The sequence below is a fragment of the Python bivittatus genome, unplaced genomic scaffold (assembly GCF_059951505.1).
Source record: "Python bivittatus isolate LINGU-HERP-01145 unplaced genomic scaffold, Pbiv_v1 ctg000340_np1212, whole genome shotgun sequence".
In the NCBI taxonomy this organism is placed as follows: domain Eukaryota; kingdom Metazoa; phylum Chordata; class Lepidosauria; order Squamata; family Pythonidae; genus Python; species Python bivittatus.
The window spans coordinates 23,467,687-23,955,719 of record NW_028277056.1 but is presented as its reverse complement, the minus strand read 5'-3'; the positions used below and the strand labels follow the sequence as shown (position 1 = coordinate 23,955,719).

At 37.2% G+C, this 488,033-nt stretch overlaps 6 protein-coding genes, 2 long non-coding RNA genes and 1 pseudogene across 18 annotated transcripts; 5 read left to right on the top strand and 4 right to left on the bottom strand.

Moving 5' to 3' along the window:
- Positions 1–46,209: 46,209 nt before the first annotated feature.
- Positions 46,210–155,299, bottom strand: PDS5B (PDS5 cohesin associated factor B). Its single transcript, XM_007423510.4, has 35 exons — positions 155,109–155,299; positions 129,685–129,807; positions 126,851–127,054; positions 119,703–119,789; positions 119,399–119,496; positions 118,674–118,800; positions 117,577–117,657; positions 115,431–115,571; positions 114,624–114,739; positions 112,810–112,904; positions 110,560–110,705; positions 109,648–109,799; positions 108,402–108,515; positions 105,814–105,895; positions 91,416–91,464; positions 90,355–90,494; positions 90,158–90,273; positions 85,990–86,095; positions 83,976–84,136; positions 83,096–83,219; positions 82,784–82,942; positions 81,159–81,227; positions 77,061–77,197; positions 75,698–75,821; positions 75,337–75,541; positions 73,821–73,935; positions 73,496–73,628; positions 72,897–73,016; positions 71,367–71,429; positions 66,477–66,622; positions 64,189–64,288; positions 63,365–63,849; positions 63,175–63,276; positions 62,808–62,946; positions 46,210–62,104 (listed from the first exon to the last, which is right to left on the bottom strand). The coding sequence occupies exons 2-35, from the start codon at positions 129,790–129,792 to the stop codon at positions 62,069–62,071; spliced, it is 4,380 nt and encodes a 1,459-aa protein (XP_007423572.2). The 5' UTR covers positions 129,793–129,807; positions 155,109–155,299; the 3' UTR covers positions 46,210–62,068.
- Positions 67,102–67,838, top strand: LOC103067677 (serine/threonine-protein phosphatase 4 catalytic subunit B pseudogene; annotated as a pseudogene).
- A 5,546-nt stretch (positions 155,300–160,845) lies between the features above and the next one.
- LOC148216060 (uncharacterized) lies at positions 160,846–166,690 on the bottom strand. Its single transcript, XR_015796112.1, has 3 exons — positions 166,089–166,690; positions 165,490–165,562; positions 160,846–163,984 (listed from the first exon to the last, which is right to left on the bottom strand). It is a non-coding gene; the product is annotated as an uncharacterized LOC148216060 (long non-coding RNA).
- Positions 166,657–188,174, top strand: LOC103048058 (uncharacterized). 6 transcript variants are annotated; one of them, XM_088140714.1, is made up of 10 exons: positions 166,657–166,814; positions 167,952–169,369; positions 170,970–171,097; positions 171,835–171,923; positions 172,272–172,348; positions 173,496–173,639; positions 182,923–184,610; positions 187,393–187,478; positions 187,725–187,767; positions 188,036–188,174. In XM_088140714.1, exons 1-10 carry the CDS (start codon positions 166,671–166,673, stop codon positions 188,134–188,136), a joined length of 3,918 nt encoding a protein of 1,305 aa, XP_087996840.1. In that variant the 5' UTR covers positions 166,657–166,670; the 3' UTR covers positions 188,137–188,174. The 6 variants fall into 6 exon arrangements, with proteins under 6 accessions (XP_087996840.1, XP_087996842.1, XP_015742762.1 ...); XM_088140715.1 differs by having other exon boundaries at positions 166,803–166,926; XM_088140716.1 differs by lacking the exon at positions 173,496–173,639.
- Positions 188,092–206,084, top strand: N4BP2L1 (NEDD4 binding protein 2 like 1). Of its 2 annotated transcripts, none has more exons than XM_088140720.1 (5): positions 188,092–188,224; positions 197,380–197,507; positions 199,353–199,441; positions 202,475–202,551; positions 203,067–206,084. In XM_088140720.1, exons 1-5 carry the CDS (start codon positions 188,187–188,189, stop codon positions 203,245–203,247), a joined length of 513 nt encoding a protein of 170 aa, XP_087996846.1. In that variant the 5' UTR covers positions 188,092–188,186; the 3' UTR covers positions 203,248–206,084. The 2 variants fall into 2 exon arrangements, with proteins under 2 accessions (XP_087996846.1, XP_007423571.1); XM_007423509.4 differs by lacking the exon at positions 188,092–188,224 and adding an exon at positions 192,571–192,779.
- On the bottom strand, positions 205,672–254,594 carry BRCA2 (BRCA2 DNA repair associated). Its single transcript, XM_088140713.1, has 27 exons — positions 254,420–254,594; positions 250,433–250,537; positions 246,709–246,954; positions 244,461–244,551; positions 240,072–240,109; positions 239,931–239,971; positions 239,736–239,847; positions 238,939–238,994; positions 238,736–238,850; positions 237,114–238,157; positions 231,417–236,063; positions 230,313–230,408; positions 226,949–227,018; positions 226,009–226,400; positions 224,620–224,813; positions 222,559–222,746; positions 219,303–219,473; positions 218,794–219,151; positions 216,217–216,372; positions 215,943–216,087; positions 214,269–214,387; positions 210,794–210,995; positions 210,284–210,450; positions 210,060–210,198; positions 208,222–208,478; positions 207,069–207,197; positions 205,672–206,710 (listed from the first exon to the last, which is right to left on the bottom strand). The coding sequence occupies exons 2-27, from the start codon at positions 250,509–250,511 to the stop codon at positions 206,123–206,125; spliced, it is 9,840 nt and encodes a 3,279-aa protein (XP_087996839.1). The 5' UTR covers positions 250,512–250,537; positions 254,420–254,594; the 3' UTR covers positions 205,672–206,122.
- A 2,169-nt stretch (positions 254,595–256,763) lies between these two features.
- Positions 256,764–263,778, top strand: ZAR1L (zygote arrest 1 like). The gene is made up of 4 exons (XM_088140712.1): positions 256,764–257,641; positions 259,599–259,691; positions 261,811–261,885; positions 262,768–263,778. Exons 1-4 carry the CDS (start codon positions 256,925–256,927, stop codon positions 262,909–262,911), a joined length of 1,029 nt encoding a protein of 342 aa, XP_087996838.1. The 5' UTR covers positions 256,764–256,924; the 3' UTR covers positions 262,912–263,778.
- Positions 263,779–265,624: 1,846 nt separating this feature from the next.
- On the bottom strand, positions 265,625–465,999 carry FRY (FRY microtubule binding protein). 5 transcript variants are annotated; one of them, XM_088140710.1, is made up of 64 exons: positions 465,924–465,999; positions 462,554–462,640; positions 449,717–449,769; positions 394,287–394,486; positions 381,020–381,073; positions 373,571–373,710; positions 372,556–372,646; positions 371,680–371,759; positions 370,755–370,835; positions 369,181–369,349; positions 368,052–368,144; positions 366,973–367,071; positions 364,291–364,392; positions 358,450–358,553; positions 355,468–355,576; positions 354,889–354,975; positions 353,643–353,814; positions 352,011–352,143; positions 349,430–349,537; positions 347,786–348,041; positions 345,811–345,993; positions 343,669–343,755; positions 342,816–343,075; positions 341,869–342,058; positions 338,751–338,875; positions 333,035–333,092; positions 331,154–331,245; positions 330,746–330,918; positions 328,086–328,246; positions 327,161–327,271; positions 325,160–325,314; positions 322,278–322,377; positions 320,726–320,897; positions 318,979–319,235; positions 318,481–318,627; positions 317,414–317,582; positions 315,562–315,652; positions 313,552–313,634; positions 310,748–310,898; positions 308,673–308,776; positions 305,738–305,923; positions 305,204–305,402; positions 303,635–303,756; positions 302,855–303,042; positions 302,441–302,535; positions 298,937–299,544; positions 298,063–298,160; positions 297,792–297,962; positions 297,101–297,241; positions 295,689–295,868; positions 294,169–294,330; positions 293,769–293,843; positions 291,852–292,022; positions 288,093–288,293; positions 287,347–287,508; positions 285,413–285,579; positions 284,397–284,586; positions 280,677–280,826; positions 279,716–279,814; positions 279,062–279,145; positions 274,297–274,314; positions 272,084–272,194; positions 269,656–269,858; positions 265,625–266,649 (listed from the first exon to the last, which is right to left on the bottom strand). In XM_088140710.1, the coding sequence occupies exons 4-64, from the start codon at positions 394,404–394,406 to the stop codon at positions 266,391–266,393; spliced, it is 8,907 nt and encodes a 2,968-aa protein (XP_087996836.1). In that variant the 5' UTR covers positions 394,407–394,486; positions 449,717–449,769; positions 462,554–462,640; positions 465,924–465,999; the 3' UTR covers positions 265,625–266,390. The 5 variants fall into 5 exon arrangements, with proteins under 5 accessions (XP_087996836.1, XP_087996833.1, XP_087996834.1 ...); XM_088140707.1 differs by lacking the exons at positions 449,717–449,769; positions 462,554–462,640; positions 465,924–465,999 and adding an exon at positions 436,646–436,859; XM_088140708.1 differs by lacking the exons at positions 449,717–449,769; positions 462,554–462,640; positions 465,924–465,999 and adding an exon at positions 421,389–421,473.
- On the top strand, positions 465,561–478,024 carry LOC112540118 (uncharacterized). The gene is made up of 4 exons (XR_003084192.2): positions 465,561–465,689; positions 469,792–469,959; positions 473,405–473,477; positions 476,398–478,024. It is a non-coding gene; the product is annotated as an uncharacterized LOC112540118 (long non-coding RNA).
- Positions 478,025–488,033: the final 10,009 nt, after the last annotated feature.

The window sequence follows — 488,033 nt, the reverse complement described above, 5'->3', positions numbered from 1 at the left end:
GATCTCTTTGTCCAATCCACAGTTTGTTTCAGAGTAGTAGATACCTGGACCGATCCCATTAGCATTCAGAGAGAGAGAGAGAGAGAGAGAGGCCACTCACCCCAATCCAGGTGGACTTTGGGAGGGGTACTTCAAGGTCAAGACAAAAGCAAGGCATACAGATAATCAAAGTGATCCATAAAATCTAACACATAATAGTTTAATTAAACTAACTTACGGGCTTTTAGTTAAACCACTGTTTCTCAATGGCTGGTGTGGGTCTTCCGGGCTGTGTGGCCATGTTCTGGAAGTTTTGTTTCCTAACGTTTCGCCAGCATCTGTGACCGGCATCTGCTCCTGTCTGTGCTCCTGCCCTCTGAAGATGCAGGTCACAGATGCTGGCAAAAGTTTAGGAAACAAAACTTCCAGAACACGGCCACACAGCCTGGAAGACCCACACCAGCCATTGTATGCCGGCTGTGAAAGCCTTTGACAATACACTGTTTCTCAACCTTGGCAACTTGAAGATGTCTGGACTTCAACTCCCCAGCCAGCATGGTTGAAGTTGAAGTTGAAACACTGAGTTAAATTAACCTAAAGGCCAAATGCCTTACAAGTGTACCTTGTATGTACAACACAGGCAAAACTGGGCATTTTATTTTATTTTGCTCCTGCATGGGGTTTCTTTATCTCTCTCAGAGCACATCTTAGTACTGAGTATTCTATTCCTGCATTGTGAAGCACTCTGTTGTGAAGATACTGTATTTGCATCTTTTGTGTGCTACCTAAAAGGCAAAGCCTAGGGGAAGGCTACAACCTAACCTAGGTGGCATTACATAGTTAAAGGAAGCCATAGAAAAATAATTTCATTTATTTCTTGCCTTTCCCTCCCAATTGGTGCTTTGAGGAGCTACACTTCTAAGATGTATCTTTGGACTGACAAAGAACAGCTCTGCCTCACTGAATTAACTACTGGATTGTTTTCTTGAATGCAGTCAGTAATTGATGTCAGTCACAATAGTTGAAGTAGAACAGCTTCCTTAGATTCTAGTCCTTGAGTGTTTTAGCCATAGGTGGATATATATTGTTCTGATCCAAGATTTACATTTTAAAAAAGAAGGGATAGGTCTGATGAATTTTCTTTTTTTATCTGTTTTTATAGAAAATGCTTTAACAAAAAAGTGAAATACAAAGAAAAACAACCATGTTAATGTGTCATAACAGTAAGCAATTACAATACTATATATACTTATCTAATGCAAATATTATTAAAGTACGTATTTATTTCTAATACATTTATATGACTATCATTTTTAACCTATTGTATTCTGTATAAATGAGTCCAATATTTATTATACTTGTCCATACAAAGTCTACGTCTATAGACAATCCGCTCATAATTAGCAAATATAATCAGGTCTTCAATCCATTGAATAAATGGGACCATACATTTATCTTTCCAATGCTGCAATATCAGTCTTTTGAATTAATTTCTTAAGGCTAGGCCAATCTGCCTTGATAGAATCGCTGTTAAGTTGCTTAGTCATCAATGCTACTAGATAGACCTGTTCTCTGATGCCATCAGGACTTTGCTTATTAAGTAAGCAATCAGGCGTAAAATATGCAGTTCCAGGGACAAAAATCCAGTTCCAAAACATTTGTGCAGTATAACATTCAAGTAATCCATAAACTGTATTGTTAGCTAAGGAAAAAAACAGCAAATTAACAATTAAGAAAGTAAAGTGAAGTCCAGATCCTGGCCAACTATATGCACATTCCCTCTGCAAAAGACACTTCTCAGATTCCATTGCTACTCTCTACAGCGAGGGGGGCAATCTGTGGGATATATGCAGGGCCCCTAGGTTCTGGGGAGTTTAAAGATGGAGATAGAAACACCTAACCTCCCAGAAGCCTTCTCCTATTATTCTCACCCTCAACCCTCCCTGCCCTCCAAAGGGTTGAAAAGATTTGCCCCTACCAATGATATCTTAATGGCACTGGGTGGCCAGAAAATTGGAAGGCAGAATGTTGGCCCCTGAACCCTGAAATGGTGCCCATGCTTGTCATACAGAATGCTCATTAATGTTTCCAAAGTCAAAGTAATCTTTATTGTCATTGTACTTCTCGTACAACGAAATTAAATGCCACCCCAGTGCAGCTTTAAAAATATAAAAACCATAGAACACATAAAACACATAAAACACAACCTTCCAGCATGAAGGGAAGAGCTGTAGTTCAGTAATAGGGCCCCATTTTGTATGCAAAAACTTGTAGGCTTCATTCATTGCCTTTCCAAGTAGAATCAGAAAGATTCTAGTCGGAAACCCTGGGGAGCTTCTGCCAGTCAATGTAGACAGTACTGAGCCAAACAGACCAGTGTCTGATTCAGTATTAATTAAACAGATGTATGCTTCCAAATCATAATCAACTCACAGTAGCTTACAATATGAAACACAATAAAAGCACTGCCATAAATAATCCACAATTCTAATAAATTAACTAGTAAAATCCAGTTTCTGATGACAAACATTCCTCACTATAACACAGTGCCTTTGATTCCAGCTGCTGAGATGGTCCAGGATGATACTATAGTGAATGGTATCAAAAGCTGCCAACAGGTCTAGTAGGAGCAATATGGATGTACTCCTTGAGGTCTGATAAAGATCACCCATTAGAATGACCAGTGTTTCCATCCCATGTCTGGCTCTGAACCTAGATAATCTGCTTCCTCTAGGGTTTGTTGCATGATGCACTCAACAGTCTTCCCCAAAACCTGTCAAGCACCCTGTATACAGGAGGGCCTCTTAAGGAAGCAGTGCACAGAACCTCTTTCAAGCTGCTGGCATCACCCATTCCCTTCAAGAAGTGTTGACAATCTTCATCACACCCTCCCTTCCTCCATGTAAGGGCTAGGAGAGGCATGGATCAAACCTGTAAATGGCAGGGGTTGTACTGGAGAGCACCCTATCTACTCAGAATCCACAGCCCAAAAGAATCACAGATAGCAAAGTTGGACAGATGTCCTGTCACCACTTCAGGCTGCCTAGTGTAGTCAAGACTTTGGCCAATCCGAGTGACTTGCTTGGCAAACCAATGAGCAGAATAGTCACAGCTGACAGATGAGAGCTTTTCGGATATCTGTTCCAAAGAGGGAATTTATTACCCTAAACAAGGCACCCCAATGGAATAAGGGAAAAATAACATTTCACCTCCTGTACTGCCAGCATTGAGCTCATACCTGTGGTTGGTCACATTCATTTTTAGATTTCCTCTGCTCCAGGATTGTTTCTGGCACTTCATTTCCAAAGATTAAAAAAAAAAAAACACCTCAGACAAGCCCTGTGATTAGTGAACAGAAAGAGTCCAGTCAGGGACAATTTCATCAAGACCCTGGGTCATCTCTGGCTGTGAGAAGTTAACCAGGCAGTTGGCAGAATTGCTTGTCAGATGGTTGGAAACTTCCTCAAGCTCCCTCCAGAAATTCCCCAGATCCACCAGACACCTAGAATGGACCCTCCTAGTTAGTCCCACCCAGCAGAGTGCCTGGATGGCAGTTAATCTTATTTGGACCAGGAAGTAATCTAATCATGTCAGTAGAGTCACTCAACCATTTTAAAGTGAATGTATTTATATATATTATTTATTTATATATATTATTTATATATATTGAATGTATGATCACCTCCATGTGTCAGGTCAGAAATTACTTGGGACAAGCTTATGATCATCCTTGTGCTCATGAGCTCCAAAGCTTTTCCTAACCCAGCTCCCAAAGCATGGAAATTGGAAGTCACCCAACACCAAAAGGTGAACAGATTCCAACACCAGCCCAGAGACGAGATCATGGAGCCTTGAAAATAAATCAACTGGTTAGCAGGATGGTCAGTATATCAGTCAGACATTCAGCTTGTGCCATCAGTCTAACTTAACATGCAGACACTCAGATATGACCATTTCAGTAACAGCAGCCTTGGTTACTAACAAGTTATCCCATAAGATAAATATCACCATCCCACCCCAGCCTTGAGGTCATAACTGGTACAGAACCAAAAATCTGGGCAGATCTCCAACAGAACAGTGTCACTGCTCTTACCTAGCCAGATCTTGGTGATACATGTCAAGTCCTCCTGCTCATCCACAACGACATCATAAAATAACATGGTCTAATTATAAATGGACCTAGTATTTACCAGCAACATCTTGAGACAAAGGTCACCAATAATCCAACCATGAGGAGCCAGGAGTGGGGCAGGCAACGCAGAAGTGAAGATTGTTCCCTTTCCATGGAATCAAAAGTCTTTCTAAAGCAATGAAGCTTTAAAAAATCATAAGATGATTTTAAACTGCAAGCATAAAGAAAAACACAAATATAAATGTAACACAAATATAAATAGAAATACAAACAGGTGAGGTATCTAAAATAATGTGCGTATGGCATTGAGTCTAATTCCCATACACAGATGTTCTCAGGAGATGAAGTTAATATTTTGCTAAAGGTAGAAGCCATTATGATAATTTTCATTTATTTTTAGACCACAAACATTTGCAGATGGAAAAATCAAGCAGTTGCTAATATTTAGAATCTTTTAGCAAGGAACTTAATTTTTTACTTCTTCCTAACATTTCATGAGTTGTTCTGATAGATGGGTCTATTTGCATTCTGCTCTATTCCCACTCATAATTTCTGTAAATAGCCACAGGTCTGCCTTGCTGTACTATACAGGGTCACGTCTGGATTTCTTTCCCCCATGTGGAGAATGGAGAAAGTTTTATGTGGAACATTTGCCAAGGGGGCTAATAAATGCTGTATGCAAATAGAATTTAATTTTTTTCTGTGTTGAATTGCTGTCAATGGTTTTATTATTCTGCTTTTGTCTGAAAGTGGCAATTACTTATGATTGGATCCCAAGATTTAATAACTGGTTAATGTGTCTTAATAGCTGAAGATTTTTCCCCAAAAGGGCAATTCATGTGCAAGGCTGGTATCTGAGATGTCTGGTTAGCAAACTGAGTAGGATAAACCTCAATCTGACAGTTCTGAATCTAGAGAGTTTTAAATGAAGTACTTTGAAACACAGAATATGTCTCTCATTTCTCCCTTCCTCCGTCCCTCCCTCCCTCTCTTTCTCTCTTGGGACACTATAACAAATCTGCCTCCCTTTAATGCACTGCTGGAAGCCTTTGTCATGCAAAGAAGGCTAAATACAACCTCTCATTCTTGGGGAAGTGGAATTTGCATAATACTATTGCTTTTAGAAATGGAACCAACTTTTATTGGAAAGAACCAAATAACAATGATGCAAATAACAGCAGTCCTGAAAAAAATTAGAGCACTCCAGCAAACTGGAAATTAAAGTAGAGGCAGGAATTAGAGTTGTAAGAAATGAGAACTTTGATTAGCCACTACAGAAGATCAGACCCTAGTTTAAGATCCAAGAAGTGGATGAATAACTGGCAGATTTAGACTAAAGTACTGAAGAGTATAAGGAAGTTTTGTTTATCCAAGAACTTGCTACTAATAAAGCAGGCAGGGAAGAGGGAGAGAGTTTAATTAGAAATACTGTAAAGACCATGTAGTCTATTTGGGTAATGAAATCCTTGCATACTTATAAGCAGGTCAGGATCAGAAATAGTCACTGTGCATAGCTCACACTTTTTTTTTTTTTAGTTATAATTGCTATTCTTTATATTTGCTAGTCTGCATTTTTGAGTCCTAGATAACATATTTTTCCTCCTGTTTGGGGCCTTTCAGTGGAACAGGCTCATTATGAAATAGCATTTCAAGCCATCTCAAGTATTTAGGGCTCTTCCAAGTGTATAAGACATGTTTGTCATCAAGTTGCAGGGTGTTTGAGACCTTTTTGATTGTTTGGGCACAAAATGAAATGCCTTCTTTAAGAAGTTACCTTTTTTGGCACTTTTTTCAAAACGATAATAGAGATTCTACAAAAAAATCATATTAATCCAAGGAAACAGCCTTTTGTCCTACATTTTGCCACTAAATGTGCTAAATATTTGGGAAAGCCAAAACTTTTCCCACAGTTTCATTGATTCTGCAGAAGCTTGAAAATGCAGCTGGGCTAGCCACTTAATAGAGTGGCATTGCCTGAACCAAAGGGACACAATTCTCTAGACTGAGTCCTGAAATCAGAGAGCCATATCCAATCACTCTTGTGACATTTTCAGCATCTTCATGGTTTACGGTGGGATAAAGCTATGCTGATCCAACATTTAAAGGGTGCTTTGGATGAGGTGTCAGTGCCAACTTAAAGAAGTTATACCTTTTCCTGGACTCACACAGTAGCTGTATGGTTCCAAGAAAATATATATTTGAGCTAAGGAGGTGGTGGCAGGGTATAATAAAGTCCTGGCAACCTGTTGCTGCCTCTTTAATGCCTCCTTAACTCAAATGCTTATCTTCTGGGTCAATGCGAGTACTGTGCAAGCCCAGAAAAAGGGGCAACATCCTTAAGATGGGGACACAGTGAGTACACTTATGCCTCCTCCAATGCATATCTTCTGCCTCTGATTAGAATAGCTGCACACCCCTACTGTGGGCATATCCAGAAAGTGCGTTGTAATTGATCCTTGTCCAAACATGATAAACTTAGGAAGGACTTGTGATCCTCATTGGAACAATCACCTGTAGTCAGTGGAAAACTGTTTTTTTTTTTTAATCACCAGAACTTTGCCCTGACTGCTTTTGAATGTTGCCTGTGCTCCTCTACAGTGGTTAGGATTACTAACTTTTATACACCTGCATGCCTATCTCCTCCCTGTTTTACTGTCTGGAAACTTTCCACCTCCCAGTTTACTGAAACTGTCATTTACTGCAAATTATGATGCAGTAAAGAGTCCTGGATTTCTGATTTTTTCCTGACTTGCTTGCTTCAGGGCTGGTAGCAGAGGAAGCAGTGGCATTCCCATTGAGGAAAATGACTCAGAGGCAGGGAAAACACTGCAATGTTTTGGTTGAGATAGCAGCAGTGGCAACACTTGCCAGCCCCTTTGTCACTGCAAGGTCACTGCACTACTACTGAGTTTAAGAAGTAACTGGGGATTTTACTGAGCTGACCCACACTGTAATGTGATTGTACCAACCCAATTGTGATAGTAGGCAAGGGTGTGCTTGGAGAATGTTTAACTGAACTCTATTGGTATACTGAATAATCATAAAACATAGATTTCTTTATCCCACGCAAAAGGAAGAACTGAAAGAGCCAATCTGGAATCAGTGTTCAGGAAGGAGATCAAATGCTAACTGGAGTCTCCAGGAGATGGTCTCCTTTCTAGCGAGGGCCAGGTATTCCACATAGATCACATGAAGATCTTGTCACGTTAGCAAGCAGCCTGTTGGTATTGATAATCATATCTGGAATGTTAGCAGCATGATGTGAATGCTCTTATTGTATGTTTGTGAACATGAAGGGATTGTTATTTCATGTACCTGGACTGAGATAATGGTGTAATGAAAGACTCTGCCTTTTGTCTTGCTTATTTTGGTAGTCTGACTAGAAAAACTTTTCATATAGCAAAAAATATCTTAGGTATTCCAAAGGTAGTTAGAAAATACCTTTGTAAATGTGTAAATAAATAGCTAACCATGAATTGCCCTGGACACTTTTAATTTTTAATCTTTCTTGTTAGAAGAGCAGCAAGCTGTTTGGATACGATCTCAAGAGCAATAAGAAGGGCTAATGTTGTGAGTTTGCTCTTGGTTCTTGATTATGGTGAAAGGGTCTGTTACTATGGTTTTGTCTGTGAAGGATGTCTGCTTAAAGCCCAAGATTTGATTTAAAAATGCTCTTTCTTAATGGCTGGGGTCCTAACTGGGCAATTAATCTGCAGGGCTGGGATCTGGCAAGTGAGTGAGAGACATGGTGGATTGACAATGTTTGAACATGGGGGCCAAGAGGCTTTACATTGGTCAGAAAGCAGAGCTGGCCTGGCCATGGAAAAAAAGGCTGTTTTGTTAATAGATAAGCTCCCTCATAGTATTGACAGAGATGAACAGAAGTTCTACAAAATATTTGCAAGCTGTTGAGTTTTGAGAATGCATCATAAACAAGATGGTCAGAAGTCAGGGAGAAAAGGAAGGGGTAATATGGCTGCTCTTCCAGGTATGTTTTTACCAATTGCATCCTTAGATGGACAGAAAAATCTCCAGTCATATAAATTGGCTTTCATCAAATTGTGCTGATCTGCTTCTAGTGAATCATCTCTGTTTCTCTCTAAATCTGGTTAGAAGAAAACATCTGCTGCATTACAGGAGTGCACATTTGTTCCATTTGTTTATTTGCAATATGACAAACAGGTAATATTGAGTTTCCAAGATTACTTATAGAGTATATACATTTTGTTTACACCTTGGTTTCATTTTCAGGGAATAGACAGCATATAAACTTTTACAATATCTTAATCTTGTGTTGTGATCTATGCTTTGGTCATGGAAAAAGCTTCCTCAATGCAATCATAGCTAACAAAAGGTAATTCTGGTATATATGGGAGAAATTTATTGAACACTGTGGCACTTCTGTCTAAAGAAACAGATTGAGGCTTACACTGTTAGAGATAGCTGTACAGATAAGTAGCCTCATATCTGGGGAAATACGTGTCATTTGCCAAGACTTGTCACTTTTTTGAGCTGCTTGCTGTCAATTTCATCTTTGTTTCCTCACTAGAAGAAGCTCCAGTTTAAAAAGCTTCAAATCAAGCTCCCTGGGCTTCAGAGTGCTATGGCTCCATCAGAGTATTTTATTCACTTCTGCCCTCTGGTTAGTGAGTGCCCATGGGATAATTAGGACTGGACCACCGGGTTCTTGCCTAGGGCCCCTGTCCTTGTCCTCCTCCTGCTTCTCCTGATTCCATTTTGGGCAAATAAAAGATGTCTTGATCTGCAGCATACTCAAACTTGTCAGACTGAAAGAAAAGCTGTTGGTAAGTCAGAATGAAAAATGGATATACTGGGATGGAAGAGAGAAAGTATAAGAGTCATTTTATACAAGTTGATGAATAATAATAAATAATAATAAAATATCAGCAGAGGCATCATGGTGTAAAACAAATAGTGGGAATGACGCTCCAATGAATCTGTGGGCTCAAGGGCCCCATAGTCCTGGCAGAGCCACTATTAAGAGCCACTCCACTTTGGGCAACACAAGGCTGTCAGCATTCAGTCACCATTTCTTGCATTCCCTTATTTCTTATTTCTGAGCCAGCCAGCAATCCAGCTCTAACCTTAGTGGTCATTTCATAGCTTTTTACTATGAAGGAGGTAAGGTTTACTGCAATGTTGAAGAGCAAATGGATGATCAGGCAACTCACCCCTACACTTTCCCAGACACAAAGGCTGTAATCCTCTATATCAGGGTCAGGGTCAGCCCTTAGAGGTAGGTCAGGTCAGGAAACAGACTGCAAGTTTGACTGGAACTCTGTTGCATTGAGATTATTGTATGTAGGGTATAGTAACCAAATCTTGAAAGCCTGACTGTGTTTTCCCTTCCCTCTCTCCACCCAGTCAATTTGGGTAGACCCAGCCTGAACTTCTTTCTCCTGCTTTCTCTGTTTCTTGGGCTTAAAGTATGCTTTTGTTTTTGTGACAGTTTCTGCATATTTCCTCCAAAGTCCCCTCTGTGGCTCTCTACCTCTAGGCAACCTCCAGCAATATTTTTGAACCTCTGGGGGCCTCCCAACATTGTGCTACCAAAACTTGATGACACATTGGAAGTTTGGGGCAGCACAACTTTTTACAATGTTTAACAAATTAATGTCTATCCCCTCTGGGGATGTTACCGTACTGTTGCAGTATACTACAGAAGCCTAAAAAAAGAAGAGGAGGAGAAGGAAGTGGCCACCTCCTGCTGTATGCCATGAAGCAGTACCACTGAACATAAACATTCGTGTCTTATATATAGTGTTATACCTCAGTCCTTAATCATCAGGGATTTTCATGTGCTGAAAGAGAAAAAATAGCATTAGATGGCATAATTTATTCCTATGGCCTCAAAAGTATGTGCTGAAAGGACACCAAATTAAGCATGACCCCCTGTATTACAGCTACAGTGGGGTATAATTGATCATGAGTACATTGGCTCTCCCAAGCTAATTCTTGCCCTATCAAGTGTTCTCCAGATGTATTGGGATGACCATTTCTAAAATTCCCAAGACAGTTGGCCATTCTGGGAACTGTCATCCCAACACATGGAGAGCAGGGATGAGACATCTAAGGTTCTTAAAATGCTGCTTTACAACTGCCATCATCTTGACTATGTTCATGCTGGCTTTGACACAAGAGTGTTGCTGTGCAAGAATTTTTAGAAAGCCAGAGTTTTTCCACCTCTGCTATAGAACATTCTGCCCTTGCAATATATTTTTGAAATAATTATTGATATATTTTTTAGTTCTGTGGATGCAGTTATAAGATATAGAATTCTCGGGGAAGGAGAATTAGAATATGTGATTTAAGAAACAACGTTACGTTCACCCAGATGCTGTTAACAAATGTATTGGTAAATTATATATTACACTGAGTAAGGACATTTTGTGGGAAAGAATTACACTTACTTTAATCCATGGGCAGCACTTGCCAATATAAATGAAAAACGACGACAACGATAATACAGTATAGAGATAGTGAATGTGTAAATAAAATTCTACCAAGATTTTTTTTTCAGAACTGCTGGCATCAGCTTATATACAAATCACTTTCTGTAGACAAATTGATGAGGTTACACTCCAGGAGAGACACTTGCAGGAAAAATCCATACTAAAGAATGAACAGCTATGAACAATAAAATTGTTCTTTTTTTCTTACTTGCTGCATGTAACTGACAATAATGATGCTTCCTGCAAGTGTAGGAAGATTCGCTCACAAAGAATCGCCGCTTCTATTACAGACAAATTCCTTATTTGCCTTATTTATTACCAGTTAAGAGGTCATCTTATTTTCAAAGTAAAAAAAAAAAAATTTCAAATATTATGCCATTTAACTTTGCAGGAAATGTAGAAAATGGCACCCTCTAATTTGGAAAATGTACAGTATCTTAACTTTTATCATGATAGGTGGCTGAACAGTTAGATTCCTGGGGGAATGTCATGATGATTAAGCCATTTATCTGTAATTGAATGGGAAAATGCCTGAATATTCTGCATATTCCACTCTGAGTTCCATGGAAGAAATATAAGATATAAAAGAAAAATGCATACTTGTTCAAATACAGTTATTTTAACACCAGTAATTTATGGTGACAAAATGTTCATAAATGCCCATATATTAATTTGCAGGCCCTGTGAACATCTGCCCAGGGACTCTGGGTTTTAACTTATAGATACCATGCATGTTGGCCCGTGCTTATATTTAATCCTCAAGCTGTTCAGTTTGTACCTTGAACATCTTATTGTTGAAATGTTCTGTGTGCAAATGAGGCATTCATTGGTGGTCTGTGGATTGAGACATGCAAAGGTGTTTACATTTATGGGTGCCATGCTAAATGTTGCAAGAAACTAGGCCAGCTATGGTTTCCTGATTGTCTTCCATGTTGGACTTTTTTTTATAGGGAAGAAGTGAAACAGTTCTGGAAAAATGTTTTAAAAGGTGGCCCAAATGGGATGGAACCATTGCACATAGGTTGGGGAAGTCTAAAGCTCCCTTTCCCCTGCAAGGAAATGAAAACAGGAGACTATTCTGCAGCTTAAGCAGTCCCATTCTGTGGACAGTCCTGACCCTCATCTCAGCATCCAGGGCCAGAAAGGGAGATTAAGTTCAGCTTAACCCCCATTTTCCCTCCAGGTTCAGATGACATGAAGACTATGGCTTAGCTAAGTAAAGACACTGCAAACTATGGGTAAAAATTATGGTTAAAGCTCTCCTTTTCATTGCATTTTAAAGAGTAATGCAGGTTTGTGTGTAACTGTGGTATATTCAGTCATTTATTTCCTGGGGAGTAATAAAAGGCATAAAAATACTGCTTTAAGTTTTAAAAAGAAAACTACATATTTCTGCCTAGAAATAACAGATTTTGAGAAACTATAAAAGATTATTGATAGCAGATCTAACCATTATGGAATGTATAAATCTGGATGCTTAACCATAGAATAGTTTATAGGAATCAAGTAATATATACCAAATGAAGATGCATGCTATGTTTGCCACTTATGGAACAGATCCTAAAAGGATCCAACATCTCAGAAAGCCACAATACAATTTGAAGACATATTCTGCAAAAATCACGCCTTCATCCATTTCTCCCTCTCTCTATACACACAGACACACACATTTTAGAAAAACATAGTCAGACCAATACTACTGAAGGTACTAAATGTCTCCAAATTAGATGCTTCCCCAAGTTAAAAAAAAGGGGGGGGGGAATTGTTGTAAAATGCCATAGATGAACCCAATGTTAGGTAGCCATAGTTCTCCAGTTAAGAAAATAAACTTAAGTTGTCACTTGGTTGTTTTCAGACATGCTTGTTAGTACAAAGTCTCATTATATGTGTTGTAATCAAACCCATACATTATCCCTATTACCCTAGATCATAAGAAGCTTCGAGGAAGATCATAAACATAGCATGAAGACAGCAACCCTTGTCTGATTTTTCTCCCCTGCAACTATTATATAGTGGCAACTGCCAACGAACATAATTCTACTCCATCCTTTTCTCCATCAGCATCCTTTCTGTGCTCTAAGCAAATAAAGCTTCGAGGATTATCACACAGAAATGGAAGTGGACTTACTCTTTATTACTGCAGGACAAAACCAGTGGGCTAAAGCTACAAGGAAGTTCAAGCTAGCCACCAGGAAGATCTTCCTAACTGTATGAGCTGTCAGCCAATGGAACAGGCTGCCATGTGAACTCACTAGTGAAGTTCACCATCAAACTGAGGCTGGAACGTCACGTGATAGAGATGCTGCAGTGGATCCTGACTGAGGAGAGGCCTGGGCTAGGTGACCTTCCAACTCTATCATCCTGTAAATGCATTCTTCCCTTTTCCCAACAGGCAATAGTATTATCATCTTTCATTTTCCTGTAACTTACATACTGTATAAAAGAGTTTGGGTACTCTGCAGGGCAAAGCTGCAATTGCACACAACCTCTTTGTTTCCCCAGATGACCACTGTGGGAGGGAACAGGAAGGAGGCAGGAGAAAAGCTCTCTTGAAGTTAACCAATAAGGCATGTACTAAACTGGAGAAGTTCGTAAGCTACAGATCCCTGGACCTGCACCTGGTCCAGTCCTTGCAGCACCACTACCCATTACAGCTGTGGAGGATAATGCAAAGTGCTTCTTGTTATCAAGTGGGAGCCTAGACACAGATCCTAAGGAAGGCAGGAAGGCAAAGTTGAGGGGGAAATACCAGGAACCAGAGCCTTGGAACCAACGAAGTATGCCAATCCAGTAAAAGAGGCATTGCTGCTCATTTGGAGCTTTCCCTATCTTGTTCAGAGCTCTTCTGAGACCTGGGAATGTCATTGCCCAGTAAGATGCTGCTTATGCATCATGATGGTTCCTGGTTCCTGAGGCTCATCTGGCTACCCTTCCCAATGGGAAGGAAGTTTGTTAACATGAAAAACAGCCTCTTTTTACAACTGCCAGGCTCAAGAGGAATGGAGCATACATTAGTGTAGTAGTAATGGTAATGTAGTACTAGTATGCTGCCTGCTTTCTTCCCTGAAGTCCAAAGCAGCTAACAGTAATACTAAAAAAAATAAATAGAGAAAATATGAAAGGGGGGGGACCAATCCAAAGGTCAAAAGCAAGGCATGAACAGAGCAAACAGTTTGAATAGGAACAGTACGGATAGTAGATCAACCTGATAGGCCAAACTATTGTCTAAATTAAAAAAAAATAGCTGTTTGGCAGTAATGAAGGAACAACAAAAAGGGAGCCAAATGCATTTCTGAAGGGAACGATCTCCAAAGCAGCCACAGCTGTTGAAATGTATCTCCCATCTTCCCACCAGATGTGCTTCAGAAATTGGCAGAAGAATGACCTTTCTGAAAGATCTCACTATTTGGACCTGCTTATTCAAGAAAGCTATCTTGCTTCCAGATGACTTTCCTTCCAGAGAATGGGACACTGACCTAGAAATCCCTATGATAAAATAACTCTTGTGATTCATTTAGCCTTCTCAGCTTTGGAGGGTGTGAGTCACAGGGCACTGCCAGTTTTCACACTCAGAAGCAGTTAGAAGATATTCTGTGAATGTCTTCACTGTCAACAGGTTGAATGCTGAGGAACAGCAGCAAAACTCACTGGAATGCCTTGAGTTCCTGCAGGTTTAGATGCAGCCAAAGCACATCCCCTCCCTCCAAGGAAGTTAAAGAGACAGAACAGTAGCCTGGTGGTTTGAGTACCTTCTTTGCTGCACAAAAGGAGGGGGAAACAGAATTTCTGCAAGGTTGTTTTCACAATAGCCCATGATTGGCTTTGTCCTTCCCTCGATGGCCCCCAACCAGCATTCTTCCAGCCAACTATTAAGGAACTCTTTCCCTACCTCTTTGTTTTACCATGTTAGTTTGCAGCAAAGGAAAGGAGAAAAAAATCCTGGTTGTAAATAGCCTGAGATCTCAGTGCAAGGACACCATGCCACTCCAGAAATATTACAGCCCAGGGGGAGGTGGGGCAGGAGGCAGGCATTGGCAGAAGCTCTGCCCATGGGATACTGCCTGCCTCCAAGGCTCTTAGAGTTCAAGTTCTCAAATGACAGAATAGGCATTTTTCAGTCTGAGATTTTAGGTCACTAGGCTGAAAGAAAATTGTCTTGACCGCCCAAAGTTAATGCCAGAATGGGAATCAAAAGGAGCATGCAAACAAGTTCCAGCCCCATCTGGAATTGCTCTAATTTAGCAATTTGTCTAACACTTGTCAATCTCACCTTCGATTACTTGTCTGGGCTACAATTCAAGGTTTGATTTTCTTCAGGAAATTTGGCAGAAGACTTTAACTCCACCCCACCCCAACACCACTGTCTTATGCCACAAACTCCCACTATCCACCTCCTCTATACCAAATGATCATTTTAAGTTAAAAGAGACATTTCAGAGCAAATTTAAACGGAAGAATGGCCTTCAAAATATTAATCCAGGAATACAGATTGATTAAGTAAATGTCCTGCATTGGCTGGATTGACTTTAATGGAACTACTACAGACTGAATGAGTTGTCACTTTATTCAGCAATTTTTTAAGCTGGCCTCAAGAACAAAATAATTCCATAAACCATTATATCAGAGAAGTCAATACATTGTTTATTAGGGTTAACTTGTTTCACTTGCTCTCTTTATTCAAAAGTAGAGGCAGTCTAAATAAGGGCCTTTGAGTGATAAACAGGTTCCAATTCTTGTCTGAATCAGGAGCCTCAGTCTTCTTAGTTGAATGACCAAAAAATGACTTTTAGTTGGTTTGATGGGATAAGCAGTCAAGATATTCTGTGCACTACATCTTTCAGTTCATATACCAAGGCAGCCATAAAGGTTACCTTAGGGACTGTCTTCTCCCAGTTGCTTCCATCCGTCCAATCTGGTCTGGCAGGTTGGGCACGCTTCGGGTCCCATCAGCCAAGGAATGTCGGCTGGTGGGGACCAGGAGACATGCCTTTTCTGCTGTGGCGCCTGGCTCTGGAACATCCTCCCTCCTGAGATTAGGATGGCCCCAACCCTTTTGGCTTTTTGGAAGGCCTTGAAGACCTGGCTTTGTGCCCGGGCCTGGGGCCCCGAGTGTGTGAAGGGCCCCATTTCATGGTTGCGTTGACATCGACTTTTTTTTTTAAGATCTCCTGGCTGCATCTATATTATATTTATTTTTTGTACTGTTTTTAATGTTGATTGTTTTTATTGTTGTTAGCCTCCCAGAGTCACTGGTGTGAGATGGGCGGCTATATAAATTGGATAAATAAATAAATAAATAAATAAATAAATAAATAAATAAATAAATAAAACACTGGGGAAAATTAATTATAATCCCTAGCCTTTTTGCCAATAAACTAACAAGATAAAAAAACACAGTGAAAAACATAATTAAAAATCAAACAGAACAAACATCCCCATATTTTTCCATCCCCAACTCAGCAGTTGAAACCCACTTTTACACCTTAGGCCTATTTGAACAAAACATTTTGTTGGCTGGCATAATGATATTTGGTGTAGTGGTTAGAGGGACTGGGCAAGAAACTAGTAGATCATGAGTTCTAGTCCTTCCTTAGGCACAAAGCCAGCTCAGTGACTTTGGGCCAGTCACTCTCTCTTAGCCTAAGAGGAAGACAATGGCAAATCACTCCAAAAATAATCATCATCATCATCATTATCATCTGGGTCTTGTCCATGTAGTCACCAGGAATCAGGACTGACTTGAAGGCACCAAAACACCACCACCACCAAAGGTAATAACGAAAAGGAGACCAGTGGGCTAACCTCCAATGCCAAAGGAGCAGCCACTAAGAAGATCCTGCCTCCTCCATTAGATAGAACTTGGATGGTGGCAGGTTAGCGAAAGAAGCTTTCCCAAAGATCTTAAAGTCTGGGCAGGCATATAAAGGAGAATGTGGTCTTTTGGCTTGATCCCAGACCACATCACTGAGTTTGCATAACACACTATTATTGCTAGTATTCATATAAGATGTTAAGCCCAATAAACCATATTAATATACGTTTAACATGTTAAAGCTTAACATAATAACTCACACAACCGAGTCGCAAGACTGCTGAACCTCAAGCTACTTAATCCCATTTTAGTCTGGCTTAATGAACCCAGTCTTCAAGTCACTTTCAAATCTATCCAGAATCAGACCAAAAGCCAATGAAATTCTTGTGACAAGTAGGCTGCATACCTCTCTAACTCTCCTGTCAGTCATCCAGCTGAAATCTGGGACAGCTGGAATAGCCAAGCATTTTTAAAGGCATCTCCACTATGTAAAATGCATGGCCGCAGTCCATCCACACGTGAATAAAGCATATGTCAGTGTTGTCAGAGCTGTTATTTATACTTCTAGAGCAGAGGGAAGGGAAATTCAGCAACAAATGAATCCATGCTTGCCTGAGTGATGAAGCTGTACCAATTACTGCTAATATGGTGCATGAATTCATATGTTGTATTAAGTATAGACTTGTTTTAACCATAGCTTGATAAATATAACAACAGGTTCTCAACTGTTAAGCTGTATCCAGTGATGGGCAATCTTTCAGGAAAGAGACCCCCCATTTAATATCTTTAGAAGGGGCAAAGGGCCCACAGTGGATCAAGAATGATGCAAGTTAGATGGGTCAGTGATGCAAAATGGGTGAGGCCGAGTTTTGTGTGATTTTCTGTTTTAAGGAGGAGTGTTTGGTGGGTCATCTTTGCCTTTGTAAATGTACTGTCTATTCTGGAACCTACAAATCCACTTCATTGTGTTTTTCTTTTTTAAAAAGCAGGAAATTACATCTGTAATTTTCAGCAATTGCATCTCTAAAATTTGCTGGCAAAATGCTCAGACAACTTACAGGGCTGCAAAAAAGAGACTACAAATGATTCAATGATTCAAATATCATGCTGAGCCAAAATCAAATAACCCATGTTATGTCTTTGTGCGATATGTGGAACCCAGCCTGCGCCTCAGAATGTGTCATGCTATGGAGTTACAAATTCAGATTCAGGCATTTATGATGTAAACAAGTGTATGTTTCCCATTTCAAAGAACTGAAGCATTAACATTTATGAAATGTAAATTCTTGCAAAGCTGACTAAAATGCTGCACGTACTTGGTTATTTGCACAGGATCAGTGTTTGAACAAGGTGAGAAATGGAGCAGGGATGTGCCTATTGAGTGAGCATACACAAAGGAAAATAAAATGAAAGTGCTTCTGTATTTTATGCCAGATGTTAATCCCATTAAGCAATAATTTATACATAGATACATAATAACTATTATTTATAACTGGCAAACAGCTTAAAAATAATACACAGGCTTCATTGTTTGTCCCGCCACCATTCTTCACTTGCACTTTGGCAACTGATACATTTGACAAAGCCAGTAGCAGGAGCCTTCACTATTAAGCAATTGTGCAATGCTGAGCCACAGATCTACAGCCATTCTAGGTAATACGTAAAATTAATATTACCACTCCTATTCTGGTCAATTGATTTATTTATTTGATGACAAATGTACAGTGGCTCTGTCTGAACTGTATCTAGCACAGATGGAGGAAGGCAGGCTTAATCCTCTTCTCCAGTCCTCTTGTTTGAAAAAAAGACACAGAAAAGGATTCTTCTGTTCTTCCAAAAACATTGAAAGTTATTTTTGAAAAAATACTCCCCTATGCTGATGGCGATGCTTCTGGCTGGGCTGTGCAAAGCATTTGAAGGAGGATTTTTGCAGCTCATGTCAACCCAAACAGAAGCATCTTTGGGACGGCTCATGTGGCTGCTTTGAAAGTTGCCCTGGTGCTTGTACATGCATGCACAGTCAATACTTTCACTGGGGCCACTGGTGAACAAGTCAGGTAGAGAAACTGGGGAGAGCTTTGGAAGTAGCATGCAAGCCTGGCAAAAAGATGGGTCTGCTTTAAGAAATCAAAGAGTGGTGCTTTGTTCACAGTAATATGTGTTGTAAAACCTCTTTCCAAATGCTTACCCAGCCTTTGTTTCTGACCCAATTCAAAAAGGTGGGTTCGGGTTTTACAATTCTGTAGAAAGTTTATACTGAAGATGTCAGGGAATACTCTTTTGCATGTAAAATCTACCCACCCAAATTAATTAGGAACATCTTAGGCAATGCTGTTCCAGGTTTCTTCTTGACAGTTAAGGGCTGTGAGAAGCAATCAGACCTGCAGGTTGATGTGTTAACATGACCAGGTTTCCAAAGATTTCATGGAGCCACTTCAAGTCCTTTGCCAGCTTCTTGAGCATGCATGCTGCTTCATTTCAGTAGCAATCCTGGTGGGAGTAATTTTCTGCATGTATGCATATGTTCAGAAAAACAGAGAGGTTGTTTAATTGACCATAGTGATTAAAACAGCAAATATTTTATTTTTATTTATTAATTCTCGCCTTGGATTCTCATCTCTGCCAAGAATTCACTCATCTATAAGCAACAATGATGAATGAGACAATAATACTCTTTTGTTTTCACATTAAAGAGCCACACACAATTGATTTTATTAGTAGTAATAGTAATGCTGTGGCAGTCTTATTGCCTTAGAACTCTCCCTTTTTTCTTGATGTGGCTATTTGCTGCGACTGATAAATGGACTGACAGGTTGGTTTTATTGACTCATTGGTAGGTGTGCTTCCTTGCTTTACTCTGTTAATCATAATGCCATTATATGAATAAGTAAACATCTGTGCCTGCTGAAATTCGCTCCCTATATACACTCATATATTTACAATTAAGTGAGTATCTGTAGCTGCTTAAATTTTCCTAATCATTTGTAATGCCTTAAAACAATGCACTGCTGTTGCAGCAGACCACCCATGTAGATATACCTGTGTATGTGCTTCTGGTCTTGCTCTGGTTATAACAGAGAACTCCATGATGAGCCCAAATGGGACCCAGTGAAATCCAATTTATTCTATTACCCTTAACAAAATGGATTTTCCATACACTGTTTGCTGTTCCAAGGCATCACTGCAGCAAATCTCCCTTGTGTGGTCATGATAGAAGGACACATTCTTGGATGGGATGCTGCTCCATAGTAAATCAAAAAATAAATATTTTTGAGCTGAATCAGAAGGATACAAAAACCACTGGGGTGGGGGGATTTCAATTCCAAACTGCTCCAACTGCAAGGTTGCTTATACAGAAAAAACTAAATTGATATGAAATTATGCATACTAGGAAGGATAGCCAAAAGTTATTTAACTAACTGATGGTGTATAATATCTTTCTTTAAAAATATCATTAAAAACTCTTTGAAAAATGTCAGTGAAATATGCCAGAGAAGGGCATAGGAGGTAATGCAGCAATTAGCAGCAAAGGGGACAGAAAGAAAGGATAACCCCAGCTCTGCATACATTAGTGGACATTGTCTAGGTTTACCAGACCTGGGCTACAGAACAATGGACAACCAGTAGATGGCAGGATAGAGCGAAGGTTTTCTGTATCTCACCATCTTGGGATGCTCATGCTGTTCAAGAGCAGCTGTCCTTCTGAGAAGTCCACTTTGGACCATATTGGGATAAGGTAGGTCAGTAATCCTAGCACCACAGGGAATGAGTTTGTATATCAGGCCATGATTTGTTAAATAAGCAAAATTGGGTGAGGTCATATGATTTGCTAATACTTAACGCCCCATTTATAAACCATAGTTGTTACAACTATGAACACAACATGCTAGGGTGCATATAAACCCAGCCCAAGAATGGACAATTTTCTCCAAAAATCTGGAGTAAGAAGTGTTATAAACTTCTGATGTAGCCCAAATTAATCGTATTATTATGACCTTACTTCACAATTTTCTAAGACATTTCTCTGACAGAAAAAAATATTTTGCATTGCTCAAACAATCATTGATAAATTATTTTTCACATCAATATTCTTCAATGCATCAAACAATTTATCTCACATTGAGCTATAACCAGCAATATGGCATCAAAGTGCATACAAAAGTAGATGACATTCACATCCCAAACCAACTCATTTCTACTATCTCCACAAGCATTCCTTATACATTTATCCATAAATACATTGAACAATCAAAGGAACACCACCCATCTTTGCCTTACTGCCTGCTCAATGTTGAACCATTTGCTAAGCATTCCATTTATGCTCATCCATCCTTTCTTTTCATCACATACAATTCTTATCACATTCAGCAACCAACCTTCAATTCTATACCTACACAAAATATTCCACAATTCAAGCTATTTTCTTTATCATATACTTTCTCTTTCTCACATCCATACATTTCTCAAACACTTGCTGAAAAGCAAAAATCTGATCTGCACACCCCTGCCTATCATAAAACCACATTGCACTTCCCAAAGCTTGCTCATTGTCACCTCTGGCACCTTTTCAATCAGAATTCTGTAAAACAACCTCCCTGGCATATTTAACAAACTAACTCCCTTATGTTTTTTGCATTCACTCTTGCTATCATTCCTTTGTAACAATAACAATATTCTTCTGATTCAGATTCAGTCTTTCCACAATTTTAGAGAAGTCTCACAGTTGCTGTTTAAGCAAACCACAACCATGTTTTAATTTAATTTAATTTAATTTAATTTAATATTCTTTTCTTTTTTTATATATAGGCCATCTCAAAGTAAATCCCAGGATAAAACATACTGTTCCCAAATAGTGAATAGTGAAAATAAACAACAGTATACAAAAGTGTGAAACCTAAATTATAGCTGCCCAGAATCTTTTAGAGTAGGGGCTATATTAAATCTAATTAACAAGAATACAGTAGTAATAAATGTGAATAACTAATTGAAATACAATAGAATAAAACTAAAAATAAGTAATCAGCTTGTCTAAAAGCTGCTGATTGATAAGTTACACTGAATTCTACAGACAGCAAAATAGTATCTGGCTACGTTCAGTGAAACAGAGTCAAATTGATTAGATAGTAACAGATAAAAATAAAATTAATCTGAACCAGTGATGACAGCTCCTGATATGAAATAGCATAATAGGGACAATACAGTACAACATGACTCAACATCTTAATTAGTCCGGTGCCACAGGGGGCTAGACTTTGCTCTGATGGAATGCCCCAGTATCTCCCCTGAGTAATGGCTGTCAGAAGGGTGTTAAATCTAGCCGAAGAAAAAGACCTCCTAAAATTAGGGATTGCTATTTAATTGAGATATCATGCTGGTTGGAATCAGTGAGAGAGACTGCCCAAAATGATGTTTTTAGGTAGGCCTGACCAATTCATATGAAACTCCAAATCCAAAATCCAGTGTTTGAGGGTGGTAAACATATCCTTGCAGCCCATCAAAAGAGTGGACATTTCTTAGTTATGTCATCTACACCTACAATCATTGATCAGCATTCTCACAGTCCTGTTTCCTTTTCATCATTTTCTTTCCTGATCATTAGCGTTTATAGCATTTGTTTCAATTCCACTCTTCAACATCATCACCACTGTTCCCATTCAAATCTTTAAAATATTCCTTCCAGCATTCCCTCATTTCCATTTCATCCCAGAAAATTACATCAGTTTTGTTTTTAATTCCATTCACTGTGTTGGAGCTCCTTGTTTAACCCTCTTCACCCATTCCAAAACTTTTCCATCGAAATATTTTTTCATTTAACTTGTCACTTTTCATCTTAATCATTCACTGCTCTTTTTGACACATTATTTGCAACTATCTTTTTTACTCCATACACTGTATACAATATCTTCCTCACATCCTCACTTTTCACAGAAAGCATTCTCTTACAGTATATGCCTTTTTATAATTCACAGCTTCTTTCACTTCATTATTCCACCAAGCATCCTTTTTTCATATTTCCCATCCTCCAAACTTAATTATTTTCACTACTTTCCAAGCAGCTGCTTTAAGTCCATTTTCATTCATTCTGTTGGGAATATTTATCTACCATTACATCATCATGCAGGACTCATATTTTCTCTTCCTTTAGGCATTTTACTTTCACTCATTTCTTTTTCCTCCATGTTAATTTTTTCCCAAGATGCAACACTATTAAAACTGCCCCTCAGACTCTCTCGTCACCCTCATCAATAATTCTCTTAATCTTTCATCATAAGTAGTCAAATTAATCATGCTTTTAGATCTATATTCATTCCTTTGGTGATCTGTAGTCCTGCTTAAGCTATGGATTCAAAACAAACACTTAGTTTTTTTGTACAGATAGTAATCAATCACCATGCTCTTAGATCTTCCAATGGCCCAATCCTTTTGCTGTACTTCCTTAATTTGTTCCCACCATCTGCTCATCTCACCTAACAAAATGACTTTTTCTCCCCGTCACATTCATTTCCATTGTTGCACAGTGTTTTCCCAAATTCATATTTGGTTCTTCAGTTATCACCATTCTCTTAAATGTTCCGTGCACTTATCACAACCCATAAATTTTTACTTTCATGTACACCCATACCAACACAGAGGATACAAATCATCCTTTACAACATACGTTTTGGCCGTTCATTCATAATTAAACCAATACTATGCAAAAAGTTGGAAAAGCAATGAAATGCCTACAGTGGAAGATTGGATTATAAAATCAACTGAACTTGCAGGAATGGCAAAACTAACCAGTTTGGTCAGAGAAAAAACATTTTTTTTGAAATATTGGAAACCTTATATGGACTTTTTATTGAAAGAAGAAAAAAACAAATTGATGATTTTGGAATTTGGGCATTAAAAATGAGATGAAGAGGTTGGAGAAAAGTTTAAGAAATATAGAAAAGGTATAAATAGGTTACCTATCTTAGCTGTATTCATAACAGATACAGCATTCTCTCATAATGGTAAGGACAATCCAGGTCAATATGGGCATATTTTGGCCAGTATGCCACAAGTACAATCAAAACCAAGTTTTACCCAAAGTGTGGTCACATTGTTTATGCAATCAGTCTCTTTAATCTACAGGCTCCCCTGCAATCCAATTTACCATTACTGCATCCCGCTTAGAGGTACATGCAATGGGCTAACTGATACTCCCGTTGCATATTATGTATATCAGACCCATAAAATAAAAGTTGTAAAGTAGTATCCAAGTTATTCATTCAACTAGATTTGTACTTTTGTTCTTCACACATTGTGAATAATCGAACTAATCATTAACATGTGAAAATGCAATGATATGCTTACTTTTTATCTGAAACAACTTTAATTCTTTCATGTCGCAGTACAGCCACTAAAATTTATTTTTATTGGATGTGGCTTTTTATAATATTACCAGCACTGCCTAATGACTGTCTTATTGACTGGGAATCAAAAATATTACTGTTAACTAAGAAATCAAAAAGACATCCCAGAAGACAACACTGGAAAACTGTTCCATTCGGTTGCTATATAGAAGTGCATGAATGTGTTATTTTCGTCACCAGGAGCTGAATTTACCTCTAGGGCAAATTTATCTCTTAAGAAACAAGAAGAATACACTTAGATATTTATGCTTCCTGTAACCCAAATCCTCTAGGCAGTTTCTAAAATGTGTATTGTTGTGAAGTCATATTAATAATAATAATAATTGATTAAATGCCACCCAATTCCCTGCAACTCTGGACATTAAAACTATTTTCTGTTACTCCAGACTATATGCACTAATGCATGAATTCAAATTGCACAATAAAAATAATTCAGACTCAAGGTTAAGAAGTTCTTAGTGGTTTGATCTGTCTGCAAGAGTGCATGTCAGGTAGAGGGTTCCTTCTCATGGCCACGTTAGCATGCATTCTTCCAGTCTCCAATTCTGTCAAAAGGTATGCCAGCCTAAATTGTGTTGCTCTAATTGCTGAAACCCATTCTGCCCCAGTATCAAAGCTGGCATTTTAATGATGGACAAATGAGGAAACAAGTGTTAGATTTCCCTGATTTCATTTTCCCTCCTGCTAAATGTCACCTATGTCACCTATCGGTAGGTAAAACAACCAACAGCCCTCCTTAACCTGTGATAGAGTAGGATTGGGTAGGCATTGGCAGGCATGTGGATCAGAGCTCTCAGTCACCTTTCAAGTTGCCTGAGTGACTGGCCACAGGCCCAGAAATCTCCATGCTTATGACCTATCAAGTAGGGTATTTTTGAACATAGGTCCAGGGCTTCCCTGGAAAAGGGCTATAACTGTGTCCAGAAGTACCTAACTTACATATCACAGTTGCATTGCATGCATACTTACATACATACATACATTGTAGGGGGGATGAGAAATATTAGGGGTTCTCCTTTCTGCTCCATCCAGCACACCTCCTATGGCCTGTACTGGGCTATTTCTGACTGGAATTTCTGATTAAAGTGCCAGCCCATTTTGTCTGTTTGTTTGTTTTCATCACAGATCTAGCACTCTTTAAAAACTGTGGTCTGTGTATATAAGGAGCCTTTGTAATGCCATTACAGAAGCTATGTCTGCTACCTCTTGTAAGCCAAGCCAAAATGGAGGGCAGTGCCCAGTGACTAGAAGGAGGGTCTATGCCAACAGCAGCCTGAAATGGCCAGTAGATGCTGGGCAAATCACAACCCAGACCATGTTATCAACCACAGTGTGTTATCAGAGATCATATCCATAGCAAAAACTGTATCAGGAGAAGAGGGAAACCATTATTTTAAAACTGGAAGAGTTGCCTCCACTAGGAGTGGTAGATAAGGTGAAAGCAAGGTCATAAAAACATGTAATTTAAAACTGACTTAGAACGTATGTTTGTGTTCTGGTTAGACGGATATGAGGAACATCACAGGCTAGGTGGCTACTTCTTGGAAATACGCTATCTGACATCAGCAAGGTCTTAGGCTAGCTGATATTTGGACTCAGGTTATCTCTATGATTTCAAGTCTTAGTGAGCTCAGTTTAATTAATGAGGCCCCTACAGTCATTTGTCTCTTTCCTTATGCATCCTTCATTGACGATCGACAGCAAAGGATTTGTGATTTGATATAGGTTTCCCAGCTATAATATGTTCTTAAGTGGAGGTTAAGGATTGCTCTCATACCTGTGTTGAGTGGGTGATGTCACCTGTTTTCTGCTTTTTGCAAACCATTTGGTTTTTCAACTTAGTACTCTTCATCAAAATGAGAAAAAAAAATATGTTAAGAGGTTTGCATTACAGCTCCTCTTCACTGGTAGATAGGACTCAGGCCAAGAGCTTCTTAAAGATCACCCTGGATCTAATCCCCTATTTCTCTTACCAGACAGAAAAAAAAATTAGAGCTATTGTTAAAAAAATTAAAACTATGTGTTGAAAGCCCTTTTACACAAATAATTTTGTATGCAATCTGTGTGTTCTTTAGCTTGCTCAGGATTGTTTAGATTATTTTAATCATTTTTTATGTTTCTTTTATTCTACATGTGTACATACTTTTTCATTATTATTGTAAACCAGTGAAATTATTCCCAATGCAATGAGTATTTGGGATTAATAAATTAATAAGCAATGAAACAAAACTTGGAAAAGAAATAGAGCATCGGTGTTATGAATTTTAATTCTGTTAGTTGCCTCATCCTAAATATGTTTGCCCTGGATTAATTCTCATTGGGTTCAGTGGGGTTTACACAGTGTCAAGAGGTGAAATTATGTCAGGAGACATAGTTGGAGGAAAAAAAAAAAAGTTAACGAAGCACTAGAGCTAAAACTTGTCTGTTCTAGATCTTCCATGCCATGTTTCAAAGTTTACAAATGTTATTAGTCTCACACTGATCTCTGCCCTTTTGATTTACCTTGCCAATCTGTGCAAATCAGCAAGTAACACAAAGCTGCTTGTTATGTTTTGGTGTCAGAAGTATTTAACAGTTGCTATAATTTTAGCAGTTCCACCCAGTTGCATGCTTCAATCTCTACACTACATTCGAACTCTCTGCAATCAAATAAAATCATCTTGCAACAATAGGAAACAGCAAACAGGAAGGAAGATTGCATCAGACAGACAATCTAAGCTATATTTTTCAGAAATCCATGATTTAGCAGCAAGTGTAATCATTCCATGAATGCTGCCATATTAAAAGAAGAAGAAAAAAACTATACAAAATTAGCCGCATCAAGCGCTTAATACTGTTACTAAGCAACAACTCTGCATCATTTCCAGGCTGGCCTGCTCATATTCATTCTGTATGACTTTGATTTTCTCCCTTGATTGCCTGTTAACATTAAAGCTTGTAATTTAGCATTGCTTGCCCTGTCCGCTTTTTCTAAAACAGCTTCATCTTGTCTAGACTTGCCTTGTTCCTGGAGGGACTGGATAACAGACAATTTAGACTCATGTTAACATGTTTCGTTATAACTTTTCCACTTTGATTCAATATAACAGTGGTAACTGGCTGCAAAGTGTTTTTTTTTTTTAATAGCCATAAAATTATGTGTCAGAACTGTACAAAATGGCGACCAGACTTTCTTTGTTCATCCACAGTAGCTAATACATCTGGATGTTCTGATAAAAGTAAGAAAACATGCTTGATCTATCTATGCTAGTTTCTTCTGTCCAAGAAGAGACTCCTCCTTAACTGAAACTACATAAAACATCAGAAAAATCCTAAAAATTAAGGTTTGTTGTGACTTTTGTTCATTTGTTGATTTGTTTCTGCCTTTCAGCTAATAAATGTATTAAATATACTGTATTAAAAGGTAACATTTTCTTAGGGACTCTTATTTTCAAGCAGCATTCAAAGAGTCAAAAACAGCGGGGTTTGCAGGTTTTCTGGACTTAAATTTCACCTTTCCTTCAAGAGCGCAAGGCAGGTTTTCCTACAATGACCCCTGACAGGCAGAGCAGAGAGGAAGTAACTGGCCTACACACAGTGAGTTTCTATGCCTAAGATCCGACAACCCAGCTTGAACAAAATTTGGAACAGAGATTTCTGAGAAAAAGCTGATCCCACAAAAAATGTTCTAATGGTGTGAAATCCTGGGAGAAAGCAATTTGGAAGAAAACGTTTTGTTTTGTTTTTCTTCCAGTGATGGGGGGGGGATGTTTTTCACATCCCTAAAGAGTTCCACACTTGGTATAGCTTCTAAGAATATTTGTGGTACTCTGGAGCAAAGTGGTCTTCTCTATTTCCTTCTCAATAGCTGATTAGCACTATTCATATTGTGAAGAGGGAAAGAAGGGCTATGCTATGAAGGGGAAGACCTATTGCTCAGTAATAAACCATACTTTGGAAGCATACAGTCCCAGTTTCAGATGAACATGTTATGAATATGCAGTTATATGTTATTTTTAATTTGTTTATATGATTATATTCAGATTCGCTGCCTATAGAGTTCTTTTGAAAATACCAAAACCCTTTTTCCAGCTAGACCCAGCATTACAATATTCAAGGCACTTATCCAACATAGGCAAATTAACACAAAAAAGCATTTTTAAAAATGTGTGTTCAATGGCTGTTTGAGATGACTTGAGCTGCCTTTTGGTCTGGCTTGCACAGCACGTTAAGCTCTAATTGTTTGCTTCATGTTGGCTTAGAATTTTGTATGAACCTTGTCACTGTGAGTTGTAAATTTACAGTGACCCACTTCTACAAGGACTCAAGGCAGTTTGCAATCAGAGACCAATAAAAACAATAGCTTGTTAGCCTACTCTAATTAAATTAAGGTAACTCTTGAATTGTCAGTACCAATATGCCTTTGGATCATTTTCAAGGCACTGTTAAAGGCCAGGAGACTGGGGGTGCTTCTTATCTCAAGAGGCAAGTGTTCCAAAAAGCAGGGCCACTACTAAGAAGTCATGCCAAGCCCCCCAGCTCTTGTGAGATAAGGAGCCTCGGGGTACCTTCCCTCAAAAATTGTGTGAGATATGTTAACTCTGGGCAGGAAAGACAGTCACAGAGGTACCCAGATACCAAGCCATGTAAGGCTTTAAAAGTTGTAGTCAGCATTTTGAATTGAACCCAGTGATCACTGCACAGGGAGTCTCTGCTGAAATTAGCCCCGCCCCCCAGTTACAGATGTGTGGCCACATTTTTAAACCCACAGAATCTTCCAAGTTATCATCAAAGGCAGCCCCATGTATAGCATGTTAAAGTAGTTCTCAAGCCAAGAAGATTGATTCACAATGTGTCCTATTAATTAGGTTTAGTGTCATGAAAGTTAGGGGTTAATATACAGAATCTTAGAAGTTGAATAAGCCAAAACTCTATGACTCACATATTAGTGCACTCATTAAGGCAGGGATTTTGAGAGCCATCTGAATCTCTTTTTCCCGAAATGCAGGGCCAAAGGGCTAACCATTTTCTTTCCAGGTAAGACTGACTCTGAAATGGACATCTACTTCTCATTCATTATGTTTTGAAATATTCCTGTTTCCATCCCAGTCCCAGAGTTCCCATAGTATGGTTTAGTATGTTGTGGAAATTGGATTAATTGTGGCTTTTTCAGTAAAGCATGGTTTAGCACAATGTATGAACACAACAGTTAAGGCAGTGGTGGGGAGCATTTGACCTCCATTTTGCTGAACAAGTCTGATCCTTCACCACTGGTGAGTCTGGCTAGTGCTCTGGCAATTATCCTTCAGCAATATCCAGAGGACTTCAGGTTTCCCATCCTGCATAAGGAGTCAAAGCCCATCTGCTTCTCAGCTTAGAGCAGAACCTTCATAATAAGCTGTGGCATTGTAATAATTCAGAAATCCAGTCATGAGGGCGTCAACATAGATTTAATACAAGATCGGTTTTATTACTCTTCTGCACTCCTGAGCCTGAAAAAGAATTATTTCCAAAGCTTGTGACATGTTAAATAACTGACTGGCTCAATACAAATATTTCAGCTGTCCTATGTTTCTACATTAGCTGTAGACATAATGCATTGTGCTGCAGAGTTAATGTTGCTTAGAAACAGTTGTCTTTTTTTCTGCAACAGCTAGTTAACACATTAAAATATACTGAAGCAGGATACATATTATAGAAATGTGAGGAAATATTTCTTGATTTTCAAATGTTCTTGCATCTTTTATTCAAAATAAAGTGAGAGGAGAATCAACCTTGTCCTGAAATATATAGAGGATTGGTTTTAAATATATTTCCTGAAACAGTGTAGATGTTTAGGTAGCATAAACAGGGATACTGATAAAAGATGGAGCGGGTGTACCATATTCTTGGGATAATGTCAATATTGCAGAAATACAGCAACATTTTTTTTTAAACAGCAATGGGATAAAAATGTTCAGTGAGAGCTGAGCAGGATGAATGATTATGGATAAATTTCAGCTGGAAAAGAAAACAGAAGATGAGGCACAGGAAATGAAATAAAGCATATCGCAAGAGAGTGTGCTGGCTGGCATTCTGAACAGGGGCACATCACATTCCTTCCTTGTCTTGCATATTCTTCTAGTGTACTTCTAATATTAGCTTTCAAAAATACAATTATAGAACTTTATGAGCATTTTATCTGAAGGTCTAGGTACCTGGGTTAAGTACACCTGGGTTACAGACAACCCATAGTTCAGAACAGAGCCTATTGTAGCAAAATTCAAGTTAAATAATGATTTGAGTTCATTACACAATACTACTTATACAGTATTATACAATAATACTTTTCTGGCTTACATACAAATTCGACTTAAGGACCGACCTTGGGAATGGAACTCGTTTTTTAACTGGGGACTACCTGTACAACCCTGAAGCTGAAATTAAAGGTTAATAGAGAAAAAGTGATCCAGAATTCCAGTAATAGTTGAAGCTAACCAAGCTAGCATATATCAACTATAACTTATTTTTCTTTGCCTGTTTTGATTCCCTGCCCTTCGGATATGTGGAGTTTTAAAAACATATGGTCTTTGGGACAATCTGTAGAGAATTTTCTCATTTATTTTCCTAGAAAATCCTTCAGGGTTTGTATTTTACTCTCCAGTTTCATCACATCCAAAAAATTCCCTTCAGACCGTTGAAGCCTGGTGTGAAATAAACATTACAGCAGTTAAAGAAGAAATGTCATCTTATTCTGCTTTCCATCCACTGTAAAATCTATTTAGTATTTTATATATATCATATTTTGTCTTGTACACTAGTTTTTAGTAGTTGGAAAATATATATTTACCCCTGCATCCAAAAGTTTAGGCATTCCTAGAATTGTATGTTTCAGTGAATCCTGAAATAAACAGAAGCTGACATAACCTTTACATGCTACAAATTTAAACATTACATCTTTCTACAAATGTGAATAAATACTATTTAGGTATAGTGGTTTATGACCCAAAATACGAAAACAATGAATATGGCAAGCACCAAATTTGAGTAACCTTCCAATTCAGTGCTACATTTTACTGCAGAGTTGCTAATACAGGTAAGTCCTCATTTAATGGTGATGAAAAAGTACCGTATTTTTCCGTCTATAAGACGATACTTTTTTCTAAAATCGTTACACTAAAAATTGAAGGTGGTCTTATACAAGGAAGTAAGCCGAGGAGAGAACTGTGCAGTTGCGAAACTGCCCATACTTTGTCTCTGCAAACAGGCTTCCTCCAATCACGAGCCTTATGTAAATGACGTCAGCTGATGCTGAACAAACCAATTGGAACACATCCCATTGGAGGTGGAAAGCGTGTAGGCAGTGTGCAGATGCGACAGGGACCGGTAATGTCAGAGCATTCTGAGCCCATAAAGATGTCGGAAAATAAAAAAATAAATTAGCGAATGTCTTACTCTGCAAAATTCAAACTGAATGTAATCAGTTTGCAAAAGAGCATGGAAACAGAGCTGCAGAGAGACAGTTTGGACCTCCTCCCACTGAGCGTATCATGTAAATGTTGCCTAATTACTAAATAAAAATGTGTTCTGCTTTATCTTTAAAAATTTGATTTCTTAATTTTGGGTTGGAAAAGTGGGGGTCGTCTTATACATGGGAGCATCTTATTAACAGAAAAATATGGTAACTTTGTAACCAATCCTCGCATTTATGTAAGTCATCATGAGTTTTTGGGACTCATTTAAATGCCTAAAATGATTGATCATGAGATTTCTCCACCAGGACCAAGTGCACCACTGAAATTGAGTCTCCTTTGTACTGACTTAAATGTTCTACATAAATAGAGCTCCAATGTTAAACAAAGAGTGCAGGAAAGGCAATGCAAATGTCAATAGCCTAACCTCTATCAGTACTCAGGCAGTTGAAATTTTCTCCAAGTCTTTAAATGTGGCCCTAGATAAAAGCACATTAGAGTAATGAAGAATGGATGTCATTTATATAGCTAATGGTAGCAAACTTGTTCTGCCAAGGTAGAATAGCAGTTGCTCCTAGGAACCCTAGTTGTGGCTTGAACTTCTGCAGTTAGTACTGAGTTTTTTGGGTAGTGGTAAAGCAAATCATGGCCTAACAATTAGCCTTTTTTAGACAGTGAGTGCCCCAGGAACACACACACCCTCTACACACTTCCTTCTCATTGCATCAGATATCAGCTCATTTACTTACTTGCTGCACTGTACGTCAATGTCAGTCTTTCCACTGTTTGGAAGTCAGAAGGCAGTAAACATGCATTGTTAAACTTAAAAAGCTGAAATAATACAAATAATTCTGGAGATAATATATTTATAAGCCTTGAATGAGAAACAGTCCTCTATCTGACCATTTCAAGTACCAAACTTTTATATGTGGGATCTGGAGCAATTGCCCCAGTCTAAAAAATTGTGAGTTTAACTCAAGGCATGACCTCAGCCTTACCAGAAAATACATAAAAAACAGTTTTCCTTCTCATGGCCAAGGCTGCCATTTTTTATTTTTTGACCACACCCTACAAACAACCCTGCTGGGAAAGGATCCCACTGAAGTCTCTCAGATAAACACCCTAAAGTAAATAGATGATTGTGTAGTAAACCAACATTTTTACTGAAAGAGGTTAGGATTTTAGTAGACCATGTCAGGGAAAATTAAGGGCTAAACTAAAGATTGTTTGGAAGGACAAACGTTAATAAGTTGCTTTAATTTAATACCAAAGAAAATGTACACTATGTACTTGGGCCTGGTTACGAAAGCTAGTAGAAATATAATGAAGGATTAAATTCCAAAAACAAATACTAGTGGGATTAATAAACCACACATTAATCCCTCCTCTGACTTCTTTATATGCATATTCCTTGCTTTCTTTCTGTTCCCAGCTATTTCTCCTAAGGTGCTTATTTGTTAACTTCGTGAAAAGCTTAGAGGAACTGTGCCAACAGTTGTCAAGGAGATACTGCAATTACACTTGATACTAGCACTTCAGGTTATTTCAGCAGTACATTTTCTCTAGACTGTAGTGAAGGTTAATTATTTCTTTTCTTTTTATTTTGTTCCAGCCCCTCACCCCCACTCTCAAAATATTGGAAAGAAATTATGTAAAGGGCTCAGGACACCATCTGACAGCAGAATAATTCTCTGAAAATTAAGCAGAATGGGGACAAATTTGGTGTGGCTGAAAGATCAAGACTGAAAATATGCTGGATCTGGCCTGGGGGCTCCAGAGGAAAAATCCAGAGGAAAAAACCCTCCAATGATCTTTATGGGAGAGGCAATTGGCCAACAGCTTGGAATGCTGGCTATTGTTCCATTTTAGGTCCACCTCCCTCCTGGTCATGTGACCCAGAAACTCAGCCTGCCCTGAGTTTCCCAGTGCGCATAACATAAACCGCAAGGCAAGAACAGAAACACACATGGATATACACAAAAGCACACAAATGCATGCCTGCTGATTAAACTCTGAAGAAAGTATGTGCACACACACACACACCCCTAACACATTACATCATTACACAGGAGAAAACACAGGCAGCTCCTATGTCATCACTGGTAAAGGGGTTGCAAAAAATTCCAGAACCCATGCTGTGTATGAATTCCTTACTTTGTTTTTTCAGGCCTTGAAAAGCAGCAAGAGGTACAGTGATGACATCAGTGGATGAAGTAGAATAGGTAGGTAGGTAAACCTTTGTTACAGTCTTTAACCAACATGAAGCAGAGTCACGTCAGCTTCTTTGTTAAATAACGTTCGTCCCTGGGTGACAATATGTTTCAAATTCAAAGTTCTAGGTCTGAGTTCAGATACTTTAAGGTTTTCTTTATCCTGAATGCACCTCCTCATATTCGGCTTACTCTGTCAGCTTTCTATTTTGTATCTTTCATTCATTAGACACAACTTTGGGATGTGATTTAAGTAAGAGAAATAACATCAGGATAAGGATTCAGTATGCCCACCTCCCAATACTTTCACTCCTTTCATTAAAGTAAATCTGATCATGGGTCTCAAATGCCATCCATTGGTTGATCCTTACATCTTGTGCAACAACCTCTATGAATGTAAAAAGTAGTCTTTTCAACAGTGTCAGTTCTTCATGAAATTCCTGGTACAGTTGGTCCTTCATCACCCCCTATATACTAGGTCTCAAGCAAGTCATTGAGAAGTCCACAATTCAGAAAGCATTTGAGCAGGATAGACACTTTTAAGTGAGAGGTATCACATTCCATGATATTATAACTATGGTTTTCCATTTATCATAGATTTAAGTTGATTATTTATATTGTTATATTGTCCTTTGATTCAACTTGTCTTGTATAGTTTTCCTTGTTTATTTATATCAGAAGATTGACTGTAAGTGTTTGAATAACTGGATCAATAAATAAAATTTTAAAAACTTGCTATAGCTTTTGCAGATAATCAGCAGAATTGGAAACATAGAAAAGTACTTGCAGAATCAAAAACATACGGAGAAGCCTCAGAAATATTACCCAGTACTTTGGGTTCTTACTGAAGAGTCAAGACAGAAATCTTGTCACCCCTTTCTTCATAAAACAAACTCCCAAACAAAACTCTAAAATAATCCATCAGTTTACTAGAATTTAAGATGGAACTATTCCAAGCTAAGAAGGCTACAAAATCTGCAGAGTGGCAACTTGTCGACCAACTGAGAAAAAATGCTGTGATTCAGGGAGCTGGCCAACTCAGGGCAAAGAAGCAATACATATTACAGATCAATACAACTACAGTGGTACCTCTACTTACGAATTTAATCCGTTCCATGACTCTGATCGCAAGTCGATTTGGTCGCAAGTTGAAGTAAATTTTCCCATAAGGATCAATGTAATTACCGTTAATCTGTTCCAGCGTCCGCGGACCACGCGTCAGGGGCGTAAAAACGGCCGCTGACCACGTGGAACAGGCAGAAAAATGGCTGCGGACCACGTGGAACGGGCCGAAAATGGCCGTGGACCACGTGGAACAGGCGGGAAATGGCCACGGACCACGTGGCACGGGCGGAAAAACAGCTCGTAAGTTGAGGCAAGTTTGTAAGTAGGGGTAAATTTTTGGGGCTGGAGCTGATCGTATCTTGAAATTTTCGTAAGTAGGGGCGTTCGTAAGTAGAGATACCACTGTACTGTTCCCCAAATGATGAAAGTGACTGAAGAGATTAACAAATTCACTTCATTGAAGGAAAGCCTGCCAGAGTCTGGCAGAAGCGATCAAGGAGGAGGAACTTTTTTGCCTCTTTCTTTTTCTCCATCTTCTTTCATTCCAGACTAGTCCTCACCCAGAGAGCTCACAACCAGAGCAAGCCAATAAGGAAGTCTAGGAGAATTGGCAGGGAAGGCTCCAACTAACAGGGTCAGCAAGGGAAGCATTGTGACCTGCAAAGTGTCTGCAGTGTTTGCTTTCCTGTCTGAAGAGCACCCAAACTACATCTGCTGCAAAAGCAAGTTTGTTTCCTTGTTGGAGGAAAAAGTAAAGGGACTTGAGGGAAGAACTGCCACACTAAATCCACTGGGGAAGACAAATGTTTCTTAGAGGACAACCAAAGCTCTCCAGAAGAGGACATCAAAGAATTGGCAGATGCAAAGAATTAGAAGAATGTGACCCAAAGAAGCAAGAAGATAGGAGGCACTCAGTGCCAGTGGAACTCAGGAACCAATACCAAGGTTTCGCTGAGAATCAACAGTCCTCTGATCAAATAATGTCACAGAACATTGCAGAAGACACTTGAGCCGTCTAGATCATAAAAATCCCAAAAATTACCCTGAGAGAAAGAGTCATGTTGTGGTGGGTGATTCCCTGTTAGGGGGAACTGAAAGACTATGTGCGGACTTGATGTATCAATAGAGGTGAATATGTGTAGCTCAGGGTTGAACTGTGGAGTCCTTGGGGTTCTCTGAGCTTGGTTCTTTTCTTGCAAACGTTTCATTACCCGGCTAGGTAACATCTTCAGTGATGCTACCTAGCCAGGTAATGAAACGTTTGCAAGAAAAGAACCAAGCTCAAAGAACCCCAAGGACTCCACAACTTGATGTATTTTGGAAGACTGTTGTCTTCTAGGTACCCACATAGAAGAAGTAATGGAGAGGATACCAAGCATATTCAAACCCACAACTATCTTTTTCTCTTGATTCATATGAGGGATGCCCAGCCAAGCCAGAAAAGACCTTGAAAGAACGTCTGGAAACGATAAGGCCTTAAGTATTGGAAGCACACATAATCTTTTTGTCATTCTCCCAGTTAAGGATCATGACCCAAGAAGAAAAACAGGATCCTGGAAGTCAACAACTGGTGATGCAAATGGGGTTTTAAATTGTACAATGGTCTATTATGCCTTCTTGAAGGACTCCTGGGAACAGTTGGAATGTATCTTATAAAAACTGGGAAGAAAGTATATGGTGGGCATCTTACTAATCTGTCAGGAGGGCAATACACTAACTCAAAAGGGGAAGGCATCAAAAGCCCAGAACAGAATATGTGGCCAAGGACTAAGGCCAAGAAAGTAGAAGGAGAGAGAGAAGCAGGAGGCCAGGATGACTCAGAATTTTTCAGGATAGTTGTGAGACCAGTAGGTGGTACTCATATCCCCAAATGTTTCTGTAACAATGCACAGAGCATGGAAAATAAACACGGAGAATGAGAGATCCTAACTCAGGAAGACAAATACCCTGAGACATGCAGGTAACCCATTGATCCCCATTTGTGGTGGGAATTGGGGATTGCAATTATTTCCCATGAATGAGAATATCCAGGACTGCATGGGCACTACACTGACATACAATGTGATAGACATCACTGAAACCTGGTGGGATGATACTCATGGTGGGCACACAGCTACAATTGATTCAAAAAGTAAAGACCCAACAGTGAGAATGGGAGTGTTGTACCAAAAAACAGGTTGTTTCCTCAAGTTTTTTTTTTTTTAAATGTCCTGGAACACACATGGTTTGATGAGCAAAAGTCACTCTGCCACACAGTACTAAAGTAGGTAAGGAATAGCACAGCAATCAAGTAGGTGCTAAGAGAAACTTACCTTTTCCTTCTCTCTTTCTGCTAAAGGCACCTGCCAAAACCCTCAGTCAGGTCCAATGTGGACATATACTGGGCTCCCCCTAGCTGGTCCAGCAGATAGTCAATCAAGGCACACAGAAGCATTCTGGCTGTTTGTTATTATTATTTGGCTCCATACAGTCTAGTTAGTCTAGTTAGGCTGTAGTAAGGTAGCAATAGGAAGGCAATACCAGGATTAAGAAAGTGATCTCCAATAGTGAAGCAGTAACTATTCTTAGATGTACAGGTGTGTCATATCAAGCATCATCTTAGAAAAAGTATTCCATCTGTTCAAAAGATAGTTGTTGTCCCATGTAAGGTTTAAAAGTACTTGTATTTAAAATAACATTTTTGAAAATAATATGCTGCCCAATGGATCAGCAACATTTTGTTATCATTTAAATGTTTTCAGTTAGTGGATTGAGCTAGATGCAATTCAAAGATAAAATTTGCTAATATTAAATATTATTGATCTCTGCATGCCTCTGCTATTTATGTAACTAAATGTTATATTAGGGCCTAAACATTACTTTTTGAGCACCAGCCAAACATGGAACAAAGATTTTGCTTTAATTATGAAATTATAGAGTTTCATCCAACGTATGTAATTTATTCATTTTTGTTTAATGTAACATCCAATCTGAAAAAAAATCTTACAAAGCTTCCTAACAGTCTTGTAATTTCTTTGTTGATGGACCTAATCAAAGTACTATCTTGAACACATATATTTTATTATGGTTGGTCAGCCAGGCATTTAGACTGGATTTGGCATTTTTATTCACCTATTGAGTCCTTCCCAAGGACCTGGGATAGGCCGATGTTGTTCAATGGTGTTAAGGTATCGTCGCAGGATGTAAGCTGTTCCAAGTAAAGCTGCCTTTTGCAATTGACTGATGGTGATTTTGTCAATGCCGATAGTGTTCAAGTGGTGCTCCAGTTGTTTTGGAATTGGACCCAAGGCACCTATAACTATTGGTATTACCTTTACTTTCTTTTGCCACAGTCGTCCTACTTCTATTTGCAGGTCTTTATATTTTGTGATTTTCTCCAGTTCTTTCCCTTCCGTTCTGTTCTCTCCAGGTATTGCAATGTCCGCTATCCAGACTTTTTTGTCTTTCTTATCAACAATAGTTAAGTCTGGGGTGTTGTGTGGCAGGTGCTTTTCTGTTGTTGTTGTTGTTGGTGGTTATTCCTAATGCAGGATAGGAAAGTTTAGGCCATCCAAATGTTGAACTACCTTTACTGTGCCAGTTTGGGCAGAATGGCCTACAGTGAGGGATCCCAGCATCATTTAAGGAGCCGGAGCATCTGTATTTTTGCTTTAATAAAGCAGTATGAATGCAAATAATTTAACAGTTTCAAATCTTTGCTTTTCTAGTGTTTCTTATTTCAAAACCTTGGTGTTACCTGGCTTTCTTTTGACAGCATTTCATTAGGGTCGTGCGGCAGCATTTCTTCATTACTGTTTACTTCAAATGTGGTGTCTGTACTGATACCCTAACCATCTTGTGTTAATTCACTACTTCTTTCGCCGGAACAAGCTACACTAAAGCCTTGTTTGTTATGAAAGACAGAAGGCTGATTAGTGTCCCTCAACATCCTTTAACTCTCTTAGTTTAACCTCCTTATATGAATGACTTCCTCATTTGTATTTATAACCCAATGCTGCTAAAGGGAGAGATCCAGTCAAGGCAGGATATGAGGATATTTTAACAATGTTTGTGCCTGGTGGATAATTATTGATTCAAATTCCCAGATCTCATGAAGTCAATGAGAAGAAATTACCCACACCATTAGAGAGCCATTGCTTGTTTTGCTACAATTAGGTTAGGGTTAGATTTCAATTATACAAATAGCAAATCTGACAATTAGTTGTTTGAAAATCAGCTGCTAGGGAGCAACAGCCTAAGAGGGCTAGACCCTTTCAGTCCATGTTCATGAACTCCCTGAATGCATCTGGCTGGCCACTGTGGGACCCAGAAGGCCGGACAAGATGGGCCCATCCAGCAGGGCTCTTATGTTCCCCTGAAGATGTCTGGAGTGGAAACTGAAATTCTAAGTGGCTGCTGCTACTGAATATTTCTTCAATAAGAAACAATCACTTTAAATGTTCAATAAGATCTTGAGAGTTCTTCTGAAAACAATATTCCTTTCACAAGGTTTTTCAGAACAAAACAGTCAGCCCTGCTATTTTTCTATGTAACACTCCAGATTCTTTATCCTTTTACTTTTTATCCTATGTTCTATCTTGACTACATTGAAGCTTGCTGGCTTTGATGACATCACTTGTTTGTTAAATGGCACAAACAGGGCTATTAGCTTTCACTACCAGAACTGCAAAATGCTGCAGTAATAACCACTTATTAGTTCTCTTAATTCAGTGTAAGATTCCAGACTCCAACAGAAAAGAATATATGTAGCTCAGGGTTGAATTATGGAGTCCGTGGTACTCTCTGAGCTTAGTTGTTTGCTTGCAGACGTTTCATTACCTTCATTTCATTTAATGAGGTTTCATGAAATGAGGTTTTATGAAATGATGTTACCTAGTCGGGTAATGAAACGTCCGCAAGCAAACAACCAGGTTCAGAGACCACCAAGGACTCCAATTCCAGACTCCACTAATGGGTAATGAACTGAAAATCAGAGAAGCATATGTATTTCAGTGTCAATATTTGATTAATAATTTACTATTCTCTTCTTCTGGGATTTTATTTTCAACCGGCTAGTCCCTGTGATTTCCTGGTAGTCTCCCATTCAAATATTAATAACGTGGAATTCCCCTTAGCTTTTTGGCCAAGTTTAAATAATTCAACTAGATGCTGCCATTCTAAGTTTTTAGAAAATGCAATTTAATTCTTTTAAAGTTTTACTCCAGGTCTAACAACATAGGCCCCCTTTGAGAAGATTATGTAAACAGCCCCCTACATAAATAGGCCTCCCCATTATCAAGCCTGCAGCCTTTCTAGGTTGCTTTTGATTTACAAAAACCAAAAACATGTCACATATCATTTCAATCTGCATTACCATACTTCAAGTGCATGACAGTTTGCTCTTTTTCCTGAGTTAAAATAGCAAATAGTGTTGCTGATTGATGTTATCACTCCAAAAACCAATAACAGCTTTATCCTGCGTCCTTCACTTCATCATCACAAAGCCAAACAACACGCAGATACAATTAATCATCACTAGTGGAGAACAATTCACATCCATTGTTGACTTATTCTCAATCACTCTTTTGAAGACGTGGGAAGCCAATATAATCAGCATGTTACTTGACAAGACATACAAGAACAATTGCACAAAGTTGTTATGACAAGGGAAGGACAGAGCTAAGACAGGGAACTTCAACCAGATGGCAATGGGCACTGGTGTGTTTGGAGATTTGGTGCCTGTTAAAATTCTTTGTTCCTGATTTATTAAACACAGAAAGGGGCATGCTCCATAAAGAAATGTTGAGATCCTTTCAATCTTTATTACCAAGAAAGCTTTTGGATTATGGGATGCTAGAGTTTCATCCTGAAGCATAGCTAGGGAAAAAAAGAAAAAGGTAAGTTGGGGCTATGTATGGCAGTAAAGTTATGGCAGTAAAGGCGGTGAGAGCACTTTATTTATTCCTGTGCGATGCTGAAATAAAGGATGATGGGACTTGCCATTGAAGAATATCTACAGAAGCATAGATCATACACTTCTGCTTTAAACCAAAGAGAAAGAACTTAGCACTTGAGTAAAGCATATCTCATACAAAGACAACCATCCTAGGCGCTCCAGATAGTGTTGGGAAAGATCCCTGGTAACTCCTGCCAGCTGTGTCGACCAGGAGAAAGGAAATCATCTGAGTGTGCACACAGCAACTCCCTTAGTGGCAGTGGCAAAGAAGTTGAATGTGGAGAGAAATAAGTTCAGAGCTCACTTTGGACCAGTAGTCTAACTGTTCTAAGATAAATCACAGGCTCTTGCGATGGAGATAAAATGAAAGATTGTCTCATCTGCTTCTTCACAAATATCTTGATCCTGATGAATACAACAATAATTAGCATAGGGCTTATAGCTGGGTATTGGGTATATTGGATTTGTGCCTGTATGATTTCTCCTCTACAATTTGTATCAGCTCCAGGGTTGGGGGGAAGAATTAAATAGAGAATCAATGTGGAAGCCTTTCTATGCACATACTTGCACAAGAGCTGCAGTCTAAAGTAAAAGAGCCTCACAGTTTTTGTAGGGGGGAAAAAAACCCCACTGGGAAGTCCGTCTATAGAAGTCTAACAAAGTAATTTCAATTGGACCACACTCTCATATTTGAGGAAGAACAAAGGAGATGCAGTAATAGTTAGGTCAGGGTTTCAAAAATGTTTTGATATAGTACTCATCTAGAAAATATTTGAAACCCAGCTTCAGAACCCAGCTTCAAAAATTCCCTATATTTTGAGCCCTACTTTCTGCTTATAGAACATCATCATCATCAACAAAAATGCATCACTACATCACCAATAATTCCAAGGTGGGTAACCATTCATCTTGTAACAATAACAATACAAAAGTTTTGTGCCAACTTAGAAGCTAAAAAATGTATTATCACATAAGCTTTTACTGTGCTCAACCCATTTCATTTAATGTCCATAAGCCACAAGAGATTGTCTGATAATACATTCATTAGCATTTAAACAGCCACAAGACTGTGTTTTTACATTTATAGCTAACACCAAGCATGTTTCTCCTGTATGGTTTTTTTTTTTTAATTTTTGCATTACACATAGCTAGGTATGTATTTGAATAGATTTTAAGGATGACTGTAGATGTCCTGGCCTCCAATGCCCATTTTGAGAGCTGAAATTTAACATCAGATTAGTAAGGCTGACATCTAACAGAGCTTCAGCTATCCGACAGTTTAATTTAAAATGAGGAGGAGGAGGGAAAGAAAGAAAAACAGAAAAAAAAGCTACTTTTAAAAGGTTTACAATCATAAAGCTATTATACACAATTAATGAAAGAGAAACCTGAAAACAAACAAAAAGACTCTTATTATTCAGTCCAACCAGAACTTTTAAGATCCACTTTTTTCAGGACACAATTTGAGAAGTGCTGAATGAGCTCCTAAATGTGTTTTTGCTCTAGATTGATTATGGTAGGATTGAAATAATTCAAAGTAGCCTGTATGTTCTCTGGCAGTGTAGGGTTGCATAAAAATTACTTTATTTTTAAAAGTGTCATTTCTTTTCTCTGAGACCCTGGACCTGGCATTAAGCGGGGGTGAGGTGGGGGGTTGCAAAAACAAATAGCAATCCTTCCACTGATGTCAGTGATAACATCAATGGTTTATATGAAGGTCAGAAAATACAAGAAAAAGCTGATGTAAAGGGAAATTAATTTAACTCAAGTTTGCAATTAAGATTATAATAGCTTTGATAAAGAACACCATGAAAGTATTTGGGACTTTTAACACAATGTTATGCAAGTGTAATAATAATGAATTTAAACAAAAATATAGTTCCATCTCTTGTTAAATGACAGTAATTACATTTACTTTCTATCTGTCTTCTATGGCAGAATTTGAAATGCATTGTTGCAGGGAAAATCAAGATTAGCATCTCTCTGCTTGGAAGTAATGAAAATGCAGGGTCTATGTTAAGATTCCACACATATAAAAAACATCTGAAGGCTACTACGCTAAATGAAAAAATCCACTAATATGCATAGTTTCAGTATTTATTTTCAGGGCATACAGAAACTTCCTGAACCGGCCAGTGAAAAACAGTAGTTATGGGACAAGTGGATTTTGCTTTCTAGAAGTCTGTATATTAAACCACAACAGAAGTATGATAGCTAGCTATAGGTCCTTCTCAACCTGGTGCCTTCCAGATGAGTTAGATATTTAACTACATTATTGTAATTCTTTAAAGTTCACAGAAAAATTACCAATAACACAGTCATAGCCAACTGAGCTTGCAATTTTTCATTTCACAAACAGCTTGGACCTAGAACTGAGGGCAACTCACATATACCCTTGCATGCAAGACATTTCTCTATGGCTGTAGGGAAGTTATATACTATTGTAATTTTTTACTAATAATAGTAATAGTAGAAATTATAAAAGAATGTTCAAATAAAACAGCACAAAAAATGTTTACAGGGTAAAACCAAATAACAGATTTGGCTCTTTAACCTGTGGGTCCTAAAGGCACATTGATAAAATGGAGAGAATAGGCATTCTGCAATAGGTATTTTAAAGGGATTGCCTTTGGAGTCCCACCGCCCTATAGGACCTGGACATATCTCCATCTACAGAGTAGCAACACTGCAGCCAAAGTATTTTGAGGTTGAAAATTCACTGGTCCCTGCATTAAATTTAACAGTGGACACAATATACATAAAATGCTTCCATAAAGAGTCAAGTTTAACTTGAAGAAACTTCACCTTTACCTCCGTGAACCAGTATAAGTAGTGCATTAATTTCAAAATATAGAACTTACAACAGTGCAATGCATTTGTAATACATCAATTATAGACATACACTAGACAACCCATGACCTGTTAGGTCATAATTTCAGAGATATTTTCTTCCTTACCTAAAAGGAGAAACAGAATGACCAAGGGCAAAAAAGCTATGGGACTGGGAGCAATTTCCTGCCAGCCTCCCCACTGACTTTCCTTGTGGGAAGCTGGCAGGGAGCATTGTAAATGTCGATCACGTAACTGCAGCAGACCACAGCAGCCTATTGGGTCATCATTTCAGAGATATTTCCTTACCTAAACAGTTATGAAAATTAGAGGCCTTAATGCTTTTAATTACTTATCATTATAAAGAGTATGCTTAAATTATTAGCATTTTTTTATACTTTCAATTTTTTGTAATAGAAAAATGGATCTGACCTTTGTAAACGAAATGACAATTCAATTTTAAACTTGATATGGCATTGCAGCTTTGATTATAACTATCCCCTCCTGCTTTCTTGGATTATATACAAAATATTTCCCATCCAGCTTTTGACTTGTCTTTTCTGTATATCTGATTTTCTCTTCTACTGTACATACACAAGTACAAAGTGCTGTGGGTGTATGGCATGAATTCATCAAGGCCTCACAATCCAGAATATTTGATCAGGCAAAACTTTAAATACAGTACGGAAGTGAGAGGAAGAGACTGAGATAGCAAGTGTGGACCCACACACAGACAGACGTTATATATGTTAAATTATTCTTAAAACGTTACTTGTTGTATTCATTTGCTTTAAAATTAAACATGTGCATTTAAAAAACCCCAGAAAGCTAAAGGTAGTAATTTGTCTAATGTTTCTAATTAAATTCTACTGTAGAATTGAAACTTTTTTTTAAAAAAAATCCTGCTTTATTCTCCCAAAACAGAGTTTTGACTGACTTATAAAATATTAGAAGCATATATAATAACCAGTTCAATGAAGAAAAAATATATTAAATTTGCAGATTGGAATGTAGGATTTTGGGCACAGTATTAGTGACATATTTGAAAACTATCTTCTTTATACTTCTTTATATAGAAGTTTAAATTCTGAATAGCAGAAATAAACTCTTAAAATTCATACAAACTGTTCCTACAAACTCTATCTGTATGATCTAATAAACCTGTAACCACTTTTCCATAAATTCCATCAAATTCAGTGAAATCCACCGCTGAATATTTATCTTGCTTATTGAAAACATTTTTATCATTCATGCTAATTTTTACAGAATTCCTGGAATGGCTTAATCCACACACTCCTTTTTAAAGAAAAATGGTTTGATTTCTGCCTTTTACAGCTCCTCTGGCTGAAAAAACAGTTGCTGCTTACAGTAGAGCAATTGAAAAACATGAAAGTGAAAACATCAATTTTCCAGTTTTAATATTTCTTAATCATTGTTATAACTATGTAGTATATGTCATTAAATGCCATTCCCCTTCTCTCTGATGCACACACTCTCTTGTGTTGTAAATCATATTTGTATTCTGTCCTTGAGTTTGGCTTGGTGTGATGTGCACATACCTCTGCTGTGGGGGTGCCACAGGGGAGAAGCGGAGGAAGTCCCAGCTAAGGAGTGCAGAGATGCCGCGGGGGATGGGGGAGATCCTAGCAGGCCGCGTATAAGTTGGTAGAGGAGGGTGCTGTGGTGCATGCAGGGGGAAAAGGGTACACGTGTGAGCACAGGAAGGTCAGCAAGGAGGGTACTGGTGGGTTTGTGCGTGTGCGCAAATGCAGGGAGGCCTAGGAAGGAGGGCACTGGTGTGTGTGTGAGCACAGGAAGGCCAGGGAAAGAGGGCACAGGGTACATTGGAGTGCAGAGGCCCAGAAAGGTAGGTGCTGGTGGGTTGGTGTGCATGCGTGTTTATGTGAGCACAGGGAGGCACAGGAAGGAGCTGCAACTTCCCTGCTGACTTCCCTATTGACTTTCCTTGCAGAAAGCTGGCAGGGAGCGTTGGAAATGAAGGTCTTGTGACCACAGCTGGGCGTGGGGGCACAGCAGTGCCATGGTGCTTAAGCAGCCACGAGTTTGCCAAATTTCAATCCCATGGGAGTAATGGGCCCCAGATTATGGATGCATTCTGTAAATTAGCCCATTTGAGATACCTTGGTTCAAAAACTGTTGCTGTATGATGCACCATTTTGCCCAACTGAAGGTTACAATCAATCAGACACGAGAGTTTTAGTAGTATATAAATAGCACCAGTACATAATGTATTTAATAGGATCACCATAAGCTGGGTACAAACCATGAACTGGGCATTCACTGAACTCAGCAGCAACTTGTGTCTTGCTTAAACTGATGTCAGTACTCCTGCCTTAAGAAAAACCCTGGAATTGGCTTCTCTTCATCACTCCCTCCACTACACCACTGATCTATACTTACAAAAGAAATGTTTTCAGAATTCTACCTAAAGCTTCGGTCCTTAAGAATATGGAAATTCAGTCTAATACAGAGCTTTTGTTCACTTCCAAGTTTCTCTTCAAAGTTTTACTGAAACCATTTTTGTTTCATACTCACCTCTACTGTGAATAAATTTTTTTAACTGGAGCAGAAATACCATTTTCAGAAAAGGCAGACAGAAAATGTAACTGGATAGCTTGTTCCTTTTAAACATTTGATTTAGAATATTTACAACATACTTCTCTACCCTCACCATTTTATTTCTCACTTTCCTCCACTAAATAAATCAGAAACTAGAAAGATGCAGATGACAGAGGGCTGAGCTGAAAGTTCTGCTCCCAAAATCATCTTGCTTAGGAGCCCTTTATCCTGTGTTTGCTTACTGTGTTCATTTTGTTTCTGATGACATGCTAGATAAGATCTCATTTCTCCTGGCTCAGCAAAATATCAAGGTCAAGGTCCTCTTTGAAGAATAAAGAAATGAAACAAGAGCTTGGTCAAATTATTTATTTTCTCTCCAAGGACATTTACACTCTTCCACCATTTCTGAAGGATTCTTCTTAGACAAGATTTGTGTGAATTGATCATATGGCTTCCTCCCATGGAACACAACAGACATTATGTAACAATTGTTCCAAATCTTTATGAAACCTCAGTTCAGACTTGTGGTTGCATGATAAAATCCAAAATATAGTTTTCATTAATAAATGATTATTTGTCAATACCTTGTAAAAACAATCTTTCCAGCAAAGGAGAAAAGGAATATCCAGTTACAGCTTTATTTATTAATTTACATTTCAAGTAAAACAAGAAATATTGTTCCTTTGTTAACTTATTATTTCCCTATGAAAAAGAAATCCTCTATTTTACCAGTGGTTTAATAAATATGTAGCAATTATTTCCAGTAAAAAAAAAAAAAAAAACTGATCAAACCACTGACCCATAACAGAAAATTTGAGAGTTCTGATTTTGCACCCTAAGTCACATATATTTTCTTATAAGCAGTACTGTAAATTCAGCTAATTTCTGGTACCTAGGATTCTCAGCCACACCTGAGGTAACAAGGAACTAACAGGATAGGAAAGTGTTAACCACAAGAATGCAAAGGTTAACAATAAGCACCTGGAAAATGTTAACGCTAAACCTCTGAGAACCAAGGTTTTTTAGATGGCAGTCTAGCTAAAATAACAAACAATTTAGCTACAGATTCTTAATTTGTTCAAATTAAAGATTCCATTGTGAAGAGAAATAGCTAATTGTATCTATTTAATTTTCTCTCTCTCTCTCTCTCTCTCTCTCTCTCTGAATTAACCCAGTCAGTAAGGTTTACCTTATTAACCACAATGACTGTAATGTCCTATGGCACTGTTGCTAATTAACTTAATACACTCAATTAATGAAAGAAATTATTTGCATAACTCCATAAAGAGGGACTCTAACCTCACCTCTCTCTAAGCTTTTGCTTCTTGGCCTTTGGTACTGAACCGGTCAAGAAATCAATGTGTGCTTCATTGTAATTGTTTCTTAGTCTCTAGTTTAAACATACTCCTAAAGAAAAACATTCTCCTTTAAAACAAACAAGGCTTTTTAGGTAATCCTCAGGATTTGATGGAAAAACAGCTCCATGCAGATACCCAGTACAAGCATGTACAGGTAGACCCTAGTTTAAGAACGAGTTCCATTCCCAAGGTCTGTCCTTAAGTAAAATTTGTATGTAAGCCAGAACAATATTATTGTAAAATACTGTATAAGTAGTATTGTGTAATTAACTCTAACCATTGTGTATTTAACTTGAATTTTGCTACAATAGGCTCCTTTATTAACTATGGGTCATCCATAAACCGGGCATTTTTAACCCGAGTATTACCTGTATAACACTGGCCTATCTTATCAGTTGCCATATTTCCCTAATGTAAATTAGGAAATATTAATGTAAGGAAGTAGTTTAATGTTCCTAATGTATAAAGCTGAAGTACTTATGCACTGATGTTTCAGCAGTTGTGATTTATGGAATGATTAAGATCTGGTCCCCAAAGTAGCAGACCCAGGCACCCCTGAGTCTGTGGACTTTTGAAAGTCTGTAACTTAGCTCATTTTATGTATTTTGGGGAAGATTACTTTAGCTGTAGTTTTTAAAATTAAATGGAAAGCTACCACAGACATGAAATATTTACCTTCTGCCTATTATGACCAGTATGTGTTTTAAGGCTCTGCTCCTAAATGAAACTCCTTGAAAACCCTAAAAATCCCAAACCTTCACTTAACAGTGTATTTATCCTCACCAACTCTCATTGTTTTCATGGTAGACAACATATTAATTAACAGTGCTATAGCTTGATCAGACATGGGAAAGCAGGGCTGATAATCTACCCACGAAGGTGTCGGCAGTCACTTTCTTTCAACCTCAATTGCCCAGTAATATTGTTGAGCATGTGGAATAGGCTAATCTTTAGACACATAAATTGTGCTGAGCTGCTTGCTGTGTGAAACTCATATGTACATTCACTCATTCACTTTTATTCCTTATGTATATGAATCAGGGTATGTTCTCTCTCTAGAAAAGTTTATAGGGGTGCTTAAAAGTTTGTGAACCCTTTTGAATTTTCAATATTTCTGCATAAATATGACCTAAAATGTGATCTGTTTTCCACACACGTAAAGAGAACCCAATTAAATAAATGAGTCCAACACATTATACTTGGTCATTTATTCATTGAGGAAAATGATCCAAAGCTACATATTTTATCAATTGTCAGTTTCTGAAGTTCCTATGTAAGAGTCCTGAGGGCTTGGCACCACATTTATTTTTTCTCAGATTTGGTATTTAAACTGTTATACAGCTATATTGAGAGTTATTCTGTTCAACATGAAAGATGAATGACCAGTCTTTTAAGGTTGCTGATAAAATCAAATATGGTGTATCCGTAAACACATTCCTTCAAAATGTAATTTAAGCAGTTTTATCCTGATACAAACAACATTGAAACAATGGATGTACAATGTAGATCATACAAACCCACAAGAGATTGTAAAACAGGATTATCATACTTCTCAAAATTAAAATAAGAAGTGTAAACCTGGCAAAAATATAATCATGATGTGTAATTAAAATACTCTATTTGCAACTACTCAGCTTTCTAATTTAACCATACTTCTTACTTTATCTGCCAATATAGTAATGTGAAAAGGTAAGTACACCCCATTGAATTTTTTTACTTTTTCAACATAGTTCAATATATAGATATTTGTTTGATTTCAACAACACTGTTGGGTAAAGGGGATATAATATAACAAATATCACATATCATTTACACTTTGCAATCTGTTGTGTAATTTAAATAAACATAAATGCAAATTTCACATATGGAAAAAGGAAGTAGAACCCTACACTTACCACTACGTCAATACCTAAAACTAGCATCAGGTACACGAGATCAGGTATAAATAATAAGAACATCATTAGAGAGGATCTAGGAAGAACCTGTCTTATTTAAACTTCAAACATTTAGTTTGATTTTTTCTTTGTTGTTGAAGTGTGTAGTATCACCATGCCTAGATCGAAAGAATTCTCTCAAGTCTTCAGAAAGAAGGTTATAGATGCCTATGAGTCTGGGAAGGGATTTAAAAAGATTGTCAAACAACTGGACATCAATCATTCCACTGTCACGAAGATCATCTACAGGTGGAGAAGATTTCAAACAACTGTCAACTTGCCCAGGCCAGTCCATCTCAGTACGTTCAGCCTGAGAGCAGAATGCAAGATGCTGAAAGCCGCCTCTAATTTTGATATGTCCGCATATGTTAAAAAAGAAAAAAACTTTATATGGGATGTACTTACAGGTAGTCCTCGTTTAACGATGCTGATTGGGACCAGAAACTCCATCATGAAGTGACACGGTCATAAGTCAAAAAAGCATGCCACTTAGTGATGGCAGTTCTGGCAGTCCTGGTTGCTGTCATTAAATGAGGACCACATGGGTCATTAAGCGAGGACCTCACATGACTGCAATTTCCAACTTCAGGCTTCCCCATTGACTTTGCTTGTGGGAAGCCGCCAGGGAAGGTCACAAATCATGATCACATGACCGTGGGGGACACTGCAATGGCAAGAAGTACAAGATCTGGTTGTAACTACCACTCATTCAGCACTGTTGTAAGTTTGAATGGTAGCTGAACAAATGGTCATTAAATGAGGATCACCTGTACTTTTTTCACATGACTGTACTGGTTAGGCATACCAAGTTCCTCAGACACACAGAACAGTAAGCTACTGCAGTGGAGATCAGAGGGTGGATTTTGTAACTACAAAGATCTCTTGAAGGACCGATTTCAGGTAAGTTATCTGCCATTATTATTCATGGAGTATATGTAAACTTAACTTATGGATCTAAATAGGACAATGGTAGGACCAATGAAAGAATGGCTCTACCAAAGGAGTACTTGATAAATAGCAACAGTGCTAGATGAATACAGATATCTATCACTTTACAGCAGTCCAATACATTTCTTGCAGGAATGCATTCCTGACTAACATGGTTGATACACAAGTTGCCTTGGCAAAACAGCCCTGAGTACTGACAGGGCAGGCGGGTGTGACAGTTGATAAGCCAAGCTGAAAAAACCCTCTATCTGAAGAGATATACACTAAGGAAAAATAGTAATTCCTGGTTGGGACTCTCAGCAATTAAGAGGCACTCAATCTTGTGAAGGGGTCTGGTAGTCCTGTAAAAAGTGAGACTGTGGTAAACATTTAAGCAATGAAGTGTTTCTTGTAAGTCATCCTCAGATTGCAGGAAAAAAAGGAAAGATTATATTCTTTGCAAGCTGTAAGATAAATACTATCTTCAGAAGGAAGACTGTAGTGCAACCTGTCTTTATACTAGTCAAGATAAGAATCCATGTAGAGTTCAAAGTTATCTAGTTCATTTACTAGCCCAGCATGCAGAAGTAATTGCAATGGAGGGGTAAAACTCAACACTTTGTATGGAAGTAGTTGCAAAAGGTTAAAAAAGCTTAGCAGCTGAGTAAAAATACAAAGACACCACAATAGAGCTGACTTTGGAACTGGAGACACAAGTGATGTCACCTAGACTAAAAATTTCATTCAGTGATTGAAAGAAAGTAGAATAATTCTGATTGGGAGTGTGAAAGGCAGAAATGGCTGTCAAAATAACTGACACATTCAAATTCAAAATGAAGCATAGTGTAACCTGAATAGAGTAGTCCCAGAAGTATTATTTAATTATTAGATTTATGTCCTATCTTTCATTCAAGAATTCAACGTGTCATTCAATATAACACTTCCTATTTACGAATCTGAAAATGTGGTGAAGCACTTGTGGCCTGAACATGAGAGTGTTCTTTCCTTGGCTAGCATATTTCCTTAGAGGTAGATCACAAACAAGAGCTGTAGCTATGGGACATTAGTAGCTATAGGATATTAAGTCTAAAATCTACAATGTAAAATGGAAGAGGATGGGAATCAAATTTCTTTCTGTTTGTTTATATAAAGTTGAATTGTCTGACATGACTGATACTTCCTTTTGATTCCAACAGTTTGAGACAGAAAGCAAATTATCATTTTAGGAAGGTAAAGTTGATCCTCTCCAAAATCAGGCAGTCTTATAAGGCTTGGATGAAGCATTGCTGGAAGGGTCATAGGTGAAGCAGACAAGAGCAACAGTTGCCCAAACTATGGGCTTGTGGAAGAATCAGCTGGCATAAGATGTAAAGAGCGCTACTTGAAGGGAAGCCATACTTTAAATAGAATCTAACACGTCTGTGCATCATTTGGTGGGATCCATGCAAGGAAGATTTTCTTCAGTTCATATAGAAACCAACCAGAGAAAGAATGCAGTAAATTTCTAATCAAAGCTGGGAAGAATCAGAGCTCAGTCAATAAAAGAGAATACTCATTCCCAGAATCCAACCACTTCTGTCATGCAACTGAAGATTCTTGGAGCCTTGGTTTGTCAAAAGAGAGTTCCTTCTTTTAAAAAGTGTTGGACCCGACAGCAGAGCAAAGAAATCAGCGTACAGAAATATATATCTCTGAGATCCAAGATCGCAATCCAATCACCCAGGCAAAGCAGGGGTGCAATGTTGGTGACAATGACCATTCAAAATTTCATTGGTTGCATGAAGCCGTTTATGTAGCCGGAATGGGAGTGGGAGGAAGGAGCCAAGATGGCAACCAATTAGCAGCTCCTGAAATAAGCTTCCTTCTTGTGACTGGCCTCGCCCCTTCTGGTTCAGTCCCTATGGCCTAAAAGTGCCATCCAGAGGCAAGAAAAGAACCTGGACCAGTCCCAATAATGATACTGGTGCCCATAAATCTAATAAAGCAGAGGAACAGATGAGGACTGACTCATATCTCTCCACCACAGAGACAACACAAAACATAACAGAGTTACGGCTTCAGGATCCCCCACACCTCCAAAGAATATGACATCACAGAAGCCAGTAACAAGACAGGCCTCCTCCCCGACCTTCTAAAGATCCAGCCCAAGTCATTCTCCGGAGCTGGGAGGTAGCAGAGATATCCCCCCGGAACAAGTCTCCTGCACCCCTCACAACTACATCACTCAGCCTTTCCAGGTTTTCATCAGAAACTCTGACCTTTATACTGCAACAGCTAAAGACATTGCAGTCAAGGTGGACAGCTTCCAAAAAGCCCTTGATCTGCAAATCTTCCATGGCAATCAGGGAGTTAAAACTGCAGCAGAAGCTGGCCACATTGGAATTCCTTCAGCCTGTCCTACATCAACAGGGCATCTGGAAGCAGTTGGTGCAGCCAACTACCACTGGATACTACAGAAAGCAACTCCTTCTGGAAATCCATCAGAATGCCCATATATGGAATAGCCACAAGTTGTGACCTGCCTTTCTCAGCTTCTAAACTGTCGAAGTAGAACAACTGATCTGAAAGATTTTCACTACTTACCCAATTCAAGAAAATGCATACTTCTGACTTTCAACCAGGCATCTCTCCCTGCCAGATTCACACAAATGAGCAGATTCCTATGGCAGACTCATCACACCCAAACTGTCAGAGTCTTTAAGGAAGAGTTAGTCTGTAACTTCTTCACTGGGAGAGTGACAAATGGTCATGACCTGCAGGTAGCAGCCATAAAAACTTAAATCTGCCAGCCATGCCAAGAGCCTAAGCATACACTGAGGGAGGAAGTTAAATTTATAAATACAGAACTCACAAGGGAAAAAACTAGCAGATATCAAAACAATAATTCTGACACACTCTCCCAGTGCTGGTAGTGATATGGAAGTCCAGCACCAATTTAATACATCTGCCTGACTAAGCTGCTCACCTTCTAAACCATCTCACACTGCTGCCTTTCCTTTGATTCGGACACGCAGAAAGCTGCCAGCACACTACTCTGACTTCCTCATCAATAACAGTGAAAGTGACACTGACAGCAACTCCTTTGAGAGCTCTACACCAGCAATATTCAAAGAATCCAGGCAAACCCAAGTAGCTGATACCCAAAAGAAACTGCCTTGTAAGCAAATTAAACCCCAGACAAGCACTATCCTTACAGAAACCCAATCTGGAGGTATACCGTCATCTGCTTCTCCATTTCAAGAGCCTCTCCTGGCCTTGAAGGAACCTGACTCACAGGAGAAACGGCTCCCCTCACCTCTTTTCACTGGACAAGCCAAAGGATGTTCCCCCTGGAGTTGGGAACTCTGCTTGCCAGTGAACCACATTTTGCTGCCCATGCTATACTGATTCTTCCCAGAACTGCAAGCCCCCTGCCCCTGCATGAGAAGAGAGGCTTGATGACCAAACAGATGGCAGAGAAAGGAGAGCAGGAACTTGATGGTACCTTACCTTCCTCCTCAGAGAGGGAGACACAATTACAACCATCCCAATCATCAGTCAACATGAAACTAAAGCCCCTACAAAAATTACCCACCCAGGCCCTGGTTTGTAGTGCAACTGCTTGACATCCAAGTAACCGACATAAGGTCATCCTTCTAACCTGGAATGTGGCTGGGTAGTTTGCATTCTCCAGAGATCCTTGTTTTACTGACTTCCTCTCCCACTGTGCTGGAATGGAATTATGAAGGCCAAGCTCAGGGAGACAAACATTTTCTTAGCTCGCCAGAACCGCGTGGGAGGAACAAGAGGATGAGACTGGCACCTCCCTGAGGAATTCACACTGTTGTGGCTGGAGGACTTTGGGAACTGGGATTTTAGTCTTGGAAGATTCTTGCTAGAGGTTGTAGCTAATAAACATAGCTGGACTGAATAGGCATTGTCTCTTGGAGTTCCTTGGGCTAGGCCTGACATCAATCAGAAAATGTTCGTCTCCCTGAGCTTGGCTTTCATAATTCCATTCCATCATACCCACCATGACATCATATTGATTCAGGAAACATGGATTTCTGACAAACTGCTACTTAATGGATTTCATTCATTTTCAATTGGGGCAGAACCTGGGGTAAAGCATGGAAGAGCGAAAGGGGGCTTTGGGGTCCTAGTCTCCACTACTCTACATGCCACATCAAAGGCCCTTCTCCCATTCAAGTTGTATGCCATAGCAGTGTTAATCCAATTTAACCACCATCCCCTGTTGGTAATAAATGCTTATATGCCCCCAATGAGGCAGAAATCCCAGATCAGAGCGTTTTGGGCTTAACTGGAAACTTACGCTGCTGACCTTATATTGTTAAATTCAAATGCATTTGTAATTCTGGGACGGGGCCTCAATGCTAGATTGGGCCCCAATGACCACACCCTCTATGTACAGCACAAGGGTCCCCCTCCCAATCCTGGGGCTGATGGATTCCTCCTCAGCCATTGCTTAAAAGATCAGAAATCAAACTTTGCAGTCCTCTGCCTGGCTCAAACAGCCTTCAGACTAAACCCCCACATTTTAAATAGTGCCATCCATTTGAATTCACCTACCTATCTGGCTTCAGAATGAGTACTATTGGCTATAAAACTGTATCTAGGGACCTACTCCCTTATGCCAAGACGCTAGAAGTTATGCCTAAATTTGACAGTGATCATTTCCCAGTCCTGCTCCAGTTAAAACTCTTCACTCAAGAGACATGTATTGAGGACTGCTATCAACCCTTCCTGCCAGCAGGAAGAACTTACTGTTGAGCCAAGTGGACCCTCCATCTAAATCCAGTTATGACTGAGCTACTGGCCTTAGATTGCCTACAGTGCTTTCAGTTTGCCCAGACATCAGCTAAGTCAACTGATGCACTCTTGGAGAACTAGAACCCTCTTACCTAAGAGCTCCACCAGAATCTAACCCATAATAACAGTGTACCGTTGAGGCAACAACAGCACTACTCCAAGCCACGGTGTGACAAGGACTGTGTTAATGCCAAAAAAGCTCTTGCTACCACTTAACAGGCTTATGTATCCAATACTAAACCAAAGCTGCACTGGACTTCCTCCAGCAGAAGAGATGCTATAAACAACTGCTGGCATGCAAGAAAAGGGAAGCCATGAAAAACAAGTGGATGCGACTTATTCAGGCAGTCAAATCCAATGACTCAGCCTCATTCTGGCATATCACATTGAGCTCCCAAAAGCAATAGTCCATCCATGGTGGACTGACACATTCCCCCAGGGAACTGGGAGGCATACTTTTGGGGACTCTACATTGACACCTCTGTTGAAAGTGGATGCCCTAGCCCAATTATAGAAAATCTGCCAGTGTGGGCACCAGTAACAGTGTCAGAGATCAAGAACCAGGAGAAGACCTAATCCCTTCAGAGGCCATTAAAAATGACCTGAACTTCTGGACCCCTACTCTGGCCTCACTCTTTACCTGCACTGACACCTTTGGCCGAGTCCCCAGGGATTGTAATCATTGTCCCTATATATAAAAAGGGGGTAAAGGATGATCCTGCTAATTATAGGCTGATTAGTTTCCTCAACACAATCAGCAAACTCTATGCAAGACATCTACAGTGGAAATTCCAGGACTGGCTGGAGCAAAACATATTTGCAGAGGAGCAAGCTGGCTTTAGGGAAGGCCAATCTATCACTGATCAGTGCCTAGTACTTCATCATCTCCTCCCGCAACACAACCTCCTGCTATGCCACTTTCATAGACTTCAAAGCAACATTTGATTCCATATCCCAAGCTAAATTGTAGGAAAAGCTGGACGCCTCCTCAGCTGACCAACTTTTACTTCATTTAATACGTATCGTACATAAAGGAACCTCACTCAAAGTAAGATGTACAGTAACCCCTAGGGCCATCTCATCAGTGCCACTGAAACTGAGAAAGGTGTCAAGCAAGGCCGCATATTGGCCCCACTCTTATTCAATTTATCAACTCCATAGTAGGCCATTTCCACAATATGGACTTTCACTCCCCCAAATTTGCTGGAAGACACATCTGTTCTACCCTATGCAGATAATGCAGCAATACTTTCAAGAACACCTATTGGTCTTAAAAGAGCACTGAGAGCACTAGCACAATACTGCAAGCAAGACCAGCTAGAACTCAATTATCAGAAAAGCAAAATCATGGCATTTATCAAAAGGTCCAAGAGCCATTCCTGGAGCACAGATGCCCACCAGACTGAGCAGGTCTCCTGTTTCAAATACTTGGGGGTAGTCCTTAATTTTGCCAGCAGTAGGAAAGCCCATAGGAACTATATTGTTGAAAATGCAGAGAGGAACTCATCTGCCATCCTTAAATTGCTTAAGACAAGAAGTGACCACTACATACCTGCAGCTCTCAAATTATTTGAAGCCAAGCCAATTCCACTTCTCTGTGATGCCCAGCTGGGCCCCTTCTCCAATTTTGCACCATTAGAACTTGTACAATCCAAATTTTTAAGATCAGTCTTTCAAGTCCCTAATGGTATCTCTAATGCCACCCTGAGACTAGATAAAGGCTTCATGAAAGTGGAGGCTAGAGTAAACATGACCATACTCAATTATTTTTCCCCCTTGGCCTTGCCCCATTAACTATGAGTGATAATTTTCAATCCACATGGAAACAGGCATTGGCAACTAAAATCTCATCCTTGGGCTTCTCTCCAGGTCTTCTGCTCAGCATGGGATATGGTCAGGCCAAAGCACTTATCAAACAGTGTGTAGCAGACACAGAGTGCCAACTGGATCTAGCCAGGACCCCAAACTTTATTGCCAGTGAGTCCAACAAGTACTATGCCTCTCCTATGGCATTCCTAACTAAACTTGAAATACTTAAATAGAGAAGGGCCTTTACTCTGGCACAACATGCCCTCCCCTCAGCTGTCCTTGAAGAACAATACAGAAAGATTCCTTACCTGGAGAGAGAACGCCCCTGTGATTCTGGACACACAGAAACAAGAGCATGTGCTTCTCCAATGCCTGTACTAGAGGCACATTCATACTAGCCTCATCTCACCATTACTGCATAATATCCAGGGGCACAGGACAATTCTACCCTACCTTCTTGCTTTCAGACACCAATCCTGCTACAACATACAATATTGCCAGGTTCTGTGCAGCAGTGCTCAAAGTTTATCAGATGATAACCTGTACTGTGCTTTGTAACTTGATATAGTCTTCCACATGCTAAACTTTTAGCTCCCCTATACTCATTTAATGCTCCTACCCCTTTAGATTTTTGGGGTTTTTTGGTGCCTTTGGTGGCAGGTTCTGACTCCTGGCAACTGCCTGGGCAAGTATCTGCAGTTTTTGTGGCAAGGTTTTTCCGAGGTGGTTTGCCATTGCCTGCTTCCTAGGGCTGAGAGGGTAACTGGCCCAAGGTCACCCAGCTGAGTTCATGCCAAAGGTGGGACTAGAATTCAGTCTCCTGGTTGATAGCCTGATGCCTTAACCACTACACCAAACTGGCTTAGATTCTTTTAGATCTTCCTTTTTATATATACTTTTAGTTTTTAATTCATATATCTCTTGTATCTGCTAGCTTTTCATTTTTTTAAGATTTATTTATTTTTTGGTGCCTTGGGTGGCAGGTTTTGACTCCTGGCGATTTTACTCTTGATGTATCCTTTATGCTTTTTTAATGACTGTACTCCACCTTTCTTATGCTGGTCTATGACTGTAATAAAGATTTGATTTGATTTGATGTAGCAAAAGCGGCCTGGGAATAAAAACGGCAAGCCTCGCCCCAAGACTGTTTACATTTTTGGATCTTTTGCACAAGAGATCTGCAACTTTTGAAAGCAAAGTTGGGGTGAGTGAAGTAAAATACCATAATGTAAAAGTAGAATAATAGTGGAATAGAAATGCCTACTGTAATTGTCTAACCTGCAGCGTTCCTTTTCTACCAAAATGCAAGAAAGGCTGGCAATTTGTTTTGTGAAGTCTCCAAGAAAATGTAAGGAAAAGGATGTTTAAATAAGAAAACACACTTGCCCTTCTGGACAATGTATAAATGTCCAATCCTTCTAGATGTAGGTACAAATGAAGATCTTTTCCAACAGAAAAGAATATATGTAGCTCAGAACTGAACTGTTGGGCTCTTCATACTCTCTGAGCTTGTTTTCTTGCAGACATTTCATTACCAGGCTAGATAACATCATCAGTGGAAGGGAGTGGAGTTTAATGGCTGTTTATATATAGTAGCTTGCCTTGTCAGTCTTGATGGGGGAGTGATTCCTCTTTGATGAGGGTGCAGGCAACACAAAAGGCACATCCAGATGCAGAAAACAAGTGGCTGCAAGATCATATATAAGAATATAAATCATGGAAGCCAACAAACTGCCAGGAGCTCCTCAGCAGAAATAAGCAGCAGGGAACATAGAGAAAGCTGAATTTGCACAAATGTAAATAACATCTTCAGATATAATTGATATTGTTGAAGACAGCTGAGTGAGAGGAGCCAGTGAGAGGTAGCAGAGCCATCAGAGCAACTGAATAAGTACTCATATCAAGCAGTTTCAAGACATAAACACAAAATATTTTTAAATGCTCTATATTTCAACAAGGAAGGTAGAGTTTCATTTCCAATTGTTACATCTCTGAATTTTCAAGACCTTAAACACACTTAATTTATTTCTTAATACCTTCTGTTGGAAGATTGCAGAAGAGTCTTAGTGTTTCCTCAATAAAGCCACTAAATAAAATAGAAGAACACAAAATTCTTTCTTTTAGCAGAAGTAAAAACTTACCATTCCACCTCAACTTAATATGGAAATAAAACAAAAGAAATCTCACCCAGACCTATGACAGGAAAAACTGAAGAATGAACTATCAAAACTACCAAGTAGGTAATAAACACATACCTGAATAAATCAGGATTGACTGTTCAATATCTGTTCAGAACCCCAAAGCTCTGTAATGCTCCTACAGTATGAACTGCGCAGTGAAAACCTGTACAGTAGGAAACAATAAAACCACACTAAGGAAATGAGAATTACTAATAGACCTCAAGGTTGAGTGTCATCAGATTACTGTGATCTATTCCACAGTAAGTTGATATATTCTTTTATCAATGTGGCTGTGCTTGTCTTGTAGAATTTAATGGGACCTTACCACCACAATCAAGTGGCCCATACTGAACACAAGGCTCAAACTGATGACAAAGAAGCTGTTCATCAGAGTGTAGGATGGAGGCCTAATTGTAGGAAGATCTAATAATAGGAAAATGTTTGCACTATAATGGCTTTCTTCTGAGCATCTTCCAGTCTTCTGACTGTACTTTTTTTTCCTTTCCTTACAAAAAGAGCATTAGAATCTAAATACTTGTCAAACATATTTGTATCTTTTGAAACTGTAACAAAGAAAAATATCAGAAAAGTCAACTCTGGAAATTAAGTCATTCAAAGAATACAGCCAATTTAAAAATAAAGTGATTTATACATACAGATATGAAGGCTGCAGTCTGCAACAAGATAACTTACGGTAATCTTATAAGAATTTCATGCTTGAACTTTCAACAGTGAGCTTAATTTGTTTAATGTAATATAGTACATACCATAAAACTGAACATAATGAAGAATATTAACTGAATCTTAGCGTCCAGTCTTTTATGCATTATTTTTTACTGCATTTACTGTATGCAAATCCCAAAGTGTTAGTAATAACATATGCATTATATTTGTATGAGGAGAAAAAAACCTAAACGGTTTAACACATCATCCCATCTGCACCTGTTTTCCCAAATACACATTATATCCCCACCAAAATAAAATAAAATAAACATTTAAATTGTCAAATTATAGATTTAATTTACATTAACATCTTATGATTAACTGATGTTCAGCAATATTACGGAAATATGATCAAACTATGTTCATGCAAATAAATCTTCAAAAGCCTGTGAACAGTTTCAATATCTGTTTCATACTTCATATAAAATGGTTTAGATATACTCTGTAAAATGTTGTCAGTGAAATGTTATCAGTGAAAATGTCATACATTTTATTTTCTAGATATAAAAATTCTAATTTGCACTGCTAAATTCTATGAACCACTGAGGTTACATTGTGTGGGGAATTTTCTAGTCTTCTGAGCCACCTTTAGCTAATGTTTTTTGATTGTTGTTACCCAAAATTATGGGCATAAAAATACAATATAGCTCAAGAACAATAATTACTAGCTAAAAGAGCTACTAGAAAAAGCACTTAAGTAGAACAGCTTGATAAACACAAACTGTTTGCCTTTGTCTATTGCTGCTGCTTAAAAAAAACAATACAAATTATAATAAAAAAGCTTAGAAAAAAGTTGGTTTTCCTCTGAAAAATATACTTGCAAACATGTTTTCAAATCACCACAATGTCTCATCTTTTCCCAGGATATATATATTCCCTTGGAATTATAACATAGATGTCTTTGTTAATTTATGACAATGCTCCATTATTCCATGAGATACAATATTAATAAGTTAAAACTTGAATTCCTCACATGTACTGCCACTGAACAGGAGGAAAACAGCATGGTAAACTATAAAATGTGCACAGCTAAGCATAAATAGTAACCTATACATTTTGGTTCAAACACAGTTTGCAAAACTGCATACATGACAATGCCGTAAAATAGTTTCTCCTCTATTTTCTGTAATTCTACCCAAGAAACAAAGTTCAATCACTTTAAGGTAAAACATAAACTGAAATGTCATACAAATTTTGAATACCCTGACTGAAATATTTTGCAACTGATCATTCTAATGAAAACACATTTCTTATTACTCCAACCTTCCAACTTCCCATGCTTATACCCAAGCAAACAAAAATAAAAATATTGATTAACCAAAAAAAGGTACAATAGACTCTTGGTAAAAGTTTTTTCTCATGAGGCAATGTAGCATCTTCTACAGCCAGATAAGACTTTAAAAATTACATTGCAATTCCATTACATTTCTTTCATAAACATGCAACTTACTGTGATATACAAAACACTTGGCTCTGAAGAAAAAACAGCTTTATAAAGACAGACTGCATCAATAAAATTTTCTGATTAACTTTACACGGTAATAAAACCTGTATTTTCACTAAAGCTCAGATATTAGGTTTCATATTATAACGTAATAATTTGTTTTGTGAACATAATGTTCAGGAGGGAATATACACATTGACATACTAGACTATTAAAAATTCAGTTACAGAATTTTATTGATACAGCAGATTAACAAAAACTAATAAGGAAAATATGAGGATCAGCTCTCATTACATTATTTAATAACACATTTTAAAAATTAAAATATTAAATTCTTTTTAAATGCTCAATGCCACAAGAAGTCCAGAGAAGTCTGTTATCAATACTGAGGTGCATAAAAAGACTTATCTTTCACACATCTGCAGCTGGATGTTTTATCCCACATCATTTAAAAGCAATTTGGCACCTCCAAAGACAGACAACTGCCAAAGGTAAACACTGAATTAGATACATAAAGAGAATGCATTTTCTTTTATTTTCTAACAGTGTCAGAGCAAGTGTCACTATTTTGTCAAAGTGATTTTTTTCACAGTTAAATGACAAGAAAAATTAAAATACAGACACTGACAAATATTGCTTGATACCCATTCTTACTTTTTTTTGTCTTTTTTTTTTCAAATCAATAGCTATACCAAACAGTCTGATACTGTTGTGTAAAGCTGTGATAAAAGCTATACAAGCACTTTAAAGTCAGAAATACTTTTTAAAAAAAGGATTATTTACAGACAGTTTTTTTAGTTCATGTGTCTATATAGCCAGCGTACGTTACATTTCACAAAAACCCATAGTTAATGATATAAACATATGTGTGGATTATGCTCATGACCTAGGATCTCCAAAAGCAGGGGCAGGAAATAAAGAGTGATTTAATTTCTTCGGCAATCCCACTGTGAGCATCAACAACTTTCTTCACCCTTAAAGTTTACAAATAATAAGAGCATTCTTCAATGACATCACTTAAAAATGGCAGTAACACGGTTCTTCATCGTCTTTCCCTTTTAGATGTTCTCCGACGCACCTGAGAAAAACATCAAATCAAGAATTAGATGCCTCAATTCAAGTATGGTTGTCTGCATATATAAATAGCCTTCCATATACCAATAATATGATCTGTCTAAACTATAAATTGGATGCAAGGTCAACAACACTTTAAAATCTGCAAACTGCTGGTGTTTAGCTGCACTGCTTTGCTTTCAGTAGAAAATGTATTTCTATCTGAATCTTGACTAATTCAAGGAAAACCATCCATTACGCGTGAGCATTATTTAGATGAATGCATTCTATTATATGACCAGACAAAAAAGTAGTAGGCAGAAAAGTTTGCCCCACTAATTGTTAAGAAGTTTAATTGCATTTAGATGCACAGTTGAATTCAATAAGATCGAGCACAGTCCAGAAGATGATGATCCTGTCAATTGTTTGCAAATAATTTTCCATTTAATCTGTGTAGGTATCCATCTGGCTAAAGGCTGAAATGCAATGCTGAGATTTAGAATAAGCACAAGTAATGCATGTTTCCCCCCCACATTTTGTTGCACTGCATGAAATGGAACTGCCCATTTCTTCCCAAAAGAAACTGTCTCACTTTTAAAACAGGGGACTGACAATTCTCATTCACCACATTTAGTAATTAGCACTTTACTGAAGAACAAACTTTAAGCTTCAACAGTATGAAATGCATAACCATATATATGAATCTATGTGCATAAACATATATTTACTCTGACTGAGGACACTTCTTCTTCCTCCATTGTTACTTCTTGGGGAATATCTTGAACGGGAGAACTACTTTGAAATACATCCATCTCTTCACTAGATTCATTTTCTTTGCTTGCTGTTTGCTTCGATCGTCCAGCTCCTCTAAAATGGAAAGCCACAAACCAAGTGATCACTAAACACTTTAAGTTTAAGCAATGAAGAAAGATTTGGGGAAAGGATTAGAGACTGTCTTAACATCTAAGTAATATTAAATTGTTATTTTCTGTGAACCTTATTGTTCTGACAGGACATTCTGAGCTATGAGACATGTTTTTTGTTTGTTTTTAATTCATTTAATGCACCCTTTGGTAGAATGACATCACATCATACCCTTTCTTCTGCTGAGAAGGTGGCATTTTTGGTGGTCTTCCTCGTCTTTTCTGTGGTGTAGATTGATTGGATTCAGCTGTACTTATTTCTGATGATTCAGATCTGTTTTGGAAGGATATCCAAGTCACCGTGTCAATTTAAAGTTAAAAATGTTTAAAGTTAAATAGCAGACCGCTGAACAAGGACTTACCTTTGTTGTGATTTTTTTGGTGCTTTGTACTGCCGACCTTTTGATTTCTGTTCTATGCTGTCTATTTGCCTTTCTTCTTCCTCCTCCTCCTCCTCCTCTTCTTCCTCCTCTTCCTCTTCCTCTTCTTCCTCCTCCTCCTCTATAGGTTTAACTGGTGCAGCTTTTTTTCTCCCTCTTTTAGAAGTTTTTACTGTTGATTCTTCTTTTTGTGTGCTTCCTGTAGCTGCCTTTGGAGGCCTGCCTCTTCTTCCCTTCTTTGGTGGGCTGTTTTGTTCATCTTCACTTTCTAAGATACTCTCTTTTAATCTCTTTTCCTCTGACCACTGGGGTTCCTCAGACTCTGAAATAACTGCTGCTCTTTTTCTTCCTCGCTGACCACTTCTAAGCTTTGGTTCTTGTCCTAATTTGCTCATTTCATCCATACCCAACTTCTCGTCAGGATCCGTAATCATTTTCTTTCTACTTCTGGGCTTTTCCAGCTCTGACTGAGAAAGAAAGAGAACATTATTTCATCCATCAAATTTGTCTAGATCTTACTTATAAGAAAATACTAACAAATCATTCCACAAATAAGCTGAAAAAAATCCTATATTTTAACACTCAAAAATTGTATTTTTCTTTATGGCATAATAATATAAAAACTGGCCAGAAGGGTAGAATAAAGAACTTTAAGGAAGTACATATTTTAAGGCACTTTTACCAAACCTTGTGCCTTCAGATGCATAGTAAGACTGCCACATCTCTGATTGCTTGCAAAAAAATCTTCGTATTTTTTTTTTAGTTAATGTTACAATTAATTGAAAAGCAATGCTATTAATTCTTACAATTTCAGAATCATCTCTTTTGTCATTCTTCTTTCCTGGCAGAGGTGACGTCATTGTATAATCTTCATTTTCACTGTGGTCTAGTTCAGTGCTATCAAGCCTATTATAATTGAAATATGCAAAATTATTAAAAATACATTAATATAACTTTGAACACTGAGAACAACTTCAGGGTAAAATATAAAGCAAAAAATTAAGTATTACAATTATTTTTATCAGGTAATTGTTTTTTCATCAATATAATTTCTGCCTCAAAAATAACCCTATCATTAGGAGAGGAAACTGGGCTACCCAAGGTCAGGGAAGCAGGGAGATTTCCTTACACTGTATTTTCATGGATAAACTGCACTGTCATTGTGGAGTTCTTGGTGCTCTCTGAGCTTGGTTGTTTGCTTGCAGATGTTACCTTACCTGAAAGAGTAATTACCTGAAAGGACAATGAAGGGAGCAAAATGAAGGGAGCAAACCTCACACTTGCTTGCACTGATGATGTTATCTAGTTGGGCAATAAAACATCTGCAAGCAAACAACCAAGCTCAGAGAGCACCAAGGACTCCACAGTTGAACCATGAGCTACATATGCTCTCTTCTATTGGAACTACATTGTCATTACTAAATTGGCAACCACTCATTTATAAAGGGTAAGGAAAAGGCACACGCGCACGCACACACACACGCACACACACACACACACATATTAGGACTCAGCTACTGCCAAATAATGCCTAATCATTTGATCTTACTGAAAATTAAGCTAAATTCCATTCCCCAAATTCTGTTTATAGGATACATTTTATCTCAATCTTTCTATCAGCAATTGCTTTCTCCTGCAATAAAGCATTATATTTCAGCATTGCCTGCATCATTAAAAGTAAACTACTGCTATAGAGCCAGTTTGGTGTAGTGGTGAAGGTACCAGGCTAGAAGATGGGAGACTGAGTTCTAGTCCCACCTTAGGCACAAAGCCAGCTGGGTCATTTTGGGCCAGTCACTCTCAGCCCTAGGAAGAAGGCAATGGCAAACCGCTTCCAAAATGTTGTCAAGAAAAATGCAAGGACTTGTCCAGAGAGTCACCAGGAGTCAACACTGATCCAAAGGTGTGCACACACTTACACACACACACACCCCTCTATTGCTAGTGTTCTTCTTTCCCTGAGAAGTGAATAACACTATTCATTTTATACAGAAAGCCAAGAAAATGCCAGATTCTATCTTTCTAATATTTCTACATAGAATAGAATAATTACACTATGTTCCTGAACTGTTCTCAGTCTCCTTTAAACATCACAGGAATACACTGGATTATCCAACAGTAAATGAATAACAAACTATTACCATACAATATTTAAATGTGTCAGAAACTAGATGCAAATCAAACATTTTTAATATTTATTGTTTTATTCTTCTACCGCAGATTTGGGGCTCATAGGTATTTTGTCCTTGTTTCATACAAATTCTGCCATCTCTTTCTGAATGCAAACAAAGTTATTATACTGTTGTAGTTTATATCCCGGTTAGCTACAAACCCAGTTTGCAATCATGATTATTAGCAGGTTTAGAGCTAAACATTTTTCCATTCAAAAGAAAGGAGGCAGAAGAGGAAGAAGAGTGCAAACCCATTTTGTAATTAACGAAATGTGTAATTAGTAAGATGCAATCCAGATCAATTTAAGTCAGCCAAAATACAGTTTTTATGAACTATTTTGTATCAATTAATACAGCATTTTCTCTTTTAAAAAACCATTTTTCATTTAGCAAGTTAATTTGGAAAAAAATACTTTTCAAGGCAACCCAGAACGGTTTATGGAGAAATAGCTATCTGAACCTATGTAAACCTATGTAAATCGGTGTAAAAATACAATGGTATAATACAATGATTAAAACAAATTAACCATTCATGCTGTATAATTCTTCAACATAGTTAATACAATGTACCTTATTATTACACTATCTTCTGAACTAAAGAATATCACTTATACTAATTCATTCATTTTATTTAACAAATGTAGACATTAAGATTATAGAAGAAACAAATACAAAATGATATAAAACCAACAATCTACTACAATAAAAGATATAACACCACAGTACAACTACAGGATGAAATGATGGGAGGAAGGCAACCAGTTATAACTATTTCAGATACCATTTTTTAATTTCTTGTTTTAGTAGTTTAGCTGTGAATTTTGCTGCATCAAATGCAAAGGAAAACGGTGTTCTGAAAGTAATATTAATATGAAGAAGCAAAGTCTTATCTAAAGGCTATTAGTGACCTTTGTATTACTTACCTTCCTTTGATTCTTCCAGGTGAGCTTGGGTTTGAATTGCTACTGGCATTGCTTACAGTTTCCATCCGAGAAGATTTGGATTGAGATTGCTTGCCTGCTGATGAAAGAGGCTTATTAACAGCCCCAAGAACATTGGCTGCTTTGGGCTGTAAAAGATAAAACAAAATAGTTATCCATTTAACCTATATATTCTTTATTATGAGTATATTTTCTAAAATAAAAGACAAAGCTTCAAATTCGAAGTTTATAAAATCTTCAGAGTATCTTCTTTAACAGACATTCATAGTTTGAGGGAAAAAATCAGCTTTAAATCAATGTTAGCCAAGTTAGTAGAGAGCCGGAAAGAGGGAGGGTTAAGGCTCGGGCCTGGGAGCCAGAGGGAGCTGTGGAGCATCTGCTACTGTTTCTGCCGTCACTGCCCAGACCCTCTGGGGGGGAGCGATAGCCAAAATCAGTGACCTTGACCGTCAGATTGAACCACTGCGGTGCTGTGAATCATCAAGGAAAGTGAGGTCAAAGCCTTCTGTGCAAAGGCCAGAGAGATCTTGGTGGAAGAAAGTAATGTCCAGAGAGTAGATTCCCCAGTAACAGTTTGTGGAGATATCCATGGTCAGTTCTGTGACCTTAAAGAGCTGTTCAGGGTGGGTGCTGATATACCTGAGACCAACTATCTTTTCATGGGAGACTTTGTTGACTGAAGCTTCTACAGCATTGAAACATTCTTGCTACTACTGGCTCTCAAGGTCCGTTACCCTGACAGGATCACCCTTATCCGTGGCAATCACGAAAGCAGAAAGTCACCCAGGTATAGGGGTTTTATGATGAGTGCTTGAGAAAACATGGTTCTATCACTGTGTGGCACTACTGCACTGAAATCTTTGACTACCTCAGCCTCTCTGCCATTATTGATGGCAAGATTTTCTCTGTCCGTGGTGGCTTATCCCCATCCATCCAGACACTGAACCAGATCCAAATGATAGATCACAAACAGGAAGTCCCTCATGATGGCCCCATGTGTGACCTTCTACAGTCTGACCCTGAAGACACTACAGGCTGGGGGTTGAGTCTTCGAGGTGCTGGCTACTTATTTGGCAGTGTTGTGGTGCCGCAGTTCAGCGCAGCAAATGATATCAACATGATTTGCCAGGCACATCAGTTAGTCATGGAAGGATACAAATAGCATTGCAATGAGACATTTCTTACTGTGTGGTCAGCCCCCAACTATTGCTATTGCTGTGGGAATGTTGCAGCCATCTTTGAACTGGATGAACACCTTCAAAACGAACTTATCATCTTTGAAGCAGCCCTCAAGAAACCCAAGGTATCCCATCTAAGAAGCCTGTTGCGGACTACTTCCTGTGAATGCTTCTCCTCCTCCCCCTTGCGTGCTTCTGTTTCCTATTCTGGATGGAGTGGTCAGCTTCTCTTTCAGCCTTTGGCAGGCGTTCAGCTCTCTTCTTTCCTTCTCTCCCTTACTCTGTCCCTTCTCAGTTCTGGACCCCTTAGACTGCATTAGCCATCTTTTCCCAACATTGCTGATTCCTGGGCAATCCCTAGGATTGCCATAATTGATACTTCCCCCCTAAAAACACTTCTTAGGATTTCTGCCTGTTGGAAAAACCTGGAACTTTGTTAGCTCTTTTCATGAAAAGAAGTATCAGCCCAGGAATGAAGAAAAGCTGTAGCTCTTTAAAGATCTCTAGTTTTGTAGAGAAGTCACTGACTAATTTCTTGAGCAACTCTTGTTCGGGCTTTTCTACTCACTGAAGCAGCATTGTCCAAGCTGGTGCCCTCCAAATGTGTTGGCCTAAGACTCCCATCATCCTAGCCAACATGGCTATTCTGAATTAGATGATGGAACTGTAGCATAATTAATTTGGAGGACACTAATTTGGAGAAGGTTGTTCTAGAAGAACTGGAGGTTATTGCTACAGAATATACATTCTATAAAGAACTGGATTCAGAAATAAGAAGAAGCCAAATTGATCAAAGAATATCTGATCTTTTTAGGGGAGCTACTTATCTGGACTAATTCCCCACCACCACCATGCCACTTAGATGCTTCCTGGTTTTTTCTTTTTCCCCTTGTCAGCTGACCTTGAAACTCCATGGTTTTGGTGCCACTCTAAGATTTAAGCAAAGAATAGGAAATGCTTCAAACTTTACTGTTTTGGGTTTTATTTATTTATCAAATTTGTCACTGCCCATCTCGTTGAAATGACTCTGGGAGGTTTACAGCAGAGATAAAATTAATTAAAATACAATATAAAAGTACTAATAATAAATAACTTTCAAAAAAGATGAAGAGTTGGTAACTAGTTCAAGGGAGTGTTGTCAGGGTGCTAACCACCCACAAGGATGGTTAGAGCCCATATTGTCTCATGCACACTGGCAGAGCCAGGTCTTTAATCCTTTTCGGAAAGCTGGGAGGGTAGGGGCCTGCCGCACCCCTGGGGGGAGAATATTCCAAAGGGTGGGGGCAACAGTAGAGAAGGCTCTCCTCCTGGGCCCCGCCAGCTGACGTTCTCTCATGGACAGGGCCTGCAACATACCCTCTCTGCCTGGCCAGGTGGGATGGGTTGATGTAATGGGGATGAGACGGTCCCACAGGTAACCTGGATCCATGCCATGCAGGGCTTTAAAGGTGATAACCAACACCATGAATTGGACCCAGAAGCAAACTGCCACCCAATGCAGCTCCCGCAGTAAAGGGTTGCTGGAACACCTACAGTGCTGACGGTTTTTGGCACTTCAATCTCTAATTTGCCTCAATTACATAGAATAGATTGAGCTAAAATAGTAAGTCTTTCTTTTGTGTGCCATCACTCCTGATTCCCACTCTGCTCCTTAAAAACTATATGACTAGTAAGACTGTCCCCACCATACTATACCAAAAAATCCTGAACTTGCGAAAAGATTTTTTGGAGTCACTGGAGATCCTAATGCTTTATGGAATCCATTCAGTTTTGGTGATGAATTTATTAAATCTTTTATTGGCAGATCTGGTTCTCCTACTTCTTCTCCTTCTCCCTAAGTATGGAGATTGGGACCACATCATGCTAATAAGTTTGGCCAACAGGACATGTTTTCTCTTTTCTCTCTGATCTTCTGCCACTGTGGGGATGAGGTAGCCAAATCTATAATTCCCAGGCTCACATTTTCCCTTTCCCTTCTTTACCTTTATTCCTGTGAAGGAATGTGCAGTCCAAGTATCTATTCAGAGTTACGAGTGGGAATTTCCTGTCATCTACCATGATCTGTCTCTTGCTCTAATTTTATTTTGTTTTCATTTTGTTTTTTCTATTTACAACGTTTAGATAAAAAATTATAAGAAAATTAAGAAAAATTGGAAAAAAAAATCGATGTTAGCCAATAGTCTCTAAATTAATGCTGGACTCAAAAGAAGATAGACGGACTAGGGTTTCTCAACTTCAGCAAAAGATTAATCAAATAAACGAAGCAATTCTGCTCCATTTACAATCTGGTTCAGATTTAGATTCATGAAAATTTATATTAGGAACTAACATATGAAAAATTTACAGGAAAGAGTAATTTTTGGCCTTAAAAATTAAGTTCTATATTTAAAATTGTACAACATATATATATTTCTAACTATAAAATTATGAATATTATAGGCTACCTTTTTTTGCAAGCTAAGAAATTCAGTATCAAGATAAAATCTTTATCTTTTACTTGAGTAAGTTATTCACTTAAAATGCAAAACAGAATACTTAGCATGGTTTATTTCACAGCTCAAATTACACATGAGTCATGGAGCCAAACAAGTAGTCAAGAACTCCAAATGTTTCCACATCATTTAAATATACTTATGTGCATCAACCTATACATGTACAGTGTTAAAACATCAGCAGTCCAGCAAGACACTGTTGAATTCAGGCAGTATGCATGTTCCTGCAATATCCATTATTGTTTAAGAGGCTTTCTTGAAGGTCTGGATGTTTTCCTAAAAATTTGCTTGATCCTTGGTGATGCTCTATAGTTTGAACTCCTGTCAATATCCCCCATGTTCCATGTATGATACCAGCTTCAGCTCCACTGGATTCTTACCATGTGGAATACTGCAAATTATCAATCCTGGACTGTACTAATCAGAATATTAAACTGTATCTGAAGTTATTGAGTCCTGCCCTCACTATGTCGTGAAACTCAGTCTGCTCTTGGGCTTTCATCTCTAACATCCTACTATCGTTCAAAGACTTTCCACCAGCTAAAGATTGATGGTCCTGCTTTGTTAAATCATGCCATGTAATCTCTAGAAATGCTTACTGCAATGTAGTATATGTGGAACTGCCTTTGAGAAACTTTAGTTAGTGGCTAAGTTACTAAATGTGACTAAAATATATTTGATAAGATATATTTCAGATATATTATAGCCACATTTAGTAACTTGATTTTAGAAACAGATTGTCAGCCAATGAAGTGTTTTACAAACTGAAGTGTGAATAGTTTTGAAAACACTTCATTGGCTATAAAACTGTTTTGAAAATTAAATCAAACTGCACCTATATACATAAACACTACCTTTCCTCATACATACTTGCATGAATTAGGTGTCTGTCAGGGACCTTTCTCTAGATGTTCCCCACCTTTCATAAGCTTTCCACAAATAAGCAAAAATGCCTAATTTTTGTCCTCTTAGAACAAGGCATTCATTTTTCATTATTGTTTTGGTTTTGTAATTTAATTGCTTTACGTTTTTTATAACTTGTGAACATCTCTAAATTTTTCTTGCAGCAAATAGTCAATTATGAATTAATAAACAAAAATTCAACAACCCTCATTCTAATATATAATTTCAAAGTAACTTTTACTGTAAGGATAGCATTTTATTTTGTGCACATCCTAAGTAAATGTATACAAAATGCCCACCTTTCCTGGAGTAAAAAATGATTTCATTTCTGGAGGCAGATAGTTTTTGGTATTACTGAAATTCTGCAAGGGAAAGGAAGAATGTAGATAAGATTCCAGCCTTAAAGATTAAACAGATATTGCATAATTGATATGCAGTTGCATAACTACCTATAAAACTAATATGAAATTATTTAATTTCATAACTGATACACAATTAAGTGCAGAATAGCACACATGAAAATTATAAATTGCCCTATGGCACTTTAAACAATTTTTAAAATTTTTTGTCATGAAAACTTTTGTAGACTACAGTTTATTGAGATCCAGTTTGATGTACTGGTTAAAGCAGTGGACTAGAAAACAAGAGGCCATTACAGGCAATCCTCGACTTATGACCATTCATTCAGCAACCATTTTAAGTTATGGCAGTGCTGAACAAAGGGATTTATGACTGGTCCCCAAAATTATGGCTGTTGCAACACCCCCATGGTCACGTGATCAAAATTTGGGCACTTCAACTCTCCCCACCCACCTATATCCCCCCATCTATGCCCTTTTGGCTCCCCGCCACCCTGCATTCTGCCGCCCAGCTGACCTTCACCATCTTCATGCTCCTGCTGCCGACAAGGCATGCCTGGCCTGGTCCTTTGCAAGGGAGCTGCTGGCCATGTGAGGCTTTCTTCCCCAGGTCGCCCATGGCAGTTTCCTTGTGAGGCAGCCCCTGAGCTGCAGTGTGAAACCCATCCCCAGCCCAGCAGCCAGTCCAGGCATGCCTGGTCAGCAGCAGGAGCAAGGACAGCAAAGGTCAGCTGGGGCGGCGGAGCGCAGGGTGGCAGGGGTCTCAGAGTGCAGGGTGGTGAGGGCTGGGACTGCACTGGGGATGCTGCGGATTTCCGGGGTATGGCAAGCAGCCCCAGGGGCTGCGCAGTTCTGGGGCTGCTTGCCACCCCACAAGGCAGGGTACAAGGCAGCCAAAAAGGCAGAGCTGGGGGGAAGATAGGCAGGTGGTGGGAATGCCTTACCTTACTGAGGCTTGGGGTTGGGAGGGACCAAGCCCAGAATGGCTTGGATTGGAGTGGGCCCTCAGCTAACGACTGGCAGAATTCGCTTAATGGCTGTATCGGGGAGGGCCGAGATTGCTGTCACTAGGCAATGTGGTCACATGACAACTTGTTTTATGACTGTCTCGCTTAGAAATTCTGGTCCTAATTGTGGTTGTAAATTGGGGACGACCTGTATTTCTAATCCTCCTTCAGGCATGAAAGCCAGCTAGGTGACTTTGGGCCAATTACTCTTTTTCAGCCCAACCCACCTCACAGGATCTTTCTTGTGGAGAAAATAGGAAGTGGAAGCACTGGATATGTATGCTGCTTTGAGTTGACCCCAAAGAAAAATGGAATAAAAATAACATAAATAAACCACACAATGCATTTCATGTCACATTAAATTCGTAGTCCTTTGGATTACACAGCTACACAATGTGTAATGTTTGCTTTAAAAACACTAATAATTCCAATGAAATTTCTAAGGAAAAAAAAATCACATTACTTTGTCAGGTTGAGTGAAATATCGAGCTGGTAGTACAGGGTCTTTGGGAGATTCCAAACTATATGTTGTGCTCTTTGACATAATGATGTTCATTGCTATATCACATACTGTATAAAGTTTCTGAAAGAGAGAGTGTGATTTTGTATACTGTCAGAAAACACTATTAACAAAAGACCTGAAAAGGCAAAAGGAATCATTTGGAACCCCACGTTTGAGTCAAAATTCTACAGCAATATCAAACGAAGTAAACTTACCTATTTCCTACTTCAGAAGGATGTTATACTATACCAAATAAAAAAGGTTTTACAGTTGTTTGGAGAATTAGAGTATATATAAGCAGTCTATAATATCACAGCAACTTAGCCAATTTCTGCTGGTTATCACAGAATATAACATCATCATAGAAAAATACATTATATTATATTTAATTCTGTTTTATATCTTGTATTCTTGGACAGGACAAACTATCCAGAAGCCCAAATTTCAGAATACAAGAGAACTTATTATTTGTATACAACCAATTTCTTTGACCTAATGCCCGGATAGATAAAGATTCACTATTGTCTATATAGATATTAGCAATATTCAATACAACTTACTTCATTCATTTTTGCATCTTCAGGTCCTTGAGCATCTTTTGTCTGTTTAATATTCTCTACCATTTTTCTGATAAATGCATGACTATTATTTTCATTTTTAGCCATCAATATTTCTAGTATGAACCACAGACATCTGAAGAAACATAAAATATAGCTGTCAAATACCAGCTGATTTTCCTAGAGAATAAATTAGGTATTGTATCTTGAAAAAAAAAATTATCTTAGTTGTGCTGAATATTTAGTAAAAATACAAATCAATTATAATTTATATATATAAATTATATATAAAACTGACATAATATTTTATTTTTAAAGAAAGTCTTACTCTTTAATGTCCTTCAGTTGTTCAATATCTTGGACTTTGATATAATCAGGATCATGTGCCAGAAGATGGATAGTGTATGGAACAACATACTCTGGTAGAAGTGACAAAAGTTTTTCTGAAAGTGAAATTTTAAGAAAATTTGTAACATTTGGATATACCATTGTAGTAATAATCAAAGAAAGGAAATTTTTACATTAAATATACTTTAGGATATAGATTATCTTCAACTGCATAAACTAGTTGAAAAGACAGGCATTATGTGCAGAAAATATTTAAACTTCAAGAAAAACTAGTCTGGTAGCTTGTGCATAGCTTCAATGCACAAGCAGCATGTACTGAAACTTACATGTTCTGGTTTAAGCAGTTCCTTGATTTGAAATCCTATCTTTGCCATGAATTTGCTAGAAGGATGGATGGATGGATGCATTTAAGCCACCCAACTGCAAGCAACTAAAGATGATGTTAAAAAGTTTGAAAACGAGTTACAGAAAATAAAATTGTAACATGCCACATCGTGGTATGAATTTGTCTAAGGCAAATCTACAATATTTTTTTTTAATGTGACTAGGCTTACAACATGTTTAGATAGTAAGAGAAACACGCCTCAGAGCAGGGTGGAAAGCATGCTCACATTATTGAATAGAGTTAACCTCAGAATTGCTTAATATCCAAGCTACATATTATAGGTGTTTTTATTGTCACTGAATATTAAGAACAAAATCACTTTAAATAAAACTAGAGATAGGAGACAGGGGAGTTCTGCATTGATTCTGGGAAGTTGCATTAAGAAATGAAATAGCTCAATAGACATGCATATATGCTGTTAAAAGGGATGGAATACAGAGCCATAGAGAGAACCAAATTTAAAATAATGCAATTCATGTTTTAAAAAATATTAACTAAGGTTATATTTTTTCCCAGATCGAGCCACCAGGGCAATACACGCTTTAATGTAAAAACAAAACACTAATTAAATAGGAAATCAATGTTATAGTTAACATTGCTTGTTATAGCTAACCAAAACAAACAAGGACAAAGATCAAATAGCAGCAAGATCACAAGAAAAAAGAAACTACTAGACAGAATATTCAGAGTTGTTTGGACCTGCTGTCTGATCTTACACAATAGCTTTGATCATCTTTCATAAATGCAGAATCATAATCTAGGAGCTTCTCATTGATAAGGTTCTGCTTTATGCTAAGATAGTGGGATGCAGAAAAGGACAGGATAATACTAGCACTGGGAGAGTTCATGCAAGAGAAGACTGCTATCAGAAACCCAAAGAAAGTATAGCTTTAAAAATGAATAATCAGCAGTTTGAATTGGGTTTAGAAGCAAATCAGGACCCAATCCAATCAATATAATTTTGCTATCTCACAACCACATTCTTCCACTTCAGGAAAGCTTTTAAGGCAAACTGTGTATAGATGGTAAAGAAAATTAATCTAAATGTGATGAGAAGATGGTGTTATTGCTGCACTTTAAATAACTCTGCTAGTGCTCCAAGATTTCTTACCACTAACTGCTGCATGTTGCTTCAGATATTCTCTTCTCACATTTATGTTTTTTACTAGGCATTGCCTGGCATGAGCTCTTCTCTCCTTTACTGGGTCTTTTGCACACAATGCACAAATAGCCATATATTCCAGTGGTAACCTAAGTCTTGATAGACCTTTGTGAAGTTTCTGAGCAAATGCTTGTCTAACTTGGTAACACTCATCCTAAAAAGAAGAAAAGGAATTTTAAATAACTATGACTCTTTAATATCTGCTTTAGAAACTATAAAGCCAAACTGCTTGTCACAGTAATTTGAAATTTATGTATAATAAGCATATAGATGTAGTACTAATTAACACCCATTCCTTCAATTTTCTTACATTGATGGCTAATGCACACAGTTGGTACTGTTCTAATGTAATGATTTCATGATAACAAGGCTCCTGTGCCAGCTTGACAACAGCACTAGCAGCAGCTAGCCTTAGACGAGACATATCAGGTTTGCTGAAAAATAAATAGAAGATACGGACTAGTTAGTGTTCGGCTAATTTATTAAAGGCATTTTTGCTTATTTCCTCATTGCCATCACTAGATATATTGAAGATAGTGAACATTTCTGTCTTGGAATACACATAATATTTAAGAAGATAATGAGTTCAGAAGATATCTCATCTTGTTTAACTGAAACATATACAATGATTTTGCCTATCCATCTTCTCTGCATTCACTAAGATGAATCAAGAAGTTTCCCATCAATCACAATATCTAGTTTCATCTCCTTTAAAATAAATTGCTCCTCATCCTACAGATAGTCCTCAGCTTATGATGGCGATTGGACCAGAATTTCCATCACTAAGTGATGCGGTTGTAAAGTGCAACGTCACGTGACCGCATCGCTTAGCGACAGCAGTCCCAGTTGCTGTCATAATCCTAGGACCGCGCAGGTACTCATGTGACAGTGACATGGGAAGAGGCAGGAGTCCCAGACAAGCAGGCTGGTGGGTGAGAGCTGCAGGTGGGCAGGTGGGTGCCACAGTCAGGTGCTACGGAGCATAGGTGGGCAGGTGCCATGCATGGGCAGGTGCTACGGAGCATGAGTGGGTCTGCACTATGAGAGCTGTGGGCAGGCGCTACGGAGCATGGGCGGGTGTTGCGGGCAGGCACTAGAGTGCGGGCAGGTGCCATGGGCAGACACTATGGAGTGTGGGTGGGCAGGTGAAAAAGCAGCAAGAGCAGGAATAACTTGCAACCTCCTGCCAGCTTCCCCATTGACTTTGTGGGAAGCTGGGAGGGAAGGTTGCAAATGGCAATCATGTGACCATGAGATGCTGCAATCGTCATAATTGTGAGCTGGTTGCCAAGCACCCGAATCACAATCATGTGGCCATGAGGACACTGCGATAGCCGCAACTTCGAGGACTGATCGTAAGTCCCTCTCATTCAGCGCTGTTGTAACTTTGAATGGTCACTGAATGAGTGGTCGTAACCCGAGGACTACTTGTACTTGCATAGTGAAGCTACCACATCATATGCAAAAATTCTCATTTTTGTCCTTTATTTACTACTATTTCTAAAGCAGCAAGCTTTCTGCTGAAACTGGAAACTATAGTTACCAGATTCATCAATATAAGCCAGAATATTCTTTTGTAATGCATAGAATGGATCAGAAATATAACATATTTTCATTTCCTGTATTATTTAAAAATTGTTTGAAATGTTTTTTTAAAAATATTATTTATATACCTAATTTTCCCCTGTTCAGTTAGATCCCCATCACTGTGCAAGATTGTTGTTAGCAATCTTAATGTAGATGTTCCTGATTTACTGTGGTTGTTCTTCATTCCTAGTAACCATCGAACCATCATCTTGATGGCCTGGATCTGAAATAAATGTTAACAAGTAATCAAGCCAAATGTTATCACACTTATTAGATCATTATAATATCTCTAGTAACTTCATTCTGAACTGGGATATTTTTTCCCAAAAGCATTGAAGGAAAAATATAACTTGGTAAGCATGAAAGTTTAAAATTTATATTTTCCTTAAACCAACCTGGAAGGTGATTCATGCTCTTTGTTCTCCTTTAAACTGCTAACATTCTGTGGAGTCCTTGGGGTTCTCTGAGCTTGGTTCTTTTCTTGGAAACGTTTCATGACCCAGCTAGGTAACATCTTCAGTGCTAAAACAGGATGTGGTTTGCTCTCTATTTATACACTGTGACATGCTTTGCCAGTGCTGGTGGGGGTGGGGGGTTTTGTTTTGCTCCTCTGGTAGTTCCTTGATTAGCATATGTTTATTGCTTGATTGTGTGCCTGGTGGTAACCTTTGCTTATCTGGGTAATGATTGCTGGTGAGGCGATCTTCTGGTCTTTTGTCTCTTTTGAATAGTATGTAGATGCTGTTTATGTGTCTGTTAATTGCTGCCTTGTCTGAATACCAAGCTTCCAAGAATTCTCTTGCATTTCTGGATTTAGCTTGGTCTAAAATGCTAACAGTTTCCCAGTTAAAACTATGGTTCAGTCTGTCATGTGTTGTGAGAGTAAGGAGTTTTCATCATGTCTTCTGACTACTAGCTGGTGCTCATGGATGCGCTCTGCTAGTCTTCTGCCTGTCTGTCCTACATAGTGGTTGTTACAGTCCTTACACTGTATGTTGTAGATGACTCCTGTTTTTTCTTCTTGTGCGACTGGGTCTTTTGGTTTACTTAAGATATTTTGGAGTGATTTTGTTGGCTTGTGTGCTACAGAGATGCCATGTGGTTGTAATAGTCTGTTGGTTTCTGAGACGTTTCTGATGTATGGCAGTGTGATCCTTTTCATAGCTTGTTGTGATGGAATGGAATTATGAAGGCCAGACTCAGAGAGGAAAACATGTTCTTTCATCTCCTGAGGAGCGAGGGAGAGATAAGAGGATGAGGCTGGCACCTCCCTGAGGAATTCACAGTGTTGTGACTGGCATTACTTGGGAGCTGGAGTTTCAGTCTGGGAAGATTGATGTCAGGCCTAGCCCAAGGAACTCCAGGAGACCGTGTAAATTCAGTCCACCAATGTTTATTAGCTACAACCTCTAGCAAGAATCTTCCCAGACTGAACCTCCAGCTCCCAAGTAATGCCAGTCACAACACTATGAATTCCTCAGGGAGATGCCAGCCTCATCCTCTTATCTCTCCCTCACTCCTCAGGAGATGAAAGAACATGTTTTCCTCTCTGAGTCTGGCCTTCATAATTCCATTCCATCACACTTGTGTAGGTTGTGTTGTACTGGGTTGAGTGGTCAGGCACTTTTTGATAAAGTTGCATGGATATCCATTTTGTTGGAAGATGTTGTATAGGTGGTCTTTTTCCTTTTTCTGCTGTTCTGGGTTACTGCAGTGCGTTTGTGCTCGCTTGAATAATGTTCTTACACAGCTCCTCTTGTGGGAGGTAGGGTTGTTACTTTGGTAATGGAGTACTTGATTGGTGTGGGTTATCTTCCGATAAACTTGGGTTTCTAATTTACTGTTGTTTCCTCTGCTGATGAGGATATCCAGGAAAGGTAGCGTGTTATTGTTTTCTTTCTTTCTGGTGAATTTTATTCCTTTGAAGATGTTGTTGATGGTTTCATGTGTCTTCTCTAGTTGTTCCTTTTTTATTATAATAAATGTATCATCTGCATACCGGATCCATACTTTAGGCTGTATGTGAGGAAGTGCTATAGCTTCTAGGCGTTGCATTACAATCTCTGCTATAAGTCCTGATAGTGGTGATCCCATGGGTGTGCCTCTGATTTGTTGGTATATTTGTCCATCAAACTGAAAATAGGTAGGGAGGCAGAGGGGTTTATGGACGTAAAGAGTGCCATCGAAGATCACAAAGGAAGAACAGTGGCAGATGAAAAGCAGTGGACTCATCCTCCCATGCTTCTATGGACGACCAAAAATACACAAGCCTGACATACTGCTCCGACCAATTGTATCTTTACCAGGAACTCCAACATACAACATAGCAAATGAACTGACAAAAAAGCTTGGACACCTCACAGAGAACAGTGAATATTCCATCAACTTCTCACTATGGTGCCTCCAGAAAATCAAAAGACGTACACATAGATGAAGATGAAATTATGGTCTCATTCGATGTCACAGCACTCTTTACTTCCATAAACCCAGAACCAGAGAAAGAATCCATATCAACAGTACTACACAACACACCTGACTTAACCAAATACATCCAGATTGAAATATCCAGAATCATGAACCTCATCAACCTCTGATCATCACCCAGGTAAGCAAAGGTTACCACCAGGCACACAATCAAGCAGTAAACATATGCTAATCAAAGAACTACCAGAGGAGCAAAACAAAAAACCCCACCCCCACCAGCACTGGCAAAGCATGCCACAGAGTATAAAAAGAGAGCAAACCCCATCCCATTTTAGCACTGAAGATGTTACCTAGCCGGGTAATGAAACGTTTGCAAAAAGAGAACCAAGCTCAGAGAACCCCAAGGATTCCACAGTTCAACCCTGAGCTACACATATTTGCCTCTATTGGCGCTAACATTCTACCTGGATGGTGCTGGAATCTTATCATTGGGGAAAGATCCACATCATTAGGGAAAGATCTCCCACCGCGATAGCATCCTAGAGGGCCTTAAAGGCCTGACTCTTATCCCAGGCTTTGGACTGCTGGGTGTATGATATCTGTTTTATGTGTTGACCATATCTGCCATCTTTTGTTATTTTATGTAGATTGTTATTTTTATATTGTTTTTTATTGTGAACCAACCAGTCAGCCTTGAGTAGGGTGACATCTACATTGAATACATGAAATACATGAATTTTAATAATTTGGTGTTATTTCTAATGCAGCAAGCATTGCTGTTTATCTTCAAAGCACACCACAGGTTAGAAAAAAGCAGAATACAGGGACTCTGTGGTAGTGTTTGTCTTTACTCTATAACCAGAAGGGCTATGTAGTTGTTTCTACTTAATTTGGAAGAGTGCTGTAGATTCAGTTTTGAAGAGTGCTTTGGAACTTATGAGATGGCAAATGGAAACTGTATAATAACTGTAATATTTGGCACTTTTGTGAATAAGGCAGAGCTCTAGTATTACTTCATAAATTACTGAACAAGATGTTATACAATATAGGGTAAAGGGAACCTCACACACTGTCGCACAACATACTGTATGTCTTTTCCTCAAGTTACAGTTTTGTACATCATTGGTGGTGATCGTTATGTTATTAAAGCAAAGAGTTTCATCAAAATCCTAAATTCAATTTGAACGAAAAAATTCAAAGAACAAGCTAGGCCAAAAATACAGAGCAGTGGTTTTCTAATAAATGTTTACTCTGAAGAAGACATACATCAAAAGAACATTTCTGGTTTTCTATACCTGCAAATTCCATTGTATTATAAGAATCCAAAGATTTAAGGCTAAGCTAGTCTACAACTACAGGACAAAAATTACATTACTCCATATTATAATTTTAGCCATATACTTTTAAGTGTGAGCCATTTAACTGTAAAATGGATAATGTCTAGAATTGGTCTCTGTAACGAAGACCATATGGAAATAAAATAGAAGACTGATTATTGCTGCAAAGACTATTTAAAATAAAAATGCATGCAAATGTCAAAATAATATTCTAATAGAGTATCAACAATATGTAATTTTTATCAATACCTTATTATACTCTATGTAATACTTTATGCACAATGTTATTTTGTTTTTAGTCCAAAAAGTAAACCAAAATCTGCTACTGTAGTTACATCATATATGGAAAATAAGACTAAAAATAGCACTTTAGATAGGTGAAATCAAGGTAATTATGAAAATATAGGCTTTTACATAATGTACCTTTACAAGAGTCTCAGGAGAAACTTCTTCATCTGGCACCCATAGCTTAGTTGTTTTTTTCCCTGGCATCTGAAACAAATTATATCAGTTACCACTTTAGCATGATAAATAACATGATTGTTTTTATTATTTATGCATTCTCTGCTGAAAAATGCATAGCAAATGTTGGTGGTTTAGGGATAATTCAAGCTTTTTCCAAAGCCTAAGAATTGTCCAAATATTTCCATAATATGTAAGTGGTTTCAAGCAAAGGTGTCTTTAGAAGGTGGATGTCTTAAGGTCAAATAATTCTATCTTCTTCAGCTGTTTTGACAGTTCTACTCTTATAGCTCCTAGTGCTAGAATAATTTTTATTAATGATTATTAGTAACCATTAATAATTTTTGTTGTAGTTATTATTCTAGTTCATCTTTTTACACAGCTTTAATATTGATACATTATACTCTCTAATACAGACAGAAATCAAGGTATCAAGGAGTTTGGTCTGAATACCTACCCATTAAACAGTTTAGCATAATTTCTTTTTGATTAGAGCAAACCAGCAAATACTCTGAAGACACTGAAACCCTGCTAGGCTTTTTACTTTGATCATGAAAATGGGATTCATTTTATGAAATTAAAGATATTTGTATTTGATTTTTGGAATACCTTCTGGAACAGATTAATTTTAAAAAGACTAATCCTCACTTCCTCCAAAAGAAGAAGTAAGTCACAGTAGCAGCAGAATATCTGTTTCATATTATGTTTTAGTAAGAAAACTGTGTGTGAGATAATGTTCAGAGAATCATTTATAACAGTCTTCCGCTATCTGATTTCCTGAAATTAGGAAATGATTTCATTCTTTTAATCATCATCATCCCTCAATACTAAAGACAATATAAATCCCAGTAACATGCTGGACAGCAAGGGATTATAGACATGGCCAAAAGTATTAGTACCCCTCCAATTTTAACCAAAGAATTCCAATTTGCCATGGAATAAGTTGAAACTGACACAAGTAAATGGCATCTACCATTCTTTATTCCATAGTCCATAGAGCAAACACTTTGCTTTTGATGTATGACTTAACATATTCTTGTAAATAATAAAACAAATGAAAATGGCATTTAAAATAAAGAATGGTGGATGATACAAATAATTGTGGCAGTTTGAACTTATTTCACAGCAAATTGGGAAAAAGTGGAGTGTCACCAATACTTTTGACCATGTCTGCATGTGAATCCAAAACAACTGAAGATAACCAGTTTGGGGCCGGCTGGATTACAACAGGTACTATTATTACTATTATGAGTACATATTAATTTTTAAAATAGACTGTATACACAAAATATGTGCACCTATTTTTCTAGAAAAAGGAAAGAAAGGGAGTAAACAGGAAGAAAAAATCAATTTAATATTTTCAAGGGACTTATTACATTCTTAGTTTGTCTTCATTGCCCTTCATTGCCTTGGAGAAGTTTACATCTTATGGTTATTTAGCTGAGTATGCTGGACATACTGAGAATTATATAGCTATTTTCTGTTGTTAAATGAACAAAATAGAATGTACAATATAGAGACATTTTAATTCTTTTTCTTCTCTCTGAATTTTTTATTGCAAAAAATAAGTAAAAAGAAATTCTTACCCTGTCACTCATTAACAAATCTTTAACAATAAATGTAGCCACCAAAGATTTCAGTGGAGCAGCAAATTGATCAGGTGCCAATAAGGCTATATGGCCAATGGAAACCAGTGGTGTAATCAGATGTTCCAGATTGCTTGGATCAAGACTCTTATGTAGTGGCTAAAATATAAATGATGATAAACGTTAACATCAACATGACCTTAAAGAGCAGTCAACTGCAAACTTTTAAAGGTATTTTAATCTGTTTAAAATAAAATTCTTCAATAATTTTCTATAAATGCACTATAAATATTAAAAAAATAAACAAATTACCTCAAATATCTGTGCAAATTGTGTTTCTTTACTGGAGAAGATTGCGTGAATGCAGTGAATAGCATATTTGGCCTGTCGAGGAGGACCTTTTTTAGCTTTATGGTGCAAAACTGGAAGCAAAGCTCTAAAAGTTGAGAGACAGAGAGGGAGGGAGGGAGGGAGGGAGGGAGATCACATCACATGTTAAGTTTGCCTGGATCTGTTAAATGATAGCCACATACAAAGATGTAATTTTCATTTTTACATTCATAATACAAGTGATGACCCACCAAACACAAACTTCAACAGTCAACCCATGTATTTAAGTATGTATGTATATAACATAGCTCCAGCTTGTATGCCTTTCCAATCATAATGACTCTAAGTGGTTATCTGTGTCCAATATCGCACTTGCACATGAGCAGCACCTCTCTGCTGATTCCGTGCAAGCCTTACAAAAAATGTGGCTACTTTAAAAAATAGCCGATAGGCGCTCTGCTCGCTCAGGTTCCAAACCTCTTCTTCTAAATCATTTTTGAAACATCCACAACCTTAGTCTATAAAATTTTAACAGGTTATATATACAACAATACACTAACCTTTTAAGTACATTAAGTAATCTATAACAGTATCTCTAGTTCCAAAAGATAACTTCATATACAACCAGGAAATTATTTCATTCTTTTAATCATCATCATCGCTTAGTACTAAAGACAATGTAAATTCCAGTAATGGAAGCCTCAAGGGAAGCAGCTAAAAATATAATGGTAAAGTGAAATCTTATCCACCTAGTCCACTGATTATGCTATCCAAACATATAGGAATGTTATTTAAATATACATAAGTATACTTTAAATATACATATTTGTTTAGCCTTCAACAGAGTATAGAATTAACTCACGATCTGATGTGTGGAAAATCCTCCTCAATTTTGCTTCCAGTGTTCTTAAAAATCTGTAATGCAGCTTCAGCTACTTTTTCATCATCCATTTTTAAACAGGCCAGAAGAGATTCAAACGTTTCAGCTGAATGGAATGAGATAGGGTGGGTAAACGAAAGAACCTGCAAGAGTAAGGATTAAAGGGGATTTTAAAATCATTCTTACGTCAACCTGTGCTGACTGGATGTATTTCATTGACTCAATCTTGACATATATTTATGGATCTATGGATAAACACCAAACACCCCAGTTCCCTATTATAAGGGTCTATCTAAAAGGCCTATATACAGATCTAATGACCTATACAGGTAGACTGACTTGTTTAGGAACCATTTGCAGTTACGACGGTGATGAAAAAGTAACTTTATGACCAATCCTCACATTTATGACCTTTGCAGGTCTGTAAAGCAAAGGAAAGCTGAAGTGAGATCATAACCACAGTTCTGGTTTCAATTAGCAACCGCTTCACTTAACAACCAAGTTGCTGGTCCCAATTGTGGTCACTAAACAAGGACTACCTGTATTTATGTATCCCTCAAGCTTGAAAGGCAAGAGGACTCAGCAGCAAGGTGGATGGACTTGGTTACAATGGTGATGAGTGCACTGTTCGGAAACTTGAAATAACAGGTTAGGGATAGACCATCTTGGAGAAAATCTGTGTGGTTGCTAAGAATTGAAAATGACTTCATGGCACATAATCAATCAATCAATCAAGCTTGAAAAGTTTCTAAACTGTAATTATGAATGTGAAGGGGAAATGATTAAATATATGGAGGGAGATAATTTAAACTTAATAAATGACATATCCTCCAAATTGGAATATTTAACAATGAATGTACTATTTAAAATACATAAATAAATAATACATATTTTAATTAAAATTAATTAAATTCAAAGTCCAAGTATATTCTGATTTTAAAAAGGCTGTGTATCTCTAATATTTAAGAACATGTTATAGACAGGAAGCAGTTGCAGCTTAAATGTGTTCGCTGGTATAGCTGATGCAGTAGTTTAAATCTGATCTCAAGTTGTTTAACTGCTTTACATTAAGCTAACCAAAGCAATACTGTTTTCACTTTTCAATCAAAGTATCATAAATCCAGTGGATCAAAACAAGTAGCTATCTTTGTATTGGCTACAGAATTATACTACTCATCTATTTTCTATCTAAGGAACATCGAGATACTAAATTATTCATTTAATATATAAAAAGCCTTAGTAATAACTAGACTGACTCTGATATAACCATAATGTCTAAGCTGGAGTGGAGGCAAATTGTTTCTATTTGCAAAGTGATCACTGCATGCACCAGAGGTTGGCAATATTTTCAGACATTTGGGCGGGGAGGGTGTATTTTGTCTGAACTTACTGATGTGCCAAAAGTAATTTTTAAACTCTAAACATGGCCCAAAAAGCTGCATGAAATTTTTGGCATTGTTGCCTGAAACAGGTTTGGTATGATATTTACCATGTTAATTTTTGTTGTTCCAGGAAATTATGTTGGGTATCTCTGCATTGTATTGCTGAACCTGATATGCACACAAAGCTTCATGGAAATGTTGTTCATGGCTAGTAGGTTTTTACTTATGTTTGATCACATTAAATTTTGTATAAATTTATATTCTATCACCTTGCTTAAATGATTACCTCCAATTCTTCAGAAAAAAATGAGACCAACCAGAATATGAGCCAGAAAAACCTTAAGGTGAGAAAATAATCTGGATTTCTAAGTATTATGGGGCAGGCCACTCTAATAAGTGCCTATGACTCCAGCAGGGGATAGAGGCGATTGCAAAGCTAGATGTCAGCCTATGAGAAGAGATCAACTTCAGAATTACTTCTCTTTGTCCACCATTTCATGAAAATCACTTGTTATTATACTTAACAGCATTATTAGTTTTTTTTCTAAAAAATAGTTCTCATGTTTATAACAGAAAAATTATTACAAAAGTGCTTTCTAAATAGAAAATTTTACCTTAAGCAATTCAAGACCTGCTCTGATTGCCTGATCAGTAGGGACACCTTCATCTTCATCATCTGCTGTTCCATCTATGGATTTGTTCACTTGCTTAATAAGGGCACTAATAAATGAATTAATAAAGAATCATCTTGAGCATTCTGTGTAATAAGTGATCATCTGTAAGCAGTATAATTGAGCAAGACATACTTTTTCCTTCTCTAATAGAGTAATAGCAGATATTTAAGATATACATTTTTCTTGTTAATACTATGTGTGCGTAATTAAGTAACTCTGACTCTGAATTGATAGTTTTATTATTCTGTGTGCTATTGGACTCAGAATCCAAAAGATCCAGGTTCAACTCCACATTCACCTACAGAAATTCATTGGATGATTTTGGGCCATTTACTATTTTCTAATCAATCTACCTCACAGAATTGTTGCTATGTGTAGATAAATTTGGTGAGAGAAATGTATACTGCTCTGAGTAACTGAAGGAAATCAGGATATAAATCAAATCAATCAAATCAGAAACCATCCAAACATAGAGCTAACATTTTTAATTGTGAAAGTCTTTGATCATCAAATCAATGTATTATTATCTATTTCATGTTATGAATATTTTGGATAATTTTGTATTATTATTTAATAGTAAGGAATAAAACTCACCCTAACCTCCAGGTGGTTTGAGGATTTAATTGTGAAGGTTATGCTAAACTTTTCTAAGAAACGTATAAAGAAGTTCTTAACATGAAGCTTTCACTGATCAACACAGTTCTCTTTGACATACAGCAAAGACAACTATTTGGATTAAGTGGTTTTCAAAACTTTCTATCTTTCAGGAATCTTGCCTCATTGATTTTCCTGCCAAGACTCTGTAGAGGGAAGGACTTGTAACCCATTTACAACCCTGGCAAGACTAGGTGGCTCTGGGTTTTAGGGCCTTCTGAATCCGGGACTTTACCACTTTTGGTACTGGATGGGGTGGCACTGCCCCAAACAGACCCAGTGCACAATCTGGGGGCCCTTCTGGACTCACAACTCCTGCTCGATGAGCAGGTCACAGTCATGTCCAGGAGGGCCTTTGCACAACTTTGTGTTCTGTGCCAGTTGCGTCTGATCCTGGATCATGAGGGTCTGCTCAGTTACTCATGCCCTAGTCACTTCCTGAATGGACTATTTCAATGTGCTCTACATGGAGCTGCCCTTGAAGACTAGAAGGGCACACATTACATCTCTGCTCCGTGAGTTGCACTGGCTGCCAGTTTGCTCCCCGGTCCAATTCAAGGTGCTGGTTTTGTCCTTTAAAGCCTTTTGTGGCATGGGGCCTGATTACTTGCGGGACTGCCTCTTCCTGATTACATCTACAGTGGGGCAAAAAAGTATTTAGTCAGCCACCAATTGTGCAAGTTCTCCCACTTAAAAAGATGAGAGAGGCCTGTAATTTTCATCATAGGTATACCTCAAATATGAAAGACAAAATGGGGGGAAAAATCCAGAAAATCACATTGTCTGATTTTTAAAGAATTTCTTTGCAAATCATGGTGGAAAATAAGTATTTGGTCAATATCAAAAGTTCATCTCAATACTTTGTTATATATCCTTTGTTGGCAATGACAGAGGTCAAACGTTTTCTGTAAGTCTTCACAAGGTTTTCACACACTGTTGCTGGTATTTTGGCCCATTCCTCCATGCAGATCTCCTCTAGAGCAGTGATGTTTTGGGGCTGTCGCTGGGCAACACGGACTTTCAACTCCCTCCAAAGGTTTTCCATGGGGTTGAGATCTGGAGACTGGCTAGGCCACTCCAGGACCTTGAAATGCTTCTTACGAAGCCACTCCTTCGTTGCCCGGGCGGTGTGTTTGGGATCATTGTCATGCTGAAAGACCCAGCCACGTTTCATCTTCAATGCCCTTGCTGATGGAAGGAGGTGTTCACTCCAAATCTCACGATACATGGCCCCATTCATTCTTTCCTTTACACGGATCAGTCGTCCTAGTCCCTTTGCAGAAAAACAGCCCCAAAGCATGATGTTTCCAACCCCATGCTTCACAGTAGTCATGGTGTTCTTTGGATGTAACTCAGCATTCTCTCTCCTCCAAACATGACAAGTTGAGTTTAGACCAAAACGTTCTACTTTGGTTTCATCTGACCATATGACATTCTCCCACTCCTCTTCTGGATCATCCAAATGCTCTCTAGCAAACTTCAGACAGGCCCAGACATGTACTGGCTTAAGCAGGGGGACACGTCTGGCACTCCAGGATTTGAGTCCCTGGTGGCATAGTGTGTTACTGATGGTAGCCTTTGTTACTTTGGTCCCAGCTCTCTGCAGGTCATTCACTAGGTCCCCCCATGTGGTTCTGGGATTTTTGCTCACCATTCTTGTGATCATTTTGACCCCACAGGGTGAGATCTTGCATGGAGCCCCAGATCAAGGGAGATTATCAGTGGTTTTGTATGTCTTCCATTTTCTAATTATTGCTCCCATAGTTGATTTCTTCACACCAAGCTGCTTGCCTATTGCAGATCCAGTCTTCCCAGCCTGGTACAGGTCTACAATTTTGTTTCTGGTGTCCTTCAACAGCTCTTTGGTCTTGGCCATAGTGGAATTTGGAGTGTGACTGTTTGAGGTTGTGGACAGGTGTCTTTTATACTGATAACAAGGTCAAACAGGTGCCATTACTACAGGTAACGAGTGGAGGACAGAGGAGCCTCTTAAAGAAGTAGTTACAGGTCTGTGAGAGCCAGACATCTTGCTTGTTTGTAGGTGACCAAATACTTATTTTCCACCATGATTTGCAAATAAATTCTTTAAAAATCAGACAATGTGATTTTCTGGATTTTTTTTCTCATTTTGTCTCTCATAGTTGAGGTATACCTATGATGAAAATTACAGGCCTCTCTCATCTTTTTAAGTGGGAGAACTTGCACAATTGGTGGCTGACTAAATACTTTTTTGCCCCACTGTACCTGTCCCATCAGGTCTGGCAGGAAGAGAATGTTGTAGGTCCCATCTGCAAGGGACTTTCATCTGATGGGGCCTAGGAGATGAGCCTTTTCTGCAGTGGTACCTGCCCTCTGGAACATCATCCCTCCTGAGGTGAGGTTGGCCCTAACCCTTGTAACCCAGAAAGCTCTTAAAATTTGTTTTTTCCAACAAGCCTGGGGATCCCCTAGTGAGAGAGAGCCTGTCCACTGCCTATATTATATGTAATATATCCCCTCTTGTGATCTTGCTTTATTTGTTTTGTTTTTATCTACGTTTATTGTTTAATTGATTTTACTGAATGTTTTAATTTTGGTTTTATTGTATACCGTCCAGATTCACTTTGAGTGAGATGGGCAGCCATATAAATTTGATAAATAAATAAAATTTATCCAGTTGCATGTGTGACGTAGGAATTCAAAGCTAAGATAACGAATGGTTGCTTATTTCTCTGAAAGATGTGTTCAATTCATGTTACACTGGCTAGTCCTACTGGATCATTTCATCACTACTTTATGATTTACTTCTTTAAAGATCACTAAGATTAAGATATAATCTTTGTCATGTTCAGATTTTTAGTTCATGTGTAAGACTTCAATTCTTTAAAATCAGTTATAACCAATTCCCCACTACCAATATATGAATTTGGAAATTTACCTATTTGAAATCTGCTGAACCAAACCTATTTTACAGCATTTGAGATGAATACTTAATGAGATGGTGAGTGATAGCATTTGTTTTCTTTCTTGTCTCGTATGATTTAGAGTGTCATTACCAGCAAGAGAAAAGTGGTTATCCTTATTATTCCTCCCCAGTCAAACCTAATATCTTTCCAGAGAAATTGAAAATACAGAGTATCACACAGCAGCCAAATGTTTTTCTTTCTTGACTAAACTTTCCCCTCCCTTGTCACTTTGACAAAAAATGAAATAATGTTAGAAAAAGGAAGCTAATGCCATCATAAGCCCTCAAATGATATCAAGAATATGTTTGGCTCTCACCACCAGAATTTCTCCAATTTGTTTCCTTCTCTAATTACTTGGATCATTTTTTGCCCCACCCTATAAGACACATTACAATATAATTTTCAATAAGGGAGACACTACACCTTGTTAACAATATTAAGCCATTTTTATAGAATCTATTTTCTTAGTTTCACTTAATTTTAACTCCAACTTAAATGAAAAGAAATACCTGATAGATTCGGTATCAATGTGCACAGGAGCTATTCTCTCTAAAAGGAACTTTATCATTTCCAGAAAAGGGTTTGTAGGTTGCTTGGGATTGCCTAACTTCTTCGTAATTTCACGCTGCAATAGTAATTAGGAGCACATTAAAAGACAGACAATTTAATAGCTCCAAATAAGTTATATTTTAAAGTCTATTCTTACCACACATCCTTCAGCTTGTTTGCATGAACAAGTTGGGCTGACAAGCATTTCCAACTGGTGTCTTATTTTGTCATCATCTTCCAGAACTTGAGTGAATTTTTTCATGAAATCCTGTGCTTTGCCAGGATCTGGCAAATTTCCTTTATGGAAATAAAACAAGGTTATATTCAGTAGAAGACTAGTAATTAAAAAAAGCTCTTCTACTACCAGTGATATTCTTTACTGATAGAATACAAGATAGCGTAACTCAAAATTAATCACTAGAGGTATACCAAGGCACAAATATGTATGCAATTCTCTCTTAATATATTCAAAAATAATTCCATAAAGTGAAGAGAAGTGTAAACTATTTCACATAGCTGTGAAACAAGACAAAGCTTCTGCCACATAGCAAGCAAAAAAAGATCCATGCTTAAAGTTGTATGTGACTGAAGCAGCATAAAGAACTAAATAAATAGATACAAGTTGAGACTGGATTATACAGAGAATATATTTTGTTAGATTATAAATAATCCGAGAGGCCTGTGGGCAGGTGCGACAAGCTAATATAACATTAAAAAGATGTTAAAATTGCTATCCAATTAGCAATTTTAAAATAGCAGGATTTACCTAATCAATTGCTATCCAATATAGATTATCTGCCTCTGTTAAAAATAAAACAACCTTCAACAGAGGAATATGCAATACAATAGATCTATAGCATAGATAATTTTGTTAGAAGTTCTAATCATAATATTCAACATGGAACACAATGTTGAATACCTTTAATAAGGTATTATTCCACACAAAATATCCAAAACATTAGGAGACAGATCCTGAAAAAAACTTTTTCTTATCTTTCAGTTTCATCCAAACCACCAAAAACTCTAATCATATTAGTGTTTTGATACATTAATCGTATTAGGTCCCAAGGTAACATTAGTTTTTATACAACTTGCTTTAATCAATTCCAAAAGTCACTTCCTCAAAGTTAGGAAAAACCTGAATGAGTGAAAGTATCAATGCAGAAGTAGTGTTTTCTCTACTTTAAGTATTAAACTTAAAACATAGAAAAAACTTACTTGTTATTACCATCACTTTGGAAAATATAGCTTTACTGCTGGCATCTGTCTGGAAATGAAAAGAAAACAATCTTCAATGGCAGTCTTTATAATACAATTTAACACTTCACACTCTTTCAATGGCAGGTAAGATAATTCCTTTACATTAATAAATAAATTATACAGAATTAGAAATCTGTAACAATTTAGTTTGATATATATTTTCAAGTGAACCAGACTGATTTGCATTTGTAACTCATACAAAAATCAGTGATCTTTACTGCAATTTTGAAAAAGAGTTCTTGGCTCAAAAATAGCAGAAAATATCTAGTGTATTCATTAATTCTTTTTTTGCACCCTTTCCACAGAAAGCACCAGGCTAGTCTACAACATTAAAAAAAAGACAACAAAAACTAACAATGAAAGTATCCTAAAACGTGTATTCATTTAAAGCAAGATGCCTAGATGATATATACAATACTGAAAAATAAACAAACAAACAAAAAACTCTCTCAAGTAAAGCTTGACTTTCAATAAGTATATCCATCTGTTTTTCTTGGCACCATTATGGAAGTGGTATGCTACTGCATTTTTCTGGGATGCTATAATCTAGCCTACAGCCTTGAAGTTCTCAGGTGGTCCCCCATTCAATCCTGCTTAGTTTCTGAGATTAGCGAAGGTCAGCAAGCTGCTACCACCTGCTGAATCAAAGTGTTTTAAAATGATGAAAAAATGATGAAAACTATGGTAAATTTTCATTTTTATTTTACTTCACTGATGGGAAACATGATAAGAATGAACATGTAAAAAACTGATATGGATGAGATAGAGATTGATCTAACCACAAACTGAATACAATATAAAGTTAGGGTTTGACAAAAAGCTAAACCTTGCTCCATAGAAGCAGTGTGGCATAGAAGCATGCTGGCTGGGGATTCTCAGAGTTGAAGTCCATACATCTTAAAGTTGCCAAGATAGAGAAACATTGCAATAGAGCATGCTGTTGCACTTCAAACCACTGAAGATCTACAGATACTGCAATTCTATCTGTCTGTCTGTCTGTCTATCTAATCTATCTAACTATAAGTGAACAGAAATTCAATAGCTAAAAGACAGAAAAAAATAATTTTTATAATGTGGCCATTGACAAAATCAAAGTACTTTAAGAAACTATCCTGGACAATATTTAAAGATAAAATACTAAAATGTTGTTAAATTCTATAACGAAGTGCATGATATTAAAAATATCATTTAAATCTAACAGTTTTCAAAATATGGGTAACGAGTCTTAATAGTTAGCTAATGAGATCAATAATCTATTTTTTATCTTTTGTTATACTTCATTTGTTTCACAATAGTAAAGTATCTTGAAATCTTATGCAGGCTACCCTTTCAAGTAAGTGTGTGTGTCCCCTGAGTATGTTAGTACAATGCTTTTAACTCCAACTCAGTGGGACGTGAACAACAATATACTGGTTTGCAAGGTAGTGTTTAGATTAGAGATTGGATCTTACATAGAAGAGGATGTAGAAGCTGCTTGGCACAGAGTGCCACAGATATCTGTGGAGATTACCCTAATGGGAAGTATGAAAAAGGATACTTGGTAGAATAGTGAAAGAAATGAGGCTGTGAAGCAAACAAGGAGAAACAGGTGTTCGTCAGGGAAGATAAAAAGGAGGGACTGTTCATCAGCAGAATACAGATGAAATCTCTCGTGACCTGCAGAGGATATTCCATGTTTGTTTTCCCTCCCAAAGAAACAAGAACTACAGATGCCAGAAATACAGACTGACTGTACTCCCAGAAGTAGGCAAAATTGTTGCGGAAGACGGGAAATTCTTGAAATTCTTGGTCACACTTGCAGAGGGATATTACCAGACACTCCCAGAATACAGAATAAAGATAAGTATAGAGGACATAAGGTGGCGGAATGTGACACAAATGTCCAAGCATTGAAGTTCTTACATTCTGGAACTTCAAAATAGATTCTGTGGTTACATTGTTCATAATATTTATGGACTCCTGGATGGAAAGCAGCTGCCATAAGAAGCCACAGAGACTGAGGAAGAAGACTCCGCCAGTTGTTTTCAAGTACATGAAGGGCTGCCATGCAGATGATAGGTCAGAGTTCTTCCAGAAGATAGACTCTGAAATAAAGTGCTTAAATTAAAAGAAAATAGAATTAGGGTGGATGACTCTCCTTTACCTTCATAAATGTTGTGAATATTTTGGAAAATGATAAGGCTGCAGGTGTAGATGGTGTAACTAGAGAAATGTTAAGAATGTGAGTTGAAAATGGAATGGCTGTGTGATTTGTTTAAGATATGTGTGAAGGCTGCACCTTTGCCTGATGATCTGAAGAATGGTGTTGTTTCCTTAAACAAAGGAAAAGGCAGCAAGAGTGAATAAACTATAGGGGGATTATTCTGTAAAGATGTCTGACAGACTTCTGTATAAAAAGGGCTTAATTCTCATACTCCATCTCTCCAGCTTATGTGCCATTGGCCTCTTCCTATGTCCGCCTTGCCCAGCATTATCATCTTTTCCATAGATACATCAATCCTGATCATGTGTCCACGGTATGATAGTTTTTATTTCACTTCCAGTGAGCATTCTGGCTTGATTTTCTCTAGTACTGAACAGTTGGTTCTCCTGGCTGTCCATGAGAATGTGAGGAGACGTCTCTCGTACCACAGCTTGCACTGTAGCCCAAAAGTATTAATCTTCTTTTTCTTCCCCTTGTACAAAGTCCATCCCAAGCATCCATACATCATAACAGGGATACTATTAAGTTAACTATTCTAACTTTTGTCTGGATTGAAATGTCTCAGTCTTTCATGAGTTTTTTGAGGCTCCCCAATGCTGTTTTGCCCATTTTTATTCTCCTCTGAATCTCTTTTAGACACCCACCATCTTCTGGAGCCTAGAAAACTATACCTAACAACTACTTCTATTTCTCATTGTTTATCTTAAATTCTTCTAGTTTCCCAATGATGTAATGTTAGTGGTTCTGACATTCAAAGAAAGCCCTGTCTTTCTGACCTCCTGATTTATTTTTAGAATGTTTTTAGGACTTCTTCATTTCTGCATCCAAGTGTCATCTGCATATCTCAGGTTACAGGAAGTCCCTGAGTTAAGAACAAGTTCCATTCCCAAGGTCTGTCCTTAAGCTGAATTTGTATGTAAGCTGTAACAGGTTATTTAGTCAAATGTTTGTCTTAGTACATAGTATTTATTTTATTTTTGTATGAATATAAAATACTTCAGAAACACTTCAGAAACTTAAGAAACACTTCCAAATACACTACAACATCTTAAATACAACACAGTACATAATAATAAAAATTTGGCCTAGCTTGGAAACGATTAAACCAACCCCTATTTGCAACAAATTCTTCATCAAAATCACCTTCAGTTGCTGCACATGCAGTTTTTAAGTCATTGAAAAGGCTTCAAGCCTTTTCTTGCACTAAAGCAAGGCTAACAGGCATATGATACTCTAACCAAATGATACTCTAACCAGATTATCAATAGCCTTTCCATTTCAATTATTAAACCACTGTGTTGCTTAATAATACTTGTGGCTATTATCAGGGCAGGACCTTTCACATGTTCCATTATTCTTACTTTATCCTTTAAAATTGTTCCAATTGTTGACCTACTGTAGCCTAACGCTTTTCCAATCTCCAGTGGCATTTCACCTCATTCTGAATGCTTTATTATTTCAACTTTATTTTCAATGGTGATCAGTGTTGCCAGATGCCCAACATTTTTATAGCTCAACACAACGTTAAAAGTAACCTGAAATAACCCCAAGAAAGCAATCTGCAAAGACCAAAAATTTCCTGCAACCGATCTCCAAAGCTAGCCCAATTGGGCAGGAAATCCACCCAACTGGCAACACCATTGGGGATTGTTTTTCTTTTCTTTGATGCATTACCAGCACTTGCATCACACTGTTGCTTTGGAGGCAGAGTAAATAAGTCAGGGAAAAATGGGAATGTGCCACAACTCAAAATGCCAGGTGGCATTCTTGTTACTCAAGGTGAGGAACCACTGAAGCTATGCAATGCTTTCCAGAAGTGCTGAAAACCACAGGAAACAGGCTGTACTTTAAAAAAAAAAAAAACCTTTAAAAAATGCACACATTACTTTGTGATGCTCATGGAGGCATTGTGCAGTTTGGCGGATTGCAGGGGGAGAATGCTGTCTACTATTTTAAATCAGATCTCATTGCCAGCAGCTAGCAGCCATTTTAACAGCCTGCTTGTAACTATGCGTTGTTTGTAAGCCAGGGATTCGTAACCTGGGGACTTCCTATATTGACATTCCTTCCACCAATTCTGACTCCAACATTTAGTTCTTCCAGACTTGTGGCCTATATGATATACTAGACAACCCATGACCTGTTGGGTCGTTTCAGAAATATTTCCTTATCTAAACAGAGAAACAGAGTGACTAAGGGCAAAAAAGCAGCGGGAGTGTGAATGACTTGCAACTTGCTGCTGGCTTCCCCATTGACTTTGCTTGTGGGAAGATGGAAGGGAGCGTTGTAAATGATTATCACGTAACTGCCTCATTTCCAAAGCAGCCAATTGCCACTCACCTGTCAGGCCTTGCCGCCAGCCGATTGGGTGCAGGGGACGGAGGAAGGTGGGAAAGAGGTCAGGGATACACCCATGACTATCACGTGACCTGGGCTGACCCCAGCAGCACAGCAGTGCTGAAGCAGCCACAAATTTCCCAAATTTCAATCCCACAGGAGTAATGGGCCCTGGATTATGGATGCATTATGTAAGTTAGCCCATTTGAGGTACCTTGGTTCAAAAACTGTTGCCCTATGACGCATTGTTTTGCCCAGTTAAAGGTTACAGACATGAGAGTATTAGTAGTATATAGATTCAATGTAGAGACTGAAGAGGTATAGCAATAGAATGTAGTCCTGTCCAATGGTACATCACTCTGTGTTTCCAATTTCCTTTATCACTGTGGCTTCCTGGTTATTGTAGAGATTTCTTATTCAGAAGAATCAGATGCTGGGGTATACCCCTTGCTTTGAGAGACTTCTAAGTCTTGAATGATCAATACAATTAAAAGCTTTGGAGCAGATTATAAAACAGAAGTAAAGCTCTTCTTTATGTTCTCTTGCTGTTTCCATCATCCATCCAGCATTAGTTATATGGTCTCATGTTCTCCTGTTCTTTCTGAAGCCTGCTTGTTCCACTGCCACTCCTCTCTCCATATAGGGCTCAAACGTCTTCTGCAGAACTTTCAACAGTATTTTGCAGGCATGTATTAGCGCTATTGTCCTAAGTCTCCCTTTTTGGGGATTGAGATATAGATAGATCTCTTCCAGTGTTTGGGCCATGCTGCTTTTTCCATATTTGTTGACAGAGGGCTGTCATGATCTTTACTGTATCCATGCCAGCCTCCTTTAAAAGCTCTAGGGATTGCCATCTACCCCTTTCCTATTTGCCAGTTGTTTTATACATCATCTGACTTCCTCCTTAAGCATTACCGTTCCCCCTCATATTCTTCTCTCTTGTATACAGTGCCATCTGAGCTGAACTTCTTGTTCAGGTTTTCCATCTATTCCTTCCATTTTTTCACATTATGTTCCATCATTAATTCATTTCCATGCTTGTTCCTTATGACAGTGACACCAGGTTGGAATGTTCCTGTGATTTCTCTGATTTTCTTAAACAGATCTCTTGTTCTTCCTATTCTGCTATTTTCTGCTGTTTACTTACACAGATACACCTTTTCTCCCAACATTTGACATTTGCATTAGATTCTCTAGTTTTCCCTAGATCTCCTGTGGCTTTTGCTAGTCTTCTTTCCTTTGCTATTTCTATGGCCTTGTTTGACAACCAGTGTGTTCTTCATTCTGGTTTTTGTTACTGTGTTTGGCTTCCTCTTTTAAAATCATTTCACTTCTTCCCACAGTTCCTTGCATGCTTTGTCCACTAGGTCCAGGTCTTTGAATTTGTTTCTAACCACAATCTTATAACCTTATATTCTTCTGGAATGGGCTCAAAGTTACATCTTAGTGGGATCAGATCTTTCTTAGTCTTCTTCTGTCTGATGTGTAATTCTTTGATTATAGATGATGGTCTCATCCATAGTCAGCGCTCAGCAGTATTTTGCAATTCAGCATGTGGTGTTGGAGAAGTACCATGGACAGCCAAGAAAACAAACAAATGGATCATCAAACAAACCCAGAGTTCTCACTTGAGGTACAAATGATCAGACTCAAATTATCATACTTCAGACACATCATGTGAAGCTTTCTGGAAAAGGCTCTAATGCAGGGAAGGGTGGGAGAAAAGAGAAGAGGATGATCAGCAGCAAAGTAGATGGACACAGTTGCGGTGGCAACGAGTGCACCATGGGAAGACCTGAAAGACCAGGTTAGGGACAGATTGTCATGGAAAAAATCTATCTATGTGGTCACTAGGTGTCGAAAATAACTTGATGGCACATAATCAATCAATCAATCAATCAATCAATGTGGACTATGTTAAGGAACTAACATTTGATATGAAGCAAAAACACTACATATATCACCTTGCTTCTGCTCATTTTTTTATATGGAAATGAGAACTGAATATGTCAGAACAGTTGAATACAGTAGAAACGGATGACTGAAGAAATTAGTATAGAAAAAAATTAAGCGATAATCACAAAACAAGTATATGATGTAAGATGGAGGGGCCAAGAAAGTTGTAATTGGATGGAGTTGATGAGTTTCAAAAAGAAACAAGTGAGAAGTTTAAAAAGCAATGTATGATTCAATGTATGGATGTGTTAGAAGCAAGAAAGGTATAGAGAGATACAGTGAATGGTGTAGGTATTAACTAGATTTAGTTAGAATTTCTTTTATCTCCTCTCTTTTGCTTACTTTTTTTTTTTTTTTTACTTTATCTCAAAAGACAGTAGCCTGATCATGAAATTTAGAAGTAGTGGAAAGAAATACCCAGCATTATTCAAAAAAATGTTAAAAACAAAGCTTGAATTGAAACCTCAGTTTGTCCTACTATGAATCTTTCCAGAACAAACAAATAAATAAACAACAATTTATTTATTTATTTATTTATTTATTTATTTATTCTTATATATTTATATAGTCACCCATCTCACAGACATGACTTTGGACAGGGTACAGTAAAACCACCAATTAAAAAAAAAATAAAACAACTAAAAACAATTTAAACACAAATATAAATAAGACCGTGGGAGAACGGACCAGCATCCTACACTCAGTGTAACCATCTCACAGGCTTCCTACTTCCCTGGGATCTCCAGGCCTGTTGGAAGAAGCATGTTTGAGGGATTTCCTAAGTGCCAATAGCATACAATATATGCTGAAGGCCATGAAGACAAATGCGGCCCCCAATAGAAAAGAGATACTGACATTATCAGATCTTGGAAATATGCAGCAATAGCAAAATTAATAGTATACATCCAGAACAGAAGTTTGACTAAATTTAAGCAAGAATGGTTTCCCTACATATTAGATGTCACACAACAAGGCAAACTTAGATATTTAGAGTATGGTTTTAAGCAGGAAATATCTAATGTAAAGGCAATAACTAAAAGCATTTTAGTGTTTATAAATAATTTGATATAATCACCAGTCGGGAATAATGGGAGGGAATTCAAAACTAAATATTGCTTCCACTGATTGTTTTTTGTATTTTTTTTTTCTTCTTTCCATAAGATCATGTACCTTGATTTTAGATAATGATAAATAGCGGTGATATCAATGTAACTAACACAGTTTAGAGTTTTGTAGTGATTTATATTTCTCAAGACGATACAATATTTTAATTTTATATATTCAATTAATTATTCAGTCAATGAAACAATGAATTCTACATTTTATGTCAACTGTAAATTCTGTTTATTTACTGATATTTTACACCACTATGTCTTTTGTCATTTTCTTTTGTTCTTTTGTTCTTTTATAGTCATTTATTTTATTGCCCGTAAGTTTGTGCGTGTGTGTGTGTGTGTGTATACACAGAGAGAGAGAGGGAATATAGGGTGATGGATACATCTATCTGTATTGTCATAAATGAACTGTAGCGATAAAGTAATGTAAATATGAAAAAGAGAAGAAATCAAATTCCAGTACCCTTTCAGTATTATAATGAGATACATCATCCAATTACAAGCAGATTGCCTATAGATGTAGACTTTGTATGGACAAGTACAGTGGTACCTCGGGATACGAACTTAATCCGTTCCGTGACTCTGGGCGTATCCCGAGTTGGTCGTAACCCGAAGGAAATTTCCCCATAGGGTTCAATGTAAATCCGGTTAATCCGTTCCGCCCTCTGAATTTGGTCGCACCCCGAGGCAAATTTCCCCATAGGGTTCAATGTAAATCCGGTTAATCCGTTCCGCCCTCCGCCCGAATTTGGTCGCAACCCGAGGCAATTTCCCATAAGGTTCAATGTAATTACCGTTAATCCGTTCTGGCGTCCACGGACCACACGGAAAGCGGCCGGGCGCGGCGTGGTGCGGCGCGAAAATGGCCGGGTGCAGCGTGGCGCGGCGTGAAAACGGCCCGGCGCGGCGCGAAAACGGCCCGGCGCGGCGCGGCCCGGCGCGAAAACGGCCCGGCCCGGCGCGGCGCGGCACGAAAACAGCCCGGCGCGGCGCGAAAACGGCCGCGGACCACGCGGCAGGGCCGGAAAAACAGCCGCGGACCACGTGGCACGGGCGGAAAAATGGCCGCGGACCACGTGGCACGGGCAGAAAATGGCCGCGGACCACGTGGCACGGGCGGAAAATGGCTCGTACCCCGAGGCGGAGTTCGCAAACCGAGGTAAAATTTTGGGGCCAGAGCTGGTCGTAACCCGAAAAATTCGCAAGCAGAGGCGTTCGTATCCCGAGGTATCACTGTATAATGAAATATGGGACTCATCTCAGTAAATGAATACACAAATAAAAGTTGCAGAATCAAAATACTTGGACTCTGCACTTAAATGCAACACAGTTCTTATAATTCATTAACTTTTGCCACTCTGTCTAACTGTATATTATTGTGAAGGAATGAAGTTGGGATTGTTGTCTGCACTTGGAAAAAGTAGCTCCAGCCAGGCAGAAATGCTTCCCACCCCCACTTCCCTCATGCATTCACTCACAACTTTACTCACAAGCATCTACACCAATGTTCCAGCTGCCTGGCTAACTGAGCCATACACTGGCATTTTCAAGGACACGTTGACGTCCAGGGGCAGCCGCACCCAACCCAGGTCCTTAACTTACAAAAAACAAACGTTAAGACAGAGCGAGGAGGGGTGTAGGAGAAAAGGGGATAAGCAAACGGCATGCAGACAGGGAAGTGGAAGCAACATCTGGAGATTGACAGCTATTATAAGCAGGCAAGAGGACTATTAATCAACTGCCAGGACCACAAGCTATGATGAATAGCATATCCTAGTGGGAGTCCTGCTTGGAGTTTTGCCAGGAGTTTCGTGGCAACTAAAAGAGGAACAATCACACTGAGGCAGTACCTCATCCCAACCAGTGTAAGACTTTTGGAAGAAGGTGAATGTTGTATGCCACTTTATAGACATTTGCTTGAAATAAATATTAAAGGACTGAGTATTAAAGACATATTTACATGGCAAGATCACCTTGCAAGTCCTAGAAGGGTGGAGAGTCTTTTGTTGGGGAAGGTGTGTGCTGCAATAAAGCACTGTGTACAGATTTGGTATGCTGTGATGTGTCCAGTCCTTGGAAATCAAAGAACCCTCACAATTATACTACAAAAGTTTAAATAAATTGCTTTCTAGAAAAATGGAAGGTCATGTAATCATGATTGAGAATGTCTCTTTGACCAAATGGGGAATGCTGGGAACATGCTGCTGATCAATATAGACTTTAGCTGATGTGATCAGTAGCAGAAAGCTGATGGGATTTCTTCTTACAATTTGTTTTTCTTACCTAACCTGACTGATATTCAATTTCTCAAAATGTTAAATTTTAAAAATACTTTTTAACCTACTGTATCTTGTATAAATGAGTCCCATATTTCATTATACTTGTCCATACAAAGTCTACATCTATAGGCAATCTGCTTGTAAGTAGCAAGTACAATCAGATCTTCAATCTACTGAATAAATGGATTTATCTTTCCAATATTGCATTTATCTTTCCAATGCTGCAATATCAGTTTTTTGGCCATAGTAAGGGCACAGAGAAGCCATTTACATTGTCTGGTTGTCAAGTTTCATGTACTAGATATATAGTTCAAAAGAATATTATCCTCTAAAAATTTTAGATTTTGTCACATAATCATATTTATATAGTCCACTACTTTCTCCCAAAACTTGGTTAAGTATAGGACATTGTAGAAACATGTTTTAAAGAAGCATTATCCTTATTACATCAACAACAAAATGCTGTTTTTGACAATCCTTTTCTATACAAATGTTATGGACCCCAATAAATTCTAAATATTATTTATAGTTTATTATTTATATTATACAAGTTGTAATTTGAGGTCCACTGACACTCTTGCTATAGAAGGTAAAACACTCTCCCATTGTCTAGACAATATAGGAAGCTATAATTCCTTATTCCACTCATTTCTTAACATCTGCATATCAAATTGATTTGCTGATACCAAATACCTATAAAAACTAATAGTTGTTTTTTTAGTTTTAAACGTTTTAACGAATTGCTCTAATATCTCAGACATCTCAGAAGTTGAAAATGCTGCTCGTCCAAACAATGTTATTAACAAATGTTGTAACTGTAAATATGGTCATTGGGTTACATCTGATAGATGATATTTATCTCTTAACACAGAATATGATAAAAAATTCATCTTCATCATCTATCGGATGTTAATATCCCCACTTCTATCCAATTTTTCCATATCACCAAAGAGGCAATATTTCTACCTGCAATTTTTAATGTTTGAGAGCATGAGCCAACCTGCAGAACTGTCTAACAATACAGACCATCATAAAAAGCTAATGAATGCTGATCTTGAAATAGGACAGGATCTTTCTATAAAGTCTTGCAGGGGATTAAACATAAATGAGGTAGTTTCTTGGAATTAAATTCTTCTATTCCTTATCAGAAAAAAACAGACAGAATAAAGCACTGATTACCTGTCAGAATTCTGCATGATCTGCTTTAAAGACCCTTTCAGAGATAACTTAGATACACTACTTCATGGATTCTGCTGCTTTAACAGGCTGAAGGACATCAAATATTTTTGACATTTCTATAACCCTTGATAGCTTCCAATACTGGATTTATTGAGGATAAACATGATAAATGTGAAAATATTCCACATATTACTTTTGATCTTTGAATCCATAAAGTATCCCCCTTAACCTGATCTAAGTAATGCATTTCAATACATCTATGATTCACCAACCAATGTGTAAACATACAAATGCATACATATGCTTTCACATGGTAAAAATTATGATTATTATGACTTGACACCACCTGACCATAGGTATATTTAATATAAGAATGATACTTATCAGATTCAATAAGAGGGAAAGAAAAATAAGAATGAGAACAGGTTTATATTATTCTTGCAATGAAGATGAAATATATTAATATTGCACTGACACTAATCCAAGAGCTGTTTCAATCAATAACTTAATCAGAAGGAAGGCATATTCTCAAAATTTTTCTTTCTTTCCTCACTGAAAATCCTTATTTAATGTGAAGTTCTTCATGGAAATTCTGAAGAGACTCTTTACTGAATTATGTTAAAGTTCTGTCTAATATATCATCCCCATTATTATCATACCTACAAAACCTAATGCAGGTACTCCTTGAGTTACAATGGTAATCAGGACTGGAATTTCCATCACTAAGCAATGTGGTTGTAAAACACGACGTCATGTGACCACATTGCTTAGCAACAGAAATCCTGGCAGTCCCTGTTGCCATTGTTAACTGAATCCCACCAGTCATTAGCTGAGGACCAACCCCATCCCATGTCATTCCCGGCTTGGTCCTTCCCAGCCCTGAGCCTCAGTATGGTAAGGGACTGTCTCCTCCAACTCCCCCCACCCGTCTATCTACCCTCCATCTCTGCCTTTTTGGCCCCCCTGCACAGCAGCACTCCTCAGCAGCGATGGCAGCACTGGGGCTGAAATAGAAGCCATGGGCCTTCAGCAGCCGACTGCCACTGCCCCTGAGCCTCTACTTCAGCCCCATTGCTGCCACTGCTAAGGAGTGTCACTATGCAGGATGGCCAAAAGGGCAGAGATGGGGAGAGTTAGGTAGGTGCTGCCTCAAGTCCCACACTGTGGCCAGCCAACCCAGGCTCAAAGCCCTAACCACGCTGCACTCCGCAGGCCCTGCCATTCCCAGATGACCTTTGCTGTCTTCCTCCCGCTGTTCATGAGGCATGCCCGGCCTGGCCCTATGCAAGGCAGCTGCTGGCCACGCCAGGCCTTTTTCCCCAAGGCTGTGCCCATCCTTCTCCAAATTGTGCATGCCACTCTCGTGATGCTTCAGAAACCGTTTGGAAAGCTTCTGAGGCTTTCTGAAACCTTGGAGAATGGCGAACGTGGCCTTCTCGCAAAGTTTCAGAAGGCTTCAGAAGCCTTCTGAAGCATTGCAAGAACAGTGCACATGATTTGCCAAGGAGTGCCGCTGGGCAGGGTAACCAAAGGGGCAGAGATGGGGGGGGGGGGAGAAAGGCAGGTTGGGGGAGTTGAAGTGGATCTGCAGTTGTAAGTATGGGTAGGCTGCCAAATGCCAACTGGGGGGCCCTGCAAGAGCTGTAACTTCAGGGCCAGGTGTAAGTACCATTTGTTCACCACCACCACAACTTCAAACAGTTGCTGAAAGAATGGTTGTTAAGCGAGGACTACCAGTATGCAAAGTATGAAGGCAACAGTCCCTCCCTGCTATGATGCTTCAACATACAATCTGGATGGGTATCACAATTATCCACCCATCTTCTTGCCTTAGATGGCTAGGTTAACTACAAAATTGGTGTTGGAAATTTCCAGCATCATTGTTCCAGGAAGTATTCAAATATTTACCAGCAGTCACTATATCTGAAGTGGCTCTAAACTTCACTGCTCATCATAGATTTTTACCACCAACTGCTCCAATGCCTTAAAATAATAGATCCTGCCCCAAATGCCTTAGCATGTCTTACATTGTTCTCTAAGAAAATCAGAGAGTGCAGTACTTCGTAGAAATTTCTTTGTGAATTTTAAAGGGATCCTTCCAGTTTTTTGGTGACAAAATCCTGGAAAAACAGATGAAAGTTGTAGTGACAACAGTCCAACTATATATGCTGAAGGAAAGTGGGCACTTCCAATAAAAACAGCATAAATCCTCAAAAGACTCACAAAATGGAAAGTAAATGGCATTTTCCTGGGATGGATAAGAGGGGAAATAACAGTCTAGCAGAATATCTACTTAAGCCTAGTTATCACTATGGCCAAAGCAGAGAGAAAACTTGAAAGCTGGTATGGATTTCTTAAACTGGCATCATTTCCAGCCATTTACACATGGGAGGCAAGCAGTGTACAAAAACCCAGCTGATTGAGGATTTGAACCTGGATCTTCTTGGTCCTTTAAAAAACCCTTACTCTAAAGGTATTTTAAATATAGATTTGCTGTTTGAAAACAATTCTTAGGACAGAGTGACCAGGCCACGCTAGGCAGAGGAAAAATGGAACGTTCCAATATTCATTGAAACATTATGTGCTGAGAAAAATGAGTTTGCCTATCCCTAATGGTAGATGTACTGTATATTGTGAAGTATCTCTTTATTTCTCTTGCTTCTGTTAATATACTAAAAGTGGCAAAGAAATGTTTTGGGCTGGGATACTTTTGACAGAATTTTGATAGCACAAGTTGGGCATCCTTACAAAATGGCTATGATAGGAACCTTGTTTATTCATAAAATGGCTTCCATGGTGATTATATCCTTTACCAGAAAGTAAACCATCCTCCTAGGATGTTCTTGCTACTGCAGTGGATCTTATATTGGGATGAAAGGCACTGCTGAAGATAGATATGTCATTGGAGGTAGATGTGGTGCTTAACCGCTTTCTATATAATTTTCAGAGCAAGGACATCAAAGAGATGTTTGGTGGCAAGTCACTGCCTGGGGTTTTACCTGTTCATCTATTCATCTGTACAGACTGCCTTGGGGATGGAAAAGCATGATATTAAACTAAGAAAATGAAATAAAATAGGCTTAAAACAGTTTCCCACAAAATTAAGTATACTAAAAATATTTCTAGTAATTAGGATAGAAAATATTGGCATATAGCAAAGTTTCACTTTAATATTATCGTTTTTTTAAAAAAAAATCTCAAGAGTTCCTTCCATAAGTGCAACAAAATTCAAGCAGAAGTCTTGAAAATATTTTGCTACATGTAGAGTTTCATAAGGAAAAGTTTACCTTTGGCTGCTTGATTAAGTCAACCAAATCTTTTACTTGATGCCGCAGTAGATTTTGACATTTCCACATTTCATTCAGTGCCCTAATCATAAAAAAACAAAGTAAACAATAATTGATATAACAATCATTTTTGCAACTCACTAGACTGTATAAATTCTGTAATACTGAGAAACTCCTAAGAAGCAACTTAGACAGTTACGGAATCAAAGCTCCTCTGTTGCAAAACTGATAGAAAACTCTGTAGTTAGATTAGTAAATTCACCTTCACAACAGAACAAAATTGCAAAATTATACTGTTACCAAAATAAATGTATACACCTACTATTGTTACCAATCAAAACCTTCCAAACTTTTAAATATTATCCTAATAAAATATACTGTTGTGAAAAATAATTAGAAAAATATTCTAATAAATACCCTAATAACTAAAATAGTAATTATTAATAATTAAAATATGACTATTAAAACAATCCTAATAATTAAATATTATCCTATAACTCAAATCAAATACAAAACAAAATGCGGAATACTTATTAATTCTGAATAACAGATCAACGCATTAGGAATTGGCACAAAATTCTACTCATATTAATGCTTGATTATAATACAGCATGAAGTGTTTGTTATACTTAAACTAAGGTCATAACAGATTGTGTCGTTTCTAAGTCATGAGAAATTCAGCACTAGTCAGACCTCATCTGGAATATTGTTTTGAATTCTAGGCACTGCATTTTAAAAAAAATATGAAGATAAACTGGATAGCTTCAAAACAGAACAAACTAAGTAATTATGGGTGTGGAAACAAGCCCTTCAAGGAATAGTTGAAGACTGCTGATAATATTGCGAAGGGTGTGATAACATTCTTCAAATCTTGAAATGTTATCACACAGAAGAGCATGAGGTTTATTCTGTATTATCCAGAGGACAGGACTCAATCCAACAGGCTTCAGTAACAAGTAAGAAACTTGAAGCAATTCTGATTATCATCTGTGTACATGCATTTCTAAAGCACAATTCAGAAAACTCAAAGAAAAGAAAAAAATGATTCACTATGGATAGAGAAGAATTAGGAGATAGACTTCATGTCTGCCTCCTGGTTTGCAAAAGTTTTAAGAAATGTATCAACTGCATTAGACATGGCTCTTTGTAAGAAATACAAATAGTCCTCCCTTAATGACCATTTGTTCAGAGATGGTTCAAAGTTACAGCAGCGCTGAATGAATGGTCCTTATGCCCAGCCCCCAAAGTTATGGCCAGTGCAACGCCCCCACGGTCACGTGATCAAAATTCAGGTGCTGTGGCATTTCTCAGTGGTGGTGGCAGCATTGGCGCTAAGGTAGAGGCCTGCGGGCAGTGCCGCTGTGCAGAGCGGCCAAAAAGGCAGAGAAGGGGGGGGAGATGGGGGGTGGTTTAAGGTGGGAGGGTTTAAGAGGAGGCAGAGGAGGCAATCCCTTATCTTACCAAGACTCAGGGCTGAGAGGGACCAAGCCAGGAATAGTTTGGGGGTGGGTCCTCGGCTAACCACCAGTGGGATTCAGTTAATGATGGCAACAGGGACTGCTGAGATTGCTGTTGCTGAGCAATGTGATCACAAGACATCGCGCTTTACAATTGCATCACTTAGTGATGGAAATTCATTACATGTCAAGGATGACATGTATTACAGATACTAGGTAAAAATATAATGACTCATCTCTAATTTCATTTACTACCAACAAACTGTCTTTAAAAAGTTTTTCTGGTAGTCTCACATATGCTGAATTGCTGCTCCCATAATAGTGTGGCCAATGATACAGACCATGTATGAGGGGTACATCAGGTCAGAGGATTCTACCTTCGAATAATAAATATTACCATCTTTTCAGGGTTACATATTTAATTAGTCAACAAAAATAATTCATAACTTTAGGTTGTTTTACTTGTAGGCAAATGTGATGCCTAGAACCAGCTGAATGTTTTGGAACAGTGCTGGTAAAACAACGTTTTTTGCCACTTCAGAAACAGTAGAACACACTCCTAAGGCACTTGTGTGGAGATATCAACCCATCTCATCTAACAGATACCTCCATCTTTAGAATTACAGTCCATTAAGTAAAGCATACCCAAGATGCAAGTTACAAATTAAATAATAATGAACAGTTCCTATTTTAACTATATAAGAGAACTAAATTGAAATGAAGAAGTGGGTTATATGCAACTATATATGTTCAGTGGTGCAACATATCCCACTGGCAAAAACAGATTTTCCATTTACCACAGCTTTCTACCACCTCCCTCTCTCCAAATCGGCACACAACAAACAAGGTTGAATAGAAAATGAAAGAGGTGGAAAGAAGTTTTTTTTAAACTGTGGAAAGACAAGTGTATGATGAAGATACACCATACTTTTACCAAGGCATTTTATTCACTAATGGGAACTAAAATTTAATACCAAATAGAAAATATTTGTTTTATAATAAGGAACAACTGAAAGATAAGATAAAGGCCTTTATAAAATTAATTGACTTTATATTCCTCTTAATCAAAATTATCAATTACATTAGTAATGAAAATGTTCCATAGCTCCATATTTGTTATGGAATACATACTTAACAGCATTAGAATCAAGTGTTGCGTAAAGGTAGTATAAGCATTTCATTCTTTCATTTGTTTCCAAATTGTGTGGAACCATATACTGAGCAAAGATGCGCTCTACCAGCAATCTAAAAAGAGATTACCAATAACAAGTTTCAGAAAATATCAAAATCAAACTCAAAACTCAGGCCATGATCAACTGACAAATCAATTTGAAATTGACAAATCAATTTATCCCACCCAAACTTAATTAAGTCATATTCATCCTTCTATAAATAAAATGATTAATCAGTTACTAAATTGAAGCAGTTATATCCCACTAAATTATTTTACATACAGAAAGCAAATGTGAATAAGTTTTAATTTCTGTAATTTTTATTACAAACACATATCATATCTACCGTAATCCAGTACAGTACAGTACCCTAGTTCAAGCATAAGGGAAACTGTATTAACCTGTAGAATTTGCTATCACAAGTTACAGTAATTATCAAATTGAATAGCATGAAAAAGGAATTAGATAAAAGTAAAGGATACCAGTGACCAATAGTTATTATGGTCCTACATTAGGATTCTAGTCCTAACGTCTCTCAGGCCCTCATTTTTCCTCTGCTTTCACTCAACAAATAAGTAAATCAAAAACTTACTTTTCTAAATTAGCCACAGTTCTCAAAGACTTTAGGATTGAATAAATTATTTTTTAAAACTATCATTAAAAACAAGCCAATGATTTCACTGAATTTCAAATTCTGGCTTGTTTCAACAACAGAGTAAATAAATAGAGTTCCTTCCAACGTAAGAGGAAAAATAGTTAGCTGGCATAAATGTAAACTTATAAACTCTGATATGGAAAAGGAGTTACAGCACACAAGCACAGGGGTTGGGAAGCCTAGTTCATGTAGTTGGAAACCTTAAGAATTCTATGGCCTATTTCAGGTGTATTTATTTATCGATTAAAAAATATTGTATATAGATTTAGAATAGCATTATAATATGTAGTCCTATGAATGTCAAGAATTCAGAGACTTACTTCAGAATTGTCTTGTTTCTAGAGTTCTAAATAGGTAATCATGCATTTCTCAGAACTGTTGTTCAAAAATAAATGAAATCCATATGAATTAAATGACCCCTGAACAATTTCAGTACTTATGCTTTTTCCCACATTATGTCCCAACTTTTCCATTTTTGTCATTATTATTCCAAAGTAAACTCTGGGGCAGAAGGAAGGGTCTTTTTAATTAAAAAAAAAAGATAACTTACCTATCATCAATACTGTTTTGATAATATATATGCAACAATTTGTCCTTTATCCAAGCAATTTGTTTGGCAGCTTCTTTTCCAGCTTCTGACTGTAAAGAATATTTCTTGTATATCTGTGCAAGTCCCATCATAGCTTCTTTTCTCACCCTCCACTAAAATAATAATACATATTGAGATCCGAAAAATAATTTTTTAAATAGTCTACTATAAACATTCAAAACATATAGCAATATTTTTACTAAACGGATAAAAAGAAGCATGCAAAATGGCCAGCTTCAAAGTTCATTCACTCAGAATTGTTCATATAAAGGTCAGAGCATCTGTTTTCACCATTAACTTTTTTGCATACCTCTAGTAAACAGTGTACTTTCAAATTTACCATGGCAGGGTTTCAGAAAAATTGAATCAGGGAATGCAACAGAATGCTAAGAGTAAAAAAAAAGTTGATAATCTTTTACTACTAATGCTTTAAGAGAATGTAAAAACCGTAACATAAAAAGTGATAAACAGTTAATATTAAAACTTATTCAGTGTCAATTAAAATAAGATCTATACATATAAAAATAATCTCTTGCTACTTTGAAACACTATATATGATGAAGGTTATAGTTGTAAAGTCTGCTTAATACATATAAAATTCATAAACAGAAGGCCCTTTTGTATTGAATTGCAAAATATTCCTGAACTGGTCAAAAGTCTATAACTGTAAGAAACACTTTACTGAGTTTTATTAGTCTGTAATTTCCTGTTAGTACAAAAGATGTCCAGATAGAGTAGATAATCAAAGTATATGAATATGCTATTAGACAATTCTTTTTAAGAGATCTTAACAATGAAGGATTTTTTTTAACAAACTGAATTAAACTGACTACCCTTGGACTAGCAGTCTGAGTAGTTAACCAACAAACTTACCCGTTTGTCAAGTGTTCGCTCTCTCACAAAATTAAGCAGATGATCATTCACGAGTAGGAGATCTTTCTTAGCAGCAGTAACTATTGATACAATAACATCATGCCTAATAGCTTCTTCAGGGTCATGAGATCTCACTTTAAGATATTCTGTACATAAAGTATACATTAATTAAAATGTTATATCATTAAGTTGAATACCTGCAATATACACTTATGAAGATTACTGCTCTTATATTAGTCCTAAAGAACAGGGCATCATGTATAATAAAATATGTTACCATAGCCATTTCCTTTTTCCTCTAAATAAAATCATGCTTGGTTACTGAATGATTATGAACAGCAACCTCATTAATGGGAAAAATAATTTAAGCCATTTGGAAGGAATTTTCATTCTCTCCCTAACAGTTATACGAACAAGGACCTATTAAAGGACTTCAGTGTTGCATGATAATTTCCAGCACAAAGAAAACTAATAAAGCAAAGCACAATATTAAACCTTCCTCTCCCCTCTCTCCTAACAAACATTTAGATTTATAGCTCCACAATTTACAGCTTGAGACATATGGTACTTGTTCTTACATAGGAAAAAAAACCCCAATATCATGGTGATATTATCATCTCTGTATTTAATACAAAGATCACACATACACACTCTTGTCCTATTATTACATTTTTCAAACAGGGAAAACTGCTTATTATTAGGATTTGTTTAATTCTCTCAGACCAGCAATTTGAAACATCTGTATCTGTATTTGCACAGCCTAAGATTTCAAAGTACAGGAGGATATTCATGCTTATATGTCTCAATGTAATACCAGCAGCTTATTTAGATGTGCCACTTAGAAAGATAGTTTATGCTAACAGATTATGTTCCTGTGCTTCAAAGGAATATAGTAATCCATACATTTTTCTCTGTTAAGCCTTTACTGAGATATGTAGAAACAGTTAATCAATCCACTGATTACTCTGTATCCTGAAATATCACTTGAATATTACATTATTTTTCTTTCTTGTACAAAATAGTGTGTCACAGCAATATTTATTTGCAGTTTTCAAGAGAATCAAAATCTAAACTAAAACTGCATCCAATGAAACATAGTTTGTTTTTGTCATTAATTGTATTTAAATTTAGTTCTGCATTTTAACTGTTCTACAGGTCGTCCTTGGTTAACAACCATTTGTTCAGCCACTGTTCAAAGTTGCAATGGCGGTAAGGAGGAGACTTATGGCCTGTCCTCGAAGTTGCAGCTGTTGCAGCATCCCCACAGTCACATGATCATGATTTGGGCACTTAGCAACTGGCTCACAATTACAACAAATGCAGTATCCTGAGGTCACATGATCACCATTTGCAACCTTCACTACCGGCTTCTAACAAGCAACGTCAACGGGGAAGCCGGTAGGAGGTCGCAAATGGTGATCACATGACATTGCACTTAATGATCATGCAGGATTTGCTTAATGACCACAACTGGAACTGTCAGAACTGCCATCATAAGTTGGTGCAGCCACGTGACATCACGCTTTATGACCATGTTGCTTAGCGACAGAGTTGCTGGTCCCAATTACTGTCATTACCTATATACACTTTCATTGTAAAGTGTATTGACCGGATCAATAAACTGAAGACAGAGAATGACCTGGTTTATTTTTTAATAAAGGAATTTACCACAAATTTTTATTGTTTGCAAAATGCACAGTACATTTATGAAATAACGACTTTGTACTCCTTAATATATATCACTTGGACTGATTACTAAATTTTGTACTTAAAGGGCTAAAATGTATTATGTCATAAACTGACATTTTTTAGTCTCATTAAAAAAACAACAACAAAGGATGTTCTGGTAGCTAACAGATAACAATGTGTATCTTTAAGGAAATTATTACATGTATTTTTCACTAATACATCTAACTATATCATAGTTATTTACTGGCATGTAGTTTATGTAATGTCTATGTAATAAAATTCTACATCCATAAGTCTGAAAAGCATGATAGATAGACAAACACTGTATTTACACACTCATATTCAAACCCTGTGTCAAACCTGAACATCTGATGGCCTTAGAGGCAAAGACTTGCAGGTGAAAGATCAATAATGAGTATCACTTGAAGCATACTCTTTGTGAAGATGCCACTATACTGAAGTATTTTGATATTTTAAAAACCACAGTGATTTTGCTATGCAATTAAAAATAGCAGAAACAGGAAAAATTCCTTTTACTCTGAAGACTATGTTTACTGATACCTGTTAGATCTTTTGCTAGATCTGGATGGTTCATAAGGCAGTGACTGGCAAATTTCACACATTCAAGACGGATAGGTACATGGATGTCATTAAATCTGTTTTTAAAAAAACAAAAAAATTTAATAACCATGTTGTCTCTTATTTCAATTTTCACCAAAATATTGTAGCCAAGGCTGGACCTAAGCATGAATATAGAGAGAATATATGAGCAGAGATTAGCTAGAACTTTGCAGAAAAGGACTCAGAAGAAACTAATCTCTTGGGTTCTGTGCAAGAGATAATGATAGTGCTTTTGCTTAATTGGATTTTATTTTTTTCTCATCCAAGGAAGTCATACTAAATCTATATCCAGTCAATTATTAATAATGTTATAATGAGAATCAAGGTCTTCTCTTTGTGTAGTTCATGTTGTATTGACCTTGTTTAATTTTTCTGATAGTCAAAGCTATTGTTGATGTTTGCTAGAAAGTTCATAGAATAGCAGCTAGCAAATTTTATACATTTAAGAGAGACAAATGTCATTTGACATCTCAAAATATAATATGTTAGATACAATTCACTACGATAAACAAGTGTCAAAATATACAAAAGTTTTTGGGTAAATGCAATTTCATTATTTTAATACACGGGAAGTACTCATATTACATTAGTATGATATCTAGCTTACATTACATAGATCAGCCTTCAACCCTCTGGATTGAAGCTCACCCCCAAGATCTGATGGTTCCTAGCCTACTGGTGTTTTAGAGGGCCTGGTTCTTTACCCAGGCCTTTGGCTAGGATGACTGAAATTGCTTTGGGTAGTGTGGGTATATTTTTTGTTGTTGCTCATATTTTGTTCCTGTCTTATTGTGGTACTGTTATTTTTCTATGCTTTTACTTTGTGAAACACCCAGAGTTGCTGGGAGTTGGACAATGTACAAATTTAATAAATAAATACAATAATATAAAATCTGTACTTCTTTAGCCTAGATTTGTTTTAAAATTGTGAACTATGAATCCAGTTATCATTTTAACCAAAAGAAAAACATAATGGAAAAGAATGTTTATGTGTATTTCGTTGCATTTTTTTTTTACTGTGAAATGTATTTGTAACCTATTTCCAATTCTACAAGTTAGTTTCTAATGTTATCTTTGGAAGGCATACTAATATTAATAAAATGCAATATATAAACTGAATTATACAATGTTTTGATATTTTATTCTGTCAATAAAGACCTCCATTATTCCAAATCATCCAGCAAAATGAAAAACAGTTGTTATGTTCATACATTTTGCTGAGCTGCACCTTGTACCAAACATGGTTGCTTGAACAGGCAGGAACAACAAGCTAAATAATCGTGGTTTGTTTTGCCCATTTCTTATTTTCTTTGCCTTTTTCGGATATTGTGCTTTGTAAGGAATGCTTAGTGCCCCAGGTAAAGCATAAAAAGAAAATCAGGAAACCACAAAGCTGCTAAGCAACAGATGCAAGAAGAAAACAAATGATTTCAGAATGTGGTTTATTGTGCTAGCACAAACCATGATTTATTCACTGACTTCATTAATATATTATATTAACCAAAACTAAGCAAACCACATGATGGTTTAGTAAAATGTACAAGCCCAAATGTTGCAATCTAAAAACTAGTATAATTAAGGTGGATCATCAACCTTTCCTATGACAATTTTAGAGTAAGCAGCATAATAGACATTACACACATGTATGGCTCATGCTGATATTAAAAAATATATTAAATGTTGAATAATTACAATACAGTAAGACTAAATAGTGAGTTGTAATTTAGTGGGAAACAAAGTAAAACAGATCATACCTCCCCAAATAGCATTGCCAAAGGGGTTTGTTCTGAGCTGCCAACTCTGAATCTTTTGCTCCAAACATTTTTGCGAGTAGTTTTACAACCTGCAGTCGTTCCTCATTGTCATTGCTCTAGAAAATAATATTTTTTAAAAAAGAATATAAACCTACACAAACAAGCTTTGGAAAACTATTTCATCACATAGTAAAACAAAGAAAGAAACCAAGAAGAACTGAACTAAAATCACAGATATGCATACCAAGTATAATATAAATTGTCCTGTAAAATAAAACTGATTAACAAGATATTTCATTAGGTGCTCACAGTATAACTCACTTACTCAAGTGTACAAATTAGATGCGATCAACTTATAAGCCAATGCAAATTTACAACAGTTTTCCTATATCATTTTGTCCTTCTACCCCTAAGCAATTTTGTGATAGAACATGCACCATTTTGTTGATTTAAGTTAGGGTTACCAGATCTAGATTGTAAATAAGAATTAATTCCTGATATCTATTTGCTGGTGGTTCTACTTCAGTAGAAGTATTAGCCACTGAAATGGGAAACTAGAGAATTAAACAAAAGTCTACACTGTTATTCACTGATAGTTGAAAAGAGAAGAGTACCAGCATTCACTGAAATATAAACAAATGTTTGAAATTAAGAGAATATAATAAGGGATGTTCATCAGGAAAAGGAATTGAAACAGTGGCATTCCCTAAAGCAGAACTAAAGTTCTTGTTGAAAAATGGTGCATCATCCATGCCCATACACAGATTTAAATCTTCAATTAATGACAATGAGATATGTATTACTTACCTTAAGTTTGAATTCAAGCTGTGGCAAAACTGAGAGTAAAAGATGGCTATCAATATTATATAGCTCCAAAATTAAATCAAAAACATGCTCTGAGAGATCACTGATGGATGTTTTTCCTAGCATAAGCACTTGATTAAAGAACTGTAAAAAAAAAATCAACAACAGGATAGAAACCATAATTTCTTAACTTATTTCAGAACAATTCTAATTTTCTAACAATACCAAGATTTCACATTTTCACTCTCACATTTAATTCTATAATTCTCCATTCATAAAACTGGAAACTAACTTTTCAAATATTGTTTAACTTTCAATAAAACACTGTTAGAATACAGGAAGGTGCAGTAATTCAGTATCCTTTCAAACCATCTACTTTGGCTGTACAATTAAATTAACTACAGAAAAATTAATATATTAATGGTAATAAATATATATATTTAGAAAGCTAGTTTCAATAGGATTCTAAATATGTACTTACTCACATTTACATCAAAGAAGCTGACATTTAAATATCTAGAATTAACTGTATATGTGTGTGTATAACATTTCCTAATGGAAGCTGGTAATAATCTTCAAAATTGAGCTACAATTCAAAGTAAAATGTACTGTGTTTTGCACAATGGGGAAAGTCTATATCACTAATAGAACAAGAATATAAATGTCAATTATTTCTGCTGAAGGTTTGTATACATAATACAATTTGAAAATCAGTCCTTAAAAATTATTACTGATGTTATTAAAATAAGTACTTTCTTAGTTCAGAAGACATATAAGCCATTGCAAATTGTAATCCCTGATAAGGTAAAAACTAGCTACTAGACAGTACTTTGCTTAACATAACACAGATCTATTCTATGAATTATTTTGAAATACTTCGGTTTTCCTAGACCAATTCCAAATCAAACTTCATGAAGAAAGAGTAGGAGAAAACTCTAACTACCATCAAAAAAAGCCTATGTCTTTCAAAAGATCATCCCCATATATATTTTTATTAATATAACTATAAATATAAATATATTTGACATGGACTAGTATAAAATGTGAAATAAATGAGCATGGAAAATCAAACAGCAATTTCTGTGACTGGAACTACTTGGAAAAGCCCAGCTGCAACTATAGAGATGGCTGCCAGATGCATCTTTTATCACCCAGTTCGTAAGTTCACATTTTCCAGCAGATGATGGAAGAAAACTAAACTGCTTTTGTGGAAAAACTATACTGCATGAATGACAATATTTAATTCATATATACTTGAAAATTCCCTTAGTTCAGTGGAATTTATTCTCAAATAAGCATGTACAATATTGCAGCCTATGCACTGGATGCAGATTCAAACAGAACACACTGAACTCAGTGGTTCTCCAGTCAATCATTACTAACTTCTCCTACTGAGTTCAATTATTACTATTATCCTGTGTCCTGTGTTATTTTTATCCTGTGTCTATCTATATCAAGGTGGCGAACACACCTATACTCCTGCCTCGTGTTTTTGTGAACAGCCCTGTGAGGTGGGTTGGGCTGAGAGAGCACGACTGGTCCATAATCACCCAGCTGGCTTTCACACTGAAGGGAGGCCTAGAACTCACCATCTCCTGGTTTGTAGGCCAGCACCTTAACCACTACACCAAACTGGTTGTCAATAATAATCTGATATTGATCTGGAGGTTGAGTCATGGCAACTGGACTTTTTGGTTTGATACGTTTCGCTGCTTGTCCAAGCAGCTTCTTCAGTCTAGTATCAAACGTATCAAGACAAACCAATAAGAAAAGAAGTCCAGTTGCCATGACTCAACCTCCAGATAATTCTGCCTGGATGACTGAGAATCTTCATCAACAATCTGATAATGACTATCAATAAGTGAACATCTAGTTTCATGTCTTCAAGCACAGCTTTAAAGGTATCTGTTATAGAAGGACAGTCAACAAAGAAACATAGCACAAGATACTCAATGCATCCAACAACTGATGTAATCAGCAACTGTTAACTTTGGTTTATGAATGGTGCTAGTACTAAATAAGAATGCAGGCAGCTATGATTTGATTGTAGGAAAGTCCTAAAGTATTCAAAATGCAATATAAAGCTATAGTAAAGCTAATGATATCTTATTCAGTTTTTTCTGCATGGTCATTTAAAATTCTCACTTACATTAGTAATATATGGTTCAATAGCTTGGGCTGTTCTCTTCAGTAAAGCCTTTGCCAAGTCATATGCTTGTTTGTTTAAATTCTGAAAAGAATATTTGACACAAAAAATGAGGTTTATTCTTAAAAATTCTTAAAAATTTATACTCAATACAAATAAGTGAATCAACATAATTGGCTTTTTTCAAAATTTTAAAGAACAGGATGGGTAATATTGGTTAAAGATAATAGAACTACAAGCATTCCAATTATTACACTTCCAGTACAGAAAAATAAATATGTACATTAGAATTAATGTTGTGTCCAACTTTTAAAGACAGCAGTATTCAAGCTCCATATTTCGCATAACATCTACTCCTTCAGGGTACCCCAGAGGACTCAGCAGGACGTACATCTGATTAAGGTGCATAGGATTCCACTGTCAATCATACAGTTTGATTTTTATCCCCCCTTCTCCTTGTCCTTTATTGGCCAAGGGCCAGATTTATTGGTCCTTTATTGGCCAAGGGCCCCCCTTCTCCTTGTCCTGGCCAAGGGCCAGATTTTTATTATCTTCCATTTCACAATCTAATCATTTGAATTCATTCATTTTAGACTCCATGTGTCATCTAATAATGACACATGGTGTACACACAATTCAGACTAAAGTCAAATTTTCTCATTTTAATTGTAGTAAGCATCTCTTGATTAAATTAGCTTAAAATAATGCAAATGAATTAAAATATGCCTAGATACACTGCTGTCCTGCCTTCTTACTCCTTTCCTACCTACTTCCATGGCAATGACAATATATTTCAGAGATTTTAGTCAGGCAACTATTTGAGGACAGCAGAGAATACAAATATGAATATAATTTGCCCAGTGATTCTCCACATTAAACTTAGACCAACATAAAGTTCTTCTATTTCATGCTTTAGAGACTCTCTGAGAAATAGGTTAAAATATTGGCTAATTTCACTGTTTCAAATATCACTCTACTCTTGTGTTACAAACTCATGGAAAAAAGGTAGCTGCAGTACCTTTTGCCAAATATACTATGTTTCAATAGAGTATTTTTATGTTCAATACAATGTTCTTATGTTTAATAATGTTAATTCTTACCTTATGTGCAGGGACCAAATTAACTAAAACTGTATCCAAAAGCTCTTGAGATACTGTATCACCTTCACAAATGATAGAACTCATCAAATCTACCATATGCATGTGAACCTTCTGGTTATGACCATTGCTAAAATGAGAACAGTATGTCAGTTCAGCAACACAGTATAATTTATTATGGCGCATCCTAAATTAGAATTTGGGTAATGAACTATTTGTTTGAGGGTGAGAAAACCATAATCCTCATCTGGCCCTCAGAGGTTTCCTGCAGCCAATTACTTGTTGTTCTCCTCTTTTTATTGCTGCTCCCCCACCTGTCCTAGTGAAAAGGGTACACGTGCCATCTTCTCCATTCTGAGGGGCCTTCAATAGTCTGTCCCAAACACAATGAACATCAAGCTCACTGAGAACACAACACAAGACTAACACCTCATCCTGGTCCATCAGTAATCCTAACAACATTATTGCTACCTTGCTGCTATTAAGAGACATCTCAGCTGTATTTAAATTACTGGCCAGAAGAGGCCTTAACTTCTACCCTAGAAAACTCAACTCAGTCAAGATAGCAGGGGAGAGAAATATTTTGTGGGGTTGAAAATGTTACCCATCCATGCAGCACACAAACTTTCTTTCACCTCCATGCTTAAGCATTTTAAGCCCACTCCTAACAGTTGAAATATCCTTTCAGTCCCATCACATATTAAAATTGCTGTTAAAGATATACTCACTTGATTACAGAAAACAATGTTCTATACAGTTGCGTAAAAATTTCATTGCTATCTTCTAATTCGAAGCATATGTTGTAAGATTTAACCCACGCAATATTCTATTTAGGAGAAAAAGATACAGTAACTATAATTTAAGAAAGAATCAATAAGGTCAGTACTGAATAATATTTCACCATAAACATAGATGCGTTTCTGATATACTTAAAATGCTATTGGTATTTTATGCAGAACAAATATTTGATTGACTAAGAAGTAAAACTTTTACTGATCAAACTAAGATGAATACTAATGAAAAATTGTTTACCTCTAATAAATAAAAATATCTGTTGAATTGTGGGCTTTTTGTATCTTCTAATCCTTTCAATTGTCTTGTGATGAACATAAATATATCCTGAGGAAAAACACAGTATATGTTTGTCACCCGAAGTAAATATTTCCTGCATAATCATTCAGTTCAACAACAACAAAAATCTCAATATACTAGTGACCATTTAATATGTTTTAACAAACCTTTTCTTTTTACAATCCAATGATAGGAATATCATTCAGGATACTGCAGTACCAATTTCCACTCTCATTTGTTGATTTTATTTTAGCAGAATATTAATTTTTGAGTTTCCCAAGTCTGTTACAGAGGATATTGATAAAAGTAACTCCTGGCCATTTAAAAAAATAAAACATTTTCCCCTATCTTAACTGTTCCAAATCACCACCATACAAACATTATGTTTTTAATATGACCTTGTGTTGGCTATATTAAAAATATAACATTGTACATGGATTTTGTAAATAACCAAAGTGGACAGATAAGCACTGGTTCTCAATATGTTCCAATATTGCAACAGTAAGCACTATTTGAGGGGATGGAAACTGCAACTCAGCCAAAAATACTAGCTAAAATTGGCTTGAAAAATAATTTCAGGTTACTGTGAAGGCGTTTGTTGGAAATCTTTAAGAGTGAAATTACGAGCAAGAAGTTCTTTGGAATCCTACAGCTTTCATTTCTTTCCTGAATTACAGGGGAGGGAGGAAAATACATGGTTAAAACCAAGTGAATCAATCTCAGGTCACTTAAATTACCTTATGTTTGAAGGTACCTGGCATTCTTCGAAGAATGAACATATTCCAAACAAAAATTACATTTCAGATAATCAACATTAAGCTAGAAATACAAACATTTGTATTTGTTTTAACATATCTTGATCTGATAAAGGATAATCAGTAACCAAGAAAATTCACAGCTAATTATCCTTAAGATTCACCTTGATTTCATTTTGTAAATTCAATTAAATTACCTGCAAGTTGCTAACAGCTATATTTAGTTCTTAATAAATATTAGAATCCATATCAGGTAATCTACAGATACATGTCTTTTATTCAATTTCTTTTACCTTTGATTTTTTAATTCATATTTATCCGAAAGTTAAAAGCTATTATCATTGCTACTAGTAATACTATTACTACAGTATATTGGTTACACCTAACCAGTCCTCTGACATATGCTCATTAACCATCTTCAGAATATACAAGAGTATGTGACCTCTTTCTTCATTTATCTAGATATAAACCATCTTTATCAAATATCATGTAATGAACAAAAATAGCTCTGTAACAATGTGTAATAATTTATAATATAATAATGTATATAAATGAGAGAACATAGATATAAATATGATAATGTACTTCTAAAATGTAAAAATTTAATCATGAAAAGCAGCAATGATCAGGTATTTTACTTGATGGTACAATAAAAAAGTTAATCTAAGAATAAATTCAGTGTTTTTCTTTTGCAGGGAATAATGTATATAAATACTAATACTAATTTTATTCCTACAATTTGGTAGGAACAAATACATATAAAATACTAATTTACAATGACAACAAAAAAGGAACTAAAAAGATCAAAGTTACTGATCTGTTTAATTAACTTTAATTAGACAAATTAGACACTGTATTGTAAACCAAGGAATAATTTGAATGAGTTACAAAAAAAAATGCATTCAATGCATAGCATTTATGAATCTGTAGGAAAAAAAATGGCAATAAATTACCACATTATCACACTTCTTTAAAATTCACAAGAAAGATTCCTTAAATCAACATTTTCCAGATACTGCCACCAGGCGGCTTTATTTCATAACCCTTGCTCATCCAAGCGTGCCAAACAAGTCAGTATTGTTAATTCAAGAGAAGAAAGCAGGTATAAGGGAATAAGAAACAGGAAAAAAAAAACTTTAAGCTAAGAAGGAAATCAAAAAATAAATTAATATATGGATGAAGGACATGAGAAATGAAAGGCTTAATCAGAACTATAGACATGGTATCTTTCTACACATTCTACACTACTTTAATGAACATCATATGAAGCATTCTTTTGAAACTACTTTGCAAATCAATTCTCTGTCCCTCTGTTTCTAAAAGAAAAGCTTCTGAGGTCTCCTCCAGCAATTCCAATAACCAGAATTCCAATTCTACAAATGTATGTGAATGTGCAGAAATCTTTTCCAATGGAGTCAAGGCTTGAAGGTGAAACAAAGTGTTTCAATCAAACAGAGTGGGGTTGCTTTGCACACTCTTGGTAAGAGCCCCAAATACTGAGGGAAAACGATAACTGCCTGAAAGTAATCAGATTAACATTCTTAAAAACTTACATTTATTAAATAAGGTGCTCCACTAAACAATCTATATGGACAATCAATACAAAGGGACTGCAACGACTAAAATGATTTTTATTGACATATATAAACCAACATTATATACAGATTATTTTTACTTGAAAAACAATATACATAGCTATTTACAAAGTAAAATAGTAACGAGATCTGTCTAAAAGAATTCACTGTCTAAATTTCAGTATAACGTAGGAACATCAAAAAAAAAACTGCATGAACAAGCACAGTTTTAAGAGCTTTGGCCTTGGATTATTATCTATTCACCAATTTAGATTAATAATAGTTCGTCACCAATCCCCAATATATTTACTAATCTATTACTGGAATGAAAAAGATTTACTAATTCTACTCATTATCCAAAACATCTTCCTTGACTAAGTGGGGTATACATTTTAGACAGGGAAGATTCTGTCTTACCAATAATGTCAACATCTACATTTAACTGAACTACAGTACAACTAACTAATCACTAAGATGAATTAAAAGTAGACACATCTGTTGCTTCTTAGAGGCTCAGTTTTAATGTAGTGGCAAATCATTGTTTCATCTGCTAAATTAAAGTTTATTTATATATCTGGGCTTACTCATCATATTGATCAGCCACAAAGATTTTAAACAACAGGATAAAAAATGTATGCACATTTAAATTTGTGCTAACTGCAGTTTGTTGTGTTTGTACTTTTTATAGTCATTAATTCTAATTTGTTGCACCAATCCATCCTTCCCCATCTGGTTAAGAGGCAAAAAAGAACAATGGCTTAAAAATGAAACTAATCATGCAGCTAAATAACTCTTACTGGTACACTCCCTTCTCTCTTCTTTTTCACTCTATCTCCCTAATGATAAATGTTTCCTCTCCAGCCCTGTTTCCTACTCTTTTGGTGAAATTCTATAAGGGAAAACAATTTAAAATGGACTATACAATAAGTCACTGCACTAGAACTAAAGCTTTAATTGACCACTTTTCCCTTTTTTGAAAATCAAAATGTCAGAGAGAGAGAGAGATTAAGAGCCTAATTTAAACCCAAATAAAGGGCTTAATCTCCTCAGGAATACAGTTGATAAATTATCCCTTATCCCTATCAATCTATCCTTTATTCCTATGAAACTTGCTTTTCTTATTAGTAGGACATGTAGACGTTCCTCTGAAATGGCTCATAAACTATATCTAGTTTTATATGTAAGATACTAATAAGCTTGGCTACGAAATTGTCTATTGCCTCCCTGCATTCACTAATTAGAATCAGCTGATTACCTCAGTTTGCTGTCTCCCAGTGTTCACTATCAATGCACACTATCAAGTGGGCCAGAGCCCACTTACTGCCTGAGCTCCCGCACTCTACAATGACCACCAGTCATGAAAAATAGTATAAAACAGAATTACATAATGTTTGGCCTTTCAGTAGTATGCCAAAAATAACCCTTCAAAAAATGGACAGGAAGGAGAGAATAGGCAGGGCAAGGACAAATATTAAGTTTAATTTATATGGAAGACAACTGAAATATTTATTTCATATACAGTTTATTATTTTCTTTTCTATCATATCATTTATCATATTAAATATTAGTTTGGCAGCACTGTCTTAGCATTTGGTGCCACTTGGTCCTGGTGCCTCACATTCTAAATTCTAAACTTCTGTTCAGCAGCAGATTCATATCAAGAGGGAATGGAACAAAAAAATCTTTTCAGTGTACCTATGCCATCCCCTTCCATTGAGAACTCATCAATTATTTTAAAAAGGGCCTTCTTAAATCCATCTGTCTTGTCTTCAAAATTCTGCAAAACAGATACATCTATATATTTTATTTTTTGTCCTTAAAACAAACTGTAGCTAACATTGCAAACAAATATAATTCATTAATAAGCAGTTGATTAAACAATAAAACTTTTCATATTAGCTGATAAAAACAGTATTTCAAGAAAAAGAACATTCTGTTTTTAAACAGATAGGAAGTGAATAAAATGGCCAAGCGTGAGGCGGGTCCAGTGGAGATGCCCGGGGAGCGGTCTTACCCAGTTATCTGGGAACGGTTTGATCCTGTTGGCCCTGAGGAAGTGGACAGGGTCCTCGGGGCTGTTAGCGCAGCTACCTGTATTTTAGATCCCTGTCCCTCCTGGCTGGTCAAAGCCACCAAGGAGGTGACTTTAGGGTGGGTACTGGCGGTGGTCAATTCATCATTGCAGGAGGGGGTGTTCCCAAAGCCTTTTAAGGAGACTTTGGTCCTCCCCCTCCTCAAGAAACCATCGCTAGATCCCACCCTTCTGGACAATTTTCGTCCAGCTTCCCACCTTCCCTTTTTAGGAAAGGTGGTGGAAAAGGTAGTTGCACAGCAGCTTCAGAGGATCCTGGAGGAAACGGATTATCTGGACCCCTATCAGTCAGATTTCAGGCCCGGTTATGGGACAGAAACGGCACTGGTCGCACTTTTAGATGATCTCCGGCGAGAGTGGGATGCGGGTAGTGCATCCATCCTTGCTCTTCTCGACATCTCGGCGGCTTTTGATACCATCGACCATGGTATCCTTTTGGGCCGGCTGCAGGAGTTGGGGCTGGGTGGCACAGTTCTGTGCTGGTTCAGCTCCTTTCTCCAAGGCCGAACCCAATCGGTGTTGATAGGGAGCAAGAGGTCCAACCCACGTCCCCTACTTTGTGGGGTGCCTCAGGGTTCGGTGCTCTCACCACTCCTATTTAACATCTACATGAAACTGTTGGGTGAGATCATCCGGCACCATGGGATAAGGTATCATCAGTATGCTGATGACACTCAATTATATATCTTCATCCCGGGTGACGCGAGTGATGCTGTGGCTACCCTTTTGCGGTGCCTGGAGGCTGTAGGGGCCTGGATGGGGGACAACAGGCTTCAACTGAACCCTGGCAAAACGGAGTGGCTGTGGGTAGGGGGAGCCTCAGGATCTAGGAGTTTATCATCTTTGGTTCTTGAGGGGGTCGCAGTACCCCAGACAGACCCGGTGTGTAATCTGGGGGTCCTCCTGGACTCACGACTCCTGTTCGAAGAGCAGGTGACAGCTGTGGCTAGGAGGGCCTTTGCGCAACTTCAAGTTGTGCGTCAGTTACGCCCCTTCCTCGATCGGGAGGCCCTCTGCACGGTCACTCATGCCCTGGTCACCTCCCAGTTGGATTACTGCAATGCGCTCTACGTGGGGCTACCTTGAAGAGTATCCGGAAGCTACAGCTGGTGCAGAATGCAGTGGCACGGACAATTATGAATGCCCCCAAGGGGGCCCATATAACGCCACTGTTATGCAAGCTGCATTGGTTGCCAGTTTGCTTCCGGGTCCAATTCAAGGTGTTGGTTATCACCTTTAAAGCCCTTCTTGGCCCAGGACCAGGTTATCTGAGGAGCCGTCTAGCCCCCGTTTTATCAGCCTGTCCCACTCGGTCCGGCAGAAGGGGCATGTTGCAGACTGCACCAGTCAAGGAATTTCGACTGGTGGGATCTAGGAAGAGGGCCTTTTCTGCCATGGCCCCCGCTCTGTGGAACAACTTACCACCTGAGGTGCGGTGTGCCCCCACTCATGGCCTTCAGGAAGAGTGTGAAATCTTGGTACGCCAGATGGCCTGGGGGCCGCATGGGGGCTCGTACCAGTAGAAGTGGCTTGTGGGGTAATTGATGTTACTCCCCCGTCATCTTGAATGTTTTTAGTTTTTATGTATAGTGCTTGTTTTTGTAGTTTGACTTTTTAAGTAATTAATTAATTTTAATTACTTAATGGGGATATTTATTTTTTAACTGTTTGTGGGTCTTACTTTCATTGTGAGCTGCCCAGAGTTACCTGCTGGGGGAGATGGGCAGCATACAAATTTAATAGATAAATAAATAAGTTATAAAAGAAATGAGATTATATATTTCAAGAGAATTATTGCATTCTGCAATTAGTGCTCACCTTATGTGTTTGACATGTCTAAATAGAAATCTGCCAATTTACTGAGAACACCTTTTAATGTTATTATAATCTTTAAAAATGTTTTATTATTTAACATTATGTAATTAAACATTACCTATTTGCTTAATAATTATTTAACTTTAAAGTACTTGAAGTCACTAGGAAAATACACCATAAAACAAGAACCAGGTATTTAAGGAGGCAATCAGAGCCAGATATCAAGGAAAGGAAATGATATGAAATGAAATGAATAGCGATCATGCTGCACAAAGGACAGAATTTTCTGCCTTCAGGTATTATTATTAATATAGTAGCATTCAGTTCCGCATCATCTTGGAATTATTGCCTTAGGATGCATGAAGAAAAAGAAATTCTGCTAACTGTAGACTAAACATAAATATATAGTGCTCCCATTTGTATTCTGTCATAAAAGACATGACTTAAATTTTCAAAATGCAGAAGAACTCTGATTATCATTTTTAATTTTATAATTTTGCAGGGGGTATTGAGAGACCTATTATTTAAAATAAATATTAGGAATTTGGCACTCTGTTTTTCAGTATGTGGCATACAAATAACATCAGATAATAAAGAAAGCAGTATGTGTAGGACTGAGTTACATTCCCCATACTGGTTATACAATATGTTAAATACTATGTAAAAATCTACTAAACTGAAAAGGGAGCACAATTTATTATTTAATTCATATTAGTTGCAATATACAACATAAAACATGTATTATAGAGCTTCATATGCAAGTGAAAAGATTGATCTAACAGGCAGTTTGTTTTTAATTGTTTAGAAATAAATATAAAATAGCATTATTATACACCCAGATTCCAAGAAGATAAGAAAGTCACAAAATCTTACCTTAAGTTTATCAGGTGAAGTATATGGTGCTTCAGGAGCATATATTCTAAAAATATCAGCAAGACAACATGCAACAAGCAAGCGTACATCTTTATCAGGATGCTTAAGAAAAAAATCAGAAGCAAGATGTAAAGCAAGATTTAGATACAACTCTTTTTCCTCTTCAGAGTCTTGGTCCATATCCATAAACGTTTTTACAACCATCTGCCAAAATAAAATTCTAAAGTTAGCAATATATTATAAATAAGATATCTGATATAAATACATACATAAGCTGAGAAAATCTGCTTTCTACTTTTTATCAATTTGTAACATCAAAAATAGTTATATCAATGTCTTCATTATATTTGCAGCTATATATCATTTTATATTTCTCTTTTAAGATGTAACTGATGCAGGCATCTGCAACAAAAATAGTTTATGCCCTAAAGATCAAAATAAATGTGAATTCTGAAGTAGATTGGTACCATAAAAACATATTTGTTATTTTTTAAGGTGCTAAAAGCTTGTACTGAAGGACTGACATCACTGTTTTTAACAAAGAAAATCAAAATACGACAAGTAATAATGAGGATTTGTTTTCAGAAAATGATTTGCTTCTCAATACTTATATTTATTATATTTTTACTTAGCACAGTATGAAAGGTGTTAGTGTATTCCATTTTAGTCTGACAGCAACCCTCATATGACAGAGTAAGACAGCAACTGGCTCAAAGTCAAATAGTGACTTAGAGACCCTGTAGAGAGGGATCTAAATTCAAGTATTTATAGTTACCTATTTCAAAATTATGATTTAAAAAAAAACTTAGCTCATAGCATTGTTGAGGAATTGTGTGCAGCCTGGTGTTTCTGTGTAATAAATATGTATTACATTAAAAACATGAGGCTGGCAACTTTGTTACTCGTATCCTGAAAAACAGCAATGAGATTCAGTTTCAACCTAAATAAAAAAAAAGCAGCCCAATTTGATGGAATTGAAACTTCCATGGCTGTCATACCAAATCAAGAAATGGTTTTAATGGTTTTGTTTGCTTGTTTGTCAAATTTGAGGGGTTTTTTTTAAACAAAGGAGGAAAAAGAATCCAAAAGGTTGTCACATTCCATAATTTCAGAAAAGTGGTACATTTTTTCTTTTAGATTTATATTCCTTCAAAAATGCAAAATGGCATAACTAGCACTCTCAAGTTCAGTTTTTCCCCATAATAGCTCTGTAATATGGGCTGGGCTGAGATATAGTGACTGGCCCAAAACACGACCAGTAACCTTGAATGGCTGAGTCTAGATGTGAACCTGAGTCCTTCCAGTCCTACTCTAACATCTAAACTACTAAAGTCATTTGTTAAATCTAATCCAATACTGTTCATAGTCAACTTTTCATCCAGTTCTGCCCTGATGACCATAAATTTATTGACATATCTATTTCACTAGAATATTAAGGTTATTATTACATATTTAAAAATACAATTACCGAATGTCTCTTAATATTCATGCAAATATTCATAGTTTGTTTTGAAAGAAACAAAATAGGAGATATAAATAAGATGAAAAGGCTGCTTTTTAAGCAAAAATACCTAATTTATTATATAAAAACTCATAACAGAACAAAAACACACACACACCTCCACCCCCTGCCCCATACAAAAATCCACTACCACAAATCCCTGATAGATGGCTATCCAGCCTCTGTTTAAACACCTCCTGAAATAGTCTGTTTTACTGCTGAGTGGCTCTAGGAGGGCTTTTTCCTGATGTTCGCCCAAAATCTACTTCCTTAAAATTTAAGCCCACTGTTTCTTATCCTGTGTTCTGCAATAACTCTGAACAATACTGCCCTGGCTTTTAATGACAGCCCTTCACATACTTGAAGACAACTACCACATTTGCTCACGGTCTTATCTTTTCCATGTTAAACATACCTAACACCTTAAAGTTTAAATTAAAGTGAATTTTTAGTTAATTAAAGTGAATTGCTAGTCTCTGTTCACAGCTAATATTACCTCTCAGGAGAGGAAAGTTTTGGTGGAGTCTGTTAGATCCGAGGATTATACTACTGGATGCTCCGTCTGAAAATGCTAGTTGTTCCAAGTCATTCTGCCTCTACTGCTGCACTATCCTATTGCACTTTGTTATTTTAGTGTCAATTGTACAGGAAATAAAATAACTTCTTTAAATCATAACTTTTCTACTTTCTGCAGCTATTGTTCTAACAATTTCCTGGTTCCTTACCTAGAATTATATTTTATAACTTATACCATTATCAAGATTGCACCCCCCCCCAAAAAAAACAGCAGAGAGATGGGAAATATACTATTCCTTCTCCCTTTTTCAACAGAAGACTTTTCTTCACAAGAACCACTGTACCTATTATGGCATTTTGTGTGCATTTTGTGTGCATTTAAGTAGGCCAACTTTTAGGGTCTATAAACTCATACTTTTGTTGCTACTGCAACAAAAATATGAGAAGAAAAGTAGATTTCTCTTTCCTTCCCCAATTAAAAAAATCAAGGAATCATACATATTTACTTAGAAATATTGAACAAAACATAGAGAGCATGAGGCAATTTAAAAGTTGTCAGAGATAAAAGTCATGCTCTGTTTATTTTAGGCAGCAGAATGACCATCACAATTCAGTTCAACAAGCAACCAAAAAAGAGATGTTTGTCAGGAAGTTCGTGTTCATTAAATTAGCTCTGCTAACTCATCAGCAAAACTTAAACAACTTACTATTATTTACATCATTAGCTTTTTTTGTTTGAAAATAAACAACTTCACACCCATTCAATTTTAAACTGCCCAAATAAACTTCCCAATATGTAGTAAAGATACCCACTCACTTTTAATCTTCGTACCATCTCTTCTTTTGAAATTTTGTCAGATATTTCTTTAACTCCTGGAGGATATGTAATTTTTCCATCATTGGCTCTTGTCTTTGAATGAGCCATAGTGCTATTTTAAACCTAGTAAAGAAAAAAAATAATTAGATACCAATCATAAAAATATCAACACTTTGAAAAAACAGACCAAACAACCAATAGGAAACTTTATAAGTAGCTGGACACATATAGCACAGACTCATAGTTTGGATTCAGGATATCTTGCTTCAGGTAGAATCTGCCTGGTCTGTACAAGTTTTCAGGGAGACAATGTTCAGGATCCCACATGAATGCAGTCTTTTTCTGTTCTGCCCACATGTTATGAAACACTTCAACCCAGAGATACACCTGGCACCTTCCCTATTAGCCTTTGGAAATATGGTCAAGACTGTTTTATTTATGCAGATATTCTGGGGTTAGATACTAGCAGCTGATTATGTGGGCATCTATCTGTTCCTATAGCTAGACATATATCATGCTGATTGTATTTTGGCTTTTCATTTTACATAAACCACCAAGAGTGAGTAATTTATTAATATACTTTTAATAAATAAATCCAACAGTTATTTGCAAATTATTGTGCAGGAATTATGTAATCAACTGCATGGCTGAAATTGTATCATACCTGTTAGACAGGTTTCCACTGGATAAGTTATATGCTTAAAAAGAAAGTTATCTTAGAAAAGATGTAACCAAAGGTTTACATCTCAGCAAGAGTATCTATTTGTCCCCCAAAGGAAATGCAAAAAACTAATATATTCACATAATTATTCCAATACTACACATTTACCCAAAGCCAGTTCTCTAGAAATTTACAAATTTGAATTTAGTAATAAAGCAATTCTGATGAGACTATAATTAAAATTTTGAAGTATTTATGTATAAATGTTAAAAGATATCTGAAGAAATAAAATAATCTTTCTTCAACAACCCTTTCTCAAATGTTAAAATTTTAGGCTTTCTCAAAAAACTAAATGTTAAAAAAAATAACACACATATAATAGAGCACCAATGGAAATTCAAGTATATGTGAACATTACTCCCAGGAATCTGTAAATTTATACATACAGAAACTAATGTGCTATAATGAATAAGTCTACACAAATCTCTTTTTTCCCTGCCAAGCCAAAACTTTTGCAAGTAGGATAGTTTGCAGGAAAGGATCTTGAAGAGAAGAATGGATAAACTGCCCATTTTAAGAATGGCTTTTTACACTAGGCAACTTGGGAGGGGGCAGTTTAGTTAAATAATTTTTTTAAAAAGCCTAATAATTAGAAACATTTAAAAATAATTTGCATGAAATACACATGCCAAGCAATTATTGTGGCATAACACAATTTGAAAGAAGAAGAAAAAATTCCCATTAGACGCATTTCTGTGCTCCACCCAAAAAGCACATGCAAAAAAAAAAAAAGAGTAAAAAACCTTGGTAGTAGTAACTCTAGAACAAAAGAGAAAGTTAAAAATGTACCACAATCTCATTAAATTAAACAATGTATTTATAACTATCATATTCCTTAAGAAACTTCTGACTACAATACATGGTATATGCTTTAATATAGCCTTTCTCAACTTTTTTACCCTGGAGGAACCCTCAAAGTAATTTTCTTGTCTCAGAGAACCTCTGCATAAAAATCACAAAAAATATGAAAACTTCACAATAACTTGCACATTCCACATGTTACAACAGCAAAGCAGCAGGTCAGCAGCTGAGTCACGGCCTGTAAAAATTTACACCACTGCGAGTACTAGCAATTTTTTTTAAAATCACAATCTCTTGTGGAACCCCTAGTGATTTCTCTCAGAACCCTATGGTTCCATGGAAGTCCAGTTGAGAAAGGCTGCTTTAATACTACTATGCATCCACAATGCCACCATTTATCTCCTTAAACAAGCACAGCCTTTCATGCTGCATTCACACACATCAGTATTTCACAGCTAACCACAAATTGGTGGAATAGAAGCACATAATAGAAAGTAATTAGCTTCCATAATTTCCAGATTGCCAAGACAAGACACTGCATAACAGTTAAGTTGCATTTACAGAACAAAAGGATCACAATTTCACTTGAAAATAACAATAAAGCTACAGTATTAAGAATGATCCCTTATGGTTGTGTATACCCAACTTTCCTTCTGCATTCCTCCTAATTTTCTTGTACAATGCAAATTTTAAAAAGTCTTTCCATATGACTGAGCTTTATAATATTAAATACAAAGTATTATAGCAGCAAAGTAATAATGATTCCAAAGTAAGGATTGCTACTAGACTATGCAGTGATCAGACTCAAGTCCAAAAAAGTGCTACAGAGCATGTGGGAATATGATGAAACACCTGCCTGCAGTTTGTTAAAACATCTGTGTTTTCTTGGAACTACAGGGCACCACTGGAGGGCAAGTGCTCATTCCTAGGAAATGGTACAGCGCCTTTAAAAAGTTGAGGATATATGCTTAAATTCATACTCCTATACTTCCTGAAGGATCTTTACTGAATTTGAACACTGCACAATACTTTTTATTACCCATTATTATATTTATAACACCATAATTTATAATAATAAAATATAATATAATATAATATAATATAATATAATATAATATAATATAATATAATATAATATAATATAATATAATATAATAAATAATACATTATTATACCTATTCTTTTGAATTTTGGGAACTATCATTAAAAAAAAAAGACTTAGTTCAGGATAAGCCGAGATCATATTTTGAAGAAGCTGAAATTTCTTGAGTTCAGATACAAAAAGGGAAGTTTCCAATCTCTTCCTTGCAACCTTTCAAAAGGAAGAAGGGGAAAGCCCACTAGTCCAAGGGGTGTACAGCTTGAAATTATGGTCTATAGTACAATGTACCCCATTTGGTGGAAAAGTTCAAAACCAATATTTATACTTCTCTTTCTAAAACTCAAGGCATCAATTCCAATGCAGAATGTAAATGAGTCCATAAAATCCAGCACATATAAAAACTAATATTGGGCTGCAAGAGTTTACCTTTCACACATTTGAAACAAAAGCAAATTCAGGGAAGGGTTTTTTGCAAAATGTGTCAAAGGATATCTCTACTTGCAGAATTGCGCACTTACTAAACAAAAACATAAAAGTCCACACACATTATATTAAGTTATAGTCTACATGTGAAAAGTCATTCCTAATATTGCATCTCCCCAAAAATTTCAACAGCCATTAAAGCCTTTCATAACATAACGGACAGTTTATTACCCCTTTGTAGGGTGCTGTGGGGCTCAACACTCTCCCTGCTCTATTTAACATCTACATGAATCTGCTGAGTAAGGTAATTGACAGCACAGGATGAGATATCATCAGCATGCAGATTATACTCAGTTGTACACTTTGGGCCGATCCAAGTGAAGCCATGGAGGTCCTGTCTTGATGTCTGAAGACTGTGGAGGTCTGGTTGGAGAGGAATAGGCTTCAGCTCAACTTTAGCAAGACTAAGTGGCTATCGGTTTGGGACCACCCAGGTCTGGTGAGGTTCCAACTTTAATTCTGGATATGGGTGCACTACTCCAAACCGAACCAGCGCACAATCTGGGGGTGCTCCTGGATTCACAGTTCCTATTTGAGGAATAGGTGAAAACTGTGGCCAGGGGGACCATTATACAGCTGCATGTTGTATGCCAGGTATGCCCTTTCCTAGAGCAAGAGGCACTGCACATGGTCACTCATGTTTGGTTATCTCTTCAACGGATTACTGCAATGTGTTCTACATGGGGCTGCCACTGAAGAGCATCCAAAATCTGCAATTGATCCAGACTGTAGCAGTGTGGATATGTATTTATTTATTTATTTATTTATTTATTAAATTTGTATGCCGCCCATCTCCCCCAGTGGGTAACTCTGGGCGGCTCACAATGAAAGTAAGACCCACAAACAGTTAAAAAATAAATACACCCATTAAGTAATTAAAATTAATTAATTACTTAAAAAGTCAAACTACAAAAACAAGCACTATACATAAAAACTAAAAACATTCAAGATGACGGGGGAGTAACATCAATTACCCCACAAGCCACTTCTACTGGTACGAGCCCCCATGCGGCCCCCAGGCCATCTGGCGTACCAAGATTTCACACTCTTCCTGAAGGCCATGAGTGAGGGCACACCGCACCTCAGGTGGTAAGTTGTTCCACAGAGCGGGGGCCATGGCAGAAAAGGCCCTCTTCCTAGATCCCACCAGTCGAAATTCCTTGACTGGTGCAGTCTGCAACATGCCCCTTCTGCCGGACCGAGTGGGACAGGCTGATAAAACGGGGGCTAGACGGCTCCTCAGATAACCTGGTCCTGGGCCAAGAAGGGCTTTAAAGGTGATAACCAACACCTTGAATTGGACCCGGAAGCAAACCGGCAACCAATGCAGCTTGCATAACAGTGGCGTTATATGGGCCCCCTTGGGGGCATTCATAATTGTCCGTACCACTGCATTCTGCACCAGCTGTAGCTTCCGGATACTCTTCAAGGTAGCCCCACGTAAAGCGCATTGCAGTAATCCAACTGGGAGGTGACCAGGGCATGAGTGACCGTGCAGAGGGCCTCCCGATCGAGGAAGGGGCGTAACTGATGCACAACTTGAAGTTGCGCAAAGGCCCTCCTAGCCACAGCTGTCACCTGCTCTTCGAACAGGAGTCGTGAGTCCAGGAGGACCCCCAGATTACACACCGGGTCTGTCTGGGGTACTGCGACCCCCTCAAGAACCAAAGATGATAAACTCCTAGATCCTGAGGCTCCCCCTACCCACAGCCACTCCGTTTTGCCAGGGTTCAGTTGAAGCCTGTTATCCCCCATCCAGGCCCCTACAGCCTCCAGGCACCGCAAAAGGGTAGCCACAGCGTCACCCGGGATGAAGATATATAATTGAGTGTCATCAGCATATTGATGATACCTTATCCCATGGTGCCGGATGATCTCACCCAACAGTTTCATGTAGATGTTAAATAGGAACGGCGAGAGCACCGAACCCTGAGGCACCCCACAAAGTAGGGGACGTGGGTTGGACCTCTTGCTCCCTATCAACACCGATTGGGTTCGGCCTTGGAGAAAGGAGCTGAACCAGCACAGAACTGTGCCACCCAGCCCCAACTCCTGCAGCCGGCCCAAAAGGATACCATGGTCGATGGTATCAAAAGCCGCCGAGATGTCGAGAAGAGCAAGGATGGATGCACTACCCGCATCCCACTCTCGCCGGAGATCATCTAAAAGTGCGACCAGTGCCGTTTCTGTCCCATAACCGGGCCTGAAATCTGACTGATAGGGGTCCAGATAATCCGTTTCCTCCAGGATCCTCTGAAGCTGCTGTGCGACTACCTTTTCCACCACCTTTCCTAAAAAGGGAAGGTGGGAAGCTGGACGAAAATTGTCCAGAAGGGTGGGATCTAGCGATGGTTTCTTGAGGAGGGGGAGGACCAAAGTCTCCTTAAAAGGCTTTGGGAACACCCCCTCCTGCAATGATGAATTGACCACCGCCAGTACCCACCCTAAAGTCACCTCCTTGGTGGCTTTGACCAGCCAGGAGGGACAGGGATCTAAAATACAGGTAGCTGCGCTAACAGCCCCGAGGACCCTGTCCACTTCCTCAGGGCCAACAGGATCAAACCGTTCCCAGATAACTGGGTAAGACCACTCCCCGGGCATCTCACTGGACATGCTTCATGCTTAGCCTCCAACTGAGAATGGATCTGAGCGATTTTATCCATCAGGTGTTCAGCAAATTCCTCTGCACGGCCCTGTAGATAGTACTCCGAGCCCTCCCTACCCAGGAGGGACTGAGTAACACTGAACAGGGCTGCCGGGCGACACTCTGAGGATGCCATGAGAGCGGAGAAATAATGACGTTTCGCCACCCTTACTGCCACGAGGTAGGCCTTAATAGCGGCTTTAACCCATGTTCGGTTGGACTCGTCTTTAATTTTCTGCCAGCAGCGCTCAAGATGTTTCTTCGCCCTTTTCAGCTCCCTTAACTCCTCTGTAAACTACAGGGAGTGCCGGGGTGATGGGCCAAGAGAGGCCACACAGGCGCGATCCTGTCCAAGGCCCCAGCCACCTCCTTATTCTAGGGTCTGGCCAGGGTTTCCACTGGACCATGCAGGAAGGCCTCAGGAACAACCCCCAGCTCCTTTTGGAACCCTTGTGGGTCCATCAGTTGCCGGGGGCAGACCGTTTGAACAGGTCCCATCTCCCTGCGGAGGAAGGCAACATAGGAGAATCTCAAGGCCACAAGGGAGTGGTCTGACCATGAGAAAGGGAATAATATCAAATCCCCCACCAGATCACGCTGCCACTGCTTCGACAAGAAAACCATGTCTAGAGTGTGACCACTGTCCAGAGTCAGGCCATAGATGGCCTGGGATAGGCCCACAGCCACCATGGCAGCTGTGAACTCCCGAGCCACCTCTGAGGCCAACCCCAGGGACGGCAGATTAAAGTCCCCCAAGACCAAAAGCCCGGAGAACTCCACTGCCAACCCCGAGATGGCCTCCAGCAGCTCAGGCAGGGAAGCTGCTACGCAGCAGGGAGGCTAGTACAGAAGCAACACTCACAACCGATCCCGTGTGCCCAACCTCAGGAACACAGTCTCACATCCAGCAACTTGTGGAGCAGAGCCCTGAAGGCCAGCAGAGATTCCCGGATGACCACTGCCATACCCCCTCCCCGCCTTGGGGTCTCAGCTGGTGCCAAACCCTAAACCTGGCTGGACACAATTCCAAAAGGGCAACACCCCCTTCTGGTGTCAGCCAAGTCTCTGTAATGCATGCCAGGTCGATCTGCTCCTCCCCAATAAGGTCATGAATAAGGGGAGCCTTATTATCAACCAACCTGGCGTTCATCAGCAGCAGCCAAAATCTTGGGCCTCTGAAGGCCTGCTGACCAGGATGTGGGCTTGAGCCCAGAGGGCCAGAACATACCACTGGTATTACACATTGGGGGCATCTTCTCCTGGAATGGTCTGGCTTCTGGCTCCCGTCATAATGTCCCATGCCCGTCACCACCTGAATACCCACCCTGAATTGCCCAAGATGATCCTCCACCCACCCTCCTGGCCTCTGACCTAAGGGGCCTGCCATACCACAAACCATACAGGATGAGAGGGGAATATGGGGCGGGGGGGGAATGGGCCCCTGTGGCACTTCAGGTATCTGCTCTCAGTGCCAACAGGGGCTTAGTCACTCCAAATCCCCCTTCCCTAACACACTCCCCCTTTCAACCGGCCTCTCTCACTAACTGGTGAGAAGAGGGCCACAACTACTCCCACCCTCTTCCTGCCTGACACCCAGGCAGAGGGTAGCACATTCATCCAACATCCACACACCCCTCACAAACGCATCCCACAACTACTTCAGTCCCCCAGCCTCTTCTCTGGGGGTAAGGGAAGCCCCCTTGCCATGTTAGGGGCTAGAGCCCAGAACCCCCAAGGTCGTAATATCTCTATGGGTTTCAGGTACTGTGGGCTCTCAGGCTCTGGCCTCTGCTCCACTGTCATAGTCAGGTCCACCTCAGCCTCGCCCCTGGTGCTCTCATCGCTGCCGTCCCGCCACCGTTGCCGGTGCTGTCACCACTGGTGCTGCTGCCAAAATTAACAGCATTGGGCTTGGGCCTTGGCCCTGCAGACATTCCCAGCCCAGCTGGACCAACTTTCAACTCCGTCGTCGCCACACTCAGGCCCGGGCATCGTTCCCAGCCCAGACAGCGCGGCCTCGGCAGCTGCCACCAGCACTCTCCTGCCACCGTGACCACCGCAGCCACCATTGTCCCCCTGGGTTCAAGCACCACCTGCTGCCATACTCGCCCCCATTGTCCATGTCCTCTCCTTGCCATCCTCAGCCCAGCCGCTGCTACTGCAACTCTCCTCCCCACCAGGAGGCCAGCATCGGATGGAGGTAACACCAGGGGTACTCTACATTCACTCTGCATTCACATTCAAATCCCATACCATAATCCCATAATTATGGGTATTTCCCAATTCACCCATATTACATTTTTGCTAAACAAGCTGCAGTGTCTCCCAGTAGGCTTCCAGATATAATTCAAAGTGCTGGTTATCTATAAAGTCCTTCATGGCATTGGGCCAGGTTACTTGAAGAACCATCTTTTTCTAGTAGTCTCTACACACCCTACTTGATCCAGCAAGTGGGGCATGTTTTGGGTCCCATCAATTAAAGAATGCCATCTTACCATCTAACCCTTTTGAGTCATGGTGCCTGCATTTTTGGAACACATCACCAACTGAGATCAGATTGGCCCTCACCTTGCTGGCCTTCCAGAAAGTGCTGTAAACCTGGCTATTTGCCCAGGCATGAAGATCAAAAAGTTAGTGAAGCCCAGGTGGTTTGATATAGCCAGGCCTCAAGTTATGACCACTCATTCAGTGACTGTTCAAAATTATGACAGTGCTGAATAAGGAGGACATACAACCAGTCCGTGAAGTTGTGGCTTTTGCAGAGTCCCCACAATCCTGTGATTGAAACCTGGGTGCCCAGGCTCCCAGATCGCAATTACAACATTGCAGTGAGCCACAGTCACATGATTGCAATTTGCCACTTCCTCAGCCAGCTTCCCACAAGCAAAGTCAATGGGGAAGCCAGGAGGGAAGGTTGTAAGTCGCTCCCATAAGTCGTTCCCACCGTTTTTTCTCCTGAGGAGCCCCACTACGGACTATGAGATCCCAGGGATATTGTACTCCACATCGCTCCCCACCCATACTCTATAGCACATGCGTGCACCCGCAGGACCCCCTACCTGTGCTCCCCAGCACCTGCCCAAAGCCCTCGGCCAGACTTCCTGTGTTAGAGTGTGTTTTGTTTTTAAACCTTGTTCCTCACACAGACTTGCTGTGGTGAGATGGTAGGCTGGATCAACATAAAAAAAAAAAAACTATCCTGCAGTTACAGAACCCTCTAGAAATCCGAGGCAACATATTCTTAAGAGAGGAATGCGGAATGTTTGTACTTTGGTTATTTTTTATACAGATTCCACACACATATGTAAACACAGTGGTCAACAGCAAATGAAAGAAATGCCTCAAAAAAGGTTGTATGCATGAAAGCAAACATAATACTATTATGAAACACTTTACTCTAAACTCTTTAAAAGTAGAAACATCAATATGGAGAAAAAGCAAATTATTAATGAGTTCAGGATTATTTATTTATATTAAACTTAAGGTGGAAAAGAGAAAAAACATTTTTTATCTTTTACTTATTCAAACACAATCACTCTACATACATAAGTTTCTGAACCCTTTTGAATTTTCAATATTTTCAATATTTCTACATAAATATTACCTAAAATGTGATCTGTTCTCCACACAAGTCCTAAAACTAGATAGAGAACCCAATTAAACAAATCAGTAAAAATCATTATACTTGTTCATTTATTGATTGAGGAAAATGATCCAAAGTTACATATTTCTATATGGTAAAAGTATGCGAACTTGTAGGATTATCAGTTTATTTGAGGTGGAAATTAGAATCAGGTGTTTCAATTAATGGGAGTGAGTGGGAGAGGTCCTGTCTTATTTAAAGAACAGAATTCTGGGTATTCACTATCAAAGTCTGATCTTCACAACACAGGCATGTGGAAGTGTGTCATAGCTCGAACAAAAGAGATTTCTGAGGACCTCTGAAAAACAGTTGTTGATACTTACTGGGCTAGAAAAAGTTACAAAACCATTTCCAAAGAGTCTGGACTCCACCAGTCCACTGTCAGGCAGATCATGTACAAATGGACGCAATTCAACACCATCGTACCCTCCCCAAGAATGGCCAACCAACCAAGATCACACCAAGAGCAAGGCATGTAATACTCCAGGAAGTCTCAAAGAACCTTAGGGTAACGTCAAAGGAACTAAAGACCTCTCTTGCATTGGCAAATGTCAGTGTTCATGAGACCACCATCAGGAGAACACTGAACAACAATCATACGCAAGGCAGGGTTGCAAGGAGAAAGCCACTACTCTCCAAAAAGAACATTGCTGCCCATCTACAGTTTGTGAAAGACTATGTAGATAAGCAAGAAGACCATTAGAAGAATGTTCTGTGTACGGATGAGACCAAAAGAGAACTTTTTGGCTTGAATGAAAAGTTTTGTGTTTGGCAAAAGGTAAATACTGCATTCCAGCATAACAACCTTATCCCTTCTGTGAAACACAGTGCTCAAAGGATCATGGTTTAGGCCTGCTTTTCTGCCTCTGGACCAGGACAGTTTTTCATCATTGATGGAATTACAAAACTATTAATTCTGAATTGTACCAGCAAATTCTACAGGAAAATGTCAGGGTATCTGTTGGTGAATTAAAACTCAAGAGAAAGTGGGTCATGCAGCAAGACAACTACCCCACATCCACAAGTTGTATAACCAAAGAATAGTTAAAGCACAAAAAAGTTAATATTTTGGAATGGCCAAGTCAAAGTCCTGACCTTAATCCTATAGAAATGTTGCGGAAGGACCTTAAGTGGGGAATTCATGTGAAGAAGCACACCAACATCCCTGAGTTGAACCTGTTCTGTAAGAAGGAATGGGCTAAAATTCTACCAAGCTGATGTGCAGGACTGATCAACAGTTATTTGAAATGTTTAGCTGCAGTTATGGTTGCCTAAGAGGGGGTAGTAACACCTGTTACTGAAAGCAAAGGTTCACATACTTTTGCCACACAGAAATATGTAGCTTTGGATTATTTTCCTCAATAAATAAAATGACAAGTATAATGTTTTTGACTCATTTTGGGTTCTCTTTATCTAATTTTAGGACTTGTGTGGAGAACAGATCATGTTTAGGCCATATTTATGCAGAAATACTGAAATTCAAAAGGGTTCACAAACTTTTAAGCACCACTATATAAAACTGAAAGTATATACATCCCAATCCATTGGAATGAAAAACTAATAAAGAACTTAGATCTATTAAATGTCTCCCTTCCCTGCTGTCAATTTAGGGTTTCAGAGGAAAAGATCAAGACTTCTAAGAGCAATACAACAAAACTGCACTATTCCACATGACTGTAAAATCCAAGAATTCCAGTTTTATCTGAAGCACTATCATTATGTAGACATTACTGATAACATAACACTGATGATACCCAAGTATACATCTCTGCCCCTGGTGAATTAAGCAATGCTGTTGATGTCTTATCCTGGTGCCTAGAGGCTGAAGGGATCTGGATGGGGAACAAGCAGCTTCAACTGAACTCTGGCAAGACTGAGTGGCTCTGGGTTTTGAAGCCTTCTGTTTCTGTGACTATGCCATCTTTGATTCTGGATGGGGTTGCACTGCCCAAACAGACCCAGTACACAACTTGGGGGTTCTCCTAGATTTGCGACTCCTGCTCAAAGAGCAGCTGGCAGTCATGGCTAGGAGGGTCTTTGCACAGCTTTGTTTTGTGCTCCAGATGTGCCTGTTCCTAGATCAGGAGGCTCTGCTCACAGTCACTAATGCCCTGATCACTTTCTGGATGACTGTTATAATGCTCTCTACATGGGGCTGCCTTTGAAGAGCATCTGGAAGCTTCAGCTGGTGCAGAATGCAGCAGCGTGGGTAGTTATGGCACACATTAGACCTCTGCTCCGTGATTGCCAGTTTGCTTCTGGATCCAATTTAAGGTGCTCAATTTGACCTTTAAAGCCCTTCATGGCATGAGACTAGGTTATTTGAGGGACTGCCTCTTCCCAATTACATCTGCCCGTCCCATCAGATCCGGCAGAAGACGTATGTTGTGGGCCCCATCTGCTAAAGGAGCTACATCTGGCGGGACCCTGGAGACAGGCCTTTTCTGCCATGGCACCTGACTTATGGAACATCATCCCTTCCCCACCCTCCAGGTCAGGCTGGTTTCATCCCTGTCAACTTTTCGCAAGTCCCTCAAGACTTGGCTATGTCATCAGGCTTGGGGGCCCCAAGAGAATGGTGAGTTGTTGAGGTTGTTAATATTTGTTGCTTTCTCCTTGCCTTTTTAAAATTGTAATAATTTTTTACTTGTTGTTTTTTATATTATTGTTTTTTTAAAAAAATTAACACATTTTTGTGAGATGGGCAGCTACGTAAATATGAATAAATAAATAAAATAAATGCTAGAGAAAACTTGATAAGAATTCATTAGTTTTCTAGAACTTATATAGAATCAAATATGTTTGATCCCAAGAATTTCATATATGAAGTCTAGAATGTATTATATCAGAAAATTAAAATACTTTTACTTACCTAATGATGCACATTATGCCATAACTACACTTAGTAGAAGGAAACCTGAATTTTAAATAAGCAGAAGCAACATCCTAATATATCTTAATATATAAAAATAAAAGCTAGCTAGTGAGTTTTCTGCAATATTTTCAATATCATTGAATAAATATTTAGGACAACTATGATTTATTTCCTCTTCCAAACTCTCAATAACTGAGAAACCTCTCTTTAAAGGGAGAGAAGCAAAATTACAAGATCCATAAAACAAATGCAAACATTTGCCATGTATGACTTGGTATTCACAACACTTATTAGCATATACAAACTAATCACAACTTTCTAATCAATAAGACTTCCAAGGCTTTAAAAGTCTGTCAATTCATCACTCTAAAATGAGATATTATTAGCCAGAAAAAATCCAGCTTAATGTCTTTAATTAAAAATAAAACAGTGTACAACCTTAATAAAGGAATGCCTTATCCTGGAAAGCTCTGTACCTTGTAACAGTAACAACTTCAAGTACCTAACTACAAAATGTATTTCTGAAAACATGTGCAAAGAAGCAAATATACACAATACAAGACAATGAGGACAAATTATTTGGTTTTACAATTAATTAATGGCTATATTTTTCCATTACATCTGGTTGTTACTGATCTACTTCAAGTAACCCTATTTTAAGAAATAAGTAGATGTTACTTTAGTTCCATGAGCTACAGTAGTTAAAATAATGCCTACAATCTGTATATGACTGCTTGCAACAAATGTATCAAGCAGCAAGCACCAGCACCTCTATACTTTTCAGATTTTGAGTTTAAAAGCAGGATGCAATCGCTATTGCAGCAATCTGCATATCCTTGACCAAAAGACTCTGTGGTATTAAGCCATTTTAAAGCCTAATCAAGCATGATGTGGCATTCCATATTTAGTAGAGAAAGAACAATTTGACTTATTTAGATGATCTTCCTTCATGGCATACTCGAGCAACGAACTAGACATTTTTCTAAGCATTTATTTATTTTAGCTTTTTATCATTTTACATAACAACTGTGTGCAGAAATGACCTTTAAAAGGATTATATGGCAGAACATAAAATTTTGAGTCTGTATTTCAAATATGACCCCCAGCTACTTTTCCAAGGATTTAACAGCAATACACTCTAACACAGAGAACACATACTATCACACATAGCTTCGCCTGAAGGCATCTGCTGCCTGAAAGAGACCATCAGAGCTTATAAAGCTAGAAACTTTATATACTGTATGTCTAATTATATTTTGACCATTTTATGCTTGGAAAGTTAACTCCCAATTTGAAACTCCTTTTACATTTAACATTACTATACAGTTCTGGTTGTGTTCAATAGAGAATTATGTGGAGGGGAAACAGATGCATGTCACCAAAAGAAAAAGTACAAGATCAACCCAGTAAAGTGAAAGGCAGGAAAAACATAAACTTTAACAAATAGCAAGAAAGAGTGAAGCACTAGGGAGAATTTTAGAGTTAAAGCAGGGAAATAAGAATTGTACCCCCAGGCTGCAGAGTGACGGCAGCATTCATGCTTCCCTCAAAATGTTTATTCTGTTCTAGATCGATATTTCAGTACTTTCACTACAAAATTTGTCACTTTACAGATATAGCATTTATATAAGTCTTCAATATAAATATTGCATTTCTTTATTGTTTAAAATTACATTTTGCATACAGTAAATGAAAAGCTTTTCTCCTCCAACTCTCCACACAACTGCCTGAGTTCTTCCTGGTAGCTATGAAGATTCATGGGCAAAACACAAATGAGAAAGAAAAAGAAAAGAAACCACATTCAGATAGAAACAGCTTCTACAACCATTGTCTACCCATTCTTGCTGATTACTCTCTTGCTACATTCTATCACCTCCTTGAGAGAAATATGATAAATTAGGAGAGGCTTCATAAGGAATACAGAGAGCTGCCATGGGGAACAGTGGCAGAAGTCCTAAATTGCATGCTGGTAATGTGAAAACTTACGTATGGTCAAGCCATCCAGTAAGACAAATCAGGATGAACAACTTCTGCAGATAATTAAATCCTTGTTTACTTGCTCTGAACTTTTTTCCTTATTGACAAATGCATTACAGTTATATTATTTACAACAAATGACCGCAACATTTTGTAATTTTAGTGATATACAGTCTTACTGAATTTTGATTACATTTTCAGCATCTATATTGGGAATGAAAGAGTGTGTGATATGAATTCTTAAATAAATATTATACTCCTCACATCACATCTACACGGCTAAGACTAAGGCTCTGAGTGGTTGTGAATGGTGGGGATATTTAATACCTCATATCGGCTTACTTCCGCACCAGGCAGAAAAGTATGCAGTGTGGAAGTCATTTTAGTACTGTTCCACACAGAGATGCTACAAAAATCTGTCAAGCCATATGGAAGGAGGCCATGTATTCCTTGCCAATGCCACAATACCCAACCACTTGCATACAGATAGAAATTGGAGCATTGCTAGTATGGGGAAAACCTGGATCTGAAACACTCCCAACCTGACAGAATGTTTTACATTACTGAAGTGATGAGCAAAGCAGCCACATTAGAGCACTTTTTATTCAAGCTTCAGGTAGGTTTCGATTAGTGCAGTTAAGGAATCCCATGAAATGGTCACATTATTCAAATTCATACTACTCAAAGTAATATTTCTATGGAAAATATGGGAATTGGTTCCAGCTTGACAGAAATAGCCAATGAAAAAATTTAAACATAAATTTTTATATGTATATTAATGTAATATTACAGTAAAGGATAAAAAGAATATACTTTTAATTTAAATTTATGATTAACAAAGTCACAGAGTAGTTACAGAAAGTAAAATAAAAACAAAAACAATTCTACCATAGATTCAGGCATTCCAACTTCTCATCTTATTTTAGCATTGCTATGACCATGTTCAATTACATCAAATTTTTGCTCTAATGTAATGACAAGCCTCTTTTTTTAAACTTGTACTGTTTTCCTCTGACAGAATCTTCCTTTTCTCCATTTGCGCACATGAAGATTAGCAGCATCTAAAGTCCCAATCATAATTGCACATGCACTAGCCTCAACTGCACACATTAGCCTCACATTAACTGAATTTTGGGTCATGTTAAATGCAACCTGGTATCAATTTACAATTCTCACTAAATTGAATATTGCATTATTCGAACTCGCACTAATTGCGACCTACCTACAGTGGGGCAAAAAAGTATTTAGTCAGCCACCAATTGTGCAAGTTCTCCCACTTAAAAAGATGAGAGAGGCCTGTAATTTTCATCATAGGTATACCTCAACTATGAGAGACAAAATGGGGGGGGGGAAATCCAGAAAATCACATTGTCTGATTTTTAAAGAATTTATTTGCAAATCATGGTGGAAAATAAGTATTTGGTCAATATCAAAAGTTCATCTCAATACTTTGTTATATATCCTTTGTTGGCAATGACAGAGGTCAAACGTTTTCTAAGTCTTCACAAGGTTTTCACACACTGTTGCTGGTATTTTAGCCCATTCCTCCATGCAGATCTCCTCTAGAGCAGTGATGTTTTGGGGCTGTCGCTGGGCAACACAGACTTTCGACTCCCTCCAAAGGTTTTCCATGGGGTTGAGATCTGGAGACTGGCTAGGCCACCCCAGGACCTTGAAATGGTTCTTACAAAGCCACTCCTTCGTTGCCCGGGCAGTGTGTTTGGGATCACTGTCATGCTGAAAGACTCAGCCACGTTTCATCTTCAATGCCCTTGCTGATGGAAGGAGGTGTTCACTCAAAATCTCACGATATATGGCCCCATTCATTCTTTCCTTTACACAGATCAGTCGTCCTGGTCCCTTTGCAGAAAAACAGCCCCAAAGCATGATGTTTCCACCCCCATGCTTCACAGTAGGTATGGTGTTCTTTGGATGCAACTCAGCATTCTCTCTCCTCCAAACATGACGAGTTGAGTTTAGACCAAAACGTTCTACTTTGGTTTCATCTGACCATATGACATTCTCCCAATCCTCTTCTGGATCACCCAAATGCTCTCTAGCAAACTTCAGACGGGCCCGGACATGTACTGGCTTAAGCAGGGGGACACATCTGGCACTGCAGGATTTGAGTCCCTGGCACATAGTGTGTTACTGATGGTAGCCTTTGTTACTTTGGTCCCAGCTCTCTGCAGGTCATTCACTAGTCCCCCCATGTGGTTCTGGGATTTTTGCTCACCGTTCTTGTGATCATTCTGACCCCACAGGGTGAGATCTTGCATGGAGCCCCAGATCGAGGGAGATTATCAGTGGTCTTGTGTGTCTTCCATTTTCTAATTATTGCTCCCACAGTTGATTTCTTCACACCAAGCTGCTTGCCTATTGTAGATTCAGTCTTCCCAGCCTGGTGCAGGTCTACAATTTTGTTCCTGGTGTCCTTCAACAGCTCTTTGGTCTTGGCCATAGTGAAGTTTGGAGTGTGACTGTTTGAGGTTGTGGACAGGTGTCTTTTATACTGATAACAAGGTCAAACAGGTGCCATTACTACAGGTAACGAGTGGGGGACAGAGGAGCCTCTTAAAGAAGTAGTTACAGGTGAGAGCCAGACATCTTGCTTGTTTGTAGGTGACCAAATACTTATTTTCCACCATGATTTGCAAATAAATTCTTTAAAAATCAGACAATGTGATTTTCTGGATTTTTTTTCTCATTTTGTCTCTCATAGTTGAGGTATACCTATGATGAAAATTACAGGCCTCTCTCATCTTTTTAAGTGGGAGAACTTGCACAATTGGTGGCTGACTAAATACTTTTTTGCCCCACTGTATATAACATACAATAGGCGCCAAATGTTTTAATAGAAAATAGAAACCATGTTAGAGTTTCTTACACCTGTACAACAGCACCATGACCTGCTTCATTTATCCTTCTTCAGAGAGTAGTTGTGTAATACCTCATTATAAGACATTTTAATATTATAAACATTTATATAGTTTTCCTTTTGTAGATTTACCTTTTGCAACCTAAGCATCCCAAAAGTTGATTACAATTCCCAGAAAGTCCAACCAGTGGGAGTTGTTTAATAACATGTTTGGCAATATGTCTCCCAGTTCTTGCAGAAGTAAATTTAAATTGTCCACAGGTGAGAAGACTCAGAGTCTCAGAAGTGCAAAAAGCAAGGGAAAAAAATCCACCATGGATTTTATCTTTCAAATATTTCTAAATCCCTTAGACATAATTCAACACTGATTAATTTCTCAAACTAGAACTTTAACATCAAGCTCCAAATTTTTTTTACAAAAAAGTCTGTTATACCTTTTCATGCTCACAGATCAAAACTAAGATAAACACTTGTGCTCTGAGAGTATGTTCTGAATTTTGAAGAAATTATTTTTACTTTATTGCTTAATGTTTCCTTGCCTTGAGGCAGTCACAGGGGAAATTGTGAAGTATTCTCTCATCAGCGTTTGCATTGGCTACAAAAGTTGTGGCTGCCTTAAGGGGAAAAAACCTGGAAAAGACTGGTGCAAAATATATTTCAGAATAATGTTGATGATTAATAGACACATTAAAATGCTTTATAAGGCATTCCCATTTCCCTTTTCTCCTAACAAGAGACACAGAGGAGATCCAAGAAATTATAGGTTAGCCCAGATTAACATCTGTTCCAAGCAGAAATGGTAATCAAAGAAAAAATAATGAGGTACAGAGAAGACCAGGCCTCGCTGAAGAAAATAAGCATGGATTCTTCAAGGGTAAATCTTTCTCACCAACCTTCTAAATTTTTTGTTTAAAGTGGCACATAACTGAAGGTGATCCCCTACTGACATTGTATATTTGGATTAAAAAAAATAAAACTGATTCAATTCCTAATCAACACCTCCTGAGTATATTTGAATATAAAAAATAATAATAATAATAATAAGAGATTCTTCCTTTTATGGATTGCTAAGTGTTTAAAAAATAGAAAGCAAATAGTAGGACTAAATGAGCAATTTTCTCAAAGGAAGGAAGGAATAAATTGACTTCCTCAAGGTTTTTCATTGAGACCAGTGGTTTTTATTTAACTTGTTCTTTCATGATCTTGATTTAGAGCAGGGGTCACCAATCTTCTTCAGCATCAGGGCTGTGTCATTTCTGCCACTTTCTTTTCCTTCTCTACTTTCCTGCTGGCTCTCGCCAACTCCAGGCAGGGAACTTGTTGCTCTACCCACACCAAGGCAACTAGAAAATCTGTCACAAAAATGGCCACCTGAGGATGTGGTGAGCACTCAGAGCAGCTAAACAATTGGCTGCTATTTCCCTCTCTCTCACAGGCCATGTGGATATATTTCTGTGGGCTGGATGACTTTGGGTGGGGGCCCAGATGTGGCCCACAGGCTGTAGGTTTCAACCTCCAACTCTGTAATAACCCGGACAAGTCTGCATATGATGTCAAACTATTCAAGGTGGTGAAAACCCCAGAAGAATTCCTTTAAACTGGAAAAATGGCCAAAGAAATGGAAAATGCAGTTAAATTTAATTTTAAAGTGATGGACATTGGAGGGAAATCCTAACTATATACACACTGATAGATTCTGAGATGCCTATAACTAATTAAGAAAAAGTTCTTGGGCTCACAGAAGATAGCTCAATGAAGATGTCAACTCAGTGTGCAAATTCTATACTAAAGTTCATTAAAAATGCTAACACTGCAAGGCTCTTATATAAATAAATACTGCATCCACATCTGGATACTGTATATAGTTCTTGTTCCCATTTGAAAAAGGATATAACAGAGTTGGAAAAAGTGCAGAAGAGGGCAGCCAAAATGATCAGGAACTTGAACACCTTCCATACAAAAAAATATTACAAAATGTTTTCATTCTAAGCTGAAAAGTCGTACAAGACAAGGCAGAACATAATGAAGGTGCATAAAATAATGCATATCATGGAGAAAGTGGGCAGGTACAAGTTTTTTCCCTGCCTCAAAACCCTAGGACCAGGGAAGATGAATGGAATGGAAGATTTAGAACAATCAAATGAAAGAATTTCTTCTGTGAAACTCATTATTACAAAATATGAGGATGGCCACTAACTTGGACTGGAGATCGAATAAATACATGGAGGACTGAAGGATAATTTTGTCAGTTGGGGGCAATATGCTGCCAAATACCAGTTACAGAGGAACTATGGCAGGTGGAGATATACATCTATCTCCTGCTTGTGAGCACACTAAAGGCATCTTAGTTGGCCACTGAAAGAAACAAAATGCTGGATTAATATAGGTCTTCTATGATCCAGGAGAGCTATTCTAATATTCTTACATCTCCAGGAAGCAACTGTTCCCTAACAGTGCTAGTCTGTACCGTCTGGGACACTGTGCTATGCTGCTATCAAAAAACAGGGCTTCAATTTAGCTACCATTGCTGAGGGATGAGCTACATGGGCATGGAACAAGAAACCAGAATTCTTTTGCACCTTGATTTGTTGGGAATGAGCTGCAGTTACTTATAATCTATTTTCTTCTCCCTGTTAGTGTGGCTGCTCATCACTGACATTAGTTTTACAAACCAGGATTTTTTAGGTTAGCAATTTGCTCTTCAAAATTTGGCTTTCCTATACAGTTAACCAGCATTTGTCTGGCTAGAGTTTCTGCTCATTTTATTTTTCTCATTTGGGTAGTACTTCATTTGAAGAGCCTTTAAGCAAGACATAGTATCTTTTACAGCCTACTTGACTCTATCATTTATCATTTTAGAAAAACATCTGTTCTAACTATAAATGAACTTTCTTGACAATTTTCCAGTCAATTAAATGTTCACTAGTGTTATGGTCACTGTTTCTAAGCAGTCTGATTTCATCTTACATCAAATCCTGGACATCATTTAGGATTAAATAATGACTTTTGTCAGATCTAATCTACGTATACTTATTGTATTTCTGCAGACATTCTATGACTATATTGCCTCATATTTACATTTCTCAGTCAATTTCATAGAATCAGTCTCTTATTTTTCTACTTCTGTATATACAGTGGAACCTCGGGTTACGAACGCTTCTGTTAATGAACTTTTCAGGTTACGACCAGCTCCAGCCGCAAAATTTTGCTTTGGTTTGCGAACTCCGCCTCGGGGTACGAACAGGATACGCGGCCATTTTCCCTCCCATGACACGTGGTCCGCGGCCATTTTCCGCCCCTGACACATGGTCCGCAGCCATTTTCCACCCGACACATGGTCCGTGGCCATTTTTCTGCCCCGACACGTGGTCCGCGGCCATTTTCCGCCCCTGACACGTGGTCCGCGGCCATTTTCCGCCCCTGACACGTGGTCCGCGGCCATTTTCCGCCCCTGACACGTGGTCCGCGGCCATTTTCCCACCCCTGACACGTGGTCCGCGGCCATTTTTCCGCCCTGACACATGGTCCGCGGCCATTTTTCCGCCCCTGACACGTGGTCCGCAGCCATTTTCCGCCCCTGACACATGGTCGTAGGGAGGGGGACTCTCCCTCCAAGCAATAGCCGCCTCCCTGTCCTCCACGCCAGAATGGATTAACAGTAATTACATTGAACCTTCTGGGGAAATTTGCTTCGGGTTGCAATCAATTCGGGTTGTGGCCAGTGTCACGGAATGAATTAAGTTCGTAAACCGAGGTTCCACTGTACATTCATCTCCTTTAGCACTTCTATTTTACTGAACTGTATTTATGTCATACAGAGCAGTAACAACATTAACACAACCATATTCAATTCTTAACAGTTTATCATTTCTATAATCCCATAATGTGTTATTTTGGTTTCAGGAATCCCTATTTTCCCATTCTGAATCTCTTTTACCATCAGGATTTAGAAATTATGACAAGTGTTCCTTCCTAAATGTAAGTATCCCTATAATTTTAATTTTAGACTGCAGCACCTATATTGTATAAACTTATGTGGGATTAAGTCCAAATGAACTCAGTGGGGCTAATTTCAGAGGAAATATGAACAGAATCCTAAATTCAGTGTACTCCTCAATCTTTTCAAACTTACTCTCAGTTTCTCAGAACTGCTAGTTCTATTTATCTAACATTACTCAGAGGAAATTTAATGTCCTTGAAGTATGTATTTTCTTTCTCAGATGAACATTCCTCAACTCTAATAACTTTTCCCAAAGTCAAGTTACAAGTTGCTTTATAACTTTTTTTATTTCAAGCCCAAGATATCATTATAATTCATAATGAATAGCTGATACTTTCCAAAACATTTTAATTGCTTAATCAATACCATTTCTTTCTCTCCTACCACTCTCCCACACACACATATGGAACCAATGCATTTTTGTGCATGTGTGTGCGTGCATGCACGCACACACACGCATGCTTTCTTTGAGGTTTTATCTTTAACATTCTAATGATGTTCTTCCAGACATAATCACAAAGCCAATGTCACCTGTAATTAGTATGGGGAATCTGCAATTCTTCAGATGTTGCTAAATTCCAATTCCCAGCGTTGCTGGAGGACAGAAACATCTATAAAACTACATATTCCCCAATCCATTACTACTAGCTTTTCTTTAGCCAAATTCAGTAGCCTATCTATACATCTCACAATGCAGCCTATACATCTTCATAGACAAAAGCCTATGCAATCTATAATTAATCTTAATATAATTAAATGGCTCACTAATTATCAGAAAAGTTGTAAAGTCACAGTCAAATATAACACTTGTCATAATTTTTTCTATCCTTTATAATTAGACAAACTTAAAACAAACAAGCACAAGGCTGTACTCTATGATTTTAAGTTTCAGCAACAGCTGTCAAAAGAAAATTCCATAAGCTAACAGCAATATAGAGGAAGTGCAATGAAAACATCTGAGAACAGCAGGAGTTTGGTACTGTATACTAAAAAGTGAAGTGTTTTCAAATATAGATTTTTTAAAAACATTCTGTTTGCAGAATGTTTAAGTCTGGAAACGCTCTTTTATCCGTAGGTGCCATAAAAGGCAATACAATATGGTGGCTGTGGCAAAGAGTACCTTGTACTATTACATCTATTGTGCTAGCTGTATCTCTGAGTTGCTTGGATCTGGCAACAGTTATCCAAATATAATTTAGAATCTGTCTCAATTACTGCAGCATGCTGCATTTGGAGCTACCCTCGAAAAGTGTTTGGAAGCTGCAGCTGGTACAAAACATGGCAGCTAGTCTACTAACCTGTAAAGATACTAACTACATAATATTTATGTACTGAAAAACATGGACTAGCTTCTAATTGTTTACTGGACACAATTTAAGTTACTGGAATTAACTGTTATCATTCTAAACTGTTTAGAGATTGACTGTCTAACAGAACACTTTTCTTCTTACAAGTCTGTCTGATTATAAAGATCTCCTGAAGAGGCTCTTTTGGTGATACCTCCATTGCCGGATGCCTGTTTTCAGACACACATTGCTCCTACTCTCATATTTGGTCTCCACTCTTTCAGGATTTAGAAGATCAAAACATACATCTGTTTTACCAATTTTAACATTATTTTAGCTTTTTTTAAAATTAATGTTAACCTATGTTTTTAATTTTTTAATTTTGTCTTTAAATTACTTTAGCTGCTTGGAATGCTTGCCAAAGCAGAAAGGCAGGCCATAAATAAAATGAACAAATAAATTTGACCAGAAAAACAAATATCTTATAGTTTATATCTGTTTAACAGAATACCATATAATCAATGCATCATAGGCAAATTCTCTACAACTTTATACCCTTGTAAATTTGAGTACTTGCATACATCACATTTTGTTTACACACATAAACAAAGTTTCAACCAATATCACTTGATATTTTTAGCAACAAAGTATGAAAATGCCAAAATATTCCATTCTTATTTGATACTAACAGAAAAAGAAACTGGAAAAAAACTTAACAAATTGATTTTGTAACTCAATTAGCTTTCTTTGGTGCAGTTTAAGCATATACCATTGATTTATGATAAAAAAGCATGCAAAAATTTATAAATAATAGTTAGAAATAATTACAAAATTATCTTAACAAGAAGACTATACCCTTATACTCAGAAAGGGGGATATTATATTGCTAGCTTCAAGGCTTTAGCAAAAAACATTTTTTTAAGGATTTTCCCTCCATTTTTCAATTAAAATAAAATACATAATAATACATCAACAACATTAAAGGGTAACAGCAAAAAGGTAGACAAAACAACTTAAAACTAATCCTATCAGCAATTAAGAATGCATTAAAATTTCTTGGAGAATAACATGGGATTTATATAGCCCTGGAAAGTAGTAGGTGAATGCCAAGCCACCACTACCAAAAAGCCTCTTTCTTATTGCAAGAATGAAAAAAAAGCTCCATTCACAATCTCCATAACTGCAGTTTCAATTCTGTTGTGTTTTCTCTACCAGGCAAGTACAACAATCCTTGCTATAATCATATGTGCTCACATATACACCAATTAACAAGTAGAGAGGGAAGAAAAACATAAAAAGCAACATTCCCCTTCATGGGTAACCAAGGAAATGCAGTATGTATGTATAGTCCACTCTGTAAAGACTTCCACACAATTTAAAGATTTCAAAATATTTTGGAAGCTTTCCAAGTTTAAAAAAAACACTAATTATCTTAACTTCTGATGTGTTTTGAAATCATGCATTAATTTCTAGTTTTCACTCATGGAATTTATAACTATATAATTAGCATAAGAAGGCTACACAGAATAGAGGGGAAGTAAACCCTCCACAAAGAACACATTTCTTGCTCAAAGCCTGTAGATACACAAAATATAGGTCCTCAATAACATGTACACAGCTTACACACATACTATGGACAGAGAGAGAACCCACACAACACCCTTACCCTCCATTCAATTTATCTTGTAGGTAACTACCCTGATGAGTTAATATAAAACTTCATAATGAAACAGTAAATATAATGAACATACGATTTCAGAAAATATGGGAAGGATCTAAACACATTAATGGAATAGCAAAGTATTTAGTAAAATGCATTAACTTTGAGTTAATGAGCTGTGACCCTGTGATACACCTCACTGAATATCCCCACTAGGTCCTCACAAGCTCCAAATTCTCCAAAATTGTGCATTCCATTAGTTTTAACAGCAGACCCACATCTATAGGAGTCGGTACCAATAATTTTACTGTTGGAAGCTTGGTAAGCCACCAATTTGCTTCTCTTCACTAAACAATGAAGAGGGATCCTGAAAGACTCAGATTTAAAAAAAAAAAAACCTCGTCTTTCAAAGAAAAGCCCTCTGGAAGGAACTTATTATCATAATGTCCAAAATGCTGGCCCAAAAGAAAAAGTGTGGGAGGCCTTGTTTTAATAATTAAAGCAACCCCCAAACTGCCCCATTAAATCCAGGAGAAAGATTGGGATGTGTTATGTTCCAGGAGGTCGGCAACCACTCTCCCCCCCACCCCCGCTTCCTCCGCGAGTGGAAAAAGACGCCTCCAATGCCTGGCAAGTTGGGAGAGTATAAAACGGGGATGGGGGAGCGGCTAAGTCTAGAGCCCCCTTTTCCTCCCTCGTCTCCAACAGGCCCCAGCCAATGGCAGCGGGCAAGGGGCTGAGCTGGGGCAGGGTGCCTGTGCGAGGGGGAACTAGGCCAACTGGGGCAGGCAAGGCTCCAGGGCTTTCCGAACCATTCAAGTCTTTGCAGAAAAAGCGGCTCCAGGGGCGGGCAGGGCAGGCGGGTGGAACGAAGGAAGGCCGACTGCAGTAGCGCCACATTTGAGGGAAGGAAGCGCTTGCCTCCTCCTGTCGCGCCACTGCTCCACCTCCTGTCTTGCTTTAGGAGGCTTCAAATGGGGACCCCGGCGACCAAGATAGAGCTCCCGCGGGCGGAGAAGGACCCCTGCATGTTCTGAAGGAAAAGAAGGCGCTTCAAACAAGGTCACCCCCGTTACTTCTCGTCCGCCGCCGCTCAGAGCAGTCCGCACACAAATACCCACAACCGCACCGCGGAGGAAAGGGCGGCAAGTTCAACATGCTCACTACGGTTGAGCGAGGCAGGGATGGCGGCGTAGGAAGAAACGGCATGAGGGAAAATCAGGAGGTGGGGAGGAAAAGCCCACGGGCCACAATCCCCCTCGCTTTCCGGATGCCTGAACAACCGAGAAGAAGCAACAAGGAGGCGGAGACGCGCAGGGGGCTCCTGGCCAGAGAGGCTCTTCGCTCCCCTTACCTTTCCGTGGCTGACTGCCACCGCCGCTTCTACTTCTTCCACGAGCGGAGACAAGGCAGAGCGAGCCCGTCCGCACCTCTCCGGCCCGCCGCGCTAGGCTGGGCTAGGCTGGGGCAGCAGCCGCTACCGCCGTCGCTCGCCAACGCAGCCAATCGCCTTCCGCAGCTCGCCGCGGTCCCCCCCTTTCCGTCAGCTTCAAAATGGCGGCAACGAGTCCTCCGTTCTGCGAGACCCCGCCACCGAGCGGCGGGGAGAGGCCATCCTCAAAGTGAGGTAGCAGCGACCCCTGCAGGATCCGAGGGAAAATTAAAAGAGGGCGAAAGAGCGGGGAAATGAAAGAAAGCGCACAGTCCCCTCGCTCAAAGCCGCCGCCGCCGCCGCCATAAAATAGCGAGAGGCAGTTTTTCTTCCCTCCTTCCGAGTGAGAGTAAGTGGTGCTGCAAAGGTAGTATTGCACAATATTAGTTTGTAGCACATGGAAAACGCTGGGACTGGGATTGTTGCCCCGCAGAACGAGGTCTGAGGGTTAAGAGGAAGTGAGTGGAGAAGGAAGGAGAAACCGGGGTATCAAAGTTTAGGACGCTTCGTAACATCATTCCGTTTTCAGTAGTCTGACTTGGAAACCAACCTTGCTCCTTCCAATGCGGATTACGCCCAGAGGCAAAAGATTGCAGCTCTATCCTATAGGTGTGTTTCCTTGGGGATGAATTTAAATATTTAATGTAATACCTGAACGGATATCACTCGCAGGAAGGGAAAGACCTGTACCCTCTACTCCCAAAACGCAGGGCACAAAATAATGGATGTAATTGATCAGTGGAACCGATTTCCTAGGGAGGTGGAACTTCAGGTCGAGGCTAAACACCTGTCAAGGACGTTTTAATTTGGATTCCTGCAGGAAGTAGGAGATTGGGCACTAAAGCCTTCATGGTGTCTTTCAATGTTATCATTCTAAGGAGGAGTATATTAAATGCTCACCAAATAATCACATTAACTATGTTTAATTAATTTCATTTAAATTTATTATAAATGAAGTATTCGTAAACCACCCAGAGTTGCTGGGAGTTGGGTGGCATATAAGTTTAATAAATGATAATAATACTGTAATAGCAATAATAAAAATAAAAATACAATTCTATTTTTGTCCTACTTTTTTCTTCTTAAAAACCACCAACAATTTTGGTATATAGATTCCAGCAAGGTGCTTAGAGACCATATGTGGCTTAGAAAAAGACTGCGTAGAGGGTTATTTATTTATTTAAAAGATTTGTATGGCTGCCCATCTAGAGAGACAACTCTGGGTGGCTCACAACAACAATAAAATCCAAAACTATAAAAATCATAAAACCAAAACAAAACCCCGGTCTCAGTCATCCCCCTGGGATGCCTCACAACCAACTCCAGACATCCTCACATATGACAGAAGCCCAACTGGTGTGTATAAAAGTCATAGGCCATTCTGAGTGGTCTGGAAATTGCCTGAGCCCATTCTGAGGTCAGAATGGCCTGTCTTGGGTTTCTGGAATGTTCTACAATAGAACCTGTTGCACATCCCTAGAGCTCACGGTTTCTTTGCCTGGTTACCTGTATACTGACAATACTTGAAAAGAGCACCTAAAGGAGACAAGTAAGTTGAGATGATCTTGGTATCTTGTCTTCCTGTAGATTGTAAAGGTGATGGGTACCTGCCTCTAACATTCTATTATTACCTCCACTACAGGTATGTAATGATAAATTTCTAGATATTTTATGTAGCTAACCATCAGGATGAAAAATAATTGACAGAAATATACAAAAAGAAGGATGCTGAGTTAGGCTAATTGTACATCATGGGATTTCCTGGATACCCCATGAACAAGCTCAAATACTTCAATTTACTTCTCGGAAATTAATGACAGAAGAATAACTTTCTGTTCTACTAAATCATATAAGTATGATTATAAGAGCTGTGCAGCACTTCCAATTTGATATGCAAAAACTGCTTTGGAGCATGCAGGAGTGGGAACATCACGTCTATTGGCAACATCTTAAAGTAGCAAGCTCTAAACAAGTGGTGGTTACAACTGGTCCTCGAAGTTATGGCCATCCCAGCACCACTGCAGTCATGTGATTACAATCTGGGTGTTTGGCAACCGGCTCACGCTTATGACAGTTGCAGTGTCCTGTGGTCACATGATAACAATTTGTGACCTTCCCTGCCAGCTTCTCTCAAGCAAAGTCAATGGGGAAAGCCAGCAGGAAAGGTTGCAAGTCACTCAGGTAAGTCTCCCCCGCCCATGCTCACACCATGCCAGCCACTCAAGTACCCTCCCCAAGCCTCACCACTCTTCCCCTACCACCTGGACACCCTCACGTACCCTCCCTGAGCCTCACTGGACTCATGCCATGCCATGCCTCCCCTCCCCCACCACTTGCACACCCTCCCCCAGGCAGCAGCAGCCACCCCAAGCCCTGCCACACTTGTGCCACACCTCCCCAGCCACCCATGCACCCCCTTGCTCCCTCTCCCACCTGACAGTAGCCACTTACCTGCCTGCTGGCCTGCTTGTGAGCTGCCTGAGACTAGCAACTTCCTGCCGGCTTCCCCAGTGACTTTGGTTGTTGGAAGCTGGCAGGAAGTTGCGAGGAGGTGCTCGCTTAACGACCCATGATCCTCACTTAATGACATCAACAGTGACTGCTGGGATTGCCGTCCCTAAGTGATGTGGTCACATGACATTGCGCTTTATGACTGCATTATTTAGTGATGGATTTTTGGTCCCAATTGCCGTCGTAACTTGAGGACTACCTGTAGTATTGATGTTGCATATCAGCTTGAAGATGGGGAACATCTGATAGATGATGATCCATCCATGAAGTTGGATGAAGTTTACAGATTTTTTAGTGAGTCCAAATGATGCTGTTCCTTTTCTATCATTTTCCTGTTTTTCTCTGCTTTCTTCACATTATTATCAGGAAAAAAATCCACTCTGTAATTGTACATGATTTTCTCATTGGTAGTGCTAGAAGCCTTCTGTCTAAGTGCCCTTATGTAGCTACTCCAGGCAAACATAGGCATGATGGAAATGAGAAGTCAATGGACATAGTCATGTCTAAATCTGCAGAGTGTCAGGCTGGGAAGAATGTAATGATGTTAAAAAAAAAAAATCCTGCACATTAAGCTTTAAAAGAATAGTGAAATGAGGAAAAGGCATAATAAAAAGAGGAAAATATGTACTCTAAAATTACAGACTATTAACATTTTTAACACAGCTCATATTTCAAAATGACTTGATATATATGGTGACAGTTTGCTATTTGATCTCTCTTAAAAACATTTGGGATTAAAATATGAATAATAAATCGCATACATCTATCAGAAATCACGTCTCACATTTTGTGATAAGCTTGCCCTTTTGTGATAAGCTATACTCTCCAACATTTTTATGTAACAATTTGAGAAAATGTATTCTGCCCCTTTCAGTTCTGAAATTTTGGGCACTGAATGTTTTCTGAGCTTCACATGGATCTTATATGTTACTTGTTTATTCAGACTCTGCATTGTATATATTAGTAGGACCCATGTGTAGGTTGGATAACATTCCGTGCCAAACATAGGTGGAACTCATAAAATCCAAATTAAGGTGAATACTTTTTCACAGACTTGTATTATAGTTTTATAGGCACATGAATCATTATATTTCAGGTAATTGCTATATTTAAGCAAATAAGAAAGCACCAAGGTCAGAATAAATGCGATTTGGGTATATCTTCTGTTAGATGAATTTATTATTGCATTTCTTTGGTATCAGGATACTTAATTTTGCTGTATGTGTTATATTACAGCTATATTTGTAATGTAATTCTTTATAATTTCAAGCATCTTAGCATTTCATTCTAATTTAGACCCTAAACGTAAGTATATTTTCTTGAGAGCAAAAGCCATTGATTTGGGGATGTTTGCTCCCAAGAAAGATGGCATACATAAAGTACCATAGCTTCATTTAGGATATTTTACAAGAGCACTTGGGGTTTTTTTTATGCCTGAAACTAATGTTAAGTCTGATTCCAACTGAGTTAAATGCAAATAAAATATACTGAGTTTAATGGAACAGTCCCCAATAGATGTGCATAAAATTATGTGGGGCAGATAGTCCATCCTGAAACCTGCCACCTTCTGGAGATGATAGTACTGTAATTCATGGGAATTCATGGAATTACATTCCCAGCACATCTGGAGGATACCAGGTTGGAGAAAGCTACTTTGATGAAATTTCTCAAGATTATTAAAGGAACTGGTATAAAAATGAGAAAGCTATAAACATCAGCGGAAAAATGTGCCCTTCAGTGAATGTTTCTGTACAGCAGTTGTGATACTATTTACAATGCATCTTACCTTCAGTACTTAGCAAGCAGGCATCCATCCTATTCTGTGGAAAATTAACCTCTAGAGAATGAAAATAAATCAACTTTCACTAATACAGGTCAGTCCTCCTTCCAGCTGCTCACTAATTAAAGCTTTTTAAAATGGATAGGAATGTTATTTTATAGAAGACCATCACTGCCTGACTATCAGCAACCATTCTGCTTTAGATTTTGATATTTTGAAAAGAAATCAACTCATTTCTGCTCTAAAAGAGATGTCTCTATATTCCTTCTCTTATCTTTATATAGCATCCATTCCTTTCTATTTTATTAAAAGAACTTTCTGAGAGTTCAGTCCCATACTTGCCTATTGGTTTAAATCCTACATTTTCCCAGTGAAGCAGAGTGACCATGTTTGCACACATGTGTGGAAATGGCCATGAACAGCTACTGAAGCAGCCACCAGTCTGGAAAAGGACATGCCTACTTTAATGATTCCAAAAGGAGTGCTTCATATTTGTTCCTGTAGGTTCTAAAGCTTTCGAAAAATATTTACAGCCCTATTGCACACCAGTGGCTAATAATTGAATAAAGGAGTGCCACTGAAATAACAACTTGATTTTTACTAATAAGAGAACAGCTAAATTGTCATACAACTACATGGGAGGGTTTCTCTAAAGACTGAAACATCTGCAAATAAATGACTAGCAAGAAGTTATTGACAAACTTGGTCTCCATCTCTTGCAGCATTAGAATTGTAGACAATCCTCTGAAACTAAATATAGATTTGGGTAGGGGAATGTGCAGGGTAGGGGATAGATTTGGGTAGGGGAATGTGCAGCAAACCACAATGATGCCAAAATAATATCAATATCATCATTATGCAAAAACCATCATTATGTATTTGCATCCCAACATCTGACATGGTATTTGTCATGACATCATCATACATATATTGTCATTTCCCCCTTCCTAGCCCCCTCATGCATACCCATGGAGACAGGAGATATACACACACACACACACACACACACTTGCATATACATATATATACACATACATATACATATACATACACACACTCTGTGCATAATTAAACTATGGAATCTGCTGCCATCAAAAATTATGATTCCCACCTAGCTCAATGGTTTCAAAAAGGAAATAGCAAATTCAACCTCTATGAATCACTAGTGAGCAACAGTGGAAGAATGTTCACCATCACACTGCTTATGAATTTTCTGAATACACGCTAGACTAGGGAGGCTTTTGGCCTGTTCATATACAGTCAGGACCAGAAATATTGGAACAAGGATAACTGTTTTTGGCATTTGGCCTCTGTACACCACCACATTGAAGTTGAAAGGAAACACACCCAGATGGGAGGGAAGTCAGGACTTTCAGCTGTAATTCAAGGGGGTTGACAAAAGTGGGGCACTAACCATTCAAGAAGTACAGCCAGTGGCATATGCACATCCCCATCGTTGGTGGCTCATAAGTAATGGAACAAACCAACATCATGACAAACGTAAGGATAGCCTTTAATACCTGGATGAAAATCCTTTGCATTCAATGACTGCCTGAAGTCTGGAACCCATGGACATGACCAAATGCTGAGTTTCCTCCCTCAAGATGCTTTGCCAGGCCTTTACTGCAGCTGCCTTCAGCTGCTGCTTGTTTGTGGTTTTTCTGCCTTCAGTCTTGTCTTCAGTAAGTGAAAAGCATGCTTTATTGGGCTGAGATCAAGTGACTGACTTGGCCATTGAAGAACATCCCACTTCTTTGCCTTGAGAAACTCTTGGGTAGCTTTTGCTATATGTTTTGAGTCATTATCCATCCACAATATAAAGCGGCGTCCTATCAGTTTGCCAGCATTTGGCTGAATCTGAGCAGAACATACAGCCCTATACACTTCAGAATTCATCCTGCTGCTTTTATCAGCAGTCAGGTCATCAATCAACACCAGTGACCCGGTTTCACTGGCAGCCATACTTGCCCATGCCATAACACTGCCTCCACCATGTCTGACAGATGATGTGGTATGCTTTGGATCATGAGCTGTTCCTTTCCTTCTCTGTACTTTTCTCATTATTCTGGTGCAAGTTAATCTTGGTTTCATCAGTCCAAAGAATCTTATTCCAGAACTGGGCAGGCTTTTTTAGGTGTTTGCTGCCAAAGTCTAATCTGGCCTTTCTGTTCTTGAGTATTACCAGTGGTTTGCACCTTGTTGTGAAGCCTCTGTATTTACATTCATAAAGCCATCTCTTGACTGTAAATGTTGACAATGACGTGCCTACCTCCTCAAGAGTGTTCTTGACTTGGCTAGATGTTGTGAAAGGGTTCCTCTTCACCATGAGCAGAATTCTGTGGTCATCCACTTTAGTTGTCTTCCATGGTCTTCCAGGCCTTTTGCTATTGCTCAGCTTGCCAGTTAATTCCTTCTTTTCCAGGATGTTCCAAACTGTTGTATTGGCCACTCCCAATGTTTTTGCTATCTCTCTGATGGGTTTATTTTATTTTCTCAGCCTAATGATGGCCTCCTTCACTCGCATGCACACCTGTTTGGACCTAATGTTGAGAGTTCCAGTGAACAGCTACCAAATGCAAATGTAATACTCAGAACCACCTCCAGGCCTTTTATCTGCTTGATTGGTCATGGGGTACCTAGGAAACAGGCCACACCTGGCCATGCAGCTGCTTGTCAGCCATTCATATGCAGCTGCTTGTCAGCCATTCATTCCATTACTTATGAGCCACCAACGATGGGTGTGTGTGTATGCCACTGGCTGTACTTCCGGAATGGTTAGTGACCCACTTTTGTCAAACCCCTTGAATTACAGCTGAAAGTCCTGACTTCCCTTCCATCTTGGTGTGTTTCCTTTCAACTTCAGTGTGGTGGTGTACAGAGGCCAAATGCCAAAACAGTTATCCTTGTTCCAATATTTCTGGTCCTGACTGTTCTTATGATCTTACATGAAACAGTTCAGTTTATTGTCCTTTCATCATGTGTTGCCGCATGTTTTCTATACTAATTTTAAAGTATTTTCATGTAATTTCAAGGATATACCAAGCTATGACATATTCAGTATATTACTAAGAATGTACCGTATTTTTCCGACAATAAGACGCCCCCATGTACAAGACGACCCCCACTTTTCCAGCCCAAAATTTAAAAATCAATATTTTAAAGATAGTGCAGAACACATTTTTATTTAGTAATTAGTTAACATTGACCTGATACACTCGGTGGGAGGAGGTCCAAACCGTTTCTCTGCAGCTCTATTTCCAGGCTCTTTTGCTTAACTGATTACATTCAAGCACAAGTGAAACTGCAGATAGCTTGTCTCTGCAATCAGCCTTCCTCTAATTGGTTTGTTCAGCATCAGCTGACGTCAGTTACATCAGGCTCGTGATTGGAGGAAGTCTGTTTGGGAGACAAGCTATTTCACTCGTGATTGGAGGCTAGCAATAGGAAATAGCCTCTCTGCAGAAACAAAGTATGGGCAGTTTGGAACCGCACAATTCTTGGCTGACTTCCTTGAATAAGACACCCTTCAGTTTTTAGGGTAAGGATTTTAGAAAAAAGTATCGTCTTATAGTCAGAAAAATACGGTACATATTTCTGAACATCTACTTCTTTTTAAACAATTGCTTTGTTGCTTCCTGAATTGGCTACAAAATATTTACATGACAAGTACATATACAGGAATATATACAGGAAATCCTTGGGTTACAATGGCAACTGGGGCCAGAATTGCCATCACTAAGTGATGCAGTTGGAAAGCAACTGCATCGCTTAGCAATGACAATCCCAGCAGTCCCAGTTGGTGTCATAATGCCAAGACACAAGGGTCATTAAGCAGGAAGTGGCAGGAGTCCCAGGTAAGGAGCGCAGGGCTGCAATGAGGGGGTGGGGGAGGCCTTGGGAGGCCTGATGCAGGCCGTCCACAAGCACAGGGAAGCCAGGGGAAGGAGGCTGCAGGTTGGTGCAAGCACAGGGAGGCTGGAGAAGGAGGCCATAGCGCCATGAAAGTTCAGGGAGGCTGAGGGGACTTACTGGAACAACTTGCAACCTTCCCTGCTGGCTTTCCCATTGACTTTGCTTGTGGGAAGCTGGCAGGGAAAGTCACAAATGGTGATCAGTGGGGTGCTGCAACCATTGTAAGTGTGAGCCAGCTGCCAAACACCTGAATCGCATGGAGGTGGTGCAAAGTATGGAACTTCAAGGACCAGACTCTACTTACAAATAGGTTATGTTCCAAGAAGCTGTTCATAAGTCTATTTTGTTTGTAAGTCCAACCATGGTGTGCCGCATACGTACGCCCAGAAGTTTATGGTGCGCTGCATACGTATGCGTGTGCACCATAAACTTCTGGACCTTCCTTCTAGGACCTTCATTGTTGGAGTTGTTGGAGGTTTCTTCATCTTGGCGGAAATTTGTAACTTGAAAGTTCATAAGTAGAGGACTGTCTGTACCACTCATTCAGCACCATCACAACTTCAAACAGTTGCTGAACAAGTGAAGCGAGGAGTACCTGTATGTACGTATGACATACAATTACATATAAAAACAATACAAATTATACATTACCAATAGGTTTATTTGGGACTTGTTTTAATTGAATTCTAAATTATTTATTATTTATATGGCCCCCATCTCATCATTGTGACACTGGGCAGCTAACAGTGATTTAAAAATGCAACCAAACAACAGCAGAACAATACAGGTAGTCCTCGTTTAACATCCACTCATCCAGTGACTGTTCGAAGTTACAGCACTGAATGAGGGGTACTTATGACAGATCCTCGTAGTTGCGGCCATTGTAGCATCCCCATGGTCGCATGATCGCAATTCAGGCACTTGGCCACCAGCTTGCAATTACGATGTCACAGCATCCCGCAGTCACGATTGCCATTTGTAACCTTCCTTGCTGGCCTCCAACAAGCAAAGTCAATGGGGAAGCTGGCAGGAGGTCACAAATGGCAATCACATGACTGCAGGACACTGCAATATAATTGCAAGCTGGTGGCCAAGTCCCCAAATCATGATCATGTGACCATCAGGTCGCAAATGGCGATCACATGACTGTGGGATGCTGCGACTGAGTGGGATTCATTTAACAATGCCATCTGGGACTGCCAGAATTGCCATAAATTGGTACAATCACATGACATCATACCTTACAACCGCATTGCTTAGCAATGGAGTTCCCAGTCCTAATTACCATTGGTGAGGACTACCTGTACATACATAGTCAGCAGCCAGAATAAAACTATAAACAAACATCCAACATCAACATAACGTTCTCATGGACTCTGCCCTACATTCTGATCCTCATACTCAGTGACATAGCCACATCTTCAAAGTCTTATGAAAGGCCAACAGGGTTGGGGGTAGTCTTATCTCTGGGGAGATGATGTTCCAAAGGGCAGAACCACATCAGAAAAGGCTCTCTTCCTGGGTCTTACCAGATGGCACTCTGTAATAGACAGGGCCCATAGCATGCCTCTCCTGCTAGATCTGATGGGATGGCTACATACAATCACGGAGGGTCTATCCCTCAGATAACCCAGGCCCATGCTATGAAGGGCTTTTTAAGTCTTTTTAACTTCTAGCTAACAAAGTTAAGCATAGCTCAGATTTGATCACCAATTTTGATTCCAGCTGTCGTCTTTTCAAATCCTCCTACTGTATTATATTTGCCATACGAATTAAATAGATCTGATGAAAATATGCATCTTTGTTGTAGTCCATTCCATATTCTGAAGTATTTGGTTGATTTAATTGCAGCAGATGGAGATGATCTTAAAAGGGAAGTAAATATACTTCTCTAACCAAAGCAAGATCACAACTGTTAGAATATGTTAAGCTTTCCTTTCTAATCTTTTCAGCAAACTACAGGTTAGAATTATCATACTGACCAGATAAATGCAGTTGCATGTCACTTCCAGCAGAGGAAGTTTTTAATACTCCAGAAGTTATTGCTTTAACATAACAGCAAGGTTTTTATAGAAATATTTTGAAAGGGAGCTTTCTTACCAAGGTAATTAGTCAATGGAGAAAATACTGGATAATGCAGATTTGAAGATCTGTACATACATTTTAGGTGGATCTATACATAGAAAAATTACATGAAATTAAATCTGAACATTATTAAAACTTTATTTAACTAATTTTATTTTAAAATCTACTCTCTTTTTTTTTTCTGAAGTCAAGGAGTTTACATGGGTAATTCCTTTCATTTTATCCCCTATTTCTTATGAGGTAGTTGATGAGGAGAATGTGACTTTCCTAAAGTCAATTTGAGCTTCCACAAATGAAGGTGGACATTATTCCAGACATTATCAGTTCTACTTCAATGCCTTATCCACTGTACCAACTGAATTTACATGAAATAAATTAGAAGACAACTTATTTTTCAAGTTCCAGGCAGCTTTCAATTATGCCTATTGTGGAAATGCAACAATGGAAAAAGAATTTCTGCTTGTTGCATATGGAGGAAGCTATAGACATAAAGGCTAGAATAGAAAACCTCAACAAAGGCATTTTTAGGAACACAGTAAAAAAAATAAAATGTTTAAAATAAACGAATTTATGTGAGGCACAGCAAAACCCCCATACCGTATAGTGCACCCTACCTGTTAGGATTAAGCTCCACTGAGTTCTATGGCATTTACTCTCATGTAACTGAATGTGGAACCCTCTAAAGCGGGTTCTGAAGCTGGCTGGGAATTAAGCCGGTTGTAATCGGGCTACGACATCTGGGCTGCAAAAGTCAGGACGAAAAGTAGAGGTTTTGTACCTCGTTGCTGCCAATTAGCGATCATCCGAATTTTTGCAAGTGATAAATGGTAGGTAGAACTAGGCGGTATGATGCCAATACATGGAAAGGACAATCGCGGGGACGGCTTCATATACTGGATTCTGGATAGCATTCAGACATTTATTATTTTAAAGATCTTTCGAACGGTCGAACTGTTCGACCGTTATACCTGCTACATCAAGGTCAAGTAAAAATCGAGAATTTCCCTTTTTTGTTTCACGTATTCTACGAAACTTGCCCCACGCAACGGCTTTTTCAGGAATTCAATACTCCGCTCTCCCACGGGTTACAGCCTTCGCTTTTCTTCTTCTGTGATGTCATATTAACTCTCTAGGAATGTTGGGAAATGTATTTCATCCTTGTAGGCCGTGAGAACTACAGAACGCGCTATTCGCGCATGCGCGACGTTGTGGAAGGCCACCATTTTGGAAAGAGGCGATCTGGGGATTTATGGGGGTCGGGTTTGCTTGAGTGGGGGAGCGTGGCGGTCTCCGCTTGGCTTCCGGGATGCTTGGAGAGCGTGTGGCCTATTTGTTCTGAGGTTAGTCTCCAGATGCGGATAGAAAGTTTGTTTTGGAAGAGCGATGCTAAGTAGTGATGAGGCAAGGACTGCGAGGAAGCCTCTGTACTGCACAGCCTGTGGGAGAACGGGGGTAGGCGGCCGCTGTTTTCTGTGTGACGTGTGTTTACGGAGGATATATCCGCCGGCCTTCGCCAATCTGGCCCTCTTGGACTACAGCTCTCATCGCCCTCAGCTGTAAGGGTAGTCGCTTAACTGAGGGTGGTGGGACTTGTAGTCAAGATCTTCTGAGGGGGCAGAAGGAAGGAAGCCTTTCCTTGGGGCTCTGCTTTTCTATCTGAGCTCCTGTCGCTCGTTGGATAAGGGTATTGCGAAGGTGTAGGATTAACATGCCCAGTGATGCTGGGATGCCTGATGTGTAAAAACAAGGGGAAGCATACCTTGGCCTTGGTGAAGAATAGATAGCGTACACCAGTGTTTCTCAGCCTTGGTAACTTTAAGATGTGTGGACTTCAACTCCCAGAATTCCCCAGCCAGCCATCTGGGAGTTGAAGTCCACACCTCTTAAAGTTGCCGAGGTTGAGAAACCCTGGTGTACACACAGACACCGTGTGGGGAGATTATTGGAGTGGCTGCCATCCCAAATCCAGATCATGAGTCTTAGGTAATATGTGGCATCTTTTTAGAAAAGGGCAAAGCTAAAACAGTACGACTTGGGATGTAAATTCTGAAGTGGCAAGGGCTTATTTTTCTTTGAGGATTGCTATTGTGTATTTTCTAAATAAGCTTGAGCCACTTTATTGTTGTTTGACCTCAGCTTTTTCATAACCTTTTTTGATATTTTTTTCTGAGGCAATTTAAAGTTAACATATATAGCAAATGTATTATATACTGTCATTGAAATATAAAAACACCTTGATGCTAAAGCATTTTGTAAACCAAAGAATATGTTTTGCCTTTCGGCTCCTTTTCACAATCTCTTATAACTTTACAATGCAATTATTTTATTTAGTATCTTTACTCAGAAGAAAAATCTGTTGGTTTCAGTGGGTATACTCTGTTCAGCATGCTTAGCTTCAATCATTGCATGAGTAATGTGTGGTCAAAACATGAAACATAATTGAAATAATGCTTTAAACATGTTTTATTATTTTTAAGATGCTTCATGCTGTGTATAAGCCAAGATACTTTGAAAATCAGGATGCCTCAGTAGCTGAGCCCTCTTCTAAAAAGATGAAATCTACTGAAGAGCCTTATGGTAAATCCTATGATGGATTACAAAGACTTCATGAGGAAATACATATTAAAAAAACCCATTCTGGTTTTATTCCATTGTCGCTATCTGATGATGATGATGAAGAAGAGAAGGAAGAGGAGGAAAAAGAGAGGGGGAAAAATGCACAAATGTTAAACCAATTTAACCAAGCACCCCCTGATAAAACACCAAGTTCAACAGAATCTTCAGGTTTAGTAAACAAAGCTGAGATTACAGAAAATGAATATTTTTCTGTTACTAACAACAGCAATGTAGCTCATAATGGAGATAAGAACAATTTCATTAGGGAACATAAGAATAAAGGGGAGACAGAACTATACAGCACAAGCAAAGCATTTATTGGACCCATTTATAAAAGTGAAGGTGATCGTGAACATAATCAAAAGAAAAAGTATATTGAAAGCAACTGCCCAAAAGGATCAAATACTATTATTGGCAGAAATTCTGAGAAAGAAATAGTGCAAGCTATCTCCTGTGATATGCCAAAAATAGAAGATGAATTGTCACAGTTCTACAGGGAAATTGATCAGCTTGAAAGTAAGGAAAGTTGTCTAGATATTCATTTACAGGGGACAGAAGCAAATTCACCTCATCAACCTCTGGACTGTAGTAAATCAAATCAAGTAATTTATATAAGCTCTCAAGAATGGCCTCATAAGACATTACTTAAGAGTAATGAGGGACAATGTTTTTATAATGAATCAAGTGGTTACAGAGCTGACAAAGAACAATACATGTGTAATGCCCCAAGTGGTCACAGAACTGGCATGAGACAAAGTTGTGACCATGGAAGAGATGTATGGGCAGCTGAACAACCATATAATAAACAAGAAGATTCTAGATTCTGGAATGATTCTGTGCCTCAGTTTAGGCATAGTTGGCAACAGACCCATCCATTTATAATACCTTACAACCCACCCCCTCAATTTACTGCTCACTTTAATTTTCAGGACTCTAATTCCTTATCACTTTGTTCAGATGGTTTCAATTCTTCGAATGTAGAACAACTAAAAAAAAAAATTAACATGACCAGTTCAGCATGTGATCAAAGTAATGCATACAGTAATCATTCTAATATTCATAGTATGCATACAATCAGAAATGAATGTAGTATACCTGATGGACATATAGTTAATGGTTTCTGTGAAATCCAAGCAAATTGGAAAGACAGGAAAGTTCACCATTTTGAGGAATCAAATAATGTTCCCCAACAGCATCCTAAGGACAAATTATATGAGTTTAAAAAACAGCTTTTAATATTAAGAGGGCTTCCAGGTTCTGGAAAGACAACTTTATCTCAGTAAGTAAATCATGAATTCATTTTAAGAATAAAATACAAATATTTTATATCATAGGCTGTCTTGTATGGAGTTAAATTTAGTAAGCTAGATCCAATGTAACATGCAGGTTTCCACTTCTGTAGTGCTATTTCCTCTTACTCTGTTCCCTCTCTACTTCTTACTCCTTTCTAACTCCAGACCTGCACTAGATCTAAGTCACCTATGACTTTTTCAGAGGTTGGCCACTGGTCTTAAATTACTCATCAAAATGTACTCTTTAACTTGCTTGTTTAAGCTCAAATATTAACCCAAGTGTTAACATTTTAGAAACAAAAATACATTGTTTATAATTATCAGAAGATTGTGAGCTCTGGACAATTTCAGATCAGCTACTTCTTGTTTGTATTTCCTTCTTGTTTAAAATAATGAAAAAAGCTTGTATGTGAGCATGAACAAATCAGCCAAGCAAACTACTTGTTTGTATAAATATATTTATATGTGCAAAAATGTGAAAGATAAAGACTGTGCAACAGTAGTCAATTTAAGGTGCCCTAAAGGCTGGCAAAATCTTCTTCAACAAAGCAAACTTTAAAGCTGTTGAAATTATTGAGTTTTCAGATGATTGGTGTTGTATCAGGTTTGCCATAACTTTTAACTTCCAGCCAACAAAATAAGTCTTTGGACATACAGTGACTGTTGATTCCACAAAAAGCCAGTATGAATCTTATCTGTAAATCATGTTCTCTTGCTATTAGACTACATTTTATTGATTATTTATTTCATTAATTAAAAATATTCTGTAAGATTTGGGGGATAATTTGAATTAATATAGCCATAAATATTTATGTTCTAATGTAATTAACATGCATTCTTTTAGTAGTATGCTTTAGGGGATTGAGAAATAGGTCCAAACATTTTTGTTGAAATATGAGTACAGTAATTGAGGTAGAACAAATAGACTGGTTTCTAAAGATGTTATAGAAACAAGAGAATTTTAAAGACTTGTTAGAAATGTTTATATTATGCTATCCGGGGTATAATTTTTAATGTCACAGCACTTTAATTGACATGTCTCATGCAGAACGTTCTAGTATTTACCAGAAATTAAACTATTAGTGTATATACATTGGCTGTTTATTGGTTGTTTATGGGGGATGAATTTTTAAAAATTACTGATGGATGGATAAAGGGGTCCTTCTGAGTAATGCTGATGGGTAGGTCTTGCAGTAGTTTTGCTCTAAAAATCAAATATGAAATATGCCTGTTGGTTCAGCAAGGGTAGAAAATAATGATTAGTATTCTTTGGAATAGCTTCTTCACATCACATGAAGACAGAAAGATAGGTAAGAAAGCAGAAATATTCAATCAAGTAATAACTTAGTAAGCTATCTGATATGGAAGTGAATAAATTCTTGTGAAATATCATTTATGAATGACTTATTCTTCAGAGAAAAATGTGAAAGATAATGAGAAATTAGGTTTAGGAACTGTCATGGTCTTAAGGTGTCTGCCAAAAATATACTGGAAATATATTGCTAAAATTTCAGTATAAGGTTTTCTCTTTTTCAAAAACAACATTTGGTTATGTGGTAATTGTCTTGCTTTTTATTCCTTTGACAGTATTCTCCTTGGTCAGAGTTGTAATGGCATTGTGTTCAGTACAGATGATTACTTCCATCAGATCAATGGATGTTGGGCCTACAATGTTTCTCAGCTTAGTGCTGCTCATGAGTGGAACCAAAACCGAGGTGTGAAAATATTAAGATATATTAATATAAAAACATTTACAATGAAATATGCACTTAAATTGCTAATATAATTCTATGAGAGTTTGTGACAGATTCATTGATACATGCAGTAGTATTCCTATAAACAGCAGGCAAATTTAAAATTGAATTTTGAGCATGGTTCCTTCCTATTTTTTTCTCTGTTTTGTTGTGAGGGAAGAAATTTTGGTAAATGGAAACTGACTTGTGTCTGTCTTCTCTATAAATACAAATCTGGAATGTTAAGGGTAAAGATAACTAATTTAGGCTTATTGTTTTGTCTTGTAGATTCTACTTTCTCAGCACTTGGTCTTGCAGTTTTCTGTATGAAAAATTACCTGACCATTTATATATTAATACAGATTTGGGGCATCTTTGGGTATTAATGGGAAGGGTGAGACAAGATAGATGATATTATACAGAAAATATAATGGCTATCAAAACATTTTGCTAGATCTTATGAAATTAGAAAATGCTTATTATATTAAAAATAGTCTTAAGAACTTAAGAAAAGCTAGATCAGGCCAGTGGCCAGACTAGTCTAGTCAAGCATTCTGTGCTGGTGCATAATCAACCAGAGACATTCAGGGAGCTCACAAACGTGAACAGGGAGATGATAAGCCTCTTCAACTTTTGTTCTCTAGCAGGAAGTTTTTAAAAGTTTAATTATTTTAGTTGCTATTTGTATAATTGAATTCTTACTATAATATGTATTGCAGCAAAAGAAGCAATGGATCTAGGAAGATCCCCCATTATTATAGACAACACAAATACACAGGCCTGGGAAATGAAGCCTTATGTGAAAGCGGTAAATAAAACAGCAACTTTTAATGGAGTTTTACTTTTCTGTCTTAATATATAAATCTAATTTCTGTAAATGTATCAATCATTTTTGTCATAAGTTAAATCTGGTGTTACCTTTGTCTTATTATGATCTATATAAATCTCAGTAAATCTTAAAACTTTTACTGGAATAAAAAAAGTATTGCGTTAAATGTGCTGAAATTGAAGTACAATCTTATACATATCTTCTTAAAATAAATCCCACTGAGTTTAATAGGACTTACTCCCAAGTAAGTGTATACAGGATTGCAAACAAGATCAGAAAAGCTAATATTTGATGTTCTTTTTATAACTGTAGTTTTTGTTTACTTAGGCTCTAGAAAAAGGCTACGATGTGGAATTCCATGAACCTGATACATGGTGGAAGTTTAATCCTGAAGAACTAGAAAAGTAAGATTTGCATTACACTTTACTCTTTTGAAAAAATCTATGCAACTTCCATCTAATACAGGTAGTCTTCAACTTATGACCATTTGTTCAGTGACTGTTCAAAGTCACAACAGCACTGAATGAATGGTGGTTACAAGTGGTCCTTGGAGTTCCAGCTGTCCCAGCACCCCTGCAGTCATGTGATCACAATCTGGGTGCTTGGCAACCCATTCACACTTATGACTGGTTGCCAAATGCCCCAAGATCACATGATCACCATTTGTAACCTTCCCTGCAGGCTTCCCTAGAAAATCAAAGGAGAAGCCGGCAGGCAAGACCGCACCCCCTCCCCCAGGCCTCCGTACTCATGCTGTGGCGGCTATTTGCGCACCCCCTCGCACCCTCCCTGGTTTGCACAGCACCTCTCGCACACCCTCCCCAACCCACACAACACCTATGTGGTCTCTTCAGAGTCAGCACCAACTTCATGGCACATAATCAGTCTTGTAATTAGGGTTCCCTTTCATGCTTATAGAGTTCCATTCACAAGCCTGTTCTACCTTTTTGATTCCTCTGAAAGTTCACCCACACTTAAAAATCCCCCTTTGTTATTCAGTTATCCTGATCCACAAACTCCCTAGGACTTGCAGGCTACATGCAAGTCCTATCAGTAACTTGCTCAGTGGTTCATTTCAAATAATACAAGTCCAATACTTCAGTGGTACCCTGTGCCAGGATACTTGGTAGCAGTTAGGCAAAGGAAATGAAGACCAGTAAATAAAGAAATATATGTCAGACTGTTCAAGAAATTATTAAGCAGCAATCTCCAACAAAAAATACTAATTGTGCCCCTCTTGACCTCTTCATTGTGTCTGTGTAAAAATCCTTGTTGGTACCTGCCTATTTGTTTCCTCAGGATAATTATAAATATGCAGGAAATTGTGAGGTTTTAATGTATTTATTTTAAATGAAAAACATCCACGAATAAGCTGTATATTTAAGGCAAAAGAAATGCTGCTTCTTTTTTGAACATCATTTATGTTCAATATAACAGCTCAATTGCTATTTTTCCACTGAAGTATATATTGGCCCTTGCAGTCTGAAGGCATTCTAGGAGGTACTTCAAGATTATCAGATTTGAATCTGTTTAAATTATTCTTTTTTATAGGAGGAATAAACATGGGGTCAGTCGTGAGAAGATTGTGCAAATGCTGGAAAGATATGAATATCAAATCTCAATACCTATTGTCATGAATTCAGTGCTTCCTTTTCATAAAACTTCACAAAGACCATATACACAAAGAAGACAGAGGTGGGGAGGCTGTTCGGTCTCTTGGAATACTTTTAGTGTATCACATAACTGAGGATACATTTAAGGTCAATTTTCTTTACAAATGATAGGTTGCAATTTACTATACAATTAGTAGAGTTAAATCTACTAAAAAGATTTAATTATTTGTTGAAGTGTTTTAAATATTCAATTTCTTTTGTGACTAAAATAGATTTAATGCAGATTAAATCTCTTGGAGATTGTTTATGCAAATACAAATGTTTAATATTAAAATGTTAAATACTTTCACATTTTATATTTGTACTAATCTTGATTTTACTGACACTTGTGATAATGCAGATACATTAGTCACTGGTTTTTAATATGACATTTCACTTATATTGCAAACTGCTGAGCAGTTTCTTTTTCTCAATAGAACATCATGGATTTTTAATAAGCAAATAACAAAAGAGTAACTTTTAATATAGGAGTTACATTTGGACTATTTCTTTTTACTGCTTTTAGTAGCATTTCAAGTTCTGCCAATCTATTGATAACAGTTATTTAATAATGAAACTTATAAATCAAACATCGACATTCAGCTGAAGTTCTTATGTTTCCATTTTCTGATATGTTCAGAAGTTTGTGCAAGTAGTAAGTTGCAAAAGTGGTAGCAAGATTCTACAACTAAAATCTGTGTCTTTGACATATCAGCATGCAGCATGTAGTTTTGTGTGAAATCAATTCTTACATAGAATCTTATATTTGTATGTTAAATGTTGTGCCTTTTGGTATGGGTACATAGCTTTCTTACAAAAGAATTAATACATTTAAATATGTTGAAAAAGCTGGAACTGACATTAGTTACACCGTATTACATTTGGTTAGGAATATGATATACACAATATCCAGTTCATGGCTGAATTCAAAAAAGGTGTTTGTGCTAATACCGTGTAGTAAACTCACTGGATGCTTCTTTTCTTCTTGCATGGATCTTGTACTATTGCTTCAGCAATCCAGTCTCAATTAAATCTTACAAATAACAAAGTGATTTTTTTTAGGGATCATCTGTTTTTGGTTAATAGATAGCTGTTGGGAATACATGTCAACAACTTGTTAACTTTAAAATACAGATAGTCCTCGACTTATGACCATTCATTTAATGACCATTTGAAATTATGACAACACTGAAAAAAGTAACATACAGCCAGACCTCCCACTTACAACCATCACAGCATCCCCATGGTTACATGATCAAAATTTGGATGCTTGGCAACCGGCGTGTATTTATGACGGTTGCAGCATACCGGGGTCACATGATGCCATTTGCAACCTTCCCAGGGAGCTTCCAACAAGCAAAGTCAATGGGGGAAGCCAGATTCGCTTAACGACCACATCAGAAAAGGTTGTAAAATTGGGTGTGATTCACTTGACCACATCGCTTAGTGACAGAAGTACCAGTCCCAATTGTGGTCATAAGTCAAGAACTACCTGTAACCTTACTTATCCACTATTTTAAATAGATAATAAAATATTTCATAAAATGCTACTTTTCAAACGAATATTAACGATATATGTTTGCATGCTAAAAAATTATTGGGAAGAACTTCTTCAAAGCACAACACCTGTTATTATTTCTTCTTTTTTCAGGTTCAAAGCTTATGTAAATTGAATCTGAGAAAGTACATTGGTAGTTCTACAGTAACTGTGCTTGTGCTTTCTCTTGGCCTGTTAGGATAGAGGTGGGTGAGGGTCAAGAATTCATCTATTTATCTGGGAGCTTGTACTGCTTATCTGAGGGATGCAGGCAGACTTCCATCTTCCTGACTGCCTATTTATGTTGCATAATGCGATGACTTGATTGGCAGGCACATTTCTGAAAACGTGTTTAATTACACTTCTGCAGGGTTTAAAATAAAAAGCAATGTTATCTAAACATTGGAGTATTTAATGAGTATTTTCTTGTATGGAACTTAAGAGTAACTTAATTTACATCTGATTTAATCAGAAGGCTTTTCTACTGTATTATAAGATCTTAATTTCTATAACTAGTATTGCTCTTGGCTCCATTTCTCCATGGAAGCCTTTTGGCTTTCTCATTAAAGAGTAGTATGCCCTGTAGAAAAAGTTTCTATAAGGTATTAAGAACTATTGGCAGAAATAATTTGGCCTCTCATGCATGGCTGGATTTTTAAAAAGGAAACTTATACGGTGGCTAATATCCATGCTCAGTGATGAAATCTGAAAAAGTAAAGACATTTTTTAAAGCAGCAGCCTGAAATGCTCATTTGGAAAATACTCTTCTGTAATACTGAATATTTCTCAGATGATCAAATTATTAATGGACACTTTCACTTCATCTCTCATGTCCAGGCTGACATGTTTATGAATGTACTGACTCAACCGTATAGATAACTTTACTTTTATTGTATGATTTTGCACTAAACCTTCAGCAACGACCTGGATGTCCACATGATGGAATGGTGGTTCCATTATTCTTTGCCCCTTAACAGTGAATTCAAGTGTAGGGCGGGTAGATCATTCTACTCATAAAGGACTCTTATGACAACTTCATTCTCGGGTATGTGGGCTCAAACTTCCAAATGTTCACCAAGGACCATGCTGGCTGGGAAGGGAATTGAAATCAACACATCTGCAGGGCATCCAGATTGAGGAAAGTTACCACATAATGTAGGTGGGATATTTACTGGTCAGAATAGCTAAGGGTGATTCTTTTCAACATAGTCATATTCTAAGACCCCCAAATCTCTTCAACATGGCTATATGGTTATATCTAGCAATATTATTTACAGAAGTGCAGTTTTGATTATTATTATTTTTTCCCCTACAACTCTACTTTTCTCTAACTTTGATTATTTAAGGTTTGTACAAGCATGGCTTTCTGTTTCATGTGTTTCTTTTTCATTTAAAAGATAAACATATAGCGGGTTGAAAGCATCATGCAAATGAGACTCAAAATCCAGATTGAATTCTGGATATTTGTTGTTAACTTTTGTGTGTCTTAATTTTTAATGTATTGTAAAATATGCATGTAAATACTACTAAATAGAAAGTTCATTAAATAGACATTTTGGATAATTTACTGCTTAATTTGTTTGCTCCATTGCAATTTCCTTTTTTTAAGTAGCAGAGGTTGCTGTGAAAATTAAGTTGAGTAACTTTAATATATTAAATGTTTATTTTATTTATTTTATTTATATTTCAAATTTGGTCACCGCTCATCACACTAGGAAATGGTTTGTTGCATTAACCATGTGTCCTAACTATTAATCAGTGCATCAGTATTTTGTAAATTAATAATACATATTTTGTCATTAGAGAGTAATATGAGAATATTACCTTTGCTCATCTTACTCAGTATAAGGATGTAGCTGTGTCATGATATATAGAGAGCTATGGAGATAACCTTGAGGCAAATATTCAGAAATGGTTACCTAAACAAATATTCAGAAATGGTTACATAAACAAAAAGGGCAAAAGCATTTCTTAAGCCCTGGGAAAGGAGGTAATATTAGGAAGAGACTCAGATTGGCTCCTCCCTGACTCAACTGGGTATAAGAGGGTGGGGAAGAGAAACACTATCAAACTTGCAAGATTCTGCTGCTGTAGTCTGTCTCAATAAAGTATAGTTCTAGTCTTACTATGGAGTTGGTTTCCTGATCTGGTCTATCTCAGAAGGCTGATATGTGGGTGGCTTTTCCTTTCAAAAGTAGACATTACTTGTCACAAACTAATTAGTACTTGTTCCTTATAAGAGAGAGGGAGCTCCATTTTTTTCTTCTTTTGAATACATTACATCTTTGTAGTAATTCATCTTGCTCCCAAAAAGGTGAAAAAAGAAATAACTTGCATATGAACAAACAAGGCAAGTGTGCACCTTGTTGGTGTAATGTCAGTTGGGATGGATTGGATTCCAGCTCTTATCTGGAAAAAAAAATCAGCAAGAATATATAAATGTGTATATCCCAGTACATGAAGAGGGAGCTGGACTGAGGAAACTCACAGGGTGCAATTTGGTTCTCAATACTGTTTAACAATACTACCTGAGGTTATTAGATGTTTGGGGACTGGATATCATCAATATGCTGATAACACTTGAATTCTCCTTCTCCATAACATCAGAACCAGGAGTAACTGAGTATGATTTGAAACCGGTGTTTGGGTGCATTTAGGGAATAGATGAGGGCCAATAAATTGAGGCTGAATCTTGACAAGACCTTGTGGGTGATTCCCAGATAAGGGAATTAGGAGCTTACCTATGGGGTTGCCCTCATTTAAGAAGAACACGCACATAGTTTGGAAGTCTTTCTAGGGCCATCATCATCAGTTGAGGCACAATAACCTATGCAATATAGGGAGCTTGTAACTTTAGTTGTATATCAACTGCTCCCTTTCCTGGATAGGTTAGTTTGGCCACAATTGTTCACATGCTGGTAGATTATTGTAATGTTCTATGTAAGGTGCTGTCATGGATATTGTTCCAGAAGCAAGTGTTAGCTAGTGTGTTTAGCAGAACACCTGGCCATGCATTGTTTCCAAAGACTCTACAGTGGCCTCCAGTTAGTTACTGAGCCAGGTTAAAGGTTTTGTTTCTGACATAAGCTAGTTGGAACCACATATCTGACAGACTTACGTTGTTTGTTAAGGTTGTCCAGGAAGATCTTGCATGTGCTGAGAACAAAGAAGTGTTCTCTTGCAGTTACTTTACAGGTGGACCTTCCCTGCAAATTTATGAGGCACCTACTATTATATATATTTTTATACCTGTTGAAAATTCACTTTTTATTCCAAGATTTCACTGAATTAATGCTGTATTAATGGTTCTTTTTTTGTTTTTCTTCTCTTTATAATTAATGTTACTTTTATATTGTTTCAGCTTAGTGGCTGCATTATTGTATTCAAATTGTTTTATTGTATACTGCTTTTAAGATTTACAGTAAGAAAAACAGGTGTGTGTGTGTGTGTGTGTGTGTGTGTGTGTAAAAATAATATGCACTTCATTTATTTCCAGTATTCCATATCCTAATCCTACAGGTAACAATAAGATATATTTTTGCAGATTGAGATACTTAACAATATAATACAATTAAAGTTTAATATATTTTAAAGTTAAACTTTATTTTAATTTAAATTTATTTCAATCCTGCCTATCTAAAATATGTTGTATAATAAAATCAACTAGTGTAGAAACTCTAAAAATGGAACATTAATAAGTAAAATAAAAGAGCAATAGATAAAATAATAAACTCTGCTGGAATCAATACATCTTTTTAAAAAGGTGGAATAGGGGCAGGCCGACCTCCTAAGGCAGGAAAAAGCCACTTTTAATTTTTATTTATTTTGCAGGGGGCACTTTAAGAAACAATGTTAGATAACTTCTGTCTGATCTCCAAGCTTTCCTTTTTAGGAAAGGTTATTGAGAGGGTGGTAGGCACAGCTTCAAAGGGCCCTGGATGAAGCAGATTATCTGGACCCTTTTCAGTCGGGGTTCAGGCTGGGTTACAACATTGAGAAGGCATTGGTGGCACTGGTGGATGACCTGTGGGGGGCTCGGGATGGGGTGATGCCTCCTTTCTGACTCTCCTGGACCTCTCACTGGCTTTTGATACAGGCAGTCCCCAGGATTGAGAATGCCCAGGTTACAGATGACCCATAGTTAAGAACAGATGCTATTGTAGCAAAATTAGAGTTAAATACACAGTGATTCAAGTTAAATACACAATGGTTCGAGTTCATTACACAATACTACTTATACAGTATTATACAATAATACTATTCCGGCTTACATACAAATCTGACTTAAGGACAGACCTTGGGAACAGAACTTGTTCTTAAACTGGGGACTACCTGTACTATTGACTGTGGTATCCTTCTGTATAGGTTCCAGGGGCTGAGAGTGGGAGGCACTGTTTTATTGTTCTCCTTCCTCTGTAGCCAGTTCCTGTCAGTGTTGGTGGGGTGGGATAGATTGAGCCCTAGGCCCCTGCAATGTGGGGTGCCTCAGGGTTTGAGTCTCTCACACCTCCTTAATATCTACATGAGACTGCTGGGGGAAGTCATCCAGTGGCACAGGGTGTGGTATCAATATGCTGATGATGTCCAGCTATACATCTCCACCCCTGACTAGCCAAGTGGCATTATCCAGTGTTGGCCAGAGGCTGTAGGCTGTAAGGGTTTGGATGGGGAGGAACTGGCTTTGCTTCAACCCTAGCAAGAGAGAGTAGTGCTATGTTTTTAGTCCTCTTTAATTCTTGCTAGGATAGCCCTCATCTGAACAGAGCTGGTGCACAACTTGGGGATCCTCCTGGACTTGTGGCTACTGTTCGAGGAGCAGGTGGCAGCCATGGCTGGGAGGGCCTTTGCACAGATCCATCTTATGTGCCATTTGTGCCCATTCATGGATCAGGAGGCCTTGCACTTGCTCATAGACACTCATGTCCCAGTGACTTCCTGATGGATTACTGTAATTCACTCTACATGGGGCTGCCCTTGAAGACCATCTGGAACTTACAACTAGTTCAGAATGTGGCACTCCATGGTTTATTCATATTACACCACTGCTGTGTTAGCTGCATTGGCTTCCAATTTCTTTCCAGGTACAATTCAAGATGCTGGTTATCACCTTTAAACCATAAATAGCATGGGACCAGGTTACTTATGAGACTGCCTCGCATATATCCTCTCCCTGAGGGTATATGCCCATTTCTTCAGGTCTCTTTCCTCAAACGTTGTCATGTAGTATGACCTAGGAAGCATGCCTACTCCATAGGTGCCCATGCCCTGTGGAATACCCCTCCCCAAGAGATCCAGCAGCCTCCCACCCTCCTTGCCTTCTGAAAGGCCTTGAAGAGCTGACTCTTCCCACAAGCATTGGGGTAGCATGAGGCTGGATCCCAGCAAGATCACCTGTTGATGTGTGGGAGAGGTGTTGCCCAGGGTTACCATGAGTTTTTATTGAGCTTTTGTTCAGTTTTTATTCTGATTGTTTAGGTTGAGGGGGGTTTGCTATTTTTACTGTTTTGTGAGCTGCCCAGGGTTGTGGTTGTGGATGTTTTAGTTTGGATTCCTACACCATTTAGTTGTATTCAATAAATCATGGTAAAAGCTAATGATCAAGTAGTCTAATAATCAAATGGTGCTGGGACACATTTCAATTAGCTATAATCAAGATTTGAATTTGGGGCGCTTTTCACTAGGTCATGCACTTGATTATTGACTCAATTTGTTAAGCTTGTTTAGCTGCCTGGGAGAATAGCCAGATCTTTCAGGCCCTCCAGAACACCATCATAAGGATAACTAACTAAATAGCTAAAGGATAAAGCTGTTGAAGACATTAGTCTCTTCAAGTAACACAAACATTTTTCATTGTAGCTTTCAGAAATCTCAGCTGTCTGTTCCTAATACTTGAACCAGATATTGCATCTCCTTTTGCCTATTAATGTTGCATAGGAGACAAAATAATTTTAAGAATTTTTGATTTGAAGAAGTATATTTTGACCTATATACTTATATATGACAGTAAAACAGAACAAACCTAAGTTGATTGTAGATACTAAATTAACTGATTAATAATGCAGTCCTATACAGAACTCAGAAATAAGTCCCATGGTACTCAACGAAAGGAGGTTAATCCCCTTATAAATTTACATCATAAATATTGGGCCTTAATATTGCCACTATCCACCATGTGTGATACAATGTTTTGGATTTTGAGTGGAGTGAGAGAAAATGCAACTAGGTTAACATATGTGGCAGAATAAGGTGCTAGAAAAAAACCTCTCTACCATAAGATTAAAAATAGAAAATGCTAGTTTTGAATGACTCCCTACACACAAAGAGAAAAATGACAGATAAGGAAGAAACGGCCTAGAACAGCTTTTAAACTTTTATTTCCAATGTTCTACCTTCTCTTCAATTGCATGTTTACATCTATCCTTGGTATATATTTTCATATGACTGCAAATAGACAAATAGTTCTGTTCATATGAGGGAGCTGAACAGCTGGTTAGAATCTTGATTTTTTTCCCCCAGAAAGACTATACACACACACACACTCTGTGTGTCTATGTATGTATGATAGTTTAGCATACATACAGTAGCTTGTTACAATGTACAAGAAATTCCTACTCTGACAAACTTGCAATCAAAAATCTATCACAGGAAATCATGTAGAGAAGTGAAAGTGGGCATAAATAGAGAATTTCCATGGAATGAGGAACGTAAGAAGAACCATGCTAGATGAGAAGTAAAGCCAATCTGTTTCAGCATTCTGTTTCCACAGTGTCCATGCATAAGTTCAGTTACAGAATTCTGTATAAATGGATGCATAAATTAGCAAGTGATGTCAGCTAACATATTTTATGTGCTTTGTTCTTCATTTAGGGATTATCCATAAACAATTTGAGAATAAGATGAGGTGAGGTTAAATAACATTTAGAAAGTACCATGATATGTTTGGATAGTCCTTATAACATGTACATTCATGTTAATGAGATAGAGGAAGAAAATGATTACAACTCTTACAGCTTTAAAACCAACTTGATTATATCCTCCCAGTAATAATTTATAATTTGTATTTTATGTCTCTTTTCAGGGCAAAATGTCATTTCAAGATCCTACTATAAAATAAACTATGTAACTGAAAGTAACAAATTTATTTTTCTCCAGACAGAAATCCACCATAACTGTAAATGATATTCTATGGATGTTACTACAGCCTAAAATACAGACAAGCATCATATTTCAGTTAAAACCAGACTCGAGCAGTTTGGCCTTCAATACCTATTTTAAAAAGGATCCAAACACACATCTTGTAGAAGTTCCATGATGAGACCATAAACAGAAAGGGCTCGTTTCTTATGCCTTCCATAACTAACCAGAAAAAAGTCACGAATTCTATATAATTAAGTCACAAATTTTATAAGCTGAATACATCTACTTGTACTAATTTTATTTTCTGGTTATAAATGCTTGTCATGTAACAAAAAAACTATGATACAAATGCTTCATGCTAGTGAACTGTATGCGTATCATGCCAGCACAACATCCTGTTCTGTGTGAAATTTGGTTATCAGTACATTCAGTTCTTGTTCTCTAGGATTTAAGTACAAGATATTTTCTGTGGAATTTTTGAATATTTTAAAAAATGCTGTAGAACTCAACATGACTAAAGTTGGATCATTCCATAGCTGTCTTAAGGGGATGCTCTATATAAATATGGGTTATATAATGGGTCATTAAATTCATGCCTATTTTAAGAGCATTCTTAATAATTTGTTCATATTTAGTTCTTTATTCTATTTAGGGAATTGGTTGTAAAGAAGAAACGCAGATTGCACAAGATGAAACAAAGAAAGAAACAAAAGAAGAACAGAAAAATGAAAAATGCTGATATTACATCGGTGGACATAAAATCAGATGGACACTTAATTCCAAATGACGGGGATTTATTACAAAATGGGCAGGAAAATTCAGAAGGCAATGGAGAATCGGAATTAATGACTAGCCATCTAAATGAAGCTGAAGCTGACATTGAGAATGGCTCAGTGAACTATAATTATTTACAGCTTTGTGAATTGCAACAAAATGGTTTCCTTGTTTCTGGTGTAGTAAATCCAGTGTCTTTAGAGAAGTCACTAAAAGCAGATGTTACCGAAGATACGTCACCATCAATTTCTCTAAATGAAAATATAGCTGACCAATTACCCAGTTGTCATTTATCAAATCGGATCAAAAGCATATCATTTGTAGAAAATGACAGTAACAATTTAGATTATAACAATCAAAATTCATCTCAACAATCAGATCAGAATGATGCAGGAAAAAATACTGTTTTGACTGATAAAGAAAACAAAAATACATCTGCTGAAGATACATATGACTTGGTCCAAGAAAGCCAAATGTTAAGCAGTGAAGAGGAAACAATTCTTGCACATCCACATGGGACTTCAAAAAGAAATGAAATTAATAACTGGGCTTTCTTTTCCTTTGATTTGGCTAATGAACAGTTTCAGACTAAGATAGATAAAAGTGAATCCTGTTTGACTTGGCGTGAGGATGGATCTAAGATCATGTTTGAGCAAAGACCAAAGAAGATAAAGAGGCCTAAGAAGATGTTTTCAGATGCAACAACAGAAATAACTGATTATAATTCTAATGAAGAATTAGTGAAAGAAAGCAGTGGGATACTGCTGCATGAAAATAATGATACAACAAATTGTCCTCTATCATTGCTGATGGAAGGTAACTCTAAGATATGTGATAATGTGGGTGAATTTGCCAGAGAAGGTGGAAAGAAAGCCAGTTTCACAAGTGATGAATGTATATTAGCTTTACCAAAGAAAAAAAAGAAATACAAAAGGATCTTCAAACTGGCCCCAAACTTTGATTTACCACGGCAGATTCCTCTTAAAAAGAATCAGAAAGTGCTAAACGATATAGATACAGAAACAGAGAAAGAAGACATTTCAAATGAAGAGATTGGAGAAAAGAACAAACAATACTGTGAATGTCTAACATCTAATTACAATGTAGTACCTGAATCTTCTCATTTTGATGTAGAACGTCTCTTACATAATGGTTCCAATCAACTTGCAGAGGAATCTGTGAATCTTTCAACAAAAGAATCTGATATTCCAATTCATGTATGTGCTTCTGCTTCTTGTAAAGCTTCCTTACCAAGTGAACAAGAATTTTTTGAGTTTGATGAAACTATAGAAATTAAAACAAAGAAAAAGATATCTCCAGTTGTTTCAACTACCCAGCCAGATATTTTGCATTCAGTTCACCTAATTACTGGATACCTCACAAACACCATGGCTGAAAATTTTGAAAATATAGAACAGATTAATGAAAGTGAACAAACAGTGTATTCTCAGATCAAAGATGTTCAAGATTCCTCATGTGCAAAATCCAGTAATTTGGACCTTCCATTATCACTAGGATTTGTACTTCAACTAGTAGAACTTTTTGGTTTTCCAGGAGTTCCATTAGGTAATTATTACCTAAAATAAAGAAGAGAAAAATGTAGAATTTCATATAGTTGAATTTTAAAAATTAATTGAGTAGTTTACATATGCATTTTTTAACTTTCCTTGCTTGGATTGTCTTTTTTATATAGAAGCTTGGTCTTATTGCTTGCTTTGAAGTAATAGCACCAAGTTAAAAAACTGAAAATGATGCATTTTTGATACAAATTATTAGAATATGCCTTTATGAACTAAGAGTCACCTCATAAAAATCATGTGGTAAATTTAATTTTTGGATTTCATGCCTGCCAATTTTCAATTTAAATTATTTTCTATGTATTTAATTATCTTGCATGTATGGTTTTTCACCATATACAGTCTACGAGGTGCCTCAGTTCCACATTTGCTTAAGCAATGCTATAGCTTTCAGACTATTAGTTCAGGTGAGAAGCACCTGAGAAGTATTCCAGCCTTCAACTTGATGCCTTTTCTCTTTGAGGAATGTTTTATAGGTAGGATTGTTCAGACCATTCTGGGTGTGTTTTGCTTATAGGAACAACATGAGCAAAGCACTACTACAAATAGTTTGCACAGTCTTGTTTACAGGTTTTAATTACTCTGTTCAAATGATGGCACAGTTCAAACTATTGAGTGGGCGCTCATCATGCAGACGACAGGTAAATTTTGCCAGTTAACGATGCTAGGACTTTAAAGGAGACTCTCTACATTTAGATTTTTTTTCAGCCTTACAAAGGACACTACACAACATCATCTATAGTTTATTAGTCTTTCTATAATAACATGGTAAATACTATGACCCACCTCATGTCATGTTACCACAAGATGTAGACTGTGAAAACCAACCCATTGTATTGAACCAACTTCTTTAAAATTCAGTTTACTACAACTGGAGCAACTGCTCCTTGGCTGGAGGGAGGGTGCAAACCCACCCTAACCTGGTGCTGCCACTGTGATGCTGCCTCACAGTTGCCTAACTCAGCTTTGTTGACCCAGCGAGCAGCAACATTCAAAACTGCAGCTGAGCTCCAGTCTAGCTGCAAGCCATTCTCTCTGACAACAATCCCCATTTTAAATCTACTTAAAACCAGTGCCCAGATGTGTTCATCATTTCATTCAAAGTGGAACAGCAATGGCAGCAACTGTGGAAGCCTGGCTTGGGCTTGTTTGCTCCTCCCAGTACATTGCCAGAGATGAAAGGGCTCACTGACCCTCAAAAACCAATTATCTCTGCCCATTGGAAACTGCCAGAGGAACCCCACCTATTTTGTTTGTTTATTTTAGAATGGAGTATGCTGCCCACTTCCAGATGGTTCTGGTGGCTTACAAAAGAAATGTAAACATTAAACACACACACACACATCATAAACAACTTGATAAGGCCTGGGAAAATTTTATATTTCCAACTTTCTCCTAAAAGCATAGTAAGGAAAGAGGCAAGCCAACCGCAATTTGTTCTATAATATAGGCCTTGCCATGGTAAAAGGAAAAGGTGCCCCAGGCAGACCAGAATGTGCAGGGTGAAGTGTACTGAATTAGGCAGTCCAACAGGGACCTGAATTTTATAAGGCTGTGCACACTAAACAGAAGGTCTTCCTTTAGGTTTAGGAAAAAGTAGTAACCAGTTGCAATATGGGGGTCATGCGGCCCCTTAGAGCGGGGCCACTCATCTTCACTTATGCATTCTGGATGAGCTACAATTTCCAGCCCATGTTTGGGGAGCCCCATGAAGAATGCATCTTTTTTTTTTACCCTCTCTTTGCCTAAATCTACCAAGAACTGCTTGTTAAATTTAGATCTAGCTTACTCATCCCGATTGTCTTTCCCCTATTATTTTGTAAGGTCCATTTAGATATTATGGTTCCTAATTGTTCATAATTTATTTTCCAATTTTTTCTTTAATTACATCTTCTCCTTACATCATGGCCATATCTGTTGCAGTGAATTTAATATGTGGTAATGATGTGGTAAAGAACAAACAGGCCATAGTTCAGAAGCTGGATTCAGTCTACTTTGAGTGAATCTTAGTCATTGGCTATATAGAAAGACCTCTTCTGTTTGGAGAGCTGCTGTTGATGGATACGTATCAGGATAAAGCCATCCCAGATGTTCATAAAGAATGGAGGATTTTCTCCTGTCCTATTGTATACATTATATCATTTCATTTTTGACTGCTGCAACTATATTGTAACAAAGTTTTTCTATCCTGTGTAGTGTATCTTCATTTATGCAGTTGCTCCAACAGGCCTGGCATATAAATTAATGACTTCAACTTCAATAAACAATAAATGAAGTTACTCTGCATATTTTATTTTCATCGCTCCCTATATAATCTCTCAAATCATTTTTAATTTTTAAAACTTGTTTTAGTTTTTAGTTCATTCAGTACCAGACACAATTATAAGTTAGCAAGTCTTAAGTAAGCTGGGTGACTCTGGGCCAGTCAGTCTCTCTCAGCCCAGCCCACATCACAGGGTTGTTATTGTGGGGAAAATAGGAGGAGGAAGGAGTATTAGGTATGTTTGCCGCCTTGAGTTATTTATAAAAATAATAAAGGTGGGATTAAAAAAAATCTAAAAATAATAAAGTGATATGTGCAAGTGTGAATCAAGCTTGAGTAGCTCTGTTATCTTGCACATTAAATTTGTGTCATTAATTCTAGCATCATAATTAAATAACACACTTTCAGACTTGTGCCACCTGCAATCAAATGACTGTCACAGCTATTTAATGTAAACTTTAAAACTTATGTGTAGATTGAAAACACTTTGTGTTATCTTGTTTTGTAGATACTTTATTGCCAGATGATTACGTAGTTCCTCTTGACTGGGCAACATCAAAGGAGATCTACCTACAGTGGAAGACATCTGTGGAGGTATGGACATTACTCCCCTGTACATTATACAAAATAATTGATGGATGTTAGTCCTCTGTAAATTATACCTAGTAATTTATGCAATGATAGATACACAGCAGTTATTAGACAAAATTGATGTGATGCTGGAACATGCATTGCTTGTTCCTTCTGTCAGGTCCTACTTTGTTGAAGATTGGTTATGTTTTCCTATGGACAGAAGAAATACAAGAGACACATAACATTTTCCTTTATATTTTATTTCAGAAGAAACAGGAGAATAACCCACTGAAAGAAAATTCCTTGCTCGGTGAGTACAATTTTGTGCCTCTACCTGATTTATGACCAGCAACAAAATATTTGCCAGAATACATCATTGTAATTGGTTATTACAACAGGGGAGATACTGCACCAATGTGCACATAGCCAGGTAAGCATGCAACCATAGGCTGATGCTGGAAGCTTGGGAACTAGGAACAAGTAATGCTCCTTCTGGTGAAAGATCCTGACCAGCACAGAAAGGAAAGGCTGTGTAAAATCCCTTGCTTATGCTGTTCATATTGTCTGTTTATCTGTAGCTGGTGCAGCTGCTCTACAGGGTTCAAATAAGGATGCTCAAGAAAGAAAACCTTCAGAAATAAACCCAGAAATGCCTTTGGAAGAACCATCATTGCTCTGACAAATTGTTTCAAGATACATAATCCAAGCAACAATGCTGGCCTTTCTGAAATGTTATTTAAAAAACAATCAACTTTTTTTGCAGAAAGGTAACATAAATATGGAATTTCTTCCTATGTTTTGATTTGGTTAGCTCTGAGCTTTGACCAGTTCTGAATATGAAATCCACAGACTGGACCCCATTGAGTCAACATGGTTGCTTCTGGTTTTGCTTCATCCTCAGTTGATGAGGTAAACTTTGCATTGTAGAAGAAATGACAGGGGATAAAGGAAAAAGAAAAGGAATGGAATGGAATGATTTGTTTTAGAATATTAGCAAGAATAAAAAGTGGCTTTAACCATGAGTAGATTATTTAATATGGAAGATTGTGGCAGTAGTAGACTGCCATATATTTTTAAAAAGCCATAACAACTGAAGATGTTTACTATTCAGTTGATAACCCATAGCTGAGGGTGAGAATTCTTCAACATCTTACCACTATAGGGGAATATAGTATTGCCCTAATCTTTGACTCCTCCATCCCATTTGTTCTCTGTAGGCTCTCTGCAACCAAATTGTGTCACAACTCCCTTTACAACAGCAGTGTGCAACCTTTTCCAGGCCAAGGGCACCTTTGTCTTATCAGTGGCACAACAGAGGCTGTACTCAAAAAGTAGGTAGTGTGAAAAAGAATAGATGAATCTGGGATGAGATCTAAATTGGATTAATTTAATTTACATGTTATTGTAATTTAAATTAATTACTATGTGATTAATGATTATTCCCCATGTATTTAATAATTTCTTCCATCCCATTTAAAAATGCAATTTTGCAGTAACTACTAGAGGTTTGGGCAGCTGTACCCCAAAGCCTTCAGGGACCATATGCAATCTAGGGCCTGAAATTGTGTACCTTTGCCTTTACAGCATAACAAAAATGCAGTCCTTCTTATCTCTCTCCTAAACAAAAGGTATTGTTTGTGTCATCTACTTCAAATTTCTTTCTTCTACTGTTTCCTTGTTTTGAGCTCTCATATTTATCCAAAGTTTTGCTGACAAAATTGGTTACCTTTCTTGGTTCTCTGATCCCAGTATGCCCTCCTTAGGCAACTACAATAGTTTCTAGTGTCCTTCAAGATCTCACACAGATGTCTTTCCTTACCTTCAAACTCTTCCATGGCCATCTCCCTCATCTCTTCACTTGTATCTGGATGCATCCCTGTCCACAAACTCTGTTCCTCTACTTCCACTATCCTCCATTGACAGGTGCTTGTTCTCTCAGACTATGTTTTTGTTATCCTATATGTTCAAAACTGCTTCTTGGAACTGCCACTATGATCCCTCTTTTATTTTCTATTTCAGAGCCAACCTTTTCTTTAAACCCTTGGGATAGGCCCTAAATTCTCATGCCATACTGTATATAAACCTCAGCTAGTGACACTGAAACAACCACATTTTTTGTTTCTCCCTGTCCCCTATTTTCTTTGTGTTGAATTTTAAATGGCAAGTTCTTGCATAACTTTAAAATGTCTCATTAACACTATATAAATACTTACAGTTATTTATGATCAGAGCATAATATTTGGCTATGGGTTAAGCTGTTCTGTGCAAAACAGGTACGAGAAAGGTAATTGCCTAGAGTGAAAGATCATTTAACAAAATTTAGCACATTTACCATTATAATAATGTGGAGAAATGCATTAATTGGTAGGTTAAAAATAGCTAACATTTTTCTTTCCAACTGAAACATAAAATTATACAAAAGTCCCAGTAAAACAGAAATATCAATTTTAGCTAATTTTCATTGTTAATATGTGGATTATACTTTGGGTAGATGAGATAGTTGTAAGACTAACACTTAGGTTTGATCTTTCACTAGATTTTTTTATTATATTACAGAATGTGCTTGCTTTTCGGCTTTCCTATGGGTGGACTCAAATTAACAACCATCTGTAGAAAAAAGTAAACCACAAGAATAAGCAAAAATACAAAACACCAAAGTTTTTGAATCCATATCATAGTCATCTGCTGCTTTTGAATTTCATTTTGAAATAAAACTTTGAAGAGTGATTGTCATTGTTAGTTTAAGGGACAAAGTGAAATAATTGTGGCTTCAGCTGTTTAAGTCCTGTATGTATGACACAAAAAATTAAGGGATACAATATAGATTTGGAAAGGGACACGTAGGCCCTCAACTCCATCCTCCAGATGAAAGATACCCAGACTAATGTCTATCCAGCCTCTTCCTGAACATATCTAGTGAAAGGGAGCCCACCTCCTCCTCAGGAATTGCCATGGAACTTCTCATACCACTAGAAAATTTCTGCTAACATTCAATTGGAATCTGCTTGCCTGTATATTAAGACCATTATTCTATGTCCTGCACCCTGCAACAAGAAAAGCAGTTATGATACTCTTCTGTGTGACACCCCTTAGATACTAGGAGAGTGCTATCCAATGCCCACTAATAAGCATTTCGCAAAGCTGTACAGTCATATCCTCATAAAACTTAGTTTCTAATCCTCTGATTATCCTTACTGCCCACCTTTCCATCTCTTTTGGTTTGTCTGAATCCTTAAAGTGTGGTATCCAGAACTGGACACCATGCTGAAGGTAGAACAGAGTGGAACTCTTTATTTCTGTCGTTTCAAAACTATATTTCCATTCATTTAGTATAGGTTGTGAGTATGAAAAGTGGTAAATTCCAACTCCTACAATAAAAAGTGAGACTTGTATACACATCCAAACAGAATTGCAACTTGACTCAATGTGTATTTAGTTGTAGTTTACTTTCAGGCTACATAGTTTATTCTGGTACAATGCAAGTCCGTAAAGAGATAACCAGCCACTTCATTATGAGAAAAGGAAATAGAACTCTAAAGGAACAGAGAGAGGGAGCCAGGGAGGAGGAGGAGAAGGGGAAGAGGTAGTAGTAATGGTAGTTGTTAACAACTGGACAAAAAGAAAGATAGAACGAACCAATATATAGTATAGAAAAATAAAAGACAGATTGGCAAACTAAACAATTATTCTATAAATAAATACAGAAGTTTGTTGATGTATCTGTTTAAAAATAATTTATATCCCACTATTCTTACATTGTAATTGTTTTTTTAATTGTCCACAATCAACTAGTTGTCTGAATATATGAGAAACAAATAAACCCCCATGTCTAAAATACTACACTATCAAGAAAAAAGCCAATGTGAGAGGATATAACTACTATATAAAAACTTTTAAGATTATCATTTTGAGGTGGGATAGCAATATTTTAAATAATTTTTCATCCCCAAAATAATTAGAAGAAATTACCAATTCTGGCTAAATGAGCATTGTTTTACTACAGCATTTTGTCTATTACAGCAAAAATAACAAAATGTCTTAAATGCTAGCAAGTTCACTAGTCGTTAGGGTCACATGAAGCCATTTCCGTTTGTTTCCTATTCACTCACTCGAAATTACCCAGTTCCAAACATTTGATAGAGACTGTGCTCATCAATTGCAAAATAACCAGTGGTGTGCCTTATTTAAAAACACCGTATGTGTAAAATTTTTGGAGATAAAGATTCTAATTGATTGGCATGGGAAAAAATAAACTTTAGGATTAAATGATACAAACTACAGATTAGTTGTTCAAGCTGAAATGTACAGTAAACGGAAACAAGCAGGGTGACTTTTCGTAATAATAATTGCCAATAACAGATTCAAATTAGCATTGCTAAGCTAAGTCAATTAATGACACCAGCATTTGTTGGATGGCGACATGTACACGATTCTTAGGGATATGGGACAGCACTTGTCAGTGTGGCTGCATTCTTCGGCGGCTGCTTAACAGTTCACCTTATTGCCACTGCCACGCTCCGGAGCGGGCCTTCGCTCCCCATGAAGAAGAGCTTTCGCCTCACTGGATCTACCACGTCTGGCTTAACGCAGCAAACGCACAGAAAACTCTTTTTGCCACGTAACTCTTGTCGGATTTCTACAGCCAGAGCTGGCCGCTCTAACGTCCGATTATCGGAGGCTGCAATCCTATCCTCCCGCCTCGCCCAACCTGCTGTAAGCCAACTGCTGCCTGGTCACTGCATAATTAGCTGGGGAAACTCCAAACCCACTCAACCGCGTGACCCCACGGATCGTGACCGAACTGACTTCCACATAAGTCTGTCGGTTTGGGCCGTTCCTGACCAACTGAGGTCAGCCTAGGCAGCTCTCTCCGTAGCGCGGGCTTCACACGTTAGTAGCGGGAGTGACTCTGGTTCTCCGGCAGAGATGCCCCGCTCCGCTCTTCCCCCGAAGAGCCGTGCTCGGAGGGGCCGTCCAACGCGCCGCTTTCGCCTTCAGCCCGGCTCCTCTTGCGCGGCCCTTGGATGGGCAGGACCGGAGGCCCTGCTGGCGGAGCGGGGGGGGGGGGCGGAGTGAGCTGGCGCTGCCCATTTCAGTCACGCGGAGGGCGGCAGTGTAAACACCAGGTGACTCACACAGGCTCCGCCACCGGGGATGAGCGGGCTGCTGCGCCGTTATGGAAGATAGTCTGGCCCGCGCCTTCGGGGGCCTGAGCCTCCAGCAGCCCCGCCGTGCCCAAGGCAGGCGCCCCGCTCGCCGCTTCAGCAAAAGCCTCTTCTTGCTCCGCGGCCTGCCCGGGTCCGGGAAAAGTACTCTAGCCAGGTAAACAACCCCCAGCTGCAGCCATTCCCGCATCCTCTGATAGGTCGTGCCGGTTCAGGTCCGCGGGGTAACCCCGCGCGGGTCAGCGAAGGGACGCCGGGCACGGAGGGCACTTTGGAGGTCTCCCGGAGCCGTCTGGCGTTCAAGACTTTGCAGGAAGTACCGTCTCAGCAGAAGCCTTCCTGGCCTGTGTTGACAACGGGGCGGGCGGTTGGTGAGTTGGGGGGTTGCGACAAGGAAGGAGCTGTTGCTACGGTTTCGTTTTCGTTTTGTTTTTTCCCCCAGCTTAATCTGGTGGAGTTTATTGTCTTAAAGGAACAGGAATGCTCCGGGTGGGGAGTGGCATCGCTGCTGGTCAAGAGAGAACTCCGAAGCCAATCAGGGAAACCAGAGAATAATTGGGAGAGTATACTACAAGGGTACTTTGCGCTCGGAGATCCTTCCCTTGTACAAACACACAAGAGTGTCCTTGTCCCTTTTATTCTCAGTCCTTCTTAAGTCCACGCTGATAAACCCATCAGAAAGCCTAAACCTGATGGGATCAGAAGCCAGTACATGTATAGAAGCAGCCGTAGCTCAGCTGGTCAATGGGAACACCATCTTTCTAGCCATAATTTGTATGCCACCCGCTCTTCAAATTCTGGTGCTTATTTGGCAGACTTCCGCTGCTGTGTATTGGCTGCCCCAGTGTGTGTAACTTTTACCCAGACTTCTGCCTTATCAGCAGTATTGGAAGGAACACTTCCCAGCTGTCTGTCTCTGTTAGAAATTATGCCTGTTTTTGCCTGCTGTGGTTTGGAGAAGAAGTAATTGGATTGTACAAGTACATAGTGAAAATGGAATATTTATTTCTTCCATTATATACAGGTAGTCCCCAGTTTAAGGAAGAATTCTGTTCCCAAGGTCTGTCCTTAAGTCGAATTTGTATGTAAGCCGGAACAGTATTATTGTGTACTACTGTATAAGTAGTATTGTGTATTTAATTCGAACCATTGTGTATTTAACTTGAAATTTGCTACAGTAGGCTCTGTTCTTAACTATGGATTGTCCTTAAACCAGGCATTCTTAACCCAGGGACTACCTCTACTGCTGCTTAACTAAGAAAGGAAATAAATAATACCCTGATGTGTTCTTGTCTTGTTGACCAAGACATGGTGGAGTTTTATCTAAAGTTAGCTGAATTTAGTGGGACAAATCAAGATTAAGCCTGGACTTTGTGAGAAGGCAGGGAGAAGTGAGGGCCTCAAACGAACCATGTTTGCTAGGGGAGAGCGCTGTGCACCATGGGGCAGCCTTGGGGGGGCGGCAGTAGGGAGGATGGGCAGAAGGCACACTCGCACCAGAGTGGAGAGGGACGGCAGGAGGGAGGAAAGACTGCAGGCAAGAGGCACGTTCGCACCAGAGTGGAAACGGCAGGGGGCGGCTGTCGGGTCAAGTGGGGATTGGAATGTGTATTGCGCTGATTGAGTGGAATGTCTGCAGTTTTGCGGTTAATTAGCGGCGCTCCGGGGCGGTAAAAAAGGTGAGATTGTGAGCCAAGCCCTCGTAGGAGGGGGAGGACAGATAGGGGGTATAAAAACCTGTCAGACCTTGTTTCGGGGTTCCTCCATTGCTGCGGGAGGGACCCACCTTTGCAAACGTGCCCAATAAAAACTTCTGTCTACTGGACAACCGAACCCGTGTCTGTCGTTTTCTGACAACTTGAATTCAACTGAAATAGTCAGAATTAAGTCAGCCCTAACCTTGAGTTAAACTTGCCAGTCAGGAGAGATTTGTCCCTAACTATTTCCATTTAAAGATGGAAAGTATAAAAAAAAAATCTCCTACAAATAAAGCTTGGCTGGAATGAGTACATGGACATACCCATGTAGTTTCTTGGCAATAATATGAGAATAGGTTCCCATGGTCTTTTGTTTTTTATTTTAATCTTTCCGGTTTGATCTACTGCCCTGGGATTTCCTAGTTTTCTCCTATTCATGGACTAACCTAGCTTTTTTGAGATGATCCAAGGTCAGCTACCAATAGAAGAGAATATGTGTAGCTCAGGGTTGAACTGTGGAGTCCTTGGGGTTCTCTGAGCTTGGTTGTTTTCTTGCAAAAGTTTCGCTCCCCAGCTAGGTAACATCTTCAGTGCTAGAATGGAATAGGGTTTGCTCTCTGTTTATATACTGTGGCATGCCCTGCCAGTGTTGGTGGGGGTGGGGGTTTTGTTTTATTTTTTCCCCCTGGTAGTTCCTTGATTAGGGTATTGTTTACTGTTGATTGTATGTCTGGTGATAATCTTGGTGTTAATCTTTGGTTATCTGGGTGATGATTGCTGGTGAGGAGATGTTCTGGTCTTTTGTTTTCCTTTTTATTGTCTCTTTTGAATAGTGTGTAGACGTTGTTTATCTCTGTGTGCCTGTTGATGGCTGACTTGTCAGCACATCCATGAACTCTTAACTAGCAATCAGAAGAAACAATGAAAACTCCTTAATCTCACAACACATGGACAGACTTAACCATAGTTTCAATTGGGAAACTGTCAGCATCTTAGACCAAGCTAAATCCAAAAATGTAAGGGAATTTCTGAAAGCTTGGTATTCAGACAAGGCAGACTTGTTTAAGAATGGTTTAACTAAACCACAGTTGTCTGGGCTCACAAATATATGACCAGAACAGACAGCACTTTGACTTGGCATAACATGTGAACTCAACCACTGGATGTTGGTATTCCTAGTACAGTGGAACCTCGGGTTACGAATTTAATTTGTTCCGTGACTCTGGTCGCACCCCGAATTGGTCGCAACCCGAAGGAAATTTCCCCATAAGGTTCAATGTAATTACCGTTAATCCGTTCTGGCGTGGAGGACAGGGAGGCGGCTATTGCTTGGAGGGAGAGTCCCCCTCCCTACGACCATGTGTCAGGGGTGGAAAAATGGCCGCGGACTGTGTCACGGGAGGGAAAATGGCCGCGTATCCTGCTGGTACCCCGAGGCAGAGTTTGCAAACCGAGGTAAATTTTTGCGGTCGGAGCTGGTCGTAACCCGAAAAGTTCGTTAACAGAGGCGTTCGTAGCCCGAGGTTCCACTGTATTGCCTATGTGGGCCCATTATTTTCATTTCCCCAAGTAGCTTATGCATGCTGATTGTCTTATTTGTTCTAGTATTATGACTTAGGAATTGTGAGGCTTCAACCTTCCAACTTGGCACTTTCCAAAAGTGTTTGATTTCAACTCTGCTTCTGAGTAGACATGTGAAAATTGCCTTGCACACCTTTTTTCACTTCCAAAAAGGAATTACATACTCAGTACAGTTGTTTTGAATGCGTGTCTGTCCTGAAATGGGGGAAACATCTACTTTTGTTCTATCAGTCAGTTTAGTTTGCAAATGTATTTTGCTTTTCACTGTTTCTGGATATGCCAGGAATCATGGCCATATTATACTGTACCCTTATGTGGCTGCTACCCAATATACTGAGTTTATGTACTTTATGTTGCTGTATATGTGAAAGAAGTTACTTCTTTTGTTTAATTTTGAGCTGTTGCTGCTCAGAGATAGTCTGCTGACATTTTTATGACCAGAAATCCGTGGTAAGGAATAAATGAAAAGCACTGTGTATTTTAGATCATACTCAATCATCCAAGTTAAGGAGAGAGTGCATTTTTACTCTCATTGTGCACAGAACAAGCACCCTGTGGCTCAGAAGTTTATTTATGTATCAAATATATATCCTGCTGCAATTACAAGGACTCTGAGTGCCTCAAAAAGATAAGCATACATGATAACAATATAGGAACATAAGACTTTTAAAACACCCAAACAGTTCATGGCATCAGGGCTGGAAAACTCTGTCTTCAACTTTTTCCAGAAGGCAGATAATGTTGTAAGCAAACAAACCTCCAATAGGAGGCCATTCCAGCGGCTGGCCCCATCAACGAAAAATAGTGTTTCTGGGCTTTGCCCCCCCCTCCCAGAAATGGGGGACCAGCAGCTGCTTCTCCTAACACTATCAAAGTGATTGGGCTAACTCTAGTGGGGAGATGTGGTCCTTCTAGCTAGTCTGTTGACAAGGACTAAAAGCAGGTCTTTCTGCTTTTAGGCTAGAACTTCAGCCTTTGTGAAGATGCCATGAGTTGAACCTTGGATCTTCTACATATAAAGCATGCACTTCACTACCGAGTGCAGATTGCCAGGAGTTACAGTCCCAAAAGTAGGTGAGGTCGGGGCCAAAACAACATCTGATTTAAGGGGAATTATATGAAATAAATATTGTTAACATGGTTATTTTCAACCACCAGAATGATTTCTCCCCTTAAATATTATCATCATGTAGCAAATTGGACAAACTCTGATGGCAACGCTGAAGACTTTGGGGAAAAGAGCCTCAGATTGTATACCTCTGCCCTATTGTAATATAGCTGAGGTTAATTATAAAAATGCATATGGTTGGCTCAAGCACTTGCAAAAATCAAAGTATTGCATTTGATAGTTGCACAAAATGGCATTTTCAAAGTGGTGGAAGTTTTTCTCTTGTGGCATCACATTGTTAGGTTCCCTCATTGTTAGGTTCATTGATGATAACTAATCTGCGCTTAGTTCTTTTTTTTTTTTTTGGTCAGGCAACTGAAACGTGAATTTCCTAATGCAGCCATTTTTAGCACTGACGAGTACTTCATCACAAAGGATGGCACCTATGAGTTTAATCCTGATTGTTTGGGAGAGGCACATAAGTGGAACCAGGAAAGAGGCATGTATGGCTCTTCTTAACATTCTTCTTTATCTACTCTATCAAAGTAATTTTCAAAAGTTGATTAGAACAAGGTTCATTTAATAGAATTAAGAACAGAATAATTCTAATCCTGAAGTGAAAATTGATATATTACTGTTTAAAGACTTTCTGATATATGGAAGCTAAAAACTACATTGCATTATGATGTTTTGTAACATCAATATCATGTCTGTTCTTTGCTGCTGTTATTAGGAATCTAGAAAATAAATATATGCCTTGAAGGGAAATGTTATTCTGGAAATAAGCTGCCCATTGCTATTAAACCAACAACAGTTTATTTGCATATTACTTTTCAAATGCTGAATCCTCCCATGGGTTTTCTTCTCTGTATCATTTCTTGGAAGAACTTAACATTTTCTGGCATGGCTCTGGGAGATTGATTTGGTCTGCCAATTCAAATAACAATCCATTCAATATTTCAGATATTGAAATATTTGAGGATATTGGGAAATGTTGGACAGAAATAGGTAAAAAATAATTTGGAAATCCTCTTTCCCTATCATTTCGATAAACTGTAGGACAGAAATGGCCATCTGGAAACCTGAGCCTAGAACTGATGTGAAAAATAATTGTTATATTTAGGGTTTGAAGGCTTACCTGAGTCTAATGACCTGTTTTGATTGTAATTTTTTTAGTTCAATCCATTTGTACTTTGCCTGTATATATTATCGTTTCATTCTTTTCTGATTACATTAGCCCGTCTCATTAGATCTGTCAGGGAAGGTATGTTATGGGTTCCATCGGCCAGGGACTTGCATTTGCAAGTGGCACCCTCCTTGTGGAACATTCTCCCCCCTGAAGTTAGGCTCGCTCCTTCCCTGCTACTATTTAGGAAGTCCTTCAAGATCTGGTTATGCCATCAGGCCTGGAGGTCTTTGGGAACTGGAGACATTCTTAGATGGCTCCACTGTGATCAATACTCTTGCTCTCTCCATGGGGTTTGTATATTTTAATTTTTTTTATAATCTTATTTTAATAATGACTTTTTATCCTTTTATAATGATTGTTTGTATCGGTTTGCTGTTTTATTCAATTGTTGTACGCTGCCCAGAGTCACTTTGTGTGAGATGGGCGGCCATATTAATACGATTAATAAATAATAAATAAATTTCCTTGAAGAGGCCTCAATAATTTAGAAACTTCATCACTGCTCAGTAGAAGCACTTCTTACAATATATCCAGTCTTGGTGACCCATTTTGCCATGTGTTGGAAGCCAGGCCTACTGCTAAGTGTCTGGGAGCTGTCTCATTAGGCTGGTCTTCCACTTTTGGCAAGTATCATAGGGTACCGCTAAGGGGTTGGGAATCTTCGAGTTGTAAATACACTTCCTGTCCTTGCAGCTCCTCAGTAGAGTAACTAGTGAGATGACAGTAGTTGGCTGTCCTTCCATTCGAGAAAGCTCAATTGTAATGGAACACTAATTATTATATCTAATCTTAATGTGTTCTTCCTTTTCTGTTCTAATTTTGCAGTATTTTTTCTCCATAAATGGCATTATATGGGAAATAACAATCTGAAAATATAATGCAGAAAAAAAATGAAATGAATAAAACCCTCCTCTTGAAAGTCCTTTGCTAATTATATCTGATACTTATTTGCAATGGTAAATCACCAATACTTCTGTTGCAGTAAATTCCCCAAACAGGTTCTCCTAGCCTGGTGATTTGCAATTGTGCTATGAGCCCTGGAAATCTCAAGTTCCTTAGTCTGCTTTGAAAGTTACCTGAGGGATTTAATATAATTGTCTAGATAGGCGATAATTAGTTTTACCTACTAAAAACATGTACATTATTATGTTACAGCACGTAAAGCAATGAAGAATGGGAAATCTCCAGTTATTATTGATAATACCAACATCCACGCTTGGGAAATGAAGCCATATGTGATAATGGTAGGGAATATTGTAACCTATTTGTAATTCTTAATAATTGTGGGCTCAAAAGTAAGCTGATAACCTTATAATTAGTGAGGGAAAAGTTAGGGAGAAAATTTGCAAGAATCTGTAATGTGCGTAATGTTTTCAAAAACCATTTTTCTTCTGCTTGAATTCTACTGTGTCCAAGTTCTTGTCCAAGTTCTCGAACTGCATTCTTCAACTTGGCAGTATTGCAGCTATAATACATTGGCTGGGATTTATGGGCATCTGGAGGACAATAGGTTTTTATGCCATCCAGTATAAATCAAGCATCTTTCTTTAGGTTACAATTAGTTCTTTTTTTTTTTTGAGAACATTCTCGGAAATCATGTACAGTCTTAAAAGAATGTAGCTGCATGGAGATTATGAAAGCATAGTTCCAGCCTTTGGAATATTTATACCTAGGCCAGTATCAGCCTTGCAATCAGCACAATCATTTTTTAAATTAAAATGTGAAATTGCCTTATATTGAGCCAGATCATTAGCTTATCAGATACTTTCTGATTGGCAGCTGTTCTTCTAAAATACAGGTCTTTCTGGCACTCTAAACGCTTTTAAGGGAGATGCCAAGGATCTTATGAAGGTAAAAGTATGTCTTTTCAATGGCCATCTTTCAATTTAAAGCAAGTTGTAAGGGGAAAATGTTACACTCTCCTTCTGGTTGCATTACCATTGCTGCTAATCTGGCACTCAGAAAACTTGAGTGAAGTGCTTATACCAGTTAATGGTTGAAGATGCTTAAGAACATAAGCATAGCCTAGGCCCCTCTTAGTCTCGCATTTCTCAGTGGCCAGCCAGATGCCTGCCAGTGTTTCTTTGCAGTTGTATTTGGAAGTGTGCCCTCAGACCTGTCCTCCATGGATTTATCAATTTCCCTTTTAAAGCCATCCAAATAAGTAGCCATCACTGCGTTTTGTGGTGATGAATTCTTAATTATTCTGGGTGAAGAAGTACTTTCTTTTGTCTGTTTTAAATCTCTTTCCAATCAATTATATTGGTGACCCTTGGTGACTGTTAAAAATTAGATGCTGCCTAGCACACTAATGAAATATTATCTCTGCCCTTATGAGTTATAAAAATCACTTATGAATGTGATTCTCAAAAAAAGTCAATCCATCTGCTAATTCCAGTTTCCACTCATTTTTCTTAATATAGTTTTGACAGCACCTACAGTATCAACAGGTAACTGTTTCAATATTCATAGCTCACAGTATTCTGTTTTGAGAGCAATTTAGCGATTACTGCATGTCTAACAAGCTTTGCTTCTTTTCTTGAGAAGCAACATTTTAAGTCCTTGATATAACTGAGTAGCAGTGTTGGATTTTTTTTGTCTGCTCTCTTAGATATAATGTATTGATGATGAAAAGTCCTATATAGTTAATGGTGAGTAATTAGCAAAATCATGAAAAATCATTCTGAAATTTACTGAAACATTAGGATAAGTATGAATACTATAGTCATGCTTATATAAATAACTCTGAGCGTGGTTATCTTAGGAGATGTGTGTGGACTATGAAATGTATTTTGCTTAAGCTTACAACAAAACAGTCCCACTTTGACTGGCAGAACATAATTTTGATGAAATGTTTCAAGTATTCTGGTCATTGAAAAAAGTGGGAATTTCCCTTGTTTTTCATCCCAGGGCTGTAAGATTAGATGGGGTGCTACTCTACAATAATCCACAAAAACAAAAATACCAACCTACAAAAGAATTGGGCAGATTATTTTATTTTTCAAAACATTAAAAGAAGCTTCATAGCGAGACATGGAAAGAATCATTCCTTGTAGTTTTTATAGATTACCACTCTACTGCTAAGCAAGTTAAAGCAAAAGGGGATTTTTTTTTTTTTTTTTTAAGATAGTCAGTCTGCCATTCAGGTTGCTTTTTGCTGGGTTTCTGTGCCTGTCTCTGTTATGTTGCTCCAAAAAATGCTGCTGCTTAACTCTTGCATGAACAGTAACATTGACATGGGAAAAATAAACAAAACCTTAATAAAATCTGCATTTAAATGTAACTTGAGGCTCAACTTCAACAAAGCACAGAATATCCGTATTCACTGAAGTACATTCACACATACACCCAATATAGCATTCATAGTGATCTCTGCATTTACAGCCTAAGCTCCCAACAACACTGGGAGTTGATTGGCTGTAGTATTCCTTGTCCTGGCTTTCTAGCAGCAGAGTTCGCCATGGCTCTGCAGTCCTGAACAATGTGCTTAGGTAACTGTATATTTGCTCCAGTACTCCTATCATCATTCCATCTGGTCAAAGCCAATAGCAGTAGGTATATGATTAGATCAGCTAGTAAACCTGACTTACTAGCCTGGAAATAAATCCTGATTTATAAGCCACCAAAATCTAGTTTCTATGCTTGAAACCGCTGTAATGCGTGAAGCAATGCCTCTTAAAACTATCAATTTTTGTGAGAATGCTCATTTTGTTTTGTACTGAGTGCTCTCAGAATGATTATTTCATGGATAGTTATGGGTGGGAGATCGTCAGGACAGGCATAGGGAGTACAGCTTGAACTAATCATTCCCAGAAAAGGAATTAGGGAATCTTTCTGTATGTTCTGGATTCATGCCAAATAGAAATGTTTCTTTTTAGGCTCTCATGAAATGTGGGGAACGTACCTTTACTCTTTTCTAATGGTTAAATTTTGGATAGTGAACAGTTACAGCATGAATATATAGGCCATAGGTTAACATGCTTGAGAAGTAAGCATAACCCACTTAACCAGGTCAGGTGCAGCTCTATGAGCTACATTCACATAACATGCTATTTTCAACTTGTGGTCTAGTGTGTTATATGCAGTTTATTATTCAGTGTATTGGGTTTATTCAGTACCCAAGTTAAATATGTTATGCAAATCCAACCTTTGGTATTTTTTCTCCCTGTGGTTTTGTGGTGGAGAAAAATATGGAAAACACTGCTTAACAGATTAAACATGATAGTATTGTTTTCAATTATAGCATGATAACAATTTGTTTTTGTTTTTTAAATCAGGCACTTGAAAACAGATATGAAGTTATATTTCGAGAGCCAGATACACGTTGGAAGTTCCATGTTCAGGAACTAGCCAGGTATACATGTTGCAACCATGGTTTAGAAAAAACAGACCATTGTAACCATTGATTTGAATCTTGATAGACAAGAGCTAGGAGGATTGTCCTGAGAAACAGCATGTAGGAAATCTGGCTTCTACTAGTCTAGTTGGAGGTATCTAAATTTTCACCCTGCTCACTTTTACTTACGTGTCATCTGATCATTAGTATTAAACTTTCTTGGATATGTTGTAAAAATTGTGGCCTTGAAACTGTGATGAAGACAGATTACTATGTCAGTACCTCATGGGTCAGGAATAAATGAATTGAGTATACATCCCTATTTAAACATAATGTATTTTTTTAGTGTTTAAAAATATCTTGTAAATATAGCAATATACAAATAGCTTCTGAATCTATGAGTATCGGGTTGTACGATTACTGTTTTTTTTCTAAAAACATGTACCTTGCACATAGAAACCTGTAATGTATGGATCAGTGACAGAGAACTAATATTCTCACTCTCCTTGACATACTTTACATTTGTTTTATAGACGTAATCATCATGGTGTCCCACGTGAGAAGATACAATGGATGAAAGACCAGTATGAGCATGATGTTACCTTCCATACAGTGCTTCATTCTGAAGAACCAGCCAGATACTGGAATTCTGGAGACTATTCCCATCTGAATTCAAGTTTTGCCAACAACAGAACTAATAGGTCACGAAATTGAAGAAATTTTAGTGGGAGGTTTTAGTGGGACTTTACAGAGTTTTTATCAATTTGTATATTTTGTTTTGTATTCTTAGCAATTTTCTATTTTTCTACTGAACTAAAGTAGGTCTTAAGCCATTTAAACTTGCTGATGTCCCATAATTCTTGCAGACTTTTAAGAAAATTATAGAAGTGGTTTAAGCATAAACCATAATCTCACTGTTGCTTTTTCACATTTTTAATTTATTCTTAACTGCAGCCATTTTCACAGTAGGCTTTATATTCACAAAAAAAATTACCGGGTGGCTCCTATTTAGGACTACGTATGTGAGCTAAGGACCATATTAACTGTTAGCCTTAAAATGGCAGCTACGGTATATGATATAGCATTTCCCAACTCCTCATACATTAAGAAGAGCAATTCTGTGATACTCTCCAGCAGCAGCCATAAATGTGTTGGATTTCTCACTAAGGCCAGAGATAGGACTCCAGTCTTGGAGCATGCAATCCAATGGCAAAACCCTTTTCCTCTTGTCCCTTTACCAGCGTCCAAGTCTGTGTTCAGTGTGTCAGAAGTCTGAGCCTTCAAAAGGACCAGAACCAGGCATTCTACGGATGGGTGGGGGCCAAGCTTTTGATCTTCAGGATCAGGCAATCTTCTGCTGCCCCCAAAACTAGATCTGTGGATATCCCCAGAACGAGTACAGATAAATTGTAATGATTGTTAAGTATTGTACAAATGATAAGATCTTGTTTCCTAAGTCCTATAGATTCTATGTTCCATATACATTTTAAAAATGTGCATCCATGGTATTTAGCTTCTTTTACTTTTCTCTTTGATTTTCACTTTTAAAAAATCCTATTCAGTACACTTCATTGTCCAAAGAGATCAGGTGCCTCATTAGGATCCCTATTTGCTCAGCCTATTTTTGAATTCCTGGCTGTGATGATTTTATAAATCTGCTAATAATTTGCCAACATTAAACTGTATAGAACAAAGGCACAGCCTCACTTTATTTTTACTCCACAAAAATTGTATGGTCTTTTCTCTATGAAACAAGCAAGATGTATCTCAAATTTCCTATTAAGTAATATGTACTTAGATGTGAGTCAGAAACCAGCATGAATGTTAAAAACTAGATACTGACTGAAAACAAATATTGAAATTGTTTCAGCAGCTTTGTTAATATTCAATGCCAAAACTGGGTTTACATATTATGCTAGACCGTGGTTTGTTCAACTACAGCTGGGTTAACGTTCCATAGTTCACTAACTATAATGATTGGGTTAGACCAGCAAGCAAAACTAAAACCAGCCACTTCATGACATAATGTAATATGTACTCAGATTACATGAGGTTTATGCCATCCTGTCTACTCATTTAGCCTATCCTCTTCTTTTGCTTATCCTTACGTGCCACAGTAGTAGCCTCTACATATTAGCCCACCAGATATTTTTGTACCCATACCCTAGATGACTGTGCTGCCTGAATTCAATGTTCAGGTGGTGGAAGTTTCAAGAAATGTAAACAGACCAATGTCTTGTGTTTTCTTTCGTTATAGTGATGTTCACTTCAGTTGTCTTAAACTGGATTTCTCTTTAGTTTGACAGATTGAACCACTGTATTTTCATTCCTTTTGATAGAATAAAAGTGTTTTACTTGTGAAAAGTTGGTTTTGTTTTTAGCATAAACTGAATTTTTTCCCTCTTGAACCAATTTCTATTCTTCAAAAATTATTTTTTAATTAAAATAATTTTATTTTTTTTTAAATATGTTCATTGTATTTTAAGGAGACTAACCTAGTAATAGGTTTTAGGCAGTCCTAAGCCCACTGAAATTTGTGACGCTTAAGGGCCACAGCATCAACCTATCCCACTATTAAGATGATATAATTAAGTATGCCCAGGAGTTCAATATATAGTCTGCAATGCATTTAATTCTTTTATCATGGAGATTATGTAGTTTTATTTTAGAATTTTGGCTACTCTAAAGAAACATAAATGTATACAGATAATGATCACTGTATTTATATTTGGATACTGCTTACTGTAATAGTTTTCTACTAGTTTAAAGATAGTTTAGTGTTCGGGGGCATATTCATTAGGATTCTAGTAGAGTTCACTGCAATCACTGCAATCAATCAATCAATCAATCAATCAATCAATCAATCAATGTATTTCTTTGCCAAATTCAATTCCTTACAACAAAGAATTTATTTACATGCATTTATTTCCCCAGTGTTCAGATAGCAGGACCCCTGAAAATAATACTTGTAAAGTAAGTTATAGATCAGGTCATATTGTCCTCATTTGCAATATTAAAGGATGAGAGATAATTTTCTTTTTGCTTCCTTCTTTGGGGAAGGAAAATCATTTGATACTATTTTAAAAGTCAAATTTGATAAAACAATCATAGGCCTGTTTGTATAATTTTGGGCACTTGTCCCTTCAGCCACCTCTGATACATATTACACTGTTTAGAACAGCCCTTCATAGAGCTTCTTTAAAGATGAATGGAAAGAAAAACAAGAAAAATCCTTTTCTGTAACCTTTTTACCTACTCTTGTGTTAAACCATTTGTTCAAAAGCTAATTTTGCTACAAGCTGCATTGAATATTTGGAAAACATTAAATAAATATGAAATTTGAGATAAAAATGTGAAACTCATAACTTCTGACCCAGAAATGTACCTCTGGCTTATATTTCAGGAATTTGCAACATTCAGTTATTCTTACTGAAATGTCTTGAAGTGCTTGTTTTGAACTTAAATGTGTAATAGATAAACAAACCTATACAAACATTCAGAGTTTTAAAAGATGGTAATTCAAATATTAAAATACAGTGTATTAACAGTGACATTTATTATTTTGTTTTCTTTGCCTCTGTAACTTTCCCTATGCAACTAATGAACTGTTTTTGTTTTTCTTTTGTAGGAAATTCATTCCCCCCTTAGTATTATCCTGATGCGTTTTTTTTCTGCTAGTGGACTGGACAGAGTGATCAGTCTGTAAAAAAACTGCAGTATGTTGTGCTGGGTACACACGTGCAATCTCACCCATAGATCCAATTCCTTTCTCTTCTGGAAAATTACTTAAGAGGGCTTGCGTATTTATCATTGCAAGTTCCTCATCAGCAACAAAATTGCTTTCAGGAGCAATCCCACTTAACTTTAGCAGGGGAGTTTTGTTAATCTTACTTTCTGTTTTTTTCACTGATGTTTTTTCACTCTGGGTACAGGAGCTTCGAGGAGGCTGAAATGCTTTTTTTAGAGATGGTGAAATAAATGTACAGATTGGTTTCACAGGTGGAGGGGAAGGTACTTGACTGAGCAGGTCCATTGCTTTTCTTTTCTTATAGTTCTTTGGAGTTTCTTGAAGGTCTGTTGTCACTGTTGCAGATCCAAGAGTAAATGATGGTTTTGTGTCTGATTTTCCAATGGTCAAAGGACTTTGATGCCTTAGTTCACTGTTGGGAATTGTGATCTTAAAAAGACAACAAAAAATCTAATTGGATTATTTCAGTTACTTTTACACAGTAAAAACATCTGAACTAAATAATGCCCTACTTTTTAGGTTTGTATGTTTTTAAAATAAGTTCCTTCTTATTTTAATCTTAGGAAATGTCACTACCAGGTATGTAAACAGTTTATAAGACAGCCTTCTCCAGTCTCTGTGCCTTGCAGATGTGTGTCTAAACTAGAATTTGCAGCAGTGACTATATATAGGTTAGGAAATATTGCCTTAAAACATTTTAATTGAAATTCTTGATAGGAAGTCCAATGAACATAGAATAATTTATTTTTGAACAGCATGTATAAAATTGTTCTTTTAATAAACTTACCGCTTGCTTATTTCCTGAAAAAGGATCCAAGCTACCACATTCTCTGGACAAATTAAGTAATTGTAAGCGATCTGATTTTAGCAAATGCATGACTTTGCATTGGGCATCTTTGCTAAAGCAGCTATCATTCTACAAAACAAAAACAATATTTTTGTATTATTATAATAACTACATCCTGGTAAAAGATGGACAATAACATAGTAAAATTGTTATTTAATTCTTTATGGCCATCCACCTGACATACAACTCCAGGGAGTGAACAAAAACTTAAAAACAAAACAACACATAATTCAAGTATAGTATATTTTATGAATAAATGTTTTGAGAAATTATCTGAAGTATGCAACTAATATTTTATTTCTGAATGTCAGAGAAGTTGCCAGGAGAACATAATAATTATGTTATTCACTGATTTTTTATAATGAAATAAGTACAGGTAATTCTCGCTTAAGGATGGCAATTGGGACTGGAATTTCTGTCACTAAGCAACACGGTGGTAAAGCACATCATGTGATTGCACTGCTTAGTGACAGACATTCTGGGACTTCCAGTTGCCATTGTTAAGCAAATCAGCATGGGTCTTTAAGAGAGGACCTCACGTGTTCGCCATTTGTGACCTCCTGCCAGCTTCCCCATTGACTTTGGTTGTGGGAAGCCAACAAAGATGGTCACAAATGGTGATCACATGACTGAGCGACACTGCGTCATCGTAATTGCAAGCTGGGCACAAAGCACCCAGATTGTGATCATGTGACCACAGGGACACTGCAACTGATGTAAGTACGAGGACCAGTCATAACTACCACTTGTTCAGCACTGTCATAAGAGTGAACAGTCGCCTGTGGTCATTAAATGGGGCCACCTGTAAGACTGCAACATTTGGATTCATTTCTGCAAAGATGTTTTGGGAATGTGTAAGGTTGTGAATATAGGACCTGGAGCAGTTTCTTAAAGCAACCATGCCTTTTCCTGGGATTTCTCATAAATACTGAACTAAACATCTCTCATAAATATTGAACAGTGTTGATGTGGACACTTGCTGAATCAAATGTGGAATGTCTTGTTTTAATCTGCATCACAAAAAAAGTAATGTGTGCATGTCATATATTCACTGACTGTACCTAATTGCTCTATTAGAAATAACTAACTTTACCTCAACAGTATTTTTAAGTTCTTTAAATATTTCTTGGAGATGGTTTTCCTTTGGGTTTGAGGAGAATGCAGAAAGTTCTCCAGCAAATAGGGTGGGAATGTCTGATTTGAATTCAGGTCGCCACTGAAGATTGGTTGCAGCGATCAATGCAGAAGGGATGATTATATCTTCAATAGCAAGCTGCTTGAGATCTGTACAGATCTGGACTGCTATTATATTATGATGTTTATCTGACAGGTATACCAATGTAGAAAAACCTATGTAAAAAATGAAACATACAACAACTTGTTGAATTTAATATTTAAACCTTCCATTTTGGCCATGTTTGAAATTCAAAATAAAAAAATTCCTCCACTCCCAACTACAGCTAATAGAAAATTATAATGTATTTGCAGCAGGAATGCAAGAAAAAAAGGGTAACCAATAAGGTCTGTGATGCCAACTCTTTCCTTTCCCCTACACTGCATCCTGTCATCACTACCCAGTTTCCCAGCCAACCTGCCCTTTTACTCATCTGTTCACCAAGGCTCACCTTATTTGTTCAGGAATGGACAAAAGAAGCAAATTGCTTCTGCGTGTTCCCCCAAAAATCCACCAAATTAGTATCTTTATTTCTAGATGTACCTACAGAACTGAAAAAAGCTCAATACCACAACTCCACTAATGAAAAGCTAATACAATTTAAGCAGAAACAATTATGAAAAGCAATAAAATAACAAACACCAGAAATTTAAAAAGTAACCCCACTCTTTTTTTATGCGTAACCCTACTGTGACTTGAGTTTTCAGAAATTATGCAACCCAATTTAAAGGAAGTAAACTCAGGTAAATGGAACATTACAAATTTGTCAGATGGAGTTGTACGTACTAAAAAAGGAGAAGGAAAAATATTAAAGATCAACCCTCTCCTGATACACCATTAAAATGGTTTGATTTGTAGATGGAAATGCTTGGTTTATATGGTGCACCTAAGATTCCTGTTTTTAACTAGATCTAGACAGTTTTAATATACAATAAATATATTTTGTAATTCATTTAAAACTTTAAATGAAACTTTAAAGTTATATTTCACTATATATTATGTAAACAAACCTAGAAAAAATGTATCTTATTTTACCCAGATATATAGGTGATGGGGTGGGGTGCAAATGACAAAACATGTATCAGAAGGCAAGTATGAAAGCATGGAGTTTGCACTGCAACATATGCTTCAATATTTTGCCATCACAGTTTGTACTGAATGCTTATGTTTAGATGGCAGTACTTCTATGAGTAGGTAAAATTACTGGAATAAAAATGAAAATAATATCAACAACTTAGTTCCCATATTAAAATATTTAATCATTAAATTTGTTAAGTTCTGCAACTCTCAATTCTCAAATATGCTTTTTCAGGAAACTACACACATGCACACACAATCAAATCTGTTTTTCCCCCTAAAAGTATAACTGAAATAGGCAAGTAAATAAAAAAGAGTATCTAAATGAGGTTACCAGTACAGTATATAGACTGGTGCATTTCATGATTCCTATAAAATTCCACAATAATAAATATAATCTAGGAGCTATTCAATCACACGTGAAACTTCAAAGGAGTGTCACAACTCTAAATTTCAGTTTGGGAAAAAAATATGACTTTAGCAGTTTATATTAAATTTAGATTTAATTGCAAACCAAAAGCAGATATTTAACTAAAGTACGGAGTTTATTTTAATAAAGTTTCATTTTTAATTTTAAAAGCATATTTAATTTTTATCCACCTGAATAAAAATACCGATTTGGAACTTATATATAACTATTTTTACATAAGTAATAAATGTGATTACAATATATAATGTACCTGTTCTTTTTGTGAAATAAACTATATATCCCACCAAATCCACTTCAGAACAAGCTGGTCGGAAGGAGGGCTCCAGTAGCTTACCATATACCAGACATTCCCTTGGTCTGTAAGCTTGTAATAGACTCTCTTGAGAAACCTAATGGTGTTATGGATAATAACATTAGGACAGTTACTTGAAACCATTTTAAGTCTAAAGATCACATTTATGTCACAACACCTACTGGCAGTTGTAGATACTGTGTTTTCTTGGTAGCTGTTAACTGTATACTGGCAGTCTCCAACTTGCCTTTGGAGTGAGATGCAGATAACTGTAAAATTCTATATCGTCCTCCTTCTTTTAAGAGGCTACAAACATGTGAGGATGGACGCCAGATGTTCAGTATAACTTCTAAGATTAGAATTAAAAATACAGATTACATTTTGACAATATGGAGCATCTTTAAAAAGAATATACTCTTGCTGGTCATTGACCATATTTTATTATTAATAATTATTAATAAAGAAAAATATATAATATGCATTCATATCTGTGCTATAGAAGAACTTAAGAGTTAAATTTGCTTTAGAAATATTACTATTTGCATAGTAATGCAGTTAAACAAGACATCAGGGGGTGACATACAGTGAATTCAAATAAACAGGTTATATGAGTAAAGTATTGCTTCGATGCATTATTATTACATATATTTACTGCCAATATGCCATTCAGAATGGATTAGGATTGTATTTACCTTTTGTGCTTTCTTCTGTTCCATAATCTACAATTCGTAATTTGATTATGGAGGATACATCCCTTCTGCAGGAGCTGTTTTTCTCTTGCTCAGCAGATTCCACCGCCTTCCTGAATTCTGCTTCTATCTGTGCTTGCTTTTTATCATTGACCATCTGCCTGTGACTATTCAAGGATTTTAATTGCTCTTCACTGAAAAAGCCCTGCAACAAACAATGGTAATACTGGAACAACTACATATGTCTTAATGAAAATGAAACTTACAAAATAAGCTTCAATTTCATTATTCCATGGAATATTAAATGAATTGGCTACCATATGTAATTTTTTTCAGCTAAATCCTATACATGTCTATACAGATATAGGTTGAATCAGAGTTGGAAATAGCTATTCAGCCAGCAGTTTCAACTTCCTACTCAGTGAAGGAATCCAAATTAAAACATCCTTGAGAGATTGCTGGTGAGCCTTTGGTTGTGTGCAAACAGGAGCCCACCACTTCTCTGGGTAGTTGATTCCACTGTCAAACCACTCTTGCTATCAGGAAATTTTGCTTAACATTCAACCAAAACTCACCTTTCTGCAACTAGACCATTATTATGTGTCCCACACTTTTGGATGATCATGGCTTTCTTGTGTGACATATTTTCAAGGATGTGAGAAACATCATATCCCCCACATGTCATCTTTTTGCAGGGCCAACATGCACAGCTCATCAAGTCTTCATGTAGAACTTAATTTCCAGTCCTCTGAGCATTGACATTACCCTTCACTGCCAGTTTCTCTAAATCCTTATCAAAAGACTCATGGCAAAACTGGACAAGGTACTTAAAGATGGGTCTGAAATTTACTGGAGACATATGGAGCAGGGAGGCAACAAAATTGGTTAACTTTTACCCCTAGTTGCTCTTTTACCTTTTCCAAGTCCTCCCCACTGCAAAAAGCTTATTTTCCTGCTGTTAAAAAAGAAACTGCCTAGAGAGCAAGTAAATTACTTGTGCCTAGGAGAACACAAGTGTTTTACTTTGGATTTATTAACTCTGTACCCTCTTCCATTAGGACCCATGGCACGATCATTATTACTTTCAATGTCATTATGCATGTAAGGCAACACCAAAGTGTGCAATAAATACTTCCTATTCTCATAATTAAAAGAATTAGTTTTTCCAATAGCCCTCTTAATGTGGAAAAAGGACTGTTCTTAGACTTCCTATGTTGCTTTTACAGTTAACTCGCCTTTCTATTTTTTTTTACTGTCCTATTGTTAACCAATTCAGGTTAACCTTCTGTGTTTAAAAGCCTAATCAAAGAATAAAGTGATCATGCTTTAAATTTTTGTTGTTAAGACAGGTTTATTTTATAATCCTTGTACAGGAATTTTGAACTTTTTTTGGTAGAAAATGTCATACATAATCTGATTTAAAAGCACAGCACATTTTTAACTCTACTTGGTCTGCCAGCCCTATGCTCTTGAAGTAAGACTGATTTACACAAATGGTATGACTTGCACAAACTATTGCTGCTACTGTAGCATTTATTTATTAAACTAGTTATATTACCAGCTATTGAAGTCTCTTGCTGGCTTACTGTGAAGCTGTACAAACAGAATGAAAGTCAAAGATATTAAAATCAAAATCATCAAAATGTAGCAGCCTGTTTAAAAAGCCATAGTTTGGGGGCATTTTAAACATCTGACAGATAAATCACCTCAACTCAGTGAGTAGTATATTCCAAAACCCGGAGTAGTTATAGGGAAAATCAAGCCCAAGTCACTGTGAGATGTGGCCCAAAACCTACAAGGTTCGATAATACCAATATTTGGTACTGAATTTAATCAAGACTGACATTATATCCAGTCATGGCTACAAGAACACAGGCTTGAATTTGTCAGGGGCATTAGATTAGTACAATCAAGCTCATACATCATTGTGGTAAGCAACACAATGATTCCTGCCTTTTCTTTTTTCTCTTTTGGTGTTAAAATGCAAAGCACTATTGATCCAAACGCTAGATCCACAAATTATATTTTATAGATAAAAATGTAATATCTGCATTTCAATTGCAAAGAATTTGTGAAGTGGACAACATTTTTTACATAGAAGGCTTTGTTGATGCATTCATGCAATATTCTTCTACCATTCTCATATATACATCATCCTATATGCCTGCAAAAGCCATCATTCACAAGGACATATACACTGGGTTCATATATCATGCTAAGCTTTATTTTAACTGCTACTGAACAATCTACAATACTTGGGTTCACATGTTGCAGTCAACCATAAATCATGGCTTATAAACTATAACGTTAGGGTGCATAGAACACAAATCATTAATAGCAAAAATGTAGAAGGAAAATGACTATGTAATAATGGAGTTCTTGATTTAAAGGAAAGTGATCTGTTTTGGACTTGGACTTTAAAAACATATTAATAAACTTAGAACAATGGTAAAGTAGGATCTCTTGGGAGGAGATCTAGATGGGTGGGAGTTCCTAAAGAAGGGGATATTGAAAGCACAATTGCAAACCATTCCAATGAGGCAAAAATGGACAGCAGCAAAAGAAACCAGTGATATCTTAAAATAAAGGACACATACAGGAAGTGAAAATAGGGGCATGTAAGTCACAAAGGAAGAGTAGAGTACAGACAAATAACTCCAATCTATATAATTAATATTAGGAAACTGAAACCTCAGAATGATCTAAGGTTAGCAAAGGATGGTAAGAACAACAAAAAGGGCTTCTTTAAATATATTGAAGAGAAAAGGAAATGAGAATAATTAGAGCATGAACTGCTCAATGAAGAAACACTAACAATTCCTATTTTGGTTCAATCTTTTCCAAAAATATGCTTATTCCTCCAGGAAATTGTGACATTGTGATGAAGAGACGAGAGAGAAACTTGAGATTGACAGAAACATGGCTGGGGAACACTTCTTTACTTTGCAGTAGTGAATCTTCAAAACCAGCTAATTGCATCCTAGGGTACTAAAGGAACTAGCTAATGGTCTTGCTAAATTACTATGGGTTACTTTTAAGAAATCCCAAAGTGCCAGATGTGGAGGAGAGAAATTGGAAAAAGGAGTATCTGGGATGCTTTAGTGTGGATTCCTGCACTGAGCAGGAGGTCGAACTTAAATGGCTACTTCAAACTACGAATCTAAGCCAAAAAAACACCCCACCATTATTTTGGTGTAGCAAATGAACTCAGTTATACACTTGTCCTCATTCAATTTCCCAATCTTTGTGAGAATGGTTGGGAGTGCAGTTCCTTTAAAATATTAAGTGAAATTTCTCTCATAGGATTTTCCTCATCTCTTTTTTTAGCCATTCTGTCTTCCTGCTTCCCTCTAACTCTGCCTCCTTTGCTTTACCCCTTTTACTTATTTTCGTTTTGGAGGAGAGTCCTCTGGATTCAGAAACCAGAAGTTTATAGAATGACTAAATATTTCTAGCACTGTCAAAAAAAAAAACTTACCTCCATATGAGATGGATCAGCAGAATTAATAATTGCTTCATAAAGCTCTGCACCATCTTGTAGACCACGTATCTGTTGCCTTGTTAATGTATGAGATCGCAATACTCTTTTGTCTTTATCTGTTTTTAAAAATTAACATATCTCAAATAACTACCACTGTGAATACCCAGTTAAGTGTAATCGAATTGAACAACTGAGCTTAAGCTGAATAGTAAGCTTTTGAAAGGAAATTGTAACAAATCATGATATGTTACAAAGGAGGTGCCAGCAATTAATTTAAAATTAAATTCAGAATAGCATTTTAGTTGTTTCTGAAAACAATAAAAAGGTAGCATACTTATGTTTATATCCTATCATTTTGAAAGACACCCAGAGAAGAACAAAATAGGATCACCTTATTTTTAAAAATACTATTTAAATATTAAGAATTGGGAGCAGGAGCTCCAATTCTGAATATAGTAGCAGTATTGGGAACATTCTCTCCACTGTCTTTTGGATCTAAATCATCCTAGCCTTCCATTAGGCATCAGTAACCATCCTCTGCAACTCTTGATATCAATTCAGTCAAAACAAGAAGCTATTTTCTTTGGCAGGATGGCCACTGCTCAGACAAGGAAGAAGTCAGACACCCCAGCCCAAACTCCAGTGTTCATTCCATTTCTGGCTCACCCTTGCTCCCTGAAAAAACAGAAACTCTGATCCCCTCATTTGTATCCTACAAGCCTGTGTTATGTAGTACTTCAATTCACACTAATCAGAATGCTGATGAACACATTTCTGCATCAAAATCAATTTAAACAGTGACACACAGTTTTCAATCTAATTTCAAATAACACCATTATGGTGGCAAATTACTGTGCTCTCAAACTATAGCACAGCATTAAACCCTATCTATGGAAGCTGGGTTAGAACGCAGTGCATATTGCAGGAACTAAGATGTTGTGCTTTAGTAGGCTTGTCTCCTTATTAAATAGAAAATAAATGAACCCTTCTGATACTGCCTCATATTTTATCATAGATAAGGCAATCAGCAGGTTGTTTATTGAGCGTAGGGGATGATTCTTATTTAAATAGTCATGTATATAGTGTGTGATCTGCCAGTGTTTCTAAACATTATTTAATGCAATGAATTGTAAGTCTGGTTTATAATTACGACAGAATACATTATTTTAGAGTAAGAAATACCCAGAGGGAACCATCTCTAAAGGAGAAATTGTAATAGTCATTCTGTTTATATAACTGCAAGAGTTACTTTCTTGAAACCTGATACTTCCTTAGCTGTTAGTGCCATTTAAACATTAATATATGAGTTGAGTAAACATTACTGTACTACTTTATAATATTCAGGCATATACTAAGGATGAATACAAAGTAATTGTTCTAGACAAGTACATTCCAAGGTATTTCTATACTTAAGCAAACATACAAATCTTTCAAAGCTTAAAAACTTCAGAGTAACTCAATTCTGTTTATAGGGCTGGAATCAAGTATAATTGGGAAGAAAAATAGCTATAAATTCAGTTATTTAAACAGCTGTGTTGCACACAAAGGTTAAATAGGGAACAGATAGGTTCTACAGTAGCTTTCATATTTCTCTACAAACAGGCATTTTTTCTTTTATTACATGCAAAATAATATTCTAAAAACAATTAAAAGTATAGAGTTATATTTTACCATCATTCTTTTCAAATTTAGCTTGTATTTTTGCCAGCAATGCTTCTAAGGTTTTCTGTCGATTTTCAGCAAATTTTGCAGCTTCTCTTTCTTCTGCTCGATTGTTACGAAACACACAGGACCCTGCTGATATTTTTTCCATCCACTGAAATAAATATTGGCTGAAAACTAGGTCACTGTTTCAGTTAAGATTTGCTTCTCAAATCTTAATAATTAATTATATATAGGGGGGGGGGAGGGAGAAAAGGCTATTTAATATACTAAATTACTCTACCTGTATAGGGTAAATCTTCTGAACAATGACATCAATGCAACCAACAGTCCCACCATCACTAAACAATGAGGATAAAGGCAAGGAGAATGGCCGAGGATCCCGATAATATCCTAATTTGGCATACCATCGAGCACGTCGAGTACTGTTAGCTGTAATCTAAAATAAAACAAATATATATTTCATATGCAGCTGGTGTAAAGTAGCCCAGTAACCATCTAGATTTTTACAAGTATAGTACAAGATCTACCACCTAAGTATAGAGCAAAAGTTAGACAAAGTGTACAAGTGAATAAATTAGATCTGTCAACTCTAAGTGCAATAAGGGTAATCTATAACACTCATTTTCAAATTGTGTATGTTTTACTGAAGATACTGGTTTTGGTCTCAGGGCGGTGGCTATGTGATCTGGAGAGGGGATGTTGCCATCTGTCCCTTGTCATGGACAGAGTCCTACTGGGTGACCCTGGAGTTGACTCCCTTCTTTTCAGGGAACTGAGCCTTATTGGTTTTGGACGAGCTTGGGATTTTCCCTGGGGTTCTGATACACAATTTAACCAAGGCCCCTGGTTGGTTAAGCCCTCCAGGGAGGGTGCATGTAGGTGGATCCAAGTGGTGGTAAAATGCTTCTTTGAGAGAAGAGGTGGTTCTGCAAGTTCTGAAAAATGGTAGTGCACCCCCTATTCAAAAGATCATCCTTGGGTCCAGCCAATCTGGACAACTTTCATCCAGTCTCCAACTTTCAGGGAAGGTTGATGAGGTAGTGGTCAGCCTCCAGCTTTAGAGGACCCTGGAGGAAGCAGATTATCTGAACTCTTTTCAGTTGAGAGTCTTTTAGACCAGGATAAAGTACAGAGGTGACTTTTGTTGCACTTGTTGGTGACCAATGACAAACTCAGGATGGGGTAGTGCATTCATCCTGGCTCTCCTTGATGTCTCAGGAGTCTTCAATACCATCACCCATGATATTCTTCTGGACCAGCTTAGGAGGCTGGAAGTGTGGGACCAGTTCTATTCTCCTAGGGGAAAGGAGAATAGTTGAGCCCTAGGCCTCTTTTGCAGAGTGCCTCAGGACTCTACCCATTCCCTCCTCCTTTTTAATATCTACATGAAGCTGCTGTGTGAGATCATCTGTCAGTATGGATGAATGTCAGCCTTACTAGGTAGACTAGACAGGACACATGACCAGATGAGCTAGTCCTACTTTATTATAAAGCTACATTAACAGGATCTTGCAAGTCTGAAAGTACAGTTCTCCCCCCCATCTCCTTTACAGCCCGAGAAACTTGGGAGGGTCTCTTCTGAGCCTCTTGCCCTGCCCACTATTCAGCTGCAGGCTATGCTGTCTCTTATTTGACTGTTCCCTAGGCAGCATCTCTTGGCCCAGTTTCCCAAGATTTTTCACACATACCATTACAGTGAAGTATCATCAATATGCTGATGACACCCAATTTACATCTCTGCCCCCAGCTGCCCAAACAAAGCTGTCAGGGTTCTGTCTCAGTGTCTGGAGGCTGTGAGGGTCTGGATAGGGAAGAACAGGTTGCAACTCAGCCTGCCAAGACCCAATGGCTATGGGTTCTTGGTCTCTTGGATCTGAGAACTGGAGTGTTTCCATGTTTGGTTCTGGTGCTGCCCATTCAGACTAGCCTCACAGCTCCTGCTCAAACAACGGTTCCTTGTGCACCAGCTTCACCCATTCCTGGGCCAGGAGGGTTTGCTTATGGTTATTGATGCCTTGGTCACTTCCCAACAGGATTATTGCAATGTGCTCTATGTGGAGCTGCCCTTGAAGACTGTCTGGAAGCTTTAGGTGGTCCAGAATGCAGCACCATGGGTTTTTATGGGGACAGCTTGTAATGTCCATGTGCCATAACTGGCACTGGCTCCTAATAAGTTTCCAGGTGCAATTCAAGGTATTGGTTATCACCTTTAAAGCCCTACATGGCATAGAACCTGGTTACTTTCTGGACCACCTTCTCCCAAGAATATCTGTCTGCTCCACATGCTCCCATAGGGAGGGCATGCACCAGTTTCCCTCTTTTAAATATGGCCATCTTATGGCACCTAGAAAGTGTGCCTTCTCAATGGCTGTCCCTGTTCTCTGGAATGATCTTGCCCTGATATACAACTGCCCGCAACTCTGCTTGCCTTTAGAAAAGCTGTTAACATCTGTTTTTTCCCTAGGCATTTGGATCTAGTTGAATGGAGTTCCCTTTTGGTTGTTCAGTTATCATATTTGGTTGACATTTTATATTTTGGGTTATTTTTTTTAACATTGTATGGTTCCCCCCCCCTTTTACTGTTTACTTTTATTCTACACAATTCACATGGTTTGAGTTGAGTGGCCCTATAAATCCATTAAATAAAATAAAAATAAATAAATAAAATGGTTATTTACAGATATTGCACTTTAAAAAGAGAGAAAGAGACCTGACCTGGAGATCTAAAACTCTGAAAGGCAAGTACAAAAAGGAGAGAAAACTATGCAGAATGATTATCATCACACATTCCTACAGCAATATATAAAAAACATCTTGAAATACAATCATATAGCTTGAGCACATTTTATAAATGTACCTTTAGCATCAAAGATTCTGGTGCTTCTAAAGGAGTGCTTGCATCCTGAGATCCCACAAGTTCTGCTCCATGCACAACAATCTTCTGGCCAACAGTCAGTTTCTGCCTATACAACAGCGACTGAAGAGGAGGATCCAAGACAGCCCTAATTCCATACCAACCATCTGTAACTTCAATGACTGCCACTTCTTTTTTGTTGTCCTCAGTGGTGCTTTTACTGTCAGCAATGTGAGGCATGTTTGTGCTAAATGATATAATTTTAGAGATGCACAGTATGATTGTTTTTCCAGCAACGTCATCTCTTTCTGTTATTCTTTTGATGGCTGATCGTTGACTTTTATCCACTTCTATATCATACCTTTTAAAAAATTGATTAAATACTTCAAACTGAATTTGGATGTTTCTGAGAAGCAATTTTTTGCTAAATAGTAGCACTTAACTTAAAGAACGGACTCATTTAAAAGTAGAGAGGTAATTGAGGCTAGATATAGATAAATCTTAATCTTTACCTGTATTTTAGCTGAAGTAGTACTCCTTCTGGTGTCAAACATTTACTGGCAAATACTTGTGGAAATGCTACCTCCATAGCTGCCAGTTTCCATACAATCCACTTATAATGGTTATACACCCAGGCTTTTGAAATTAGATTGGGATCTACACCAGGTGTGTCACACAAAGCCCTGCACAAAATTATCAGAAAATTTATCAAGCTATTAGAAGATAAAACTTGAGTTTCAACATAGAAAAGCCAATAATAAAGATCATAATTCAACTTTTTAAATGCTTGTTTTGAAGACAGTGATAAATTCAAACACAGCCTGGTTTCCTAATTGTATTAGACGCTAAGGAATATCCTGTGTATTCATGTGGAGTTTCTTTCTCTGTTACCTCCTGCATTAATACTTTCCATACTTAAGCTCCAAATCACTATAAGCAACTATGCATATTTATGTTTATAAAGGTCCATATTTAGTCAAAACACAATGAGGAATGACTTGAGAAAGAATTGGATATGATTAGATTAAGAGAGAAGAGGATGTGGAAAAAGCTGCTCCAAAAAGAAAGAGTTAGGATTAATGGATTTTATACTTGGGGGAGGGGGAGAGAGAGGGGGGGGTGGCTAGGGAAAAAGGATTCTGCATGTGAAAAAAGCATGCTCAAAGAAGTGTGCTTAATATTATATTCTCTTGTACACAAACCTGAAGCATATTTTGCATAAATTTCAATGAAAAAATAAGTTTTGTAAATTATTTTAGTAATAAAAGAGTGGCCTACAACAATAACTTGTAATTGGTTCTAGCAACATTAATGATCTATTCAAATTCATAAACAACAGGGAGCATTTATTTGGAGATTAAGGATATCTTTTTTCCAAGAAGAGATAATGAGTTCTAGTCCTCCCTTAGGCATGAAAGCCAACTGGGTGACTTTGGACCAGTCACTCCCTCTTAGCTCATTCCAACCCACCTCACAGAACTGTTGTGGGGAAAATAGGAGAAAGCATTATGCATCCAGGCTTAATTTCTACAAAATAAAGGCAGAATATAAATCTAATAATAAGTAAGCAAGCATAAGAACCTACTTTATACTGAGCCAAAGTATGGATGTTACAGTAGCTCAATAGCTTTATTGAATACACTATTCAACTGGTAGCTGCCAATTAGAGACCAAGCTGGATCAAGATTTTGCTTATGATATATAAGATCCTAAACAACTTGGGACCAGTGTTTTTAACTGATTATTTTCACCATTAGCAACCTGGTCAGTCACTGAGATAATGAGGAGAAGTGACTTCCGAGGAAGAAATGGCTGATTGAATACAGCTCCATTCTTTATGGAGCTGACGACCATGGCGGTTAAAGAAATTGGCCTAGGTCCAGCCTTTCAGAGTCATGTCCAGATAAAGAAGATCAACAGGATCACCCACAGGTACTCCTTACAGAGATTCCCTGAGAAAAGATTGCAATCTAGCAATCTCTAGTGGATGGAGTGCTCTGGGAGTCGAGGGAAACATCAAGCCCAAGTTGTGGTGTAGAGCCTTCAAATGGACACTAGATTTGCTCCTCTTTTAACTAACATCATAAACTGCCTATTTGTGATTTATTTGGCAATTAAGGGCCTCCTGAAAGACAAGTTGCTGTATACTGGGAGAATTTTCTACTATCCTGGGAGAAAGAAGACCAAAGTAAGTTTAAAGATCAAAAAGAAATATCTTAACATTTGGAAACAGTGAAAGGGAATTAAGAATGTTGATTGGGGAGAATTAAGAGGCTAGATGGATTTGAAACAGCTTTTTAAAGGATTGTTTTAAATGTTTAAGAAAATACAGTAAGTGAATTTGGATTTAATTGCAAGAAAATCTTCCCTGGGAAAGTTTGGCTTTTAGAAATAAAGATAAGACAGAGCCTTCAAGGTCAGACGGAACCGACACTAACAATATATCTCTTTTAACATAATGGAGGAGTATCCTTCTTCCAAAGAATAATTTTTAGCTGTTTGGAATCAGTGTGTCCAGAAATTATTTGTAAAACCGGGGCTAAAAGAGATGAAGATATGGAAAAAGATGCTGTGGATCTGAAGATGGAGTCAAAGTTGCTTGATTATGAGAATGATATGGAGAAAGAAGTTGTAATGGACTGGAAGAGTGACTTTGAGAACTATCCTATTTGGGACATAGTGAAGGGAAATACCAAATCTCTGAAACCTTTTCTGAAATTGGATAGGAAGAGAATGATAAGAGATTGTTATCTGGGGTTTTATTTGGAGAAGAGACTGAAGACTGAGCCTTTCAAAAAGGAGAGAAAGGAATTCAAAGTGGATTTATCAGATCAAGGTTAAATTGTCCATGTTTTGATCTTGGATTATTAATATTGAATTTTCTTTTTCTGACCAGGACTGTAAGATGATGATTTATACCTCTAACAGTGATTTATTTAGTTTAAAGCACATATTATTATTGGTCTTTTATATGTTTAAGGGGAGAGATCTTTTAGATTTCACTTCTCAGAAAAAACTTAGAAGCTAAAATGCAAAATTGACCTATCTGTTTAAGCTTAAAATATACTGGCACTCTTAATCCTTTTGCTAATTAGATTGATTGTTGAATATTTTTTATAATTCCATTATTATTTAGGGATGAGAAAGGGGATAAAGAGGGTTTTGGGTTTTTTAGTAATAATAGAGAAGGTGTTAAGTTACTGTTAATACATATACTTGTTTGGAGGGAGGGGGAAGTCATCTTTTACAATTCTTTCTTTCTCTTTTCTCTTTCTTTTTCTTTGTAGGTTTTTTTAGTTTTGTATTAGTTTTTATATATATAAACTTTAATAACAATATTTTAAAAAAAGATAATCAGGAGAGGTCCTGCTGTGTGTGATGAGAACCACAGAATGCCATCTTGCAGTCATTTCTGGACAGGCTTTTCTTGCAGGTGGTGATTACATTTTGAAATATTCTCTTTTTTAAGTTTGCGAGGTGCCTGCTGATACATCTTTCAGGTGCCTGATAAAGATCTTTCTCTTCAACCAGGATTTTCAATGTTAGATGAATGGCTGTTGTTCTGGATTTATTATTAAATGTAAACAGCGTCTTGATCTTATAGTTTTTCAGAGAGAACAGCAAAAAACATGGATTTTGAATTTTAAGCAAAACAGTTTCTGCACTGTTTTTGTATCTTGAAATACAGATCAGCATTAAAAACATTAGTAGTTCTAACATTTAATAATATATTGCATACTTCAAAGATAAGTATTTTGAACATCATACCTATAGAATTCTTCTTTTCCTGCCTTTCCCTCATCATTAGGAATGATATATCCCCCATCAGCCAATTGTATTCCATGGTTTTCTAGAAAATATTTTCTACTGAAAAAATCCTGGATGAGAAATTGAAAATCTTCTGCATTTGTACTACAAATTTTTATGCACTGCTTGGAAACTCCAAAAGCATACAGCTGCAAGGATAAAAGACAGGTAGAATATTTTAGTGTTATTAAATGCATATATGCTCAATATATATTACTAACAAAATCATACTTCTCAGCATATTTTTCAAAACCAGGAATTCTAAGGCAAATAAATTCTAAGTACTTAGGATCTGTAGTACCATAATATTGCCTCTTTAGAGACAGAATGTTATAACTGTTTGGCTGCTTTACAGTCATGTTAAAAAGGCAAAATACAAAATAATCAGAAAGCAAAAACACAAAATAATCAGAAAGCAAAAATACAACATAATCAGACCCTTGGAATTAGGTAGTTTTGACTTTTGTGTATGTTCTCTTGGAGAATTTAAATTTTTGCATCTCAGAAACCTAATGGTAGTCATTCTCATGTTATGAAGGAGTAGAAAATGACTAAAATTCCATCTCAGGTTCAGGCATTATGTTGATGGGTAAATAGTACTGAAGTATTCATTTACTTTATTGCTTAGAACATGGTCCTATTCATATATGATAAATTATGTATTATTCATATAGCAACAAACTGCAGCCAACCTTGGTTCATTCATTCTCCCTTCTGTTTCTCTGCCAAGACTGGGAAGAGGAGAAGGAATTTAGAAACTTTTATTCAAGTTCAGAATAATTGAAGTCAACAGTTAAATCTGAATCAGGACAAAATTGTAGTTAATATTAGTTGAAATTACCCATGTTCAGAACAAAATATATGATGATCTCTTATTTCCATTAACAATAATTAATCCAGATTAATCAAAATTAGAAGCAAAAACTAATCTCCTCAGGACTGGGGACAGAAAAGAAAGGAAAACAAATATACAAATCTGAAGCTTAGGCATGTGACATTAAATAGTAATTTAACACTATGTCAAAACCAGGCCAGTATGTACTGGATATGTTAGAACTGCCCAAAGATAGTGAAGAAGTAAGAGAGAGGGAGAACGAACGATGGGGATGGGGTAATTGGGTACATGCATATATACGTTTTTGTTTCAAAAACATATAAAAAGTAGGGAATAGAAAAATGCTAATCCGAGATTAAGGGGAAAAAATAATGGAAAGGTGTAACATTCTATGTATAAGAATGGTGCCAAAGATACCATAATGCACTAAAAAAATTGACAATAAACAATTATATTGTTGGAACTTGGTATATCATTCTAAAATACCTCTAGTCCTATAAAGGTTTTAAGTATGAGAAATAAGCTGCATGCAGTTTTGTTATACATTACTGCTTAATTACAATTGCAGTTGCAATTACAATTATAATTCAAGTACAAAGCACATAATCCACTAATTTAGCTTTCGTGAGGAGCATTTATAGATGAACTATAAAAATCCATAGAAATCTGTATGATGTGTTTTTGTATTATCACTAAATCTGACCTATTTTATCTTTGCTCTACCACCATCACTAAAATTAGTATCTTTGCTTACAAAGAATCAGAAATATACCCAGAGAGTCATCAGTAATTAATCTATACCTACCAAATATGGCAGTTAATTAAGAAATTAATTAATTAATCAATGGTTATAATTAGATACTGTATGAATAGTTATGTAAAAGTTTTGTTCTTCCCTTTTTGTGCAAACAAGCAATCAGACTAGAAAGCTTCCTATTAACCGGACTGGACAAAATGAGAAAGTTTGATCATCAGCTTCGGCACACAACAACCTACTACAGTATATCAGCTTTAAACCATGGAAGAGCTTGTTTGCGTTTCCTAAAACAGGATACCAGAGTTTCCAGTCAAGATGAAGTGGAAAACTTTGGTTAATAGATTTAATTTCTTAGATTCCAAAGAGATGGTATCTGCACAGGCAAGATCGTTTCTTATACTAAACCTCTTAAGTCATACTGTGTAGTTACCTGTTCACTGGAATAAAAGTCAGGCAATTTCTCTTTGACTGCAATTTTTAAAGGAGTTCTGCAAAGACCAGAAGACATTCTTACAAGGTACAGGCTGCCTGGTTGTGGATGAATTATTTGCTCTTGTTTCTTTGCAATTCTCATTTGTTGTAGATTTCTGGCATACTGGAGATAGGTTATCATTTTTGTTACGTCTATCAAAAATATTAATCAAATTGTAAAGTTATTTTAACTTAAAACAGAAATTCCAAACTTACATAAGATAGTAACACTGAATTTCGATTAGTGTAGATCACAGGTGGGGGTGTTCTACTGAACTTACATTCAGTGTATGTAGTGAATATAAGTTCAGTAGGCTTCTCCTAGGTGTGTGATTGGCTACAGAAGAAACAAAATACTGGCCCATGTAGTAGTATTTAGTCTGATCCAATATCATTCCTCTTACATTTGTATGGATAATATAGCATTTCTAGATATTACCAACTCTAAGTGTTAATACAAATTAGGTCAGAACTAAAAATATTACAAGAGCACCCAAACCAAAAACTAATACATTTTTATAAACAATTACCACTGATATATTGCCCTTATTTTAGCATTAGCGCACCAACAAAATCAATGTTGTGAGTACAGGGTTTTAAAATGTGTAGCCTAGCCTAATAGCACAGTCTTCAAACATTCTGAACATCAATGTACTATATCTGTAATTTTTATTTGATTTATTGGAGTTACTTTTGCAACTATGCATAGAATTTATGTGTTTAAAAATTCATGGTGAAAAGATCCTTAATAATTCATGGGAGAAATTTCCTTGATTAGTGTTATAAAATTTCAAAAAAGTACATAAAATTTTAGATAACTGAACTTCTCTAGGCTACTGATGGCATTGTATAAAAATTAGGAAAAGGAAAAGGAAAAGGAAAGGTTATCAAATTATAAAGTTTTGTGAATTCTCTATCTGTAACTTCTGTGCAGTTCCGTACCTGGAAGGCTAATTGTTATTATGTAAATGGAGGATGTCCAATCAGATTATAGGCAGTATTCTTTCTATATTAACTTCTTAAATGGCATTTTTTGCCATGGCAGAGTTTTGCACAATAACTCAAGTCCTGGCAATAACTATTTATAGATAGGAAAAAATGAAATTGTTCAGGATTAAAGCACTGGTCTTGTTTTGTTTGTTTTTTTCCCCTCCCTTAATTTAGGTGCTTGATGCTTAAAATATTGAGTGGGGAGAAAAAAGGACCCCATATCTAATTTTTAAAAGCCTGCAACATAGAATATGTGGAACTGTACTGCTGATAAAGGAGTTTTTACAGAAATTGTTATGATCATAATAAACATTACAAACATGCCAAAATAAAAACTGGAATGAGGTATTCAACGTACCTTGAACAGTTTTACTACATTCTGAATCCAAAGCTGAAATTCGTGCACAATTATCTTTTTCTGATACGATGCTTTTGTTAATTTCTGTTGTGTTATATTCTTCCATTCTGCTGATACTTTTGCGACTGAACGAGGGATGTTCTTTGACATTACTTATTTCGTCTTCTGAAGTTCTTGATTTTATTTTGAAAGGGGGCACAAAGATCTTGGTAGTTTTTTTCACTGAATTATGATTTTGTATTTTCTTGTTTTCCTCAGTTAAGATTTTTCCAAACTGAGCCAATGATCTAATTGAAGACTGCTCTGAAAAACCACCAGATTTAGATCCTTTCCTAACTTGGTCTGGAATACTAAGATTTGGATTCAGTATTTCCTGCCGTTCATTTGTGGAACTGAAGAAATAAAAACATTTTCATAAGAATCTGAATGAAAAGGCTAATAATTCTTTTTTATGTTGCTTTTCTTTGACTAGAAAATACACACATATTAAGCTAATTGAACTATTATTAATATTGCATGCATACTCAATTTTACTAGTAGTTTAATTATCTTAATAATTACTAATAATCTGGTAGTTTCCCATTTCCAGAATATTGTAACAAATATTATCTAATGCAATTTTTAACATAAAATGAAAACCAAAAATATTTGGCTACCTTATTTATATTTTTTTTCTGGCTTCATTATATGTTTTTGATGGCTTACAAATTACCAATTATATAATTTGAATAAAATCCAGTAAATCAAACCAAACTATACCTCCTTGAACACTTTTTCTTAATATTGGTTTTGCTACTGTTATCCAGAAAATTCAGTCTAGTCAGCTAAAGTTTCTCCAAAAACTCACAACCACCATGTATTCTACTTTGGACAAAGTGTAAAGAATTTATGTTAAGGAAAAATTAAAGTCAGCTAAATTGAAATTATAGTCTACTCTTACCTAAATGAGCCACAGATTGCTGGTTTTAAAGATATCTTGTTGAATAATTTTTTTCTGTCATTCATTGTACCTAAATAAAAACAAGTTCTATGAATCAAATGACATTTAAAAGAATAATGTATATTTCTATGTTTATGATAAAAAATATCAGTTTTACATCTGAGTTTAAAAAAAATTGTCTCATGAACATTTTCAGGAGAATTAGTTTTCTAAGTTTGATAAATGTTATTCAAATTAGTACAAACTGTAGTACAGACAGTCCTCTACTTATGAACAGGTTACATTCCAAGAGGCTGTTCATAAGTCCATTTTGTTCATAAGTCCAACCAAGTATAAAATGCTCAGCCTCCCAATGTGCAATGGTGCTGCCAAGCATATGTATGCAGTGCGCCGTAAACTAACCCATTCCCACCTTCCGGGACCTTTTAGGTTGGAGTAGTGGACAGGTTTGTTCGTATCAGTGAAAGTTCATAACTCAAAAGTTTGTAAGTAGAGGACTGTCTGTACAAATTAATCACCATTATGCCTGCAGCAAACAACAAGATATTAGGGTGTAGAATCGCTTTCCATCAGCTGCCACTTATTGAGAGAAGCTGTTAGCTGGGTGAAAACTGCTATTCTATCAGGATAGATGGAAAACAATTATGGACTGTTCTTCTGCAATCAAAAGCAAGATCCTTGGGGTCCCTAAGATATGTTACTCTATGACTGACTTAATGAAAAGAAAAAAAAAAAACTGCCCCGATTTCAGATGAGTGAAAGCAAGCAGAACTTGGGACCTGGTGGTTGTTTTGCCATCCTGCCCCTCCCTGGCAATTTTAAAATTAATCTGAAATACTGTTTGTATAACTACATTAAAGATTGTACCTACTGCTATGGGAATATGGCTTTTCTCAAAATTCTGGAATATAACTTGTTTTTAAATGCAAAGGACAGTCCAGCTACATTTGATCACCAGGGAGAAGAAAATGCCTCCTCCCTCATCTATACATGAAAAATTTTCATCTGCCAAAGCTCTGCTAAGCCTACAGGTAGTAAAGTTAAAACAATTACATTACATACAAGCCAAAAACCCGCACATTTGTATGATAGCTACACATTGATCAATCAGCAAAGACCGTCTGGAACAGCCAAGTTTTTACAAGCTTTTGCAAGGCCCTGAAAGTAGATCCCAGCCTTCCTCTGGGGAACAAATTATTTCCTAACTCCCAGAAAGAATGCTTGTTATCATGCTCATTTATTTATTTATTAATTTGTATGGCCACTCATCTTAGAGCACAACTCTGGGCAGCCCACAACAAAACTACAAAAACCATCAAATAGAAACTAACAAGTTTGAGGATCTCAGGGAAATCATAATTTGCTGAGATGGCTACATTGTCTTTAACACTGAAGATGCTCTCTTCTAGTCTTTTAAAACAGTAATTGATTTTTTAAAATTATGGAATGTTTTAATTTTTGTTTATGGTGTGCTTTTATTGTATTCCACCCAGAGCCATGTTCTGTGAGATGGGTGGCTATATAAATGTGAGGAAAAAAACCCCAGCACCTGAATCATACTCCCAGGATGCCCCAACAACCATCCATAGGTTCCCACCGCTCTACCCCAGTGTCTGGGTAAAAAGCCAGGCCTTCATAGTCTTCAAGAAGGCTAAAGGGTGGGGGCCTGCCAGATTGCTGGGGGGAGGGTGTTCCATAAGGTAGGGGCAGCCACAGAAAAGGTACACATCCTGAGTCTCACTAGATGGCAATACTTCAGGGAAGGGACCTGAGGTGTGCCTGTTCTATCCAATCTAGCATGACAGTAATAACCAGCACCTTGAATTGCACCTGGAATGAAACTGGGAGCCACTGCAGCTCATGTATCAGGGGTGTAATGTGAGTGAACCTAGGACGTGCAAATTATGCTGCACTTTCTCAAACGAGGAGACCTTCAGTGGGTGTTCTCTAGGAAAAGTGGCTTTAGATAACCACACTCCAAGGCTGTAAACATGCTAATCAGTACTTTGAATTACCATATATTTGTGTATAAACCCATCCACAGATAAGCTGAACGCAATTTTTTGGGTGCATTTTGGCATCTAAAATTCTTGGCTTATCTGCGAGTATATACAGTACATCTGGAAAAAAACTAGCAACCAATTCAATTTCTGTAGTAACAGTGTAATATGGCAATACTATTACTGCCTTACAGTATAACCACACTGATCACTCCATTTTGTACTAGCCGAAGTTTCTGAATGGTCTTCAAAGGTATTCCCATGTAAAGGGAATTGCAACAATCAAGCTGAGAAGTGACAAGAGCATAAATGCCCATATCAGCATATCCTGTGCCAGGTAAGAGAGTATGACCAGCCAGAGCTAGACAAAGACCTTTTTGCTTATGTCTTCCACCTGCTCTTCAATCAGAACGACCCCCAGATTGCATACCGTCTCTCTGGGAGACCACAATCCCACCAATATTAAAATTCCTAATGGAATAAGAAATAAGTGATTCAAAATAATATATTTTTAAATATTAGTGATCAGATGTCCTGATAACCACATTGCATTTATTACTGTAGATTAAAGAACATCCAATTATCAAGTATCAGCTCTAACCCCAAGCCTTGGGGGGTGGGGAGAGACTGTCCTACTTTTACGCAGGAGACTCTAACAGCTGTTAGAAGCAGTTCCCCACTGTTAATCAGATGTGAGATCTTGTGTGTGAAGTTGGGCTTTGGGGAATAGCTGCAATTGTACTGATTTCCCTATTGCATAGCAGTTTCCTTACCCAGCTGGTGATATTTTCCCAGACTTACGGAACTGGGAGACTTCAATCTGTTATTGCTCAGTGCAAATTTTGAGGTGGCTTGAGATTTCACAGCCACCATGACAACCATAAACCTGGGCCCAATTCACTCTAGAGGTCACACATTGGATCTGTTTTTTTTAAAATCTTAGGGCATTTGTGATGTGATCTGAAGGATATTAACTTCTGTCACCTGCTATAGTAAGATCACTCTCTGGTCAGCCTGGAGTTTTTTGGTACTGTTCCCCCCAGAATGGAGAGGGACTTCTGATTAGTCTGCCCCAGGTGCCTGATGGACTCATTTGGTTTTCAGAGAGCGTTTGGGATTTCTTAAGGTTCTGATGGATAGTTCAACTAAGGGTTTAGTCACCACTTGGAATGAGCAGGTGACAATAGCCATGATTCATCCCTTCACTTTTTACATTGTGGTCCCTGGCATGTCACCCAAAAAACAAGAAAAATAGGCAGGCACTATAAACCAAGAAGCAAGAAAAGGAAAGAAATGAAGTTCCAGTGAAGACAAGACGTGTGTACCTTTGAAATAACCCTTATAGACAGAAAAACAAAAATTACCATATGGAGAACTTCTTGAAGATTTGAAAGATGATCTACTGGATTTTTCTGATTGATCAAATTCAGGCAGCAGCTTTCTTTTAATAGGAGGTTCTCCTGAAAAAGGTATGTCATAGAACATTTTAAAAATGCATATTCAATAAACACAAATTTCTACCCAATATCTATATAACTGATTTATTAAATGATGGGTTTAAGTTCAGTAAGATGATGCTAGATTTCAAGCTCCAACTTTTCTAAAATAAGCATGGCATTTATGTAGGTAAGCAGTACTTTCTTTTGAAACCATCAGGATTATTTTACCAATTATTTTGGATTGATAACTGATGTATTCCTATACTAGACAGATACATTCAATACTACTTTTCAAAGTATTTGTAATTAAAATATTCACAGGTAAACCCAACCTCTAATTGAGCTCAGCTCCTGATGACTACACTGATACAACCATGCAAGTTTTTTCACAGCTGTACAGCAGGATTTGCTACTGTCTTTTTTAAGAATGTTTTTCAATTTCCCAGCCTGGCCTACAATCCTGGTGTTTGTCACCAGAAATTCCAGGCCTATAGGTCAGATTGGAAAATTAAAAAAACAAACAAACAGGAAGCAATAGTGATAAACAATTTCCATACTATTGCTAAAAATGGCATAGATGTAGTCACCAGAACCTGAATCATGGAGAACTTTCACAATTCTTCACAATGAACGTTTCTCATTATACTTTCAAGAAAAATGTAGAATGACTAAACAAAGAGGGTTTAGAGCTATTTGTAAGGGACAACTGGAGGAGAGAATAATACAATTGTCAACTCTTTTCTGTATATCCTTCCTCTCAAGGTGAGCCCTGTTAATGGGATAATAGCTGTAGAATATTTATAAGAATATTTACACGAGCAGCTTAAGTGCTCTATTCTTCACTAAAACCCATGCCAATGCTACACTGCCAACACTTGGCAACATAAACTTAAGACCATGTGTTTTTGAGATAAGATTTTTCCTCCCTGAAGTCAATAATTTTGTAGAACTTTAAACTGAGTTATTGACAGTGTACAGTGTTCAGCATCAAGTAAATGAGTTTTAAAATTGAAGAAAGCAAGTACCTACCAAATGTATTTTCTTTTTCCACATGTCTTTTCCCACTTCTTGTACGTAATAGATAATTATTAGCTTTCTCAGAACTCAAAATGGATTTTTGAATACTTTTTTGTACTTCTGAATCTGTGAAATCATCATCTTCCATGAAAGCTTTTGCACTTTCAGAAGCTTCTACTTCTGAGTAATTGTCTGGAGTTTGGGAATAATCAGGACAAAGAAAATCCAGATTTCTTTCTGTTGCATATTTAGTATTGATTCTGCTTTGGCATGGTTGGGTCATCTTCAAAGATTCAATTGCTTCTTTTGAACATGAAAAGCTTTTTTTGAATTCTGCTGGTTGCTTGTATTTCTCAGTATAAGTGATGCACATAGGTATTTCAATATTCAGTAAGGTTTTAGGAGTATCATTTTCATTCAGATTCTTTCTGGTTTTACATTTCTCCTTTGGTTTAGATGATGAATTAACTTCATGCTCTTGTTTAATTTTTGTAACAGGAGTTTTTATTGGAAAGTTATGAGCTTGCTTTAAACTTTCATCAAAGAAATCATTTGCACTGATATCATCAAATTCTTTAAAAAGTCCCATAGCATTTTGGAGAGCCTTCTGAGAAATCTGTATTTGCTTTCCACATGCTGTGTTAAAATCACAAGGAATGCTTGAATATACTTCTATTTTTGGATTTTTTTTCCTTTGAGATATGAGTAGTTTGTTTTCTCTGGGAGATACTTTTTTCCTGACAGAAGTTACTGTGTTATAATCATAACTGCAATCTGGAACAAAACTCTGATAACCTGACAAACCAGATTCAATTTCAGAAAAAAGTAGGCTTGCTTTCTTCAGTGATTCTTTAGATAACTGAACAGGCTTACCACTTGCTGTGCTAAAAAACCCACAGTTGTCGGTAGAAAAGTCTGATTTGCACGTCTCTTTGTTGGAAGTCCAAGTATCAGAACACATGGGCATTTCAATAAAGTCATCTGAAGTTTTACAATTTAATTCAGACACAGTTTCCATTGATTTGGGTACAGTACATGGTAATGTTTGACTTTCACAGAATTGTTTGGTTATAGGAAACAGGGATACAGCTGAATATTCTACTGGAATTTTCTCTACATTCAAGTAGCTAGAACTAATACAGTCACTACTTCCAAAAGCATCAGAGCTTCCAAAGATATTACCTTTATTTGTTTCAGACTGAGATTCTAAGTTACTGCAGTTTTTATGAAGAAACTGTTGGGAATTTTTTATTGCTTCCTGAGAAACTTTAACAGTTTTACCACTTGCTGTTTTGAAACTGAATGCAACTGGTCTAGCTTTCAGCTGTTTTGAAGTTGAGGTGTTTTCTTCACTAGTTGAGGATTTCTCTAAGATGCTAATGTCCAATAAACGCGAGCCACATTCTGGTGTCATCCAATTTTCATTCTTACAGATTTCCCCAGATATGTTGGAATGATTTTCTGCCTTAAAACCTGACTCAGATGCATTTATGTTCTTCACTGAATATACTTCATTACAGCTGTAACGATGATCTGAGTCAAAAGTCTGATGACCTGATGAATCAGTTTCAACTTCAGAAAAAAGTAGTCTTGCTTTCTCCAGTGAATCTTTAGATAACTGAACAGGCTTACCACTTGCTGTGCTAAAAAACATACATTTATTGGTAGAAAAATCTGAACTGCAGTTCCCTTTGGTGGGAACCCAGTTATTAGAACACTTGCCTGTTTCAAAATATTCATCTGAAGTTTCACAATTTGATCCAGACACAGTGTCCACTAACATAGGTACAGCACATGGTAATGTTTGGGCAGTTTTACATAATTCTTTGGTTATAGGAAACTGGGATACACCTGAATATCCCACTGGAATCTTCTCTACATTCAAGTAACCAGAAGTAATATATTCTCTAGTGCCAAAAGCATCAGAAGAACTTCCTAAAGTATTACATTTATTTGTTTCAGAGTGAGATTCCAAGTTACTGCAGTTTTTATGAAGAAATTGTTGGGCATTTTTTAATGCTTCCTGAGAAACTTCAACAGGTTTACCACTTGCTGTTTTGAAACTGAATGCAACTGGTCTAGCTTTCAGCTGTTTTGAAGTTGAGGCTTTCTCTTCATTAGCTGAATATTTCTCAAAGGTGCTAGTATCCAGTAAATGTAAGTCACATTTTGACGTCATCCAATTTTCATTTTTACATGTTTCTCCAAAAATACTGGTTTTTTTCTCTCCATTAAAACATGATTCAGATGCATTTAAATTCAAGGTCAGTCCTTTAATGGTTTCAAGATTTTCAGTCTTGAAACCATGTTTAATTGTGTTTGACACCACAGCCAAAGAATCTTCAAAATTATCATTAAAATGTCTGGCTTCTCTACATTTTTCAGCTCCTTCTCCAAATTTAAAATTCTTTTTAATTGAATTTTCAACACTAGGTTTTATAAGATTACTAATATTGTTCATATTTCCAAAACAGAGAGCTTCTTCTGAAAGAAGATGCTTTGCTTTAAGTAAAGATTTGTCAGTAAATGTAATTTGCTTACCACTAGCTGTAAGAAAACCACTAGTTTGCTTGTCCCTGTTTTCAGGGACATTTTCATGGTTGCATCCAAGATAGATTTCAGTCTGATTTAATTCTGTACTTTTTTTCGCAGAAATGATAGCTTCTTTATGTCCAGCATGTGTCTTTCCTCTACAGTATGACATGTTGTTTACCTCTTCCTGTATATCAGAGTCTATCAATAAATTAAGTCTCTTACTTTTTTCTGCAAATATGTTGCCATCAGCAACAGTGTGAATGCTCTGTAGAAAATAAATATTTTCTGGATTATTTACTTTTTCCTCTTGTTCTGAAATAAAGCCTTCTTTTCCACCTGCATCATTCAAAGTAGTGTTTTTTTCAGTTTTAGCAACTTCAACTAAACATGTTAGATCGGACAAAGTTTCTGGGCAATTATTGTTACACTGAGTTTTTCCACAATTTACAAAATGACGTATGGCTAAAACATTTTCATTTTTAGTGGATGACAATTCATTCTCTGATATGCGTACAGAATATTTTTGAATAATTTTCAAGTTAACTTCTGTGGTGCTAGTAATCTGGACAACACTATCTTTACGACAGTCTACATCTTTTGATTTATTTTCTGTATCTTCTTTCACAAAAGCAACTGTATCCTTTGTGCTACCTTGCATTATATATCCAGCATGTCCTTTTTTGGCTTTCTGAGGCCAATCAATATCTATTTCTTCCATAGGCATATACCAACTACTGCATTTGTTTGAACCATCACTTCTTATTTTGTAAGAGTTTAGTATTTCACCCATTCCATTTATATTGCTGCCTAATTCTGCACCTTTGTTTGTAATCTCATCTTTGTTCTTAGATGAACTATGATTTCCCAGATCAGACTGTGAAATCTGTGAGGGATCTGAAATAATGGGGACAAAACATTTATTTTCTGTTCTGTTTGACTTCAGCAATATAATCTGTTCATTGCTTTGTCTGTCAACCTTGCATTCCACAGTATCTATGTGCTTATAGGAAGACTGATTATCACCTGGATGCTTTTTCCCAAAGTCACCCACAAATCCTGTATCTTTCCAATCCTTAGAATTTAAATATTTTTTATCAAAGCATCTAGACTCACAAGTGTTATTGTACATCATAGTCTTGTGTTTTTTAAACTGAGTAAATTCAAATTGACTGTCTGTTTCTTCCAATATTTTAGAAAGTTCAGTAATTTCAGCTACTTGGCTTGCTGTTAAATTTTGTTTTTCTTCAGGTTGCCGACTTTTAAGTACATTTTGAAGAGACTTATTCCCATATTCAGGAAAAACAATTTTGGTATCATCTGAATGAAAAAAGTTTACCACAGAATCAGAAGCATGTAAAAAGTTACATGCATGTTTATTTCGTTCATTTTGTCTAACTGAAACAATCTCAATATTTTCCTGTTTTTTTTTATTTGAAATAGCACCCTTTCCTTCATTCTGAAAGTCTTCAGGAAGTTGATCTTCTATATCTTTGAACAGTAATTTGCCTTTTCTGATTTTGTCAGCAGATAGCACTACCTGTTTATCAGATGCAGTTCTAAAACCTTTGAAGTTCTGGGTTTTCCTATGACAAACACATCCTAACCATCTCCGCTTATTACCACGTGTATCTTCTTTTAAATTTAATAATGGAGGCTGTTTTGTATCCATTCCTTTCTCCATTACCATAATTTTAGATTTTGATGCTTTTGTTGAGTGAATACTACTGTCCAAACATTGTGCAGCTAATTCCAAGGTTACCTGTTTATTTTCTGTTTCTGATGCTTTCATTGGCACTGTACATTCTTCAAGAAATGCTTCTTGTGATGAACTATAATTTGTGAAATGGGCACATTTTCTACCATTCTCTCTATCCGAAGTATTGTTATGACAAATTTCATGGATTCCATTTTCAGTTAACCCTGTCTGATAATTAGCAGCAATATCACTAGGAAATTTTATATTATTTTCTAGAAGTAGTGCTGAATTATCAGTAATATTATGTTCAATGTTTGACTTTTCACTACATGGACTTTCATATAACATGTTAGCAGATGTACAGTATTTTTCAGAACCTATGTGCTTTTTTTCTTTTGTAGTACGATTATTAGCACTTTCAATTTGTTCTGTAAGAAATTGAATCACAACAGGGACATGAGTTAGAATGGCATCAATATAAACATATCCTAACCCTCTTTAGTAAACTCTCTATTGTACTAAACTTATTTGTTCAGGATGTCACCTGAGAAGCTACAACTTTTGCTTTATATCTGAATTATATGTTTTTATTTTATATCTGAAAACCATCAGATACTGAGGCATTTTTATACATTTGAATTCTTACAGTTAAAAAGAACAAGTTTGCCTTTGAAATTTTTAAAAAGCCCAGCGCTCATGTAATAATATTTCCTTACCAAAGAGTTTTCCTCAAGGTTTTTTCAAGCATGTCTATCTGAACAAGATGCAAATTTTTTTTACTTTAGTTTCCCTGCAAAACCATTTCAACAGAACATACTAGATTTGATTTTTAAAATAAAATACATATCTTTCCAGCATATGATAAAGAATTGGAATCACATGTTCTTAGCAAAAACAATTACTTCTTTCTAGAAACATTTGAAATTACAGTCTATTTTTGGAATGGTATATACAGCCCACCTTCTTTTTCATAAGCTCCTCCATTTGGGGTAGGGGAAGGGAGGGAAAGTCCTCTATTTTTACAATGTGTTATTTTTACTTATATTGACCACCAGGAGGCAGCACATAAGCAGTTTCATTCTATTTGAAACTTGTCAATTACTAAGACACTATAGTAAGCTGTATGGCCGTGTATACCTGACAAGTCCCAAATAGAACAAAACAGGCCTTCTTGTGGTCAATATCTGAAATTACAGTATTTTTTCTTTGTTCTTAGTATTAACCATACCTTCCAACTTTATCTACTTTACTCTATTTCCCCATTTGCTTATAATATTCAGTATTTTTATTACTTATCTGAAAATTTTATGTAGCTATCAAAGAAAATGACTTCAGCAACATGTAATTAGCATATATACAGTATATTTTCAGTAGACTTTTTCAATGCAGTGAAATCATAGCTATGACCTGACATACATATGGAACTTTTAAGTTTTAAGTTTTAGAAATCAATGCACAAAGGAATGTAAATATCATACCTTCATTCTTGATTGGGATTTCAGAAAGTTCAGAGATACCAGATTCTAAATTTGTATACACTGGCATAAAACAAGTAAGAGATCCATCTCTTTGGGTGGTTCTCTCTTCCTGCCAAACCAGAGAATTGTTTAGAGCATAAATGAATTTTTTGGGCCGCCTTTTCAAACTGGAAAGTGAGCTAATATTTTTCAGGCTTGAACTTGTGAGTTGTCTGCCATCACTAGAAGCTTGACTTGAAATATTACCAAGAAGATGTCCTGAAGGAGTTTTATCCTTCCTTGAGAAATCAGAGCAACTACTTTGGAATTCTGAGAATTCTGTTAAAGTTCTGTTCTTTGTTAAGAAATAATTACTCTCTGAAAAATTTACAAAAGAAGACTGTTCACCCTCAGCATGTTTCAACAATATTGAATCATTCTTGATCAACAATGGTGAATTTTCAGGAACTGATAACTTTTCTGGAGAACTCATCTTATTATCTTGTATTGGGTTTAACATACATGATTCTAATATTTTAGGAGCAGTGCATTCTTTTTCAACAGATGATGGACTATCCTGAGAAGTTTGCTTGACCGGTAAGGTAGAAGAGGAACTAATACCCTTCAAGGTTTCTTTTTCAAGCTGTGTTATTTCAAGACCAGACAAGTCCAACTGAGACCACGGACAAATCAAAGATGATGGCATATCCTCCTTTCTGCTCACTGTAATCTGTATTTCTGGGGCATTTGTATTCAGGTTACATTTAGAAGATTTTAACTTTCTTTCATATTTTGTTACACTACTATCATTAGAAGATTTAATCATCTCATATTCTCCATCAAATTCATCATGATTCTTTTCATAAAAAACAGGTTTTTTATTCTCTTCAACTGAGTTTACTTTTTTTAAAAAAATTTCACTGCTGGCAACACACTGAGAAAAATTATTATCTATTCCACCATGATTATCTTCATCCTTTGGTGCATTTGATGGCTTTTGGTATCCATTTAGCTCACCAGGAAATGCATTCTTACCAAAAGACTCATTTAAAAAACTCTCAAGATCTGTAAATAATTGCAAAGCAACAGCATCAGAAATAATATCCTACAAAGAAACTTGGTAACAAAAAGTTATATGACAATTCAATAATAAAATCTAAATAAAAGCTTAGTAAATATTAATGTAGCTGTTTGTGTATGAAAATCTAATGTCCATATGAAACTAACTACCTGTAATGGTACGTGGGGATGAGTCTGGGAGACAGGGCAACGAGACACAGCCCAGAGAATGATAGGATAAAAGGCAGCTTAGCCTGCAGCAGGAATGTGGGTGGGGCAAGAGGCTCAGAATAGACCCTTGCTAGTTTTTGGGCTGTAAAGGGGACCAGGGGAGAGAGAAATACTTGCAGACTTGCAAGATTCTGTTAATGTAACCTTACAATAAAGTTTCCTGTCTGATCTACCTAGGAAGGCCAGTACTATCCAGAATATTATAAATAAATTATGGTTTATTTACTAAACAAAAATAAATACTGTATCCTAAACAAATAAACATTCTAATATTTGTTTAATAAATTAAAAAACCTTAAAGAACAAGTAACAAACTAAGAGTAATAAACTGCTAATAAAGAATAAATGCTCACTGTGGATTTTGCTGTCCATTTCTGCATATGAAATTTCAATTCCTGATGAAGATTGCCTATTAATATTATTGCTCCTGAGACTTTTCCCATATTTGGAAAAAAGACTGTACATGATCTAAAAACCAAAGCAATGAAAATTATTTTATACAACTTACATATCAGCTGAAAATTCTAATACAAAAAAAGGTACATCCTTTACTTACAGTATCAACTCTTTCATTATGGTTCTTTGTTCCAGGAACTGAATCATTTCCTCTGTCTGCAATTCAAACACCAATATATATTATTTGTAGTTATCTTGTGATTCATTGGTGGAAATCAATGTTTTGTGTCAAACTTGTATTTAGTGAGTCTTTGTGAGGCTTTTATTCCAAAATACAGAATATATGTATTTAATAAAATAAACTCAACAATGAAATTTTCCATAAAAATCAGTGGCACTTATATTAAACTTGCACAATGCAAACCCCTTGATTGCAATCAATAACAATGGATCCAACCATATTTATCTCTTTTAGTTACCTCTCTAGTAGACCTGTAATTGTTCAACTTATAACCAAATTTTTAAAAATACATTTGATTTCACATTTATTTATACCCAGCCTTTAATTCAGGAACTCAAGGTGATGTATACAGTGGTTCCTCCTATTTCTTTCCCACAACAGCTCTGTGAGGCAGGCTGAACTGAGAGATGGCAACTTGCCCAAAGTTATCCAGTGAGCTTAAGTGGCTGATGATGGACTAAAACTTGGATTTTCCCACTCCTTGTCCATCACAGTAATTAGTATACTATCTATACTCCTTTAACCGTATAGAAAATTAAACAAGTATATGGCTAAAAATTATCAACTGATTTCAACAATGAAGAACAGTAATTTTAATAACAGTCTATAAATTATATTAGCTACAACTACAAAAGGCCTTTCCCTCATAGCTACTCACTGTACTTACTGTTCTTTATCCTCACATGTTTTAGTGATAACCACGTTACTTTCATTACCTATTATGACTGTTGGAGAAAGTGTAGGGGGTGTTGCTAATGAACTTGACCAAGACATATCAGGATCTGCTTCTGCTCCCAAGCTCTCAGAAATGCATGTTTGTGTCTGAACCTAAAATATAGTGAACAATTGTTTATATATATATAAACATATGATGGTATTCCTATCGTTAAAATATCTTAGAATAAAATTACCTCAAAAATCTTGGGTGTTTGCAGTAAACTTTCACTTAGTGCTGAAAATATGAAAGAAGATATCTATCAGTTTTTAGAATGAGCATAAATTTATAGAGTAATACATCTTTCAGTGCAATAAACAAAGGCATTAATATTTACCATATTTATTATTTTGGGTTTCTTGTAAAACAACTGGACTGAAATATAAAGAAAAAATAGTTATTTAAATCAAAAGCACTCTTAAAAATAATTTTAATCACTATAACTTCATAAAATATAATGAATGGTGTCCATACATCTAGATAATCTAAACAAGGTATACCTTCTTAAAGTCAAAATGGATAATCTGGGAGCTCCTGATTCTATAGCGCTAATGAAACTAAGCACACAGTCCTTTGATTGGCCACTTTAATTTCTCTAAAAGGCAACAATACAGTGGGGCAAAAAAGTATTTAGTCAGCCACCAATTGTGCAAGTTCTCCCACTTAAAAAGATGAGAGAGGCCTGTAATTTTCATCATAGGTATACCTCAACTATAAAAGACAAAATGAGAAAAAAAATCCAGAAAATCACATTGTCTGATTTTTAAAGAATTTATTTGCAAATCATGGTGGAAAATAAGTATTTGGTCATCTACAAACAAGCAAGATGTCTGGCTCTCACAGACCTGTAACTACTTCTTTAAGAGCCTCCTCTGTCCTCCACTCGTTACCTGTAGTATTGGCACCTGTTTGACCTTGTTATCAGTATAAAAGACACCTGTCCACAACCTCAAACAGTCACACTCCAAATTCCACTATGGCCAAGACAAAAGAGCTGTTGAAGGACACCAGAAACAAAATTGTAGACCTGCACCAGGCTGGGAAGACTGAATCTGCAATAGGCAAGCAGCTTGGTGTGAAGAAATCAACTGTGGGAGCAATAATTAGAAAATGGAAGACATACAAGACCACTGATAATCTCCCTTGATCTGGGACTCCATGCAAGATCTCACCCTGTGGGGTCAAAATGATCACAAGAATGGTGAGCAAAAATCCCAGAACCACATGGGGGGACTAGTGAATGACCTGCAGAGAGCTGGGACCAAAGTAACAAAGGCTACCATCAGTAACACACTATGCTGCCAGGGACTCAAATCCTGCAGTGCCAGATGTGTCCCCCTGCTTAAGCCAGTACATGTCTGGGCCCGTCTGAAGTTTGCTAGAGAGCATTGGATGATCCAGAAGAGGATTGGGAGAATGTCATATGGTCAGATTAAACCAAAGTAGAACGTTTTGGTCTAAACTCAGCTTGTTGTGTTTGGAGGAGAGAGAATGCTGAGTTGCATCCAAAGAACACCGTATCTACTGTGAAGCATGGGGGTGAAAACATCATGCTTTGGGGCTGTTTTTCTGCAAAGGGACCAGGACGACTGATCTGTGTAAAGGAAAGAATGAATGGGGCCATGTATCGTGAGATTTTGAGTGAACACCTCCTTCCATCAGCAAGGCCATTGAAGATGAAATGTGGCTGGGTCTTTCAGCATGACAATGATCCCAAACACACCGCCCGGGCAACGAAGGAGTGGCTTCATAAGAAGCATGTCAAGGTCCTGGAGTGGCCTAGCCAGTCTCCAGATCTCAACCCCATGGAAAACCTTTGGAGGGAGTTGAAAGTCCGTGTTGCCCAGTGACAGCCCCAAAACATCACTGCTCTAGAGGAGTTCTGCATGGAGGAATGGGCCAAAATACCAGCAACAGTGTGTGAAAACCTTGTTAAGACTTACAGAAAACGTTTGACCTCTGTCATTGCCAACAAAGGATATATAACAAAGTATTGAGATGAACTTTTGATATTGACCAAATACTTATTTTCCACCATGGTTTGCAAATAAATTCTTTAAAAATCAGACAATGTGATTTTCTGGATTTCCCCCCCATTTTGTCTCTCATAGTTGAGGTATACCTATGATGAAAATTACAGGTCTCTCTCATCTTTTTAAGTGGGAGAACTTGCATAATTGGTGGCTGACTAAATACTTTTTGCCCCACTGTAACTATTACGTAATAATGACATTTTATATCATAAATTTGAAGGTAATTATTTGCTCATCTCTCTTCAGAAATATATTCACCTATCAGAATTTATCTTTAGGAAAATTTACATATCCTGAGTATCCCAGGGATATGTCATTGCACCATATGTATTTCTTAGTTCATGGGATGTGGGCAACAGTATACTGGCTTGCACAGTAGTCTCTGGAGCATCTAGACTAGAAAAACAATCCTTGGGGTAAAACTAGGCTTTGATTGTGTTTGGGGTATTTTGGTCAAAATGTGTTCAAACTGATTGATACTGTCCTTAAAAAGGTCGGCATGGCTGTAATTAAGATTGGTTACCTAGTCTATTTCTTTCCCATTCTACCAAAAGTGTTAGGTGAAAGCCTCAGTTGTTCAAATCTATGATCCACAGTAGATGGGGCCCATCTGTTGACAGCTATAGCACATGCAAGAAAAAAACTATGGTGTATGTATAAGTTGTTGATATGTTGAAAATAAGAGAAAAGGGAAGAGTGAATGGGATGATATGAATGTAGGCTGATCTTGAAGTAAATTGAAGTTAAATACATATAGGGAAATGAAGATGTAAATTTAACTATGAATGAAAAAGCTAAAATGTTACAAGGTATGAATTCATGTCATCTAGATTGTTGTTGGTATATATGAAAGTAGAAATTCATAGACAGTGATAGCTGTTACTCTTCAACAAATTGTGATAAATGACCAGGGATGAGTTTTGGGAACAATTGTGGAACATTCTAAATGAATGTGATCCACAGGGAAAAAAACTGCTTGGTAACATGAATAAAATATATATGGGAACAAAATGGAAGGATAAAGAAAAAGTGACCAGACCTTTCAGAGATCCAAGAATTGATGAAAACAATAATAATTTGTGTATCTTTGAATATCTTCTTGGAAAATTTTCTGTTTCAAATGTATGGTTTAAGTGTGTGTGTGTGTGTATGTATACACACACATACAAATGGAAAAAGATTGAATCAAAAAGCTTAATAGATTTCTTTTTATATGATGAAAGATCAAGACAATTAATAAAGGATACAAGAAGGATGAGAGGTTCTGAATGTGGGATACACCACAGTTCGGGATTGTCAAGATGGATCTTATGGAGGCTAGAAGAAAAGGAAAGATGTAAACAAAATCAGAGAGAAAACCAAATGACTGCAAGAAAAGAAAGTATGAGCCTTTGTACTAGTATCAGAAGATAAATTAATCTCCCAACATAATGAATGGAAAGTGGACATGAGAAAAGAGGATATGGAAGCTGCTTGGAACAGAGTGAAAAGAATTATGCTACAAGTGTTACAGAAATGTATGGATTAATACTAAGGGAGATTATGAAAAAAGATGCTTGCAGAACAATTTTGGTGAAAACATTTTTTTTTGGAAATAGGTGAAAAGGGCTAAACAAGATCCTCCAGCAGAGTGAATACTATTAAAAACAGAAGTATTGAAATTATTTGGAATGAAACTAAATAGCAGAGTATAATATGTTTCTGCCCATTTTGTTGGGTAAAGAGGAAGAAGAAAATGCAGAAAACTGTGGTTGGATGAAGTTGATGACATTCTCAGAAAGGGAGAACAAAAAGTACTGCATGAAACAGTGCATGAAAGTGGTGGAGAAAGCAAGAATGTTTTGCAACAGCAAAAAGGTACAGAGAGGAATAATAATGGCATAGATGTTAACTAGATATAGCTATATCATTTTTTATACACTGTGCCTTAATTTGTTGGGCTAATTATATCTTATGCCTCTAGAAAATGTATCTATGCCAAAGTCACCACACTCATTTTAATGCACCAAATAATTAAACAACTAAACTGCCACGTAGAGCCAATCTGGTGTAGCGGTGAGCTAATTTGCTGTAGTAGTTAAAGGCTAGAAACCAGGAGACTGTGAGTTCTAGTCCTGCCTTAGATGCAAAACCAGCTAAGCGACTTTGGCCCAGTCATTCTCTCAACCCTAAGAAAGCAGCAACAGCAAATCACTTCCAAAATGATGCCAAGAAATCTTTATGGACATATCCAGGCATTTGCCAGGAATCAAGACTGATTCAAAAGGCAGGGAAAAAAAGCTGTGTAAAGACTTTCAGAAAAGATTTCAGTAAAGCAACAGACTGTAAATGAAAATATACTTTTCATACTAAAATACTGTATTTTCTAGTGCTAAGTAAGCCACAACTTTTAAAACCATATAAGCTTCTGTACAATCACAATTGTTGCAAATCTTGGCATTGATTTTGTAGCAATATCTACTAAGATGGTGACCCAGCTATGGCTTGTTCCTACTCATCTGAGTTTTATATCCTGATTGTGATGTTAGCTTGATTCAGAAGGCAAATTTAGCTGTACCAATGGAATTGTTTTTTGTGCTATTGTGGGCAAAGATCTGTATCTGTATCTGTATCTGTAGATAGATAGATAGATAGATAGATAGATAGATAGATAGATAGATAGATAGATAGATAGATAGATAGATGAGATGCACCTTGCAAAGACACAGGAACTAGAAGGATTCATTCCTTCATTTGATTGATCCACTTGTGTCCTCAGGCTAGGCATTTCACTGAAAGTTTTACCTGTAACAAAGAAATGTAAACAAAAAATCGTTTTCAGTACTAGATGCAATTCAATATTTTTTCTACAGTTGTCCTAATCAAATCTTGAGGGCTACAGGAATTGCGTTTGTTGCTTAGCAAACCATTTCCAGGCTCACAATTCCACTGCCTTTTCTGCTTATGTTCACTTCCCCCTTTTAATTTTTAATCAGCTTATTGTGGGTAGAGGGCATGTTCCGCTAACAATGAAGAGTTATCTCCTCCCCTTTTCCCTTAAGGGCTTTTGGGATTTTAGCATATAAATAATGGCACTCTGAGAATTAAAACTGCTTTTAGAAATGAGACCCTACCACTAATATATGTGTACATCATAGTGGTTTCATTCATTTCATTTTATGGTCGAAGACTAATACAAATATACCCAAAAATAGCAAAACCCATAACTAAAATTTATAGACAAAGGTTTATGAGGAAAGGTACTGAAGTTATGAAACTTGCTAAGCAGTTAAATATTTGATAGTGATTTAACAAATTTAGTGACAGAAATTTCCATCTAGATTCTGTTTTTCCTAAAATAACTCAAAATGGCATACATTAAGATCTCTACTCTTTGGAGAGTAAATAAACTCTTCAAAACCCACTCTTATGGGGTAGGTTCAGTTGAGGGATAGTAATTGAATGACTTAATGAATTCCATAGTGGGAATGGGATTTAAATATGTGTCTCCCCCATCAGTACCAGTCATTAGCTGCACATTGGCTTGGTTACCCTGAATTTGCTGTCAATTCTTTCTTATCATTGGGTACAGGTAGTCCTCACTTAATGACAATAGGGACCAGAAAACTGGTTGTTAAGAGAGTCACCACTGACCAGACCTGATTTTCGGACCACTTTTTCAACAGCCACAAAGCAAATCACTGCAGTCGCTAAGTGAATCACATGGTCGTTAAGTGAATCCAGCTTACCCAATGGATTTTTTGCTGGAATCTGCTAAATGTTGTGACTCACTTAATGACCACAGTGATTTGTTTTATGGCCATCATAAAAAGGTCGCAAATTGTGATCACATGACCGCAGAGAGGGTACAACGGTTTGCAAAGGGCATAAGTGCAAGTACAGGTTGTAAAGCACTTTTTCCAAGGCTGTTATAACTTTGAACCATCATTAAACAAACAGTCATTCAGTGGAACTACCTATATTACCATTTTGGCAACACAAAGGATGATATTCAGAGAACATAAGACATTAAAACTATAAAACACAATTTACATAGATTTTGCACATCTTTATTTTGAATAAAGTGAGTAAATAGTAATGATTAATAAAATATATCAAATACCAAGAACATTTTAAAGATACAGATGTTAAATATCATTTTAACAAAGCATTCCAATATGCTGAAAATGCTTCAGAAATATAATTATGAAATGTAAGTACTTATTAGGGATATGGAACATTTACTGATTCAGGAATGAATTTCAGAGAATTCCATTTCCTCCTGGCTATGCCATTCCAAGGACAGTTGCAATTTCCAGAAGTAAATCCTTTGAATCAATGTTCCAGATGTGGTGTTTTGGATGAAACATGTGTTTCATGGTCAGACCACCAGTGAAACATCTCAAACTTTTCCAGTTCAAAGGATTTTCTTCTGGAAACTGTTGAACCACTCTAGAAACAGAATGGTTTGGGAGGAAACAGAATGCTCAAGAGTACTCTAGAACATTCTGTTCCTGGATCAGTGAATTTTGACTTCAAGTTGCAGACAAAAAGTTGAAATACAGTAGGCTGCCTAATACATACCCAAGAAAATATATAGTCAAGATTAAATCTACTCTACACACTTTCAGCTTATACCCAGAACTGGCTGAAATTGTCTTCTATTCCATTCCATCATTCTTTTATGACAATGGGGAAAAAGCTATTATTTTACAGTCACCAACACAGCAGAGAGAATGGGCATCCCAGCAAATATATTTATAATTCTGAGTTCTATACGAACCACAATGTTTGAGCTGACACTTAATATCCCCTGTGGACGCTTATGTAGCCAGAAAAGTACAATCTCCTCAGAAGGTATCTACATTGTAACATTTTATTTTCATACTACATTCATTTTGTAAAAGCTATACATCCAAAAATGTTTATAATTTTGGTTAGCTTATGTATCACTTATCTTACCTGTTTCTTTACTGAACTGAGCCAATTCTTCTGTAGGAGAAGTAAACATCTTTAAATTTTTACTCCGGTCTTTAAAAATCATGGGAGTTGATACTGATGGGTTATTTGTAGACAACTTCCCCTTTGGGGTTTTAAAAGTATTTTGATCCATAGTTTTATGTAAAGGGTCTTCTGGTTTTTTCAGATCATAAGGTGGAGCTTCTGAACTGAGTTCTTCAAACCAATTGAGACTTATAGGTCCTAGGTCTAAAAAAGCAGTCAATACATTATTTAGGATGTCATATTCTATGTTATAATGATGTAATGATAAGTCATTATTACTAAAAATTAACAATAGCTTCAACTAAATCTACTATACATTATTTTCATTGGAAAATAATAGCTTTAGAAGAAAGATTTTCTTCTACACCCATAACTGATGTAGGGCTTTTAAAAATATTGTGTATTCTCAGATAAATATGAACTATCATCAAATACTACTTTCTATGTATACAATGTTTTTGTAATAGGTAGGGCAATGTATACAATGTTTTTGTAATAGGCAGGGCATCCTATAGTGAGTACCTTTTCCTACTTACTTTAGAGGCAGGGCTTAAACTGTTCTGAAATTCTTCCTGTAGTTCTTTTCCCATATTTGGCTCTATCTTGCTTTGCAGAACAGGCATGCCTATGTCAGGATTTTCTTTCTCATGGGAAAGGATTCATCCCGTTATCTTTACAACAATAACAAATAATATTTTGGCTATAGAGATCATGTGAAAAACACCTGTTATTGTGTGTTGTGTATTGTGCTATTTATTGCCACCTATTGGCGTGTGTGTGCTAGGTACCCAGTGGGGGTGGCATAGAGCTATAATACAAGGAGAGGAAAATGTTCAGCCTCTCAGAGTAGTTGTTAGTTGTTTTAGTGTTAGCCACTATGTAGGTTTTATGGGCTACGTAGTTGTAACAAATTACCAAGTAGTGTACCTCTTCTCTAAGAGTTTGTAGCTAGAGATTTTGTTAAGCTTGTGTTGCTAATAAGTCTTGGATGCTATAATATAATGAGAAGATGTGTTTTTCTTTATATTTTGTATGATACTTGCATTTTATGGAGTTTTTGCATTTTTATCAATAAACACCAGTTAGTATATATTTTTTGACTGGATTTCTTTGGGAAACAAGAAATGGATATTGCATTGTGAATAGCTGCACTGTTGATGTGTTTGCTTTCATGGCTAATATTTTCCTGGAGTTTTTGCTGCGCTCTGCACAAACAGGAGTGTTTGTGATTATCACTCTGCACGACAGCCTATTAGATACCCACATGAACAAGACTTTCTTAGTTGAGAAACCCCCTTTTTCCTTCACTAATACTTAGTTCTCAGCTAGATAAAGACTCAGGTGAATCTTATGTAAACAACTAACTGCAAGCTTCTCTGTTATTAGCAAAAAGATTCACCTCCATGCCAGATCAGTGGAAGGCTGTTAGAAAGAGAATCAAAGTATCCAGGCTCATGCACACAAGGATACATTGGTTCCCACTGGGAAACAGTTTAACTGCTGGGGGTTTTGTCATCCTACCCTTTTCTTCTCAATAAATCTTGCTAATGAGATCTCTGTGAGAGTCGTACTCGGAAAGAATAATTTTCAGTTTTAGGCAGCAACCCAGCAACCTGACAACGGCCGGCAAACTCACGAAGAGCAATTTGCTGTCCGTTACATTTGTAGAGCTTTCCTGATGGCTGGGACCAAGCAATGCAACCTCATCTCCCTACTGTGATTCCCACAAATGACCTGAGCAATCTATGTGGCTGAGCTGCCAGTCACACAGTACTTGCAGCTTCCAGCGGGCTCATTGCCAATCCTCCGAGGAATCTGAAGGCCCAGGCACCAGAGTGAATGAGAACTGATGGTGCCAGATGCCCAGTCCCACATACTACCCTTCACAGGGAGAACTGCAGCCTGTAGCTCTAGGCCTGCTCCAATGTCTTTAACAGATATAGTCTCTCCCGACTCCTGAAGGCCTCACTTCAGCGTACATGCCGGGATACACAACTGGGCTATATCCTCTCTGGAACAAGCCCACCCCTTTGACCACCAGCCATCTGGTGGAAAAAGAAGAAGGGAGGAAAAAGGCAGGAGTGCCATCTGTAAGGATTCTCTGGTTAGCACAGCCCACAGGAGAGGAGAGAGTATGTCAGGCTTCTGGTACCAGCCTGGATTGGAAGAGGTTAATTCTAAGAACAAACTGATTAATTAACAAAGTGATTAATACTATGTTATTGAGAAGATTAAAATAAGACAGAAATTCCAGTGAATACTTTCAAATTAAAATTTTATATATATACATACACAGAGAGTATGAAAAGTCTTGGCTCTTGTGCTCTTTCATTGTAAAGAGGAAGTTGTTTCTTTCATGAAGGAAGGATAAACCACATCTGTTGATTGTTTTGGAAATGACTGCTAGACAAATCATCAGTCTGAGAACCAATTCTCAGAGGAGCAGAAAGAGGGAAAGTATCACAGATCCCTGTCCATTCCATTTAGTTGCACCTCAATAGGTGAGTGCTAGCCCATCATTTCATGAGGAAAGACAGGCCTCCATATGGAAAGCAGACCTACAGCCCCCATTTCAGTTGCTATCCAATTCAGATTCTCAGGACCAAGCAAACAATAAGGGGAGTTTGCTCTAGGTGAATAATAATAGGATGACAGTCAATCAGTCCCCAAACCCATCAGGCTTTTTCAAAAGGCAGACTTCCAACAACTGCTTATCTGGCTGGGCACCCTCACTTTGTCCCTCAGTCAACCATTTGATGAAGATGAATTTGGTTTTCCACTTTGGATAGGAAGTGATCTTCCTTTCCTTCTGCCCCAAACCCAGTTCGAAAAAGAAAGGCACAAACTATTTCTGAGTTGCGCAGAAGAGTTCACATAGACACACCCACTCTACCAGATGTATAGCCACTTGGTCACTTTCAACTTTCAACACTAATATCTGCTTGGGGATGATCTGTAGGGCTACTGCATGATCCTCCATATCCTATTCAAGAAGAAGACATACTCTTCTTCAGCAGAAAGTTACTGCAGAAAATAGTGGCCCTTCTATAAGATCCTGCACTCAGAGACAGCTCTAGTCTGTCCTGCTATAGGATACCCTGGTTCCACTGTAGGAAAATGGTACTGTAGAAAGATGGAATTTACCACAGAGATCCATACACAGCACAAACAGGGCTCACAGCCAAGCTAGGCAATAATAAAAAAAGGTGATAAAACATGGAACCCTGACAATACCTGGAGTTAATTGTGCAGTTTCATCTTTACTGCATGCCAATCTTCCTACGTTGTCTTTAAGCTTTTTCTGACTTGTCATTCTGAAACTGGGGAAGCAGCTATCCCCTCTCAGAAGCAGCAATATCAGACTAATTTCAATCTTGCCTCCAGAGCAAGTAAGAAGGAATACCCACTCTGTGATACATTGTATCCGCTGTAGAAAATGGACCTGCAATGTACTGTTACAAAGGTAAGTCTCATTTTCCAAAGAAAAAGCTTCATACTAGTATTGTATCTTAACTGTTTCTTAAACTGCAGTTCCCACAAAATCTGATATCAAATGCATTTGTGTCATAGGAATAAAATAGGCTTAGGCCCAGATAACATTAGAAAAGGAAAGTTGAAAAATTGAAAATATTCACTCCAACATAGATTTCTTAGATATCTATGTTATAAATGGAAATAGTACCTGATTCACTGTGTTGCGCTTTGAATATTTCAAACAAAGATGGTTTCTTCGCAGATGTGTCAACATTTTTTTTCTCCATTGCACTGCTGGCACAATTAAGAAAGTCTGCAAAATAATGTTCAGTGTTCTCAAAATTACATTAATTTATCATACTTGACAGAAATTCTATTTCTTTTTCTTCCAGACTGTTCAGACATTATATACTCTCCCCACAAGAAATGCAAACATTTATGTCCACAGCACTAAAGTCCACACATCTTAAAGTTCCCAAGGTTGAGAAACACTGCTTTAATGTGATATATGCTATCATCTACTAGCAATGCCCCTCTGGATTCTGTGAGGTCAAATGGAACAAACTTTTTGTAAAAGAATTAAGGGACACAAGTTTGACATCAGGACTCAAAACAGAGTAATAACAGAGCAGTTCAACCTCCCACATCTCAAAAGAGGCCATTGTAGAGAAACAAAAACTTTAACAGCACAATAGAGCAAGAGATTGCTGAATATTAACATATTATAACTGTTAACTGATAAAGGTACTTCTAATCTATCCTACTTGTAATCTGTATCTGGATAATCAACTTATCTTCCATTCCATTCCCCCCCCCCACCTCATCCCAATCTAGAATCCTACTCCAGTTTAGGAGTTCTATGCAATTGAAAAGTGAGTTGCTGCTCAGAAAAGCTTTTAGTAAAATGTGTTTGTAAGAAAAGGCGCCACAAGATTGACAAATGTAATGAGTACGGATGGAATAGATATCTGAAAGGACTTCCTGATATTCATTAAACTAGTAACAAATTGCCAGGATTTAACATACAGTGGTGCATAAAAGTTTGTGAACCTTTTTGAATGTTCAATATTTCTGCATAAATATGACCTAAAATGTGATCTGTTCTCCATACAAGTCCTAAAATTAGATAAGGAAAACCCAAGTAAACAAATGAGTCAAAAACACTAAATTTGTTCATTTATTAAGGAAAATGATCCAAAGGTATATATTGGTGTGTGGCAAAAGTATGTGAACCTCAAAGATTATCAGTTCATTTGAAGGGGAAATTAGAGTCAGGTGTTTCAAACAATGGGATGATAATCAGGTGTGAGTTTGGGAGGTCCTGCCTTAAAGAACAGAGTTCTGGGTATTTGCTAGCAAAGTCTGATCTTCACAATACAGGTATGTGGAAGCGTGTCATGGCTTGAACAAAGGAGATTTCTGAGGACCTCTGAAAAACAGTTATTGATGCTCACCAGACTGGAAAAGTTACAAAACTATTTCCAAATAGTTTGGATTGTACCAGTCCACTGTCAGGCAGATCGTGTACAAATGGAGGCAATTTAACTCCATTGTCATCTTCTTTAGGAGTGGTCAACCAACCAAGATCACACGAAGAGCAAGGTGTATAATACTCTGGGAGGTCTCAAAGAACCTCAGAGTAATGTCTAAGGACCAAAGGCCTCTCCTGCTTTGGTGAACGCCAGGGTTCATGATACCACCATCAGAACACTAAACAACAATCATATGCATGGCAAGTTTGCAAGGAGAAACCAAGTACTCTCCAAAAAGAACATTGGTGCCCATCTTTAGCTTTGAAACACCGCGTGGATAATCCAGAAGGCTATTGTAGGAATGTTCTGTGGACAGTTGAGACCAAAAGTGAACTTTTTGGCTTGAATGAAAAGTTATGTTTGGTGAAAGGCAAACACTGCATAAGAATCTTAGCCCATCTGTGAAACATGATGGTGGCTGTATTATGGTTTGGGCCTGCTTTGTTGCCTCTTGGCCAGGACAGCTTGCCATCATTGATGGAACTATGAATTCTGAACTGTATCAGCAAATTCTACAGGGAAATGGCAGGGTATCTGTCAGTGAACTAAAGCTCAAGAGAAAGTAGGTCATGCAGCAAGACAACAACCCAAAACACACAAGTTGTATGACCAAAGAATGGTTAAAGCAGTAGAAAGTTAATGTTTTGGAATGGCCAAGTCAAAATCCTGACCTTAATCCTAGAGAAGTGTTGTGGAAGGATCTGAAGCAGGCAGTTCATGTGAGGAAGCCCACCAACATCCCTGAGTTAAAGCTGTTCTCTAGTGGGCTAAAATTCCTCCAAGCCGACATGCAGAAGGAATCAACGGTTACTGGAAACATTTGATTGCAGTTATTACTGCCCAAGGGGGGCACACCAATTACTGAAAGCAAAGGTTCACATACTTTTGCCCCATCAAATATGTAGCTTTGGATCATTTTCCTCACATTATAGGTCATATTTATGGAAAAATATTGAAAAATCAAAAGGATTCAAGAACTTTTAAGCACTACTGTAAATATAAATTCCAACAGATTGAGACAAAACTCTAAAAATAACAATTGATGAGAAATAACTTGGCTGTGACTTGGAACTTGAAATCTTGGCATTGAAAATGATATAACTAAAAGAAAAGTAAAGGTCATTAAAATTATCAAGTCTAATATCAAATTGAATTTCGATGAAAGGACCTGTGTTATCTTCATAGCCATTGAAATTTACAAAGGGAAAGACAAAGGCAATTGGTGAAAAAATTAGGGGTTGGAAAAATGTTTCAAGTAGGCTTTTTGATATATATGTATTTGCTGGCACTTGTATTCCAACCTAGATTACCAAAATCCCATATCTACGTAAGCTTTCATTTACTTTTCTGAAATCAGCACCAATGGCCCAATGCTGTATTTTGTCATTCCCAGTATAAAACTATTATGGAGAATGAAGCTGAAAGACAGATTTTCTCCCCTTCTCCCACCTCCAAACCTGCTAACTAGGTTCTAAGGACATGAGCCTGTACAAAACTGGGGCCTGAATTCAGCTGGACAAGTTTGCAAACTTACTTGACAGCCTTTGCTTCTTTCTTTATTGTTTTAATGTGAATTTCTCCACAAAGTAGAAAATTAGACTTGATTGCCTATTTGGGCCATTTTAATCCTATCATTCTGTTAGGCTGCCATCCTAATATATTTGCCTGGAAGTAAGCTTTTCTATTTACAGACTATCTACAAATAAGCATCCAGTTGGGCTCACCATGATTACACAAGTTTTCCAGAATTAACTCAGCCTTAGTTTGATGAAATACTGCAGTCATCTGGGTTAGCACAACACACTGAACCCTAACTTCACTACACTGACCAGCTGGCATAACATATAGCCACAAATGCATTTTAGCCTAAGTTGTGTGAGCCCAGCCCATAGAGGGCTTCATGTACTAATTTAATGTAACATGTGAGTAGCAGGCAGGAGTATTAGGTACTGTATGTTCACTGCCTTGAGTTATATATTAAAAAAAGAGATAAAAATATAATTATCATAATTATCCTAGACCCAGTTTGGTCTAGTGGTTAAGGTACCAGGCTAGAACCAGGTGACTATTGAGTCCTAGTCCCGCCTTAGGCATGAAAACCGGCTGGGTGACTTTGGGCCAGTCTCTCTCTCGCTCTCAGCCCAACTCACCTCACAGGGTGGTTGTTATGGGGAAAATAGGAGGAAGGAGTATTAGGTATGTTCACCACCTTGAATTATTTATAAAAATAAGACAGGTCGGATAAAAAAATAATCAAAAAAAGGGCATCAGATGGGAGACCATGAGTTCTAGTCCCCCCTTAGCACCAAGCCATCTGCGTGACCTTGGGCCAGTCACTCTCTCTCAGCCCTAGGAAGCAGGCAATGGCAGACCACTTCCGAAAAAAAGCCTCGTCAAGAAAACTGCAGGGACTAGTCCAGGCACTCGCCAGGAGTCAAAAACTGACTGGAAGGCACCAAAATCTTCATCATCATCCTACTCAAGATCTCGCTACGACCAAACAGAAATTACCCAACAGGATCCACCGTCAGCGTCCCATTCCTTCAGACCGCACCACCCCCGCGGACGGAGAAGGAGCCAAGGCATTACAGGGTCTCTCCATCCTCAGGCCTGGAAGAAAACCCGACCTGTCCTCCCTCGTCTTCCCCTCACACACGTTTCACCTCGGCGCCTCTCTTCATGGGACAGCGAGTTTCTGAACAAGAGGAACCTGCAGAAGAGCAGCCCCGCGGAAAAGCAGCGAGGGCAGAAATCAACGGACGAAGGAAGGCCCCTCGCAGCCAAGCGGAAAAGAAGCGAAACACTCCCCGCAAGCGCCGGGCTCCAAGTCACCTCAGAAACAACTTCCTCCGAAATACAAACGAAGGCGCCAAAACCCGCCAACGCATGCGCAGTTCCAGAAGGGGCAGTCACTTCCTCACAGCTGATCCACTCTCGTAACCCGGGGGCTTGCCTAGGGACCATTCGCCCCACGAGCCGAAATCAAACGGTCTCCTGCTGGGAATGGCGAAGTCTAGCTCTCGCCTCTACTTCCTACTGGAGACTGCGTGAACGCCCGAAACTAAAAGAACAGCCAGTGGGTAGACTGTAATGGTTTAGTCCTGCCGCGCTCAAAGGATCATGGAACTTGCGGTTTTTCTTTTCTTTTTTTTGAGGACCGGCCCATTCTAGCAGATGAGATTAAGCACGCCTATGACGCTGCGTTTTCTTAACAATGTTTACCTGGAATACCAGATCTGGGCTGCAAAAGTCTGGGAGACCCGCTAGATGGCAGTACGCAGATGCAAAAACCTCTAAGGTTCCTAAATTTCAATGTAAACGATATACTATGTCTTTAGGCAATTTAACACAATATAAATATGATAAATAAATATTTTTTTTGTTTGTTTTTCCATTCCAAGGCAGATGCAATAATGGAAATATGCCTCAAACCATAGAGTTCTGAAAGTTCAGGGACAGGCACACATGATCGTTTCATTTTTCTCTCGAGATGTTAAGGTCCTCTCCTCCTCCTTCAGAAAGCTGCAAATTCTCCCATTGAAATGTACTCACTTCTTTTAGTTACCGTACATTAACTACAATAGCAATGAGAATTAGATCCTGCAAATCTCTTATGAAAAAAAAGTTTATATTTTCTAGATTTAACTGATTTGCTAGATGTATATCCTGCCTTTCCTTCCAGGAGTTCAAGGAGACATACATAGCACTCCCTTCTCCAATTTCTCCCCACAGCAATCCTCTGAAGTCAGTTGGACTATGAGTGACTAGTCCAAAGTCACTGGTAAGTTTCTGTAGCTGAGGATGGACTTGAACCTGGATGAGTATACACATGAAGACACAAAGGAATGCACATTTTCCATTATGTTCATATGACAGAAATTGGATTCACACACATCATACTACACTATAATATGGTTTGATTTTACATATTGTGTAAACTCAGAAATTGTTACTCACATATTAAAACATTAGATTCTGCACCATAAACCTTAACAAATTGCAATAGTTAAGCTAAAACCAAACATATCACATTATGACTTAGTGTGTTGTGTGAACAATAAGTCATTACGTGGTTTATTTTGGTTTAGTATGCTGAATTAACATAGTTAATTGTGATTTCTTCAGTAAAACCATGATGTGGGACCTAAATCTTCAACGTGATGGCCTCTATGCCCCATCATTTTATGTTTTTAAAGCTTGTTCTAATTTAAATAGTTAAATGGAAAGTTAATGTACTGCTAAGCAAAGTACCACTCAAGCATAATTTTATTTCCATGAAGGCTTCAAGGACATGCATATATTCCAGATAAATTCTTAAAAAATACATATGAAAGAAAACAGTGCTATTTGAAATATGCCCACCTGCTTACAACAATAACAGGACTATCCAGAGAGGTTAGTAATGAACAATCTGGCCAGGATGCTTTCTGACAAATGGGGGATTGGTTATACTCAGGCAAACAGAGGACCCATGGTTTACTGGACTGACTCAGTTGCCTGGATTCACAGAGCATATTAAATGATAAATTAACTATTGGCTGCATTTGCAAAGCACACTAAATCACATTTTGACCAATAGAACTGATGTTCTACCTTTTGGTAACTAGGTTTGTAAAGAATAGGGCTTCATATGGCAACTGGAGGTAAAGAGTGAAATCAACCAGCTGTTTATTGGATTACATCTCCAAAATCCAGTTGACATCCATGCACTATCTTGGAGTAAATGCTTCCATTCCCCAATATTTAGGTAAGGATTAATTTTTCGATAAAGTGATACCCTTTAATTTCAAAGGATCTGCTGAATCATAGTTTCATCTTTCCGGGTATAACGAACTCAATCCAAAACCTGCTCGCTTCTTTTTGAACGCTTATGCTCCAGCATGAACGGCTCGCAGCTCACATTTAGGGGAAGCGCTTTGTGGCGCGACTGCGCGTTACTCTCGCGGAACCAAGACCGGTTAACTCCTCGCAACTCCGGCGCGTAAATTTCAAGCGCATTTTACGAGCGACGTAGCCAGTGCAACGGTTCCGCTAATTAACGCAGAGCATTAATTGCTCTTCGCCACTAGTAATGAGCACTAATTACAGCCGGCTCTCCTGGGGGGGATAAAAGCTAGGGCAGGCAGGCAGGCCGGCAGGCCCCTTAAAATCAGGCTCCCTCGCCGGGCATGGAGCGCTTCGTCTATCCGCCCTACAGCGTTTATCAAAGCTATGGGAGCACCTTTACCCCTAGCCACAACGTAGCCACGAGGCTACCGTCCAAGCAGAAGCAGCCGAGCTGGAAGCAGAGCAAGAGCAGCGGCATCTCCAATCCCTACAGAGGGGTGCTGCCTGCCCCTTCCTCGGCTCCTTCGGTCTCTTCGCCGGATTACTTGGACACTTACAAGCGAGCGCAGCTGAAGGCGCTGCTGTCACACGTCAGCCCGGGCCTCACCCCGCGGCTCCGCAAAGCCAACACCAAAGAAGTGGGCGTCCAGGTGAACCCGCGGGTGGACGCCGCCGTGCAGTGCTCGCTTGGATCCCGGCCGCTCCAGGCCGTCCGACCCCAAAGCCCCTCGGGTCGGCTCAGCCGGGAGCCGCCGCTCCCAGGCGTCTACTCTCCCGTGCTCGGTCGCTGCCTTTTCACCTTGCCCGAGGCGGCGGCGGCGGAGCCGAAGGGGCCAGCCGGAGGGCCGACTTCGCCGCAGCTCAACAAGGAGCCCGAGGAGAAGGGGGCGAGCCTAGAGAAGGGGGACGGCGCCGCCGAAGAGGCGCCGGCGGCGGCTGAGAACGGGCTGCCGGAGGGCGCTGCCGGAGACTCTGCCCAGCAGCCGGTTGGAAAAGGAGGCGAGGCTGGGGAAGGCGGGGGCTGCGCCGCCGAAGAGGGCAAGAGAACCACCTTCCAGGTGAGCCGCGCGGTGGTTTTCCGCCGACGCTACGCTTGCTTGGGAATTCCTCCAGCCTCTGGGAAGCAGAAGTGGGAACGGGGGCTTCTTCGAAACACCGCGGAAGAACCTGCGGTTAACAGGGCGCTTCGCGACCGAACCGAAGCTGGTTGCCCGTCTTCGCCTAGTGCGGTGTTTCTCAACCTCCGCGACTGAAAGATATGGTGAACTTCAACTCCCAGAATTCCCCAGCTGGCATGGAGTTGAATTCTGGGAGTTGAAGTCCACACATTTTAAATTCGCTGAGGTTGAGAAACACCGCGCTATGGGCGAGGCCTAGCGTTTAAATCAGTCAACGAGTATGGCGGCATGTGAACATACCCAGAATGTAGTGTGTTTGTCTCCGTCTCCCTCTCCCCGCAATCACAGAGGCGTGGAATTTAACAGTATTTGTATTTACAAAAGCTGTTGCGATTAAGATGCTGCAGTAGACCCTCTTTTATACCCACGTTCTTCTGACTTCACTTTTTTGAGTTTAGTACTGAGAATTCTGCTTACTAGCATTTTCTCTGGGGTGGCAATATGTGTGATAACTTGGCAGCTGGATGAGAAATAGGGGTAAAAGGTTTCTTGCAGGTGGCAACATAAAATGGATATATTTGGTCGTGGGAGTAGCATAAAACGGTATTTGGCCAGGAAAAAAAACATGAAGTGCACTTAAAACTTGGAGAACGTGCCTTTTCCTTGCACGTGTGGTTGTTGTAGAACAAGGCATATATACGGTGAATAGATTGTTATGAAGCTATCATTTCTAACAGAGCTTCCTGCCTCAACTAAACATTAGCAACCCTTTTTAGGATTCAGTTTATTAGCAACTTTCTCCCAGAGGTCTTACCTGTTTCTGGAATACTAGCTGTGATTTCCAAGCATGACTCATAACATAGGTGTAAAAAGGAGAAATCTTGTCTGGACTCAAGTTCAGGTCGTAAATGTTTCCTGTTTAAGATAGTTGCATATTCTACTTATTCTGAATCAGTTCTTTTAATATGAATATTATAATTGATTTCACCTTATTCTAAGGCTTGGTGCATTGTATGGTTTACTTGGATTTGGCTTAGCGTGTTATGTTAATGCTTGCTGGTTCAGCTGTGATTAAGTAAACCATGATTAGTAAGATGTGGGAACCCTGGCTCTAGTTTCAGAGGAGGATCCTGGAAATTACAAATTGAATTCTGGCTGCCAATAATGCAAGAATTGCTAAGGGTCTTCTTCATACCCTGCTTAAATCTAAACTTCTATAAACGTTAATCCAAGGTATGTAGTCTTAAATAATTCAGTAGTATACATGAAAAGGACCTTGCAGAGTGGCCAGCATAGGATGGTAGAAACAAGGACAAATTATCATAGTGGTGCAATATTGCATGCGAAACTTCATTGGATTCATTCATTAGATCTACTTTTAAAGCTTCCCCTCTATTTTGTTTTCTTAAACCAGTGTTGTCCAAAGTTGGCCACTTTAAGATGAGTGGACTTCAATTCCCAGAATTCCCCAGCCAGCAATGCTGGCTGGGGAATTCTGGGAGTTGAAGCCCACTCATCTTAAAGTGGCCAAGTTTGGACAACACTGTCTTAAACTGTCTATTCGGACTAAATTTAAGAGTAAAATCTTAAATTTTACATATCTGTTCAGAAATAAATCCAGGTAAATTTAATATGCTCAAAAAAGCTTATGCCTCTTAATCATTCTTTTTTAGAAAAGATGTTACCAGTTCCTGATTTTGGTGACCCTAGACTAGTACGGCTCTCCTACAAAGTGGACATAATGATGGGCAGGCTTAATCAAACTGCAGGAAAAAAACCAGTTGCCTTAAATATTATCTTAGTTCATGGATTAAAGTAAATTAGTATCGTTTAAGAATAAGTTTGCAAAGCAAATTTAGCATTTATTAGACTATTCACGAGCAACTTTCCGTTGCAGTTCTTAGAACAGAAATACGGCTATTTCCATTGCAATGACTGCAAGACCAGATGGGAAAGTGCCTATGTATGGTGCATTTCTGGAACTAATAAGGTAGGTTTAGGAGAACATTAGAAAAACTGCTTCTATGGAGTAAACTGTAAATTTCAGAAAAGGGTTGAATGTCTGGACTGCACATTAGAAAAAGTGAATGTAAATGCTTCTCAAACTTGTAAAATCTTCTAGGTTTGGTTTTGACTGAATGAGAGGTGCACACTGGAGGTGTTTTTGTCATGCACTTGTTGCCTGTTAACTATAGCGGTGACCACTGCAAAGTGGAAAGCAGTACGTTGTTGGTTCACAGTTCATGATTTTCTTGTTCACCATCTCTTAACAAATAACAATATTTTGATACACTGAATGAAACTTTTGTTTTAGGTTACAGTGGGGCAAAAAAGTATTTAGTCAGCCACCAATTGTGCAAGTTCTCCCACTTAAAAAGATGAGAGAGGCCTGTAATTTTCATCATAGGTATACCTCAACTATGAGAGACAAAATGGGGAAAAAAAATCCAGAAAATCACATTGTCTGATTTTTAAAGAATTTATTTGCAAATCATGGTGGAAAATAAGTATTTGGTCAATATCAAAAGTTCATCTCAATACTTTGTTATATATCCTTTGTTGGCAATGACAGAGGTCAAACGTTTTCTGTAAGTCCTCACAAGGTTTACACACACTGTTGCTGGTATTTTGGCCCATTCCTCCATGCAGATCTCCTCTAGAGCAGTGATGTTTTGGGGCTGTCGCTGGGCAACATGGACTTTCAATTCCCTCCAAAGGATTTCCATGGGGTTCAGATCTGGAGACTGGCTAGGCCACTCCAGGACCTTGAGATGCTTCTTATGAAGCCACTCCTTCATTGCCCAGGTGGTGTGTTTGGGATCATTGTCATGCTGAAAGACCCAGCCACGTTTCATCTTCAATGGCCTTGCTGATGGAAGGAGGTGTTCACTCAAAATCTCACAATACATGGCCCCATTCTTTCCTTTACACAGATCAGTCATCCTGGTCCCTTTGCAGAAAAACAGCCCCAAAGCATGATGTTTCCACCCCCATGCTTCACAGTAGGTATGGTGTCCTTTGGATGCAACTCAGCATTCTGTCTCCTCCAAACACAATGAGTTGAGTTTAGACCAAAACGTTCTACTTTGGTTTCATCTGACCATATGACATTCTCCCAATCCTCTTCTGGATCATCCAAATGCTCTCTAGGAAACTTCAGATGGGCCCGGACATGTACTGACTTAAGCAGGGGGACATGTCTGGCACTGCAGGATTTGAGTCCCTGATGGCGTAGTGTGTTACTGATGGTAGCCTTTGTTACTTTGGTCCCAGCTCTCTGCAGGTCATTCACTAGTCCCCCCGTGTGGTTCTGGGATTTTTGCTCACCATTCTTGTGATCATTTTGACCCCACAGGGTGAGATCTTGCGTGGAGCCCCAGATCAAGGGAGATTATCAGTGGTCATGTATGTCTTCCATTTTCTAATTATTGCTCCCACAGTTGATTTCTTCACACCAAGCTGCTTGCCTATTGCAGATTCAGTCTTCCCAGCCTGGTGCAGGTCTACAATTTTGTTTCTGGTGTCCTTCAACAGCTCTTTGGTCTTGGCCATAGTGGAATTTGGAGTGTGACTGTTTGAGGTTGTGGACAGGTGTCTTTTATACTGATAACAAGGTCAAACAGGTGCCATTACTACAGGTAACGAGTGGAGGACAGAGGAGCCTCTTAAAGTAGTAGTTACAGGTCTGTGAGAGCCAGACATCTTGCTTGTTTGTAGGTGACCAAATACTTATTTTCCACCATGATTTGCAAATAAATTCTTTAAAAATCAGACAATGTGATTTTCTGGATTTTTTTTCTCATTTTGTCTCTCATAGTTGAGGTATACCTATGATGAAAATTACAGGCCTCTCTCATCTTTTTAAGTGGGAGAACTTGCACAATTGGTGGCTGACTAAATACCTTTTTTGCTCCACTGTATATCATGCCATGTTACATGAATGGGAAATCATAAAATGAGCTGAATAAATTAGAATTTTTAATGTCTGGTTGGCACAGTTTTGGTTCAGTTGAGCTGCAGTGTATACTTTTATGATGAATCAGTGCTTAGATTTTAAAAACTTCCAATGTGCGACTTTTCCCCTCAAATGTAACCACGTTCATTTTTAGGTATACTTTAAGCAGCTTTGTCGCAAGTGCCAGAAGAGCTTTAATCCCTATAAAGTGGAAGCAATTCAGTGCCATGTAAGTAAGAGTTGATGTTCAGCAACTTGTATTAACCCATTGAAGGAATATTAAAAAATGGAAAACTTCTATTTCTGTTGGTTTGCTCTTGGCTCGCTTAAAATTCACCATAAATTAAGGATCTGTTTGAATCATAATATGCTGCTAATATACAACACAATTCCCCAAGACAAATTGACTTCAATAAGTTGTCTTTCTCTACCTCAACAAAGAGTTGCAATAAATGTGGATCTTTGTAGTTTCTCATGGGAAAACACACTAAACCCTCAATTTAAGGCTTTCATTTAGCAGACTTTGGATGCAACAAATAAAATTTCAGGTCAGACACCCATGGAAATCAGAAGTTTGCTGCATCTGGACCGTAAAGCATTTACATTTATGGTAAATTATATCATTTGTATTTATGTAATTACTTCTTGCAAATGATACTTTTGGACTTAATAGATATTTGGGAAGAATTCATGAATGCTCTTTCTCTAATGGACTGTTAAATCAAGCCTTACTTCTTACCAATAAGTATGGATGATTCAAATGCTTCATTTCCTTGTTCCTAATACAACCAACCCCAGTTAGAGAACATCAGAAGACAGTTGTTACTACACTATTACAATTGTAGGGTCTGGCCATTTTTAAAGCTTTTCTTAATCCTGGTGCAACATGGGTGTAGTGTGCTTATCCTTATGCAAGTATACCTTTGCTTGTTTAGTGTCATTTGGCATCTATGACACATCTGTAAAGTAGGATTAGCTTGTACCTTAGGTAATTGAAATATGAAAGATGAACAATATTCTAAAGTTTCTATAAGAATATTAACAAATATAATCACAAAAACTTTTAGATAGGTTTTAATTTCTTCTACTAATTGAAGTTTGTTATCCTAAGATCTGTTCGAAGACTCGTTGCTCCTGCCCCCAGAAAAAAAGGCACATTGACCTCAAGAGACCTCACCGGCAAGAGCTGTGTGGCCGCTGCAAAGGCAAAAGATTATCCTGTGACAACACCTACAGCTTCAAATACATTGTTTGATCTGTACAGTTTGTGTGCTGAGGTTGCATTTAGCACTATGCACTTTGTTTCATAATGTGGATTTGACTTTAGGATTCTGACCTGGCAATGGATAATGGACTAAAGATGTTTGCAATGCTAAGATATATTTGTAATTTATCACTGTACTGCTTAATTAATAAAACTTAAATTCTAATTAAATTGTAGTTCCCCTTGATCATCAAAAAGAGACAGAAAAGCTGACATTGTAACTAGAAAAAGGTAGAAAACTTAGAGGGATTTTTACATACCAGGTTAAATCTTATGAACAATGTAATCTTCCTGCCATCTTTTTATAGAAACAGTGGTACGTTTTCAGAATTCTGGCTATAACTGGACTTACTGTAGTTTGACAACTTAAAGATTGAGCAGTATACTTACATATCTACTATGGCGTTCTATAAAGACGTGTGAAAAGATGTCTTAAATCACTGAAGGAAAATAGAATACCCTTGTAATAGATTTGCACGATAGAGATAACAATCATTAAATGGAATAAAAAGCACAGTAGTCTACCTGTGTAATCAGATAGGCTGCCTCGTGCTGAAATTAAACAGGAGCAAATACTTGAGCATCATAATGGAGATGTTTACTTAGGTATTTTGTATTAATAATATGAAACAATTTCAGATTTCTAAATTAATATGCAAACTAAAATATACTACTTTTAGTACTATTCTATTTAGTACTACTATGAGTACTATTCTGTGGCATAGTACTCATCAGAAACAAGTATGTTTGGAAACTAGTTACATGAAATGCACTTTTGTCCTAGGAGGAAAATTACTTGCAAAACTGATTTGGGAAAATGACTAATTAGGCATCTATTAAAAGAAATGCAGATTGGAAAAATTTGATAAGATTTGGCCAGCTCTACATAAGCAATGGAGATTTTCATATTTATTTTGTATACTAATGCAAAAACGTAACCTGAGTAGTTGCATGTGAAATGAGATTTGTCCCCTTTTCTATTGCATTGTAGCAAGGAGATGTGGAAATGTGGAATGGTTACATGAAGTTTCCATCTTATATCCAGTGTTATTCAGATGGTAAAAATAAATAGTAGCAGATGCTTAAAAAAATAAAAATACAGAGAACAACACATGTACTGAAGTTGCAAACACAGTTCAATGCATGCGTGGTTATGATAGTTTAGATATATGTACATAGGCATAGGTTGACATTTCATTTCAGAAAAGCGATCATGGTATTGATTTAAACCTGTACTTTACAGGAGCTGGTAAGTAGAACAATGAAGAAACAACATGAACTTCACCTGTTCAATTATATTAGATTTACTAACACTCAGAAACATTTGTTAATGTCTTACAAAGCATTCCTCTAAAGAGAATAGTGAGTAGGGCAGCACTCAAGTCACACAGTGAAAGAGGCACTTCATGTTAGCTTTCATGAGGGTTAACTGACACGGACTTGCCACACAAGATTATAAGCAATAAAAATAATTTTATACCCCAATAATATTCCCCAAATTCATACAATTATGGTAGTAGGCCTTAATCACTAAGTATAAAGTTGTCTCTTTTCCTAGTCAATAAAAGAAAAGAAACCAAGCTATATACCTAGCAAATGACATGTTGATTTTATAGTCTGAATGAGTAGATGTGTTATTTTAATTCCTGTTTGAATCACTTTTAGGAAACTAAATTTTAAATTGGCTTCTATAATAAAGGTGGCACAATCCAGCAGGAAGAGCTTCACACCTATAGAGCCCATCTGCTCAGTCGTGGTGTTACAGAATAAGTACACTTACATTTTGCATAACATATGTATTTCTTACAAGTTGATTTTTCCATTACAATTCGAACTAATACCTTGCTTCTCATATATGTTCAAATTACTGTTTTGAGGAAGGGGGAATAGAGAAGCCTATCAATTTTCCATATATTTGCAAAAGCCCTTCCCAACCTAGTTCCTTCTCCACTTCTTCGGACAGTAAGTCCCAGAATTCCAGTATATTCTCTAGTTAGGAATTCTGGTATTTGTGGTCCCAACATATCTGGAGGATGCCAGATTGACAAAGCTTAGCTAGAGATAACTGTTTGAGAAAGAATACATTAAATTTAAGGGGTTTTGTTCAAATATTAATATCAATTTGTGCAGGTTAATGTCTGAATGCATAGTGAGCACATAAAAGTTGGACTAACTTACATGTTGATTCAAGTCCAGCTGAAAAAGAACCTGATTTCAAAATATCCTTAAATAATTGTTTCCATATATCTTATAGCATAAACTCATTACAATTTAGTACATTTACAAGCTAATGTTTGAAGTATATATACTTTATATGTTTGTGTGTGTGTATGTGTATATATAGATATAGATATAGATATTATGACTTTTATAGTTGAGATCTATAATGATCAAAATATTAACCAAAAGATACTTCACAAAAACCTTTAAATGTATTTACAGGGTGAATAAGCGATACACACTATGTTGGAATAAAAGTGTCTCAAAGGTGCAAATAACTTACATGCACTTATTTAAACTCTTGACAGCAGTAAGTGCAAAAGAAAAATTGTCAGAAAACAGGAACATATATTACTAAAAAGCAACCCCCCCACTTGAAAATAGAACGTAAATCTGAACTTAATAATTTCAGTGTTAAAATCCAAATGTATATTAAAATTAAAAGAAGCATGTGAATAGTTCAAAAGAATTTAAACCAGATGTGATGTTTTTTCTACAAAATGATAACTTATGCCAGACCAGCATTCTTAATATAAATATACATAAAAGCAACTCTCTAGTAAAAAGCAGCCAAAATCTTTTTTTTAAAAAAATCATCTTTGTCCATTCATAGGTACTTGGGTCTTAATAACAGACCTTTTGAAATAGGATTTAGTACCTTCCAAGACAGTAGCCTAGTAACATCAACAAATGTACTTCATAGCAGCTTTTTTCTTTTTTTCAGAAGATACAATAATCATATTTAAATTACAGTGCACATTTGTAGTCCTGTACAATAACTTTCATATGCAGAGGCTCTCAGCTTTCGCAGTGACAGTCTTTCAAGATCCTGTCGCTAGCTTCATTCTGCCTATTTTTAATAACTTGGTCAAAGGATTAAATGTACAAAATTAAAAAAAAAATCCTCAAGTGAAGGAGAGATTGCACTTTGATATCTAAAACTATTTTCTAGAAAGGAAGTCTTGCTCAGTGTAGTAGTCTTTGGTATGTAAGGAAGTCACTTCAGTAGTGAATTGCAGTTGCCCTGTGAAATTCGTTTTGGTGTGTAGTTCAGAACAAAGGATTTGCCCTCCTTATATTATTACTACACACTGAAAACACTGCCCAACTTTTCTTGGAAAATATTGTAAAAGTAACAGGATTGATTATGACTTGACCAGCTCTTTCTAAAGCTGAAAATGCACTGAACCATCTCATCCCAGCATGGAAGCAATCCCAACCTGAAAGAAATAGGGGGCACAAGACTTTTGTCAGAGACTCGTGCCAGAAACACTGGAATCTGGAAGAAAAGAATTGATAACTCGGTAGGTTTGAGCTCGCCGGATCATGTCCCGGATTTCTATGTTCAACTCCATCAGTTTAGTACAGATTTCGGTCAGGCTTTGGTTAGAGCCCACCAGTGCATAAGTGCCAGACTGCCCTAGTGTTTGGTGTCGGAAGTAAATATTCAGTAGAGTCTGGACCTCATCATCAGAACTGCTTCCAAAAATGTCATTCGGCCATAAATTCCTGCAATGAAACAAAAGTACAGGGTATGCTACTGAAATGCTATTTAATGCAAATGAAATCCCATTTCTTTCCTTCTGTGGCTATACATGTAAAAAGGTAAAAAATCGGTGTGGTTGTGACAAAAAGAAGGGAAAAACCTTCAGGTGCAAAGGCATTTATTACATTATACAGTTGCAATGCAATGCATCGCTTCTATTGGCAATGCATTTAAGAAAGATACTTCTTTAAAGTCTCTTTTTTTTGAAAGAAGAGGAGAAAGCCTTATCAGCCAATAAAGTAACTTTAAAACTTCTGGCTTTTTGTATAAAGTAGGATTTCTTTCTTACTTAGCTGAACCCATTGGGCTTTACAAGATAATACCTCTGACAAAGCATGTTTTTTTGCTTTCTGATGCTATCTCATTCCACTCAGACACACCTTTCCCTGTAGTTGTATAGCAACTTTTGTTTATATTTGCACTAAAAGTAAATAATCTCTTCACAATCTGTACCTACCTATACCTGGGAGTTATTATCCCTATAAAACCACAACTGATGGTTTGGATGTAGAGATAATCTATATCCATTTTCTACCAGAGCTTTTTTTACTGGGACTTGTGGACAATCAATTAGAAACATTTACAGAAAATTGATTTTATATATGGTAACTGCAGCAATATTACTACATGCACAATGATGGAGAAGCACTGAAATACCCACAATGGAGGAATGGATCGTAAATATGGCAGAATTAGCAGAAATGGCAAAACTGACCTGCCTGCTCAGGAATAAAACAATACAGGTAGTCCTTGGTTAATGACCACTCATTCAGCAACCGTTGAGTTACGATGGCACTGAATGAGTGGTACTTACAACCAGTCCTCAAAGTTCCAGCTGTCCCAGCACCCCACAGTCGTGTGATTACGATCCAGACCCTTGGAAACTGGCTTGTACTTATGACGGTTGCAGCATCCCATGTCATGTGATCACCATTTGTTACCTTCCCTGCCAGCTTCCCACAAGCAAAGTCAATGGGGAAGCTGGCAGGGAAGGTTGCAAGTCACTCTGGTAAGCCGCTCGCACTCCCATGGCTTTTTCCCTTGAGTCCGGCTACAGTGCCTGCAGCACCCCCCCCGCCACCTACAGCAGCCACCTGAGCACCCATCCCACCCAGCAGCAGTCACCCCCGGCCCGGCCCTGCCAGCCACCTGTGCACCCTTGCACACCCTCCTCCACCTGGCAGCAGCCACTTTCTTGCCTGCCAGCCTGCTTACGAGCTGCCTGGGACTTGCAACTTCCTGCCAGTTTCTCCATTGACTTTGCTTGTTGCAAGCAGGCAAGAAGTTGTGAGGAGGTCCTCATTAAGTGAGGAGCCGCAACTTTGCTTAATGATGGCAACTGTGAGTGCCAGGATTGCTGTCGCTAAGCAATGTGGTCATGTGACATTGCGCTTTACAACTGCATCGCTTAATGATGGAAATTCTGATCCCGATTGCTGTCGTAACCCGAGGACTACCTGTAAGTACTTTCATAAAAGACTGGAAACCTTTAATTTTTTTTGCTGAAAATGGAAAAAAGTAAAATGGTGATATCTGGTTTTGCAGATTGAAAAAAGGGTTGAATATGGGATACAAGGGATTTTGTAATGTAATCTTAAAGAGAGAGGAGGGATAATCATTCTTTGCTGCTGCAAAGAAGATCAGAAATCACTTTAATTAACTTTTTCTTTTTTTCCTAACTGTATTGTATTTTCTCTTTTCTTTTTTCCTAACTTTTCTTTATATACTTTTGTGTTTATTTTTTATCTATGCAAAAATCTTCAATAAAAATTACATACATCCATTTTCTCAGAATTAAGAGCAAACACAGATTCTTCTCTTTCAAACCACAGCCATGTTTCTATATGAATGCTGACTCTTGCATGTACATTGGCACAGATTGTGGAAGAGTAATCTACTCTTATCTCAAATATAAACACATGGAGCTACACAGCCAAGAAAACTGCAAGGCTGACATTATAACAGAGGCAGTTGGAGATAGAACAATGAAGAGTAGTAGAGTGACAAGATTATTTTTTTAAATTTTACAGTAAAAAATTCTTCAGCCAAGATTATAACTTTGCAACCTTTAACTGGGTCAGCAGACAAAAGAAATGAAAGATGAACACCAGGAATACTGTACATACTTTTAAAAGTGCTAAATAACATTTGAATCAATGTTCAATTGATTTGTTTGTTCACCCCCCCAGGGTTGCTTGCTGAGATGGGTGCTATAGAAATCAAATAAATAAACAAATAAACAAACAAATAAATGTTAAGCAATAGCAAGAATGAATTAAAATCTGACAAATGAGTAAGACTGTGTTCAATAATATATTAGAAATATGTGGAGGTGATGAGAAAGTATATTTGGACACAATAAGCTATAATCAGTAAACACTGTGATTAAGGAGTCACCTGTGGCTTGGTTTTATAAGCTTAGCATGAGTATAACCATGGGATTTTGGTTTGGTCACCCTGGTAGATAACAAAACCATCATTTGCTTTTATTTTGTTAAGAGCCTCATTCTCTTGTATCTTCCATGCAAGGTATTTCAGTGCTCACGCATCATGTTAAGCTTGAAAACCAAGCCATAGATGTTTTAGTGAACAAATCTAGTAGATATACACGGGTATGTTCACCACTAAGTTGGCATAATATATTAGAACTTTGTCCCTTTTGACATATAAAACTTAATCTGTGATCAAGACAATATTTTTTCATTTCAATAGAGAACCTTCATTTCTCTACACAATGGAAATTCATAATAGACTGTGTTCCAAAATTATTATAAACATTTTTTTAAACATATAGCGATATCTGATGAATAAAGGCAGCACGGAACCCTGTAATTATTTCTCAATTTAAATTATTAGATCGAGATGAGCCTCTTTAATCTGGAGCCATCTATGTAAATTCAGGGATAATATTCCTACATACAATGTTTGACAGGAAAATATGATGCATTAGTCATCTGTTCCAATGTTACCTGCATTCTCTTATTTGGTGTAGAGCTTTTCCAAGTTCATTGTTTTTCAGACACTCTAGCATAAATTGAATAGCTATTTCTGTAGAAGTGAACATGGGTTCAGAGGTACCGCTTTCTATAATCAATGGATCCACCGCAATGGCAGCACTAGCTTCCTTAAGGTTTTTCTTTAACTCACTCAGTTCGCGTGACATATTCAGCAGCTGTAGGGAAAAAAACATTTTTTTTCACCAATGTACAATTTTCCCTTCCATATCAAAGATGCAAAATTCAAGGACAGAGGAACTGTTTAAAATAAGGAGGAACAATATCCATATGAAAATTAATTTAAGAATATGCATTGAGGTATACATTTGGTATACTTTGTCCTGATTTTAAAACCTAGGGAGGAAAATAGGATGTTTATAATTCAAAGAACATCTATCCTAAACTCATCCTTACTTTTTAAAAATGTGATAGATATCAATTAAAAAAAAATTCACTTACTCTATTAAGCTCAATCAAGTATTTGGATATGAATCCAGCTTTATAGATTCATTAATTAAGAATAATTTTTTACTAAAATCAATGGCCCTAAGCATTTCATAGTGCATTTCAATCCCACTGTTCTAAAATAAGATCTATGTCTTCCACACTGCTTCATGCTATCTTATTGTTTCTTTTTAGCTTCTGTCCAGCTTGGCTACAGAGTGTACTTGTTTGCTCTTTATTTGCCCAGTTTACAAGTTATCAATGTATGATGTGACAAGGGATTCATTCTTCAGTTGGCTTGTTGTAGACCCTCACACTTTGTTATGTCACTATTTGTGAGAAAATGACTGGCCCAAGGTTATTCAATGCCTGAGAAAGAACTAGAACTTCTATCTCCTTGATTCTAGTCTAGCACCTTGACCACTATATCACACTGCGTCTCAATTGCATGTTTTCTGATATGACTATGCATTTGTAACTTGTGAGATTGGAATAAGTGGATTGTGAATGGCATTAAACATGGTATCCTGATCAACTGACTACTTAGAGTTAGAGTAAGAGGCACTCTTTTTCAGTGGTTCTGTTCCTACTTCCGGTATTGGCTCCAGGGAATGGATTCTGCTTAGGCCCGTGACTTCTGGGTCATGAATCCCACATGGCACAGTACTGTTACCTTTGTTTTTTTTAACATCCTTTAAACAGCCTAGTCTCTCCAGACTGAGGTAGGAAAACTGCATCAATAAAAAAATAAAAACATCTGAATGACCATTCAGAATGATGTTGTTAAAGGACCCCAAGCTTTATTTTTCCTTGCTGTCAGAATCAGATTGGGCACTGCCGGTGTTGGATCAGGCTACATAATGGCCAATAATGACAATATCTTATTTTAGGGTGGAGCCTGGGGCTGTAATGATATCAACTGGGTCCACTGATACCAGTACTATTAATTTTAAAAGGCTGTATTGAGATTATTTCTGCCCAATTCCTTGATGTTTAAAGTCAAGGCACCTCATCAACAATTTTTATCCACAGGTTGCACTTTACACTCCTAGGTGGTTATGCTCTGCTCCATTTTGGAAAAAAAAAAGTGTAAGAGTACTAATTCCAAGGAAAATAATACTGTTATCCTGTCACAAAAAGTAGATTCTACCGTTTCATAATTCCATGATCAGTGTTGGATTATAACATGAAGAATAAATAAATACCATTTAGGTAAGCTATGCTTTTATAAAACCATGCAGCAAGCCTCTCTAAGACCAGCATACTATATGCTACATGCAGCTTACTGAAATACTATAGTTTCAGTATTAAAATTAGGATAGGGAAGACCCAGGTCTAGTCTTTACTCAGCCATGAAGTTCACCATGGGGATATTACATTAGTCACTCTCTGCCAACATTTTATGCTTCCTGTGAAGAAAAAATGGGGTGTAGAGAATTATGTGCAAATCAACTTTAGTTCTATAAAGGAGAAGCAAAATGCATCTGTAAAAAAATAATGAAGTCTTTTCTTAAAATGAAACACATTTTCATAAAACCAAAGAAATGCTCTAAAATTTTCTACATTTATCATTTGAAAAGAGAGTGCTTAAAGTTTGGATGGACAATCTGCAGACTCTAATGCCCTCAAGGCCCAATCAAAAATATAGGAGTGTGATTGGCATCAGGGTTTCCCCATGATTCTGCAGGGGGAAATGCAGGGAAACTGTTACGTGACTTCTAGTATAGGCATTACAGAATTTAGAAAACTGGGGAGAGGGGGAAGAAAGAATGGTTAATTCCAGTCCTATCCATTTTTCATAATTATTCCTTCCATTATGACTCTTGTCCACCTAAAAGCTAAATGTGGCTCCTGATCACTTAAAAGTTGCCTGGTCTGGTTAAAGAAATAAACCGAAAAGAGCATAGCAATTATTCCAGCAAAAGATGCTTCTCTCTTTTCTTCTCTTGCTACATACCTCTGGCATTGTACTAACTTCATGCACTTGTCCGATGAGTTTACAGTATGACTGAAAAAGCAACAACAACTGGAAGTGCAGCTTATATAATCTCTGGCACAGTTCCAATTGCTAAAAAAAATAAGAGTAGAAGACAGAGTTATTATTAAAAGGTGACAGCTTGGACATTGTTTTTTTCCATAATGTGCTTTGCAACAGAAACTAAGAATCAGGGATTACAAAACAATACGAAGCCATTATGAATATCTTATGCCATTTCTACATCATTTGCTTGAACATTTCTTTAGAGCTCTGATGAGTTAGAGCCACAGAGCTGCTAAAATATACATCTCTATATCAGCTGTTCCTGATATTAATTTTTTCCACTGCCATGGGCACAGTTGCAAGCCATTTTTTCTCACTCCCATGCAATGTGGGGTTAATAAAGATGAACTACCTTGTAGGACTCAAGATACTGAGTCTTACTATACTCTATGATGTACATTCTCCTCTTGTATTGTTTCTTTTATTAACCTAACATTGTCAGAATGAATTTAACATTTCATCTATTTTATCTCAAAACAATGTGCATTACTTTTACAGGCTAATTGTGACATGAAATATAAGAATCAGGAAAGTTGTGCTTTTATTTCAAGTAGTACTGGAATCTAAATTCTGGTATCATAATAAACTGTAATTTATTGTGATGGGAAACAGCTTTAAGCCTGTATGTTCCCCATTTTCTTTTCCTATATGGCCGTGAGAAGCAATTTCAAAGCCTTTTCTTCCATTTTTAGTAATTTTATTTTACTGTTTTGTCTTGTGTTAAAAAAACCAGATGGTTAATCTTATCTATGTTTTGTTCAAAACAACAGAATTTCAAAGCATGGGTCATGAAACCAGGTTATTATAAAAATTATTATGAAAGAATAGAGTTTAGACATAATTGTTATGAAGTGAAAGCTTTCAGTTTCCTCAGTGGCAGGGCAAGTGAATCCTCATAGCTGATTCTATCACAAAAATCATGGTTTATTCTGAAGTGGTACTTAAACACATTGGATTCTGGGATCTTAATTCATTTCTATTTTCATGGAATGACTGACCCCTTTGAATAAATTATATTATTTTCTAAAACTAGTGAATTTTATAGACTCAGATAATGAGACTAGGTAAAGAATTTTTGTGGGAACTCTTGCTTAAATTTAACCAAATAAATAAAAATAAAAGCATTTTTACTCTAAACTGTATTTGTCACCTGGTATAGATATGTTCATGATAATTCCCTAACTTTAAAAATTATAGCAGCTGTTCCTTAAATTTTTCATGTATGTAGAACATTATATTTTAACTGAAAGTTTCAGGATCACCACATAAGCCAAAAACGTGAAACTGTGGAACCTTAACATTAAATTAAAATTCATTTTATGTTGTTGTCTCACTAGTGTTCCCTCTTGAAATTGTATGAATTTGGGGTAATAAAGCCAAAATCTTGTGAGAATTTGATGCTACTGTGTGATCTGGACACAAGTTTATTTTGGTGTCCACTCCAGGGAGCACCTATACAGTAGTACATCCATAGATTAGGAATGATCTGCGGCCTACAGGTAGAGAACTATTGCCTTACAGCTTTTGTAAATGACTGCAAATGACCAAGTTCTGAAACTCAATTACTTAATATCATAGCAACCCACATGGTTGTAGATTATCATTTGTTACAAGGCCAAACATCTTTATACAGTAGTCACTTAAAAGAAGTTGAATTCCTCTCTTGCATTATAAATATATGAAGTGAATTGGTAATTGATATCTAGACATCTGGTCCTGGGGAGAAATGACCAATTCAAGCTACAAATAACAGTCATGTTGATTGTCCTCTCATATCAAATAATTAGTTTGCTGCAATGCAAAAATATCCTGTGACAGCTGATGAGGTTAGGAAACAAGTTATTTCCTTTAATAAAATATTCTATCAGCTTGCTTTATTACTTTCAAATAAAATGTGTACAATAATTGGAGTTAAGTGTGACATGGTCAGAATTTATAAACAAAGAAAGCTCCATTCAAGGTCATTGGTAAACTGTACAGTAAAATAAAATAAAAACCAATTATTTAATAACAATGATTGTACACTGAATAAATAAGAAAGGGAAAAGGGAAAAACATGCCAAGAGTTAAAACAGTGTATTAGTCCACATTTTAATGGACAAAGAATATGAAAATAATGTTTAACTTACTGCAAGAGATTCCATTTGCTACACAGCAAGCATGGCACAGGAAAAAGGAAAGGAAAGAAAGTAAAGTGTCAGTGTAATGCATGCAATTGGAAAAGCACAGCCATCCCTACTAGTCTCTCACTACAATTAGCAGAGCTTATTTTGAGTTGCTAAAGTGATTCAGGGCATATCAATTACACAACATGCATGGCTCTGGAATCTTAATCATAGTTCTAAAAACAATAGCTGCAATTCTCTTATAGGCCAGAGTGATCAGTCAGAAAAAAATCAAATTCCATAATAGATAATATTTATTAGAACCAGCCAAATAATATACTAGCTTGTGATTTCCAGAAATATTCACCAGCAAGATGCAACAAAAACTGCAGGGAGAAGGTTACAAAAAGGACATAATGTTGGAATTATGAAGTCTGCATGTTCATAATCTTAAAATGGAATGGAGAAAAAGCTGTGGATGTAAATAGATTAGGTTCTATTGGTATCATGAGGTTTCAAACTATATTTAGGTGGGTAGGGATAAGCCAACATATAATGCAAGTTTCCCCCATTTTTGAGATAGGGGCTCAGGCCCAAGTTATTTGCAGGACAGCTTACTTATATATCACCCACCCTGCATTCTCAGATCTTCAACAGAACATGCTTTGCAAATCCTGCTGTGGATACATTTAGTAGTTAATTCTGCAATTTTCAGAGAGGGTCTTTTGAAAGCAACTGCCATTATAAGCCCCTTACGTATTACAGTTTAGGAGGAGATTTAAAACTCCCTGTTTTTAGTAAGGTGTTTTGTTTTGTTTTTTTAAGATGGTGATTATCTGATTTTTAGTAAGTGTTTCTGTATGTTTTAACCATTTGGAGCAATGTTGGAGTATGCAGCATTTATCTTTCTAAAAAGAAAATACAAACAAATAAAATAACATGATTCTTTTTCAAAAAGATTCTGCCCCCACCTCAACCTCATCTGCTTTGTGTTTAAAAGGATCTATGAATCTTTAAACTTTATGCACAATTTTGTACTTGCTTGTTCTGATTAAAAAAAACTCACATGTATATTATAATTATCTAAATTTTAATTGCAGTTAACCTATTTCTGAAAGCCATTTGTAAATTAAGTTACTACTTTTAGTGTATTGACATCTTTAAAATATAACTTAAGTGTATTTAAAATTAAGATAATTTATAGGAATATTTTCTTAGGATAGCTGAGAAATTAAAATTGCCCATAGCATTCAAACTGCTGACAAAAACATTTGTATTTGCGGTGGAACATATTTGTTTGTTTGTTTATTAAATTTGTATGCCGCCCATCTGTCCCAGCGGGTGACTCTGGGCGGTTGTTACATCCAACCTGAATATCAGAGATGGTTTTGTGAAACAGGAGAATTTCTTTTTTGTAATAAAAACATCACCATCGCCTATTTTAAGAAAGCCCTTTCTCAAACATCTATTCAGCTGTCAATAAGGAATATATGGGAACAATCTGCTCTGGGACCATCTTTCCTAGATCAGTGATTCTAATCTCCAACACCATCTTGACATACAGGACCAGTGTTCTGTCATTGTAAGATAGAGAGAAAGAGAGAGAGCGCCCTACCGAGCAAACATTTCTGAAGCTTTGTAAAAAGTCTAAGGAAATGAAAGGCGATTGCTCCTCCAATGCTCTCCTACTTCCACAGCAACAATCCAATGAGATTTTATCTTGCTATATATGGAGTTCATTTTTTAAAAATTGCATAATTGACTTGCCATAGAAACTAATTTTAAGAAATGCAGTGTTTACACCTATGCAATCTAGCTAAAATTGAAGTATTTGGATATATGATGTTGATGATGATGATGATGATGATGATGACAATGATGATTGGACACAAATCCCTAAGTGTATATCTTCTCATACTAAGAAGTAGAAAAACATTTTTTTGAATTAGAAAGACCATTATCATTTTTATTGTTAGATTTTTATCCCACCTTTTTCATATATAACTCAAGGTGGCAAACATACCTAATTATTATAATTATGATGATTATGTTTAGCATTATAATAATTATATTATATTATGATGATGAGGATAATACTTGAACCTCCAGAACTAAAAAAAAATCCAGTATGTTTCACTTAGGCAATAGTATGCCATTTTATTAAAATTTTGTATTACAAATACAATATATAAATTCTACCACTGTCTGCATCCTTCCTTGGATAAAAAAAAAAAAAAAGAATTCTTGACATTTAATTGCACTGGACAAGACTTGCCTTAGCAGTATCTCCATTTCCACCACATACAAATTTGTGCTAAAGCTGCACACATTCAAGATTTCGCTAGTTTTCCTTACTTCAGGATCTGTATTAGCCCTTTCTTCACCACCACCCTGCTTCCCTAGCAGGAAGGAAATCAAGACTGAATGCTGTACAGCATGAGAAAATGAATAAAACAATAACATTCATTTCTAATTACTCAGCAATATCCTGAAATACCGCTAATGCTGCATATTGAACTGAAATTTGTAATGCTGTACAGTACTGCTATACAAAGGCACAGCTAAGCATCAGACAAAGTTGTATTATTGGTGGATTAGTCCTAACAATTGCACTGAACACAGGAAACACTGCAGTTTTAAGCATTTTGAGTTACTTGATAGTTCTTGCAAGTTATTTGATTGCTTCAGCTGATACATATAGAATTTTATCCTGTCAAGTATTTTTTAGCTAGTTCAGTCAGGTACTGTGAACTAAATATGAAGTCAGATAGAAAGGGATGAGAAAACAACTTTACAATGCAGAATCAAACTGACAGTTCTTTGTCAGAGCTTGCCTTATAGCCAACATCTCAACTTCCTGCATAACTTGAGGTACTCTCTGAATATTTAAATTTAACTAATATAAAAACATAATAATTAGGCAATATATACTCTTTGAATTAGTCAATGCAAATAAATGAGCGCTTTCTAATACTGTAAGATTGAAAGTCAGAGGAGACACAAAATGCAGCACTGGAATGTTGCTTTGCTCTGTAAATTAAAATGTATTGTCTTTTGGATGGAAAAAGACAAGGGAAGTTCAGTTTTAGTTAGATTAGTTAGATTTAGTTAACTTCATAAAATCCTAATTTATTGCAAATGGCCTTGGTTACTGCAAGGGAGTATAAAGCTTATGGCATCCCAGGACAAACCAACAGGCCATTAACAAAATGATTTTACACAAAAATAATTATCACTGGCTAAATCCAACAAGGCTTGGAAACTACAAACCTCATTATCCCAGACAGGTAGACATGCCGATGGGGAGTTAAAGCTGAACGTCCTATAATTCCCCATACAAAAATAAGGAAAAAGGCTTACTTTCTCTCGTTATTATTTTATGCATATGGCCAAAACCACTGGGAGGAGAGCCAGTGCAAAAAGAGGAAAACAGATGATGTGAGAAAGTAAAAGCAAGTATTTTTAGAGGTGACTAGACCAACAGAACATTAAAATTGTGACAGAAGAGAAGTTGAAAGAGTAATCTATAAAATAAAGCAAATAAAGCAAAAGCTATCACAGCTCAAAACTTTACAGGGAAAAAAATACATGCAAACCACATGTTGACATTTGTAACATCATTTGCAATATACAGACCATGGAAAGAACCTATTATTTTTTTCCAGTTATGGCAGATATGTTGCTTTCATTCAGTTTTCTTCCTGATTCTATCGTTTCAAAGAAGCTACTGTGAAATTCATCTCCAAGTCTTTTGCAAAAAAACTATTCTGTGTTGACTAGGGATGCAATAGGCCATAAGGACTCAGCACTACTTCGCTTTCCGTGCATTGTAGAGAAATTTGTAAATGCTGAATATACTTCTTCAGCACTTGACTCTAAACATGCTGTGGCCAGCATACTATTCAGCACTGGATTCACACCTAGAGATTAGAATGAACAGTCCATTAACATTATCATATGTTTTCAGTGCTAGTTTACTCCTTGAGTATCTTAAACAGGAATATATTAATGTGCCTTGAGAGGAGAGGAAAGGATATTTTGTCTTATTCCAAGAGGAACAAGTCAAAGTGACTGATTTGCAGCATACACTATATATCAGGAATGATTACATCCTTAGTTTGTTATTCATATCCATTTATGTGAAAAGTCAGAAGGCATGATCAGAGTAGTACACCCTAGCTGATGTAATGGTATGGTAGACTTAAATGATTAGAACATTCGTTTTTATTTTTATGTAGTTGTTGTTTTCAAATGAATTGTATGGTTTTAATCCCAAATGGGGAGTTGTATACACTCAGAGTTGGCAGACTGGCCTATAAGTCCTGAAACATACATACACACATGCATATAAACACACAAATCTGGCCATTTATTCCACCTCTTTCCCAGAGAGAAATGGCAAGCCAAGGTTCTAGATTACTGTGGGCAATCCCTTTCATGCTTTTTCAAGGAGTTGAAGGCAGAAAGGTGCTTTTAAGGCTTTTAAGGTAGATGAACGATCCTGGGAAGAGAAGCTGGTAATCTTAGAAAAGGAAATGACGGTTTCTTTCTCCATTATTGGCATTTCTGAGAATTTTAGGTATTTACGTGTACTTTGGCTTACTGATGGGGATTTGAAGGAAGAAGGAATTGTTCAATGCTCAAACCTCTGTTCAGCATGCGTGAGAATAATTCAGAATCTGCTTATATTAAGTTTCATGCTATGGTATTAGACTGAAATTGAAACCAACACAATACACACAAAAATCTTACTCCAGAAACAACACAATACAACTAGAATTTTTATTACCTTTTCCTCTGAATCTCCTGGCTGACAGGTGATCACCCCATCTCTTGAACCCCCTGAAAAAGTTGCCTTGCAGTTTGCCAGCCACTGTTTGTAAAAAACAATACATATATAGTATATATGTATACACACACACACACATATGAAAGGGGCATTAGCACAGAAAACAGAAAATGTCAAAAATCATACTTTTGAGTTATTGTAGATTTTACTGAATTTCTAAATATTTATTTTCTGCAACAAATCTAAAAAAAGGGATGCATCAATATACTGAATATGAAATTCTTGAACGAAAGTGTATCAGATAATACATTATAACAATCAAATTTAATCACATTATGACTACAATCCCTAAAAAAGTCGATTGATCTTGTCTACTTCCTAAAATGTGTTTAGGTTTTTAAAATTAATATTTAAGATGTATGTATGTATGTGTATGTGTGTGTGTATGTATGTATGTATGTATGTGTATATATATATATATATATACACTCATATATATATATATATACTGAAAGTTACAAATATACAACATCAGGGTAAATAGCTGTATGTTCTCCAGAAAATGAAAATTGATGAACTGATCCCCTTACAGATTTGAGATTTAAAAAATAAGACAAAATCAACATAAAGATAAAATATAGCAATCATGCTTACAGAAAGTGTTGCTTCTTTTCTGTTATTATATGTATCCAAGTATTCTTGTAGTTCTAAGACACTGAACTTCAGTTTCTCAAGAAGCCCACAAGAGAGAAGCTGAAAAAAAAATCAAGATGCTTCAATGAACATTGTTTCCTTCAAAGAGCAGCAAAACACTGCTCTCATTGAGTAACAAAAATCAGTGGGAACAATCCCATAAGAGTTAAACTCTGGGATGGTCCTGGAGAAGTGGCTTTGTCCAAAGCACACTGCTTCATGTGGGATCAGATGTTGCAGAGAAGCACTCTAGTCTAGCCTTCTTCATGCAGAAAGTGGTTTGGAATTGGAATGGTAGCACTTCAATCATGTAAGTTTCCATTTATAATCTGACATGGTCATTCATGTAATTCAGAGAGCCAGATTGGTGTAGTAGTTAGGTGCTGGCCTAGAAACTGTGAGTTCTAGTCCTCCCTTAGTCATGAAAGGCAACTGGGTGACTTTGGGCCAGTCACCCTCTTAGCCCAACCCACTTCCAGGTTGTTGTGGGGAAACAGGAGGCACAAGTACTAAGTATGTTCACCACCTTGAGATATATATAAAAATAAAAGGCAGGATAAAAAATTGATAATAATAATAATAAATAGAAAAGTTTATCTACCTATCATTGGGGAACTCAAGTGGGACTATATCTAAATCTTTCTACCATCTTTCTAGTCCTATCATTTCAGTGCTTCAGAAGAAATGGACAGCATGTTTTCAACTATTCCCTTTACCTGCTTTTTGAAAGTACTATATAATTATGCATTACAGGCTATACTGCATGCTCCATAATATGCAACAATATCCCTCATTATTCAGAGTACAAATATTCATGAAAATTGACATGCTGATCATGAAAAGATATGATGGAATTATAAATCCACACAATTCAAATGCACATATGCTATTTCAGTGTGATTGCTTATGCAAAAATACTCACGGTTTCAGCATCTACAAAAAGCGTAGGACATTCTGAACATGACGTCAGCATCTGTGATGAGCTCACAAACTTTGAGCCAATTCCTCGCAGATTGTCACCAAGATAGCTGGCAGCATCACAAGTTAGAAAGCAGAATCTTTTCTGAATATTCTGTAAAGCAGAATTATGCCCATTATATTTCTTATAGAGTTTAATGCATCTTTTAATTTCATATAATGTCTATTGATTTTTGAATGGTTCAAGAAGAATGAACATAACATAAATGAGGTATATATTTATATTCTTAAGGATATATATATATGGTTTAATTGTATGCTATTAACTTTGTGTAAGCTGTATTGCATTTTGTGTACCCTGTTGAAGAAAATATTTTTTTTGTTTTGTATCTCAATCTCTTACTGTTTTTAGACTAAACCATCTACAGGATTATTAACTTATTCTGTTTTGTCACCAATGCCTACTAAGGTGGGAATGCTAAACCAATTCTGAATGAGGTTTGGTTAACCCCAATGTCAGATGACACAGTGAGCACCGTAATTAATACTCTGGTGCCAAACTGACAGGAAGAGAATCACAGGAGAGGCTTCTGTGTGTTTAGTTACCACTTACCAAATTTATGGGTGCTACTTTAAAATGTTCTTACAGAGTGAATTGCAGCTGGAAACTATGAAAATAAAATCCTTTTTTCATGTTCTTGTTTGAGAAATGCTCTATTATAACTGGAAATAGCTGATAATAACTTCAGTTTATCATTATGAAAACCATGGTGGGACATTGTTGTGTTGGATATCAAAGCACTGTTATCAGGGTGTGCTATTACCAGACAAGTATATTGTATAAAACAGAACAGCTAAACGGATGAGAGGTTTGTCTCATGACTAAACAATTTTAAATGACTTTCCTGCTAAACAAAGTTATTTAAAAGTAAAAGGCTGCGTCTAAGCATGAGCTTTTTTTCTCAGTAGGGTATTGCTTTCCAGTTTCTTCTTGTATGCAGAATTTCATCTTAGTGTTCACAACATTCAACTCTACTTAAGCGTTTTATTACAAAGAACACTGTATATACTGTTCATAACACTGTATAAGGTGTTTGAACATCTACAAATTTGTCCCACCAACCTCAACTCTCTTCCTTCCCACAGTGGTTACCTGGAACACAGGTGCCTCTAATGCCTGTTGCAGGTACATTTTAAAATTCCAGAATGATAAATTCTGCCATATTTTCAAGAAACTTTGCCAAATCTTCTTGGAAAAATGCAAGTATTCCTCTGTTTCAAAACAGCGCAATTAGTTTTGAACAACAAGATTCATGGAAGTGATTTGCCACTGCCTTTTTCCAAGATTTATTTTACTTCCTAAAATACTCTAGAGCCCTGAGAGTTCCTGATGATCTCCCATCCAGATATTAACCAAGGCTGATCCTGTTCAATTTGTTTAGATAAACCATAATCGGCTAAATGCTGCCAACTGTTGTGACCCACATGAACATAAAATACTTTTTTCTTTATAAAAATGAAAGGGCAAAAGATAGAAGAGAAGAAGAGAGTGCAAAGCCAATCCCCCAATGTGAAATTAAACTGTTTTTAAGTTCTGTCACTTTAATGTATGAAAACTCTTCCCACAGAACAACTGAGGTACTTGGAAAAGTGAACAGGAAAAACCTGGAAGGAAGTACACAATTGTAACTATGACTAATTGATGCAAGCTATACTCGTAAAACCTGTGGAAAAATTCTCATCTTCAGACATACAGTGGGGCAAAAAAGTATTTAGTCAGCCACCAATTGTGCAAGTTCTCCCACTTAAAAAGATGAGAGAGGCCTGTAATTTTCATCATAGGTATACCTCAACTATGAGAGACAAAATGAGAAAAAAAATCCAGAAAATCACATTGTCTGATTTTTAAAGAATTTATTTGCAAATCATGGTGGAAAATAAGTATTTGGTCACCTACAAACAAGCAAGATGTCTGGCTCTCACAGACCTGTAACTACTTCTTTAAGAGGCTCCTCTGTCCCACTCGTTACCTGTAGTAATGGCACCTGTTTGACCTTGTTATCAGTATAAAAGACACCTGTCCACAACCTCAAACAGTCACACTCCAAACTCCACTATGGCCAAGACCAAAGAGCTGTTGAAGGACACCAGGAACAAAATTGTAGACCTGCACCAGGCTGGGAAGACTGAATCTGCAATAGGCAAGCAGCTTGGTGTGAAGAAATCAACTGTGGGAGCAATAATTAGAAAATGGAAGACATACAAGACCACTGATAATCTCCCTTGATCGGGGGTTCCATGCAAGATCTCACCCCGTGGGGTCAAAATGATCACAAGAATGGTGAGCAAAAATCCCAGAACCACACGGGGGGACCTAGTGAATGACCTGCAGAGACCTGGGACCAAAGTAAGAAAGCCTACCATCAGTAACACACTACGCTGCCAGGGACTCAAATCCTGCAGTGCCAGATGTGTCCCCCTGCTTAGGTCAGTACATGTCTGGGCCTGTCTGAAGTTTGCTAGAGAGCATTTGGATGATCCAGAAGAGGATTGGGAGAATGTCATATGGTCAGATGAAACCAAAGTAGAATGTTTTGGTCTAAACTCAACTCGTTGTGTTTGGAAGAGAGAGAATGCTGAGTTGCATCCAAAGGACACCATACCTACTGTGAAGCATGGGGGTGGAAACATCATGCTTTGGGGCTGTTTTTCTGCAAAGGGACCAGGACGACTGATCGGTGTAAAGGAAAGAATGAATGGGGCCATGTATCGTGAGATTTTGAGTGAACACCTCCTTCCATCAGCAAGGCCATTGAAGATGAAACGTGGCTGGGTCTTTCAGCATGACAATGATCCCAAACACACCACCCGGGCAACGAAGGAGTGGCTTCGTAAGAAGCATGTCAAGGTCCTGGAGTGGCCTAGCCAGTCTCCAGATCTCAACCCCATGGAAAACCTTTGGAGGGAATTGAAAGTCCATGTTGCCCAGCAACAGCCCCAAAACATCACTGCTCTAGAGGAGATCTGCATGGAGGAATGGGCCAAAATACCAGCAACAGTGTGTGAAAAGCTTGTGAAGACTTACAGAAAATGTTTGACCTCTGTCATTGCCAACAAAGGATATATAACAAAGTATTGAGATGAACTTTTGATATTGACCAAATACTTATTTTCCACCATGATTTGCAAATAAATTCTTTAAAAATCAGACAATGTGATTTTCTGGATTTTTTTTCTCATTTTGTCTCTCATAGTTGAGGTATACCTATGATGAAAATTACAGGCCTCTCTCATCTTTTTAAGTGGGAGAACTTGCACAATTGGTGGCTGACTAAATACTTTTTTGCCCCACTATATACTATTCTCTTCTGGATCTATCTACTTAAACTATAGTAAAGGAAGAGAAAACATGGCCTGAGAATAATTACTTTGTCTGGATGCAGCAAGAAATTGCTGTAATGAACTACAGTATACTCATTTAAAAAGTCCATCTGAAAGCACCTTTAGGAAGGCTTGAGCATGAGATCTAGGGATCAGTTAAAAATAATTCTTGCGGTGCATGGATGATAGGACCAAAACACAGAGATTCTGTAAACTTCACATAGAGATTTAAAGAGTAAAGCTTAAGATAATGAATTCTCTTCCAGACACTTGTACTACAAATTATAAACTTGTGACATTTACCCAGGATTGACCATATAGGATTCTAGAACCATTTCCTTACCTTAAACAAGGAGGAAAACACATGGAAAGTATATACTGCACAGGAGCCATCTGAGTCACACATGAGCTGGTTGATATGACTACGCCAAGCTTCTTCTGCAGCATCACAGGCAGTAGGTTGAAATGCAGCCAGGATAGCAGAAAAGAATGGGGAAGGTGGGGGTGAAACAATCCGGTCACCTTCACCAAAACTGGAACAAAGAAAACCTCCAAATGTTAGATAACAACAGATAATGCAAATTCCTTGGTTTTCATACATGTACAATCTTGAGTTGAATGATTTGACATGACCCCTTTCTTAAACTCCAGACTGTCATGTGTAATTTTTTTCAATTCACAGTGGCATATCTATGATTAAAGTTCTGTCTCCTGAAATTTATGTTGTATTTTTAAAGATCTGCTCTTAGTTTTATTTTAAGAAATGGTTTTCATTCATCTGAACCATTTTACTATGTTTTGCTATTCTATGAATTTTGTTCTGAGACACTTTTAATTAATTAAAAAATAATATAAACTGCTCTCACAGTTTATATGTGTATACTAATACACTTACAAAGAAACACAGCCCTGAATATATGACTGCTGCCTCAAAAGAAAACAAGACAACTAAAACACAAATGCCATCATGACTGTATCTAAGAAGATATTTTCCTTTCAAGTAAATACTGTATGAGGAATATATATGTGTATATGGAAGGAAATAAACTAAAGTCTGGGACAAAACACAGCCAGTCTGGGGCAGCAGTGAAAGTGCTGGACTAAGAACAGGGAGGCCCAGTTTAGTTCCACCTACAGCCACAAAATTTCACTGGGCAATTTTGGGCCACTCACACTCACAGGCCAACCTACCTCAGAAGGTGGTTATTGTTGGGAACAATAGGAAAAGAGAGTGCTATGTATATTGCCTAGGAAGGAAGGAAGGAAGGAAGGAAGGAAGGAAGGAAGGAAGGAAGGAAGGAAGGAAGGAAGGAAGGAAGGAAGGAAGGAAGGAAGGAAGGAAGGAAGATATGTACTCACCCGGCAAGGGCATATTGGTCTAGCAGCCTGTCACCTTTTTCTTCAGCCTCAGTCATATCTAGACTAAAACTATCACTGTATTCAAATGCTGCTGGGAGTTCATTGGTAGATCCAGAAAGATCATCCTCCTGTACTGAGGTATCTTCTTCTTCCTGGGCACCTTCCACCTAAAGGAGTCAGTTATAATTATAGATATTATAATTTATACTATAATTTGAGTTGAATTTTGTTTCAGATGACTTAATGAATGTGTCCCCATACTATTCCTAGAAACAATATGAAGTGGTTTGCTGCTGCTTTCTTCCAGGATGATTTTTTAAAAAACTTCTGAGTCTAGCCTACAACTCTGGTAAGCAGGACTAGATCTGATTCCTTCCAAGCCCAGACAAAGTCACCTAGGGGTGCTTATAGAGTCAAATAAAACTAATACAGCCAAATAAACGTTCCTTTATCAAATGGGGTCATATGGTGATTGTTTTACAGCTGCATGAAACAGGCAACCAAACTGATTCATTTGCATGAAAATTCCAGACATGGGCAATCAAAATGGAAAGGTTACTATGGTGAATCAGTTCTTTTCGCTTAGAGAAAAGGATGGAAGTAAACTATGTCAGAAGTATATAAAATTGGGGAAGGTGTTGAAAATAGGAATTCTTCCACTATCACAATGTTAGAACATAGGGTCATCAATAGAAATTAAGTGTAGGGAGATTCAGGACTGATATGAGAAAATACTTCTTCACAAAATGTACAGTGAAACTATGAAATATGCTGCTATCAGATATGATGGCATAGTTTAAAAGGGGACTGGACACATTCCTGAAACAGAAAGGTGGAGTCTGTATACTCTGTTCTGATTCACAGATAGCATACCTGAAGCTTATCAGAGTTTTCTTCTCCAGCCACTGCTTATTAAACCAAGTTGGATGTATTTCTGATTTTTTTTTAAAATTCAGACATGGCTTTTATAGTAAGAAGCAGGGGTACTTTCAGGAGTGAATCCTAGAAATTTGCACATAGCTTTTTAGTAATGGTCGGTAATTACTATATTTACCAGCTTATCCAGAGGTGTTGGGAGTTGGGCGCATATAAATTTAATCAATTATTATTATTTTAAAAAATTCCTTAAGGGTATTCTATTTTTGATTCTTTAAGTAAGATAACCTACTTCTACATAGTTTCTATTGTTATTACTGCTATGCAAAATTTCTTGTTGATAAATTCATATTTTTATTCAAAACACAAGCCATTTCTACTAGCATTTTTATCTAAATCTCTGTGCTCAAATGATGATCCTGCAGTGTGAAGCATTATGGTTTTTGACTCTACACTAACACAACTGTTAGTTGTAATATGCCCTATAATACATTTATTTTTGCAAGTCTTTCAACTGGAAAAAAACCTGCCTATCCTTTGAGTTACAAAATTTACTAAACTTTTTTTAAATGAAAGCATTTCCAAGAAAAGAAAAAAGAAAAAAAAATCACTAGCAAAATCAAGGCAAAGCTACTAAGCCCTTATTAACTTTTCATTGCTGTGTCTAAGATAAGCTTTGTTTCAGGCATTTTAGACTTACAAAACTCTGCATACTGTAATCAGCATTCTCAAAGTAGCCCAAGCAAGCAAAAATTGAATCCAGTCAGTCAGTAGCACAATAGTCCTCCCACATTTAGGGGATGAAATAGAATTCATGTTAACTCCCACAGGCTAATTATTGTACTACCCTATTAAAGCTGGTGAAAGTGTGATACCAACATTTCCCAAACAGTGTAACTTGAGAAGCTTATATATTTAATTTGGCACAAATTACATCTGACTTTGTTATACAGAAGTGTAAAGTGTTATTTTGCAGCCCTAAAACTCTATCTTTTAACAAATAAGCATCACAAATGCCCCATCCCAACCACTGTTTCTTAAATGTTAACTTCATTCACCTTTGATCCTTCAGAGACCTGGAGATTATTCATTTCTGGCAAAGATGTGTTAAAACTCGAAGTTCTTGAACTGAAAGGAGGCGGACCTGCTGATGCTGCCTCACATGGCGTGGAAAGGGCATCAATGTGATTTGTGTCCTCAGAAGGGGAAAGTGTCATGATCTGTTAAAAAAGAAACAGAGAAAGGGCACATTCCACTGGGAGATGCTTCTGCGCACACCAAAGCACTGAATAGGAGCAGCCCAAAGATCGCTCCTTCATCCTTCCCATTCAAGTTTAATCAAGTATGTGGGAGAGAGCTGACATCAATCTCCCACAAACAATCATCCTGAAACTATTTATTATTTTCCTCTGGTGAAAAGTTTATAATTGTATTAATTTCATAACCTCTTTAAATCTTTAAAAATAACTGCTGATTCCACGTGAAGTTACATTTTTTTCTTTCCCTTGTAATATTTTACTGAAAAGAGAAGCTTAATTTTCCAAATATTACATTACTGGCTGTCAGATGAACAATTCAATCAAATGTGACATGTAACTTCTCAAAGAAAAGGGTACCACTTATCAGACATGAGAGCTCCTAACTGGCCACTTTTTTTTTCATGTTTGCTGACTATCAAAAGGTGAAGCAATTCAAAATATACTTACTTACTTAAAGGCTATGGCATCCAATATCATTTGAAATGAATTCAAATATCAATCTTTTCTCAGTTTAGTTTCTAGCAAACTATAATTTAACTACTTACAAGCTCTGATTGTTCCAGGATTTGGCTTGTTGTAAGGTCCTCCTCTTCCGATGATTCATCAGAGTCTTCATGGTTGACTTTGTTTAGGCTGGGAATACTTCCTGAAAGCTGGCTTTCTTCCAGAAGCTGCATATCACACTTGTCCAGACTATCAAGAGAACGCCTACGAACTCCCCAGTTGAAATTGTCCATGCTTTCACCCTGCAATCATAGCATTGGTTTGTTTTCTCTGCTACTATACGACAAATTCCTCCTACCTGATATTTAAAAACATGTATAAGTTGTTGTGGAGATCTTTACAGTTAGCGTTAAAACAAATGCATAGCAGAAATCTAATTACAGACTTCTACTATGAATTTGATTAATAGCATGTACTCCAATTCTCCTTGAAGTTTTGCAAGAAGAATCCAGGAATCTACCATATGAAACAGACATGTACATATATATAATTGACTTCTTGTATTTCTGCCAGAGGGTATTCAAGCAACAGACAATGAAAATATAACAAAAGCATATGGTAAGAGAGTTAAAATCACAATAACTAGCTCAATCTGGAAAGACCTAGTTAAAGAGGAAGATCTTGATTCCTTTTCTATAAACAACTAGTGAGGGCTGAGTGTGATTCTTCATCACTCCAGCTTCTGTGAGCTGTCTGAACTCATGCAGCACCATGGATTCTCTGTAGTGAACTGAAAAATATTTTGTCGTTTTCCACCTGTGGCACAGTCTAACATTAATAGACTGCTCTTATAATTTTTGAATATGTAATCACTAGGAGTTGAAAACAACCAGATGGCACATAATCAATCTTATTATTTGTGCAAGTGAACTGAAGGCTGACTTTGGGAAAGACAGTGGGACCCACTATTGGGAAGTAACATTTTATAAAATTTTAAACCATCTATCACATACTGAACTAATCTGACAATATGGAATTTCTTAAAACATTCATTACAATAGTAAAACAAAAACAAAATCGAGGTGGTTATCCTTAGATAGCTTATTGCTATATTTTCCTTCCACAGATTTTTCCTATTGTCATCTGTCAAAACAATGGCACAAAATAAACTGCTTCTCTTGCTATTCCTCAGAATTTCTGTTACTGGAATAGAATGTAGGTTGACAGGATCTCCTAAGCAATAGTGCAAAAGTTCCAAGGAACCCAGAAGTGCCAAGACAGTTCTGGAAAATGCAAACACTACCTCTCATACTGCCTCTCATATTAATTATGCAATAATTAAGTTATATGTAATTTATTGTTTCACAAATATCCTGTCATTCTTTAAACCTCAACAATTGTACAAATAAGTGGGTTAAATTTGATCTTGTCAAACACATGATTTTTAGGTTTCACAATGGATAGGAATTGTGGTCCTACTGTGGATATTACAGTAAGCTTTTAAACACTTTCCTTTGAATTCTAAAACATTTCCAAACTTTTGCATAACACTTTCATACATGTAAACAAACATACACACACTGAAAGAGCAGTACAGTAAATGTTACAGGATACAAACAATGCATTACATTTACTAGCACGAGTTCAAATAGCATTATCTTACCTGAAGTTCCTGAATAGCAGATATAACAAATAGGAAACAAATAAAGAAAAGCTTGTGTAAACATATTTGATTTAAATATACTTACAGTCATTACTGCAGCTGACCAATTTATTCCTGTATTTCATTTTTAAAAGCTTAAAATACTATAATATTGGTTTCACAGACAAATTAAAAATTAATTCTAAATTACTTTTCCCTTAACCCTGTGGACCAGCTAAATTACAGTTCATATTCACATAAAATTAAGCTAGACAAAAAGTGGAGAGAAAACCTGCAACAGGTTTAATTTGCTGACACTAATTCATTTCTATGCCTTGTAAGATCAGATCTACTAAATCTGCCTTAAGAAAAGGAATCAAATTCTATACCCACTAACCAGGGAGAAAGACCTAATGCACTCAAAAGGACTTACTCTGAAGGAGACATGCGAAGGATTTTTTTGAAAACCAAACACAGTTACCTTCTTCTCTGGCCAGAATCTCCTTTTTAATTTTTATTTGTTAAGGTCAAAGAAGTTAGAGTCAATAACAGGAAACATATTACAACACCACCTAGCAACGTTGCTATTGTTATAGGAACATGTTTTTTCCATTATACATACATCCACTTTTGTAGGCTTTATATCCGGACAGCTACTGTCCCAGTTAAATCACAGGCCAAATATTTAGAATATCTAATTATCAATATCTCATATTGATCATTGTTGGAAAGAAATGTAGAATTTCAGGAATTATTCAGCAGATTTGGCTCTGAGTGTTGCAATCAAAAGAAGAAAAGCTCCACTGTAATTCCTGTTCTAATTCCAGATCAATTATTTACAATTCCTTGCATCTTTCTACCTACGAAGCGTTATTGTTTACTCCAGCAAGGATTTTTTTCTTTAGAATGCTTTGTTAAAATGTTCCAAAGCTAAACATAGCACAGGGCAACAGTTGATTTTGATTTCAGTGGAATTTATTTCCAGTTCAGCTCAGCAAGCTGGATAATTTAATTCAACATCAGACAACTTGGTAGCGATGGCTATGCTTTGGTCCCTGCCAAGTAGCTAGTATCAGATGCCTTTGCCTGAAGCTGCCCCCTTTCTGGCAAAGCACCTCATTGTTGCCATCAGCACTCCTGCAGAACAAGTCTTGAACAGATCAAGATGCCAAATTATTGCTACCAGGCACCCTGTCTCTCACTATCGTCTTCTAGGACGGCTCAAATTTGACCTGTCATATACCATATTTATTTTTAATGTGGCAGGAAGATTTATTACAGCAGTGAGGTGAGGCTCACGGGTGATATTACTTTCCCCAAACTATTCCTTATCTTATGAATCTCCTTCCTTTTCTACATTCACTGCCTGTTTTTCTTTGCAGAAGGGAATGGGGCAAAATACTGTCAGAGCACTACCCAGTATTTTCCAGCACCCAGTGCTGATCTTTTCTTCAGTTAACCAGAAATAATTATTTCTAGAGGGAAGAGATCCATATTAACTATAAAAATATTCTTTAGAAACAAAATGAAACACAAACAAGACCATGCAGTTTAAATATAGCAAATAAACTGGATAGTAGGCCTTTCCAGCAACTCCAGTTAAAGACAAACAGACAGGTTTTTACCTGCCAAGGCATAATTACAGGCCCTCAAGCTTCTGTTTTTCTTCTACAGGGACTGACGAAATTGCAGATGCAGAACACCAGGGTTTTTAAGTGCACTATGTTAAGGCAGTGAAAGCATTAAAGATGTACACAGAGGAGTCTAAGTTTAGCTTTCTGGAAGGTCATTGATGAAACTGCCTGCTTTTAAAACCATTGTGTAATGGGTTTATGAGGCATGTATTCAGATCACCAATCAGCATTTTAGACATTTGGTTAAGAATAGTTAAACTATTATGTTATATTTTAATATATGGAAAATTTAGTAATAGTTTTAATTTTAGTATTAGAGTAGTTCATTAAGCTCTAACATTGTGCTAAGGTTTCCATACTGGGCAGTAAAATACCATGAACCTTAACTCTGTTTGGCATGGTAACCTGCCAAGTGTTATGCTACTGTGAAAAACATTCCAAAAATGTCCATGCAAAATCAAGATTATAGCTACTTGTTAATCATTTGCTAAAATATAAACAGAACATTATTACTGTTGCGAAGGGCCAAAATGGGGCTTAATCTATGGTAGAAGCAAAGATCTTTCAAAAAGAATATACCGTACCTCGCCATCTTCTAATTCCACATCTAGGAAATCAAAATCTCTAAAGACTCTGAACTGTTGCTCGCTGTTTGAATCATCCATATTCTCTTGCTCACGTTGCCCGTCTTCTGAAGCTACCAGACTAGTTTGGTGCTCAATCAGATCCAAATCTCCACAGGAAGAAAAAATGACCTAAACATTGCAAAGGGATGACTTTCTTTTAAAACTCTTCTGTGGTTCCTTCTACTAGCCTTAAATCTAATGGACTATCCGGAAACAGTACTTTCAGTACACACCTAATTCCTTCAGAATGTATTTTTAGAAGACTCCTTTTTATTATTTATGTTGGATAGGTGCCTTCAGATTAAACTTGAACAAAGACACAACTCAGAACTGCAGAAACCCGTCCAATTACTTCCTAATGGTTGCAGACTGATGCAACCTTAGTGTTTCCATGCATTTATAGGAACAAGATGCAACTACACAAACAAGCAGGCAAGAAACTGCATAAATTCTGCCACTCCCCTCAGTTGTTACAAGTTAAAACATGTGGATAACTTAGAAAGCATTATAATTTTGCTGAGCCAGTTTTTAATTTAATTTTATTTGCAGAAAAATGCAGAGTTGCTTCTTGGTAGACTATGATCATACACTATCAGCAAATAAGCCAAATTTTAAAAAAATGGCATTCTGCAGTACCTATTGTCCTACTAAAATTTAACTAGTCCAGGTGCTAGAACTGGACATTCCCTCTAGCAGGAATTTTGAGATAATACAATCTCAATACAATCCCCAAAACAAAGAATAAACCCCAGCTCAAAAATAAGGCAATCCCAATATTTCAGAGAAATTATTTATATGGCGTTTGGAGTTCTCAAAGCAACTGACAATATTAAGTAAAAGATGACAAAATAAGATAAAATTAATACAATGTGTTTTATTAAATTGCATTTAATACTATATAGGAGAATTTGTAGTCCAATTTTATGTTAGGTAGGAGAGAGAGAGAGGAACAGATAGGATGACATGAGAAAACAAGGCAACTTTGCCTTACATGCACTTTTGGCTTTTACTTCTTACAGCACAAAATGTGGTAGAACCAATAAATTTTTTTTATTGAAAACTAATGTCCTTCATAGAAAAAAAGTGTTTATGTATATATTTATTCTATTTATTTGTGCCTCTAATCAGACCAGTGTTGCAGTTTTCAAGCAGATAAAACCAAAATACAATAAAATTATGAAGATAAAACAATTAAATAAAACAATGCCCAATAAAACAATAATTACACAAGAACCATAGGTGCCAGCCCCAATGTATATAGTATAAATAACTATACTTTGAAGGGCTTACGGAAAAGTTCTATTGATGGCTTTCTGGAACGATGTCAATGTGCGTGCTAAATTCCACAAGATGGGGGGCATCCCAGGGAAGAATTGTTGCTGACTACCACCACCTCAGCACCTCCCATACATGGGGAACACTTAATATCCATAATTTGGTTAAGCCTACAAGATAGGCTGGTTGCACATGGAGAAGATAGTCCTAATTATACTCAGAGCCCACCCATGTTGGCTTTGTATGTTTAAATCAGTACTTTGAATTGCATCCATGACCTACTGAAAGTTAATCAGTATCAACACTGATGTTATATTGCTATAGCAGTTCTCATCTGCTGGCATGTAAGATATGCTACAGTCCATGTAAAGCGCATTATTATTCCAGTGGTGATGACGGTATAAGTCACCACTGCCAGGGCCTTCTGGTCTACTGGGACCCTAGCCAACGATGGTCAAAAGCCACCATGGCCTCCCCCTGCAAATCTAGCAGGAGCCATGAGTTCAGGAAGATTATGTCAGACAAATGAAAGATAATATATGAAACTGAAGATGTAGATTAATTATGCATAAATGATATAAGAAAAAATATGAAACTTACTGAGGGGTTTTTGCTCAAACCAACTTCTTGACCACAAAGACTAAGAACATGCACCAACTTTTCTTTTGTTCTTTTCTTTAAAAAAATGAAAATGAAAGAAAAAGAGAGATTTTAAAAATAATAATGTTACACATATCAGTTTTTGAATAATAAAAGAAAAAATAGGGATGCTTCTAAGGAAATCCATAATTCCAGCTCTAACTCTTCATAATTTTAACCAAATCATCATGGCCTAATAAGTTTAAGAAGGAGCAATCTGGCAAAGTATTAGCATTGTGCTGTTTGGACTCTCTATATTTCAATACTTGTTAAACAATATTTTCATATTTCTGAACAACAGTAATTAAATCGTAAATGAACAGAAAAAGCCTCCATTACAGAAAATCAATAAGAATTTTACCTGAGAATACTGAGGTCTCTTCCAACTAACAGGTACAAGGACATTTGAGTTAGACCCAGAAGATGTTGAAGAGGTGCTACGTGTGACAGGCATTATTCTGTGTTTTCCATCACGACCTGAAGAACTCTGCAGCTCATCATATCGTTTGCCAATAATTGGTGTCTTAAAAGAAAACCAATAAAAACGTATAAAATTTACATATATTATCCCCATAGTCCATATAGCGACTCTGTAACACAGGTTGTTACAGCTTGTACAAAGCAGAGGTTGCCAACCATGGCCATCTAGTGAGCTCTTGAGTTTATGGCTGCAATGCAGATTAACTTCCCTACGAAATCTAGTATTCCCTTAAAATTCATTTGGATTTTTTTACTTCGCACAATACTTAATTTAATTAGTTATGAAAATTAATACATAACAAAGTCTCAGTTTTGAAATCTGAAGAGAGCTGTACCCCTGTTGAACAACTGATCTTCACATTGAAAGATATCAAGAACTCAATGCTTATTGGAAACTTTGAATGTGCTTTAGAGCAAGCACTTTGTTGATATTATTTATTACAATATTTCAATAACACCTCCTATGAAATATCATGAAGCTATTTGCCCTAACATTTAAAAACAATAATAAAACAACAGTAAATTCCTGGGACCCAGAAACAGGGAATGGTCTGTCATGGTGCCTGAATTCTGTAACAACATCCCCTGCCCCCAAGAATTTTATAGCTACTCTATTGATTTTAATCAATGGCATGGATTGTGGACAAGCTGATCTGCCTGGGCAATGTGGCTATCCTTTCACTGCCCATCAAAAGGCAAAGATTTGCATCTTCCTAAAAGCAAGTAATTGAAAATCCGTGATTTCAAGAATCTGGATATCTGGATAATTTGAAGCTATTCTTTACCCATAGAAGAAACAAAGTCTGATCCTAAATATAATCAGAGTAGATTGGCTTAGGGAAAAATGTGTCCCCAGAATTTAAAGTGTTTATTTGTCTTCTAACGGAAAGCCAGATGCATTGACATGATGGTCTTGCCCACAGGTTTTATGAAGATTTTGGAAATCATTGGCATTTAACCTGGCTTTTAAATTATTTAGATATATGGCAGAAGACTGTGTGCAAAGTTAATAAATCCTTGCATCAAATGGTTACATGGATTCATGTAGAAGAAAAAAGTTTTTTCAAAAAGACTCAGTTCTAGACTTCATAACAACAACTAAAAGTAGCATATTGCAGCTCGAGATAGGTTGCCAACCCCTGATCTAATCCAAGATTGTTCTCTCTCACTAGTAACTGGTTTTCAAATTCAGAAATTCTATTACTTGAAATTTTTGTTTTCAACAATTAAATAAATGGTATGAGATAGTAGATTAATTTCTTATGTATAGCATGTGGTGTATCTCTGATCTAAGGATGACCTTTATTCATCAAACATTGGCTACATTGTCTCTTCTGATTAAATCATTAGCTTCTAAGGATATGCACGTGAGGTATATCTTTATTATGGGAAACAGAGTACCTCAGAAATATCAAACTGGAACTCTAAAGTTTTTCCGGGCAGTTCCTTGGAAGCATTGTTCCAGATACAATGTATTTCCATTTTTGAAATATCACTGTGCTGATAAGAGGGTAGGACCAGGCTTGCTGAGCGTGAAACCACCAATTTCAGTATATTCAGGGCTTCTCGCCAGTGAATACTCTGTAAATAAATATTCGGACAAACATTCACATATAAACTCATACACACTGAACAAAAATATATTTGTAAAATTAAAAACTTCACTGACAGAGGCTGACTTATACTGAATAACTACAGCAAATCTGAGTATTCAATAATACTAGTATTTTGAAATATGCTATCTGTTCAGCAAAATACATAAAGTGCATACTAAATACATCAAAAAGGGAATGTAAATAATATTAAAGAATATTATCAAGCCTTCTGGGTATTAATGATCCCAAATAGAATAAAGAAGAGGAAAATGGTATTTTATTTTCTTCTTGTTAGGCTTCTACTTGGCACAGAATTTGACATCCTGACATTTTTGACGTTTTCTAAGGAACAGTTTGTACTTTAAGATAAAGCAAGACAATATTGGATATTTTGAGAAGAGTCCACATTTATTTCATTTTCTAAAACAACAAAAACAGACTGTACATAAAATCTTCTGCATAAAGAGCCTACATTCTTGATCCATATTAGGAAATGTTCTATAGTACATTAACTATTGATCAGAGTTTATGACTTCTTGTACAATAATAAGTTTGGAGGAAACAGCAAGTTGAAGAGTATAGTGATATCTTTGCCTATTGATACTATTTTCTGTTCCCCTTTGTTTTACCATTATTTACCAACGTCAGACACTTTTACCTTGCCAATTTAACATACAAGTATTTACTGGAAACTTTGATTGTAGGAATTCCTAAATAAAATAACTATAATAAAAAGCGACATGCAAAGGATCATTACCTCATGTAGAGTTATTTTATTAAACCATCAGGCAGATGTTAACATGGTATTTGCACATAATTAACACCTGCCACCAACTGCATAACTTATTGCCATAGCTGCCCATTTTTTTGTTCTTAACCTTGCAGCACAACTTGCTGTACTGCAAAGGTATCAGGATCTTTCAGCAGGAAGCAAATTTTGCTCTGTGAAGTTCAATTATACTTCTGTAAAAGAGGAATTTAATTGGTGCTGAATTTTGTACTGATTGCCACAATGTACCTGCAGATTTGATTACACAGTAATAGCTTCTGACACATATTGCATTACTAAGAGAGAAGTTGTGTAAAGTGCTAATCCCCAGTTTATTTAACAATGTGAAGGAAGAATTGTGGTAGGAGACTAACAATGGGACATGGGAAGAAATATGTAAATTAATACCAGCTTCTATACAAGTTCTATGAGCTAAATATAATACTCACCTGTACGTATTTTTCTATGGTCTTTAGTACTTCCATGTTAAACTGTTTAACAGGTAAGCTTGATAGGTCCATATAACTAAGAAGACTATAGATAATCTGTAAAAGTGATTGCTGCATGCTAGGAAGCCCCTTTTCCAGTAGCTGTGAAAAAAATTAGACAAACTCATAATCCTTAAATAAACCATAATAATTACTATTATAGACAGCTAATGATTACAATTTTATATAGTAGCTGGAGACAGATAAGAATTTTAGTGTAGCAACAATATGCGGACATCTGATATACTGAATTAGGAAACTTAGATGTTAGGACTGCACAATGTTTCCATTTAATTCCAAAAGGTGTTTCAGAACATACGTGGGTATGAATGTAGCATCAGTCTACAAGTCTTTAAAGCAGATGTGTCTTTTCCCAGATCATACAGCAGGTCTAAAGCTGCATTTAAAAGTGCTCCTGCATGTTTCAAGGAACCTTTTTTGGAATCAAATCTGGAGCACTGCACAGCCCTATTGGACATATAATCATCACCAATTTCTTTGTGTCACTTCTTTGTGTCACAAATATTGTACATTTTCTCAAAATAATTTCTGTAGTATTTATTTAGACACACAATCTTCTTCTAAATCCTTCAGAAAATCTATTGTTAGAAGTGTTAGAAGACAAGAAGGGATTAACTAACTAAAAACATACCTCAGCTAGATAAGTAATCATATTCAGAGTAATGTCAGCAAATGCTTCATGAAGGTAACGGCAAACAACATTCACCCATGTTGCACAATCTCTCGTGTAGCTGCGTGTTTTATAGAGAGTCATGACGTGTGCAAGATTTGACAACTTTGGGTTCTTTTCTTCTAAACAGACCTAATAACAAATGAACAACAAAATATATTAAAAGCAAAAAAAAAGAAAAAGGCAACCCTGAATTTTATAAGATCCACATAGTATTAAACAAAGACAGTACCTGAGCAATTCTCTCTGCTATATCCTTGCAGAGCTGATTTGGGCCATCAAAGTGCTGAATTAAATGAGGCAGAAGGCATAAAACATTCAATGGGAATCCTAGCATTAAAAATAGAAATCAAGAACAGATATAGATGTGAAGCTGTAATGTATTATATGATAATAAATGAAACTGTGACTGAAAACATACAGTATTTACCAAAAGTACAATCCATCTTCCTTTTCTTAATTCTGATTATGTGAAAATATTAACTGTACTTTCAGTTGTTTGTTGTTTTAGTAATAACCAAAATCTATTGCTATTAATTATTGCATATAATAATATTAAAATTAAAATTAAAATTGTATATTAATTATACAAATAAGACTTCATATGGAGTATAAGGTGTACTCTGTAGGTTTATATGCCTGGGGGAACCAATGATAAAATAGTAGGTTATACTTGCATTCTACTAAAGTAAAGGGTTAATTGGGCATCTTCTTACATAGAAATAAGGAAGAAAGTCACAATAACTTGGAAAAAAAGCTAAAATTAAGAAAAAGGAGACAGTTTCCCTATTCCTCTTTAAATTTTAAATTAATGCCCAGTTCATTAATAGAAGTAGAAGGAAGTAGAGGCTGAAGTAGAGGAAGAGTGGGAAAACTTGGAATATGACAATATGCGTTCTTTTCACTATAATTTATCAGGAAGAGGAGACAGTAGCTCTGTGACTCTACTAATACATAATTGCTTAGCCTATTACCCAGATTTTGTAATTAGTTATTTACATAAATACATATGACCGAGTCTAAGTTTAGCCTTCAGTATTTTATGTCATTTTTGTTTTATTTTTTTTAAAGAATATATACATAAACAAAACATATACTTGATGTACCTATAGCCTGGGAGGAATCCACCATGGATACGCGTGATACTGGAGTCAGCAAACTGAAAAGCTGGAGTGTGAGATCAGTCGTTGTTAGAGAAGTAAAACCTTTAAGCAGAAGTTGCTGGAGCCCTGAGAAATCTGTCCACTTTAGTTGTCCTTGTAGCTTTTCTAATTTTTCTCTGTTTTCTGCTTTATCCAGTGGCAGATGAACAAGTAACTTATTGAGCAGCCTTAGCGCCATTAGGTACTCAAATTCAAAATCAGATTCCATCAAAGCCACTGCTCCCCAGAAAATGGTAGCCAGCAGGTTAGTTGGATTGTTAATATTGGTAGGGTCTGTAAGGCTGTCTTTTAAAGAAGAGGAGCTCCTAGCTTTGGAGGAGAGGCCTTGCTGAGTGCAAGCCTGAATCCTATCCAGAGTGGCGCTGCGAGGAGGATCAGAAGCTCTGTCCACAACCCCAAACTTCTTGGGCACCGAAAAACTCCTCTGATGCCTGCTACGCTCTGCAGTGCCTGTACCGCTACTGGCAGCTCCTGGATTCACATTAAGCTGTCCTGTGCTCTTCCGACTGGCAGTCAGTTTTGCACTTGAAGTCAAGTCTGGTGAGGATGAACTAAGAGAAAACAATCATATGGATAAATTATCAATTTAATTGCAGCTGTAATATTAAGCAAAAATACCAACAAGGACAGGTAAAAAACAATCCTTCCATAGATTTTCTGCCCATTGAGCTCAATAGATCATGTCTCATGTGGAGTAATGGGGTCTCACTTGCACATTATGATAACTATTACAAATGGAATTTCTATTATTTGCATTAAAAGCACTTTATTTATTTATTTAATTTGGTGCCATCCAACTCCAAAGTGACTCTTACAATACAATAAATAAAATAAAAACAATATAACAAGGACAAACATACAACAAAAGGCAAACCAGAAAAGAAGGAAAAGAGCAAGATGGCAAATCAGGCAGACTACATATCCCACCAATATCCAACACTGAGCACCCACTACATTTTGGAAAGGTCATTAGGATGCAAAGTATGAGGGAGATAGTTTCATTGTCTTACATAGTATTTTGTGCCTTTACATAAAAAAGAATAAATTATGAAAAACAAGAATATGTGCAATATCTGATAAAACTGGCAAAATACTTCTTAAAAGGGCAGCTCTTCCTCAAATAGGAATTTCTTTTTTGCACAAAATATACACAAAATAAACATGTCCTTAAAATTTTACAATAGTTGGATGAGCAACTTAGAGGGAAATAAAATGAATGCAAATTGTAGGCAATAGGCAGCTGAGTTATAGGAAAATCATTCAGAGTGATCAGGGGGCAAAACTACAAAGGATATAAATAGGAACATTTTGCTAAGAAAATGGTCTTGACTCAGAAAAGAATTCCATCTCCAGCTGCTGGTTAAGTCAGATTAGGACTACTAAATGCCTTTCCAACCATTAAATAATAAGAAGCAGCTTTTAGCTAACATGATCACCTGAAGAAAAGTCACACAGAAGAAGGGGTAAGTTTACAGCTGTACAGTTCATGAAGTATGCCAACTTCATTCACATTAGCCTAACAGATCATTTGGATAACAAATGCTATCCTCCAAGGAAAGTGTCCCTTTATTGGATGGGAAGAGAAGACTTAGTTAATACCAAATATGTCAAGGATAGTCAGTCCTCCTGGTTGAGACCTTCAGACCTCTTTCCTGAACCCTGGGGTCCTCCAAGATTGTGCCCTGAATTAAGGCAGCACAATTTCTTGCCAGATTTCAATGGAAAATAAAATAAATTATTGTGCCAAGCCTCCAACAGGCTCAGCAAGCTTGGTAACATTAAAAATACCCCCCCAAAATGCAAAAAAAAGCATACAGGATTCCCCCCTGCCTCTCCTCTAGTGTCATAATCAAACCACCATCTTTCTTTCTGAGGCATTAACCATTAGAATATTGATTTATTTTTATTTTGCTGCTATGCATCCATTCCTGCATACTCTAAGCATCTAACAATATAAACATATAAAAATAGTCCCCATACCCCAAATGCAAACTGTAAATATTTTTTTTAAAAAATCACAGAAATATAAATCAATGCCATGCACCTGCAACTCCACCTTTAAAAACAGATCACTTTATCCCTCCGCAAGATATCACTAAAGAACAGTGTGTGCTTCTCTCTCAAAAAGATTGTCACCCTACTGCAGACTAAAATGGGGGGAGGGGGGAAGGGAAGAGACAAAACAAAAGTGTGCTACGTAAGCCATCTTCATCCACCTATGTTTTAAGAACCATAACTCAAACATTTTTAGAAAGCAGAGAGTAAAATGATAATGGAACTACTTTATGAAATATTTAAATGCTCTACCTTCCATGACAATATGGCACTGAGTTAAAGCAAAACACAATTGTTTTATCTTTCATGCAGAAGGGTATTTTTTTTTCTATTTATACATGCATCATTCTACTCTACAAACAAACTAGTGACCTGACATGACGGGACAACATAAAGGTAAAGGTAAAACTTGTTCATCTTTGAAACAATTCATATTTTATTATGCTTCACTACTGGGAAGCAAGGAAACTACTAGTATTCCAACATCCGATGCTATGCAGTCACTCAGAAAAGTCAATATATTCAAATTTTTGCAAAATGTGACACAACAGAGGTGGGAAGGCCTGTGACACAGGAGGAGACTTTGCCTCAAGTTGTCAGTTTTAGCAGATGCTTAATTTTAGTTACTTAAATTCCAGTAACTTCTTCGACAGAAGAAGTAAATGATGTACTTGCAGTTGTCACCACAGCTGAAGTCAGGACAAAAGACTTTCATATGGACAAAGAGAAAAATAAATACGCTCATCTAATGGAACAGGAATATGTGTAGCCTTCATAAATAATGGCACTTGTTTTTGAATACTGTTAGTCTTTCAGAAAAAAAGGATGGCAATAGTCCCAAATCCATTTTACTGACTCCTACTGTTTTTCAAGATCCATTTCTTTGAAATGCCCTGTGGGCTCATATGTTTGATCTGACATAACATAAACTTTTATTAATATTGCATTATTTCCACACTGTAACTGTACATTTTGCACTTGAGTTACATCCTCACGTGTGTGTTTGTGTGTGTGCGCGCGCACACACACGCACCTTCGAGTTTTGGACTCCTGGTGATTGCCTGGACTAGTCCCTGCAGTTTTCTTGGCAAGGTTTTTGGGAGGGGTTTGCCATTGCCTCCTTCCTAGGGCTGAGAGAGAATGACTGGCCCAAAGTCACCCAGCTGGCTTTGTGCCCATGGTGGGACTAGAACTCATGGCTTCCCAGTTTCTAACCTGATGCCTTAACTGTCCTCCCCTCACAATCCATATCCTGTAATAATATTCCTGACTGTAAATTTATATATCACTCATCTTGTACAGCTTAAATAGAATTAAATAATATTCTGAATTCTGTAGCCAAAAATTTCTAGAAAATAACGTTATATTTAACTGAGTAGAAAAACTCAGTACCGTGATAAAACTGTCAAAAGATCACTGTTCTTCAGGCAGTCATACAGAGTATCCACAGTGGCTTCTAATGTAAGAAGGGCTTCCATAACATAACCCTGCCAAAAATACAGAAATATGGTAATCTCAGTATAACCATTCCAATACGATCAGTAATATGAATCATTAAAATCTACCGCCTAATCTTATTTTCATTAAATATTCAAATGCACTCTAATACTACTCTTGGAATTAACAGTGAAAGAGGTATTGTTTATGATAAGTGGCTTGTACATTTGATATTTGCTAAGCAAAAAGTTAAGAAAAAACTAGAGAAGGCTACTGCTAGTCCATGTGAAAAACACTGAGCTAGATCATCCAACAATAAAAGACAGCTGCTTACGTTTCCACAAAGACAAGATAGGACCGTATTTATACCTGAATCTCTTCTCCATGTTCTCCTATAACTTCCACTAATCTTGAAAGGAGATCTGACAATGCATGTGCTGAAAGTGGCTGCTTTAGGGCCCGAAATATCTGAAAAGAGCGGCCAGCATAATGTCTTGAAGAACTAGAAAGAGCTGTTTGCAATGCAATTTCACTAAGATGTTGCTCCAAATGAAAGCCTGATGAGAAAACCAAACCAAACCAGGATTAAGATTATATTATCTCATAGATAATACATGAATTTAAAATATATCTTGCAATTTTTCATTTTTGAGACAACAAAACTATAAAGGAAGACATTAGTAGGAACTTTTGTAGGTTTATTTTTAATCATAGGGAGGAGGCAAGCACAGACTAACCTGAAAATACCTATTTGAGGCATTTAGAAATTCCTTTACACTCTTCAGTGTATAATTCAATGCATTTATTTGACATACAGGGTATTTCAAATTTTGTCTGTGAATCCTCAAGGAATGATGGAAAAATCCCCCACCTGAATCCCTAGAGAGTCAGTTTCCGACTCCCCTCAAGTTTGGTCTGCCTCTGGTATAAACCATGGCTGAATAGGTGATCAATAAAGTAATATAACTAAAATCAATTTCTTATGCTCCTAATTTGTGGCAACACTCAAATCATAAAAATAAATCTATATACAGTGGGCTTTTTACTAGTCCTCATAAACAATTATTCTGAGAATGCTAGGATTTTGTCCAGCAAAATAAAATTTGAGGAAGCTGCTTATTGGGTGAAAGTCATAAATTGATTTAGTACCTGATTTAGAATCTTTAAAGACAGACACAACATGACGCAAGAAATTGGTAAGTTGATCTGCACTTTTTGTATTCTGGTTTTTGGGAGTGATATCTTCATGGCACCAGAGTGGACCAAATGCCCTTAAAAAATGGAAAATTGATATGTTTTACGTTGAAATTAAAATAATTTGTTTTTAATAGCACAATACAACTGCACAGTTCATATACATCCTCCTTTGGATGAAGACCGTAGGCAAAGTTTTACAGTATAGACAAGCTGAAATTTTGAGTAAAGTCTTAGTAAGTAAATGTTGATTCAATGCTATTCTATTAAAATCTTTTGTGGGGCATACCTTTGAGTCAGGTCCATGCAGTTTTCTTGGCAAAATTTTGGGAGTGGTTTGCCCTTGCCTCTTCCTTCCAAGGGCTGAGGAAAAATTACCAGCCCAAAGTCACCCAGCTGGTTTTGTGTCTAAGGCAGAACTAGAACTCACAGTCTCCCAGGTTCTAGCCTAATGCTTTAAACCACTACACCAAACTGGCTCTTATTTACACAAATACAACAATATTTTTTCCATTCTTATAATACAGAGGTCAGTTTGTGAGCACAATGATGCCACTCTAGCCAGGAAATGAATCAAACTTGGCTATATCAACCTTTCCAATCCTGGTGCCCTTCAGTCAACCCAGGAGTTCAGATTCCAACAGTTCTATAGACACCATTTTGGGGAAGACTAAGTTTTATGATGCTGTTAAAGAGCAAATGATCATATGAAAGTAAAGTCAATGCATTCTGAAGTATGTTACTCTCATGCTGAATGTATGAGAAGGAAGAGCTTCACAATCACAATATGGGCCACCATAGAAGGCAGAAAAATGTCTTCTTGAGCGGATGCTATTTCATTGCACTGTGGCTGCTTCCTTACTCATTGTCACTATAGCATGCTCTATTGTCAGGACAACTAGGTAAGCTGTGTAATTATTCTAAGTGATTGCTGATGTGCAGAATGTGTGAATGTGTTTATCCCTTTTTAAATAGGTCTAAGAAAAAGTCAGCAAAGATGGAGGAGACAGTTTTAGTCACTGATGCAGAAAGCATGTCCCATTTCAACTAACTATGTAAGACAAAAACAAAGATTAATTCAAGAGTCTGCCATGAATTTCAATGGAGAATGAACTATTTGTGCAACAATGCCAATCTTTATTTCATATGGTGATGCTAATTTTTTTAAGAAGCAAGCCTGCCAGCCAAACAAGAATTACTGTATTATACTCTTCTCCCCACAACTTGAAATAAACTGCTCCAAGCAAGTCAAGTGCTCTTTTATATCTGTTTCCTACTCCTGTTCTATACTAATGTTCACTGCTGACTAAGATTAGAAAACAGGGAACCTCAGTGGCATTTGCAATAGTTGCCCTTTACTTGTGAAGCAGAAAATGGGGACATCGTGCCCATGGTGTTATATATCCAAGAAACCTATAATGAAGGATACTTTTTTCAAGGAATTATAAATTATATAAATTCTTTTAAAAGTGTGTAATAATGCTTTTAAGAGTTAAAATGGGATATTGATTCTGTCTTGGTTACCTGGTAGTTAGAAACTCTATTAGTTTGTTTGCCTTTTCATTTGACTCCACAGTGGGGTCAATGTCTTCTATCTCTTGGGTGATTTGTGGGAGGTTTCCACTGCTTCCTCCAAGGCTGATGCTGGAGGAGGTAGAGCTAGAGCTGAGCCCAGAGTCTGGCACAGGAGAAGACTGATACTCCCTCAGAAAGTCAAAACCACCTAGTAGAAATGGGGAAAAATCTATATAAACATAGAAGTCATAATTTTATTAAGCTATAGTTATTGCTGTGAGATAGGAGGCCAAATACATACATACATGCATACTTTATTAAGAAACACAGGAAAATATGTCTTTGAAGAAAAATTAGCTGATACAGATCCAGTCAGAACATCAAGTACTAAAACAGAATATGTCTAAAATGTGCTTCTGCAGAAAAGGAATCTTTGTGATATCCTTCATTCTTTTCTATGCTGAACACCACAGAATTATGAAAGTGATAAGATCCAAGCATAAACAGAATTGAAATATAGCCCAAGAACTGGTTTTTCACTACCTGTATAGAAGAATTCAGGCAAATACACAGGCTGGACAGTAAGTGTCTTGGTTTCATTCATCTCTCTAGTCTGAAGAAGCACTGAGGCTATGGCTTGAAAATTGCTGTTGCATGACAACACAATCAGCAGATGGAGCAGCAGCTTCTTGCTATGTTCAAAGACCTCTGGACGATAATGATCAAGGCCTAAAGGAAAATGATCAGCAAGGCTGACTGATTAAGAATCACAAAAAAGTTCATATTCTAGAAAAAGGGAAGACAATTTAAAGAGGTGCCTTTTATTTGGGAAACCAAAGCAAATGTGAGATAGAATTTTATTCTTGTAAATATAGTTTGCATGATTTTTGCATGATTTAAAACTAGAGCTGTAACATTTAACTGGATTAATCAACTGATTGATTAACAAGTGCACCATCGGGAGACCTGATTGGTCAGGTTGGGGACAGATCACCCTGGACAAGTTCTATCTGGGTGGTTGCTGAGAGCTGACACCAGTTTGTCACATAATTAAAAAGTTAATTAGCACTGCAACATTTAATTGTATTAATCAATTTTAAAAGTTAATTGATTATAATAAAGTATTAACACCCTTGAGTAAAGCTTGATTCCTGCTGATATACATGGACAGAGCCATAACTTCTTGGCAATAGTATGGTAGTAATTTGTCACTGCCATCTTCTAGGATTTTTTAAAAATTTCCCAGTCTAGTTTACAGCCTTGGAATTCCATGGACGTCTCCCATCAAAATACCGATAGCAAGTATTAGAGGAATTCTACCTCTAATGCTCGTGTCTTTTAAGACAATGCTTCACATGACCCATGGTCCTAGCAACAACCAAATGTTTAACTAAAACAATGAACATTATACTGTTTAAGACTGCAATCCTAAACATTAGAGAGAAAAAACAATTGAATTCAGCGGTCAATAAACAAACAATCTCACAGGACAATCAGTTAATCCAGAGGTTCTCAAACTGTGGATTACAACACCTGGGGGGTTGTGAGCAAATTTGAGGAACTTACATTTACTTCTATTCTGCCTGGATGTCGATAGCTTTTGCCCAGCTGCTGGCCCTGGACTAGGCTGCATGTGTGATCCAGGCACCAGAGCTCTTCTATGATAACCTTTGCACTTGCAGCAACAGTTCCTACCGTATCCCCAACCTGCTCCTTAGTGTCATTCTAGGCTACCCAGCCAGGATTGAGGTGTTCTTGCCTAATCTCATCTTCCCTCTCTTCCAAAGGTGGTTCTCTGGGTTTCTTCCTGGAAGGCATCATGCTGAGTCCTGGTACTGAGCCTGCATGCATGCTCCAGGAAGCCTGAGTGCTTTGTCTCTTCTATTTTTGCAGGAGCATGATGCCTCATAACAGATGGCCTTGTGACAGGAAGCTTGCAGCCCTGTCAGAATTTAGTCTGACAATTTTATTTTTGGGGGAGGTTCATTCAACTTCATGCATTATTTTAGTGATTCATGTCACTTCAAAGTCTGAGAAGCCCCAATAATCAGTTAACAGTCCTAATGGTATTTCAGGTTCTAAAATGGCCACCATTTAACAACATCTTTCCAGCTCTCCCCAGCAGTAATAAAACATGATTGGTGCCATTTTAGAACTAAAATGTAAAGTAAAATTAAAGTACCACAATGAGAAGTTAGAGAAACCTCCACCTCATTTATTTTTTCATACAGAATGTATGGTTTCTGATTCTCTAAGGAGACTAATGTGGGAATGTCTTTCCAAGATTATCCATCATAATTTATTGCCATTTTTTTCTTAGAATGTAATAATTCTATTTACTCTATTAGATGACATGAGTGGATTGGTGGGAATAAGACAAGGGAGTATAGAAAAAATAATTGGGCCAAGAATGAATGAGAATGGTGATTGTTTGGTGAATAGCTGCTTAGAAAAGGTTTGTTTTAATATGTGGTTCAAGTGTAAGTCTGTCTATTTATACACATGTATACATGCACAGATACATACAAAGAAATGAAATGAATAAAAATACTAATTCGATTGGATATAATGAAAGAATCCAGGTGCAGATAGTATAACCGGAGAAATATAAAAAATATGGATATTGTCTGTGACTTGTTTAACATGATGTTTTGAACTCTGTTCATGTCAGGCCTAGCCCAAGGAACTCCAAGAGACAATGCCAATTCAGTCCAGCTATGTTTATTAGCTACAACCTCTAGCAAGAATCTTCCCAGACTAAAACCCCAGTTCCCAAAGTCCTCCAGCCACAACAGTGTGAATTCCTCAGGGAGGTGCCAGTCTCATCCTCTTGTTCCTCCCACGTGATTCTGGAGAGCTAAGAAAATGTTTATCTCTCTGAGCTTGGCCTTCATAATTCCATTCCATCACAGTTCACTGCCCAGAGATCCTTTGGTAGATGGACAGCTATATAAATTTGTTTAATAAATAAATAATAAATGTATGTGAAAAATGTACCTGTTCCTGACAATTAGAGAAATATCTAATCACCAAGGTAACAAGTGACAATGCAGAAACTATGGTGGATTAATTAAGTGGGCTCAGGAAGGAGATAATCAGCAAAATGTGAGATGTGCACTGTAGCTTTACACCAAGAATGAAGTATGCTGACCAAAGTTTGATCCTACTAAATTTGTGTTCAGTAAAGACATAGTCTGGAATCATAGACTGTTCTAAGCTATAATAATGTTTGTTTGGTTCCAGTTTATTGTATTCTACAAACTCAGGTATTATGGTTTATAAACCATGGTTTATACTTTTATATATTGTACAAAACATGGTTTATAGACTAAATTATGATTTAAATGTTTAAATCTCACTGTGATATGTAAATAAATCCACTGTGTAAAAGGGAAAAACCACAGGAATGGAGTGGTAGAAGATTAATATAAACAAACACAATCTCCACTTAAATTTTTGTTCAGTCATTATTTCTTACCTAAAAACAGTGCATGCAACAGTAATGGAAGGTGAAGAGCCCAGTCTTCTCTTACACTATGATCTACTACCATCTCAGTCATGAAGATGACAGCAATATTACACCTAACAAGAAAAATAAGATAAATCAATTTAAAAATTGCAATGAGAAATGGGAAAAAAACAGCAAACATGAATAAGCTGATCAGAAAACACCAAGAACAGCACAGGTACACATGATAATTTCTAAGCTATAGTAAAAGTAAAGGAAATAGAAGGGTGGTTAATATCTGGAAAGGCACTGATAATTATATATTCTGTACAGAATGCATTTGTCAGTGAGTCTGTCAGTTGTACATTAACAAAATAGTCTCTCCATGTCCCTTGCAACCATCAACATCTCAAAGGTTAGATAGCCTTCTGGAATAAATTTCATAGGGGAAGTACAGGAGGTTTAAGGGGAAGAGGAGGAAGTGAAAGTGCTATGGCAAAATAAAAGTACTTTTGCAGGCTCTGAGGCTAATGTTTTTTTTTTTTTTGCATTCCAGGAGTCATCATGGGAGAAACATATAGACATGTATATATTAATTATGCTGGTCTATGACTATAATAAAGATATGATTGATTGACTGACTGTATATATTAAAATTCAATACACTAATCATTAAAAATATAGTTTACAATGTGATTGATCTGTCAAAACCTCACAAGGGTCTGTTTTAAGTAAAATGCTTCACAATATGCCTAATTTAGATCATCCTATCTGATGCTAGTATTCCTATGCATACAAAATGATCAAATATTATTGATCAAACCATTCTCATGTGGCAAAATGGACTGATAACTGGAACAGATGCATGAAAATAAGCTGCAAAGTTTGCAGTCCCTCAACTTGAAAAATAGGCAAAATACAAAGACGCCAATTCAAGTAATATTTCATCTCTATCACAAACATAATTTGTAGGCAGAAGTAATGATCATGCTACTGGAGGAAAAGGAAAAGCAAGCAGAAGTTGGGCACGTTAATATACATCTTCAATTGTTTTTAATTTATTTGCCCAAGCCAGTTTCAGATCTGGCCTGGTGGATGGTGTTTGTAACGGAACAGTTGCCACCACCTCACAGTCTTACTTTGGCTTATGCAGTTTTCTTAGCATGTTTCATTTTTGAAACAAAATGCAGATGGAACAGGGTTTTTGAAACTCAGTTGGCACTTTTCTGAACGTTTTTGTCAAAAGGTTCAAGAACTATTTCCAAGTTTAAAATTTAGTTTTCATAGCCATTAAAACAACTAGAAAGGCCAGAAATTAGCATGAATGTCACCAGAAGTGCCCTGGGGAGTGATAAGATGCCCACCTCTTAGGTGCTCCATAAAAATAGATGGCCACATAGATTGGTGGGGCATCCATCTTTTTATATGTACAAGTCCTGAGAAGATTTGCACATCAACATTCTCTGGACAACATTAAAACATCCTTGTCAACGTTTTTATGATAGCACATAACTAAATGCCAGGATCATTAGTACATACATTTAGAATGCCCACAAGCCAGGTATTAGGGAAAAAACTTTTCAACTTGAAACGGAAGTATTGAATACTTCACTGAAATTTAAGGAATGAGTTTTGTTTTGTTCTAATGTTGGTCTTAAACAATTTTCAAACAAAAGGTAGAAATAGACAACAGAAGAAACAAAAGCTAACTAACATGGAACAGGTCTTAAATGATCATTCTGTTTATATTAAGAAGATATAATGATTACACTTGTTCTGTTTAAATTGTGTGAGTAAATAACTGGAATATATAGCCCCTGCCTATCCATATAATTTCTAGTATGTTACAAGAATATCCCAAACCACCAAAGTGTATTGACTCTGAAGGACTGAAACATTTGCTGACACCCACTTTGTTGATGTCATGATGTCACTGACCATGGCTTCTAATGGCTTCCAAACAGGGGCGAAATCATAGTGCAGCCCCCAGATTAAAAAATAGTATCCACTTCTAATCTACAGAATATGTCAGCCAAGTTTTTAGAATTCTTAAGATAGACTGAACAATATTTTAGGAAACAGAGGTTTCTTTATATTCTGCTTACCTATGGAGTGGTCCCCGTGGTGTAATTGTTTCTGGAAGGTAGTCAACAAGTGGTGCCCAGCACCCTCCATTAAATGGCATTGGCAAAGGTTGTGGCTGTTTCATTTCCACAATATTCAGCAGCCAACTTGTATAGGGAGAAATAGGATCATCTGCACAGAAATATTTATTACATTTTTATATTGTCCAACAACCAAACTTTTTGGGGCAGTGTACAGGTAAATTAAGATCAGAGAAACAATGCAATGCAAAAATCAAATCTCAGTGTCTTATATGATAGCCAAAAGACAATAAGGTATGCCTTGAGAGTATATTCCAAAACTGGGGTGCTATCTTTAAAAAGGTCCTGTTTCCTGTAGACCCAAAGGGTCTCAGATGATGCCTAGGATAGGTGGGCAGCAAGCCACGCACTTTAAGTCTAGATAAAGGCAGTGCAGATAGAAGGTATTGGCACAATGGGATCACTATGCCATTAACAACATTGCTGTTACTAGGCTACTAAATTAAGCTAATAAAAAGTGTTCCAAACCATCAAGATAATAGTGTGCATGGAACGACCAGTTTTGGGTGATCGGTGTCAGGACTAAAATATGTGCTTTGTCCAGGCACAGCATCCAAACACATATATTTTGAGCAGAGGCATTCTGAGGTGAGGAGAGACAGACAAAGGAAAGGCCATTGGCAGTGGTACCTGGCAATGGCTAAGGGGAGGTACGGAAAGAAAGGTGCTGGAAAGATCAAGGGGAGGGGCAGGCAGCCCACTTTGACATAGTGTGCTTGAATTCAAGGTAAGAGGCAGCTTAGGGGAGGTAGGAAAAAGAAGGTGCTGGAAAATAGTATGGGGCTAGAGAACGGAGAAAGGTGAGGTAGACCAGGCTTATCCTACTTGCCCTACTTGCCCTGTAAGACTGCTCTGGATTTTGTTTCAGGCAAAACTACAACCCAAGGTTTTAGTGATCAACCTAGAACAGTTCCACCAAACCTCCAAGCCACAAATTTTCTGTTGTATGCACACTCCTACATTAAGTCCACTTATACTTCCAACAATGATGAAGGATCCAAGAGTACCTTCCAACTATGGATTTGTTGCTTTAGGATTAACATTAATTAACCAAACTGATAAAACATCAACAAAAAATACTTCTGTTTCAATTGGATGGAGTTTTAGTTTATTGGCTCTCATTCATTCCATTATCCAACCCAAGGACTGGTTCAGAATATCAAATGCTCACTTTGATTAGTTAAAAAAAAGAGATGAATGTCATGCAATATTGGAGAGCAGTTGTGATGTAGTACTGGATTGGAATGAGAAAGACCAGTTTCAAGGCTACCCTCAGCCATGGAAGCTCACTGAGCTAGTCATTCTCTCTCAGCCCAACTCACCTCACTGGGTCATTGTTGTGGGGAAAAATGGCAGGAGGGAGTCCTATGTTGCTGTCTTGAGCTCCTGAACAAAAGCCTGGGAGGTAAACCAACTAACCAAATAAGCCATCCAACCAACCAACCAACCAACCAACCAACCAACCAACCAACCAACCAACTGCAATCTCAGCCCATATCCTCAGAAATTTGACACTTGTCAATTTAGATATCAACCCTAATGGGAAATGGAGTGTGTAATGTAGAGCAGAATGTCTAATCTGTCTCAAGTGCTCATTACTGGGGCAATATTAATACCAACAGACCAGATGGCAGGCTAATACAGCAACCAGGAATCTTCTGATGGGCAAAAACTACAAGAACATATTAAGTGTGAAATACTGCTTTCTTTTGTCCTTACGTGACTATATGTTGCCTTCAACTGCTAATGATCATATTAGTAAGGGTATCCCCATAGCTCCTGAACTTTCAGGTAGAACCACCAGTAAAATAAAATAAACTCTAAATAGGAAATCAAGCATGCCACAATCAAAGGAAAACAAAAATCTTTCATTAGCATTGCAGATGTCAGTAAAAGACCCTATCTTCTCCTCTTCTGGTTCTTCTTCTAGTTGCCATATTTGTTATTCTCTGCTGCTAGAAATCCTCCTTCTCCCATAAGGTGGGTAGGCCCCAGATAGCAACACCCAGTGGTGAATGCCTTTGTTAAATGGGGTGGTGCTACAAACTCTGCTCTTTTCTTAAGCAGTGTTGGTGTGGCAAAAATTGAGGAATAGGGAGTCAAGGACTTTATTTGCTTCTCTGATAGCCAAACTACCTGTTTGCTGTAGTATCCTGCTGCTGACTGCATTCTGTCTGACAATTTAATAGAAAGGGAATCTGATACTGTCACTATTACAAACCAGTCTATGCAAACTGTGCAAATCTGCATTCCTTTTTATACATAGGTATTTAGATAAGACAAAAAGGCATTACTGCTAATATATTTATTTATTATTATTTTTATTTATTAAATTTCTCAACCGTCCATATCCCCCCAATGGGGAACTCTGGGCAACTTACAACAAACATTAAAAACATAAATATATAAATATATTTATGCTGATATTTTGTCAAATTTTAAACATAAATATTCACATAAAATATATACATAAAACCCATATATAAATATATAAATAAATAACAGTTACAAATGAATACTGATAAGATGCAAATCTTAATGCATAACTGAAACTTTAACTGAGTGTTAGAAACACCTAACAAAATTCAACCAACTGAAAGTACGGATTTAAATGAGAGAGATTGAAGCAGATTTTTTTCCCATTGAAATGTATGATTCAAGTACTCTGTCCAGATCATGCTTGGATAGCATTACTGAATAACACTATTCATAAACATTAATGTTAATCAAATATCAAGACATACTTTTATCATCGTCGTAAGATCCTCCAGAGCTATTGCTGTATCTTGATTCTAGTCGGTTATGTGCTCTGATCACATTGCTAAACCTTGGAAATGGGGAAAAAACCCTTTTTAAAATCTGAATACATACTCAATTCATAATAGTATTATATATCCCCAAAATTATCAAAAGGCAGTGGGAACAATCTACATCTTTTCACCAAAGGATTACTTTTGAGGTAAAGAAGTACCAGTGGATGGATAAACATGTATCCATTCTTGTTTTAACTTCATTACTCAAATTTTCACCTTTAATCTCCATTAGGCCTGTGCTCATATTAGTTTATGATTTCTCCCAGACAAAAAGTTGGGACAAAAATCTGTTAGTATTTTTATCTAAATGTTCTGCTTTCCACAGTCAGTATAGAAATGTCAGTTGTTTCCAGTAGGATACAAGTCCCATGTGCCTGAAAATTTCTGAATTTCAGAAATGAAAAAAGCCTAGTTTATTAGCAGAAAGCAGATCTTCTAAAAACAGGGATGAATATTAACAACATAAACCTTTCTGTAAGCAATGTCTAGATATAATATAATTGAGATATTTACAGGAAAACATTTTTTTAATGTTTAAAAACTATTTTCTAGATTCATAAGATCCAGATAGTAAAAGTAATAGCTTTATTAGGCAAATTTGTGGCTTGAAACAACAATAGCAAAAGTCTATGGTTGTCTTCTTTCTCCCATGAATCCTTCCACCTGCTTTCTGTCATAATGCTTTGTACAGAATACCTGTACTTGCTTCTCCTCCTCCTCACTCATTCCTTGCTGGGTCAGCCTGATCACAAAGTTCTCCTTGACTTCCTTTCAGCAACTAACCTTTTTGTTTGGAGCAACTCACTTGGTTGGTGGTGGAGGGGATCACCCATTCACACTAGCTTCTCTGATCTTTCACACTCAGTGTGAAACTCTCAACTGTCCCAAGAATGCTAATGCTGTTCATAGAGGGCTTATGGCTTGCTACAATTGCTGAAAGTAGTTTTTGGGCATCAGCTGCTGAATCAAGAGGCTGCACTGGAGGTTAGCACTTTGTGCAGAACTCTTGGGATCATTGCTGTGAGCAGTGAATGCTGTTGTGAGAACTCCTCAAGTTGTCTGAGAACAATTCTAGTGTCGAGTAATGCCACTTGGCAATTGCCATGGGCTGTTCAGAGAGCATCTAGCAATGCAATCTAGAGGTCCTGGATATTAGTATTGCCTGCAGACTTCTTGCAATGATCGGAGTGAGTTGTGAGTATTCTGCTGGTGAAACTAGTATCCAGTGGTGCTATCTAGAGATCTCCACAAAATAGTGCTAGCATCCAACAGCACAAATGAGGATCTGTTGGATGCTAGTGCTGCCTGCACACTACTTGCAGCAATCTCTCAATCCACCACTGGATGCTAGCGCTACCTACAGATCACTTGCCCTTAGCTTTGACCACCATAAACTAGGGCAACACTAATGACCATCAGCATGATGTAGTGGCCTCTCCAAGGATCTTGGAAAATCTGTGTGGACTGGTGGAGCCAGAATGAGCCATGTGGCAAGAGTGGGGCAACTCCTTCCTTCCCCAAGCAAATGGGTTGCTCTGAAAAAGGTCAGCTACTGTGACAAAGACATAGGGAGCCTTCAACCAGGCTTACTCAGCAAGATTAGCTGAAACCACATGATGAGAAGTAGGAGCAAATACAGGTACACTATATAGACAATCTAACCTAAACTTTAGAAAATATACTTCACCCATATGCAAAAGCCTATCCACAGTTTTAAACATGCACATATTAACCAAAAAAATTCCAAGCTGCAAATACACGAAAACCATTTTTTGTGTATTCCAAGGTCTGGTCTTTAATTGTCAATCCCAGACACAGAAAACCACAGACCACAAGACTGTGGTTAATGAGGGTTATCTGTACTCAAATTGGAGAACTACTAAGCATTTTTAGTCCAGAAAGAGGGGGAGAAAGAAAGAGACTGAGATTTTTATTACAAACCTCTCATCTGTCTCTTTTACAATTCTATTCTCTTCAATGTCAGGAAAACTATCTTGGCCAGCTACAACGGTGTTACTGCTTGATGTAGTTCCTGTACGTGTAAAACCAAAAACATTAGACATATTTCTAAAAATAAACAATCTTCTTGAAACCATACACATACACAAACAAATCCAACACAATGTACAACACAACAATTGTCAAACCAACACCACATTACTTGGCCTGAGTCATGTTACAAATTATCTGCGTAAGTAAAAAAGCATTTATATTGCAGCTCATTCCTTTGTCTTTCCTCCTCTCTCACATTTCCAACTATTTGCCATTTATGAGCTGTTGAACAGCAGATCAGAGAAAGCTTCTTTTGAGTCCCACTCCTAAGTTACTTCCATATTTTGCCCTATTATAGGTTCCTATTTATTTCGATGATGATGATGATGATGATGATGATATCACTTTTGTGCACATATGCATAAAAGTATTAAGTATTTCAGATTTCAACTCAGTCTGAACACATGTGATTAGCCAGTATGTGAATAATTACATTTTTAAAAATTGTTGTTGAACCACAACACTAATTTTGCTATCCAGATCAAACATCTGTACTGCACGAACTTTTTGGAACCCTGGAGCAGGACCTGAACGGTTGGCATAATGGCAAAATGCAATGTGAATAAACTTAGCTGAAAGCATTTGTCTGCCATTACAGCAGGTAGTATAGGTAGATCATGAGAGTAACCATCCTAAAAAAAATATAGCAGATAGAAACTTGCTATTTATTCTTAGAGACACCAAATCCTATAGCAAAGAGAAATAAATCTACAGATATCAAATATGTTTTTTGTTCTGCCGATGTTAAATGTTGGATTCAAAGTTATTTAGAATAGGCCCACTGTGATCAAGGAGATTTAACTTAGTCATGGCTAGGTGATTTTAAAGGGTGTATTCTAATCTACTGTAACTGTGAAGATTGGACCTATATACAGTGGTACCTCAAGTTACGAACGCCCCTCCTTATGAATTTTTCAAGATACGACCAGCTCCGGCCCCAAAAATTTACCTTGACTTGCGAACTCTGCCTCGAGTTATGAACTGGATCCGCGGCCATTTTCCCTGCTCCCACGCGGACGCGGCTTCCTGTGGGCGAGACCACGGTAGCAAGGAGACCTTTGGTGAGGCTTGTGGTGTGTTTTGTGGTGTTTGGAAGGGGTTTGGTGTGCTTGTCAGCATGGCTCCAAAGAAAATGCAGAGCAGGCTTGGCAAGAGTAAGGCTTTGAAGAAAAAAGTGACGATCTAACTTAAGAAGGACATTATAGAAAAGCACGATCGTGGTATTTGTGTGACTGATCTGGCCTTGGAGTACAAGATGGCGAAGTTGACCATCTCGACTATTTTCATGTTTTTGTGGTTTAAAAATAAAATGCATATGTTTCAGAACTGTTTAACCATATGTATTTACATTGAACCTTATGGGGGAAATTTGCCTCGTGGTGCGACCAAATTCGGAGGGCGGATTAGCTGTATTTACATTGAACCTTATGGGGAAATTTGCCTCGTGGTGCGACCAAATTCGGAGGGCGGAATGGATTAACCGTATTTACATTGAACCTTATGGGAAAATTTACTTCGAGTTGCGACCAACTTGAGTTGCAAGCAGAGTCACAGAACGGATTAAGTTCGTAACTAGAGGTACCACTGTATTTATGTCTTGATGAAATATTTCAGTCTGAGAAGCACCAAGGAAGATATAAGAGACATTCAGCGTAACACACACAACTCTGTTCTGAAAGATTCATAATTCCTTCAAATATAGTATCTCTTCCTAATAAAGATAAAAATCTTTAATTCTCACCGGAAGCAACGACCGAAGCTTTGTTGCTGGCAGTAAAACGATAAAATGGTGGATTGTCACAATGCTGAACTATGGGATTCACAGGATCTGTTTGCTGTAACTCAAATAGAAGTTCTTCCATTGTTTGAATAGTATTGTTCCGGCACAAATAGATGGCAACTTTTTTGATCTGAAGAAAAAGTAGCATTTAGCAGCTTCTATCTACAAAAAAGGTAATGTAAAAATGTGCACAGTAGACACATAAATGATATTTTTGAAGCTATAATAATGTAAAATGACCTTCCTCATATTAATGGCTCTCAGATGGCAGAATAATCTGGGAATTATAGAAACACATCTGGAGAGTACCTGGTTAGGGAAGTACCACTATGCCCAGAAACAAATGGGCCTAACATCTATATAGGGTTAGTCCCAAAACATGAAAGCATACAGAAACTGGTTACAGAAACATTCTGTTATAGAGAGACAAAGGAATCACAACTACATTGTACTCTAATACTGTTGTGCCATTGATCGATTTCTCATTACATAAGGTAGAAGTCGGCGATAATTGTTGTGGTCTGCAAGGGGTTGTAATTTTTTTTTTTTAAGTTGATCTGCAAGGAATTCAGAGCATGTATACAGCTCTGTATTTTCTAATGGTCTCCCATCCAAGTGCCAAAAAGGTCCAACCCTACTTTGCTTGAGATCAGTCAAATTCAGCTAGGTGCTAGCACTTACCTGGGCACACTGAGCCTACCAGAGCTTTTAACCATCTATTTTACAGCTTAATTTGTTTAAACTTTAGTATCATCCCAGATTGATAACTTATGACCAAATGTTGGCAATGCAATTTCTGGGGCTGTATACTAGCTAAGCTTTGGTTCCACATTTCACAATAAAGTAAAGGGATATCCTCTATAAAGTCTACTGAATACTTGGTATTTTTTCTTGTATATAGGGGCAAATTTATTAACTACTTCAGTTCGATAAACTCATATGATTATTTCTGATACATTATTTTGAATAGATACTGTTTTGCTCCATAAGAATAACACAACTTCTTGCAAAAACACAAAATCACTTACATAAGGTAAAAGAATTGTATCACTGCTAACCCCACATAAGCTTATCAGAAACTGCAAGGTTATTCTCAGGTTGTTGCTCCATTTTTCATTATTGGCTAAAGCATTCCAGACATTCTCCATTTCTGGCCCAGGAACTTCATCTCCATACTAAATGGAAATAAGAAAAATGAACTTGATTAAAGTACAGTGAGCATATTGCTAAAATAAGTGATCAATCAGTTAAAGAGACAGAGGAGAAATACCGTTTTATCACAGAGAATCTATTTGAATCATAAAGGTCAAGCTACATTAAGTATTGTCTGGAATAAAACTGGAGAAAAATACTGACAAATATGTACTGACTGATACTTAATAATCAGACATTTCCAATCTACCTCGCCAGAGCATTGTGAGGATAAAAAAGAGGAGGGAGGATTATTTATGCAACCTTCAATCCTGGTCTAATATTATGGCACCACATTTCATATTTTATAGGCCACTGAGTATTTTCTTACTTACCTTAGCTGTCATATACATCAGATTATTAAGTACCAGTGATGTGGCTTCTGGTGAGCCCCAACCATTTCCCTTCAGGCCACATGTAATAGTTACTTCTCCATCTTTATCCTTTATTTCATCTTCAGGAGTGCTAGGACTTGAACCTGGGAGAAGAAGTCTGCTGTCTACTAGCTCAATGTTATGAAGCCATGGCAGCAAGTAGGTGAGCATAATTTGACGCCCATTTGGATGAGTTGTTGGAAATCGTTGACTTACTTCTAAAATCAATTGGGAAAAAAAACCACTCTTAGAATCTTAGATTTAGGAGTAAGACTATGAAGCATTTAGTTCAACAATAAATTCTGTCAAATGTATTTTTCTGATAAAATTTCAAGGTGATTTCAAAATCTTTTATTATAAAGACAGAAATAGCACATATTTCATGTCCAGCAACTGACAGAGAAGCACAGCCAGTGTGGAACAGTGATTTAGGTGTTGGACTAGGAGCAGGAAGATCCAAATTCTAGTCTCCGCTCACTGGAAAGCTCACTGGGTAAATTAGGGCCAACCTCTCAGCTTAATCAAACTTATTGCTTTTTATTTTTCTTTATTCAGCCCATTATTAAACTTAGACTATATTCCAGGATACAACTTTCTTGTAGTTGGATAATAAGGAGCAATGTAGCTGGGTGTCATCAACATCCTGTTGGCAACCCATTTCAAAACTATGAACAATCTCCCCCAGCAGCTTCATGAAGGAGTTGCATAGTATGGTGAACAAGATGAAGCACTGTAGGACAACCACAGATCAACAGATCATCAGCACAGGTGTTGAAGAGCAATCCTTCTGGACATGGCTCAGTAGTAAGGACCAGAACACTGCAAAACAGTCCCCAAGGCCCAGCAGACGCCATGGTTGTTGATCTTACAAAGACTGCCAATAGATCTAGGAGAACTAGCAGAACGGCATTTACTAAACTGTAAGCCACCCTGGAAACTCTTTTATCAGAAGAGCAGAGTTGTTATCAACCATTCTTACTGGAGAAATAGTAAGGCTAATAATCCAGTAAATCAAGGGGACCAATCATCAGCCTTGTCAAATCCAAGGTACCATCACACAATAGACCAGGACAAAACAACAACAGGAAATAGCAATAAAAAAGATTAAAAGGTCAAAAAAGGGTGTTTGTGCATTGACTAATCTAATGAGATTCTGATTATTTTGCCATAAGATATCTTGCAGAATCACCCAAAATCTTAGCATTCTGGCCACATGTAATATCCCTATTACTGTTATTTGACTTGGAAAGGACCACAGTTTTGCCAACCCCTAATTTAAAGAAACATCAGAGAATTCTAATTTAAAATTCTACTCAGCAAACAAGCATATTATGTCCAGCATGGCAAGGTGACATTAGCAGAGAATTTGTAAAAGCAAAGTGTAATATCTAAGAATGAAAGTATTAAGGGGAAAAACACATGCTTTTTAATAATTACTCAAAGTTTCAAATGTGTATGATAACTACAATGAGATAATATAAGGTGATAAAAATACTTCTTAAGTCTTATTCAAATAGATAGGGAAATTGGAATCGTATCTAATTCAGTTCTATTCTACTATTTTTGGCATATGTAGAGAAAAAAACAAAAGATGCAATATCATGTCCTGTGGATCTAAAAGTTGACATACTGTATATCATGTTGTGCTCCATGAGAGGTTAATGGACTTTCCACTAATAAAGCAAAAGACATAAATAGAAACTTGTACCTGAAAACAATGGAAGTGTGAGCTCAGGATACATTCTTGCCAGTTCGTAGGACAGATGAGCTAATGATACGCTGTATAGTGGTGGCAAGGGACCATGAGTCCCATAAAGAATACTGCCAGGTCTTCGCTCAGCTATTTTCTTGGAATAAACAAAAAGCTTTGTTTCCAAAATCTATGGGAAGATTAAAAAGAAACAGAAGTGATATAGATAGATGAAAGACGGAAAATTAAAAAGTGTTAATGAATTATGCTGTATCTATCAAACTGGCAATCTCTGCCTAGGCTTTTGTACCTGTTGCAACAACTAAAAGTACTCATACATATTGGAGTTACTACTGATCTGCTCCTCCTTCCTTTCTCCTCCCATAAGAGGAGCAGATCAGTGGTAACTCTTCTCCATAAAAGAAGAGTCAGGTCAGTCACAAGAGAGATGGCAAAGTAAAAAAATAGCAGGAAAATGGCAGGAAAAAAAATCCTTGTTCTCCTTTTTAAATTTTTTCTGAAAAACTGAAAAAAGTAGAAATATTTCCTAATTATTTTCTCTTTAAAGGATATATTATTGTTTTTTATTGGGTTTTTTTTTTTTTTTTACTGTTCTTATTTTGATGGAAGCTGCCCACAGAATTTTGGAGTTGAACAGCCTCTAAATCTCATACATTAGTAAATAAATCTCATAAATAAAAATATTAAGATAAATAGTCATATCTTGCTACCTAGCCTTTATTCCCCCAAATAATTTTTAAATGTTTTAAAAGGAAGATTTTTATGAAATTACTGTACAGACAAGCTATATAAAACAACTTTCAAATGCAAGGACAAAAATGCATTTCTTCCTCCAAGGAACACTGACATTTATTTTCAAGAGAAGGGCGGACCCAGGCCTCATCCTCACTTGTCTCTAGCCCTGGCATCAATGTGCCCTAGTAATGGTTCTGTAATGCCATTTCCATATGGCATAATCTTGATCTTATTTCAAGCCCACAGCTGTGGCAGCTTCAACTCATCTTTAGCTGTTCTAGACCTAACAACATTTTTGTCATGGACTCAATCTAGTATGCTTGATGGATGATGTGGTTCCTGTCACAGTCAGTGGTGGAACTGTCCAGCTCTGATTGGCCACCTGAGGCTACTGCAGGCATGCACCCTCCCCTCTAGTTGCGGGAATCTGCCCTCTATGGCCATTTGGACCAGAACTGCAGGAGACATTGGTTTTCTGACTTCTGCAGAGACATGTCTTTCTAATGCCTGATTGCACTTTTCATATGCTTGCTGGTCTTAAGCGGACTCCTTAAAAACATGAGTTTAGCACTCTTTTGAAAGTATACTAGAAGTGGGTTTAAAAAACAGAGAGAGTAACTGGTGGTTGTTTTCCCATTAGCAGATAACACTTGGGAGAAGAAATGAAGCCAGAGAAATCCACCAGTTGTTTTCCTTAACTTGTTCTGCACTAAAACAGGAAATATGTAATTTACTATTGAATGTAAAGCAAGCTATACAGTTGTTTACTTTTCCATATGGTTTATAAGATTTTAAAAAAATATTTCATACATGCCTGCATGAGTTGCATGGAAATTTCATAAATCTCTCTGCTGGTGTCAGATGCTTTAAACAAGACTAGATTTAAAAGAGTCACAATATCAAAAGGGTAGTTCCTGAAATAGCAAACAAAAGTAATTGAGATTTTTAAGTTTAAATAAACATTCTCAATTGCTTTCCACAAAAATATACTCAAGGCAACAAGATCAATAACCTAACAGTTATAAAAACAATGAATTATATCAAATGTAATGAGAATGTATTCTACCTCTTTTTCAAAAGGCAGTTCTAGACGGCAAATAATTCCTAGTTATAGGGAAATAATATATTTACCAATGCATGCACTAGAGGTTCCCAAACATTCTTGGTTCATGGCACCCTTAGTGTCGCAGTGATTTTTTTCATGGCACCCTAGAGTAGTAGTTTGTGCTGTGTCTGACAGATGTTGCTGTGTTTTCCGTGAAAATTTAAAATATCCCACAGCACTTCGATGAGTTCATTACAGCATCCTGGGGCACCACAGCACAGAGCTTGGAAACCTTGGGCATATACTCCACCTAAATTATTAATACTGCTATTTATAATGCTACATCTTCTGTGCTTGACTCAGTATCTTAAGAATATACATAACTATTAGCTTTCTTCCAACATTAGCTTAAAGCAAAGCAATCAAGTCGGTCATTTTAACAAAGAAGTGATAGATTAGGTATCCAGCAACAGGCATTCCATTTTTATATTTTCTTAGCCTAAACAAGCCGATGCAGAACAAACAGAAATACAAAGAATGCTAAAACCCCTTAAGATAAATATGGGAAAATCCCTTCCTTTCACAAACTCCATTGCTATCATATTTAGATTTTGGTTGCTTCTTGTGATTAGTGACATTCTTGAGAATTTATTTTTAAAGTGTTTATATAACAAGAAAAATATTCCATTGGAAACTTTAAGGAGCCAGATAATTTTGTGGAACAAAAGAAATCATAAGTCCAGGTCCCTCGAAAATTATTTTATTTGGATAAAATTATTTGTCTGTTCTTGAGCGGGTATCACTATGCTACTTGCCAGCTGGGTCAGTGCAAACAAAGGTAAGCTTGCAAGGTAGTCTCTAGATAGATCCTGGTTTGCACAGAGTATAAAAGTGAGTGTGCTTGGAGTGAAACTCAGTTTTGGTTACCCTTCTTGCACAGTAGCCTAAATATACCCAATTGGCCAGAAATTCTCCTTACCATTAGGAGGGAATCTGCATATGGCATGAGAACAACTAAGGCAGATAATGTAGGGTATACCTTCTTTTACTGAAAAGCATTATGCACAAGCCTTATTGATCAATGTAGGCATCCACTGGAGGTCAACTGACAAATCATGCATTCCAACATTGTGAAGCAAACTCTGCCCCTTATGTACTTTCATGTGACACTGCAATACAAGTACAAAAGGGTGGATATTGTGTTGTCACATCACAGTGCGCATCATTTTGGCATCTTTGGTTTTAGGAATGGATGCATAGGTTAACCAAAGCCATGATGGGCACTGGAGATCAACAGCTATGGTCCCATCTGGAGAAAACTATACCATATGGATGACTGCAACCTGGAAGGTAAAAGGAGTAATGGTAAAGTGAGTAGGCTTGAATTATGGCACGTTTCCATGAATATGATGTTGAATTTGTTGCTTAATGCAGTATACAATGTAAGTGTATTTGTGAAAACAAATGGAAAGCTGAGCAATTTTTTTTAACATTGAGTAGGGAGTAATACAAGAATGTGTGATACCCCCTTGGTTGTTTAACACATTTATGGATAAATATATAAGGAAAGCTTGAAGTGATGTTAGAGGTGTTGGGGTTATCAATGTATATGTATTTTTGTATGCAGATGATGCCATGTTGTTGTCTTAACATCTGAATGATTTCCAGGATATATGATGCCACAAGGATTCAACATTTAATGTATAAAAACAAGCTAATTGTGCTTGATGATTTTAAGTTATAAATTGTGAAAAATTAAAAGTGAGTAGATGAATTTATATATCTTGATGGCATGTTTGTTAAAGATGAGAAATGTCCGGAGAAATTTAAGATGTGCAAGTCCTGGCACAGAAGTTACAGGTTACATGTATGGTCTGTTGCAAGGAACAAACATTTACTGAAAGAAGCAAAACTGGATGTGTATAAGAGTGTTCTTCTGCCAGCTTCATTATATGGAAGTTAGACTTTGCTACATCAGGAGAAATATGAGAGTGAGTTGAATGTACTGGGAACTGGCTATTAAAGCATTGTGTTTGTGTTTGTGTGTGTGTGTGGTAAAACAAGAGATAAGGCCAATAATAAGTGGTGTTGAATGAATGTGAACTGAATACAAAAGTGATTGACCAGCATGAAAGAAATATACTGAGGTGATAATGGTTGCAACAATCGAACAAGGATTAAAGTGCAAAACAAATATATTAAGTAATAGTGAAGGGGTCAAGAGGAAGGGGAAGACTGATAAAGTCATAGCTGGATGAAGTTGATGAGATTCTGAAGAAAAGAGAGGTGAGAAGTTTAAAGAGGAGAAGACGATTTATAAAGTAGTGTATGGATGTGGACAAGAACATGAAAGTATAGAGAGGTATATAGATGGTGGTGTTAACTAGTTTTAGCTATGTTACCTTTTCTTTTTATTATCTCTTGACTTTTACTTCTTACTTCTTTTCTCTATAAAGTTGCTTAGCCTAAAAGGGACTATTTTGATAGGCATGCATGCATGCAAGCACGCATGTCTATTCCTATCAAAACATGAACATATACTTTAAGTCTACCCTTTTCAAAAGCCCTAGAGTAATTTAATTTTTTTTTCTTTTACACTGATCCTGATTCACTTGTAGGAATAATTTTTCTGCTTTGCTTATTGTTGATACCTGCTTCCACACACAGTTGCAATGGCTTTGAAGCATCCTGAAGCAAGTTGATAGGATCCAGTATAACATCGGTCTATAGCCCAATTAAAGAGGTTGATTTGGTCAGGATTCAACTCCAGCAACAAGACAACAACTTCACAGCCAAGCTGATGAACCTGAACACACAGGGAATGGCAAGGTGTTTTAAAGCAACAGTAACAGTGTTTTACATCAATATTTGACCATAAAGAATCAAACAAAGGCTTATCAAGATCAATATTCTGCTTTGCATGTTTGCCAAACTTTGGGTGCTATGACATTAAGAGGCAAGATTGGGTAGGTCAGAGACAACACATGACCTCTGCTTAGCCATTTTGTAGCACTTCCATTATTGCCATCGAAATTTGATTGGAGGTCACCACTTTAAGAGTTATGATTTTTTTTAAACATTGTTTTGTTTCCTTAAAATGTTTCCCTTTAATTTTTTGCAATTTTTTGACTATTTGTTGATGCTTTTTCCTTTGATGCAAATCTTTCTTTTCAGATGTTCTTAAAAACAAAAAAAATGGTTATTTTCTGTGTTGGAACATATTAATGGAGACATTATAGGACTTTAGAAATACAAGCTAACTTTGTCCAGTGGTCAAACTTTCTGTACTAGCTAATGAATGCTTGAAAGGGGTATAAAACAACTGATACAATGAAGGAACTAAACTGGTATAAATTTGCTTTATGCATTTAGCCTTCATGAAGTAATAGGAATAGAGAGGAGAGTTTCCATTTCCTCAAATATTTAGAGCTTTCAATTATGCAGAAAAGTATGAAAACCTAGGACTAAAAGGTTTTCTTCCCTTAGTTTATCAGTGCCATAAGTATCTGGCATACCTTCCTGTGAATTTGAAGTTTTTGCACTTCTCCAATCTTGCTAACAGAGTCACTAGTTTGGTGTAGTGGTTAAGGCACCAAGCTAGAAATCAGAAGATTGTGAGTTAGTCCTGCTTTAGGCATGACTAGACCTTTACCCAGTCACTCTTTCTCAGCCCTAGGAAGCAGGTAATGGCAAACTACTTCCAAAAAACCTTGCCAAGAAAACTGCAGCAACTTGTCCAGGAGTTGCCAGGAGTCAACACTTACTCGACAGCACCAAAAAAAACAAAACAAAAAAAATCTTGGTAGTTAGCTAAATCCAACTAGCTAAATTTTCATGCCTTCCTTCTCCATTTAGTTCTATCCTAGCCTATTCCAAAATACTCCATTTTTTCCCAAGCCTAAAATTTGAAAATGTAAGCCATTAGGAACAATGAGTAAAATTCATTTAATTTGTTCATTAAATTATATATACAGTTATTCCAGTGTTAAATTACTGTGAGGGAATCCTGAAACTAGTTCAGCACTTTAAATATGGCCAAGATCCAGCACGGGCCTATTTCTCCTTAAGACTACTGCTGTTTTTAACTGTCTTCTGAATACGAACCCATTCACACTGATATGATTCATAAGCAGCTATTTCAGTAAGAAGGTCCTTTTCCATTTGCCTTTCAGAGTGCCTGCAATCTAGTTGGTGGAAAGACTTCAAACATAAATGCAAACAAATTGAGATCACGCTGCTCTTAACCTTGTTGACCATTAAAATGCCTAGAGTCTTTCAAAACAGAAATTCGGATTAATACATCACACCAAATTATGTATCTTGAAAAGGAAACAGATGCTTTCATTATTGCATCTGTGGTGGAATAATGACACTAGATCATTTTGTACTCGTTCTGCTACAACAAAGGTGCAAAACATGAATCTTCGGGAGCTCAAGATACCCTGTCTTCTCTCAAATTTAGTTTAGTCCTTGCCTTCATAGTTCACAGAGTGTCGCCCTCTAATAAAAAACAAATTACACTCCTTGTACCACAGTTGGGAGACTAAGCAGATTCCACTGGAGTCACAATAAATCAGCCATAGAGTAAACCACATGCAATAAAAATCACATTCAATACATTTAAAAGTAAGAATCATTGCTGAGTTACTCACCCGTAAGTCTTGGCAAGCTAGAATATTATCAAGCCATTTATAAAGATAGCCATCAGGGGAAAGGCCCACATTGTCAAACACTGGGCCACAGCACAGTACAGCTGACATGGCCTAATTAAAAAAAAAAAAAGAGGTAAATTGTTTATTGCAAGGTATTTCAAATTCTAAATAAAAGGCAACAAATCAAGTAACAAATATTATAAAACAGTGTTGGTAGCACTACCAAAGAATCATGTAGGCTCCATCCTGTCAGTCATGTGTGCATAAAACACATCTCCCAAATGCTGCAATGACCCAATCATACCTGTCATTACCTTCCTGGCTAGTAGAGAATGGATAGTGATGCCATTCTTGCAAGTACTCTTCTGGTGCAAGGCTTTCTGAGATACCAAGGGCTTCCTGGACAAAGCATGCAGGTACTCTGTATTCCCCAAATTGTGTTTTCTAACCCAGTTAGTACACTTTGTGGACTGCTAGAACCACCAGTAAGGAGAGCTGACTGTTCAGTGGATGACTGGGTTACACTGGGTTAAGTATTACACTGAGTTAAGTGTATTGTGAGATGAAGTTAGTGTAATTCTTGAATGATTAGGTAGTTCTGGGTTTAATTTAATACTCCAGAAACACTTTTTGGTGTTCTCTCCTCATATTAACTCCCTTCCCCCTGATCCAGTTGTATGAATAAACATGGTCAGTTTTGTATTTCCAAGTAAACCTTAATTGAAATATTAAAAATATTTAGTAATCATTTCTCAAATGATAGATCGAAGATTCAGAAAAAAAACAGACCACAAAGGTACACCAAATAATATGTTCTTTTTGGAAAATTATGTAAAATTTAACTTGTCTACTTTTTTTCATTTCTAAATTTAAAATAATTTAATTTGCTAAAGATTTATATGCAATGGAAGGAATCATGATGTACCTTTAAAGCACAATACTGGTATCTTGTAATCTGATGATTTCTATCACTATAACGATCCAGTGGTGTAAACATAATACTGAAGGGTCCAGCCCATTGACTAAATAAGATGAAGAGGTGGTGCCTCAAGCTTTGCTGAGGGAAAAGAAATCTCCTGTGATGAACTGAATGAATAAAAGATAAAATAAAATTATCTGTACTGATTAATTAGTCAAAGAAAACTCAAACATAAATCTGATGCAAAACTGTGTAGCTAAGGAATGATTCCTAAAACACACTAATTACATTCAGCAACTATATATTTACTGGAAAGGAAATAACCTTGAATTTAAGATTATCCCAGGTAAAAATGAAGAATTATCTGTCTATGATTATGGTCACAGGTATAAGACAACCCTCTCTTTTAAAGCTAAATGATTTAACAAAAAAAAAAACCAATTTATTTTTAGGTAAATAAGTATACACAATCCATACAATACACTTTGTGAGAGAAAGAGATTTGCTCAGAAACAAAGATGAATCTCAGATTCTCAATAAGGAATCCTATGTGGCCAACCCATTTGTACCAGATGAACTCTAACCCCAATGAAGTAATTTTTTTTATTCATAGGGTACAAATTTATTTATCATTTCAAGGGAACACAGTATGGCAAAATTTGAGAACCATAGAGAGTGAATCTGAAGAGTTTTGAATCTCTTGAAAGTCTGATACAAATGCTAAATATTACTGAATGGCCATATTTACATCATAGGTATCTTTCAATTTTGAGATGCACAGTGTGGATGGGACCAACGGGCATTGCATATTACACATGTAGATCCTTTATTCCAAACTGAAATGCTGCATGGAGATGCCAAACAGAGTGAAAAGATGCATTCCGAGATGTTTACTAGGTTATCCAAAAGCCTTAATGTTCAGTTTTACAATAGGGCTATGGATATTCTAAATGTTATACTGAATCTAAAAAACCCCAAGAGCTATTTTAATCTATCTTGCTTGCTCCCATTCTCCCCTCCCATATATATATACACACAGACACACAGACACAGACACACACACACACACAATTTTGTAATGAATGAAAACAGAAAATCCTTTGTTAATACTAAGAAAATTCCATGTATTGAAGCCTATCCAGCATTTGGCACAGTTGGATTTAATGCTTTGAAAGCAAGAGACTGATTTAATGGAAATTTTCAGAAAACACAGAAGTCTTTAGATTATGTCTGATTAAGCTACAGGCTTCTAGGCTAATTCAAGCAATGAAATATACTCAATCTTCAAAGAAATCTTTCAACATACAAGGCATATAACCATACGTAAATTAAGCTTCTGCTATAAAAGAAAAATTAATTATCATACTACTTCATGGATGTTAGTTTTCTGGAGATGAAAGCTAATATTCCTTGGCTGTACCTACAATAACCAATTGGCAGCCACAACAATTAATAAGTTTGGACCACAAAAACACAAACCAAAGAAACTTCATATTTCAGATTTTCTACACAAATTAGAAATCAGTAAGAAAGCTATGAGCAGGCACCAAATGATAACTCATGTTAGGTTGTCAATGCATCCACAACAGTAAATGTACACATATATACTAAACATATATGACAATGTTCTTTAAGCCAGAAATTTGTAAAGTAGACTTTCAAGTTCATTCATTGAAAAAGGACAGAACTCAAAAGCAAATAATTTGACTCATGTAGCCCTGAGACCTTGCTGACTTACAACAGTGATCATATGATCTTCATAGTTCAGATGAGTACTAAATTCATAACCCTTATAGTATATGTCCACAATACAATTAGGATTAGAACAATACCACAAATAGTTTGACAGATAAAACAGGTTTAATACAATTGCATGTGGTCCACCTTTTCTTCATTGATTACTTGCGCTTTCTTTTTTGCATTTTTTCCTTATTCCATTTAATAGTAAGCATTATGACAGTTTAAGATGTATGCATTTATGCATATGTTTTCATGGACTCCTGTCTACTCAGTCCACAAACTGGACTTCAATATGGGAAATCCACATTAAAGTCCCAATTTGGCACAGAGCTCACTGAGTGATTTGGGGCTGGTTACTTTCTCTCAGCCCAAACAACTTCATAGGGTTGTGTTTTGCACCCCTATGTGCACTCTGTTCATCTCCCAGAGGAAAGACAGGATAGAAATACAATAAATTAATAATAAATAATTAAATCATTTATCTCAAGTAGTAAGCACAATATAGACACACATAGAGGAAGGGTTGTCACTGGAGGTCAGATAGAAATGAAATGAACAAAATACTGACAGTGATAACTACACAGTGACCAACTCACACACCATACTATTGATAATAAATAAGGAACTCAGGATAACATTTCATGCATCAAATATAATTCATGAAATGTATGCCATAATAAATTTGAAAGCCATTACTTTTGCTGTAAGTTCTAACACAATTACACTATTATTACTCTAGAAATGGTTCCATTTAGATTCATCTAAATTGTGCTTCTACTTAATGCCTTCTTTCTCTTCTTCCCACCAACTATATGGAGCATTTTTTTCTTCTGCACCCAACAATCCTTGTCATGCTTTTGTCAACTACTAACCTCTCTTTACATCTTTGTGATTCTGAAATGTATATAATTATTGCATCACCATACCTGGCACACACTGAATCAAGTTAGCAAGCATTGCACTGAAATGGGCTCTCATGTCCTTGAGAATTTCAACTTCTTTGTCGTTTTCAGCTTCCAACAACATGCGAGTTAGGTCAACATATTCTAAGAACAATGCTCCCAGTGCTAAGGTATCTCGTTCCAAGGCACCATTTGTACTGTAACAAAGAAAAACAGCATGGATTAAGGAATTATCCAGAGGAAACCACAAGTATGCAAGACAGACTACAATTTATAACAGTCAAAACTGTTACCGAGAATTAAAAAGGAGACTATCTATTAGCAGCTAGATTGGAAAAAGTTATTTTAACAATGATTTAAGAAATGACTGTGATCAGAAAAATAATTGGCACTATCACAGGGTTTTCTTCTATTTGAAAAGCAGTATCCTACCTATCACTTATCACACCAGCATCAGCAAGTAATTCAAAAATTCGCAACAGCTGTAATCGCAACAGATCTCGGCGCTCACGACGTTTCTTATTCTGTATTGCAGAAAAACAGGGCAATATAAGTTACATCTACTCCATGCATGTTGGTCTTAAAAATAAAACCTAACTGAGTAGGAGTTCAGAATCACTTTTAAAGATATGCTTGCAATTTTCAAATAGTCTGAACTTTTTAACACTGAAGATGTTAATTAATTTCAGGAAAAATTGTTTGAAAGAAAGAAATAATATTTGTCCTTGAAATCAGAGAAACTTCTGCTTCCTTTGCACTGGTAGTCCTAACTGTATTTTATAACTTATTTATAATTTTATAAATATACAGTTTATATTTTGATGGATAATAATTATTTGGTTTCAGGCTACTTGGATTAACCTCTTTGCTTAACTACAGCAAGACAGACAGGAAAAGAAAAACTTGAGCCAAAAACAACAACGTGTAAGCTTCATTTAGGTTCTGAAATAGTGCATGTATGCTCCCACTAGGATCTACTCACTGTCAATTTCTAGATCAAGAATAGAGAGAAAGTATATGGGACCTCCTGGTAAATCTCTGGGTAATCTGAATTAGACAAGCAAAAATATTGAAGCCCTAGATATTCAATTATGGCATTTATAGAACTAAAGTAGAGAGTTGGAGTCAGGTGTGATTATGTACACACATGGGTTACCTATCACAATCCAGATCAACCTATGCTCCAGGAAGTCTTGTCCTGGAGATATCTTGTGTGGGGGAGAACAATCTCAACCCTAAAAGCTGAGAAATCTCTAGCAGATAAATAACTCTGGAGGGTTCTTGCACCAGTGAGACTTCACTTCCATTCCCCAATAACTCCTTCAATCTAATTCTGAATCCTGCTGAAATTTCTGCTCTTTTTCTTTCATCATATGGTTCTTCAGAGAACTGGCAGTGGCACACCCAGTTGGGGAGATCCTATAAAACTGTCTATCTGGCTACTAAAAAAACCCGTACTGAAGGATTTACACAAGAGAAAATAAAAGCCTCATTTATGAACCAAGAGAGAAAGAGAAACTAGCACTTACATATAAACTGTTAATCTCCTAGGTTGTTGCTCCTAGGAGGCTGCTGTTGCCTTTAAATGGCCTTTGAGACTGTTTTTAGATGCCAGCATCTGGACTATCTGCCAACACCTAAGCCATTCAAAAGGCCTAGTCAATGTCTTCTCAGGGGCTCTGTAGCACTTGATACCACCCCACTCTAACTGCCAAGGCTTTGCTTGTTTTGTCAGTTACCATATTTGGTCCTTGGTGCACTTCTTTCTACTGCTGCTATCAGCTCTCTTTCAGCACCCTTTCTCTTTCTGACTTCTTCTTCGATGCTGCCGCACATAGTGTTATAGCTACACACTTTATAAAAAGCTGGTTTGTCCAATTTTAAGGGGGAAGGATGAAGAGACAGGAGGAGAGAGATGTGGACATTCCAACCACTGCATACCTTCCTCCCACACATAATTGCTATTGTCAAACAACTGGAAATCAGACATCCCTGAAAGTCAAGAGATCTCCCAAGAGTATCTGATCACCACCAGCTTCCAAATTTCAAATCAGTAACATTTTTCATCGCCAATATTCCTTTCTTCTTTGTAGCAATGCTTTAATTGTGACAATTTAAATGCTTTACGTTGTAATTATTCTCCTTTTTAACTGATTACTATCCACACAGCTTTTAGATGTCTTAGAGATAGTAAGTTTTATAAAAATCAATTTATTTAACACTATTTGTCCAAAATGGATGAATTAATTAATTGCAGCTCCTAATATGTATGCACTGTCTGTTAAATATTTACAGCTTAATTATATCACCAACCTCTGGTCTTCTCTCTAATGCTTCCTTCATTAGAGGGTGAAGTTCTTCCACTAATTCCCTAGATTAAAAATAAAATATTTTTCAAATAAAGTTCTTTATAAATTAAATACACTGCAGTTGTAATATGTATGATTGTATATGCACCTTCCCCAAATGAATTTTAATTTTCTGGTGAATAAATGGCCAAAACAGACAGTGAATTCTTGAATGCTTCCACAAAAAACAGATCAATCACCATCTGATGATAGATGTATCAATGGCACATCAAAAGGATTGAGATATTAAAAACAGGAATAATCTGTTTTAGGTGGAGAGTGGAGCTTCTGATACAGATCTCCTGAACAGAAGACTATAGGGTGGTAAAAGTTAAAACTTAGGTAACAGATGAGGCCAACAAACCCAAGTTAAACACTGGGGAATCTGTGCCTGTGGCCTAGGCTTCTGATGTATCTTTTTTTTAATAGTAATTTTATTAAAATTACAATTACAATGGTAAAACCGAATACAAACTAAAAATAAATAAATAAATAAAAGGTGCAGAAAAGAAAAAATAGAGAAATAGAAAAGAAAAAATAAGAATATAGTAAAGAAAAAGAAAACAAATATATAAAAAAGTGACTTCCCCCTTCATCACAACTATAAACAATTTTAATAACTTATTACCTTCTCTTAAAATAAAACAAATGATCTCTTCTTCCCATATCCCATCTCTTATCTATAAACAAATCCATAAAGCCTTGTCATTTCAGTCCTGATGTCAGCAAAAGTCCATTAAGGGTTACCAGAGGTAACAACATATCTATTTTAACCTTGATCAAATAAACCAACTTTATATTCCTTCCTTTTACTACTAACAATCTTTAGTCCATTCAAATAATGTTGTAGAGCTTGATTTCTTTACATTTTTTTCTTTGTCCCTTCTCACAAAATTCTTCAAAACTTTAACAAGCCTCTTTTGTAAATCCAATATAGGAAAATTATCCCGATCAGTATCTTGGTTTGTTGTTTGTATATCCTTTTTAATTATTAAGACATCAGCCGGATTCTTTTGTATTTCCAGTGTAACATCTTTTTCCATGTCATTCTTGTAGCCTGTCATTTTTAAATCCACTTTCAACTCAGTCTCAATCTTGTCAAGAAGAACTTGTTCTTCTTCCATAACATCTTTTAAACACAGTCTATTTATAGATGCAGACATTATTAAAATTAACTTCTGAATCCATTGTTCAAAAATATCCGACATGTCCAATGTTAAAATATTTTGCTTCATTCTGTAATTGCAAGTTGAGTTTGAGAGTTCTTCTCCTTTAATTGTAATCTTTAGTTCCCTCTAGTGTCCAATGTTTAAAGTCTTATCTTATTATGTTTTTTCTTTAAAAATTCAAAACAAAAGCATTTTCCTGGAAGGATTCTTTATAATTAATTTCAAAATCTTATTTCAAATTTATCTGGACCCTTAGTCTATTTGTATCTTTCTAAAATCAAAGTTTTAATCACCCTTTTGCTGTTTATTCCCATTTTTAAAAAAGTTCTTAAACTTGTAGTTAAAACTTCTTTCGCTAAGGATTGAAGGAAACTTGCCCAGTGCTATAAAACTTATTGATCCAAAGGTTCCTAATAGCTGAAAAGCAGTTAACAAGCAATTTCCAAAAATGATTAGAAAAGGAAGTATGCAAACTTAGTGTCCCTATAAAGGCACCAATCATGGTTTGAGCAAGATGGCTGTTCTCTCATCTCCCAGAGCTCTAAACCCACCTTACAGTCTCCTTGCAAGGAACAGCTGCTGGGAGCACTTGTGGATGATCTCAAGTCCTCTCCTTGTCCAGAAAGAAATTATTAAAAAGCCGGTCTATTTATTGGCTCTCCATTACGCTGCGGTTGTCAGCTCTGCTTTTCGCGGAGCTGTCTTCAGTCTGCCATTTCTTTTCCAGAAGTCCTAGGCTTCTGACATATCAAAGAGTAAGCCTAACTACATCATCTCTGCTCACAGAGAATAGTAGTTCCAAAAGAACTTGGGCAAAGATTGTACTGTATATGCAGGTCTCAGTACATGGCTTGATATTCAGACACAAATAATACATTTGGGCAGAAGCCATTATTGTGCTAATGATGATCTGATGGCAAGATTAAAGGATTCACTGTCACTGACTGCAAAAGTGGAAGTAGAGTGTCCTGGCCCAAGCCAAACCTCTTGGAATGGAACTCCACCCCAACCTTAGTCATCAGTTGCAGAGCCAGTAGTGTCATTTGAGAAAGCAAACCTAGTGTGCTGCCCCAGGACTTGCACACACAAGTCACTCTCAGGGAGAAATGGCAGCAGCAGTGGCTCACAACACTCTTTCAGGGCAAAGCAGCATGAGAAATTTTCTAAGGCTACCAAATCCAGACAACCACTAGATGGCAGCAAAGAGTTACAGGTTTCCATTTCTCTTTACTGTTACCTTGTGGTCACCACAATCACCTGCTGTTCCACCCATAAATGACCCTGGGTGCATGCCAGCCCTGCAGCAGACTAAGAGCAGATTTTTTTTAAAAGGATGGACAGACCACCTAGGGCTGTTTGTGTTTGCAGGGCCCAAGGCAGATACCATGCCTGCCCTCACAGTAATTATACCAAAGACTAGTTTACTTTAATACCACAGTGCTTAAAGGTGAGCTTCAGATACTATAGTCATTATCCAATATCATTATTGAATAATGACTACAAGTTGTTTACAACAATTCTGGTTGATAGATTGAAAATAATTTTGCAAGAATTTATTCATGAGGATCAATGTGGGTTTTTATCTAAAAGACAGAGGACAATCTTAGAAATGTGTTGGAGATTTTGGAATATTTGGAGCAACATAATGAAAAACAAGCTGCATTGATTTTCTTAGATGCAGAGAAGGCCTTTGACAATTTGAAGTGGTCTTTCTTGTTCAAAGTTTTGGAAGACATGAAGTTTGGAGAGAACTTTATAAAATGGGTAAGATCAAGTTATACTTTACAGAAAGCACAAATAATTGTTAATGGAGATCTAACAAATCCTTGTGGGATACAAAAAGGAACAAGACAGGGATGCCCACTGTCTCCTCTCTTACTTATTTTGGTTTTTGAAATACTGAATAGAGATATAAGATGAGAGAATTGTGGGAGTAAAGATTTAAAAAGAAACTTACAAGTTAAGGGTTTTTGCAGGTGACTTGGTGTTAGTTTTGGAAGATCCTTTAAAGGGAATTGAAACATTAATGGGAAAACTAAAAGATTTGGTGCATTAGCAGGTTTTAAGAACAACAAACATAAGACAAAGATGTTAACAAAAAACATGAAAATAGAAGATAAAACAGAATTGATGAATAAAACGGGTATTAAGAGAAGAAAGTAAAATATCTGAGTAACATTATGACAAATATGAATTGTATGTTTTTTCAAAATAACTATGTTAAAACATAGAATGAATTTTAAAAATACATGTTAAGATGGGAGAAACCAACAATTGTCATTGCTGGGGAGAATTTCTGTGATAAAATGAATGTTATGCCTAGAATGATGTTTTTGTTTCAGATAATAACTGGTTTGACAACTGATGCACCATTTAAACAGTGGCAAAAGAATATATCTGTGTGGCAGGGGGAAAAACACAAGTTAAATATAAGGTGTTACAAGATGCAAAGGAAAGAGGAGGATTGGGTTTACCTGATTTGAAACTGTATTTTGCAGCTTGTTGTTTGGTTTGGATGAAAGAGTGGGTGCTGCTGAGAAATAGAAGGCTTTTGGAGTTAGAAGGTCATGACCTGATATTTGGGTGGCTTGGATATTTGTGGTACGATAAAGTCAAGGTTAATGTGGATGTTAAAAATCATTATATTAGATGTGCCATATTGAGAATATGGAATAGATATAAACCCAGGTTGTGGCCAGAAACACCTTTGTGGCTCTCAGCACAAGAAGCATTTTATAGACAAGAAATAATAGGCAAACACAAATGACTAACTTATTGTGAGATACTACAATTTTGTTAAGGGGAACACAAAGTAAAATCAAGAGAAGAACTGGTGGCAGAGGGACATACTTGCCAATGGTTTTCTTATCTACAGTTATTAGGAACGTTTAAAGTAGACAAAAGAGTTTATGGTTTTGAACATTGTAAGAATGAGTTTGAAATAGAATTGTGTACAGATGATGAACATGTAATTGCTAAAATGTATAAACTTTTATTGAAATTTGAAACAGAAGAAGAACACATAAAAAAAGTATGATAAAGTAGGCTAAAAATTTTGGTTATAATATACAGATGGAACAATGGGAAATGTGTGGTTGAAAGGATTGAAATTTACACTATGTAATAATCTTAAAGAGAATTTTTATAAATATGTATGTATGTATGTATTGGTATATGTCACCAGAAAAATTGTCTAGAATGTATAAAGGGGCTTCAAAATGTGTACAACAAGAAGGGACATTTTATCATGCTTGGTGGATATGTAAAAAAGCTAGAAAATTTTGTATTCAAATACATACAGTGATTCAGAGTTTTAAAGATGAATACACAATTGAGACCAGTGGTCTTTCTTTTGGGATTGATGGACAGTTGGAAAAAAATTATGGAACTTTCTTTTTGTATATGATAACTACAGAGAGATTATTGTATGCACAAAGATGGAAAGATTTGGCAATATGTACAATGAAGGAATGGTTGATGAAGATGATGGAACTTGCTGAGATGGCCAAATTGATCAGAGAAAAGACAATATTTACATTTACTGCTGACTGGAAATCCCTTATAGACTTTTTGCATAAAACAGAAAAAAATGAACATATGATTTATGTTTCTGATGATTAGACAGGATCGATTATAGAAAGAAGAGAGTTATTTTTAACTTTAGAGAAAGATGTAAATTTATAATTGTACTTATAACTGCTATAAAGAAGGGTGGAAGCCACTTCTTTGTATCTTTTTTCTTTCTTTTCTGTTTTTCTTTTACTTTTTTTCTTTTCTTACACTTTTAACTTTCTCTTTGATTTCTTTTTCTTTTTTCTTCCTTCTTTATATTAGTTTGTATTCGTTTTTATCTTACTTTTTAAAACTTTTAATAAAATTGTGTGTGTGTGTGTGTGTATGTGTGTGTGTATCAAAAGGTGAGCTTCAGATCTGCAGTTTCAGATATGCTCTTTTTCATGGAGACACTAAAATGTTGTAAAGGACCACACTTATACAGAACACTGTATATTTAAAAGCAGATTAAAGTTTGCACATGGACACCAAAATTTCTGTTTTCCATAAAACAGTTCATACAGGCTTTTGTATGTTTATTTCAATCCAAGAGCAACCAACACTTTTAGAAGAAGATTACAGAAGCCCCCTCTCCTGTTCTGGTTTTTTTTTTTTTGCAGCCTACCAACAATATGAAGAGTATCCTATTTCAAATGTCCTCCCACTATAGTCTGAAATATTATTTGAAGCTCCTGCAAAAATATAATAAATAGCAAACTAGCTAAGAAAAAAATAATTAAAATATTAATTATAATTACCACTTTTTTACTGTTCTGCATATTATAGATTATTTGGTAAACAGAATGCCTCATGCATTAATGCTTCAAAATTTATTATTAAGGTGGTTATACAGCTTAGAGTTGTCTTCTATTTAAAACAGTCTTCAAAAAAATAATACATTTTAATATACTTAACCCTAAAGCAAAATTGGACCACAAACAATTCATGCCATACAAATACCTGAAAACAAGAGAATTAGTTCTTCCAAAGCCTAGTACAAGTGATTCAGTGATTTCTATGCTTTCAAGTCTCATCAAAGGCACTAGCTGCTTTAATAACACACCAACAGACGGAGTTCCTATAGCCTAAAAATAAAATGAAAATAATTTTAATGGATATTAAAAGTATGAAAAATTATGGATAACGAAGTATGCACAGTTCTAAACTATCGCTAATAAATTTTTAAAAGGCACATTTTGCAAGGAAGGATTACAGTATATTCAAAATAGCCAGGAAAATAAAACAAGTAATATAAATGGCACATTCATTAAAGCAATGTTTAAACGTAGCTGAGCAGCAGAAGTGTAACCTGTACTTTTCTCTTTGATATATATTCTCTAATTTACTCCTCTCTGATATTACTGTAGCTTCACAGGACTAAGATTGGAAAGACATTTCTGAATGGTATGTGGAGGTTGATAATATAGTTTTGCAATAGAGTCATTCTCAGCTGAAAACAGGATTTTGGTAACTCATCCTCATGCTTTATCTATGGAGTTTGGACATTTACCCTGAAGATAAAAGAGGGCAAAGATAACACTATGCAGAGGACTCATTTTCTTTTCTTCAAGACTTCTGAATGTTTTTGCTTTAATCTCTTAAGTATAATTCTACTTTAAAATCCCCATTACAGAAAATACATTTCTAAGTTACCTCTATGCCCTCCCACTACGTTCTCTAGTATCTATTGGGGGAGAGTAACATTGTGTGAACTGGTGGCAAAACTAGAACATCTAACAGAAAGGCCTGTACTGGGGGGACATTTAAAGTTCTTTGCCCCAATGTAACAATGGAGACATTCCAAACCCCACCCATTACTTCAGAAGTGATTATCAGCGATTTTTCTCTTTCATTATCTCTCACTTGACTCAGAATGCTTATTCTGAAAAGAAAGCATGCCACTTTGACCAAAGGTCAAGCATCTGAGACCTGGTATTCCAGGGACAGAAATGTAATTGGGGAAAAGCATGGTCCCAAAAGGAAATGGAATTATATTTTCATACTTCTCTCCTGACCATAAAATGGCTTACAAAGGAGTAGTCAAACCAAAGGGAAAGACCATTCATTCATTCTTTGTTTGTTTTCCAACATTTATACCTTGCCCCGCTCCTGATGGACTCTGGGCAGGTAACAATAGACTAAGCCATAGAATACCAAAACCCAATACATAAAAACAATACATTGGCCAAGGAAATAATGATGAACTGAGCAAAACATTTTAAGGTACTTGAAAAGGATCATGGAATCAACAACAGTGCCTGATATTTGAAAAAGAAAAGCATGGCTCTTACTGCTGTGGGACAATTGTGAGACTGCAGAAGATCAGTTAACACCTTTGGAGGAGTCCATTCAGATCTGTTACACTCTTTCTTCCTATTGCAGAGCACTACCCAAACATTTTAGAGCAGCAGCAACAGAAATAAAGAGGGGAAACCCTCTGCATTTGTCTTTGTGACTATGGTACTAAAATAAAAAATGTCCAAACTAGTACAATTAAGTTGGTAATACTATTGGAATATTGTGAATTTCTATTCACAGCATAAAACTAACGATATTTAAAAAGTTATGAAAGTTTTTACTCAGACCATGAAGCTAGAAGCAAAAGGATTTCCACTCAAAATAAAAAGGAAATACAAGCATGGTTACCTGAATATTATCCATTATGAGATAGGTAAAGGCCAATCAATATATGTTTTATGACACCCATACTGCCATAGTGTAACAAAAACTCAATTGGGGGCTATTTATTTTGAAGAAAGGAATAGTCAAAATTGGATGACAAAAGTGACCTTTGACTCCCATCCTACAAGGGTTCCCCAAGTTTTTGAAAACTAGGCTTTGCTCCCAAGCCTGGGGTTAGGTTGTTTGTTGAACTGCAAGTGGTTTTTTAATATTGTAATGAGTGATCTTGTCCAGGCATACATGTGCTTTTCTCTTTTAATTTTTTCCCTTTTAACTATGTAAGTCACCTAGAGTCATTTGGCCTTCCAAATCTAATAAAAGCTGCAGTGCACCAAAAAGCCCCTTTACTACACACTGCTGGGCCAGGCTGGGGCTGGGCTTCATGCTGTGGCTCTGGGGCTGCAAAAAGCAGCCCGAGCCGCAACACGAAGCTGAGCCTAGCCCAGTAGCACAGTGCAAAGCCACAGCCACCCAAGCCCAGTCCCAGCCACAGTTGCCCTCGCCACCCTGCACTCTGAGGCCCCTTCCACCCTGCGCTCTGCCACCGCAGCTGACCTTCACCATCTTATTGCTGCTGCTGCTGCTGCTGCTGCTGCTGCTGCTGAGGCATGCTTGGCCTGGCTCTTTGTGAGGCAGCTGCTGGTCACATGAGGCCATCTTCCCCAGGTTTTGTGAAGAAACCACCATGTGCAACCTGGGGCAGAAAGCCTCACATGGCCAGCAGCTGGTGGGGGGGAGACAGGCGTTTGGGGGGAGTTGAAGTGCCCCTGCAGTTGTAAGTGCAGGCGAGCTGCCAAGCACCTGAATTTTGATCACATGACTGCGGGGGTGCTGCTGCGATTATGGCTGTAACTTCAGGGACCGGTCATAAATCCCTTCGTTCAGCACCACTATAACTTTGAATGGTCGCTGAACAAGTAGTTGTAAGTTCAGGACTTGTCAGGACTTGTCAAGAACAATGATGAAACAGTCCAGTTGAGTACAGTTCCTTTATTTGCTTATACCTTATAGACAGAATCTTGCCAAACTAAATCTATACTACAGCAACTAGTGGATATAGCCTGTGAGATTCTAGGGAGTGGCTATCCTGAATCTCTTACTCTTCTCATATGCCCCCTGCAGACTGTATTGTCTTTTGCCTCCTTTCCCCTGCTGGAATGCCACCCCTCCTTCCTGATAGCCTTGTTCTCCCACATCACTCTCCTCCTTGTAGATACATTCCATCACAGGACTACCTGCAATTACAAATTTGTTTTGTACATATATTGTAACACCTCTTTAAAATCTACAGGTTACAGCATATCATAAGAACAGTTTTGGGCACTGTGCAAAATTATACAATATCTTTAAACTTTTTAGTCACATTCCAAATTCATTTACTGAAATATGGTATTACCTTATTATCATAACTAATGGTACCATCAGGTGTAGTAGCCATGATCTCTGGAGTTGAAACACGCAGATGTCCAGGACTCATAATGCTGGGTTTAGCTACTCCAAAGCAGAGAATAAGATAGTTTCTCCACAAAGTTACATAATGATCCCCAGTGCTGGGTGTACTTGTTTTCTTTGCATTCACAGGACTACTGGAAATATTGTTTAAAATAAACATTTTTCAAATTCGAATATTAATTACTAAAATTTGTTCTATAGTTTTTACAATAGCAATAATATGAGGAAGCGGAGAAGGAAAATAAGACTTTCAGTTCAACACAGTTATAAAATGAAATTCAGGTAAGGGATTGAATCAAAGGCAAACTAGGAGATGTTCCATTCTGAAATCTTAGAGAGTGTGTTGGTTAACACTGAACGAGATAACTAGCCTCACTTATGATTCTGGACATTTAGCCATGCTTTACTGAGTGAGCCAAAACACACTAAGCATAACACAAAACAAGTCACTTGACTTAGTATTTTATGTAGATCTGATGTATAAAAGACACTTTTCAATGTATCAAACAGTGGGTACAGCAACAGAACATTTTTCAATTTCTTTGTTTCTTTAAAAAAATTGTTAACAACTGCTTTGTAACTTGACCTATAACATGCTAACAGCAAAGTTCACCTACAGATAAAACCAAGAGGTTAAGAGATTTGCCCAGTTTACCATTTAATCTACAGGACCAGTGGGAGGCAACAATATCAAAACAATTGTTTGAAGTCCAACTGCAACACTTTACAATTGATCTCACAGACTCCTTAAAATATAATTAATGTTTAAACATATATAATTCTCATATTTCTTGAACTGTTAGATTTATTATTTAAAAAGTAATCAAACAGATCTAACAAAGTAACCTAACTCTGAAAACAGGTTAGCAATGTAATATTAACATAACTTACTTTGGATCAACCAAAGGCATCACTAGCTGTAGCCTTGTAAATGCATAAGGCCAAGCATAGCTAAGAGCTGTAGGACAATGCTTTGGTAAATTCTCTTGCCTAAGAAAACTGAACAGGCAGAGAACCCAGGGATCTTTGACCGACTGTGCAAATATCCAGACATGGGAAGGGCTTTTTACATCATAATGGCTATTAACAAGCACTGCGTTCCATTCTACCAGCCACTGCAAATCCACATTGTGTGTTAATGGTAATGTTGTCTGTGAAAAGAAATGAAAACAATGATATCTGAGAAATTGATCTGCTTTTTATATTTTCCTGGTACAAAACTCTGCCAGATATCCAGGCCTTATGTCTGATGACAAGCCTCTTCTCTACTGGAATGGATTCCCTAAGAGCCACAGAATTTACAGTACATTTTGCTGAGTCATCACTCCATTCCTGACTCTCAATTTAATGCATTTGTTTCTTCAGCATTCAGATACAGAACATTCTGTCTTAATCAAAATCCATTCAAGGCATTTGTTTGTTTCTTAGTTTATTTACTTGATTAACTTACTATATGTCCCATTTATATTAATCCAACAAGCAGAAATTCTGTTCTAATGGAAGATGCAATGCATGCATTCATTTGGGTCATCCATTAAATTATCAGGGCAGACCCAGTAGACAATGGAGCTGAATCTGGGTCTATGGGAATCTCTGGACGGGCTGATAGTTAAAATGTATTAGGTATTCATTTTCTGCTAGAAATTAAAAATATCTATACAACAATCATTGCAGGCTACAGTGTATATTTGGCACATACATATTGTTAATGATGAGAAATCAAGGATAATGAGAAATTACTTACTGAGTCAGAAACAGCCACATGAATAAAACTTTCTAAAATAGAAGAACTTAGCTGGTCCATAACATCAATCATAGGTCTATCATCATCCTGTACACATGAAGGTAGCAATACATACAGAAAAAAGTGACACAATTTATATTAATAAGATATTACCATCATCAATATAAGAATCCAGACATATTCTAGCCATGCTGACAAGTGTTCAAATGATAAAAAATAAGTAAACACTTATTTTAGGACAAAACACTACCACTTAATCTACAGTTTTAGCAATTGCAGGCACATACTTAGGCATGTGTTCTGTAGCAAGAATGCAGTAGTGAAGTTTATCTCTACTTTCCCAGTGCAACTGGAATTACATTACGAGCAGCTAGAATATTTAAGAAAACATTACTCTGGCAAAAATTGAAGCTTTTCCCTATGAATTCCAGCTGTTCCAGTAATGCTGGGAAGGAAAGAAATAAACTGCCCTTTCTTGTTTGCTAAATTTTGCCCATGTCTCTGCAATTAACAAAAGTAAAAAAGAGATACCATAGCCAGTAATTAGATAATAACTCTCACGTGATTTGATGATGTCTCAATCAAATCTGTCAAAATACTCCCTTTCAGAAGCCTCAGCAATTATATATGTGGCACCAGGTACTGCCATAATTGTAGCAATGTGGCATTCTGTGTTTCAGACTAGTCCTTGCTTGTGAAACAGAAGATGCTATCAGAAAATTCTATATGACTTAAGTCATTGTACACTAATGGTCTTTCTATTTTCTAAGGCATTCCAATGGCATGAACACATAATATTTTGGGCTCTCTTAACAATCAGTGTAGGGATACAAATTAGGAATGCAAATCTCCATGCTCTTATAGTCAACAAATAGGAATTAGCAATCTCCACTGTATTAAGACCACATTGCCAACTAGTCCTTCCTGATGTCAATGTTGTAAAAATATTAACTGCATTGCATGAAGAAATAATGCAATCAGATAATATTTTTTACATCTTCTGACATCAGGAAGGACCAGCTGGCAATGTGGTCTTAATACAAGTAAACACTCTAATACCAATGGCCCTCCCCAAAAACGAACTCAGTCCAAAACCCAATTTTACAGTATTTCTGGATCTGGGGAAAAAAAAAAAAAAGCTAGCTGGCTAAAATAGACAATGAGAAGCAGGAAAGATGATTTCCAGTAGTGAGAAAATCACTTTTAAACTTGCTTACTCCCTTATTAAGCTTGAAAAATACAATCTATGTCAAAGCCCCTATATAATTTTAGTATTCTCACTGTTCAAACATCTCTGCAAAAATAGACTCTGCCCAACTTATAAAAAGAAACAGAAACATCCCTTCATGTGCTTTTACATTGTCTGTTCTACACAGCATAGCAAGTTGACCTAACAACCCATCTCCTAACTCATTCTCTCACAGCTCAGAAGAGGAGAATGCTCTCCTACTCTAAGCTAACAGATATTTCCAGAAAAAAATCTGTCAAATTTATTGCAATTATTCTTGTTATCAGACACTCGACTGTCTAGTAATTTTGGAAACCTCAATACTTTAATGTAAACAGTTGGAGAAATTTCTTGGTATTTATAATGGGTTTTATTGTTCTCTGATACATTATCCAATACTGTATGTTTGTTTTAGTCTTTAATCATAAATTAAATGATTAAGATTAAATCAACCTAAAATACAATACCTCAGATAACCAATGGAATGGATATTCACATGATACCCGCACATTTTCCCTGATGGGGTTAAATAGCAGCTTTTCAGAAACGGATCTTTATCAGAAATGTGAGGCATGTGGAAATAGCTACCCTTCTTGCCCAGCCTGGTGGTCCTGATCCGTACCTTCTATAACTGCAATTCATTCTTTTAGAACTATAAATATATAACTGCATATCTTTTGCTATCATGGCTAATTTGGCACTCAGACCACTAACTTTCACATCTAGAATGGCGATGCAAACCAGAGGAACCTAAAAGCAAATTTTATGAGGATTTATTGGTTACTGACCTTGGTGGGAATTAATTATTAAGTAAACCTGCACAAAACCTCAGCTGATAAAGCAAAATCTATTTTTATTTCATAATTACATTGTTGGGGAAAATCAAATTCATGATACAAGAAGAAAAGCCATACCTCTGCTTGTCCCAGAGCATGAAATAAAGCACGGACCTCTCTGAGAATCAAAACTGCCAGTTTACGTGTGGCAACTTGGAAGCTGCAGAGTAATACCAGTGCAAAACCTTCAACAGCATGCAGAACATTTGAATAAGAACTTCGCTCAGCCTGGGTCCTATGACTGGATCCATTTGCTATCAGCTGCAATATAAGGCATTTGTTGACTCATTCAAATATATTTCCAGTTCTAATCCTAGGGATCAAGGATTCACAATATTCTAATATAGAAAAATATATAATTTAAATGTAAAATTTGAAATAGAAATAAGGCATTGATTTCTATGTCCCCCTATTCACTGAAATAATAACTATGTTTCACTCTTATTCTTCAAAAGCATTATCCTGTGGTACGCAGTACATGTGAAGTAATGTTAGCTGTCTGACATTTGATGTTCTTCTTTTAAAGCCATAATAGGATCTTCACAACAAAAAATCTGGTATCTCCTTCCTGCTACTATCCAAAGCCACAATTAGTTCAAAAAGAGAAGCTTAACTTCCATGCCAGACATCTATACAAATTTAAAGTAAGACTATAGCATGGGAAGACCAATCTTCAAAAGTCCATCATCCATACTTCTCAAATTTTAAAATAATTTTGAATTATATAAATTGCCAAATCATGCATTTCATCTAATCTGGCTCATTCTTTTTCTGCAAAATAATTATTGTTATAGAAAGGCTATCCAAGCGAATCAATTTCAGCAGGATAGATCTGAAAGAAGCAAAATCCAAACAATAAATAATGCAAAGACTCAGTAGGGAGCCTCCTCTGATAATTTTGTTACACTTCTGTATTAGTTGAATTAATCAATGACTTCCAATGCAGGGTTGGGACAGATACACATAACTCAGAAGAAATTAACTGGAAGAAAACAAGGTCAATTTGTTGGGGCATTTGAGGGTACAGGCTTATAATCTATTTACAAGACATTTTTCTGTTTCTCTCACTCTTAAGCTTATCTGTGGTAACATTATTTAAATTACAGAAATTCCAAGAAAATGCTCTTCTCTCATCGTAGACCCAAAGTTACTCTTTCTTATTCTATTGATACATAATAAAGGCCTTTTGTAAAGTTAACTGTGATGAACAATGGATGGGAAGCAAGAGTTTCATTTATTATATTTAATTATATTAAAATATATAATGATTAAATTTAATTATATTTTATGATACAGTCCTTCATATGCATATCATAATACAGATATAAAAATGTGTGTGGGATAAAAGTTTCCTCCCATGTTTTGTGTGTGTGTGTGTGTGTGTGTGTGTGTGTATGCATGCTATCCAGCACTTTTTCTGTTTTCTTTAGTTGTTGGTAGGACTTGAGCATGCCGTAGCTTGACCACAAACTGCTGCTTCAAGCACCTTTCCTGTATTTTCTGTATGGTGGCGAACTTGCAGAAGTTCCTCTCAGGGAGGCTGGAAGTCTACATGAAGTTCTTGTGGACTTGCTGTCCTGAAATTACTCTGAATGTAGGAGGCTACTATGCTTGCTGAAAAAAAAAATCTGCCATACTCATTCTAAAAATGGGTACTTTCATTCCATAAAGTGAAGGAACAACATGTTAAGAAGGCAGAGACTACAGTAGGTTTATCCATTTTAACTAGTGAATACTATAGTACTCCAACTGGATGGAATACAGAATAATACAGGACAGCACAGATATTCTACCACCACCCAGTTGTAGTGTACCAGTACAGCAAGGATTGAGTAGAAGTACAGGTTATCCTTGAAGATTACTACAGAATTAGTTACAGAATTAGGTATCTTCCTATCTGTGAGAGTAGAATAACATTTGCCTATCAGTGAGAGTGGAATGAACTTGAAGATAAAAAGTTAATTGTGCTTACAGTGCAAAATAAATACATGACATTCTAATTAAATTTTTTTAAAAAGCTTAGAGAAAGTTATCTTTACTTTTAGAATCTTACCTCTGAAGATCTGACTTTTGTCTGTTCACCTGTCTTCCCAGAAGTGTGTATTGTAAGCTTCCATTGTGTTAGCAACTGTAACAATAATTTTAAGGATGTGTCCAGGAGGCTATGATGCACATCATTCACTTCACGCAACAAAAAATTTATGAAACCAAATAGTACATCCTCTCTCCAATCCACAAAATCAACTAGTAGGCCCTGAAGTGAATTTTGAGCAATGTGCCGAAGTTCATCATCCATATGTATAGAAAGCCTATGTAAAAACAAAGTGAAATGACAAATTATGGGCAACCAATAATCAAAGTATCTGTTTGTAATCGGTTTACGTATAGATTTACTAACCATTAATATTATACATTTCTCCTCAGTCAACATTGCTACAGTATCTCTAATAACAACCGAACAGCATACAAAGATTTTACTTATTTGATATATTTCTAAGTTTGCAATCCTATAGTTACTTAGCAGAGGGAAAACACAGAGAATATAATGGAATTTGTTTCTGAGCAGATTTGGGTAAGTTTATGTGTTATACTTTTCTTGAAATGACTTATCAGAAAGTAATTAATTTTGTAGTAAAACACAATGCAAAGTTAATGTCATAGAATTAATTTTGTTTCCACTGAAATTTAGTAAAGTTTAGATAGATAGATAGATAGATAGATAGATAGATAGATAGATAGATAGATAGATAGATAGATAGATAGATTCTTGTATTTTCAAAACAAAATAGTAAAATATCTTTCTTAGGAATTTCAAAAGGTGCTGATACTATGCACAGGCCTTTAATATTTAACTGTAACTAGCACTATAAACCTGCATTGAAATGCTGATTTTTGGAGTAAGAAGAAGGATACTAGAAGGTCAATATCACAATGTTCAACAGGAATGCAGTTTATTTTTCAGGCAAACATCATAATCTAACCATGTTTTTAAAACCTTCATACTGAAGTATTCAAAGTATAGACAACAATAGCAATCTGTAGGTATGCATTTCAGCTAGCCTTCAGAACTAAGGCAAATGCAACCCACCAGTCAATTCTGGGGCCTGTTAGATTCTTGGCATTATTTGCAATCATTACTTTCCAGGCACAAAACGAACAAGAAATATGGGGAATGGGGGCACAGGTAGATAAGAGGATGACCTGAACCTTAAAGTCTGAAGTTTGTTTGATGGGTTCCAATTCTAAGTTTTAAACTTAGCAATAATTTTGCTTGATTACAACAAGCCACGTAAGTAATATTTGAATCCCAGATTCGAATAAATTACTATGACATTTGTAGGTCATATAGGTGTGAGGTTTGTAATCAGTATGGATGAATAAAAAATTATTGGAAGACACATAAATCAGTTGTGTGTTTTGTTATTTTCACACAGGAGCCTGAATTGATTGCTCACTGTTTCTAACTCCTTTGAGCAGCTGCCTCTTTTCTCAGGATGGCATGGTTGGCTTCAGCAGTTACAGTGAGATCCAGTAAAACAGTGTGTGGTTTATGGAATTGCCAGCAGGTCTTGCATGCACACCATACATGTTCCAATGCTCCTTCCAACATGATACAGAACCCTATTATATAGTTCCATAAATTGAACAGCAATGACATTTTTGCCTCTAAAAATTATTTAATATGTACACAATTTACCTTGATAGCAAGTCAATCAACTCTAATTTAGACATTCCATCAGGAAGGAGTCGTGGAATAGCAGCAACACAAGTCCTGAAAAGGTCAATTTTTGGTTTTCTTTCACCTCTGAAAACAATATGAATACTTTATTAATCACTTTTTAATACCAGACAGAAGAAACAAATATATAAAAAATAGCAAACTGACATACATTTATTTTACTAAGCACACTCCCCTTAAATGGCAGTAATTATTTTAAAATTATTATAGCCTTACACAGTATAAGCACTGTGGTACTTATACTATTGCTAAAGTCAAAATTGTCTCAAAACCCAGATAAGTAGATTTTGTGCAAAATCACAGCTATAATGAAAAAAGTAATTTTGCTGGATCACAAAGAAGATTCTAACTCCAGTATCATTTTTAAAGAATTATAAAGAAAGACTTTGGTTAACCTACAATTCTGGAATCTATTGTCTACACTAAATGTTACTTAAATCAGGATGAGTGGTTCCTCTAAATATGTCCCTGCTGGCAATTGGGTATGCACGAAAGGACCTTCAGCTAGTTCCCAGGCTATGGATTGCAGTCCCCCAAAAGCACATTCCCCCCCCCCAAATATCTAGGAATAAGGCAAAAATGGATCTCTTTCTCCAAGCTTTTCTTAATTATTTTAATAACAGATTTTAATTTTACTTTTGTTTTTAATTGCCCTGATATAATTGTTATAGTTTATATGCTCTATTTTTTAATTGTTGTAAGCGATCTTGAACATTGTCATAAAGCAGTGTTTTTCAAACTTGGCAACTTTAAGATGTGTGGACTTCAACTCCCAGAATTCCCCATACATCTTAAAGTTGCCAGGTTTGAAAAACACTGCCATAAGCAGAAAGGTGGGGATTCAAGTCAATAACAACATTCAACAATAAATTAATAAATAAATAATAACGAAAATGATATTGGTTCTGAGGGAACAGAGCCTTTTTTAACTCTGGAGGGAGAGGCTGAAGATTGAACCAGAAACTTTCTGCATGCCCGCCTATGAGATACTGTGAAACTAATGGGGAAAACACTAGATATAGCTTATGTCATGAGCAGCATCTCAGCCCAGGCTGCAAAAAGCTGGGAAGAGATTCAAAATAGACTCCATAGTAATGAACCCATGAATACAAGAGGGCTGGGAGTTCTTGCATTAAAATACTTCATTGAAGTCTTTGTTATTCTTGCTTCCTTGTGTATACCCTAGGGTACAGGCTTGATAAAACCAGATGCTCCATCACTGAGCTATTCCCTAACCTGTGGGATAGTCCTGATACTATTTGTTGTCATATTACGGAAAGAGAGTGCCAATTATAAAAATGAGATAAAATGAGACTTTTTTTCAGCCTCTATAAGATTGAAGTTATCTGATCTTTTTCAGAGGTTTTTTTTTTTTTTTTTTTATCTGCATCAGTCATTAATGACTCTGCAGTGACTGCTTTTGGATGAGTCCTTTTGCAGTTTTCAAGGCAAGGTGTTTCGGAAGTGGTTTGCCAGAGCCTCCTTCCTAGAGCAGAGCCCAGCTGGCGAGCGCAGGAGGCGGGGTTTCTGTTGCTCCGCGCCTTTTTTGGGCGTGCGCGGCTTCCGCGCTACCGGCAACTGCTCCTGACTCCTTTTGCAAGGCGCCGCCAGCATTTTTCCTCCCACCGGAGTGAGAGTACCCATTTATCTACTCACATAAGTTTTCGGACTGTTGGATTGACAGGAACTGGGGGAGGAAGCAGGAGCTCACTCTGCTACGCAAAGGCTGGGCTTGCACCGCTGAAGTGTTGACCATTTCTGGCCGGCAACTTTCAGCATCATTAAGAGTCAACATTATCAAACTATGGAATTTGTTACCACCCAGTAGGATGATATCTGTTAGGCAGCTTGAAAAATAAATTAGACAAGAAAGATGCTGACTACTAGTTTAGTCATGATGGCTTTATATTACCCTTAGAATATGACTTTCTAGGCCTCTGAATAGGTCTTACTAGGGGGCATCTCCTCAGTCATAGTTAGCAGTGGGGAGGGGGCATAACCACTTGATCAAAACCTTGACTCTTTGTACATACATGTCACACACACAAAACAGGGCAGGCTTTGACTGCAGCTGCCACCTTGACTATTTTGACCTCCTGTGGCTACTTCTGGTCACAGCAGAAGATAAACCCTTGGTCTGATCCACCAGGGCTTTCTTATATTTTATCTTTAGATTTCTCTGAAATAGTTACAAGCCCATGAACACAATTCAATAAATAGAGCATAGGCAAAGAGGCTCAAGCTATTGCCAGCTGAAAGAACAGAGTTCAGTAACAAAACTAGAAATAAAGTCTTATCTCCAAGTCTAGATATTTTCTTCAAAATGTCCTTTAGTGAAGGAGAACTCATTATACTAGTTTCACCCATATTTGGAATGTTTTAGAAGCATTCATCGTATTTACATGCAAACTATTTTCATATGATCTCCGTATATGTATGTGTGTGTTTATGCACACTCCTATATAGATAAGGATTTGTTTTTTAAAAAAAGAATTAGCTATTACAAGTTTTTCAACATCAATCATCACTTAAGACTTACGTGATCATATCTTCAGGTTCTTTGTTTAACATTTGTATGTTTGTGAGCATCATGCACCGCCCAACTTCTTTATCAAGATGTCGCAGTATGTTGTCTACAGCTTTTCTTACTTGAGAATAATACATTGACATGCCTAGAAGAACATACAATGGATGATAATAATTCTTTAAAATGTAAATCTAAAGTTTCAGAAAAAATTGCAAAGATGCATATTTTAAGTGTTATAATTAACAAGGATTGAATATACGTCGCTCTATGATAAAGGATGCTCTGCCTCCACAGTTACTTTGGATTTGAATATTAATAAACCAAATAAAGAAAATATCAGTTAAAAAAACATTCAGTCACAGGTCAGCAAAATGCAGAAAAGGAACCTACATGCTGATTATGACCTTTGTCTGGTGACACTATATCAATGTTGGTCACAGCTAGGAAGGATCACAAAATGAGGGTGTTAAAGCAATAGACTCCTTGTGTGATTCTTAGGCAGATTAGAAAGTGACAGAAAAGTGGTTTTTGTTTCTTCAGGTCACTGAATAGATATTCCAGGTATAGGGAATATAATTTTACCTAAAGAATCTACCTCATGAATACCTTGTTAAACTGTTTGAGATAAGAATAATAAGTCCCAGAAAATGTTGAACTGCATTGGATCAGCCATATCCAAGATTCTGGCAGAAAAATGGGAATTTCAGGTGTCACCAGAATATTCTGTTCCCAAACTATGGAGTTTAGCATATATCTAATACCCATTAATTTTTAAGCTAACCAGTTAACTAACATAGTGATACAAAGGGGGATGTTTGAATTTAGAGCAAACTGCTGTAAACCCTGTTTTTTATAAAACTCTGAATAGAACCATATAAGATGCTCAGAGAAACATTTCTTTGCTTTGTATTATATGAGTTAGTACCAGACTTTTGAGGATTTTTAGGACTAGTTGTCTCAAGTGATTGTTCAATCAGCTCTAAAGAGGGAAACATTTCTAAAGCAGTACTGGATCAAATTTAAGGGCTGGTCCAGTATCATCTCCTCAATAATGCCCATATCCCTAAAACTATGGAATTTCTATCAGCATGCTGTAATGAGACAATGTGATTTACTACTAACCCTTTTTTTGTATTTACATTTAAGACATGGGTCAAGCAAAGGATACTCCAACTAGTCTAACAAATAGCCATTGACAGATCTTTCTTTGATAATACTGCTTTATTTTTTCTCCAGTAATTATATTATAGCTTAATATTAATCACATTAATATCACATTATGAACAGTTATTTCATGTGATTCCTATTTTGGCTATATAGACTAATAATTACTAGTTCTATTCTGCCAGAGTTAAATTCTAGAGAAATTAAATGCAAAAAATAAACAGTACACCATAATAAATGGGTTATGCATTATGTTACTATAGTATTTGCATAATTTTTAGTTGCTACTGGCAACTAGAAATTCTCCCCAGGCAACCAGACTGTGATTTAACTTCCCTCAAGCTGCATTCTCCAAAAGAAGCATTCGCATATACTCAGTTCAACAGTGAAATGAATACTCAGGGCTAGCAATGTTGGTGAAATTTGGGTCAGGCTATCATATACATTTGTGAACAGACAGAGGACATGTCTGATACTTGCCTATCATTTTAGCTTCCTCCTCTGTGAGAGTTTTGCTCAAGTAAGTTTTCTTCACTCGTAGCGTGTTTCCTGAAGGCAGCACAGCTCCAGTAACAGGCATTGGAGGCTCTCCATCTTTTTGTTGCAAGCTGTCCGCAATAACCAAGAAAGCTCTCAGACCAATATTCATTCTCTGCAAATTTGATGGATGGATGTTGAAAGCAAAATAACAATTATGCAGTTAGTAGCACTGATCCCCCCTTACTCTCACCTGACCTGAAGAGATTACACTGAAAATAGCTGGAGATCAATGCAGTATCTCCAGAAGTTTGCAAAGGACACGTACCATAGGTAAACTTAGATTCCAATGAGAATTCAGGAGGACTGACAAGAGTACAATAATGGCAGTATGAAATAGTGGGGTGGTCAAGACAAATCCCAGCTCTTTTGAGCTCAGCGCATATATGACTTCATTTGCATGGTTAATGAATTCATAAGAAACATTTACTGGTGTAATTTTATGTTTCCAACTAGTTACTCAAGAAACTAGCAGTATAATACATACAGAGTATTTGTATAATTTTTAAAAATGTGCTACAACTAGCAAACAGGCCAAAGTCTTGCTTTTTCCCTAGTCTTTTCTGTCTTCCTTACTTTTGTCAACACAACATTATATAGGAGGCAAGCCTTCTCTATTGTTGTGCCTGCCTTACGGAACAGCCTCCCATGGAGATCTGGACAGCCTCAATCCTGTTGGCTTTCTGGAAGGCTGCAAAAACCTGGCTGTTCCCTCAGGTGTTAGGGTTGGGTGATAACAGAGTCTAACACATATAGGCAAGTCTGTGATTAATGATAATGTGTGAAATGCCTCAGCTTTTGTATTTTGTTATGTATTATGTCTGCTTTTAATTGTATTTTAATTGTTTTTATTGGTCTGTATTGTTAGCCACCCAGAATTATTTGTTTATGATGAACAGCCATATAAATTTCATAAATAAACAAACAAACAAATAAATAAATTTCTACGAATTAAATGGAATTGTTCCATGTATGTACAGTACTGTAAAAACATGTCCTTAGGTAGTGTGAAATTGCAGCTAGGGGCTTGACAAATGATACAGATGAGAGTTGATCGTCTTGTGCCAAAACAAAGTTTAAGAACACCAGATAATACTGACCCACTTTCTTTGCTTTTCTCTTAAAGATACTAAAACCATGTTATAATTTTTTTAAAATATGCAAAAATATGTTAATAATGATACTGTACCTCTGGATTGAGACTAAATGCTTTTGCTGGCTTTCCAACGCAAAGGAAATCAAAAATAATTTCTTTCATTGCGAAATCCAAACGTTCCTACAGCAAAATATATATTATATATGAACATATAATAACATTCGTTGCACTTCAGATATAAAGCTCAGTGGAATGATCAGAGTTCCAACTCAACATAGAACTCCAACTTATTTTAACGAGACTTCAGCTGTAACAAGCTTTCTATATAAACAATGAATGGAGATTACTGCCTATCTAGAAAATTGTGAAGCAGAAGAAGAGGAATATTTTGTCCACTTCTTTACTTAAGTTCCCGTGTAGAACTTAAAGAAAATAAATGCCTGATTCTGATAGATATGATATAATTGAGAAGTGTCCAATCCATTACCAGAATTTAGTGTAGCTTTCAATGTGAGAATTTCCTATGGTATATCCAACTGAAAGCTGAAACTGACTATTTAAGCATGTCATAACTAAAGAAGCGAAACTCAGACATCTAAAGTGGAGGAAACACAATGTAAAACGTATCAATAAAACATTCCATTGCTTAAAATGCATTAAAGTTTTTCAAACCTGTGCAATAAACTGTATAATTTTCACAAAAATGTTCAGAGGCATGTCTCGTGGTACTACACCTCGGGAACCTTTTGGAAAAAGGGTTGCGATGATTGTTATAAGCCGACTGTAAAAATTAAAAAAAGAAATCATTGTGACAAGTTCATTTCTTGCAATATATCTTTATGTACCTTAATTAAACTTCTGGAAATAGTTTAGAAAAATCCTAATACTAATTAGGAAAAATACTAATAACGGACAAAATGTTTTTTTCCAGATTAAAAGATAGGGTGACATTCTGCCTAATGCATTCGAAGATTTGCTAAAATTGAGACAAAAGGAGACTCCCTGTGTCAGGAACATGTAAGTGTAGTTAAATAAAAGGTATCTGCATAATGAATAAAAATTACCAATAGAAGAGAATATATGTAGCTCAGGGTTGAACTGTAGAGTCCTTGGGTTCTCTGAGCTTGGTTCTTTGCTTGCAGATGTTTCATTATTTATTTATCGTATTTATATAGCCACCCATCTCACACAAAGTGACTCTGGATGGCGTACAACAATTAAAAAGAATAAATACATAAAAACAATTACAAATTAAGCTATAAAAGCACACAAAACAGGAGGGGATAAAATTAATTAAAAGCCATCGCAAAATCTCCCCGGTCCCCTGGGACCCCCAGGCCTCATAACACAGCCAGGTCTTGAGGGACTTGTGGAATGTTAAGAGGGATGGAGTTAATCTCACTTCTAGGGGGAGAAGGGACATGCAGCATGCCTTCTCTGCCAGACCTGATGGGACGGGGAGAAGTGGTCCCTCAGGTAACATGGTGCCATGCCATGAAGGGATTTAAAGATCAAAATCAGCACCTTGAATTGGACCCGGAAACAAACTGGCAACCAATGCAGCTTGTGGAGCAGAGGTGTAACATGCACCACCCTTGGGGCATACATAACTGCCCACACCACTGCATTTTGCACCAGCTGAAGCTTCCGGATACTCTTCAAGGGCAGTCCCATAGAGAGAACATTACAGAAATCCAAACGGGAGGTGACTAGGGCATGAATGACAGTGAGTAGGTCCCTCTGACCTTGGAATGGGCGCAACTGGTGCACAACATGCAGCTATGCAAAGGCCCTCCTAGCCATGATTGCCACCTGCTCTCTGAGCAGGAGTTGTGAGTCCAGGAGGACCCCCAGATTGTGCACAGGGTCTGTCTGGGGCAGTGCAACCCCATTCAGTTCCAAAAATGGCATAGCCCTAATACCAGAAGGCCCCAAAACCCAAAGCCACTCACTCAGTCTTGCCAGGGTTCAGTTGAAGCCTGTTTTTCCCATCCAGACCCTCACAGCCTCCAGGCACCAGGATAAGACATTCACAGCATCGCTTAATTTGCCAGGGGCAGAGATGTATAATTGGGTATCATCAGCATACTGATAATACCTCACCCCATGATGAGGGATGAGCTCACCAAGGGGCCTCATGTAGATGTTAAATAGGAGTGGGAAGAGCATCGAACCTTGCAGCACTCCTGCATAACAGGGGCTGAGGGTGGGATCTCTCCTCCCCAACCACCACCAACTGGAATCAGCCCCGGAGGAAGGAGGTGAACCAACACAACACAGTGCTGCCCACTCCCAATCCTCTGAGCTGATCCAGAAGGATACCATGGTATCAAAAGCTGCAGGGAGGTCAAGTAGGGCAAGGACGGATTCACAAACCCCATCTTGCCCTCTCCAGAGATCATCCAAAAGTGTGACCAATGCTGTTTCCATCCCATACCCAGGCCTGAATTCTGACTGAAAGGGATCCAGATAAACTGCTTCATCCAAGGTCCTCTGAAGCTGTTGTACAACCACCTTCTCAATCACCTTCCCTACAAAGGGGAGGTTAGATTCTGGACAAAAATTGTCCAGTATAGTGGGGTCTCGTGACGGCCTCTTGAGGAGGGGGCAAACCAAGGCATTCTTAAAGAGGCAAGGGAACAACCTCCTCACTCAAAGATGCATTAACCATCTCTAGAACCGACTCACACGCCACGCTCTGGGCCGCTATAACCAGTCAGGAGGGACGTGATTCTAAAGAGCAGGTGGCTGAGCTCACAGCCCCAAGGACCCTGTCCCCTATCTCAGGTCCAACAGGTTCAAACCATTCTCAGATAACAGGCCAAGACTCCTCCCTAGGCATCTCCACTGGACCTGCAACAAAGCCAATGTCCAACTGGGAACAAATCTGAGTGATTTTATCTGACAGATGCTGGGAAAATTCCTCCACACATCCCTGAAGAAGGTTCTCTGAGCCATCCTTACTCAGGAGGGCTCATATCACCCAAAACAGGGCTGCGGGGCAGCTATCTGCAGACACAATAAAAGTGGAGGAATAGTGATGCTTTGCCACCCTTATCGCCACTAAGTAGGCATGAATAGCAGCTCTAACCCGTGTTTGGTCGAGTTTGTCCCTCGTCGAGCGCCAGCAACGCTCTAGATGTCTCTTTTCTCGCTTCCTCTCCCTTAGCTCTTCTGTAAACCATGAAGAGTGCTAGGATCCCCAAGAGGAAAGAGGTCGCATGGGCGTGATCCACAGCCTCAGCTGTCCTTTTACTCCAAGCGGCAACCAAGGCTTTGGATGGACCGTGCAGCAGACTAGTAGGAACAATTAGGCTCATTAAGCCTAATCAAGGAACTACCAAGGAGAAAACAACTCCCCCACCAACACTGACAGGGCAAGCTACTGTATATAAACAGACCCCACTCCATTCTAGCACTGAAGATGTTACCTAGCTGGGTGACTAAAAAGTGACAGATATACATTATAAATGTATATTTACCAAAACATAACTTACAAACATCTCCAGGATATATATTAAAATGTAACTCCTTTCTTTGCATCATATGGCATTAATTATACTCCTGGATCACTTTGATTGAAGGTAGCTTTAGTGATTTGCCCACTTTATGAGAAACATTACATTGAAATGAAACATGAATATATAACTTTACCTTTGGGTAGTTGTATTGCTTTCACATTTAATCCTAATCATATAAACCCACAGCAGTCTGTAGAGAGATTCCAGTGCAACTCGAGCCATTTTGGGATCCTTGTTCTAAAAACAACAAAAATAATTAATATACCATAATCTTGGTTTATTAAAGCAAAAGATCCGCCTAAATTAGATTCCACCACTGGTTTCTTAAATATTTCATATAGCTGCTAAATCTTAAAAGGACTGAATTTTCATTTATGGACATGAAAAAAGGGCATCTTTTTTGTAATAGGCCTAGGACAACTATTAAGACTGACAAATCTACAAAATATGGATTATGGTCCTGTTTGGGTTCCTGCAAGGGGGAAATAAAGGATCCTTCAGTGTAGCAGACTTTGTGCAAGAGAGCCGTGAGAGCCGAAGTATTTGGGCTATGTTCTTATGGCATGTTTACCCATGTTCACTTTTGAGGGGAGGGGATTTGAGTCAGTTTTTGATTCCTGGTGACTGCCTGGACAAGTCCCTGCAATTTTTTTGGCAAGGTTTGGAAGTAGTATGCCATTGCCTCCTTCCTAGGGCTGAGAGAGAGAGTAACTGGCCCAAGGTCAACCAGCTGGCTTTGTACCTAAGGGGGGACTAGAACTGATGGTCTACTGATTTCTAGCCTGATGCCTTAACCATTACACCAAACTGGCTCCCATGTTCACTTAATCATGATGTATTCAAATACCTCATAACTGGTGGGATGTAGGCAACAGTAATTGCAAAGTCATCTCTAGATTTCTTAGCTTGCACATGAGCATGCTTGTGGTAAAACTGGGCTTTGGTTGCACTTGTGGTAAACTGGCCCAAATGTGCCAGAACTAACCAAGACTGTCCTTACCATTAGCATGGAATGATAACCTATAGTTACCAGCAATTGAGGCTGTAGACTAGCTTAATCGCAAGTTGAACATAAATCAACAGTTTAATGTGGCTGCTAAAAAGGCAAATGCTACTGTAAGATAAATTACCAGCAACAGAGAGTCCAGATCATGGGAAATAATTGTTCCACTCAGCCAGGACTTATTTGGCATACATTCTTATGGACACTGCAGTTTGAAAAGGACATGAACCAAATGGAATGAAGGGCTACCAAGATGGTGAGGGAACAGGAAAAAAATCTTATGAATATTGAGTGTGTTTAGTCTGCAAAAGAGAAGAATAAGTAGAGATATGACAGCAGTTCTTCAGGTATCTAAAGGACTGCCATATGGAGGGAGATGACCAAAAGGGCAGGACCAGAACCAGTTTGTTGAAATTACAATAGATTCAGATTAGATATTATGAAGAATTTCCTGATGCTAAAAACTGTCAACCATTTGGAATCATTTGTCTTATGTCCCATCACTGGAGGTCTTCAAAAAAAGCCTTGATAGGCCTTTGTCTAAAATGCTTTAACAGATCCAGTGCTGACAAAGGGTTGGACTAGATGATGTCTGAGATAACTTTCATCTCTATGATATCTATAGCCCCTTCTGATGCTGACCATTAATCTGGAAGGCTGTGATTTGGAATATAAGAGAAGTAAACAATAGAAATTAAAAATATTAAAGAAAGAGAGTTAGGTACAGTATGCTGCATTTTTGTGGAACTGAGAAAAATTAGAAGGATGTAACAGATCTGAATGAAGTGATTTTGTGGAGTGCAGTTGAGGAATACATGCAGGGAAGCAAAGGCGAAGATTATGAATTAAAGGAGAAAAATGTATGGAAGAAAGTATGAAGGGATTATATGATTATATGCATATACGTATGATTATGTGTATTTTATGTATATGAATGACAAATTTTGAAAACTGGAATTGAAACTAATGCTGTAAATGTTGGGGTACAAGGAGAAACACGATGAAAAGAAAGAAGTATTATGAGAATGCTGACAAATTGTAAGGCTGTATCTATAGATGGTAAACCTGAAGAATTGCTAAAATATGGATGGTAAACAAAATAATGCTATTATCATCCCCCTACACATAGAGAAACAAAGCAAGTAAATGTAACAACTCTGATAGGATTGTTATATGTTCCTGGGAAGGTGTTTGGCAGAATTCTGTCCGAAAGGGAATAAGACACAATAATGAGCTCAAAAATCTGCGCTTTTCATCTGCATGCATCTTTTATTGCTAAAATTGGATACTTTTTTTAGTGAGATTGAGACAGATTTAGCAATTCTCATGGAAGACCTTAGGGGGACGCGGTGGCGCAGCGGCTTAATGACGCTGAAAGTTGCCGGCCAGAAATGGTCGACGCTTCAGCGGTTCGAGTCCAGCCTTCGCGTTAAACAGGGTGAGCTCCTGTTTCCTCCCCAGTTCCTGTCAACCCAACAGGTCAAAAACTCATGTGAGTAGATAAATGGGGACTCTCACTCCGGTGGGAGGAAAAATGCTGGCGGCGCCTTGCAAAAAGGAGTTGGGAGCAGTTGCCGGTAAGCGCGAAAAACCGCGCACGCCCAAAAAGGGCGCGAAGCAACGGAAACCCTGCCTCCTACGCTCACCAGCTGGGCTCTGCTCTAGGAAGGAGGCTCTGGCAAGCCACTTCCAAAAAACAATTGCCTTGAAAACTGCAAGGACTCGTCCAAGCAGTCACTGCAGGGTCAGCAATGACTGAGCGCAGCCAAAAAAAAAAAAAGGAAGAGCTTGCCCCCTGATGTGGGATTGGCCCCCTTTCTGCCAGCTTTCCAGATGGCAGCTAGAATGGTACTTTCTCGTCAAGATTTTGCAGGCCAACAGAAGGTCTTACAAGGAGATTGGTAATTTAAATTTGATTTTAACTTTTTTATTGTAAATGTGGGTTTTTAAGAATAATTGATTTAGTACACATTTTATACTGGATTGTTTTGGCTGTTTTATGAATATGAGCTGCCCAGATTATTTGGGTTGAGGTTGGATACAAATGTTGCAATAAATACATGAACCTGTAATAAAGGTGCTACTTTCATATCAATTACCTTTGATAAAAGTGATACATGGGCATCATTCTCTGTAAAAGAGAATGAAACAGAGGACAGACAAATGTTTAATATATTTAAAATTATGATGCTTGTAGCTTGACATATGTATACCTGGATTCAACAGATTTGAGAAAAGACGCCATTTTGTCACTGTAGCATTAGATAAGCTGAATTGGTCTTGCCTATATATCTTAAAAGTGCAGAAGGCATCTCAGCCATTGGAATCAGAAATATTCTTACTAGGGATGTTCACTTGTGTGAATATTGTGAATCTCTTAAAATTAAGTTTTGGATGGATGGGTATGTCTTCGGCTTTGTCTTGTCACCAAAGTCTGGAATCTAACTCTAAAGTGTGATAGAAGCCAAAGAATCTGCTAGACAAACACCACATCATTTAACATCCGCAAAGTGTCCTTTTAAAGCCAGCTGAGCAAACTGACTTGAAGACAGGATTTTTTTTTTAAATTGCAAGCTGATGTGAATACTTCATACCTCAAGCACATAAATGGTGTATTACTATTGTATAAAAGACAATGTTAGCATTCAAAACATCACTTTAAAAATGGCAGCTAAAAGAATCTCTATTATCTACTCCACAATTAATTGAAATACTTTTAATAAAGAAAATTGAACCTCCCTTTCTGCAAAGTAATTTATCCAATCTATCAGCTTTTATAACATTAACTAGAGGGTGCACATTACAAAAAGCAGGTCTCAGTGGTCATTAAGTGTGGGACAGTGTCTAGTCAATAAGTCAACAAAAAGTAACTTAAGCTTGACAATTATACAGGCTGAGTTTATTGAACTTGCTAATTCATAACGAAATGTGTTTGATTTTGTTTTAGCATGTGAACTATGAACCTAGCAATTATAATTTGTAAACCTAGGTTTATAGCCTAATGTATTGTATGAACTCAGTTGCATAGTTGAAACATGGTTTAGTAAAATGCATAAGAGACATTCTAAAATCCTATACTGTAGTATGGAAAGAGTTGTTTGAGTCCTTTTGATAAATGTTATGACATCACTATATGCAACTATGACAGATGCACTGATCAGACTCCACCTCAAGTGTGCCCAGGTAACTCATTTAAAAAAGGAGAAACTGGAAAAGGTTCAGAGAAGGGCAACAAGGAACAAAGTCCTATGATGAAAGATGAAGGAACTGAGCATGTTTAACCTTCAAAAGAGAAGTTGAGGGAGTAGTATAACAGTCAAATACTTGAAAGGTTGAAATACAGTCAAGACATGTTCCTGCTCTTTCATGGATGCAGAACAAAGAGTATGGATTTCAGTTCAGGAAGGCTTCTTCACAGTTAAGTTCAACAGTGGAACCAGTAATCCAGAAAAGTGGTGGGTTCCCCTTCACTGGATGTGTTTAAGCAGAGGCAGGCGACCGACCGTCTGTTGCGGATGTTTTCATTTGGATTCTTGCAATTGAGTAGGGACTGGAACTGAGACCTAAACAGTCCTTTAACTGTATGATTCAACAACTGTTCTATGGACACCATAGAAATCCTGCTAAGGATCTGATAGGCTGCTTGACAGTCTCTTTACATTTTATTAATTAATAACAATAGAGTACAGCTATTTAGCTTTGTAACCAACCATCCTTTCTAGAAATACCACAATAATGCTCAGTGGATTGAATCTAAGCAAAATGACACAACTTTTCAGTAAATCATTTTCAACATAATTCAGTGAATAAAGACATTTACATTGTGTTTATATAATAGGACACAAAGAATTGGTAGTCAGGGTTTCAAAACAGGGAAAAGTTATTATTTAAAGCAACTGACAGTTTTTAAGCAATGGTTTCTAACTGGGCTATCCAGCTAAACTTAAAAAAATAATGTTCCTGGCTATTAAATTTTTGTTCTTACCAATCATACCTCTGACATTAAAAGCCATATTTCAGTTAATAAAACTGGAAAGCTTAGCCATCCAAACAGCATATAAATATTTATGAAATAAAAGGAGGAAGAGTGAGTTAAAACCTTATATAACCTTTTATGTTATCACATATACCAGTAGGGATGTCTGGAAATGGAATGTGATGGTTCTGGTGGCTTTATAACTAAAATAGTGATTCTGAAAAACAAGAGGGTGGGTGGTATCGGCAGGCAAATTTTGTAAAAATAGAAGAAAATCTTAATCCAAATGGGTTTGTTTAAGAAAGACTGAGCCGTGGAAATGTTTAGGAGAATGCAAAACCCAGCACGTGTGTGGAAGGACAACAAAATGGAGTTTATTCAAATAACATATTCCTGGCTGGTAGGAACAGGACCGAAGAACATTCCACATTGCAACATTTTGCTGTAGGCCCCACCTGCCTTTTTGACTTTAAAAGTACAAAGAATGTAGTTCTGTTATTTTTAACAACTATGTTAAAATAGTTGTTAAAAAAAATTATTATATATATATTTTAGTAACTATATCTTTAGTCTGGACTGCCTGTGGGGTTGCATGTTTTGAACTGTTTTTATTGTTTTGTATTTGAATTTGTAAGCTTTCCAGAGTCTACAGGAGTGGGCAGCTATAATGAATTCTTCATTATCATCTTAAAGATAAGATGTGGATTTTATGATTTAAAAAGAGTAATCTTATTCGTATATTTACAAATAGTGTAGCTCTATCTTAATGTACTCCAATAAAGGTACTTAAATATGATAGAGGTTCTATATCATATAAATGCATCCTGAGTCAGTACACTGTGTGTACCTTGTAATTAATAGGGGTACGGGCATCCATGTAAGGATTTGCAAGGAAGCCTCTAAATTAGAGATCCAAGATTGTACAGATAGCGTTGGCAGGTTCATGATACATATACCCAGAGCTAACAACAGCTAGCAAAAAATGAGATACTAACTTTGAGATTGGACAGGCAGTTGTTGAGGAAAATATGCCATCTATTTAGAAAGAACTGCTTCTGGCTGACACAAAGCAGGCATGTTACTAGAGGATACAAAGCCTAAATAGGGGACAAAAGCAATACAAGGTTATTTGAATGACAACAAAGGAGGAAACTAATTTATTATCAGATCCACAGTAAACCTTAGAGACCCATCTCTCTCCTGGGTTATATTAAATGCATTAGCCAATATAAACAAAGTATTCAAACAATTTTTCTAAAAGTTTAACTATTACTATTTTTAAAAAGTTTAACTATCATGATTTTTTGTGATTATTCCGTATAAATGTAGGAATATGTTTACAGTTGAACAATAAAATACTTCTATCTAGCATTATTCAGAACATCTGAAATATGGTCCAACGTTATGCAGCAACAGAAAGCAGATTGATATAACATTCTTATGACAAATTGCAGTAAGCTGCAAATTATTGTACCAGTTAGATTTGCTAGATGTTAAGAATCTGCTGTCATGGAGCTATTAGAATTCCCACAAACAGAGCAATCGTATAGATTAATCTGGCCAATGGCTTTAATGGATAAATTAACAAATATATTCATGCTAGTGACAAAGAAGCAGTTTGCGTTCTTTTTCAAGCAACTGGTATTTCTTCATCCCATTTTAAATAATAATGAGCCACTAAATAAATGTTTTTCTTAGAACTGCATTTTATTTGGCTCTATTACTGGAAATGCCTTAGCAAAATGACTGTCCCTTATAAGGTCACAGAAATTTCTAACTTTCCTATAACACTTCAGCTATATTATTTTCATTTAAAAAGTATTCTTAAAGTTTCCTTTTCAATTAAAATATTGTAATAAAAAATAAAAGAGTCCACAATTTGCAGGTCAAGTGCAAAGGGGAAAGCTAGATGATCCAAAACGCATATTTGGGAAGTTTTTTTGTGCCACATTCTGTGCTGTTCCAAATGTTCTACCCTGCACTTTCAATTGAGTTTTTTCCCCCTCTTTTTTTGTTTTGCTTAGAAAAGCAAAAAAGCTAGAAAAGCAAAGTATGATAGTGTACAGTACAACCTGATTTATATGTACTCTGGAGAAAATCCACTACATTCAGTAGGGGTTTTTTCCTTGGTGCACAGGATTACATTCTCAATATTAGAATACACTATTTAAATTACAACCCTTTCATCGTTATCAAAATCAAATCAAAATCTTTTATTACAATCATTGATCAGAAAAATAAAGTTTAAAATATAAATTACAGAACAAAATTAAATTAGTTGAGGGGGTCAGATGATGTTGCCGCCCAACAATAGATGGCAACTGTCCTTGTTATGTCTTGGTTAGTGTCTTATAATAATAGTTTAGTATAAAACTTTTTTGTTTTGCATGGAAATCGCTGGAAGATGGGTGCTATATGGTATTGGCCATTGTTATTATTTTGTGTTATTCTGGTCCTTAGTGCAATTATCCTTTATTACTTTGTGTTCTTCATTCCAGTCTTTTACCACCCCCCAATCTAATGCTTTCCAAATCTAAATATTAGAAACAAAATAAAGGGTTCAGTGTAATAAAATCTCATGAACATTTAGTTCAATAACTTAAATTTTAATACTAAATCTACTTCCTTCAACTTGAAATCTGATTTAAATTGAAATATCAGAAAGCACCTTTTATTTTCTTAAAATACCATTCACTTTCAATTGATCTTGCCAATGGACATGATCTAGTCAGAGAAGCCCATCTCATGTTCTAATAATTTTGAGAGTTAAGCACGTGTCTAAATATCTCCAAATGACCTCGGTTAGACTTAAAAGTGATTACTTTCTTCACACTAAGCATCATTATTTTGTTACGGTGTTCCAAAATTTGATTCATAATATAGTCACATTTGCAAGCTTCATTGATACATTTTAACTACTACTTAGCAAAATGAAGAAATAGCAGTCTTATCAATGTAAATAAAATTGGAACAGTGGTAAGATTTACCATTGCTGCCAATATCTACTGAGCCATTAACGAATGCAGAAGCTTCTCACCACCCCCCACCAGCTCCTTTACTCAAATTATTGAAGATAATTATTGTATAAATCCGAGGCTTGGGAATGATTAACCCACAAAATTAATAGAATCCAATGGAAGAAGGAAATGCTAAGACCCAGTGCATCAAAATCACTCATATCTTCATCTCTGCTATACCTTTCCAAAACTAAATAACTACACTACTATTAATTTCCACAAAAAGTATAATTATATTTAGAGACAAGAAAGAAAATTACTGTTTTAAAAGAAGTCATATATTGGCTGGTTTATTAAGGACACTGATCATTGACAAATGTTTTATTACCCTGCACTCTTTAGTAACACACCCCTTTCCTTTTCTTAGCCTTACAATAATCATTGGAACATATCTGATATAGAAGTGAAAAATAATGGTGATTTTTTTTTAATAGCTAGAAATCAACAATAACTAGATATGACCAAAATACATAAATACAGTTTATATACATACTGACAGACAGAGAGGCACTTATATTAAAATATGATGTTCCAAAAAATTACTGTGAATGGAATCAGATATAGGGACACAACTTTGGAAAAAATTCAGAAAGCCTTTTAAGAAAAAAAAACTGTTTAAAGACACTTTTGATAAAATATATTAACTTCAACATTACTAACCAGTGAATGCTTCTTTCGTGAAGAGAGTTCAAGTGTTGTATCATAGAGACTTTCAACAAAGTTCCTCAAACAGGGAACATTCACTTCATTTTTAACAGCCTGGAGAGAGATTTGAAGATGCATAACGTTCTACCTCAAGTTAGATTTTCTAATACAGCTGGGATACTCATAAAAAAGAGAATGCTGCCTACAGATAGTCACAGACTGAACAAAGGAAAGCAAACTGAAACTGAATCCAGGGAAGGCATTGTGGGGGATCATAATTCTAGGGAGGCTGATAGATCTACCTGTCCAAGATGAGACAGAAAGAATAGACACAGTATGTAGCTTGGGAGTGATTCTTGATCTGAATTTTGCCCTGATCCTTGAAGTGAAATCTGTGGCCAAAAACACTTTTTATCAGCTTCAGCTGATACCTTACCTGTATCATATCTTAAATAATAATGATCTAAAACAATTGTACATATATTTTTATCCCCCATGATTCATTTCAGTAATGTATCTTTTTTATGGCTGCCCTTGTGTTTTACTTAGAAATTTCAGCTGGTGCAAAACATTGCTGCCAGGACAGACCACATTGCACTGATTTTGAGGTGTTAACACTGGTTGTTTCTGGATATAGTGAAATATGTCACTTATTATCTTTAAAGTCCTAAGTAGCTTGGGCCCAGGACACTGACAGAATGCTTCCTCCTGCAAGATTCCCATCAATCACTAAGATAATCCACAACAGGCCCACTCTCAGTGGAAGCTGGTCTGCCTAGTTGTTATTTGGAGCCAAACTTTCTCTATGGTAGCCCGAAGTCTCAATTCCCAATGCAATACAGGGACTGCTGTCCATGCTGGCCCTTAAGAAGACTTTAAAACACACAACTTTCAATTAGCTTACAATTTTAATTGTTTATTTTTAGTTTAACTTTTGTATCAATTTAGCTTTGGTCAAAATGTTACTTCAATTCTATTATAACATCAGATTAAATTTTTCAAGTTTTATGTATTTTAACTTATTCTAGCTCTTTGATATTATGTATACCATTCCAGGACTTTGGTGATGGGTGAGTAATCAAACAAGAACTTACAGCAGCTACCGGGACAAGAATTTCAACGAACAAGCCCGCTAATGCATGTTTGATATCTTTGTCTTTAACTTCAAGAAAATAATGTGCACATTCCTGGAATAAAGAGAAATAGAAAAGAAAGTTGCATAAATAAGAATGAAGGGATCAAAAACTAAATTGGCAATATCTAAACTGGCAATATTAACTTCATAGCTTTAGAGTATGCGCAGAGTTCTCTATAGCCAAGCTTCAATACTAATAGCACTTAGCGAAATTGCAAGAGGAAGCAACTGACCACAGACGAGCTAGCTCAGATAATAGGGAAAACTCCTCCCGAAGAGACTAAGTCTGAGGCCTGATAAGGAGGGAGGACACAGAACAAGGGTCTGCAGGGACTGACAAGGTATAAGAGTTAGGGGGAACTCCTTTAAATTAATGTAAGCAAACAAGGGCGGGAAATAATATATTCTGCTAAAGTTTCTTTTACTGGCTGTAACACTAATCTTCATTATAATGGTACTAAGATCTGCCTTTTAAAAATACTATAAAAGGCTGTGGTTTTGTCTCCAAGGGTGTGCCCCCCTGCTCTCTCTTGGTGCATGGTGTGGGCACCCAGACTTTTGCTTGGCCAAATAAAACGCTGCTTAGAGAAGTCCCTGCTTGAAGTCTTTTATTTTGTGCTGCTGACTGATTTCAAGTTTTCTGGGCAGCCATGAACCTTACAAGAACAAGAATATTTGTATTTTTGTGACAAAGCTGCTACTTCTTTAAATATGCAACATTTTTTGCCTTCATTTTACTTGACAATTTTATTTAAGAAGCAGTGCAAGTTTATGGATGCTTAGTCAAAAGTAGCTCCCACCATATCCAAGGGTTGGGGCTAGGGTTAACTCCAAATTGAATCTAACAATATAATAATCTGCCAAATAAGCAAACGTTTAGAGTAACAGCAATCATATGAAAATACTTTTTTCAGTCATCATTATATGATAGGCATATCTTATTCTCCAGTTTTCATTACTATCTGAACTGTGTAGTAAAATCCACATGTTCCACATGAAATTAGTTACTAAAATCCAAACATTTGTGAAGCACCTAGGTTTCTTTGTATGAAAAAGGACAGCCTCCTCCTGATATGGAAATTTGCTACCTGCATAAACTGAAGAGAAGCTTCAAAATCTTCCACAGGGTACATCTTAATACGGAAGAATTTCATCCCCATGATTAGACTGATAATGCTTTGGACCATGTAAGGATTCTGTTCCTTATGCCGCAGCTCTTTTAATTCGGCCATAAATTTTTTCTTCACAGCTGGAAATCTAAAAACAAGCAAAACAAAAATAAATGATAATGAGGCTTCTTTCAAAGTAGATGTTTGATAGTAATCAGATATTTATATTTCTTATTATACATTATATCTTATATATTTGTTTTAAATTGTAAGCCGCCCAGAGTTGTCTTGGAGTCAGGTGGCATTATGTATCTAAATAAATAAAACCAATTACGCAAATGTCCAGCAACAACGTGGATTTTTGCAGTACAAAACAGTTTTTCTTCTAGAACTCCTATAAGACCTGTGAAATATTTTATGGCAAGTGGAAAAGAAAAGCTACCATCATATGCCTGGATAATGAAGTCTCCAATGTCACGCTGTAAATCAAATGAATTACAATGCCATCTAACAAGTTCTAGATTTCCCATGGCCATGAAACACAAATACAAAGTTTTCCTTTCCAAAATGTAACTTTGTAATTGAAAAGGAGTAACATTCAAAGGTAGTGACGTACATTCTTCAACAAGTATATATAGAAACTCCCTACTTTATGAAACTCTCATTTCTAATTTCTCAGGGAAAAAACAAGGTTGCAAATTACCTGTAGCATTAAAATGTCATTAAATTAATAAATTAATAACTATAATAATTAAATTAATAATTAGATCGTTAATATTTCCAAAAACAATGTAGACTTATTTAATCAAGGACAATCGATAGGCAAACAGTGTTGTCACAACACTTTTCTCTTTTCAGTTTCCACCTCAAAAACCCTTCGGCTTTATAATGCATTAATTAAATGAAGTAATCACAGCTAAGTGTCAAAATGCCACTTTCAGATTTCCTAAATTAATTTGTGTTTAAAATGCCTTTCCGTTCTTTTAGCCCAGAGGTGAGCCCTCAGCCTAATTTTATATGGTGGGACAGCCCAGAGAAGGGAAGGAGGTGAGGGGAACAAAATAGAGGAAAAAATGGAAAGAGACAGAGCAATAGGAATGGTGGGGACCGTCCAAGGAATTAGTTCATCTCTCTGGCTGCATCAGCCTGCTTCACCCCAGCAACCCCTAAGATAGAATGAAAGGAAGAAAGACAGAGTGTGTTATTAAGGACATTTAAGAAACCTGGAGGTGACCTCACACACTTCTGGTTCTGGCACCCCTGGAAGATTATTCTGAGGGGACACTGCCCTTAACTCCTGCTCCTAAGCTTCCAAAGATAATATCAATGGAAGAAGATTGTAGCATTTAGAAACTAGCTGCAGAAAGTACCTTCTGAGATCAGATAGTTTTCTACATCAAGACATAGTTTGATAAAACAAAGCATTTATGAATGGAAAGGATCTATCGCTACAAAGACTGAAAATCCATATGCACGTATATACACACAGAAACTTCTCACTGAAGAATCGGGTTTTCTGAGTGGAAACTATCACATATTTTAAATATACTTACTTTGCTTGTGCTAGCACCCCTATTACCTCAGCATAGAGATCTGCAACAATGTGCATATTTCCAGTGTTGGGACCTAGATACCTGACAAGGGATATGTTAAAAGTTAAGAAAATATAGAATTTCAAAACATTCATAAATAAATTCCACAGTAAGTTTAGCTTCATATAACCAATAATCTTTAGGTATTTTTACCATTCAAGAATGGACACACAGGCTTAGGCCTTGTTTACACATGTAGTGGTTTGTTTGGTTTTGATTTTGTGTGTACTACATACCCAGATGTAATGGCTTATGGCTTAGCTGTATGTATGAACCTGGCTTAGTATATAAAGAGCATAAGCCCCACAGTGTGTGAAATCTGGCTTAATATATAAAGAGTAATAGCCCCATAAAAATCTAATTCTACACAATATCACAAATCTGATAAATAAAACCAATCTTTTTTATTGTCATGCACCAGCATAAGGCACAGGAAAGGAACTGAGTCAGTAAAAGACATAAAATATTTGATTTGACCTGACAAATCTTTTAAGGATTACCCTATATTTCTTCACCACTATACTTGTAAAAGAGTAAGCCTTCTCTATGATGGACTGATCAACTGGAAACAGGGGGGATAGTATGCCCACGTTATAGAATTAAGTAGGAATTCTCTATTTGTCTGGGACTTATAAAAATAGTGAATTTATGAGAGGGCTCTTAAGCTCTAATACCAAATGTAATTCTCTAAAAGAAGGCAGAACGGCTACTGATTAAAAAAGTGACTTCTGAAAGGAGATCTTTACTCCCAATATTTAGGCTCCCAGATTCCTACTTCAAGGCAAAGCCATGTTCTATACTGCCAGGGGTTAACCACTAAACTGAAGTAACTATCTATGCCAGTGTGGTCTAAATCTGTGAGATTTCATACAAGAAAAAGCCTTACCCTTCTTTGTATTTAAAGTGCTTAAAAGCCAAATTAATAACATCATGTACCAAACCATCAATTACAGGATGAAGCTGAATCTGAAAAACAAATGAACAACCAGTTAACAAAATTCATACTTGAGGATGACTAATGGCAAACAGAGCCAACCACTACATGTCTCTGCTTTCTTCTCAAAAAGATATTAAAATGCTCCTATACTCCTTAATTCTGACACACATGCAATTTGTTGCACGTTCTGAGTTATTGTCCAAGGATTTGTCAGCACTTATAAATGTGAAGCAGGAAATAAAGCAACAAACTGTAAGCCACCAAACAGAAACACTTCAGTAAATTTGCTTCACCTCTTGCTCTCCTACATTTAGAAGTTTTGCTAAAATCATATAGCTTTCCTTCTAGAAAATGTATTTAGAATCAAAATAATTCTTTCTTCCCATTACTCATACAGGAAAAACAGAAAGGTGCTTTCTATGACCCAACATCCTTTAGAAAATGAAGCCTAATCTGCCAGATAAGAGATGGAGAAAAGTAGAAGAACAGAATGAAAGCACATCCTAAACAGTAGCTTACTTTCATTCTCTGGTGAGTACATTAGAGAACTTTCTTTCACATTTCTTCTAGTTGATAAGTGGTATCTATATGTAAACATATATGCCTCAGTTTGTAACTAAAGTGTGAATCCCAGGCTCTTGAGATCCTGTTTACAAACTAATAAACTCCTCAAAGTTAGTATTCTCCAGTTTCTGTGGAAACCCATATCCTCTTATGTACCATTCTTTTTTCATTTGGAAGGCTCAGATAACCTTTTCTAGAGCAATTTACAGAAAGGGTGAAAAACATATGCCATTAAATATTAGAAATTTCAAAATGACATACCTGTTTCAATACTTCTATTAATACTAAAGAAAAAATAAAATCGATAGCAAGATCTCTTCTTTCCATTAAATAGTCTCGTTGCTGCTCATCACTTTAAAAAATGAGAAAAACATAATTAAAGTTATCTTGTCTTACACAACTTATTATAATATTAAACAGTTTTTATCTTGTTCTACTTTGGGATATGGTGGTCAACAATACATCTGACAAACTTCTAAAGATGTTTCAGTATCCACTCCTTTCATTTCCTTTATCATTCCCCAATTTAAGAGATTTAGATTCATCGGCTGGCTCTCCCTCAAAATTATTTCTTTATTAAAGTATTTCTAAACCCTCACTATTTCTATACATCTCATATCAAAATACAACCAGTAAAACAATCCACATAAAACATAGACAAACATCAATATTTATCAATAGATAAAACACAGTGTCAATTGCATTTATGTAAGGGCACATTCCACTACCAAGTTACCACAGCCCAGGGTTCAGATAATCTCTGTGGAACAAGCAAGCTTGGACTATGATTCATCAGTAAACGCATCTGAAGATGCCTCCATTTAATGGTTGATCTGCACAACATGAAAATGATGCCAAACATGGCATGATGGCTTAGTCTACTTGGATAAGCCAAAATGGGTATCTATCACTGGATTCATATTCCCTTCTCTATCTTATTTTAAGCAGGAAGAGCCATCACACCACTTTGGGATATGCAGTACCAAAGGCTTATAGCTCGGAGTGCAGGGCACTGACTTGCAACTTTTGCACCCTTTTTGCACTCTTCCAAGGAAGCACTGATTGGCTCATGGTATTCTCTGTCTATTCTCAGCAATATGAATGAAGAGAATTCTACAGCTAGCTTCATGATGCTTTGACAAGATTGGAGAATGGAAGCACTCTGACTACTGTTTGAAGCAAACACTTAATCATTTTATAAATTCTATATAGCAACAGGTTTTTACAAATATCCAAAAATATAGGTAGCAGTCATAAAAGGTATCCAGGTGCATACCTTTTGGATTTTGTGCTTGTTCTTGGTCTGTATTCATGAGATTCATCTTCAATGCCATTTTGTCTTTTATACCAATCAAACAAAGTGCGCAGGATAGAAGGTAGACAATACTCTGAAAGGGAGCTCATTGAACTAATTACCTATAGGAAAATACAGAAAAATAAAAACATATTTAGCTGCAGATTACTAAAAATCCACTGTAACCTTTAGTCAATTCTCTGCTCTTAACCTTTGCTCTTAAGACTTATTGCCAGTGTTTTTCTTGATAGATGCAAGGATTAAGAAAGCTTGCCTAATATCTTGAAGCAACATCAGGAACCTATTATTATCAAAAATTTTATTGCTATATGATCACTGGAAAGTATACAAGTCATTTCATAAAATATAAAAGCATATGTTTACCCACTGAAGGAGTTGCATTCTTAATATCTGGATGTTCCTATCAAAGAGTGGAATGGAAACTATTATAGTAAATAAAAATGTTATTCGTGAAGAATAAAATGTATAATAAAATGAAGGAAAGTCACAGAGGTAAAGCAAGAAAAATGGAGATAGATCAATAATGGAAGATGATGCATTTTTTATTACATGTTGTTATGGGGCAAGGGACAAAATGATTATTTTGGAAGTTGAAAAGATGTGCTGTGTCTGTACCAAGAATGAGGACTCTATTGCTTTCTAAAAGTTGTTGTTCTACAACTCCAAGCAAACCCAGTGAGCACTGCTAATATTAAGGGAAGCTGTTCAACATCAGGAGGGTAACAGATTCCCATACCTGGCTACCAGAGAAGAAGCCAATAGGACTATTTTATCTCAGGGATCTCAGGGAAATGGAAATTGGTTGAGATGGCTACATTGTCTGTACCATTGAAGATGTTCTTTTCTAGTCTTTTTAAATAATATTGATGGTTTTATTATGGAGTGTTTTAATGTTTGTCTTATGGTTTGTTTTTATTGCACGCCACCTAGAGTCACGTTCTGTGAGATGGGCAGCTATATAAATATGAGGAATAAATAAAGAAACATTCCTTTAATTCACAACGTGCTGCTTTCTTTCAGAGTGTTTGAGCTAAATTAGAAAGAATTCAGGAAAAAAAATTAGTTTTCCTGTTTAAAATTATTTTTATGTACAAAAACCCCACACCCCAAAACAGTATCAAGTAAACATAAATATTAACTTCATTACAATACAGTTATCAAATGATTCAAACTATAATTTGAATTAACAAAACAAAATAATGTGCACCATGATAAAAAGGAAAAATATTTAGAAAATCTCATTGCCATTTCACAGAAAAACCAATGTAAATACCCACAGAGAATATATACATTCCACTGTCACAAATCAATAGTTAAGTCATCTTATCATTGTTGCATAATAAGCAACTTAGCTATATCATATGCTTATTGCCCAAGAATCTTGATAGGAGAATAGATTCCATATAGTAGGAATATGTTATTCCGAAGAAAAATATTTGTCTCTTTTAGGATTTTCTGAATTTTTGCATGTCTTTGCTATTAAATGCTACCAGGGTCTCATGAAGGCCCTACTAATCTGATTCTGATTAAAAATAAAGCAAAATACCAAAATTTGGTCCTTGCTTCATTTATTTTACACTGTGTGATCTACCACTGTGAAAAAGTGATATTAATATAATTAATGTAATTCATACTATTGTAATGTGTGTATTGTACAAAAGTTAAATCATAATTCTTTTGGTGCAAGAAAGTCATTCACATCCTGAGGCAGCAAAGCACTTCCAAGTGATCATGCTACCTTATCCATGCTTGGCAGCTGGCATGAGATTCTAACTGTGGGATACAATGTTTGGTTTTCACCAGACAAAGCAATACCCTTATATATAGCCCAAAATGTTTCACTGCTAATTCATCTGCCCAAAGAACATTCCTTCAGAAGTCTGCAGGATCATCCTAGTACTTTGGGGCAAACCTGAATGCTGTTGTTTGTGAGAAATGGCTTCTATTTTGCTTCTCTCCCACGAATCCTGTTTTTACTCAGTGCTTTTCTAATAGTGGAATCATGAACGCTGCCTTTAGCTAAGGAGCCTTTTTTCTTTCTCGCATTTTCCCGCAGGTGCAGGTCTGCTTCCCACCCCCACCCCAATCAACTGAATGTTGATTCGTTGGTTGCAACTGGAACTGACTGATCGGCTTGTCAACCGAGCCTGACATTGTGGGCTGAGAGAGAGTGACTGGCCCAAAGTCACCCAGCCAGTTTTCATGCCTAAGGTGGGACTAGGACTCACAGTCTCCTGGTTTTTAGCTTGATGCCTTAACCACTAGACCAAACTGGCTCTCCACAGATTATTCTGAAAATAGTGGAATAAATTGATATTATATTCCACACCTTAAACAATATACTGTCAACTTATTCCACTATTTTCAGAATAATCTGTTATTGAGTGAATCTCCTGGCATTTTTGCTTTCTTCCCATTTCCAGCCCTTCTTCCCTTTCAGTGGATCAGAAATGCAGTGCTAGATGTTTCCCCATGCAATTTTCCCCAATCAAAATATCCCCAATTGCTAATTCCCCCACAAGAAGAGAAATGCATGTAAGTTTTTTTTCAAGTAAAGATAAATCAATGAAGAAAACAAAATATTGGGATATTCCGTCTTGGGTTTTTATTGGATCTTGCTGAATTTGGCAATTTCTGCTCTCACAATTTTATATCAATACAGTTTTTTTGAGCTGAACGAACAAGTCAGTGTCAAACGAATAAGCTAAAATAAAAATGAACATTACCAAAATAAATGCTCTTTGGAAGACAGAAAATAAAACAGTGTGTCCTTCAATCTCAGGCTCTGTCTAAAGCTTTAATGAAACGGAAATAATACTTGCAGTCTTTTTTCCATTTCTTTTCCTTAAACCCTATCACAACTCCATATTATAGCCATCTTTCCATTTTCTGTGTATTTGCTGATCCTTGGTGATGGAATTTTGCAAGGAGTACTGAGATTTTTCTTGATAAGTGACAAATGACCATTTCTTTCTCTAAATGCCTCACCTCTCTCTCATTTGTTCCTGCTTTTCCCAGCTGGCAAATGTACAATGTCAGCTGCCTGTTCAGATGCACTTTCAGTGAAGCTCTGAGTGTGAAAAGGCACACCAGATTCATATAGGTTTTCATCTGACGGTTATGGTGATAATAATTTTGCCACATGATTTTTCATCAATATTCTCCTATTTTTGTCACTGTGTATGTCCTAATGGTCTATTAGTAAGATAATTATTATGAATTTATTACTGATTTGAACAAGACAGCTGCATGGGTCTCAGCTTGCTTTACTCAGCCCAGTATGTATAACTCACTGGTAAGAGGCCAGTCCATACACCTTCACCTAATTTACTGAACAGTGTTGCCCAATGTAATGTAAACTAAATACACATAGCCTGTATGTACTTTGGTATATTAACACAGTGTCTTCTTAGCTTTAAAAATTTTTCAGTCATTGGTCTTATAAGGCAGGAAGGAAGGGTGGAATTTACAGAGACTGACTCTTAGAATACAGGAAGGGAGGAAAGTGTAAGTCAGCAAGCTGGTTACTCAACCTCTCCATTTATTGGAATCGCAGCCAGTGTGAGATGAATTCTAGCTCTGTGCTACTACTGAAGGGGAGTATGCAGATGTACAAATGTGTTCTTGTTGCACAAAATGATCATGTTCTTCCATCCTGAATGAACTACACAGCATACAGCTTGAGATACCCACCCTACACAAGCAATGAGCAGTTTAAACACCCTGCTTGCAAGGGACTGAAAACAGTCTATACAAATATACTTTTCATAATTATTTTGGAAGAATTTGAAAAATAGGTCACCTAAAGCATACCTGTAGTCTTTTTGCCCTGACATAAGTAATAATAAAAAAGAGTTATTGACCTGTCAGAAATTAAATCACTATATATCTTCATTAATTTTATTTGTATTAGGAATATGCAATCCATTTGGAGAACCGTTTAACAAAATTATTGAAATACCCTTCCGAACCATTCCTCAAAACAAAGGGCACCCCATTGTCTCTAATTGCTCCATCTTGGCAATAATTCCCAAAGTGCTCAGATAACATGGAGCACCCTTTATGTATCTGTGCTGAGTCTGCAACTGGATGCAGGACCTCAACACTTTGTGAAGTACCCCTCCAAATGGTTTGCCCATGCCTAAGAACCAAGCTAGAAACGGCCAGCACAGACCATAGGCATCTGCAAGGTCTTGCTACTGTTGCCAAAATGAAAACAGTGTCACACTGCAAAGATCTGCCCATAATATGTGATTGCAACATCACACTTCATGTACAAAACTTACAGGGCTTGCATCACTATGGCATGATGCTGCTTCTGTCATTGTGGCACCCTTGCCCCCAACAGAGATGCCACTGCACAGCACAATTGTTGCTTCAGACATTTAAAACATTAATATATTATCTCCTTGTTTTGATCATCACAATCTTTTTCTACAGCCAAACTACTTCTGATCTTCGAGCTGGATTAAAACACTCTTATTCCTCTAGTAATGAGTCCTCCTCCAAGTTGTACTAATTAAATCTCATGAGGCCTTTCACATAGACTTTGATAGATTCCCTCTGTAACACACCATTCACCAGCAGACATTACTGGTACAACTTTGCCAGCAACTGCTGTCTTACATTTTAATGAGACAGGAAAACTTTAATAGCTACTGAACTGTTGCTAAGGCTCTTATAGAACTAATAATGGATTATCTTCCTTGAACAACTTGAATAAGATTTGAATATAAAGTAGTTTTTACCAACATGTGAAATCAAAAAGTGTGCATCGACTGTATGTGTGTGAAAGAGACAGAAAGAGAGAGAGGGAGAAACCAAAAATAAATAAAAGGAGTCAATGTATCAATTTTCAGAACTTTTATGAAATCAATTTTAAATTCAGCACAATTGAAAAACGTATCAATCACAGAGGCCAAATCAAAATAATAGCTCAGGTACTTGTCTTATGGAGCTCATCATTTCCCTGTAACATGTAAACTATATTGAGATGTTTTTCCCCACATATAAAACCATGATAAAAATGTTAAAACAAATACAGTCATGTGAAAAAGTAGGTTTTTTTCCTTTTTTAATGTATGTGGACATATCAGTATTTTATCTTCATTCCATCAGTATATAGATAAAGGTGATATAATTGAACAAAAAAAAAAACCCTATGAAAAACTGACTTTGCAACCATATATCCAGCAAAAAATTAAGAGAGATGCCATTTTCTTCTGTGGAAAAATAAGTACAGCCTTTGTTGTAATACCTGATATTGCCCCCTTTGGCAGAAACAACCTCAAACAAGAGTTCCTTATAACTGTCTATCACTCTCTGACATCAACTGGGAGGAATTTTTTCCCACTCCTCCATGCAGAATTTTTTCAGCTGTACAATGTTTGAAGGGTTTCTTGCATGCACAGCCCATGTCAAATAGCCTCAAAGCATCTCGATGGGTTTAGATCTGGGCTTTGACTTGGCATTCCAGAACCTTCCTTTTCTTTTCTTTTCTTTTCTTTTCTTTTCTTTCCAGATATCCCTTCATGGATTTACTGGAATGTTTAAGATCGCTGTCACGTTGCAAGGTCTACTTTAGGTTGAGCTTCAATCTTTTGACAGATGGTTTCACATTATCCTCAAGCACCTTCTGTCACAATGAAGAATTCGCAGTGGATTCTATGAAGGTGAGCTGCCCAGGCCCTGATGCAGCGAAACAGTCCCAAACCATAACTTTTTCATCACCATGCTTTACAGCTGGTATCAGGTTCTTTTCATGAAATGCTGTCTTTGGTTTTCACCAAACATGTCTTCTGGTACTGTGGCCAAATAACTTTATCTTTGTAATGGTCTATGAGAATGTCCTTGAGAGACAGGAGGAGGAGCAGCAGCAGCAGACTAGACCACGATCAGACAAGAGGCAGCTTAGCCCATATAAGCAGTGGGGGTGTGGCAAATGCTTCAGAAGGGACCCTCCCTAGTTTCTTGGATTGTAAGAGTGAGGGGGGAGAGATATACTTTCAGACTTGCAAGGTTCTGTTGCTGTAACCTTAGAATGAAGGTAGTGTTAGTACTCATGGTTGGTGCTTCTTGAATAGACTACCTCTAAGGACTTGCCTTGTCTGTCCAGAAGTTCTGGTCTTTGCCTAGGTGTTCTTGAGCAAACTTTAGTCTTGCTCTGATGTTCTTTCTGGACAGCAAAGGTTTCCTCCTGGCACACCTCCTATGTAGATCTAATTTGTGCAGCTTCTTTCTAATGGTAGAACCCATGCACTTTGACATCAATAGTGGTGAGAGCTACCTATAAGCCACATGATGAAATTTTGGGGTTCTTAGAGGCTTCTTTCAGCATCTTGCATTCTGCTCAAAGGTTGAGCTTGTTGGGATAGCCTTGCCTGGGTAATTTTGCAGTTGTTTGAAATCTCTTCCACTTGTAGATCATCTTCCAGACAGTGGAACAATTAATATCGAATTATTTAGCAATCTTTTTAAATCTCTTCCCAGACTCATAGGTATCTATAACCTTCTTTCTGAAGGCCTGAGAGAGCTCTTTCAATTTAGGCATGGTGATACCACACACTTCAACAAAAAAGAGCAAATCAAACTAAATGTCTGAGGTTTAAATAAGTTCCTCCCAGATCCTCTCTAACAATGTTCTAATTATTTGCACATAAATGAGTACACCTGATTCTAATTTTAGATATTTCAGATAAATATAGGGTTATATTTACTTTTTCCACAAGCAAAATTTGCATGTATTGTACACAATGGAATACACAATGTAAATGGTGCATGATATTTTTTATATTATATCTCCTTTATCAATATTGTTGAAATGAAGATGAAATATGTGTATGTTGAAATATGTTGAAAACATCAACAATTTCAATGGGGTGCACTTACTTTTTCACAGGACTGTCAATAAATAAAATGTAGTGTGCAAAATGTTATAATAGCATTGCGTTATCCCTAGTTTACATTTGCCACAAAGAATTGGATTGTATTATTAAGCAATATACAGTAAGACCATTTTGTAGTTTTTCAGAGCTGCAAAGAAATCTATATGGGCTGAAACAAAGTTTTATTCAGCTTTGAGAAAGGCTTAAAATGAATAGTTAAAATTATGTATTTTAAGCAAAAACTGCCAATTTTTAATTTCATCATGTCTTGAATTGGCTCTGCAGATTGGGGGGAAGTACAATAGTATATTGTAGGTTCAGTCTTGCACTTATGCTTTCTACCCTACAATGAATGACAATATATATTTTCCTAAAAACAAAAAAAAACAGAAGTTATCAAAAGCCTCAAAGCAGTTAGGGAAGATTAATGAAGCTGTAACTCCTCTGCTCTAGTCATATACTAACTATGGGACTACAGTGCAGACAACAAAAGCCATGCAACTTATTTGTCTCAGAAATAACTTACTTGATCAAACTGTGGATCTTCTCCATGTTGCAGAGATTTGCTCAGCGGTTTTTCCTATAATAAAATATATAATGTATATTATTTATTGTTGTAAAATGTTATTGTGCTTCTGACATACAGTCTCTTTATGTCAGGTGCTGGCGAACCCAATTCAATTTAAAATTTATTTATATCAGGATTCTGTACACAACATCAAATATCAAAGTTTGCAACTAAGGTAAGATTTATAAGCTGTCTTGAAACCAGATAGCCAAAAACTTGTCTTATTTGCTAGCATTTAGTTACAGACCCAGGTTTACAAAACTATTTTAAGTACTGAATCCTAACTTGTTAATTCATTTACATGCAAGAAAAAGCAAAATAAGTCACATTGCTTGAACATATCCTGGCTTATTAAACCAGGATTTGGATCCAGAATTATGTGCAGACCTAGTATTTGAGAAATCACAATTAATCATAAACTGTCACCAGGGTAACTGAAGGGCAGGGGTGGAGAAGTCAGTGGGTTTTATCTTGCAGAAATTATGGAGGAAGGAAAGATAAATTTACACCCCCATATATATTTTTCTAATTAGGCATATGTTCCTCTGAATCTGTTACCCCAAAATGAAAATCTAGGGAAGGGAGAAACTATTTGTTGATTTACTACATTGTCTTTCCTGTTTGTTCCAGTCTTGGATTTGTATGTTCAGCATGCAAACTGTTGGCTGCCACTTCAATACATATGTTAAAAAGCTTATTTTTAAAATCTAGAAGATTTGCTACTATCAGACTAATTATAAATTCCCTTTTTAACATTAGTGCACTGAGCAATCCTTAGTTATTCTATGTAAGAGTATAGGGAATAACCTTGAACATATTAGGAGACAGAAAAAATGTTCACAGGATCAACTAGTATTTTTAATACTTAAAACATCTTCCTCAGAATTCCCCTGTTTTTCTTATCTCACATAGCCTTCTTTTGATGTCCCAGGACTTACAAAATTCTTATCTTTTGGAGTGCCTATTACCTGGGCCATGTTTCCTGTTTTAGCTCCCCTCTGTATCTTTGCAAGCCTACTCCAAATATACCTTATCTATCAGTAGTTTCATTCTTATCACCTTACACTATTGTTAATTATTTAGTTCTTGATCACATTCTAGCAGTTTTACCAGTCTGAATTTCACAATGAAGCTGTGGAAATATATTGTGCCCAATTGTCAAATATGTGGTCAGTATGTGCAACCAATGGGTTACCTTGAAAAGGCCTGTTTCTTTGTTTTACAGATTTAGGTCCAAGCAAAGCAACTGACATCAGCCAGGGAAACAAATTATGATTCTCACTAAGACCACTAATGTCAGATGCCTCTCATAGGGTGGAGAAACTGCATCCTGAAGATTGCCTGCAGCATCCAGTCCCTATCTTAAGAACATAAGCAGTGCCTTGCTGGATTGGACTCCGGACCCATCTAGTCTAGCAGTCTTTTCTCACAGTGGCCAACCAACTGCACATGGAGGCCCATTAGGCTCTCAGTAGATGGCCTTCAGAGGCAGTTACACTGCCATCACGACATTGATCCCCATGACTTCCAGAGCATCCCTAGAGCCTCTCCAAAGCACTTTCCTGCTAACTGTCCACAAGAAACAAATGAAAAAAAAAAGTTCCGGGGTGGGAAGAGGTGGAAGCATGCTGAAAATTCTGGTGTCTCAGAAATTATGTCATTGAATCGTTGTTCTGCCCTCTGTGCCCCTCAGAACTACTGTAGATAATAAGCAAATCTATTTCAAGAAAGAGTTCGTAATCATTAGCAAATTCAGTATTAAAGGTTGAAAGAAAAGGGGGAAGAAAACACAGATACTCAGTAGCCATCACATACTGAGTCATTCTAAGGATGTGCACTATGGATTAGCTTTTGCACATTAAAGTCATTTTATGGCATTTTGCAGGGCTCACAAAAAGCTGAACCAAGCTCAGTTCTGCCTCAAGACACAGCAGATGGAAAAGCATGATTGCTCCATGCTGAGGAAATAAAGAACAAAGACTCACAGATGAAAACAGATTAAGAAGGTATAGAGTTAGCTAGGAAAAGCCAAGCAGCTTCACAAGTCAGCACAAATTAAAATATGCATTCTCATACCCTAATGGCTCTTTGCAGTATTTAGAACTAATCAGAACAGGCACAACTAGGAACAATTGCTCCACTGAAGCAGCACTAAAGATAGCTTCCAGGTTTTGAAGATGCCTAAAATGCAAACCAATTGCAAATGTGGAGATTAAGGGGAGGAATTATTATTGTTGTCTCTTGACACAAAGTGCTCGCTGATTTTCTCTAAGACTCCAAACTAGAAATCAGTTCCAGAGAAATACCACAGTGGAGTTTTAAAATAATGAAGTGCAAATACAAAATTTCTAGAAGTGAATTACAAGATATGCTACACTGTCTTTGTACGGATTTCCAGCCTCCCCAAAAAAGGAAAAAGATTTTAGAAATGAAACCTTAAAAAAAAAAAAAGATTTTCTTTCAAAACTTTAAGAAGAACCAAAAAAATAAATAAAATCCAAGGCATTATCAGGCACTATTTTTTCTAAATAAACTATTACTAGCCAAGTGGCAGGTTGTTCATAATTATTTGCAAAAAGGATGTGGGTCATGACCCCAGTTACTTGAATAGGCAGTCTTGTGCCAGTTTGTCATCATGGTGGAAGAGGCTTCCCGGGAACATGAAAATTTCTCTCTCTTTTCCACTCAGAGAAAGGTCAGCCACAGAAGAGCAATCTGCCTGCCTGCACATGCTTTCTGGATTCATTTGATGAGCGGGAAGGGAAATGATGCCGATTGCCAGGAACGCAGCACAGGTCTCGCTGGGTAACAGAGAACTGGCTGGTTCTAAGCCAGGAAGGCTGATAGATAATCATGCTGGTTGCACAAGGACAAGAAGAGAAGATGGTAGAGAATCAAAGATGGGTTATGCAAGTAGTTTGGTGTAGGCACAAGGATAGCATTTGCTGGCAGCAGTCATAAGAACTCATGAAAAATACATAAAATAAAAGTTATTTATAAATGTACCAGGTTTAATTACTTTGGGATCCATCACCTCACTTTTCCTTTCCAGTACTTGTTTTTTTCCCTAAATACAGCCATTGATTCTCTATCTTCCCATATTAGCAAATCCAAAATTTTATTGAAGTACATGAGAAATTCATCTAATCTAATTGGAAATTGCTGTATGAAGATTTCTCAAGTCTCTATTTGCCTATTTATTTGCAAAAGGGGAAGAACATTCTTTACTCCACCCAAATGTTTCTGTTGCAATTTATTCAATATCTTTTGGCTAAATACGGAGCCAAAATCTACAGCCACTGAATTTAGTAAAAAAGGGGTTTATTTGTTTTCAGCAATTCACTTATTTTGGACTGAAGCAACTGTTATATAAGAACCAAAGCGCACCCAATAGACATATTCCCATTTTAATTACCAATGTTCCATTAAAGTTTCATTTTCATAACCTGAACTTTCATCAGCATGAATATACAATGAATTTAAAAACAATACATAATCTAGTTATTTCACAAGATATATTTTTAAAAAATTAAAATTGAAAAGGCTCTCAAGGTCACAATTATTTCTGCTTTATCAGAAATAACTAAAGATTTTTAAAAGTCATAATAATTACAGTTTGTGAGGTAAAAGAGGAGTTATGGCAGCCCCAAAAGATAGTGCCATGTTTCTTGACCTCACTAATAAATTTCAAATGGAAGTATGAACTCCTTCTTGAGTCCCAAATATTCTTCCAATTATTCTGTTTTTAAGCTTGTAGGATTGAATATTATGACTTAATTTAAGCACTGGCTTTATCACTACTGTTTGTATTTATATGCATATATAAAATTCATTCCACTTACCATATTCCTTTGAGATCTGGAATAGCATGATATGAGGTGCAGTTAACAATCTCTAAAGTCATTTATAACTGTATACTGTAGATGCATATGATCTACAATCGAAGCATGAGGACACTCACCTTTTGCTAAGAACTCACTGATAGGCTTAGAACCTCAAGATACAGGCTAATAAACTACTTGAATCCCAGCATATGGTTGGGACTATTGTTTTTCTTATATATATATTCTACCCCTTCTCTAAGTTTCCAAGGTGGTATGCCAAGTATGACATCTTGTACAATGTCTTTCAACCCTGATATACTTCCTGGGTTAACACATGGTGTTCTTATTTATCCATCCAGTCCGCAGAAGAGGACCAGGAAACGGAAACAATAATACTGACCATGGAAATGGTGCTGACAAAAGAGAAATGATTGCTGGGACTGTGGTCTGAGTGATCTGGATGATGGTCTACTAGCAAGGGTTTGCAAAGCAGGTATTGACTGATGTATGCAGGCAGCAACGGATCCAGAGCTACTCAGAGAATAAATAATTTCCATGAACTATATGAACAAGGCAGGAGACATCTGTTCCATCACACATAAAAATGATCAAAATGCGAATAATGAAAAATGCAAATTAAAAAGTAACCAAATTAATATATTCAAAATATTTATTAAGCAAGGCCAAATGTAATAGACTAGCTGCACGGACATGTAGCGCCTCCTTGATTAAAACCTGCTTCCGCCATGAGAAAAGTGAAATCTAGCTATGAGAATGGAAGGGCATTCCTAGACAGCTAACCCCATAAAGGAGAGAAATAACAGTGAAGAGGGGCTGAAGATTTGAAAGAGAGGGAAGGCTTTCTGAGTGGAAGTACATTTAAAGCTCTTAGGAAACGTAAGGTTTATTCTTCTAGCATTATATCACTTAGGGTGTTCTGGGAACATCCCAAAAGTCAAGACGGCAACCACAACCATGCAATTGAAGTCCCCTTTTTACATGTATCATGACCCACATAAAAAGGGGACTTTGACTGCATGGTTATGGCTGACATCTTGACTTTTTTAAACTCCTCCCACCATTGCAGACACCCCTGATTTCAGTCAGTCTAAACATTCTTTCTTCTCTCTGCACCTCATTTATATACTATAGGACACTTGTTATTTATTTAATTATTTGACAGATAGGTTTGTCAATTTCAAATTAAGCCTAACTGTCTTTGCTATGTCTCTGAAAGTGAGCAATTTTAACTGCTAGTTATGAATGAGAAAACTTCCTCCAATATCCAGGGCATGTGAAAATATACATATCTTGAAATTTTCTTACATCTGGCCTAGATTCTTTTTCCCTTTAAAAAGAGACCTGCAATGCTGGAACAAAAGCTGGAATATACCTTATGACAAAATGATAAATAAAGCTCCCTGGAAGCATCTGGAAGGTTTTAAACTTTGTGAGAAAACTACCAACACTATGTGCTGTAAAATAAGGCAACAATGAAATGGGTTAGTGGGTTGAGAATACAGCATTGTTGTTCTAAAAATATTTGGAGTAGTTATGCGGTAAACTGTAGTCACAACCAAAGGACTTAGTTGGCAAGCCAGGTAGAAAATAAAAATTAGGGAAGAAAAAAGTTACTGTATTTACTTTCTTACTTCTGAATGTAGCAGAATGTAAGAAGACCAGTGTTAGTAAACAGTTTATCTTTGCATCTTCAGTTGGATTATCACAACACCTAACATCTGAGCCCTTTTTTTCTCTTCAGATCTAACAGGACCAGCAGTTTTTAAAATTGCTCCTTAATAAAATAAACAGGTATGTATAAAGGCAAACTCATGACTGTTTCCCAAGTAACACTGTGGTTGAAATTAAATATTTTAAGTACAATCCAACCAGGTTAAGCAATTTTCATTCCCATGAATTTCAAGGTAAGAAGGTTATGTACATGCATAGTTATTTACTTAACTCTTTTTCTGAAACCAGTAAGACTTGAGCTCGTTTTGGTAAGATTGTGCTTGGTTCCATAAACTGGCATTTACGATTAGAATGTAGATCAGCTATTTTAGTTCAACATTTCAACCTTCAATGTTAATATTTTTACATTCTGTTTTATATATATTATTTCGGTTGAAACCCTAGCAGATTAAAAAAAAAAAACATTTCAAATTGATACTAGATGACTGAAAGTTCCAGTTTAAACAATATACTCCCAAGAAAAAGGGTTTATATTTTCACAAAACAAAATATTAAATGAAGTACAAACTGTACTAGCAAGCTATCCCAAATTACCAATACCAATTGTAAGCAGTTTTATCTTCATTAAGCTGAAGGATATTGAAATGTACTAAAAAAACCCTCCACACTGTGGATAGCCGTCAACTCATCTGCATACTGTTCATGCTTTATGATTAAATACCAAAAATCCAAGATTCCATTATTTTTTGTTATAATTTTTATTGAATAAATTTTTAACAAAGTAAAAACCATAAAAGTAAATAAAGATAACAAAGAAAAATAGTAAATAGTGAAAAATAGAAAATAGAAAGAAAAAAAAAGAAAAGAAAAGATTATAAAGCAGCAGCTTCATATCTACTTGACAGTGGTTATAAATACATTTATATTTTGCCTTGTCTCTGTAAAGTTACATCATAATTTCCTTCTTTCCATAAGCTACTCTTTCTAATCTTCAAACCTATAAATCACAAGTTCATTTTTCGGCAAAAAGTCCATAAGGGGTTTCCAGTCACTGATAAATTAGTCGTTGACCTTTCTCTAATCAAACAAGTTAATTTTATTTATTTATTTATTTATTTATTTATTCGGCTTGTATGCTGCCCATCTCCCCCACAGGTGACTCTGGGCGGCTCACAATAAAAAAGAAAAAACACAATTCTCTCCAAGATGGCTAAAAACTATAAATAATTTAAAAACTTATTAAAAATGCCCTAAAAACCCTCCTCTAATTTTGGCCCTATAAAAACCTGTAAGATGCTGGGGGGGGGGGAACCCATCATCCCACCAGCCATCTCCACAGGTGCGGGCCCCCCTCTGGACCCCAGGCCTTCTGGCAAATCCAGGATTTAATACCTTTCCTGAAGGCCATGAGGGAAGGGGCACACCAGACCTCAGGAGGCAGGATGTTCCATAGGGCGGGCGCTGCAGCAGAAAAGGCTCTCTGCCTAGACCCCACCAATTGAAATTCCCTGACCGGTGGGGTCTGCAACTTGCCCCTTCTGCTGGACCAAGTGGGACAGGCTGAAGTGACCAGGGCGAGGCGGTTCCTCAGATAACCTGGGTTTTTTTGCCATCTCTGTCATCTTTACCAACCATTCGTTCATTGTGGGTTTCAGAGTCTTTCCATTTTTGTGCATATAATAGTCTTGCAGCAGTAATCATATATAAAAACAATCTTCCATGGTTCTTTTCTAATTGGCTGTCCATTAATCCCAATAAGAAAGATTATGGTTTCAATTGAATGTTGATGTTTAAAATTCTTTGTATCATTATATATATTTGAACCCACAAAGATTCCATTATTAAATGAACGCAGAATTTGAATGCAGTAATAAAGATGCAACAATGGGAATTTGTATGTAAGAATATTAAATTTATTCCAGATAATATACTTAGAGAAAATGGATACAAGATATTTTATCATTGGTATTATCACTCCAGTTTTGATTGCTAAAGTGGATAATTCATTTTCTAAAAATTGTTGGAAATGTAATGACCAGGTCAGATCATTTTTTTCATATTAGTGGCAATGTTGTAAAGCTTAATAATTTTGGGAAATGATTCATACTACAGTTAAAGAAATTTTAAAAGTCAAATTTCCATTTCAACCTGCAGTATTCTTATTACATTTTACTAAACCATATATTGCCTCTGAGTAAACTGAATTACATTTGTTTATGTTTACTGCTCCAAGGATATCATATGCTTCTTACTGGAAAGGTCATCTGATTCCCTCTTTCAAAAAATTATTAACCAAATTGTGGGAGAACACTTCAATGTCCAAAATAACTCTATCTATCTATCTATCTATCTATCTATCTATCTATCTATCTATCTATCTATCTATATTTGTATAGCCACCCATCTCACAAGAGAGTGACTCTGGGCAGTGTACAACACTTAATTAAGAAAAAAAATAGTAAATACACATAAAACAATCATAATTAAAAAGTTTAAAATATAAAAAGCATACAAAACAAGAGAGGATGATATTAACCACAATAAGGGAGCCATTGCAAAATCTCCCTGATCCCCTGGGGCCTCATAACATAACCAGGTCTTGAGGGACTTGCAGAATGTTAAAGAGAGATGGAGCTAATCTCACTTCTGGGGGGAGAAGATTCCACAAGGTGGGTGCCAAAGCAGAGAAGGCCCACCTCCTGGGACCTGCCAGATGTAATTCCCTGGCAGACAGGACCCACAGCATGCCTTCTCTGCCACACCTGATGGGACAGGCAGCTGTAAATCGGGGAGAGGCGGTCCCCAGCCCCATGCCAGGAAGGGCTTTAAAGATCAAAACCAGCAGCCTGAATCAGACCCGGAAGCAAACCAGCAATCAGTGCAGCTCATGGAGCAGAGATGTGATGTGTACATATAACTTCCTGTGCCTGCTGCATTTTGCACCAGCTGAGGATTCCAGATACTCTTTAAGGGCAGTCCCATGTACAACACATTACAGAAGTCCAAACAAGAGGTGACTAGGGCATGAAATACCCTAGAAAGAAATACCAATAATCTAGACAAGTATCCTAGTTTGGGAATACTCAGGCTAAAGCAAGATTCAGAAACATTTTTGCAGCCTTTTTTAAACCACAGGAATCTGCTAGTACTAATGATAGATAGATAGATAGATAGATAGATAGATAGATAGATAGATAGATAGATAGATAGATAGATAGACAGACAGACAGACAGACAGACAGACAGACAGATAAAATGTAGAAACCACCAGACACCTTTTCCCCCTAGGAGTCATAAAGGCCAGGCACTCATGACAACATTCTCAAGCAATTAACAGAAACAAAAATATCCTTATGCCATTATTAACCACTGCTTTCTGTATTTTCTGTAACTATAAGAAATAAACTGGGTAACTATTCACATAAAATCTACAACTTAAAGTATGAAATATTTTATGGATCTCATGAATCTCAACTTCAATTGATATGAATAATTAAGGCAGTGAGAAGAGCCAAAAAGAACCTAATACACTAATAGATATATCAAGCTAACTACCTATTTAATGCATTTTGAAAGTGGACTTGTTCTGAATGCAAAGCTTGATTTTCTACCCTTATGGAGAAAATAAAAACAGTAAAGTTGTCAAAGACATCCCTGAAAATATCTTAAAAACACGGAAGTGGGTCTTATTTGAATCTTCATGCATACACATAAATACATCCTCACTAGCAATTATCAGTAAAAGTGTTAAAGATCTACCTGATATGAAAGGGAAGAGACAAAGCAATGATTCCCTTTTCTCATATGTTCCTGGCATATTAGACATAGTTATAGAGTCTGATAATCTCCTATTTAAACTATTACAGGGCATTGCATCCTCAAAAAAATTGGAAACTACAATTAGTAGATATTAGAGCAATAAGATTATTAAACTGGGACAGGCTGTGCTTTGTTGGCTATACTACTTTCCAATGCATTTCCAAACCCAAGTCCAAATGCTGATTTTAACTTGAAAAACTTATAAAGCATGGGATCCCGTTATGTGAAAGATTGCCTTCTTCCATTTGTACCTATTTGAAATGTTGACTTCCAGAGACCAGCATGAGTACACAATCAGACTAACCACAAGGTAGACAACCTTTCTGAAAGTGATATTCTGGTATGGAAAAGCTCTAAGACTGAAGCTGTTTTTAGTCTTCTTTAGAGGTATGCAGTATTATCTGAAGCGGGAAAAGCACTTTGGATCTGGCATGGGTGTGCATACTCACTGCGTCTGTCAGCAGACCAATAAAGAAGCTGTGTCTTTTCCTTAGCTTGCACTGTAGTTGGGTGGTCCCAGGAAAGTACATCCTTGAGCTAAGAAGGCAGCAGCAGCTAAGCAACCTGTGGCTTAGGCAGCACCTAAACTGCCGCACAGCATGACGTAGTTTAACACAAAAAGTGTCATACTGTAGTTAGGTTTAGATATTGTGGACATCTGAACTAAGTACATATTCAAGACTGTGGTTATGGTACAGAGCCTTAAATGTCATCTGCAAACTATGCTTACCTAAATCATGGCTACATATCTCATCTGAACAAATGCTTTGCAGGAATGGTACAAAGTAAACCCCATCCTGCAACAGAATACAACATTGTTCCAATGTCTTTTTCATCCCCTGCATGCACGAGTGTATTTGTTGAAATAAAGGTATTCAAGGAATTGGCTTTCCCTTCGCATTGCTTGTAGTGATGCAGCTGGGATATGGCATCATGAATAAATATCTTATAGGACAACACAACCAGTATATAAAGAATCAGTCATTCAGTAGAAAATATCAGTATTTCTGTCCCAGCTAGCCTACTCTGACTAATCTCAAAAAGCTAAATAGTCAGAACTGCTTAGTACTTGGATGGACCTGATCAGGAGACCTAGGTCCGTAGGTCTGATTGGAAAACTGAAAAACAAAATCTTATACGAAAGCAGGGGGAGAGTATTTTTGTACTGTTGCAAAGAAAACTTTATAGATTTGTCAATGTACTCACCAGGAATTGAGGTTCACTCAAGCAAGAATTTACAATAAGTATTTCTCCCCTCTTCTTTCTCTGTAGTGTTATTATCAGGTGCTTCTGAAGAATATTAATTTTTCTTTCACTCCAACCAGCAACCCAAATCCCAATCTCATTTTTAATTTATTTAATGATGACTACATTTTTTTCTTTTCATTTGAAGTAAATGGAAATTTGATACATCACTGGTTTTCATTCAATATTTCTGTGAGATAAGTATATGACTTGCAATGGCCAAACAGGCTACTCATCTTGTTTTAGAGATGTGAGCCTAAACAAAAACATCAACTTCTATAAATAAATAATTAGAAATCATTTATAAAGAAATCTTATACCATAATTTTTATTAGAAATATAGAAAGGTTGAAATATAACTACAATGATGGGCCAATTCTTATATATATTCATGGTTCTAAAATACTCTCCATTTTACATTTTGACTCAAGTCTCAGTGGAAAAATACAGGTTTATTAGCAGTTGAGCCTTGAACTATTCCGAAAGAAATAGATTTTGAAATCTTCAGGAATGAGAAACATTTTGCTCCCTATAGGTAGGTAGTAAGCAGTAAAACAGGGTCTCCTTTCACATAGAACAGAATATGGTATATGAAAAAGTGCCTAAGGCTCATAATCATGTTAGAGTTGTATTATGTCAGATAGGATACCTCCAAATTATAACAAAATTATTCATTTCTCTCTAACAGATTAATATCTAAGATTGATATTCCATACAGTTACTCCATACGGGCAAAGAGAATGGCACAATGGAAAAGTTGTGTGAATTTTGTCATTGGACCATGAAAATGCTGACCAAAATTCATTGACTCTTTCAGGAGGATGAATACCGCATAGATCTTTCCATTATCTTTTAAGTGCTATTTTAAGAGTATCTCATAAGCACTGTCATAAACTAGATGTTCTTTGGGAAATGTAATTCTGCTTTGCTACCTTATTGCCATGGAGTAGACTTGAATGTAATCTCATACCCAAATCTGGTCACTCTGACTTTTTGTTTTCCACCTAAGTCACTTGAGATGTCCTTTCACCCATTTCATTTTCTGAAGCTCCTCAGAGAACCAATAAGCTCCGCCGGATCAACAGTCAGGGAGAGGTCATTCAATACTTTAGGGGCAATCCTACTGAGAACCTTGGCTGCTTAACAAAGCATCTGACAGAGCTGCTCACAAGATAACTGGATCCATTAAGAGCCACTATAACCCTCATGTTGCTGGCTTCAGTTAGCTCCATCACCACAAGAAGATGGTCTGTCTACAACAAGGGATTTGTGGAAAAGTCCCTAAGCACCAAATAACATCTTATCTGCCCCAAGGTAAATGCCAGATCTAACATGTGGCCAGATACCTGAGTCAGGTTAGTGAATCACATCATAGCAGCCAGAAATTCCTGAACTGTTTCTGAACTCAAAAAGGGGAGGCAGAAATTGCCCTAACCCAGCAGCCTGGGTGAATCCACATCCACTATAGTAATGAGATCAAGAAACTTCTACACTAGCAGCACCCTCAACTTCACTCACTAGTCAGCCTCACAAATATCACTCACATTTGTGAAGCAGTGTTTCTTGCAATACCCATAATCTGCTAGTATATAGTTTTCACTTCTTTCCTCTTGCCCCAGGAGCTGGTAGCACACATGAAACCTCGCTGAAGAGATTTCAGTGAGGGGCACACATCCCTTTCCCCCTTTGTAAAACCAAGTTCTTGGTGATACACATGTCAGGTTTGTCCTGTCATCCACAACTGAATCATGGATGGTGCTAGATTTATTATAGGCAGACTTGGCATTCAAAAGAATCATCCTGAGTCCAGCATGATGCAGTGACCCAGATGCCTGGCTTAAAAGTAGATACTGGGGCAAGGGGATTCAGAAGTAGAAATTGGCACCAAGGTTCCAATCTCTTCCCTTGGAATAACTCACCTCTTTACCTCATGCTATTTCTACTACCTAACCATCACTACCATTATCCTCTCCTCCATCTCCAGTCCTATCAATTCACCTCAATGCCAGATAACAACCATACTCAAGAGTTACAGCTATTACAATAAAACTCTACCAACCTCACATTATTCTCTCCATACTAACAAAACTACAATAAACTCTTCCTCCACCTTTTCAGCCTCAACCCACCAATTCCCAACTGGTTTTCACTCAACTGGATCAGAAGGGGACTAGAGGATACTCCCCTCCCCCTGTTCTTACACTCAACGGAGGACAGACTTTTTTCTCAGTAGTTCTTCTTCCTCTTTCTTGGTTGTTCTATTTGCTCTTCCACTCACTCTACCAAAATATCTCCAGAAAATCCAAGGCAAGATAAGCCAGATAGTTTCATTGTTTAACAATATACTGTATCAACAGAATTAAAATATTACAGCAAAAATACAATTTAATGAAAAGATCTTGTTAATACATTTTCCCTACATATATTCCTCTTATCCACTGAGGTGTGCAAGGCAACCTGCATACATTTCCCAAGCAGATTCCATATATATTTCTTAGCTTTACCAGAGCTGCTATATTACAGATCTTTAATCCCCACACTGAATAAAACAGTAATATTCCACTGGCTCAAGATATTCCAGCAAAATGATTGTAAACTAGTTTTAGTTAACCCCATGTTGAAATGTTAATTTCTCTTTGACTTACCAGAGGTTCTGCCATGATAATGCGGATCTTGCGTTCAGCCAGGGTGGTAAAGTTAACAAATAAACTTTTCAAGACATATTCTCCAGGCTTACTATCTGGATCAACATTGATAGGTAGCATGGTTGGAGGTCCCTTTTCCCTTTGTGTGCCAGAAACAGAAGGGACTGGTGGCTTAATGTATCCGTTACCCACTGGAGAGGCTGAAAATTAAAGATGCAATATATACTTAATACAACGTCATTTAGATTATAAGATATGTTTTTATTCCAATATATACTATATAACTTTATTAAGGAGCTTGCAAAATTTAGAATATTAAGATGTTGAATGGATTGAAGCCTAATATTATTTTAATGTGAAATTTGTAAAGACATTGTAGAGTTGTTAAAATTAAATATTAGACAAGGGCACTGTCTTCCAAAATGCAGAACACAAAGAAGATAAAAGCATACAGAGAGGTTGAAACCATCCTACTCAAATGCAGTATCATAGAGTCAGTTCCCTTCCTGTGTGTGCGTGTGTATATACGCGCACACACACACACAAATACACAGACATAAACTAATTATTGCAGAGAGAATCCCAGCCAAGGAGACCTAAATTTCCCTGTGCAATCTATTCTGAAAAACAATCTCTCTTCTACTGTTCTCACCTAGCATTTCATTAAGAAATAATGATGCCATCATATAATGACATCATTAAGCTTATATGCAGTTATGCCCTTGGAAAAGGTTTTATAGGAAGCTTTCTTAATTGGTGGTTGCAGTGAGCTCCACGGAACTCAGGGGGAGCTACTTCAAAAAAGTGCATAAGATTGGGCTGGAAATAACTGAAATTACAACAAATGGGAGTATAACACTGGAGAAAGAGGGAAAAAGAAAAAAATCACATTAATTCCATGAGAACCAAAGAAATCAGGATTTTACAAGGCAAAATAAAAGACTGTGCCAGGCTGAATACCTGCCTAGATGGATACTGACAGGTATATTAAATATTAATGAATAAACCGGACAGGTACTCATCAGATCTAAAAGTTGCATTTAAAGTTGGATGATCCACTCCCTCTAGGATGTGGTCTAAACAGGCAATATTTCCTTAAGCTGATACAGAATTTTCATAATAAACCCCCATAAAGTGAAATATAGTTAGTACATTTAACTGATTTTGGATACTAGCCAATATTAATCAGAAGCAGATTGACTTAGTTCTCAAAATTATTTATTTGAATGAAATGCAAAATAATATAAGGGGATGTTAAACCATATGCATTAATTATTTGGATGCTTTTCTGTTGTTTACATAACAGAAAAAGTAATTTTATTCTTCTATACCAGGCAATATACAATTCAAGCTTTACCATATGGCAACATTCCATTAACCCTGCCTAATTTTTTTAACTAACATTGTTCCAAATACATATAGTTTTCCTAATTTATTTCTCCTCTCATCTGAGATCAGCATAGTATGCCACCATTTATTGCATATAGAACATTCTTGATAATATTTCTTTAAATGTGAAAAAAGCTGGCCAGTGCAGACTATCACAACACAGCATCATCATTCTATATGTGTGACAACTGAGTCAGATCTACAGCATTATCAACAACCATTGCTCTTGAAAGTAACATAATAGTATCCACAGACAATGAGAGGACAGGTTAAGGTTAAATGTAAACTAAATTGAGAAGACTCTAAGAAATAGTTTCAATGGTAATTCATACAGTATTTCTTATCCTATAGTAACTACTTAAGGAATTATTCAGTCTTGTGAATTTACAATCTTTTCTTGAATCTTCCCACATTAAAAATCTTATATACAGAGATTTCCAAACAATCAGAACAATTAAATTGTTACTGAAAATTCACCGGAAACTAATTAAAAAACATACAAGATTTCTGAGATTTTTTAGATTGTAGATTAGCCTCACCATATAACTGTGTGTTCAAGAAAGTTTCTTAATCTCAACTGTTTTTCCACTCAAGGAACACCACAAATGGTGACAAATATCAGTACACAATGCACTTTCACTCCACTTAAACTACAGTTGCAATTTAAGGATGCATTCTAATTTTATAATTAAAATAAGTAATAAAATAATATAAAATTAAAATTAAGAACAATGATAGAAACATAAATATCCTATTCTTGTGATTTTGCATCAGTTAGCTTTTTTTTCTCCTTGCCAAAAATAAATACATAAATAAGTAGGTTTTCTGGCTCATAACCCTTCTCCATTCTCAACCCTGCTACTAAATTTTCCTCTTATATTATAGTGTTGTGTCCTCTATGATAATATAGAATTAAATACTGGAGATAGGATAGTATAGAAATACACATGACAAATGCATTACAAGGATAAAAGATCAAAATAATGCCCTTTCTACAGCTTTTCAAATACACAATAAAACTAAAGATATCGCTTTGATTATAAAAAAAGACCAATGAAGAGAGAAATCTCAGGCAAGAATCTGAACCTCATTAAGGTTTAGCAAAAGCAGGCAGTATTTTTTGTTACCTGTCCACATCTATATCTATAAACCTATGTATATTTGGTTCTTAAGTTTTAAAATGCAGTAAAGTCTAATAAGTCAATTTAAAATACAGACTTGTGGAGAGCTTTTGTTGGTTTTTTTTTTTTACCTACCAAGTCCTTTTATTAAGCTGATCACACTGGATCGCCGCCAGCAGGCCAGTGAAATCTCCATGAGGTTGACAGTATCAAAAAAGTTCCAAATCTTAAAATTTGTTTGTTTCTATAACTGAGAAAAAAATGACTTGCTTCATGTCCCTGGCTTGGTCTTTTTGTTACAGAAGTTTTTATTAACTTCAGATTCAAAGCTAGGAGTTTCAGGTTTTAAATGTCGACGACCTGCAGCTTCCTGATCAGAACACATTTTCCATAACCAAAGAGGTAATTTTTAGCCTCAGTGTATGATGATGATCTACAACTTGCAGAGTAGCTGCCAGTCTATATTTATCCACAAGCACATAGTATACTGACAGATTAGCAAAACTACTTCATGCACTCCAAGAACATGAGACTTGCTTGTATAGTCCTGCGTAAACAACTCTTGCATACCAACAACATATATTATCACACAGACCATGTTGAAGGCAGCATTTCTCCCCTAAAGGTTAACACTGAGATAACACAGAATAATTGATAAAAACATTTGCTTTGTAACCAAGGGACCTAAATCACACACAGAAACAGTGTGAGTTCTTTTAGACAAAACAGACAGGGTGTCCTTTTATCAGTGTCAAAAGAAGTGTGAAATTGCACATCCTCAAAGAAAGTTACAGTTTATACTGTGGCTAAAATTTGCACATTTGTTGAGGATAAACCCTCCATACTTATTCCAGAGTAAGTATGAACAGGATTAGATTATTGAACTATTATGAAATACCAACATTGAATAGAATTTATATGCTACAATTCAAACCAAATGTTATTCTAAGGTGACCTACAAAATGTTTTTTAAATCACCAAGAAAACTACATGAACTTTTCAGTTGGTTTATTTGACAAGGTTAAAATAGATAGGTTGCTCTCTCTGGTAATCTTTAATTGAATTTTTTTTTTTTACTAGGACTGGAAGATGATGTTTCAAGGTTTTGTTTATACAGTAGGTAATAATTATATGGGAAAGAGTTCATTTGTTGCATTTTAAGTTTATTGGATTAAGGCTAAAACAGTTATGTTGTTATCTCTGGTAACTTTTATTGGATTTTTACTGACTAGACTTGAATGATGAGGTTTGGGGGATTTGTTTAAAGATAGAAAATGAGATATAAATGTAAAAGAAAGGAATTCAAGTGGGCTTATTAGATCAAATTTATACAAGATATGTTGTAGATCTGGTAACCCTTAATGGACTTTTGCTAATTAGGATGGATGATGAGGCTTTAAAGATTTGTTTATAGAAAATGAGGTGAGATATGGGATGAAGAGGTTGTTTGTTGTATTTCAAGAGATGGTGATAAGTTGTTAAAGTTGTTTATACTTGCTGGGACCAAGGGGGAGGTTACTTATTTTTTTTCTTTCTCTTTTTAAAATTTTTTTCTTCTTTCTTTTTTCTTTGCACCTTTTCTTTTTTCTTTCCAGTCTTTTTTATAGTTTGCATTAGTTTTATCTGTATCATGGGATCTTTAATAAAATTATTATTAAAAAAACTACATGAACTTTTCCAGGCACTTGCCAGGAGTCAAAACTGACTTGAAGATAAACATATACAATCTAAAAACTTTAAAAGCAGCATAAAATGAGTTCTGTGGACAGCTGGAAAGTATACTACCTGTAACAAAAAGAAAGTTATTCCAAAGAAAGAAGTGGAATTTCCAACAAATATATTTAAGTTTGAATTCACACACTATTATTTTAAATAATAATGATAACAACAACTAAACTATATCAAAAGGAAACATTTCTCTTCTCATGGACTAATTAAAATATAAAATGCAAATAGCTCACATTTGAGTAGCTGCCAAGAATAGTGCAAGGCTGCTTACAATTTCTCTTCTTCAGTTCATAGAGAGCCATATTTTTCCAACAAGGTATCTTGCCAAGCTTAGCAGATACCACAAGGAGCTTCTCCAAACAAACCTGCTTAAACTAACAGCAGTTGCTCACTCCCCCCCCCCACAAAAGGGGGGGACAGAAAGAGGACAGAGGGAAGATTTCAGCCTACTGAATTCTGCTCCTGATGTGTGTTTTAAATATTTAAAGAAATATACATTTCATCTTGTCAGAAAATGAAGCATAAATCCAAAGGAGGCAGATCCTCTATAACTCTCTGTTACTACTAGAAGGTCTCCAAGCATATAGACATGGATCATTCAGGAGCACAATGTCTAAGCCAAAGTATATAGGATATAACAAATTAATTAGACATTAGGTAATTTCTACTCATTTTAGAGGTTTACATGGTATGTGATAGTGCTATAAGGTAAATGTCTAAGACAGTTATTCCACTTGTATAAGATGCTGCAGAATTATTGCCTATGCACAGCAGAGTGAATTATTTGTGCAACCTTTTGTGCAAGCAGTTGTGGAACAGTGCTATCCACTTTCTTCTTTTCACCCATGACTTCAGCTTCAAGCAAGAAAGGATGGAGAGCCAATATCAACCAACTTGACAATCATACTAGGACTGTCATACCAGCAGTGGGCATAATATAATTCCATTCCTTCCTTTCTTCCCTTCTTCCACCCCTCAAGCAGAGGAACACATCACTCACCCCTCTCCAAACCCTGTAATGAGGCTTTTAAAGCCTCCCTGCATCCAGAAAGCAATTTTCTAAGAGGTGGTCAGTACATGGGGTAGGGGATTAACCCCTCCTCTCATGAGAAGCAACCCTTCTTGTCAAAAATCACTTCTGCACAGTAATTAGACTTTAAAATAACCTTCACTGATTATAATAGGAGCTATTTTAAACCCTTGGTGGTGGTGGGGACTTGTTATCTCCATTCAGCCCTTTCCCCTGTAGAGCAGATCAGAACTTGAGCTGTACTGGGATTGGGGTGGGGGGAAGAGCTTCCTTAAGTTGCCTGTGGACTGAATGAGGAACCCATTCAGGGCCCAAGATTCCTTAGTCTCTGTACTCTGGAATTCTTTTGTTAAATAAACAGCTGTAAAAAGCATAATTATGTAAGTTGAATCACTAGTAGATATCCTGGAACTACCATTATGAATTTTAATCAATCAAAAGCAAAGTACAAGATCTAGCTATAATCCCAAAAATAAATGAATGTGCTGAAGTTGGAAATCAGTGGGACTTAGTTTTATGCTGGATTAAGACTTCCATGACAATACTATCAACCTAAAGGAATTAAATACAAAGTCTCATTAATTGCCTAAAACAATTTTCTGAAAACATGTGGAATATGTGCATGTAGCAAATCTTATTAAGATATACTCAATAAGAGATGCTGCATCAAATTTGCAAGCTTTTGGCAGAATCCCAAGAATCATTAGCAATCTTGCAAGAAATATCTGGATTTATTATGGAAAAATGAAACATACACTGCCTTTTAAATTTATTAAATATTAATTTACAGTGGCTAAATATAACTCAAAAGTACCAAATGTGAATCTTATGAGACAGCTGGTGTAAATGGAATACTGCCAGCCAATATCAGATAAGAACCTGGCTCTATTTTTAATAGAAGATGATGCAACCATATATGCAGAAAGGTTTAACTGATAATACACATGCATTTCATATCCTGAAGACAAAATTCCTCAGAGAAAGACAGAGACTTTTTCCAATTGTTATTGTTTTGGAAAGATGATTACATTTATATCCCGTCAGTTTAATTTAAAGAAAATTTGCTTTTCATTAACTAGATTGGTTCTCATGCAGTTATGATCTTTCAAGTTGGTTCCTGATTGGTTCCTTGTCTAAAACTTCCAATTGGTTCATTTTGAAGAAATTCTGAGTACCAGTTCCTAATTGTCCGATCCTTGAGCCAGGCTGTTGACTAGTTCTTTGAGCAGGGAGACTTTTGATTGGTCTGTTTTCTTGGATTCCTGCAACATGGACCATTCAGAGATCAGCTTGCCAGGTTCAAAGAGCCCAGTCAGTCTCTGTTCAGTTCCCTGTGAGCTATTGAAAAGTATGCTACAAAGCTGCTCACTCTGCCTCTGAAGATGACATTTCGCCCACAACTGCTGGCAAAATGTCAGGTCACCATAAAATCAGACCATGGCCATTCAGCCCAGAAGCTCATTGCTGCTTTACTGATACTGTGAAGAAGTGAAGCTGGGATTGCGCTTGGGAAAAGCTGCTGCAGCCAGGCAGAAATGTTTACCACCCCACTTCCCCAAGGCTCAGCACAGCCCAGGTTTTTTCTCAAAGGGTTGTAAAAGTTTACAGCCCCAGAAATCTGAGAGATAGGCTCCTGCATGCATGCATGCATTCATTCAGAAATTTACTCACAAGCATCTATGCTGGTGTTCCAGCTGCCTGGCTAATTGAGCCACACCCTGGCATTTTCAAGGATATGCTGAAATCCATGGGCAGCCTCACCCCACCCAGGCCCTTAGCTTACAAAAGCAAACGCTAAGACAGAGTGTGTGGGGGTATGTAGGAGAAAAGGAGATAGGAAAACAGCAAGCAGGCAAGGAAGAGGGAAGGAACACGTGGAGATTGACAGCTATTACAGGCAGGCAAGAGGACTATCAGTCAACTGCCAGGACCACAAGCTATAGTAAGCAACATATCCTGGTGGGATTCCTGCCTGGAGCTTGGCTTGGGAGCTCAGATGGAGTGCTCAAAAGCAATACTGCTTAAGAGCAGAGCTTGGAGCTTGGCAGCAACTAGAAAAGGAACAACCACACTGAGGCAGCACCTCATCCCAAGTAATGCAAGAATGTTTGGAAAAAGGAGAAGGTTGTATGCTACTTTATAGACTTTGACACTTTTGTTTGAACTGAATATTAAAAAACTGAGTATAAAGGACTAAGTATTAAAGATGTATTTATGTGGTAACAGGAATAACCATACTTGCAAGTGATAGAAGGGTGAAGTTGACCCAGAACAATACTCTGTTGCTGGGGAAGGTCTGTGCTCCAATAAAGCACTGTATACAGATTTGCTACACTGTGGTATGTCCAGTCCTTGGAAAGCAAAGAACCCTCACAGATACCGGCTGTGAAAACCTACACAAGTACGGATAAACCTCACTTAATAACTGCCTTGTTTAGTGACTGTTCAAAGTTACAACAGCACTGAAAAAGTAATTTTATGACCAGTCCTTGCATTTACGACTGTCACAGTGTCCCCATGGTCACATGATCGACATTCAGGCATTTCACAACCAGCGAGCGTTTATGACCATTGCAATGTCCCATGGTCAAATGATCACCATTTGCATTTTTCACAACCACCTTCTGACAAGTAGAGTCAACAGAGAAGCCAGCAATAAAATTGCAAGTCATGGTCATGTGATGTCTTGCTTAATGACTCGTGGTAAGTCACTTAACAACCAAATCGGAACACGTTTCACTTAGTGACCATGTTGTTAGTGATGGAATTGCTGGTCCCAATTGTGGTCGCTAAGTGAGGACTACCTGTATATAGATTGGTTCTGTTTTCCTTTTCCAGATAATAGTGTGATATACAGCAAAGTCTATAATAAATCATGCTGACATCAAAATGACACATGCATCATAAAGTCATTGAGGAATGGATTGGTCCCCCCTTGCTTCCTCATAGACACCCATAATAGTATATTTACATCAAAACCAAAAACCTATATATAACAAATTGACCATAAGAAAAACACATAATAATAATTAATTAAACCTGTATGCTACCTAACTCCCAATGACTCTGGGCAGTTCACAACAATCATATGAAGAAATTACAATAAAATCAATAAAACATAAAAGATATAGATAAAAGATGGCAAGTGTGATGAAGCAAAAAACAACAAAAACAAACGAAAACGAAGCCAGAGTAGAGATCAAGCTTCCTTAAAGCAGTAAACAATGTATAAACTGTTGAGTTATCTCCATATTTCTTTATCAGGCAAAACTGCACAAAAATACCCCTTGTTGGCAGAAGTCTATATGGTCAATGTTTTCAGAAATAATGTTGGAGAGGACTACAACCATTTAAATTAGACTTTACCTGATTCTGATTGAGTTCCGTGTTGGATATAAGACTATCTATAAGGCTGTTGGAATGAAGAAAGAACCTAAAAAAGGTTTTTTTCTACCATTACTGAAAACATAAAAACCTAATCTGATTCAATCCATGTTCATCTTTCAAAGGGACACAGTTCTTGATAGATGGGAAATACTAAATTCTGTTTTCAGTCACAGAAAAAGTACATATAATGCTGCTAGTCATAAAATAATATTTACTTAGAAAATACTTAACATTGCGTTGCCTTTCAAATGAGAACTTTCCTGTAAGACATTGGAGTCAAAAATGCTTCATCTTTGTTTTAGATTCCTCTGTGAATAACCATCTACAATCATAACTGCTAGTCTATAACCAGTATAAACACAGCATCAAAATTTAACTTTGCATAAACCAACAATTTTTGTATATGTTATTTTGGCCTGTTAAATGGAAATATACTTTCAAACATGACAGAGAATTAATCTTAGAAGAGCATGTTCTCATAAATTATCTCAAGTACTTTTGTGCAGCTGAGTGCTAACATGTCCTTCCTCTTCATTTCTCCAGTAGTATCAATCAAATCAACCTTAATAGCAATAAAATTAAAATAATGGAAAACTGCCCATAAGCAAATTCATACATTCAGATGCCTTTAGAAAAAGACTTGCTATACTGCATGCATATCCTGCCTTTCTTCCAGTGAACTCTAGGTGGCAATCCAATTATTAAAAAGCAGATTGCATCCAACCACTGGCCGTACCCAGACCTAGTGTTATCAGCAAATACTGTACTGCTACATCATGGAAAGCTGTAAGCCATGTCCTACACCTGTAAGTGTTCTGTACTTACTGTTGGAAGTTATAGCTACTTAGGGCAGATGTCCAAAAGTGTGTGTATGTGTGTATGTGTAATTTTTACTGAAAGATTTAACAACAATAATAAGAACTAATAGAAACTAAATAGGATGAAAAAGAATAAAGAGAAAGGGAGGAAAAAAAGAAAAAGCTCAAAGTGCAGAGAGAATAACCGAAAAAAGAAATTCTAAAGCAAGATATAAAGCAGTGGCTTCCAATCTTCTTCACAGTAGTTATAACTACAATTATATTTTAACCTCTCTCTCTAAAGTTATATCATGACTCTCTTCTTTCTATAACCTATCCTGTCTAATCATCAAACCATAAATCATAAGGTCATTTTTTTCTTTTTTATGCAAGAAGTTCATAAGGGGTTTCTAGTCACCAGTAAATGTAGATATTGTCTTTTCTCTAATCAAACAAGCCAATTTAGCCATTTCAGCAAGTTCTGTCATCTTCACCAGCCATTGCTCCATTATAGGTATTGCCAAATCTTTCCATCTTTGTGCATACAATAATCTTGCTGCAGATATCATATATAAAAACAATGTTCCATGGCTCTTTTCTGTTTATCCATCAGTCCCAGGAGGAAAAGTTTTGGTTTCAATTGAATGTTAATTTTTAAGATCTTCTGAATCACTGTATGTATTTGAGTTGAAAATTTTCTAGCTTTTTTACACGTCCACCAAGCATGATAAAATGACCCTTCTTGTCGTTCACATTTCCAACATAAATTTGTTGCAGACAGGTGCAACTGTGGGGGCAAAGTACCTTTTGGACATAGGGCTGCAGTGCTTCAGATTCAGATAGAAAAACACCATTAGGAATTCCACACTGGAATAAATGTTGGAAGAGCTATGTTTGTGAATTGTGGGTATTCTGCAACTCCCAAATTATATACTGTCTGCAAGAATTATATATCTTAGGAACTGATGCTTATTATATTGTTTTAAGATATTTATCTACTCTTTAAAATGATGCTGTATACTATGAATTTTCTGGTGTCATATACCAATGGTACATCATTCTATAAAAATTCTCCTTAAGATTATTACAAATGTAAATTTCATCCTTTCAACCACATATTTTCCCTTTGTTCCATTTGTAAATTATAACCAAGGTTTTGAGCTCACTTTATCATATATTCTTTGACCTATTCTTCTTCTGTTTGAAATTTCAGTAAAAGTTTATACATTTTACATGTTCATCATTTGTACACAATTCTGTTTCAAATTCTCTTACATTGTTCAATACCATGAATTCTTTTGTATACTTTATATCTTAACTGTAAATAAGAAAAACATTGAAACTATGTCCCTCTGTCATCAGTTGTTCTCTTGATTTTATTTTATATTCCCCTTGATAAAATTCTAGTATCTCATGATAGGTTAGCCATTTGTGTTTGCCTATTATTTCTTGTCTATAAAATGCTTCTTGTGCTGAGAGCTGCAAAGGTGTTTTCAGGTACAATCTGGGTTTGTATCTATTCCATATTCTCAATATGACATGCCCAATGTAATTATTTTTAAAATCTATATTAACTTTGACTTTATCATACCATGGTCTGAAAGTATTCTAGATTTAGTGTGGAGTATATTATTTTTAAACACTGTGCAGACCTGCATTAGAACAGTTTGCTTTGCTGTTATTAAGGTTTAGCATCCTAAGTATGGGTAGGAAGCCTACTAACGACCTCCAGAACAATCTAATTCTGCTCTGCTGCCTCTTCTTTATTGCTGCATGCTTACTTGCCCTGTCTAAGTGAAGCAGTGCCAAAGACATGGACAATGGAAGAACATCATCCACTCATCTCACTCTTTCCTTCTGAAAAGGAATGGGCTGAGTCCAAGATGAAAAAGAAAACAGATATACAGAGTGTACCAAAAGTCAGGCCCCATATACAATTTATTATATACATTACATTAAATGTTTGAATAGGTTGCCATTTTCTTCTACACAATTACTTATTCAATTGATGCATGACCTTTGAACATTCCTAAGTACAGTAACGTTTTCTCTAAAAAAAAACCTTAATAAAACTTTTTGTGATTGGCCCATGAGGCCTGACTTTTGGTACAACCTGTATAAAAACTACAGCAGTAAGAAGTTTCATGGGGTTTATGTAGAAGAATAGTTTCTTGAACAAGAGTCTTGTGAAACCTGGAGCTCATTCTTTTTTGTGCTTCCCTATATTATCTTCATGCATGCCTTACTAGTAGCCCTAGATAAAAGAGAGGAGAAATCCCCATAACCTTTTGTCATATGAAAAATTCACTAAATTCTTGAACATTTTAAATTGCCTTTTCAATGTCTTCAGTTGTTCTAAAACCAGAAAGTTATAAAGCTCAAACAAATACAAGATCGTCTTCTGTCAATCCAGATACTATTTCATTTCTTATACTATACCCCATACCTCCAGCCATTTCTTTATAAGCAGAACACAAATGAGAAAGCTACAGTTTCCCCAAAGTGTTGCCATCTCTTGTACCCACCTTTCAGTTCTGTCTTTAAAGATGCAATTAAGTATTTGCTTCATTCCACAAGTGGGTAAGCATTCCCAAAAAATGAGTGACTTTCAGCAAGTCAACAATTAGTGATCAGTCAATGAAGAAGAATTTAAAACTTGTATATTATTAGTGATGTTTAGCTGAAGATGAAAATAAAACAATGTGAAGCACTGTGTAAATAAAACAAACAACTGGTATAGATCATTAACAATAAACATCACATGCCCTTGAGAGCATTTGTATTAGGACATCACTTTGTAACAGGCACAATGACATGCTATTTTGGCATAATGAATTATTATTCCTGGTATCATGAGATCAGCTCTATGGTGCTTCTGAAAAAATAATTCATTTTGCATGTTCTTCAGTAAACACAAAAACACAAATATATGAGATAGGCATGTGAATTAACTGATTTTTTCTTTTTACATTAAGACTGTATATATTTATTTCACTTATATTTCTCGCTTTCTATGGGAATAATCTACACCATTCTCCCCAAAACCCAAAGTCTGCTTCTTTCAACTACACTTGTCACTTTCAACATTTGAGTGAATCAAGTGAATCCCATTTTTCCTTTTAGGGTCGATATGATTAACTATTATCAATACTAACAACCATTGATATTAATCATGCTAACCCTAAGGCAGGATGTTAATTTATCAGTCTTTGAGTAGAAGGAATGTGGATGCTTCTCATAGTTTTTTGCTGACATTTCACTTACACAGAAATGTACGGAAAGAAAACAAAAGGAACTGAGGACGGATGGAAACATGCTAATGTTTCTACCTAAAATTATAGCCATGAATCTACATCTAAGAAGTATACCTATTCAAAAATGAATACCAAATACAGTGTTTCTCAAATTGTGGAACTTCAGGTACTGCTGAGTTTCCTTCTTGGGAAAGAACTTTTTTGACCCCTTTTTTCACCAGAAAGGCAGCTGTTTTCCCAACAGGTGCTATGTGCATGCTCAGGCACTTTTCAAATCATACTCTGCCTTCAACTCCAGATCTCTTCCCAGCCTGAATGGCTACTTTTCCAGCTTCCATTTCATGTAACTCACCTGTAGAACATTATAGGTCATGATTAAGGCTATAGTATTAAAATTGAATTCAGCTGTTTTTGCTTTGAGTGGGCAGACACAGGTTAAAACATTTTTTTCTAAATTAACAAATGCTGAGCTGTTGATCTGCTGAAACAATCAAAACAGTTCAACAGCTGTGGTACTCAAAATAACATGGACAGCAAATTGCTGAACTGCAGCCTTGAAGTTGGCATTTTATCCAACAAGAGAAGTCCTATAATTATGTTTATTCATTGTGGATGAATAATCTGTGATAGGTGACAGTTTTTCCCCTGAATAAACTATCACTTCGTCTCTTTCAGAAGAAAAATCCATATTCTCTTTATGTGATGTTGTTACATATATTTACTGCCTTTTAGATCATTAATTGATACTGTACTTAAAAGACATTAATCAGGGAAAGAAGTACTCAACTTCCACTAATGCAATCTTGTTGTAGACAATGAACTGGAAGTGCAAGTGAAATGAAAGTCAGAGGGAAGCTCTTGCACAGGAAGCTGAACCAGGACAGACAATGGGCAGGAAGGAGGGGAGATTTTGAAAGAAGGCAAGAAGGCTGAATGAGGATCAAGAATTGTGAAGCTAAGGAATAGTGCTTCACAGTTCAGATTAAATTCAAAAAAGCAGAAAGTGGTAAGACTGAGGCACGGAGAAAAAATGTGCCTCCAAGACAACCGCATAGAAGGCTTAAATTTGGAAGAAGACGTACAGTCCCTTAATACTACACTGATTTTTTAACCTCCCTGAGGAGCAGAAATCAAGCATTTCTGCTTGATATCAAGAAAGTTATGGACCAAGGTATGCTAGTGCACTGGAATTCCTGAAGTCAAGGCTGTTACAAAGCCGAGAAAACATGGAACTGGATTTTACATATGGATTTCTAGCAACCTATCCCATTTTTAGTTGCAGACCTCTGATACCAATATTTCTCTGCCCTGGATAACTTGTATAATAACTTACTATTCAGCAGATCACTTGTATTGCAGTGAAATTCTACATCCAATTTTATTTATGTATGATAAGTTAATAAACTAATTATAGTTATTTCCCACTGCTATCTGAGAGAATGGCAGTAAAAGATGTGATAAAATCATTTGTTTTATTATAACTATTAAGTAATTTTCTCATCTTCAAAGGAATTAGTTACAACAGGATTTCTACTTTGATTAAAATGCCCCAGGATTGTCTCAGTAAATAGAAATAATGCAGTTTCAATTAAAAATCTCATTACAAATAACAGCCATTTGAAGTAAGATGAAATAACAAAAAAGGATAGCCAATACAAGAAAAATATATTGCAGTTTGTAAAAGCTGTTTCTTGTGGCTTTTCACAGACAAATATTATATAACAAATTCCATTTCATAATTCAATTAGCAGAAATCTTTTTTTAATAACAATGTAATTAAAAATTACAATTAAAAAGATAAAAAATAATACAAACTAAAAAATAAAAGAAAAAGAAAAAATAGAAAGTGCAGAAAAGAAAAAAATAGAAAAATAGAAAAGAAAAATAATATAGTAAAGAAAAAGAAAAAAATATATCTTCCACCTTCATCACAATAAGTATAAACAATTTTAGTAACCAACAAATTATCTCTTCTTCCCATATCCCATCTCTTATCTATAAACAAATCCTTAAAACCTCATTGTTCAGTCCTGATCAACAAAAGTCCATAAAGGGTTACCAGAAATAATATATTTATTTTTGTTGTTGTTTAGTCGTTAAGTCGTGTCCGACTCTTCGTGACCCCATGAACCATATTGCGCCAGGCCTTCCTGTCCTTCACTGCCTCCCTGAGTTTGCTCAGTTTCATGCTCATTGCTTCAGTGATGCTATCTAACCATCTCATCCTCTGCCGTCCTCTTCTCCTTTTGCCTTCAATCTTTCCCAGCATCAGGGTCTTCTCCAAAGAGATCTCTCTTCGCATTAGGTGACCAAAGTATCTGAGCTTGAGCTTCATTATCGATCCTTCCAATGAGCAATCAGGGTTGATTTCCTTTAAGATTGACTGGTTTGACCTCCTAGCAGTCCAGGGGACTCTCAAGAGTCTTCTCCAGCACCACAGTTCAAAGGCATCAATTCTTCGGCGCTCAGCCTTCTTTATGGCCCAGCTCTCACAGCCATACATTACTACTGGAAAAACCATAGCTTTGACTATGTGGATCTTTGTCAGCAAGGTGATGTCTCTGCTTTTTAATATGCTATCTAGGCTTGCCATAGCTTTCCTCCCAAGGAGCAAGCGTCTTTTAATTTCATGGCTGCAGTCTCTGTCTGCGGTGATCTTGGAGCCCAAATAAATGAAGTCTGTTACTGCTTCCATTTCTACCCCTTCTATTTGCCAGGAATTGATGGGTCCAGATGCCATGATCTTAGTTTTTTTAATGTTGAGTTTCAAGCCAGCTTTCGCACTCTCCTCTTTCACCCTCATCAAGAGGCTCTTTAGTTCTTCTTCACTTTCTGCCATTAGGGTGGTATCGTCTGCATATCCTTCCTTTTACTTTTAATGATCATTATCTTTAATCCCTTCATATAATATCCTAGAATTTGATTTCTTTTCATTTTTTCTTTGTCCTTTCTCACAACATTCTTCAAAGCTGTGGAGTCCTTGGGGTTCTCTGAGCTTGGTTGTTTTCTTGCAAACGTTTCATTATCCAGCTAGGTAACATCTTCAGTGCTAGAATGGTTTTGTTTGTTTATTTATTTATTTATCATATTTATATAGCCGCCCATCTCACACAAGGTGACTCTGGGTGGCATACAACAATTAAAAAAATATATTAAAAAAAACTGTAAAAATACACAAAATTGGATGGGATAAAATTAATAAGGGAGCTATCGTAAAATCTCCCTGGTCCCCTGGGAGCCCCATGCCTGATCACATAGCCAGGTCTTGAAGGACTTGCAGAATGTTAAGAGGGATGGAGCTAATCTCACTTCTGGGGGAGGAAGATTCCACAAGGCAGGTGCCACAGCAGAGAAGGCCCGCCTCCTGGGACTCGCCAAATGTAATTCTCTAGCAGACATGATCCACAGCATGCCTTCTCTGCCAGATCTGATGGGACGGGCAGATGTAATCAGGGAGAGGCGGTCTCTCAGGTAACCTGGCCCCATACCTTGAAGGGCTTTAAGGGTCAAAAACAGCACCTTGAATTGGACCCAGAAGCAAACTGGCAACCAGTGCAGCTCGTGGAGCAGAGGTATAACATGTACTGCCCTGGGGCGCACATAACTGCCCATGCCGCTGCATTTTGCACCTGCTGAAGCTTCTGGATATTCTTCAAGGGCAGCCCCATGTTGAGCGCATTACAGAAATCCAAACGTGGATTTCCATGACTTATAAACAGAAAGGGTTATAAACAGAGAGCAAACCCCACTTCATTCTAGCACTGAAGATGTTACCTAGTTGGGTATTGAAACATTTGTAGGAAAACAACCAAGCTCAGAGAACCATAAGGACTCCACAGTTCAGCCTTGAGCTACATATATACTCTTCTATTGATTCTTCAAAACTTTAACAAGTCTCTTTTGTAAATATAGGAATATAGGAATATATTCCAATATAGGAAAGTTATCCAGGGTAGTATCTTGGTTTGTTGTTGGCATATCCCTTTTAATTATTAAGACATCAGCCAGTTGCATTTGTATATCTTCTTGTGTATCATCTTTTTCCATATCATTCTTGTAATTTGTCATTTTTAAATCCTCAGTCTCAGTCTTGTCTGGTAAAACTTGTTCCTCTTAACATAACTTCCTTTAAACACAGTCTATCTATAGAGGCAGTTAATTTTAAAACTTCTGGGTCCATTGTTCAAAAATATCGTTCAATATGTCCAATGTTAAGATATTTTGCTCCGTTCTGTATTAGCAAGTCAAATTTAAGTATTCTTTTCCTTTAATTGTAATCTTTAGTTCCTTCTGGTTCCCTCTAGTGTCCAACCTTCAAAGTCCCATTTTATTATGCTTTTTTTAAAAAGAGAATTCAAAACAAAAGCATTTTCCCATGGGAAGAATTCTTATAATTAATTCCAAAATGTTATTTCAAATCCATCTGGACCTTTAGTCCATTTGTAACTTACCAGAATCAAAGTTCTAATCACTCTTTTGCTGTTTATTCCAAAAGAAAAAAAAATTGTCCTTAAACTTGTATTTAAAACATACATTTTAAATACATTTTAAAACAATCCTTTTCCTAAGGATTGAAGGAAACTCACTCGGTGCTGTAAAACCTGTTGATCCAAAGGTTCCTAATAGCTGAAAAGCAGTTAACAAGCAATTTCCAAAAGAGATTAGAATATGCGAACCCAGTGTCCTTTGGAAAGCTGAGGACTGTTGTCTTGTGCTCTCCTCAGGAGGAGCAACTGTATGGAGCTCTTGTGGGCGATCTCAAGTCCTTTCCTTATCTGGAGAGAAATTATGAAGAGCTGGTCTACTCACAAGCTCTTCATTCTGCCGCGGTCAATGGCTGTCTTCAGTTCACCATTTCTTCCCCAGAAGTCAGCAGAAACCTTTCTTACATATTTTGAAAGGGCAGTTTTGTTTATTAGTTTGTTGCAATAAAAAACAGATGAGTCTTGTAGAACTTTAGAGTAGAACAAGTTTATTATTTATATAGCACATAATTAAAATCCTCAAAAGATATGATATAGTATATTTTTGACATGCTGTAAGACTGCTGGTTGTAGTTTTGCAATTATTCCAGCTTTAGACATCTTTGATAAGAAATGACAATTATAGTAAATATTATTACATTTTAACTTTTAGTGTTTCAGTTCACCCAGATTAAGAAAGATTATGTAATAGATTTATACATCAGGATTTCCAGATGGAACTGTCTCAAGAAAAAGACAAATAGTGTTGAAGGAATCATCCAAGAGCTTCATAACTGCAGAACTAGATAGATTAAATAAATTATTTATCTCATAATTAGTTAGTATGTATATAGTGTCTTAAATATCCTCAAAAATAGTATTAGTAGTGAAATAATGTAACATGTTATTTAAGAATTAATTGGTAGCTTGAAGCAAAACAATGCTATCATCCTTCCTTCACAAATCTGACAAATTAATTCACATTTGCAAAATATTCAAAGTTAAGTCAGGATAGGAAATCCAATTTTAAAGGATAACAGAGAAGACCTTTAAATATATAACAGCTTTGGATAAAGGGTATAAAAACTAATTTCTACAAAATGAGCAGGCCTAATTTGGAAAGTTATAGAACAATGGAATTTTGTTTAAGTGATTACAGGTAGTCCTTGTGTAATTATGGTAACTGGGACCAGAATTTTCATTACTAAGTGATGCGGTTAGAAAGCGTGATGTCACATGACCACATCACTTAGGGATGACAATCCTGGCATTCCCCATTGCCATTTTTAAGTGAGAATCATGGGTTATTAAGTGAGGGTCTCATGTGACCGTGACTTGCAACTTCCTACCAGCTTCCAACGAGCAAAGTCAATGGGGAAGCCAGTAGGGAGTAGCAAGTCCTGGTCACAACAAGCCTTTCCTTAGGCAGCTCACAAGCAGGCCAGTGGGTGGGTGAGTGCTATGAAGTGCAGGCGGGGGGTGGGTACTAAGGCTGGGCATGAGTGTGGGTAGGTAGGGGGTGGGTGCTACAGCCTGGTAGGAGTTTGGAGCTCCTCAGGAGAAAAAGTGGTGGGAGCAGGGCAACTTACTAGAGCAACTTGCAAGCTTCTGCCGGCTTCCCATTGACTTTGCTTGTGGGAAGTCGGCAGGGAAGGTTGTAAATGGCAATCATGTGCCTGCAGGACACTGCAACCTTTGTAAGCTGCCAAGCATGAGAATCACAATCACGTGACCAGAGGGACATTGCGATGGCCAGAACTCTGAGGACCTGTCATAAGTCCCCTTCATTCAGCACCATGGTAACTTTGAATGGTCGCTGAACGAATGGTCGTAACCCAAGGAATACCTGTATAATGGCCTTTAGACTAAAAACTTTTACTTGTTTTAAAAAATGTATAATATACAAGAAAGAATGAAAAAAACTACAATATCCAAAAAAATATGTTAGAAATCAGGAAACAATAATAAACAAAAGCAAAAAGGCACATATGTTACAATTGATAAAGAAAAGCAACTCAATTTTCAAACCAATTATATCTTGATCATGTGGGTATTATTTGTCTTTTAATTACTGTACAAAGAGCAGACATCTTCAATCTAGAATTCTAAGTCCAGCATAGTATTTTATTTCCAATGAGGCAAAACAATCCTTTATAAGTTAATATAGTTAAAATATTCAGTATATAATTCAGTATGATGTTAAAATGTTTAAAGAGTTTTTCTATCCCAAATCATATTAATGATAATATAAATATTAAACCAAAATGGGGCATATATTATAAAATCCCCTCAAATAAATTATATTTCCAGCATAAAGAAGTTGATACCCAACTCTTCCTAAACATCCACTAAGTGACTAATATAAATATTTTATTGATAAATTAGTCTCATTTTAAGATTAGAAACATATTTAACATGATTTAAAATATGATACCACCGAACTGTTAAAATACGACACAGTATTTCAATTCTTTCATCCAAAATTCCTGCAAATTACTGTTATCTATCTTATTCTTCATCTGTCTGTAAAAATAAATTGTACTTTTAGAATCTTTTAGAACACTTTGCAATAATAGTTTGGGAGTTTCAGAAGCTTCTAACACATCGGGCTCAAATTCTGAAATTAAAACCTGTCTTATTATGAATATGAATGTGGCCTTTGTTATTCACCGGGATTTCATTCCAGCCAAAAAGCATGAATAATGAGACCACAGATAATGGATTTGTGAAAAAATGTATTTTATACATGTGGAAAAGCTCGCCTGCCATTTTGCATATTCGTAAAATAAGCAAAAATGTGCAAAAAACCCTGAATACATGAAACTATTTACCACGGACACCAAGATCCAGGATGTATTTTCTAACCAGGGATAATTAAAGCCACTTGCATTGCTATTCAGCAGCATTGCTAGGTGCTTAATATTTTTTTTTCCTCTGAAAGATAGACAGGCCAAGGTAAATTCAATATTCTTGGGTTTATTCAAAGTAATTAATGTCTACAGTTGGACATAAAGGCAACAGTCTCAGGCACAAAGGCAACAGCTGCATACACCTGGTTCTCATGATGGAATGCAATTGTTCTTCTGAAAAAAATTGGCAAAGGCATTGTTATACCAAGGAATTTTTGCAGCACTCTTAGCAGAAACATCCTTTGCATTTATTCTCATTTGCATATGGCACTGTAACTTAATAACCTCACTCATTAGAAACTTAACATTAAATTACTAATTAACTGTAAAAATAATCAAGCTCCATGATGATTTCTGCTTTTCAGTCAGCTGAATAGCAATTAAATGTCATGATTTTAAGGAATATTGTCCAAACATATGTTATAAATTATGCTGTTTGTCAGGTACCTTAACATTTACATGCATTCTTAACATTTTCATGAAAATAGCCTTCTCTGGACATGAGAGTTTCCTTAGAATTTTTTTTCATTTCTCCTTCTTTTCATCGTTTTCCATACTCTTCATTTGTTATTCTATAGATGCACACAGAGTACCATTCTTTACCAAAAACCTTCACAGAAACGTTCAAACTACCCAGGAACAAGATGTATTTAATATTCCTGGTAAAGATATTAGGATGTAATACCATTGAAGGTATTGCTTTCTCTATGGACGCTTTAAGAAGAATTTAGACCAAGAACAAGGAAACTCTCATTAATACTTTTGTACTAAACTGTTTAGTAAGACTAATATTTGCCATAGCAATAGAACTGCAGTGAGAACTGCAATATGCAACAATCAAACCATTAAGTTCTAATGGGGGAAAGCAACTACAGAATCATGGAAGTATCTGGCAGACATTTTCAAATTAGGAATTTATTTTTTTTAAACTGATAATCAGTTTTGAAGCTCAAGCCTTAAAGATATAAACAACTCAAGGCTGATTATTTACAAATTCTAAAAGATAAGTCTGCTATAAACTGGGATTTTATGGTGAGAAATAATCTTTAAACCTGGACGTTACAGAACTTTAATGAGCATATTTTAGTTGTTAGAGGATTTTAAATCTTTATTTGAAATACGTTGTAAGCCACTTCAAGGCCCTAATATAGGGAAGAGTAAACATTAAATAAATATATTGTAGCTATCTCTTCCTTTAAACAGGAAAACTAGAAAAGAGACCAGCCCAATAGAAAGAGTTTATCTTCCTTCTCCTAATTATATTCATGGTTCAAAACTGGTAGGTTGGTTTCAAAGCTAGTTCATCATTCTTGTCTTGGACCTCTCAATGATTTTTGATATGGTTGCCCATGGTATCCCTTTGGACCACCTGTGAGGGTTTAGAGTTGGAGGCACTATATTATGGTGGTGGTGCTCTTCCTGAGTGAGATTATGGTTATTCATAGCTATGATGAGTTATTCGTATCATTAATAGAGCCACTTTTTGTGAGATGAGCGGTATCTAAATTTGAAATATAAATAAATAAATAAATAACTAAAATTAAGGGATAAGGTGAGTGCAGTATTTAATTTCACCTTGCTATTAACTGTAGAATGAAATTTATTAGAAAAAGAGACTAAACATTCAAAGTGTAGGATTTAAACTACATGTAGCATTTACAAGTCGCTCTGACAATTTACTGAAAGCACACTGCAATTATTTATTCTCCTTGATCCCCTTTATTTTATGTTTAAATCACAACAACCAATGTGCCCAGGAATTAACAGAATTACAATTATTTCTATACATTTATTTATTTAATAAATTTATACAGCTGCCCATCTCATACACATGATTCTGGATGGCTAACAATTAAAACAAAATAGGAACAAAATAGAACACAGTCAGTGATTAAAAACATAAATAAACCAACATAAAATAACAGCTGAGAATAATCAAACACAGCACAATCAATATAACCAGACAACAGACTCACCCACACTATCAGGACCCCAGGCTTGATGGCAAAGCCAAGTTTTAATGCCGTAAGAAAGGCCAGGAGGGTCAGGGCAAGTCTAATCTTGGGGGTGAGGGGGGAGGGTTATATTCCAAAGAGTGGGTGCCATGACAGAAAAGGCCCTCCTTCTGGGTCCCACTAGATGACACTCTCTTGCAGATGGGACCCAGAGCATATGGGTAAGACCCACATTGCTATATGATGAATGGAATGTTCAATGTGAACTAATTCTAGTATGACCAAACATATTATGGAGATCTGAATGAACCTGTATATCTTCTGTTAATAATCTTGGGGCCAAATGTCCAAGCAAGTTATGATGTGATATCTATGTGTGGGTGTACAAATTAAGTATTGATTTTTCTTATTATTTTTGATAATTGTACCATTATCAAAAATAATAAGAAAAATCAATACTTAATTTATAAGTATTTACAAAAAAACTGGATTTTACTGAATTATTAATTTCTTTTGCTTCATTCATAGCAAAGCATAGCATGCTATGATATTGCAGACTGAGATATGTGTGTGTGTGTGCACGCTTGCTTTTAGAGCCAAGTTTAACTCTGTTCTATGTATTTTGATTGTTCCTGTGTTCTATCACAGTAAAATATTTTGTATATCAAACTCTCATATCACAAATAAATCAGCCTAATCAAGTTTATAGGAATAAATACTCACAGGAATAAATACATGAAGCCAAACCAAACTGCACTGATTGATATCACATTGTTCCCGACTATTTAAGTGCACCAGTTAAGCTGCATATGTTGGAAAAAGCAAATACTGTATGCAGGAAGACGAAAACCAAGTTTATCAGCAAATATACCAGAGATTTTTTATTAATACTATTTTATAAAATAATTAATAGAACAAATAAATATAGTATTGTGTTTTATCTTTAAGAATGAAGTATAAATGGAAATTTACAAGCCCATTTCACCAAGAAAGGACATTGTCTAGTTTTGTTTCTATTTGGAAACCACTCTTGGACTTTTTACTTGATACACAAAAAAAATGAAATTTTGATTCTGGGATTTGATGACTGATTTATTCTATAACTACAGAAATATCTTGTATTACTCTTTTTATATTTCTTGTTGATACAGACTTTTTGTCATACCCTATCTACATTTCACATAAAACTCCATGGATTTATTTCGTTTTCCCAAAGGGACTGGTTACATGACTGCACAAATATTTGCTCTAATCTTGATGCATCATATTGTCACGTGTTTTACTAGCTCATACTCAGAAAGAATATGCTTAGCAGACTGAACCACCTGCATAATGATGCCAGGTCTGAAATATCTGTCATAGTCAACAGTATTTTCCTCAAGGGCTGGAATTGGCATAGGATGAACTTGTGGGCTGCATGGGAAAATTTATCTGTGGTGCCAGATCTTTTTTGTTTTTATGTTTTTATTCTACTGTAGATAGATATTGTTTTTATTTTTGTGTGGTGAACTGCCCAGAGTTTGATTCAAGATGGGTGGCCATCTATATGCTTTAGATAAATAAATAAGTCACATAATTTGAAAGTGTTAAGCAATGGCTTTAAAAACAAATTTTTAATAATGTCATTCAAATCTATCACTCTGATGTACTATTCATCTATGTATTCAACAGTACCTTATTTCAAGAGAAGACTTCAAGAATCCATTAGGTAAAGATCACTCAGGCATTAAGAGGGTGGGTAACAAGCATGTTTAAGCAAAACTTTATGATTCAATTGGCCCTAAATACTGTATTGTCCCTTGACCAACAAACAGCTCAGTGTGACAGATTTCCAGCAGTAACTGTTTCCTCTGTACATTTATACATTTACATGGAAATGTGTATGCTTGCTACCCACCCTTTTAATGCCTCTAGGCAGCTTACAAGATACAATATAAGCAATACATCATACATTAAATCATAACTTATATAAAACATATATGTAGAAAGAATAGCATTAAAAGTCTTGTGAAAATAAACATTTTGAGCTCTCTCCTGAAATGTACTGTAATACCAAGTATTTTATTTCAGAGTACAACATCGCTAAACTGGAAAAAGCCCACTAAAAAAAAAAAGGTAACAAGAAACCTGAGTCAAAAATATGCATTGGAAAATGCCCAACTTGCTCTGAAGGATTTATTCAGGGTCAATTTTTGTTATTCAGGTAAAAGAAACGAAAAATCAATGCAAGCCCATTCTATTTTCGGCCTGAATTTATTTTTGACCCTGGCTTCCTATGAGATTTTGCCTCTGTTTCTCAATGGATTAGTTTTGGAGCTGTCTTAGCGGTTCTTCATCCTGGAAAAGACTTTCCACTTTTTCTTTAATTTTTAGTGTGATCTTACAAATAATAAGAAAAAGACTGAGCTAGTTCCAATCTCATTTTATTATGACTGCAAGCTCCCTGATCCTTTCTCACCTCTTCTTCACAGAGCTCTAAGTAGGAAATGAGAAATTTCTGCTTCCAGCTTGAGTTAACTACTATTTATTTATGCCACATTTTAGAGTAAGGATGGAACACTAGATTACAGTTAATGGAATCTTTGTCTTGCAACCATCCTGAAGAAGACAGAAGGGTTTATTGTGATGTATTCCAGGTGATCAGTTGGATGTTAGTTGGATGACAGCTAAATAACAGTATCAGATCCTGAGAGGATCATAGACTGCAAGTTGAACACCAGTTTATTTGCATTTTTTTCCAACATCAGTTATTGTTCTATAAGTCAGATCAAATCCACAAAAACTTTGTCTTTTTACACTTTGTCCTTCCCATGCTCTTCTGTCTCTATTCCGTCTTTAATGAAGAGTATTTAATGTGCTACTCAGTGGCATACCAAAAGCAAACCTTTATAACAAATACCAAAAGAAGCACAAGAAATAAGGAAAGCAAGCAAGAACACTGGCAGATGAAGAGTTTCAACCTCTGTACCTTGACCTGGTTCCTCTCAGTTGGCAAACATAATGATTGTGCACCAAACCCAGGTAGGCATTATTTTAAAAAGTGATTGCTACTCAAGTATGAGCAAGCTCACCAACAGTTTGTCAAACAAGTGACATCAAAGCTTCTCATACTCACCACACCCAGGATAGGGAGACTTATGGGTTCAACTCTGGTTTTTGTGAGTACCCTGAGGTCTATCAAATACAGCCAGAAGCAAAAGGCTTACACCCAAAATAATTCTGATTACAGGAATGTGTTTTGAGTACTAAAGCTGAATGTATAGTCTTTCCACACACAATCTATTCTAAGTTTTACATCCTTTGATTTATGTGCAGCAGCTTTCCCCCACCCCCAATTTTTAAAATAACTAAGTAGCTTTGAATTTGTTCTCTTATTTTTCAAGCAAATAAATCAGAAGAAAAGTTTAAATAAATAAAGCTACATTGATTTCTTTCTTATAACTATACTTACCTCTTAAATTCACTGAGGGAGAAAAATGTCTCACAGTATGATAGAAGTTTGATAATAAACTAACAACTTTTATACAGAATTGTAGAGAATTGTAGAGAATTATGTTGATAAAACCTTACTTTAGGGCTTTAATAGACAGTTTAGTTAAGCTGAATAACTTCTAATTATATTGCTAATGAAAATGATTCAACCTGATGGAAAATACATGCCTGAATAATCATCTAGTTTTCATTAAAATTTTGCCACCATTTTCATATCACATATTTTAAAACAACTAGAAACTTTTTATGACAAAATCTTCCAACAATTAAATTTTGATCTCCTGTCCAGCTATATCCTCTATCCATTTAAATCAATTAACAATAGCTCAGTAACAAAGCATTAATGCTATGCACAAGAATAATGATCAGAACTAATTATTAGAATGCCACCGCTGTAACAATATTATTCACTTTATGGTTAAAAAAAATAATTCAGACAAGCCTTAAGCTAGTGACTTTAACTATTATTCACAAATTATATTCTTAATACATCATTGGTTCTACACTGTATTTTAGATCTATATTAGAATAATCAGCATCCTACTTCATATACAGATTTAAAATCCATCATAAGCTAGAGATGTTTAATTAGAGATATGGGGACAATAGCTACATGTTACATATGTAAAATAGCTGTATCTTTCCAGAAAGACTGCACATTTTAGAAGTGGTTAGAATCTGATGCCATTCAAGTCTGCTGACGTAAGGCAGGCATGAACAGGACACATTTCTCAAATGAAATTTCATTTATTAAAAGAATCAGAGTAGACAAACTAGAGGCTTAATTAACTTCACATTAGTAGTGAACATTCTTGACATTCACTGATCCTTATTATAGAGAATGTTTCCTACACACAGTATAAAAAACTAGAATAAAGGCCACTACTGATTACCATCAGTAATATTGATCTCTGCAACACTGGATAGCTCCAGCCCCACTTGTTTACATTGTGAATCTCTCTTATTTGGTTTAGAAAGAAAGGTAGAGTCCTTTACCACAAATATAACAGAGGCAATAAAACTACAAAAGGGGGCAGAGTGTGAATACTGAACAGTGTTCAGTATACCATGATTCCATCCTCCCTGCCTTCTTGTATTTATTCAGTAGATATATAAACATTTGAAGATGATTGTCATGTTTCCCCTTAACCCTGAATAAGAAACACAAAATATGTCAGGTGTTGCTACTTAGTTGTCGGAGAGCCATCCTCCCCCAAATGAATGTCATACTGAACAAAACCAAAGAAAAACATTTAAAGAAGGGAAACTGGAATTGTGCCACCCTGCTCTTCTCCACACAGAAGGTGAACTTGAGAGAGCTTTTGAAAATCCCAGCAAAAACAAGTAGGAACTGAAATCTATACTTCCACCTAAAGATTATGCTTATAGTCGTACCTATAATTACAACTGAGATTATGCTTTGCTAGAAAAGTACATCATGGGAGCCTTCTTCCCAAAGAAAGACATCTCTTGGTCACCAAGCTCTCAACCCAGAGGCAAGGATGCACTGCCTCCATGCTACCAGCAACGCTGAAGGATGTGGGGAAGAAGAAAAGGAGAGGAAGAAGCTCACTCACTATTGCTCCAGGATTTCAGTAAATATTTGATACTGATTTCAAAGAAGCCGGAATCCTGCTGGCTGGCCATGGCTGCGGCATGCGAAGGGGCTTCTGTGAGAGCAGCTCGAGTGGCAGGTACTTTGCCGGCGAGATGGGACTGTCACCAGTTAGTGATGTAAACGGAGGGGTCAGGAGAGGAAATGAAGTCTCCGCAGAGCCTCTCCTTCCGCTCCTGAGGGGCAGTTGCTCCTGCAGCAGCGGCAGCGGCAGCGGCGGCTGCTCTCTAGTCCAGCGACAACAAACGAAGCAGCCTCGGCGATGCTTGCCCCCAGCTCATCCTTCACCGAGCGTGCCGCCTCCCCATCGTACGCAGCCCCGGGAGAGTCTCGCGCCGCTTCCCAACATCCACCAGGTCGCTTAAGTGCTGCTGCTGCTGCTGCTGCTGCTGCTGCTGCGGCGGCGGTGGCTACTGCTGCATAAGCGCCGCTGACTCCTTCTTCTGCCTTGCCCGGTATTAGAGAGGAGCGGTCGGAAGGAAAAACCTCTTCCTGCAAAACGCCCCCAGCAGCCGAGGCAGCCGAGCCGGCCCGGCGATTCGCCACCGCGGACAGCTTCACGGGCCCTTCTCCCTCGCCGCCCGGCGCGCGGAGCGGAAGATCTGAACCCAGCCGGGGTGGTTTTGTTTTGTTTTTATACCAGCTGCTGCCTTGTCAGCTGCTTCCCTCCCAAGAACAACAACAACGCCTAATTCTCAACAACTGCATCATGCTGCGGTAAAGCCCAAACTGCACCCATCCAGAGGGTGCAGTGACGGTGCCTCTTGTCTCCTCTTCTCCCTCCCCCAGGTTTTGCCGGGCGCCTCTTCGCGCTGCCTTAGTTGTTTGGGGTCTTCTCTCTCGGCATCAGACAAATCGGAGCGCTGCTGATACCATTTTGTCTTGGATCAGATTTAAAGAGACAGCAGACAGCAGAATAATGCCTTATTAAAGCTCCCCTGTGTTTGTCCCCTAATCCAGTGATACGGCTAAGCTAGAACATTCCCACTCTGAATCAAGTTGGCCACCTGCTTTAGCAGGAGAAATGAACATTCTACTGAAATTGAAGGGACTAGCACCCTGATATCTCTCTCTCTCTCTCTCTCTCTCTCTCCCCCTCCCTCCCTCCCTCTCAACATTAGGGTGTTCTTTGCAAAACCAAGAATGGACTAGAGCCCTGAAAACGTTCGCTGCTGTGAACTGGATGAATATGGGCCATCCTATACATAGACACTTTGTACAGGGCTTCAACATCTGGAACATTGTCACTAAGCAATATTTAGAATAGCTTATATTTGTGTGCAAAAATAGCTGAACTTCCATATGATGAGCAACTGGGTTTCCACAGACAGAGATTATATGCATGCATAATATACACTGTGTATTTGTGTATGTATGAATGTATGTGTCTATATGCACACATACATGCACAGAATGTGTGTATGAGAGAGAGAGAGATTAAGGAAGGAAGAGACTTTTGACAGGTTTCTATCACCCATTGCAAACAAGGCTGTACAGTATACCATACTAAATGTGATAGTATTTAAAATGCCACAAGAGATGGTTACAATAACAGTATAACATAGTTATCCCTCTGAAAACTCCTGTAACTCCATCAATTATACCAGCTACAGTATATCTTGTTGCTACTGATTTCAAAATAATGTATATCCAAACAGCCATAAATAATATCCTTTACTTATAGTACCACCAGCATATGTGATGCCTCGTAGAATTAAGCCCATAAAGTCCTCATATCCCCTTTTGGTGACTTCCAGAACCCTCTCTGAATGCAAGTCCAAAAAGCAGTGGTAGAATATCCCATTATTTTGCAGCAGGAAGTGAACAGTAATGATGATGAAATTCCTAAACGCTTTTGACATTATTTTTAAAAACAAAGAATCCTACCTCCAGAACCCTGAGGAAAAGCAAGACATTCTACCTACTTAGCACCACTGCCCCATTTACTGCATCCTCACTCTGCCAACTAATGAAGTGTGGCCTCTAGTCACTAAATGGAAAAACAAAAGATACCAGTCATGATATAAATAGATGAAAATTATCTTCATCTCAAGAAATGAATGATTAGGAGACACCAAAGACAGGAGGAGATAATTTTTAGCCAAACTGTAATCCACTGTGAATGTTCTTTCCAAACAATAAACATCCAAGTAGCACTGAAACATCTAAGTGACATACAAATGTAAACAACTGTCAGCCCCACTATGTAGACCAAACCAAGAAATCAACTCCACAAGAAGGCTCAAATTACTTTCATTTGTATCTGTTATACAGTAGTAACAGAATCTTGCAACTGTGCTTTAACACCCCCCCCCCATACTATGTGAATTAGGGAGGTGTCTGCTGGAGCCATTGGCGCACAGCTTGTTTTGGACTTAAGCCATGTTTTTCCCCTTGTCACTTTGGTAACAGATCTGGTCTATCTCTGTCATGGTCATCTTCCTTACTCTCTACATCAGTAGTCACTTATTTCAGGGTTTTTCAAACTGGGTTCCATGGAGCCTTACAATTCCGTGCACTTGATGGGTTCCTTTTGTATATAATCTTAAATAAATAAATAAATAAATAAATAAAACTAAGCACAAGTTTAGTTTTATTGCCAGTTTTCTATCACTGGAATTTTGCCTCTTGATTAGGAGTTCCAGGATTTTTTTTTTAACTAAGAGGTTCTGCGGCCTGCAAAAGTTTGAAAATCCTTAACTTATTTCATAGGCTTCCTAAATCTGTTTTTAAATTTTCTTCTGTAATTCTTTAGATTCATAATTTTCTACCACCTTTTGCCCCTGTTCTCAGCACTCTCATTCAGTTATTTGTACTTCAGTCCTATCAACATTAAAGTATCCTTTTTCTTTTAGTTGCTTCTCCTATTCTTCCCTACTGTCTTTTATACTGAAATCCCTATTTCACATCTCCTCCATATGCAATTGATACAAAACATCTCTGTATTTGTTCACCTGTATTTCTCATACTTTTCCATCCATTGAAACTGAATTGCTTCATTGGACTTCCCTACTTGCTTAACCCTACTGTGTACTGTGTTCATGGATAACATAATAAAACAGGATATCATATTAATGAACATTTTATTTCAGTAACTGCAATAGAATATAGAAACTAATATTACATAGATATATCTTTTTTTAGCACAGTGATACTATGCGGAAGTATTGCTATACTACAGCAAAAACATAGGATTTCTTGGCAGCAATTCTGCTATCAAAACCATAGTGGAATCCTTATGCATAAAAAAGGAACATAAATTCTAACCATTGTATATATGTCCAGTATATTTTGATGTGCAGAAAGAAACATTGCATGTGTCTGTTCCTCCATTCACTACACTGGAAAGTTCACATCCTGTATTCACAAAGAAGACTACCCAGTTTTTCCTGTGAAATAAATGGGGTGGTGCTTATAATTAGGGATGTTCCAAGTATACTAGATTACTCTAAGCTGCAATATACACACATATCTATCTATCTCTGAACATTTTGGAAGAAAGATGGTATATACCTATCCACAAATGTATTTTGAAGTAAATATCATTATTTCAGTGCAGTTTGAAGTGAAATTCTATTGTAAACCTGGCTCAATCACTATTGTTTGCCCAAAATAATGCTGGATAGGAGTTAGGAATTTAGCACCTAAACATTCCTTTAATGGCTATGGATATTGCCAAATGAGCAATTCATCTTTATGGATGGGAATTCAGATTAATGCTTGGAGAGATACAGGCCAGTGGCCCGCATCAGCTTGGCATAAAAAGCATTAGATTTTTTAAAAGTGCAGCTTTCATGGAGGGAAGTGGGTAAGCTGGACAAATTGCTTTCTGGAACAAATAACATTATTCTTAGTGTGAGGAGGAAAGTGCAGAGACTCTTTCCCACTATGCAAGATATACAGTAATGCACTAGGCCATGTACAGTAACTTCAGGTCCCGTAGCCCCTCTAATGCAAAGAATGGAGGCTTAAAGGGCTGAATGGGGAGAGGCAGTAGATCCTCACAGCAGCAGAATTCTTCTTCCTTCCTGTACTCTTGAACAGTTCAGCCATTCAGTGCCAATGGCTCACTATCAGGCACCAAGACTGAAGGTGAGCATCAGAGCAGCAGCCAACATTCCAGTTCAATCCAGATATTTAACCAGAGGTTGGTTGAATGTCTCTTAGGAATGCTATGATTACACCTGCATTAGAGATCCAACATTACGTATATGGCCTTCAAGGTCCTTTCTAACAAAACTTTTATGACTCAAAGAGGTGAGACCAGTAGAGGAACAGACCAGGTCAACCTATTCCTGACTTTCTCCCCCTTTAATTTACTCATACCAAGGGCAGTGTTGCATTGTTAAGTAAATATGCTAACCTGAAACACAGGCATTTTAAAAAATTAACATGATGGCTAGCTGCAATCTAGTGTTTCCTTTGATCTTGGTGAATGTTGCCAGACTGCCACCTGCATATGCTTTCTATGCAGCAATACATACTGTATGGCTATCACAATCTTCGCTCCTTTAGGTTACCTTTTTTCCTTAATACAATGCTATCAGCTGTAGCACTAACTCAGCAGATTTAAAGAAACCATTACGCTTAAATGAACAGTGAAAGGGGTCTGTAACTGACCACACAGAATGGACAATAACAGGTTATATACAAAGAATGTCTTCAGAGCATTTGTACAGGACAGCACAGAGCCTCATCAAGTACAAAATGTCGAACTGCATGCTGAATATATCTGAATCTCAGTCAGAAATGGTAGTTAAAACAGACCTGTCCTTTTTAATTAGTAACATTCTAATTCCTTCAACTCAAACACATTCAATTTCAGCCTCAGTAGTTGTATGTGTATATAAATATTTTTTTGCTTGAATATTGGTGTAATATTCACCAGTATCATGTAAGCTACAGTTAATTGAGAAGTCTCTTACTCAGTATCTTGTGAGAAGTATTTGGGTTCTAAATTCAGTTTTATTTTAAATATGGAGTCAATTTAGACCAATTTATAACCATATTTAAATCTCAGTTAATCCAAAAGAAGCTATATAGCTTGTGATAGATGTTTAAATTTCAATATTTGATAACAACCAGTTTTAAATAAATTAGTTATGTGAAATGGCCTTGATCTCAGAATATTGTAATATTTGTGGCTCATTATAATTAGCAGAATCTAAGAACAGTAATTACTCCCACACTCCCACAGCATCTGCCCAGCCGATTCGATCCTGCAGGGTTGGCATGCTCTGGATTCCTTCAACTAAGCAGCATCATCTATCGGGATCCCAGAAGCGCCCCTTCTCTCTAGCAGCACCTGCCCTCTGGAACAAGGTTCCCCCCGAGATCCAGACGGGCCCCACTCTGCGGTTATTTAGAAGAGTTGTGACGATCTGGCTGTTTACCCAGGCCTTTGCGAGGGAGAGTGAGTCCCCTCACTTCATCACACTTGTCATATCTTACCTTTATTTTTTTATTTGTATTCATTTTATTGTAATTTCTTTAATTGTTGTGAGCTGCCCAGATGGTAGTTCCATCCAGGCAAGAAAAAGGTGGGGTCCATAGTTCGTTTATGTGACCACGGAGGTAGTTCTCAACCTGTTTTGGACAATCTTACTCTTGTCTTAACTGTTAGGCTCAGATTTTAAATTGGGATGGCAATAGCAATTTTGCAAGATTGGTGCCAACCAAGGTAGTCCAGACAAGAAGCAGTAATTCTAACTTTATTGTAAGGTTACATTAACCGAATCTTGCAAGTCTGAAAGTACATTTCTCCCCCCTCACTTTTATAGCCCAAGAAACTAGGGAGGGTTTTTTCTGAGACGACTGCCATGCCCCCATTCCTTCTGCAGGCTCAGCTGCCTCTTATCTGACCGTTGCCTAGCCTGAAGCTCTCCCTCCTGTCTCCCAAGGTCATTCCCACATACCATTACATAGCCAGAGCTTCAATCACTACATTGTGGTCATTATCTTGACTTTTTTGACCTACCCTTGGACACCCCTGGCTCTTAGACACATCCTTTGCAGTCATTTGTTATCTATGTAATTACACTTAAATAATGGGTAAACCTCAGCCAGTGTCTCAGTTGGGCGAAACACAGCCACTGACTGCTGAATGGAATTGGCCAAATGTAATTATTACTAATTTTTTTTAATAGTGTCATTGGTTCACTGTCCATTTCTGAAAACAGCTGTAATTCTGACAAAAGCCTCAGAACGGCTGCAGTTTATATATCTGGAAAACTGCCTGCTCCTACATTTCAAATTTTAAGCTTGTTTTTGATGCCCCCACTTTCTAGGGATAGGCAATCAGTGAACACGGAAGGGCCTTTTATGAAATGTTCCTCCCTGAATGGTTTCCTTGGGACCAATATTTATGTATAATTCAGAAAAAAATATATTAATTGGATCAGTTTTTAAAGTTTTGATGCAATTTCCTGTCTCATTTTTATATTTTAAATTAATTTAATTGATGGGTACAACCTGACATAGAAGCTTTCAGACTAAGGAGGTACAAATATTTTAAGCATATAAAATAACAATTAAATTGCAGAGAAAATATAATATGATTTTAAAATTGTTTTAATAATTTTAGTAAAATTAAAATGCAAATTTACTATATTACTGAACGTTACAATTTGGGGGGAGTAAAATGCACAATTATATCTAGAATTAAAAAGTGTTGTTTTCTATTACAATTTGACAAAACACCAGGGCATCTTTTCAGGCATTTTTAAAGAACAACCTTAAATACTTAATTTATTTAATCAGGTTTGCTCCTAAATTTAAATTACTTAAATTACTTATTAATGCCCATTTATTTTCTGAACCATTTTTTTCTAACGTCCTCTGATCAAAATATTTATAACAGAGTTGTTCACACAGCATCCACCAGTATCCTATGTATAAGTACTTGCATAACGCACAAAACTGGCCACGCATGGTAAGGTGTACATTAAATGCATTGCCCTGGAATTACCAGCTGAAATGCAAATCAGCAATGACCTGAAACAAGGAATACTTATTTGTATATTTTCTACCTGTAAACACATTCAAGAAGCAGCAGCAGCAGCAGCAGCAGCAGCAGCAGCAGCAGCAGCAGCAGCTCAAACTCCTTCACAAGTAGACCAAAGTTAATGACTGAGAAATTAGAATGCCATATCAAATCTTCAGATGCATAAAAAGTAAGATTTAAATACAGACACTTATTACCTCATTTGTTTTTGCCTGCAAGAAACATGTTCCTCTGCTGCCCCCAAGTGGCTTCAGAAACCAATGTTAGAGACAGTATGGGGATGAGTCATTACATAGCCTATAGGTATGTGTAAACTGGTTTACCATGTTTTCCTCTAGCCTGTGAACCAGCACAAAAATATGCCAGAGTGTAGGTCTACTTCAAGAAGGAAATGGTGAAAGGGTAATGGGTGATGATGAGAAGGCAGATTTCCTAACTCTTATTTTGTGTCTGTCTTCTGTTAGAATAGCAATAGAGCTCTAGCTGATCATGGTTATGTCACTGGGGAAAGGAGGAACTGAAGCTTAGGACAGACAAGGAAAGATTAACAAAGAACTTAACTAGAATCCAAGCCTCCAGGGTCAGATGGACTGTTAAAGGAACTAGTAGAGATTACTGCAGCACCACAACTGGTAATCTTTAAGAACCCCCGTGAGACTAGCAAGGTCCCAGAAGACCGGAAGAGCACAAATATCATCTCCATCTTTCAAAAAGAGAAGTAGGAGGACCCAATAAACTACAGTCCTGTATGCGTGATATCTTTACTGCAAAATGTCACTGTACAAAATATCAAGCAGCATGTTTGTGACTGTTTGGATAAGTATGTTACAAATAACAGTAGCCAACATGGATTAGCCACAGATAAACCATGCCAGACTGACAGTTTTTGACAGAGATAACAGCTTAGTAGTTCAGGAGAATGCATTGGACATAGTGTAGATGGATCTCAGCAAAGCCTTCAGCAGAATACCTCCTGTTGCCCTCCTTCTTAAAATGATAAAATATGGGCTGGATGATACTGTTAGATGGACACAAAGTTAGTTAAATGACTGCACCCAAAAAATGCTCATTAATGGTTCCAGTTCAGCTTGGAAGGAGGTATCAGGTGCCACAGGTGCTATCCTAGTCCTGTGCTGTCCAACATTTTTATCAATGGGGGTCTAACCAGGGCAGAATAGAGGGGAAAATTACTTTCTGTAATCTGGAGTCTTGCTCTCATAATGCACTCCAAGTTAGTCTTTGCCTTTATCAGCGGCATCACACTGCTGGTTCATGTTTAACTTGTGGTTGACAAGGACACGCAGATCCTATTCACATGTAGTACTGCCAAGCCAGATCTGCCCTCTCCCATACTTATGCCTTATGAGTACAGGTGAAAAGTACTTAAAATTTTATGGTAGGCTAAACATACCCAGAGCCTTTAACCTTTCCTCATAGGTTAATTTCCTTCCTTGATTTCCAGACTTTCACCATCTTGGTAGGCCTCCTTTGAACTTGTTCCAATTTTTCACTGTCCTTTTTTGAACAGCGGTGTTCAGAATCTATATTCCATGTGCTACGTATGCTAGTCTAATTTTCCCCATTAGAACAGCCCTATGGGTTGGGCTAAGAGATAGTGATTAACCCCAAGTTATCCAATGCATTCTATGGCTAAGAGTGAATTTAAACCTGAATCTCAACTGCATCATCCCCAGCAGCCTCTAATATAAGGCATAAGATTTGAAACACTTTTCACCTGTACTCAATTTTTCTCCTGTCATGGGAAGAAACAAACCAAATAAGCCAATTGTTGTTGAAGCTCAATCGCCTTATTTGTACTTAGCATTAATATGGTAAATTAATACCATTGTTAAAGGATTACATGACAGAATAATCAATTTTCCTATCAAGCCTGAAAGAACAAAATCCTCCAGGAATTTTTGTTCTAAATGGAAAATATAAGGATCTATCAAAAGAGTTCTGCATGTCAAAACTTCCCAGTTCACATACAGATAGGCTTTCATAGGAAGAACTTCAACTTAGGATCTCCATGAAGTTTTAGACTTCTACATGCCAAATCAGAAGGAATGTTCAAGCACAGAAGCTGCTATGTTTTCTGAAGCAATATAGTAGCATAGGGAATGTATTCATGTTTTTCCTAGTCACATAAATTTAGACTGAGTGCACAACTTGAAGGACTAATTCTCCATGCAGTTCCTTTGATGAAGCCTTAAAAACCCACACAAAATATGCAAGCACATGCTAGTTCTGAATGTGATAGGAGAAAATTATGAAACACATAAAAATGCAATTAAATAAAGTTTTGTCCCATCCCAGACAATGTCATGCATACTGTTTGGAGAGCAGTCCCCAGAACCCTCTCCTACCTTGGAGACATTGTGACTTCTGTGGTTTAGAATCACAGTATAGTGTAGTTCCAATGATACTCTCTGAGCTTGATTGATTGCAGCCAATTCATTACCTGACTAGGTAACATCCTCAGTGCTAGTGAGTGTGGGGTTTGTTCCCTGTTTATATATAGTAGCTTGCCCTGCCAGTGTTGGTGGGGGTGTGGTTTTCTCCTTGATAGTGCCTTGATTGGGGTATTGTTTTCTGCTCATTTGTCTTTTTGCTTGTCTCCTTGGTAGTTCCTTGATTAGGTTATTGTTTGCTGCTTTACTTTTGTCTGCTGTTAATCCCTGCTTATCTGGGTGTAGGCTGCTGGAGAGGATGTGCTCTGGTCTTTTTGTTTCCTTCTTAGCTTTTTTATTATCTCTCTTGAATGATGTGTAAATGTGGTTAATCTCTGTGTGTCTATTGATGGCTGATTTGTCTGAATGCCAAGCTTCCAGGAATTCCCCAGTGTTTTTGGATTTAGCTTGGTTCACAGTTTACCAGTTAAAACTATGGTTGAACCTGTCCATGTGTTGTGAGTTTAAGGAGTTTTTATCGTGTCTTCTGACTGCTAGTTGGTGTTCATGGATGCTCTCTGCTAGTCTTCTGCCTGTCTGTCCTACATAGTGGCTGTTACAGTCCTTACACTGTATGTTGTAGATGACTCGTTTTTTCTTCTTAGGCTACTGGGTTTTTTTATTTACTTTTATATATGTAAGCTTATATACATATACATAACCTTATATACATATACATAAGCTACTGTATATAAACAGGGAGCAAACCCCACACTCACTAGCACTGAGGATGTTACCTAGTTAGGTAGTGAAATGTCTGCAAGCAAATAACCAAGCTCAGAGAGCACCAAGGACTCCATAGTTCAACCCTGAGCTACATGTATTTTCTTCTACTGGAGTTCCAGTGATACCTAGTTATCAATGCCTCTTGTTTTTTGAGACGACAAAGGGGATTTGGCGGTGTGTGTGTGTGCTTGTTTGCTAATGTAAACATATTAGAAACATCCAGATAATTCTGATGGGATTATGCAGTTTTAACTATGGAAAAGTAATGTAAGATATCATCAGCATGTACTGACTTGGATGGCAGCAAGTTGGGAGAGTGTATACGTATTAAGAGCAATTACCTAGATGTGATTGTCTAATTGATTGGATTGTTTCATGACTTCTGCAGAAAGTGTGTATAGTAGTGGGTAATTCAACATCTCTAGATTCATTCCTGTTTCATAATTGGACTATTACAATTATGAGACTTTAAGAATTATGAGCTTAAATCCAACTTTCCTATCAACACCTAATGTATCTCAAAAACCCATTGAGAATGAAAGGTTTACTCTAAAAATTTATTGTAGAAGAATCAAGAAGTTTATTCCATTCTAAACTGAAAGGCAAGGAGGGAACCCATAACATCCTACCCCCTCTCCCATTTTAAAAACTATGAAGAGCCACAAGAATCATCCCTGGTCTTAGAACCCAGTACATAACAGCCATGAAACTCATTGTATTAAAAAGTATTACTATTTTTTAATTTAGGATTAGACAAAGAAAAATTCCACTCAGCCATTTATTTTCACTTCTCATCACTATTTACTACCTTCCAAATTTATGAAAGAAAACCGTTTGTTTTCTGATCCATAGCATACTATGCAATATTTTAAAGGCTGCAATTCAATAAAAATAATTATCAGTTCATTCATTTGTTAGAATAGAAGAGCAATCACCTTCACCATCCTTTCCAACCTGATATTTCAGTTTTACTTTGAACTTCTAATTGAAATTCCTTGGAAATGGAATTGCTTGAGAAATCATATGACAGACTGCCCATAAACAGCTCCATGCTTGGTGACAACTACCTTGCTTGCTCAGACATCCCCTAAAAAGGATGCTTTTGCTGCTATGCTAGTTCCATTGCAGGGAGTTTCAGTCACATTATACTATTTAGGATTCAAACTGTCAATTGTATGTAACATTTTTTTTTATATCTTTATGATACAGGTGAAGAGGAGTTAGGTCAAAACAGCTAATGAAACACTAATAAATCAGAGGTTAATAAAGAATCAATTCTTTACTAAATCATCTTTATTTTTAACATTTTAAACATCATTAATGTTGTTTAAACTTGATAAGCAATATTAATATCAATGTATGACAGAATGCAAAAATTTTTGCCTGTAAGTTCTATAATTGAAGTATATTATATGAAGTCAGCATAGTTTTACGGAGGAGCATCAGTGAAGATACTGGCAGAGGGAGAATGATAATGTTGCATATATCCTGGGCAATAGGGGAGATACATGCATATCCTGGTAAGTTCCTTGTTTGTATATTTCATATTATGATGAAATAAGAACATATTATACCACTGCCACATTGTTCAGGTTTCTGGCTATTTCTTTTAAAATACAGCACTAAGGTTAGATATTAGTTGGTGACAAGCTCTTGATACCTCATGGCTCTAGTATGCTAATTCCAATACAGAAGATACTTCAGTGTAGGGGAAAAAATGTAAACCTGTCTCATAGATGTCTGTGGAATTACAAAATAAAAATATCATTTATTTTTGAAGGAGTTCATATTCTAACCCCACACTTCCAGCTATTTTCAGTCCAGATTCTAATTGGTCTGGTCACATTATATCAGGGGTGGATGCATCAGATATGTCCCTAGAATAGGGAGATCCACAGGGGAAGACAACAACTTCAAAATGGTGGGCATGATCAGGCGATTGAAGTCCTACCCCTTATTAACATGTTTTGTACCTACTGCAAATATATAAAACTGGTAGGACTTCAATTGCCTGGTCACATCCATTTTTTTAACATTGTTGACCTGCCCCCACCCCCCAGCATCCATTTTGTGGCCTCAGAGCATTCCCAGATTGCAATACTGAAATATATAAAAAGAATCACACAAATGAGTAGTATTTTTGCTCATATTTGCCATTAAAAGGTTCAAATTAAGCCTATGTGAGGATTAGGCTTGGCATTCTGTGACACTTTAGTCATGGAACATCACAGGGTAGCATATAAGATCGAAAGACCCTGGATTCATGAATTATACTATGGAATTTGAAATTGTTGTTTAAATCATTAATTTAATAAGACTTGGGAAGCAGGTGACTCTTGCATAAATGTTATACTGTAACTCTCTGTCACTCCCTACAGTATAGGGGAAGAGTTGGGGCAGACCACCAGGAGGGTTCAGTATACATTGCTAAGCTACTCTGAGAGCCAAAGCCATCCTGCTAGATCCATTGAGCCATTATGCCAGACCGTCTTGCTTCAATTTACTATGATTTACTTGCTTTTAGTTAATGCATATATTCCTCAATTTATTCACATGCACATGCCAATGGATTATGGTCTGATCTGAAGCTTAGCTGAATAACCTTTTGAAACTGGCCCCCTCTACTTACGTAATAAATGTGGGCAACCATAAAGCCAGAATGGGGACCAACCCCAAACTCAATTTCTTAGGACATACTTCAAGTTCTCTGCTGTGTCTCTTTGCCACAAGGCTGGCATTAGTAAGAATGAGACCAGCATCTGGCTACATATTTTCACTCCTCTGAGTCCTTCACTAAGTTTGACTCCTCTGGTTCTTACTGATAATTTCGTTTCATCTTTGTCTACAGCAATAAATAAATAAACTGGAGTTTCTTGGATTCTCCTGAGCTCATCTTTGCATGCTTGGGCATGAATGTGCAATAATAGCTTTGAGGCAACAGATTAAGGATATTAATATACAATTAGACCTGGTATCTCTTCCCAATATTATATTCTTGATTAGTTTCTTTATCCTCCTTAAAACTGCTAGATATTTAAACCAAATTACAATCTCCAAATCTGGGAAGGCAGTCTCATGATTTAATGCCTGGCTTATTTGATGCCCTTGTAGCTATTTAGAAGGGAGATTAAAAGGCATTTCATTTGGATTAAAGCTTTGCCTATGTGGGGGAGGGGCTACTGAAACCATAAGTTATGTTTTATTATATTGTCCATTTTATGCTGGTACATGTTTAGACTTGATAAGCATATACTTAAACAAATTCCCCAGTCATCCTGACTACTAATATTTACAACTTTTACTTTCAGATACATTACATGTGATTCTGTTGCTTGAAGTGTAGCCAAATTCTGGTGTTATATGTGAAATGGATAACCAAATAATTAATATATTTAGCATTATGATTAATACTTCCCTACACATATCTAATCTGTCTATTATAACAAATTTTATTATATCATGGTCATTGACTACAATAAACATTCTATTCTTATATATGCATAATTTTCAAATCCTCCCACCCTCCAAAAGCTACAAAACTGGGCAAAAAACATGTTCCTGTCCATGGTGTGCCAGTATATTAGCAAATGCATCCACTGTGGCCCTTGGAGACCAAATATAGTCTCCACTGCCCAAAAAGGTTGTCAATCCCTGCTTCAAATTGATTAATTAACTATATAAATGAAATCCTGGTGGTCAGGAAAAGGGAAGAAAGTAAATCCCATCCAAAAGTTCACTGGGTTGGAAATGGAAGGATGGGTAGGGGCACCAGGATTTGCCCCTGGGCCTGGGCCTACCACTAATCTCCCACAGTCTTGTATGCATTTTATGCTCAATCTATATGTCTATACATATGTACATTTACATACATACATACGTATCCCGTTTTTTCAAGGTACAGATGGGATATATAGCTCCTCATCTTTAAACGCTATGCTTAGTGTCCTATAATTATGCAGACTGGGACTGGCCCAGGTGATGCATACCTGATTTTAACCCTGCATGTTAGTGAAGCAGGGTGTTCTGAAAAATATCTGATTCAGGAATCAGGAAGTTTTATGTAACAGAACACACCCAAATCACCTGACTTAAAGCACTATAAGAACTGTATATCATACCTATATTTAGTTTGATGTTAAAACACTGCAGATGTCTGCTTATGGTTAACAATTTAAACCAAAAATGTAAAATCACTTAGAAATTTTAATTTTTTCTCCCAGGGCTTTTAAAATGTTTTTGCATTTATACTGTGTCCTTCTTAAATCATATCTGCTTTCATTGTAAACATTTAGGGATGTGTCCTTATTTTAATAAAGATCCCACAACTTTGATACCAAACCTACATGTGTTCTTAAATAGGATTCTGAATTTAATTTGACTTCCATATCTGTATATTTTATTTAGTATTTTAAAAAAATAGCTGCACATATACAAAAAGAATATAGGTTCTTAATATATTTTAGAACTTCTCTATCTGTACAATGAATCTACAAGTAATCAACATTTTAATTTGTCTTAACTCCTTTACTATTTTAAATTAAAGCTATAATTCACTGTTCCTTATTTAACTGAAAATCTTGTTAAGAAACACAAATCCACCTGAAAATGAAATAAACCATTACTGCAAACATTTCTTAGTTCAGTGCAAAATAAGAATGTAAAGCATGTCTTTCAGAAGTACTGGGTCCTTTTGTAGGTAAGAACTAGAAGCCTGATACAGTAAGAACTGGCAAGACTTCATATGAATAATTCAAAATAGAATCTGGTTGTTTGTGCTTTCTTAAAAGCATTGTAACACCCTAAACCCTCTTTATAAAAATGCTACATTACAATATAGGAAGCCCAAATGATATTTTCCAATAGACATTCAAAGCAATGAGGTGATTCAGTTCAGTATTATTACTGTATGCTACCAGGTTTGGTATTTTAAAACATGTATCAGTTATGTGCAATAGTTGTTTAGAAGTCTCTGTATATAGCTTTTTCAAACACAAAGAAAGCATTAAGAATGTGCAACAATAACTTCCTGACATGTCCTACCTGGAAAGAGTGAAGGTCTTTTCTTAGGGCGTCTCGGATGGATAGGTTCTAAATTCCTAATATTTCTTTGATACTTTCCTTTAATGTCATTTCTGAGGAGTTCCGATGGTAGACTACTCCGTCTTAGTTTATAATCAGCCTGGTATGAACTTAATTGACACTTAGTCTTAGAATGGAGATTATTGTCACCAATTGCCATTGCAGCACATACATTAAAATGGCTACTCAATTTCTGGAAACAAAACAGTGTAAAAGCTACAGAACCAGAGCTGCAGATCAATCAAAACTCTTTTACTGATGAAAAGCTGTCACAAACCATTTTTAATGTTCAGCCCAGCACTTGTTCGGTAAGTTTAACGAGTGTGAATAGGCGTGGGCAAAACTGAGTGTAGAATTACCACCAAGTCCCTCCTTTTAAAAGTCAAGTAGCTCAGGGGAGGAGGCATAACAAAATCATTAATGCAAAGAGAGGCATGTAGATTACTGACAAGGTTACCTGACTAAGCTCTTCAACTCCCATTGCATAGAGTAAAAAACTGGTTTTGAAAGCCTGCTGTAATTTATGCTTCACTGTTCATGCTTCTCTGCTCAGTGACCAGATCAAATGCAGAGACATGTCTTAGTAAACACAGGACCCCTGCAATTTAGTATGTGCTGTTATTTGTTTAAAGATCAGGTGTAAGCAAAACAATATATTATTTGCTTTAAAATGTACAACTGCACAGCGCAGCCCTTTTCAATCTACTGCTTTCAAGAGGTTTGGACCAGAAGTTCCATAATGCCACCCAATACTGAGCTTATTTAATGAGGATGGTGGGACTTGCAAGCCTCCAGGCCTGGAGTACGTGAGGTCAGGGAAGATGGCAGTATATTATTTATTTTGAGATTTTTAACTCTTTGACACCTATATGTTGAAGAATATTCAGCTGAAACAAGATTTATAAGAGACTTCAAGTCTGCAACCCTGGAATAGGAGTACATTTCCATAATCATTTTAAAAGACAAAGTCTAGTGATACATAGTAATACAGGTTTGTAGCTCCTATGTATACTCAACTCCAGTTTCTGTGTGTATTGGACATTCATCTTCAGCAGTAAGATGACTTTTATTTTTCCCAGCAACTCGAATCCATCATATTTCATTCAGCTGTAAAAACTGAAGTTTTAATAACCTTACTGTTTAGCTACCAACAGAATTAAGTTATGGCGAGCCAATTATTACTAAGTAAAATCAGTAAAATATTGTAGAATATATAATACACATTTAATACACATTTAGAAAAATACATCATTGTACTTTATTAAGTGGAATGGAGATATCTAACGAAACCCCAAATATAACTTATGTTATTATATCAATTTTGTCAATATTAATACATTTATGCCAAATAAAATTAAGTTCTTCTATCTGACATAAAGACTACTTTGCATTTTGCCATTCTGTAAAGACATATCATGCTTTTAACTGGATTGCCTCCTGCAGCTATTGACAAAGCTGAGAGGCTGAGCTGCAGCCTTCAAACCTTCAATCACCTTTTAAAAAAAAAAATTTCACACAGGTGCTGCAGATGGCAAAGAAGTTACATTATTTCTATATTATAGAAACGACCCTGTTAATAGGCTGCAATTCTTCAAAAGCTACACAGAAATCTTACATTAATTCAATTTCTAGCCTTGTTTTCATCCACCCTTCAGCATAGTCAACAAGCTCCCTAGATACCCTGGGGCAAGTTCTTCAGTTAATTGAAGTACAGATGGTAAAGTTTCAACAAGCTTTGTTTGCACAGCTAAAACTTGAATAACTGCTGCACAGCTTTGTAAACATGTTTACACCTGGACAATTTTTCTAGTTTTCTACTTCATGTTCTTCTTTCCCAGCTTCTTGCCTCTCGGATTTCATCTCTCCAAAGCAAGTCTCTTTTTACAATTAAATAGATAAATTGACATATCATCAAATCATACTCTCAAAGCTCAAATCTAAATACCTTGGAGCTTTGGGTTTAAATGTGAAAAACTCCGTAAGCTAACTAAAGAGACAACTTACATACCTTCTGACCTTTTTGCAAAATGTAGTTGGCTTTTCATGAGTGGAATTATATGTCTGGCTATATATTATGATGTATTTCTTTTTAATTGATCATTTTTCTTTGGTTTGGATTTATTACTGCCTGCCTTGAACCTTTATTTTTAAACAGGTGCAGTTCAAATAAATATAAATGTCAAAATCTAAAATGCCAGCTTTTGAATGTTTTAGTTGTACATTTGCTTAGGACACAGTGAAAGACCATAAATGCTGACCAGTTATTTGATTATAATTCAGTGTACAGTCTCCTACAGTTCATCAACATGCCTATGGTAAAGGATTTTCCAATCTAGGGAATAAGAATGTCTAGGAACCAAGTAAACCATGTATTATGAAGATCAGGGCTCTGTTCCATGCAGAATTGAATATGTCTAATATAGTAATTCATAAAATTAGCTGCTAGCATAGTAGAAACTGCAGCAGGCATGCTGATTCAGAAAGGGAAAAGCAGTCTGTGTATACTCAAGGATTATTTGGTTCTGGTCCTGCACTCCCAGGCAGTAAAAAAGAAGTTCACCCCACCTTCTGGGTGCTATCATATATCCCTTTAGTCATCTTTTCTGTAGGCTAAACATACTTGGATCCTTTAACCTTTTCTCACAGTGCTCGGTTTCCAGACTCTACATCATTTCTGGAGCTTTCCTCTGACGTTACTCCTTGAATCTATGCTCTTTTTAATGCATTCCAATGTAGTCTTTGCTTTTTTAGCAGTGTCATCACACTGTTGTCTCATGTGATTGACAAGGACACCCAGATCCTTTTCACATGTACTAATGTAAAGCCAGGTCACCCCATCCTATGCTCATGTCTTACATTTCCCTATCCATTTCGCAGATGCAGAATATACTTCTATCATATGTAGTTCAGCCTACTGTTCAAACCTGTCTAGATCTTTTTTAATATTCTCTTTTTTGTCTACAGTGTTAACTATGCTTCTCAGCTTTGTGTCATCTGCACATTTAATAAGTGTCCCTTCAGCTCCCTCATCCAAGTAATTGATAAACACGCTGAACAGCACAGGACCCAAGACAGCACCCTTTGCCACTCCCCTTGATATCTCCCTCCAAGCTGAAGTGGAGGCAGTTTTGGGGGGCAGGTTTTTTAGCCAACTGTGGGTCCATCTAACAGTAGTATCAGCCAGCCCATTTATCATTTTATGGAGACTATCATGAGACATTCTCTCAAAGGCTTTGCCAAGGTCCACATATACTATATTTATGGAATCCCCCTAATTTACTAAACTAAGTAAGGTGGAGTCTGGTATGCATTTGTAAAAAACCCACACTGACTCCTGTCAGTTGTACTATTCCATCTCACAATAGGCATGCTGCTTGATACTCTCTACAAAGACTTTGCCTAGTATAAACATCAAACTGATAGGTCTGCAGTTTTCCTGGTCCTCCTTTTTGAACATGGGCATAATATTCTCCCTGGTCCAGTCTCCTGAGACCTCACCAGTCCTCCAGAAATTCTCAAAGATTACCAACAGTTCTTCTTAGATCATCTCTGCCAGTCTCTTCTATACCTGGAGATGCAATCCATCTGAACTTAGAGACTTGAATTCATTTAAATTAGCTAAATTCTCTTTTACTTTCTCCCCTTAATGTATCCTAAGCTGCAGTTTCTTCATTCTTTCAGTGGCATAACAATGATCAGGTGGAGCTCCATTTTCCCTCTGAGAGAAAACAGACACAAAATAGGAATTAAGACTGCCTTTTTTTTTTCTTTACCATCCCACATTACCACTTCATCACTTTCTCTTCATAATGGACCTGCACCCTCTTTGGCTTTCTTTTTATTTCTACCAACTCAAAATAGCCATTTTGTTGTTGTTGGTATTGCTCAACTCATTCTAAGCTTTAGCTTTTCTGACAAAGTTCCTATAGATTTTGAAGCTGGACAAGTATTCTTCTTCTTGGGTTATGTACTCCTTCTCCAATTTCCAGCACATTTTCCTTTTTCTCTTCAAATCAAAGAGCTCTTAGGTGCCCCCACTGGCCTCTTTAAATTTCTCTCATTTTTCTTTGTGGGAATAGTTTGCATTGCACCTTCAGGATCTAATTTTGTAGGATTCCTAGACATTCTTCTTCTTAAGGATTTGAAGCCTCTAGATCTGATCTACCTGCCCTCAAAAAATCTGGTTTTCTGAAGGTGTATATGCATGGCTGACTCTTCCCAATTCCTCCTCCCCTAAATATCACATGGCCACTTTTCCCAAAGTGCAAGTCACACACATTTCTTCAATCAGTTCTTCAGTGATGATGACAGTTAGGTCCAGGATAGCCAACCCTCTAGTTCATTCCTCCACCTTTTGACAAATGAAACTGTCAGCAAGAGAGGAATTTGACCCTTAACAGAGTTAGACTCCTAGCAAATGTCAGGATCACTGAAATCTCCTATTATCACTATCACATGCCTTTTTGAAAGACTGATCATCTGATTTAGAAGGGCTTCATTTATATCTTCTGTCTGGAGAGGAGGCCTAGAATAAACTCCGACCATAGTATCACTTTTGTTTCTCTCTCTTTTTATTCTTACCTAAATACTTTCAACAGAATTTGTTGAAAAATTATGTTTTATACAGTAAATGTTATAAGAGATGCCATGATAAATAAGTGAAAATATTTTAATTTGCTATTCCTACAATATTCTTAAAGAAAGTAAAAAATTGGTTTGAAAACAATAATTCCACCATTCAGCTTCTCCAATGAATCCATTCAAAAGGACTTATTCTGTAGTTTAAAAGAACACAGCACTAATACAAATCTAACTAGTGCTAATTTTGATACATCAAGACACCCCACTCCATCCTTTCTTATACCACATTACTTCTCCAATTGCTTGGGGCCAAGCTTTTCAAACTCTATCTTTCAACTATAGAGAATATTATTGTACCTATGCATGCTGCAACAGGTTCCCTATATGGGGGAGGGAATCTTTCCAAAGCACTGAAGAAAAAGTAACTGTATTTTGGAGTGCTAAAATATTCTTCCATAGGACAAGGAAAAGAAGGGCTCCACTTAAGCAGTGCGGGCCAAACCATGACAAAGTGGGAAATAAAAAGTGACTCCATACAAAGTGCAAAACTGTATTATACATTGTTTGGTTTGAGCTTAAATAACTGTATAAATCATGGTTTATGGCTTAACATAGTGTGTGAATCCAGTAAGTTGTCATTTATTCAATAAACCATGTTTAAGGAAACTTCTGGCTTGGTACAATGTATGAATCCAGTATATATGTCTTAGCATTTTCTTTCACCTTAGAACTCTATTGCCAGGGAGTTTCAGTGACCATAGTGCTGTTGAAAGAGCACACTGCTGCAGCTGATTCAGTCATTCCTGACTGGTTCTTTTTGCAGCTTGTCTTTCTCCATATTATTTTACTTTGTTTTAGTCTTGGGTGTGACCTAGGATTCCTGAATTATTCTCCTCTTAACAGGCCAAGAACAAACTCTGATTTTAACTCTAGCTTATGCTTCATTTGTTATGAGTAGAACAAACCAAAGATCCTATTTCATGTATAGTGCTAAACAAAGAATGGACAGCCATTCTGAATTGTTTATGCATGCCTGCCGCCAGGAGGAATCAAATGGGAACAATCAAACAGAATGCACCAGCACTTGCTTACTCCTAAACAATAATGATTTATTGGTACATGCATATATTGCCAATGTAAAAATTTCTGACTAATGACCATCCAGAATATAAGAAAGAAGAAGGAAAAAATAAATTGAAATCTAATTCTGGGCCCTATCCTCCCAAACTATTTTGCACTAAGCTTAGTCTCTTCTCCAACATTTTTTTTTTCTTGTGCCTCAGAGTCAGTTTTTGATTCCTGGCAACTGCCTGGACAAGTCCCTGCAGTTTTCTTGGCAAGATTTTTCAGAAGTGATTTGCTATTGCTTGCTTCCTAGGGCTGACACAGAGTGACTGGCCCAAGGTCACCCAGCTGGTTTTGTGCTTAAGGCAGGACTAAAACTCATGGCTTCCAGTTTCTAGCCTGATGCCTTAACCATTGCACCGTTATCTGCTTTTTGCATTACTGACTCATAACAGGTCTGATTTAAAAAACTGGACTAGTTTTGGTCATTTGGATGAAATTTACCAAATTAAACTTTCTTGAGAAAGAACTTTCAAAGCAATAATGACTAGATAATGATACAGCACAAATCAAATTAGCATTTCCCCCAAAGAAAAGAGAATAAAAAATATTTTGAAGCACCATTCATTTTTCATAACAATCTACTCACAAGAAGTTTCAGTGATTGGACTTATTCCTAAGTAAGTGTGTATAGCATTATACGCTTAATCAAAGGCATGGATTAGTTGTCAAATTATTTACTTGTGTTAAATAAATAACTGTAAATAATGACTAAGTCTAGTAGACAGCTTATTATCATAAAACATGACAAATACTGATCTTCAGGAATAAAGTCTTCAGATTGTATAAACATCTTGTTTTAGGCATAATTATTAATTATTCCATATTATGTAAAGCCATTTGGATAGCATCAGTGGATTATTTTGCTATTGAAATTGCTTTCAATAAACTAAAGGTACACTTGTCTGTCCAACCAAATTCAGAAAAAAAATTGAGGATGGTCCTTGAGATCTTAGTCTGCAGTTCATTAGAAACACACAACAGAATTCCTGATTTTATCACAATAAACATGCATTTAAGCAATGTATAACTTCCCACACTTCTAGGAGTTATGCTTGGTCAGGTTATATCTTGAAATTAGCTACCACTGATTATATCACTGGTTATATCTTGAAATTAGCTACCAGTGATGAGCTATCTTTTAAAACACCTTCCGACCCATTGATAGCAAATTATTTTCAATGCTATTATTGATCAGTTGTCATACTTTGTATTTCTATATCCATGTTTCTTTCCTAGTTTCAGTATACCCATCCTGCTGCTAAAATGTTTACCATTAATGCTTTTCAAACTGAGAAATACAAAAGACTTTCTAATCTAGAAAGTTTTTAATTAGTGTATCAGCTGTAAATTTAATTTTGTAATGATGATTAGGGTTCTGTATGTAATCATGATTTCCATAAGATGAGATCAATCTGGCTTTCCAATGTAGACATATCACCCAGTTGGATTAACTATAAGCACCAAAGAGAGATAAGGCTGGATTTAGTTGTCATTTCTTTTGAATCATCATTGATACTGATCTATTAACAGGAATTCTACTGACAATGTACACGTGATCAAAAGAATACAAAAGCCAATTTTGTCTATTAGTTTTAAAGATAAAAGTAAGCCACTGAATCATTATTTTTTTCTACAGATTTTTTTTCCCTACCTGATACTATTTCACATTCTTAGAGCAATAAAAGAGAGAGGAAACAGTATATAAATTATATGAAATGTGCATTATTGCACTGCATTTGATTTAGTTAATATGCTGATCAGACATTTAATCATATGTGATTTCTATGACAACAGGGACACAATGTATATACAATGGACTCAGGGCTCTTGGTATACAAAACTGTATGGGTACAAACAGATTAAAGGCTAAACATAGAATTAGTTCTTGCAAAGTGCTTCAGGGCTGTCAGCATATGGACAGTACCAAATTTATTTAGCAAATTTAGTAAAGATTTCATTATTTGACTGACAGTTTCCAAACAGGTTGCATTTGAATTGGCAGAGGAACAAGAATCATTTCCGGATATGCTCCCTCACAGAAGACATACAGTTCTTTTAAAAATGTCCTTGGCATTCTTCCACAAGCTGAATTAATCATATTAATGGCAGAAAACATCTAATTAAAGAGGGAAACAGCTTTCAGAATATGAAATGTTTCAACACTATCCAATGCATACTTAACAAGCTAAGATGTGTACAACAGATGAATATTGTTTAAATTTTTAAAAAACTGATAATATTTGAATATCAAAGTCCAGTATAAATTCCCTAAACAGGTAGTACTAGTGATGAAGGGAGGGTGGGAGGGAGGGAGGGTTGGTCCTTACTAATATTTGGATGGCAGATCAGGAATTCCCAGTTATACTTTAAACTGGAAAATCAACAATATATCCACAAAGAAGACAATGGGAAGCCACTTGCACACCGTTGTAAAAAAAGGGAAAAGAAAATTATTTCACTATTTTATTTTATGGAGCATTTTTGCCTTAATTTGTAGCAGATGATAATCAATAATGAATTTGTTTTCTCTCCTGAAACTGTAGAAGTTGCTTCTAAGAACAGAGATTATAAAACAAAGAACAAAGGAAGGAACTGCTAAGGAAGGGTGAAAAAAGATAGCATATCTGTTAGCATGTTCTTGGACAGTATGCATCTGTTTTGATTCTTGTGATATAACTTTGAGAGCTGATCAAACAAAATGTAAGTTGTCAAGAACCTTATATGTTATTTATATTAAGTGGAAATGTGTGATGCCAACTATTGCTAAAGGCAGCAAGGGCCCTGCACAAAATGGCTTTTATACAGTGAGTCATTGATGCTCTTGTCAGCTGTTTTTACATTCCTTCTCCTCACCTGTGATGTGGAAGGATATCGAAACAACGTTGGGGTGTATTTACATTACAGAAAAGTCATTTATCCTGTGCAAATTGCAGAACATTACCAAATGTCTAAACTAGGTTAAGCATTACATAATGTGAATGTAATATAAGTGACTATAAGTGATTATGTGTGTTACAGTTAGACAAGGATAATTACTAAGGTATGTGGTACACAGTATAATAAAATCTAAATAGTGATAATCAACTTCAATTGGCAGTAGCAATTTATTAGCCAGTAGTGTGACATTTAAGCGTCTTAATTTAAATTTAAGCTTCTTGTACACTGCACAATGTCTTTTTAGGACTGAAGCAGTTTGTTTATATATATTTATTTGTGTACAAAAATTTTAAGTGTACTGCTATTTTCCCATGTAATTCAGATATAGGGAAAATGTCTATACTACAAGTACACAATACTTGTAGTCTCCAGGAAGAAAACAAGATCAAATTTGTAGCACCAGCAATAAATGGCTGGCTAATCTATAACAGCCAGATTTATGGACAGCATTTCTCAGCATTAAGCTGACTAAAAAGGCACTAAATTTGTTGCTGAAGGCAAGACAAAACACAGACCTCTTGTTGTGGATTTCAGAATTTTGTTTTAGCTGTATAATATTCAATGTTACTTTAGTATCTGATGGATTGTGATTTTTAACTTAGACTAAATTTAACCGGTAATTTTGCACATGTGTTTTTGGTGCTACAACTGAAACCACAAAATATGATATGATGTCAATTGTAAAAGGCAGAATTGGGGAACTTGTGTCCCTCAATATATTGCTGAACTACAGTTCCCAGCAACCTTGACCAACATGGCAAGGAACGTAAGGAATTGTAGTTTGTTAACATCTAGGACGAATGTTATGAAGCTCTGTACAGAGGCATGATTACTGCTCAAATGGTAGTCACTCTATTACAGAAGCTCGCTTAAAAATGCTGTAAAGCAAATGACCTTTGCTTCCTCTGGTCTACTGGCTGGGGTGACATTTGCTTCCTATTCTTACTTTATATTCTGTGCAATTGTATGTTCTGAGTCATAAGTCTGCTGTCCATCAGGTCATTAAAATGCCATTTTTGAATCGTCATCCTTGCCATTTAACAGCTTATGGAGCTGACAGGGCATAACTAATTATTATTTTTTAATTAACACAGAACATGAATATCTCTCCTAACAGCTATTTGGCTCCTGCTGTCTCAAAAGTGAATATCTTGATGTTTTTCAGCCCCACATCTGCATTCATTGCCTGTGGGGACAAAAAGGTAAGGTCAGAGACTATGTACAAATTGTGACTGCCAATTAAAGAATTTAGTGAAAGGCTGCATGGAAGAAAAAAGCTAGGGCTGTTGCTTTTTTAGTAAATTCTGCAATGCATTAAATAAAATTTGTTTAATCTACATCTGTCTCCTGGGGCTATATCACTGTCAATCAATATGTAAAGTAGTGTTTCTCTACAGGCTATTTCTGAATTCCAGGTTCAGAAGCAGCAGGCTGTTGAAAATTAGTTCCTGATGAACAATAGCTTGGGCCTTTCTGTACGATTAGATGGAAAAAAAAAAGTTCACCTATCTTGGTTGGTAGAAAAATATTCCTGTCTCTAATTGCTGACCCCTATAGTGACTCTATTGCCTCTGCAGTCACCTGAATTTTCTCTAAAGTAACAAGTGACAATTCCTAACAGATTGTGCACACCTTGAGGCTGCCCTTCAACAATTCAGGATAAGAGTAAACAGCACATTATTGTATCAGATATAAGAGCATTAATAATATCTATATTTTGAATTTGCTTCCTTCCTAATGAAGACTGTGAAGTTCTTTAGTTAGCCACATCTTAGAAATTCCAGACAAGATGTTGCTCTCTTTCTCCTCAAATGTACTTCAATTGCATTTTCAGGTAATCAGCCAGCAGTCCTGTTCAAGGTAACCCAGTCCCTCCTGGATAGGGAGGGGCTGAAGGAACATCAGCAGGGCTGCTGTGAAAACTATTTCAGGCATATGTCAGATCCTCTCTCAATTGGATTCCAATTGTACAGGTCCTTTGGAGATAACTTTGGCATGGTCTGGCTTGGTTATCTGGGAAGAATTCAAGCCTATTGGTCCTGATGGTTCTATGTGCAGCCAACTGTGTGTTAGATCCACGTGTCTCCTGATTGGTTAAGGCCTCTCATGAGTTGATGTGTACCTGGATCTGGAGGCACAGCACTCCATCAGATGTGCAATTTGGGTATCCTGTTAGACTCTTGAATCTTGCCTGAAAGATAGCCCCACCTTTGCTGGCCTTCTTGAAAACCCAGCTGTTCCTTCAGGAGAAGAGTTGTTTTTATTTTGTTGGTTATTTTTTGTTTTTCTGTTTTAATCCTATGTTAGCTGCCCAAAGTTACAATTTGTGAGACGGGTAGCCATATAAATTGATTAAAAATAATAAAACATTTTTTCTCTCAGTAGTGGAATGACAAAGCTATCCCTCAGTGTGGAACTCCATGGATCTCTTTCTGTGGATCAATTAACATGCAGTTAATTGCAGCTGCAGAGCTCTATTGACACAATTCTCCCACCATCTAGAATGGCAGGTGAAGAGAAAAGGTTGCGAAACCAGTTTTGCAAGCTAAAACTACTTCCCTGATTGAATCCTGTATGCTACTTTTCTATACAGTAAGTGCTATTTTAGGAGCAGAAAAGAAAAAATATCATCAAAATAAAGCAAGAGTGAAGTCACGCATGATCAAATGACTTCATCACATTGATAACGAATCAGATTAAATAAGCCTAGTATATAGGGGAACATAGGTTTTTCCACTTCCATGGAAGTAAAGACTTTCTAAGTAAAGACTTCCATGCAGAACACAATATTAAATCATATATGACAATTAAACCATTAGTCTCATCTAAGTTCTGTTAATTCTGATAGGAGATACTGATTTCTGATTGAATCAACTGCACCATCTTCTGGCCTCTTTGCTGAAAAGTTGCAAGGCTAGGATACTACGCAGTTTAATGAACCTAAGCTCACTGAAATGAATGGCCTATGATGCCTCATTATGATTTCAGTTCTCACATAATCCCTCAACACCAAACCAGAAAGAAAGGTTTTATTCACAAATCTAGGTACACCCACTCTTAAAATGGATGAATTAGAATTATACAGGAGATTTCATTTTATTGCATGTGCTACCAAGTGTGGGTCACCAGCAACTTCTTTTTTTCTATCTAATTATTGCTTATATATTGCTACTTCCAAGCAATTGTAATTATATGAATTTTATATACATCTGAATCTTATTCAAATGTTGACTCCTTGTTAACAAATACTTCCATTCTGATATAATTTCACAGATACAGCCTTATAGAAAATGTGGTAACATATACACACTTTGTAAGTGCAGTTGGTACATCTCACTACATTATAGCAGGACTTTTAGCAGCTGAATTTCCCATGCCTTCCCTAGCTGATATGGAGAATTTTTGGAGATCAAGAAGTTATTCACACTGGAGTTATACACACAAATGCAATATGTTGAATGTAATACTAGACACTTTTCTGATTCTGCCTATATTTTCCTTCAAAATCTCTGCAAAGTTATTATCATCCCTGTAGCTGAACTAAATCAGTTTCCCAATAACTTATCATGTGCAATAATTCAGCATTTAAATGCTGGGGGCATTATGAATTCAGAATGGTTCCTTTCAATGTCTTAAAATGTTGGAACTAGAATTTTTCATATTTATCATTTCCTATCTACACATCCCTGATTTCCTTTTGTAACTTTGTGTAGAAATGCAATAGAAACTTGTGTGTATATGGAGCAGAAGAAGAAAAAAAACCCAATATATTTCTTGGGAATAAAGTAGCCCAATGAAAATTCAGTCCCTAGTATCTCCATTCATCAGTCACTGTTAACAATACTAGGTGGATGGGCTGGAGATCTGACACAGTATAAGGAAGCTTCCTTTGTTCCTATGCTGTATTAAAAGAAATAAAAATGCAATTCAGTTTACTATCCTATTTTATTTCCTTTTTTATTTACCTTGTTTGCTTATTTATATACCTCTCCACATCAGCTTACTGAAACGATATACCATATGGCCAGTTTCACAAGGATTCTGTTACCTTCTTCCATTGCCCACTGCTAAATTCAGCTTGTGCAAGCCAAATTGCATTCATTAGATTTGACTCTAGAAGAAAACCATCTGGCACAATGGAAAAGATTGTTGGAATATATTCAGTTTTAATATATCAGAACATTTTTTTGGAGCATATGCATTAATAGATCACATATTCCAAGCATCAGTTCCAGGACACAGGCATTGACTGCTACCTGCAATGGCAAAAGAATGGTGATATGTGCATTGTGACATCACAATGCAAACCTCACTCTTTTGTAGTTGGATCTCAATGTCGGTATGGGATTTGTGTCATGGTGTCACAACTCATGTTTTAGCACTTACCTCCTCTGTGGATACCTATGCACCAGGGGTTGATTGGCTGAGCTCACTGTCACCTGTGAAGTAGAAAAAACAGGAGCGGGAATGCATGTTTTAGAATGGATATCTGTAAAGATCAATTAGAGATAACTATGTAGCCTCTGCTATATAATATCAACAGACAAAGGATGATCAGCTCTTCCCAGATCTTTTTATTTATCTTACATGAACTGCAACAGATTACTAATTTGATGAGAGAAGGAACAGCTTTTTACTTTATGCCTGTCCTTTCAAACTTTTGTATCCAAATATACTGGACTTCAGATCCCTGACTGGCAAATACTCATTGGGATTTATGTAGCTGAAGTCAATAATAATACATTATTTAAAGGTGAAAGTGTTCTTCGCATTCCTCTGTCATTTAAAGGTGAAAAAAAAATCAAATGCATTATACAGAGATAAATGTAGCTGACCATATGCTAACTTCCTTAATACTTATAACATTTGAACATAGTGAAATATACTACATACAAACACACATACACACACACACTATACATAAATATACATCCCATCCCATCATTCAACTTCAACATACCTGTATATTTAACAATTCTTTCTTCCACAACAGTTCAATAGCAGTTACTCCAGTAACAAAATATTTATATAGTTATTGATAAATCTATCACAGGTTTTTAAAGAAATGTAATGCTCCCTCCTGTTTATAAAGAAGTTTCTGTCATGCATATGAACTATTTATTCTCACTTTTATTTTGTTGTTGTTCAGTTGTTAAGTCGTGTCCGACTCTTCGTGACCCCATGAACCATATTGCGCCAGGCCTTCCTATCCTTCACTGCCTCCCTGAGTTTGCTCAGTTTCATGCTCATCTCACTTTTATATGTATGTTTAAAAAGTTGTAGAAAAATAAGCAGATCAAATTAATCTATACATACCACTATCAAACATTTCAGTCATGTTTTCAGAGGAAGTCCTCTTCAAATAAGACACATATATTCAAGGTAGACTTAACCTTTGATTATTAGTTTCAGGGTCAGCGTAAACATCAATAATTAAATGCATCCTTACATCAAACTTAATGGATTTTGCATCAGCCAAAAAGGTGAAATCTGTTTTATACCAGTTATACTGGTTGCTTATTCCTTTCTGAATGCAATTTAAGAAAGCTCTATCAATATTTAAGGTTTAAGTCAAAGTTGTCTAAAGATTTGTTGTTGTTGTTCAGTTGTTAAGTCGTGTCCGACTCTTCGTGACCCCATGAACCATATCGCGCCAGGCCTTCCTGTCCTTCACTGCCTCCCTGAGTTTGCTCAGTTTCATGCTCATTGCTCCAGTGATGCTATCTAACCATCTCATACTCTGCCGTCCTCTTCTCCTTTTGCCTTCAATCTTTCCCAGCATCAGGGTCTTTTCCAAAGAGTCCTCTCTTCGCATTAGGTGACCAAAGTATCTGAGCTTGAGCTTCATTATCAATCCTTCCAATGAGCAGTCAGGGTTGATTTCCTTTAAGATTGACTGGTTTGACCTCCTAGCAGTCCAGGGAACTCTTAAGAGTCTTCTCCAGCACCACAGTTCAAAGGCATCAATTCTTCAGCGCTCAGCCTTCTTTATGGTCCAGCTCTCACAGCCATACATTACTACCGGAAAAACCATAGCTTTGACTATGCGGATCTTTGTCGGCAAGGTGATGTCTCTGCTTTTTAATATGCTATCTAGGTTTGCCATAGCTTTCCTCCCAAGGAGCAAGCGTCTTTTAATTTCATGGCTGCAGTCTCTGTCTGCGGTGATCTTGGAGCCCAAATAAATGAAGTCTGTTACTGCTTCCATTTCTACCCCTTCTATTTGCCAGGAATTGATGGGTCCAGATGCCATGATCTTAGTTTTTTTAACGCTGAGTTTCAAGCCAGCTTTTGCACTCTCCTCTTTCACCCTCATCAAGAGGCTCTTTAGTTCTTCTTCACTTTCTGACATTAGGGTGGTATCATCTGCATATCTGAGGTTGTTGATGTTTCTCCCTGCAATCTTAATTCCGGCTTGTGATTCTTCCAGCCTGGCATTTCTCATGATGTACTCTGCATATAGGTTAAATAAGCAGGGTGACAGTATTCAGCCTTGTCGTACTCCTTTCCCTATTTTGAACCAATTGGTTATTCCATGACCAGTTCTAACTGTTGCTTCTTGGCCCGCATACAGATTTCTCAGGAGACAGGTAAGGTGGTCTGGTACCCCCATCTCTTTAAGAATTTGCCAGAGTTTGTTGTGATCCATAATCAAAGGCTTTTGCATAGTCAATGAAGCAGAAGTAGATGTTTTTCTGGAACTCTCGTGCTTTCTCCATGCATGATCCAGCGAATGTTGGCAATTTGATCTCTAGTTCTTCTGCCTCTTCAAAACCCAGCTTGTACATCCGGTAGTTCTCAGTTCACGTACTGCTGAAGCCTAGCTTGTAGGATTTTGAGCATAACATTGCTAGCATGTGAAATGAGTGCAATTGTGCGATAGTTTGAGCATTCTTTGGCATTGCCCTTCTTTGGAATTGGAACGTAAACTGACCTTTTCCAATCCCATGGCCACTGTTGCATTTTCCAAACTTGCTGGCATATTGAGTGCAGAACTTTAACAACATCATCTTTTAGTATTTTAAATAACTCAGCTGGAATACTGTCACCTCCACTAGCTTTGTTGTTAGTAATGCTTCCTAAGGCCCACTTGACTTCACTCTCTAGGATGTCTGGCTCAAGGTCAGTGACCACACCAGTATGGACATCAGGGACATTAAAATCTTTCTTGTATAGTTCTTCTGTGTATTCTTGCCACCTCTTCTTAATCTCTTCTGCTTCTGTTAGCTCCCTGCCTTTTCTGTCCTTTATCATGCCCATCTTTGCAGTAAACGTTCCTTTGATATCTCCAGTTTTCTTGAAGAGATCTCTAGTCTTCCCCATTCTATTGTTTTCCTCAATTTCTTTGCATTGTTCATTTAAGAAGGCCTTCTTATCTCTCCTTGCTATTCTCTGGAAATCTGCATTCAGTTGCTTATATCTTTCCCTTTCACCCTTGCTTTTCGCATTCCTTCTTTCCACAGCTATTTGTAAAGCCTCATCAGACAGCCATTTTGCTTTCTTGCATTTCTTTTTCTTTGAGATGGTTTTAGTTGCTGCCTCCTGTACAATGTTACGGACCTCCATCCATAGTTCTTCAGGCAGTCTGTCTACCAAATCTAATCTCCTAAATCTATTCATCACCTTCACTGTGTACTCAGAAGGAATATGATCTAAGTCATACCTGTGTGATCTAGTGGTTTTCCCTATGTTCTTCAATTTAAGCCTAAATTTTGCAGTAAGAAGCTCATGATCTGAGCCACAGTCAGCTCCTGGTCTTGTTTTTGCTGTCTGTATAGAGCTTCCCCATCTTTGGCTGCAAAGTATATAATCAATCTGGTTTCGGTATTGACCATCTAGTGATGTCCATGTGTAGAGTCATCTCTTGTGTTGCTGGAAAAGAGTGTTTGCTATGACTAGCTTGTTCTCTTGACAGAGCTCTATTAGCCTTTGCCCTGCTTCATTTTGTACTCCAATGCCAAACTTGCCTGTTATTCTGATTACTTCTTGACTTCCTACTTTAGCATTCCAATCCCCTATGATCAAAAGGACATCTTTTTTTGGTGCTAGTTCTAGAAGGTGTTGCAGGTCTTCATAGAACAGGACAACTTCAGCTTCTTCGCTATCAGTGGTTGGGCCATAGACTTGGATTACTGTGATGTTGAATGGTTTGCCTTGGATTCGCACTGAGATCATTCTGTCGTTTTTGAGGTTGTACCCCATTACTGCCTTTCCTACTCTCTTATTGACTATGAGTGCTACTCCATTTCTTCTAAGGGTTTCTTGCCCACAGTAGTAGATATAATGGTCACCTGAATTAAATTCACCCATTCCCGTCCATTTTAATTCGCTGATTCCCAACATGTTGATGTTCAATCTTGTCATCTCATGCTTGACCACTTCCAGCTTGCCCTGGTTCATAGATCTTACATTCCAGGTACCTATACAATATTGTTCTTTACAGCATCAGACCTTCTTTTCGCTTCCAGATACATCCACAGCTGAGCATCCTTTCGGCTTTGGCCCAGCCACTTCACTCTTTCTGGAGCTACTTGGAATTGCCCTCCACTCTTCCCCAGTAGCATACTGGACACCTTCCAACCTGAGGGGCTCGTCTTCCGGCATCATATCTTTTAGCCTTTTGACATTGTCCATGGGGTTTTCTTGGCAAGGATACTGGAGTGGGTTGCCATTTCCTTCTCCAGTGGACCACATTTTATCAGAACTCTCTGTCATGACCTGTCCGTCTTGGGTGGCCCTGCACAGTATAGCTCATGGCTTCACTGAGTTACGCAAGCCTCTTCGCCACGACAAGACAGTAATCCATGAAGGATCTAATGTCTAAAGAAGATCTAATGTCTAAAGAACTACCTCTTTTTATATGGATCTGCCAAAACATTGGCTTTTTCTGTGCTGGTCCATATTTCTGGTATATTCTGGTATATATTTACAGGGGAATCATTGAGTCTGTTATCTGCTCCTCTATAACTGTCTGGTTTGATTCTGCAACCAAACAGGACAGACTCAGACTCCAACGGATAGTTAAGTCTGCAGAAAGGATAATTGCAACCTGCCTGCCTTCTATAGAAGAACTATATACTGTAAGGGTCAAAAGGAGGGCAGAGAGGATATCTGCAGACTCTTCTCATCCTGGATATAATCTGTTCCAACTTCTTCCTTCAGGACGGCGCTATAGAGCTCCTTATGTTAAAACATCTAGACATCGGAATAGTTTTTTCCCTTGTGCCATTGCTCTGTTAAATACTATATGATTTGATATGTATTGGGCAGTAGCTTCTTCTTTTGGAAAAGTTATTTTACTGGGCAGTGTTATTGTTACTGTTTATTAATTTTCTGTTGTTATCCAAACGCACCGTTGATTTGCTGTTCGTCACCGAAGACAAATTCCTTGTATATATTTTATACTTGGTCATTAAAGTATTTTGTATTTGTATTTTTGTATTCTCTTGAAGAAATAAGTGTTGCCCCTTTCTTTTTGTCTTTTAAGACCTAAAGGTTGCTTTTTATTCCAGTTAGCACTGAACAATTTGAAGAGCTGTAACTGTTTTATCTGAATCTTCCATTTAACTTTGTTTTAACTGATGATTGTTAATTGCATTATTTGATGTTTATGTGGTGCTTTTTTAATGTTATAATGTTAATGTTTTTATATATTCTTATTCTGTTCCCTTAGTGATTATTGTTAATCACCCAAAGATTATCTATACATTGATTCAATACAGGTACATCAATTAAGGCAAGAACATAAGATGAATTGATCTCTTCCACACTGTAGCCTGTGGAAAAATTCTTCTTGAGCTAATATTTCCCTGTGATGCTATTTAGCATCACGTATAACTTGCTTGTCAGAAGAAAAAAGTTGATGTAGACAGAATGTTACATTACAGAAAATATTAAACCCTTTTATTTTATGCAGTGTATAATACAATATAATGCAATGGTTATATCTGTTTCTACTTTCATTCCTCTATGGATACATTTCCAAAAAATCTACACAGTAAATATTGAAAAATCTCTGAAGAATTTCCATTTTACTTATTTTACCCTGAGCCATGATTCATTTTAATCATGTACTGTTTAATAAGCCTACATATGGGCTTCTTCAACAAACATAGCGCTGAACCCTAAGCAATGATTTACAAGTCATAGTTACTGTGTTGGCATACCACGCTAAGGTAAAACCAAACAATCATATAATGATTTACCAGAATGTACAAATCCAGAGACTGCATATATACTTCACCTCAAGCATGTTACCTTCTCTGTATTATTTCTTATAACTGTTGAACAAAAGATATAAATCCAACACAAACTACACATCTGCCTGCTTCCTTTATTTCTCCTTTTTATCCCTTTTTTCTCTTCTTTTATTGCAGTTAGAGGGGGAAGGTGGGAAAATGCATCCCCTAACCATTGAAAAAAACAGTCTGATCAAGATTCTAAAATCTAAAAATGAATGGCAGAGTTCCTCTGTCTGTCCCATGCTGTAAAACTGAAGGTGGCAAGGTGGGAACCACATTGACAAAATTAGAACTCGGGGAGTTTGCCATCTGATTTGTATTAAACAAGGGTACAAATATTTAACTGTCTTTGATACTTGTTATAGGAAATTTGAATATGCGTATCTATTAGCTTCCAGCCAATCAGTCTTCATGAGATTTTTCAGTCATATTTTTCATGACCTTTTGGACAATGTTTTGGTCATTTGTTTGGAATTTGCTTATTAATTCCGAGGATCCCGTTCTCTAGTCTTTCAATGCCTTTGTGATCACAGCCTCTATATTTGAACTGTCTCTATTGGGATATTTGGGCTATTATACTTCCTCAAATGGAATTCAAATGGGTGCAGGTAAATGTAATTGATTCTATTTGGGGAGGAATCATACGGCCTCTGTAATGTTTTTAACAACAAGCTTTTGGTTCATCAAAGAAAGCCTTTCAGCTTTGGCTCCATCTCACTGAAAGGGTAAACTTATCTTTCAATGTTTGAGTTGGGCACAAATATTTGGAATACAGTACAAACTTCTCACATATAGGGCTAATGTGGGCACAATTCTTTTCTCCTTTTAATTTGTGTATCTCTTACATTCCTAATTCATAGAACAAACAGGTGAATGCTTTATCTCATACACCTGAATATTTCTTAACCTAGGATCTTAATATATCCTACCAATGAACATGATATATGTGCAATAATAATTTATTGTTAAAATTAAGCTAAAATCAGTAAGTAAAAATATTTCTGCTCACATTTAAAAATGTGTACAAATTAATGGCCATAACATATTCATTCTAATCAAACTAGGGGCCACATGTATCTATAACTGTGTAGGTAATAATAAGTGAAAACTGCTATGATTTCTCAACTAATCAACCAGATATGAACATACCTGGTTGAAGGAAAGGAGCATGGTGCTGCTTTATGGATGGCATTAGGTAATGGAGTCAAGAGTTCTTTTTTAAAGATATATTTAAAGGTTTAACATTTAACTTCCTGGCCCAAGTATCTTGAAACTCTCCACCACAGTATTTAAACTCTTGCTTTCTTCTCTGCTGGAAAGCTAATTTAAGCATTTGACAGCAACACATGCAGCTTTCGATCAATGTCACTGTATTTTATTAAAATTCTTTAGTTTTGCATATATAAATACATCATGCACAGCAGAATGATTTTGTGGAGTTAGTCAGAAGATACTGTTTGTTGCACTGCCTGATTATAAATGTTTGACATATGAATGACCATTAAAGACAAAAGCATGTAAATTATTCCTAATCTTAGCAGTCTATCAATTATTCAAAATCTCAGTTCATTTTGTGTTCTTATAGGCAGGTCACCATGACAACATCACCCTTCACTTTCTTATCTTAAATAATGAACTCTGTAACCAATTTTACTTTCAAATATTGAATTACTTGATGTGACACTGTTGCATGATGATCACCACACAAAGTTCATTATTTAACTGCAGTCTAATTAAGTGAAGTCCTCTCAAAACTGCAGAACTATTCTTTAAGCATACAAGTTGATAGGTCATATAATCAACCTGGCATTTAAGCCTCAGACAAGTGAATGGGCTAATAGAGGAGATACAGAGGATTTGTCCTCTAAAAGACCGCCTAAAGTAATCAAATCTCAGTTGTTCTCCATTACTTTCTATATACCCTAGCAAGTAGGTATTCTTGAGCATCCAAGAAAACATCAAGCTCCCACTGTAAGATTTTATAGGTGGCAAGAATATTGAACAATCTAGGTGCAAAGAAATTCAAACAATAGGAAGTTTGATCTTGGAAACAATTTCATGTTTATAGAACAATGCATAAAACAGCAAGCCAGGAGGATTCTACTGTAATTGCCAATACTGTATGATAAATAATAATGGAAGTTTCTACTTTAGATCATCAGCTCCCTAAGGGTATATCAGAAACAAGTTTATTTTTCAGTTCAAAATAAGCTTTTATGAAACAGTAAAAAGACAAAAATTCCCCTTGAATTGTGTTGGATTCCCAGTGACTACATTAAAGGTCCATGTGGTTTTTGGACAACAATTTAGAAATAGTTTACCACTGCCTTTTGTGGGATTTTTTTAAAAACTTCCCAATCTAGTTTACAGCCCTGGAATTTTCTAGTGGTCTTCTGTCTGAGTACTAATTCTTACTAATTCTTATTCTTATTCTTATTCTTATTTTGCAATTATCCAAGGTTGGCTATGTGCTGCCACCTGCTGTTAGCAGAAATACAAGTCCACAATCAACTAATTTTCATGGTTGTTATCAAGGACTCAGTTATCAAGGGTAAAAGATGGACACAAAGGGAACATTGCTTCCAGACAACACACCATTTATAATTCACTACATCTATTTATATATCAATTTTGTTTATATGATTTAATAAAGTAATACATGTATTAACTATAAATTCTATTAAACTAAATTTTAAAAATTAAAATATCTATTCCAGTTTCCCTCATGTGACAATATAACAAATTCTCATAAACAACCTAGTTATTATATTGTGTAGACCCTTCCTTAGACAAAATATTTTTATTAGATCTGCTGTATAAATGTGAATATTTTGACCTAACATAAATGACTTATCAAAACTCAATAAAATCAAGTTAAGGCAAATAAAATTCAACAATAAAGCAACATTCTAAAATCTAAAACAGGGCAACTCTCTGATCCACAACTTTTAAAGTTCAAGAAACAAAATAATTTCATAAATATATGAAACATTAATTTAGGTACTAGTTTTAATTTAGGTGATAGTTAAAGCTACCATGTCTAGGCAGTAAAAATCTACTACTAGGTTTTACAATTACTAGGTTCACGTTTTCTGCATCTTTTTGCTGCCATCCATTGGTCATCCAGATTTCTGCAGCCCCAATAAGTTAGCCCTATGTTAATATAAAATAAGTTTAACAAAAATTGATTTCAATGATTTATTAAGTACATTTGCTATTTTTGTCTGCTTGAGCAATGTGATTAAACTATTTTTCCTTAATTCAAATAACTGAAAATGCTGAGATGGAAATGGTTTTCAGATTTGTTTCACAAAAGGTATTTTGGCATAAGAATATGTCCAAGGAGTAGAGCCCTCAATTTCAGTTTCAAAACCATACCTTCAGCTCAACAAGAACATCTATAGTACACCACCCACTTCACACCATTCCTAATCTATCCTGATCTCTCCATGTCTGGTAAAAACAAATTTGGAACGCAGCCAGACAGAAAATTTAACAAGATAACAGAATACTTATAAAATACTGCAACTTTCTCTTCCCTGGCATTGAACCTGTGCTGGTACTATTCTATGAATCCAGACAGACACAACTGGAAAAGATAAATGCCTGAACCAAATATAATATATAGAACATATTTTGCATTCTAGACTATATCTGTAACTTTCAAAAAAAGGATCCTTAAGGCATATATACTGATGAATAACCACAGATAATTAAATGATGAGAGCCAGTTTGGTGTAGCAGTTAAAATATCAGGCTAGAAACCAGGAGACCATGAGTTCTAGTTGCACCTTTTGGACCAGTCACTCTCTCTTAGCCCTAGGAAGAAGGAAATGGCAAGCCACTTCCGAAAAACCTTGCCAAGAAAACTCCAGGGAGTTTGGAGGGGACTTGCCCAGGCAGTCACCGTGAGTCAAAAGGTGACTTGAAGACACTGTAAACAAAGGTTAAGTGAAGGTACATGGGAAACAAAAATGGCTGTCTCGCTCTATCTATTTGCTATGTCTGTAATAATGGTTTCCATTAATTTCTCTGAAGCAGTATTACCTTATATTCTCTTTCCAACAATGAAATTAACTATATGAGAGACAAGCAACAAGTACTGTGCAGCCAGAAACATTAGTTTCAGAAGATAATCTTTTTTTAAAAAAAACACAAAGTTCAATTCTTGTAGATTAACATTAATCATTTGTACATTGTTTAATATTGACATTTATGTTTTAACTGCTCTGATATTTCAATTAGTGTTATATATTGTGTATTTGGGTACATCATGCATTTGTTTGTAAATTATCTTGAAATGTTGCTACATTACATAAATTTATCTTAGGGTATTGTAAACTGTTTTGAGCATAGACAGATATTGATTATGAGAGTCCAAATGCTGTTTGAGCTTCTCTGAAAAGTTTTAAAAGGTATTAATAATGATGTTTTCTGTGCTTATTTCTGGTTGACTTTATGACTCAAATCATTGCTATGTACTTGAAACAAAAGTTTTCTCTCAAACTATTTTTGTATTTTTGAAAGGAATATGAAAGGCTAACTAAAAGCATAGGTAACAATATATAAATGATATTTAGCAGTTAACTGGCTCTTGATTTAGTAACTGATCCTGCATTTGAAGTAGCAGCTTGAAGCAACTCACAGATGAATTTCTATCAGATTTATGTGCATAGATATTTGTTAGACTGTCACTTAAAATCACAGCAATTTAACATTTTAAATCACAACAATTAGAAATGTTATTTTTCTCTTTAAAAAGAACTAGCACCTAGAATTCCTAAATAAATCTTTAAACATATCAAGCAGCTAATTGTAGGCTTCCATTAAGTAGCTTACAATATTTAATAATGGCTCATTAATTGGTAATGAAGAATCACCAAAGTTCTTCACATCCATATAAATTCTTCTATAATATTCTGTCTCAATTTTTTAGCATTCTTTCTATGTAACTATAACACTCAACTTGTAATAGCTCAGATAATACTAATTTATTCCTGATTTTGTTTTCTTTACTTCTCCTGTATAGTACCAACATTTCCTTATAGCTGCAAAACTGAGTAGCCTATTCAGATTCTTTTGGGAAAATGTAAATGTCAATATGTAGAGGAAATTGACATGCATTATATGCATACACAAAATCACTCCATTTGCCATAATATTCTTCTGTTGTATTCCATAAATTTTATAAATGGAAGATAAGGGATGAAGAGCAGAGCTAGGGGCTTCCCTGTGGTGCCATTCTGTCTGTGGATTTTATGCCCTTAGAGGAGTTAACTCTGTGTCAGCTATCTTTCATTGGCCTTTTAATTTTTAAAGGTATTTCATATTGTTAATGTTAACTTTATTTTTATACTGTTTGAAATGTTTTTATTCTTGCTTTTGTATTTATTTCATTTTTCCATTTTTAATTTTAATCATTCTCTGGGAATCTTGGAATGAATGTTATGGCACAAAATAGATTATTCACTACTGCTTTAACAGGAGGGAAGAGATCAAAGCTTTTCTCAATTTCTGATCAGTAGGCAAGCATGTTACTTTTATTAAGTGAAACTGAAAATAAAAGCCATTTATCTACAACAACATGTTGTTGTTGTTAGCAGTAACATTTACTGTATATAGAACTGTTTATTATAACACAATCAAGGCTCTGTAGATAATTTAAGTGATTGAATCTAAGAGGTTAAGGGAAAGCTATTTGATTTAGTGGAACTTATATCAACTTGAATGCAAGTAATTTCTGGCAATTCCCCTTCCTGCCTGCCCTTCCTTTGCCATAATTCAAAGAGGGTCCTAACTCTCTGGAGCTAATTTCAGGCCATTCAGGGAATGTTGGGGGATATCACTGAAAAGCCTCTCTTTTCTTCTGTTAAAAGCCTCCACTGGATCAAGTATCATTCTATCAGCAAAAGGATACCATTTTGGATATCATCTAAGATTTTCAAATTGCACGAGATGAAAAATGATGTCATTCTTGGATGAGTTTTTTTCTGACATTTCATCCACTAATTATTTAACAAAAACATTACAAGATACCATCAGTACAATTGACACATATACAAACATTCAGAGCTATGACCATTCCTGATTAACATAATAACTATGGGAATCCACAAAAGAAAGCAGTTAATAATGCTATGCAGAATTGTCTTTGAAACAGAATGGCATAATGTCATTAGCGTTAGCATTTAAAATCCTCATATAAAATATACAAAAATAGATTAAGTATCATCAGATCTCATTAATCTATAATTCATATTCTTTTTTCCATCTCCCAAAAGCATAAAACTTCAAGAATCTATTGCTTTTTAGCTTTGAATGTACTAATTCCTTTTTCATTTTCATTTGTATAACCCCTTCAACTCCGGAAGCATGTGTTAAAGATTAGATATCAAAGAAAAATGCAACTGATTGAGATAATTGTAGATTTCTGACTACAGTGTAATACATTTAATTGTCAAACCTCATTTTTGCATTACACTACTCAGTAACCATAAAAAAGCTATTCAATCCATTCCATCTGCAAGATGAGAACAAATAAATATAAATTACTATGCAGAAATACATGCATTCTTATAAAAATTCTTTTAAGATTACAAATAAGATAACATAAGCACCTTGAAATTGATACACAAATTCTATTTGTCAAACCTCACTTTTGCATTACACTACTCAGTAACCATACATGCATTCTTATGAAAAAAAAAATTAAGATTACACAAAAGATGACATAAGCACCTTGATTCACAAATTCTAACTATTGCCCAAAGCTTTTTCCACTCTCTTATATTGGCTTTTTCCTATCCAACAGAACTACAAAGTTGTCACTATCCTACATCTTCACATGCCATGAATGAAATAGTGAGAGAGTGATCAAGGCACCAGTGATATTTTTAATCTGCAAGTATAAGCTCCCTTAAATAGATAATTTCAGGTGTCTTAAAGTTAACACAATACATAGGGATAATCCAATTATACTTACAGTGTGGCTGGAATAAAAAACCAGACACCTGCCTTGTTCTTCGTATTAAAATATTATCTTACAGTCTTCTTAAGTACCCATATTTCTCTGTAACAAAAAAGGTAAGGCAAAAAGAAACATAATTTTGCTAAACAAATATTGTCTATGGTTTAACAAAAGCAAAAATTAAACTGAAGAAAAACCCTTAAATATACATTTTTTTCAAAAGGTACTCTCCATCTTTCAGATTTTCTAAATTTTTGCATATCTTTCCCACTGAACATTTGCAGAGTTTCGTGTAAATCTTTCTGAAATATAAAGGAGAGTAAATAAATAAAATCAAAGTTTGATGTTTATTTAATTTGTTTCATCATCCAATATGTCATGTGCCAATATGAAAAAGGATTTACCCTCTTAGATTCAATAACTTTTAGCTGCAATAACTATAACCAATAGCTTCCTGTATTATGTGATCAGTCTATCACCTTGCTGTGTAAGAATTATGGCCCATTTCTCCCAGGCAAACTGGTTCAACTGTAACATCTGACACTTTTTCTGGCATAAACCATTCATTTTAGATCCTGCTGCAATCTTTCTATGGGATTTAGGTCTAGACCTTGAGCTGGCCATTCCAAAACACTGTATTTGTTCTTCTTTATCAAATCTCTTGTTTGTATGTTTGGGATCATGGCTGTGTGACCTACTTGGACTTCACCTTATGGGCAATGAGGGCACATTATCCAGGTCCTGAAGCAACAAAACATCCCCAACTAAGGCACTCTTACTCTCATGCTTGACAGTTGGTATGAGGTTGTTACTGTGGAACACAGGGTTTGGCTTTTGCAATAATACCAAACAATACCAACACAGCCTGAAATGTTCCACTTTTGGATCATCTGTTTACAGAACATTCCTCCAGAAGTCTGGAGGATCATCCTGGCCAACTGTGAGATGAGGACTATTGTTCTTAGTGAGCCATGGCTTTTGTCTTGCTACTATCCCAAGAATCCCATTTTTACCCAGTATTTTTCTAATGGCAAAGTCATGCTGTATTTAGACAAGGCAAAAATGTTGTCTGGTGTTTTAGGTTCTTTGTGTTTACCTTGATAATTTTATGTTGCACTCTTGAAGTGACTGACAGAACAGCCACTTTGGGAAGATTCATTATTGTCCTAAATTTGCCCCATTTTAAGATGATGTCTCTGATTGTGGAGTGGTAGAGATCCTGAATTTTATAAATGATTTAATAATCTTTTCCAGATTAACAAGAATCAATTACTTTTCTACAGGGGTCTTTAGAAGTTCCTTTTAAATGAGACATGACTTGTCCCTACTATCTGGTAATAACATTATTGTGTTGAGGGGAACCAAAGTTCATGACATTTATATAGGGCAGGGTTCACCCAATGGTGTCAGCCTTGCAAGGTAGTCCAATCAGGAAGCACTCCCAAATCAACTAATTCTACTTTATTGTAAGGTTACATTAACAGAATCTTGCAAGTATGAAAGTACATTCCCCCCCCCCCATCATCTTTACAACCCAAGAAATTAGGGAGGGTCCCTTCTGAGACATTTGCCATGCCCACATTCCTGCTGCGGGCTAATATGACTCTTACCCAACCATTCCCCTGGCTATGGCTCTTCCCCGTCTCCCAAGGTCATTCCCACATAACATTGCATCTGGTCCTATTTATTTCATTAATTAAACTGATTGAACTGGGGGGGATTACTTCTATACACTGGCACATAGTCTGTTGGATGATTTTGTTTATGAGGTAAAAAAGACAAGTACAAACATTGGTGCTATTTTTTAATTCTGACTCCTTTTATATATCACTAAAACCCACATGAAGTTCTGAAAACTTTAAGTGTCAAAGATATGCAAAAACTCAGCAAATTCAAAAGATGAGGGCAGTAATTCTTCAGCACAATTACATATTGATGAAATCCTACTGATAACAAAGATTTTTGCTTTGAAGTGAATACATATAAATATAGCCTAACTATAAAAATTCAGTCTAATATATAAGGATGTACAATAAAAATATATATTTGATTTTTTAATATACAATAATAAATGTTAAACAACTGAAGGATACTACAATCTTTAAAGTTGTAGTTACTTTAGGGAACTAACTTGTTGCTTTTAATGGAATCAAAGGGTAACATTACTCATTCATGAAATGATAAGAACTATTGATGTTAAGTGACATCAGTTACTCTTTTTAACATTTTAATAGCTATATTAATTGAGTCACTGAGTAAAAAATTAAAACATAGGGCTACAGCACTATAGATGTTAACTAGACTCCAGTATTATAAATCTAATACTTTTAAAAAGCCAACTAACACAACAATTTGGAAAAATTAGCAAATGCACATACTGACCCTAATGATATTAATTATGCACTTTATATGCATTTATTTTTGTATTTGCTATAAATATTTTTTAACATTCAGCATCACTTGCTTCCAAATATGACCAAAATCAGTCTGTTCCAGTCTAGACAGAACATTTTAAGATTACCCTATTTAGTAAAATGCATTAAAATATTATTAGAAATGGCTGATGAAGTCACTTCCCTTTCACTATTTAAATATAGATTAAACTATTTATAAAGGCACATAACTATAAAGTATGTCCAAAAATAAGTTAACTGGCACACAGAGCATATGGCAGTCCTTTCTCAGGCTTTACTTCAAACCAGAGAGGGCAGCATTGGTCACCCACAAACCCATTAACATCCACTCCATACTCCTTTAAATACTGAAGAAATAAACAAACAAACCTCCTTCAAGGGAAAGCTATAACTAATTTTCAAAGCACCCCACCTTCCTCCAGACAATAAAAAGGGAAAGAAAGGGGCATGTCTCACTGAAGAAAGAAATGGCTTTTGTTATTCTGGGTATAATTGATGGGGCAGAAAAAGCAAAGGTAAAAAGGGAAAGCAGGAGAAATGGGTGACACGTGGGGCAATTCATTCAATAAGGAGTTGGGACTAGAGAGGAGACGCGCTATCACGGAATAGCAGGTGGTGCTACTGAGAAGCGAAGTCACGGAGGCGAGCGGTGGCTTTTCAACTCCACACGGGAGCCAAGGGCAAGGAGAACGGAGAGCACCTGCGTGATGCCAACGGGCGATCCTCCCCCATTCCGGGTGAGTATCGGGGAAACTTTCCCCAGGGCTCCCAAGGAGGCCCTGCGAGCGGAGGAAGGGAGAGGCGGAGGACCGCCGACAGCCTCCCCCACCCCCGGTCGCCCCTTTCTAGGCGCGGCTCTCATCCCCATCCTCCCTCACCCTTGGGAAGAGCCGCGCACTTGGCTTGAATTTCGTCGTGTGGACGCCTCCAAGGCCGGGCGAATCCCTGCCCTGCCGCTTCCCTCCACTCACCCTTATCCCGTGGCTGCCGGAGCTGGCGGCGGCGGGGATGATGGAGGAGGAGAGGCAACGGCCGGTTCGTCTTCCTTCCCTCCCTCCTGTCAAGTGGCGCCCGTTCCCCACCCTCCCGACGTTGCGTTGACAGGACCCGCCCATCACACACACAGCCGGGCACCGTCTCTCCTCTCACCTGGGTCCTTCTGCCCCTTTGGTAATAGGGGCGCGGGAAGGCGGGCGAGCGGGCGGGCGCGGGAAACGGGAAAGGCGGCGAGCCTTTGCTTGGCCCGAGATAACCTCGGTTTACAGTCGCGTCCGCACGCGCGCCCCTTTTCCCTGCTTCTTTGTCTCCGACCTCGCGCTCTTGCCCGCCCGCCCGCGCGCCCGCTTCAAAGTTGAAACGAAAGAACAAAGGAGGCCGTGCCATTCCTCCTAGAGAATGTGGTTTATTGCACTTGCGCCATCGCTGCACGTGGCGCTTTATGCCGGAATACAAGCAGAAGCCCCGCTCCGCCGAGCAGTTTGCCGGCGAAATGGATCCGGCAATGCCCAGGGGGAGGTGAGGGTGGAGAACAGTGCGACCAAATCTTACATTTTTATTCCACCCTGCCTTTGAAGTGCTGATCCCTCGTACCCAGCCCCGTAATCCCAGCAATCCCGTGAAGTGGGTAAATAATCTGCCCAATTTATTTTTCGAGATTATGTCAGAAGCAGAATTAAACAGGACCAATGAAACATTGGCCGCTTCTCAAGCTGGCTACCCGTCTTCCTAAATTTGACATTAGATGGTTTTTCAGGTTTTAAAATGCCAGAATAGGTTACTCTCTGGTTGATTTTCAAATGATTACGTTAGGTGTGTAGGGATTCCTGACCCTTTAACTCTAAGGTCTTGTTAAGAGTCATTGGAAAACATGGCAGTTAATATTCCTGCTACTAATACAAAAGAAAGTCTATGAGTCAAGGACAAGAGTCTCAGGAGAAAGGTACACAGTCCTTGTTGAGCAACTGCCTCAGACAGCGACTGTTCGCAGTTACAATGGTGATGAAAAAGTAACCAATCCTCACATTTACGACCTTTCCAGGTCTGTAAAGCAAAGGAAAGGTGAACTAAGATCATAAGCAAAGACACGGTTCACCTCATGACTGCTTCGCTTAATGACTGAGTTGCAGGTCTCAATTGTGGTCACTAAACGAGGACTACTATATGAGAAGTAACCCTCTTCCTGGGACAAAGCACATGGAGAAACATTTCAACTATTTTTTCCACAGACTCTGCATTGAAATACCTTCTTTTTTGTTCTGAATATAAAGAAGAATGTAAAAGTTGACATTATGACCAGCATTGTTGTTTTTGGGATGCTCTGTATTTTGGAGTCCTTGATGAAACTATGAGTCTGTCCATGTGTTGTGAGATTTCATTGGGTCTTCTGACTGCTAGTTGTTCATGGATGCACTGTGCTAGTCTTCTGCCTGTCTGTCCTACATAGTGGCTGTTACAGTCCTTACACTGTATGCTGTAGATGACTCCTGTTTTTTTCTTCTTGGGCTACTGGGTCTTTTGGTTTATTTAAGAAGTTTTGGAGGGCTTTAGTTGATTTGTGTGCTACAGTCAACTGGGAAACTGTGAGCACTCTGAACCAAGCTAACTCCAAAGACAGCTAGGGTACTCCTGGAAGCTTGGTATTCAGACAAATCAGCCATCAACAGACACATAGAGATAAATCACATTTACACAGCATTCAAAAGAAACAATACAAAAACTAAGAAGGAAACAAAAAACCAAACACATCCTTTCCAGCGCCCATACCGAAATAAGCAGGGATTAACACCAGACAAATCAAGCAGAAAACAATACCCTAATCAAGGAACCACCAAGGAGAAAACCACACTCCCACCAACACTGCCAGGGCAAGCTACTGTATATAAACAGGGAGAAAACCCCACACTCACAGCACTGATGATGTTACCCAGTCGGGTAATGAAACATCTGCAAGCAAACAACCAAGCTCAGAGAACACCAGGGACTCCACAGTTCAACCCCGAGCTACAGATATTCTCTTCTATTGGCTCTGTATTTTGTCTGACTTTTCCAATTTCCTTTTGCTGCTTTTGCCCTTGGTGGTACCTGAGCTCAGCCGGGCTATAAAGTTCTGCGGATTCCAAAGAGTATAGAATAGATGATGCCATAAGGGTGCAAAGGACAGAACTTCCTGCAGGGAGGAACTGTATTACCTGCCATAAAAGCTGCACGTTGCATCTACTCCATGGCCTATAGCAATCAGTCGGGTGGTTGCCTAACAACCTGCAGGAAGTGGCAAATAGGGAAGTGTGCTCCTTCCGTTGTGCTTGTGTTTTCCCACTTGAAACTAAACCGTCAAGAGTGCATTTACCAACCACATATTCATATTTGGGCATTTTCATTTTTTCCAACCCAACGGAATGGTGGAAATAGATTATGTAAAAGGACTCAGGACTTGCTTGTGTCCCTCAGCCGATACCACTCTAAAAACTGTACAGGACCGGACCAGATTTGCTGTGTGATGAGAAAGCAGGGGGGAAAAGATCAGGGCTAGAAAATAGGGTGGGTCAGGCCAGGAGCTGTGAAGAAAATCTTCTCTCCCCCAGTGCATCCTTCTGGGAGAGGGAGTTAGCAGCAGCTTGTAACGCTGATGATCAAGCTAAGCCGCTCTCCTTCTCCCCCACCAGCTCTCTCCTGGTCACATGACTCACAGACTATATGCAGTCTGCCCTGTGCTTCCCAGGGTGCTCATATACACAGGCATAGGTGCAACATGACAGAAGAGCAGAAACATGCAGAAACATATGAAGAGACAACATGTATGCACCAACTCTGCATAGACCCTGGAGAGAAAGTTTGTGCATCTCCCTCCCCCCCCCCCAAACACATGTCTTTGTTACATAGACACAGTATAGACACCTTCTTTGGCCACTGCTGGGAAAAGAGACAGAAAGAATTCCAGCAACCATGTTTTGCATGTTTTCTTTACCTTCTTTAAAATACAACATGCACTATAAGATGCAATCCAACAAAACTGTAATCTAAATTTATAACAAGAACATCAAGAAAAAAACATTGGTAAGCAAATGGAAGGAAAGGATGTTTACGGAATGTTTTCCTAACAAAAAAAAAAAATTAACAAAAGCAACACTACCAGGCATGTCATGTCATGGGGGACAGACTTTCATTTGTTCTCTGTGATTAACACAATAGATTTGAAATTTAGAAATATCAGTACATTTTAAAGTAATACATGTTAAATAATTGAGTGCTTACCAGCCTCTGTTGATATTAAGATTATACAATTCAGAGGGGACTTGTCCTATATTTTGTTATGGCTCCTTAGTATTATTTTTTGAAGTATGTTGGAGGAGAGGAATGACTTGATAAAACTGGAGGGTATCAAGGGGCCAAGCATGAATTGGAGCACACTGTCTAGCCTGTACTACTTCATTAAGCAAATGGGAGTGAAGGCAATGTGGAAGTCTTAAGTTAAAGAATAAGATGTTCCTCTTAAGACCACAGATGGAGGATGGTACCTATTTTGAATCTGTCTACCACATGAAACACTAGGTGTAAAAAGAGAACTAGGATATCAGGACAAGGCTGGTGCTACATCTGGCAGATTTCTGCAGCCTTCCTAGTAGACCCTTCATATGTGTCAGAGACAGGAAATGGCCTGTCCTGTATCTTCCAGTGGTACAGCTCTATCTTGGAGCAGAGCATCTGTGCATTAACAGTGCAGAAGTTAATGAAAGCTTCACAATGAGAAGCTCTGCTCTGAAGCCAGAGCAACCTCCCACACATTCCACAAAGGCGACGTGCCAGAAGCTTCATTTGGTATTGTGTTCCTTGTTTTTAAAGCAGGTGGATGCCAGCACACCACGTGGAAAAAAGATGATCTAGATCAGCGTGTTTCTCAACCTTGGCAACTTTAAGATGTGTGGATCAACTCCCAGAATTCCCCAGCCAGCATGATCTAGATGATTGCTGGCAATCACCATTTTAATTTCTCTATCTGGGCATTGCTCTGTAAGTAATCTCCTTCACAGATCCAGCGACCATGGATGGGTTTGCACAATATGGTTGTTTGGTTTTCACTTGTCATGTAGCATGAATCTAAACCATTTGGAAACTGTAATGTTTATAATTAGCATGTTTTGGAGATCCAGCTAATGCTGGTTTATTCTATAACTTAGCATATTGCATGAACCTTAGCACTGGGGTTTGCAAGGAGGGCAAATGGAGGCAAATAATGAAACATATATGAGTATGTCATCATGTAAATGATATTACTTATATCCTTGCATCTTTTCTCTTTTCCCTTAATCATGCATCAGCACATTAGCATCATCATGGTAGTTTGGAAACCATCATTTTCTAATTAGCATGTTGTGCAGATCCAGCCAAATGTGTTTTAATTAATAAACCATGTTTAAACAAGCCATGTCTGGATACAATGTGTGAACCCAGCTTGCAGGGGAGTTAAAATGATGAACTCTAGTGTAGCACTTGACCATTTTTAGCCAAGAAAAGGAAGTGCATTTTTGAAGCATTGACGAGTGATGGCAGGTCTGTATCAGAGAATAAGGTTTCTTCCCAATTTCCGATCTGCTACTTTTTTCTGCTTATTAAGATAGGGAACATCTATAAGAAGAAAATTTAATCTAAGATATCTCATCATGTTCCATGTTTATTGGCGTATTCACTTAACCGCATCAACTCTTTCAAAGGAATGACTGTAAAACTTTCACTGGTAGGATTCTTACAAGATATGGGGTCATGTAAAAAAGAATTCTCGAAAGTACATTAAATGTACACAATTAACAGTTAACCATAATAGTACATTGATTGGGTTCACACATTGTCTGCTAAACACAATCTGATTTGTTTAGTTTTGGCTTAATACAATATGTAAACTCAGTTATTAGTTATTCGACAAATCATTGTTAAGGAAACCATAGCTGAGCTCAGTCCATAGACCTGGTCTGTTAGAACGCAAAGCCATTTCAATATTTATAGAAATCAAAGTAAAGTTTCTATCTTTGGCTGAAACTGCCATTTTCTTTCCACAGGCTGATACCTACATTATATCATCTTTAGATAGGATGTGGAGAAATACATCTTCTTTTCAGGTACAAGTAGTCCTCGTTAGCAACCACAACTGAGACCTGCAAAAGGGTCATTAAGCAAAGCGGTCATTAAATGAGACTGTGCTTATGATCTTACTTCAGATTTCCTTTGCTTTACAGACCTGCAAAGGTCATAAATGCGAGGATAGGTTACTTTTTTATCAACCTCATAACCGTGAATGGTTGCTAAATGAGGCAGTCACTAAACGAGGACTACCTGTACTGTATTTCCTAGCCAGTGAGAAGGCAATCAATTCCCCAAGAAAAGAAGAATATCTGGGAATTATGCTTAGACTGTAAAGCAATTTTCTTTAAATATTTCCTGTCTGACTCCCAATCTTAGAATTGTAGTTTGCATTTAAAACATTACTGGGTTTAATCTCTCATTTTTTTATCTTCAGCCAGACCTTTTAAGTTGAGTTAATAATTACTTTAAGATAACAACTGGATAACTTTTACTTATTTACTTACTTACTTATCAAATTGTTAGACTAGAATTTTTGTAAATTAGTTTTATTCCATAGCATTCTTTCTAAACTGGTACTCTCCTGAAATTTTGGACTACAAATCCCATGAGCAGTAGCATGGTATGAGCAATAGCATAGCAGTAATAGGCCTACTCACTCTGGGCTGCAAACATCTGAACAACCACATAACTCTACTATGAATGATGGGAGTTGTAATGCAACATATCTGCACAGGGTTAGCTTTTAATTCTCTCTTTCTGATACAGTCCACAAAGCTACAATTTTCTATACTAACCCAGGAGATTCAAAGAAAAGGTGCCATTTTATTTTGTAATTTTTTTCTCGGTTTTTCCACATCATTTGCCAAGCCCATAGCTACTAGATCTGGGCTTCAAAGCTTCATATGACCATCAGATGGTTACATCTTTTTTCTGCTGTCCTGGGGTTATCCATTTTTTTGCAGCTTAGATCTGCTAGACCTTTACCAGCCTCACATATCAAGGGTAAAATATGAGTGATTATAGGAAACAAGTTAAAAGAAACTTTTGAATAAGTTAAAATATTCAATGTATATTTTATACCAGCCCAGTGTTCAGCATAAAGTAATAATTAATGCCATTGGACATATAGTGAAAGATTGTTCAGCAAGAGGGAAAAAAGTGAGAACATTGGACAGGCTTTGTGCTAAATAGCAAATATAAATTTGCATATAAAAATAGCATTTAATTAAGGCTGAAGAACACTCAGGGATGAGTTAAAAGGTAAAAACAAACACAGGCTGTTAAGAAAACTGATTTCTGGGACTTTCTTTCCAGAACATTATGAAATATTAAAGAATACCTTGTACTTGATTATTACAAGTCTTCAGAGTATGGTGTTCTGCTCAGCCCATATGAATAAGATTGTGTTAGCTTTTTTTCATGATCAAGTATATCGCATATAACAAAGAAATAGTCTGGTAAAAAATCATGGTTCCATTCTTTACATTATTACCCTGATATTTTATTTATTATGCAATGGATCAAGGATAAAATCTGTTAATCTGTGAACTGTAAGTAAAGCCTGAATTAGTTTTTGCATTTAGTGGAATGAATGAATCCCTTTATTATGATCTGTGATTTTCACTGTGTCTGGCTTGGAAACAGTGAAATTTAGTCTGCTGAGACTTCTGGAATTCAGCATTTGCAAGTGACCTATAAGATTGTTTCGAGAAGGTACATTTTTGCTCCTAATTTTCCTGCTAATAATAGCTGTATTGTACAGTCCTTATTTTGATAGTTGTGAAGAAGATTCTCCTCCCCCCTCCCCCAAATCCAAGTGAGCTTAAGTGGAAGGGTGGAATTATTAATAGTGAGCAGAATTCTCTTTGTCATTGGCAGCTGAGCAGGGACTGGATTGAATCCAGGCCTGTAAATCTAGGGTGGATGTTTAAAAGTAAACTCAGAGAGTTTATTACTGGGTTGCAAAATGATCATCTCTGTGTACTGTTATGGTTCATTGCAATTTGTGGCATTACCTGAGAGATTTGAAGTATACACAGTGAGCTGGGTGAATTATGTTTTTGGCAGCTCTGTGTGCATCTCATGTGATGTTTTGGCAGAGGCTATATTTGGTGCTCAGGAAGAAACTGCCTAGACAACTCCTGGGGCTGTTTTATGGGGTTTAGTTGGCTTATCCATTCTCCACTGCCTCATGCTACAAGTACATCAAAGGCATACCAGAACTTATCTGCCTTTGCTAATATAATATTGAAACATTCTAGGACATGCATAATGGTTTCTGTATTTAGAAGGAATATTGCTCAGATATTCTGGTAGACGTTTACAGAAATAGTGAGGAACATATCTGGCTCTTTTGTGTCTTCTGTCTCTGCTCCAGGTTGCGGTTTCTTGGACCAGATTTCTTGGGTAGAGAAAAAGATGCCTGATGTACCTCAGTCTTCCTTGTAGTAGTAAGTTCTCCATGTCCAGTGCCATAACTGTGTTCTTACTAGAGATGGTATATGTACTCCTGACTCCATTTATTGTACTGATGGTTCCTTTTCATTCACCGGTGGAGAGGAAAGAGTCAGGTTTATCTACTTCTCCAGCTTGACTAAAGTGTGGTTTCAGTTGTTTCAATTTATTTTCCTGCTTTTGTTTACTATTAAACAAATGTTAAACAAAATTTGTGTAATTTATGCTTGGGAAATGTGCCCCAGTTAGAAAAGGCCCAATTTTAAGGCACGAGCTTAGTGCCGCTAGTTTGTCACCATCTTGGCTGTTCCCCAAGCATTTCGTTTAAATTTGGCTCACATTTCTTCTGCCATGTTGGCAATGACCATGAAACATTTTCATATTCTAAAAGATATTCCATTCCATTCCACACAACACTCTAACATTCTGTTGAATTTACAGAAACCATATTTGTATCCCACAAGCCTTTGCTCTTTTACTATTTATAGATGTACTGTTCTACGCTGACTAAAGTTTGATTTTGAAAAAAGTTGGTTAATGGCTTAAACAAAAAATATTGCATTCTTAAGAGTCATTTGCAAAAACCACCTTGTGATTTATGACTTTCTGGCCTGTATTACTGGCTTTAGCTCCAACAGCACATGGACCAGCTTGCATCACAGCAGGTATAATAGACAAATGTTCTGTATTTCTGCAGTACTCTTGTGAATAATAAAACAGCCATTGTTGATGAGAAAGATTCCTTCCCCAAATTCATTTCTTTATATGCTGTATCAATATAGAAATATCAACTATAGTAGCGTCAGAAGCCCTGACATGAATGCACTTGTTAATTCCTCTGTGATCTCTTGCTTACTGAACCTTCACAAACAACATTTCTTATCCTTGGGTTCATCCATTGTTTTCCCATCATTCCATTCTTTGTCTGTTAGTCACGGCACAATGGAAGCAGCTAATACACGACTCAAGGATCAATGTTTCATTCAATGTTCCACCTCACCATGCTTAGCAGATTCAAAAGAAGGGTATAAAACATGAGAGCTAGAGAAAAATGGGCAGGAGTAACAAATGAAAGAAAAAAAGCAAATAGCTACCTTCAGAAGAGAGAATGGATTTGGTCTGATCTTTGAATTCAAGCAAGGTTTCTTTGTCACTTGGAATAAGAGAAGAATAACAGTAATGCCACTTATAAAAAAACAAAAGGGACATTGATTTGGGAAGGGGAAGTGGATATGCATTGACAGGTTTATCATCTAACCCTGCTGAATGTAGCTGTTTTTGACTCCTTGCTCTCTCCTTTGATCCCACACTGCCACCAAGTAACTTTCCTTCCTTACAGTATCGCAAAATTATGATTCTTAATTTCTATCCCCTGAACAAACACTATGACCCACTCCATTCATTTCCCAAATAGACTACTGTACTTTTCTTGCTTCTAGTTTTTCTTATTTCCCCATGGGCTCTTTATATAGCATTCTGCTGCAAAAATCATTAATGTTTCTCATGACTCTGATCATGTGATGCCCATCCTTAAATCTTTATATTGTCTTCTTATCCACTCCCAGAACCAATGAAAGGCCTTTGCCCCATCCTTCATTGCCATCTGTGGTGTATCTCTTTGCTCATAAATCCAGATACAGTCCTGACCAATAGTATGCAGGGCCATGCTCTTTTCCTTTTTATCTGTCTGTCACACCTCTCTCTCTCCTTCTCTCCCTCTCCCTCATTCTCTCCTACTCCCTCTTCCTTATCATGTGGGGCTTCCTGGGAAGAAATGATTTGCCTTCGTCAGAAATTAGAACTGATGTGGCTTTAGAAAGAAGACTAAGGACTTAGATAATCAATGTCCAAAAGTCTTTGTACAGCCACATGCCCAAATGGACACACACAGACATGCATATTCAAAAGGTCATTGTAAGTCACTGTGCAAGCAAAATCAGAGAGACTGAACACTGAGACTCAACATCTGCACTTCAGAAAAAATGTATTGCAGATTTAATTAGCTCCTGCTGCTACTGCTCTGTGCACTAATTTCTGTTTTGCAGCTTTTTTCAGCAAATGGGGAAGAGAAGAAGTATTTGTATTCTCTCTTGAAATATATATGGTATTTAACAGAACCTGAGTTTTGAATGAATATTTTAAAAGTAATATTTTAGGACTAGATATTTCACTGAAATGTTTTAATAGATACAATATTATGAACAGAAGATAGCTAGCCTTTCTTTTATTTTCATTACTAGATATCTTTTCATTATTTGCATGGATCTTTATGGCTGTAAGTGTATTTTCTAGTATTTTTAACAACAGGATTATAACAGAATACAATGTGAGCAAGAAGGCTAAGTAGTTCTGAACAAATTATTATTTAAATCATTTTTTTTTTTTTTGGTCTGCGCTCAGTCATTGCTGACCCTGCAGTGACTGCTTGGACGAGTCCTTGCAGTTTTCAAGGCAAGTGTTTCGGAAGTGGTTTGCCAGAGCCTCCTTCCTAGAGCAGAGCCCAGCTGGCGAGCGCAGGAGGCAGGGTTTCCGTTGCTTCGCGCCCTTTTCGGGCGCGCACGGTTTTTCGCGCTTACCGGCAACTGCTCCCGACTCCTTTTTTTGCAAGGCGCCGCCAGCATTTTTCCTCCCACCAGAGTGAGAGTACCCATTTATCTACTCATGTGAGTTTTCGACCTGTTGGGTTGACAGGAACTGGGGAGGAAACAGGACCTCACCCTGTTTAACGCGAAGGCTGGACTCGAACCGCTGAAGCGTTGACCATTTCTCGCCGGCAACTTTCAGCGTCATTAAGCCGCTGTGCCACCACGTCCCCCTAAATCATAGTGATAGACATAAGGTATATAATTAATATTAATTTCTTAACATCATTAATCATGGAAGAACATTAATAGATTCTAATCATCTTTTTTCCAGATATGTTGGGCCTCCAACTTTCACAATTCCTAATGACCATGTTGGCTGGGAAATTCCAAAAACTGTAGTCATATCACATCTGCAGCAGGTTGGGAAAGAAGAACCTAAATCAATATATTTCAAGGAGAAAAGCAAAGGAGAAGAGAGGAAATCAGGAAAAAAAATATAATTAAAATGTGTCATTGGGTACAATTACACTGAAGAATAAGAGGGATTTCCTTTCACCCACAAAAAGCCGGTGGGCAGATCCCCAAACAGAGTTGTATTACCTCACTTTACCTCTCATCTACACATAAAACTCTTCATGGATATACTGACAGAATTCATACAACATGCTTAACCTTGTTACCACTTTTCTGGGACATGGAATCATAAACTGAAAGCTTTGCCTAACATACTAAGCGATAAAAAATCTAATTAAGCTTAATACTTACCAAGCTTAGCATTTTGTACAAATGCTTCTGTGCCTATCTGGTTACACATGCGTGTGTGCGCACGTGCGCACATGTGCACACACACACACACACACATACACACACTCCACTATGCCAATTCATTCATTGGAATTGCTTTCCAGAAGATAAAGGCTAATATATCAATGTATTCCCTTCATCTTAAAAACACCAGCTCCCCAGTGAGCTGCGTTTCCTGAGTTTTCATCTTTTCCAATGCATACAGAACATTATTTCCACTGATGTCAATAGGACTCAATTCTTAGTAGACATCTGTGGCATTGTTTATGAAATGCTGAAAAGTGAGGACTGGATATGAAGTTGGAAAAGCACACATAGAATACCTAAATGCACTGAAAAAGCAAAACTTCATATTGAAGAATGCCTGTTCTTATTATGGTTTAGGAGAGGCTTCAAAACATGTTTTACTCTGGCCTTTAGAAATTTATATTTCTAAAAGAATGTTTAAAAATCATTATATCTGACTCTGTGTGTGTGTGTGTGTACACATATATGTGCGTATTTCTCTTGCATTCTCTCACCACCACCCAGAACCTTTGGAATTTGGCAGCATATGCAATGCCCAGTATTTCCACTTCCTCTCTTCCTTCCTCCAGAAAGATGATTTCATTACTATTTATCAGAAATATCTCCTCGGTTTTGCAGTGTCATGGAAATTCTTTTTGGCTGGTGCTCTTTCCTTTGGTGCTGCTTAGAAGAAGCAATATAGAAATGTTGCAGCAACTTCTCCCATCCTTGCCAGATAAAAGTAAACACTCATAATTCAAAAGAAAACATAAATGTATACCTCTAAGCTGCTACCCCAAAATCTGGCATCATGCAGAACTATAGGTGCAAGATATCCAGCAAGAGGAGCTGTTCAACGTTTAGAGCAATATCCTCATCCAATTTTACATTGTAGTCCAGAGTGTATTTTTCTTTCACTCATTTTGTTCAGAGGGTGTGTGTTTTTCTTTTTGGTCTGCCTTGTGGAATCTTCTTCTCCCCGGAACCGAGGTTAGCCCCATCCCCCTTAACATTGTGCAAGTCCCTCAAGACCTGGCTATGTGGTACAGTCTGGGAGTCCCAGGGAATCGGGGAGATTTTGTGATGGCTCCCTTACTGTGGTTAACATTATCCTCTCTTGTTCTGTGTGCTTTTTTATAGTTTTTATAGCTTTAATAATGACGGTTTTATATGTATTTATTGGTTTCCTTTTTATTTGAGTGTTGTACGCCACCCAGAGTCACTTTTTTGTGAGATGGGCAGCTATACAAATATGATAAATAAATAAATAAAATATTAATTTAATAATTAATAAAATTAATTAAAATATTAAGGTTTTCATAATCTAACAACAACAATTAATAATAATGTAATGTTGTATTAGTGTAAATACCCCATTAACATATAAAAGGGAACAGTAGGGAAGGGAGGAAAGATTGTTGTGTTGGTGTGCAATTAAAAAAAATGAACAAAATTATTCATAAAGGGTAATGATACTGTTAGCTAAAGCTTGCGATTTTATATGTAAGATCTGTAAATCTGTAAATCTCAGATCCCTTGGTGAATTTTTGCAGAAATGAACTCACCCACACAGAGATACACTACATAGGTTGCCACCCATATACAGTAGATACTAGGTGGCTTACAATCAACAGTATAAGACACAGTTTATAAACAATCACAATAACGTATTGTCAAAGGCTTTCATGGCCAGAATACGATGGCTGATGTGGGTCTTCCGGGCTGTGTGGCCGTGTTCTGGAAGTTTTATTCCTAACATTTCGCCAGCATCTGTGACTGGCATCTTCAGAGGACAGGAGCACAGACAGGAGCAGTTCTCTCTGTGCCCAGGGTGATGTGACCCTAGTGGGTATTTATAGAGATCAGCGAGGGTGCCTGGGGGGGGGGTGTTGCGGGTTAATGAGTGGCTGCTTGTTTTGGTGATCAGAGTATGTGTGTATCTTCCTGGGGGTTAGGCAGGGTTTTTTCTGTTGAGTTGTTAATGAGTGGCTGCTGAGGGTGATTAGCATGTTCATTGTGTGAATTGTTCGCGTGTCCTGGTGGTTGACCTGAGTTCCTTGACCTTTTGCAGGCTGTATTTTTCAGATTGGTAGCCAGGTTTTGTTGATTTTTAGACTTTCTTCTTTTTTATTGAAACTGTGCTGGTGTTTGTGAATTTCAATAGCTTCCCGGTATAGCCTGGTATAGAGGCTGTTGGTGTTGTCCAGTATCTCTTTGTTTTCAAATAGGATTTTGTGTCCAGTGTGCTTGAGAGCATGTTCAGCTACTGCAGATTTTTCTGGTTGCTGTAGTCTGCAGTGTTTTTCGTGTTCTTTTATCCTGGTATGGATGCTGCGTTTTGTGGTTCCAATGCATACTTTTCCGCAGATGCATGGTATGCGGTATAGATGCAGATGCTGGCGAAATGTTAGGAACCAAAACTTCCAGAACACGGCCACACAGCCCGGAAGACCCACATCAGCCAATCACAATAACATTTTGTAACCCTAGACAACCAGCCTTCCTCATTAGCTCCTGCCAATCAAGTCACGTCCTCTGCACTGAAGCTCTTTGGAAGAGCATTGTTTTAATGCTCTTTTTGAATGACAAGACAGAAGGGCCAACCTGACCTTGGAAGGCAGACTAGAGTCAGGAAGCTATAACTAAGAAGGTTTTTGATTGTAGTCTTCTTGCTTCCAAATCACTTTAAAAGGCAACCCGTGTAACCTAAACAAGAGACAATACAGTAGTGAGTTACCATTACCAGTGCCTGCTGATCCAGGACAGGGTGCCTCCAGTTTCCCAGCCAATGCTGGGCAAAGACTCTGCTGGTCATGACTTTCACCTTCTGATGTAGCAGGAGCTGTGAATCTAGGAGGACTGGCATATTGTGCATTTGCTCATTCAGGCATAGTGGCACATGGAGCTACAGATGGCATTATCCAGGAATCAGAACCAAACAGCAGTACTGCTTGGCTGGCTCAGCCTTAACCTGTACCAACCCTCGCAGCTTGTAGGTCAAGACTTCCACAGCTATCCAGATTTTCAGAAATACTGAAGACTTTGGGTAGGGACACATGCTTAGATACCAGAAGTATAATCAGATCTTTTTCTCAATATGGTACAATGAGTATATATGGGTTTTTCCAGTACTTTAAGACTTTTAATCACAAAGAGGCTTAATGATCAACTGACAAACTGCAAAGGGCAGGAATATTAACACATGTAAATAATTAAACCTGAATGATGTCTTTAAAACAAGGGAATATCAAGGGAAACACATGCATATCATAATCACTGGCTGGAAGGTTGTGAGATGTTAACCAACGATCTGGGGAGACTACCACATTACACAGCACTATGTTAAATGGTAGCCACACAGTGAGGATCGATATATTCTTTTTTGTTCTTTCCCTTTTCCACCCCAAAAAATTATGCCTGAGACAACTTCCACTGAAGATATGTATAAAGAGAAAGCATGTGTTGTCTGTATATTAAGACTTTTGAACTTCAGGGCAATGAGATAAATAATGGAGAAGCGCCATTGTTTCAGCATGACCATTGCACTGTAACTGAAACATAAAACTAAAATGTAACAGTGGTAGCTGTCATCTTATCTTGACAGGTAAAGGAATAAAGAAATGGCAGTAGCAATCCCCTTTCAGACTAAACTGAATTGTAGCTTTGCTGTGAAATTGCCATTCATTCAAAACTAAACTTAGTTCAACAGTCCCAGGTTGGCATTTTTGGTTTAAAACTCCATGTTTCAGAATGCAGCGATGCAGTTTCATACTAGGTGTGTCTGCATTAGTAATTATTAAAGTAGTCAAGACTTGTGTTTGTCTGTATGTAAGTATGTTTGTTATTTCTTATTTCTTAGAACCAACCTTTGGCCATGTCCTTCTGTAATTGTTTTAGCTTTTGTAGAGGATAGGATTCCAAGCACTACTGATCAGCATTATAAAAGATCACTAGGCAGGATATAATAATACCTAGAGCAAAACAATCAGGCAAAATATTTCAAGAAAATATCTTTTTTTTTTTCCTTTGTACAAGATGCAGAAATTGTGAAGCAGTAATAAATTTTAAAAACATAGCCTTAGGGTAAACGAACTTTTTCTGTTCTCTGACACTATTAAGAATACAGCAACTACAATGCTGCCTTTCACATAACTATCTGACTAATTCACCTGCTGGAAAAAGGATTCCTTCTGGCATACTCTCATGCTGATATACTGGCTGATACCTAACATTGTTGTAAAAGTCAGCATACATTTCATTTACTTTTGGCTTCCTGTCATTTGTGGACCTAGACATGAAATACAGAAAGAGTGTGCAGCCTTTTTATAGTGGGGGAAGTGCATTTCTTTGTTATTTTTTGGTGGACAAATGATGGGTATCATGTTTCCATACCTATGGGTGGGGTTGTGTGGGGGTTGATTTTTTCCCCCTAGTTTCTGGGTTTCCCTATCCCCACGCCTAGACTGTTTAAGCTGACATGTATCCAAAATCTTAATATACATAGTTTCTTTAGTTTCCTTTTAGAAACTAAGAGGATATCAATTTGCTGTCAAATGCTGGTGGGATAAATCATAGATTGGGTCCACATGGGGTTTGTGGCTGCAGGATGTCCACCCCTAGTTTATGGCATAGTGTTATGTGTGAACCAAGTTGCCTTTAACAAACCACAGTTAAGGCAAACGCCAAGTTAGTATTGTGGGTGACCCAGCTAATGAACCTGAACATGTACTTATCTAAGCAAGTATTCCAAGGAAATGAACTCTCAAATGTCATCTACTAGCATGTCATCCACACAATCCTGAAGCATGAAGTGGCTCAACATTAGAGGGTACTCTTGAATTTAACACCTTGGCAAGAGAAGATGACTGTAATAACCAAGCATAAAATTATGCCACAAATGAAATAAGTAATAAGTACTGCAGTTTCTTTGATGGATGTTCTTTGTCATACCTGCTTTTTGTACCATGGTTACACATTACAGCAATATTCTAAGTCCTATCCAGTCATGAGAAAAATTTAAAAGGGAAGATTTGTGAATAGTTTTCCGCAGTGGCAGTGATTCATCCAAATTCTTTTTAGTGAAGAAATGCAAGGCTTTGAATTTCCTAGAGTAGAGATGAAAAAAAAAAAAAAAGAGGGGGGGAATATCATTATTCTTGTAGTTAATTCCTATGTATCCGTACATGAAAGCAAAAGCTAATATATATTCCATATATAATATATATATATCCCAGCAAGAGCTAATATATATTCCATACACAGAACTTCAAAAGTATTTATGAGAGTACCTTTAATTAGTTAGACAAACTATTTCTTCTGTCCAAAAGAATCATAGCCAATTGCTGTGTCCCAGTTACTGCTTAAAACGAAGACATTTCTAGAGTGCTTGTAATACACAGTGGTACCTCGGTTCACGAACTTAATTCGTTCCGCGACTCTGGTCACGACCCAAATTGCTCGCAACCCGAATCAAATTTTCCCATAAGGTTCAGTGTAAATATGGTTAATCTGTTCTGAACCATATGTATTTTTTTAAAAAAAACGCAAAAATATGACACAAAGCACAGTACGAAGAGAGAGAACACTAACCTTGCTTGACGCGACTTCTGGCATGGAGGACAGGAAGGCAGGTGGGGAGGCGGTTATTGTTTGGAGGGAGAGTCCCCCTCCCTACAGGAAGCCACGACCACGTGTCACGGGAGGGAAAATGGCCGCGGATCCGGTTCGTCACCCGATCCGGCGTTCGTGAACGGAAGCAAAATTTTGCGAACGGAGCTGTTTGTGACCCGAATTGGTCATGAACAGAAGCGTTCGTGACCCGAGGTACCACTGTATCTACATACACATGTGGAGTATTTAGTATGTATTTATATAGCTGTGTATTACATGTATGTCTTCTTTTCTTCAGGAGCTCAAGGTGTCTGGACTTCTCCCTCCTCCCAACTTTTCCCAGTAATTGTTTGACTGAAGGGGTAGTGGGGGCTTGAGCTGGCTTTCCCCGCTGCTAATCCAACACCTGAACTCCTATATTTTGTCCTACTGAAACAAATTTTAAACTGGAAATGGGAATAAGTAGAATAATTTACAAACAAGCAAACAAAAGCAGTAAAAATTGCCTCCTTTGATATCAACTTAATTTTTGTTAGACTTTCTACTTGCAACAGAAAAATATTTTTTATCATGGAGAGAAGAATCCAGCAGATGGCATCAGTGACTACTGTACAGAAAAACTGATCGGCAAGTATGATATTTTTTAAAATATCAATCCTTTTGTATTTTCGGGAAGGGAAGGGGGTTTTGAACGGAGCAAAATTTATACCCCATAAGAATAAATGATTATGTTGATTATCATTCCTCCCGAGGAGCAGAAAACTGAACTACAATCTGTAGATCTCATAAGGAGGATATTTCTCATTTTACCATTTTGATTCCATTCCATTATTTCCACTATAATCCACAGAAGGCATTTTTAAATTGCAATGTTCTACACACTTAGCTAGGATTAAGCCTCACTGTACGTGGACTTACCACTAAGCAGATGTGCATAGCATTTTTGGTACTTCATAATGACAGAAACCTTTATCTTTTACTTGGAGCTGTGTAATGCTGCAATAAAAGCCAAACAAACGTATCCTGTGGCCTCCTTCTGTACCGAAGGAACATCTTCCTTTTTTGGATGACTCCAGTAAATGCCTTTTAATTTGCCATATTGAATAGCATGATACAGTATAAGATGAAAATCAAGAGATTGGCATAAGAACAAATCAGCAAAAAATTGAATTTGCTGAAAAATAACAATTTAAATGTTTATACGTGTGATGTTTCTAAGATTGAAAACATATTTTAAAACAGCTTGAACAGACAATAAAAGCAATTAGCATATAAAAATAACATGGGAAAACACATGCATCTAAACTAGTATTTGATAACCTGTGTTTTCTTAATTTTTGATAAAGTGAAAAATGTGGCAGGGGATTTCTTGGGACTGCAACTCCCGGAATTCCTTGCTTGTATAACTACTGAAGAACAAAGTGGAAGAACAAAACAAAGATGACAAAAACTGGGGAAACATTCTGAAAATTATGAACATAATCCTCCTAATTCACTGAACTTGGTTATTTGCTTGCAGATGTTTCATTACCCAACTAGGTAACATCCTCATTGCTACTGAGTGTGGGGTTTGCTCCCTGTTTATATAAAGTAGTTTGCCCTGCCAGCGTTGATGGGGGTGTGGTTTTCTCCTTGGTAGTTCCTTGATTAGGTTTTCTGGTTGATTGTTTGTCTGGTGTTAATCCCTGCTTATCCTCTCCTCTCCAGCAACCAACACCCAGATAAGCAGGGATTAACACCAGACAAACAATCAACCAGAAAACAATACCCTAATCAAGGAACTACCAAGGAGAAAACCACACCCCCATCAACACTGGCAGGGCAAACTACTGTATATAAACAGGGTGCAAACCTCACACTCACTAGCACTGAGGATGTTACCTAGTCAAGTAATGAAACGTCTGCAAGCAAACAACCAAGCTCAGAGAGCACCAAGGACTCCACAGTTCGACCCTGAGCTACATGTATTTTCTTCTGTTGGAGCTTCCTAAATCAGTTTACTCAATGGGACTTGCTTTCATGTAAGCAGGCATAGGATTGTAGCCTAAAGAATATACATAATAAATGTAGTTACTTGGACAGAAGGTGCAATATTTTGAGAATTAGATTCGTGGGAGGGCTAGGACATCAAGCCATAATTGGCTACCGATATAATGGGCTTAGCTTCAAACCATTTTTTTTTTAAATTTTGAGAAACACAGACCACTTTCCTCCAACCATCATTATTGATTTATGGATTTTAAGGCCAGAGGGGGTTGTTATAATTGTCTAATCTAACCTTCTATACATAACACAAAGAGCTGAACACATCTGCCCTGCCTTTATTTATAGCTCAAGTGAGATTCAGTTAAAATAGAAATGCAAATAGTACTGTCACACCGGGGAAGGAGTCTCTTAAAATATTATTGGTCTTTGTGCTATCATATTAGATCCTTAATATACCTTCTGTGAGCTCATTTCTTCTTTTTTAAGTTTAATTCTCCTCTGGCCTCTCTATCCATGTCAAGATAGAGAGAAAAAGAGGTAAAGGCATCATCCGACACAGGGTCTTCATGGAGGTCAAAAAAGTCAAGATGGTGGCTACAACCATGTAATCATAGCCCTACCCCTTTTTTATTTGCATTGCACACAGGAAGCTTGCATTCATTGTTGTACGGTGCTGCAAGATTTAACCTTCTCTTCAAACTATCACAATAAATCCCAGCATCTCCTGACCTTTTGCATAGGCTGTAAACTCAAGCAGTCAGCACAGACTGTTAGAAATCCTCTCCAACTGACTGGAAGTATCACATTATTTATATATTTTATTATATAAAAGATGTATCTATTACATCTTTCGGCTAAGGGCATCCACCAGATGTGGGTTCCAGCCTGCTCGCAGAGTGGGTGGAGACTCCTGTATAATTTTATTGAAGATTTTTAAAAGAGAAAATAAAAGCAAACATAACATAAAATAAGAAAAAGAAACGAAAAAAAGAAAGAAATCAAAGAGTAAGCTAAAAGTGCAAGAAAGGAAAAAAAGAGAAATAGAAAAGAAAGAAAATAGATATAGAGAAGTAGCTTCTGATGTTCTTTACACAGCTGTAAGTATAGTTATAAGTTTACTCTTACTCTATGGCAATGTTTCTCAACCTTAGTGACTTTAAGATGTGTGGACTTGAACTCCCAGAATTCCCCAGCCAGCATGCTGGCTGGGGAATTCTGGGAGTTGAAGTTCACACATCTTAAAGTCAAGGTTGAGAAACACTGCTCTACAGTTACAGCATAGCTCTCTTCTTTCTATAATCTATCCTGTCTAATCATCAAAACCATAAATTGTAAGTTCATAACAAGTGGATAGAGACTCCTGACAATCAATCAAGACTGTTACTGCCTCTTCTGCATTGTGCTTGGTCCCACCTCCCATTTCTGCAGCTGTGAGGTTTCTTTGCAGATGCAGCAGCAGAAATGCTGGCTGTATGGGGTAGCCTTTGCCTCTCATCTGCTGACCCCTTGGTACATTTGCAGTGTGATGGAATTTAGGCAAAAGAGTCAAAACGTGCCATGAGTTATGCCATCCTAAGCAGATAGAATGTTTCCTGGGTGTCCATGGGAATGTGTGTGCGTGCATGTCAAAATCTGCAAGATGGCAGGCATGGTGTAACGATCAAATCCCACCCCTTTTGTATGTGCACACTGTGATGGAAGGCATGAGTGGGGAGGATTCTGGAAGGGAGCTTCAAGGTTATGGGGGGGTGACATTCCAAGCATCTCCTCAGCCCCCAGCTGGACTGTGTGAAAGTAAGGAGGAAGAGACTGGCCCCTCCCTAAGGGCTTGAGGGTTGTAGTTGCTCTCTTGGGCAAGATTCTGTCTCTTAGGTGCAAGCTAATAAAGAAGCTGAGCTGATTTCCAGACTCTTTCATGTGATTCTTGGGCTGAACCTGACGTACACATAGAAAAGGGGCAGAGCTTAGAATTCCACACCATGCCCACCCTCTTGCAAATTTTTACACACACCCCCAGGGACACTGCTAGGGTTCTTTCAGTTTACTTTCTTTGTGCATTTGGGAGGGGAAAGAGATTAGGGTTTGGTGCAAACACAAGGGAGCAGAGCAAGCCATTCACTTATTGGTCAATAGGTAAGAAGTGATTGGTTGATACCTCTCTGGCTAGGAAGAATCCATTCTGATTGGCGGTCAGTTATTAGTATGCTCTGCAGCATACTAATGGAAATTCAGATGGTAAGAACCACCCAAAATATTATTCACACATTAGAAACTCATATACTGAAGTCGTATCTAAAACCCATTATGAGAAGAAGAATTTCTCAAGGATAAAGTCATATGATAATAACATAAAAGAATGCAGATGCATCAAAACAAGAGATCAAGTAATCCAACCTTGTGTATGATTCAGCCAATAAAAGCAATAGTCTTACCCTGTTTTTTCTCCTCCACCTACTAATATTTAGAAATATATTTTTGCTTGAGCATTTCTAATGCTGTGGTATAACCCTTTCTATTTCATGCTGGTTTGTTTTTGTGTTTTATTATTCGTTTGCCAACCAAGGTTATATCTGCCGTCAACCATAGTTTGATTCATTTTATCAGTTTGTTTATAGGCCTTAAGGGAGTTGTATCGGTGGGAATGTGAGCAGCGTCCACAGGATGGCAGTGTTAACTGCCAAGGATTGTCCCCATTCTAGACATTAATTCCTCTTTCTTTGTAATTCCTACTCATGTAGGTAAGAGGATTAGAGGTGCTCTTATCTTTGCACACACATTTAACCAAGTGAAGATTATTTATGAATGACACAACTCTGAAGGGCTACAACAACATCTGAAGAGCATCTTCTTCTCACTTGCTCAGAGTTCATGTTTTCAATAGCATCCTCTTCTGTTTGATGTAATCAAACAACTATTTGATTTTAGGTAACTTTTTGTATTACCGTATCCTTTACTCAAAGGAATTGAGAGGATTCTTGAATTCTTAAGTATTATTTTTACCTCTTATTTTTAATTGTTTTAAAATGCATTTCTATGGCCAGGCCTATACTGTGTTAACGGTAGAAATAGTGGCATGATTTACACATTCTGCTAAACCCTAAGTAGTTTGTGATTGATAGCCAGTGTGATATTTAAGTCATGATTTATGGCTTGGAAGGTTGAACAAATTCAGCCAACTATACTTTTTATCCAGTAAACTATAGTTCAACAGTCCATAACTTGGTGTGATGTTTAACTAGTTCTGACTATAATAAAGCATGAATTCTTGCAAGTCTATAAGCAGTGAGATGAGATGACAATAAATCACTGAAAATATGTTTACTGCATGTTGCTTTTCTCTCTCCCTCCCCCCACTCCTATTCCTTGAACTGGTCTAAAGGAGAAAAACCATACGTAGTCTCTGATGCCTTATTACACTGGAATATTTGAATCCCATTTAAATTATGTATACTTAGACCCATTGATTTGAATGAGGATAAGTGTTTCTGACATTACGATAGATTACAAATTCTGTACATGTTATAGGATAGAAGAGAAGAAAATTACTGCAGCTCCTTCCTG

Coding starts and splice junctions, on each gene's coding strand:
- N4BP2L1 (XM_007423509.4), top strand. CDS start 192,634: ATGGAAGATAGTCTGGCCCGCGCCTTCGGGGGCCTGAGCCTCCAGCAG. Junction 192,780..197,379: donor GGGAAAAGTACTCTAGCCAG/GTAAACAACCCC, acceptor TTTTTTGGTCAG/GCAACTGAAACGTGAATTTC. Junction 197,508..199,352: donor TAAGTGGAACCAGGAAAGAG/GCATGTATGGCT, acceptor ATTATGTTACAG/CACGTAAAGCAATGAAGAAT.
- BRCA2 (XM_088140713.1), bottom strand. CDS start 250,511: ATGGAGAAAAAAAATGTTGACACATCTGCGAAGAAACCATCTTTGTTT. Junction 240,110..244,460: donor AGTTCCTGTGTCTTTGCAAG/GTGCATCTCATC, acceptor TTTATATTTCAG/TCCAGTTGTTTTACAAGAAA. Junction 239,848..239,930: donor AAACACCCAAGATTTTTGAG/GTAATTTTATTC, acceptor ACTATATTTTAG/GTTCAGACACAAACATGCAT.
- FRY (XM_088140707.1), bottom strand. CDS start 436,844: ATGGCAATTGGTGACAATAATCTCCATTCTAAGACTAAGTGTCAATTA. Junction 343,756..345,810: donor ATGCTCTGGGACAAGCAGAG/GTATGGCTTTTC, acceptor TCATGTGTACAG/GATGATGATAGACCTATGAT. Junction 294,331..295,688: donor TCCAGTTTGATATTTCTGAG/GTACTCTGTTTC, acceptor TTTTCTTTTAAG/ACACCAATTATTGGCAAACG.
- ZAR1L (XM_088140712.1), top strand. CDS start 256,925: ATGGAGCGCTTCGTCTATCCGCCCTACAGCGTTTATCAAAGCTATGGG. Junction 257,642..259,598: donor GCAAGAGAACCACCTTCCAG/GTGAGCCGCGCG, acceptor TTTCCGTTGCAG/TTCTTAGAACAGAAATACGG. Junction 259,692..261,810: donor GCATTTCTGGAACTAATAAG/GTAGGTTTAGGA, acceptor GTTCATTTTTAG/GTATACTTTAAGCAGCTTTG.
- PDS5B (XM_007423510.4), bottom strand. CDS start 129,792: ATGGCTCATTCAAAGACAAGAGCCAATGATGGAAAAATTACATATCCT. Junction 105,896..108,401: donor CTTGATTCTAATGCTGTTAA/GTATGTATTCCA, acceptor TTTTATGATTAG/GGCACTGAATGAAATGTGGA. Junction 71,430..72,896: donor ATTTCACTCAACCTGACAAA/GTAATGTGATTT, acceptor TTTCCCTTGCAG/AATTTCAGTAATACCAAAAA.
- LOC103048058 (XM_088140714.1), top strand. CDS start 166,671: ATGCGCGACGTTGTGGAAGGCCACCATTTTGGAAAGAGGCGATCTGGG. Junction 172,349..173,495: donor AATCCTGAAGAACTAGAAAA/GTAAGATTTGCA, acceptor TCTTTTTTATAG/GAGGAATAAACATGGGGTCA. Junction 187,768..188,035: donor GAAAGAAAATTCCTTGCTCG/GTGAGTACAATT, acceptor GTTTATCTGTAG/CTGGTGCAGCTGCTCTACAG.